Genomic DNA, 459,288 nt, shown 5'->3' on the forward strand with positions numbered 1-459,288 from the left:
ATTACTTATCCCCGCTTCGAATACTTTGGCTATTGTAGGGATTATGCTGATCGGCCTATAGTTTTTTTAGTTCGTCTTTTTGACCTTTGCCCTTATAGACGGGCACAACTTTAACCTTTTTGAGTATACTAGGGTATATTCCCAGTTTTATAAACTCATTAAAGATGTTGGTTAAATGCGTAATAACGAACGGTAGTGCAACTTTGAGTAGTTTAGTTGATGTATGAAATATATCACAGGTGTTTTTGGAAACTATAGGTACTTGTTGTGTTGTGATTTTGTATAATTCATCGTCGCTGAAACGGGTTAATTTGATGGTAACGGGGCTTGGATTAGACGAGTTGCATAACAGTAATTTGCCAGTTCAGGGCGAGCCGTGAGAAAATGGTGTTTATATCATTTGCTAACCGGTTTGGCGAGTTATATTGTTTGCCGCGGGTATCTTTCATTAGGTGTAAATTGCACTGGCGCTTGCCCGATGCGCGTCCAGTAACGTTGCTTATAATTTGCTACAGAGTTTTGTGTTTGTTATTACTGTGCAACAACGTGTTCACATAGTACTCTCGTTGAGTGTTAGCTAAACATTGTTCAAAGTTTAAAGACATTGATAATATTCGTTGGAGTAAATCAATACTGGTTGGATTTCTTTTGGAGATGTCGGCCAGCTGCATAAGCATTTGTTTTTGCATGATCAAATTGTTAGTGAGCCAAGGACAGTTATATTTTTTAGTGTGGCGAACGGGACGATATGGAAAGCAGATGTTTGAAGTGTTATTTAAAACATTTATTAGTGACTAGCTGTGCCCGCGGCTTCGCCTGCGTGGAATTCGGTCTATGTCAGTAAGCGGCTAATTCACCCCTAATTTATCTCCCTCTCCCCTGGAGGCGGTACTTGAAGTAAAGTTGACAGTCGGATACGCTAGAGGATTGTAGTCCAGATAAAATATTTTAAAATTAGGTACCACTAAATAAAACTACACTCCAAAATCAATATTTTTTTTGCCCTTATTCAAAATTTTGACGTGATTTAAACGACATAGAGTAGTAGGTGTATATCGAACGATACAGTACCATTTTTGTATTTTTACGTCCTTGACTTTTTTTTTTATACCACGTCGGTGGCAATCAAGCATACGGCCCGCCTGATCGTAAGCAGTTACCGTAGCCTATGGACGCCTGCAATACCAGAGATATTACACGCGCGTTGCCGACCCTTTAGACCCTTTTTGACTGTACCTATCCAAATCATGTCCATGGCAAATATCATCCAAATCGTTCCTCCAGTCAAATCAGTCTAAGCATGACGCCGGCGGCGCGCAGCGTCTGCCCCTACGACTTGTTGATGGTAATGGCGAAGCAGACACTCACGGGGACCTGTAGGCGCTTGAAGCGGAACGGGAAGTTGCTCGGGATGAGGGGGATGCGCGGGATGAACACGGCTTCTCTGGCTGGCTTGCCGTTTCAGCCGAAAGCAAAGCGACCTGCCTGGCTAGAGCGCCACTGACCGTGGTCTTTTTTCAGACTCCTGAGACCGTGCCCCTTGTACCCTCAATGCGTTGCGAGACTTTCTCGAAAGATTCGATTTTTTTCGGGAAGGCATGGTAATGCGTATAAGTCCCAAATCGTTTGACAATTACTCCGCAAACGACATAGTTTTTTTTTTTTTTTTAAAGTACCCACCTTCGTGGCCATTATTAAGAGGAAAGGGCACGGCCGCTTCTCCATACAAACGCAGTCTCTACTTTCCTCTATCATTATGAAAATATTTTTAGGTACATAATTTGAAGTATATTTACCATAGCACGTTTGACTTTTTTAGATTTTTAGATTATTGTAAAAATTAGGAGCGATAATTTTTAAGAAAAAAAAAACCGACTTCAATGGGGGATGCCGCTGAAAGTTCACTTATTGTTGATGGTGCACTCTTAGATTCCAGATAATGAAATGAAATAGCACATTTTGCCTAATTATGTAGAAAAGGAGGTAAAACAACCCACTTTTCTAGTAGCATTTCGTTTTTGTAAGGGTCGCAGTTCTAACCTAACCTAACCTACTTTTCTGATAGCATTTCTTTTCTGTAAGGGTCACAGCTCCAACCTAACCCAACCTACTTTTCTGATAGCGGTTCTGTTCTGTGAGAATCGCAGTTCAAAACCCACCCACCAACCTAACCCACTTTTCTAGTAGCATTTCCGGGTCCGAGTCTGGGTCCGGATCCGAGTCCGGGTCCGTGTCCGGCTGTCCGGGTCCAAGTTTGGGTCAGAGTTCGGTCCGGGTCCATTCTGATCATCATCAGCAGTTCCACTTCATCAAATTTCACTTTATTTAATGTAAATGCTGGATTTGTTCATGAAAATACAAAAATTAATATATGGATGCCTTTCATATTTGAGGAGTTCCATCGGTTCCTCGTGGGTCTCATTATCAGAACTCGAGCTTGGCAAAAACATGTCTTAAAAACTTAAGTTGCTTAACAAACGTAAAGAAGAGGACAAATCGCCAAACGTAAACTATGCGTCATTAAAGAGTTCCATTCTGATCATCATCAGCAGTTCCACTTCATCAAATGTCACTTTTTAAAATGGAATTGCTGGATTTGTTGATAAAAATACAAAAATCACTATATGTATGCCTTAAATATTTAAAGAGTTCCCTCGATTCCTCATGGATCCCATCATCAGAACTCGAGCTTGACAACAATGTTTCTTGAAAACCTAACTTGCATAACAAACATAACGAAGAGGACAAATCGCCAAACGTGAACTATGCGTCATTGAAGAGTTCCGTTCTGATCATCATCAGCAGTTCCACTTCATCAAATGTCACTTTTTTAAATGTAAGTGCTTGATTTGTTGATGACAAAACTAAAATTACTATATATACATTTTTAACATTTGAGGAGTTCCCTCGATTCCTCATGGATCCCATCATAAGAACTGCTTTTTGACAAAAACGGGACCAATCTGTATGTATATACTTACAATCAAAAAAGGAATTTTCAAAATCGGTCCAGAAATGACGGAGTTATGAAGTAACAAACATAAAAAAAACATACAACCGAATTGAGAAATCTCCCCCTTTGATATCTTGAGGTCGGTTAAAAAACTGATTTTAGGCAAATTTTTTAATGCTTAACTTTTATAATAAGTAATAAAAAAATCCAAAAACACAAACGTGCACGGGACATAGGTGTGGTTGATACACAACTAATTGTGTCAAAATATTTTGAATGATGTAGGGGGGTGGGGATGTTTAAGATTAGGTTCTAAGTCGTTAAGTATCATTTTCAACTAAATCAAAAGACGTATACGTAGATTTCATGTAAATGATTTCATGTAAAACGGGACCAATCTGTATGTATATACTTACAATCAAAAAAGGAATTTTCAAAATCGGTCCAGAAATGACGGAGTTATGGAGTAACAAACATAAAAAAAAACATACAACCGAATTGAGAAATCTCCCCCTTTGATATCTTGAAGTCGGTTAAAAAACTGATTTCAGGCAAATTTTTTAATGCTTAACTTTTATAATAAGTAATAAAAAAATCCAAAAACACAAACGTACACGGGACATAGGTGTGGTTGATACACAACTAATTGTGTCAAAATATTTTGAATGATGTAGGGGGGTGGGGATGTTTAAGATTAGGTTCTAAGTCGTTAAGTATCATTTTCAACTAAATCAAAAGACGTATACGTAGATTTCATGTAAATAAGTTTAGGCGGTTATTGATTCCCCCTACAATATTACACCTTCCTTTTCAGTTTTAAGGTAATTTTTTTTTGTATAAAAACTACCCTATGTTCTTCTATGGGACTCTATACCAAATTTTATCTAAATCGAGTCAGCGGTTATTGAATCTCATACGAATTTCCACCTCCCTTTTCATACCCTTAAGGGATGATGTTTGAGATTAAAACTTTCCTATGCTCCTCCCTAGGACTCAAACTATCTCTATACCTTATTTAAACTAAATTGGTTTAAGCGTGAAGAGGAATTTAAAAAAAGTATTATTTTTTCTTATTTTTTGTGTTTTCACTCCGGAATGGTGTCATTTTGATATCATAAATGAATTCGGCATACCCGATTTATACAAAAACGATACCTAACTTGGCCTAGTAGCTTAAATGATATAGTTATCAAGATAAAGTTTTTAACCCCTTTTTCACCACCTTGGGGGATGAATTTTTAAAAACGTTGAAAGTAATTTTCTTGCTTTTTAATATAATACCTTTTTGCAAAGTTTCAAGTTCCAAGCTTAAAATAAAATTTGCACCCCAAGACAAACTTTCATCCCCTTTTCAACCCCCTGAGGCGTTATATTTCCAAAAACGTCGAAATTTTTTTTTTTTGTAATCGTCTATTATACCTTTCTAAGAAGTTTCAAAGCATTTGTAATGGATTCAAACTTTCAACCCCCTTTTAACCCCGTTAGGGGACGAATTCTTGATAACGCTGAAATCACTTTTCCTGTATTATTATAATAATATGCCCATATACAGTTTCAAGTAACGCACTCGAAAAAATTTTTTTATCTCCATATAAACTTTCAACCTCTTTTTCACCTCCTTAGGGGATGAATTTTCAAAAACGCTGAAATTAGTTTTCTTGTATTTCAATGATATATCTTTTTACAAAGTTTCAAATTGCTAGCTTAAAATAAATCTTGAACCCCATACAAACTTTCATCCGTTCTTTAACCCCCTGAGGGGTAAAATTTCTCAAATTTTTATAGCCTATAACCTGGCCGTGGTTTTTTTCGACAGATTAATAAAGTTTGCATTAAAATCCGTTCAGCTGTTTTCATTTGATGCGCGGTCAAATAAACAGACAAACAGACAAAAATTCTAAAAACTGTTGGAACGTGTTCTGTTATCGATTCTAAGTATCCCCAGCCAATTTTTTTTCGAATATCTTCCATGTACAAACTTTCGACCCTCTTCCGCTTTATTATATGTATAGATTTTAAAAGGGTGATTGCGTTGTTATTTGCCCTCGATTTGATACTCTGCCAGTCTATTGAGTTAAAAGACTTGATTTTGTGTTCCGGAAAGTTGCGTACAGAAACAGGCGAAGTGCCACTGATTTCGTGAGTGAGTGTGAGTTTCTGTGCGTGGTGATCAGACACAGGTGAGTTTCGACTGATTGTGTTTGTATATTTTGTGCATTTATCAAGTTATTGGTGTAAATATGGTCTAAACAAGTACTCGAGGTGTTTGAGACGCGTGTAGGGACATTGACCAATTGTATAAAATCAAAAGACATAATAACCAAGTCTACCAAGGCCCGCTTTTGCGTTGAATGGGCGATGTAATCAACATTGAAGTCGCCCATTATTATTATTTGTTTGTTTTCTAATACTATTTTGTCAAATAATTCTTCAAAGGATATAATAAGTATCAAGTTAAATACAGATTATGATTAAATTATATTTAGGAAGTTCAATTGCTGAGATTTCAAAAACATGTTCTGTTGAGATATTACATATGCCAGTTCTTTCCAAAAATTTAATCTTTTATATATATGGCTGAACCACCATGTCTAAGGTTTGTCTACAGTAGCTATTTATGATATTTCGTACGATTTTAACCAGTGTTCTGTTAAACATAAAATATCACATTGTAATTCATTACAGAGTAAGACATCAATTTGTGTGGTCTTGTTAGTCAGAATTCTTATATTTTGATGACACAAAACTAATTGCTTATGCTTACTATGTCTGGTCTGGGTGCGTTCTGGACCGGTCGTGGATTGTCTTGAGTTATTCCTAGTAGGTTGTCTGGTGAGAAAGGGCTGCCATTGGTTTATGACATGCATTGGCCATGCAGACGGTGTTGTAAATTTATCAAAAACCGATTCCGGGATACCGATTTTATATGATTTGTAGCTATCACGTTTCGACTGGATTTGTTCCACTTCATATTCCGCACTGTGTACATTTTTGAGATGTTGAATGACACTGTCCGGTGTAGAGTTTGTGCTGAAAAAGCATCCGTGTACATACTTGAGGTTTTCAACACCATCTAAGTTAGTGTTTTCTGCTGGACCTCGCACTATTAGTTTGTTCGGCCTCTTGTTATTATTTCTTGTGTTTGTTTTGGTCCCCTTGTTTTGAGGGGACGAAAGGTTTCTATGTAAAATTTTCGGTGTGGAGGTTTTGAATTAACGGTGCGAAATATTCACCAACTTTAGGAGTCGCGGGAGAGCCGGTTTTCGTCGATAAGTCGTCGTCGCCTTCCATTGGCTCGTTTCTGCTCGGCGGTGTGTCATTGGCTGTGGTTGTGTTAGCGCTTGCGACTGATTTGGCCTTCGATCTTGTTAGCATTGATCTGGTTGGTGGAGTGGTGGAGTTGGGCTTTGACAGGGCTTCGAGCTTCGTAAGTTGGTCGGTTAGTGATTGAATCGTCCTTTGCTGGCTTGATAATTTTAAGGATAATTCCCGCACTAGCGCGCTGGTGTTTTCATTTTCTTTTTTCACTGAACACAAGGTTTCTTTACACTTTATTCGAAGTGTTAGGCGTCATTGTGAAGTAATGAAAACTATATTAAAATAGAGAGAATATATGACTCGTGACGTTGACAGGTGACCATAATTATTAACAATGGATATATTTAGAAGTGACAATAGAGACTAATTGTATTTCGAAATGTTTTTGATGAGACAGTCAGTGGCTATCCTAACCTCAGATTAAATTGTTCTCTTTAATCTGAGAGTTAATCTTGGTTACCCCCAAAAAGATAAGGGGGAAAGGCGGCACCGGTGGTCCAGCTCGCGCTTGCTTTCTACCTAACTTAACCTAACTAATAATCTATATAAAGTGGGTAGTGACCCTGCCTGTGAAGCCGATAGTCTTGGGTTCGAATCCCGGTACGGGCTTTTATTTGTGTGGTGAACACAGATATTTGTTCCTGAGTCATGGGTGTTTTCTATGTGTAGGGTCTTTTCGAAAAGAGAAGCGTCGTGGCAGAAACAGGAATTAACATTATCAATTTTATATGGCAATCAAACTTCTGTCATTGTGTATTATTATTTACAAGAACTGCAAGTTTTATGTATAAAATATTATCAAAAGAGGATAAATTCGTACATAAAACCACAAGAAAAATTATATTTAATATTGTTCAGTTTTGTCAGCGGGAAGAAAACGGCTGAAAGACGACTATATCGACTTACAAAAAGTCACACAACGTGCTTCCGCTATGACGGGTATTTATGTTGTATTTAATATAAAATAATTACCTATTTAATAGTCCCCCTAAGTAATTAGTCTCCGGTACATAATCAGTAAATATATTCATTAGAAATATGTTAATTTACGTAAATAATTAAGGTCATTCGTGATCTTGAAATAACTGACAAATAGTTTTGATACTTTACCATTTTAGTCATATTTAATATTTGTATAATTTATTTTCAGGACTGAGTAAAGGTACCTACGGTATCTCGAATAAAATACCATTTTATTAGATGATGCAATAATTTGTAATCCACATGTCAGATTCAAGCACATCCAGTTAAGATGAAGACAGTTCGATGAGTGTCTTTGGTTATTCTGAAGCTAGCTCAATCATAAGTTACGTTGAATACTTATTTAGATTCAGAGGGCCTACCGCGAACACCGAAGTTCCCGAATTGCGGGCATCTTTCTCTTTTACTCCAATCAAATAATTAGAGTGACAGAGAAAGATGCTCGAAATTTGCGTGCTTCGGTGTTCGCGGTAAGCCCTCAGACTTCGATTTTAATAAATAAAAGTTTTTAATTGAAAATATTTCCTTATTTTTAGTTATGAAATATTATTACATATTTTGCAGTGACTTCCGACGAAATAAAATATAGTGATTCTAACATTCCCAATAGGCCAACCTATTCAGTATTCACTGTTTTTATGTACCCGATACTAAAATTACAGTTCGATTACCTACCCAATCTACCTATCCAGGTTTGTGCTAAAATAACTGTTGGACTGGGCAGATTGGAGTAAATTAGAACCTATCTAGTTTTGTACTAATACGACAATCGCTATGGGCATGTATTTTCAAGCGAACTGTTACTGTAGTATCTGAAACATTAAAACAAGAGTTGGTTTTATCCTTTGGGTAGAAGGTGAAATGGCAGTCCCTAGTGCCTGTGCTTATTCATAGGATTAGGTTGCCGAGCCGACACCGGGCTCCCTTTAGCTCCCTGTGGCTAAAAGTCGGAACAAAAGGATTCAAGTATCATGACCTTTAGTGTCGTACTATAATTACGTCACAGTGTTGTCAGTATAGAAAAATCCATAAAGTAGCACCGGCACGCCCTCAAATCCTACGACGCTTCAGTTTCCGCACAGACTCTATAAGTATGTATTTATCTATATAACTATGTACATATATCGTCGCCTAATAACACCCATAGTACAAGCTTTGCTTAGTTTGGCACTAGGTGATTTGTGTAAGATGTCCCCTGATATTTATTTATTTATTATTATTTACAAAGCATTTGACGTTTACGTTAGCAAATGTGTAAACTCGATCGCAGTCCATCTCGCTCGCACTAATGTATTGGTGCGATAGAGAGGGATGTGATCGAGCTCACACAGGCGCTAACGTAAATGTCAAATGTCAACTCGTGGTACGTGCAGGTCAAGTTAGTTATTATTTTTGTGTAAATTAGAAGCGAAGACTTCATTTACGAAATAATACAAAAAGATGTTACGTTCCCAAATTGAAAATTGTATAGGGGAAGTCCCCAAATGGCCTAAGCCTTTACATTTTTGATAAATAAATAGACTAATAATAATATTTTTACTGCACAATGTTCATAATAGAAGTAAAACAACAAAATATCCATGAAATAAAAATAAAAATCCACGCGAACGAAGTCATGGGCAACATAGGGTAAATCGTCAATTACTGGGCACCGGTTAATAACTGGCCACCCTAAACTAAAAATGAATTCTATTCACCTATAAACAAAATTCATTTTAGTATAAGGTTTCAATAACTAGCCACCCTCGAATAACTAGCCACCTAATACTAAAATGAATTCTGTTTATAGGTGAATAGAATTGATTTTTTAGTATAAGGTGGCCAGTTATTAAACAGTGGCCAGTAATTAACGAATTACCCTTAATATTATTGTAGGCATGTCAAAAATTGTGCACATTTCTGATGAAGTAAGATATTTCATATTATATCTGTTACCAATAATTATATATACGAGGATCTATATTTACATAATTAGGATTTAGCCCGTGTTGAGATGATTTAGCCCTGGTTGGCTCTGATTGAATGTTTATATCGTTGTGCTTTTTTCTCAGGGTCAGATTAATAACGGATTAAAGGATTAAATCATTTAGAAGAATTAAGAGAGGGAAGAAGAAAACGAAGCAAGGATTGAAGAAGATAAAAGAATCGGAAAAAAAGGATTTATGTAATGCAAGAGCCAATTTTGATAAAACGTGGTCTGAATTATTTTCGAACGCGTAATTTATAAATAAAATCAAAATAGTAAAACATAACAATTTATAGATTTAATAATTAAACTAACGTTCTTTTGTCCCTAGAGTGGCGACCAACTTGTATTAATATAACAAATAAGTGTCGTCGCAAACGATTTAAATCTAAATTTGATTTAAGTGTTTATTATTTTTTATTTAATTATTTTGAGCTGATGAGGTACCGAAGTAGTATAAATTGTCCTAGCAGTGTGACACGGACACACACATAATATATTATATCAGCGAGCCAACGACGTAGGTAACATATTACCTTTATAATCTCTCACAGTCCAGCGCCCTACACGTGCCACTGCGAGTGATTTACGCGTACCTTTAGAAAGTTAGCTTTCGGCGACTAATCAATGGCAAAAGGCATGAATAATGTCTATCATTTGAGTAACGGGTCGGTAGTGTTTCGAATAATTAATTTTCGGGGTGTGTACGGTTGTGTTGGTCTCGGCAAAGCTTGATCCAGAACGCGCATGCGTCCTGTCGCCGACTCGAGGCGAATCGTGTAGGGCGTACACATTTTTTTCATTATCTTTGTTGAGTCTCTCAGCACGTGTACTAGTAGTTGCGCACTAAGTGTTATATTATATAATAATACTTATATCAACTAACTATAAGAAGTCATTTAGCTATTATGTATCTATCTACAAACATATCATTCTCAGACAGTATCTATGTCAACGTTGCAATTAATCAATATCAAGCGCTTGCGTAAAGCTTTTTGATTGTACTTTTTGTACATTAATTTACAACAAATGATACGATAATGCTATCGTATGAGTAAATTATAATACTACTTATACTACGCACCACTAAATAACCTCCTACAATTTGAGTAACTTAAGATTTGTTTTCTTTGATGAGGGCTAACGCGTATGAATTGCGAATGGTGGTCTTCACAAAGTTCGAAATGTCAAATGTTACTCGTCACTTCAATGACTGACAGCTGTTCTTTAATCTTTTGGACCACCATCAACAGAGGCGTCAACTGGTAAGCAAAAAAACGATAGCCCTCATTTAAAAAGTTATAATATGTTAAAAAACATGGCCACCCTAACTGCAGCCTCCAGAACCCGAGGAGGTTTGATATTGACCTATACGTATTACGAGTACTCTCACTATGCTCTCTTTCAGGTTGTGCGAGCAAGATAAATACATTTCTGCCTGAAAATTGTGTAGGATAGAAAGAGTTAGTTGTATCTGGGTAGTCAGCCAGGTCTTGCTCAGTCCAGTATATTTGAAGCGTCGGTGTGTTGTGGTCCTGCGTGGTAGCGTCTTTGTGGAAATCAAAGCGCGTGTACAACATTTTATGAACTTGTAACTTGTATAAGCATTAACATTGTGTTATAAAGAAAATACCTTGTGAAGTGATGCAAAACATTTGTGCTTTTTTTACAAAAGCGTGTATGGACGCCAGTCTGGTGAAGTAACGCATTATTAGTAGTGTTGGTGAGACTGTATTTTTTTCATGAGTCAGTTTGCGTTTCTCTCAGGAATAATTTATGAAATGTAAGTATATTATGTACTTATATTTTTATTTTTCAGCGCCGATATTAATATAAATAGATTTGTGTTAATTTTTTTCTTATCAAATAAGGCTACCATGCTTGCGAATTTTTTGCAACGCGAATGTCTATTCGACCTGTGCTACTTGGCTAGCGATAACCTTTCTTCTTGCAAGGAAGTATATTTGTTAGCAGGAATACTAAAGTGCTTTGTCGATTCCTAGTTTTATCTTTCTAAGTACGTGTTTTATTTGAGGCCTGGTTTAATCGAGCTGCAAGGACTTCATTAGAGAAATAAAATAAGATCATGACCTAAGAGAGTAATCTTAGAATCAATTCTGTTTTTTTTTTGCATTAGAAAAAGGGTAAACAATCTTGAATTGTCGTTTTATTGGAAAACGCTATTAAAAAAATACTAACTATTAGTTTTGAAACCAAAATAATGTAAATGGTCATAAATCCAATTATGCAATAAAATGTTACATGTTAATTGTTAGCTCTGCAACTTATTTTTCAAGTGTTATTTTTAATAAAAAGACACGACAAGATTGTTTAGAAGGTAATAAGCAATTACCTTCTTTCTAATACGAACGAAGTATAAACAATTGAATGAGTATTTTATTTATAATAATAAAATATTGTTAGTTAGTGCCCACGTATATAACTAAAAAATCAAATAAATAAATTTTTATGAACATATTTATATGAACACGACTTATTATTGATTTTATATAAGTAACAAACCAAGATAATACAATATATGTTACAAGTATAAAACTTAAAAACTAAATCTAAAAATATTAAAACGTATCTTAAAACAAATAACTAAAAACTATTCCCCTGCGGCATCGGATCAAAGCTCGAGGTCCTCAAAAGTAAAATGGTCTGGACATGGAAACGGAATCTCTAAATAACATACTGAATTTCATTTTTCTTCCCGTGATTTTGACATTTGTCCTATATATTTTTAGCTTGCTTGTAAATACCTTGTCAGTTCCATGGAACAATTTTAAAATACAATTTTGCCATGATGTTCTATAGAACAACCTTAAAACCTTACCTTAAAATACTGCCATATGATTTTGTTCCATACTATAATTAGGCCAGGAAATGAATGCTCAAAAAAAGTTATAGAGGGAAATGCTTGAAACACAATTTTTGACTTCGTAGCTTTGTTTGGACTAGATAGGAGGTGAACATATCGAAAGTCCCCGGCCGTAACCCTGGTGCCGGGGGGAGAGAGGAGGGTTCGAAGGTTCAATTTTTCGGTTATTCGATTATATCTCGGAAACTATGCGTCTGAGCGACGTGGCCACTTATACAAAATGAAAAGTGATTTAATTTCAAGTCAAGTTTTTCGATAACTTGTATAGTTTTTGAGATATCCGCTCTTGAAGGTTTATTTAAGGCTCTCAGTTTTATCTTGATTATCTACATCAGTGAAGCTGCTAGGCCGGGTTTGGTATCGTTTTCGTATAAATCGGGGGTGCTGAATTCATTTATGGTATCAACACTGACACCATTGTTAAGAGGCCGTAGTCGATTTTGGAGCAAAAATTTAATATTGATAGATTTAATCGTTGAAATTATACACGTTTTGTTACGTAATATCTAAATAACAAGTATTGGTTTCTATTAGCACGTTTTCTCATCTTGCCTTTTAATAATAAGGTCGCGAGCGTGCGTCACCGGTAATATATGAAGAGAAGGGGCAGTTTTTAAAAATTCGTCAAAAAATTATGGTGGTAAATTATACAAATTGATGTATAAGAATAGTTTCGGCAAATGTTGTAGATTGTTTAAGTATCCAAATTACGTTGAAATTAAGTCAATTTTCAGAGAAATTGTTACATGTTTTGAAGTAATTTCTAGAGAAAATCGTATTCGTTTAACTTTCATTTCCTCGAATTCTAAGTCATATAACAAAAATGCAATCTGATAAAGGTCAAGTACAGAATATGTGTAATACAAATGTACCATTTTTAGCAGTCCAAACTTTACGAAATTTACAAATAAGAGCGACAAAATCAGTGCTTTACGCGCGTTTACCTAAACGTCCTTCAGAAAAAAAATCATTACTAATTTAGTGAGTCTGTTTTCAAAAAATTGATCTGATAAAAGGCAAGATAAGAAGACGTGCTAATAGAAACCAGTACTTGTTATTTTAATTTGGTGACAAAAGGTGTACAATTTTATCGATTAAATCTATCAATATTACATTTTTGCGACTAAAATCGACACCGGCCTCTTAAGTAAAAAGAAAATTTAAAAAAATATTTTTTTTTTACTCCTCTTCACGCTTAAACTGCTGAACCGATTTCGTTGAAATTCGGTATAGAAATGGTTTTAGTCCCGGAAGAGTACATAGGATAGTTTTTATACCAAAATCAACTTTTGAGGGTGTGAAAAGTGGGGTGGAAATTTGTATGGGGAATATCCGCTGAACCGTCTCTATTGGTTCCCATAACTTTATAGATCCGATTTTTTCAATGCATAACGTTTTCCATTGTAATTTTTATTAGTCATATTGTCAATAGTCATAAAATTTTACAATATAAATTGCTGTTCCGATTTTCAGAGTCCAGATGGTAACCATAAAATAATGTTGAAGGCAATAAACTTGCTTATAATAATTGTTGTAAGGTCTCTTATCGCAGGTTACATCGATAAGTAGGGGTCTCCATTGTTTTCCATGCATTTTAAGTTTTGACTTTTTTTAATCCATAGCGTATTACATCTTAATTTTTATTAGTCATATTGTCAATAGTTATAAAATTAAACAATAGAAATTGCTTTGCGATTTTTGCAGGTCATCATTATTGTTACTTATAAAATTTGTTACTTATAATATTCAAAATCCAGATGGTATACCATTACATAATGTTGAAGGCAATAAATTTTGTCACTTTTGTATATGCCACATAGAATCGTACAGTGACAAACCTTTTAATTCCTTTACTGTCCTTATGCCTACTTGTTACTTGCGTGCATGCGTGCCTACCTACCTGGGGATTATTTTTTGTTTGCCTTACTGATTTCCCCGCCATTTCTTATTTTTCATGTAGCTTATTAAAGCCATTTCGTCCCGCCAACAAGTCGACGGAGCCCCGCTTTGCGGGGCTCCTATTTCCGTTCTAAGGGACACAAGGTATCTAACAAACCTACATGAGGAAACAAGTTTTTTTTTGTTTGGCTTACTGATTTCCTTGCCATTTCTTATTTTTCATGTAACTTATTAAGCCGTGTCGTCCCCACCCACAAGTCGACGGAGCCCCGCGAACGAAGCTCCTATTTCCTCTCTTGTGGACACAAGGTAACTAACGAACCTACCTAGGGAAATAAGTTTCTTTTCTATGTATCCTGGTCGCTTAGACGTAATTTACGTTAGGCAAAATCTGGAGTCTTTTATAATAGACCATAATGTTTTTCATCATAACTAATAAGACATTTTATCGAAAGTCATACTTAATGAAATTAACTTTCAAATGTATGCCTAAATTTTTCTGAGTCATAAATGACATGTATATATGAAGGATGTAATTGATTTGGTTTCTTAGACGTAATTCACTTTAGTTATTAAAACGATAATATGATTATCGGCCATTTAACGGTATTTAGTCCGTTAAAATATATCCCTTAAAATATTTCTGAATAATTAGACCAATAGAATATTATTATTAATAGAATAATTTAAAACGAATACTGCACTTAATCGCGTACAAACTTACGTTTATTTATGGCCTGACGTTTCGAACGTGACGTTACGTTCGTGGTCACAGGCAGACTGGCGAGGAATTGTATCAACATCTTCTTGCCGCGCGGGTTTTGCGAACTACCCGCACTTGATCTTGATTATTAACTTGTACGCTAGGGTTGTCACACACACAACACTCACGACATCCATTGGTATGTGGCGAGATGTTTTTTCCCCCTTACATTTGCTAATTACTGGATTCCACGAAGACGAAATCCCCTGTCCCTCATTTTGATTGAAATTTCGATGTTTTCTGATTTCAATTGCTTCACGAACCTTCCTGCTGTAGTAAAGACGTTCCGTTGAGAGGACTTTGGCATTATGGAGCTCAATCCAGTGGTTTGGTCCCGACTGTAGCAAATGTTCGGCTACCGCAGACTTATCTATTTGACGTTTTTTAACAGCTGCGATATGCTCCTTGACCTTTGCCGCTATAGTGCGGAAAAAGCGAGTGCATCGTTGTCATTTTTAATTAAGTGTCGCGATTCAGACTTATTAACTACGTGTGTTAGACTAAAACCGCGTAAAGACATACCGTTTTGTGCAAACATTCTAAGGGCTGCCAGTATCCGTCTGCTAAAACAGCAAATAAGAAATCAGTACGCGGAATTAGACAGAGTGCAGTGCGAGTTATACGGGTTGCATAGTGAGTGTAGTGCAGTGCTATCACGTAGTGATTTTGATTTGTGGGATCGGATAACCTTCGAACAGGCGGACCGTATTTTTTATTATCGTGGTAAAGTACATGATAAGAAGTATGAGAAGTTGATATATCGATATGGGAAAAACGACACTGCGGGTAGAAATCACGATGAAAAACCTACCTCCACGGTAATAAACTTATCTACCACGACTTTGGAAAAAGCGACCGTCGGTATACTGGAAAAAGGGTTGAATTTCGCTATGACACCCAAGCAGATTCCATATGAGGCCATGATCTGCAGTGTTGAAGAGGCAATAACGCGGAATAAGGTTCCGCTTAGCGATGCGGAGGTGCTAAGGCAGGATATTGCGGTTATTTTATACGAAGGGCGACACTACCTAAGAGTAATGTTACTGCAGAAGAGCGCTCGGCCTTGAAGAACCTGAAAGCGAATGAGAATATCCTGGTTCTAAAGGCGGATAAAGGGAATGCCACTGTGGTCATGGACTCTACAGATTACGATGCTAAAATTCGGCTTTTACTAAATGATACGAGTGTGTATAAGCCCGTCTCATATGACCCTATTGCCAGAGTTACGCGCCGGATTAGGGCGGTCATCAGGGACTATAGGGAGTTGTTTCAGGAGGACGACTTTGACCGTTTACACCAACCTAAAATAGTGCAACCGCCGAAATTGTATGGACTGCCGAAGGTACACAGAGCTAACGTGCCCTTACGACCAAATCAAATCAAATCGTCTCACCTACTTACGATCTGGCAAAGCATGTTGCATCGGTGTTACAGCCGCTTGTGGGTAAAACGTCGTCTTATGTGAAGGATTCCCGTCACTTTATAGACATTCTGAAGGATATTACATTGGAGCCGGATGAAATAATGGTGAGTTTCGATGTTGAGTCGCTTTTCACCAACGTTCCAGTAAAAGAATGTCTGGAGGTAGTTCGGACGAGGCTCGCTGACAATGAGATAGTGAGGTCTGTCATGGTATTGCTGCAAAACTGCTTGGCGGGAAGCTACTTTTTATATCAACAAAAGCATTATCTCCAGATTGATGGAGTTGCTATGGGTAGCCCTGTGGCACCGGTTCTAGCAAATATCTGGATGGAGCATAGATCTGCAACCATGGGCAGTAAAGTTACGAAAGCGGTATGTCGATGATGTCTTTTGTATTGTAAAGGGTGGCAAGCAGGAAGTGGAGCAATTACTCCAGTATCTCAATTCCATTAATTCTAAGGTAAGATTCACATTTGAATTGGAATCAGAACGCAGTTTGCCTTTTCTAGACGTAAAAGTGATAGGTCTATAGGAAGCCAACACACACAGACAGTTATCTCAACGCTCTGTCTCATCATCACCCTCGTCACCTACTGTCCGTTGTGAATTCCCTAAAGAACAGAGCGCATGATCTGAATTTCTCAAGAGTGAGTTGTCACACGTTCAGGGGGTTCAGGAAGAATGGGTACAGGTTGAACAGCCGGCAACCTAGACGAAAACCGAGGAGGAAGCATCCAGATGTTGCAAAACGACCGGCATTTATGCCCTATGTCAAGGGAGTGACGGACAAGGTCGGTACGGTACTAAGGAAGTATTCCATACAAACTGTGTACATGCCGTTGTCCAAGGTGGCGGGGCAACTAAGGTCAGCAAAAGATGTTATCCCTTATCAAACACCTGGCATTTATAAGATTGAATGCAGCTGTGGCAGTTCCTATATTGGGGAAACCAAACGCATTATAGCGGAAAGGGTCAAGGAGCATATCGCAGCTGTTAAAAAACGTCAAATAGATAAGTCTGCGGTAGCCGAACATTTGCTACAGTCGGGACCAAACCACTGGATTGAGCTCCATAATCCCAAAGTCCTCTCAACGGAACGCCTTTACTACAGTAGGAAGGTACGTGAAGCAATTGAAATCAGAAAACATCGAAATTTCAATCAAAATGAGGGACAGGGGATTTCATATTCGTGGAATCCAGTAATTAGCAAATGTAAGGGGGAAAAAACATCCCGCCACATACCATTGGATGTCGTGAGTGTTGTGTGTAGGCAAAGTGACAACCCTAGCGTACAAGTTAATAATCAAGATCAAGTGCGGGTAGTTCGCAAAACCCGCGCGGCAAGAAGATGTTGATACAATTCCTCGCCAGTCTGCCTGTGACCACGAACGTAACGTCACGTTCGAAACGTCATGCCATAAATAAACGTAAGTTTGTACGCGATTAAGTCCCGTATTAGTTTTAAATTATGAGTGAAAATCGTGTTAGTTTAAATCAGTAGACCTTAGAATATTATACTCATCAATTTTATAACCTTTGTGATTATAGTGTTTAATATTATAGCTCTTTAATGGATCTCTATTGTTTCCCATAAATTGATTATGTCATAATGTATTGTTTGTCCACATTTTCGTTAGTCATAATTTGGTTTTTCTCAGAAACACGTAACATTTCAGGATTGCCATAAAACCAACCTATCCTAACCTATCTACAAGATAACCTGAGGAAAATCCTAAAAAGTTAACGGTTTCAGAATTATGACTAATGATAATATGACAATCATTACATTAATATTTCTCTTCTCTTTCTTTAATATTAGAACTATTAAACGTTATACTTGACAAAAATTATGATTATTAATGTTTATGTCCGTAAATCATAATGGATATCATTTTCTCAAAACCGAAATTCGAAACAGTAAGTTTATGGGAAACAAAGGGACATTAAAACGATATGATGAACGAGCATTAGTCCGATAAAATATATGCCTTAAAATATTTCTAAATAATTATTGATAGACCTTTGAATGTTATACTCATCAATTTTATAACTTTTGTGATTATACTTCTTAATATAATATATTTTTAAATTTAGAACTATAAAACGTTATACTTAACAAAAATTATGGTTTATGGACATAAACATCAATATGTTTATGCCCATGGGTCCATATTGGATTGTTATCCTTGATACACACATAACAACTTGTGTCATAATCATCATTGTGCATACAAATGAAAAGTCAATATATATTGTGTCATACATTTTTAGCCATAATATTTGATGACATGATGATGTCCCCCCAGACGTATCCGTCGACAGCGACATCCCGACAAGCGTTTTATTTGTATATTATTTTTTCTAAAAGGGTTTTTATTAACTATTACGCGCATGAGCGCGAGCGTGACTTGCAAAACCAAATTGAACCCGGGTATGTCCTTAAACTACGTCCAAAAGAGAGGTATGGGCACTGTGAATGACATCTCGCTTTGTGTGGTAGGACACAGGACAGCGGATGTCATTCCAGATCTAGAGCAGAGCCCAACTGGGGAAGTACCTCCACCTTACAGAAAACCGCAGCCAAATAACACGACCCTACTCATAGTGTTGTGTTCCTGCCGGTAAGTAAGGTTGCCAGAGCTCAACGAGGGAGAGGAGTGTTAGGGTCGGCAACGCGCGTGTAATATCTCCGGTGTTGCAGGCGTCCATAGGCTACGGTAACTGCTTACCATCAGGCGGGCCGTATGCTTGATTGCCACCGACGTGGTATAAAAAAAAAATGTTTTTGAAAGTCCGACAGCACGAAGCACAGTAGAGCTGTCCAGATGAGTTGTAGGTGTAGTTGTAGGAGGGCTTGGGCCGAGTTTTTCGGAGCTGCCGTTTGGCGTCAAGATCTTCAAGCCGGGTGCATTCAAAATTCAAAGTTATCAAGACCCGTATTGACAGCAGCTCGCCAGTCCGATCTCCGAGTTGCAAGCTCCTCCCACGACACATGACATACCCAGCAGTTGTCATATATTTTTTGTGCATATAGGTTTTAATTATAATGAATCAAATGTCATACCAGCTAAAAGCATATTTATCGATACTTACAATGTTTTTACGTATAACGTTTTAAAGCATAATAATTTATAATCATAATGGTTTAAGGCATACTTAGTTATTGATAGCCGTATATACACCTTCCTCCATAACCTTTTCCCTAACCGGGGCTCCTATTTCTGCGTAGTTTGTCCTTCGGACATCTAAAGGAACCTAACGAACCTAACCTACTTACTATTTAAGTAAATCTATATCTATGATTAGTTTATTTTATAAAATTGTTACTTCTACTGGAGGGGGCTCCCCTCTTCCGATGTCCTCTTTTATACGGTCTTTGTGTAGTTATGATTATGACTAAAGTAATATTTGCTTCATGGGTTCCTCACAACCATACATATTTATTTTTATTATTCATGTTTGTAACATTTATGAAAAAAAAAAACATATTATGACCACAAAATATATGACTTAATTTTTTATGCCTATATTCATACTATGCACTGCAATACTTCGAACGAAAAACAATTATGTATGGATATCAAACTGATGACTTAAAATTTTATGCGAATTAAATTAATGACTATTAAAATTATGACATCTCATTTATGACAAAAACCCAGTTATACTCAAGAATAATTCTGACTAAAGATTTTTATGACCTACAATTTCATGAACAAAGTGTTATGATTATGACAATTAAAAATAGGTATGACAAAAGTTGTTATGCGACCAGAGAGTGCCTCCCGGTCTACATGTTTTATTTAGTTGAAAGTGATACCAAACACGACTTCAAACCTAAACTTAAACAGTAATAACCTCAGGAATTCAACTGCGGTGAAGAATCTAAATCCCCCTCACACCAAATTTCACACCTTCATATTATGATTTTTGAGATAAAATATTTCTTATGTCTTGTCTCGGGACTTAAAATATCGTTTAAAGTTTATATGTTTTTACTTCGGTGTGGTGTCAATGTGATTCATATTATGATGTCTTGTCTCGGGACTTAAAATATCGTTTAAAGTTTATATGTTTTTACTTCTGTGTGGTGTCAATGTGATATCAAGACATCGAAAAATTTGACTGAATTACCTAAACTTATAGCAAAAATCAGCATTCGTTTTTTTAAGTAGTCATGTCGTTAAGATGCACAAAACCGAAAAATGGAACCTTCAATACAGGACTTGAGTTTCAAATTTTTAGTTTTTTTTTTTCAAAAAGGTAAAAGTAATGGTACCTACCATTCGATTCCTTACATTTTGAACAAGTTTGGGAACAAATCAAATTATTTTATTAAATATATATATATATATATATATATATATATTTCCTTACATTTTATTAAAAATAAGATTGTAAGTATAGCAACAATATACATAAATGCAATATTTCACCTACAAAATCTCCATTTTCTTGTTTTCCATACTAAGATGGGTTCTCAGTTGGATGACAACGTCAGATTCACTTATCGTTTTGTTAGGAGCGTTGTGCAAGTGAAGTAGGTACGACTATCGGACTTTGACTATCATTTTCTGACTCAAATTTGTGTTATAGGAAAAAAAATTGTCGTAGAGAAATGCCTTTTACTCTGAATCTATGTACTCTATGAGACTATGGTTTTTTTTTATTTATTTTTTATTATAAACTGATCGGCGATTGGCCCTAGTCACACCTGATGGAAAGTGAAGACAGGGCCTAAGATGGAGCTCACCGGTTCAGTAACAGCCTATTCACTCTTGTTTTAAAGAGACCGAGGTCATATTGATCAGGGAATACAGATGGCGGGAGCGCATTCCATTCCTTAGCCGTCCGTACCAAAAAGGAGGAGGCAAAACATTTCGTCCGAACGAATGGAATGTGGACCACGAACGGGTGCATACGCTCCCCGCGCCTGGATGTCCGATGATGGAAAGGGGAAGGTGGGATCAGGTCGTGCAGTTCCTGTGCGCACTCCCCGAAATGTATCCGATAGAACACCGATAGGCAAGCGACTCGACGGCGATGCTCAAGGCTCTGTATCCTTGACTTGACCGATGGATAATCGCCAAAGAGTCTATGAGCCCGGCGCTCTACTGAGTCCAGGGCCTGGTCTAGGGCAACATTAAATTCTACACAAAAAATGTCCTACATTGTTCCTAATAGAAAACACCCAAGACTTAGTAACAAATATCTGTGGTCATCACACAAATAAATGCCCTTACCGGCATTCGAACCCAGGACCATCGGCTTCACAGGCAGGGTCATTACCCACTAGGCCAGACCAGTCTTCAAAAAATACTTGCTCAATATGTATTTATATTATACTGTAGACTTTTTGAGTTGAATTTAATAAACTTTGGATGATACACATTTCCCAATATGACGGCGGTTGCTCGAGGTCCCAAATCGTCAAACGGTCTGGACATGAAAAAGGAGTCTTTAAAGCATACATACCTAATTTCAGGACTGCTCTAGAGATTTCGAGATTTATCCTAGAACGATTGTGCTAATAGATATGTAATACCTTAAATAGGTTCCTACGTAACTCAAGCAGACTACATTTTAGAAAACAATAAAAATTACAATATTTGCAATTGTATTAATATTTTTAACTTTATTTAGGCCATAGTAACATAGTGGCACAATGTTTATTGTTTATGCAACGCGCATGAAATGTAATATAATAATAAGTATGCAAGTGAGACTGGATGCCTATCACGCACTTTTACACTAACAGAAAACACGTCTGGAGTCCCGGCCCACCCGCTGCTAGCATCATCCTTGTAATGAGAGAATTGTCTAATTGGGTCAAATCACCCCTTAGTTATCCCTTCACCCACACTGAATTCTGGGACAATGGGTGCGCCACCAGTCCTTAAGTAATTTTATATTAACAAAACGCCAGATGCCGGCATCCAGTTTGTTTTGTCATAATATTTGCTCGTGCACACGCACGAAACACACGACCATGAACTGAGATGAACCGAGTCAGGTTTTCTTTGATGGTAAATAAATATGAGTTTTTAAGCAGGAGCATTTTTATATATCATCTAAGTTGGACGGATAGACTGAATAAAACTAAATAAAAAAAAATTTAATTGGATTTTTAATTGAGTGGTTTGCTCCGAATTTGGAGGCAACGGGTAAAAAATTGTTGCAATTTCTCGAAGGCCATAAAATTAAGATTGTCATCAGTGGTTAGGTTTCCCCCATAGTCAAATTATTATGCCACCAACCATATGTAGTATTGTAAGTAATGACGAAACCCAGTAAGTAGCTAAATACTTGTATACCTAGGAAACTAAAAGATTTTTTTTCTTTCTATCAGAAAGCCAAAAATTTAGATGTTCTATTCACGTTTTTCTGTAAGTGCTGATTGTCTACCACCACGACGTTTTCTCATACTCGTGGACAAATTTAGAGTAACGCAAAAAAAGATTTAATTACTGGATAATATCACCTAAAGTAATTTTAAAATAAGTAATTTAACTTTTTTTGCGTTCCTTTAAATTTGTCCATGAGTGTAGGAAACAAGACAGCTGAAGTAAAGATGAAGTAAAGATTTATGAAAGGGAGAGGTACATAAGCAGTTCAGAGGCGGTTTGGCAAATTCTTGGATTTCCGATTCATGTACGCTTCCCCACCGTGTTTCATCTTGCGGTTCACCTGGAAAATGGCCAAAGAGTATATTTTAATCAGCAAAACCTAGCAGACAAACTTACAAACCCACCAAAAACGACACTTCTTGCCTTCTTTGAGTTGTGTCGTACAGATGATTTTGCAAAAACCCTGCTATATTACCAAGTACCAGCATATTATGTTTGGTACTTTGGAACAAGCTATCTGGAACCAAAGGAATTCAAAACGCTACCCATGAGCTCTATCATCCGGCATATGGAGATGGTGGGAAAAGCTCTTGATTAGCGGACGGATCCCACAAAAGATCCCTATGGGTCAAAGTGTATCCGCAAGGGCCCCCGAAAACCATAAGATAAGATAAGATAAGCATATTATGTTTGGACCAATTGACGATTGGAAAGGAGGAAACGCGGAGTGGACGTAGATGGATGGCCTGGCGTTAAAAAAGAACAATCATGCTCTGGGCAGAGTGTATACTATGAATGTGAATGCTACTCCATGAAATTCGAGGCCCCACGTCATTTGAAGCTTTAAAAACAATAAATGATGTAGTACACTCCACTTTTCAGTCTGCTTGCAAGGCTTTAGGCTTGCTTGAAAACGATGAACACTGACATGCAGCAATGAGTGTGGCCGCATTGTGTCAATCTGTGTCAATTTTTACTTACTATGATGTTAGTGTTTTGTCAAGTGTCTGATCCGTTAAGCCTGTGGGATACATTTGAAGAACATCTTTCAGAAGATTTCAAACGACATCGAAATACAGGTAGAAGGTGACATATACCATTTAACTGATGAAATGTTCAACACATGTCTGATAGAAATTGAAGAAGCATCTTTGGGGTTAGGCGGGCTTTCCCTAAAAGAGTACGACTTACCACAACCAAGCAGGTCTCTAGCATTAGAAAATAGAAAATTAGTTAAAGAAACTAGCTATGATGTGATATCTTTAGAAGAGTTAGTCAGGAATAACTATGATTCATTAACAGATGAACAAAAGTCAGTGTACGAACAAATAGTAAGAAGTGCGAATGAAAGTGAGGGCCAAATTTCCAGGGTGAACTGACAAAACCTTCGTCGAGAATTGCCGCAACACTTTTGCAAGGCGGTCGGACCGCCCTAACCTTAACCTAACAATTGTAGAAACTCCATTATGTAATATTTCAAAACAAAGAAAATTTGCAGAAGTAATGAGAAAAGCTAAAATTATTGTCTGGGATGAAAGTACTATGGCCCATAAAAAGCTATAGAAGCTTTGAATAGGACTCTGCAAGACGTTCGCAGCAACCAAAGTTTGATGGGTGGTTTGACTGTATTGCTGGCAGAAGACTTTCAAACTCTACCAGTAGTTCCAAGGGGAACACGTGCCGATGAGATAAAAGCGTGTCTTAAAAGATCATCATTGTGGCGCTCAGTCAAAATTTTAAAATTAACAAAAAATATAAGAGCACCTTGGATGTAATGTTTCCGCTGGGCAATTTTCGGACCTTTTGCTGAAACTGGGTAACGATTACCCCGAAAAAGACGGCATGATCGGGATCTGTCCCTGCCGTTCTGTGTACTACAGTAACAACAGTTGAAGACCTGATTTCAAATTTTTTTTCAGACGTTGCGCTCAACTGGTTCAAGTCCTATCTGAAGAATAGAATCCAATTAGTTGAATCAGAACATTATGATAAAAAAAGGAAAACCGTTGAGAAAATATATTCAGAAACTAAACAAATTACATGTTCCATTCCGCAGGGTAGTGTCCTGGGTTGTATTCTATTTTTGATTTACATTAACGACCTGCCAAAGATAATAAACAGCCGGACACGACAAACTCAAACGAAAATTTATGATAAAATCTAGAACTTGTCAGAAACCTAATTTGATCTGATTCCTTCAGTGTTGGCCTTTATTTCATCCACAGGAGTCATAATTATTTCTTTTAATTTAATTATCCCAAGATTATACTAGTTATAACAAACTGCGGACGATCCGTTTAAATGCTGATTGAAAAAAATAGGTACCTAAATAAAAAAATATTTTGATGAAAATGCGTAAAACATGTTTTTTTTTGTACGAGAACCGTTAAGGTCAAGTTAAAGACAAGTGCACCCAGCCGCAAAATTGCATAACCACTTTATAAATGAATCCATTCATAATGTATCCATGTGACTTTGCAGCTCGCATAATCTTGCATCAAACGACGTTATTCGGGTTCTTAAGTCAACTAGGAAACCTTATAGTTTTGCCATGTCCGTCTGTCTATCCGCGGCTTTGCTTCGTTATTGTTAGTGCTAGAAAGCTGCAATGAATGTATAAATAAATCATGCCGACAAGATGGTAACAAAAACAAAGGCCTTATTAAAACGATTTCCTGCTGGGTGGGAATTAATTCCTCAAAACGCTTTTTTGGATCTAATTTAATTGGCCCAGCACATCTACATATGTATGATTTGAGATCTGACGTAAATTGAAAAAGGGGAAAAGTTAAAATCACTTAAGTAACAACGCACAACACTTTTTGTGTGTTATGTTTGTAATGTAATTCATGGGCTTGAAATGTTTACTTTCTACCACTGCAGACTATACTTACTTAGGTTAGGTATGCTTAGATTTAATACGTACCCTTAACTGATTGAACTAAATAAAAAGAAAAAAAAACGTTAAGGATGGATAAACGCACACCAGTTACAAGTAAAACTGTCAGATTAAAAGTTTATCAGTAAAGATTCATTGCGTCGTTTGGTCCCTAGATCGATAACGGATCTTTTGTCGTTGAAACCGCTATCACATACAAATGTGTAGATACTTTACAACGATAAAATCTTCTTTCAATACGTTAATAAAATGAAATTTACGATGAAATTAAATGGTATGATTTTCACATTTTTTTTAATCAAATTACATTACTTGCATTTTCTGCCACAAATGTCAATAATCTGGGCGGCGACATCGATTTTGAAATATGCGGCTAAAATGCAGTCAGCAGTATTACTACAGGAAACGTCAAATTTAATATAAATTTACTACTTAATAAATTGTCAAAACTTATGTTGCTGCCGGAATTTTGACATTTGCTGCAGTAATGCAGTAGGCACTAATGCCGCGCTGCAATACTGCAGCAGTAATGCTGGTGCAGTCTGAATCCGAACGTCAACTTTAGTAGGACTTGAGTCGCTTCATTTCGCATGCATCAATTAGCGTTCAAGCGTGAGTATATCATACGAAAACATAAGTTTTATAAAAAAAAGTGTGATTACGGAACCCTTGGAACATGAGTCCCACTCATACTTCGCCAGTTTTTTACTTTCTTAGATACTTGACAATCACAGACGACTGACGCATTTCGCGCATCTGAAATGTAGTTCTGTACCTCTACCATCCGCTGCCAGAGTAAATTTCACTTACTTTAAGTGAATAAACGCGCCGTACGTCACATATTTACGTTTGTTTACGTACTTATGTGCCTAACTTCACTCCACTGCAAACGATGCTGTTAAATGAATGGCAAATATAGGCTACTTTTTCCTCGCTGCCGCAGGTCAAATACGGATCATGTGAGAAACACATCAGAAAGATTACTTACATATTTGTAGTAGTAAGTTCTACATTTGTTTAACTCTACGCGGGGTAATCGCATGGCACTTCGGTTTGATCCATCTAACTAAACCCGACCAAGCCAAGCCTAACAGCAACACTACACACAACAGCTTGGTACCTATCATGGTGGCCAGGCATTATTATTTTGTACTAAAGTGTACTCACAAAGTAGAATCTACAGTGTTCTTCATGTACCTACCAACGGAGGCGAAAATACGCAAAGTACTAGTATGGGATTGGTATGGGGGTAACATTTGGAGAAAAGTACCTACCTATTTAACTCCTACATCAACTGGACGTAGTTACGCGAAAACGTTCCAACCCACAAGTCACTCGAAAATGAGTTACCATAACCAGGGTACTATTTTTGACATATTACATCATGTGCACACAAAGATGCTAGTATTTTTCGGTTAGTTTCATCAATAAAGTTTGACCCAAATGTTCCAACCCACCATTATGCCAAGGACGTGTACTCAAAATAAAGTAAAAACATTACATGCATACTGAAACATATTGTTAAAAACTCTTAATAGAATAACATATCGTTATAATGTTCCACTTGTCTTGGAACATTATACTAAATTCTTAAAACGCACATTTAATTGTTTCTTAAATGATCCATGTGAGTTGAAACGTTTTTGCAAAATCTTTATACATTTTTTATTCCTGCAAAAATGTTCCATGTAATTTGAAACCTTTTAGATTAATCCATACTGTTTTTTTAAGCTGCCAAGACTGTTCTAAATAAATTGGAACGTTTTATTATAATATATTATTTTCTAATTTTTTGCTATAAACGATCCACATATACTTTATCCATTTTTGCTATTAAATATGTTCGAGAGAAAAAAATATTTTTTACCAAAATAAATAACTATGGTATATTTAAGTTTATGTATTTAGTCAAAAGAATCAATGGACTATTTACAATAAAGGTGGCAACATTATTACTCTTTGCTCCCGTAAAATGACAGCACCAACGAAACGCACATGTGAAACGAAACGCCGCCGCGGACCTACTTGTCATCGTAGTGTGAAAACAAATGCCGACAAAGTAAGACGTGTTGTCTTCTTTTGTTAAATTGGACGTAGTTACGCGAACGTTCCAACCCATAGCGACCCCATTTTGAGATAAACGCAATTTTGTGTTTTAGTGGTACACTTTTTCCCTGTAATTATTTCAGGCAAATACTATTGGTTTTACTGTGGAATGCCAAACTGGTTATTGAATTATATTCATATTTTTTGTAAATACATAATACAAGGGGCATATAAATAGGTAAAACGATATTGAAACGTTTTTGCTAAATTTAATTTTGTATGAACCTTGTTAAATAGCAATTATGCATAAAACGAATTTAAGTGTATTATTTTATAAATATATCTAAAATAAATTTAATATGTAAAATAATAAATAACAATGAGGAACATACAAAAACAACAAAAAAAAAATGAAAATGTATTACAAAAAAAATAGGACGTGATCTTTTGAGCTTAGAACCTATGCCAAAAATAAGCTGATATGGTTCCAAAAGTTATCAAAAACTTATATTAAACATTCAATCATCATCGTATTCTATGATCTCGAAGTCCGGAACTCCACCAAACCCATCAAAATCATCAGTAGCTTCTTCATAACATCAATATTATTAAAACCTGTAAAAAAGTTAAACCTCTTCAAGTTTACAAAATGACAAAGACTGATTTTTTTAGTTCAATTAAACTGGAAAAGAAGATTATCAATAGGAAGAAGTTTACAGACTCATCTAAAGTTAGTTGGCTACATACAAAAGAAATTAAGTTGGATAAAGATAAAATGTTTTCTATTTTTATGCGGTCTACGATGGAAGACGATTTCATACATAAATACATACATACATACATATAATCACGCCTATTTCCCGGAGGGGTAGGCAGAGACCACGGATTTCCACTTGCTACGATCCTGACATACCTCTTTCGCTTCCTTCACTTTCATAACATTCCTTATACACGCTCGCCGGTTTAGGGTGCTCTTGACCTGGCCTTTCTTCAGGATTTCCCCGATCTGATCAGAGAAAGTCCGGCGAGGTCTGCCCCTTCCAACTCCCGTTTCTACCTCTCCCTTATACACTCTCTTTGTTAGCCTTCTTTCACTCATTCTTTCCACGAGTCCAAACCATCTCAACATACCTTTCTCAATTTTTGTCACTACATCTTCGCTCAGTCCACACTTTTCCCTTATCACACTGTTCCTAATTCTATCTTGTAATCTCACACCACACACACTTCTCAACGCTCTCATTTCCACTGCATTCACTTGGCTCTGATGCCTCTTCTGCCATACCCAACTTTCGCTACCATACATAAGTGTAGGTCCCACCACCCCTCTATGCACAGCCAACCGTGCCTTTTGCGACACCTTCGTTGTCGACCAATGAGTTGAAAATTGATAAAAGAATAAAGCGAGAACTGCAATACATAAAAGAATCTGATTTTTGTTTATTGTGGCCTAATGGCAAACCGATTGCTCCAGCGAAATTAGTGGACTTACAATCCATGTACCACTACATACCTGAGAATTGCCTTTAATTTTATAGAACGCTTCAAAGTTCTGGAGAAGCTACTGATGATGTTGATGGGTTTGGTGGAGTTCCGGACTTCGAGATCATAGAATACGATGATGATTGAATGTTTAATATAAGTTTTTGATAACTTTTGGAACCATATCAGCAAATTTTTGGCATAGGTTCTAAGCTCAAAAGATCACATCCTATTTTTTTTGTAATACATTTTCAATTTTTTTTTGTTGTTTTTGTATGTTCCTCATTGTTATTTATTATTTTACATATTAAATTTATTTTAGATATATATTTATAGAATAATACACTTAAATTCGTTTTGGAACGTTTATGCATAATTGCTATTTAACAAGGTTCATACAAAATTAAATTTAGCAAAAACGTTTCAATATCGTTTTACCTATTTATATGCCCCTTGTATTATGTATTTACAAAAAATATGCATATCATCCCATAACCAGATTGGCATTCCACAGTAAAACCTATACTATTTGCCTGAAATAATTACAGGGAAAAAGTGTACCGCTAAAACACAAAATTGCGTTTATCTCAAAATGGGGTCGCTGTGGGTTGGAACGTTTTCGCGTAACTACGTCCAACTGATAGATGATATGAAGTTTACAACCGTAAGTATCTAACTTGTATTTATATACCTACGTAAGTAAATATTTTGCCTACCTAATTATATTGTTTTTATAAGAAATCCTAAGATGTGGGCATAGAGATGATCGAAGTAGCGGTCCTAGCCTGATGTCAAGCAGATATTTCAAAATGTGTTAATTGCATTGAACATTAAATCTGAACCCATTCGGTTATTATTCTACTCAATCTAGTAATCAATACCTATGCTGCTTCTTCTTCTAATATTCACAATTCACATGATATGATGTGTAGGTAGGTCTACATAATTATACTTTCACATTATGTGGTATACCTACTTACCTAAAACTTCATACTTACTTTTACAGTTTTTAGGGTTCCGTACCCAAAGGGTAAAAACGGGACCCTATTACTAAGACTCCGCTGTCCGTCTGTCCGTCTGTCTGTCCCCAGGCTGTATCTCATGAACCGTGATAGCTAGACAGTTGAAATTTTCACAGATGATGTATTTCTGTTGCCGCTATAACAACAAATGCTAAAAACAGAATAATATAAATATTTAAATGGGGCTCCCATACAACAAACGTGATTTTTTTGCTGTTTTTTCCGCAATGGTACGGTTTTCACTTGGCCGGTCTTATTTCTTAACCCTAAAATAATAAGTGTAGGCCTGTAGGAAATCCAATAGATCCTAATGTTGATTAAACTAACATGATTTCACTCATTAAGCCAGAATAGAGCAATAAAACTTGACCTTGACTTGAAAGGCTAAATAAAAGTACCTAAGTGCACCTGACATGATTATTTCAGTCCTAAAACTATGACAAAAAGTCCAAAAAAGTACTGACTACTGAGGTCTGGTAGAGAAGACGGATTTTTGTCTGTTTTGTATGTTTGTGCAATAAAGATTGACAATGTTATATTTTCATTACAGATCAAAATGGATATCTACTAAATACAGAAATGTACATGGAACATAACATCATTACATTTTAAGAGAACAAGACCAAAAAGTTTTAATTTGATTGCTAGTATAAAAGAAGAGTGAAAATGCTAAGTGTACACCATAAAACTATAAAATATTGAAGATTCTGCACTGCATTAATGCAGCATGTTATAATAAAACCAAATCATTATGTTTTACATTTAATTTATTCATTAATTTTATGATAGATAGGGTACCAACTCAATTTTAATTTGAGTTTAAAATTTAAATTTGAATAATTAGGTTTAAATTTTCAATGGGGCTATTGACACAAATATAAATAAAAAACCGGACAAGTGCGAGTCGGACTTGCCCACCAAGGGTTCCGTACTTTTTAGTATTTGTTGTTATAGCGGCAACAGAAATACATAATCAGTGAAAATTTCTACTGTCTAGCTGTCACGGTTCATGAGATACAGCCTGGTGACAGACAGACAGACGGACAGCAGTCTTAGTAATAGGGTAGGTCCCGTTTTTACCCTTTGGGTGCGGAACCTTAAAAATAACACTCATATATATGAGCATCATATGTGATTGGGGTTATAATATTACCATAACTAAAAGACAGAATAAGGTATTCCTTCTGCCTATGCAACTCTTGCTAAACCATAGTGTTGTTTTGACTTTTGATTACACATGATTTTCTGTTTCAGAAAGTGTATAAGTGTGAACTGGGTCTAATGATATGACTTTAAGCTAAAAGCAGATTAGATACACACAAAAGCAAACAGAAATGGTACTACTATGATAATCTAAATTATCACATATCACATCTATACAGTCTTACTTAAGTATATGAAGTTAGTATGAGATGTAGTTAATACTGTTAGTTGTAAATACTTACCAAATATGATACAAAACTATTAAAGAAAAAATAGCACCACATTTTATTATTATTTATATAGAAGGTACATTTTCTAGCAAGTTTTCACAAAGTTGAATACCTAGCATAATCTACCTCTATGACTATATAAAACTTTTAGAATTTCCAGTTGCCTGAGGCCTGTTTTATTTACAAATTGCATTGATATGTAGTTCGAAGCGGTGAAAGTACCTAAAGATTACTCAAGTTTAGGTGATTTATCAACTATACATGTAACTTTCACTACCAAGGCATATTTTTTGTTCTTATTATTTTTTAAAAGCACTGTATAACACTATATTCTTCAGATATTTTCCTGTTTTTATAATTTCTGAATGTGTAATGATGTTTACTGGCCAAGTCACGTCCAGAATGTTGCACATTCGGCCACATCAGATGATTTGGCTGTGATCATACATAGATATGTACAGTTCCATAGCTGTTACTTAAGTTTCCAAGTTTCACCAGCTACTATCATTGTTGTTATACTCCTAAAAAGAATTAAGTTTATAGGTTATTTAGGTATAAATTTACTGCTGCCTACGTTAAGCATTATACACATTCATACTTTATACATTAGTCATTAATCATTTGGTATATTTACCTTGCATTTTGAAAAGGTATCGAGACATCATAAAGACATCGATGTATGGCAGACATGGCAGGTTGTCTGATCTGATAGGATTAGGCCTTACAATAACACTCCATCATTATATTTGTGGGGTTGTTTTCTTGGAGGAGCAAAAGTTTTACTATAAGGCGTTTAATTCGACCGAACTTTACACAGTGTAGTTATTTATTTTAATATTATTTTCTAAACGGGCACTTGCCTGTGGTTTGACTGTCCAAATACTTCTGTTCTTTCGTGTGTTTTAGGTAAATCGTGATCAAGTCGTGATAAAACTACAATGATACCAAAGCATCAGTAAACCCTTAACCACCTACGCAAGGTCTCTCAGACCTTTGCAAATACAAAATAGTGAATAACTCAACACGTGTTCATTGCACGGACCTCTGTGACCCTGTACCTTTCCCTGCAGCCGTCTCAGTGCCGGCCATGTGATCGATGGCTTCGGACGTGTGTCTTTGTGAATTTGGTGAGCAAAAGACTGTCGTCGGTGGTCTCAGCGACCTTGCCTAGGTGGTTATATACTATATCTCGCTGGTCTCTGAGACCTTGGAGGTTACGTTTATTTTTATGGGCTTGTAGTTTTTAATATTTTAACGCATTTTATGTTTTTTCTTTGTAAAATTGTTATGCCTGCACTCCACTAATAGGGGATGGAGGGTAAAAGTTACAAATTTCTTAATTTTTATGATCTTTGTATAGAAATCATATAGGCTTCATACCAAATATTTTATCTCTCTAGGACATCGAGAAGTGCCCTGGGTACACTAGTTCTGTATAAGTATTTAGAACTGCACCCCCTTTATAACGGGGTGCAGTTTTAGGATAGCAAGCGGGGGTGGGGGAGGGGGGGTTACGGTATAGCGTTTTATGTAAACCCTAGGCTCATCAGGACATCGAGAAGTGTCCTAGTTTTACTTGTAATATATTCAGAACTCCACCCCCTTTTTTAGAGGTGGGAGGGTGAAAGTTACTATTCTATGTAGGTATCTAAAACCTGGACTACATGGGAAAGTTCAGCTGAATAATTATTGAATAAAATGTGTAAGTATTGTATTTATTGGCTGTGTATTGGCTGCCGCGAAAAATGGCTATTTGAATAGCTTGCAATTTTATAATAATAATACGTTTTTATATAAAGATTATAGCTGATTAGCTAGACTGATTATTGTTCTTTAAGATTTATTAATAAAAAAATATATCATGCAAATAATATTTTGTGATCCCTTGTCCCAAAGGATTTACAATGATTTTTTTGTTAAAAGTAGGAAAAATGTTATATGTTAAGTTCAAGCTATATGTTAATGATTAATTTTTATCGGTATTTGTTAATAAATGCCTTCAACCAATAGATAGATAAATATTATTTAATTGTCCCTCTAACATAATTCTTATAAATATTTTAGACCCATTTCAAATAGTGGTCTACCAGACCTTTCGTAGGTGGTTATGCTATAGAAATCGGACGTAGGTAGTTAAGGGTAAATAATGTATGTATTCTAAGCATTTAAATGATAATTTAATAACGGAAATACATTTGTAACATGATTTAACGGTAGATAACAAACATCCGAATATAAAATATTTCGTTTAAATATTGTTGTTTCCAAGTTGACAGAAATGTCACATCAAAAACGCACGTATTTTTCGATGACATCTGTCACGTTTATTCGCGTAAACGGCGTAAAGTATTTACCTAGAATAATTCTGGCTGAGTTTTCGTTATATAGTTAGAAAGAGAGCGTTTTAGGTGTGAAGTTAGGCATGTGTCGAAAACTTAACACGTAAAAACGTTTGTGACTCATGGTACCAGTTGAAATTTTTAGTTCTTTACGTGACCGGTAGAGGCACTGTACAATTACTCCATACATTTTCCTTAACTACGTCAATTTTTCTAGTATCAAAAATAAACGTAGGCTCCGGAGGCACGCGAGTGTTTACCCGACAACGCCATGCTTCGGTACTACTTATTCGTGGTGCGGGGCATCTCGTCCGGCCAGCTTTACGTGGACGTATTTGAGCGTTTCTTAAAAAAATGCTACTGAATAAGTTTGTATTTTTTATAATTTTTGTATTATTTCTACTCAGAATCACGAGCTATTTCGATCCTAATGGGATAAAATGATACGACCGGCTTGCTTCAGAACTGGTTTATTACTGAGTTACATACTTGCATACATGACACTCCTCCCACGCTTATTCTGGGAACCTGATAACAAATAAATAATCACTAGGTAAACACCGTGGACAACATAAACTTACAAACTAAAACTTATAATTTACAACCTTATCTATAGGGCGCAAGTTAATGCGACGAGCGCCAGACTCACACATTGCCGCGTTATCATTATTAGTAACAACAGCTGATGGCAAGGAGTCCGCAGTCTCCGTACGAGCGGTAGGAACGCTGTTGGAGTGTGAGTGTCGCGCTTCTGTTAACCCCTCCGCATTTTCATGTTGCTCGGGGCCTGAGATCAGCTGTTTGTCCCCACCCGACATAATAGAATCGGCAATAGCGCCATCTTCGCATTCAAAAAAATCATCATTTTTATTATGTCGTTCGCGTGTATTTGAAGAGTTAGGCATTACCGCTTCCACTTCTGCGGAGTTTGGCTCAGCAATACTTAACCAAGGCGGCTCTGAGTTAATAATATTTGGTGACGACAAATCAGGACAATCGAAATCGGTACTGATCGGTGCATAATAACGTCTTAATTGATCAACATGGCGTTTACATATGCCGAGACTGTTTACAAATACCGTATACATTCTATTACCTAACTTATTCACAATCCTACCTAATAGCCAAGTAGGTTTTTGAGATATGTAACAATGAACCCAGACATCATCTCCAGCCTCAAACAATCTACACCCATTTGTGCCAACATCCAGAATTTGTATATTAAGTTTTTGCTTAAATCTCGACCAAACATCAATCTAGCCGGTGAATCACCGGCCGCGCAGTGCGGCATAGTACGGTACCTATTCAAATAAGTACCTGGCTAATTGCTTGTTTATTTCCATGATCGTCGAATTTGAATTTTTTTGTAGTATGCACTTTACACAATTTTACATATATTTCGGATTGCCCGTTGCTACAAGGATGATAGATAGGAGAAGTTAGATGTTTTATTCCATTAAACTGACAGAACTTTTTAAATTCCTCGTTACTAATCTTCGGATCGTTATCCGTTAATAACGGATACCGCGTTTTTGTGGATAAATCATTCATATATATGTATTCTACCCACTTACTGTAACTATCTACTACAATAAGAAATACTTTCTGATTATATTAAGCGTAATCGATGACATCTGGAAAGGGAAAGACATACGGAACCCGTTTCTACTACCCATTCAGAGGCCAGCTACTGATAAGGAACTGTTTTGCCGATTGTCAATCCTTTTTCGACAGCTTAGGACGCAAAATTGATTTTAAACTTATTGAACAGTTGCATCTTCTACAACAACGTGAAGGTTTACACCTTGCCAACAAATTGTCAGCCCGGCACATTGATTTCAGGACACAAAAAATGAAAGTAAGGCTAGCTGCACAGCTATTAAGCAGGTCTGTGGGTGTTGCCATAGATATTTGCGACAAAGATCTCGACATTCCTGACTTTAAGAACTCTGACGCCACAGTGCAATTTCTTCACTGTGTAAACGACATTTTCGACATCTTCAATTCCGGAAATTTGAACAACATTAAATTAAAAAAACCTTTATGTTCTGGCAACAAAGAAGATGTGTTCAACAAACTTGACGAGTTATATGACTATCTCCTTTCTCTGAAGAATGAAGACGAAATACTGATGATAAACACGCAAAGACGTCTAGGCTTTTTGGGATTTGTGAACAATATTATATCACTCAAATGGCTCTATGTCACTTATATAGAAAAATCTCATCTGAAATTCCTACCAACATACAAATTATAGCAAGACCACCTGGAAACATTTTTTGGGGCAATCCGATCTAAGGGGGGATTTAATAACAATCCCACTGTAAAGAATTTCATTGCAGCTTATAAAAGGTTGCTTTGCCGCACTGAAATAAAAATTTGCGAAAGTAGCAATTGCTTGGAATTGGATAAAATTGCGATACTATCGACTAGTACCGTACCAACTATTGAAAGAATCAACGGATCCTCAAATTATAATAAAATATTTAATGAAATATCCCAAGAAAACAGCCCTCTTGAAGATGACCAAAACCTGGACAATAACTTGAATCAAGAAAGGGTACTTGTAGATAATACGTCATCAACATCTCAAATAACTATGATGATTGTTTCTTATATATCTGACAAAGTAGCAAAGACAATAGCAAAAAAAAAATTAATTGTGACCCATGTATGCAAAGTTTATTATCCAATAAATCCGACTCAGATATTCTTACCAAACGTTTAATCGTCAAAAGGGATTATTCTACAACGAGTGATGGCTATTTGACGTACCCATCTAATGACGTCATTACACTTTGCTACAACGCTGAAAATCATTTTAGACAAAATATGAAAGGCAAAAAAATGGACGACTTTGTTTTTGCGAAAAATGTACTGCATGTTCTGCGAAATAATCAAGTTTTATTCGACAGTTTGAAACAACACATTCTAGATCAAGACCCATTGGACAGCCACAGATATCTACTTATGAAAAGCATAATTGAAGTTTATTTCAATATTCGCCTGAAGCATGAGACCAAATTATTGAAATTTGACAGGGCCACCCTTCGCTCTCATTTGAACAAAACTGTAATATTCCGTGGGCAATAATTTGATTGTACATATTGAATGGACAATAAGGGTTCCTAATTAATTACAGAACCCTACAAATTGATGGTCAAATCGAAGCAGAATTAAAAGAAAATGATTCACGTTTTGTTGTATTATTATAAAGTAAAACCTACGCCTGAGTTGAATGTTAGTACTTAGTACCCTTACCCTACTAACGGTCTGTAAATATTTTAATAGCACAGACTACGCAAGTGTAATGGTAATGGTAAACGTCATAATTTGATGGTTGAAAATAACATTTGCACAATCTGTGCTATCAATATCGCTGCCGGGTTAGTTTGGTGTGACTGTGACTGTGACTACCTTTACTGACTGGGCTATAACTGATATTTTTTTAGATAAATTAATAATTTGCTACATACAATACAATAAAAAATATAATAATAAAATGTTATGAGTAAGCTATTGATATGCTGTGCCCTTACAGGATCCATGTGAGACATTGTATATTGGGGATGCGGAAAAACTTACCATGTAATATTTACTGGTTCTAATGACTCCTTGTGGAGCGCCCACTGGTCTACACACGGCGGCACTTGGGAACAACACGCGGCAGCACTTGGGGATCCCCTTTTTGGTTTTCTTAAATATTATAATTATATTTGCATGCGATATCGACCGATCGTATTAGAGAATTTTATTGACATGTGTTACACTTATTTTTCTGCCTTGCCGTCAAAAAGTTGTAGCCCCGACAAGGAGGTCAGAATATATTCTTCACTATAAAGGTTTTATTTGTGGCGCAAACATTCCCCCGACCTTGAAAGGAATAACTTTCAAAGAACATTTAAACAAATCAATTACTACATAATAGCATCCTTATTGCTCAGAGAAAACGAAATTGACATTAACAAATTAGGCCTACATAATGTAAGAAAAATAACTAATTACTAATAGAAATATATTAAGTATTTTATTAAGAAGGCAATGGACATAATTTGACTAAAGGTCTTTTAAGAGTGCCTGAATTTGTTTTAACTAAAGCAACTCTTGCAATACCGTCTTTGCCAGGAAAGAGTTGAGTTATAAGACCTAATGGCCAATGTAGAGGCATAACATTCTCTTCAAGGATGACTACAACTGTTCCTTCCTTAACAGGCTGAGAAGTAGTATTCCATTTTTGTCTGGATTGCAGCGTGTGCAAATACTCATCGCACCACCTCTTCCAAAACGATTGAGTTAAACGATCTAATAATTGATATCTTTGCAAAAGATGATCAGATGTAACCTCCGCAACAGACGCAGCTGGAAGATATTTCAATGGAGTAACATTAAGAAAATGAGCTGGTGTCAAAGCGGAAGGTTCAGCTGGATCAGAGATCAACACGGACAGCGGCCTAGAATTTAATAAAGCATCAATTTCACACAAAACTGTCATTAATTCCTGAAATGACAAGATTTGTTTACCTATAGTACGAAACAAGTGTGATTTGACGCATTTGACGTTACTTTCCCAACATCCTCCAAAATGTGGAGCACTAGGAGGAATAAATTGCCATATTATTTTGTTGGCTGCCAGTTCATTCTGCCAAGCGTCTTGATACTCATTCGCGAGGAAATTATGAAGTTCTTGCAAATACGTATGGGCTCCTTGGAAGTTGGTTCCGTTATCGCTGTACATATATTTTACAGGATAACGTCTGGATAAAAACCGCTTAAATGCTGACATAAAACTTGCTGTACTTAAGTCGGTTGCAAGTTCTAAATGAATTGCTCGTGTTGTGAGACATGTGAATAAGCACAAATAAACCTTTTGACTCTTCACTCCTCTTCGTCGAACAGGCGTACAATATAAAGGACCAGCGTAATCGCAACCAGTATGGATAAAGGCTTTCTCAACTTGATTTACCCTACATGCTGGTAAATCTGCCATCATTGGGCAGTTAGCCTTTGGCTTGGTCCGGAAGCAGAAATTGCATAAATGAATCCGATGACGAATAATACATCGAGCTGCTATGATCCAGAATCGATGACGCAGAATAGATATAAGAGTTTCAGGTCCTGCATGTAAATGGCGTCGATGATAATAATCGACTAGTAGGTTAATGATGTGATCACGACGTGGCAATAACAAAGGATGTTTATAATCGTAATCTTCATTAGAATTACTGAGACGTCCTCCGACACGAAGGATCCCATCTTCAATAAATGGCTTCAGGCTTGCCAAAGCCCTTGTAAACCCTTTTTTCAAGGTCATGTCTAAAATATGTTGATTGAAATAAACCCTTTGTAGAGCTCGTACGATTTCCAGTTCAGCTGCTGTTAAGTCATCAGCACTAATAGGACCTTCAGGTAATCGTTTCATAAATTTCAGGATATAAGCAACTGTGCGTACATATCTAATCCATGACGAGATTCGTTTCGACAAATCATAAACTATATTGTCGTTCGAATTGTCGCAAGTCACTAAAGAAACAGTTTTTTCTTCAGGAACGTTGACTTCGTCTGGTACGAACGCTTGAATCGGCCATTCAGTTTTCGGCAGTTTCATCCATGGAGGACCTGATAGCCATAGAGAATGGTTCGCCAGTTGACCTGGAGTTAAGCCTCTAGACAGGCAGTCGCTTGGATTTTCTGTTCCCTTGATATGATAAAAATGATCGCTTGACAAGTTCTCTTGGATCTTAGTAACACGATTGGCCACAAAAGTTTGCCATCGATGAGGCGACGAATGAATCCAACAGAGTCTGTTGAATCGGAAAAGGCTAACACAGATTTGATTTTGTATCTGCTTGAGTAGGTGTCAACCACCCTTTTCATCAGTTGTGACAATAGCAATGCTGCGCATAATCCCAGTCTTGCTAAGCTTACAACTTTCACGGGCGCTATTTTAGATTTAGCGCAAATTAAATTAATCACACCTCGGTCAACGTTAGGAAAGGTGACGTAGGCATAAACCACTCCACCATAAGCCTTTTCACTAGCATCCGAAAAACCGACTATAGTCAATGAACAGTTTTCAATAACACCTATATGTCTGGGAATGCTAATGTTAGATAGTAGCGGTAGTTCATTTTGGAACTGTTGCCATTGGCGTACAATATGATCAGGCGGTAATTCAACCCAATCCATTTTCAAAAGCCATAACTCCTTTATTAGAAGCTTAGCGAACACGATTACAGGGGCAACCAGGCCCAGAACATCGAATAGTCTAGCTACCGATGAAAGAATATTTCTTTTACTACACGGTCGATCGTCAGGACTAACCTGGAACTTGAATACATCTTCACCAGGATACCAACGTAGACCTAAAATCTTCAACGTTGTATCATCGTCGAAGGTGACACTTTGGGACAAATGTAGCTCTTTCGGTATTTCTTTTAGAACAGCTGTAGAATTTGATGACCACTTTGCTAGTTGGAATCCACCTTTCAAGAACATTTCCAGCAGTTGTTTAGTCGCTTGTACAGCTTGGTCTTCATCAATAACTGAACTGGCTACATCATCCATATATATATCACGAGATGCGATTTCTTTTGCGAGTGGGTATTTATCACCTTCATCAGCTACTAACTGTTTGACAGTTCGCAGTGCCAGAAAAGGACTGCTACGTAGACCGAAAGCTACCCTATTATACTGAAACACTCTTATAGTTTCCTCAGGACTAAACCTATAAAGTATACGCTGATAAGGACGATCCTCCCCCCGTACGTCAATACACAGATACATTTGACGTACATCAGACGTGATAGCAATAGCAAATAATCGTAAGTTTAGGAGAATACAGAACAAGTCAGCTTGAAGACTTGGTCCTGCGTGAAGTATGTCATTTAAAGATAAACCGCTTGTGGTCTGTGCACTAGCGTCCAGCACAATTCTAACCTTTGTAGTTATTCTGTCAATGTTGACAATTGCGTGGTGGGGTATGTGATAAGCATCACTTGACTTGTCATTTGGAACCTCAGATAAATATTTTTTATCAATATGTTCACGGATAACTTCATCGTAAGCTGGCTTTAATTCAGGTTGTTTGAGGAATTTTCTTTCAAGTGCTAAAAATCTGCGTTCAGCAGTCTTGTAAGAATCGCCTAAATTGCTTGGGTCCAATTTAAACGGAAGTGCTACTTCGTAACGTCCGTCTTCCAAACGATTGATTGTATTTTTAAATATATCTTCAGCTTAATATTGTCTTCGGTTACCGCGATAGTTACTCATGAAATAAAACTATGAAAACGGATTATATCGCGTATATTGAATTTATAATACATCCCGACGTTTCGAACTCTTTACAGCGTTCGTGGTCAACGGGTCACGGGATATCTTCAGCTTGTTTGTCGTCAGGACTATGAATCACTCCTCCATCCAAATCTTCAATTTCCCAGAATTTTTGCATTAAATTTCCTACATCAACCGAAGTAAAATATTCAGCTGCTGAGTAGGAAGCGTTAACTGCGGGAGCATCGCCTAGTATGATGTATCCCAGTGTTGTTTCTAAAGCATCAGGCAAACCAGGTTCTTTCTCAATTTTATTTGACATTAACAATTTGGTGAATAACTTAACACCAAGAAGTACGTCAATTTCACCTGGAATCGCCCAAGATTCATCTGCTAGATTTAAATTACCAAACAGATCAGATGCAGATTGATCAATATGACAAGTCGGTAAATCAGGCGTGATCTCATCTAAAACGAGCGCTTCGATAGTATATTGATGTTTAGGATCATATCTTGACCTAAATGTTAAGTTGACAGTTCCTCGGATGGGTTGTGTTATTGGTGTTCCACCTAATCCATTTATTGACGTCATTGGGCTGCTGTGTACAGAAAGACCTAAATTCTTGCAACACTTCAATGTAACGTAATGTTTCTGTGATCCTGGATCCAGCAGACATCTCAAAACCTTGTCCTTGCCGTTACGCCCACTAGCGAGCACCTTAGCAGTGGCGAGAATTTCCGTCAAGGATGATTTAGTCTGTCCCGATGCCGAATGAGTACATATGGAGGCACCGTTGTCCGTTACGGGTGAACTTGTGCTAGCTTCACTATCATCCTTACATGAGGACTTGGACTCATTTCTATTCATGGCAGGTTTTGAGTTTTCAAAATGTAAAGTTGTGTGATGTTTGCCTTTACATTTACGACACGTTTTCTTTGAGGAACATTTCGATGCAGTATGATGCGTGTTTAGACAATTAGTGCACGCGTGAGATTCTTTAACAAAATTAAATTTTTCGTTAGGCGTGAGTTTCATGAAAGAATTACAATTATATAGTTGCGAGTGATCATTACTCTTGCACATAGCACATGGATTTTCGTTGTCATGCCCTTGCGTGCTAACATACGCTTGGGGCGTGCGAGGGAGGGGAGCTCGCACGCTGCTAGTGCTGGCAGTGGAGCCGCTTTCAGCCTTAGTTGGAGTTCGTTGCGACGTCCGATATAAAATCTTCACTTGTTCCCTAACGAAACAAATGAATTCATCATATGTAGGCATATTAGTAGAATTCCGAATAGACATCGCGAAATTCTTTGTGGTATCTGAATCTAATAACTTAAGACCCAGGTAAATGAAAATAAAATCACTTAAGTTTTCGAGCTTGAGTTGTCTTATTGCTGAAATAGTAGCAGAAAACGAATCAATTATTTTTTCTAAGTTAGATGCCGAAGGACCGTTGACGTTGACAGGTTTCATCGAAAACAGCTGGTTTAAATAAATATGATGTAGCCAATGCGCGTTTATCATCATATTTCGCGATCAATGCTTCCCAAACTGTGTTGTAGTTTTCTGCGGCAGGTATAACTCCCGTACAGATCGACTTTGCTTTTCCTATCAAATGACTAAACAAGTAATGAACACGCTCGGAATCCGTAAGTTTATTATTCTCATGTATGACACGCTTAAATGTTTCATAGAAGAATGGGTAATTTTGTATGTCTCCATCGAAAGAAGGAAGGTCAATCCGCGGGATTTTAATGGAGTCGTCCTTACAAGAATATCTCAAATCCCTGGATGTCGAAAGGCTGGGAGCAGGTGTATCAATTTTTGTAATTTGACATTTGATTACGCAGTAGAGATCTTCAAACGCGTTCATTGCGTTGTAGTTGACGATGTACTCCGGGTCCAACTCCAAGTTCAGAAGATTGACGTCATCCATCAACTCTATAAATTCTTTCCTCAGTTGATCGACCAATCGAGCTTGCGCGATGAACTGTGAGAAATCCTTCTTATCACTGCTTAGCTTTGGAATCATGTCATACATATTTTGTAAACGCATGAAACATTGAGCACGTTTTGCTTCCGCAAACTTAAGTCTCGTTGCCACGGTTACCTTACCTAGTTGTTACTATGACAGTACGAAAAATATGAATAATTATATTATTTGCACAAACAATTATAAATTATGTTCAACTTGTATAATAACTTAATGCAAGTCGAAAGAAAATGAAGAAAATACGAACGTTCCGCTTGTATAATACCTTAATACAAGTGTAACCTTCGCAAAAGGTTAATTACAGTTTATTAAAAACTGAGGCTTTCAGGAATAATTTACCCGTAGCTTCCAGTTTAGTTAAATGTATTTTGTAACTTAAAATACATTGAAATTATATACCGAATATAGCATGCAAAAATGTTCCGTGAAAATTATGACACAATATGACAGTTACAAAATACGAAATATTTGTAACGCATTAATGAATAAGGTAGCGCGATGAATAATTGTGGGAACACGCGCGCGCTACGCGTAAATAAAATAACAGACAATAACAATAAATTTGTTTGACTGACTGTACTTTGAAATACAATAAATTACGGAAACATTTGTTGAAAAATTAAGAAACCGAAAGGAAATCCAAATTAAATTTGTACCTAAATTCAGTGAGCAACAAGGATATTATGTAATATTTTTATATATGTCTCCGGTTCGCAGGCCAAAATATGGGGATGCGGAAAAACTTACCATGTAATATTTACTGGTTCTAATGACTCCTTGTGGAGCGCCCACTGGTCTACACACGGCGGCACTTGGGAACAACACGCGGCAGCACTTGGGGATCCCCTTTTTGGTTTTCTTAAATATTATAATTATATTTGCATGCGATATCGACCGATCGTATTAGAGAATTTTATTGACATGTGTTACACTTATTTTTCTGCCTTGCCGTCAAAAAGTTGAAGGAGGTCAGAATATATTCTTCACTATATATATTTAAAGGTTTTATTTGTGGCGCAAACAGTATATTATAATTTACATCTATACTGTACCATGGTTGCAATAAAGAATTATGAATATGAATATGAGGGGATTGGATAGGAATGGTGCGCTCCACTCACTATCAATATGCCAAAAAAAAACAAACTATTTTAATACCATCATTATCTTCGGTCATTCGTCATTTCATCTTTCAATAGTGCAAATCAGTATAGTGTTATTACTTTGTCCTTAGTGCAACACTGAAGCAAGATAATTTAATAGTACATTAGGATACAATGCGAAAATAGGAGATTCGAAATGAGTCGCGATACATTAAACCACGTCCGAAGGGTGTTTAAATCGACACGAGTTACGAATTACCTATTCGCACATGTATCGTACAACATTTTACAGTACATATGACCCTTTAAATTTTCGACATAGTTACGTAATGTGTTAATTTTCGCACTAGTGCGGAAAGTAGCACCATATGTAGGTACTGTAGAATATACTAAGGATATACATAATTTGACCACTTTGATGCTGACTGTACACTCGGTTATTAGTTTTGTTATTTACTTTGCGTCCGCTGTAAAAGAAAATTGAATATAGGCGCTAATAGGATCTAATAATAGTAATAGTTGAGACATTTTATTTTAATAAAAAAGAAACATTGAAAGAGTAGTCGATAAAACAGTCAAACACCGATAAATTATTAATATGTTGTAACTTGACATCACTAGTTTTGATCTCACATAGACAATTTACGCACACACTTGCATTTCATTTTTGGTCGCACTTTTAAAGCCTGACAGTTGTTCTTTGTCATCCTAGTTCTGTGTTCAAATCGGTCCTCCAGTCAAATCAGTCTAAGCATGACGCCGGCGGCGCGCAGCGTTTGCCCCTACGACTTGTTGATGGTCATGGCGAATGGCGAAGCAGACGTTGACGGGGATCTGTAGGCGCTTGAAGCGGAACGGGAAGTTTCTCGGGATAAGGGGGATGCGCGGGATGCACACGGCTTCTCCGGCGCCACACTCCGTCAGGATCTTCGCCTACATATGTATTCCGTACGATGTCTTTGGGATTACAATCGAGACTCGCGCTGGCTTGCCGTTTCAGCCGAAAGCGAAGCGACCTGCCTGGCTAGAGCGCCACTGAGTCTCTCACCGTGGTCTTTCTCAAATTCCTGAGACCGTGCCCCTTGTAGCCTCAATGCATTGCGAGATTAATTCGTGATTGCGAGACTTTCACGAAAGATTCGATTTTTTTCGCGTATAAGTCCCAAATCGTTTGACATTTACTGAAAAATGTTTTTTTTTTAAAGTACCCACCTTCGTGACCATTATTAAGAGGAAAGGGCACGACCGTTTCTCCATACAAACGCAGTCCCCATTTTCCTCTATGATTATGAAAATATTTTTAGGTACATAATTTGATGTATATTTATCATAGCTATACGCTACGTTTTCTACGTTTGACTTTTTTAGATTTTTTGATTATTGTAAAAATTAGGAGCGAAAAACAGATTTCAGGCAAAGTTTTTAATGCTTCTAACTTTTATAATAAGTAATTAAAAATTCCAAAAACACAAACGTACGCAGGACATAGCTGTGGTTGATTGTGTCAAAATATTTTGAATAATGTTAATATCAAGAGAGGAAAATGAGGACTTTACCACTACGTAACTATGAATACTTGATTACTTAATGTTTACCCTGTTCCCCAAAAGATGGCACTGTGCAATGTGTAACAGTTAATGTATTGCTCAATAAAAATAAAAATTGTTGATATCCGTACCCCCTCTTCTAAACTAAGAGTTAATTTGGCAAAATCCTTCCTAGGTGGCTTATTCATGTCTCAACGTATTAATTTCAGCGCCATCTGTTAGTTTGGCACTCGGGTATTCGATAGTCGTAGCACATATTTGTACTTTTTTTTTCATATTTTTTGTGTTTTCACTCGGGAATGGTGTCATTTTGATATCATAAATGAATTCGGCATACCCGATTTATACAAAAACAATACCTAATTTGGCCTAGTAGCTTAAATGATATAGTTATCAAGATAAAGTTTTACCCCCTTTTCACCACCTTGGGGGATGAATTTTTAAAAACGCTGAAAGTAATTTTCTTGCTTTTTAATATAATACCTTTTTGCCAAGTTTCAAGTTCCTAGCATAAAATAAAATTTGCACCCCAAGACAAACTTTCATGCCCTTTTCAACCCCCTGAGGGGTTAAATTTCCAAAAACGTCAAATTACTTTTTTTGTAATCGTCTATTATACCTTTCTAAGAAGTATTTTGATACTGCATTTGTAATGGATTCAAACTTTCAACCCCCTTTTAACCCCGTTACGGCACGAATTCTTGAAAACGCTGAAATCACTTTTCCTGTATATTATAATAATATGCCCATATACAAAGTTTCAAGTAATGCACTCAAAAAAAATTTGATCTCCATACAAACTTTCAACCTCTATTTCACCTCCTTAGGGGATGAATTTTCAAAAACGCTGAAATTAGTTTTCTTGTTTTTCAATAATATATCTTTTTACGAAGTTTCAAATTGCTAGCTTAAAATAAATCTTGAACCCCATACAAACTTTCCTCCCCTTTTTAACCGCCTTAGGGGTGAAATTACTCAAATTTTTATAGCCGTAGATTTTCTCGACAGATTAGTAAAGTTTGCATCTAAATCCGTTCCGCCGTTTTCATTTGATGCGCGGTCAAATAAACAGACAAACATAAACAGACAAACAGATAAACAGACAAAAAATCTAAAAACTGTTGGAACGTGTTCTGTTATCGATTCTTAGTATCCCCAGCCAAACTTTTTTTTTATAACTTCCATGTACAAACTTTCGACCCTCTTCCGCTTTATTATATGTATAGATATCATATATAGTTTTGCAACGTTACACCGATTTAGAGGTTGTATGTATACTTACCCGTTATAAAAACACCGTAAAAGCGGGCTTCTATACTCCTGGGGGTTGTGCCTTATATGAAGAAAGATTGATTCTTCCTCTATTTTACAACCTAACATATCTAGGAGTTCTAATGTTTGCCTAAGATCGTAATCAGTCATATGTTGACTACTTTAGCTATCGATTTGAAATTTGGAATAGTCATGAAGAACGCTAACCCAATGAAAACCCATTGAAAGTGTATTTTTTTTAAATTAATTATGGAAAATTTCCAATATAAAGAGGGGGCAAAATTTCAAATTCTAGTTGCTAGGTCGAGACGGATATCATTTGAAAGAGCTCAAACTAAATATTACAAAACATTTTTTTTTCAGTGAAAATAAATTGACAATATTGACATGAAAAAAAATACCTTCCCCCCCTTTGTCTCCGAAGTTTACCAACCAAAAATTATGAATTTTTTACACAATAATAACATTATCATAAATATTACAGGAAAAATACAATCACACCTTTGTTATTTCGTTATTTGTTTGTTCCACTCGCGGTGGAGACCACTGGGTGTTGGTGCTCGGAGGCACGGGCCTTCTTTAGGGAGCTCGGGAGTCGTTTGCGTGAGAGGGGTCTTGATCCCCGCTCCGGGTCATTCCTGGTGCAAAGGTTATCTATTGCGGTTCAACGCGGAAACGCAGCGAGCGTGTTGGGAACTTTTGCGCCTGGAATGACTCGGGGTGGGTTATTCGATTAGTTGTTATGTATGCTGTTTGTGCTTTTTTATGTTGACTGTTTTTTTTTTGTAATTTAATAATTAACATTGTTAGCGCCTATTTGCGCTGTTTAAATAAGACAAGGTATCAACTTGAGATTACCATTTTAATGGGTTTTATTACAATGTACAATAACTATATGTATAGGTTCTATGTCTAGGACACGCGCGTTTATCGTGGTGGTTATATTGCAAGAGAGGGATGCGCTCGCAGCGATGCCCGAAGATGCGTCGTATGTGTGAAACTCTGGCGCTAGCATCGCGCTTTCTGGTTGGACGCCGATCCCGCCGTCTATGTTGGCATCTTGGGGCTGCAGGGCTGCGTTTCCACACATCATTGGTCGGCGAAGCTAGCGGTGTTGCCACAGCGCTAACAGATATTGTAATTGTACCTATCCTGATATTTTATATAAGCTGGTCATTTAATTAATTTGAATATGTAATGATTGAATATATTTTGGTGTAAGTTTTAATTTGTAAAAAAAATCACTCCTCTATCTTGAATACTTTTCTTTAATTATCAAAAAACATTTTGTAATTTAATTAGCAATTTAAACCCCTTTGCGGGTGTTTATTATACTTAAAATATCTATGATATTACATTAAAACCACCTTCTTTCAAGTAATACAAAAATTGTTGAAATAGGTTCACATGATAAAGAATTATCCTAGAAAAACCAACATACATACAGGCCGCGCAAATTTGTTAGCCAATTTGCCTATAGATGGGGCTATACACAATTACACTTATCTATATATATATTACGCGAGGCCGATTTTTGTTCATCCCATCAGATCTACAGTTATGGTTCGATTTTAATAAATTATATGTCATTAGATTCGTCTCATGCTACAGATTTGCAATAAGCTCTTAGTTTTTTGATTTTTTCCCGAAAAAGTACTAAAAAGTTAATTTGAAAAAATGTACCACGTGACCTTTGTTCTGACTTGAGATTGAATTGAACTCAAACCTATATCCAATGTATGTAAGGTATCCAATCCATTCAAATATTTGTTTTGAGACTGTAACATGCATACACCTCACTAAAAATTATATTAAAACACCATAAAATTTTATTATTGTGTTTGACAACATGTCAGACATGTGTCATCCACAAGTGATGATCCACATCAAAGAGCATATAATCACTACGTTCTAATCCACATCGTACTCATCAAAATGACACATGTTTATTTTATTGTTGCTTTGGCACATAGAAGGTAGGATCCTATAGAAGTAGCGTACCGCGTGCGCCCGTGAGGGACATAATTTGTAGCCCACCAGGCCACCATAAACCATACAAATCGGTGGGGAAAAGCATCTATATTTACTTCAAAAAGCACGTACGGCGAGGTTTGTTCTTATGAGGATGTTAAATGATGTCGGATCTTTAAGGTAAACGGTCAGCCAATGGGGTTGGCAACTGTCAAAGGTTTGCAGAGATGGCGCCATCATAGCTTGCCTCTTTTTCTATAAGATTTGGCTTAAAGGGCTGGCATCCAGGGCATTAAAAAAACAAAAATTTGACACAATTCTAGGGATTGACAGGGCAAGCTATGCTGGCGCCCTCTGTTAATTATTTCGACCGGCCAACCCCATTTTCCGCATCGGTCCGCGCCCTTGGTGCAGTGCGGCGTATGTGCGATCGTGTGTAAAAGCCGTAACAGACTACCGCACCGCACCGCGATCTTGGTGCGCCACAGCCATAAGTGAGAGCGAGAAAGAGAATATCTCGAAAAGCTGTATTGGTGCGGTCAAAATATCTCTTTCTCGCTCTAACTTATAGCTGCGTCCTTAACGTATGTACAGTGACAACCTTGTACACTATCGATACGTGCGCCGCACCGCACCAAGGCTGCGGTAAGGTGTGGTAGTCTCTAACGGCTTTTACGATAGTCTGTTAAATACGGCTATAATATTTCTTTCTCGCTCTAACTTATAGCTGCGTCCTTAACGTACGTACGGTGACCACCTTGCGCACTATCGATACGTGCGCCGCATAGCACCAAGGTCGCGGTGAGGTGTGGTAGTCTCTAACGGCTTTTAAGATAGTCTGTTAAATACGGCTATAAAGCGGCTAACACATTACCGCACCGCACCAAGGTCATTGTGTGACGCACCCATAAGTAAGAGCGAGAAAGCAATATCTCTTTCTCGCTCTTACTTATAGGTGCATCGCACAATGACCAGTGCGGTGCGGTGATGTGTTAGGCGCTTAAGGTGGACTACCGTACGCCGAGAGCGAGAAAGAGATACAATACAAATAATAGACTTAGTATATACTACGTATATATACTAAGTCTATTATTAGGTCAGAGGGTCTACCGCGAAAACCGAAATTCGCAAATTGCGGGGATCTTTCTCTTTTACTCCAATGAAAGCGTAATTAGAGTGACAGAGAAAGATGCCCGCAATTTGAACTTCGATTTTCGCGGTATAGCCCAGACACGGAATGTCACGAAATGTTTGTAAAATGTTTGTAAACTTCAGTCTCATGAATAATAGGAAAAAGAGAATTAAATATAAATTATACTCTAGCCCTATGAAATTTTAGGCATGAGAGCCAAATGACAAGAAGGCATCCTATCCACGAAATCTTGATTTACCGTATCATATCGCGATCGCGTATCATGATTTTTAGTTTAGAAAGATGCGAAAAGATAGACAATAATTATGTCTTTTTTGCATCAAAACGAACGATCACAAAACATGCTGGTAGGTGCTACGCGACCGAAATATAATACGCTAAAATTATACAAACATGTCGCCATTTTATAAGCATTTTGCCCGCGACTTCGTCTGCGTGGAATTAGTAATTTGGATATCTTAATTCTTAAACAAATCTGCTTTTTAATCCATCCTTTTTTCACCCCCAAATTGGTCCACACTATACATTTCCACCCCAGTTTTTACACCCTTAAGGGATCATTTCGGGAATAAAAGTTATTTTATATCATTTCCCACAGCTCAAACCATCCCCATACCAAGTTTCATCTAAATCGGTTGAGCGGTTATTGATTCCCCATACAAATTTCCACCCCCCTTTTTACCACCTTTAGGGGTGACTTCTGGGATAAAATGTATCCTATGTCCTTCCCCGGGATTCAAACTATCTGTGTACCAAAATTCAACAAAATCGGTTTAGCGGTTTAAGCGTGAAGAGGTAACACACAGACAGACAGACTTTCGCATTTATAATATTTATTATAGTATGGATAATTAATTATGTATAAGATTTCATATTCTGTGGGTATAGTCAGCATCAAATAGATAGTGACAGCCAGTGATTCATCTGAAGACGTCACATTTCCTGATTTCATTAAGCGTTCAGTCTTAGGCTGCCTGTCCACAGGAGCGGAGCGAGGTGGCGGAGCGATGAGCGAGGAAAAATCTCCGCTCTGAAATTTTAATGAAATTCTATTGCTGGATTTTTTTCCCGCTTACCGCTCCGCTCCAGTGGACAGGCAACCTAACTTTTAGAACCATACTCTAGCGGCGTGTTGACGCCGCAACGGGTCTCTAGTTACTTATAATTCTCGTCAAAAGTCTTTCGTGATTATAGTTACATTTATTTAGTCGTATGGCATATTACAATTCATGGTCGCTTTACAGATTTACAAATTAATAGCTAGGTTCTTCACCCAATGGGCTGCGTTGTCGCTTAGCTTAAGTAAGTCCAGAGGATCTCCTGTGTACTTCCTTTTTGGGCACTCGCGGACTATGTGGTAAATGGACTGTACAGGTGCTCCACAGTCGCACTTCGGTGTATCTCGCCACCCACACTTAAACATAAATTCTCCGGATCGTCCGCTTTCAGTGCGGAGTCTATTTAGTTGGCACCATTCCCGTCTCGGGGCCGAAAAACCTTGCGGTTTGTGGGTGGGATCGTAGCTGGCATGGGATGCCCTGGGCAAGTTAGCAATGCAGTCCTCTCTCCATTTATCTTTGATGTTAAAACTGCTCTCTTTAAGTTCCTGTGCCGTATTGTATGGTGGATGTCGGGATTTTAAGCGTAGCCTAGGCGGACAGAAAAATTCCGAGACGACGGGCAGCTTTGGATCTGCAGCAATTTTGTTTGCTTCCTTTAGCAGGGCTTGTTGTCTCCTAAGGTGAGGCGGAGCAATGTGGCTCAGAGCAGGCAGCCATTGTGTCGGAGTGGACTGTATGGTACCAGTTATGCACCGCATGGTTTTTCGCAGCTGGACATCGACATGATTATAGTTAGTTAATAGGACTATACCTATAGTTACATAAGAAAATTTAAAGGTTGTACGGAACCCTCGGTGCGCGAGTTAAACGAACTCGCACTTGACCGGTTTTTTAAACTGCAACCAGCACAACACACAAAAATTATCACGGCAAATCAACATCCTCTTTTATTAACCGACTTCAAGATTTCAAAGGAGGAGAGAACTGTTTTTTTTTATGTGTGTTACTCCATAACTCCGTCATTTCTGGACCGATTTTAAAAATTCTTTTTTTGATTGTAAGTATATATATACAGATTGGTCCCGTTTTTGTCAGAAAGCAGTTCTGATGATGGGATCCATGAGGAATCTTTAATTAACTCCTCAAATGTTAAAGGCATACATATAGTGATTTTAGTATTTTCATCAACAAATCAAGCACTTACATTTAAAAAAGTGACATTTGATGAAGTGGAACTGCTGATGATTATCAGAACGGAACTCTTCAATGACGCAGTTCACGTTTGGCGATTTGTCCTCTTCGTTATATTTGTTAGGCAAGTTAGGTTTTCAAGAAACATTTTTGTCAAGCTCGAGTTCTGATGATGGGATCCATGAGGAATCGAGGGAACTCCTCAATTGTGAAAGGCATACATATAGTGATTTTTGTATTTTTATCAACAAATCCAGCATTTCCATTTTAAAAAGTGACATTTGATAAAGTGGAACTGCTGATGATGATCAGAATGGAACTCTTTAATGACGCATAGTTTACGTTTGGCGATGTGTCCTCTTCTTTATGTTTGTTAAGCAACTTAAGTTTTTAAGATATATTTTTGTCAAGCTCGAGTTCTGATGATGAGACCCACGAGGAAACGAGGGAACTCCTTAAATGTGTAAGGCATACATATAGTGATTTTTGTATTTTCATCAACAAATCCAGCATTTACATTTAAAAAAGTGACATTTGATGAAGTGGAACTGCTGATGATGATCAGAACGGAGCTCTTCAATGACACATAGTTCACGTTTGGCGATTTGTTCTCTTCCTTATGGACCCAGACCCAAACTTGGACCTGGACTCGGACCCGGACCCGGGTCTGGACATGGACCCCAACTCGGACCCGGACCCGGACCGAACTCTGACCCAGACCCGGACCCGGAAATGCTACTAGAAAAGTGGATTAGGTGGGTGGGTGGGTTTTGAACTGCGATTCTCACAGAACAGAACTGCTATCAGAAAAGTAGGTTAGGTTAGGTTAGAGCTGTGACCCTTACAGAAACGAAATGCTATCAGAAAAGTAGGTTAGGTTAGGTTAGAACTGCGACCCTTACAAAAACGAAATGCTACTAGAAAAATGGGTGGTTTTACCTCCTTTTCTACATAATTAGGCAAAAGTTGCTGTCTTTTTCATTTCATTGTCTGGAATCTAAGAGTGCACCATCAACAATAAGTGAACTTTCAGCGGCATCCCCCATTGAAGTCGGTTTTTTTTCTTAAAAATTATTAGGTATACGCAAGTTACTGTTTTACAAGCTTTTTAATATTATGATGGAGACAAGAGGTGGCTATAAAACAACGCAACCTAATAATATTTGGGGTTTCAAAAATTGTCTCGATAAGTATACGAGTATTTAGTTGCCTGTGGAAAGAAAAGTACACACAGCGATAAAAGCTTGTACCAAAAATTTAATTTTTACCAAAAACTTATTATATTGTAAGGTCTACATCCCATACTCTTCTTAAGATCTGCTTTGTAGATTTTTACCTAGTACTTACCTACTAGCCAAAATTATGAATTTAATTTATCCTAAGTAATGTATCTGATTATCTACATCACTTGGCGCCCATTTTTAAGTCGAAAACTAATCTAACATTGAAATTGGCTCTCATTCTCTCATTTATTGTTTTGTTGGAATAGTAACTAAATCAACAGAAATTATTGTGCAGAATGGAACTCTTTAATGACGCATAGTTTACGTTTGGCGATGTGTCCTCTTCTTTATGTTTGTTAAGCAACTTAAGTTTTTAAGACATATTTTTGTGAAGCTCGAGTTCTGATGATAGACCCACGAGGAAACGAGGGAACTCCTTAAATGTGTAAGGCATACATATAGTGATTTTTGTATTTTCATCAACAAATCCAGCATTTACATTTAAAAAAGTGACATTTGATGAAGTGGAACTGCTGATGATGATCAGAATGGAGCTCTTCAATGACACATAGTTCACGTTTGGCGATTTGTTCTCTTCCTTATGGACCCAGACCCAAACTTGGACCTGGACTCGGACCCGGACCCGGGTCTGGACATGGACCCCAACTCGGACCCGGACCCGGACCGAACTCTGACCCAGACCCGGACCCGGAAATGCTACTAGAAAAGTGGATTAGGTGGGTGGGTGGGTTTTGAACTGCGATTCTCACAGAACAGAACTGCTATCAGAAAAGTAGGTTAGGTTAGGTTAGAGCTGTGACCCTTACAGAAACGAAATGCTATCAGAAAAGTAGGTTAGGTTAGGTTAGAACTGCGACCCTTACAAAAACGAAATGCTACTAGAAAAATGGGTGGTTTTACCTCCTTTTCTACATAATTAGGCAAAAGTTGCTGTCTTTTTCATTTCATTGTCTGGAATCTAAGAGTGCACCATCAACAATAAGTGAACTTTCAGTTTCGGTTTTTTTCTTAAAAATTATTAGGTATACGCAAGTTACTGTTTTACAAGCTTTTTAATATTATGATGGAGACAGGAGGTGGCTATAAAACAACGCAACCTAATAGTATTTGGGGTTTCAAAAATTGTCTCGATAAGTATACGAGTATTTAGTTGCCTGTGGAAAGAAAAGTACACACAGCGATAAAAGCTTGTACCAAAAATTTAATTTTTACCAAAAACTTATTATATTGTAAGGTCTACATCCCATACTCTTCTTAAGATCTGCTTTGTAGATTTTTACCTAGTACTTACCTACTAGCCAAAATTATGAATTTAATTTATCCTAAGTAATGTATCTGATTATCTACATCACTTGGCGCCCATTTTTAAGTCGAAAACTAATCTAACATTGAAATTGGCTCTCATTCTCTCATTTATTGTTTTGTTGGAATAGTAACTAAATCAACAGAAATTATTGTGCACAAGCAAAGGTAGAGTCTACACTAACTTTACGTACGTTCCGAATACTTGTACGAATGTTGATTTGTAATATTTCCCTTATGAATATTGCAACACTTTTTCTCTAACGTGTATTTGCTCGTGAGCGCTAAAATAGAAAGTATTAAAAATCGTGACGCACGAAAGCAAACTGTCGCCACGTAAGCTCAGGAAAATCCATTACCTCAAACGAATGCGGTATGACACGCGGGTGCAAGATGGAAACAACTAGCGTGCTAGACGTTCTCAATGCAAGTTCTTATCGGGCGCCCATATAGCGCATTTCACACGAGTGTGTTTACTAACTTCTTGTGATGGGATCATTACTAACGTTCCATTTAATAATAAAGCACAGTACAATATGAATCTTCACTACGTATTATAGGAAATTAAAGAGAATGTGGAAGAGTGGTTCAATTGACCCCGTAGGTGTGTTAATTGAAACACTATGTGGGGACATTTGAAACACCTTAATATTATATATTCGGCAAAATGGAAGATAATTTGTTATTTCTAATCTTTTTGATATATCTATCACGGTATTCAAAGAAATGTTCGCAAAAAAATATAACATTTCACAATTTATCTGCATCGGAAGATCTTGATCAAAGAAAGGGATGCAAAAAAAATTGTAAGATCTCTATTATTCCTGTGAAATGTACTATATTATGTGTAAGTGGTGATCTTAATGTATATAATTTTTAAGAAAAAAAAACCGACTTCAATGGGGGATGCCGTTGAAAGGTTACTTATTCTTGATGGTGCACTCCAGACAATGAAATGAAAAAGACAGCATCTTTTGCCTAACTAAAAAGAGGTAAAACCACCCACTTTTATAGTAGCATTTCGTTTCTGTAAGGGTCACAGTTCGAACCTAACCTAACCCAATATTCTGATAGCATTTCGTTTCTGTAAGGGTCACAGTTCTAACCTTAGCTAACCCACTTTTCTGATAGCAGTTTGGTTCTGTGAGGATCGCAGTTCAAAAAAAAGTCCAGGTCCAAGTTTGGGTCTGGGTCCATAACGAAGAGAATAAATCGCCAAACGTGAACTATGTGTCGTTGAAGAGTTTGAAATGTCACTTTTTTATGTAAATGCTGGATTTGTTGATGAAAATACAAAAATCACTATATGTATGCCTTTCACATTTGAGGAGTTCCCTCGGTTGCTTATGGATCCCATCATCAGAACTCGAGCTTGACAAAAATGTGTCTTGAAAACTTAACTTGCTTAACAAACATAAAAAAGAAGACAAATCGCCAAACGTGAACTATGCGTCATTAAAGAGTTCCATTCTGATATTTCTGATCATCATCAGCAGCTCCACTTCATCAAATGTCACTTTTTTAAATGGAAATGCTGGATTTATTGATGAAAATACAAAAATCACTATATGTATGCCTTTCACATTTGAGGAGTTCCCTCGATTCCTCATGGATCCCATCATCAGAACTCGAGCTTGACAAAAATGTGACTTGAAAACCTAACTTGCTTAACAAACATAACGAAGAGGACAAATCGCCAAACGTAAACTATACGTCATTGAAGAATTCCGTTCTGATCATCATCAGCAGTTCCACTTCATCAAATGTCACTTTTTTAAATGTAAATTCTTGATTTGTTGATGAAAATACTAAAACCACTATATGTATGCCTTTAACATTTTAGGAGTTCCCTCGATTCCTCATGGATCCCATCATCAGAACTGCGTTTTGACAAAAACGGGACCAATCTGTATGTATATACTTACAATCAAAAAAAGAATTTTCAAAATCTATCCAGAAATAACGGAGTTATGGAGTAACAAACATTTAAAAAAACATACAACCGAATTGAGAACCTTTTGAAATTTTGAAGTCGGTTAAAAATAGTAATGTGTTGACATGTAAAATACTTCTATTTTATCAATAAAAGTTTGATTGATTGATTGTTTTGATAGACTTATGATTACCTTATACATATAGCTTAATTAAACGTGTTATAATGCAACAACAAGATATGACGACAAGGAATTTTAGTAGAAATACATAATTGTGTTTCATACAGATATACAGATATACAGATCTTTATTGGTAAAAATAAAATACATTTTACAAGTCATTCAAATTCTTAAGAATAAAATAAAAATAAAATTAATATTCACAATAATAAGTTGATAATTTGGAAGAAGTTACGATATGGGATCAATGATCATTTCGCATAGACAGCATGAATTCGTCGATCGAGTAGTAAGCCTTCTCTACAAGTAACGATTTCAGCTTATTGTTAAATATTGTGTCACTTTTCGATTATTTTATATCGGTCGGTACTGAGTTATAAAGCTTTGGTCCCATAATATTTAGAGACTTTCGTGACTTCGCGAGTCTGCATTTAGGAGCGAGTAGAATAGGCAACCTGCGGGCTGGGCCACTGCGGGTAGATCCACTGGATTTATACAAGTGTATATTTGTTCTGACATACATACATGCGGTCAGTATATATATACACGGTAGCGTTAATATTTTGTGTTTTTTGAACAGAGATTGTGCAGGATAGTCAACGGGTTTGCCATCAATAATACGAAGGGCGCGTTTCTGCATTCTAAGCAGTCTATCGCGATCAGCAGCTGTACCCCAAAGATGTCTTGAGAAAGTATTGCGTGGAAATATCCATAGTAGGCGGTCTTTAAGTTCTCAATAGATAAACTGGGTGCTAGTCGGGACAGCGCAAAACAGGCTGAGGCAAGTCTGTCGCAGGTGGATTGTATGTGCGGGGCCCACGTTAGTCCTGAGTCGATTTGGTATCCTAGGTATTTTACAGTGTCTACTTGTGGGATTTGGGTGTCATTTACTACAATATTCAGTTTATTGGTATTTGTATTTTGTAGTCGAAAGTGGACAATATTTGTCTTGTCCAGATTAATTAACATGCCATTTGCAGAGAACCATGTTTCGATTAAACTTGTCACGTGACAGAGTTTGGACTTTAAGTTGTTGAAATTATCCGCTTGTACAATAATACAGGTATCATCCGCGAATATAATATATTCAGGGTCTGGGCAAGCTGCTGTTATATCATTTATAAGAATCAAAAATAGGTTGTTACCTGCGACAGAGCCCTGAGGTACCGTGCAGCTTCCTGTGGATTCTAAATTAGACTTAGCGTTTAGGACGTAAGTGCTCTGTTTCCGGTTTTTTAAAAATGATGACATAGTTTCGTGGAATGCACAATGCAGTTTAGTTAGGAGGAGCGAGTGGTCAATCATCTCGAAGGCGCGGGACAGGTCACAGAATATGGTCGCAACCTGCCTCGCGTCCTCGAGATGTTTCAGTACTCGCGTCACTACGTCGCGAGCGGCGTCCGTTGTCGATCGACCCGGCTGGTAGGCATATTGCTGGTTATTCAAAAGTGAATTGGAGGTGAAATGCTTCATTAGTTTGTTACTGAGCAGTCTCTCAAACACTTTTGAAATAATAGGTACTAGCGATATTTGTCGATAGGATTTAAGTGACTGCAAATCGCCCTTACCTTTATAAACTGGTTGCACCTTTATTAATTTCAATATTTCAGGATATACACCTGTACGGACACAATCGTTAAATAGGGAAAGCAACAAAGATACAACTACCGGAGGTAAATAATCAAGAACATGAGTCGACATATCATTTATATCCTTTGAGGGTTTACGTTTGATTTTTTTTAAAAGTGTCTATCATTTCGCTTAATGTAAAAGGGTTAAAAACAAGGGCAGGGACAGGTTTATCTAAATAATTGTGTAGTACTCTAGAGCAGTAGTAATGCAAGGTTTTACATTGTTTACGTTCGGGTGGACATAGTAGGTATTGAGTCGCGCGGCGGTTGAGGCTGCCCGGGCGCTCGCGCAGTCTCCCTCCGACTCGCTCACGAGTATGTCGATTGCGCGGTTTCCTTTCTTATTGTTTTTGCATGTTTCATCAGATATTATTCGCCAGATGCTTCGACTCATGTTATCGCTGCTCTTCGCTATCTTCCCATTTATGTAGTCGCTACGTTCATTTTTTAAAAGAGCCCAATATAGGGGTTCGAGTCTATGAAGGTCGGAAAGTGACACAACATCATATGGATTGTGCGAAAGTTTAATTTTTAGTTTACGAATGTTATTACGTTTAATTTTTACTAGATCATTGACCTAAACATCGTTAGACATCTTTACGGGGTGGTACTTTACAGGAAAATTTAATTCAAAATAGTGTTTTATAACATTTAGTAATAATTCGATTCTTTCGTTAGGACAATTACTCTTTGATAAGATGGAATCCCAATTATACAAATCAAGGCAACGAGCAAAATTATGTTTGTTACAGTCGGAAAACTTTCTTTTTAAGACGTGACATTTTGATGGAATCTTCTTATTAATATTTATAATTATATTTATATACAAGTGGTCAGATAAGTATATTAAATATATTAATAACGGGTCGGGACTTAAAACACGTGAGTGACCCGTTATTAATATATTTAATATGTCTATGTCTCACGGAAGTTTTGTTATTAAAATTGTGGTCAGATAAGTGTATGTCATTACAATGTTATGTACTTCACCAATGTCACGTTTAGGTATATTAGAATATGCGTGATCGATGCATGTTTTCGAGGACTTTGTTAGTCTCCTCGGTACGCTAACAAGGCTTTTAAACCCGTTCGCTTTTATCGTATCAAGCAAATTCTTACTACTATTACAATTTATCAATAAATCAATATTTACGTCACCTAGTATTATAACATTATTATTTTTTATGATTAACAGATCCAACAATTCATTTAACTTAGATAAATACAACATTACGCTACGCTAGGCGGTCTATATATACATATTATAATGAGGTCAAGGCCGATGCACTCGATTGCACACGCTTCAAATTGCATTTCAACTGACAAGTCTGTAACTTCCTTGCGCTCCATTGTCAGGATTTCAGGTCTCGCATATATGCAAACTCCTCCACCCATTCGCGAGGGTCGGCAGAAGTGGCTCCGGAGCTCATAGTTGAGTATGTTTACTGATGTTATTTGATTGGATTCAAGCCAGTGTTCAGATAAACACAGTACATCTATCTTTTTAAGTAACTGTAGTTCACTTTCCAGTTTGTAGGTTTTATTAGCTAGTCGATTTATGTTTTAGTGAAGTAAGTTAACCTGTTTTTTGTTTGTAGCGAGATTTTTGTTATCAGTGGATTGAGGAGGCGATCGTAGTGGGGCAGTCAGCGGCGCAGGGGCGGGGGCCGCTGTCGCTGGTGGGGCCTGTGCGCTGCGACCGGTTTGACGAGCGCCCCGCTCGCCCGGCGCCTCGGCGAAACCACTCGCTAACCTCAGTCCCCGGCGGCCAGTTGTCGGGATGCATGAAATATTCGAATGTGCTGTCAGGCAATACTATTGCGAATGATGAGTAATATTGATGTTTGAGTGTTAGTTTAGCTACGTGATAATCGTGCCCTGCGTTTTTGCTCAGCATGTAGTTCTTTAGGGAGTCAGTGGTAGTGTCCGGTTTGAAGAAGCAGGCATGGTTTTTTTTGTCCGCTCGACAGTTTGTAGGTTATTATCAATAGGACCGGCACCACGGATCACAGCTCGAATTGAGTGACGGCGTCGTTTGCGTGATTGTGCTTCTTTCCGTTGTGAATCGTCATCGGAGTCTAATACTTGAGGTTCGTCCAAGGATAATAAGTTAGTGATTGGAGTGGACGAGCTGTTAGGTGTAATTGTGTCAACTTTATTGTTTAAGGAAGTGTTAGCTTTGTTGGATGTCGGTGGCGATGCAATTTGTTTTGCAGTTGTCGGTTTTAGTGCGCGAAATTTGACAGTATCGGCACAGGTGTTGTTGTTTTTATCATGCTGTTTCGTTGCATGCCCCTTACATTTCGTGCTTGGGCCCTCTGGTTACGTAACGAATTAGAATACGACATACCTTGTGTGTTCTGGCATTTGGTTTTTTCGCTTTCGGTGGTTTTTGTGGCGGCTTCAACAGTTGTCGCATCTGAATTCAAATCGCTGTCACTGTGCAACGAACCTTGCTTCGACAACTTTGCTTCTAGCCTTTTTATTGCTTGGCATAATCCTGCGATTTCTTTATTAACAGGCGCTAAACACTTTTGCACAATTTTTTCAATTTGATCTAGGTTGTAATTGGACATTTTTATATTTTATAAGTAATATTTTTGGGGAGCTCTATGTTTCTGACAGCTACGACCACAGATACAAAAGTCAAAAGTTTCAATTATAACAATGTTTCAATCATGACCATAATAAAATCACTGTCACTCCCTGTTTCACAAAGCATGTATTATTTAAAAAAAAAAGAAGTCTAAATATCAATAGTCAACTATTTGTAAGACTTGTGAAAAACGCGGGGACGTTTGAAACGTTTCAATCGTCCCCAAGTAGGTTGTTTCAACCATCCCCACGTCACATGTTTTACTTCAAGGACCAATATTCTTTACAAACAACACTCCATCGCTGTTTAATGGCAGTTAAAATATTCCATAATTCCCATCCAAACCACCAAAAGAATTCAAGTAGTCAAAATACATAAGTAAAACAAATTTTTCGAAAAAGTATGCGAGCACAGGTCCTTCACTTTATACCGCGAAATTTTTGAACGGCTCCTCACGACTACTAGTCTATCCCGTTCGTATAAAAATACCGCAAATCGATGTACAGGTTAGCCGTTTGGCACACACATACTAGAGATCAAAACAAAATTTTTGATCCGCAGTTCCTAAAAAAATTTCGCTGGAATTTTATGGAAAAAAAAAATCCAAACCTATCGTGTGTGGTTTCATACGAAAGGGCTTTTTGAGGCGATTCTAAAAATATATCACATCATTACATTTCGGGCATTTTTTTTAATTAAAACTAATAGAATTTTCGAAACATACCAAGTTTGGGCTCCTTCAGACACGATATGGCTGATTCTTTTTTCGTACAATATACCACAAATGATACGTGATATCCTCATGTCCAACTCCGAGAAAGAAATTTTGAAAATAATATCATTAACAATTTTTTTTAAATTTTTAAATTTTACAAAGTGACACAGTTCTACTTCAATACCTATTTCACGAGACTTATGGAACTATACTGCAGATACGGTACATATTAATCATAAAATGATACGTAATATCCATATATCCAACGGGAAATACCTCTTTAACCCTTTAACTGCGCCTTTTCATCAGTTGGTATAATTTGTTTAGTTATTGACACGAAATATCAAGGTTGTATCCTCCAGCTACGATATACCTTACTGATTTTTTTTGTACAATATACCACAAATAATGATACGTAATATCTTGATATCGAACCCCAAAAAAGCAATTTTGAAAATAATATCATTAACAATTGTTTTTTAATTTTACAAAGTGGCAAGTTATAAATTGCAAGGTATGTATCAATTTTCTCTATACCTACCTACTAATGCACAGGGTATACTTGAGGTTAGGTACTTATATCTATCACAGTCTTTTTACGATTCATGTTGTACGTGTAAGTAGCACATTTACTGTTGCTAAGTTGATTTTTAATTTAATTTAATGGTTGTTTTAACGCTGAGCGAAAGAATACTTGCGAACTTGAAGTAGAACTGCGTCACTTTGTAAAATTGAAAAATAAAAATAAAATTGTTAATGATATTATTTTCAAAATTGCTTTCTTGGGGTTCGATATCACGATATTACGTATCATTTGTGGTATATTGTACAAAAAAAAAAACAGTAAGGTATATCGTAGCTGGAGGATACAACCTTGATATTTTGTGTTAATAACTAAACAAATTATACCAACTGATGAAAAGGCGCAGTTAAAGGGTTAAAGAGGTATTTCCCGTTAGATATATAGATATTACGTATCATTTTATGATTAATATGTACCGTATCTGCAGTATAGTTCCATAAGTCTCGTGAAATATGTATTGAAGTAGAACTGTGTCACTTTGTAAAATTGAAAAAAAAAAAAATGTTAATGATATTATTTTCAAAATTGCTTTCTTGGGGTTCGATATCAAGATATTACGTATCATTTGCGGTATATTGTACAAAAAAATCAGTAAGGTATATTGTAGCTGGAGGATACAACCTTGATATTTTGTGTCAATAACTAAACAAATTATACTAACTGATGAAAAGGCGCAGTTAAAGGGTTAGAGGTATTTCCCGTTGGATATATGGATATTACGTATCATTTTATGATTAATAGGTACCGTATCTGCAGTATAGTTCCATAAGTCTCGTGAAATAGGTATTGAAGTAGAACTGTGTCACTTTGTAAAATTGAAAAATTAAAAAAAAAATTGTTAATGATATTATTTTCAAAATTGCTTTATTGGGGTTAGACATGAGGATATCACATAACATTTGTGGTATATTGTACAAAAAAAAACTCAGCCATATCGTGTCTGGAGGAGCCCAAACTTGGTATGTTTCGAAAATTCTTCTTGTTTTAATTAAAAAAAAATGACCGAAATGTAACGATGTGATATATTTTTAGAATTGCCTCAAAAAGTCCTTTCGTATGATACCACTCTCAATAGGTTTTGGATTTTTTTTCTCATACAGAAAAAAACTGTTTTACCACTCCCCCCAGTGAAATTTTTTTAGGAACTGCGGGTCAAAAAAATTGTTTTGACCTCTAGTATGCGTGTGCCAAACGGCTAACCTGTACATCGATTTGCGGCATTCCTTTGAAATTGGGCTTCCGCTATACTGCTTTGCTCGCGCGCTCGAGCGCTATTGGTCCAGGATTTAAGAATGACTGACCCCGCATAGCCTAATTATTGCGTCACACGCCCTATTGTAATTTTCAAGAATATTGACTTGTTTCAATAATAACGTGTTTCAATTGTCCCCGTCCTACCCTATGTAAAATGATGATGATGATGATCCTTCCGGCCGATTTCGACCATGGCGACCACTTCGACTCCTAGTAACTAAGCTAACTGTTTCAGTTAGCACGGCGCTCGTGCGCCCGAATATGACTGACGTAGCCGATCTTCGAGGCGAACCCTCGCGCACATTGAGAGGACACCAGCTACATAGTGGTAATGAATGGAAGCAGGCTGGCGTGCTTTCCGCTCGTCGCGTTTAGCGTCGAGGTCAACTAAGCGTTGCTCCTCGAAATCGCGGACTTTGTCCTGCACCAGCCTGCGCCACTCAGGACGCTGTGCTGCCAAACCTTCCCACTGAGAGGGCTCAATGTTGCATCTTTTCATTTTTCGTTTCTGAACATCTTTGTATCGGAGGAGTTATCCGCCATGTTTCCGCTTACCCTCCTCTAGTTCAGAAAAAAAGATGCGCTTCGCCACTCTCTCGTCCGCCATACGTGATACGTGACCGTACCACCGAAGCTGTCGACGCATTAGGTAAGCCTCTATTCCACCGACCTTGGCTCGTCGCAGAACTTCGGTATTTCGCACTCGGTCATACCATCTGATGTTCATGATCTTACGTAAGCATTTGAGGTGGAACCGGACTAAGGTACGAATGTGATGACGGTACACGCACCACGTCTCGCAAGAGTATAAAAGGTTTGGCAGCACGAATAAAAAAAAAGCAGCAGCTTTGCATTGCATTGCATTGCATTTTTATGTAAAATAATAAGGCTGTGACAGATACATTTGAACGCGAACTGTAGAGATATATTTCTGTTTGGAAAATTATTCTAGGATGGCAGACACTTTTGGCGCGTTGTTTCATCCGCTACTAATATTGATGCTTACTGTACCTATTTACCTACAATTCGATCCACTAGATTGGTCAAAAATAAATATACATTTTCTTTAAGTACTAAATAGGTACCAGGATCGGTTCTTTCGACTTATACGGCAGGTATTTTTTAATAAACAATAATGTACAACCGTGAGCGTGCCGCTAATAATGCCTCAATTAAATTATTTCATGACTAAATCCAAAGCACGCAAAGGCAGGGAACGGATTAGAAAAGGTGAACCATAAACACTGCTACTATTTAGCCTACAAAAAGATTCTTTCGGGAGGCAAAAAAATTGTTTACCCACATTCTTTTTTAGCCGCTTTTATTCTGACAAATTAAGCTATAAATTAGGTGGCGGGCCGCCATTTCAAACTGGTGAGGTTCATGGATTAAGAAAATAAGCTCACAATGTATCCAGTCAAGATTTTGTACTCCGAGGCTGAAATTATGCCTTTCACCCGAGTTAAACACTACTTATCATTTCTAATACGAGAAAAGTAAAATACATGTTTTTTTTTAAAACATAACCAAGTAATTTTTTTCATCTCATGCTCTGAAAGTGTGTCGTTGTTCTAAAAAGTGCGCAGAAAGTGATACGTTTCTGCTATAGTTCTGAAATGTGGTGTACTCCTCTGCGTTCCCGTCCCACGAGCAGGGTAGGAACAAAATAGAAAAATAGTGTTTTTATTTCCCCGCCTGGAACATTTGGTATTTGTTTTGATTTTACTAATCCCGCATTGAATCTTTTTTTAACAAAAATGATATAAGAGGCAATCCCGCTGCTTTTCATACTGAACAAATTCAACAAACCATTTTAAAATTACTGTAGTTTGTTAAAATATGTATGTTTTCGTAAATATTGCAATATAAATGTTTTTCGCTAGGGGTTATTATTTTATCTTCGCACATTTAAAGACTCCGATTACAAGTAAGTCCGAAGGAAAAAATCATGGCCGTTGATCTATTAGGCACTTTAATTATTAATTACTGATTTAGCAAAATTGCCTTGTCTTGGTTTCCTCGCGTTCGATATGAAAAGTAGAGTGTTTAACTCCGGGAAAGGCACCATTTCCGTCTCGGACTATAAGTCCTAAGGAAAAAATCATGACCGTAGGTCAGGTACTACTTTCATTACTGATTTAGCAAAATTGCCTTGTCTTTTTTGGTTTCCTCACGTTCGATATGAAAAGTAGTGAACTCGGGTGAAAGGCACCATTTCCGTCTCGGACTATTGGCGCTCTCACTGCGTTCGAGGGCCAAACTACCTCGACAGGAATTGGTGGCTTTCAACCCTTGGTTAACAATCTACTATTTTTGCATTTCTTGAAGGGTACTTTCAATTAACCATTTAGGTAAAAGTATCGTTATTCATGGAATGGGAATTCTTAAATATCAGAATGGAAATTGTATAACAAATCCATTTATAACCAAATTTCAATTGCTTATAGTAACAAAATGAAACAAATCGTACTTGGAAAGTAAAATGCTCTAGTGCAGAAACGTATCATTTTCTGCACATTTTTTAGAACAACAGTTACCTTCTTTTAGAGCATGAGAAATGAAAAATTATATTATTTACCAATTAGCTCCATGCGTGAATTTTTTAAAATTTTGGTGATCATAATTTATATCGTTTGAACACCGAAAACAATAAAAATACTTTTGTAAACCTTCACATTATTTTATTAAAAAATATTTAGAATGTTGAAAAATTTTGAGCGGTTGAAACGCTCATAATTTTTTGCGCGAATTCGACAGAGCGTGATGACGTCACACGTTTGCGTCCAACCGGTCCAACTGACGTTTGCTACTAATAGTACTAATGTTCTTCGAGCATTTTCGCAATTTCACATTTATTGTCCATTTAATTAGTTTTTAATTGCACGGATGAACTTAAAAACCACTCTATAAGTTTTGTCTTGTGCCAAAGTGTAGTCACAAAGTATAAATTATAATCTACAAGTGTTCTTCATCACCAAAAAAGACGTAAATATGCAAACAAAGTACGAGTACTATGGGAGTAACATTTTTAGAATAGAACAGTACCTACCTAATTCAACTGTTAATTGATATGAAGATTGATATAACCGTAAGTATCTAACTTGTATTTATATACCTACGTACTTTTTCTACCTAATTATATTGTTTTATAAGATATCATAAGATATTGTGGGCATGTTTTGTGGCATAGGCGATATGGGTAGCGGCCAAGTAGCGGCGCAAACTTTAGAAATGGTTTGTCCTAGTCTGATTGTCAAGTATATAGTTGACAATATGTTATTTGCATTGAACCTTAAAGCTGAATGTCGGTTATTGTTATACCTAATCTACTCATAGTAGGAAATCAATATACTGCTTCTCTTCACATGATAAGATGTGTGGGTACATAATATACTTTCACATTATGAGCTATACTTACCTAAAACCTCATAGGTACTTACTTTAACAGAGCTCTTTCTAATCCTAAAATACCTAACAAGTGCAGTGAACCCTAGATCCTAATGTTTTATGTTGATTTAAACTATGATTTTCACTCATAAATTTAAGAAAGAAACGAGATTTTTGTACTTGAGAGGCTAAATAATAAAGTAAGTGCACATGATTAAGTCCCATTTCAGTCCTAAAATTATGACAAAAAGTAAAAAAAAGTACCAACTATTGAGGTCTGGTAGAAAAGACAGATTTTTGTCTGTTCTGGGTATGTTTTTGTTTGTGCAATAAAGATTAACAGTGTTATTTAATAATTTCAGGTCCGAGTGGATACAGAAATTATGAGAGAACAGGACCAAAAAATTTAAATTTGACCGCTAGTATAAAAGAAGTGTGAGGTGTGAGAATGATAATGTACACCATAATACTATAAACACTGTAAGGATTGATGGTTGTGCATTAAAAAAACATGCAGGATGTTATAATAAAACAATTGATTATATTATACATTTCTTTTATTCATGATAGGTAGATATGCTAACTATGCTTGATGAGTTGTTCTGACTACTAAAAAATTTGAATATGAAATATTAGGTTTAAATTTTCAATGGGTCAACCTATTGACACAAATATGAATAAAAATTACATTCATGATACTCATAAATTTTCTAGGGTCATAATATTAGCATGTTTTTGCAGTTTTTGGCAAAAAAATCATTTTTGATGCAAGCTTTTATCGCTGACTTGTACTTCTTCCTTCTTCCTACAGGTAAGTAATACCCATCAAGAAAATTCTTACAACCCCACACACAGGTTACATAGATTTATCACAGAGTTCCTATGGCCACCTCCTGTCTCCATCATTAGATCAGTTCGTTGGTACCATAATATTGCATTGTCACCCAACTTACATATGCAAGCAAATTTTCAGCTTCATCGGAAACTGGGAATAAGGTCAAATTTAACTTGCAAGATTTGACCCGTAGAAACATTAGTTACATTACACACATTGCAAGTTAAATAAAAGCTTGTAAAAGACAGAAGTATTGCCTCTGCCTTTGCAACTCTTGCAAACTTATAGCTTACTCTTTGTTGGACGTTATGAATGTATGGACAGCACGAAGTTAGTGTGAAATTACCATTAGGTGTAAATACTTACCAGATATGCTACAAAACCACTTATGTATTAATTAAAGAAAAAATAAAAACAGGAGTTTTTATAGGCTGTGTGTGTAATGATGTTTACTGTCCATATTAAAGTCACATCCCAATCCCATCCAGAACATTTAACTGAGAAGCCTCATATGCTTTTGAACGTTTTAATCTGCCACATCATCTATAATTATATCATTACAGTTCCATAGTTGCTCTTAATGGTGCACTTTGGTCTCGACTCCTGTAAAATAATAGTACATTATTGTCGAGGCTCGGAAGTAGCTACTTGCTGGCTGAGGATTCGTTTTAAACGGACGACCTTGGGAGTCCGTTTAATTGAATCCGAAGAAATAGAAATATTTTACAGAAGCAACGTTCTTGTGTATATATTTTCACAGAAAAAACTAAAAAGATTTGCTTTTGCCGCCGTTTTATTTTTTAAATTAAAAATGGAAGTGTATTTTTCTGCTGAAAATACGCCAACCTAATTGAGACACCTAAATAGTCGCGGTACCAACATTATAATAATAAGTACTGATCATCTGTTTGGCTGTTTAATGGACCTATGCCTTCATTTGATATGGCCACTTCAACTTTTAAAAAGTTTGGAACTCGACAAATAATGGAATTTGTATGCAACATTGCAGTCCCGAAATCGAGACTGCAATGTTTTAAACTTTTTAATTTTTTGACTGACCATAAACTACGCACTTCGTGACCTACTTTTTAACCGGCAACGTCGACTTTGCCGTCCATTTTTGAGAAAATAAATTTATAGGTTATTTAGGTGTATGTTTACTGCGATGCGATATTCACATACATTAGCCATAGATCATATGGTATATTTACGGTATTTACCTTGCACATAGCTCCTTTTATGTCGTAGACATCATGAAAGCATCAATTCTGCAGATTGTCCGAACACTCCGTAATTGTATTTGTGGTGTTTTTTCTTTGAGGAACAATATGTACTTTCACGTGGTTTTCACTTCAAAAGGGTTAAATTCCAGAATTCCACCGAATTTTACACTCGGTGTCTTTTATAATAATAAAATTATTGTCAAGTGTCATAACCTAAACAGGCGCGCAGCGCTGTTTGACCAGTTTGACACTCTTGGCGCCCGTTCAAATACTTATTTTGTGCTTATGTTTGTTCATTTCATATTATTTTTAGGTAAATCTAGATACAAACGTATGAGATATAACCTTTTTAAATCGCTGAATCGCGACTAAAATACATTTTAATAATACCACATTTCTTAAAATCGGTGTGTCGCAGAACAAAACAACTAATGCCGAAACGCGTGATGTCACGTGACGTTTCGACCAATGGCGTTGCGTTTCGCTCACTAGCTTTTCGCGGGCAAATTTTTGAACTTTTGATTTATTATTTTAAGCAATTAAATGATAACTTAATAACGGAAATGCATTTGTAACATGATATAACGGTAACAAATATCCAAATAAAAAATATTTGGTTCAAATATAAACTTCATGCATGAGGCTATTTGCCTTTGAACATTTCAAAGTCTAAGTAGTTACTAGATCAAGTGGGGTATCATATGAAAGAGCTTGAATTGTACATTCCCGAAAATATCTAGGAAGGGTACATATCTGTACCTACATAACATAACATTAACATTATCATAAATAATACGGGAAAATATAATAACACCTCTGTAGTGTATTGACGCTTCGAGCGCTTACGTCATGGCGACGTCACTGACAGTTACAGTCAGTCGATATTATACTACGAGCAGAGCCGGTCGTGCCGCGTGATGTTGGTGTTGGCGAATCGTTGGAAATACATTACATCGTATGATATACTGAGGTAAATACGGTACATTACATGTGGCGACGAGGAAAACAAGAAAAGAGGAAAGGGAAGACAGGTTAGTCGATCTCGATTAATTATCAAGTTTTGTCAGTGTGCAAAAAATTGGTTTAAAATCGAATCCACTGTTTCAAACAAGTGATAAGTGAGAGTACGCACTGGTGGTACACTTTTCACACTCACTTCTAAAAAACAAAGAAAACAATATTTCCATTCGGTAACGCCATCTAGCAATATGATCTTTGAAGCGTTGAACGTTACAATTATAATTGTAGGCTTTAAAGTTGAATGTGCGACTAACAACAATTAGATCTACCTACAAATAAAAAAATCATCTCGGAGGCAGCCAGTGTTAACAGCACTGTTTAAAGCTTATAGCCTGCCAGGCATCAACACTGCAAATAATTGCATGTTGACTTCCACTTTTAAACGTAGGTAGGTAGGTACAATGACACTACATTCATGGTTGACATGTTCACACTGGAGCTTTATTATTGCAACTTAGTTCCATCAGAACGCAATTGTGTGATGCAAATGTAATACATAGTTGGTTTATTTAAACATTATTGTAGTGAGAGGAAGAAAATATTTACTTTGCTACGAGTAATGTGAATATGTAAGGTGATTCCCAATCAGGAGCCCAAGTGACTTGATTATTTTGAAACAGCAGATTACCGAATCTGGACATTAAATTGTCACACGTAACATTATGGATGGTATAATAAAACCGATTTATGAAAACATAGCAGATAGATTTATCTGGTCATTAGATTGACATGTAACAGCTGTAGCTAGCAGATTACCGAATCTGGACATTAAATTGTCATGATGAAATCAAAGCAGATAAATTTATCTGGTAATTAGATAGACATAAAACAGCTGCAGCTAGCAGATTACCGAATCTGGACATTAAATTGTCACGCAAATAACAGTTACGATAAAATCAGTTACGACAGATAATTTGATCTGGTCATGAAATTGACATGGCGGGTTACCGAACCTGGACATTAAATTGTCACGTTAATAACCAATCTGATTACAAAATCAGTTACGACAGATAATTTGATCTGGTCATGAAATTGACATGGCGGGTTACCGAACTTGGACATTAAATTGTCACGTTAATAACTAATCTGATTACAAAATCAGTCACGACAGATAATTTGATCTGGTCATGAAATTAACATAGCGGGTTACCAGACCTGACATTAAATTGTCACGTAAATAACAAATCTGATAACAAAATCAGTTAAAACAGATAGATTGATCTGGCCATTAAATTAAGATAGCGGGTTACCGTACCTGGACATTGTATTGTCACGTAAATAACAAATCTGACAACAAAATCAGTTATAACAGATAAACTGATCTGGCCATTAAATTGAGATTGCAGGTTCCCGTACCTGGGCATTAAATTGTCACGGAAATAACAAATCTGATTACAAAATCGGTTAATACAGATGAATTGATTTGTTCATTAAATTAAAATAGGTGCTTAGTACCCTAGCAGGTTCCCGAACCTAGACATTAAATTGTCACGTGTATATTAAAATCTGATTACTAAATCGGTCAATGCAAATAGGCATATCTTTTGTCTGCTCATTAAATAATATAAATATAGACTGAAAACACCAGGTTTTACAGCCAGGACTAAATAGTCATGCTGTGTATAGCAAAATTGATGTCAATCGACAGGTTCATTAAATCGGCATCGTACTATAGTACGGCCTATTGTTTAATACATCGATGTTGTATGATATGGTCATACAATTGACAGCAAGGCCACACGTTGTATTAAAACAAATGGGTATACCCTGTAATAGGTCACCCAATAAAGCGTTTCTAAGATGACGCGAGAAATCGCTTGAAGACCTTAAGAGCGGGGTAAAGTTATAATCCAAACAAAATTATTTATATATATAAATATTTAAAAAAAACAATAATAAGTGAACTGTGCAGATATAATAAATTATCAGCGAACGCAAATAAAGTAAAATGTATCAGGCTTATTTATAGATTTTATTTTGAGGTACTGGCATGACCATCCATCCAGTTATACTGATAAAAAAAAAAACTGGATAGTCTCCAATCTAGTCAGTATACTTTTGATGAAATTTTTAAATAAATGAGGTGAGGTAAAATTTATTTGTCTACCCCGAACATTTATATAAACTAATGTCGGGTAGTTTAGTGTTGTTTACCAATATCTCAAATCTCAATTGACATTTGCTGGGAGTCAGTCTTCCGTAACCACAGCTAGTGCAACCTAGTTGAAACGTCGGAAAAAAGGTAAAATAATGAAATTTAATCGCGTTAGACCCGGTATAGACATTAATTATGTCTACAAAACGCGAGAATTTAAAGTGTTAAATGAGGTTAGCTAATCAAACAGCTACCTAATACAGTAATATGTAATAAAAAAAGGAGTGTTGCCGATATAAAGATATAAATTAATTAAACAATGAGTTAAGTAAGCTTATTCCATAATCTAGTGGATATCAATTGCAAATACTTTAACTTGGCTGCTAGTCAGCGACATCCAATAATTATATAAAAAAACGGTTGCAGGAAAACACTTACCTACTGGTCATTCACGACGTTTATTTTACATAGCTAATAAGCTTCGAAGATTTAAACGAAATTCGCAGAACATTACATGGACACTGCATTCATTTGAAAAGGAAGGGATGAAGGTGTCTGCTTGAAGTCGTGATTATTTAGCAAATTCATAATAATCACTATAATTAGTTACTAGTGGCTCTGTGTGAAACACTTGGTTCGTTGAGTCATTGACATTATCATAGTGAACTCACAAGGGTCTTAAGCGCCATGGACGCTATTGGCACTAGTTATTTAATGCCAATCTACGCAGTTTGGAAAATTACCAAAACCTGGATCGGAAAAAATATATTTAATCTGGTCACAAAATTTCATGATAATCGGTCGAAAATTGTGACCTGTAGAGGAGAAACGAAAGCATTTGGCTCAAGTTAAAACGGAGACCTTCGCTGACGCTTCGGTCAACTTTTGAATACAGTGTATAGCAAAAAACTAAATTGTGAATGTTTCATTACACAACTACGGTACATAAATGGATACTTGTAAATAAGTACCAGTGATATTAAAATAACATTGTGACTTCAGACCAAACGTCACATGTCACACGGCTACTATAAAAAAAAAGAAATTATGAAATAATAAACATTGAATGTTTTATTAAACCTACGTCCGATATCTTCCATAGGCATATTCTACCTACGAGTTGGTATGTCAAAGGTTGAAAATGTGAATATATGTTTAAATTTAAGTAGATAGCCATAAAAATAAATCCAACTAATAAATAAAATAAAAACTAAATAATTAAGCTATGCAGCTAGCTTACGTATGTATGTGGTTCGTAGTTTTAACCGTCTACACACGCATACTAGACTACATGCGGGAAAATAAAGAATTCTAGAGAAAACATGAAGTCCATTTTAGTGGTGAACGATACCACACGATACCATGTACAATATATTTATATGTATGTACAAAGAACATAGCGAACAGTGCAGTCATTATCATATATAGGTATGTAATATGGGTAATGAATAAGCAACTGCCTGGTTTCACATTACCACAAGTATCTAACGAATTTGCTCTAGATTGATGGACGTTGCGTTGTATTGTAGATATATATATATATATATATATATATATCCACATAAACACATTTGCAGGTCTATAGATACTATGTATATAACTCGTAGTTAATGGACGGGACTCATACATTTGAAAACCGATTTATAAAGCATCTTGTGTATAAAATATAAGATTACAATAAATAAATATTATAAAATAAGTTTTTATTGGTCTAAAATGTAGTATACATGTTATTTGAACATACACAGAAAATTGCACAAGCTAGCAATTATCATTGACCTTCTGAAAGTGATAATAAAAATAAAACTCATGTTGGTTCAATATTTAATGTATAACATGCTGTATCACTGACTCAGCACAAATTGCATAGGAAGCTTATCTTCATGAATTTGTATAAATGTTGCACATAATAAAGTAAACAGAAAATGTACGTGCACAAAGCGTATGTAACTAAACAAACACGTTTCAAAAAAAAAAGGTAAACATGAATTTCACCAGAATCAATGTTAGATTGATCTATGTGATACTGATGATTGTCAATTAATTATTAATTCTATGTATTAAAAAAAAGAAAGAGATGTGCTACAAACAATCACATATGGGTTCTTGATTTTCTGAGACAAGGAATTTGGAATTTAAATAGCTAATCCGTAGCACTGAAAGAAAAGATACAGCTCCGTAGCTCCGTTCTGTATTCACTATAAAGATGAAAGCAGCAAGGTAATTACACTGCACTGTGGGTACTGTGTATCTTGTAATGTGGTTATAATATCTCATATTATTAGTGTAAGCATAATTAGATCTTTTTATTCGGATGATTTGTCATTCGCTTCTGTAAGACTGTTAATTGTGTCAGAAGTTAAAACATGCAGTTAGAAAAGGAGAATTTCAACATAATTAAATGCATGTAAAAACTAGAAGTGGCATTCGCTTCTGTAAGACTGTTAATTGTGTCAGAAGTTAAAACATGCAGTTAGAAAAGGAGAATTTCAATATAATTAAATGCATATAAAAACTAGAAGCGTAAATGGAGTCCTGTAAGGCCACTTACTTACACAGAAGTATAAGAGTGACCTTGCCTGCTTGCCTTTCTTATAAAAAAACTTCCAAGTCTTGAGGCCCACTTGAAAAAATGAACTTTTGAATTTTGTAATTATACTGTTTAGTCCACAACCCTACCTTGTCAAAGTTGGGTGGAGTTCTGTATATTGTATTAATAATAATTCATTGTATATAAACACAACTTGGTTTAGGTTGGCAGTGTAGCTTATAGCTTAAGTGGCATTGTAACCTGTAAGTACACTTGTACAGTATTGAAAGTTGAAAAGATAGTGAGCCATTATCGAGTACTCAAATAGGATTCGTTAAGTCACTTTCGGGTCGTAGAAAGCTACCCAAGGTGTATAAAAATTAAATTTAACAATAGGAAATGTAAATAAATAACAAACGGACCAGAGATAAACTAAAACATGATCATCATGTCAGCATTCAATCGTCATGGGTTATAGAAAAAAAAATGAACCGTCATTGTCACCAAAATTGAAGAATGTCATTAATACTGTAATGATTGTTCAGCTCTTATTGTCTAGCTAATCAAATATAAATAATTGGGGCCACAGTTTTATTTGGTAGAACTGTTTTGGACAACTAGGCGAAGAAAAATTAAAGGCCTTGCATCATAGTATTTCCACACAGACCACTCCCAAATGATAAGCTCATTAGCTCATGCAGTGACTTAGATGAGAGGTTTCTAGAGGGAAACTACTAACTCTTGGAGCAGTTGGAGCTTCATTAAATCATTTTATAATTAATACAGATAATAAACTCAGTACCTAAATAAGTTAATTATCACAGACTGAGTTGGCTACGGATTGTTTTGTTAGGCATTACCCGATGATGTAGGCCACTATTCATATCACGAACATTTTAGGAACGGTTTTGACGATTATAAAAACAAGGGGATTAAGTATAAGCACTAGACTATACGGAAAAAGGGGGAAAGGAAAAGGGATTCAGGTATCAGACTTACAGGAGTTATCGACAATACAGTAGAGAAGTTGAAGATTACAAAAGTCCTCTTGGAGATGTCCACCCAAGGCAATGGTACCAGCGCATTCATAGAACGTTGGGTATGTAATTACGTATTGTTATGATTAACTTAGTTCTCGAAAAATAAACAAAGGAAGGGATGTAGTGTATTGACGCTTCGAGCGCTTACGTCATGGCGACGTCACTGACAGTTACAGTCAGTCGATATTATACCACGAGCAGAGCCGGTCGTGCCGCGTGATGTTGGTGTTGGCGAATCGTTGGAAATACATTACATCGTATGATATACTGAGGTAAATACGGTACATTACACACCTCTATCATTATATTAATGAAATTTGGAGTTTGGAGAAATTGGGGCCGGTCTGTGACTCGAATTTCATCAGTATATTATAAGTTGTTAATTTATTTACCGTATTTACACGCAATAGATTACAAACTACGAAGAGTTTTCCTATTGTATGGCTGTTACGGCTGGTATGTTAAATGCATGTAGGGCAGGCACTCAGTGAGTTGTCAATCCGCGGGCTTTCAGTATATCTATCACTACGAGTCGACTATATACATACATACATGTATATTCTGGCAAACCAATTTGTTTAATAGAATAAGGCGGCTATTATGAAATTTGTTGAGTTACATATTGGGTTTTAAAACTTTAGTTGTGCCTAACTAAAATACTACTTGTAATTTAGCATACTATAGCTACAAGTATAATATCGATGTCCTAGATGATACGCAACCAATTTATTCTCAATGTCAACATGATTAGCTAATTTTGTCATTAGAAAGTCTAATTGATAGAATCAAAACGAATGTGTATGCAGCCCGTCCCGCTTAACACATTATTATAAGCAGTACCTATAAACACACCCTAACATTACAACACTAAAAACTTATAAGTAGATTTATGCTATGCCTTAGTCAGATTAGTTTCTGTTTTACAACTGTAATAACGATTTGTTAATATGGAATTAATATGAAATTGACGTCACGGTTAACACCTTTTATATTTCTATCCGATTTATTACATATAACTTGTGTTTAAAATTACTGTTATCTATGATTTTCAAATAATTATCTGGTGATTTATTTTATGCATGGTGTGAAATAATTTATTTTGAATACAGTCAAATACCCTATTATAACCAGACTTAAATTTAAAATGTTTATTCATTAAAGATGAATGGCATAGAATACCATTCGATAAAACAAATATGAACTGCCATAGTGTTATACACCTTTTAAAAAAAGATTCAAAACATTGTCATTTTTAATCTCAATAAGGTAAAATTCAGTAGTCATTCATTGGTTTGGTTAGATGTTAGGTCTCGAGCAAAACTCAAAAACTGTGAAGAAAACAATAGTTCAACATGTCAAAACGCAGACGAGTCTAATTATTTTTATCACATGCCAGCCCTAAGCCCGACTAGTAGTATATCTTGACCCGTTTCTGCTTTTGTGGGAGAATCAGCGGATTTTTCCGCTTGGCAGGCGTATAAAAGGGATTTCCTTATGTGACATTAGCCAGAAAGTTTGTTGTATTGATTTTTATAGGTATCTTTATGAACCTATTAACATAACATGACAAATATATATATATATATTAATTAACTAAATATGTTTTAATGTATGGGGAAGACAAACAAATCAATCCCTACTGCAGGTGGTCTTAGCACTCAAAAACAGGTGGTGACCAATTAATATATCTAGAAAGCTTTAGAGAAACTATTCGACTTTGTAACATTTAAAACTTTCGCGTTTTGAGCACATATAAAATCATATTTAAAATGGGGTCTATCGCGAATTTATTTTGTTACTGTACCCGCCGTGCAGGTCTCGATGACAAATAAAAAGACTTCGATTTGAAGTAAACTTATAATCTTGAATAGGTGCTGGTTACGTTACAACAAGGTACAGTTGACGAAAACGGTAAAAAGGTGTAGAAGTGGTGGTTATAGTATGGAGGCTGATGCAAGAGTGATTAAGCTAAATTTGAATTGTAAAAAGGTAGTTTAAATTAAGGTGCCTCTAATTGGCCGCGATACAATACAAGTAATGTGGAGCGCTCCTATTGGTGCTTTTAAAAAAGCCTCCGCATAGTAACCGAGCCCGACGGCTGCGTTTAGCTACTGCATTATACAAATAAAAGGTTGCGTTCGCAACAGTTACCTTTATTTACCGACGTTTCGACACAGGTTTCACTAATGTCCCAGCAAGATGTCAAAACAGAGATTTGTATGACTACCCGACGAAAAGTGTATTTAAAGTTTGGGGTAGACATAAAATTTTAAACCACCCACTACACATAAATGTTAAATATTGTCAATAGTCCGACACGCAACACTCACAACATCCGCGCACACATCCGAAGATAGATCCCTTGGCTTTAACTTTTGGATCACTGGTCCCCAAGTTGCCGATAAGTTAAAACTATCTTCTTGGGTGCTTCTTGATTTCAAATGCTTCTCGCACAACTCTAGGATAATAATGGCGTTCAGTGGAGACAACAACCGGCGGCATCCTAGGTTAGGCTTTTTATAATGTGTTTATATGTATTTTGTATTGTTTTTGTAGCCTTCTTTTTGTTTTACTTTTACAATTATATTATACATTATTTAACTAAATAAGAAAAATAAATAATAAGAATAATAGGAGATAGTTACTAATAAGACTTTCCAGTAGTGAAAAAATTAAACTTATGCAAATGAATTCGGTATTAAGAACAGTGCATAATGTGTAATACGTCAAATGTCCAAATGCGATTGATTGAGCCTCTTTTTCCCTCATCTATATTCCTCTCTTTACGAATAATCGAACCTCTTGATTTATTACAAGCATTTGCTATCGGATACTAAATAACCCATTTGTCATCTTTTTAAAATCTCTCAAGGATTGAGTATCCTCGTCTCTTCTCTCGTCTTCTTCTCAATACGAATGGATCAATTAAAGCTGATTGCATGCATATTTTTAGATTCCAGAATGTTTTGGCGGTACTTGCTGCTGTTTTGGTGTACTTGCTTCGGCAGTACATATACTAAAATTGGAACGATACAGAGAAGATTAGCATGGCCTCTGCGCCAAAATGACATAAAACCCTGACATTCACGAAATAATTAATAAGAGAACAATCCGCCGCGAGACCCGAGGTCACAACCTAAGAATAAAATTGTTCGCACTCCCACTACTACTAAAGCTGCATATCATTCCTTGTCCAACTGTGTCGTGGCGGCTTGGAACTGTACCGGATAGTGTTGTGACTAGAGTTGTGCCGTTCCCGGTAACATTCCCCATTTTGTATGGGGAAATTTCTCGCTCGGTAACATTCCCCATACTAAATGGGTAATGTTACCGGGAACGGCACAACTCTAGTTGTGACTGCTCCGTCGGTCAATGTGTTTAAAAACAGATTGCACAAGTGACTTTTAAACAATAAAATAGACTGATGTTACTTAATGATGTGATATGACTACACAAACTTTGAACTATGGACGCTTTGGACACTGTGTGACATAGGCTCATCAGCTTCATAGCTGCTCACCTATAACTATATAATAAAATAAAAAGTATTTATTTTAGGAAAACAAGACATCATACAGAATTCAAAGATGAGCCTAATGATGTTGTTAATTATTGTTTAATCACCAATAATGATGATTATTTAGGAAAATTAAAACTAATGTGTCTTAGAATAGGTACAATAATTAATATATTATGCCAAGTTAGGGAAGGCTAGCGTAGTTTTAAAAAATCCTTTAGACCAAGAGCAAACTACCCTGTAATATTTTATTCCGATTCTTATAATTTTTTTACAACGAAAATTATAGAGCGTTTGGTTCATCATTTGCCAAATTAAAACGGCACATAGGTGGGGTATTTGCTATCTTCTCAGGCCTTCAAAACAATTCCTATGCCCACGGAGTATATATTTAGACTTTGTTCTGATTTAGTTTTTAATAATCAATAACGATGAGGTGGGTTGTGGTAAGTTTAGTCTTCTTAAAAATATTTATGATGATTTTTTTTCCGTTGATTACTAATTTTTACGTTTTTAGTGTATTTGACAAGACTTTCGTGGTGAAATTACTTGTATTTGATATTTATGAAAATTTGATTTAATGAAATAATAATAAAGGTTGTTTTTTCGTCACCTGCAAGAATTTACGGGGTGAACTTTTACATTGAGACCAACCATACAAAAACACCCTGTAAAAAAATCCAGCCTGATATATATCAATATCTTATTTGATGCAAACTGAAATATAGCTTTTTCACTTCTCATGCTCTAAAAGTGCTTCATATTAGACCTGCAAAGCGGGGTAAAAATCGTATTTTACATATTTTTGATTCGAAAAACAGTTCACAACAGCCAATCACGGCACTCATCGGCAGTTAATCGTAACTATGGGTTTTTTATTGGTACGTATACTGTGGTAATTATTTAAGTATTTAAGAGAAACTTCGTATTTGGTAATAACACAACAGCTTTCGCCTACATTTTATTTCATTTATTTATTGCATTCCATATGTTATTACAGATGATATCTTAAACTAAATTGTCACAACATGGACCCTGAATAGGGTATAGCAAGTTTACCTTAATAGCTAATACTTAAAATTATCTTATAAAATATATTACTTATAGCTTAATATCTAAATTTACCACGTATAATTTGTGTGAATACAAAAGGTAATCACGGTCTATATCCCGGTCAATATAAGTCTAGTGAAACTAACCGTGAATCATTCAAAACTCTAATTACCACGTATACTTTCAAAATAAATTAAATACATTTCAAGTCATTAGCTTTGCAATCACAGTAAATAGTAATTGAATAATACCTATACTAATAATAACATGATACGAATTAAAGGTTCTATATTAAAATAATGCAGTAATGTCAATAAAAAATAACAATAATCGAATTTTAAATTGTTGTGAGTCATACTAACGCTAAACTATCATAATAACTGGCGTGTAATTTAGCATAATAATAATGTCCATTCTTTAAATCATTCCATTACATCAAGACAATAAAGTTATTTTTAGTAAAGTAGAAATTAATACTTATTCGTTATCAGATGTCATAAATTCCTGATATGAATAAAATGATTTATCAATTAACCACGATTTCAGTTTGTTTCGAAATACGAGTATATTATACGTTTCAACTTCTTTAATATAGTCTGGGATTTTATTATATATTTTTATTGACTGGTAATGTGGCCCGTTTTTATATATGGCTAATTTAGGTTCTGGTAGAGCTAGTTGTCTATTTCGACGCGCGCTTTTAACGTACTGGAAGTCGGATATATGTTTTCTTACAAATAGTCCAACCTCCAGTATGTAAATACAAGGTAACGTAAGAAGCTTTAGGTTAGTAAAGTGTGGTCGGCAGCTTTCTGGTTGTCGGATATTAGCTATAACACGTACGCATTTTTTTTGTGCCATAAATAGATCTTCGACGTCTGTGCTATTCCCCCATAAGATTACTCCGTACCGCAACCATGCGTAGGCATATGCGTAATATGCAGAAAGTGCACATTCTACGCTTGTGTTCCTTTTTAGTACACTTAACGCAAACAAAAAACGTGATAGTTTCTTCCTGACCTCTTCAATATGCGTTTTCCAATTTAAATTCGTGTCAATGTTTAGTCCTAATAGTTTGAATGAACTAACCTCTTCGATGCCAAGTTCTTTTGACGTTGCCGATAAATATAAATCTTCTTTTTGGTACGGGTGAAACTGAATTAATTTGGATTTGCTCATATTAAGTTCCAAATTATGTTCATTTAGCCAGTTCCTAATTTCTGTTAAAGTTTCGTTGATATCACTCTGAAAGTTATGTTTTATGGGACTTCTAAACAAGAGGGACGACACATCATCTGCGAACATGATGCAAGTGTGTTTTGTAATTTTGGGCAAATCATTGATATAGACTAAAAACAGGATACATCCCAAAACTGACCCCTGAGGTATTGAACAATTGGTTATTAGGGTGTCTGATTGTATGCTTGAGACTTGGCCTGTGTTTTTGTCATGATGTTGGATCTGTGCGCATTGCGCCCTGTCTTTTAAGTAGGATTATAGCCATTTGTGTACACCGCCTTGAATACCTATTCCATAAAGTTTATTTAATAGGATAGAGTGTGAAATTTTGTCGTATGCCTTCGTCATATCTAACATCAAGCCGATAGCGTAATGTTTGTCTCTTAGGTAATTAAGAATTTCATTTACGTATTTATATACTGCGAGCGTGGTGCAGTGTTTTTTGCGAAAACCATTCTGATTTACATCTAATAGGTTAAATTTTTCTAAAAACTTGTAGATGCGATTTGCCATTGTTTTTTCGAAAAGTTTGGATATTACAGGTAGTAACGCTATGGGTCGATATTGGTTTGAATTTTGCGGGTCGCTTTTATTTTTAAGAATAGGTTTTATTATTGTAAATTTTAATTTATCTGGAAAAGTTGCTTGCGCATAGGACTGGTTAAATAATTTAGTAATTATAGGTGTAAGTTCCGTACTACAGTTTTTTAGCAAAGCTGTGGGTATTTCGTCTACGCCGGCTCTATACTACTCCCGAATCGAATCAGAATTCTATAAATCTGCCCGGAACACCTCTTTCGCCTCCCCAATTGACTCAGAATACCTCTACATATTAAAAACTGTACCAATTGTACTTTTAATATTTCATAAAATATAAAATAAGTACCTACCTGTTGTTTTTTTTATTCAAAGTGAAAAGTAGAGTGTATAACTCGATAATAAAACCCATTTTAACCTCGCTGTGCCTATCGACCCTCGGCGTTCCGGCTCGGGTAGCTATATGCACACCTCGCCTAAAATGGATCGTTTTATTCACTAGTCATACAATCTACTAATTCGCAAAATTAATTATGTCATCTGTCAATATCATACATTATTATTATTAAATATATTTATTTTATCGGTTTGAGGTGTCAGAATTGACTCAAAATCGTATTTTTCACATCTCATGCTCTGAAAGTGTGTCGTTGTTGTTTTAAAACGTGCGCAGAAAGTGATACATTTCTGCTCTAGTGCAGAAAAGTGGTGTACTCCTCTGCGTCCCTGTCCCACGAGGAGGGTAGAAACAAAATGGAAAAATAGTGTCTTTATTTCCCCGCCTGAAACAATTGGTAATTGTTTTAATTTGACTAATCCCGCATTGTTTTTTTTACCAAAAATGATGTAAGTAAATTGTTACAATAAATTATTCTTGATTTCTTTTGTTGAATTGTATTTACTTGAAGCCGGGAACCAAAAGAAATACACCAACAATATTTTATTAAAACTTGCGTAAATGAGAAAAAGCAGAATCTTATACAGCCACGGTTAAACGTTTGTACGATATTAAATGGGGTTTTAAACAGCATAGTACCACCAGTCATGTTAGGGGGCGTTCAGTTGAAATTAGTAACACAGTTTAAGTACCTCGGGCATTGGGTCACTGCGTCTCAAAATGATGACGTGGACGTGGAGAGGGAGCGCAGGGCACTATCAGTGAGAAGCAACATGTTGATCCGCACGTTTGCAAAATGCACAACTAAATTAACCTTGTTCAGATCATATTGCCAAACTTTTTAAACTTGCAGCCTGTGGATCAACTGCACGAAGAAAGCTTATAGTGCGCTGCGCGTCCTCTACAATAACGCGTTCAGGATGCTGATGGGGCTGCCGCGGTACTGCAGTGTTTCGGGGATGTTCGCGGAGGCACACACGGACGATTTCCATGCCATTATGCGCAAACGCGTCGCGTCCCTGCGCGCGGCAGCACCAACGGGGTCCTGAGCGCGGTCGCAGGGGCCTATGACAGCCAATGAATAAGGAATCAAATGGAAATGACATACCTACAAAAAAAGTGTGGCCGACGCCATATTGCCAAGAACAAAACATGGCGGTCTGCAGTGCTGAGAAGACAAGTTGATAGTCAAAGATATCGATATCGATAAACTAAGTTGTCATCATTTTAAACACAAATTAATGAAACTAAAAGGCTAGATAGGATTAGCGTACAAAAGGCGGACTTAATGCCTTATGACATTCACTACCAGTCAACCTTAAGGCAAAGCAGAAAAATTGTTGGCATGTAACTTACAATAACATATTAAGAGAACGCTATTTGTTGGCTTATGAGCCTTATGACGAACATGTACAATATCGATACCTACTCTATTTCATAATCGTACTAATTACGGACAAAAAAGGTAGGATGATAGTGCACGTATTACAAAGTAGTAATTTCATTAATAAAATAAATGTAATTAGTAATATTGTGAACTAGGGTACCGTTATTCAATATAAACCCCCTTCACACTCGTGCGCGAAGTCGCGAACGCGAGTGTGGAGTAGAGTTCACAGTCCTGCGAAATCGACTCCACACTCGCGTTCGCATTGCGATTCGCGCAACGAGTGTGGAGGGAGCTTAACATAAGAAGATTATTCGTCCTATGTAGAATAAAACAACATTCATACACAAAAATAATCTTTATTCATTTCGGAATAATACAATTTTGTTCAGGTAGTTCCGGAAAAAAAATAATTCCGTTTGTTTTTTTCCATAATATCGGAAACGTATATCAAGGTAAGCTTGAATAACACTTTTCATCAGCAGGTGTTTGTGTTTTGCATCGTGGTCGTTGGAGTTGCTTTCATATATTATTCTCATATATTCAGATTTCGGTAACCTGAAAAAAAAAACAATCAACACAAATCCTCTTTATTGCAAAACCTCAATAAAACTTTACATAATACATAATATGTACAGTACATGTACATGAAGACAGAGCGAATAACAGGCGGGGGATAATATTAAACAATATTTGATTACTTTCCCTCAGTACAACCGCATTCAGGATACATGTTTTAAGTATATACATATAATAAGTTTGTATCTACATAATGAGTAAAAAATGGGAAAAAGAGTAGAACAAGATGCAATAAAGACCATAAAATAATGACCAAAATGAGATTGGTCCTGACTTACTTTGACTAAAAAAAGTAAGTCATAAGATTCTTCGCCTAACATTTCTTAAATTCGATATAAAAGCACATCACTAACTGTCAAATGCACTAATTTCTATAGTACGAAAATCTCGAAAATTAATCCTTATTTTATTCCAATATATCACAAATCGGATTTATTGGCTAATTATTAACTAAGTACACACCATAAGAAGTCAGTCATCTGTGAAATAACAAATATTTCAGTTAAAATGTAAACATACCGGTGCAAAGACAAACTTTTCTGGTTTTCCTTTTTTCTTGAGCCACATCCAACAACACTGCACTTAGGCATTATGTCCTTTCTTGTCCTTAACCACTACACCACATTATTAAAGAGAAATACTCACAGAATTTGCAATTATCCAATATTTTATTTTAATAACACGACACTTTGACACTTCTTGTACCTTGGAAAACCGTAACTAAATATGGCGGACCGGCCACAGTAGGCACGTCAAATGAAAAATGTTGCCATAGCAGCACGCATTGAAGTATTGTTATCTTTTTCCACATAAGGGAAAATATATTGGTTAGAAAGTGACAACATAATTTTTACTTATGCGGCATCGAAATGCTTGGTATTTGTATAACTGATTGCATGTATAGAACAATACGCCGAGTCCACTCTATTATACGTCAATGATGACAGCCCGATATTTGGCCACTGGGCAAAATCGCACGCGCCACATGCAGTTTATTAAAAGTAACTTTTTTAAATATGTTAAGTTAATTTTAAGTTTAATATTAATTTAATTTTTAATTTTAATAATATGTAGGTTATATGGATGTAATATGTAATCCGAAATAAATGCTTTTTAATTTAATTTAATTTTTTTAAAGTTTTTTAGCACTATATGTGATTATGAAAATAAAACTATATATAGGTAAGATAAAAATTGCTTATCTTTTCATTAAATTGTGATCTAATATTTAAATTCTGTAGAAAATACTTCTATTATGTTGGCTAAATGATTAGGATGCCATTGACTATTGGGAGTAGAAGTAGAAAATTAAAAAGTAAGAGGCAATCCCGCTGATGTTCATACTATAATGAACAAATTCAACAAATCATTTTAAAATTACTGCAGTCTATTAAAATATGTGTGGTTTCGTAAATATTGCAATCTAAATGTTTTTCGATAGGGGTTATTTATCTTCACACATGTAAAGTCTCCGATTGCAAGTAAGTCCCAAGGAAAAAAATCATGGCCGTAGGTCTATTAGGTAATTTAATTACTGATTTAGCAAAATTGCCTTGTCTTGTTTGGTTTCCTCCCGTTCGATATGAAAAGTAGAGTGTTTAACTCGGGTGAAAGGCACTATTTCCGTCTCGGACTATTGGCGCTCTCACTGCGTTCGAGCGCCAAACTACCTCGACAGAAATGGGTAGCCCTTGGTTAACAATCTACTATTGCCATAGGGCAATGTTAACCACATAGGTATTTCGACACACATTTTAAAAATGTTTTAAATAATTCTAGTTTCTTTTGTTACAGGTTATAAACGATGGCTGCGCCTAGTCAAGATACTTTGCCAACATTTTTAAAAGCAGTTTATTTTTCTAAAGACGTTTGTTCAAATAACTTAATGCACCGCAATTGTAATAATATTGACGAAATTGAATAAATAATGGGACCCCATAGCTGACACTGTCTCAAAATGGCTAATATAAGACTGCCGCTACATATATGTAATTCAATCAAACAGTATACCCTTAACGTCAACACGAAATTAATAAATGAGCAAAACTTAGACATTAAATCTGAAAAACGTTCCACATATATAAAGGCAAATATTAATTTGAAATCAAAGCAAACAGATAAAGCAAAGTTTGTCATATTTCTTATATTACTACTCCCAATAAGTTCGTGTGGCAATAGTTACAACGGTGGAAGAAATTCTATGCTTCGGACAAGAGTGATTGGAACGAGATACGGTAAAATGCAAGGTGTTATACTGCCAATGGATCAACATAAATTCTTGAAACCAGTGGAAGCGTATTTGGGAGTACCGTATGCAACTCCACCTACCGGGTCTAACAGGTAATCTTCAATAATTATTTACAATTGCACCACGTTATAGTGTATTTATGTTAAGTATCATACATTATGCAACAAGTTCTGTGTAGTATCTGAGTACAATTAACGTCGGTTCTTGCAGTGCAGTTGCAGTGTGTGGATGTAATAAGTATAAATTAAAAAAGCCGCTTATAATGCAGGTTCGCGCCCACGCGCGCTCCAGCCCCCTGGGATGACGTAAAACAGGTTGACCAAATGGGCCCAGTGTGCCCCCAACGCTTGCCAGACATTTCAAACGAGACTCTTGCTTTGGAGAGAATGCCCAAAGGTAGACTGGAGTACTTGAGGAGACTGATACCAAGACTGAAGAATCAAAGCGAGGATTGCCTCTACATGAACATTTACACCCCCGTACAAGGTATGTTTTATAGTTATTATCTTTCTTTTCGTATTTACACACAAATCATAATTATTATATGACTACCTAGGTAAAACTCACAAACTTATCGTTAAGCTTTACAGTGGTGACAAATGGTGGTGGTGATATATTTTATAAACAAAATAGGTAATGAATATTGTGTTTACAAAATACAAGTCAACCGAATGATATTAACATACCAAAATGTTAACATTGAACAAGTGTAACAGTTTGCAGGTCGACGTTTATAAATCTTGTCTCATAAAATCTGTTTCCACAGAGCGCACCTGTGCTCTACGGTTCACTGAAAACAGACACGTTGATCCGTTCGCAGCTTTGACTTTATTCCCAATACTGACAATTTATTGTTTTGTATAAGAACGGATAATATTGATTTACTGAAAATGTTTCGTATATCGAGATAATCTAATTTATTGTTTGCATTCTCAAAAGATTACAGTATAAACTAAGAAAGTGCAAATTTATGGTATACTTACTTTAAGCAGTTTTTGTCTTGTCATTATATGTCGTCGGTCGATCGCATATCATGCAACGCCACCATTTTACGATTTATATTTAGTCGCTACGCTTGTAAATTCCGAGTATTCTGACATATGCTCTATTTTTGAAAACTGAAATGAAACCCTATAATCTATACATACCTAAGGTTTGTATAGTTTATAGGGTTTCATTTATTTAAATTTGACATATCACATAGCGGAATTTACAAGCGAAACGACAATATGCTCTTATTATCGTATCAAATTAAGATGAAAACCATATCAAATGATTAAAACAGAATCGGTATTTTGGGTATATCACGATATAAATAATACGGCAGATCGATGAGAGCGACGTATTCGACGATATTCCTAAGTAAGTACTCGTATCGTATGGTGTAATGTCGTATGGTGACAGTGGTCGTAGCAATCTATCTTCCCGATATAGTTCTAAAAACTTCATTACTTCATGATGAAGCCACGTAGTCGTAATTTTGTCTGGGGGCCATTTTGCGAACAGTATTAGACTAATACTATTAGTCCACAAACGGTCAAATCGTATGGGTTTTCATGACAACACACTAATAACATTAGCCTAATATGGTTCGAGAAATGGGACCCCTGGTCATACTCCATCTCCACTAATTGGTCATACTAGGCGACTTTTACAGCCCCTAACCAAATAGCCTCTAATTGTCAAACCATGCTGGTTTTGTCGTAACAGTTTGCTGGTTTATAAGAAGAACTCGCGCGAGAAACGGCAAACGGGTTTCAACAAAATTTAATAGCCTATTCTGACATTTTATCTCACTGTATTTGACTTTTAATTTTTTTATTTTGTTATGATTTGTTTCTTTTTAGATACATTGTGACATTGTTAAATATCATGTAATTCCCAATAAGAAATAAATTAATCTAATCTAATCTATTCTATGCTCATCCTTGGCTTGGGGTTACAGCCAAGCCAATTTTGAGCTGATATTGCCATTAATTCATTCATTATTACGAATTTAGAAGTTGAAAGCAAAGTGAACAACAACAAAAATACGCTGCTACATTACAGAATAATGCTTTGGTTATCCATCACGTCAGTCGAAGTTGAAAAATCATTTTTAACTACACCATGTAGATTTTCTCAAAAAGTAGATGTAAATATGATAACTTCTAAAATTTTAGAGCAAATATTAATTGTATAGTATCACGAATGCCATATATTAAATGAATGAAAATATTTTTACCCATTTTTTTCCTTTGCCCGACTCGTACCTACAGAAAAACATTGTCAGTCACTAGTCCGTCAGAAACATCAAATTGTACCTAAACGAATTATTCGAATATTTATAAATTATCATTTGAATAAATAGATTTAGATTTATTTATTTCAGGATAAAAATTACACTATAAATTTGCATCAATGTCAAAATTATGCTTATTAAGCAAAATAAATAAATATAAACAATTTGATGTTTCTGACGGACTAGTGACTGACAGTGTTTTTCTGTAGGTACGAGTCGAGCAAAGGAAAAAAATGAGAAAAAATATTTTCATTCATTTAATATATCTTCTTATCATGATCGTCAAACATTACATACTAAAAAATACAAAATAAATTAAAATAATTTTCTCTCCCAGTAAGGATCGTCATATAAGTATGTATAAACAAAAACATCAATCTCAGCAATCAATCTTAGCAATTTAGAATCATCATTAAATGTAAAACAAAATAAAATATCACAAAAGAAGTAAATGTCATTTTTAAAATACAATAAATCATTTAAATCATAAATAAAATTACATATATCATTACAAATTCAATTCCATGAAGTCACTTATAGAGTACAGAGGGTTATCCAACAAAAGGTTTCTCAATTTGCGCTTAAATGCTTCGTCACACGGCTCATTTTTTAGGTCAGCAGGTAGTTGTTCGTAATAAGTTGGGCCAATGACTCGAGGGTTCTTCCTTGAAAGTGCCATGCGACGGGGAACTGTTCTCAGACGCCCTGTAGCTCGAAGCAGTTTGCCCGGAATGTTAACTGTAGCAAATCGAGATATATTGTGTCTTACATATAGCAATAGATCGAACAAGTATTGTGAGTAGTGCGTCATTATACGTTGAGAGCTAAAGAGCTCTTTGCAAGGATGCCTGTGTTTTACCCCGGCAAGTGTACGTATTGCGCGTTTCTGCATTATTAGGACTCTTTTTGCATCTGTTGAATTACCCCAGAGCAGTGAGCCGTATGCCATGATAGAGTGGAAATGCGCAAAGTACACCTGCTTTAGGGCTTCTGCGGAGATTAGTGGCTTTAGTTTCATCAACGCAAACGACGCACCACCCAACCGATCGCAAAGGTTGTCTACATGGCACTTCCAATTTAGAGTGTTGTTAATCAGGAATCCGAGGAACTTACTCTCTTCGCACATGGGCATCGGAAAGTTAGCCATGCACGGTGTCAGTTGAACCTTTCGTCCAGAAAACAACATAACATTGGATTTCGAATAATTAAGTAATAGACCATTTGATTCCAATTGCACATAGAGCGTATCATTTCAAAAGCGTATCAAATGCTAGGTTTCGTTCTGAGAACTGCAAAGGTTTTTAAAAAATCTTCAAGTTATCTTCTGCTGTATAAATCACTGGTTAGACCCCACTTAGAATATGGTTCTGTAATTTGGAATCCACTGTATAAGAAATATGCAAATGCTATGGAAATGGTTCAAAAAAAGTTCTTACGGGCATTACATAGACGATTGACAGGAAAACGTCTTCCGTACGTTGATCTGTTGCGCTATTATAAATTGCAGTCATTAGATACCAGACGCAAATGCTGTGACGCAATTACTCTCTTTAATATCTGCAAAGGTCACTTTAACAGTATAGACCTGCTGGAGCTCATACGGTTCAGAGTCCCAGCTCGATGCGGCTCGCGCTCTAATGCTTTGTTTTCGGTTTCCACCACCTCTAGTAACGCCGGTTTGTGAGCCCCCTTACGTCGTATTTGTAACACTTACAATAAAGAATTTACTTCCATCGATATATTCAATGTCGCCAAGCCCAAATATCGTAATCAAATACTCAATATTCTCAACGGCCAACATAGTGTTCGTCAGTAATGTGTCGTCATCATTGCTATAGTATCGCTTATTTATTAGTATCGCTACTGCCATTGTACTTAATTGTACTTAATGTTACATATATTGATTTGATTGGTTGTCAGTATGTCCAAGTTTTTGGTAGTTTTCTTTTCTTTTCTCTTTCATTTTAATTGTAGTACCTGATTACAGTACACATACGCATGGTCTGGAACACTTGGTAAACTTGTATGTAAACCTACCTTTTAGTTAAGTCCGTTTATTTTAAGTATGTTTTAGTGAGAGCGTTTAAGGAAGTAAGTGTCATCTCAATCATATATGTACCTAACAATGTAACCTATTATCCTGTCGCATACCTCTGTTGTTTCTCCAATAAATAAAATAAAATTTGTTGAGAACCACGCCTGCAATTGGTCACAAGCCTCATGGATTTTTAATAGTCATACTTGTTATGGCCATTTTTGCCCGGATGCTGCACTTCATGATAAAAGCAAGCCGCTTTGCACAGTGCTAGTAGGGACCAAACTGAGTGATTTGACCTACAGCAGCGCAAGTTTCACCCCTTAGGAACAGAGATGGCGCCACTTCTTTAAAAAACAATTTCAAAAAATTCTACAAGCTAAACCAATGAACCGATTTAAATGTTTAATATCTCAAATAAAAGCTCATTATATACATTACTTTTAAAAAATACTCAAAAAATATATACTGATTACTTTCGACAAAAAACGGCATCTTAAGTTTTTTTTTTTACTCGATTGATAGTTTTTACTTGTTTTCTCAAAAAAAATGTATGAAACATGAATAGCTTAATGCATGTATATATTACTGAATAAATAACAAGTATTATAAAAAAAACCCGACACCGATATCTCTCATACTTCACGAAATATAAAAGTTTGAATGTGAGTGTAAATTTCTTCAAAATATATTTCAAAAAATTCTACAAGCTTAACTATTTGACCGATTTCAATGTTTAATATCTCAAATAAAAGTTCATTATATACGTTACTTATAAAAAAATACTCATAAAACATATACTGAACCCTTTTGGCAAAAAACGGCATCTTAAGTTTTTTTTCTTACTCGATTGATAGTTTTTACTTGATTTCTTAAAAAAAATATTATGGAACATGAATAGTTTAATAAATATATATATAGTACTGAGTATATAAAAGTATTACAAAAAAACACAACACCGATACCTTTCATTCTTCACGAAATATTTAAGTTCAAATATGCACGTTCTTACAAATAAATCCTTTAAAAGAAATCTTCAACCGCAGTAAGTGCACTGATTTTAATATGAAATGTGTCATATGAAAAGAAATCACCCAATTTATTTTAATAAATAAAAAAATTAATAAATAAAAACTGAATAAAGTTTTTTCCTGGTGCTGAATTACAAAAAAATATAACAAATCTAAAATTAGGAATTATTTTTATTTAAAGTGACTACATTTGTAAACAAAAAACTTTAATGTCCTCTTCGGGTTCACCGGTAGATTTAGAACTGAAAAAAAAAGTCGTTTTGAGAAGTACTCGTACCATTTCAATACTACAAAATCACCGATCATACATGAACTGGTTGCTGTAGATTACTGTTGGATAATTTTTGTGCCTGTAGATTTACTGTTGAATTATTTTTGTGCCTAGTTGATTACCATTAAACCTATAATTTTGTGCCAGACCTATAATCAGTCAGCATGCAAAATAACTCTGGATTGAAAATTACATTAACTTACTTTTGATTTGTATAGCCACCTTTGCATGATTTACACTGGGCTGTGCATGGTAAGCTGACGCGACGACACTCACAACGCATAGTTTTCATTTCATTTCATTCACTTTTTTTTTTCAGTTCTACATCTACCGGTGAACCCGAAGAGGACATTAAAGTTTTTTGTTTACAAATGTAGTCACTTTAAATAAAAATAATTCCTAATTTTAGATTTGTTATATTTTTTTGTAATTCAGCACCAGGAAAAAACTTTATTCAGTTTTTATTTATTAATTTTTTTATTTATTAAAATAAATTGGGTGATTTCTTTTCATATGACACATTTCATATTAAAATCAGTGCACTTACTGCGGTTGAAGATTTCTTTTAAAGAATTTATTTGTAAGAACGTGCATAATTGAACTTAAATATTTCGCGAAGAATGAAAGGTATCGGTAAATTAATTGACTTGACGAATTTTCTTGCCCAATGAAATACCTACATGTGGTTTGTTTACTTTCTTTTAAATACCTAAAGATACAGACATTCAGGTCAGATTTTTTATTTGTAAGTTTTTTAGTTTAGGTTATCATGTTTTAGCACACTTTATTGTTTTAATAGGAAATAAATATTAAAAGGTAATTCTCAAAATAAAAACTTGTTTGGAACAAATATTTTTTTTGTCAAATGTTTTGATTTGTGATTTTAAAGTCATACACAGTAATACTAGAATAAATACAGGGTGATTTATTTATATACGCGAATAGTTGGCTACAAAGTTAGAGGTTTTTGAGACAACTTTGTGGCAGGGACCGGACAACCCTTTCCGCGATAAAACCCTTTCAATGGGCGACACTTAAACACGGCTAACACATTGAAAGACTTTCCCTTTTGAACTGCAAGCCCATTCATACCCCTACCTTTGACTAACCCTTACCGAAAAGCTAACCAAAAATAAGGCTAGCCCTTAATAAGGGTTACCCTTATCTTTAAGCGCTTTTTATAAAGGTTTCCCTTTGCGTGAAAGAGACAGGATTAGTATATATCTACGGTAGTGTATGAAAAGGAAAGAAAATACGTACCTAGTCAAAGAACGCCGCCGTCGCCGCCGACGATCGCTCGGATTCGAAGTAATGTGTGCTTTATGAACAAGGTAGACGACTTAAATTAGCACGCTTGTATGCTAAAAGTGAAGCCCTTTATAAGGCTAACCCTTATAAGCAATATGCAAGGTGTTGGTGAGCGGATGATAAGGGTTTTCTAAGGGTATTTGGGCTACCGATTACTCAAATGTGGTAGCTTTATATAAGGGTTTTTAAAAGCAAAACAAAGGGTTTCGTCTGGCAAAGGGTATGGTGAGTTAAGCCTTATGCAATACCCTTATAAAACCCCGATAAGGGATAGCGGGCCGGTCCCTGCTTTGTGGTTCCTTTTCTCAAAAAAAATGTACTAGATGATATTAAAAGAGAAAACACGTGTAGTTTTATTTTTCGCCTACTTGCTTATGTTTCAATTTTATTCAGTGATCAGTGATAACGAGGTCACAGTGTATTTAAATTGTAAACTGAACCCCCCCCCCTCCCCCTCCTAAACCACGTCATCTGATTTCATTCAGGTATCACGCATTTTGCTCGTACTTGAATGTCTCACTTATACACATTACCAATGTGACCATAAATTAACATATTGTCAAAAGGCGTTGTTATTCCCGTAAACAAAACGAAATGCAATTCTGTAGTATGAACTTTCTTCCCATCACATTTTATAATCGTAATATTCGTTTTAAATACATATATGCCCTACGTGATTTTTCAACTCTGATATGTATAAAGACAATATAAAGACAATCAATACAATTATTTGATTTTTGAACTCTGTTTTTTTTTTCATAATAAATGTTTTTGTAATTTTTTTTTGTTTCAGTGGGTCCGACATTGCAGGCCAAATATCCAGTTGTTATTTTTATCCACGGAGAATCTTTTGAGTGGAATTCTGGAAACGTTTACGACGGGGCCGTGCTAGCTAGCTATGCGGGGCTTGTTGTTATCACCATCAACTACAGACTAGGTATTCTAGGTAAGCCAAATTAGAATAAATATATACGCTGGTCAAAACTCGGCAATCGACTATTTTCTGTCAATGTACATACATTGCACAAACAGTTGTGTGAAGTATAATAGCAGTTTATTTATACGACAGTAAAATAAGTTAGTAATATCGCAAAAAAGTTACAGACAGTTATGGTTTGTCGTGGGCGTGCCTATCACCAAAGCCTCAAGCAAGCAACCAAACCAAGTGGGTAGTTGGTCAAAAATCAACAAAACAGTCCGAACGATGGACCATTATATTGAACACAGCTGTACGTAGCCAACCTTACTACTCACTCATCACTAATTACGAATAATTAGTGAAAACTTGGTATCACCAAGGCACTTTGCGAAAACTAGTATTTCTAAAAAAAATCTAGTAAAAACTAGTTTACACTAAAGCCCTACGGAAAACTTGTTTTAACTAGTTGAGGCGATACGGAAAACTAGTTATAACTGGATGCTGATAAGCAATAATGTGTTAACCTACATAAGCACCATTTTTAGAAAATGGCGTCTAAAGATTTTTTCGTGGTTTTTGAGTGTTTGTTCTAATAAATTTAAGATTATGTTCAAACTGTTGTACCTATTTGTCAGTTTAAATACATATTAAATATATTAATAACGGGTCACTCACGTGTTTTAAGTCGAAAACGCTCGACATGACTTACTTGACTTATGGTCCTATATCCCCTAGATGGGGCAGAGGGCATCCACAGTGCTCCGCCATCCCGTTCGGTCTTGAGCTTCGCGCTTCATTTCGCTCCACGTCTTGCCAATGGTCGCCGCCTCTGCGATGATCGTCCGCCGCCAGGATTGCTTAGGGCGACCACGTTTCCGCTTTCCTTGGGGATTCCAGTCTAGGGCTTGCTTCGGGATGTGATCCGGGTCCCTTCGGAGCGTGTGGCCGATCCAGTTCCACTTGCGGCGTTTGATCTGCTGGTCGATCGGAGTCTCACCGCAACGTTCCCACAGATCTACGTTGGATATTCTCTCGGGCCAGTATACACCGAGGATACGGCGAAGACAGCGGTTGATGAAGACTTGGAGCTGACGCGAGATGTTGTTAGTGACCTTCCACGTTTCACATCCGTACAGCAATACGGTTCTCACGTTGGACCGGAATATCTTTAGCTTAACTCTCCTAGTCAGTTTCCGCGATTGCCATACCGGACGGAGCTGTGCGAAGGTTGCTTTCCCCTTGGCGATTCTCGAAGCGATGTCCTCTTCGGTCCCTCCTGTTTCCGACACTACTCTACCGAGGTACGTAAACTTGTGGACCTTCTCCACTCCCTCTGTGCCGATGAGCAACGGCAACGAGCTCGTCGCTCCGCACCTCATTTCCTGGGTCTTCCGGATGTTAATCTTTAGTCCCACCTCCAAAGCGTCTCGCCGTAGGTCGTCCAGTTTGGCTTGCATGTCATCGGCATAGTCCAAATCTTCCAAGACGTTGGACAGTCCCCACTCTATGCCGCGGCGCTTGCTGTTGGTGGTGTTATACATGATGCCATCGAGGACGACAAGGAATAGGAGAGGTGAAAGGAGACACCCCTGACGAACACCCGCATGGACCGGTATGTCCTCCGAGACGAGGCCGTCGTGAGTCACCCTACAAGAATACTTCCTGTAGATGGCCTTAATCATGTTCGTGATCTTCTCGGGGACTCCAATTTCATGCAGCCGGTCCCAGATACAGCTCCATCGCAGCGTGTCGAAGGCTTTTTCGAAATCCACAAAGGTCAAGTACATTTCCCTCTGCCATTCTGATGCTTGTTCGAGTATTATGCGCAAGGTGTTGATCTGGTCCGTACACGATCGGTTGGGTCGGAATCCAGCCTGCTCTTTGCGAAGAAGAGGTTCGACGGCCCTCGACAACCTGTCCAGGATGATCTTGCAGAGCAGCTTAGAAGGAATCGAGAGCAAAGTGATGCCTCTCCAATTGCCACATTCACTGAGGTCTCCCTTTTTGGGCACGGTGATAAGAAGCCCTTTGTTCCAGTCGTCGGGTAACTCTTCGGCTGACCAGATGTTCCGTAGTAGGGGCGTCAGCGCGTTCGCAGCGGTAGAGACGTCAGCTTTCAGCATTTCCGCTGTGATGAGGTCGACTCCTGGGGCTTTCCCGTTCTTCAGTGATCGGATGGCCTTCACTACTTCCTCTCCTGTAGGGGGAGACACATCAATGTCCAGCCTTTGTGCGGGCGAGCTGGCGGCAGGTTCGGGACTCGGAAGATCTCCTCAAAGTGCTCCCGCCAGCGTTGAAGCTGCCCCTCTGATGTCACAATCAACTGGCCTCTCTTGTCCTTCAAGGGCTTCTTCTTCCTCCGGTTCCGGTTCCCGGCCAAGGTCTTCGTTGCCTTGTACATCTCCCTGAGATTGCCGGAGTTGGCAGCGCGTTGGGCGGAATCCGCAACAGTATCAGCCCATACTCGTCGGTCATGACGGGTACTGCGGTAAATTTTTCTGCGTATGTGTCTGTATTGCCGCCTCAGGTCTTCACGCACTACCACGTCGCTGGTTACCAGGAGTTGAAGATGGAGTTGGCGCCTTTCTTCAATGAGGTTCCAGGTTCTCTGTGACATCCAGTCCTCACGTGTATATGTTTTGTGTCCAAGAACGACGGAGCTGGTCTCTGTATAGGCCATTTTGATGTGGTTCCACTCCGCGTCGACAGAAGTAAAAGAGTCCGTTTCGAGAACGGAGAAGCGATTACGCAGCTCCAGCCTAAAGGCGTTGCCTACATCTGGGTCCCGTCCCGCAGCTTGTTGACCTCAAATCGTTTGCCTACCCTGGTGGTCGCGCTGGCAGCTCGTGCTACGGCTACTTTGAGCCGCACTTCGCGCTCGACATACGATAGTTTAAATACGACGAATACTAGTGATTTATAATTATATTATTCGAAATAAATTTAAATTTATCGTAATAATCCGCTTTATGTTTATTGCGAATTGCATTATGACGTGAAACTTTCTCAAGAACGTGTCATTATACTTTTAACACAGTTTTGCTAATTGTGTAAATCGGCATTTGAACTTATAATCCACATGTTATAGCACATAACTTGTTCAACGACGGGACTTAACTTGTTGTTGTTAAATACTAACTTAATATAAATTGTGTTTTGCCTTAATCAATCAAGCCTCATAATGCAGTGATATAATATGTTTTTCGATTTGCAAGAATGATTCAAGTCTAGCAAGTAATTTAAATTCATTATAGTTATTCAAAAAACATTATTTTACGAATATGCGTATATTCAAATTGTTGAACTGGGTATTTAAAATTAATTGGTAAGAAAAACTACAGCATTTAGCGGTTTTGTTTAATTTATTTCGGCAAACTTACCTAAAAAATAAAACCCTTTAAATCTAGTGGGATTACGCTTTATAAACACCTTATTTCGATTAGCATTCGTATTTATCTCTTGAAAAGTGCAACAATTAATAGATTTGTGCACTAAATTCGTAAAATTACAATTTTTTGCAGCACTAACCTTCAGAGCGCTTCTGGTAAAACAGAAGTAATGGAATGGGATTTCCGCAGTAATGAGTTAAACTCTCTTAAGACATTATTGACATTTTAGTATGCGTTCTGCCCATTACTGCAATAAGTTAAGGTACTAGACGCATTAATGCAAAACAGACGTGTTAACGGATTTGTGTTAACCTTTTTCCTTCTTTTAGAATAGTTATAAATTTCAAATCACTAAGGTCATTTTTGTAAAATAAAGTAGAGCGCACCAGCTACAATATGGCATTAAATTCACATTATTGCTTATCAGCATCCAACTATGAAAACCGTCTTTTCCCGGGTTTTACGGTAACATACGAGTATATACTTTTAATCACACTTGCTCGAAAAAGATCTTATTTCATGCAGGTGTACAAAAGGACAAAGGCCTAATTGTTCCCGCGGGAGTTATATTTCTGAAAAAAAAAGCTATCTCACTCGTGTTAAAGCTTTTTTTATTATGTCACTAATTTATACGAACCAAGTAGGTATAAATGAGTTTTACTTTGGAAATACCGACGTTTATAAAATATTTTTGTTGTTTATGCTTTAAAATATTTAATTTGATTCATTTAATAGCCGTTTAAAACATGTCGATGGGTCTGTGCCTTTGATGCCTACCAAAAACTACCAAAAATTTGCTTAAAATTTAGTTTTTTCTTTGCAAGTGTGATGAAAAACATTGTGTGTAACTCCGGGGGTAAGAATATTGTTGTCTTTAATTCTGTCGCAAATATAATTATAGACTCGTACAATATTTCACTTACCCACCACGTTTCACGATGTACTAATTATGCTTGTTTTGTAATTCGATGAAACAAAAGAAAAGGTGCGATCTATAAATCCAGGTTACTACGAGCAACATTTCTATAGGTAATGTAATCCCTAAAGTAGGTAAGATTAAGATTCTCTAACTAATTTTTGTACCCGCATTGTCTAATTCCTATAAAAATTCATGCTTATCTTAATTTGTTTGCCAAAATGCGAGACGAGTTTCTTATTCTGATAATCCCATTTTTGTGCTACTTATTAATATTCCATTTGTTAAATTAGTGAAAGTCCTTGCCTGAAGGCAGGGATTTTAACAATTGATTTTAGTATTTGTATTTATATAGGGTAGGTAGCGTCACTCACGTTTGTTTATTTGATTTATTCTTGTAAGTAGAATTTCAAAGTCATCCGCGATAGAACTGATATGTTCATATTTGTTATACCTACATTAATTATTTCTATCTGACTTCGATCGTTGGAACGTTGACGACGAGCACCAAGTACTATAATTTTTATTGGGGAACAAGCGCGAACATAATTCACCTGCTGAAGATTAGTCGGATGTTGTCTACATGTACGGTCAAGGAATCTGATTTCTGTACCGTTTCGCACCTTGTCACAGTGAGAATAATCTTTTACGACAGCGGTTATAATACACGACGGGCTCACTATGAACAGGTACAAAAAATCCATAGTATCTATACTAATCCGTACTATATAATATTAATACTATAAATGCGAAATCAACTTTGTCTGTCTATCTGTTACCTCTTTACGCTTTAACCGCTGAACCGATTTAGATGAAAGTTGGGGTGAAAAGAGGGAGAGGTTATTATGGAAGTGGTAAATATATAAATTTAAATTTTACGCAGCTAGTGGTCACATAAACCAAATTCGTTGACTGTACTTAACGTTACCTGGATTAATAAAATTGATAATACATATAGGTACATAGGAATTCCGTAAATTTACTTAAATAAAAAATCTGTAAAAAAATATACCTGACCAAAGCATACATGTGCAGTTCCTGACGTTTCGTAGGGCGTACTGCCCACCAGGTGGTAAGTGGATATCAAAGACTATAGATTCCTAGAACAAGGAATCACTGTGTTAGTTAAGGACAAATTTAGACCCAACAGCGCCAAAATATTCCATATTTGGGAGCTGTGAGAAGGCAGTTGGGGATAAATTTGCTCTCTCTCTATTATACACCTTACACACAGTTTAGGTACAGTAAATTAAATAGAGAAATAACAAACAGCGGGCTTACTGCAAAATATCGATCTGTTCCCAATAAACTTTGAGATTGAAACGAAAAACATGTTTTATCTCAACTAACAAAAATATTAGAATATTATTGATACCGACTGTACGAGTATATACCCTCATTAAAAATATGTATGCAGTAGTAGGTACCTGATTTTTGACATACTTCCAGAGTTATTAGTTATTAGTCAGAAGTCCTACAAACTGGGTATTTTTGTTAGAATTTATGAAAAAGGTTAAGTGTGTGTCAGATCACGTCGGATTATAACTAAAGAAAACCAATGTAAAGCACCTAATCTGTGTGGTTTATTAGACACGCCTCCGATGTCAAACGTACATAATACTTATTTTTTTATTATTAAAGTTTATTTTTTTAGCCAAGGTATAATTTATGCAATATTGTTTGCAGGATTCTTGAATGCCAACCCCATACCCCATCTTAAGGCTAGGGTAGCCAACTACGGACTGATGGATCAAATTGCGGCATTACATTGGATTCAGCAAAACATAGCTTTGTTCGGCGGAGACTCTGGCAATGTGACGATGCTGGGGCACGGTGCTGGTGCTGCGTGTATTAACTTTCTGATGATATCGCCGACTGTAATGCCGGGTGAGGATAATTTATCGATAAAACTAATGCATATTTTTAGTAAAAAAACCGGACAAGTGCGAGTCAGACTCGCCCACCGAGGGTTCCGTAGAAATTTAACTTTTTTTAATACAATTATTCCCTGTACTTGTAGAGTAACGCAATATTACTTTCCAAATTTCATAGTAACCTAAAAATTGTGATTCCCTTGAGTGTCGAAATATACGTTTTTTGCGGCCTTATCTTTTTTTGCCTTAAGAGTGCCCTGGCAAGCTCAGCCGAATTTCACCTTCCCATACAAACGGAATTTCGTTCTCATTTTAAAACTAAGGGTTGGATTGAAATTAAACTTTACACATACAATAGGTCTGTAATTAGTTTATATAGCTCTATAAACTATACCTCCACTAACGTGTCTGCCCTCCAACTTACTCGCCCATCTTTGAGCGGTTTTACAACCTCTCTCATATAATGTACTATATCTTGATTGTGATTTTACTTCGGTATTTATTTTATGCACCAAGAATATATTATTGCAGGACTTTTTCATCGAGCTATACTACTATCTGGTTCCGCATTAAGTTCATGGGCTCTCGTAGAAGATCCTGTTAGTTTTTCCGTCCAACTGGCCAAGCAATCAAATTGCACCTTACCGGAAGACAATGTTAAGGATCACGAATTAATTGTTGATTGTTTGCGTGAAGTCCCACTGGAGGAGCTCATGGCGGCGGAAATTAATACACCAAGCTATTTAACAGCATTTGGGCCATCCGTTGACGGAGTTGTAGTCAAAACAGACTACGCCAAAGAATTACTTACCTATTTCATTCCAAATGATCTGCAAGGTTTCACAAGTGTTTCCGGGGTTAATAACATTAAAGCTGATAAAAGAGGTGGCGATAGGATATTCGGGATAAGGAGTGGGCAGAACAAATATGATCTGCTTTTTGGAGTGGTTACGAGTGAAGCGCTGTGGAAATTCTCAGCTCAAGATATACAAAACGGATTTGAGGGTGAACGGAGGGACAGGATAATAAGGTGAGATCGATGTTTATTTAACAAATTGGTATTTGGCAAGCAGGGACCAGTTATTTTTTAACCTACACAATGTATTTAGATTTATATCAATAAAAGGGAATAATTTAAACTTTACCTAAACTTAAACAAGCAAAGGCCATGCCAGGATAAGCTAAGTGAATCTGCCCCCAGCGAGTTTTGGCTTGTATTTTTTTTGATGATGTTGCTTTCTATTAGGGTACAAGTATGCAGAATTTCAGACCCCAAAACTTAGTAGTTTTTTGTAAAAAAAAAACGAAATGTGATCTTTCTTCGATATTTTTTTTCTAGCCAGTCGATTTTGGCATGCGTCACGTATGTTGTGCGTATAGTAATGACAATTATATGACGTCAATTATTATTGGATATATTGCTATACAGAAAAAAAAAGATTTAAAGTATTTTCAGGTCAGAAACCGCTCCAAGTTTTTCACCAAAGCTGGCTAGCTTAGAGATCCAATTTTTCCTGGTGCGGTAGCCACCCTTAAATGTATTAAAAAATTCTGAAAGAAAAATACATTCGTTTTTGTGTGGTAGATTTTGCATTAAACGTGCATGTCGAAGTTATATTTGTCTACGGGGTAGACAAATAATATAACTTCGACATGCACGTTTCTCTAAAGAGTTGTTAATCGATTGGCTTGAACGAGCGGGTATAGAAAATATATGATGTATTCAATTTAAAAAGCAACACCTTGTTCTCCCACAAATAAAGTTAAGTAAATAAAAACATTTCTTTTTGTAGCTCATTAAAGAGGCTAGCTTTGGTGAAAAACTTGAAATTGTTTTAATTTTTTTGTATTTTTTTTTGTATATAATTATAGTTGTCATTACTATACGCACAACATACATAACGCACGTACAAATCGACTAGCTAGAAAAAAATTGCATACTTGTTACTAATAGAAAGCTACATCATCAAATAAAATTACAAGCCAAAACTCTCTGGGGGCAGATTCACTTAGCTTATCCTGGCATGGCCTTTTCTGGTTTATATTTTGCTACATGTGTACAAATGGTCAATTTATGAGTAAAAAAGTGATCCTATTAATAATAGTACTACATACTAAGAAACACTGATGATTTTTATGTAGCTACAAAGAGGATATAATAAGATAGAGCGGTACTGTCATAGTAAATTTTGTAACCACTGTAAATTCACTGCCATCTATCGACCTACTTTAAAACTAAAAATGAAGATTTATAAAAATACGATAAAATGTATTAAAATATGGATAAATGATTTTTTTATTTGCATTAATTATTTTTATATGATTTTGACCACTGTTCTTTCACTGATATGCGTTAAAATTATAAATAACAAACGAAACCGTCAACGCCCTCTATACGAGAGAAGGCCAAAACTAGTGGCGTCATCTGATCGAGAATCAAATTTTCGTGATTTTCGAGGCACATTTTTTCCTTAGACTGTATCCATCTATTACGGAGATATCTATCTTTGGTAGCTAGTAGTAGGTATAATGTGTACAATCTTGCATAACTATGTAGATCAACAATCCTAAACTGAGGAAAGCTTATGAGGTCTGGTCGAAACTTATAACTAGTTAACGGTGTGACAACGATTTTCATACAAAATAATAAATTATTTATTATTAGGTATTATATATTAGGTATTGTTTACCATTAATTAATACATGTATACACGGATAGAATATTTAATTCTGGATGGAAATAGAATCAGATGGCATGGGTAAAAAAATATTGTGTCAAACCTGACGACTTCGTCGTTGACTGTAGGTAATTTTTTTTTACAAAACATACATTAAGTAAATATGAGTTAAATAATTATTAGGTAGTCTGCAATGTTGCTCCACTCTAAATAGTTATAGACAGGTCTTTATATGGCGGGTTTCTAAAAAAATAAATACAAAAAAAAACTATGATTCATTTTCCGAATCGCGCCGTTAGGTACTTTCTACTAATAGCATATATTAGCGAGCCTATATTTACTGGCACGGAATTTCTGTTTTTTTTTGTGCTATATCTTTTGAATAAACTTGATTCAATGCACCAAACTTGTATCACGTCGTGTGGTTTTAAAGATTTATATACCTATATTATAAACCATTTATTGTAACAGCCAGAGATTCTTAAACGTATGCTGATATCTTACTCCAGAATTGTGTTTGATTATTTGTGTAACAACATACAAAATATAACAATGCACTTATATTTTAGGACTTACGTAAGGAACGCGTACACATATCATTTGAGTGAAATATTTTTCACGATAGTCAATGAATACACTGATTGGGAACGAACGGTCCAGGTAAGAGCGATGTGATATCTTTTATTACTACTAATTATTATATTCCTTTGGCCAAAGTTCTTTCATTTTACTTTTTTTTTATTACACAGCAATACTTTTTGTAAAAAAATATCCTTTAGTAGGGTTTGCAAAATTAATGCATTATCAACTAATAATTATGTTTGAAGTCGGTCTCATATTTATTAATACCGCTGTACCTACTTGTAATTTAAAATACGGAAGTATCGGGAATGTTTTTAAATTTGACAAGCTAAGAATGTAAACGGCTTGAGAATGTACCTAGACGAATCAGAACACTAGTCAAGCTAGGAATAAACACATTAACAAGCCTTAATATGGTGCCCATTGTAACGGCTTTTGACTACTTAGGTACAAACAATGGTACTTGCCACATGTAAAACACATCTCTTACCGATATCGTGCCGTGCTCGGAATCAGGCGAGCGATTACTAAAAGATAGGATTCAAGGAGTTGAATGTATTACATGATGTCGCTTTCAGTACGGATCAAACGAAAAACGAAGCCGAATGATAGAGGACAGCCAATGACAGGAGGCCAATAGGTATCCTTTACTGGTCATAACCATAGATTTCCTACTATATACATATACAAACGCATAAAAGACTTGGTATAAGATTATAGATCAACATGTATATATAAATAAAATGACTGTATATGTAGTAATTGGTTATGCCAATCAACTTTTTTTTTCAACACGTAATTATCAAAATGCGACTAAAATTGTATTGGATTGAGTACATAAGTCGTTTTTGAACAATTACATAAAATCACATTGTTAATTGTAGGTACCTGCAGGGGTACAGGTAAATGAAATTTCTTACTTCAGTATAATACAACTAAAATAAAGGAAAAAATAAAACAATTATTAAAGACAGCCTGTTTGTATAGCACTTTTTTTTTCTTTACACGTCAATGTTTTTATTCTCACTTAAGCCCCATTTACACGGCGAGAGAACTTGCATGCAATATTCGATACATTGCTAACTACATAGTACCTACAAAAAAATCAGTAAGTATATGTAGGTAACAAAATACCGCAATGTAATGAAACTCGCATGCAAATTCTTGATCCGTCTAAATGGGGCCTTATGTAATTTTATTACTTTTGCACGTATTTTTGTATGGCTTACGTTTTATTTCGATAAATATGAATGAAATAAACTACGAATGATATAATTACTTTAATTATCATAAACCTTCGATGATGCGTTCAAAAACAAGCTATAACTACAGTAGTACAATCAGCATAAGGATAAATAATATAAATAATTAAATAATCATTAAATTATTTTCAGGCATGGCCCATAGAAGTGTTAGTAACAAAAAACTTAAATACTAATGTTAAACAGTACAATTAATTAAAACCTACCATGCAAATCAATATACTCGTACTTAGAGCTAGGACTAGGACATAACAATACCGGGTGACTAGCATCACAATCATAAAAACATGTCAATTATATAAAAAATAAAAATAATTCATAAAATAGCAGTGAAATGATACATATAAAATTAATAAAATTGCAATTTAATAAGCATAGACAATTAGCCGGTTCTAAATTGGAAAAAATTACAGCTGCGTTCAGGTAAACCTTAATGAATGAATGAGATTTTCATTTCAAAATGTAGAGCTCTTATTGAACTATTAGTTATATCTTTTTCTACTCGTCGAGTATAATCTGTGTATTACAACTTCACATGAAACACTACAACCTTACTCTTTTCAACGTTGGTAAGTCTTAAGAATTTTATCGATACGGTTTAGTCAATTATAAAAAATTTGAAAATAGAACTTCATACATTTCGAGGAGACTCGATTCAATGCATCTGCTTTGTGATTGGTTGGTCAACAGAAACATTTTATTTTATGTTGTAGTAGAAACAATTGCTTCATAAGTCAGAAACGCGCATGTGAAACCCTTCATATAGTAACATCCATACCCTACGAAAACCGCTTAGCGTTGCTTGTTAGTCTCCATAGGCTACGGTGGCCAAAATCGACAAAAAAACTGTCTTAAAATTGAATTTAGCAAGGAGCAGGTACCAGGGCCTCATAAGTTACGAGGAGGTGTCGTTGACCAACCCGCCGGGGCGCCGGGCCCGCGGCGGCCGCGGCCGGGGCGCGTACGAGTATGAAGGTATCGCGGGCTGCGGCAGCTTGCGTATCCTGTATACTTTTGGTTTGTTTACCTATATGATTCTACTAGTTGAAAGTATTATTTTTTTGTCTCGTAGAAAAAGTATTGTATACAATAGTGATATAATCAAGCTTTTCAATCTCGTACCTTAACTTAAGCAACTCAGCAAGCTTCGTTGCTTAAACACGGTACTCGACTGAAAAGCTCTCTATTATATCACGATTGTATAAAATACTATTTGCTACCACTGTATAATATATGTAACACAACTTTAGTTAAAAAAGACCTGGTCACGGAATTACCATACATTTTGACATGGTTTCAAATTTTAAAACTGCGATTACTCAAAATGTTACCAAAGTGACTAGACATGTTCTTTTCGTGTACCCTTCAAATGTCAAAATAAAAATTATACATTACAAAATATTGGTCTTACGTTTTTTCTAAATATTATAATTAAACTAGCTGTTGCCCGCGACTTCGTACGCGTGGATTTGTATGTTGGTGGTTATATATTTTATGAGCATAGAACATTATGCAGCAGAAGATATCAGTAGGGACGGTTAATCATTTGTTAATAATTATACAACGCTAGAGATTTGTCTTTCACAAACTACGAAGTTTCAAGCCCCTAACTGAAAAAAAAAAGTTCTCGATATAATCCCTCTTAACCCTCTTAGAAGGTTTTTAAGTCCACTACTTATTTAAAAAAAAAGGTTCGCTCCCGATGCAGACTATTACTACAAACTTTTCAAAAATGGTGGAATCAGTTTTCTTCTATTTTAATATAATGCACTTTTATCAAGTTTAAAGTTCCTTAGCTTACAAGAATACTCGTACCACATATAAAATTACATCCCCTTTTTAACCCCCTTAGGGGTTGAATTTCTAAGAACGTTGAAATAACTTTTTTTTGTTATCTTATACAATGCCTTTCTAAGAAGTTTCAAATCATTTGTAATAGATTCAAACTTTCAACCCCTTTTTAACCCTTTTAGGAGATGAATATTAAAAAAGCCTAAATAATTTTTCTCGTATTCTAATAATATGCCTTTATACAAAGACTGAAGTCCCGTACTTAAAAAAAGGTTTGATCTCCATACAAACTTTCAACCTCTTTTTTACCACCTTGGGGGATGAAGTTTCAAAAATGCCGAAATCAGTTTTCTTCCCTTTTAATTAAATATCTTCCTAAGAAGTTTCAAGTACCTAGCTTAGAATAAAATTAGAACCCCTACAAATTTTCAACCCCTTCTTAACCACTTACCACTTTTTGAAAACCCTGAATTTTTTTTTCTTGTATCCTAATAATATGCCTTTATTAAGATTCCAGTCCCGCACTCAAAAAAATGTTTGATCTCCATACAAACTTTCAACACCCTTTTCACCACGGATGAATTTTTCAAAACGCTGAAATTAATTTTCTTGTTTGTTAATATAATACCTTTTTGAAAAGTTTCAAGTCGTAAGTTTCAAGTAGCTTATAATAAAATTTGAACCTCAAGACAAACTTTCATCCTTTTTTTAACCCCCCTAGGGGTAGAATTTCCAAAAACGTCAAAATCACTTTTTTGTAATCGGCTATTATGCCTTTCTAAGAAGTTTCATATTATTTGTAATGGATTCAAACTTTCAACCCCTTATTAACCATGGTAAAGGATGAATTTTTTAAAACGCTGAAATTACTTTTCTTGTATTCAAACAATATGCCTATATACATAGCTTCAAGTCCCGCACTCGATAAAATTTTTGGTCTCCATACAAACTTTCAACCCCTTTTTCACCACCTTAGGGGAATAATTTTCAAAAACGCTGAAAATAATTTCTTTGTATTCTAATAATATATCTTTTTACCAAGTTTCAAGTTGCTAGCTTAAAATAAAACTTGAACCCCATACAAACTTTCATCCCCTTTTTAACCCCCTTAGGGGATGAATTTTGAAAAACCCCTTCTTAGTGGATACTAACGTTATAAAAACTACCTATTGTGAAAAATTCAGCTCTCTAGTTCCAACGGTTTGGGCTGGGTATTGATTGAAGTGAGTCAGTCAGTCAGGACCTTTACGTTTATATATAGATAGATTAAATTACATTTTGTAAATGTTAATTATGTGTTTAATTTTTTGCAAATGTATTAAACTACTATACAGTTTATTTAATTCCATGTTGACTACATAGATGTACCCAATTTAAAAAGGTGATTGAGTTTTAAAAGAAAGAGTATCCTTTTTCAGACAGGTATTTTCCGGAAGTTGAGCCTTAAAAAAAATACTACAGTTGTACTATAGTCATAAGATGACTGCTAAGCAATTGACTTATGAACCTATAGTCAAATAGACTCAGCTCTACCACTCAAACGAAGTTAATTTAGATTTCACTGTAAGTCATTTAATTGACATACTCGAGTAGAAAAAGCAATTTGGTTTGACATCTATTCTAATATTTAGTTAATTGCAAACAATCTCGCATGTTACATGATATAAAACGATATTGCAGTTGGGGCAGGCTCTAGTTCATCTCTGAATATCGTATAGTTGCGTGACACGCGTGAAGTGTTCATTGGCCGCCATTTGACGTGCAGTTTATCTTTTGATTAGACTGTATACAATTCGTTTGTTTTGGTGTTTATAAGCTAACTACACCTAAGTTTCGTGTACAATGAGCGATCAAGATATCTCGGAGAAGCCACCTGACCTGATATCCGCGATAGAGCAACAATGCCGCAATGCCGGTAGTATAGTAACATGCGGTTTGTGAACTTTCTGAACACATCATAGAGCGCTTATAATATGTACATAATTAGGCATTATGTAGCAGTCACATAAACTACTATTAGAAACACCATTGAAATTTAAATTCAAATACAAATGACACAAAATTTCCCAAGAATCGAGATTAAATACCTATGCAGTGACTGTTTTAATGTAACTCATACTTCTTTAAATCACTTATATATAAGTATCTGCCCTTAAAATATAAATATGATTGACTAATGAGTATAAGTACCTACGTATATAAATATAAATGAAACACGTCGTGGATATTTATAAATACTCTCGTGCCAACGGGGTTTTCGAATTCATTCTCATTGCGCTCAAATTATAGATACCTGCTAACATTTTGTAAAAGTTTTGAACATGTTGCGTACTCTCTTATTTGCCAGCATCCAATCAACACTCGAGACGCAGCCGTATTAGCACTCTCGGATGCGCAATATGTAGCACCATTGGTTCAAACTGGAGACTTCTTAAGCGTTGCTAAGAGCTCGCCCGATTCTGGGCCAAATGCCTTCTTCTATGTTTTTGACTACCAAACGAAGGATGGAGATTATCCACAGGTAATTAAATTGATTAATTAATGTGTTAGGAAATCTTGGTAAGTACACGATAACAGAACTATTTAATTAACTGGGTTATTTAATGTCAGGGAAGACCTATATATATTTAAAAAAGCTATTTCTATAGTAAAATTCAAACGAGTAATAAACATGTTTATAAACACATGTAACAGGACCGAAATCCATCGTTCTGACAGTAGCTGACAATAGCAAGATTTGCATTATAATTTCAAATAAATATCCTGTGCCATGAACATAAAACTTTTACAGAGTTCCATCCCAAGGAAAATAATTGATCATAAAGTTAGTCTTCAACAATGTTTGATATTCAGCCGAATGAATAGTTATTTGTTATACAAGGGTGCAAAGTTGTATTTTACCCGCGAGTGTGGAATTGAAACACGAGCAAGCGAAAGGATTTCATAGTTAAAATAGAATCCTGAGCGTAGTGAGTGAGTGGGGAGCGAGTTTACACGAGAAGTAAAATACATGTGCACCCGTGTGTAACACAAAACTTTTCCCCTCACTATAGCGAGGAAAGTGCAACATGCACATCACAGGTGTAAGATCATTTTCATCACTGGAATCACACATTTTTTTACGACAATACGATATTATAAAGAAAACTCTGGAAGTTGTGTATTTTTACGTGGCGGAGTCGGTGAGAAATTTTTTGTCGACTTTTAGCACAATCGGATTAAGTCTCACCTCGAAATCCTTCCAAAGATATGAAATTTGGTATCTATGTTACTTAAAGGTCTCTTTTTCATGTCCACATTATTTGACATTGGGGACCTCGAGGAATCGCAGCCAACTTGGAAAATGTGTACCATCCTGGAGAAATTTGCGTTTTACTCTAAATATACGTTCTCTATGAAAATATGGTGTAAGGCAACATTAAAGCTTAATAAATTCTACACGAAAAAGTCCTAGATATCTTTGCGGAAAAAATACATCTTGTTATAGAAAATAATAGCTGAATCCAGATTTAGCGCTTATACACTTTCAGGGGATAACTCTTAATATGAATCTTGGAGGAATATGAATTTCTCTTTTGTCTATACATTTGTACACGTTCTACCCCAATATCAACATTTTACTCGACTGCGACTTAAACAGAAAGTAGGGTTATGGGTTTAAATACTGAAAATCAGTACATTCTGTAGCTCAGGATACAGGACGGATTTTTTAAAATGACATATCGTTAGATTCCTCTTGACCTTCACAACCTGTTTACGCGTGCGTTTTTCCCCGCTTGTTTTAAAGCAAGACGGCTTTCCGAGCTAGTGAGGGAAAAAATATATTTTATATTTCTTATTATACTTTAAGATCACTTAATATGGCATTATTTTTCTGTGGCATTACCTATACAATTTTATCATTGAAATAATGGTCTTACCTGTTTCAGAGAATGGGATCTGTTCACGGAGAAGAGTTACCGTATTTGTTCGGAGCGCCGCTGGTCGACGGCTTAGGTCATTTTCCAAAGAATTATACAAAATCAGAAGTTGCGTTATCCGAAGCTTTCATATTTTACATTGCAAACTTTGCGAGAACAGGGTAAGCCGTCTGCGGTTTATTTTATTTTTAGTACCTAGTTCTGCGAATTGGCGAATGTGACAGGTTATTCAGTGCGTGGTGCGTTAAAGCGATTAGTGAACTACTCTCTACTCTGGGTACTTGGGGGTATTAAAGGGGAACAAAAATTTGATTATTTTTACTCTACGACGCACGGTTTAGGAGATACAGCCCTATAAATATTTCTTTTTTTTACCAGGTTATTTAGTTGCAAAAATCTTTATAGAGTTGTATCTCCTAAACCGTGCGCCGTAGCCCAAACATATCAAATTTTTGTTCCCCTTTAATACCCCCCAAGTACCATCATCGTCACTCATCGCACCGGATACGTAGTATTTCCGGACCTAATTTGAAGTAAGGTCATGTCAACATTTCATTCCAAGTTTGAGAAAACTTTTTTATCGAAATTTTACGTCACTTAAGATGTTGATGACTTAAGATGATTTTAGGCAGAAATTTTAAAAGGGGTAACATCAGTGTGAAGTTAGACACAATAGGCTTGATACATGAAAAATATTTTATAATATTTATCGATTGGAATCTTGTAAAAAAGTCATGCGCGAAACTAATTAGAATAACGCCTTACCGAGAAATCGGCCCCTGTGCTCTGGAGGTTAAATATCGCCACCATCAGAATCAGACAGAATATGTAATGTTACTTAAATTCGAGTGTTACGGTACATAAGTAGTAGTATTTAATCTGTATAATGTACAAAAGGAGTTTTAAATAAACGATCGTCGATCTACATAGGTTTGTAACCAATAGTAAGTCTATAAATGAGAATTTTACGCAGACTCGCGTGTTAGCATATTAAAATCAATTTTGCCCACTTTAAACGAAATAATGTTTATTAATTCTGGTTATAAAACCCATTACAAGTTTATCGAACTGAATGTAAAAGATTTTAATGAGGTAGATGTAAAATTTCTATGCAAAAAATTGCAAAACGTTTACCTTTAGGGCGACATTCGGGTGCCGACTGCAGCAGCGATACAGTTGCGAACTTGCGACTACTACTATCTATTTCCTTGTAAAAATCAGCTGCGTCAGCGTGGCTGCAGTCGGCATCCTGATACCACGTAAGTGTGTGATTGACAGTTAGTTAATATACATTTGATTTTATATCTTGTTATTATAATAAAACGCGGCGTGATGTTGAGTATATTTTGTCTGCGTTAAGGTGGAAATTCAAACGGATGAAAACCATCTGCTAATCCCGACCGACATAGATTTAATACGATTGAAACAAAAGTATATTTCCTATTAGACAAATTTGTATGATTTGTTTTATATGCCTATTATTGTGTTATTATTATACCTACTATATCTATTTCTCTACCTAGGAATCCTAATGAGGCACTGCGACAAGAATCCTTGTTACCAATATCAAGAGAACGCAACAGATACAAGAGTATTGTTTGGGATGAATATGACACTTTGCATCAGAAATATCTAGAAATTGGTAAGATATTATAATCTTCAGAATAGTTATGTGGGGTGACAAAACTATTTATGGAAATCAACTTATTTTCTAATGTCATATTACGATACAACCTTGGCATAAATTACAGTGCATCTTGCGAGTAGGTAGGTACCAAGAACTGCGAGCAAGATGCCTTATGACACAACTCACAGCTCACAGTGCATTTCGTGCGTTCGATAGATAATTAAATAAGCGCGAGCGATTGTATCGTATCAATATCAAATTCAAAAAAGCCCATAACAAATTTTAAAAAGTGAATATCGGTTCTAGCCTAGTCGGTAGTAACCCTGTCTACGATGCTGGAGGTCCTGTCCTGGGTTCGAATCCCGTGGTGTATTCGTTTGTGTGTTTCTCATGAATATTTACTATATATATTGTCGGTTAGTACTTACAACACAAGCTTTATTAAGCTTACTGTGTTAAAAATTTAAAAAAATATTTTATTTTGTAAACCATTTATATCGCTAGGATTTTTTTTTTATTAGGCCACGAACCATATATTTATTAATGTCGGAAACCATCTGTAATTAGCCTCATGCATGAAGTTTATATTTGAACGAAATATTGTATTATTCGGGTGTTTTTTACCGATATATCATGTTACAAATGCATTTCCGTTATTAAATTATCATTTAATTGCTTAAAATAATAAATAAAAAGTACAAGAATTTGCCCGCGAAAAACTAGTTAGTGAAACGCGTGAAACGTCACGTGACGTCACGCGTTCGACAGATTAGTTCACATGTGGTTCACATAAGTGTAATTAGGACCGTCCAACGTGTGACGTGATCACGCTCTGTCGAATTCGCGCCATAAATTGTGAGCGTTTCAACCGCTCAAAAATTTTCAACATTTTAAATATTTTTTAATAAAATAATGTAAAGGTTTACAAAAGTATTTTTATTTTTTCCGGTGTTCAAACGATATAAATTATAATTTAAAAAATTAATAAAAAATCATGCATAGAGTTAATTTTACCATATTTACCATTTATTTTAATAAAATTAATTTCTTTTTTTTGTCCTTACAAGAGTAATAAAAAAATTCATGTGTGTGTGGTACAGTTCCATTACGTTTCTATTGAATTTTAATAGGAATTTTATTCATACCGACCTTATTGCACAATGAACTCATTAAATGGTAATCGTGGGAGAAATCGTTGCTTTGTGTATATGCAATTTCAACTTCGTAGGCTAAACGGCTCATCATGATTTATATACCACAAAGTAACTTAAATAGGTCAATATGAAGTTTAATTACCTTTACTCATTCAACCCAACACAACGTCAAAGCAATTTCAGTCAAGCAATATCGGGATATTCCAGTATTCCTTCTTCATTCAAAAACTCTATTGCAGGCATGAAGCCGCGCATGAAAAACCATTACCGGGCCCATCAGCTGTCCGTGTGGCTGCGGTTGATCCCGGAGATACACAGGGCCGGCATGAAGGACGTGGTTGCAAAACACAACCTTTTCCGAAACCACAACGACCCAGAACTATACGACGGTCTAGTCCGGCCTGATCCGCTCACCCGAGCTAACTACTTTGACCCCACACTTGAGCTTTACCGCAGGCCTATATACAATGTTACCTTAGATGTGCCGTCCACTACAATGGATACGTTCGTGACTACTTGTGTGAGCGTTATGTCAGCGCGGCCCGGCTCCGCTGTTACGCAGAGTCAGATACCGAACAACACTCATACACAAGACATTTCAAACTTGGAAGTGGCCGGCTACACAGCTTACTCCACGGCTTTAAGTGTTACTATTGCTATTGGGTGTTCGTTGCTCATCCTAAATGTCCTCATTTTTGCTGGCGTATATTACCAGAGAGATAAAACTCGCCTGCAAGTAAAAGCTTTGCAACAACAACAAAAACGTTCACACAACTCTACTTTTGATAGCGTCTCGTCAAAACACCCTCACTATTTTATCGGCCATTCTCAAAGTTCAAGTACAATCGTTGACATCGATCATCAAGATAAGAATGCTATTATTGCAATGACTAATCGTGTGCCACATTTTTCAAATGCAAACTGTCCCAATGTTTGTCACACGGGCATACAAATGGCAAATCTATCTCAAAAAGCTAGCCCACCCACTAGTCGAGGTCAATGTACTACCCTGCCAAGGAAAGTAGGATTTAGCTATCAACAACAAAATCAAATCTGTAATGCGTCAAATTGCATGACATTGCCGAAAAATGCAACATTCATGAGCAGCTCGAGCAACCTGCCGGACGTTCAGGCGCAGACGGGCCAAGCGCTGGCGGCCGGCAACGGCGCGGCGCTGCCTGCGCCGCCCTCACCCTCCACGCAGCACTTTCAGAAATCGCGGGTTCCTCAAGCGGCGATGTCGGAAATGAATGTATGAGAAATGGAAGATATTTACAATTATGTGTAAAGTGATGACATTTTGTAGTGTGGGAGATGCACTGTAGTAAGAAAGTGTAAATCACTGGACAATGCATGATTGTAAATATCTTAACTGAAAACTGTACATATATAAAATCGATTAGTTCACTTAACTACTCAAAAAACAGGTACGTTTTATGTTAATTTTAGTAATGTATCCGAAAGAACTCTATGTCCTAATGATATGTCTGTATAAAATCTTACTTTTATACTATTGTTGTAAATAATTATAAAATATTAAATCACTATCAATATCTTTCCATTTTAAATGGATTTAACCACTAAGAAAACATAACAGAAATAGTTAATCTTCATATGATTAGAATCGTTTTAAAATCTACAAGCCCATTTACTTCACACATTATGTATGTACTCATATGTTCAATCTTTACAGATGTGTGGTATAGTCATGTAATGACGTTATTAATGTAAATAATTTAGAATCTTAAAGACTGTATACTTGTATTAGGACAATGTTTATGTTTACGTAGAAACATATTAAGCCGAAGGAATATAATTATAACTCATTAGAAATAATATAACAGTACATTCATTTTCACTTCATCCTTCAGGTACCTACTTATTAAAAACCTAATTATGGTTGAATTAAATAATATTTGATAAATATTGTACAAGCCCTATTATAATAATCTTTTTTTTTTCAATCTTAGTAGTGTTTAATATTAATAAAACTACATTTATATAATAACGGTATCCATCCCACGAAGGAACGTTATGCAGAATACAGTTTATTCGTTAAACGTCTCTATTTTATTTTGTTGTATGCTCTCGGAATACTTTTACATGAGTGGGTGTATCTAAGTAGTATATTTTTATATACACTGCCTCCGGCGTGTTTTGTGTAATAAATGCAAACACATGCTTTATATGGGAGCACTTCGAAGCAAAATAACGAACTCCTAAAAGTGAACTAAAACGATCGTAAACTAATGGCACTAAACTTGTATATTTTGTGGACTATATTTGGTCATTTTAATTGATGTTTATAATATCATGTGTCCTACCTTCTCTAACAATATTTTACTTCGTCAGTATCTACCGTACTGTTGTTTGGTAAAATATTAGCCTTAATTGCGATTTCACAAAATAAATCTATTTTTACCGAGTATGCCATACGTAAAGTGTATTAATACGGGGATAACATTGAAAGCTTTTGGAGTAAAAAAGTATTAATATTTTTAAATCTTTTCTAAACTCTTCCATAGTGTACCTTAGGCACTTTATGTATGGTATGTATGGTACGTTTTGTTAATTTTACCTGTATCATATATTATCTAATAAAAAGGGCTCATCCCGAAAAACGTGATCGATTTAGGGAATGGTTGTCAGAAAACGATCCAAATATGATCACATGATTTCTGGACGAGCCCTAAAGGTTGGAGAACACCAAAAAGATCGGCACCAGACCAGCGTCGCCTACGGCATAAGGCTGGTTGACGTCGCGCTTGAGGCTGGGCGACAGCGGCGCCTAGGGGGTAGCCACTGGTGTTAAGCGCGCCGATTGCCAGATGCATGCGCGGTGACAACCAGTTGGAAGAGCGGTTGCCATCAGAATCTTAAAACTAAAATCATAACTAAATAAATCAATATGATTGGTATGTTTGTAAATTACAATTCTTCAAACTTTCATTGCTACGTATTACAACAGACAGACTGATTACTTAAGAGGCCGTAGTCGATTTTGGAGCAAAAATGTAAAATTGATAGATTTAGTCGTTGAAATTATACACGTTTTGTTACGTAATATCTAAATAACAAGTATTGATTTCTATTAGCACGTCTTCTCATCTTGCCTTTTAATAATGAGGTCGCGAGCGTGCGTCACCGGTAATGCATGAAGAGAAGGGGCAGTTTTTAAAAATTCATCAAAAAATCATGGTGGTAAATTATACAAATTGATGTATAAGAATAGTTTCAGCAAATGTTGTAGATTGTTTAAGTATCAAAATTACGTTGAAATTAAGTCGATTTTTAGAGAAATTGTCACTTGTTTTGAAGTAATTTCTGAAGAAAATTGATTTCGTCTAACTTTCATTTACACTACTTCAAAGTCATAATAATAAAAATGTAGTCTGATAAACGTCAAATACAAAATTACCATGTTTAGCAGTCCAAACTTTACGAAATTTACAAATAAGAGCGACAAAATCAGTGCTTTACGCGCGTTTACCTTAACGTCCATCAGAAAAGCAAACATTACTAATTTAGTGAGTGTGTTTTCAAAAAATTGATCTGATAAAAGGTAAGATAAGAAGACGTGCTAATAGAAACCAGTACTTGTTATTTCATTTAGGTAACAAAAGGTGTAAAATTTCACGGACTAAATCTATCAATTTTACATTTTTGCGACTAAAATAGACACCGGCCTCTTAAGTGTCAGTTTGTGTGATATTATATGAGCATATGCTTTATTAGTATTATTCGGTGGAATATATCCGATGACGGCTTTTTTTTAATTTGTTGTTACTGGACGTTTTCTAATCAATTGCGAAACTGTTTATCGGTAAAACATGAATCGTGTTAGTAAAATGTGTTAAAACTTATTAATGTAAAAGTTATCTAACCGTTACTATGAATTCTTATGACAATTAATAAAAGAGTACACTTAATAAATATTAACATTTGTGAAAATTAGTCAAGTTTCATTTTTCACAATCCTTAAACCAGTACCTAATACATATTTTGTAGAATAATAATAATATAATGTTCATGAACGTGAACATGAAAATGTATTAATGAGGAAATGCCGCTAGCATCCTTGGTACAATGCCTCAAGCAAGGGCCTATTTTAGATTTAAGCTAGTTATTAATTTAATTTTATAAAACATATGTACCACTGTATATATCTTTTATAAAATAAATTAAATAAATATTATAGGACATTATTACACAAATTGACTAAGTCCCACAGTAAGCTCAATAAAGCTTGTGTTGTGGGTACTTAGACAACGATATATATAATATATAAATACTTAAATACATAGAAAACACCCATGACGGGCACAAATTTCCGTGTTCATCACTTAATAAATGCTAAATTGATATAATTAACGATTGATTCCATGATTAGATCTGCTTCGATTCAATTCTTAATACGAGTAATATACAACTCAGAGAATTATCTTGCACATTTACTTTTAAATTTTCAATAGGGTTGTTTCCACATGTTGAATTTTATAACTACATAAATCTAGTTATATTAATTACTTATCCAGATATATTAAAAATAGGTAATATCCGGCTGGTACATAAAAAGGGCACAAAAACCGATTACAATAATTATAGACCCATCACAATACTCTCGTGCATAGACAAAATAGTCGAACGTTACGTAGGCGATAAAATTAATTTATTTTTACAACAAAATAACATTATTAACAATAAACAATTTGGCTTTCAAAGAAACCAAAGTACTGTTCAACTGTTAGGGCAATTTTGTGACGAAATAAACGGGCACTTGGACAAACAAAGACATGTATTAGTAATTTTTATTGATTTTAGCAAAGCTTTCGAAACTTTGTTGTACGATACGTTATATAAAAAACTTTAACAGAATACGTTCCTCGCATAACAAACTTTCCTACGTTCCTGTAATTAAGGCACGCGCACACAGTTGCCTACACTACACATACAACAGATAAACTACGACTACCCTAATATTTTATTTATTTATTATTATATTGACACTTACACTGCCGTGTCAGACGTATCTCTGCTATATTTAGATAACAGAGATACGCCTAACCAGTGCAAAAAGAAACTAGACCCTATGCTTAACATAAATACTTAAACAAAATTTCAAAAAATGTCTTCAGTTACTGAGATATTTCATATTTTAAGATTAGATTAGATTAGATATTTATTCTCATGATATGAAATTACGTTATAAATTATGCTACATGAATTTATATTATGATCGTCATGACTAGGTATTTAAGATAGACGTTTTCCAATTTTTGGACATTGCGTTATGCGTATCTCTTCTAACTCAAGTTAGAATAATTATGCGTAACTCTTCGCGGTTTTTTTACGGCGTCTGGATATCTACTATCTCGAGTTATCATAGTTTCGCGTAACCACACGCAGGTAGTACGGCGATAGGCCCGACTCGCGGTGAGGAGGGGCGCGGAGGCAGTATAGTTAATGGATGAAGGTGCGAATGGGTACGACAGGCTACGGTGTCCGCTTACCTTAAGGCGGGCCGAACGCCCGAACGGTCGTTTAGTAGTAACAACATTAAAAGTTAAAATGTAAATCTTCTCAATACCTACCAACAATAAAAAACCGGTCAAGTGCGAGTCGGACTCGCATTCCAAGGGTTCCGTACATTACACAATTTAAACAATGTATTTTTGATGTGAAACGTGAGTGAAAATTGCTTTTAATAACCCGTAGGGGTCGGATCAAAAAGTAAGTAATTAAGTCCGACTCACGCTTGACTGCACATTTCTAATATTTTGTTCCTGAGTCATGGACGTTTCTATGTATGTATAAGGTATTATATATATAGTTGTTGAGTACCCACAACACAAGCCTTCTTGAGCTTACCGTGGGACTTAGTCAATTTGTGTAAGAATGTCCTATATAATATTTATTTATTTATTTACAATGAGCTCTTTCATTTGATATGTAACACAATATAGTTTAAAAAACTTTATTTTTTAATTTTCTCGTTTACCCCTCAAAAGTGGCCCCCATGTTTAAAATTAATATGTTTACGTTACATGTTCGTCTGTGGGTCACAAACATACATTTGTATACCAAATTTCAACTTAATTGGTCCAGTAGTTTCGGAGAAAATAGGCTGTGACAGACGGACAGACAGACAGACAGACGCACGTGTGATCCTATAAGGGTTCCGTTTTTTGCTTTTGAGGTACGGAACCCTAAAAAATTGTAGTAACTGACCTTAATATTTTTACTAGGTTGCTGCTAATACCCACAATAAATTTACACCAAACCCGAGTTCCACTAGGTACAGCCAGGGTTCAGCATCAGCTCTATCTTGGGTACTGCTCTCCCAAGTGCTCATCAAGGCGTGTCGGATGACCAAAACAGCGTTTGCCTACGTTATACCAAACCTGAGTTCCACTAGGTACAGCCACAGTTCAGCATCAGCTCTATCTTGGGTACTGCTCGCCCAAGTGCTCATCAAGGCGTGTCGGATGACCAAAACAGCGTTTGCCTACGTTGCACCAAACCTGAGTTTCACTAGGTACAGCCAGAGTTCAGCATCAGCTTTATCTTAGGTACTGCTCTCCCAAGTGCTCATTAAGACGTGTTGGATGACCAAAACAGCGTGTGCCTATGTTGCATCAAACCTGAGTTTCACTAGGTACAGCCAGGGTTCAGCATCAGCTTAGCTCTATGTATTCAAATGTATGATCTATGTATCAAAATCGGTTCAGCCAAACGCGAGATAATCGCGGACCACACGGGTCAAACTGAGAACCTTTTTTTAAGGCGGTTAAATTTTTTGGAGTAACTGACCTTCTGCCGTTTATTCCGCCGTGAGTTAACACATTATACAATGGATAATCTTGTGTAGTCTGGTTACGCGTTTTACTAGGAGCACTAATACAACGAACTCTTACAAATTAAGATAAATGAACTACGCGTGACCACCTCAATATTCCCCATGCCCTGGTTACACGTTTTACTAGAAGTTGATACAATGTAGTCTTCTAACTTTAGATAAACGAAAACCTCAATAAGCCCGCGAGTCTTGGCTACGCGTAATATTATGAGCGCTCAGACAACGAACTCATAACAGTGGTTACGCCAAACTATGTTTATGCGTTTATTTCAAAAACTATGTACTTTTACAAAAAAGTAAAGAAATATTATTATTTACGTCTATTGAAACACAAAACACATATTTTAAAAAAATGACGACTCAATAAACTCACGAAATATATGTTTATTAGTTTTCACGCTCACCAAAAACTTTAAAGTCGATTTACTCAAAACTGTGTTTTTGAGATAGCAGAGATACGTCTGACACGGCAGCACAGTCAAGCTACACATGTTAAAAGGAGTGACATTATATTAAAAATGAGAGATTACTCAACATACATAGCTAAAATGCTAACTATACAATAATTGAGCTCGGCGTCATTACAGACTCCAGATATCGGTTACAAGCTTTCATAAAACTGGCTTCAGTGCTGTGGAATATGTCCAGTTTGCTGTCGCTGTCCAATATATCGTTCAGAAGAGATAGTGCGCGGTGCAACGGCGAGTGGGACAGTGCCGGGGTCCGCGCCGCCGGGGCTGAGAACAGCGCACGGCGACGAGGGCGCAACTGAATACTGCTGTGGGCTGGTACTCGAAACGGGACAAGGGCATATGTACATTGGTTTATTGTCGGTGATTAACTGTCGGTTCAACTGGAAACCACTTACTGAATACGTATGCAATAAACTTAGATCTGTCCTAAGAAAACTAACAATTTTAAGACATAAGATACCTTACAACCCAGGTAGCAAAATGACGTCAAATGACGTCATTTTGCTACCTGGGAACACCTTACGAATGTTATACCTCGCTCTGGCTGAATCAGTAATACGATATGGGCTGAACAGCTACGGAAGATCATATAAAACCAATGTTGCTAAAATATATAACCTACAGAAAACACTATTAAAAACCATTGTGCCCAACAATATAAAAAGAAATAGTGATGCCTATTCCAATTTTGTAATGTGCTTCCCGTACAAAACTTAGTCAAGTTAGCAATGCTTAAAGAAGATTACGAGGACATATCCGATTTAAAAGAATACCATCGTAACATTAGGTTAAGAGGTTTACCTAACTCACATCGATTTATATTACCACCAATGAAAAATGTCTACGGTATGAGAACCAACTATTACTTGCTTCCAAAAATATTAAACAGCCTTCCGAAACATTAACAAGATTTATACCTAACCAATCCAGAATCAACTAAAAATATAAAAAAAATATCTGTTATCATGTAGTAATTATGAATATATTTTATAAGAAAAATAACTAATATAACATGTGTGGAATATTATAACATACCTAGTAGTGCAATTTTTCCGAACTCTGGCTGTAAACAAGCCATTTCTGGCTTAGCTGTTAAGAATCATTAAACTGCGATTTATTTAATGTTTAGAGCTTTAATAAAAAAAAAGTTAAATAGAAAATGAGTAATTTATCCAAATAAATTGGAAACTTAAAAAATATATGGGAATAATAAATAAATACCAGACTACAGTTAAAAAAAACTTCCAAATAGGAAAAAAATAATGGTACCATTCGATTCCTTACATTTTATTAAAAAAATATATTGTATGTCAACCTTTTTTTTCATTTATTTCATTCACAATAAAATTAAAGAAATCTGCGGAAATAATTCGTGTAGTTTTGAAAATTGGTATAGTTGTACCTTGTGGTGTCCAGATGAACATACTAAAAGTCCTCGGGGGTGGGGGGTGAGCTGGGGGTGTAGGGAGGGGGGGGGGGGGTTGAAGGTATATTTTTTAGATTTTTGCTCGTATCTCGAATATCTGTAGGAATAGCATTATAATTACTTGGAAAAAAAGTTTCTACATAAAAATTTCTACAAATTAGGTTTTATTTATTTTTACTCTACGATCAATACTTTAGGAGCTACAGGGTGTTTAAGTTAACAAAGAGATGAAAAATAGACGACATAAGAAAACGTCGTTTCTTCGTAGTTGTTCATCATAACTGAAATTTTTAGTATAGAATAAGCAAGTTGAGTCACCTGCTGATCAAAAATAAAAATAAACCGGCTAAGAGCATGTCGGGTCATGCTCATGTGTATGGTTTCGTACTTCCCGGCAAAATATACTTTTTTGCAAAAAAAACTCAAAAATGGCTTAACCGATCAGGTTTGCTATAGTCTTCCTTAGGAGTCTTTAATAAGCTTTACTTTCACGTTTTTTTTCATATTTTTTTGGACCCATGGTTCAATAGTTAGACCATGGTCGAGAAGTGGGGATGAATTTTTTTTTCGCTTCAACCCTATAGTGTGGGGTGTCATTGGATAGGTCTTTTAAAATGAATATGAGTTTTAAGAACATTTTTTTGATAAATGTGATATTTCCGGAAATATTCGCAATGAAAGAAAAAATTCTGTTTAATTCTCTAACTTTTGAACCACGAGTCCAATAAATATGGAAAAAAATCGTGAAAGTAGAGCTTAGTAAAGAATTTCATGGAAGACTATAGCGAATCTGATCGGTTAAGCCGTTTTTGGTTTTTGCAAAAAGTATATTTTGACGGATGGGTAACTACGGAACTCTACACTGAGCATGGCCCGACATGATGTTGGCCGTTTATTTTTATAATTGATTAGCAGGTGACTAAGCTTGCTTATTCTAAACTAAACATTTGAGTTATGATGAACAACTACGAAAAAACGACGTTTTCTTAAATCGCCTATTTTTTTTTGTTAATTTAACAACCTGTACCTCGTAAAGTATTAATCGTAGAGTAAAAATAAAGACTTTTATAAAAAAAGATAAAACGACTTCAAAAAGGATGTAATAAAATATTATCCTTTATAGGGTTCCGTGTTTAAGTGCCAAGCCAAATTTAAAACCATATATTCATAGTGATTATGGTGCAATTCGATAAGGATGCGGCTATATAAGTATGTACGTTGGATTGCCTAACGCAGCGTACTACGTAGGCGAACAACACGCGAACGCGAAGCGGCGCGGCACGGCGCCTTAATTAATCCTTTGATACCTATAGAAGTGTCCTACGTGGGCGATCTCGTTGCGAATGCGAACGCCTTGGGCCGGCCGCGCCGCGCCGCGTCGCTTCTCTTCGCGTTCGCGAGTGTTCGCCTATGTAAAACGCAGCGTTACACGACGACAACAAACGAACTTTCTGTAGGTATTTAAGAACACACCTCAGAACAGAACACACGGTTGAACCTTCTTAGCGCAGTTCGTACCATGCTTGTCGGCACATTAGTGTAAATCTGATGCGTTTATTTGTTGTCGTATTTTTTAAAGAGCATTTCTTACTAATTTTTAACAGTGTGGGATTGAGACTAAGTTATTTTCTGTCCCTTATCCAGAGGACTACGTTTCAAAATATAAAACAATTCAAGGAACCTTCATGCCAAATTTCAGCTAAAGCGGTTCAGTTGTTTAGCCATGAAAAGGTAACAAAGAGGCAGACAGAATTACTTTCACGTTTATAATATTTGTACAGTTGTAATGGGATTTGTAGACATAAAGCTGATTATTTTTGACTGGTATTGTTACTACTTGGCTTGGCACCGACTTCAAACATATCAGTTGGTAACGCATATACTTAAACACGGAACCCTAAAAAGGATAATATTTTATTTCATCCTTTTTGAAGTTGGTTTATCTTTTTAGGGTTCCGTACCTCAAAAGGAAAAAACGGAACCCTTATAGGATCACTCGTGCGTCTGTCTGTCTGTCTGTCCGTCTGTCACAGCCTATTATCTCCGAAACCACTGGACCAATTAAGTTAAAATTTGGTATACATATGTAAATTTGTGACCCAAAGACGGACATGTAACGTATACAAATGAATTTTAAACATGGGGGCCACCTTTGGGGGGTAAATGAGAAAATTTAAAAAAAAATATTTCAAACTATATCGTGTTATATATCAAATGAAGGAACTCATTGTGAGAATCTCAAGTATATTTTTTTTATAATTTTAGCATAAATAATTTAGAAGTTATTGAAGAAAATAGGCAAAAAATGACCATTCCCCCCCTTTATCTCCGAAACAACTGGGTCAAAAATTTTGAACAAAATACACAGAATAGATCTTTACCTATAGATTACAGGAAAACCTATTAGAAATGTGCAGTCAAGCGTAAGTCGGACCTCATTAATTATTTTTGATCCGACCCCTACGGGTTTTTTAAAGACATTTCACATAAAAAATACGTTGTTAAAATTGTGTAATGTACGGAACCCTTGGAACACGAGTCCGACTCGCACGTGGCCGGTTTTTTTTATAAAAGTTTTTATTTTTCCATTTTTAGTTTTAAGACATTGTTAAGAGCGTGACGCATGAATGAAAAACATAATCATGTTTAACTCTAAATTCGTAAACTTTATTAAATAATCAGAATTTTTCTCGAGTCCGTCTGGGAAATCATTCCTGTCACTAAATCCACTCTCCGCCCCGCCTCTGACCCAATCCCTCAAACCCCCCGATCACTGAAACTCACAGCACATCAACCCCTGATCACTGAACCCCTCGACCCTAAACCACCAACGCTTCCACTGCCACTCCCCGACCCCTAACCTCAGACCCCTTAACTCCTCACCCTAACCCCCAATACCTTAACTCCTAACCACTCAATCCCCGACCCATCAACTCCCCTCCCCTCAACCCCCAACCTCAAACCCCGCAAACACTAATACCCTCTACCTTCACCTCTCACACCTACCCCTCACCGCTAGTCTCTTTGGTTGTTTCCAACACTACCTACATCAAAAATCATAATACACATACGAGGGAAGTTCCACATTTCGTCATTGAAGTCGGTTAATGAATATGACCTAATATGTAGAAAATTTTATGTAGAATCTTTTGTCCGAAGTAATTATAATGCTATTCGTACAGATATTCGAGATATGAGCAAAAATCTGAAAAAGGTACCTTCAACCCCCCCCCCCCCCCCCACACACACACCCCCGAGGACTTTTAGTATGTTCATCTGTACACAACAAGGTAAAACCGTACCAATTTTCAAAACCACACGAATTATTTCCGCAGATCGCCCATTTTCGGCTTAATTTGACGTAGCTACAAGCAATATTTACATCGCATTGGAAATTATACAAAATAGGTTAACACAAAAAAAATACACAATAACATACAAGGAATAAACGTTAATTTGCTCAAATATAACAAAAATAATTTACTCAACCCCCAACCTCAAACCCCGCAAACACTAATACCCTCTACCTTCACCTCTCACACCTACCCCTCACCGCTAGTCTCTTTGGTTGTTTCCAACACTACCTACATCAAAAATCATAATACACATACGAGGAAAGTTCCACATTTCGTCATTGAAGTCGGTTAATGAATATGACCTAATATGTAGAAAATTTTATGTAGAATCTTTTGTCCGAAGTAATTATAATGCTATTCGTACAGATATTCGAGATATGAGCAAAAATCTGAAAAAGGTACCTTCAACCCCCCCCCCCCCCCCCCACACACACCCCCGAGGACTTTTAGTATGTTCATCTGTACACAACAAGGTAAAACCGTACCAATTTTCAAAACCACACGAATTATTTCCGCAGATCGCCCATTTTCGGCTTAATTTGACGTAGCTACAAGCAATATTTACATCGCATTGGAAATTATACAAAATAGGTTAACACAAAAAAAATACACAATAACATACAAGGAATAAACGTTAATTTGCTCAAATATAACAAAAATAATTTACTATTAAAAAAAAACAATTACTATTATAAAATGTCAGTCTTAACTCTACAACAAAAATAAAATAAAAAAACAAAACAAAATATGTCAATTACGCAATAATTCTATTATTTATATTGTATATGAATAAATAATTCTAATTTGAGTGTATATACTCGTAATGTTTATTCAATAAATAATTTTAATTAGTACGCTGACAAAATTCTTCCACTGAGTAATAAACACTTGCTTAGCAAAAAAGTCTTGAGCTTGGTTTTAAACCTGTTTACATTGGCGATCATCTTCAGTTCAACCGGTAATCTATTAAAGAGAATAATGGCCTGATAGCTTGCTGAGTGCCTTACTACGTTAAGCTTAGCCGAGATTGTTTGTGGCATGTCTTTTCTCCTAGTAGCTAGACGGAGTTCTCTGTCTTCTGGTGTTTCTATATTAAAAATAGACTTAACTAATTCTGTTAGTACCACCAATATATACAGACTAGGAACGGTAAGAATTTCATATTCCAAGAAATAGCTCTTACAGAACTCTGTCTGAGGCAATCTCTCTATCGTTCTTATTGCTCTTTTTTGAGCCACAAAATTAAAGCTGTTTGTATATTGTACTTATAACTGTTACCCCAAAACTTGAAACAATATATAGGTACATAAATGCAACATTTCACCGACAAAACGAAATTTCCTTGTCTTCCACGGCTTCTAAGAAATAGCGACGTTACATGCTGACGTCACGATGTAATGCCAATTTGTTAGAAGCGTTTCGTCAGTAAAGTGCGGGTGCCAGACCATGACCATCATTTGTGACTTGTACTGCTGTAAGACAATGGGTCCTATACTGACATTTGATCATCAAAACAAACCTGATCGACTGAAACCTTAATAAAAAAATGTGGAATACCCTATAGTGCCGGGGTTAACAATAAAACGTAACTGTTTTACGTAAATAAATTAGGTTGACTTCAAAGTACAATGAACTTAATTTAACAGGTCAATTGATATATAAAGAGTTCGAGAATCAATTGACCATTAACCGTTAAACACGCTTTGCATTTTTCTATTCAGCTCGTAACGTAACCGTACTCACCGGCTAATGGAGGCATATCTCTGTGTAAAAGCTTTCTACAATGGACCAACGATACAGCTCGCGTGAACAGTAGAGGAATCACGAATTAACTACTTGGTCCCTGATTGATGCCGTACGCTGTATTGGCATGTACTTATAAAACACGACACAAACACGACCTATTACTATAGAAGAAATGTCTAGGTATAGGAGCTGTTTTCCCATTACGTAATGCTGTACGCAGTATAACCGCAATTACCGGATAATAAGGCCTTATTTAAAATTGTTAATCACGCCTCATCTGTCTCAAAGGTTTTGAATTACGTCAGGCTCAGACATTTTTGTAATAGGAATGACAAAGTTTCAGTGCAATAATTGTCGATTTCGAGTTTTTATTTTCATCCAGACACAATCAAGTACAGGTACGTAATCTCATTTCTGAAATCGATGATAATTAGAGTGAGTTCTGAGCGTTTGTGTACCCATACTATTTGCAGAACTATTGCTTGAGTTTAGACGACGTTGCAAGGTTAGCAAGACCTGATATAGTCGGGACTAAGCTAACTCTGCACTGTCTCTGACGTGACAAAGTGTTTTCAAAGACGTTTACGCTGACACGCTCACACTTTGTCATTGCAAAGTCTGTGCTGAGTTATGAGTTAGCTTAGTCAAACTCAATTTTTCGCCTACTAGGTACTTATATATTACGATGACATTAATTACCATCGGCCGGGCGCTCGGACGGAGTCTCCGCTCTCGCCACGCTGCTTTAAGCAATAAGAGTAAAGAACCTAATACGTAACCTAAAGCCTAGTTCATATCATATAGAATTGGCACATAATTAGTTGTAGGTTTTTTTTTCATGGCGGGAAAAAAATTGACAATTACAGTTCAATTACCTTCAAAGTATTCATGGTGAAAATATTATTTTGCTGGCTTTATGCATTTTATAGTTTTCGACCATGGAAATTGAGAAAAAGAGATTGATCGTGCACAAATACCTCATAAATTCTTATCGGTCCGGGACGAAGACAGCAAAGTCGCTTAAAATGCTAAAAACTAGTGTTTGTAGGGTCATAAAACGTTGCAAGGAGACTCTATAAGTAATAAGATTTTGGAAAAAAAGTCCTAAGGTCAGTCAAACAAAATCCAGAACATGTCCAGAACTGCCTGATTACGATTTATCACGAAAATTCATAGAATGTCGTAGTACTGTAAAGATGATTCGCCTCAGAGGTGGCTATTAAGAGCTATCGAGCAATTAAACATTCAAATTGGACCGTTAAATAGAACCAACAAGCTAAAACACGAGCTCGACTATTGTGCGACCGAGTTTTGACAAAATTCTAAGGTTGCTTGTTGTTGGACGACGAGACGTATGTAAAACTCGATTTTAATCAACTACTCGGTTCGAAGTTTTATATGGCCGATAGTAGAGGAAATGTACCCGAAAAATATAAGTTCGTGAAACTTGACAACTTCGCAATAGTACATTATGATACAAGTGTGCTAAGTTGGTCATTGCACACGAGGCGATATTGTGCGCGCGAGCTGTAAGCGAGCGCGCAATAAGAAAGCCGATCTGTGTAATGACCAATGCACACGCGTTTCATACGACGTTTTTCAACACACTTGCGAGAAAAAAAACAAGACTTCATTTAGTCAAATTTTAATTATCAAAACAGTTAGTAAAAGTACAATTTTCAAAACGGTACTGAACAGTTTTGTTTGGCATTACGGTTTGTGTAATGTTGTTAATTATTTCATTCTCTTGGGTGAATGTCGGCGATGAACAATTATTTTTGATGGAGTTTGGAGTTAAGGCACGAGCAGGAGACGACAAGAAATCAGGGCCGCTGTCGTGTGATGTTCCAGGCCGCGGCTCTGGGCAAACCTTGTTTGCTGGTGGCTCCAAATTTATAGCCCGTGTGATTTTTTTACCAATTTTTGCCTTATTGTGTAATGAGTCTTCCACATAAGACTCTGCTACTGTGTCTGAACGCCATCCGCCATGACGCTTTAGGGTCAATACATCGGCCCCCGAATCAGCTAGTAATGTTGCCGAAGTCCTTCTGAAACTGTGTCCAGTGTAGGAATCTGCGTCAGGCAAGTCCAAATATTTGGCTATTTCTTTTGGCATGGCACCAAATTTATTAATGCCAATAGATAGTGTTGTATACTTCTCTTTTTGAACATTTTGGAAAAAACGGTCAGATTTCGCATTTGGTGAACGTAGAGCTTGATACTGTTTAACTATTTCATAGAACGGGCCATCTATCGTGAGAGAACGTGGAATTTTATTTTTGGTATTTTTAATTTTTACAAGGAGCATTTCACCGTGGCTTTCTATATCTTGAGTCGTTAGATCACTAAGTTCTTTACGTCTACACGCACCTGTAACGCCGAATATTAACGCAACCTGTAAAGAGACCAAACATAGTGTGTATAAGAACATTATTATGATAGAATAAGGTAGGTACTTATAAGTACGTATAGGTAATACGAGGTAAATTGTATAAGTTCAACTGACCTTTGTTGCAAGGTACTGATTATTAGGAGCTTCTTTCAAAAACTTCTCCACGTCGGATGGAGTCAATACTTTTGATTTTCGGCTAGTGAATCCGTCCGTGCGTCTCTTCAAAAATGCTATCAGGTTACTGTACGTTCGAATATCTATGTTATTCTTTATCTTTACTGTGCTTTTTAACATAGAATAAGTGCACCAAAGCGAGCTGGGCTTATACTTTTTTGCCAGTTCATTGAAGTAGGCTAAAAATAAACTTTCTGAGAAAGAATGAGCATTCTTGCTGGTTTTCCATTTTAAAAACGCTTCATAGGCCGCTAAATACTTTTCTTGCGATTTTGATGGCAAAAGGCTATCACATGCGTTTTTGCTTCGTTACGTATGTCCGGTGGAGTTAATAATAGGTTTTCATTTTCTTCACTTTTAGTAGAAATTTTCGTTAATATATTAAACTTCACAATGAATCCAAACTTCGTCACAGCCGTCAATTATTTACGAAAAATGGCGCCGTGGCGCGTTGTTTTTTTTTCTTGCCGTGATACCGATGCGCGCGCAAGGCCAAGGCGCGAACTAGATCGGCCAGCAGCCAATAAAAAAAATGTAAAAAAGCTAATATTTTCGTATTTCTAACCGACGGATGGAGATTAAATCGATAAAATGTTATATTTATTCATTAATGTAATTTAAACGAGATCATTTAATCTATAAATTATGTTTGGTGAGATAAAACCTCTTTGAACTAACATGTGAAACCTAATAGTTGGTTAAAAAAAAATATTACTCGACCAAATTAAGAAGGCTCCGTTTCCATGCATATTATTAGCAATCAGTTACCTTCTTAACTCAATCGGATAATATAATGAAATTGAAAGAAAAAAAAAAGATTTTTTTATTTATGTATACATATTTAAAAGCTAAATACATTACTAATTAAAATTCACCATTCATAACTTGGTTATATCGTTTTCTTAAAAATAAAAAAAATTCTAGTGCGTACCATCTATATGAACTATGCTTTAGTTCCTAATTCTAAAAGAACTTACGCAGCCTGAATTTATCATTTGCTAAACATACTGTTCCTTGTACGGGAATGTGAGGAACAAATGGTGAACGTGTGCAAAACGTTTTCGTTTTAATGGTAATCACGGCGACTAGCATTTCAGCACAACTATCAACAGTTTCGAAAACATGACTTTAAACTTGTTATTTTATTTAGTTGTGTTTATATTATGAGTAGGTAAAAAATAGTCAATGTATTGTTCGTGGGCAACATTTTATTATTTGTATAGTGTGGAGTCAACTGGAGTCAAAAAACTGAACCAATATTCTCGTATGAGGTGTTACGGTTAAAATTGTGAAAGTTTTGCAAAAAAAGTAAAGCGCGCCAGCAATTTTAGCTACAATGTGCTCATACTATTGGAAAGGAGAAGGAATTACTATTGAAAATTTACCGTTTTTATACTAATTATCGCGTATGAAATGAAACTATATTGCAGAACAACACATTCAATTTATGGCTATTGAATAAAAAAAAACCAAAAAAATATATATTACAAAATACGTAAAAATTATTTTTTTTACTATAATCATAATTTATTAATTCAATTTGCTTTATAAATTAGTAAACCAACGGTTTCTTTTTGTACCAAAGTTCCTGCTCTGAAAAACAGTTCAAATGTACTTTTTGGCACCTGCTACACAGGCTACAAGACGAATTTATTGACAGTTGACACCTCATTTATCAAAACCAATTCCGTTGTTTCGAGTAAACATCAATATTCGGCAGACTTCAAAAGCCAAACAAAAAATACGACATAGTGAAATGTATAAATAGAAGAATACCCAAAGCAATTTACTGCCGTAGTATCCAAACCTGAAGCTTCTTGTCTTATAATTGATGGAGCTGTTCTCGTGCATATAACGGTGCCTAAAGCAAATCAAACTTGAACAGTACATTGAAAGCGTATTAGTATCATCAATGAGGATATAATAAGATAGAGCGATACTGTCATAGTAAATTTTGTAACCACTGTATCACTGCCATCTATCGACATGTAGATAGATGTAGTGTAGGGACGCCCGGCCGGAAGCAGGCGGGCTGTCGATCACATGTCGTGTTCATTCAGCCCAGTTCCCTGTAGTTGGAGCTGCAGGTTACTGTCCCGGCGGCATTCCCACACCATTCTCCTCAAATCTTCTTGTTTTCCTGCAGAACAGAAGGACATCTTTAAGTTCGATATCCTTTAGTTCGTTTTCTTCTAGTATGTCTCTACCAAATGTATTATATCGCGGTGCTGCGTACATAGTACATTCTGCTAGTAAGTGCAAGCTAGTTTCCTCCCTACCACAGTGTGGACAGGAGGCGTCTGCACTGATTCTCATTATCTTAAGGTGTCTATTGAGAGTATTATGACCTGTAATAATACCTGTTAACAGTCTCAAACTGCTCTTACCTAGTTTCAAGAGATACCTGGTTCTCCTGTGGTCTATCCCTTTAATCATCATCTTCGACTGTCTGCATCCAGTTTCTTCTACCCATTCTCTCTGTGCTTCCATCTCTTTTACCTTCTCGATGACTCCCTTTGTGACATCCGCTGACATAGGCAGAGCCGGTTCCGGACCTATATATTCCGTCTCCGCCCCTATCCTCGCTAGCTCGTCCGCTTTCTCATTTCCTGTCACCCCCTGGTGTCCTGGTACCCATGCCACCGTGACATTTCTATGCTTGCCTAGCGAGTTCAGCTCCTCTCGACATTCTCTCACTAGAGAGGAGGTGACCGATATTTTCTTTAGTGCTTTCAGTGCTGCCTGGCTGTCTGTATATATTACAACAGCGCCCTCTTGCTGTATACTTTCATTCACTATACGCGCACAGCGCGCTATGGCACATACCTCTGCTTGGAACACGCTGGCATACCTACCCAGTGGTACCGATACCTTCTCTCCCAGTTTAGGGATAACTATGCCCGCCCCTGCTAGTTTCGTCGAGCTTCTTCTTGACCCATCCGTAAAGCAGATAGTCGTTGGGTGCCTGACTTCCACCTTCCAGTTGTCCCTCTCTCCTATATGTACTCTGTATTTTTTGTCAAATATCTCCTGCCTCTTTATAAGGTCATTATTGGCCATCAGCATCTCGAATTTTGATAGCGCCTCTCTTTGTATCAGTGCGTGTCTCTTGTCCACGCAGCTTCCTCTCCATTCCTTGCACGCTTTCATTCTATACCACTGTTCCATGGCTCTTTTCTCCACTTCAGTCCATAGAGGCTTCAAACCTAGCATTACCTCCATCGCGTGTGTCGGGGTCGTTCTCATCGCCCCCGTCATCATGAGGCACGCTAGTTTCTGTATTTTGGTTAGTTCTTTTTGGTATTCTTTAACTTGTGCCCTATGCCACCATATCACGGCTCCATATAGCACCCTGGGTAATATTACTGCCTTGTAGATCCAGTGCATCATTCCCGGCTTCAATCCCCAGTTCTTTCCCACTGCCCTTTTGCATTGAAACAGTGTTCTTATAGCTTTTGCCGTTTGTTCCTTGATGTGAGTCTTATACCTGAGTTTACTATCAAGAGTAACGCCCAGATATCTTAGCTCATCCACCAATTCTAATTCCGTGCCTTGTATCTTTATGGGTCTTATCTCCTTTATCCTTTTATTAGTGAATAGCACTAGCTTTGTTTTCGTCGGATTAAGATCCAGTCCTCTCTCTCTGCACCATCCCAGTACCTGTCTGAGACCTCTTATCATTATATCTCTCATGACGCTGATAACCGTCCCTCTCACTAGCAGCACTCCATCGTCAGAGTATGCCTGCATGTACACACCTCCTCTGTTCAGCTCTTTCACCATTGAGTCTAGCAGAAGACACCACATTAGGGGGGACAGACATCCCCCTTGTGGGAATCCTCTCCTTGGACTAATCGTCTTTACTACTCCTCCTAGCTCCGCCGTTATGGATCTTCCTTTGAGCATTCTCTCAATCCATTGTGCTATAGTCGGTCGGATGCCCTCTCTCTTTAGGCTTTCCTCCACGGCCTCGAAAGTTGCCTTGTCAAAGGCCCCCTCTACGTCGAAGAAGCAACCTAATGCATATTGTTTCGTTTCTAGTGCCCTCTCCACCCTTACCGTTAGGTTGTGTAGAGCGGTCTCCGTTGTCTTTCCTGCCATGTAAGCATGCTGGTTCCCGTGCAGCGGGTCCCCACTGCTTTCCACTTTCTCTCTTATATGCCTATCTATCACTTTCTCTAAAGCCTTCAGAACAAACGACGATAGACTTATGCTTCTGAATGACTTCGCTTCTTGGTACGATTTCTTACCCGGTTTTGGCAGAAAGACCACCCTCACCTCTCTCCATACCCTCGGAATGTACCCTAGTGCTATACTTGCCCTGTATAATTTCACCAGGTCCTCTTTTATGAATCTGTAACCCTTCTGCAGTAGTATCGGTAGGACTCCGTCCGGGCCCGCAGCCTTGAAGGATGCAAAGGAGCCGATCGCCCATTCTACCCTTTCCTCCTCCACCACCTCCAATGCCGCCGCCCAGTCGGACCCCCCCCGACCACTCTGTTCCTCACCTTCTGTCGACTCCTTACAGTCCGGGAAATGAGATTTCAACATGACGCTTAATATCTCTTCCGGTTCTGTGACTAGGTCTCCATTCACTCTCAGGCTGCCCAGTTGACTCGCTCGGTCTCCCGCCAGCAGTTTTACCACTCGCGCCCCCTCCGAGTAGCTGTTTATGTCTCCCGTGAACCTTCTCCAACCCTCTTGTCTAGCTTTCTCTCTCAGTCTGGTGTATTTGTTCCTGACCTCTCTGTACGCTTCCCAGCTCTGAGAGTCGTCCCTCTTTGTCGCTACTCTCATTGCCCTACGCACCTTCTTTCTTACCTTTTGTAGTTCTCTGTTCCACCATGGCTGCCCTTTGCCAGTTTGTACCAGCTTCTCCGGGCATGCCTTGTGGTAAGCTCCTATTATAATCTCTTTCAGTCTGCGCGCCCCATATTCTAGGTCGTCCACATTCTCATACCTGACTTCCGAGTCAGCCAATTCCCTTAGCTCCTCTTCATACTTCGCCCAGTCGGTTTTGCGTGGATTTCTTACCTTCATCTTTTCTACTCGGCTTTCGATGCTGTAGAGTATTCTGCGGTGGTCAGACATGCTATCCTCCGCATCCACCCTCCAGCCCCTTACCTTATCGCTCATCTCTTTCGTTGCCATGGTGATGTCAAGTACTTCTTTTCTATTATCGACATACTTTAAAACTAAAAATGAAGATTTATAAAAATACGTTAAAATGTATTTAAATATGGATAAATGATTTTTTTATTTGCATTAATTATTTTTATATGATTTTGACCCATGTTCTTTCACTTTCATACGAGAGTAGGCCAAACTAGTGGCGCCATCTGATCGAGAATCAAATTTTCGTGATTTTCGAGGCACGTTTCTTCCTTAGACTGTATCCATCTATTACGGAGTTATATCTTTCTTTGGTACCATATCAATATTATTGGTTCAATATTATTGATCAAAAACTACGTCCACTCTGCTGAATACTTATTTAATCTCCATATTATGGAGAAGACAAATTGAAATCAGATACTCGTGAGAGCCTTCAGGGACCCTTATTGCTGTCAAAGTTAAGACAACCTTAAGATTCCCAAATTAATCTTTTTTTTATCTCAGAACGACAAAATAAAGAGAGAGGTTAGGACACAAATTAACTAAAATTGACTCAGGTGCCTTCTTCTTCTTTCATGCCTTTACCGGGTGTGATACTGTTTCAGGATACTTTGGAATAGGTATAAGTAAGGCTTGGAAAAAATGGACAGCTTAAAGACAAGTCGATGCGGCGTTTAATAATTAATCTTGTGGAGCTGTACCCAGCCCAGATGATAACACATTTTTAATTCTAGAATAATTTGTAGGACATCTGTACTATCCTGCAAGTGACGAAAATTACAGACGAATGTATGGAGAAGTCGTTTGTCAAGTGGTCAACATCCTTTAGATCCTTGTGATTGGGTTGGCAGAACAACGAGGGCCAGGCCTACACCCCGTTCTGGAAAACTATCGCAGATGCTAGCGGCAGTTGTAGGTATCATGCAAGTGCAATGAAAGGTGTAGGTACTCGATGCCGGTGCGTGACAAATGATTTAAACTGCACTCTTCTTTGTGCTTGTGAAGGTTCCTGAAAATGTTTTACTTAAGTATTAGCATTATATTATTTTGTTCCGTATAGGTACCCGAAGGTTGTCTGGAAGAAATCGCTTACAGCGATAAGACCGCCTATATTTACATTGTAAATCTGTTGTTGCAATAGTTTTCTTTTAATTCTTTTTTTGTGCTATATTTACTTACTTTCCTACACTTACGTACTTAAATAAAATTTCATTTTTATTGAATTTATAAACAGTAGCAATCGCGTATATCACTTACCTATAGGTATATTGCGTTAAGTTTACGTTCAGTGCTAGACCTTTCAATGCCGTTACGTTATATATATTCAACAAATTATGATAGTAGAGTATGCCGGTTTACGTTAACATTCACTGAGCCACCTTAATGCGCGACCTTAAACTAACCTAATAAGCAAGTCCCCGTAGAATCGTTTTTATTTTTTTGAAAAAATACATCCCAGGTATGCTGCGAAAATACTCCGTTTTGCTGTAAATTGCACAAAAAAGGTGCTTTTTAAGAGCGTTTATTGTAAAGGATGGGCAACTACGGAAACTAAAACAGAGTATGGCCCGAACCCGATATGCCGCGTAAGAACTTTAGTTTAGCACAGTATTACAGAAGAGTGGTCAGTGTAAACTTTTTCTTAGATTATGATCTACAACTAATACTCTTTCTTATGACATTATTATTTTATATGTAATTTAATTTTTATAGTAAAGCAAAAATTTTGTTAATGGATTCAGACGCAGAGCGGCCCAGCCGCCAATCGCGGTTTCATCGCGGTTGGGCGCCATAGCGGTTAGCCGTTATGACAACCGCGTCAGGCGGCTGGCCGCTCAAACGAACCGCCTAAGCGGCCAACCGCTAGTGCGTAGGGGGCCTTAGGCCCTGTCTTTACTTTTCATCAGGTGTGACTAGGGCCAATCGCCGATCAGTTCATAATTTAAAAAAAAAAGATCTAAACTATGTTGCATGTGGTCTTGTTGAGTCGTCTTAAAGGTGACGACTCCAAGGACTCAAGCCTTTTCCAGCTCCTTGTGAACTTTGGATCGACGTAGAAAGAAACAAAGAAATGTAGACCTTATTAAAATTGTAATAAGGATTAAAAACCCTTCTGCTCTCAAAATTTCTTTTGCTACAGAGGCCATGGATTTTTGGAGGCGAACTGCCCTGACACTGACCTGCCTACGACCCCCCGCTCGCAATGACAATGGGACGAGCTGCTCTGCGTTCTAGTGCGAGACGACCTGTACGAAACGTTTACGTTTACGCTATGTTAGTTTAGTTAAGTTTACCAGCCCCGTGGAGCGTGCTAGTCTCCTTCCTCCGTAGTCGGGGGCGTGGTTACACGCTTTACCCTCCAAAAATCTAGGCACTCTTTTCAGCAATGAGACATTTACTCTCGATGGCACTACGACTCGGAGCTGTATGTGTTGCCCCGCACACATATTATATGTCACTGTGGTTCCATTGCCACTGGTAAGGGCCTGCATGGCCTGTCTTGCAGCAGAAGTGCTGCTCGCATCACACGCCACGCCAGCATCAACGACATTCTGCGCCGAGCCGGGCTGGGGAAGCCCATTAGGGGAGGGGGGGGGGGGGTATGTGGGGCTCGCTTTAAATATTGATCCTAGAGAAGTTTTCGTAATATTTTTTGTAAAAAAAATTATGTACATTATTTATTTTCGCAGTGCCCTTCACTCTGCTCCATAAAATTAAAAAATCATTCACGGGTAATTGTCTAAGATCTTATAATAAACTTCCAAATATCATCACTGAACTATCTGTTAATAAATTTAAAAAATATGTAAAACGAAAACTTATCTCTAAAGCCTATTATTGCACACAAGACTTCATGAATGAATAATGATGAAACACCGTGGGATTGTGGTTGAAAATAATTAATTATTTATTATTATGTTAATAATGATGAAATTGATAATTCAATGAATACCTATATTACGTAATCCGTATTTTTTGACATTTAGATTTTTATTCTAGAAAGTTGATAGACTAGTATTTTTTTATAAAATTTAGTTTGACGATCCTTTTGTGAAATTATTAAGTTTGACATATCTATAATAATTCAATGTTTTTAAGAACAATAATAACTGCATCAATAAATTGCTCTGATATTTAAATTAAGGTAATATTTGTAAAACTTGACAATTTAAAAGTGCTGGTTGCTAGGCCGCTTTTTTGGTAAATTTTGTGTAGATTATTTACGTTCAACAATTTTTTTTGCTATTGTCGTTTAAGAGTTATTTACAAAAATAAAAATCAGTTTTTGGCAAAAATATCATTTTTGGTACAGTCAACTACAAAAAGATGTATCCATATTTTATTTATTTATTTAGTTTAAGGAGAACCAACAGCTATACACTTACAATAAACAACAAGATTAAAACAGGAATCCAATTACAGGAACTCACAGGTAGTTACAAAGTATTCAATTTTAAACTAATGCTAGCACTTACGCACACACACATGCGTACAAAAAGGAGAAGAAAAAGAAAAGCATACCTAATTGAAATTAATGGCAATAGAAGCCTTACAATAATCCTAAGTTTTGAACACTTAGTTCATTAGCCCCTCTAGGGGCTTCTAGTTATAGTTGGGTTGTTTAATATGGGGATATCGAGTGGTTATTCCAAAATCTTTACGAGTTGCGGTATTGAATGAATTACACGGTGGCCACCCCGGCATAGTAAAGATGAAACAAATCGCGCGGAATTACGTTTGGTGGGACACACTGGACGCGGACATCGAGCGGGTGGCGGAGCAGTGCGCCGCGTGCCGCGCCCAGCGCCCTGCGCCGGCGCCCGCGCCGCTGCACTCGTGGCCGTGGCCAGTGGAACCCTGGGCGAGATTAAACTTAGATTTTCTAGGGCCATTTAATAATGTGTACTATTTAGTTATAATCGACGCTCACTCTAAGTGGATAGAGGTTGAAAAAATTAAAACGGGATCTGCCTCTGTTGTAATTAATTGTTTGCGAACACTATTCGCACGCTTCGGCCTGCCGAAACAAGTAGTCACCGACAACGGGCCTCCGTTTTCGTCGGCCGAATTCGGCTCTTATCTCAGACGTAACGGAATTCGACACACCTTAGTAGCTCCTTATCATCTGGCCAGCAATGGCGCGGCCGAGAATGCGGTGCGTACCATTAAGCGAGTGTTAAAAAAAGCCGTTATCGAGAATGAGAAGGACGTCACGGCTCTCAGTAGGTTTCTGTTCATGTACAGAAATACTGAACACAGCACTACTAAGAAAGAACCGGCAGTGGCGCTTCTAGGGCGGCGGCTGCGCGGTCGCCTACTGCGGCCTGACACCGCGGACGTGGTGCGCACCGCGCAGCGGGCCAGCGAGCGGCGCAGCGAGGGCCACGCGCTACGTCAGGCCGAGCCGGGGGCCGAGGTGCTGGTGCGAGACTACGCGCGCGGAGCGCACAAGTGGGCCGAGGGCCAGGTGCTCGCGCGAGAAGGACCCGTATCTTATGTAGTGCGAACGAGTGACGGCCGCACACATAAACGACACGTAGATCAACTGCATTTCGGAAAGTCGAGATTTACGCTCAGTGAGATTGACACTAAGGCACCTATTAATATATCACCCGTATCCGATCAGCCTGCGGACAAAGTCCAGGTAGACATCCCGGAAGTCACGGGGTTGCCCGCTGACGATACGGATCAAAATGACGGGGAAGGTGGAGGCGAGGAAGAGTATGGCACGCCCTCGGGGACTCCGACAAAACATGAACGTTTGCGCCGGGAAGCTGCTGTCCGTTGTTTAGAAAGATTAAAACAAATGTAATCAGTAGGAATTATTCGTCCCTTTGCCAGTACGCCTTATGCGTATACTAATAAAGATTATATTGTCCATGTACCATGCATATTGTATTAAAGTTAGTACCTACCTTTTTATGTTTGTCTGACTTAATCGCTAATAGTTACATGGATGCATATTAGACCTGGGACGTAATAAATATGTCCTTTATTTCATAATCATGGCACCAATTCGACCTTGGTGAACATCGACCTTATTACCTAGACGAAAAGGTTCAAATTGTAATAACTATCTTTTTATTTATGTCTCATCTATGATGAATCATTATTGTGATAGTTTAAGAAATGTTTTGGTTAATTAAGAGGAGGACAATGTTATGTATGGTAGATATGTAGGTAGCTCGGTAAAGCTACAAGTACCGACATATTTGCTCAATAAACGCAATGTCAGTCCAAATCGGTGTTTCATTGCTCGAACGTATCACCGAGGTGGGAACATTCAAGGGAACCGAGGTGTCAAATACTTTTCGTGGAAACAATGGATATCGCAGCGAACGTATTTTTGTGAACGAAGTTGATAAAAATATTATACCTAATCAGTTTTTTCGTGAATAACGAATATATATTTGCTTGTGACAAAACATGCACAATTTATTTTAATGTGTAAAACAAAAGTCCATTATGGTTATGTGACACTGGAGCGTCAATATGTGCTTTGAAGTTAACGACCGCTTTGAAATTAGATATTCCAATTTATAAAGACGACTTAATTATTAACGGAACAAAACAAGCAATCGGTAATGGTTACATTAATTTAACGGAACGTGAAAACATATTTCGTCATAAATTTTATATTTTTCAAGATTTACCTATCAAATGGGATGGAATAATTGGATATGATTTTCTTAAAAAATACCAGTCTACCATAGATTTACGGAATATGCAGTTAAATTTAGTATCCAGTAATAATTAGATAGTTAGTATACCTTTACAAGATGTTCAGACTCATTTTGTTTTCCCCCCGAGATCTGAATCGTTACATTTTGTTACCACTGACTTAAAAGGATGTCGTTGTGTGTTCGACAGAATTACAAGAGGGTATATTTTTGGCAAATTCGATAGTACGACATTTTAATGGAAAAATACAGTTAAAAATTATGAATACAACTGAAAAAAGGTAGAATTAGATAAATTACGGATAGCCATACATAGAGCGAGTGATTACGATAGATGTTGTTTTGAAAATTGTGACTCAAAAAATGTAGACCGTTAAATTTATTTTCTCATTTAAACTTATATAATTTAAACAGCCGATAGACGTCCACTGCTGGACATAGGCCTCCCCCAAGGCTCGCCACTCCGACCGACATGATGAATTTAAACAAAGAAGAGAAGATTTCTATAGAAAACTTATGTGCTAAATTTTCCGACATATTTTATTTACCCGGGGACAAGTTAACAGCAACAGATATTAACAATCACTCAATAACTTTGAAAGATAATATTAGCCCTAGTTATACGAAGCCAGGTTACCACACGCTCAGAAAAATATAATTAAATCAGAAAATATGCTTAGAGAAGGTATCATAGAAAAATGCTCAAGTGAATCGTCTAGCCCACTTCTATTAGTTCCTAAGAAAATGGATAAAAGTGGTGAGAAAAAATGGCGTATTGTTATTGATTACCGAAAATTAAATAATTGCATTCAAGACGATAAATTTCCACTACCAAATATTACAGAAATCATAGATTATCAGGTTGCGTATATTTTACACATTTAGATTTGGCAAACGGATATTATCAGTGTAACTTAGACAAAAATCATTTACGACACTATTTAAAATAAAATAAAACTTGATTTGTTATATTTTAATGTTTTCAATTGAGTATGAAATTAAAGTCAACCCAAATAAACAGCAAAATAGCATAACAACATATTTAAGTACCTAAATCATCCCCTACCAACCAACAGGCCGTTTCTAACGTTATGATAATGTGAAACTTTCGGTAGGATTCACGCTTTAGTTTCCTGAGCAAGTTCGTTTTGTCCCCCCTTTGTTAAAACTTCACAATTGCGGGCCCTGCTCGTAACTTCATTACTTTGAATGGTATCACAGCTCTGAATATGTGGTTTGATGTATTCTGGTGGCTGAATATAACTTTTATGTCTATTCTTTCTATGCTGTGATAATTAACATAATTACTTAATAACCTAGCCTCACAGTAATCTCAATGAGGCTTGTGTTGTTTCCTCATAACTAGTTCACCTCTTGTTTTTTTTTTTGTGTAATTGGCAGTTTGGTTGTATCTTTAACCGTTTAAATGAATAACAACTATCCGACTACAAGCACCGGGTCATGCTTATGATGCATAATGTAGGGTTACATCATTGCCCGTCGTACACATTAGGCGGAAAAAGGGGGCCATTGTAGATACTAAGTACATGATGAACAAAAGAAACCTAAGTACTTCCTAAGTATATGTAAACGAATTAAAGCCCATTTGTAGTTGATTAGGTATTTTTAATAGCGTATCTAGAACTCATATTGATCACAAGTTATGTTGTGATCAAGACACATCAAAAGTTAGGTCAAGTCCACAAAAATCATAATTTTCCTCTCTTTAGCTTGTTTTTAGCCGTATGACGAAAGTCACTGGATCTCTACATGCCCTTAACAGACTTAAACACTTTTTACCCGTTAAAACATAAAAAAATATTAGCACAGACATTAATCCTACCCATAATTGACTACGGTGATGTGTGTTATCCAGACTTAAATGAAGAGCTCTTGAACAAGTTAGATCGTTTACTAAATAACTGCATTCGTTTCATTTTCTGTCTTCGTAAATACGATCATGTCTCCTCTTTCCGCTCTAAACATGGCTGGTTTCCTATACGTGTTCGTCGAAATATTCGCATGCTCTGCACCCTCTTTTCTGTCATTAATGATCCTCAATCTCCCGAATATCTCAAATCTTTCTTCAACTACTATGGTGTTTCTCGTGTCCGTCAACTTCGCTCTACTGGCCACTTTTCTTTGTCCATACCATCTCACCGAACAGGTTTCATGTTCTATTCTTTCTCTATTCAGGCAGCTCGCCTTTGGAATAGTCTCCCTGTTAAAATTAGACAGTGTCCGAATAGATTTGCATTAAAAAAACCCTTACGTGAGTACTTTGCCGGCAGAACGATGAATTCTTAGTGTTTCTGTTTTGCAAGTTTCATCATATCTTATGTATTTTTATGTATGTATATTGTATGTATTTATATGAATATTATATATACCGATATATCGCTCGCTTAGTGATAAACGGGAACAAGACGAAAAACGAGAATTGTGGTAAAACGCGTTCAAAGATTTCTTCGTCAGTGCATGACACTTTCCCCGACTTATTTTGTAAACTTTTATTACATATATCATTGTTTGTGTTATAATTTACATTGTATATAGTAAATACTTATATATTTAATAATAACCCAGCTCACTTTAATATGTTTTAGAGCATTTATAAGACCTTAAAAGATTAGTTACAGTTATGTTACGCTTTATTATGAAATGAAATACGATGTTAAATTTTTTAAAATGCTCAATTCCTAAAGATCAGATGTTATTTAAAATAAAAAGTCACGGCAACGATTGACTTTGTAATTCGTAAAAATACATTTTACATCATACAAAACGTTATGGGAAAGTAGACAGTTCAATTAAATATATCACGTTTTAGTAATATAAAAAAGGTAATAAAAGGGTTTTAAATTAAATCACCGACTGGTTATTAATCATCAAATATTTATTATGAATCGGAGAAAATAAACTATTTTCCAGTCATTTGAATGGGGTCATGATGTTTCATATGACCTGTATTAATTAAGTTGATTAATTACATCGTTCCAAACTTTAAAAACGCGATAAGTCAAAATGTCACTAGTGTGACTAGACATGTTCTTTCCGTGGACCCTTCAGATATTAGCAGTTAGCTTTTAGTTTATTAGTAGACTACAAAACTGGTATTGGTAGAATATACGTACTAATATCATGACACGTATGCAAACGTGCCCCGACTGCAACTCAATATCCCGACTCCCTTTGTTGTGGAAGGCTAATCATGCGTGTGATGTTGCTCCCGACGTGGAAATCAGTTTAGAGTGTGCCTCGAGTAAAATTACTATAGCTATTTTTTGTGTGTTGTGGTTTTTAATCATCAAATATTTATTATGAATCGGAGAAAATAAACTATTTTCCAGTCATTTGAATGGGGTCATGATGTTTCATATGACCTGTATTAATTAAGTTGATTAATGACACCGTTCCAAACTTTAAAAACGCGATAAGTCAAAATGTCACTAGTGTGACTAGACATGTTCTTTCCGTGGACCATTCAGATATTAGCAGTTAGCTCTTAGTTTATTAGTAAAATACAAAACTGGTATTGGTAGAATATACGTACTAATATCATGACACGTATGCAAAAGATATGAGGGCCGCGCCGGCGCGCCGCCCCCGCCGACGAAATTTCCACGCCGCCGCCGCCGATGCGGCGCCACCGGCGTGACCTTGTTAGATAAGTACTACTACTTTCAGAATCGCAAATTAGATATTTTGTGAAGTCGAGGACGTTAACAGCGCCACTCCAATTAACTTATGTAAATTAATAATTTTTAAGAAAAAAAAAACCGACTTCAATGGGGGATGCCGCTGAAAGTTTACTTATTGTTGATGGTGCACTCTTAGAGATTCCAGACAATGAAATGAAATAGACAGCATATTTTGCCTAATTATACATTAGTATACCACAACCACAATTGGATTACCATTTTTTGACAAATTTTGCCTAATTGCCTAATTATTATAATATTGCCTAATAATGTAGAAAAGGAGGTAAAACCACCCACTTTTCTAGTAGCATTTCGTTTTTGTAAGGGTCGCAGTTCTAACCTAATCTACTTTTCTGATAGCATTTCGTTTCTGTAAGGGTCACAGTTCTAACCTAACCTAACCCACTTTTCTAGTAGCATTTCCGGGTCCGGGTCTGGGTCCGAATCCGAGTCCGGGTCCGTGTCCGGCTGTCCGGGTCCAAGTTTGGGTCAGAGTTCGGTCCGGGTCCGGATCCGAGTTGGGGTCCATGTCCAGACCCGGGTCCGGGTCCGAGTCCGGGTTTGGGTCCATAAGGAAGAGAACAAATCGCCAAAAGTGAACTATGTGTCATTGAAGAGTTCCATTCTGATCATCATCAGCAGTTCCACTTAATCAAATGTCACTTTTTTAAATGTAAATGCTGGATTTGTTGATGAAAATACAAAAATCACAATATGTATGCATTTCACATTTGAGGAGTTCCCTCGATTCCTCATGGATCCCATCATCAGAACTCGAGCTTGACAAAAATATTTCTTGAAACCTAACTTGCTTAACAAACATAACGAAGAGGACAAATCGCCAAACGTGAACTATGCGTCATTGAAGAGTTCCGTTCTGATCATCATCAGCAGTTCCACTTCATCAAATGTCACTTTTTTAAATGTAAGTGCTTGATTTGTTGATGAAAATACTAAAATCACTATATGTAAGCCTTTAACATTTGAGGAGTTCCCTCGATTCCTCATGGATCCCATCATCAGAACTGCGTTTTGACAAAAACGGGACCAATCTGTATGTATATACTTACAATCAAAAAAATAATTTTCATAATCGGTCCAGAAATGACGGAGTTATGCAGTAACAAACATTAAAAAAAAAAAAAAAAAAAAAACAAATAAAACATACAACCGAATTGATAACCTCCTCCTTTTGAAATCTTGAAGTCGGTTAAAAAAGTGTTTTACGTCCGTATAATTTAAAAATATCAGTGATAAATGAAAAGTATTGTTTTAAGATAACAAAGATAGATATAACTCCGTAATAGATGGATACAGTCTAAGGAAAAAACGTGCCTCGAAAATAAAGAAAATTTGATTCTCGTTCAGAGGGCGCTACTAGCTTTGGCCTCCTGTCGTATAGATGGCGTTGACGGTTTCGTTTGTTATTTAACAATTTTAACGCATATCAGTGAAAGAACATGGGTCAAAATCATAAAAATAATAAATGCAAATAAAAAAAATCATTTATCCATATTTAAATACATTTTATCGTATTTTTATAAACATTTATTTTTAGTTTTAAAGTGTGTCGACAGATGGCAGTGAATTTACTGTGGTTACAAAATTTACTATGACAGTACCGCTCTAGTATAAGTTACTCTATGAAGATAATAATTGTTAGGCACTGCGTTCCCTCTGCTTCAAGCATTAAGACAACGTGGTGTATCCAATGATATGGGAGCACCTACAGAGTAATATTCTCAGAGCGGCTAACAAAGAACTGAAACTGAAACTGAAAGTACTGGGAAGAACATCAGGGGGGAAGAGAATACCTAAAGAAACGTGGTGGTGGACCCAGCCAGTGCAAACTGCTCTACAAGAGAAGAAAATAGCTTTTAAGAAATGGCACGTCACTAAAACCAATGAAGATAGGGAAGAATATAAAAATCTCTAGAAAGCAGCCAGGAAAGTAGTCGCTCAAGAAAGTCTTAAGCCCTGAAAGGTATTTATGAGAGCTTGGAGAGTAAAGAAGGCCAGAAAAACATATATAAACTTGGAAGGAGACTTAATCAGGCAACTAAAGACATCACAAAAACGAAACTGCTAAAGGGCTCGAGTGGACAGATACTGTAAAGCGATCGGGATATTATACAGCGTTGGTACGAGTACTATGACGCACTTCTGAACACTAAATTCCCACTGTAATGTGACAATTAGCCACTTTCCGTGTTTAGCAGTAACAGTTTGGTTTACTGCGACATAAACGCATATTGCTTGTATCAGCGACTATTACTTGTATAAAATAGGTCGCATTACAAATAAAGAGGTTCATTTACTTAGCCACACTGGTCGTTATCATTTATACCCCTAAATACCCCGGCTCTGCCTGTCCTACGCTCCGCAACCCCTCAACGGTTTATTATTGCGTATCACTGCGCTTTGTCCAGCTTGACGAGCTTCTCGTAGTTTTTCTCTTAGTAGTTGTCTGTTTTGAAGGATATCACGATCAAGGAACTCTTGAGACAAAGAGTCCTGTGTTTTTAAAGTATGACGCATTTTCCATTATATATTTCGTCATCCTTTTGCTTAGGAGTTCTATTGCAATAGGGCGTCTAGAGCCTCTACGGCCCATTCGCCAGATCTCTTCGATTTGTCCTGTTAGATCTATGTTATATATGCCATAAAATACATGTAGTATCTGATTTATAAGTACGGTTTCAGATTCACGGTCATATTCATTTAAACCGTAGAGCACCAGCCTCCTTGTGTATTCAGCTCGAGTTGGTCCTGTAAAATTTGGATTTAAGTTATCCCTTATATAGTTATTGTTGGTATTTAATCCGTCTAGGTTCGAGCATTTTAATTTGTCTTTTAATAATTGTGTTTGATATTTTAATGGCGCCATTTCTTGTTCGAGAGTTGAAATTTGTCTATTAGTTTTGTCAATTCGTTGAGAATAGGAGTTTGATGTTCTTAAATGTTACCTGTTTGCATATTTGTTGCATCGAATGTTAGCTTTATGTTATTTAATTCTGTTTTCATTTAATCATATTTTTTAAAGAGATCAGAGATATTTGTTTCTATTCTATCAGCTAGGTTGATAAATCGTTGCTCTTGTTGTTCAAGCTTGAGTGTCAATTGAGATCTGAAACTTCTTAATTCAGTAAGTATGATATCAGATAAATACTTCATTGTTCGTTTTTAGACTTAGATCCGGGTCTTGTTAACAAACTATCATCGAGGCTGAGGACTGTGTGACCTTTATTCCGTATTATTATTACTCTTTATTTACATTGGAGTCATCTGAGTCTGTAAGTTGCAGGCAGTCGTTCAGTAACGCGTAATTATGCAATTGGTTTCTAATTGGGGTGCTTGTATTACCTGTTTTAGGAGCATTGCATCGACAATTGGCAGGTCAAATATAACTTTCTTTCAATTAATAATATTAGGAACATTATTGCAAACTGGCCCACTGGCAAACTGATCCACTGTACCCTACTCTCTCCTACCAGTTTTTGAATAATTGTATTAAAAATGAATATTTACTCGAAAAAAAAATTATCTACCGCAATTTCAGTTAATCTTATGGATATTTGATATATTAAGTCGCAGTAACTCTTAAGCGAGTCTGATTTATTAAGCGTAAAGCGAAGTCGCGTTTCATATGTAAATTGACATCGTGACTGAAGCCGTTTGGGTAGAAGTTACAAAGGGTATTTTTGACGTCCGATACTTAGTAGGTAAGTACGTGCGTTTTTTTAAGTTAAGTATAGTACTTAGTCTTATTTTGTTGATATTGGAGAGTTGGAGACTCTATAAATACTTAAATAAAAAGTGTGTCCTTCCTTTTATAAAAAAAACATATATTTATCTCGGACCACAGAAATCCATAAACAGGTTAGTCGAACATGCAGGAACTGTTAGATATAATTTATTATCTATAAATTGTATATACAGATGTCAATCACAATGAAAAAATCAACGATGATCAACTCTGGTCATCGTGGAACTCGAACCCACATCCTTGGATTGCCGGTCCAATGCTTTACCAAATGGGTTATGTGGTACGTCCCACAATAAAAAAGGAAAAATATATTAACATATAATTTATTATTTATGCAACAAGAATATTGCGTAATTACAATTAACTATAGATCAAGTATGTATCCCACGTGACCCAACAAGTGACTTTCAGGAACGAAATAGAAAAAAATACACAATTTCAAACATAATATGTGTTATGGCATCGGTTAATGCGGTACATTTGTGCAAAAAAGGCTCAATAAGTTTTAATGGACTAGTAGAAAAATACTAATTTAATACTACATACAAAGCACTCTTTTATCGTTTGAAACAAGCATAATTCACGGTAAAATTATTTAAAGATGTAGTAGGGTAGGAAACAGTAGCTCGGAAAAAAATTGCCGGGTACAGTGGCTCGCTCAACCTAATTCCAACATGATAGAGGCGATATTGGGGCGACTGAGCCACTGTTTCCTACCCTACCCTACCTACAATAAAAAAGTGATTTTTTTTGAAGTGGAACTGCTAAATAAGACTAGTATGGAACACCTCAATGACTATTATATTTCACTTTTATTTCTTTTCCTCTAATAACCAAGCATTTGCATAAACAGTGATATTTGGTAAAACGGAACTGCTGATGAAGACTATAATGGAATTTTTCCACGATAATTTTACGTCTTGGGGCTAATGGTAATTGTTATGAGATGCTATATGGTCGTAAATAATTTTAATGCCATTTCTTTTTTGTGGAGTCGATTTTTACTTTAAATATTATTATTATATGTTTTGCCTATTCACACCAAAATTCACTTACTCCGACGATGCCCAATATGGAAATACACAAATATCCTCTGATAGATGACTGCACCCTTCAAACGTCATCTTGTCTGAAATCCTTAACATTAACTTTGATCATGGTCTCAGTCTCAGTCGCTGCTCCTTGTACGATTCGATGGCTTGGATCACATCACGGGTGTGTCTTCCGCCGACGGATCCTTTTTTTTTAGTATCCCACGGACGGATCTTTTTTTTAGTATCCCACTACTGGGCAAAAGGGCTCTCCTCTTGATTTCCATAACACACGTGCTTGTTCCGGCCGTCTGGGCCTGCCACGTCTGCGCTTGTCTTGCGGCATCCAATCCAGACGTGACCCGCCCAGTCCCACATCAGTTTTCTCTTGCCGGTATAATTACAAGCATTGCCTCGCTGTGACTCGTGACCAGAAGCGGTTGTTCCAGTCACCAAAGATAGATATAACTCCGTAATAGATGGATACAGTCTAAGGAAAAAACGTGCCTCAAAAATCACGAAAATTTGATTCTCGATCAGATGGGGCCACTAGTTTTGGCCTACTCTCGTATAGAGGGCGTTGACGGTTTCGTTTGTTATTTATAATTTTAACGCATATCAGTGAAAGAATATGGGTTAAAACCATATAAAAATAATTAATATAAATAAAAAAATCATTTATCCATATTTAAATACATTTTAACGTATTTTTATAAATCTTCATTTTTAGTTTTAAAGTATGTCGATAGATGGCAGTGAATTTACAGTGGTTACAAAATTTACTATGACAGTACCGCTCTATCTTATTATATCCTCTTTGCAGTCACCAAACCTAATCGCTTCGCATTGCTTATCAAAAATAGTCCGGACGTCTGGGAACGTGCCCACTTTCCCAGCTCCTAGCTGTTTCTTGTCTTGACTTGTCGACACGACCTTGCATGGCGGTCCTGGGTATTGTCGATATTCTCATATACGTCATCTCAACACCAAAAAGAAAATAACCATACATAGAACTAATATAACATAAGATGCTGTCAGCCTTGAGTCTGGGAAATTGGTTCTGATTGCGTCGTTCTAGCTTCCATCGTTTAAACAATTACTTAGGTATATCACAATAACGTAAGTAATGAAGTTGTAAACATGTAATTAAGTACTTAAATATATTTGGCTTTTACAAGTGAGCCCTTACTTATTTTGATTAGCTATAGGAATTACTGTCATGCTAAAATACCTAAACGTAGGAACAGGAACAATATTAGCTCACAAACAGTATGTAAATGATTTGGTTAGTGAATAGGGATGCCGGCGCATTGCATCGGCTTGCAAATTGCGGATCTGCCATGTGGACCGGGAAGGCTTTGCTGTTTGTGTTGGCAAGATACTTTACATACTACTTCAATACTACGAGTATATATTATCTGTTTTACTGCAGTCTGCAGAATTCTACGGTTTATTTAAAATGACATTATTTACTGTTGACATTTTTAATACTCACTCTATTTGATATCATTTTAAATTCATGTATACATACATAGTTGAGCAAGAAGTAAGTAAACCAGAACAGAGCTATTAAATTTGTTAGAATAAAAAATGAGTATTTTCACTTTGACGACGTTCATGTCGTGGTATTTATAAACAATTAGATGGCAGAGGCTCCGCAGGTTTTGATTCATATACTTAACACATCAACAATCGCTAATGTGTCCTGGACCCAGTAGCCTTCATTATTATGCACGACGACGACGCCGTTTTTAGTATCTTCAAATAAAAGTTCGGTGCTTCGATTCGATTTTCGCCTCTGTCAGCGCATCACGCTCACGAGCAACGGACTTCTGAAGTGTGTATGAGTCTGCATGTTAGAGCCGGTTGCGAAAGTTTACAGATGTAAACATTTGTAACCTACTCTTTGGTCTACTCCACCCATGAGCGGCTAATTACGTGACTTCTATTTACATTATCTTTAACTGAACTTAGTACCTATAAACCTGCTATATAACTTTATAAAAGAAACCGTTATATGAAAACATAGAAAGCAAAAATAAAATTACAGTTAGAATTCCTTCAGTCGTTAAAAAGTTTTTCAAATAAACTCCAACTTCATTCGCCCCTAGAGAAATATACGTACAGATTGACGTTTCATCTTTGACTTGAAAGTTTCTAGTCCGATGATATTTTCATCTAGAGACTACCTACCTACCTTACCATGTTAAATAATTTAACTAAAATATGCATCCTCTTTACCCTATTTTGACCCTTCTGAATCCGATTAGGCGAATTACCCAATTAAAGACAAGTCTTAATTCGCTCTAATTCACTTAACAATAAAGTCGTGTCAAGATAATTTTGAACACCTGGTCCGCTTAGCAAGTATCATACGCATAGTTATGACGGATAAAATTTTAGCATATCTCAAACACTAGCATTGCTAAAAGGTATTTCGAACAGGTTTAAGACGATAGTGAACGACCGTTTCTCCGTGCAAATGTGTTTTTCCCATTTAGCTGCCTATATATATTGTATTATGTATATTGTATAGGAAGGGGCATAGCTTTAGTCCATAGGTATACAATATATTATGTATATTGTATACCTATGGACTAAAGATATGCCCCTTCGTTTTACTTTTTGATTATCACAAGAGATATGTGACGTCATCCCCTTTCCTCTTAAGACAAGTACGGTACTAGTAAGCAATGCAACGTGCATTGGGGTTAATAGAGCTATTAGGGTTCAACAGCATTACTAGACACCTATGATTATAACTTACCGCCTTCTTTCCGCTGCCGTTCACTCATATAATCCCCTAGGTACCTTGGATTGTTATCCCGTGTTGCTTTGGGCTTTGTAGAATGGTTTCCACTTGACCGATTCTTTGCTCTCATTGACACCACCAACTCACCACATTGATAAAAAACGTTATTAACGATCCATTTGGTTTATGCAAGCATAAAGATACTTATATTCTCTTTACATCTTTATTTATTTGTTACCAAAATACCAAAAATGTGATAGGTATACGTCAAAGTTGACAAGAAACTGAAGTAAAACTAATTCTGTGCACAACACGTATAATTTGATAAGCACTACCGAGTCACTAAAAAAATCTACACATGGAATTTAAAAAATTAATGTAACCATAACAAATTGTTTTTCTGACGGTCCGCTTTCCGCACTGGCGTGAACTGGTGTAGGCGCGAAAGATTACGGCGTATAAATTTAGCTGTAGAAGGAAAGAAATGGATTAATGAGATGGAAATTATGGACGATAATGGCTGTTTCAACGGGTGATAGGTACCTAAATTAATTGCCGAATATTAGTTTCGCCTGACAATTAGGGGCAATTAGAATTTTAAAAATAATGCCTGAAATAAATGCGGAATACGGATAACAGCGGCTTTACAGAATTAAAAGAAATATTGCACAAAAAATAACAATGAACCGGGAAAAAAGATAACAATTAAACGGGAACCGATTCCAATACGTTCAAAAAATATTCAAGCTCCGTAGACGATGACAATTTGTTCGGCCAACCGAAGCTGTACCGTGACCTATCGAACCGCGCTGTATGCGGGCTCGTGTCCTCCGTGGGTCTGCTAGTTCCTTTCCAAAGCAAACGTTCGGCCAACCAACGCTGTCGAACCACGCAGTATGCGGGCTCGTCTTCTCCGTGGGTCTGATACCTGACCGCTGACTGATGGGGTCGACGACCATCCACTGCCGACTGCACGTCGGCGGCTGCGCCCTGTTGTTGATACGGCCACCACGCACCACCGGAGCACTGCTCCACGGTGGCCTTAAAAAAGGTCCTGTTGCAGGCAACTGCGGCCAGCAAGGCCGCGGAATGACGGGAAGTAAAGCGCACTCGAAGTTGTTATTAGCAACCCCAGAAGAAAACGTTCCTCTTCAAGCTTAAAAGGTTAACTTTGACGAAAAAAACCAGGAAAAAATCTAATATATAACCTACAGATCTTTACACGTCAATCCCAAAATCCATCTGAAGTACCCCGAAGAAAACAAATTTCTCTTTTCGAATCAGAATTGAAATTCAAAATTCAACGCAATTGTAACCTGCCAATCTCGAAAATATCATCGTCCAAAAAAGGTTCCATGTGTTTATTTAAACCGCCATCTAACCGAAATTGCGTGAATCAATTCACACTATACGACACGACTAAACAAACAAGCAAACTAGACATGACTGACAAGCAAGTAGTTTCCAAAACAAAACGACAGATGTAGCGTCATGCTACAAAACATGACAACTTACGTAAAAAACTAAATCTGTTAAAAACAGGAGGTATGGATGGTATAGAAAGGATGCCAATCTCTTATGGCAGAATTGTTGCAAAAGTGACCGCTTTCAGCTTTAAATAATAGTTCCTAATTTCTCCGGTGGCGCTAGTTAGACTCTGGGACATGAGTATAACATGAACCATATAAGGAAACAAATAACCCGACCAAATTACGTAGGTTGTTTTTGGTAGTATTTCGGTGTATGGTGGCGCCGCCTAATTACTGTTTTTTGATGGACACTTTTCATACATAGATATTTGGCTCCTTTATATAGTCTCCATGACAGAAGGTATAAAACCTCAAGATAACCTACGACAATAATTTATTATTATAATCGACGCGGCGAATGATGATCCCTATGACAGTTCCGCCAATTAGCTTTTGGATAGACTTTATTTAAAAAATAATTGAAGAAATAGGTTTTTACCGTCTTTTTATTACTTAATTGTTACATTTATAAATAAAAAAATGTGTTTAAATACCAAAAAAAGTCCTAAAACATTTGACATTGACAGTTACTCCATACAAAATGAACTGTCATAGGAATCATCATTCGCCGCGTCAATTTATAACATCACTTGCTGCTTGCTTACTACTCAGAATAATAACTAAAGCATAGAAGCCGGGCAAAAATGCTTCGCAAATATGTATACCCGTCCTTTACTTCCTTACGAATTAGATAATATCTCGAAAAGAGATGCATATATGCTTGTTATTCCTTATTTGTGTAGGGTGTCACAAGTTTGATAATTTGCTAGGGATGTAACTGTGTCGACTTTTTATATCGATAGATTATGCATAAGTTAATTCTTAAAAACGATCGGCATTGTCAAATCTACTAGTTCAACTTCCTCTTCTTTCTCTCTTAATGATTTAAATTTGCACTTTGCTAAAACTTTGCCTTTAGATTCCGCTACCTTAACCAACAGTTTATCCTACATTAGAGCCTTGCCCTGTCTTTCAAATATAACTTTTTCACTCACTCAAGCTACTGACGATGACATACTTAAGGTGATAAAATCTATTAGATCAAATGCTGTAGGCCATGATGAGTTGAGCAGATTGATGATTGTAAGCATCCTGGAATGCGTTCTCCCAGCTTTAACATATATAGTTAACTTTTCACTTGCTACTGGAGTTTTTCCTTCAGCATGGCGGAAAGCCTACGTCATACCACTTCCAAAAGTTTCGAACCCCACTTCGCTGAAAGACTTTCGCCCTATTTCCATTCTTCCGTTTCTCTCAAAAATTTTAGAAGCAATCGTCCATAAGCAACTTTCGGCCCATATTTACTCTAATCAAATCCTCTCTCCTCTTCAGTCAGGTTTTCGCCCAGGGCACAGTACTTGCACTGCTCTGCTCAAAGTAGTCGAAGACGTTAGACAAGGCATGGAGCTGTCACAATTAACGTTACTGGTACTAGTCGATTTTTCAAATGCATTTAATGCCGTTAACCATGACCTTCTGCTAGCCTGCCTTAGCCACATAAATATGATCGTCAGCGGTTCAGTGGTTTTCTTCTTATCTGCAAGATCGCCGTCAATCTGTTCATGCTGACCGAAGCTTCTCTGCCTGGTGTGATCTCTCTTCTGGAGTTCCACAGGGCGGCATTCTTTCACCTCTCCTTTTCTCAATATTTATCAATATGATCACTCCTCACATTGGCTGCTCTTACCATCTTTATGCTGACGACCTCCAGCTTAACACACAAGCAAACGTGAAGGACATGAATCAGGCAGTCTCTATCATGAATAGTAATTTAAGCCGTCTTTCTGCATGGTCACGTTCTTTTGGAATCGTGGTTAACCCAACCAAATGTCAAGCCATTGTGCTTGGGAGTCCACGGATGCTCGCGTTGGTGGATTTGAATAGTATATCACCGATCAGGTTTGAGGATGTCGTGATACCGCTTTCGCCTAAAGTGAAAAATCTGGGTCTGGTTATAGACAGTGGCCTTACGTGGGAACCCCAGGTGTCTGATGTATGTCGCAGAGTGACGAACACGCTGAGAGCGCTTTACAGGTTTAAAAATTTCTTGCCAATAAGCACAAAGATCCTCCTCGTTCAAGCTCTTGTCTTTCCCGTGATCGATTATGCTGATGTGTGCTGCTCCAATGTCGTTCAAGCCTCCCTTAACAAACTGGATGTACTTCTCAACAACGGTATTAGGTTCATATTTTGCCTTCGGAAGTACGATCACATATCAGCTTATCGTAAGCAACTTGATTGGCTTCCCATTCGTGAGCGTAGATCTTTGAGACTGTTAAGTACTCTTTATTCTCTCCTTTTTGACCCTACTACACCTGAATATCTCAGATCCTCGGTGTCGACATCTCCAGTGACGTCCAATTCCGTAGCCACCTGGAATGGAAGGCTGATCTGGCATCCAAAAAACTCGGTGTGCTCAATAAAGCACGGCGATACTTTACTCCGGGGCAAAGACTGCTGCTATATAAATCGCAAGTCAGACCCCATATGGAGTACTGCTGTCACCTTTGGGCAGGAGCACCTGGATGCCAGCTTGGACCCTTCGACTCAGTCCAAAGGCGCGCTGTACGAATCGTCGACGATCCCAAACTCACAAGCGGTATCGAACCTTTAAGTCTAAGGAGAGACTTCGCCTCCTTGTGTGTGTTCTACCGCTTGTACAATGGGCTGTGCTCTGAAGAATTGTTTGACATGATGCCAACGGCCGCTTTCTATCACCGCACCGCTCGCCATCGGCAGGGTGTTCATCCTCACACCCTAGCACCTAAATGGTCGCGTACTGTGCGGTTTAAGAGGAATTTCCTCCCGCGTACGCTTCGGCTGTGGAATGAGCTCCCTGCCGAGGTTTTCCCGAGGGGCTACAGTATGGGGTTCTTCAAAAAAGGAGTGTACAGGTTTTTAAAGGGTCGGCAACGCGCGTGTAATATCTCTGGTGTTGCAGGCGTTCATAGGCTACGGTAACTGCTTACCATCAGGCGGGCCGTATGCTTGATTGCCACCGACGTGGTATAAAAAAAAAAAAAAAAGATCCAAATTTAAATTTGTTACTGCTCGCCCTGGTCGTGTTCTCCGTACCGCCCGTAGCCTTAAGCTCTCTATTCCCCCTCATCGTTCCGGTTTCCTGACCAACTCTTTCACTGTTCAGGCGATACGCCTATGGAACGACCTTCCCCTAACCATCCGGAAAGCCCAGAGTAAATTTACCTTTAAGCGCATGCTGCGTAAGCATTTATCTGCGAAATATAAATAATGTTTCAGAGTTGGTACATGTATAATGTATGTATATATGTAAGTATATCATATAAAGTATATGTTTAAGTTTATGAATTCATAGTATATTAATTAGTATTTACTTTGTAAATACTTATTTTGTAAATAGTAGGTAGCGATTATCGTTTTAATTTTTCGAGTATTAACCCTGCACCTAACAACCATCTCTTTTTAGCCCAGTGGTTGACTGGTAGAGAATGCCTTATGGCATTAAGTCCGCCATTTGTACTTATAATTTTATGTGCAATAAAGTTTAAATAAATAAAATAAAATAAATAAATAAGTTTATGTGCCGTGTAAAAAAATAATCACGAAATTGGCAAATTGATAATAGTCTGGCAAATTGGTAATAGTGTCACCTAAATATATATCACCTAAGCGTTTATTACTTGGGTAGATGCTACTGGGACGTAAATGATCAAGAATATTGAAATCTATATAACAATTTATTAAATTTACACTAATATTAATATACACTATCTCGTTTTAGCTTAGAGATAAGGTTCTGTTTACCATATGTAAGTAGGAGATAAGAATTAAGTTAAATTAAGTAAGTTTAAGTTAAATTAAGTGAAATTAAGTTAAGTTAATGGTCTAATTTTATGTTTCTACAAGGGCAAGAGTGGGTTCGAAGCCTAGATACTGGGTCTGTCTACTATAGAGTTGGCCAGTCTTCCAGTACAATGCCCCACGTTGGGCGCCAAACTGTCACCTAAATATATATCACCTAAGCGTTTATTACTTGGGTAGATGCTACTGGGACGTAAATGATCAAGAATATTGAAATCTATATAACAATTTATTAAATTTACACTAATACTAATATACACTATCTCGTTTTAGCTTAGAGATAAGGTTCTGTTTACCATATGTAAGTAGGAGATAAGAATTAAGTTTAGATTAAGTTAAATTAAGTAAGTTTAAGTTAAATTAAGTGAAATTAAGTTAAGTTAATGGTCTAATTTTATGTTTCTACAAGGGCAAGAGTGGGTTCGAAGCCTAGATACTGGGTCTGTCTACTAGAGAGTTGGCCGGTCTTCCAGTACAATACCCCACGTCCCTCGGGTGTGCGTGGCGTGGTGGAGTTTGACTTGAGGTCAGGAGATGAAGCGCGGCCAAGGTCAAGGTCGCTCAAGGTCGACACGAAGGCAGCTCACGACGGTAGCTGAGCCGTCGGAGGGAGCGCTTTAGGTAGCGGTTACAGGCTTCATCAAGCCCAAGGCTATTGTGGCAAAATGCCGACCCCGTAGGGTGTTCCTGGAACGCGTCCAATAATAAAATTAGTCCCGTGCTCAATATTCGCCCTGAACTGGTAACCATCACACGCTAGCACTAACAGGAGGTGGGTCTTTATTTACAATGAAGCAATCATTTAGTGTGATGGGCAGTCCAGGTACATGAAAAAGCGTTGCGGTGAAACGAGGATCAGATACGAGCATAATTATACCACAATATGATAAGAGAAGGCGCTAATTTAATTAGAATAGCGGTAGAAAATAAATGGCGCAGGCAAACCCGCAGATAACGCTAGTTTTAGTTTATAGCACTATCAGATCCTCGTAACATTACAAGAGGAAAGCGGTGCAGTACAATAGTATGAGTGATTATATTTATTCATCAAAGCCTTTCCTTATAAATAACGCCTGCATGTGTTGAGATATAATTTATGTTGTATAAGCAAGCATTGTAGCACATCTTAGGTATTATTTATGAGCAAAAGCGTTTTTACATAAGGGCACAATCATCTTGTGAACAAAAAGCGGAAAAGAAAGAAATAGAGAAGTATGGATAGAAGAAACAAACAGCCCTTTTTTTATGCCGGAGAAGTGTAAAGTCTAAATTAATGAAATTAAAATTATTTCTACAGCACTACATGATTTACATTACTCAATACAAATGTTTCCCACTATTAAACATCAAGAAATTTAAATGAAACGTATGGATAGCCCCGAATATTAACACGTATCACGTGTACAATCTAGACAAAGAAAGTCCAAAGGTTACAGCTAACGGTATTTCTCAGTTGCTATGTTACATCTATTGGCTAAAACAACTTAGGCAGGTTAAAATGACTAATGCAACACTTACCCAATATGGGATTCACTGATTTTAAACAATAAATGTAGTTAAGTAAAATTTCAAATTAAATATTAAATACGTCCGCGCAGTAGCGGTCGCTCCGCAGACAAGATCTAGTATAAAGAGGCACAGCCTGTGCGTTGTAATGTCGGGAGGTGAATGTCAGCGGGCAGCGGCGCCCGCGACGCGAGCGCGGAGACGCGCGCGGTGCGCGTGCGCAACGGAAGGGTGAGGTGATCAGCCGGCCGATACCGGTTGTCCGTATGAATATAAAGAATACCTATCACAGCGTAGGACATCTTTGAAGAAAGAAATGGTTATTTTATTATTATACGTATGAGCTTAAGTCAAAATTAATAGAAGGTTACAAGGTATAAGTGTTTGTAAGCTATAAATACCAATACTTTTATTATTCAAAGAGCGTAAGTAGGTATAGAATAAAAGGTATCCTAAGGCAACAAATAACTTTGTGAGCGTTACTATTTAACATTCACGTTATACTTTACAATAGTTAAACCTGAAAAACGCGGCAATTTCAAGAAATCTGTAGCAGGCGGATCGTTGAATACAAGGATTGCATAACTTTTATACTTTTTATAATTTTCATATTCTAAAAATCATAAAAAGTATAAAAAATATGCAATCCTTGTAATCAAAGAGCCGCCTGATATGAGGATTAATGCGTCCTAATATAGATTTTATCTCATTTGCAGTCTACCACTCAGAACCGTCTAACTATACCGCTCGTTTTTTTTATCATTAGAAAAAAGGCGTGCGATCTTAACGTGTCGTTTTATCGAAAAACACTTTGAAATAAGTCACAAAAAATATAATATACGATCATTTACGTACTTTTGCTTTCATAAGTCAAATATTGCTATATTTATAAAAAAAACTTGTCAATAAAAAGACACGTGGAAATGGTTTACCTTTTTTTCCAATGCTAAAAGACTAAGTACTTATAGTTTCTAGTCATGTACCAAATAGGAAATGAAAAAAACGTTCGTGTAATATATTTTTTTTAATTAATAATAGGGAATATTACGCAAAACTCGGCGTAGGTGGCGCCACTACCACAATCTGAGGGTTTATCGCGAAACAAGAAAATCGAACTTTCGTTATCTAACATCTCTGTCACTTTTGCGTATTCGAGCGATAAAGAGGCAGCTAGATAACGAAATTTCGGATTCGAGTTTTCCGGTAGGTCCCCTGAAAACTTGACAAAAACCTGTTAAAGGTACAGGATGAATCCACGGTGCACTAAAAAAGCTAGTGCTGCACTCTGGTGGCAGAACATTGCAGTAATATCCCCTATTCCTCGTCCTTTGGAAATCTGAAATAAAAAGTTGAGTTTTGTGAGATAGGTAAACCAACAATATTAATAAAAGGAACATTCATAAATAATCATTAATGTCTTTTTTATTAGGGTTCCGTACCTAAAGGGTAAAAACGGGACCCTATTACTAATACTTCGCTGTCCGTCTGTCTGTCACCAGGCTGTATCTCATGAACCGTGATAGCTAGACAGTTGAAATTTTCACAGATGATGTATTTCTGTTGCCGCTATAACAACAAATACTAAAAAGTATGGAACCCTTGGTACGCGCGTCCGACCCGCACTTGACCGGTTTTTAGTATTATACTATAGTCTGGCAAACACAATCTGTCAGTAAGTAAGAACAAAGAAAACTATAGGTACAGTCGAAGGCAAAAATATCGATCCAGACAAATGGCTCAAAAATATGTGAACACGATTTTATTGTCTGAGCATACACATATTTTTGAGACTGGGAATGTATATATATTTATGCCCTTGACTGTACTCATTATTAAAATGAGACAGTCCTGGGCCAAACTATAAGAAAGCTGTAAATGTCGATAGGTTATTGATCTGAGGTCGATAATATGCCAAAAATAAAACCTTACATACTTAGCAGAAAATTTCGAAAATATATATATAGACTTGAATGCAAGTAATAATTACATAAACAACATATCGATTTCAATGTTTAGGGTCAGGTCCTATACCTATAAATTAATTTCTTCAAAATTGAACAAAACTCACCGATTAAAGGTTATCGGTTCGGGCGTACTTTCTTTTCTTCCTGTATGCGATTTACAGCCCTCGGTCACACAAGAAATTATCACAAAGGGAACTTCAAACCATTACAAATAAAAACTGCACGTTTTCCAACAATCTTTCAGGAAAAGCAACAATATAATTAAAATAAACCAAGATGAACGCTGAAATTCCCGAAATATTTCAACTAAAAAATTACGACTATGTCAAGTTATTACAGTTGACACCTACCTGTGAAATAACGAACATATATTTTATTTGGCTGGATTATATTAGAACCACATAGAACCATTTGACATTTTCCTCAGTTCATCTTATGACAATACTGAAAAAAAAACGAAAGAACTTGCGGATTGTTGTCTCACTCACTCATAGACAAAAAGTGATAGCGTGTTGTGAATACGATATCTTTTACCAAGCTTTTATTTTTGCCCGGCTTCTATGCTTTAGTTATTATTCTGAGGCTTACTGTCTATCCATGATGTCTATGATTAACATAGTTGCGATTGTTGTATGTATTTGAAACTTGTAGACGCGACACGACTTAAAATGGAAAATCGGTTTTAGTCAGAGGCTCGTTTCTGACATAAACCTCTTTACCGATATTTTTAATAAGATGTATGAAAGTAGCAATCAGAAAAAAATAATTTATCAAGAAGGTAATATAATACTTCAGACATTTAGGCATATGGATTTGAGTATGCCTGTAGCCGTGAACGTAATGTCACGTTCAAAACGCCAGCGACGAACCGCGTCTATGAACAGAAATCCGTACGGTACTACGGAGCTCGGTGTAGCATACCCTGCGGCCTGCACCGCATCTCCGTCCGAAAGCGCGAACCGTTGTGTGATTCGCACCTTAGCACGGAGAGGCGGAGCCAGTGTGTTATATATGCGGTTTTCGCATACAAATCAAGATTCTACGGCACAAAGTTAAAAACCGCATTACCGTTACCGGACTGCTCCGAAGTGCGGAACAGTGTGATAACCGCCATAGGGGCGTGAACTTTAAATATTTTACCTTTACGTTTCGAGAGGGAGAAAATAGTCATTCTGTAATCGCTTTATTGCCGCTAGTAGAACAGCTGCCCTACAACTTCATTCAATAAAACGGCAGATATTCAATATTTTATTTTCACATTCTTTACTAATAAAAAACTTGAAATAAAATATCTGGAACTTCAACCTATATGAATTATGTTGTGATTGTCTGCCGTCTCCCTGGAACCTGCAGCTAGCAGTCTGACGCGTGCAGAACCTGTTGCGAATTTAGATATTCGGGATAATCCTTACCCGGGCAGCCGATGGACCAGGTGTTTTTAGACTCCGTTAAGCCAGCAATCTCATAGTTTGGAGGACAGGCCCTCAGGATTTTGCCTATGAGAGTTGCTGAACTATGAACGGAAGATAAAAACGCCGGGGTAGATAAACTGCAAGTTCAAAATAGATTCCAAATTAATTTTAATCAAGTCGTCCAAAGGAGCTAATAAATTTAGAAATTTTGTTAAAGGGCAGCAACGAAGTACATACATTAATTTTGGTACAAAAAGGCAGAATTTAATAATAGATAAAGCGAAATGCGGACTAATTTCGAGAAGACGACTTTCATAATTTTGAAATTTAGAGGTAGTGTCGGATGTGAATTTTGAATAGGAGTCTTTTAGCAGATCAAATTTTAGTTTTATATCCGAAAAATTTAAAGAGGTGTTGTTAATAAAAAGTTCACACTTGCTTTATATCATACATCAAACAAAATCATCATCAATCATCATCATTGTTAAGATGAATATATTTTATTGTAGTAACATCAAATAAACTGTGTGTGTATGTTGGCATTACATACTGTATGTTACTTCCTCTTCCGTCTTACCGTTGCAATAAAAGAACGTGTTCGTTAACAGCTCTCGCCTTGTTTTATTTATGGTTTTGGGTCCAGTTATGCCCATTAGGGAATAGTTCAAAGTTAGTTTTAGGTAGCTAGCATCAAATTAGTGTCAGAAAATTGTTATCATAAAAGTGGTTCTTGATTCAACATCATGGCTTCAAATTCGTTCCTCAGCAACGTTCCTAAGTTGAAGGGACGTGAGAATTATCGGGAATGGGCTTTTGCAGTGGAGAATTTGTTGATTTTAGAAGGCACGGGAGATTCAATAAAGACTGAACCCGACGCATCAGTTACATCAGCAGCCAAAAGTGATGCAAAAGCAAAAGCAAAATTGGTTTTAACGATCGATCCTTCGCTGTATGTTCACATAAAGGAAGCAAAATCAACTAAAGATTTGTGGACGAAGTTAGAAAAAATGTTTGATGGTTCTGGATTTTCTCGAAAAATAACGTTGCTGCGCAATCTAATTTCGATTCGACTCGAAAATTGTGAATCAATGCAAAATTATGTAACACAAATCATCGAGACGGCTCAGAAATTATCGGGAACCGGTTTTTCCGTGGACGACGAGTGGATCGGGTGCTTGATGTTAGCTGGATTACCTGAAAAATACATGCCAATGATAATGGCAATAGAACATTCTGGAATCGCCATTACTGCAGATGTCATAAAAACGAAACTCATCGACTTGGCAGTCGATAGTGAAGTTGGCAACGCATTGTTGAGTAGAGGGCAGCACTACCACAGAAAAAACTTGAAAGTTGGTAGCTCTGACAGTAAAAAGAATCATGGCGGCGGATTGTCTGTGGCAAATGTTAACAACAACAATGGTCATAAGTCGAAAATAAAGTGTTACCGGCAGAGATGGGCATTAATCGATTAATCTTTTAGTTAACTAATCAATCGATTAAAAATATCAATCGTCATTTTTTAATCGCGATTAATTTAGTTGCGATTAAATTAGTTGTGAGAATGTTCGACTAACAACTAAATTAGTTTTAGTTTCAATCGACTAAATTTCACGATTAAATCTATATTAAAACTACGTAGTCGCCCGTTTTTGCATTTTTTATCTTGCAATATGTAACTACAAGTACGTATGTATGTAACATACGGAGGTACTCGTATGTTGTAACTATGTTAGTTTGGGTAGAATTTTGCGACTTATTTTGAAGCAGATATCTTCATCCGATTGAGCTAAAATTATGTTTACACGTTTAATTTGAAATGCTTGAATGACAATGCAAATAATGCCATAATATTATTATAACGATATATTGGTAATAACGACAAATAGCGAAAAACTGCATTGTTTACAAATCGCAAACAATAAAGTAGGTTGGTGCATTATTAATACTTTGAATTATACGATACTGAGTAAATCTTAGACATAGAAACTATCAATATTTTGCTGTCTCTGACAATAGTAAAACTCTTTTTAGTGTCACGCGGTGACAAAACAATGGGATAATCCTACTTACCTGGAACTGGAAGTTGTTTGTTGCATTTTGGTGCAAGTGCCGACGCATCTTCTAAAAATAACACGTTCTATTGAATGACACATCTGCATGTTGTTCATTATCTACGCGGTCTATTTTGTTTTCAACGTGTGGTCATTAAACTTACTTTAGTAGCAAAATAGTTAGTTAGTAGCAAAATAATAGTGAGAACAGATCTCACTCCTTAGAAACGGTCAAAATATCGTAAGTAATACATGACTATTTTATTTTTAAATATCCGTTAAGATGTCCTAATCAGTCTGTCAACATAGCCATACCGAGGTATTCTATTCAATTTGCTTCTAACATTAGTCGCGAGAAAATAGTCTAACTAATTAGTCGATTACAAAATTTAGTTGTCCGAAATCAATCGGCAACTAATTTAGTTGCAACTAAATTAGTTGCACTCTATACAACTAAGATTGATCAATCGTCGTTTTCAATCGTCAGTCGCAATTAATTCTTGTAATCTTAGTCGTTAATCGTTAGTCGATTACATTTTGCCCATCTCTGGTTACCGGTGCAAGTCTTTTGGTCATTATAAAAATCAATGCCAAGCAAGTAATCAGCAAACGGAACAAATAAAGAAAACACACGCTTTTTCGGCAGTATTTATGAGCGGGAACTACGGCAAAACGGACTTTTACATAGATTCGGGCGCAAGTGGTTGTACGTGATGTAAACATGATCCAGAATACATCATATACACCCAGCGTAAAGGAGATTATAGCAGCTAATCGCAGTGCTATGCCAGTATTGTGCTCGGGCGATGTGGATATTGTGACAGTGACTCCAAGATGTAAATACGAAGTGACATTGACAAACGTTTTGTGCGTACCTAACCTTAGCACGAATCTTATATCAGTTAGCCAGTTAATTGAATGGCAATAAAGTGGAGTTTGAGAAGAAAAACTGCTTTGTTTATAACAAAAACAAAGAACTCGTTGCCGTGGCGGACTTAATCGATGGTGTATACAAATTGATTATGGATGAAAGTAAACTTTGTTTATTTACGTCAAGCTCGTCGGCAAGTAGTGAAGTTTGGCATCGTAGGACGGGACATTTGAATATGAACTCATTAAACCTTATGAGAGATGGGGCAGTTACGGGTATATCATACAGTGATAAATCAGATATCAACAAAAATACGTGCACCGTATGTTGTGAGGGGAAGCAGTCTCGCTTGCCATTTAATCACACAGGAACACGGAGCAGCCAGATACTGGAGTTAGTGCATGGAGATGTATGTGGACCAATGGAGACTACTTCAATTGGCGGATCAAGGTATTTCCTGATTCTTGTTGACGATTATAGCCGTATGGTATTCGTTTACTTTCTCAAAGCAAAAAGTGAGTCATTTAAATGTTTTAAAGAATTTAGAGCCATGGTTGAAAACTAGAAAGGTAGGAAATTCAGTATTTTAGGACAGATAATGGACTTGAGTTCTGTAGCCATGAGTTTGAGACTTATTTGAAGGAAGCAGGCATAGTGCATCAAAAGTCTAATCCCTACACGGCAGAACAGAATGGATTGGCAGAACGGAGTATACGTACGGTCGTTGAACGAGCTCGCTGTTTGTTATTAGATGCAAATTTAGATAAAAGATTTTGGGCAGAGGCTACTAGTACTGCAGTTTACCTTAAAAATAGATCAGTTGCATCAGGATTAACTAATAAGACACCGTTTGAGCTCTGGACTAATACAAAGCCAGATTTAAGCCATGTCCGGATTTTTGGCAGCCCAGTTATGGTTCATGTACCCAAGGAAAAGCGGCTTAAGTGGGACACTAAGTCAAAAAAAAACATCCTACTTGGTTTTCCAGAAAATGTCAAGGGATATAGAATTTATGATCCCATTAGAAAATGTATAAGTACAAGTAGAGATGTGTATATACATGAGGATACTGAAAGGAAGTGTTCGGATGACACAGTAACAGTTTCAGTTCAGAATACTTGTCAGGATTGTTCAGATGACAGAGTATCAGTTTCAGTTGGGGATACTTGTCAGGAACAGGAAACTACCTGTGAAGATAAGCAGGAGACAGTCTCGGGTAGGAGTGAACCTGATCACTCAGATCTGAACATTTCTGTAGAGTCTGTTTATGACAATGCAATATCTGATTTGGACAATACATTACAGCAGGAGTTAGAAGAGGAGCCTGCACCAGAGGAAGAAGTAACTAAAAGAGTCCGGAGGGAACCAAAGCGCTATGGATTCACTAACATATGCACCTCATCGAACCCTGATTACATCAGCGATCCTGTGTCTGTTCAGGATGCCCTGTCTAGGCCAGATAAGGATAAATGGATTGAGGCTATGCAGGATGAGTTACAAGCATTTGAAGAAAATCAAGCTTGGGTGCCGGTGGAACAGTTACCTTCAGGTAAAACCTTAGTGCAGTGTAAGTGGGTTTTTAAAATCAAAGTTAACAGTGATAAAAGTGTGCGTTACAGAGCGCGTTTAGTGGGTAAAGGCTTCACGCAGAAGAAACTTCTATGAGGAAACTTTCTCACCTGTGGTCAGACATTCCACGTTAAGACTGTTATTTGCCTTGTCTGTGCAAATGAACTTTGATGTTACACATCTAGATGTTAAAACTGCATTTTTAAATCGTTACCTTAAAGAGGACATTTATATGTATCAACCAGATATTTCTTGTGATGTTAACAAGAAAAAGGTGATTGTTAAAGTTAACAAAGCTATATATGGCTTGAAACAGTCATCTCGGTCTTGGTACGAAAGAGTTGAAAAATGTTTGTGTGAATTAGGTTTTAAAAAATGTAAATTGGAACCATGTGTGTTTACAAAAATGAATGATAATGTTAAAATTATTATCGCATTATATGTGGATGATTTCTTTGTTTATTCAAACAGTAAAGTAGAGACAGACAAATTAGTTTCAGTTTTGAGTTCTAATTTTAATATTAAAAACTTAGGACAAGTTCAGCAATGCCTGGGTATGCGTGTTAAAATTGATAAAAATGCAAATGTTATTACATTAGACCAGGAAGAATACATAAACAATTTGTTAGAAAAATTTAATATGTCTAAATGTAAAGAGGCTAATACTCCAATGGAATGTAAATTGAGTATAGAGAAGTCAGAAATTTGTGATAAAGAAATTCCATATCAAAACCTTATTGGAGGTCTTATGTATTTATCAGTGATGACTAGGCCTGATATATCTTACAGTGTTAGTTTTCTTAGTCAATTTAACAAATGTTATACTAAAGTTCTTTGGAATTATGCCAAGAGAATACTTAGGTATTTAAGTAAAACTAAAAACTTTTGTTTGATGTATGTAAAAGAAAAGGCTTACAATCAACTAGAAGGATATGTAGATGCTGATTGGGCTAGTAATATTGTAGACCGGAGGTCTTATACCGGTTTTTGTTTTAAGATGTCAGGCTCAGCTGTTTCCTGGCTTAGTAAAAAACAGAGGACAGTTGCTTTGTCTAGTATGGAATCAGAACTGATGTCTATAGCGGAAGCTTGCAAAGAAGCTATGTATCTTAGAGCTTTGCAAAAAGAAATTACTGGTGATTGTTATATTGTACCTTTGTTCAATGATAGTCAGAGTACACAGAAGTTGGTGGCAAATTATGGTTGTCATAGAAAAAGTAAACATATTAATATTCGGTATCATTTTGTGAAGGATGCAGTAAATGATAAAATAATTAATTTAAATTATTTGCCAACTACTGCTATGCCTGCTGACGTATTAACAAAAGCATTAAATGCAATTAAACATTATAAATGTATAGAAGCTATGGGAGTTAGTCAATGTTAATAAAAGTTTTTTTCCTATATATATATATATATATACATATGAAAGTTTTGTTCATTTGCTGTAGTTGGGGTGTTAAGATGAATATATTTTATTGTAGTAACATCAAATAAACTGTGTGTGTATGTTGGCATTACATACTGTATGTTACTTCCTCTTCCGTCTTACCGTTGCAATAAAAGAACGTGTTCGTTAACAGCTCTCGCCTTGTTTTATTTATAATAATCATAATATAAATTCGTATAGATTAGTGTAAAAATAATTTATATTGTAATTTAATATTGTTGGCGCAGGTTTTTGTGAAAATGATGTAGACGACACTTGATGGACTTTTTAACAACGTTTTAATTATTGGAGCGATTAAATTACATGATTTGAATGTTACGAGAATTGTATGGGCGCGCGACAGAACGACGCGTGCTGTCGGCGCTGTAACGGATCGGAGAATGGCGGCGGCGCCGGCGGCCGCCGCTCGCGGCACCCGGCACCGCGTAGATGGTGTGTGTGTGTGTGCGTGCACGCACACATGGATGGAGCGTTAACAAACAAGTATTATGAAATAAATAAATCTAAATCTATAGTTTAGTTCTAGACCAATCGTTTCAAATATTGATTTTAAAGTTGAGAGATCTGACAGTACTGATTCGAGGTCGCCTCCCAGGGTTCCATCGTCTAAGTACAAAACGTTAAATTTTGATTTTAAATTTGGAATAGTTGGATTAATAACCAAACTGAATATTGCCGGCCCGAGAGGATCACCTTGCTGATAACCGACTTCAGAAGATAGTACATTATCGTGGTAGATCAAATTTGTAGGGTCAGCATAACAATGCAAGAGATAGTTATAAATTTCGGGAATGTTGTTCTTTATTTCAGTCAGCAAGGTGTCCCCGTTTACTGAGTTAATGGCGTTCCGAACATCAATTTTGACCAGCACATCGCAAGGAGAATTTGAGAGGTAAGTACGTAAGGAATGGACGGCTGTATTATAGTAGAGCCCACGGCAATCGGTCTCACCCCTCCGTCCTTTTTGGTGAGTGCGATGAGGTTTGCTCCGTATAAAATCGGGACAATTTCTGGATTCACGTTCCCTGTGTACATGAGGTTGATCAATTTAGTAAGGGAGTCGACGAGACGCTCGCCAGCGTCGCCCAGGAGATGAGAAGTGAGGTCCTTTAGATGTTGGGGTGAGAGTCCATCCAAGCCTGCAGCAGAACCGATTTTGACTGACAAGATACCTTGAATTACGTCTCTGTTTTTTATTTGTAGGCAGGCCTGGCTTGCAGTTAGTAGGTCCGAAAAGTACCAGTTTTGCTTGTACGGCCAAAAGAGTGTCGGGGGTATCCGGCGATAGCACGTCGTTACAGAAAAGGAGGCGGGCGGCACCTTTCAGGTCGCCATCGCTTATTTTGTTTTCTATTGTGTTGTTTTCGGTTGTACATTATATTGGACTTGTTTTTATAAGTAGGCAGCGGTGGATTGTTAATGCAGTTGTTTTTAGGGTTCCGTACCCAAACGGTAAAAACGGGACCCTATTACTAAGACTCCGCTGTCGGTCTGTCCGTCCGTCTGTCTGTCGGTCTGTTACCAGGCTGTATCTCATGAACCGTGATACTTAGACAGTTGAAATTTTTACAGATGATGTATTTCTGTTGCCGCTATAACAACAAATACTAAAAACAGAATAATATAAATATTTAAATGGGGCTCCCATACAACAAACGTAATTTTTTTGCTGTTTTTTTCCGTAATGGTACGGAACCCTTTGTGCGCGAGTCCGACTCGCACTTGGCCGGTTTTTTTATTCTTTGGGTCAGGGATATGTTCGGGTCATCTTCTTGGGCGTGGAGGGTGTGGTAGGGAAAAAGAAGGTTGTGACAGTCCGCGGTAGTATTGTTTTCGGAGCATTTGTTTATGAGATGAGTAAGATGTGAGGCGACAGATATTCTAGCCCCGCTAGGTATTATTTTGAGTATGGAGACATTATTTTTTAGATGGCTGTGAGGGTGAAAAGCGCCTGCGAGGAAGGGAGGTGGATTAATTTGGCTGTGGTCTATTGGAGGGATTTCTTGTGTGAGGCAAGGTCTGTGGATTTGACAAATACGACGTGCGATTGCCGGCAGGTTGCGTCGCGGGTTGCATTCACACTTTATATATAGAATATTGAAGCAACAACCTACTTATAAAGAAAAATGACTTAGTGTAAATAAATGATGTAAAAAATAATCGTAAATTAAGGCGGTTCCCTGAGCCAGAAGGCGAAAAATCTCCTTATATGATCATGTTTTTCTAAGAGGCGTTGATATTCGTAGACGTGGAAAAAATATATGTAGTTCTTGACTATATTATCTTTAACAACATAGCTTCCGATACACGAATTATGACACTTCGCTCGATACAATTAATTCCCAAAGTAACCTCTAACTCGGACTTTTAATCCTACTTTACTCGGTTATTTATTGTGTGATACTATAAACAAAAAAAGGAAAAAAAAAACAATCTTAACAAATAGTAAATTCATAGCTTTAGAATTTCGATATTGTAAGGTAACGTTCTTAAAATAAATAAAAACTGAGAAAATTCGATCAAAATTGACACTTGGCGCGTATGTTTTCCCGTTCTTTCTTGCGAAATGTGACAAAGACAGCGGCAAACCGATGGAACGGCCTTAAGGTAAGACAATTGTCCTGTAAGATCTCCTGGGGCCTGAGGTTGTGCGGTAAGGGCACCGGTCAGCCTGTAGCGACTAAACTCTTGCAAAACTTCCAGGTTTCTTATGAGTAGCCAGGTGAATACAGTGTATCGGAAGGGCATATAGACCAGCGGTGGAACAAAAATGGGTTTTTATAATATTAAAGTTTTTTCTTTTTCGATATGTCATTGTTAGCATGTTAAATAAGACTTTCGTAAAAAGTTAGAAATTTTTAGGGTGAGCGTTCGGATATATTAAAATATTTTAATTTTTGCTAATAAATTTGTAAATATAGAATTAAAGTTACAAAAAACTTTAACATATTCAATACCACTTTAATTTATTTACAATATTCGGTTTTTAGAAATCTGGAACATGTGCTTTCTGGTCAACTTAAAAACATGAATTATTTTGTAAATAAAGAATTAGAGTAGCTGATATTGCAAAATTACGATATTATGGATCAGCTTATTATACTTGTAAAAAATTAGAAATGTAGACAATGTGCTTCTCTAGATATTGATTTCTGGTTAAGCACTAAGCAGTATAGCCAATATTGAATTAAAGTTTGTAGAGTTAATATTAAACGGTCATGACAATGATCTTAGTTCCCACACAAAAGATTAGAAATATAAAATACATAATTTAAACGATAGAGCTTAAACTTTGCACTTTAATTCAATATTCAAAAAGCATCAATCAAAATATATAAATACCTAATTTATACCTAACGCTCGTTCTGACTTTTCGTCTTAAATTGCAAATATGCTTAAAAACATGTCCCCTGCCATATAAGCATCACTTTTCCTTCTTTAGAATTATCATAACTTTAAGGTCAAAAATATGGTCCCACTATCGGTCTAATAGCAGCACACGTTTTTTAGCTCGAACAATGGGGGCCTGCCGAGAGCACGCCGTAGGTGTATATTGATGGGTTATTGCATGTATTAATAAATAATATCCAAGATATCACAATGTAAATATATCAAATAAAAATGTTGATATGGAGTGACAGATATGGCAATGTCAAGTTTCTTTATAAATCAGTTTTATTTATAAATTAGGCGAATTTATCAAGGTTTTTACGATTACTTGTGATATCTTGGATATTATTTATTAATACATGCAATAACCCATCAATATACTGATGGGTTATTGCATGTATTAATAAATAATATTCAAGATATCACAATGTAAATATATCAAATAAAAATGTTGATATGGAGTGACAGATATGGCAATGTCAAGTTTCTTTATAAATCAGTTTTATTTATAAATTAGGCGAATTTATCAAGGTTCTTACGATTACAGAATCTTTAAACGTTGATTATATAATCAAATTGTTTCAAAACTTGCTATATTTTTACTTATTTATATTTTATTTTGTAGTGACGAGTACTGACGTTTCCGATGTTTCTTTCTTAAAATCAAATATATATATTATTTGTTTATATTTTTCATTAAGCCCAGGTACTAGAATTTAACCTAACAGATCAAATGAAATGTAGGTAACCTATCGGTTAACTAAGATGAACTTTTTACTTTCAATTCTAAAAACGACAATTTTCAGTATTAATCAGATTCTGATGCCCAATGATAAATAACAAATGATCAATATGCAATAATAAAACATACTGTTTCACTTTATAAAAATTGGTAGTTCTGGAAACTTGGGCAATGCAATCTTTAGCTGTTAAAGGCGAGTCGTATCAGTATAATCACTGAACTGGAAAGGTTTAACTATGTAGTTATAAGTTTGTCCTCTACTATGTACAGCGGGCGAGATCTATGTAACGAGCATACGTAGGTACCCGGCTTTGCTCAGGGGGTTGACATGAGAATGTGTGGTAGTTGTAATAAAAGGATAAACTTTAAAATATAAGCGGTACAATTTTTTTTTAAATTGTAGGTGTTGTTATAATTCTTACCTACTTATTTTTACATAATTTGTTTAAAACAACTTTTTTTTATTTTGTTATCCGGGGTATATTATTATGTATTAAAGTTGATTTCATCGACAATAATATTTTAGTTGCTAAAATTGCCCTCTGAAATAGCCAGTCCGTGAACGTGACGTGACAAGTGAACGTTAAGAATTGCCTTGGACAAACTTGCAGGCGAGTAACTTAAAATATAAGACTCAGATGCCACAGGAGACCGAAGAGCTGGCAGCTTCCTCGCTCAGCGAATTAGTTTAACTATCCAGCGAGGAAATGCTGCCAGCGTCTTCGGTACTATGCCGCAGGGGCCTTTTTTAGATTTAATATAGTTTTTATTTTAGATCTATTTAGTCTTATTTTAGTTTAGTTTTTAATTATATTTTTATTTTTGTTAGGTATCTAATGTCTATAATGTTTCGTTCCAGAATAAATATATTTTAATATAAATATAAGTATAATATACTGATATGCGATAATAATACTTTAAAAGTTAAATATATATGCAAATAAAATACGGCACTGACGTTAAATTAAGTTAATTTGTGTGGTTTTCATAGCTCGGAACATCACGCTGGGGCACGGAAGGTGATTGGTAAACGTAGTTACAATAAAATAAAATAAAAAATTAATATTCATTAAATCTATTTCAAAGTATTAGGCCTCTGTGTAAAAAGTCTCTCAAAACATTGTGTTAATTTTTAGGGTTCGGGTCCGTCTGTCCGTCCGTCTGTCTGTCACCAGGCTGTATCTCATGAACCGTGATAGCTAGACAGTGGAAATTTTCACAGATGATGTATTTCTGTTGCCGCTATAACAACAAATACTAAAAACCGGCCAAGTGCGAGTCGGACTCGCGCATGAAGGGTTCCGTACCATTACGGAAATAAACAGCAAAAAAATCACGTTTGTTGTATGGGAGCCCCATTTAAATATTTATATTATTCTTGTACACGACGCGCATAGTATTTTGTAACTTAGTCATTTTAACATGTCATAATTTCAAGTCGCGTCACGTATAGAAATAAAATGTGTTTAGTATGTTTTTTCATAACAGGGCATCATACTTTGCCCTGTTATGAAAAAACATACTAAAGAATACTTTGTACCTCTTAAAGGAATCCAATAAGAGAATTCCAATTAGGTAAAGTTAGGATTGCAATATAACTTAATTAAGATAGGCTTATAACAAATAAAGAATTTTCCCTATTGTGTTTCATTACGTAGATCTGTATAAGAAAATAGGGCAAAAGTATGCGCTACTTTGTTCTAATAGGAAATTGTGATAATAGACTAAAGTCTAATAAGATAGGTAGGATAAATAAATAAAACATGTAATTTGTTAATATATAATTTTAATAAATAAAGAGAAACGTAGGAGAGTCAAGGAAAGAGAGGTCTGCGCATGCGCGAAGCGCAGACGCCCGCGCCGGTGAGGCGCGGGGGACGAGGTCTTTAAATATGGAGGGAATAAAAGGCGGTGCGCCGGCCGTAGGAAACCATTACGAATCGAACAGCCGAGCAAGCAACACCCCTCCTAAGAAGAAAAAGTAGACCTCTCCGACCTCGACCCTCCTGCATCTGATTTAAGAAGAGCTCCAGTTGTTTTACTCCATCCTTGCCGCCTATGCCGCACCCTATACAGTCCACACCCCTACGATAGATCTCAAGATAAAGGATTAGGGCTTAACACTCACATTGTTTGGTCCTCGTCGAAGCCGGATCTCTGAAGCAAGAAAAATAGCAAGATGGCAGTAACAAGAAGCAGCCACGGCAGAGAAGAAAATTCGTCGGATGAAACGCGTACCACGGACCAGACCGGCGAAACGTCGGGTACCGGCGACACATTCGGTACCGGAGAGACGTCAGGCACAGGCGAGACGTCAGGCACAGGCGAGACGTCGGGCACAGGCGAGACGTCGGGCACAGGCGAGACGTCAGGCACGGGCACCACAACAAGAACGCGCGCTGCAACAGAGGCCAGCATCGCCGGCACCAGCACGAATGGGGGCCCAGCTGACACGTCAGGAATCAGAGCAACGCCTGCAGTTAGCACCGTCGCCACACTCGTCGAGCGTGATTCCGTCGAATTAATGCCACCGCCGCCAGCTCCCGCTAAGCCCGCTCGGTCACACCGATCCAAGGCCTCCAGCAAGAGACTCCTCGCGGAGTTAGAGGCCAAGGAGAAGTTAGCCGAGTAGGAGCTGAAGCGCGTACAAGTCGAAACAGAACTGGCGAGAATCAGACAACAAAGACTCGACCTCGCCTCGTCAAGGGAAGAGTCTGAAGAGGAAGAGGACCTTGCTCCACAACGCATTGCCGATTGGTTCAATCGCCGTCCAGAACAACCAACAGCGATAGAAGAAGAGCCCGTCCATGAAGAAGCACACGTGCCGGCCCCGCGCGGCACTAGAAAACACGCGCGGCCGGAGGCCCTTCGAGCCGCTCACGCCATGGACGTGTCATCGCTGACCGCCGCCCTAACAGAAGCCATCCAAGCCGGCAAGTCCTACAGAAAATACATACCAGACCTGCCAACATTCAGTGGCCTATGCAACGAGTGGCTACAATTTAAAGCCGCGTACAACGAGTCCGCCCCCAGTTTCGCCGCAAGTGAAAACGTCGCCCGTATAAGAAAAAGCCTCAAGGGTGTAGCCTTGGAAGCCGTTAGCGTCCTCCTCATCAGCCGGCCGCACCCCGATGACATCATTAAAGCACTAGAAAGAATATACGGAAGGACAGACGCACTACTCGTCAACGAACTGGAGAAGATGAAGGGACTGCCGCGACTCACCGACAGCCCGCGCGACCTGTGCATATTCGCCAACACTGTCACGACTATCGAGATATTGAAGAAGCCTCAGTACCTCTACAATCCAGAGCTACTGCGGTCGATGGTCGATAAACTCACGCCAATACTTCGAAGCAAGTGGTACGACTACGCGGCCACGAGAGAAGATACGCCCGAGCTTAAGAAGATTGCCGACTTTCTAAACAACGAAGCCGACAAGTGCACGCCTTACACTCCGCCTGAGAATACGACGGAGAATAAAGAAGTGAGGACCGCAAGAAAGAAGCCCGAGCGAACGTACGCCGCTACCGCCGACACTAAGAAGCCAAAAGAAGAGAAGCAAGCGTGCCCACTATGCGAACACGCTACTCACCAACTGCCGTCGTGCCCACAATTCGTCAAACGAGCCGCGCCTACCTAAAGATAGTGCCAGTAACACTGCGCGGCCTGAAGTGATCAACGACCTGCGGCCTCCGACGAAGAGAGAAGCACTCAGTGTCATGTCAATTTTCGACCCGCTCGGCCTCATATCACCAATCACTACGCCGGCCAAGCGAATCATGCAAGACACGTGGCAACATAGCACAGGCTGGGACGAAGCGATACCAGAGCAGCTACACGAACGCTGGAGCGAATGGCTACGAAAACTTCGAGTTACTACTCTCAGGGCGGTCGAGGTCCGGAAACACATCCACTTGTGGAACATGGTCTCCAGTGCGGATGAAGTCCGGGATTACCTGCAGCGGCTTTGTGGACAGGGCACGTGTACCGTGGAGGAACTTCAGCCCAAAGGTGATTACAAGTCCTACAAGCTGGGGGTCCCTCTAGCTTATTATGATCAGTGCTTGTCGGCGGACGTATAGCCTGACAATGCAAGAGTGAAAGCGTGGTTTTTTCGGAAAAAACCAGGCAAACTAAAGGAACACCGAGCTCTAACTAAGGGCCCAACGATCAGCATTGCCTACCAAAATGTCAGAGGTCTCAACACAAAGCTGAATTTTTTTGAGTCGGGGGCGTGGCTACACGCACTGCCTTCCCCCTCGCTAGGCACACTTTTAGATAATGATTCCTTAAGAATCGCGGTTGCCTTGCGTTTGGGGTGTAAGGTGTGCGAAGCACATCGGTGCATTTGTGAGGTCATGGTTGAAGAAGACGGTCACCATGGCCTTAGCTGCATGAAGTGCGCGGGTCGTTTTTCCAGGCATTATGCCATCAATGATTTCATCCGCAGGCCTTTGGTGTCGGCCAATATCCCTTGCGCTTTGGAGCCTCCAGGGTTGTGCCGCACGGATGGCAAGAGGCCTGATGGTCTGACATTGGTTCCATGGCAGAAAGGACGATGCCTCTTGTGGGATGCAACGTGCGTGAGTACATTTGCGCCGTCCCACTTGAGTCTCACCGTCAGGTCTGCTGGTACTGCCGCGGAGTATGCCGCCAAAATGAAGCATGCCAAGTACTCTGCCCTGGAACCAACGTACGACTTTGTGCCGGTTGCAGTCGAGACTGCGGGACCTTGGGCTGTGGAGGCTAGGGACTTTGTGAGGGATTTGGGTCGGCGGCTGAGGGACAGGGGGTGCGACCCTCGGTCCGGATCGTACCTGGTCCAACGGATCTCGTTGGCCATTCAGCGCGGTAACGCTGCTAGCGTAATGGGGACATTTGAGCCAGGTGCGATTCGTGACGGTTATTTTATTTAAACAAAAAAAAATTACGAAGCCTGTTGCGGATATCATCATTGGTATTTTTGGGATGAAACATGTTGCTGATTTGCATTTGTAGCCACCTGACGAAGCCTGCGTTGCGGATTTTTTACATGTAACTATATTATTTTTTTAAGATTTTCTCAAATTCTTTAATTTATAGATAATTATCATATTGAAAGCCAAAAATAACCAGAGTTATTGCCAATGTAAATATAAATATAAAATTATCTTAATATTAACATAGTGGCCTTTGTGAAATCATTCAGGGAGCACGTAAATATATCTAAACCCAACGCAACTTTGTTGACATTGCGAATAGCCCTCGTTAGGGAATCTTCTTTCAGCAGTTTTGTGCGAGCAACGGGTACGGCCAGCAGTGGCGGCCGGTGGCGACGTCCCACGTGCCTGTCCGGCACGTACAGCGCCAGGGCGTGCAGGACCCCGGGGTTACACAACTCACCTCTTAGCACTCTGACTACATATTAAGCAAGGGCAAGTTCCCGCCTTACTTCGAGCTTGTTATACCCTACCATTCCTAGCACGAAGAGTGTGGGATACAGCAAGGGATATCCAGGATATACGCCATATAGTTTTAAGTAAAGGAGGCTAATATATTTATTTTGAATACGTTCCATCATGATTTTATATTTAGATTCGTGTGGACTCCAGATAACCGCGTTCCATTCGAGGTGACTCCTTACGAGGGCCACATACACTGCTTGTATCGCTGCGACGTTCGTAAAATCCTTTGATTGTCGCATCAAGAAACCGAGGTTACGAAATGCTTTCTTGCAGACGCCAATAACATGATCACGAAATGACAAATTGGCAGCTAAGCGGACTCCGAGATCGCGCACCTCCGACACTCGCTGCATTGGCTTTACACCGACGTCGTAAAGATGCACTTGGTTTCGTTGAAATAAAACCTATTGTCTACGCTCCATTGGACAACATTGTCGATGTCCCCCTGCAATTTACGACAATCCGAGATATCCTTAACCACTCGGACCAGTTTTAAGTCGTCAGCAAATAAGAGGCAGGTAGAATCCATCACTACATCAGGAAGATCATTGATCATTAGTACATATCCCAACGGCCCCAAATTACTGCCTTGACTTAAATGCAATTATTTTACGATGCGCCCAGTATGATGCTAAGAATATTGACGAATACATTGCTCCTTTCGATCTGCCGCCTTAATCTTAGTTAGATGATATGCCTAGGTCTCGATCTGCCCGATTTTACGATCTGCCGCCGACATTACAAAAAAATATAATTATGGAGAACATCATTTTAAGGCTGAATTTGAAACCATTATGTAAATGGGATCCTGTGATTGTCTACGATGATCAAGTTTCCTATTCAAATAGTAATAACGGGAATGCACCATATCCCGCTTGAGCCCGATAAATCTTTGGTGCTCTAAACTCGGCCGAACTCGGCTTACGAGGGAGAAAATCCTAAACTCTTAAAAGCGCGGTCGCAAAAATAACACTTAAGCTGATCCCAGGCGTCTGGTGAAACTATTTACGTTGTCCAGGAAAAACTTTTTACCACTTCTCATGAGTTTTGCCTTACTGCGGGATATAATAAAGGTTACGGAGATCAAGTTTAAGAATCTTTTTAGGAAAGACACGCCTGTTTTTTTTAATAATTATTGATGGTGCTCTGAATATTTTTATTTTTATTTGTTAAAGCGCAACGGAGAAATATATTCAGTTATGATTATTAAACACAAACATTTGACACTGATAAGCTTCAGACACAGACACAATTAACATTTAGGTGAATACATGTAACATATGGTAAAAAGTCAATAAAATTCGCGGTAAGCTAGATAAATTTTGTATTGTAGACTGCTCTGCTCTGTTAAGTTTACACGATTAAGGTCCTTCATACTACAGACGTCTCATTGATACATCTAGTCAACTGTTAAAAATATAGGCACATCAAATATATCAAAGATCTGACGAATATCTATACTCTATAGCATATTAATACCGATATCAGTCTCCTTAATGATTTATGAATATTGTTTCGTTATTTTTACACTTTCTGTCCCAGTCAGAGACAAGGGCTTTTGAAACCAAGTAGTACCCTACAACAATTACAATATAGGTATGCCTTGTTAACTGCGGTGCTGCGGTGGCTCGCGAAAGGCTTGCTGGCGCGGCTTGCCGCTGTGTAATCATACTTATATTATCACACTTATATTATACTTATATTATTATAATAGTTACAGTTACAGTCACTTAAGGGTTGTTATGTGTCACTTTTTTGACAAATTTCTACCTCCATTCGGCGTGATGAGGCTCATTAAAAAAAAACAGACAGTATATTAAATAAGACCTTTTACACAAGCACAACTGCATGGAGACTATAATTATAAAGGAGCCAAATCTTTATGTATGAAAAGTGTCCATCAAAAAACAGTAATTAGGCGGCGCCACCATACACCGAAATACTACCAAAAACAACCTACGTAATTTGGTCGGGTTATTTGTTGCCTTATATGGTTCATGTTATACTCATGTCCCAGAGCCTAACTAGCGCCACCGGAGAGATTAGGAACTTGTTATGGTACCTAATTGGTATGCCTACTCTATGTATTGTCTATGATTGACGATGTGATATTGTCTAGACTCATGTCACGGTCCTATAAAGATGTCTCCAATAAAGTCTCAAATTTTATAATTAAAAGCTTATTCATTCACTACTACATGGTGTCAGAAGTGAACAAGGTAGTCAACGATTTAAATAAAGTCATTAAAAATGGTGGACGAAGTCATGCCAACGAAAATAAAAGGAAGACAGGGAATCCTTGGGTGCGCTCCTATGTGCACTACCGGCAATATGACGGAGAACTATAAAAAATGGGTCCAATCTTTTAAGTTATATCTCCGTGCATCATCGTTGGACGAAGAGTCGGAGCTGCGCAAACAATCAAATACGATGATCTATTGAAGCTTTTCAACTATTATTTCATTCCGAAGACCAACATAACGTATGAATGTCATATTTTCTTCACTTACAAACAAGGCGAAGAAGAAACCCTGGACGAGTTCGTGACTAACCTAAGGGCCAAACGTCAAACTTGCAAATTTGGAACCTTACAAGATACATTAATTAAATCGATGTTTATATGTAACATGAACAGCGCATATAACTATGTACAAGAGAAGCTACTTATACAAGACGAGTTGACGCTAGATTCAGCGCTGCAAGTAGCCAAAGGCCTAGTTACAGCCAAGAAACATGCGCAAACAATGCAAGAGCCAAGCGTTTTGTATATGGACAAGTCTAGGTCACGAACGCCAGCAACATATACGTCTTCAAGTCAACGGCCACAGCGATCACATTCACAACAAAGTCAGCACAGGTCACAACAGTCAAGTCAGCAACGGCAAATACAGTCAGGTCAACAACGTCAGCCGTTGTGTGGTAAATGTGGTCAAGTTCATAGATACAAATGTCCAGCTGCTACTGTGGAATGCCTGAATTGCCACCAGATAGGTCATTATAAGAGAATATGCAGATCAGGTAATCGAGTGCACTATGTTGAAACAAGAGAAGAACCAGAGGTTGGTGCAACATCATCGGATTTCTTCATAGGACACATCAAGGTAAGCACAGAATCTGAAGCAGAATGGTTCATCAAGGTAACCATAAATGATGTGAACATCAATTGTCTTATAGATACCGGAAGTGGTGCAGATGTAATGAATATAGCAGATTACAACAGTCTTAACCTCAAGACGAAGTTAGACAAGTGCCAGACCAAGATTACAGACATATGGGAGTCATAATATTGAAATTTTGGGTGAGCAAACATTTCTATGTAAATTGTCAGTAAATAATACGTGTGTAACAAGACCCATAACTTTCATAATTGCTAATGTAATTTCACCTACAGTCTTAGGAAGAATAACATCATAGAGTAACTTATACTAGAGCGGTACTGTCATAGTAAATTTTGTAACCCCAGTAAATTCACTGCCATCTGTCGACACACTTTAAAACTAAAAATAAATATTTTTAAAAATACGATAAAATGTATTTAGATATGGATAAATGATTTTTTTTATTTGCATTAATTATTTTTATGATTTTGACCCATGTCCTTTCACTGATATGCGTTAAAATTGTTAAATAACAAACGAAACCGTCAACGCCATCTATACGACAGTTGGCCAAAGCTAGTAGCGCCCTCTGAACGAGAATCAAATTTTCATGATTTTCGAGGCACGTTTTTTCCTTAGACTGTATCCATCTATTACGGAGTTATATCTATCTTTGATAACATAATCAAATAATCAAATGGGTCTAGTACAAAGGATATATTGTATTGAGGAAAGTCATTGGTCATAATGTCGATTTGGAATGTCAAAATAAGTCAGGTCAATCTAATGAAACTATAAGTAAGGAAATGTCACAGTCAAAAAGTCAAAGCAAAACGTCTTTGTGACAAGTCACAAGTTTAAATGTCAAACTCACAGTCAAATGATAAGTTTATACAAAGCTTTCTATCAAAATATGATAATGTTTTTGTCGGTCTAGGCTGTTTACCAGGTGAGTGTAACATAACTGTCAATCCAGACGTGCCGCCAAGAATAGATGCTCCGAGAAAGGTGCCATTTGCACTTTATCCCAAACTCCAACAGGAATTGGATAAGATGGAACAAATGGATGTCATCGTCAAAGTCACAGAGCCAACTAAATGGGTAAGTTCTTTAATTCTTGTAGAAAAGAAGAATGGTCAACTAAGGGTATGTCTTGACCCTAGAAATTTAAATCAAGCCATTTGTCGTAGTCACTATCCTATACCAACTGTTGACATGGTGCGTTCCAAAGTGATTGGAGCTAAATATTTCTCCACTTTTGATGCTAGCAGTGGTTTTTGGATGTGTCGTCTTAATGAAGAAAGCTCCTATCTGACAACTTTCAATAGGTACACCTTTCGGTAGGTACAGGTTCAAACGCTTACCGTTCGGAGTGAGCTGTGCCCCAGAGTTTTTTCACAGAGTGATGACTGAAGCTTTTAGTGATATAGCGGGTGTTACAGTATATAGTGATGACATATTAGTAACTGGCAAGTCAATAAATGAGCATAATGAACGTTTAACCATGTCCATGGTGTTCGAGAGAGCCCAGCAACTAAATATAAAATTTAATAAAGCTAAGTGTACATTTTCAGTCACAAGTATCAAATACTTAGGTCACATTTTTACAGCCGAAGGTGTCAAAGCTGATAATGAAAAAATTAGAGCCATAACAGGAATGCCGTCACCTACATGCACTAAAGATCTACAAAGGATTTTAGGCATGATTAATTATTTAGGTCCATTTATAAAAAATCTTGCCGAGGAAGTAGCCCCACTGAGGGATCTCTTAAAAAAGATAATGTTTTCACATGGAATGAAAATTATGAGGTAGTTTTCAACCGTCTTAAAAATCTAATTTGTCATGCGCCAGTTCTAGTGCATTTTGATGTGAAAGTCCCGATAGTCCTTTCGGTAGATTCTAGTAGCACGGCTGTCGGTGCGGTCTTATTACAAAATAATCATCCGATATATTATGCGTCTAAGACCTTGACAGCTACTCAGCAAAGAATGGCTCAAATTGAAAAAGACCTGTATGCCATAGTCTTTGCGTGTGTCCGATTTCATCAATTTATTTATGGCCAAACAGTAACTGTAGAAACTGATCACCGTCCTTTAATAACACTTTTTAATAAACCACTTGCAGAGGTACCTACACGCTTGCAACGAATGATGCTCAAGATTCAAGCATATAGTCTCAATGTCATATATAAAAAAGGTACACTCGTGTTCATTGCAGACACTCTATCTAGAGCTGCATTATCTGAAACTAGTGTCGATGAGCTTGATGAGGACATAGTAGTTCACGTCAACTTGTTAACAAAATCGTTACCTGTGTCGCCTGAGCGTCTTCAGTGGCTAAAGGATGCCACTAGCGCAGATGAGAATATGAAAATTTAAAAAAAATATTACTTTGAAGGGTGGCCTGTAACAAAATCGCAAGTTTTGCCACCAGTACAAGAATATTGGCAATATAGACATGACTTGCATACTGAAAATAATCTCATGTTTAGGAGTAACAGTATCCTTATTCCCAAGAAAATCAGGCCAGATATTCTTAAAATTATACATAGCGGTCATTTAGGGATAGAGCGTTCAAAGGCTTTTGCCCGAGGAAATGTGTTTTGGCCTTTCATGTCAAGTGACATTAAAAATTTAGTAGAGTCTTGTCCTATATGCCTAAAACACAGAAATTCCAATCCTCCGAACCTCTAATGTCACATACTTTACCAAGACTTCCATGGGAAAAACTAGGAATTGATTTTATGTGTTATAAAAATAAAACCTACCTAGTAGTTGAAGATTATTATTCAAATTATATTGAAGTTAGTAGTGTTAGTACAACCAGCGCAAATATTCTGATAAATACACTGAAACCTATATTTAGTCGTCATGGTATCCCATTTGAAATAGTGAGTGACAATGGTCCTCCGTTTAACTCTGCCGAGTTCAAAAAATTTACCTCTGAATGGGACATAAAACATACCACTTCTAGTCCATACTTAGCCAGGTCAAATGGTTTAGCTGAGTCTGGAGTAAAAATATGTAAGAAAATATTTATTAAATGTGATGAGTCAGGTGCAGACCTTTATCTTGCTCTTCTTCAATACAGGAACACTCCACGAGGAAATTTAGCTTCTCCAGCTCAATTGCTGATGTCACGTAGTCTTAGAACTCAGTTACCTACCATAGCAGAAAAGTTAAGGCCTAAAACAGTTAGGTTTGAGGAACATTTAACTACCAAAGAACGAAATCAAACAACTTCAGAAAAATATTATAATAAGAAAACAAAATTTTGCCAGAGCTTAAAAAAGGAGATGAAGTATACTATAAAAAGAGTCCAGTTAGTGTATGGGTGCCAGGAGAAATTGTCGGTCCGGAACCAAGGTCTTATGTGGTTAGCAGTCCAGATGGATTTGTTGGTAGACGTAACAGACAGCACATCCTTCTACCAAAATCAAGGTCAGTATCACCATCACCTGAGCAGGTACCCCAACACCAAGAGACAGCTGAACAGGAAACCCAATCCCAGGAGGCAGAGTCAGCAACGGGTCAGGCAGAGTATACAACTACACTTGACTCCTGCATCACAGACTGCTGCATCTAATTATTCTAGATTTGGTCGATTAATTAAACCACCTAGAAAACTAAACTTATAATTTGACTGGCAAATAGCTTGTATAATTTGTGAGTGTTAGGCCCTAATCTTTTTATCTTGAGATCTATCGTAGGGGTGTGGACTGTATAGGGAGCGGCATAGGCGGCAAGGATGGAGTAAAACAACTGGAGCTCTTCTTAAATCAGATGCAGGAGGGTCGAGGTCGGAGAGGTCTTCTTTTTTCTTCTTAGGAGAGGTGTTAGTTGCTCGGCTGCTCGATTCGTATAATGGCTTCCTACCCATTGCTTCTTTCGCACCTCCGAAGGAGGGGCGAATTGCCTTCCCATCCTTTCATTGGATTTTTGGCGGTATCTATACGCCGCCCGTTACAACGGGCGGGTCTCTTGAGGCCCAAAAAGTGGGCTGGCATCTTAGCGGGCTCGTATGGCCCTGTTGTTAAAGGTGTTTGGGGCTTCTAGGTCCATCCGGGCTGCTCAAGACCGCAACGAGGTCATCGAAGAGGTCGGCAGCCGGGGGCGTGCGGTAGGTGGGTGCTGGCGCTGGCGGCGGCCTGACGCGTCTGGGGCTTCTGGGTCCGACCGGCATGCTTAAGACCTCTAGGACGAAGGCGTCGAAGGGGTCGTTGGCATCCGGGGGCGTGCAGTAGGTGGGTGCTGGTGCTGGCGGCGGCGTGGAGCGTGCGGCAGTTTCGGGGGCTGGTGCCGGAGCTGTTGACGGGGTCTGGGCAGACGTCGTTTGGGTTGACGCTGTTTTCATGGTGGCAGTCTTGATTGTGGGCTTCATTTTCGCAGCGGTTCCGGGCTCCTTCGCCGGCTGCGGTCGAACCACCCCCCTTTGGGTGGGGGGGTTTGCCGGCGCCATCAGTGTTGAAGGCGCCGACTCTTCCACCGTGGGCTTGGCGACCGTGGCGTTGGTGATGGGGCCCGGGCGAGACGGGGCCGAGAAGTAAGACTTCCCGGCCTTCCATAGGCGGTAGGCCCTCTTGAAGGCTGGGCAGTTCCTGTGGTTTCCTGGGTGCGGTCCCCTACAGTTCCTGCATGTGGCTTCGGTCTCAAGTGGTCTCGTGCACTGGCCGGCCCAGTGCGGTTCAGCGCAGCGGACGCAGGCCAGTTGTCGGTGGCAGCCGTGGGATGAGTGGCCAAATCCTTGGCAGCGGTGGCACTGCGCGGGCCCCTTCTTCCCGCGCCATGCCTCCACCTTGATCCCTCTCAGGTGGAGTAGCTCAGACACCCCGTAGATGCCCGCGTGGTCCCGGGCAGTCCCCGCGAGCTGAACGAAGTAGATGCAGCCCGGGCGTCCCGCTCTCGCGTTGATCTCTTTAACATATTCTACGGGGTGGCCCAGCTTCTCCAGGGCGGTCTTGATTTCTTCAGAAGCCGTGTTGATGGGGAGGCCTCTAACGGCCACTTTGAGCCGCTTCTCACTCTCCAGCCCGTAGACATTGAAAAGCGGCTTGATGACGTCTGAGGTCTCTCCCTTCTTCATGGCTTCGTTGATGGCAGCGGTCGCTTCTTTTTCCAGTTTGGAAAGGTGGCGAATTACCATGCGGTATTCCTCCTCGGAGCGGGGTTCGAAACGTATGCCCTCCCCTATCGGCGTAGTGAAGGGCGGCGTCCCGAGTACTTGCGTTAGGTCCTCCAGGACCCTCGGCCAGTTGGGGAGAATTTCGGCGAAAATGGGTGGGTACTTGAGTTTTTTTTTTTTTTGAGTACCCACATCATTTTCGCCGCAAGGCTGCTTGGCACTATCGCTCTTTTTAGTGCATGTATTATTATTTTTTTGGGTGCTGTTATTATTTTTTTTGATGGTATCTTTTTTTTTGTTAGCAGCCTTGCTGCCGGTGGTTGCTGTGCACGCGTTGGCTACGCCCGAGGGGAGGGCTGCGGCCTTCGCGTAGCTGCTGGTGCTGGGCCCCGCAGGTGTCGTTGCGGTGGGCGCCGTCGTGGAGGTTGACGCTCCCGGCTTGAGGGCTTCGGTGCGTGCTGTGGCGCTGTCAGGGCCCTTGTGGGGGCCTGGTGTGGGTTGCAGGGCGGCTCTCGTATGGGCGCGGAGTCGCGGGTCGGTAGGCGGGGACGGGTTTTGGCAGACCCGTTTCGGTTCTCTCTTCTCTGGAGGGCTGCATTCCGGTCTCCTCTTCACTGCCGAAGGTGAAAGGAAGTCCGGGTGCTTCTCCACGAAGCGGAGTAGAGGGGCGTCTTCAGGCAGCAGCTTTCCCGCCTCTCCCAGGGCATGCCCTTGCAGCCTGATGTAGGCCGCCATCCACGCCTCCATGGCTGGAGACATGTTGCCGACCTCCCCCAGGCGAGCCACCAGGATGCGATCACGATCCAGTAACTCACGAGGGGTAAGCCGGCACAGGGCTTCCCGTGAAATCGGGGAAAAGGTGCTTCCCGGGGCCGCGTCGGCCGCTTGCCACGGCTCTGGGGAGCCGTCGGCGGGTGTCGGGGTCAGGACGTCGCTGAACTCGGCGAGCTCGTCGTCGAGTTTGGCGTCTGGCTGCGGTGTCGTGGGTGCGGGTGGGTGCGAAAACCCGCTTTTCGTACTACCTACCCGTCCCGTGTGAGCGGGGGGGTCAGTTTCCGTAGGCGGGTTTCGTGCGGGTATGCCGGAAACTTCCCGTTCCGATCTACCCACCTCATCCGCGGGGTCGAGGGGGGACCGTCGCGAGTTTTCCCGGCGCGGCTTCATCTTCTTTGGGTCCACTTGCGACGCTTTACTGCCGGCCGAGGTCCATGTTCGGGTCCTCGCGGCTGCAGGGTTCAGTGGAGACGCTGGTAGTCCCCTCCGGCGGGGCCGGGCGCGATTCGCCTATTTTTTCCGTAGGAAAAAACACGTACGAATTTGCTGGTGCGCGAGTAGGGTGCGTCCGTGCAGGTGGGTACCGTTGGCAATCTAGCTCTAGCTGGCTTCCTACGGCCGGCGCACCGCCTTTTATTCCCTCCATATTTAAAGACCTCGTCCCCCGCGCCTCACCGGCGCGGGCGTCTGCGCTTCGCGCATGCGCAGACCTCTCTTTCCTCGACTCTCCTACGTTTCTCTTTATTTATTAAAATTATATATCAACAAATTACATGTTTTATTTATTTATCCTACCTATCTTATTAGATTCTAGTCTATTATCACAATTTCCTATTAGAACAAAGTAGCGCATACTTTTGCCCTATTTTCTTATACAGATCTACGTATCATTTTCTTATCATTCAACAACTCGAATCATTCAATACCTCAAATAATTCAATGACTCAAATAATTCAAGGACTCAAATAATTCAATGACTCAAATAATTCAATAACTCAAATAATTCAACTCAAATAATTCAATAACTCAACTAATTCAATAATAGGCTATTTGACTAATTTTTGAAAATGGTTTTAATTTATTGTTTATGACTTAATAATTACACTACATTGATATTTCCGTGAAATTTCCCGTATTAAATATAAAAAACAATGTTAAAGTTTATTTATTTTGAACGCGCCTTAAACGCTGTTTTTGCAAAGGGGCTAATTACGTGACACGTGTGACGTCACGCGCAAGTAAACTCAGTCAATGACCTTAGTTAATCTTATGGTTTATGTGCATTGAATTTATTATTTCACTGTAAAATGGTATATAAATGGTGTATAGTGCCGCAATGTTTAAGTACGCCTATAAATAATCCAGACAAATCGTTTGTTTTCATTTCAACGAATCCCAAAAAAAGAAAAATGTGTTTAAAACTAGCGCGAAGAGACCCAAAGAGCATTTTAGCGCATATAAATGTTTTTATGTGTGAAGACCACTTCGATGTAAGTAATATTGTTCAGCGTTGGAGGTAATGGCGACCAAATGAAAGCAGAGAATCTGATATCTTAATTTAATGTTTTACAGAAGGCTGGTTAGAAAAAGTGGTCTTATCTACATACATGTAGAAGCTTATATAGTAAAGTACAGCGCCACACTATGACACTACGGATTGGTTAGGAACTATTACATACATTGACATAGCTAACAGCTTATTGAGCACTTAAACTAGTACACCATAGTTTCGGTAGATGTCACCTTTACATATCATAGGACGATTGAGAGACTTAATCTGTCTAGATTAGGTAAGTAGGTACTTAGGTATGCTAATACCTACTTATCTGCTACTTGTTAAGATAGGTCTTAACATTTTGCCACCCCTTGAAATAGTTAATGTTTTATGAGTAACATTAGGTATTTCAAAGAATAGGCTTTATACATTTTACCTATCAGTAAGGATGGGCAGAGTTCTTTGTTACGAGTTATAGTTAGGTAATTACTTAAATTTTAATTAGATCTGTGCCCATTCTTATAAATGAAACAACAATAGGAAATGATTTTTATTTTAAATAGGGAGTAGGTATTCTAATTATGTACATAGGTACTAGGTAAGTAAGGTAATTTAGGTACTTAATTATACTTATTAGACACTTAGTTATAATTATTTGAACTTTACATTAGGTTGGTACTGTTGGTAGGTATTTACTACTTATATGACTTCACCCGAAGTAGGTAATGGACAAATGTTATTGAACGCGCGTTGGATGTCCCCTCTGGCGGTTCGGATGACGGCCACCCTGGTGACGCCATCCCGGCCCGGCTGCGTCGCGACGATCTTGCCCAGCCTCCACCGGCAGGGCGGCAGACGCTCGTCTCGTACCAGGACGACGGTGTCGACTGCGAGGCTTGGGCCGCGCGCGCTCCTCCACTTCGTGCGTTCCTGCAGCGTTCCGATGTAGTCACGTGACCAGCGCCGCCAGAAGTCCTGCGTGATTTGTTGCAAAAGTTGATAGTGAGTTAATCGGTTCTTTGGTACATGGTTATAATCTTCGTCCGGAAGTGAATTTGGTGCTTTTCCAATTAAAAAGTGAGCTGGCGTAAGGACAGGATAGTCAGGATTTGAACTAGGTAAGGGACATAGTGGCCTAGAATTTACCATAGATTCTACCTGATATAGGATTGATACAAATTGTTCGTAAGTTAACAAAGATAACCCTAACACTCTTTTTAAATGATATTTGGTAAGTTTTATACTAGATTCCCATAGGGACCCCATATGAGGTGTATAGACAGGAATAAAACTCCATTTTATGCCCTCGTCTGCGCAATGAGATACTAGCTCGCTCGAGCTGTCCTGTAGGTATTTTTGTAAATCTTTTAGCTCGTTACTAGCCCCATGAAAGGTTGTTGAATTGTCACTCACCAACTCCTTCGGTTTACCTCTCCTGGCGATGAATCGTCGCAGCGCCGCCAGGAAATTGGCTGACTCGAGCCCTGTAATTAATTCGAGATGAATTGCCTTTGTTGCAAAACAAATAAACACTGCTATATAGCACTTAGAGACCTTGTAACCACGCCCTGTCCTATCTCTAATGTTATAAGGTCCTCCATAATCGATACCCGTGATAGCAAAGGGGGGGGAAGGATTTACCCTTGAGGGGGGTAAGTTTCCCATTATAGGGTTAGTAGTCTTTGGATTTGCTCTAAAACACGGAACGCATTTATTTACAATTTTCGAGGCTAACATCCTACCTTTTGTTGGCCAGATGCGCTCGCGAATAGTTGAAAGTAATAACTGAGGGCCAGCGTGCAGAGTACGTATATGTGCGTTTGCCATCAGTAGTTTGGTAAGCGCGTGCTCGTGACTTAATATTAAAGGATGTTTTTTTTCATATGCATAATGCGAAAGACCGATTCGTCCGCCTACGCGAACGAGTCCGTCCTTCATGAATGGGTGTAAAGATAATATTTTTGATTTGTTAAGAACCGGTTTATTGTTTTGCAATAATTTATATTCGTGTGGGAATGATTCCATTTGTGCATGTCTAATTAATGCGTGATCCGATTTTTTTAATTCTTCTACGGACAATGGTCCTGATAATTTATTATTTGGATTAATTGTTCGAGTTTTATTTTTTGTATTATATATAAATCGAAGTATGTATGCTAATACATGAATAAGTGTTTTATCGCTTGACCACCTGTGGAAAAGATATTGTATCGTGTCGTTAGATTCTGTGCTAATAGCCAAGGTGAGAGTTATGTTTACGTCGCTCTCGGCCTCGGGTGCATGATTTAGTGACTCAGAATCGTGGGTCGGCCATGTGTCCGGACTTTGGGTCAACCACGCCGGCCCAGACCACCATAACTGGTTGGTTTCCAGCTTGCCTGGTGCTACCCCTCGGGACAAAAGGTCGGCGGGGTTATCCTCCGAGCGGACCCATGACCACTCGTGCTTGTTTGTAAGTGATAATACTTTTGTGACTCTGTTACTAACAAAACAAGTTAATTTAGGGTTACTATTTTTTATCCAACATAATGTTATTTTTGAATCTGACCACAGGTTGATTCCGGAAACGTCACATTTTAATGCTCGTTTTATTTTGTCGACATGTGTCGCGAGCAGTAAACTGGAACAAAGTTCCAAATTTGGAATAGTTTGGGGTTGTATTGGACTTATTTTTGATTTTGAGTAAAGTAGGTGAACTTGTACGTTTCCTACTCTATCGCTTGATCGTATATAGATGGCAGCGCCATAGGCTTTAATACTACTGTCACAGAACCCATGAATTTGTATCGTTACATAATTGGGTATGACTGTACATCTCGAAATTTTCAATTGGTTTAATAAAAACAAGTCTCGATAGAATGTGTTCCATTCTTGGATCAAGTCTTGTGTTAATTCGGTATCCCAATCTAATTGAGCCTTAAATAATTTTTGAATAAATATTTTGGCTACTACAATTACTGGTCCCGTCAAGCCTAGGGGGTCGAAAATGGACGAAATTACCCCTAGTACCTTTCTTTTGGTGATTGGGTGTGAAATTTGGTTTTCTTTAATGGTATACATAAGCTCATCTGAGTCACTAGACCACGCTAAACCCAGGACCTTATGTGTTTTATCTCCAAATTCGGTTGTGTGTGTGTTTTGGTGTGTGTGTGTTTCGCTCACCCGTTTTATGATGACTTCGGAATTGGACTTCCATTTCCGCAGCGTGAAGTTGGCTCCCCGCAGGATCTCGTTCACCTGTGATGCAGTTTCAGCTACCTGATTCTCGTCGTCGCCGCCGGCGATAAAATCGTCCATGTAGAACTGGTTCGCTATGGCCTCTGCAGCTGCTGGAAATGTGTGTTGGTTTTCGTTTGACAATTGTAACAAACATCTGGTTGCAATATGTGGTGCTGACTTTAAGCCGAAACTTAATGTGGTCAGCATATAAATTTGGAGTCGTTGGTGAGTATTTTCCCGCCAAAATATGCATTGTAGGTATTGTTGATTTGGTTTAACATAAATACATCTGTACATTTTTTGTATGTCAGCGTTAATAACATATTGGTATTTTCGGAATCGTAGAAGTATATTTATGAGTTCGTCCTGTATTATTGAGCCTTTGTATTGGATATCATTCAAAGAAATGCCGTTATCAGTTCTGCATGAGCAGTCGAAAACAATTCGAATAGGGGTTGAGGGGGAGTCGCGAAAAACAGCTTGGTGGGGTAGAAGATTACATGGGCCATCATAATTATCTTGTAATTGAATCATATGGCCAGCTTGTTCGAACTCGCGCATGAAATTCACATATTTATCTTTAAATTCGGGGTTCCGCTCGAACTTGGATTCTAATGTTTTGAACCTCCGATATGCTATGTGCCTAGATTGACCTAACTTGGTAGGTGGCTGCTTTAATGGAAGTTCTATTTCGAAATTACCCTCAGAGTTGTGAGTGTGAGTTTTCAGAAATATATCCTCACATTGTTTTTCATCATAGGGTAAATTTGGTGCGGAACCCTCCTCTATTTCCCAAAACTTTTTTAATTGAGTTTCTACTGTAACTTTACATTGAATGGCAGACTCGGTTTTTTTTTGTACGGAACCCGTGACTATCCATCCTAATCGCGAGCGTCTCAGAACCGGTAATCCGGGCCCGAGCTTGTATTTACCGGTAAGAAGTAAATCAAAGAATATCTCCCCACCGATAAGCAAATCTACATCTTGAGCTAAGTTAAACTCGTCATCAGCTAATTTATAACGCGACGGAATGTGCCAACGTTGCACGTTTGGTATTAAAATGTTGGTAGTACAAATTATAGGCGTAATAAAACAGGACAAATTCGTTGTAAAGGTTCCGTCTAAGGAATGCAATGTTACGTCACACGATTCTAAAAGGCTAGACACTTTTTCATTGAAACCTATGACATTTAAGGCAAGTTGTTCCTTGTTTAATTGTAACTTTTTGGCCGCGTTTTCGGTAATGAAATTTTCTTGCGAGCCATTGTCTAAAAATGCCTTCATTTTATGCACATTGTTATGCTTATCCCTAACGAGCACTTGGGCTGTTGTAAGGAAAACTGACCTATTTCGCGCATTGTTTATTTGTTTTTCGATTAAAGTGTTATTCGACAAGGTAGTCTCGATTTGACTAGAACTCGGTTGTTCGTCGATTAACGTTGATATTGGTAATCGCGTTGGTACGGGGTTACTACCTACATGAGTGTTGGTATTTGGTTTGTGTAGTAACGTATGATGCTTGCCCTTACATACTCGACATGTACTGGCCCTGCAGTTTGTTAAGACATGCGTTCCGGACAAACAATTAAAGCATAATCGTAATTTATTCACGGCTCGGATGCGCGCGATAACGTTTAATGCACTAAACTTTGGACACTGATTAATATAATGCGTACTCGAACAATACGGACACTGGTTACATTTAAACTGTTTGGAGGTTACCTTGATAGGTTCGGACGTGGTTACCATGGCCTTCTTGGAAGTGCTGGGTGCGTCCGATGGTACTGCTGGGCTGGTCGCTTCCAGCCGGTCAGCTCGGTTCTTTAGGAAGGTTTTGAAATCCTGCAACGAAGGCAATTTTCTCAAATCAACACTGTTTTCCCACTTTGATTGCAATCGACTGTCTAACTTTTTAACTAACATGTGAATAATTGCGAGATCCCAATTTTCGGTAGGTACATTTAATGAGCGCAAAGATCTCAAATGTTTGGAAATATTATCGCACAGACCTCTTAGACCCGAAGGAGTTGACGGTACCGGTTCCACGTCGAACAAGGCTCGCATGTGGTTGGTGACTAAACGTTTAGGATTATTATAACGTTCACAAAGCATCTGCCACGCGAGCATGTACGCGTCCTCGGAGAAATCGAGCGAACTAATTACCTCAAGTGCGCCGTCTTGTAAACAACTGCGTAGGTACTTATATTTTACGATCGGTGCTAAGCTAGCTTGGTTGACTAGGGCATCAAATGTGTCTCGAAATTGCAGCCACTGTGTTAGGTCTCCGTCGAAGCTAGGGAGGCTAATTTCGGGATATTTTATCGACTCACCGAGGGGTTGCTGCGGCGGGGCTTGCGGACTATGGTCATTTGGTGTTGAATCGGTATCTACCTTCGCCAGCAGCTTGCCCTTAGCGCTAAGTCGGTAAAATGTGTCCTCAAATGACATACGCTCGGCCTCGTGGGCTTCGATGTCCCCTTCGTCGCTGCACAGTGTCTCGATCCGGTCCTGTATCTCAGAGAAATCATTGTATAACTTTGGTAATTGTTCTAGTCTTAAGCTTATGTCTACAATTATTTCGGCCGTCAATGCACTTGAGTCGATTCTTTCTATAAATTTATTAAATACGGTTAATTTTCGCTTACAGACACCTCGTCTATTTTTTAACTGCTTTCTTTCTAACTCTTCTAGAGTGTTTTTGGAAGTTTCTAACATGATTAAGAACGATTACAATTTACAATTTGTAGGAAATAAATCGATTACAATTAAATTTGGTAGGGAGATTTGGTAGATAGGTTAGGGAATGCCAGCTCACTTGCCTTCTCGATTGATGCTCGTGCGCGTGGCGTAGCTTGGTGATTGCCCTCGCTTGGGCGCTCCTTCTGCCTCTGGTGTGGTACCACCCACGTGGTCCCTTTGGTACTTGCGGTAGCCGTTCCCTGCTGCGGCTGCGGTGCCACGCACGTGGTCCCGCTTTGGTGGCTCGGTCGGCGCCTGTCGCGTTGGCTCAGGCCGCTCGATCGAGTGGTGTGGTCGCCTCCTAGTCACCTCTTCAGCTTCTTCAGGTCGGCGGAGCCCCACGCGGTTGCTGCCTACGTGGTAACGTTGCTCTCCCGGCCTAAATCAGGATACGCGGCGATTCCTCGACGTACCGGCTCGCAAATTTTACTAAATTTACTAGCGATTCGCTTTAAAGTACTGAGATTAACCGCGATTTAAACTAGGGGTCACCATTATGTTCAGCGTTGGAGGTAATGGCGACCAAATGAAAGCAGAGAATCTGATATCTTAATTTAATGTTTTACAGAAGGCTGGTTAGAAAAAGTGGTCTTATCTACATACATGTAGAAGCTTATATAGTAAAGTACAGCGCCACACTATGACACTACGGATTGGTTAGGAACTATTACATACATTGACATAGCTAACAGCTTATTGAGCACTTAAACTAGTACACCATAGTTTCGGTAGATGTCACCTTTACATATCATAGGACGATTGAGAGACTTAATCTGTCTAGATTAGGTAAGTAGGTACTTAGGTATGCTAATACCTACTTATCTGCTACTTGTTAAGATAGGTCTTAACAAATATTTAACTGTAAATAAATATGGTAATTAAAGCAGCGGATTTTGTTATTTAACGAAACAAGATCTAGGTATTTAATGTATTACTACATAACCTCATAACATAGCTCTTTCAGCATTAGTAGTACTTTTTCTTTCAAACTAAAGTGCAGTATGGAGATATTATTCTCGTCATCGTATTCTATATATATATATATATCGTCGTCGTATTCGTATCATCGAAATCGAAATGTTCTTAAACTAAACAATTTCTACGTATACTCACACAGCTGTTTTTACATTTCTAAGTTCCGCAGCACAGTAATCCGGATTATCTTTAAAGAAAAGTGCAACCATTAATGCGTCTGTCTGGTAGGTTGCGCTATCAGCTTTCACATATATCGGCTCCATTTTGAGATTCTTATGAATATTTTGCTACTAGATATACGGATAAATCGGAATATATCAGAAAACTGTGGAACAATAACTAAAATTAACTAAATACAAATAAAACAGTTAAAACACTCAAGGCAATCAAGAATGTTTACGCGCGTGTGACGTCATCCGAGCGTTGACCAATCACAGAGCGTTCACGTCCCTGATGAAATTTCAAAAAATATTAAATTTTCTTTCGTTTATTTTCCAAAAAATAAACATAATTTACATTCAAATATAGTGAAATATACTTTATTAGTTTATTATCTTTCAGGATGACAGCAATTCGTTATATATTTTTAATGTTGTCAAATACCCTATTCAAATAATTCAATAACTCAAATAATTAATAAATTACAATACTTCTACTCAAACAATTATATTCATATATAATAATTTTATTTTATTATTACTCAAATAATTCAATAACTCGAATCATTCAATACCTCAAATAATTCAATGACTCAAATAATACAATGACTCAAATAATTCAATGACTCAAATAATTCAATGACTCAAATAATTCAATGACTCAAATAATTCAATGACTCAAATAATTCAATGATTCAAATATTTCAATGACTCAAATATTCCAATGACTCAAATAATTCAATGACTAAAATAACTCAATGACAAATAATTCAATAGCTCAATACTCGATACTAAATTCTCGATACTCGATGCTCAATGCCAGATGCCGTTACAAAAATAATAAATACGATTGTAGAGTAGCGCTAGTAGCACGCGCAAGGCAGGGCGCGCTGGCAGCACACGCAAGGTAAGGCGCGCAGATAGCACGCGCACGGTAAGGCGCACTGGTAGCACGCGCACGGTAAGGCGCGCTGGTAGCACGCGCATGGTAAGGCGCGCTGGTAGCACGCGCAAGGTAAGGCGCGCTGGTAACACGCGCTTAGGAGAGGCGAGGCGCCCTGATAGCACGCGCCTGCAGATGCGAGGCGCGCCGACAGCACGCTCTTAGAAGAGGCGAGGCGCGCTGATAACACGCGCCTGCAGAGGCGAGGCGTGCCGATAGGACGCTCTTAGAAGAGGCGAGGCGCGCTGATAGCACGCGCCTGCAGAGGCGAGGCGTGCCGATAGCACGCTCTTAGAAGAGGCGAGGCGCGCTGCTAGCACGCGCCTGCAGAGGCGAGGCGTGCCAATAGCACGCTCTTAGAAGAGGCGAGGCGCGCTGATAGCACGCGCCTGCAGAGGCGAGGCATGCCGATAGCACGCTCTTAGAAGAGGGGAGGCGCGCGCTTTCGGATGATCGATGCCGGATGCTCAATGCCGGATGCTCGACGCCCGTCGCTTGACGCTAGAAGCTAGACGCTCGACGCTAGATGATCGATGCTAGATGATAGATTCTCGAGACTCGAGACTCGAGACTCCAGACTCGAGACTCCAGACTCGAGACTCGAGACTCGATACTCGAGACTCCAGACTCGAGACTTGATTAATAAATCAATAAACATTAAATCATCATTAAATCATCATTAATTTATCATTAATTCATCATTAAACCATCATTAAATCATCAATAAATCATCAATACATCATCATTAAATCATCATTTAAAAAATCAATTCCATTACTAGCAAACAGGAAAACAACTCAAAATTCGCATTTGGTTACTTTGCGTCACATGTGAATAAACTTTTTTTTAAAACAAATCATTTTTAATTGTCTCATTTCAAACATAAGAGACAATCATACTATCACTGTCTTACATAAGTACTAGCACCCAAAAGAAAAGGATGAGCAGTTTTTTTTGTTCTTATTTAGTGACAATTTGGTTTGACCAAATAGGAAATATATCGTCAATGAGCTAAGTACCTATTGTCCAATTTTATTTTATTTTAATTAGATGGCATTCTAAATATGGAGCTTCCTTATAACAGTTATAACTCAAATAGAAATTACAGAAGTTGGCCAGGCTGAGAACAGCACAACGCCAAGCAATTGACTTCATCATCTTATCTCTTATTCCGTAATATATATGCAAATTTTCTCATAATTGGTACATAGCTAATATTTTTCTATCGGTTCATCAAATTTACTTTTTCTCTTCAACTTATCTTTTACTTCTGGCAAAATACTACACTAGTTATATTTATGGTATATGTGCTAGATGTCGATGATTGAGATGAAGTCTCAGTTTTAGAGCAAATCACGACATCCATCACATATTACCATATCAAATCATTCATATCACATTTTATGATAGAAAAAGCGGGTTTACATGACCTGATGTCCAGTGGAGCGAGCCCCTCGCTAAAGCCGTGGAAGCGGGGTTACTCCTTTATTTCGTTTATGTGCTATTTTTCTGTACCTAATAAGTGGCCGACTATCGGCCATTTTTGCCGACTAGTCGCCGACTAATCGCCGACTACAAATGCGGCCGGATAGTCGGCTTTCCCGACTAATCGGCGACTAGTCGGTACATCCCTTAAAACATAAAACTACTCTCATATGATGTACACTCGAAAGCAATGAAAAGGGGTAACTTGTTATGGTGATTCTCATAGAAAGAGACCGTTTTCACTGCTTTTGAGTGCAGTAACATACTTTTGTGTCTAAATAATGTAATAATTAGCAATAAGTATTATTTTCAAATATTTTTATTACTAAATTAGACAAATGCAAAGTTTAGACGTATTTAAACAACCACCTTCCCAAGTAACATTTTAGTCCTATAATTTTGGTTTTTATCACTAGAAGCTTCTATATACGTCGTATAAAGGTTTCAGTAGTGACCCGCCTGTCGTATAAAAGCGTTCGGCAACACCTTTTTGCTCTATAAGTTAATACAGTTAAGTTTAATTAGCAATTGATGTAAAGGTTTACTGCACCATTTTATACAGCCGTTATAGGCGTGTCCTAAAACAGTATAATAGTATTTGGAATCACTATTATACAAATAATTTGCGCTATTAAGAGCCAACAGGAGTGGTCATTTCTCCATACAAACGTACTCGACTGTTTCCTCCCTGGTTTTTGAAGCTAGAGGAATGATTTTTTCAACACAGATTAATATTGTCAATATCTGTGTCGGTGTGTTTTGCTTTTTTTGATATTTTTGTTTTTTAAGGCGCTAGAGCCCTTCAAACATGGCCAAAAATGGCCTCACTGACTATGCCGCAATGAGAGGCGTGGTATTCAAAACTGGTATCAATTAGCCAAAAAATCAAAACAGTCCGACACAGACAATTTCATAATCATTTAGATTTCCAAATTTGGTTACGATTGCTTAAGTTTTGGAGGAGGAAACAGTCGAGTACGAAACCTCGATTTTTGAGATTTTTACGCAGGATTTTTCGCCTAAGCTGCAGTTGTCCTTATCGCACTAATTTTAGGGGCGGGGTCAAGTTTCTAAATACGTACACGGACAGAAAAGTGATGGGCAATAGTCGACATTGAAAGTCGATAATCTAGTGATGTGATAAGTTATCGATAAACCATAACAAAGTCGCGATTTGCCTCTTAGTAGGCGAAGTAAGTAAAGTGAGTATGCACTTTGGCCTCAGGGGATATCGTTTAACACTATTTATTATTCCTTGGTTCATACAAAGCTGAGCTGACGCACTAGCTACGAGATTAAGTCCTGGCTACCCCCAAAAAGGGAGGGGAAAAGTCGGCTTCTGCGGTCCAGTTTGCCTCTATTTCTACCTATCTCTAGATATGAGATCAAATTTGGTATAAGTTTTGTGTAAATTAGGGACGAATAATTTGTTTTAGAAATAATAGTTTCACATTTTCATACACAAATCTGAATATACGAACGAAAAATTAAAACTATATATAATTTTTGGTCACAGATTTGCTCTTTAGAAGCAAATTGTGGTGATTTGCACTAAAAATTAATTACACAATTTAGTTTATTCATTCTTTATTTAGAAAAGTATCAGTTCTAAGTACGTATTATTATATTGCTTTATATTTTACAATTTTCACTATTATTCAAAAATTTATTTTAAACAAAGTATTAATTTTATTAAAACTTTTGTGACGTGATCTCATGAAAGGGGCTCCACGAGGCGAAATACTTTTTACGCCAATTATTTTCTTTTTTTTTAATTTACAACAAAGACGAAAGTTCGAAAAAAATGTGGTTACTTAATAATTGCCTTTGGGAGACGGCAGCGAGTTCGGGTTGATGACAAGGTCTCCGAATGGACTCAACTTTCGGCCGGTGTCCCTCAAGGAGGTGTACTATCTCCTCTACTCTTTTCTATTTTTATTGATAGCATAACCAAAAATTTGCATTCGTCATACCACCTTTATGCAGACGATTTACAGCTCTATTCAGCGTCCAACCTTGATGACATCAGTTCTCTTGTTAGCCAAATTAACTCCGACTTGGAATCAATCCGTGTGTGGGCATCATCCTTCGGGCTGAAAATTAACACCACAAAGTCGCAGGCGATAATCATTGGTAGTCCTTACTCCATCTCCAAGATGTCTTACCAGGTCTTGCCAGATATTATGTTCGACGGAACTCCTATTCCTTTCTCTTCTACTGTCAAGAACCTTGGTATTACTATGGACCAGACGCTCTCATGGGATCCTCATGTCTCTGAAATCAGCCGAAAGATTTTTGCTTCTCTCCATTCCCTGAGGCGCCTGCAGAATTTCCTCCCGCTTCCGACGAAAATTATGTTGGCTCAGTCTCTTCTACTTCCGCTTCTCGATTACGCCGATATTGCGTTTCTCGATCTGAGACAGGAACTGCTTGACAAGCTTGAACGTCTACAGAATATGTGCATAAGATTTGTATTCGGTCTAAGGAAATACGATCATGTTTCCCTATTTCGTAATCAACTTAAATGGCTTCCCATCCGCCGTCGCAGGGATCTGCATATTCTTTCTCTTCTTTTTAATGTTCTTTTTATTCCTTCTTCTCCTGTCTATCTCTCACAAAAATTCAAATTTATGGCAGATGGTAGTGGCCATCGCCTTCGATCGAGTGCAAATCTTGCACTGGCAACACCTCATCACAAATCTAGTGCGTATGGTAAATCTTTTGCGGTACGAGCGGTTCAGCTTTGGAATGAGTTGTCCCCCTCCTTAAGGAAATCGCGGTCCGTTGCATCGCTTAAGGGGCAGTTAAGGAAACTGTGGCTATCGGACCAGAATTAACTGTTTGTGACTATGGCTGTATATTTATTTTATAAAACGTAGGTATTATATATATTTGTTATACTGTTACTTCAAATTTTTATCTTATTTTATTTATTTTCGCCCTCTTTTATAAATTTATTGACTTTCCTCTAGTCTATTGTACGCAGTGCTATATTTGTCTACCGTTCTTCATCAATTCTCATCTACTCAAAGGTTAACTGGAAGAAATCCCTTAAAGGGATAAGTTCGCCTTTGTACTGCCTATTTCTGTGCCATATTTGTGTTCTATGTCTTTGTACAATAAAGAGTTTATACATACATACATACAATTGCCTAACTTGTTGAAAAAATTACTTTACATAATATCAATTTATAACCGTAGTATATTCCATGATATGTTTTAAATACACCATATTATTTCCTAATTTTTAAAAGAATATTTAATACCTTTAAAATAATATCTGTCTGTCTGTCTGTCAATCTGCCTGTCCGTCTGTCACCAGGCTGTATCTCGTGAACCGTGATAGCTAAAAAGTTGCAATATTTACGGATGATGTATTTCTGTTGCCGCTATAACAACAAATACTAAAAACAGAATAAAATATTTTTTTAAGTGGGGCTCCCAAACAACAAACGGGATTTTTTGCCGTTTTTTGCGTAATGGTACGGAACCGACTCGCACTTGGCCGTTTTTTGTTAATAGCTTTGAACTTTTTTCATGTGGGAATAAACGCTTCGAATACATTTTTCTAGACATCATTCTGAATCTAATGAGGTATCATACGTATTTTTAGGAGTTAGTATCTCTATTAGTGGCAGCCGTACAAGCCCAATTTCAAAGAAAAACCGCAAATCGATGTACAGGTTAGCCGTTTGGCACACGCATACTAAGAGGTCAAAACAAAATTTTTGACCCGCAGTTTCTAAAAAAAATCCCTTAGGAGGGGTATGCTGAAACATTTTTTTTGTATGAAAAAAAAAACATATTTTTTTTCCAAAAACCTATCGTGTGTGGTATCATACGAAAGGGCTTTTTGAGGCGATTCTAAAATTATACCACATCATTACATTTTAGCCATTTTTTTGTAAATTAAAACAAATAGAATTTTCAAAACACACCAAGTTTGGGGTCAAGTTAAAGGGTTAAGTAGAACTGTGTCACTTTGTATTGAAAAAAAAAAAACTAAATAAATTTTTTATTGCTTTTTTGGGGTTACATATGAGGATATCACGTATCATTTGTACAAAAAAAAAATCAGCCATATCGTATCTGGAGGAGCCCAAACTTGGTATGTTTTGAAAATTCTTTTTCTTTCAATTTAAGAAAAAACCGGCCAAGTGCGAATCGGAATCGGGCGCCGAGGGTTCCGTACATTACACAATTTAAACAATGTATTTTTATGTGAAACGTGAGTGAAAGGTAAATTGCGGTTTACGATTTATAACGTATAAAAAAAAAAAACTACTAACTAGATCTCGTTCAAACCAGTTCTCGGTAAAAGTTGGCAAGGTAATGTACATCATATATTTTTTCAGTTTTATCATTCTCTTATTTTAGAAGTTAGAGGGGGGGTTACACATTTTACCACTTTGGAAGTGTCTCTCGGTCTCGCGCAAACTATTCAGTTTAGAAAAAAAATATATGAGAAACCTCAATATCATTTTTGAAGACCTATCCATAGATACCACACATGTATGGGTTTGATGAAAAAAAAATTTTTTTGGGTTTCAGTTCTAAGTATGGGGAACCCCTAAAATTTTTTTTTTCCTATTTTTGAGTGAAAATCTTAATGCGGTTCACAGAATACATCTACTTACCAAGTTTCAACAGTTCTTATAGTTTCGGAAAGAAGTGGCTGTGACATACGGACGGACGACAGACAGACAGACATGACGAATCCATAAGGGTTCCGTTTTTTGCCATTTGGCTACGGAACCCTAAAAATGGCTAAAATGCAATGATGTGGTATATTTTCAGAATCGCTTCAAAAAGCCCTTTCGTATGATAGATGAGAAGTATACGATAGGTTTAAAAAAAAAGTTTTTTTTTATACAAAAAAAGGTTTCAGCACTCCCCTCCTAAGGGATTTTTTTTTAGGAACTGCGGGTCAAAATTTTTGTTTTGACTAGTATATACGTGTACCAAACGGCTAACCTGTACATCGATTTGCGGTTTTTTTATGCGAACAGCTTATACTATTTTTTCACCACCTTGAACCTTTTGTAGACTAGACTATTGTCCCAAAATATTGGGCGACGACCGGTCGTCTGGCCTAGGAGGTAGTGACCCTGCCTGTGAAGCCGATGGTCCTGGGTTCGATGATATGATATGATGAGCACAGATATTTGTTCCTGAGTCATGGGTGTTTTCTATTTGTATTTAAGTATTTATATATTATGTATATCGTTGTCTGAGTACCCATAACACAAGCCTCCTTGGGCTTACCGTGGGACTTAGTCAATCTGTGTAAGAATGTCCTATAATATTGATTTAATATTTATTATTATTTATTTATTTATTGGGTTTCATATTTATTCCGATCAGAATTAGGAGCTCTTCAATTTATACCAATTTTTATCAAAATCTGACACATAAATAAAAAAACGGACCATCAATAAAACTGTATAATTACATCAAAGTAAGAAATATCACATGTCACATGTTTCTTTATTATGATAAAAAAGCGGCAAATTTGTTTTTCAAGACGCTTGCTCGAAAAGATCTTATTTCATGCAGGTGTACTGAAGGGAAAAGGCCTATATTGTTCCCGCGGGAGTTATAGCTTTCTTTTTTAATTAGGTATGTCACTAATTCATACGAACCAAGTAAGTTATAAGTAAAATACTTTGTTTAAAATCAAGGTATAAGGGAGTTTTACTTTTAAAATACTCACGACTATAATTTAATATTTTTGTTTATCATATTTAAAAATATTTAATTGGATTAATTTAACAGCCGTTATCTTGTATGTTTTTATACAACAATGTTTTTTTGTATGTCCATGTTATGTTATGTTTTTTTACTATTCTGTAACTCGAAATGTTAATTAGATTGCAGGTTGTAGAAGGATATTGAATTTAGTTACTAAAAACGCGAGCGGCGTGAGGCCGGCGAGGAGCGCAAATAACGTGCGCGTCGGTGTGCGTGCACCACACACACTGGGATAGTCCCTCGGTACGCGGTACCGCCCCCGTCAGCGCGACGACGATATTCTCTTTCAAATCTCAAAATTGAGTTTGGTCTCGGCTCCTGTTGGCTCTTAAGGTTTCCTGCAAGCCGCTATATTTGTTGTGTTTTAACAGAGACTAAAACCCGTAACTGGCTTCAAATTGGGACTTTTGAATTACTGATTTGTAGCCACGGTTGGTAACAAGCTTCCAAACGGGAAAAAATATCCCGGGTTGTGACTGGTTACAAAATGGGACTTTTGAATTACCGATTCGTAGCCACGGTTGGTAACCAGCTTCCAAACGGGAAAAAATATCCCGCGTTGAAACTGGTTAAAAAATGGGACTTTTGAATTACCAATTCGTAGTTAGTTGGTAACCAGCTTCGAAAGGGGAAAAAAGTCCCGTGTTGTACTGGTTACAAAATAGGATTTTTCTTTTGCCGTCATTAATATATGATTTATTTGAATAATACTGACATCTGGTCATTTTTTAAAATAATATATACAAATGTAGAGAAACATAACCTTTATTCATTTTCATAATAAAAAAAAAACAAAAATAAAACTTTTGTATTAAAAAGAAATTAAAAAAACCAGCCAAGTGCAAGTCGGACTCGCGCACCGAGGGTTCCGTACTTTTTAGTATTTGTTGTTATAGCGGCAACAGAAATACTTTATCTGTGAAAATTTCAGACTGTCTAGCTATCACGGTTCGTGAGATACAGCCTGGTGACAGACAGACAGACGGACAGCGGAGTCTTAGTAATAGTGTCCCGTTTTTACCCTTTGGGTACGGAACCCTAAAAACGTGCTTATTATTTTGGGTTTTTAATTTCAAACTGCAAATTGGCTTGTTATTGCGATACAGTATGGTTATGACACCGTTTCGCAGCTCTCTAACCGCTCTAGCAATTTCTGCGGCTATTCGTTGATATTCTTCGGATCTTTTTGTCTCATTGAATTTTTGTTCAGATCTGACATTGAAATATTATAAAAATTTTGACTCATTTTGCAAAGATTTCAATATTATTTCCGGTAAAGTTGGATTTTTTCGACCTACAAATCTGTTTAATTTTGCCAGAATTTTGACATCACGTTGACTTATCAAAAATGCTTTAAAAGCAGAAATGATGTCTTCACGATTCCTTCCACAGATGCTTTCGTTCCAAATTGCAGCAAATGGTATATGTTCTTTGGTTGTTAGGCCTAATGGTACAAAGCTTTCGTTAAATACGACAATCCTGTGGCAAACACCGCAGGTTTAAACCTGATCCATGCGTGGAAGCATAATCACTTATTGTAAATCCACAGAGTAATAGATACACTCTTTTTCGGTCGAAGCTTTTTTCACATCAATTTGGTATTCCTGTCTACTCTGTGTGTATTGTAATGTTTGATTATTATATGTACCTAATGCAATCTTCGCACTCCGGACCACATTCATTCGATTCAACGTGTTGCTTTAATCCGACGCACAGTTCACATTCTTCCTGTCCTAGATCAGCAAATGAAATATTCATTACTTTTAGTACTTTACGATATGTTTCAGCTGATACTTTCATGTTAGGATACTTTTCTTGAAAACAATGAAATAGCAACGTTATATTCAAATCACTTGGTAAATATAACCTTTTCGCAGAGTGTTCTCTGCGGTGATGCGAAATTGTGGGACTAAACGAATTTATATGTTCGCTTATAATATTTTGATCATAACTTCCACGTTTATCTTTTTGATCGTCGAAGTTTTAATGTAATGCCAAATGCATTCACCTGTCAGTTTTTGCAATATAAGGACTTTTACTGTTTTGAAAATTAAAATTTTACTAATTTATAAGTTTTGTTTTTTCCTCGCAATTGTGTTGAAAACCGTCGTATGAAACGCGTATGCATTGGTCAATGACACGCATCGGCACAATATCGCCTCGTGTGTAATGACCAACGTAGCACACTTGTATCATAATGTACTATTATGTGACTGCTACATAATAAAAGGCAGAAACACGAGCGTGGGTTTATGAAACGAACGAAGCTGCGAAGCTGCGTTGCTCTGTAGCGGAATATGAGGTGGCGTCTTCGAAATATCTTGATCGCTCATTCTGCAAGAAAGTTTTGCTAAAGTTAGTTTATAAATAACGAAACAAACTAATTGTTAACAAACTGAACGTTAAACGCAGTTTACGACAAGAAAACTACAGTGTACAGTGTAAACTACAATGTAATTATGAAATCGAAATTATATGATAATCATACAAATAACATTTCCACAGATAAGTGTTCTAACAAAACAGTTTGTCTTTACTTTGGACTTAATTTGTAGTTTTTGAACGCATCATAGAGGGTTTATGATATGTGTGTAGATAAATGTTTTGTTTATTCTCCCGCTATAAGTTGATAATAATTGTGAACGCAGCCTATGGCAATCTGATAAATGGAGGCCTTTGAGGTAACATGAAGCTGTAATTTCGTACGATTATCTACATCTGTTATCCCTCGTTGTATTTTAATGGTTAGGCATTTAAAGCTCATGTTCATTGTTTATTTTATCCAACCAGTCGCTTTATACGAGAACGCGATCATTAAGTTCTTTGAATGTAGGTAAATGGTTTAATCCCATTATGATATTATGATGAATAATGATAATCATGATAACGTCGCTTTCTGTATCAATTCGCGTCCATGTATTTGTAACTCGGATGCAAGCTGGTTTCCTACGGGACAGGCATCGCCTAGTGTAGGAATCAGGCCAACTACAGGAAAGGCATATATATAATGTGTATAATCAACCTGAATTTGTAAAGATTTATGTTTTAATTAGTCGTAGTGTGCCACTATTTGTTAATATCACAGTATTTTGTAATGAGGTATTTACTTTTAAATAAGATGCTAAATCGGTAGTATATTCTTCAACATGGGAGGTATATTATAGCCCATCGAAATTGTTCCGGATAGGGGGTGTTTTAAATAAAGGTTGGCTGCTATATTTTCTACGTTAATAATGACAATAATACATATAACGGAGTGACTTAAATCCTCACGTCACGCGGAGAGACTCTTTTCAAACAACTCGTTTCTCACTGAATGTTTCGGCCGGTGTCCTGAATAATTATGTCATAGGAGCTTACTTTATTGAAGGCAACCTAAATGGGGCAAAATACGAAGACTAATAAAATTGAGAAACGTATTGCCAATACTGTTGATACAAATTCGGGAACACAACTTACAAAATCTGTATTTTAAACAAGATGGGGGCTCCAGCACATTTTTGTTTGCGGGTACGGAATTACCCTGACCAAATTTTTCCCGAGCGTTGGATATGAGTTAGGACGCAACTGTCCAGTAGAATGGCCGCCCCGTAGCCCTAATCTGACACCACTGATTTTTTTTTTGTGGGGTGAGATCAAAAGACAAGTGTACAAGCGGGAATAGAATACTGTGGCGGAACTTCGCCATAAAATAATACAGTCATTCGAAGTTCTGATCCTACTGCAAAACAATTTCTGACCTATCAGACCAAGACTGGCAAAAATGTTTTCAAACTTGGTTAAGTTGAATGGAACATTTTATAGCCTCGTAAGGCCCAATGTGTATCACTATGTTCACTCTGTTGCAATCTAATTTGAACCTTACACTAACTGAATTAAGTAGCAATTCTTTTGAACAAGTTTGGGAACAAATCAAGTTATTTTATTAAATATTTTTTGATTTGTGTTTTTAAGTAGTCACACTACTATATACATTAAAAACTGTAATAGATGTCATATATTAAAGAAAAAGTGACGAAGCCCTCCAGTGGTGAAGGTCGGATTCGAACCGGCGTGTTTAGCTATCGCGGCTAACGCCATGAACCCGCCCCAATTTCTCGACTATATGCCATCTTAGTAAGACTAGGCATCTTTGACCAGCTCTAAGGGCAAGCAGTGCGCGCTTGCACCTCCAAAACGAATTCCTTACGGAATTACCTATTTTGCACTTGCAGGCACTTTTTAGTGCACTGCCTTATGGGAATATAGATCAGATCCGGAAACCGCTTTCAACATTTAGTATGTTATTTGGCATATTATTGGGTTTACAAAACTGCCGGGAGACAGCGGCGCTGGCCATCTACTTCAGCGGAATGACGTCATCAAAATGACTCCCGCCTCGTTGCGAATATTTCATATTGCACCCAACCTATGCACTGTACATACACGAAAGCCAATTTAATATTCTATATTTCATTTCTTCACTATGTACCAAAAAATACAATAGTTTAAAAGAAATTTCCAAAGAAATCAAAATGATAAAAAAAAACCGATTGTTTGGTTTTACAACCAAACCAAAAGGCGGACGTTAAAGCAATGTACTACAACATTAAAGCTGATGTCTCAAGCCATACACTGATATCAAAAAAATCGGTCAAATCGCTGTCTCCCGGCAGTTTTGGAGATCCAATACCTTGCCCTACAACATACTAAAAGTTGGTGGCGGTTTCCGGACCTGAACTATCTCTTCGGCCGTTTCCCATAAGGCATAGAACTATTTTCTTTAACCCTTAAATGCATAATGATGTATATATGCATCGTATATTTGATGGTCCGTGGCTCAATATGCAGCTATCCAAAATCACATTTATTACTTTTATACAGCATGACACATCTATTTCAATTTATTAAAAAGTTATACAAAAAATCATGCATTTAAGGGTTAATATATGACATCTATTACAGTTTTTTTGCAATTCTTTTGTTTCGTTCTTTTCTAAAACAAACGAAAGTCACCCTATTCTTTTATACAATAAGGTTCCAATTAAAAATAGGGAAACTGTATGGTGGGCCTTACGAGGATAGAGAATGATGGAGATTATTTTGAAAAAATGTTAAATTAATATTGATTGAAAACTGTAAGATATCATATATTAAAGAAAAAGTGACGAAGCCCTCCAGTGGTGAAGGCCGGATTCGATCCGGCGTCTTTAGCTATCGCGGCTAACGCCATGAACCCCTAGGCCACCCCGCCACGGCGGTGCCCGTCCGAATTTCTCGACTATATGCCATCTTAGTAAGACTAGGCGTCTTTGACCAGCTCTAAGGGCAAGCAGTGCGCGCTTGCACCTCCTAAACGAACTCCTTACGGATTTACGTTGTAGCGAGAGAGACTGGGGCTGCCATCTATGAACAAGTTTGAGAACAAATCAAATTATTTTATTAAACATTTTGATTTATGTTTTTTTTTAAGTAGTCACACTACTATATATAAATTAAAAACTGTAATAGATGTCACATATTAAAGAAAAAGTGACATCTATTACAGTTTTTAATTTATATACAGTAGTGTGACTACTTTAAAAAAACATAAATCAAAATGTTTAATAAACCCAGTACCCATAGTTTGCCCAGGTTCCCCTAAACTTTATGTTGTGCCAAAAGGCCTTAATGTACATATTTCAAGGGTCCATAGAGATGTTGCCTCACAGAATCGGAATACCCTGGGGGTTCCCGGACCTAGTTCGAACGCTCAGGTTCCCACAAGCGATAGCGGTCCTTCTCAGGCGGCGACTACGTCTACTCCTCAGGTTTGCCTGGACCTGGAGAAATTGGGTGACTTAAAAACCAAGGTGAATGTGTTAAAACACATACCAAAAGGGGCAAGATGTTTGGTTGCGGGAAGGTTGTGCGACATCATTGATAGCTGCGTACAGTCCAATGCTGTTGAAGATTGGTTTTCGTTGCTGTCGTTTTCTTTTTCTGCACTAAGGGTTGCTGCCATCTATGAACAAGTTTGAGAACAAATCAAATTATTTTATTAAACTATATTCTTTTTATTATACTTTAAATGCACACTACATTAAAAATAAAATACAGAATTTGAGAAAATCTTAAAAAATAATATAGTTACATGTAAAAAATCCGCAACGCAGACTTCGTCAGGTGGCCACAAATATAAATCAGCAACATGCTTCGTCCCAAAAATACCAATGATGATATCCGCAACAGGCTTTGTGTGTGTTGTTTTTTTGTTTAAATAAAATAACCGTCACGAATCGCACCTGGCTCAAATGTCCCTATTACGCTGGCAGCGTTACCGCGCTGAATGGCCAACGAGATCTGTTGGACCAGGTACGATCTGGACCGAGGGTCGCACCCCCTGTCCCTCAGCCGCCGACCCAAATCCCTCACAAAGTCCCTAGCCTCCACAGCCCAAGGTCCCGCAGTCTCGACTGCAACCGGCACAAAGTCGTACGTTGGTTCCAGGGCAGAGTACTTGGCATGCTTCATTTTGACGGCATACTCCGCGGCAGTACCAGCAGACCTGACGGTGAGACTCAAGTGGGACGGCGCAAATGTACTCACGGACGTTGCATCCCACAAGAGGCATCGTCCCCTCTGCCATGGAACCAATGTCAGACCATCAGGCCTCTTGCCATCCGTGCGGCACAACCCTGGAGGCTCCAAAACGCAAGGAATATTGGCCGACACCAAAGCCCTGCGGATGACATCATTGATGGCATAATGCCTGGAAAAACGACCCGCGCACTTCATGCAGAGATGCGATGGTGACCGTCTTCTTCAACCATGACCCCACAAATGCACCGATGTGCTTCGCACACCTTACACCCCAAACGCAAGGCAACCGCGATTCTTAAGGAATCATTATCTAAAAGTGTGCCTAGCGAGGGGGAAGGCAATGCGTGTAGCCACGCCCCCGACTCAACCCTCGAAGCGGCTTTGAGGCGCGCCAAGTCGGATCCTACCGCCTCCCCTAACATATTCGCCATGGTCCTTCTGCACAATATATCGTCCCACCCCCGCTGAACGATGGGATTATCCGGCCGCTCATCGCCACCGCAGAAAGTGGTCCATTTATCTAGTGCCTCCGCTACAAACGGTACCTGGGTAATATCACCATTGTTAGACAAAATCCGAATGACAAGACCCAAAGTACCGTGAGCCGAGGCAAGAAACGCCACCACCCCTACTTCTCTACAGCGACGTATTCCCAACCCACCGTGACGGACAGGGAGAGCAGCTTGACACCACTGCGCTTCATCCAGATGCACATTTAAGATGGATTCAAGCGCCACCTTGATCGTCTCGTCTAACCCTGCGACTTCGGCCTCAAACAACCTAGTTGTAGCTGTTCTCAAAATGTACATTATGCGCGGCATCGCGAAGCAATTCCGTAGCAGTATAAGCGCGACGCAGAACTCGCAGAACTGATGGCCGGTGGGGCCGGAAGGTTCTGGAGTGGCGTCCGCGTACCGGAAGACGAACTGCCGGTAGGCCTCCAACAAGATGGAACGACGACCTGGTGAAGGTCGCGGGAATTCGGTGGTTGCGAGCGGCACAGGATCGGTCGTAGTGGCGAGCCTTGGGGGAGGCCTATGTCCAGCAGTGGACGTCTATCGGCTGACATGATGATGATGATGATGATGATGATGATAAGCGCGACGTGCGCAGATAAGCTCTCTAGGTGTTCCCTTGCCCCAACCAAAGCTAACCTTTTATCTTCAAGCGCAGCACTAAACCCTTCCGGGAAAATTGGCGCTCCCAAAAGGCTCAAAGAAGATTTCTGAAGGTGTCGCAGGCCAGGCAACACCTCCTCAAAATCCGACCGTAGACTTCCGTTCACCGAGGAGCCGCAGCAAAAGAGCTCGCACTTAGCAGGGTTCACCACCAGCCCGATCCCCTTCAACGCTAGCGCAAGTTTGTTAAAATCACTCAACACTGTCTCTGGATTACCCCCAAGTGTCCCATCATCTAAGTACCAAACATTTAGGGGTGAATCCAGAGAGGAAATAACCTTCTGTATCGCCAAGCAAAAAATTAGAGGTCCTAATGGATCCTCCTGCTGAGCACCAACTTGCGACGAAATTGCGGCCCCATTAAATAATAAGTTGCTAGGCGTTGAGTAAGATTGATGCAGAAATGGATAGAGCGAGGGCACCTGGTCCATTACTTCACCAAGAATCACATCCCTTTCAACGCTGTTGAAAGCATTCTTAATGTCTATTTTAAGAATAACCGCGTCTGTACTTTCATGAGCGAGGGCATAAGCTCAAGTGGCATGAATCGCCGCCTCACACCCTCTCGCTGTCCCAAAACCTATCTGAACAGGCCTAAGATATGCGGCCATTTGGTCTCTAACAGCCCGACAGCAGAGTTTGGCTGTAAGACGGCGTTTTGTGCACCCTACAGCAATCGGCCTAATACCACCATCCTTTTTCGTAAGAGCACAGAGAGAAGCCCCATACAGATACGGGCAAATTATGGGGTTAAGTGAGCCCTTTAACAAAAAGTTACATAGCCTCGTCAATGACTCCAGTAGACGAGGACCGTTGTTACCCGCCGTAGAAGATGTCAGCTCCTTCAGGTGCTGCGGACGCAAACCATCTAGCCCAGAAGCCGATCCATTATAAAAACTCCCTATTGCATCCTTCACATCTGCTGGGGTTACTGTTACGGGAGAAACCGTATTAGAAGAACCCTACTCTTGGTTCAGCAGAGATGTGGAGCAGATAGTTAAAACGCTAGTTTACGTGTGTAACAATACATTACAAACTATTGACATTACATTAGACATCAGTACTTGTCGTAATAAGTTTACTATGTATTGTGCCAGTAGCACACATATGCAACCTCCAATAGGAACACGAGTGGCCTAGAGGGTGCTGGATGCTTCTCCCGGAGTGACGCCACCGTCTCATCATTGGTAGGCGCTAGTGATGAATTCGACAAAAGAAGGCGAACTGCACCCCTCAGGTCCCCGTCATGCACCTTACCTTCAATACTATGCGCCAAAGACCTAGACTTTCGCGGCGTGCTTTCCGGCAAATATAACATTGTATGGTCTACGTTTTCTTTCACTTTTGATGTCAACGATTTCGCACCTTTTTCGGGAACCCTTAGTGCAGAAAAAGAAAACGACAGCAACGAAAACCAATCTTCAACAGCATTGGACTGTACGCAGCTATCAATGATGTCGCACAACCTTCCCGCAACCAAACATCTTGCCCCTTTTGGTATGTGTTTTAACACATTCACCTTGGTTTTTAAGTCACCCAATTTCTCCAGGTCCAGGCAAACCTGAGGAGTAGACGTAGTCGCCGCCTGAGAAGGACCGCTATCACTTGTGGGAACCTGAGCGTTCGAACTAGGTCCGGGAACCCCCAGGGTATTCCGATTCTGTGAGGCAACATCTCTATGGACCCTTGAAATATGTACATTAAGGCCTTTTGGCACAACATAAAGTTTAGGGGAACCTGGGCAAACTATGGGTACTGGGTTTATTAAACATTTTGATTTATGTTTTTTAAAGTAGTCACACTACTATATATAAATTAAAAACTGTAATAGATGTCACTTTTTCTTTAATATATGACATCTATTACAGTTTTTAATTTATATATGGTAGTGTGACTACTTAAAAAAAAAACATAAATCAAAATGTTTAATAAAATAATTTGATTTGTTCTCAAACTTGTTCATAGATGGCAGCACCAGTCTCTCTCGCTACAACGTAAATCCGTAAGGAGTTCGTTTAGGAGATGCAAGCGCGCACTGCTTGCCCTTAGAGCTGGTCAAAGACGCCAAGTCTTACTAAGATGGCATATAGTCGAGAAATTCGGACGGGCACCGCCGTGGCGGGGTGGCCTAGGGGTTCATGGCGTTAGCCGCGATAGCTAAAGACGCCGGATCGAATCCGGCCTTCACCACTGGAGGGCTTCGTCACTTTTTCTTTAATATATGACATCTTTTACAGTTTTTAATTTATATATAGTAGTGTGACTACTTTAAAAAAAACATAAATCAAAATGTTTAATAAAATAATTTGATTTGTTCTCAAACTTGTTCATAGATGGCAGCCCCAGTCTCTCTTGCTACAACGTAAATCCGTAAGGAGTTCGTTTAGGAGGTGCAAGCGCGCACTGCTTGCCCTTAAAGCTGGTCAAAGACGCCTAGTCTTACTAAGATGGCATATAGTCGAGAAATTCGGACGGGCACCGCCGTGGCGGGGTGGCCTAGGGGTTCATGGCGTTAGCCGCGATAGCTAAAGACGCCGGTTCGAATCCGGCCTTCACCACTGGAGGGCTTCGTCACTTTTTCTTTAATATATGACATCTATTACAGTTTTTAATTTATATATAGTAGTGTGACTACTTTAAAAAAAACATAAATCAAAATGTTTAATCAAATAATTTGATTTGTTCTCAAACTTTTTATTATTGATTGAATACCTATCTTGAATAAGTTTTACTTTATCTCAAAACTTATCGAGTGACGACCGTATCTCAGTTTTATTATATTTTACTCGTGAGGCAGTAGTTATATGTATGCCGGTAAAATTGTTCGATGCCGTGCTACAGGCGTATACTCCATTGTGTAAAATACAGTTTCTGCTCCAAATCTGTCGAGTAGTCTCGACGCCAGCTCTCTTCAAACTAGGCAGTGACCGCGCACTCTCATTTTCAGTGCTTACTTGTGCGAAAGTCGTGGGGATTATTTTTCCACTCGGCATCTCGATCTTTGCGGTGACATTGTAGTACAGTAAAATTGTATCTTTGCGAAACTGTACTTTTTTTTTACTAACTGATAAATAAATTGAATAATTTTTAAGAAAAAAAAACCGACTTCAATGGGGATGCCGCTGAAAGTTCACTTATTGTTGATGGTGCACTCTTAGATTCCAGATAACGAAATGACAAAGACAGCATATTTTGCCTAATTATGTAGAAAAGGAGGTAAAACAACCCACTTTTCTAGTAGCATTTCGTTTTTGTAAGGGTCGCAGTTCTAACCTAACCTAACCTACTTTTCTGATAGCATTTCTTTTCTGTAAGGGTCACAGCTCTAACCTAACCTAACCTACTTTTCTGATAGCAGTTCTGTTCTGTGAGAATCGCAGTTCAAAACCCACCCACCAACCTAACCCACTTTTCTAGTAGCATTTCCGGGTCCGAGTCTGGGTCCGGGTCCGAGTCCGGGTCCGTGTCCGGCTGTCCGGGTCCAAGTTTGGGTCAGAGTTCGGTCCGGGTCCATTCTGATCATCATCAGCAGTTCCACTTCATCAAATGACACTTTTTTTAATGTAGATGCTGGATTTGTTGATGAAAATACAAAAATTACTATATGTATGCCTTTCATATTTGAGGAGTTCCATCGGTTCCTCGTGGGTCTCATCATCAGAACTCGAGCTTGACAAAAATATGTCTTAAAAACTTAAGTTGCTTAACAAACGTAAAGAAGAGGACAAATCGCCAAAAGTAAACTATGCGTCATTAAAGAGTTCCATTCTGATCATCATCAGCAGTTCCACTTCATCAAATGTCACTTTTTAAAATGGAAATGCTGGATTTGCTGATAAAAATACAAAAATCACTATATTTATGCCTTTCACATTTGAGGAGTTCCCTCAATTCCTCATGGATCCCATCATCAGAACTCGAGCTCGACAAAAATGTTTCTTGAAAACCTAACTTGCTTAACAAACATAACGAAGAGGACAAATCGCCAAACGTGAACTATGCGTCATTGAAGAGTTCCGTTCTGATCATCATCAGCAGTTTCACTTCATCAAATGTCACTTTTTTAAATGTAAGCGCTTGATTTGTTGATGACAATACTAAAATCACTATATGTATGCCTTTAACATTTGAAAAGTTCCCTCGATTCCTCATAGATCCCATCATCAGAACTGCTTTTTGACAAAAACGGGACCAATCTGTATATATATACTTACAATCAAAAAAAGAATTTTCAAAATCGGTCCAGAAATGACGGAGTTATGGAGTAACAAACATAAAAAAAAAACAAAAAAAAAAACATAACCGAATTGAGAACCTACTCCTTTGAAATCTTGAAGTCGGTTAAAAATGTGTTATGTCAAAGCGATTCGTTGCGTCTTCCATTTTCAAAAACTTGGCTGTGGCGGCGAACAATTGTTTCATGACACGACAGGCGTGCCTTACGCCATAGAATATGACGGCACGTCTATCGTGTGTCGTGTAAAAAATTATGTACGTTTTACTTGAAATGCATGGTAAGTCACTTTAAAAATTCAGATGGTACAGTCACGTCTAAAAATATGTTAACACTAACAAGGTTTCAAAAATATGTAGTCTCACTGTCATCTCAAAAATATTTCTCCATTACTTGCACCAGTTGCACCATACAATTAGTTACACCGACTGATTCAGAATGATGTGAATGGAAGTGACTTCAAAAAATTGTCCACAATAAAAAGTACCGTATACATGTACACATGTGTTTCATTCGTATATAAGTATACATGACTTTGGTTCATATATATAACAACACCAATTTGACAAATACTTAAACGCGATATTTGCTCCAAAAATATGTAAGCATAAATTAAAAAATGTTTACATATTAAAGTGGTGGTAAACGTATACATATCTTTGTAAACGATACAATCAAGGTCATTACATACACCGCACATTTCCATACATATTTATGTTTACAGATACAGGCCTGAAGTTCCGGCAATAAAGTCGATGTATACATATTTTTGTGACCATGGGCGGGTATTTATTTTTGTCCTTAACGTACTGTATATAAAAGTAAACCATAATAAAAAGAGTCCTAAAATATGGCAAAGAGCATGACGTAAAAATGTATACAGGGTGGATTTTCTTTTTGGGTCAGTGACGGCAGCTACCAGATCCCGTGCTATGCGAAAATGCGATATCGTATGAGAAGACCTCCCCTTGATTTTAAATCGGGTCGGCGTTTACAGATATTGGAGAAATCATACTGGGTGCGAGAAAAAGGTCATCTTCGATATACTTTTTTCTTTTCTATTTCTTTTCAGGATCATAAGCTTTATATGGGACCAAAACATTTCCGACTAGAAAAGCCACAAATCGAAGAACACTTTTCCCATAGATTAGATTAGATTAGATTAGATATATTTATTTCTTAAAGAAAAAGGCACAGTATTTTACAAAAAGGGATAAAACAAAGGCTTTCACTAAAAGATCGTCAACTTAAGATTAGAACAGAAATCAAATAATAGAATATAAAATTAACAAATATAACAAATGTCACAAAAAAGAGATGTCAATGTATACATAGCTAGGGCCAACCTAGGTATTGTCGAATGTCAAGAACAAGAAAAAAACAACAGAAAACAAAAATATTTACAAAAAAAATACTAAGATATAAAGTAACTTCATCAGAGTTTATATCAAAATAAAAATATATTAAATGTCAGCGATCTTAATAGCTAGAATATTAATGGCAATGTCAATTCATATCAAATTAAATTAAATGACACAATAATAAAATAGGTATAAAATCAATCATATGTACAATTAGTATGAACACATTTTTTTATTATTACATTGTTATTCTTATACCAATCGATTCCATTCCATCTGTAAATAGCTTCCTAAGGGTCAACTTTCGGTAATGTAAAAAAAAGGGGATGCCGCCGTTTAGCCAAAATATTTTTCGCCAAATTTCACTTCCCAACAAACTTATGGCATCAGTTTCATTTGGCAAACCAATCGTTGGCATAACCTCACTTCGCAACCATTTCATTTCCCAACCCCATACTTGCGAAATGAAAATGACGTACTAGGTTGGGTTAGGTTAGGTTGGATTCGCTGGCTGGATGCCCAGCGTGGGCGGAGCAGCGGGCCGCACTCGTGGCCGCAGTGGGAAGAGACCTCTCCTTGCCAGCGGTGGTGAAAGCCATGCTTGGTGGGGAGAGTCTATGGAAGGCGGTGGCCTCTTTCTGTGAGGACGTGATGGTGCAGAAGGAGGCAGCGGAACGCGGCAGGGAGAAAGATCCGACCTCTCAGCCAATGCGCCGCAAGCGCGTGGGGCGGCGGCGGTTGGCATACGACTGCCGGTTACCCCCATAAGGGTCCCTGTGGGCGGCAGGCTCGGGGACGTCTGTCGCCTACACAAAGGTCCCTGCGTGGGCGGGCGCAAACAAGGCGCCCATTGAGGTGAAGGGGTAATTTCCCCAAGAGCCGGGTCCGAGTCCGGACGGCCGCTGGCGAGGTTGCGGAAGAGTACTTCGGCGTTCCTGGGACCTCGCCGTATAGCAGTGAGGCGGCAACAGAGGGGGTTTAGTGGGTAAACCATGGGTCCCATTAGCCTGTATGGGAGTCCCACATAACCATCCCAGGCCCGTCCCTGCGCCTTGGTGGTATGCGTAACGCATTCCCCCTCTATAAAAAAAAATTAAAAAAAAAAAAATTAAAAAAAAAAGGTTAGGTTGGATTATGAAAATTTGCGAAATGAAATTTCGCCCAAGTAAAAATATGGGATAAATAGTTTGGGAACTGAAAGTTTGTCAAGTAATTTTCGCCGAAACATCAGTAAGCCAAAAAAAAGCCACATTAAAAAATACATATATTTGCTGTACGGAAAATTATTACTTTAATTAAATTTTTAGTGCTATTATGTACGTTTAATGTCTTTATACAGTATAAAGGTCCTTTAACGTAACAGGACTACTATAATGAAGGTTTCTTTAATAGGTATGTGACTTATTTGTAAATTATCATAAATTTGAAGATATTGATCTTGGATAGGAATGGGATCAATTGGCATAAACAAAAGTTAAACTTTTTTCAAAATCTGTAAACGTCAACCATCATCAATTAATTTTAAATCGAGAGGTCTCTTAAGACTATTTTCGACCGGTAAAAACAATCCACCCTGTATATTTATCACCTCGCGGGATTTGAACCCTTCCATATCACTGTGCTATTGCACAATGTCAAGTCCTTCTAATATTGCGACGAAACAACGTACAAGGTGCAAAGTGCTAAAAGGTTCGAACTACGTCAGCTGTAGCATAATAATCTAGAAGTCGAAACCTATCGCCTGGTATAAGAATTTTCTTAAAATGTCACTTAGTATAGATTTTTCAATGACGCATACAGTGCCATCTGAGTCGAAAATCTGTATACTAACACGAACACCGTTCCAAGTGCCACATCGAATCGTACGCGATGAATGCCATCTCACTCACTCGCGCGTACGGAGCGCTATTTACCACATCGCACTGACGCACTCAGTTCGCGGCGGACCGGCTAGTCAACGGTTGTGAATGCTTCGATCGTTTTCTAGATAATATTAACATGTTATTACGTTAATTTTGTCCTAATTTTGAGTTTTTGTAAGAATTTTGTTGAATTCATTCGATCGATCAATTTACTACAAATATAAAGTTTGTTAATCATGATGGAGAAACGTGCGAGATGGCTGGAATCATTAAAATCAGGAGCAAAAAGATCGGGTACGGATTGCATCTAAACAGAACTAAATAAATCGACCACAACAAAATGGAGGTATGTAATATTTATTTACGTTTTCTTTATATTTTTGTGTTTATATGTTTAAAAATGTGTAGTGTTCGATGTGACATATAGAACTACATACGTGAAAAGTATTATTTAAGAGAACTACGCACGCAGGACTATCTGCCACTTAGAACTGTTTACGCCATTTAATCAGTCACTTAGAACTATTTACCTTTTTTTTATTTGTTTTTGAACACACTCAAAATAGTCATATCTGTCATTGCAAGTGCTAATTTAAAAGCGTAAGCGAAATATTATGTTATAATGCTATGCTATGTTTAATAAAATAACTATCACAGATGAAGTTTTTATACGGGCAGTTTGTTGAATAGCTAATCCTTATTTTGTTCACTGTTTACATTGCACCACTAATATAGCTTTACGTATGAATATATGCACATAATGTTAAAGCTTAATCTATGTTGCTTTTAATATGCGTGGTAGGTATTTAACTTTCAGAGTCACCACTAAGGATGGACGAAGCATCGTGCGAGGAATTATATTTAAAAAAAAAAACATTGTCACCCCAGTTAGCAAATATAGTTCCAGACAGGCAAGACAACCAAAACTTTGATTGAATAAATACTAATAATTTTGAAAATATTAGAGATCGTTCTTTGAATGTCACAAATTATGTGGCTTGGCCGTTTCGCTACCGTCACATGGATGGAAGGTGAAAAATTTATTCATTATTCTTTATTATACAATAGTTCTTGTAGTAACGAAACGGCCAAGCCACATAAATATACTAAGATGTAGAGTTTATATAGTTAGGGCAAGCCCTAACTACAAGTAAGTCTACCCACAAGTAGTTAGAAGCTTGGCTCTACAAGAGATCTGATATTAAGTTTTAGACAGTGCGAGCCTTATGGTTTCTTTCGTCTTGGCAACATTTTACATGAAAATGTTTTTGGTGGGATTTCACTTCTATTTGTAAGTTGCTTATTTTTCCATCCCCTAATTTAAAGGTCTAGGGGTAATTTACTATTAAAAATCCTGAAATACGTATCTGAAGGCATCTTTCACACAATCTGCTTTTTACTGATTCCCCATACAAACTTTAGCCCCCTTTTTCCCCCTAACGCTCTTTTCCACCCCCTTACGGGGTGATTGAGGATTGAAAACTAATTTATATCCTTCCTCATAACAAAAACTATCTACATACCCAATTTCAACAAAATCGGTTCAGCGGTTATTAATTCCCCATACAAAATACCACCCCCTTTTTACCCCCTTAGGGGCTAAAAATTTCAAGTTTTTGATTTTTTCTGTTGTTTGTGTACTAAGACTATCTTATATACCAAATTTCAGCTTCCTAGGATTTCCGGAAGGTCCCTAAATGTTTAGATGATCATCAGTGAGTGAGTGAGTGACGAAATCGGGTTTTGTTTTTAGATATGAATAAAATCTATAGTATAAGAGTTATGTTATTGAAAGTGTTTATGCTTAATAAGTCTACTAATGACATCATATGCCGAGAAATTGTTTGAATACGTAATTTTGTCATAAAGACTGATAACTCACGTGATATTAAAGAAGATTGATCAATGTGATAGTAAAACCTAAGGTAAATAAGTAAGAACAATGTTCAAAGGTGCTCCTTTTTCCTAATTCCGTGATTAAGACTGATATGTAAGGTTCTAGTAACAGGTTTACATTTTTAATACATATTTATTGAATAAATAACACATCTAATATATTTTTACTTTTATTTAGTACTTTCTACATAATTCTTAAGTTATAAAACTAATGTCGAATATGATTCTATCTGCAAAATGTGTCAAAATTATAATTATTCAGATTTATACAGAATAATTATGCAACCAAAAATTAAATAAAAAATGGTGCGTTAAAACTATGTTATATAATTTAAAAAAATAATCAAAATAAATGACTTAAATTTGATGACTTACTTCACACATAGAATCTTTTACAGTGAGTCGGACACTTTTTTTACCAAGTATAATATTCTAAGTCCCAGGTAGACCTACATACGTAGATTTGATAGAAAATTACAACCAAGTATAATGTTCTAAGTCCCAGATAGACCTGCTTACGTAGTTCTTAAAGAAAATTGAAACGAAGTATAATATTCTAAGTGGTATATAGAACAGTATACACAATGGTGAGCAAATCGTTATAACTTAATCTAGTGGGCTATCTGCATTTTCTCGAAAAAGACCATTAAATTGAGTTATATAAAAATAAAATAAGCAATAAAATAAAATTATAATCATGTGTGCCAAATTTCAGTTTATTATCTTTAACACAAAAAAAAGTATAAGGATTCTACTTTTGTTTTGCTCTCCTGTAAAGTTGTCATTTCTCAATTAGAATCATATACGTTGTTGTCGTCGATTGGTCTAATTTTGTTCTTCTACTCCGATAAACTAAACTGACCAACGAATTGTACAGATTAGAAATCCTATACATATAACTAACTTAATACAAGAGGCATTCACAACCAGTCGACTATTTATTCCTATCGAACCAATCTAATAATTGAGCCGTTGGCACAGTAAAGTAGTTTCGTTAGTCAGTTTTTTTGGTTAGAGTGAATGGAAAAATAGGTCGGGTCCGCTATTATCGTGAAAAAATAACATTCTTATAAATGCATCACTTTATTAGTTACACTTAATAAAAATAATACGTGAACAAAATATTTCTCTCTCTATCGAACTAAGTACCTTAGCAACCAATACTATTGTTAGTTATATTTATTTTTAAACCGCAGCTACACATTACACTGCTGGCGGGTTAAAATCGTGTATAAACTCCCTTCTGCATTCTTTACATCTTGCAGCCGCTCGTACATCGAACCGACCAGATTTGTACAGAGTGGAGATCCTCTAAACGAATCCCACAACTCAAATACATGCCGACGCAAAGATTCCCGGTCTCGCACCTGTGTCCCATCCCAATCTTGTACCATCATCCCCCAAAGGTTTTCTATGGGGTTTAGATCAGGCGATTTCGGAGGCAAGGCAATTATGGTCAAGAGCTCCTGGCGATCGATCCACGCTCGCACCATTCTGGATCTGTGTTTCCGCTCCAAATACCACTCTGGATGTTGCACTAGCACATTCGACAAAATGTCTATGTATACAGCAGAATTCATACGAGTTGTAACTTCTATAAGTTCTCCGGGTCCTGAAGCGGACATCCAGCCCCAAAAATTTAACGACAGTCTACCACTTCTACGATTCGGAAGAACATTGTCCTCCAAATATCGAGTTTTATTTGGTCGCCAAAGCGAGACTCTGCCGTCCTGACTCGTGACAAACGTTTTTTCATCAACAAATATTACATTGGAAAAATCATAATTTTCTTATCTGTTTGCCCAATTCTATCTTTGAGCCTTTTGCGGTGCGTTTAGAAAAGGTTTTCTACTCTGTGATGCAACCCTGCATCGTGCAGTCGTCGTCGAATTGTTGCAGGCGAAACTGCGAACTCTTGGGCTAAATTTGGTACCCGAATAAATCCTCCATTCCTCACCCGTTCCAGTAAAAGTCTGTCTGCTTCATGAGTAGTCTTTTTTGGCCGTCCAAAAGAAACATAATTCTGCAGGGATCAGCAGACATGCGCATGATGGTCCATTATGTGGCTGATGCTGTAGCCCCATGTCACACAAAAATTATGCTACGCACAGTGGATACTGATGTTGTTGTTCTCGCAGTTGCATGTATATCACAATTGCCGGAGCTCCAGGAGTTATGGGTACATATTGGCACAGGAAAGAATGACCAGTTCCTCTCGTGCCATGCTATTGCATCTTCATTAGGTAACTTTTGTAGTTCCTCCATTAATTGTAAATAAAATAAATATGTCACCGCAGTACGAGACAGGTCATCTGGGCAATTGGTCACGTGCTGCAAACTTTCTTTAAATATATGATTTTATTTGTAACGCATAGATATATAATTTATTTCACAGGACCAGAAAGTACAGTAGTCTTGGCATTCTTTCACGCCTTTTCAGGTTGCGACACTTGTTTCTTTTTGTGTGGAAAGGTGAAAAAAAGCGTATTTCAAGCTTGGAGGGCATAATATCCTGCGGTAACAGAGGGATTTAAATACGACAAACAAGGCAATACTGAGCAGGCGTTGCCAAATTTGCCAATATTGGATAAAATTGTTATGGTCTTGTATTACAAGAGTCTTACATTTTTAAGTCTGGACAGATTTGAATTACGAGGTGTGAATTAATCCCTAGACAGTATTTTAACACTATGCATTTTGTTACTGATTTCAGATCAGGTACAAGTACGAGGTACGAGTGTAAATGAGTGCCGAAGAGTACTTTATACAATAAGAAATCTCCAGTTAGAGCAGGGTTTCTTAAAGTGGGGTCCACGGACCCCTTAGGGGTTCGTAGCATGTTTATCAGGGGTCCCCAGTAAGTCAAATACCTACTGTAAACATACTTATTAGGAAATGTTGTAATAAACTTGACGAGACCTAAGTGTAATGAAACTTATAATAAAAGTAAATTTTAAAATATAAATAAGGGTTTTAATTAGTTTTCTAAAATATATTTTAACCGGGGTCCGTGGAATTGTTTAAATTGTGAAAATGGTCCGTGACAGCAAAAAGTTTAAGAAACCCTGAGTTAGAGAATCGCCTCCAACAGAAGATGCCCTACGTAAACATATTCTCCGTGCAGTTTACCAAGGAGCAGTTTGGGGAGGAGGTTTGGGGACAGATTATATCCTCTCAGCAACAGCTACCATGCCCTGCTGACTGGGGCTGGTCCAAACAAAATGGTTATTGGGAGCCCATATGGACAAGCCGACCTGCGGCGGCTGCTGCTTGTTTGGAGATTATTCGTTGCCGCTGCAAAACAAATGAGCAAGGAGGTGCAACTGCGTTAAAAAAACTAAAATTTACGGACCTATGTGCATGTAGTGGCAATTGCGAACAATAGATATCTAATTTTAACCCGTATTTTTGTCAAACATCTAACTATGTTAATTTTATCACATTTATAATAACTACTGGCAAATTTATAAAATGTAGGCGCGAAGGGATATCGTACCATATAAAATTTGAATTTCGCGCCTTTTTCTGCTGACATAATTTGCTTGACCAACTATATATCACATCCAGAAGTAATTTATTAATGTAATCTACAACCAGAAGAATAACAACTTATCAGAAATCATCTAAAGATACTTAAAAATCCTAAAAGCTGCATACCGCTCTTACAACGCGGGTACGCCGCGCGACACAAAACATTTTTTTAACAGAGTTATAGAAGAAAAATATTTGACAAGTTAACTATTCTATATAGCAGGATAACTGGGCTATTCACGGGTATTTTTTTTCTAGAGCAAATTCTCATAGTTTTAATTCTATAGAGGATTTTCGAAAAAAAAGTGTAAAGATTTTTTTTAAATTTTGTATTTCTCGATTTTTTTGTATCGGTGAGTGAAAATTTAGTCACAGAAATGAATTCTTCATCCTCGAATTATACGAAAAAGACACCAAACTTGATATATTTGCTAGATATATGCACATATAAAGCTTAGAATGGGGCGCGCCGGAGGCACTCCCCCCCCCCCCCTCCCCTGCCAACCTGCTGGGGGAACCTCGTGGCAACCGGGCTAAATCAGCTCAGATCACCCCCAGGAACACCTGTTCCATGCGGTTTGCTTTGTCTCAAAAATGCAAGGTCCCCTTAGAAAACGGGATCTAAGATCTAAGATCTCTAGCTAATATACAACATACCAATATAGATAAATACATACTCATATACATAGAAAACACCCATGAGTCAGGAACAATATCTCTCTTGATTATTCAAAAACTGATGAGAAAGTTGTATTTTATCCACATGTCACGAAGGCTGAAGGTCACGGGCCGCCGCCGCTTTCTATGCACTTTAGGTATTGCCGTAACATAAGCTCCCGGCCTTGGAAGAGTGCACTTCCAATGTGAAGATGAGACGGTGAAGTTAGTCATCATCATGCGTAGGTAGCGGGCAGATTTTCGAAAAGGCTCGGCGTACAGTGCCGCGGGATGTGCGGATATCGGCTACTCGGGAGACGCCGTCTTTGCCCGGGTAAGTCTTGGTGATTCGCCCTAAGCTCCATTTGAGGGGCGGAGCATGGTCCTCCTTGATTAGGACGAGGGTATCCACCTTTAGGTCGTCCAAATTTTGCGTCCACTTTGTCCTGACCTGCAGCTCGGATATGAACTCCTTCGACCACCTGGCCCAGAAATGTTGTCGCATTTGTTCCACTCGCTGGTATCGTGACAGACGGTGCACGGGAGCGTCGTTGAGGTCAGCGCACGCAGGGGCTGTCAGCGGACGTCCAGCAAGGAAATGAGCAGGGGTTAAAGGGGTGTAGTCTTGCGGGTCTGAGGACAAAGGACTCAAAGGCCTGGAATTCAGAATGGCTTCGCATTCCGTCAAAATAGTGCTAAAGTGCTCGTAAGTTAGCTTGACATCGCCTATCACACGTCGCAAGTGATGCTTGCAACTCTTAACACCAGCCTCGACCAGACCGGCAAAATGACTAGCATAAGGAGGCGTCATAATAAATTCAATTTTTTGTGAGATTGCGTACTCTTTTATTTCGCTCGAACATGATTTTAAAAACTTTGAAAAATCATTCATAAGACCTACAAAGTTCCGTCCGTTGTCCGAAAATATTTTTGAAGGTTTACCACGACGCGAAATGAACCTTTTCAACGCCAGTAGGTAAGCATCTGAAGAGAGATCGGTAACCAACTCTAAGTGAACTGCGCGCGTAGCAAAGCATATAAATATACATAAATACGCCTTGACAGTTGTGGCTCCCCGACCCTTGCGGTTTAAAATGTAGAATGGACCTCCATAGTCCACAGCGCAATTGACAAACGCGAACCCTGGTTCTAATCGCTCAGAAGGTAAATTACCCATAATAGGAGTTAACGTTTTACCCTTAAAACGAACGCAAACAACGCAGCTGTGAACCACTTTCCTAGCAAGATTCCTACCGCTTACGGGCCACCAGGCCTCGCGAAGCGAGAATAATATATGCTGCGGTCCCGCGTGCAATAATCTTTTATGTTCAAATCGGAACAACAAAATAGTAAAATGATGCTTACTAGAAAGTAATATCGGGTGTTTTTTATCGTAATCAAACCTAGAAGAATTGGTAAGCCGTCCTCCGACTCTAATTAGGTTATTATTGTCAATGAACAAATTTAATTTGGCTAAGAAACCCTTTGCGATACATTTGTTCTTTGTCAATGCGTTGTGAACATCCGATAATGACTCCAATTGCGATAAGCGCGAGAGTAATATCTCAGATTCCCTCAGTTCATCTACAGTGAGCGCGCCGGTTCGACGTGCATCCTTATTGCGCGAGTTATGAATGAAGCGAATTACGTACGCGGGTGCGCGCTGCATTCGGTTGAACTGAGAAAACCTGTCTACAGTCTATCTACAGTCTGAGCATTATAATTAATGTCATGAAGGAAGTCAGGGCCGCTCCACCAGAGACTGGATGAGCGAAGTGCGTCCAACTGTACTCCCCTAGAAACCATATCGGCCGGGTTGCACTTGCCGCTAACATGATGCCACGAATGTCCTTTCGTTAGTTCGTGGATTTCTGCAACCCTATTTTGAACGAAAGGTTTTAGTAAATTAGGCTGCATTCGGAGCCAACTTAGTGCGATAGTTGAATCGGTATGAAATATTACTCGGTTGAATTTCGCGCGGAACGATTCTTTTATTTTATTATATAATTTAGCGCCCAATAAGCACGCGGACAGCTCCAGTCGAGGCGTACTCAAAGGAGGCGAAATTGGGGCCACTTTACTTTTCGAGCATAGCAACCGGACGGTAACGGCTGATTTATTATCAATCGTTCGCAAATAGGCGCAAGTGCCATAAGCTAATTGGCTTGCGTCTGAAAATATATGCAAATAGGGTCATTGCACATAACATGACGTGGTATGCGAATGTTAGGTAAAATAGCTAGGTTGCTTACGAAGCGGTGCCAGGCTTGCGTGACGTCATCGGGCACAGCTGCGTCCCAATCTACCTTTAAGGTGGTTCGATTTTCATACAAAATTCAATCTGCTTTAATTAAGGCACTACACACTATTACTACACAAATATTTGCTCATTTATCTACTTTCGAATATTCGTTTGCGCTAAATTAATAGAAAAACTTTGTTTCATACAGAAATCATACATAAATCAACGTAATTTTTTCATCAATTTTACGTATGTGTGTGTCACAAATGTCGTGTACAAATACGTTGCGTGCGGCGTTGCCACTCTATGACGTTGGCGACGTTGCCTGGCCGACCTGGCAGGATTTGCAGTGCCGTCATGTTTAGTGCATTTTTATTTGACAGTGTTGACACTGACACATAGGGTCATGTTTATTGTGACATCAATTTGTTTGTATAAATTGAAAATGATAGCAACGCAAAGAGTATAATAATATATGTAGCAACGTCTAAATCAAGTTACAAAAATCATCGGTGTTCTGGTCCGCGAAAATCCAGAAAAATTCAGACTCAATTGAAGCGGAATTCATGATGGTGAAGTTTCGTAAGGTAGGTACAGTTTCATTCCTTCATTGTACATTGTAATTTTCTCGTGCCGATCTTTTTAGAAAATAATTCTCACTTCTTCCGTATCTTCCGTAGATATAAGCAGTGAACAATACCTATATAATGTAATTATTACTGTTTTGGTTGCCGAATAGTCAATGTGTCACTAACTCTAGGTTTTTTTAGGTATTGTGCAAAATGAAGAGGCATTCTTGGAAATAAAATGTTTTCCTTCATTAGCCAGAAAAAATCAGGACATCCTCACTGCAATAAAGTAAAATAAAACATTTCCTGGGGATGAAAATTATGGAATTTTGTCTATGAATGAAAAACACAATTATTACTACGTAAGTAAATGATAACTTTATTAGAATCCATATTGTTGCTTCATCTTTCTTCCTATAACATTAGAGATTTTGTGCTATCATGATATTATTTTTCTTTCAGGTACAGGGACAACTACGGATAACAAATATGAAAAAATGTTATTTCATTTGTTGTGTGAATCCATCTACACCAACAAGACATCCACTGCTGGACATAGGCCTCCCCAGGGATCTCCACAACGACTGGTCTTGCAAGACCGGCCAAAATATCGAGAAATAAATAATATAAATAAACATGATAAATATCCCGTTTTCTATAATAGTTATAATTAGAAGGCCATGCAATATTGTTACTCACTGTACCTACTTGAATACAAAAAAATAAATATAAAAAAAGTTTTAATTTTATTTTACAATTACTACTTTATTATTAGTACATTACGATACAAGTGCGAAAAGTAGGAAATTGGCAACGAGTGGCGATAAATTGAAACACGACCGAAGGAAGTGTTTTAATCGACACGAGTTGCGAATTACCTTTTCGCACGTGTATTGTACAACGTTTTACAGTACATAATTATGGCCCTTTACATTTTCGACATATGCACGTATTGTACTAATTACCGCACTAGGGCGGTAACGTATATGTAGCACCATATGTACTAAAAAGTATTTTACAGTACATATGGTGCAACTTTCTCGCCCTAGTGCGTAAAGAGCACTTTTCATGCATATGTCGAAAGTTTAAAGGGCCATATGTACTGTAAAACGTTGTACGATACACGTGCGAATAGGTAATTCGCAACTCGTGTCGATTTAAAACACTCTGCGGTCGTGTTTTAATCTGTCGCCACTCGTTTCGAATTTTCTCTTTTCCGCACTTGTATCGTAAATAACTATTTCAAACTACAAGGGTACGATGATAGATCTCAATTCAATATAATTTTGCAACATTTGGCATTATTAGGTTATAAATTGTATGGAGATGAAATCTATCATCGTACCCTTCCAGTTTGAAAAATACTATAGAGGCTGGGCAGTAAGGGATTGCTTTACTTGTAGAACTATATTTAGCGCTTTAAAAAAAAACTGATACCTGACACTTACAAACCTGGACTTCCTTGGGCTAGTGCTACTAAGAATCGTCAGTATTCTCCATCCTTTCTGAGTTGGAAGAACCCAAAAAGGTGAGATTTGTGAAAGTCAGGTTTTCAATATATGTGGCGTTTTCAACCAAACGGGTACCTACTTATTGTTGTCATATTTCCATAAAGCTTCAAAATGAAATCAACCTAATCGACAACCGACAATGTGGTACCTTTTAGTTCAAAACGTCACATATTTTTATAAAACGTTATAAACTAATTTATTAATAATACTGAATATCTGGGAGGAATAGAAAACATAAGTAAAAACTCAAAAATGCTCGTTTTCCCAGAGATAAGACCTAGCTAGATCGAACCCCTTACAGCAAATTTCATCGAAATCGTTAGAGCCGTTTCCGATATCACTGAAATATATTTCGGTTATATCGGAATCGGACAAGAATTCGAAGAATAAAAGGTATAAGAAACAAGATAACACAAAAAGGACAAAAAAAAGTACCCCTGACGTACCAGTCTCGAACCCGAATCCTCTTGCACGTATTTCCACGAACATACCGCAACGCCATTGCAGCATACTTACACTGCATGAAATTGTCTACTACAAGCAATCACGGAAACACTGTTTGCATGTGTGAGTAATAGTAGGAAATAGCATGACAGAAACACTCTGTCGACTTTAAAAGTGTTTTTTACACTAATGAAGTATTCAATGTTTATTATAATAGTTCAATATTTATGTAAAAAGTGCGCTAAACATACTTTTAAGTATACAGATACCAACACTATTCCACAAAAAAATAAAACCTGAAAATTTGCGAAAGTGACGCCATCTAGCGGGGTTTAAGCTTTGGGTAACCTAGTCGAACCACCTTAATAAAAACAACCGTTGTAATAAACATTTGGCGATAATTATCATTGGACTTAATAATCCGAGCGGATCGAAGACCTGTGATGCCGTGGATAATATTATGCGTTTCGTGACAGGTTTAGGATTTGGCTCGTGTCGCGAGTGATAGAACAATTCGTCACTTTTGTTGTACCACCCGAGACCTAAAGTTTTACTATGCGCGTGCTCGCCCAATGATAATTCCTTTGACGTATCGTCATTATAACGTTGATCGTTACAATCGAAGTTAAATACCCATTTTCGTAATGGGAAGCAACCAGAACTTAAAACTTTCGCGGTTTCGTCACAAATTCGTAGCAATTCGGGAATCGTAGACGATCCAGAAATAAAATCGTCTACGTAAAAATCGTCTCTAATAGTTCTAGCTACTTCGGGATCTGTACATTCTAGCGCCAATTGTTTTAGACACCTGCAACTGAGGAAGGCAGCGGCCGCCGTGCCGTACGTAACGGTACTCAGCTGATATATGTCAAGGTCGTCGCTTGGATTATCGCGCCATAAAATTAGTTGTAAGTCGCGTTGAGATTCGTCAATTAGGACTTGTCTATAATGTTTTTCGATGTCAGCGCATGCAACGAACCTATTTTCACGGAATCTTAACAATATAGCAATCAAATCGCCTTGTATAGGCGCGCCTACGCGTTGTATGTCGTTCAGCGATTTGCCGCTGGTCGTGGGGGCGCTAGCATCGTATACGACTCTTAGACGTGTTTTTTGTGCATGTGCACGATAAATTCCATGGTGGGCCAGAAAGTAATTAGGGGTCCCGTAGGTATATACTCGTTTCATATGACCTAATGCGAGATATTCTTTTATAAAGTCGCTGTACATGCCTTTATATACCGGATCGCGATTGAGGCGCTTTTCCAACGACATAAAGCGTCTTTTCGCTTGCGCGAATGAGTCACCGAGAGACTCGGGAGATTCTTTGAGAGGAAGTTGCACGCAAAACCTACCATCCTCGAGACGGGTAGTCGTTTTGACAAAATGGTCTTCGCATGCAATTTCCTCTTCGCTGCGCGAATCGTGCGATTTGTTATTTACCTGCACCTCCTCTATTTCCCAAAACCTACGTAATTGATTATCTAATGAGGTCGCGTCAAGAGATTGCATAAAATTACAATTAATAGGCTTTGTATTGCGCGTATTAGAGAAGACAGGTCCAGAAACGATCCATCCTAACTGGGTATTTATTAAAAATGATCCGTTCGTTAAGCGCCTTATCTCAACTATCCCTACGAGGAGCTCCCAGAATATGTCAGCTCCTATAAGGACCTCAACAGGTTGACTTTCATGAAAGCTAGGATCTGCCAGACGTACGTTGTCTGGAATGCGGAATTGATTACGTTTACTCGGAAACGTAGGCAATGACGAGGTTAACTTCGGTAAAACTCGACATTGTAATCGCGCCTTAAAATTGGTAACAAGTGAATTTATTTCGATCTCACATACTCGCGAACTATGTGTAGCTAAATTCATGATACCGTTTAGTTCTTCTGTGGACTGTATACATAGCGGATTTAATTTGTCACACAACGCTTCGGTAATTAGACAACCTTCGCTCCCATTATCGAGAATCACTCGCGTTTTATGATAGTTACCGTAACTATCTGGAATTTCGACAATGGCGGTTGCTAATATTACAGGACGCCTCGAAGACAATCGCGCGTATAAGTCTTCGTCTATGTGTGCGTTCGATACCTGCAATACGTGTTGTGCGCGTGCGATATTATTATCAGAGATCGAGGAGGAGGGCGACTTTGATGCGTTGTCTGTTGCCAGCAACGCTACGGAGCGCTTGTCACTGGCACCTTCCTTCTCGTCCTCGTGAATTATGGAATTGTGTTTTTTGTTACACTTTCTGCACGGGCCATATCGGCATTCACTGGGCGCATGCCCTGTTCGTAAACAATTCTCACACAAACATTTATCGCGAACTAACTTTAATTTATCTTGCAAACTTAAATCAATGAATGCTTGACACGAGTACAAAGGATGTTTACCGTTGCACATAATGCATAATTTTTTGTTAGGTGTTTGTTTGGAGTGAGATTTGTCCACGGACTTTTCGGTGACAACATTACAGTGAACCTTTGGAGCCGTGTGCGCGTTATGAGTGTATGATTTTTTAGCATCATGCTGCGGATAAGTGCTATGTGAGCTGGACCGGCTGTGCGTAACCAATAATGTTTCCAACATATCAGCGCGGTCGCGAATGAATTTTAGCAAATCATCTACCTTAAGCGCGGTTTTGTTTTCGTTCGACACTGGTAATAAAGTGCTTTTGTATTGCTCCCACTCACGTTCGGTGGTGGGATCTAATTCAGAGACGACTAAATAAATAATTAGTGTGTCCCAACTTTCTGTGGGCTCACCGAGCAATTTTAAAGCGCGTAAATTCTTTAAAACTGTATCTAATAACTTTCTTAACAGTGCCGGCGATTCTTTGTTAAGCGATTGTATAGAAAACAAGGCCTTTACGTGATTGTGCACTAGCAATCTACTATTGTCATACCGGTTCAGTAGTAATTCCCAAGCAATTGCGTAATTATCTGCCGAAAACTCAAGCGAATCGATAACAAGAAGCGCATTACCCTTGAGCGATGATTTTAAATAATGGAACTTTTGAATGCTGGTTATTTCTTGCGAGTTGTGCACTAAAGACGCGAATGTGTCACGGAATTGTAACCAGTGTTCATAAGATCCGTCAAAGGTAGGCAAAGAAATGACGGGGAGCCGAACTATTTGCGCCAAATTATTAGAAGCTTGCACTTTAGGTTCGTTAGCTTTCTCCGAGCATTCCACCATACATTGAGTTTGAGCTAAAATCGCGTAATATTCGCTTTCAAACACCTCTCTGGTTTCAAAAAGTGAGTCCATTTCGCTATCGGGAATTAAACTTTCTAACTGATTATGAATTTCACTAAAATCATCGAAAATACCCTGAGCTCCCTGCATGCGTAAATTGAGCTCTGTGCGTTGGGTATCGGACAAAGTTAAACCCTCAAATGTTTTTACAAACTTTTTGAAATTAGTCAGCCTACATTTTACGGAACCTCGTCTACGGTTTAAATGTTTTATCGTTTCCGAGTCCGCTTCTTGATTAGGACCTAACGCGGCGTGAAACACAAAATCATATTTGCCAGTCATTTTGCGAATCGAATAAAGGCAGACGCTAAGTACTCACAGTTGCAATCACCACCACGGTCGAGCACAGCAAGGCAGCTAGCAGTGAAGCTGACGCGGGCTGCTTGCAGACTTTTGCGAAGGTCGACTCGACGACGTGCGATAGGGTCACAACGTAAGCACAAGCACTGGAATTGAGAAAAGCACGGTATGACGCAAGCGTAAAAGGGAAAGGTAGGATAGGTAAGCTGGCTCGTCTCACCGAAGATCTTCACCGATGCCGATGACTCTGGTCGTTTCAGCACTCTGCCGATGCGTTCTCACACCCAATCCGTGGATCCAAGGCTGGTTGATATCCGGTATCGATGGATCAAAATTATGTCTGCGCGTATAGACATACGTATAGGTAGATAGCTCTGCTGGCCAGGATTTGCGCTGATGTGGATGGCAGGTTGTTGAAATGATTAATTCTGGATTTTTACTAAATTAACTTTATCTATAAAAAATAAGCAAACTAAAACAGAAGTAGGCAGGTAAGTTGTTCGGTGAGAAAATCAAATTGTGTTGTCATCCTCTGTCTTCATTGGTGCGCGCAGGGATGACGAGCCGCTACACTATTGGCTGCCGATCACGACATGTCTGATGCACGCCTCTCATTGGCTGCTGGGGGCATGACGCGATGACATGTGTGTGACGTGATGGTACTCGTGGTAGGGGCGCATCGCAGCCGGGGATAAGCGCGCGGGTCGCTAGGCGCGGGTCGGGCTGAAGGTCACGGGCCGCCGCCGCTTTCTATGCACTTTAGGTATTGCCGTAACAGTACTTAATATTCACTTTATTGACCGTCTGAAAAAGTAATTCACTGTGAGTACTGTGACCCACTCTCCCCTAATTTGAGATTTAGGTACTTAGACACTACAATGATTTGAAGTTTGAAAAAAAAAATACATTCTGAGATTCAGGCATTTAGGCACTAGGTATTCCGTTATGAGATCTAGGAATTTTGGTAAATGGGTAAAATTAAATAAACATTTATAGCGCCCCGGCTTCGCACGGGTTACACAAAACCTTAATATGGGCTGTACACACTCGTTCTCAGCCTGTCTCGGGGTGTCTCGGTAACCGATTCTGTGTGCCTTTGGGCACTTATTATAAGACTATTTACCAGCTGATGCATCATTGACATTATTACTTTTTTCGTCTAAGTGAACAGTCACAATATAATTTTTTTTTCTTAATTTGGTCTCCGGTACAACTTTTGCCCGAAGAATACATTCTGTGTTGCTTCTTTTTATTTCGACATAGCCTACATTATTTTTCACATATCCGTTCCTTGATGCCCTAAAACAATAAAAAATGAATGAAGTTAAGGTTTAAGGTGTATATACAGGTGTGTAGACTAAACATTGCAGGTAAAATATAAATAACAAAATGTTTAATGTATATATTTCACTGATTCGTACAGGAGGACCTTCGCTCCTCTAATTTCGGCGGCATTGTGCTTATCACTGTTATGATAATAATTTAAAATCATAACTAGGTCCATGTGGGGCAAGTTTGTAGAATCTGCTCGCATAAACTCGCTCATCCTTCTTGTAAAACTCAGTCCAGGGTCTGCGCAAGGGTCGGGTCGTGGTGAAGGCAAGAAAACGTCCAATATGCAGTGCCAAGTTGTCGAAAGTAGATTTAATTTTTGTCTAAATACTCGCTGTCTTTGTCTAAATGTCGTGGGGAATCAGAAGTCCGTGGCTCGTGCTGAGGTCGTCGAAAATCTCAATGATAACCATATGATAACACTAAATCGCATCAGAATATGCTTTAGTTATTATTCTGAGGTTATTTTTCGGCAATGACAGCTGTGACACTGACAGTTGACTTGACATCGTTTTTTTTCTATCTCGTCAATTAAATCACGTGCACAGGCATTAGTGCCTGATCTGCTATTAAATTTCACAAACGTCATCTCGGTCACTTAAAAAAATATATTTAATAAATAATAGAGCTAAGAGCTGCATTTCCGTGATCGTTATGACGAATACTATCGGATAAAAATATAATTTGCCTATCTTCAAAAAACTTTACCTACCCAATTATGACCTTAATAAAGTTTTGCATACAACTGCTGTAAAACTAACAAGTTGTAAGTGTGAATTGTCTTGTCTGAGCCAAATTAAAGAGAAGAAGCATATTAGTAGAACTCTATTAGAATATTTTGTCTTTTAAAAGACTTCTGAACACTTTATTAAGAATATCGGCCATTATACTCGTAACGTATTGTAAATTATTAGATGGTTCCGTACAAAAAAAAGAAGACAGCAGCTCTGAAGAGATTGAACTGGTTTTGAAGAATTAATCCCCACCAAGCTGAAAATCATTTTAATACTTTCATTTGGTCCTAAATGCGTATAATCCGAGTTTGCTCCATCCCAGGAGGTGTGGATAAATTTTGGGAGCCTTGGGAGATATATTTTACCTTGGATTGACAAAACCACTTAATATAGAAGGAACCCACCATCAATTATAATGAGACTACCAGCAAGGTTGTTGTGGATCAGACACTAATAAAAAAAAATAGGATTTTAACACGATTATACAAAAAAACACTCACACTCTCTTCTTTTTACACTGGCAGCCTGTGGGTCCGATATACCTAAAAGTCATACAATGCTATTAGGGTGCAGTACAACAATGCTTTTAGGATGCTGATTGGCCTGCCTAAATTCTGCAGCGCATCCACCATGTTCGCGGAGTCACGCACCGATGGGTTTGCAGCAATCTTGCGCAAAAATGCAGCGTCTGTGCTAAGCAGAACGAGGGACAGCCCAAACAGCACCCTAAAGATGATTGCTGATCATGTGTGTTGTCCTGTTATTATTATTATTTGTATCTCCGTTACAAACTCTCGGGTTTCCAGGCCCGGTCATTTATAAGGCGTGCGTGGGGATATAGAAACAACACGTAGAGGCCGTTTGGAGAGTTTTGATGTCATTATTATTATTTGGAGCCTTACGTGTCCCACTGCTGGGCAAAGGCCTCCCCCCAATTCCTCCACAGATCTCTGTCCAGTGCTGTGTCTGGCCACTCCTTCAAAAAGTAGTCTAGTTCATCCCGCCATCGCCGGCGGGGTCTGCCATGTCCCCGATTTGAGTTTTCGGGCTCCGTTCTGTGGCGATTTTGCCTCACAACTCATTCGGCATTCGACAGACGTGACCAGCCCAGTCCCATTTTAGCCGCCTTCCGAGCTACATCGACGATTTGGTTTTTGGATCGCAGCGTGGTGTTCCGGACTCGATCCACCAATTTGACACCTAATATGCTACGCTCCATGGCTCATTGCCAAACCCCGAGTTTGGACTTCTGAGCTTTTGTCAAAGACCAAGTCTGTGCACCGTAGGTTAGAACTGGGAGTATGCACATGTCCATGAGCTTCCGTTTGAGTGACATCGGAAGATTACCTTTCATCAGTGTTTCATGGACCAATAGCTCCTCCAGGCGTTTTTCAATCCGTCTTTTAATTTTGCGGCGCTTGCGGTGGAAACGTTGGGTCCGTGGTCAACCGACACTAAAAAGTTTGTTAAAGAGGTGTCGGTTCGACTAGTAGGCGTCTCAGGCGACCATAGGGCGGGCTCCTTCTTTGCGCAGAGGCTGGGCCTGGCGATTCAGAGGGGGAATGCCGCCAGCATTTTGGGGAGCTTCCCGGAAGCGGGGGACTTAAGGGAGATTTTTTATATTTAGTTTTAAATTTGTATTGTTTTAGTTTTAGCTTGTCTAGGTTTAATTAGTAATAATTAGTTTTAAGTTTTGATTTTTTTTATTATGTATAAAAAAAACAACATGTTCTCCATTTATTTCTATCCTACGTGGTGTGCTGTTGGTCATAAGCTTGGTCTTTGACATATTCATCTTCAGTCCAATCTCGAGGCTTGCGGTGCTTAGTTCTTCAAGCATTTGTTGTAGCTCGGAAGCAGTTGAGGAGAAAACGACAATGTCGTCTACGAATCGCAGATTAGTTAATCTGCGATCTCCGACGACAAGCCCCTTCTCTCCCCAACTTGGCGCAAGTTTCCTGAAGACATGTTCCAGGAAACAGCTGGTAAAGAGTTTCGGCGATAGCGGGTCTCCTTGCTTAACTCCTCTCTCTATTTTGAAGGACGGACCAGAGGATTGCAGTTTGATGGCGGCGGTACTATTTGTATATATGGTGTTCAGGACTTTTATGTAGGATGGATCTATGTCTTGGTTGACCAGGGCAGTGAATATGGAGTCGTGGGTGATGCTGTCAAATGCTTTGGAATAATCTATGAAGGCGATGTAAAGTGGAAGTTTGTGTTCTTGGCATTTTTCAATTATTTGATTTAAAGAGTGTAGATGGTCGGTGGTGGAGAAGCCTGGTCTGAATCCTGCCTGCTCGGGTGGTTGGTGGCGATCTAGGCATCCCGAAATGCGGCTTTCTATTACTTTTATGAAGGTTTTGTACAGATGGGAGACAAGACTGATAGGGCGATAATTGCCTATATCAGCACTGTCACCCTTCTTGTACAGCAGTATGATGTTAGAGTGGCACATTTGTTGTGGAAAAGTATTTGTTTGGATTATACCATTGAATAATTGAGTGATGTGAGAAATTAATTCCGGCTCTCCTACCCTTAAGGCCTCGGTAGTGATACCGTCTTCTCCTGGGCTCCTGTTGTATTTCATCTTACGAAGTGCAAGATAAACTTCATGCTCTGTTATGGGCGGGATATCTTCGGAGGTTGTGTCTGGTGTTTGTGTCTGGTGTTTGTGTCTGGAGGGCGCTAGAGTAAAGAGTCCGGTAGTAATCTGTGGCTATATCTAAAATCTTGTCTCTACTACCATGTTTTACTCCATATTGGTCTCTTAAGTTTGTGAAATAAATAATTTTAAATGTGAACACAAATTTAATTTTTAAGTACTAACATTATTTTTAAGAATTTACTAACAAAAATTAATATCATTGTTATCTTTATTTAATAAATAAATTGAATTGAATTGAATTAAAAAAAAAACAAAGTGGCCGCCATATTTTACAATCCTTGACTACGAATTCATATTAAGGTACTTTTCGGATCCTCAAATGTCAATTTTTATGATGATTAGTGCATATTTTCCGTAGGACATACCGTTTTTGAACTACAAGCAAAAAACTGAAAAAGAGCAAAAAAAAATTTCTACAACTAAAATGGAGCAAACTCTGATTACACTAATTTAGAACCAAATGAAGGTATTAAGATGATTTCCAGCGTGCTGGGAATTAATTCCTGGAAAAAATCTAATTTGACTGGCCTAATACTTATGCATGTTTAGCTAACCAAAAGGTGACTGTCCATTTCCAACCGCAGCTGCGTTACTGCTCCGACACTACTGCAGCGGCCTGAACGCGTCGGTGTTATTGTCAATTTCCATAGTAAAATGAATGACGATATCGACTGCACGTAATATGGTGATTTTAACGTTTTCCCGACCGCAGCTGCACTACTGCTCCGACACGTCGGTGTTATTGTCAATTTCCATAGTAAAATTAATGACAAGGCCGACTGCACGTAGCATGGCCATTTTTGCGTATTTAGTTTATTATTGCAACTGCGGCTGCAGACCGCACGTCAAATCTGTCACCTGCACTGAAATGTCTTTGGGTCACAGATATGAGTAGTTCTAAGCAAAGAGGATATAACCACTACGTTATAATAAGGAGCTTATTACACCCAAGGATATACAACCCCGATGGTACAGTCGCCATATATCGCAGATATATCGGTTCGGCCCAGGACCTCACAAATATCTGAACACGCCTTTATTGTCAAGGCGCTAGAGTGCATGTTCAGATATTTTTAGCACCTCGGTCGCTCCGATATATCTGATGGCGACTGTCCCTACTGTAAACTTTTTTGCTAATCTATATTGAGCCATATCACAGAGCCAGTTAGGAAACGTGTGTGTTGTACACAATAATTGTGTACAACACGCACCGCGCTAGTTGTATGCATGCACAATTGATCTTGTACCTCGGCAGAGGGGAAATAGTGTCCCAATTTGTCAGTAAATAAGAAAAAACAAAAATCTACTCATCCATTTCCTTTAGGTACTAGTACCTTAGATAAGATAAGATAAGATAAGATAAGATAATAATTTATTTCATTTCAATCTTAGTTGGTAAATACATAGTGGTCGAGTCCTCCTATTAGGTATGAAGTACCTGTATCAGGAGACCTCGCTCTTCCAGAATTACTACTAAGTACTAGTATACTAGCCTAAGACAAAAGGGGATATTACTGCAATGTTCTGCCACCAGAGTGCAGGACTAGCCTTTTTAGTAAACCATAGAGTAACACACTGTACCCACTACATACACGTATACATACTAACATACTGTAGTATACATACTGTACCTTTAATAGGTTTTTGACAAGTTTTCAGAGATAACAAAATATGACATTGATGCATCAAGGCGGTTTGTTTACAGAGGACCTACCGGAAAACGCGAATCCGAAATTTCGCTATCTGCCTCTTTATAGCTTGAATATGCAAGAGTGACAGAGATGTTAGATAACGAAATTTCGATTTTCATCTTGGTTTGCGATAGACCCTCAGATTGTGTTAGTGGCGCCCTGGCGCCCCCTACGCAGTTTCGCGTAATATTCCCTAATCCTGGCCAAGCTATATTTTCCTACGTGATTTTTTTTATCATTTCATGATAAATTCATTAAATAAACTGTTCTTTTATTTTTTCGTAGTTTTGCGAGGATAGCTATAAGCTCGACAGGGCACGAGCGATAGAGAGGCAAATAGAATACCGAATAATCGGCAAAGTGGCCGTATAGGCCGAATAGTTGCCGAATATTCCTGGCAACTAGTCGTAATATCATATTATATAATGTCGTTTATGGCGACACTTCCTAATTTTGTCATTGCAAAATTTGCAAAGCCATTCCTGAGCTAAATAAACGAAGCAATCATTAATTTTTATTACAAGGAGCAAAGATGTTGTTTAATACCTCCTGGTAATATATTGATATCCAAACATACGAAAGGATGCAAAATTGAACCACGAGAGAAGCGAATGGTTTTAAATTTAGAATATTGACAGTTGCGGGGGTCTTAAGGCATGAGGGTTAAACAAACTTTGGTACAGTGCAACACGCAATTTTTCATCACACCAACACGAGGAAACCATTTATTATTCAAATTAATTTATTTGAAGTTCTTTCTATCGGCCAAGGTGAGGGCAATAGCTTTCTTCATAAAGGATTTCTTGTCTCGCCCGTCAAGTTTTATATGGATGCACGGTCATATTATAAAGAGTGCCGTGCCACCTATGGACACCTGCAACACAAGAGGGATTTTAATTTGTGTTTCAGTTTCAAATAGGAAACTTGACAATATGAAGTGTAAATTGCGCAATTACTTATAGCTCTTACAAATAATTTTATTCATCGCATCGGATTGCTGTGTGCGGTGGTCACCTGGTGGTCACGCATTTAGGCAAGAGAATGGGGAAGAAAATTTCACATTGTGAACTTACCTTAATGTTAGGAATAATTTTTCCTCTGCATTAATTTTATTTGAGTAATTTGATTGTATTTCGTCAATTATTAAGTCTCATTCAATGTTGAATTGTTTTTCATTTAATCGGCAATATTATCTGAATAAAGGATCACCATTAAATATCAGATTTTTTTATTAATATTGCGTAGCTGCCTTCGTCGGACTCTGACTATTGTAGAAAGGCAAACTAGTCTTCTTTTTCATGTAGCATGTAGCATTATCGTCACTCGCTTCTTCACGTAAAAAATACAAAAGTAAATTAGTATTTTATTTGTACGTCTGACATTATATGACTTGACATTGACAAGCCATCAACGAACGCTGTCGCGACTGCACGCCGCAACAGCCGCAGTCGTGCTGCTACAGTAGTGCGGCACCGCGTAACGTCGCAACTGCAGTGCAGCGGCAGTTACAAATGGACAGTCACCTTAAAACTATACCTACCACAAGATGATAATTTGTATTGTATGCCACGGTTTTACGGCGAAAGGAACCCTAATTTTATTAAATGGCTGCAAGTAGTTACCTTATGCAAGTGTTTAATAAGACCAAAATTTGACTTAGGGAGTGTGAAATAAGACATTTTAGTATTTAAGCTTTCTTATAGAAGACTAATTAGTTGCATCAATCTCTAATGGCGTCAGTTTTTATTTTTACAATTAATTAATATTTTTATACACTTATTCTAAATACATTACGAAGTGGGCCTGAGAAAATATTTGAATTCATTTCACAAAATATTCGAAGAAATATACTCCGCAAGTTGTTTAAATTTCAATTTAATTTTTATTCATAGACCAACTGAGATCATTGTTGTTAGTACACATAAAGCTTAAATATATGGTTAGTATTATACACTATATAACGAATGTCAATAAACTTAATAAGTAAATTAATTAATAAAAAATTGAAAAGAAGTGAAATTAAATCAAACAAAATACAATAAAAACAAAATTCAATAAAATTAATATCAATGTCACTAAAATATGTTTAAAAATTAAAAATTAAAAATGTATAATAGGTATTATTATCATTAATTAGAATTAAATTAAAATTAAAATTTTAAAATTTGATAAAATGTCACTTCATACTTCTTACAAGTTTTCAGGTGTCAGTGTAGGTATTGTACATCCCGGTTCAGGTGTATACTACAACAGCGGTTGAGATATGCACAGTCTAAACGGTCAGATATCATTTTCAGAATGCTGTTGGTACTGGCGCGGATCCGGCGCACCAGGGATGTACATCGCTTGCGCATAGTCGCGTGGAAACAGTCCACCCGCGCCATGGCAAACATCCCTGATGCACTGCAGTATCGCGGCAGCCCCATCAGCACCCTGAAAGCGTTATTGAGCTGTACACGAAGAGAATTGTACCGTGCCACTGTGTAGTTCGCCCATAGGCCGCTAGTATATAGGGAAGTGCAGTAAGCCCTGAAAAGAGTGACCTTGACTTGATTAGAGCATTTAGCGAACCTACGGGCGATCATATTAGCTCTAATAGACAATGCTCTTCGTTCTCGTTCAATGTCCGTATCGTCTTTAAGGTCAGATGTCACGATATGCCCGAGATATTTAAATTGTGACACTACAGCGAGTACCTCGCCGCTTAATTTGATAGGTGGGATATCGGATGGGCATTTGTTTTTAACCTTAAAGACCATACATTCGCTCTTTCTGACATTATATTTTAAACCGTGACTACTAGCGTACCGCTCACAGACACCTATCAGCTTAGTGAGCCCACAGGGAGAGGCACTCAGCAGCACCATATCGTCGGCGTAGCTGATATTGTTTACGCATACTCCATCAATATGGCACCCGATGCGGGTGCTGCTGAATTCCTCTATCAGTGCATTTACATACAGGTTGAAGAGCTTAGGCGAAGTCAATCCTCCCTGCCTTACTCCGCACTTCAACCTGTATGCATCCGAAAATGCTCCCGCCCATCTAACGACATTCGATTGGTTTTGATACCAGTACTTCAGAACTTTATTTAAATCTGGTGGCATGTTAATGTCATTCAGTTTTTGCCAAAGGATGTCATAATTAACCATATCGAATGTCTTCGATAGATCAAGGTAGCATGCGTATACATTTGTCTGTCGGTCTGTGTATTTGACAGTATGCTTAAGACTCAGAATTGCACTTTCGGTCGACAAACCCGATCTAAAGCCAAATTGGTTGTCGTGTAACTTTAGATATTTGTCAATCTGAGAATTAAGCACACTGTCAAACACTTTGGCTACTATGGTCGCAAGCGAAATGGGCCTATAGTTGTTCTTGTCGCTAATGTCACCGGTTTTGTTCTTCACTATTGGCACCACCACAGTCCTCATCATGTCATCATTTAAGTTCATAGGTAAGTAATATGCATTACTATCAAGTAAATGAACGAAATGATGACGGAAAAGAATTAATCTTTACTACAAATACAAAAAAATGTAGTTACATAAGTTTGTTATTATTTTTTACTACACGAGCTCGCACTTCGCACTTATTTCGGTCGTTGTGATAAATACTCCTAGTATGATCTTCCAGAGTGCAATATAAGAGGAATTACACTTATAAGAGCAGTCGTAAGAGCTCTCTAAGTCTTATTTCCCTTAAACCATGCCATTATAAAATCTTTGTAAGTTATTTTGGTATTACAACAGCAGTAACAAGATTATTGTTATAAGTTGACTATAAGTGAGAATTCTCTTATAAAGTGCGCCTAAATCGACACTTACAGCTAGCTGTAAGTATGTTATAAGAGTAAAAAATAGAAACTCTTAGGACACTTGTAAGATAAAATTATGAGAGCCCGCTTAAATATTTATTTTATTCTGTTGTTTTAGTATTTAATGTTATAGCTGCAACAGAAATACATCATCTGTGAAAATTTCCACTGTCTAGCTATCACGGTTCATGAGATACAGCTTGGTGACAAACGGGCGGACGGACGGACAGCAAAGTCTTAGTAATACCCTTTCACCCTTTGGGTAGCCCTATAAAAACCTACATGAAATATTAGCTACTTACGTTCCAGTCAGGAAATATTTTGTTGTCCTTGTCGCTAACTGCAGTCACCTATCGAAGAAATCGTGCATTACATTATTTATAAAGTTATTTAAATGCTTAAGTAACAAACCAAATTTTAGTAAGCTCGTAATCACACTTACACATAATTTCGATTTTTGGCTTAACTGTCTTGCTTTATTTATTCTTGCTCCCCTAAGAGTTTCAAGGCCACACACTTCACAAAAGTTAAAAGTATCTGAAACAAAAATATAATTTAAATGTAAAAAATAAACCAAAAACACATTATGAATATTAATGAAAAGTAAGAAACCATATAAAATACCTACCTAAAATAAGTACGTCGCATTCAATACAGCGGTCGTATTTATCGTAGCGTTTTCGCCGAAATATTTCTTTACCACAATCAGGGCATTTTACTGAAAACAAATAACATTTTGAGCCATTACGGACAGGCATAGTACTCTCTAAAAATACCAAGGAACTATAATCATCATTGGGCACGCTAAGACAAAATTATTATATCTATGTAGGATGCTTTGCATCAACACGACTTTCCTTTACCGGAGTACAACTGCATGTCGGAAAAGTGAATGCAATGATAATCATACATTAGAAAAAAATCATATTCTACAATCTTAGCAACCACAATTACTTACATTCTTTGCGCAGAGCGCGCCGAGGCATCCATGTATTACAGTGGTGGCAATGCCTCCCAAAATCCTTTTCAACACTTATTTTTGGCATTTGAAAATTTTCTTTTTAAAACGGTGTTCATATTTAGTCTCACTATTCTCACTACGTTGGCATCCATAGAATAATTAAAGAACCGTAATTTGTTTGAAAAAAGAATAGAAGATTTTTTAAAATCAAAAATAAATTTGAAGCCAGTTTGAAGCTGAATAATAAACAAAACACACCATTAAACCTCATTTTAGTTTTAGGGTTCCTTATGCTCGCTCTACACTTAGCCCGTAGTGCAGATTAAAGGTATTAAAAGTATAGTTGGTCAAGCAAATCTTGTCAGTAAATATGAACAAAAAAACTATACTCATCCTTTTCGTTTTTTTTTTTTTATACCACGTCGGTGGCAATCAAGCATACGGCCCGCCTGATGGTAAGCAGTTACCGTAGCCTATGAACGCCTGCAACACCAGAGATATTACACGCGCTTTGCCGACCCTTTAAAAACTCTTTTGGGTGCTAGTACTAATGTAAGACAAAGATAGTATGATTCTCTCTGTCTATGTTTGAAATGAGACGGTCCTTTGACAAACTATATATTACATTTCTATATCTAGGGCTCAGGCCACAAACACCTGCGATCTAGGGCTTTACGAATTACCGCCCGTGGTTTGTCTAAAGTTTTACGTCTTAGCTTGGCCGGGAAGTGAGATTTTCGTCCCACGAAGCCGGCGTACCTAAGTCCCGCTTTACGGCCAAGGGTGACGTTAAATATTAAACTTGTTAGGTGTCTAAATATGCATATACAAAATATTATATTTGTATATATATATATATATATATATTTCAGAGGGCATGTAAAGGGCCCTCCACACTCGTGCGCGAATCACGGCGCGAAGCCGCGAACGTGAGTGTTCGCTAATCAGCGAAATCGACTCCTCACTCGCGTTCGCGGCTTCGCGCCGCGTAGTCTGGAGCGAGCTTAAGGTACTGACTGTTTGAAGTAAACAAGTATAACGAAATGTAATTGAGCGAAAGAGTTAGAATGACACAAATGTACCTAAGAGTAAAAGAGATAGCAAAGGATTGAGTGAAAGAGACATGAGGTTCAAATGTTGTAGGTAGGATAGAGATGGAAAATAAATGCATAATAATGGCCGAAACTTCTAAAGATTCCAGTTTATCAAAAATCTCGAAATCCGAAACTGTCAAATTGTTTGAATTTGAAAAAAAGTCACAATTTAAAAGTTAGTGAAATGGGCTATTTAGAGGTTCCTGTGGGTATTTATGTATCTATCTATCTAGTGTCTATGCTGCCTCTTTACGCCAAATTAGCTGGACAGATTCCAAATATTTTTAGTAGGTACACGGGTAGCTGAGTGAGAACCATAGATACTATTTTCTCTTTCCTCTTATAGGAATCGCAATAAGACTATCTTTCTCTATCAAAGGGCCTGACGCCTTTGAACCTAATTTAGTTTTTTTTTTAATTTACTTTTTTGTAAGTATGTACAACGACTGGACCGCGACCTTGGTACCGTCAAAATATCTCTTTCTCGCTCTCGGCTTACGGCAGCCCACCTTTAGCGCCTAACACATTACCGCACCGCACTGGTCATTGTGCGATGCACCTATAAGTAAGAGCGAGAAAGAGATATTGCTTTCTCGCTCTTACTTATGGGTGCGTCACACTATGGCCTTGGTGCGGTGCGGTAATGTGTTAGCCGCTTTATAGCCGTATTTAACAGACTATCTTAGAAGCCGTTAGAGACTACCACACCTCACTGCGACCTTGGTACGATGCGGCGCACGTATCGATAGTACGCAAGGTTGTCACTGTACATACGTTAAGGACGCAGCTATAAGTTAGAGCGAGAAAGATATATTTTGACCGCACCAATACGGCTTTTCGAGATATTCTCTTTCTCGCTCTCACTTATGGGTGTAGCGCACCAAGATCGCGGTGCGGTGCGGTAGTCTGTTACGGCTTTTACACACGATCGCACATACGCGCACTGCACCAAGGGCGCGGACCGATGCGGAAAATGGGGTTGGCCGGTCGAAATAATTAACAGAGGGCGCCAGCATAGCTTGCCCTGTCAATCCCTAGAATTGTGTCAAATTTTTGTTTTTTTAATGCCCTGGATGCCAGCCCTTTAAGCCAAATCTTATAGAAAAAGAGGCAAGCTATGATGGCGCCATCTCTGCAAACCTTTGACAGTTGCCAACCCCATTGGCTGACCGTTTACCTTAAAGATCCGACATCATTTAACATCCTCATAAGAACGAACCTCGCCGTACGTGCTTTTGAAGTAAATATAGATGCTTTTCCCCACCGATTTGTATGGTTTATGGTGGCCTGGTGGGCTACAAATTCTGTCCCTCACGGGCGCACGCAGTACGCTACTTCTATAGGATCCTACCTTCTATGTGCCAAAGCAACAATAAAATAAACATGTGTCATTTTGATGAGTACGATGTGGATTAGAAATTAGAACCAAATTAGAACGTAGTGATTATATGCTCTTTGATGTGGATGACACATGTCTGACATGTTGTCAAACACAATAATAAAATTTTATGGTGTTTTAATATAATTTTGAGTGTGGTGTATGCATGTTACAGTCTCAAAACAAATATTTGAATGTATTCGATACCTTACATACATTGGATATAGGTTTGACTTCAATTCAATCTCAAGTCAGAACAAAGGTCACGTGGTACATTTTTTCAAATTAACTTTTTAGTACTTTTTCGGGAAAAAATCAAAAAACTAAGAGCTTATTGCAAATCTGTAGCATGAGACGAATCTAATGGCATATAATTTATTAAAATCGAACCATAACTGTAGATCTGATGGGATGAGCAAAAATCGGCCTCGCGTAATATATATATAGATTGTTCCGCCTAAGCAAGGAAAATATTAATCGTTAAAAATCGTAGAAAACGTAACTACCTCAGTTGAAAAGTTTTTTTGAACGGTGTCCTAAGAGAAAGGTCATGCGTTGTAGTATACTTTATTAGTACAATTTTTTTGATAGATTTTTTGATAAGTAGTTCCATATTAAATGGACTTGAAATAATTTAATTAATACAGGTCATACTTTTATTCCCATAAGCAATGACTCTAGGGACCTCTAATTGAACCAATACTCCTCCTAACCCTACTGGGCTCGCATCAGCCATGACTAGTGTTTTGGCGTTAGGATCGTAAAACCCCAGGGTTTTGATATTATTGAGGCAAGATTTGAGCTCTGCAAATGCCGATGCTTGTTCTTTTTGCCGATGTGGTGAAACATCAGACTTTTGACCGAGCTTTAATGACAATAACTACCTAATTGGCTCCGTTAAGGTTGAAAAGTTAGGTATCCATTTTGTTTACGTAATTTACCAACCCTAAGAAGCTTTGAACTTCTTCCATGGTTCTTGGGGGCCTGAAAGTCTCAATTAGCTTTACGTACGTGTCGATGGGTTTAATTCCCTCGCAGGATAACTCGTGACCCAAAAATTGGATACGCTTGACATTAAACATGCATTTTTTCTCGTTCAAGAACACGTTTGCTTCCTTGAGAACGCTAAGAACGTGACCAAGACGTGCGCGATGTTCCGTTTCATCTTGTCCAAAGACGACTATGTCATCAATGATATTAACAACACCGTCGCACGGCAATAGCATACGTTCCAACGTTTTCTGGAACAGCTCTGGGTCGCAAAATATCCCAAACATTAGCCTTTTGTAGCGAAATAAGCCTTGATTGGTAATAAACGTTGTGATATCCCGGCACTCTTCATCGATTTCTATCTGGTGGAATGCATCTTTAATGCAAGCTTGGAAACATCTTGGCAGATCTAAATCGCGATAGAAGCTCATCCATGGTTGGAAGAGGGTGATTTTCACGAACCACCCTTGCCTTGCCTTGTTTGCGCAACGCATGTCCACGCAGATACGAATATTATCATCGCTCTTTAGTACCGGTACTATTGGGGAAACCCATCCCGAAGGTTCCTCCACAGGTTCAATGATGTCAAGTTGGATTAGCTCATTTATTTTATTTTTAACTTTTTCTTCTATTGGGATTGGTATCCTACGGTAGTTAGGCTGACTAACTGGAGTTACAGATTTGTCTATGGAAATGCGTAATTTTACATTGCTGAACTTAGAAAATTTGTCGTAATTACTTACAGAATTTATGTCCAGACCCAACTTCAGCACTTTGAAGGCTATAGCGGTATTTTTCCCTAAAAGGTCGCGATCGCCCTCCTTGATGACGTAGAAGACATCAGGTCTTATTTCCGGTCCAAGCGAGATTTCCGCTTAGAACAATCCTAAAACAGTTAAGGGCGTGTTGCCATAGGCCATAAAAGTCTTGCTAGGGTCGGCATTTTGGTTAGTGATTTGCACCCCATTATCTTTTAGGTACAACCAAGTTTTGTCACTTATGATATTAGACTTGCTCCCCGAATCGATAAACAATTCTACGTTGAAACCTCCAATAGTGCAATTAACTTTAGTGTCATCGTCCATATAAAAAATATAATTTATTTCCTGTTTTGCTTTTGTTTGCTGCTGTCAGATAGTTTACGGTTCGCTTGTTTTCGGATTTCCGAATCGGGGTTTCTTGGCGGCCGTTTTGTTTTCGCTCTGGTCAGAAATTTTTCTTTTGCTAGCGCTAGTTCTGCACTGGGACTTGAAATGACCAGTGTAACCACACTTGATTCAATTTTTGTCTTTAGCGGGGCATAGATTATCATTTTTATGCTTTGACCCGCCACAACGTGAACACATCACTATTTTTGTTGTTGGCTTTGGAATCGATTTTGTTGATGATTTGTGTGTGGCAACACTTGCCACTAAATCTAGACAATTGTCTTTGGACCGACTCAAGAATATTTGCCTCTCTTATTATCTTATCTAGAGAAGCGGTGTCGCCTAAAGTCAGTATTTTTTTTTCGCAACTCGTTTGATTCACATTTTTCACACTTTTGGTCAATCAATTGATCACTATCGTCAGTTAATTTACATTTTGAACATTGGGTCCGTAGTCGTACGAGGAACTTTTCGAACTTCTCACCCGAGTGCTGTTCTATTAATCGGAATAAATGCCGTTCGTAAACTTTACTCTGCTTAGGCTGAAAGTACCCGTCCAGTTTTTCTAAAGCTGTTTTATATACGTCAGGGTCAGGCGGATTTACGTCATCCCCAACATGAGCACCCGGAATATTGAAATAAATTTCTTGAAAAGCTGGCCCCCCCATGTGAAGGAGTGTGGCTCTTTTCTTCTTTGGGTCTACTATGTTGGCAGCCAGTAAATAAATATCTAAAGCTCGTTTCCATTTCTCCTAGCGGACCCAACGACGCGGGGTCAGAATCAAAAACAATAGAAATAAATTTTTATTAGTCGCGCGCGCGCAGCGGTTGGTAGCGGTTGCGAGCGCTAACGTGTCAACCCCCGTGATACGGTTTAACGAAAACAAGAATGTCGAACGTTGTAAAGTGCAATGTGTGTAATATCGTTATTGACGAATTACTATCGTATATTCAAAATAAAATGTCCTTAGTGGACGACGAGACTCTAGTGCGCCTGTGTTCGAGTGCATTTACGAGTGATGAAATTAAAAATTTGAAATCGTTATTGTTCGATTCGGTAACAACGGATCAGCGTAACATCTTAAGGAAACAGCGAGGAAAGGAGGCACGGGACTTAGAAGATATTGTGTCGTTATTGAAGTCGATCGACTCAGAAAAAGTTCCAGTGTTTGTTGCACGAAATTTAGAAAGGCTACCGCCATTATCGATTGATCACTTGGATTGCACAAAACTATTAAAAGATCTTTCCAAAATTCAACGTGACATAGACTCAGTAAAAATGACGTATGCGACGAAGCAGCAGTTCGACGAGTTACGATCTGATATCCAAACCTTAAAAAATCCGACATTGCCAATGTCCATCTTCGGCAACGTAAATGCAAGACGTGGAGCTTGGATAAACGACAGTGGGCCATTGGGGATATCTTTTTGCAATACGGACTCGTATGAAGATGTCAATATGTCGCCGAAGCCCAGGGTATCGCCAAACCAGCACTTAAATACGTCCCAAGAGTCGTTACAAAGGACTTCACCTAAACCTAACAATGGCGGTGACACGATGACATCAAAAAACCCTCTTACGCCGATTTTAAGTAAAACACAATCATTAAGTCAAGAGAATCTCAATAAATCGCAGAGTTCGCCGCATAATAAATGCAAAAATAAGAAGCAAGCGGTAGATGCATCAGCTGTGGCTGTGACGTCAGCGCCGGCCGAGAGCCCGACCCGCCCGACTGACTTACCTATCGCTGAGCCGGACGATCAGCTGATGAGCGCGCAAGTACCTATCCGCGCCGATATTAACTGTAGCGGAGATAAACAAATATTATCTGAGCGTAAATCTTTTGCAGATATTGCTAAAAAGGAGGGCGAATGGAAAACAGTAGGGAGGCCGAAACCAAAACCCAGCGGTCGTTTTCTAGGCAGAAAAGGTTGTGCAAATGTTAGTGATGGAAAGTTTAGAGCGGCTGACCCGAAGGTTCTTATGTTTATAACCAGAGTACATAAGGAAACGACAGTGAAAAATATAGAGGAGTATGTATACGATAAGACCGGAGAGAATATCAAGCTACAAAAGCTTTCGATATATAAGGAAAAAGAACACTGCGCTTATAAGTTCTTAGTGGCCAAAAATGAACTAGATTTATTTTTAAACGAATCACTATGGCCCCATGGCGTAATATTTCGGAAATTTGTACACTTTAAATACAGAGACACGAAAGGGCCTAGCCCAAGCGGCATTAATTAATAATAGATAAGTAAATGGATAAAAATATTTATAAATTAATTAGCTTCAATTGTAAGAGTGTAAAACGCTCAATTGAAAGTGTACGGCGACTAAGTTTGTCATGTGACATCATGGGTCTTCAAGAAACCTGGCTAGCGCCATGGGATATCCAGTTCCTAAGTAGCATTAACGATTCCTTTGGATACACGGCGACGTCGGCAATGGATGCAGCGGCCGGCATGATCCAGGGTCGACCATTTGGGGGCGTCGCGTTACTTTGGAATAAAGCCGTGTTTCAAAATGTAACCGTGGTGCAGTGTGGTAATCCGCGAGTGTGTGGTGTTAAGATAACTATAGGCCAAAGTTCATTCTTGGTGTTAAACGTTTATATGCCGACGGATAAGCCCGAAAACTTGACGGAATTTACGGACTGCCTCGCCACGGTAAGTGCTATCGTGGACAATAACACCGTTGAATCAGTTTACATACTCGGTGACTTTAACGCGCACCCGGGCGAACGATTTTATAACGAACTAATAAACTTTTGTGCCGATCAAGGCTGGACGTGCGCGGATATCGACAAATTGGGCGAACAGTCCGGGACTTATACGTTTATAAGCGAAGCGCATGGTTCAAAAAGATGGCTAGATCACTGTGTGGTCACTAAATCAGCCGCGCCTTCAATTTTCGATGTTTACATAAAACATGATGTAATGTGGTCAGACCATTTCCCTTTAGTAATAGAGTTTGATTTTAATATAGTTAAACCTAAGCGTACGTGTCATAGTAATAATAAATTAGCTAATAAAATTGTATGGGGTGAAAGGAACCCTGATCAAATTAATATATATATGGCAGAATGTAACAAAAGATTAAGGCTTATTGACTTTCCAGATTTTTTTCGTGATTGCAGTGGCTATAAATGTAGCAATCCAAATCATAAAATTATAATTGATAAAATGTATAATGATATTATTAATTCTCTAAGCGACGCTGCAACTCTCAGTTATAATTATAATAATAATAAAAAATCGTCTAAAAGAAAAAAGCCTGTAATTGGGTGGAACAAACATGTGAGCCACGCACATAAAGACGCTAAATTTAAGTTTAAGTTGTGGGTATGGTATGGGGAACCTATGTCGGGCCATATTTACGACGATATGTGTGAAAGTCGAAAGGTGTTCAAGTCTCGTTTAAAATGGTGTCAGAAGCACGAAGAGCAGTTAAAATTGGACATCATTGCGAAACATCATTCTAATCGAGATTTTCGCCAGTTTTGGAAGTCTACGAATCAGCTAAACGGTAAAACAAGCCTGCCCGTGAGCGTCGATGGAGTGAGCGACAATGGGTCTATAGCAGAGCTATTTAGAGATCATTTTACAGTTAAGTCACCTTTGGGACCATCGCAGGCGGCGGATGCTGCGCACTGCGGCTTTAGTGGGCGGGAGATATGTACTCGGTTTACAGCGAAAGATGTAAAAAAACGCTATAAGTTCGATAACGCGAGGGAAGTCTCCCGGTCACGATGGCCTCAGTGTGGAGCATCTGCATCATGCTGGTCATCATCTAAATAGAGTGCTTGCGATGTTGTATACTTTTTGTGTACAACACTCATACTTGCCTGCAGACATGATGAAAACTGTAGTGGTCCCAATTGTAAAAAAATAAAACTGGTGACGTCAGTGATAAATGTAACTATAGGCCTATTTCCCTCGCTACAATAGTCGCAAAAGTGCTTGACTGTCTGCTGAACCGACAATTAGACAAGTGCTTAACTTTACACGATAATCAGTTTGGTTTTAAACCAGGTCTATCGACTGAAAGTGCTATTTTGGCGCTAAAGCAGACAGTTAGGTACTATACGGACAGGCGGACAGCCGTTTATGCTTGTTTTCTAGACCTATCTAAAGCATTTGACCTGGTTAATTATAACATCTTGTGGCAAAAGCTAGATAGTTTGGAAATGCCGGCCGAGGTTAGTAGTATTTTTAAATATTGGTACCATAACCAGGTCAATGTGGTCAGATGGGCGGATACATATTCACAGCCGTATGGACTTGAGTGCGGAGTGAGGCAGGGCGGGTTGACCTCGCCTAAGCTGTTCAACCTCTATATGAACGCGCTTATAGAGGAGCTCAGTAACACCCGTGTCGGTTGCCATGTAGATGGAGTGAGCGTTAATAATTTAAGCTACGCTGACGACATGGTGTTGCTGAGCGCCTCAGCGTGTGGACTTGCCAAGCTCATCTCCATTTGCGAGCGATACGCAGCGAGCCATGGGCTAATTTATAATTCTAAGAAAAGCGAGTGTGTCGTCTTTAGGGTTAAGGGTAAAAGCCCACCGCTGTTTCCACCTGTTAAACTATATGGCCAATCACTAAAAGTTGTCGATAAATTTAAATATCTAGGTCATGTGGTGACATCCGACCTCAAAGACGACGACGACATTGAGCGCGAGCGCAGAGCGTTGTCCGTCAGAGCGAATATGATAGCCCGCAGATTTGCTCACTGCTCGAGGGAGGTAAAACTCAGTCTCTTTAGAGCCTATTGTACTTCCTTCTACACCAGCAGTCTGTGGGCAGACTATACGCGTAAACGGTACAACGCTCTGCGCGTTCAATATAATAACGCGTACAGGGTGCTGATGGGGCTGCCTAGGTTCTGTAGCGCGTCAGGGATGTTCGCGGAGGCGCGGGTAGACTGCTTCTACACCACTATGCGCAAGAGAGCAACCTCCCTGGTGCGCAGAGTCCGGGCTAGCCCCAACAGCATCCTGACCATGATTGCAGACAGGGTTGACGGTGTTTATTTGACCAACTGCTGCCTCATTCATGTGCGCAGGAACTTATAAATATTTAAATATGTAAATAAATATGTAATACGGAATTGATAATAATATAATTAATAATTTTGCTGTTACTAACCGTAGTATAAGATTACCCATAAGCATTACTAACACTGATTGATCCTAGTTGGTCGTTGAATAAATAATTTAATTTAATTTAATTTATTCGTCTGTTACAGACTTACCATTTTATTTTGTATTCCGAGAATATTCTAGTAGTGGAGTCAATATAAAGTTTAAGTTACATTAAATGCACACTCAAATTTTTCTACATGGGTTAATTCTATATCATATTGAATACCCGTCTGTAAAGTAACAACTTGATATCAGTTCCCGTTTTTGAGAAATAAAACTTTTTTTTAATCTTTTATACTACTTAAACAATAATTCCCACATAAGATATTTTTCGTAGAATGGGTTAAGAAGCTTATACGACTACACGGTCAGAATATCTCTCGACAATAATGTAAATTATAGATTTATTGAAACGAATTATTATTTTGTAAGTTTTTCATGACCGAGGAACTCCCACACCGAGAGAAAAGTTTACTATGGTGGTTATGAAGTAGTTGTATCGATCATGTTTAAAAATCTCCCGAGTCACTACTATATTTGTAGAATAGCAGCAAGATTTTGGAAACAAACAGCAAATAATGTTCTGCACAATTAATGGACATTTCTAGTTTTTTGCCAGTAACTGCACAAGTTATGGAAGAATAACATATTCATTTTTCTCTCGATAATTAAATCAATTTCCAGCATAAAAAATTAAAAAAGTATGCGGTATTTCCAGGCATTCACAGAGGCCAATTCGAACTTTATTTCATTATCATAGGCCTTTCAGTCTATTGCAGACCATATAGACAGTGTCAGGTAGGGTGACAACGTTTCACATGGCTGTGTAAGCCAATACGGGAGCGGCAACCACGACCGCAAGACAGGCAGGTGTAGTGTGCCCGTGGCGAACAGTTGTCGCGCTGATGACGCTTGGCTCGCTTACTGGCGAGTGTCTTAAACTAAGCGTCATCGTGGATTTTACTACCGTCGGACACCAGTTTGCGCCACTTTATCTCTGTCCTCGGCAAGCTTCTCCCATTGATGAACCGGGATGTTGAAGGCGTGCATGTCTCGCTTGGCGCAGTCCTTATGCCGTAGCATCGGTCGACCGACGCTTCTCTTGGCATCAGCTATGGCGCCAAGCAAAACACGCCGCGGCAAACGAGAAGGTTGCATACGATGCACATGCCCCAGCCAGCGTAAGCGTCTCTGCTTTAGCAGCGCAAAGAGGCTGGGCAGCTGAGCAATCTCAAGAACCCTCTCGTTCGTGACCCTGTCCTTCCAAGATATGCCCAATATGTTCCTGATGCAGCGCATATGGAAAGCGTTGAGACGACGTTCGTGCTTGGCATACGATGTCCAGGTCTCAGCCCCGTACAAGACTATGCTCAGGATGCACGTTTGATAAACAACCATCTTGGTTTTCCTGGTTAGATGTTTGTTTTGCCATACTCTTGCACTCAACTTCCCAAACATCGTTGCGGCTTTTCCGATTCGAACGTCGATTTCTGCATCCGGTGAGATATTGCTAGACACAGTCGACCCGAGGTAGCAAAACTTGTCGACTGAATCCAGCGGGGCGCCCTCCAACAGGATTGTCGGTATTTCTGCACACCCTTGAGCCAGCACAACAGTTTTCCGGGGATTGATGGACATCGAGAACAGAGCACAGGCACGAGAAAACTTGTCCATAATAGTTTGAAGCTCAAACTGCGATGTGGCGACGAAGGCTGCGTCATCAGCAAAGAGCAAGCTAGTTTACGCTTAGATTTGAGAAGGGAAACGTTATAAAGTTTTCCATCAGCCCTCGTATGCAGATGGATACCCTGTTGGTCGTCACCGAAAGCAGTTTTCAGCAGTAACGAAAAGAATATACCAAACAGGGTAGGCGCCAGTACGCAGCCTTGCCGAACACCTCTTCACATAAAGAACGGGTCAGACACGGTACCGTCAAACACTACAGCTCCTTGCATACCTTCGTGAAAGGACTTCACAAGACTCAAGAGTTTAGGTGGGCATCCTATGTGTTCCAGTACGAAATAAAGCCCTTCTCGGCTAACTGTGTCGAAGGCCTTATTCAGGTCAACGAATGCGACCACCAGAGGTGTTTTCTGCTCTCTGCACTTTTCTTGGATTTGCCGAAGTGTAAAGATCATGTCCGTTGTGGAACGCTGGGCACGGAATCCACACTGACTTTCGGGATATACGCGATTGGCAAGTTGTTGTAGCCTTAATAGTACTACCCTACCGAACAACTTGCCCACGATACTAAGGAGGGAAATGCCCCGGTAATTGTTGCAATCACCGCGGTCTCCTTTCCCTTTGTACAACGTGATGATGTTAGCATCGCGCATATCCTGTGGGAATTTTCCTTCCTCCCAGCATTTCTACAACAGACTATGCAGAATTGGGCCCATACACTCGAGTTTTATGATGTCGGCTTGAGTGCCATCACTGCCTGGACTATTTCCGCGTTTCAGCTGCTTTACAGCTCTTTGAAATTCCTCTACGGAGGGTGGTGCATCTAGTTCGAACCAAACTGCTAGTTTTGGCGTGTGTACCAAGGCCTCTGAGTTAATAGCAATCGGATTCGAATAGACTTCGGTATAATGTTCCACCCATCGTCCGAGTTGACGGCAGCTATCGGTTATGACACTACCATCCACTTCTTTAAGAGGGGCTGTTTTCTTAGGCACAGGACCTAGAACCTGCTTGATACTCGAGTAAACACCGCTGAAGTTACCGGCGTCGACGCACTTTTGGATATTCACGCACACATTCGTCCCGTACACATTTGCGAAGTGACGTGCACTGCGCTGCAACGTCGACGTGGCGTCCCTTAGGTTTTCCCGTGTTTCCGGCGTGGGCTTCATGCGGTGTTTCAGTGCAACTTCACGCTTGGAGTCAAGAAGAGGTTTTAAATGCTCCGAGTTTTCAGCGAACCAATCCTGGGTTTTAGTTTCCTGGTAACCGAAAACTGAACAAGCAGTGTCTGTCAACATCGTTCTGACGCTCCTCCACATGTCGTCTACTAGTGCATTCTCACTCCAGGTTAATTGCGCGCCCTTTACAAACTCCCTAAATTCACTGACCATCTCGTCGTTCCTGGTATTCAGAATATTGACTTTCTTCTTACCAGGAGGTCTGGACGAATGGATTTTCTTCTGAGTGAAGGCAACGCGCGCCACCACCAAGGAGTGATCGGTGTCACATTCTGCACTGTGAAAGGTTCGGGTGTGGAGTGTTTCGCGTAGGTCTTTCTTTCTGGAGAGGATCATATCCAGCTGATGCCAATGACCCGAGCGAGGGTGTTTCCATGAAACCTTGCGAGATAATTTTCCCTTAAAATATGTATTGGTGACGCATAGTAGGATTCGAGAACAAAACTCTAACAGACGCTGACCATTTTCGTTTTGTTTACCGATACCATGTTCACCAATACAGTTCAGCCACGCACCACGGTCTTGACCGATTCTGGCGTTAAAATCGCCTAGAATATACAGGCGATCGGAAGATTTTACACCGCGCACTGTTTCATGAAGTTGATCGTAAAATTGGGCCTTGGCCTCGTCCGTTGATGGTAGTGTTGGAGCGTACGCGGAGATGATTGTAATGTAGCCGCTGGTTGTGTTAACTCGCAACACCATTATACGCTCGGAAACGCCATGGGGCTTTTCGATTGCCCTTAGTAAATCATTACGAACGGCGAAGCCAACACCGTGCTCACGAATAGCATCAGCCCCCTTACCCCTAAGAAAAGAACGTGTATTGCGCCTCGCGCAGTGAGCCTTCATCAGGTAGCCTGGTTTCTTGAAGGGCTGCTATTGATATGTTAAGCCTATCTAATTCCATGCTGATTACAGCCGTCTTACGCAGGTCGCATGCGTTGCTGCTACTTGAGCCTCCCACGGTGTCCGGGAGGCCTGTCCTCATAGTACGGACATTCCATGTCGCAATGCGCATGGATAAGCGGGTTGTATTGTTTCTTGTTGACTGATTTTCAGCAGGTGAAGTGCGTTACGACGCCGGTCGTCTAGTTGAAGGTTAGTGCTTCCTACACCCAAAAGGAGTAGACCGGCACCGAGGCGGATCAGTACCTAACTGGCCGAGGGCTGCCCGGCTTAAGCGGGCGGTAACTGATCAGTGGGCCTACGATGGACCCTTCCACTGTCAGGAGTGACCCCTAGCGTCCTAACTTACGCCTATCTGTTTGGACTTATTACTGGTCACTGCCACTCCCCGTGTTGTTTTCCACGCGGCGAACCAACGCGGGTGAAGTTTCCTCTCCACAGACACTGCATCGCCTGGGACACAAACGAAGAGACACAGGGTTGCCCAAGACCTGTGGCTTTCTCTCGACCTCACCGACTAGATCCGCGGGAAAGACAAGTCAATACGCGCGGAGTCGGATTGGCTGAAGGTGCATAACAGCTGGCACCGAGCCGGGTCTGTTTCAAGTTTTCCTTCTCTGTTGCTATCTCTTCCGTTAAACAGCAGGAGGACCACTTGCAGGCGAGATAAGCCGGGACACTAAGATGTTATTCGTGCCCCTCCCTCCCAACTTTATTTAAGATGTCAATAATATATCATTTTGTTATCATTCGCCCGACCGTCTCGCTCGCACCAAAACATATTTTAACTAGTACGAGCGAAACGCACACGCAAATTAAAAAAATGACATCTTTAATAACAAAGTTCGAATTAGCCCCAAGGTATATTAGGAAAGTATACCTTATGGCATTGCGTTAAGGTTCAATAGTTCAATGCATTAAGTGTCTGTCTTTATACGAAAAACAATAGCTGTCAAATTTTTATATCTATTCACAAAACGTTTAGAATACTGGATGCTGTGTCAGATATAAATAGACCGTTGAAGTCTTACAACTATCTATTATGCTTGATCTGAATCTTACTGGTTAGTAAGGACCGTCCACTTAGTTATACTTCGAATAGCCGCCCGGACAAATTATAAAGCTAGTTTCGAATTTTAAATTTTGACAATTCACGAGAAGAGTAACGTAACGTCAAACGATATGTTTGTCCCTTTTCAACGATCCTGTCATCCGATGCTTTTAGTAGCGGGAGCTGTGAGAATGAAAAGACGCAAATGTCAGCAATTTGTACCGCTTGGTATTTGTCAGCGAGCGCATCGCGACATGAAACCAGTATAACCTGGCCCTCGATTACGTATAATTGTAAGGAAACTTGGGATCAAGTTATATTAGTCCAATGTCTAACAGTTGAGAATAAGACGTGCTCTGAATATACAGTGTGGAAATTTTTATGGGCCCTGAAGGTAGTGCCTTAAAACCTTAAGTTAGATCATTTTATTTTTAAAAAGAAACAAAACTGCATTCAAAGGTTTTTTGAAATTCGCTTGTCTCGCCTGGGAATCGAACCGACTAAAAAATCCAAACAATAAACTGAGATACCTTACATTACATCCGGATGGTACAAAGGATGATCCGTTCGAGCCGGATATTTCTTTCTCTGTTTGTGTTGCTCTTGTATTTTGCGGTATTACGTACCCAGTTTTTCGTTAAGACACGTTTGTAGTTCAATTTAGTATTGTCATTTCCGCCATCTTTGCTTCGCAAAATGGTTCCTAACCCTACAGAAGGCCTTACTGAAGCCGACACATCGTGTATTACACAACACATATTCGAACGAGATTTAATTCTCGACGAATTAAAGAGAACATTACAATTCGCAGCGACAAATACAGATCAATTTCGTTCAAGAACCACAGATTTAACTGTGCATCAGCGAAAGTTTACTAAGATTCAAACTAAAATCGAAAAAGCGTTAAATAAATTGCAAAGTTTCAACAAAGAAGCTAATATTAAGATTCGTAACGATTTTAATGACTTGTATTACGCGATAGTTATCCATTTAAATAACCTAAAGGAGGTAGACGTAGAAAGGCGTCGCGCGAGTCGGGCGCTGACCCCCAACGAAACGCTTAGAAAAACGATTATCGAAATTTACCTAAACTATCGCTTCCCGAATATCATGGCGAACCGACTGGTTGGCCTGCCTTTTTAGATTTATTTCAATCGCTGGTACACAATAACAATGCCTACACGGATGCGGAGAAGTTTAGGTATTTGTTACTTTCAGTCAAAAACGAGCCACATAATCTGATTAAATCAATTCCCATAACGGAAAGTAATTATTCAATTGCGCTCGATATTCTAAAATCCCGTTATGACAATAAACGCATTATTGCATCATTTGTTCCGCGCGCTCAGCTGTTGCTATCCGCAATTTACTAAATGTTTATCAGGAAAACATAAAGGCGTTGGAAGTAATGGACTTTCCGGTTAAAGAATGGGACTTCGTTCTGTTAAATTTATTATTACGTAAGATTCCCGTCAATACGCGAAAAGAATATGAACGTTCTTTAACCAACCCGAGTGAAATACCTAAAGTTCAAAGCCTAATTACTTTCCTCAACGCGAACTTTCGGCGGAACAGATGATTTCAGTTTCTAATACACAGTCCACTCGAAACAATTCCTTAAGTGGTAAAAATAACACAAATTTAAATGCAAGTCAATCAAGCCATAATAAACATGTGTTTGCTACTCGTACGGCGTCAGCCCAAAGTCGACCTTACGACGATACAAATAAGGTTCGATCTTGCTTGAAGTGTAAAATAATGCACACTTAGTAAATGTTTGCAGTTTTTGGATTTAGCAGTAAAAGATAGATTTGCATTTGTTCAAACAAATAATGTATGTTACAATTGTTTATGCCCCGGGCACGACTTAAGGAATTGTAGATCAAGTTTTAAGTGTCGTAAGTGTAATAAACGACACCATACGTTGATTCATTTAGAATCAAACATTCCGCGATCGCCTATCAACGAAGCTGCGGATTCCGTTGCTGTTTCGCTCGCTCTTACGGAGCAGCCTGGCACGAATAGCCCGTCCGCAGTCCACGGCGTAAACGCACCTCAGAGTTTAGGCATTTTGGGTAAGCTGCCTAGCACGGTTCTATTGTCAACAGCATTGGTGGACCTTTATTACGAAGGCAATAAAATTGCTACTATTCGCTGTATGATAGATGGGGGTTCACAAGCAGCTCTGATTACAGAATCGTGTATGCAGCGCCTTAATTTGCCGCGGCAACATGTTAGCGAGCCGCTGCTCGGTATCAGCGACTTGCCGCTGAAACCTAGGGGTATTTATTATTATTATTATAATAAATAGGGGTACCTTTGTGTGCTCAATTTCGCCTAAGGGCAAACAAAATACATGATCAAACGAACTTCAAAGTGAAGTTCGATCAGTATTATATGAGTAAGCTTCATTCGAAGATATAAAAACCAGGTAGTCCTTTAACCTACTAGGCAACTCATCGCATGTTTAAAGTGGGTAGCAAAAACTTTAACTCAAACAGGTCTATCCCTACTTTTCCCCTTAGTCTTCATGGGGCGCGCGGCTTGCCGCCATTGCTCATTATTTTTAGAGACTTTACTTTCTAAAGCAAAACTTTCTTTCCGGGTATAGGGGAGGGAGGGTAGTTATATCTTCGAATGAAGCTTACTCATATAATACTGATCGAACTTCACTTTGAAGTTCGTTTGATCATGTATTATATTTCTCAAGCTTCATTCTTCAGATATAAAAACCAGGTAGATGTTAAGAGTTGAGTTTTGCTGCATTCTTTCCCATTCTCAATATTATCATAGCATATTTATTTCTGAAAACATATTTGTATGAATAATTATCTACCATGTACATATGTGTATGTTATACACAAGTTTACTGTTCCAATTGAGTTATAAGGCATTGTTAAGAAGCACGGGAAAGTTTAGCAATGCAGGTTCAAAAAGGTATACATATATTAGGTATAGCCAGGTTGTATATATATATATACTTTCACGTATTAGGATATTTAAACAAAATCTAATTTGTTCTTCATAAAACCTAGTTGACTAAGATTCCATACAATTAGTGGTCAACTTTGCATTAAGTTTAATTCGATTTGAAAAAGTTTAATACGAGTAAACTCATAAGACATATGTCCTTTTGTGAAATGTATTAAAATTCACTGGCAGTGCTTGTCCGCGATACGGAATTTTTGAACGCTCAGAACAGTACACTATTGATGACAAGATTCAGGCTCGTCTAAGTGTAATTATCTACGAAGATAAGACGTAATTTAGGCTAACGATACAACCCAGCGTTACCTCCAGACAGGGTGGGATACGCTGTGGCTGTGATGTCTTTCCCCGCGTCTTGACGCTTATGACGCGTAGGCCGTGTGATGTCTGTCTCACGCCGACTCATCCTGTTTACGATGATCTCTGAGCAGACGACGACAATGAGAAAATTCAGTTATTAGGCGCGTGCACGCGCAAATCGGCTTACAGCAGCTCCTGATCAACGAATAGTGACACGACGTGCAATGGACAAAGACTCACGCGGCCTAGCGCGCGTTTTCGAGAGCTTCAACTTAACAAAAAAACATGTATTTGCTCGAAACATGTCTAACGTCGTTTATATTTTGATTTTTATCAAATTAAAAAATGCACCACGTTCCTGAAATCTAAAAAATATATGAACGTGCATAAATTATGCTTTCTGTTCAGTTATTAAGCATAAAGCATGTCATATGTGTGGCATCACCAAAGGTATTCTAAACAAAAATAATTTATAAGACTAGCAGTCTACTCAGCTTTCGAAGTAATTTTTCAAATAAGATTGTAATTTACTCAAACTCAAATGTTTATTATTGCGCTCATATTACATATAATGAATGGTCCAAGGTCCATTAATGGTAACAGAATATTTATTTATCATTTAATTATATGTACGTACCTAATGTACATATATTCGAGCTATTAAAATGCATAATAATATCCAGTTAAACCTGAGTAGGTAAAATCAGCGTTTAACAAACATCATTAGGAATTAATTTAGTATATATTTATAAATAGCTGCATGTGACGAGTACCTTTAAATAGAATATATAAATGATATGAACCTTTTTTATTTTATTTAAATTACTATTATTGACCGCAAGGCGCGATTGACCATATTTTCACAAATAATGGTGTAGCGGCTTCTATTCTCGCAACGCGAACGGGACAAGCACAGCAATCAACCACGCAATCAATGAAATGAAATGAATATCAATCCACAGAAATTCAGATATTAAGCATCAAATCTAAAAACTTATGCCCTCCATTCAAGTATTCGCTCTGCAAGGAACGAAAGACTGTGCGACGTAATGTTGTATATTTTTAAAATGTAAACATTAAAGCCGGAATAATAATAAAAATTGCCTTTGCTGTATTGCTACTATGGTTGTATTGTTGAGTTCAGAAAACAAATATTATATTAAGTGGATTCATCTTAATATTTTAATCCATGACTTATGTCATGAATGTGCTATATTAATGACATAGCGGTATTGCAAGTGGTGGGTCCCCACCAACTACAGTTACTAAACTTATAATATCAAGGCACATATATTTTAAACTTGGCAAAAACGTATTGCATGGTAACATCGTATTGATGATAGCTGAAAGAGTATCGCGACCGACACATGAGAGTTGAACCATAGGTGCATTAGTCATTTATTGATTTTTTACGGTTTCTATTAGCTTCTTAATTATGTATTTATATTTTTATGTGCATAATCTGAGGGTGATCAATACAATGCAATACAATCATTTATTAATAAAATTAAAATCCTTTAAAAGATAATCGGAAGGTAATCGTTTTGTAGTTTTGATACAGGTTAATAGGTATTTACCTAGTTACCCATTATTTACGACCATAAAAATAAATATTAAATATCTGTGAGAGATGCGAACAAATATATTCGTGTGTGTATTTAGCCAAATTGTACCGAAACCGCTTTATCATTAACTCAGTTAGATGGTACTCTAATGGTCACTTTGTCAGGCTTCGGCATGAACTTGTATTTATGAAGAAATAAGCGTAAAACGTGTTTGCGTTTGTTTCTTAGCTTTCGTTGTAAGTTTAGTTTTTTGCATGCCAGATGCTGGTGAAATATGTGTTACTTATGTATAATATTGTCTGACCACCTTTTGTACCATATTTCATGCAAAATAAAGTTATTTTCTTTCTTTCTTTCTTTCATATTCAGTACTCACAAATTGTTTCATTGGGTTTATTAGATAGATAATGATGAATAAACCCATTTTCCTGTAATTCAATTCAGTTAGGTGTCTTTGTTACAATTGGATGATTCAAATTATTTAATTATTCAATATCACTTAAAAAAGTAAAATCATATTTTTAAACAGACACAAGGTACTTAGATACTGACATCGCCTATGCCTTTAAGCGATCACGGTATTATAAATATATTTATATTTTTATATATCCCATAACAATATTAGCGTACGTATCCCAATAATTTGTATGGTTATATGCATATATAAACATTCAAAAATCGTCACCAAAATATATGCATTGTGCAGGGTATTACCACTTAGTTTATTCCATTTCATTTGTGGTAAAAGAGATTTTATCCAGCTTAAGTTTAGGAATTTCGATCAGATTCACATCACGTGACGTGATGTAGGTACACCTATTTAGCAATTCCCAATTTTAGAGACAAGTTATACTTATGTGGGTAATATAAAAACAATATAGGTACTATTGTATTGTTTCAATTATAAATTTACGAGGTAGTCTCGTGTTTATTCAAATTCAACCTCTGGGCGGATAAAAGTACCGTACCTATGGGTTAGGTGTGAGTAAAATTTATTGTCACATATAATTGGATATTAAAAATCCAAATATATTTTATATGTAAGGATTTATTTTAAAAGGCAATGTAGTCTTGTGCCGAACGTTTCGGCAGCTAGACCGACGTGTCTCTGACACGCACAAATCAAAAATGAACCGCGGAGCGCTGGTGAAAAAATTTAAAAGAAATATTTTTAATTCGAGGGTAGTCTTCGAATGTTTTTCAAAATAAAACCCGTAAGGTTTTAGATTACATAGATAGGCCTATACATGAATAAAGTATATTTGAACTTGAACTTAAAAGATAATTCTTTATTGCACATAGAAAAACTTGAACTTGGTGTTTTAAAATGTGCGTGGTTTTGATCGAGAACCGCTATAGATTTATTAAATTGTGTTATGCATTGCTATCGTGTTGACTCACGGCCAACCCCAAGCAAGTTCTATCTTCGTGACGACTCTAGGCCGCCCCCCAGGTTTATAGTTACCAGTCGTGGACTCACGGCCCGCGCGGTACTAAGTAAGTGCAAGGTATTTGATCACAAAGTGTAAGTTTTTTACAAAAATAGTTAAAATAGTTACACTTAAGTAAGTATCTGATTTTTCTTCAGGATCTGAAGAATCTATTATCACTCGGCAATTTTTCTTGAGTTTCTTCTGTTGGGCCATCTAAAACCAAATAAAAAGAAAGCCTCCCTCGTCTCTTTAACACAACACAATATGATTATTTAGGGCCCTTTGTTTCGTTGCGCGCTGTCCGATCTAAATTAAACCTTTGGTTGGTTCACGACCAAACCCCGGGCGCAATCGGTGTTCGAAGTACGAACAGACTTTCCATCGTGTTGGTTCACGACCAACCCCCAAGATAATTTTTTCCTTCGTGTTGGTTCACGACCAACCCCCAGGATGATTTATTCCTTCGTGTTGATTCTCGACCAACCCCCAGGATGATTTATTCCTTCGTGTTAGTTCTCGACTAACCTCCAGGATGATGAACAATTTTAATAACAAATATATTGCACAACGAATACGAAACGAATAATCCCACAGCTTACGTGTCGTATTCTCGTATAAATCGTATAATGACTGCACTAACTTTGAAACAAAATTATGATTTTACGTGCGTTCGTTGCCTCGCAAGAATAAAGAATGAGCAATGGCGGCAAGCCGCGCGCCCCATGAAGACTAAGGGGAAAAGTAGGGATAGACCTGTTTGAGTTAAAGTTTTTGCTACCCACTTTAAACATGCGATGAGTTGCCTAGTAGGTTAAAGGACTACCTGGTTTTTATATCTGAAGAATGAAGCTTGAGAAATATAATCCTATCGTTCCATTAGAGGCGTCTATTCTGGCGAAGTTAACCCGCCAAATGCCTAGTGTACCACTAGCACCTCTCGCTGATTGGCCTCATTTGCAGGGACTCGATTTAGCCGACCCTGAATTTCATAAACCTCAGCCGGTTGATATGATACTCGGCGAGGACATTTTCATGGATATTGTTTGCGATGGCATTGTCAGGGGTAAACCTGGAACGCCCACCGCAATAAATAGTGTGTTTGGTTATTTGCTAGGAGGTAAAGTGAACTTTACTTCCAATGTTTCGACTCCACGCCATACTTGTTTTACGTCGTTCGACAACGACAACCTTCAGAAGTTTTGGGAGCTGGAGTCAGTACCAGAGATGCGGAGTTACACTCCCGAAGAAAAGCTATGCGAATCCTTTTTTCAAAAGACGCATACGCGCGATGAAACAGGGCGATAAGTTGTCGCTCTGCCATTCAAGCCCGATGCACCGCCGCTTGGTGAGTCTCGGCAAATTGCTCTAGCACGATTCCATAAATTGGAATACCGTCTAGAACGTAACCCCCAGTTGAAGGCGGATTATCACGCTTGCCTCCAAGAGTACGTGGATCTCAACCACATGGAGCTCGCGGACGATAACCCCCCCGCTGGCGCGAGTTACTACATACCCCACCATTCTGTGTCAAAAATTTCCGAAACTACCCACACGCGCGTAGTTTACGACACTGGGTGTCGCACGACAAGTGGACACTCCTTGAACGACACTGTTAACGGGTCCTAAGTTACACTTAGACATCGTTGACGTTCTTCTAAAATTTCGAGTGCATAACATTGCATTTTGTTCCGACATCAAACAGATGTATCGCAATATTCTTGTGCGTGAAAGTGATAGGGACTTTCAGCGCATCCTTTGGCGCCAATCGCCCGATGAACCTCTGCGCGATTATAGGCTTCGTATCATACCGTTACATTCGGTGTAAGTAGTTCCCCTTATGTCGCATTACGCACAATAAAACAGCTGGCTCACGACGAAGCTGAGCGTTTCCCGCACGCCTTACCAGTCTTACTAAATGACGTCTTTGTCGACGATGTGGTAACCGGTGCAGATACCACAGCCGAGGCCCTCGCTCTGCAGCAGGAGCTGATAGGTATTTGTGCCACGGCCGGGTTTGAATTACGTAAATGGCAAAGTAACTCGCCCATTATTCTCGCTGCTACGCGATCCCCACATTCTCATGGTGAGCGGCGCGAAAATGTTCATTTTGCCGAAATGGAAAATGATAAAGGGGTCAAAGTCCTTGGACTTCAATGGAATCCGGGATCAGACTCATTTAGTTTCAAAGTACAAGGTACTTCTCAGGCCAGCACGAAGCGGGCAATCCTATCTGAAATTGCAAAAATTTACGACCCCCTCGGGTTATTATCTCCGGTAACATTGTTTGCCAAACATTTAATTCAATTGCTATGGTTAGCAAAGGTTCCGTGCGACTCAGAAATCCCTATCGATATAGTTAACTCATGGACGAGTTTTGTTCGCGAGCTCCCGCTCTTATCTCAAATTTCATATCCGCGTCATATTTTTAATACTGACGACTTCGATTAAATCGAAGTTCACGGATTTGCAGATTAGTCAAATTGCGTATGCCGCATGTGTTTATATACGTCTTACGGACAATACCGGCAAGGTTCAAACTTATTTAGTTATAGCTCGGACCCGCGTAGCTCCACTTCGGCTTTGCCTTACTATCCCGAAAATGGAATTAATGGGATGCGTGATCCTGTCATTTCGATGCTCCAAACCTTAATTTGATTTTGCAGGAAACCGCCAGCTATCCAACGCTAGATGGCGTTGGCAACCTCAGTTAGCTGCAACCTTTCCCGGCCTTTGAAGCAGCGAACCACTGCTAAGCACGAGACGCGAAGTGTAGTCCGCACTGTCTCCCAAAAACGCCACTCCAATTTGGCTTCAAAAAGGCTATCCGGTTCGAAGGACCATGTACAATTTTGCACCAGGGTCTCGAAGGGGAAGCAAGAATAAATACCGTGTTTAAATATATTAATAACGGGTCACTCACGTGTTTTAAGTCGAAAACGCTCGACATGTTTCACTCCGTACCGAGTAGCGTCATCAGGAGCTTGCGTCGACGGTGACGGACCGGCGCCTGACAGGCGACAGGCGACAGAAACATGTCGAGCGTTTTCGACTTAAAACACGTGAGTGACCCGTTATTAATATATTTAATATGACCAAAGATCAAAGATAGATATAACTCCGTAATAGATGGATACAATCTAAGGAAAAAACGTGCCTCGAAAATCACGAAAATTTGATTCTCGATCAGATGGCGCCACTAGTTTTGGCCTACACTCGTTGACTGTTTCGTTTGTTATTTATAATTTTAACGCATACCAGTGAAAGAACATGGGTCAAAATCATGTAAAAATAATTAATGCAAATAAAAAAATCATTTATCCATATTTAAATACATTTTATCGTATTTTTATAAATATTTATTTTTAGTTTTAAAGTGTGTCGACAGATGGCAGTGAATTTACTGGGGTTACAAAATTTACTATGACAGTACCGCTCTAGTATAAGTTACTCTATGATATGACTGTGTCTCACGGAAGTTTTGTTATTAAAAATACCGTGTTTAATTATAAACCGTATATTTATTCTACTATCTCCACACAAATCCTCGAAATAACACAAAAACAGTTAAACAGCTTATACAACTATGTTGAACTAACGTTCGCTAGTTTGATGGGGGTAACAGCGACATCTACCGGGACATTGCTAACCCTTTCCAATTTTCTACAAGTGAAGGTGTGTCACAAAAAATAGATTCTGCAGTTAAAGAAATAACTGCTGAATCTATTTTTATTTCATTTTTCTGTTTAGTAATATTATTTTTCTCTTGTTTTGGTTTGCGTTTCGTAACACCTTGACTTAACGTACTGATAGCAGTTTTTAATTGACCCGCCATTGATTCCCTATGCATTGCAATGAATTCATCTACACGATATTTATCTGCTGTCGTGTTTATTTGACATAAATATGTCTTCAATAGTTTAAAGTAACTCTCGACATTAGATGAAGTAAGGGTCGATATTTCCGATTCAAAGGTACTTTTCATGATATTTGACCATAACGGGAGTTGCTTCATCAACCGTGTTAAAGTCTTTAAAATTTCTGGAAAGTAAAACAAGTTATCGTGTGTTTTACAGTCACCATCAGTAAGGTCAATTAGTAACTTTTCACGATCTACAACATCATGAAACCATTTAGGATAATTTTCTGGAGGTTGTTTCTCGTTTTTTTCATGTCTCTTATGGTGGTAAACGTGTCATAATCCACAAGGCAATTAATGGATTGGGATCGTAATATGAGCTTTTGCGTTGTTCATATTTTATTTGTCTCAAGCAACCTACCGTAGGTAAATGGCTCGGATCTGGGTCATTAACGTCCATAATGAAATCACTCAGTCTATTACGCACCGTCGCAGCATATTCTGACTTTAATTAGTTGCCTAGCTCACAGCGTTTTATAGATGAAATCTTAATTTTTTTTGCAGGATTGTGTTTAAATTCCTCGATAATATCACGTATGGTGCAAATCCAGTGAGCAATTTTGTCAGTTGGCCAATTCATTAGAACTTCTATAGTTGCTTTGCACTGCTTACATGAACCAAAACACGTCACATTCACCTTTTTTTTAAATTTTATACTTGAGAAATGTCCAACTGCATGGAGAACGCACTTTTTTCCAAATTTCCTTTCTTAGAAGATCAGCCCACTGATGCTTCGGAAGCAATGTTTTTGTACGAAAATCAGATAGGCGTTTTGTCCGCTTCACGCAGCAGTCAATAGGCTTTATTTTATTCCATTAATAAATATCAAGAAAAAACTTGAAATCTCTGCAATTATATGTTTTTATTGGCGTTGTAGTTGCATCTGCAGACTCTGAATCAGTATCTGCATTGTGGTCAAAAAAATAATCGTAGTTTTTCTTGAGTGATAAGTATAGCGATCCGACATTTGGTATGATAGTTCCCGACTAACATCATTGAAGCGGTGAAGGAATATCATTTTGGTTTCGAAATATTTCTTTAAACTTCTTAAATACTTCTTTTTGATCGCTAAGCAAAACTGCTCTGATTCGCCCTTTTGATCTAATTTTTTTAACTATTTACAATAATTAACAACTAATATCATTTTGAAACAATGTTAACATTATGAAATAATTCTTAAATAAACCACAGACAATTTAAAAAAAAGTTACGTGTGGTGTACGTACACTCACTGTACTGAAAAAAAAAACGCGTCATGAATTCCTTCAATTTGTAAAAACATTTAAACGTAATTGAAACTGATAATTATGCTTATATATGTTTAGTTACGATGTGAACATTTGTCTAAAAAGTGTTATTTTTAATTTTTTTTTTGTTTAAATGCCTGTTATAGACTACCCGGACATAACGATTTATCGTACCGATTTTACTTCGGAGTCTGTTGGCGCATTTTTATCGAACCTGTGTAGGTATACCCCTCCACACTCGAAATTTTGTTATTACCTCTCTATCGCTCTAGCATATTCGAGCAACAGAGAGGCAGATAAAGAAATTTCGATTTTCGTTTTAGGGCCTCTGATGACTTACTCGGAAAATTGGCTACGATTCGCCTTAAATACGCCCGATAAACTGCGAAACTACTGATTGGACCTTTAGGCCCGATTCGCACGAGAGCTTAAAACGCGTTGAAGAGCGAGAAAGAGATATCGCTTTCTCACTCTTACTTATGGGTGCGTCGCACACGCAACGCTTTTTAAGCTTTCGTGCGAATGGGGCCTTAAATTGTTAAGGGCCCTCCACACTCATGCGCGAATCACGGCGCGAAGCCGAGAACGCGAGGGTGGAGTCTAGTTCGCTATTCAGCGAAATCGACTCACGAGTGTGGAGGGCCCTTTACGATTTGCGTTGATGTGTAAAGCGGGCTTTATACTATTTTTGGCGTAACTTTTTTAGGTAATTAATGTAACAGACGGGCGTACCAAACCGCAATCTTGGTCCGGCCAGTATAGGTATCTCTTTCTCGCTCTCACTTACCATGGCCGCAGACGCACGGAATTTCCCGTACGGAATTACATGTGCAAGCGAGATAGCCTGTTTGCACAAAATTTAAGGCCCCGTCCACATTGAGTGGCTGCAGCACTATGCCCACTCCCATACAAAGTTTATTATCACTGTAACTTTTTTTTGATAAGTCGAAATAAAATAAGAATAGTCTTTATGTAAGGTACTAATTAGGTACAAAATTTTTGCCAAAAGAGGGATTCGATATAACGCCTACAACTAGGAGAACTGTATGGATGGTAAAGAAAGGATGCCAATCTCTTATGGCAGAATTGTTGCAAAAGTGACCGCTTTCAGCTTTAAATAATAGTTCCTAATCTCTCCGGTGGCGCTAGTTAGGCTCTGGGACATGAGTATAACATGAACCATATAAGGCAACAAATAACCCGACCAAATTACGTAGGTTGTTTTTGGTAGTATTTCGGTGTATGGTGGCGCCGCCTAATTACTGTTTTTTGATGGACACTTTTCATAAATAGAGATTTGGCTCCTTTATACAGTCCATGGAGAACTAGATTTTGTACTGTCAATCTGACGTCAGAATGGCTGACCACTTTATTTTCAATATTTCTCGATTTTTAGCGAGGTACCAATTATTTGATGTTAGGTACCAAATAGTACCAAATAGGTACTGAATCGTGGAATAACACTCGTTATAAATAGCCTTCATGGTCCTGTCATCCTGACGTTCACAAGTTTTAATCCTTTGTAAAAAGTCGAATCAGTCGCTGAAAATATTAGATATTTGGGCCTATGGACGGTTTCCAGAACTTCATTTGTGGTCTTATCACGCCAGTATATGCATCATACAACCTAGACCTATCCAAAGGCATTTGATCTGGTTTCCTACAATCTGCTATGGAAAAACTTGAGTCAATAAACTTACCTCAGGAACTCATATTTTTATTCAGATATTGGTATGGAAACCAGATCAACTACGTTCGGTGGGCTGGTACGCTATCTGAGTCGTATGACATGGAATGCGGTGTGAGGCAGGGGGGGTTGAGCTCGCCAGCTTTATTCAACCTGTATATAAATGAGCTGATTGTCGCGCTCAGCAGCATGCATATAGGCTATCACGTAGATGGTGTTAACGTTAACAATCTGAGTTATGCCGACGATATGGTGCTGCTGAGCGCGGCAGTCTGCGGTATGAGGAGACTGCTTAAGGTTTGTGAGGACTATGCGCAAGCGCACGGGCTGAGATATAATGTCAGCAAAAGTCAGTACATGGTTTTTGGGGTCGGTGCTATTCTACCATCTGAAGTACCACCCATACGTTTGAACTCGGTGGACCTCGAAAGAGTGTTTAAATATAAATACCTAGGGCATATACTCACCACCGACCTCAAGGACAATGCAGATATTAACCGTGAACGTAGGGCCCTGTCGATAAGAGCTAATATGATTGCCCGCAGGTTTGCACGCTGCTCTAATGACTGTAAAATAACCCTATTCAGGGCTTTTTGTACCACTTTTTACACGTGCAGCCTGTGGAGCAAATTTACAAAAGCGTCGTACAGGGCCCTACAAGTTCAATATAATAATGCGTTCCGGGTGTTGATGGGGCTGCCGCGCTTTTGCTGCGCCTCACAAATGTTCGCCGAGGCGCGCGTAACCTGTATTAAAGCAGCAATGCGCCTGCGAGCCGCATCGCTAGTACGGCGCGTGCGCGCCAGCCCCAACACCATCCTGTCTATGATTGCGGATAGAATGGATTGTCCGTACATAATGCACTGTTGTGGGCTTCACAAGCCCAGTAACAGTGTATAGTAACTGTAAATTTAGTTAAGAAATTATTACTGTCATTAACATAGTTTTTTAAGTTTTATTGTAAGTACTAACATTTTATGAGCCATGAGCTCGAAATAAACGATAATTTAATTTAATTTAATTTAATTGGATAGATTTAGGCATACTTTGTAATTTTATTTACGCCTTTTAACCCTAAAACAAAGAAAACAGCACATAGTCTTAAAATTACTGGAAGAACTGAACTTCTTCCAGTAATTATCAACCTCAAATTTCAGAAATGTTTACCATCAATGAGCATGATTATACATTGTAGGCACCTTAAGTTCATGCACATTTGCACAATCTTATTTAATATATTGGTATTTAATGATGACAACAGTAATTATCTTATAAAATAGAGACGATTCATAATGTAAACGTGATGTAAACAAGCAAGATTTCGATCCACATTCCACAGATAAAACACAGATGACACGCAATTTTGGAATTATTCGAACACAATGTTGCTAACCCGCGATTTCTCAAATTTGCCGCCTTTTTCTACTGACAAGATTTGCTTGACCCACTTATAAAAACCTTATCCGTTTTCCTTATACAATAAGTGTGTCTATCAAATCTATATATTTCTATATTATTATTATCTATATATATAAACGTAAAAGTCCTGACTGACCGACTGACTGACTGACTGACTCACTTAAATCAACGCCCAGCCCAAACCGTTGGACCTAGAGCTGAATTTTTCACAATAGGTAGCTTTTATGACGTTAGTATCCACTAAGCAGGGGTTTTTCAAAATTCATCCCCTAAGGTGGTGAAAAAGGGGTTGAAAGTTTGTATGGAGATCATACATTTTTTTGAGTGCGGGACTTGAAACTTCGTATAAAGGCATATTATTAAAATACAAGAAAAGTGATTTCAGCGTTTTTAAAAATTCATCCCCTAAATGGGTTAAAAAAGGGTTAAAAGTTTGAATCCATTACTAAATACTTTGAAACTTCCTAGAAAGGCATAATAGCCGATTACAAAAATAAGTAATATTGACGTGTTTGAAAATTCAGCCCCTAAGGGGGTTAAAAAGGGGATTAAAGTTTGTCTTGGGGTACAAATTTTATAATATAAATGTTTATTAATTATAATAAGAAAACAAGAAAACTTATTTCAGCGTTTTTAAAAATTCATCCCCCAAGGTTGTGAAAAAGGGGTTGAAAGTTTGTATGGAGATCAAATATTTTTGTGAGTGTGGGACTTGAATCTTTGTATAAAGGCATATTATTAGAATACAAGAAAAGTAATTTCAGCGTTTTAAAAAATTCATTCCTTAAAAGGGTTACAAGTGGTTGAAAGTTTGTATAGGGTCCAAATTATATTTAAAGCTAAGAGTTTGAAACTTCGTAAAAAGGTATTTCATTAAAAGAAAAGAAAGCTAATTTCAGCGTTTTTGAAAATGCATCCCTTAAGGTGGTGAAAAAGGGGTAGAAAGTTTGTATGGAGGTCAAACATTTTTTTAAGTGCGCGACTTGAATCTTTGCATAGAGGCATGTTATTAGAATACAAGAAAAGTGATTTACGTGTTTTTTAAAAATTCATCCCCTAAAGTGGTTAAAAAGGGGTTGAAAGTTTGTCGTGGTCCTAATTTTATTTTAAGCTAGGTACTTATAACTTCATAGAAAGATATATAATTAAAAGAGAAAAAAACTTATTTCAGCAATTGAAAATTCATCTCCCAAGGTGGTAATAATGGGGTTGAAAGTTTGTATGGAGATCAAATATTTTTTTGAGTGCGGGACTTGAATCTTTGTATAAAGGCATATTAATAGAATACAAGAAAAGTAATTTAAGCGTTTTTAAATATTCATCCCCTAAAAGGGTTAATCCACGCGTACGAAGTCGCGGGCAACAGCTATAAAACTATAAAATATACTAAAAAATTAAACATAAGCGTGAATTGACCATGATTTGACGAGTGTTTCAACGTTTTTGAACAGCACTATTGATCGGTAATATGTGTTCAGACGTCCGCGTGCATTAAATTTAATGCATATTTTTTATTATTTGATAGCTACCTTGGAGTCGGTAGACAAATTTTCGCTGACCTAAAATTCATTACGTGACCTCATATTACCTTCAAAATATAATAATGTTATTGGACAAGTGGTGTTGGGAACATAAATATCCTGTTAACAATTAGTGTTAACAAAAATATGTGATGATGCAAAATTACCCGAACTGTTTCAGAAATACTAAGATTTTAATTCCAACATAAACATTAGATTTCTGTTGCTTGTAATAAACTATCCAATGTTATTTACTGATTGTTCGAAGAAGCAAATACCAAGGCTAGGCCCTCCACAAGTTAGGAATTATAAGTTGCCAAAATCTACATACACTGCTTTGTTTTTCCAAACACTGCACTCACTCACTGCAGGAATTCCAATGTTAAGTGCTCCTAATAAATACCACTAAGCGTAGTAATGTGTAATAGACCTTTGCAAAATAAAGCCGTTATCTTACTTAAAGAAGAACTTCCATGGCAATCCGAATATTTAAAACTAGCTTTAAGCGCACGTCCACAACTTTGTCTTCAGTACTTGTGCAACTCTTGGGGACAAAATGCACTTTCCGCGTAGTGCTATTTTTTTAGCAATGTCTGTTGTAACTGAACAATTCTCTTCAGGTAAAAGCTTCGTGTGAAAGTTAAAGACTACGTTTTCACATTCATGACTTAAGATAACAGACAGTTTTAAGTTTTTCCTTCACTTCACTCCAAAAAACGATTAGCTAGTTAATTTTTATAATACCTATAGTTATTTAGAGATATTGCAAATAAATATAATTTCCTGTAGCAATACAAACAAACTCGAAACATTGGTCAAATGTCTACTTTTAGAAAGGGAACTACGGCACTTCTCTTCTATCATTTTACGCACAAATTAATTGATGCTTTAATTGCAATTAAAATCTTTGCCAGGGTCGAAGCCAAGGGATTAACAACAAACTAAGCTATCAGTTGACCATATCTGTGACTCCCGAGGGAACTGATTCCAATTAAATTGTCGTAACGACGTTGTTTTCTTCCATAATTGTTCCGGCTTCAAACTAGGCAGTAATGTCACCTGGGGCTGCTTTTATTAAACGATACCAAATAAAAGTGTTTAAATTTTACAAATTAATATGATTATCATGCTGTTATTCTAGTCCTTTTGTATGAGGAAGAAAGATCAATAGTGCTGTTCAAAAACGTTGAAAGTGTTGAAGCACTCGACAAATCATGGTCAATTCACGCTAATGTTTCCTGTCTGTTCTCTTATGGTGTCTTTCTGCAAAAACTTAAAACCGGCCTAGTTCGTGGCGGACTTGCGCCCCTCGGTACGGTATCTACATCACACAATTTTTTACATTTTTTTTCTTCTTTCAATTCAATTAAGTACTTATTATTTGTTTGGAGTTCGTATTTTTAACCTTTACAGAGATAAAAAAATTACTGAATGCGTTTCGAAGACGAGAACCACACTTATACACCAATATTTAATCACGTAGGTATTCATAATTTCTATCCCATTGTCTACTATGTGAAAAACGATTAACTAAAATGGTATCCTGTAGATGCAATGCAGTTACTAAAAGAAAAGCATGTTTTTGTTACCTACCTGCTTGACCATGACATTCGAGCGTATTTAGAAATGTTGCGTGCAATAGTACATTACTACAGAGGCCGGGAAGGAAGGGGTTGCCGGCCGAATAGAATATACGGCCGAATGTAGTGAGGCCGGATAGTTATGAGACTTATGAGGCCGTCAACCCCTTTTCACGCCGATGTATGTATAGTGCTTTTCTTAAACGTTTAATATATATAGTTTGACAAAGGACTGTCTTATTTCAAACATAGACAGAGAGAATCATACTATCTTTATCTTACACTAGTACCCGAAAGAAAAGGATGAGTATAGTTTCTTTGTTCTTATTTACTGCCAATTTGGTTTGACCAACTATACTTACAAAACATTGCGAAAACACGTTTCTGAACGAAACGTTAGTATCGAGCATGGAGACTGTATAAAGGAGCCAAATCTCTATGTATGAAAAGTGTCCATCAAAAAACAGTAATTAGGCGGCGCCACCATACACCGAAATACTACCAAAAACAACCGGACACCAACAACACCGGAGAGATTAGGAACTATTATTTAAAGCTTAACGCGGTCACTTTTACAACAATTTGGTCATAAGAGATTGCGATCCTTTCTATACCATCCATAGTATCGAGGTACGGAACGACACTTTGTCATTATTGACAAATGAGAATCAAAATTATAACTTCTTATTTTTTTTTATTATTACTTATTACTTATACTAGATAACAATTTAGCGTTATACAAGCTATCAAATTATACAAAAAAAGACAAAAACACATGCATCTAGAACTGTAGATGCTTAGTATACCAAACATTAAAGGTAGGCATGACTTCTAAAATGAAAAACAAAATGAATAATTAACAAGTTTTTGACAAATTTAGGAAACATTAAATGTAACATTTGACATATTAGGGCAATTACTTATTGATATTGTAATTGTTTTGCCAGGTAAACTAATGTTGGTTTGCTGAATTTCTGCTGATTGTTCACTTGCTCTTATATCTGCACTGGTGGCTGAGGCTCTGATTCACCAAGAGCAGACTGTGGGTCAGTCAAATGCAAATCGTGAGACTGGCTGAAGAGTACCGCTGGCGGTTGAAAAGGGGCCGATCTTGACAGAGGAACAATGTTGAATTTTGGAGGACTGATGCTGAATGAAAACTGAAGAATCACGGGAACAGCTGGCTGTGGATTTGTGTACAGTGATGGACGCTGCTGGTGTGATTGTGATGGGTGTTGTACAAACTCATTAGACTCGGCTGTGCTATTTTTGGATTCCAGTACAATATTTTTTGTGATATTTTTTGTAATTTCCTGCTTATTTCCAACGGAATCCTCTACATAGCCTTCTGCCACTTTGTCGGACTTCCACCCCCATGCCTCTTGAGGACCAGTAGACTGGCTCCAGCGTCTGCTAGAAGTGTCGCAGATGTACGACGGAAGCAATGTCCAGTATAGAGCTCTGGGGTTTTTAAATTCAAGAATGTGGCTATTTGTTTTGGTAGGGATAACATTTTATGGCGTCCAATCACCTGCCTTGTACATTTTCCGTTTCTATAGTTTAGGAAAAGCCTATTAGTTTGCATGTCCTGAGGCCGAAGGGCATAATATTTTTCCTAACTTTTACTATCCTTGAAGAAAAGTGCAACCATTAATGGGTCTATATCTGGTAGGTTTCTGCTATCAGCTTTCACATATTTCGGCTCAATTTTGAGATTCTTATGAATATTACGCCGCTAAATATTCGGATAAATCGGAAAATATTAGAAAAACGGTGGAACAAAAACTCTAAATACGAATAAAACACAAGGCAGTCAAGAAGCGAGGAAACAGTTTACATCATGTTTACTCGCGTGTGACGTCATCCGAGCGTCAACCAATCCACAGAGCGTTCACGTCCCAGATGAAAATTCAAAAAATATTAAATTTTCTTTCGTTTATTTTCCAACAAATAAACATATTTTACATCCAGATACAGTGAGATATACTTTATTAGTTTATTATCTTTCAGGATGACAACAATTCGTTATATATTTTTAATGCTGTCAAATACCCTATTCTCTCGAATTCAGCCACACCTCATATGTCAAAAACCGTCCAATCGTCTGGAAATACTGTTTTTACTCGACTGCATCAGAAGGAGGGTAATGTATTTCGAGCGTGGGTATGTATTTATTAGGCACGCCCTACAGCCCAGACGACTGGACGGTTTTTACATAATATGAGGTGGTTGAATTCGTCAGAATTGTGGTAGTGACATAGGCTATATAAATTTGTGTCAGGAATGTTTGTTTTGGTAGGATAAGGGATTTTTTACAAATATATCCCTTATACTTACTCGTGAAAAGATTTTTTAAATTTTTGGATCAGTTTTACCTTTTGAATTTTGTGTTTCCTATAATTATGTGAATAACCAAAAGTTATATCGCTTCAATATTGGAAACCTACGCGGACTGGACAATTAGCTAAAATGGAATTTCGATATAATCCTGCAACCAAAGAGAATAGATAGTATAGAGGGTTATTGTTACTGTAATTTTTGTAGTCACAGTAAATTTACTGCCATCTATCGACACATGATTAAAACTAAAAATGAAAATGCAATAATTTAAAAAAATGTGCGAAAATAAACAATAACTACTGCTGTCTCACGCGCACTCATCGGTAATTTTGTATCTATCCGATAAAAGTGTTGTCACTCTCCTTCTCGCTCACACTTCGTAAAATACTAGAAACGGAGTTGAGCAAAGCTTTAGGTAAGCTAAAGTCATTTTAAGGAAGTATGGACATTTTGTGAAAAACTGGGGTTATTTACAAAAAAAATTACCAATTATTTAAAACGTAATCTAGCAAGTGTTATACCATTTTGGAATTGTTATTAAACGCGCCAGTTTTTAACGTTACTTGCCAAACTAGCGTAGTACATTTTTTTTCTCAAACATGCTATGTAATATTGATATTACGTTCTTTATATTAGGCTGGGAAATATCACGTTTCAGGCGCGGCTAGACGAGAGGTCTGTAATGAAATTTCATACAAAGTTACAGGCCTAGGCCGGGAAGTGGCTTTTTTTAAATTTCTATTTCACATACAATTGTGGCACAGCATCATGGCATTCAGCCATTTAAAAAAAAACTATAAGCAATATTTGCTTTTTGGTTCGTTTATGACATTCTGCCAATACGCCTATTAAATTTTTTTTAACCTAAAGGGCTCTATGGCACTAGGGCCATTAGAGCGGTAGGACTGTGTGGGGGGATGGTAGCCTGGGGAAATTCCAGGACCCTTCCGCGTCACACGAGACGGTTTTGCTACGCTGGAATAGTTAATTAAAAAAAAGCGATATTTGATTGATATATATAGTTGGTCAAGCAAATCTTGTCAGTACATTAGAACAAAAAAAAACTATACTCATTCTTTTCTTTTGGGTGTTAGTACTAGAGTAAGATAAAGATAGTATGATTCTCTCTGTCTATGTTTGAGAAAAGCACTATACATACATCGGCGTGAAAACGGGTTGTCGGCCTCATAACTATCCGGCCTCACTACGTTCGGCCTTATATTCTATTCGGCCGGCAACCCCTTCCTTCCCGGCCTCTGTAGTAATGTACTATTACAGTACAGTTAGTTAAAATTGGGCGACACAGTAAATTTAAATAATTTGGTTTTGAAAAGTGTAATTTTCTTCCAAGTAGGAGCAGTTAGCTTTAAATTTTAGGTAAAAATCTACAGAAACATTATTCAAGATTACATAATAATAAAAGAAATAAAATAAACTATGGAATTTGTAGTAACAAGAGTTAAAGAACCATTACAGGGTGTGGATTTTTTAGTGATTTTTTAGTGACCATGATTTTTAAAGAACGAGTTGTTTTTTTTTGCATTATTATGATAACTGGTTTATCATCCGTTTACGGCTTGACGTCGATTTCTGGGATACCCTGTATATATATATGTATATATATATACCTATATATATGTGAATAAATGTATTTTTTAGTACGCCCTTTTTTTAATACCACGTCGGTGGCAAACAAGCATACGGCCCGCCTGATAGTAAGCAGTCACCGTAGCCTATGGACGCCTGCAACACCAGAGATATCATATGCTGAAATTTTCACAGATGATGTATTTTTGTTGCCGCTACAATAACAAATACTGAAAAATTACGGAACCCTCGGTGGGCGAGTCCGACTCGCACTTCAATATCTAATTTATCGCAATAGAGATTAGAGATATGTCGCACGATCGTTCATCACACGTTTATTATTAGAAGTTCATAGTAGCCCTCGTTTAATCTTAACACCTCCCTCATGCAAATGTGAGCATTACTTACCTCGACTATAATGTACTATTATGTCGTAGGGGCAATATAAATACGCCTTTGAACCGTGTATCTATAACAACAATTGTATTTATTAGGTACAAACAGCATCACTCTTAACAGTCTTAACTACATCGGTGGGCCTTATTACAAAAGACATAGTGGACAGTTAACAGTGCATGTGGGCGAAGGTACCACCTTTTTTTTATAAATGCTTAACTTTTTTATATGTAAAATGGGTCCCCATTTTAATTATTATCTTATTTTGTTCACGAAGCACTTATGGGACCACTCCGGTTTTGGAAATCGATTAAATGCGTTTTTTTTATTTGTTTTTGCGATAATACAAAACTCATCTGTTAAAATATTATTATAGGTCTACCACTTGTTACAGGCGGTTGGCAAAGAAGTTGCGGGGTGATACAATTTTACTTATACACATATACATAGAGTCAGACCGAGATCAGTCTGCAACGATTTTGGTAGCACACGCAGTGCAAGTGTTATTTTAAACGTCTAACCATTGAAATTATGACGTATAAATAAATAACACTTGCACTGCGTGTGCTATCAAAATCGTTGCAGAGTACCTGGGTCTAACTTTAGTAAAATCAGTTTTATGCAGCCAATCTTACAACTAGGCCGTAGTTCACCATAATAACTTCTTACTAGCCGCCACAGATAAACGGTAGACCTATAACAGTCTCCCTATTACTGCTCATTAAAAAAAATAGACATCCAAGTAATAATCGTTGCTTATCCTTCGGGTACGGAAGCCTAAAAACTACTCTGTCCACTGTGTGGAATCAAATAAGCCCTCAAGTTAACAAATACCTCGATAATATAATAGGCACAAAATGGGCTTCCAATAAAAAGGCAGTACTTACAAAAAAGGAAAAAGCATTTTGTTACTATACGAGTACCTATAAGTTACGATTCCGCTGCTGACTTCTTATTGGCACGAGCCCGCGTTAATTTCTTTCGGGTGCAGAACATGTTTGCTGACCCATTTTTTCTTCATGTTAGATTGCCTCTATCAATAGCACCCACATCAATTTTATTGTTTAGCTGATGGAACTCAGTCGGACTTTTTCTCGTACCAGCCTTTTTGATTCGCTAGCGGTACGTACGTGGATCGCATGTTTTCCACCGCTAGCGCTGTCCGTAGTGGAGGACTTTCTTTTTTAGGTAGATTTTTTGCTAGCATGTTTTACTATCTAAATTTAATCACCTGACTGTAATTGAATTATGCTAAGCAATTTTCCAGATACTCGAGACAATTATATTCCTAAAATTCTGTGCTCCCCTACCCACGACGCATTATTTTTTGCTCCCCGTTACAATAATAGTGTAGTGTTAGGTGTGTGTTGATAGCAGTGGATTGGATTATACAGTGGAAACTGGATAAGTGGAACCTGGGTTAGTGGAAAACCTCTTTAAGTGGACCCAAGTTCTCGGTTCCAGCCCCTTGGCAACAAATTACCTCTATAAGTGGAATTTCGGGACCTCTACAAGCGGAATCTATTTTTTCGAAAATTTCTTATTTTTACCTCTGTAACTGGAAGCAGCCGTCTCCGAAACCTCTATTAGTGGATTAGCTCGGCGTTATAAAATTTGTATATTTATTAAACCGTCACAAGGAGGGTAGTTTGTTTCGTTAACATTATGGTTCGTGTTTTAACTACGTATTTTGTATAAGATCACACATCATTCAGTTTGGTTCTTTTAGCCGTGGTGCGGAGTTTTTTCAATAAAGTACAATCGGTACATTGATTTATTTAACCATACTGATTTTTCTTGCATAAATAAATATTATGAGTTATTTTGTTTAATAGTTATTTACGATACAAGTGCGGAAAAGAGGAAATTCGAAACGATTGGCGATAAATTAAAACACGACCGCAGGGAGTGTTTTAAATCGACACGAGTTGCGAATTACCTATTCGCACGTGTATCGTACAACATACAGTACATATGGCCCTTTAAATAACCGTATGAATTCACCTTTGTTGCGTGAAAACGTCAAACGTCAAAACGGCCAAGATAATGCAGTGATTGATTTTAATAATGATTATGTAAATCAACAGTGCCGCCGTCAAGATCAAATCGAGCCAATAATCGGCTCTGCCACGCTTTTACAAGCTATTGCCGATACGGCTGACGCGGCTAAAGCGTTCGCCGCACGGGACATGCCAAGAAAAGCTAAAATCGAGCATCCAACTTTCTATGGCAATACGTTACAGTGGCTTCAATTTAAATACTTATTTGATAGTACTAAAAATTCTTATTCCCCCGCAGAAAATACGGCCCGTCTACATAACGCACTCCGCGGGCCTGCCCGGGAGGCCGTCGCCTCTTTGCTCAATACCGCGGCAGCTACCGAAGACATAATGGCAGCACTCGAACGTACATTTGCTTGTCCCGAAATGATTGTCTTCGGCGAAGTACAGATTTTGAAAACGCTGCCTCGACTCGGGCCTGACCTAAAGGTATTTTCGCTAATAAGGTACGCAATTCTTTATCTACTATGAAATTACTCGGCCTACGAGAATATTTACAATCGCCGGAGCTGTTTCATAATATTCTAGGAAAATTTAACCCTTTAATGAAAATGAGATGGTCTGATTATGCGTCAGATTTGTCAGAAACGTCAAACCATCTTAAGTCAAAGTTAGAACTTTTGTCTGATTTTCTAACACGTTAACACGGCCGTTATATTAAATTCGCTTTATCGCCAGAAGTAGGGCTTTCTACCTCTATACCGCAACAATCACGAGTGCATTTTCCAATGAATAAACAATTTAAACGTGAAAATATACATTCCGTCACTCATGACAAAAACAAAACAACTGGTGAGATAGAGTGTATTTATTGCAAAAAATCCCACAATATTAAAAACTGTACTGAATTTACTTCGCTATCAGTTGACGATAGGTGGCGTTGGTTGCGTGAACACAAAGTTTGTTATAGATGCCTAAAGGGCAACTCACACCTATGGAAATTATGCAGAAGCAACCCTTGCGGGGTCGATGGTTGTACTTTTCGACACAACCCTCTTTTGCACGGCAGGCAGGATACGCTTACGTTTCCGCGCACACCCGATACACAGATTAATAATAACATTTGTGTTCCTGCGCCTGAAAGTGATACCCAGCATACGTCAATTTCCTCGCCAGCCGTTTATAAGGTGTCAGACAATAATGTGACTGTGTCTAATACAGGTATATTGTGTAAACAACATGAAACGTCTAATAAATTATGTTCAAATCTTACAATGTTGAAGGTTTTACCAGTGACAGTGTCAGGGCCAAACGGTAGCTATGAAACCTTCGCGTTTCTCGATGATGGAAATACTGCGACTTTGATCGATTGTAACGTAGCTGCTCGTATAGGTTTGATAGGACCTGAAGAGTACATAACTGTCAATGGTATTATGGGTTTACAAAAAACTACAAAGGTAACATATGTTGACTTTTACATAAAAGGTAAATATGAATCTGATATCCATTTGGTAAATCGTGCTAAGGCTGTACAATCATTAGGTTTTAACGATCGAACTCTATCTAGAAACACTATTGAATCTTATGATCACCTAATAAAAGACCTAGCCGAATACTTGACATATGCTGACGCTACACCAACCGTACTTATTGGTGCTGAGCATTGGCATCTGTCAATATGTCGCGAGGTTCGTGAAGGTAGACGTAACGAGCCCGCCGCTTGTCGCACTTGGTTCGGGTGGACTTTGTCTGGACCAACGTGTAGCAAAACCAAGCCAGTCGAGTTTGTCAACCATTGTCAGTTGGACCGTCCAATGCTAGGGGTATTGATGGTATGACATTGGATATGATACTGATCACCCTACCATACACTGGGAGCCATAACTTCTATCATTAATACTTCTATTGTCACGCACTCTTTTCCCGATGGGTGGAAATCAGCTTTGATTCGTCCTATTCCTAAAGTGAATGATCCCCAGCAAACCAAAGATCCACGACCAATTAGTATTCTGCCATGCCTGTCAAAAGTCCTTGAAAAGCTGGGGTGTCTTCAGATAACAGAGTTTTTGGAGGCAAATGATATTCTACCAGCACAGCAATCGGGTTTTCGAAGACACCGAAGTACTGCTACAGCGTTACTTGACGTGACAGATAATATCCTAACCGCCCAAGATAAAGGAAAAGGATCTATACTTGCTCTTCTCGATTTTTATAGGGCGTTCGATACAATAAATGTATGCCTCTTACTGTCCAAGCTAGCATACTACGGATTTGACAATGATACCTAAGTGATCGAAAGCAGCTAGTTGAACTGCAGCGACCTGATGGAGTATGCATGGCATCAGAAATACTGCCGGTGTCAAGAGGGGTTCCTCAGGGCTCTATTCTAGGTCCTATATTGTTTATTCTATACTGTAGTGATATTACTCATGTTATAAGACACTGTCAATATCATAGGACGTAGGATACTTTTTATCCCAGAACTCACCCCTCAAGGGGGTGAAAAGGGGGGTGGAAATTTGTATGGGGAATACCGCTGAACCGATTTAGATGAAACTTGGTATGGGGATAGTTTGAGCTGTGGGAAATGATATAGAATAACTTTTATCCCCGAAATCATCCCTTAAGGGTGTAAAAAATGGGGTGGAAATGTATAGTGTGGACCAATTTGGGGGTGAAAAAGGATGGATTAAAAAGCAGATTTGTTTAAGAATTAAGGTACCCAAATTACTAATTCCACGCAGACGAAGTCGCGGGCAAAAGCTAGTTATATATATTTATATACATTTTTATCAATATTTTATTTTACCATGCAACGTGCATCCACCATCGTCTACGTGATTGATGCTTAATTACCGGCTCCAAATTTTAGTTTTCTATGACTAATGATTAATAAGCTGGGGAGCCGCGTATGGACAGATGGTCAGGCAAACAGACAGACGGACATGGCGAAACTACATAGTAAGGGTATGAACCTTTTACTACTCGGTTAAAATGGAGCAACCCTAATTACACTGTCATAGAAGACAGAAGAGCAATCAATAGGGAAGCATATTAAAGACTGACTCGGCGAAACTGACTTAGTCGATATGAAAGATTTCAAAAATAAACCGGCGGCCTAGAGCGCCAGCATATCGAAGAAGTGCGCGCAATAATGTACGAGTGCTGAGCAAACATGGTTCCCTACATTACGCGGCCGACGTCTGCGATGACTGCGATGTTAAAACAAGGCCTAAAAGTTTTCCTTTCCAGTTGCAAGTATTAAACTGGCGAAAATAATTTAGACATAAATAAAAAATGTACACCCAGCATCTAAAAGTGCATGGCCACTTTATAAATGAATTCCATTAATAATATGTCGATGTTTTTTTAAATACCACGTCGGTGGCAAACAAGCATACGGCCCGCCTAATGTTAAGCAGTCACCGTAGCCTATAGACGCCTGCAACTCCAGAGCCTAAAAACCTGTATATTTTTGCAGCTCGCTGTACGTCTACGTTTTATAACCGTAGCGAAATTAATGACTTTTGATGAAGGTGTCAGGTATATAATATATGTACAAGTATACCGGATGGGCCCTGTAACACGATCAAATAATTAAAACATATTATTGTACTCCTCAAACGATGAAACTTTAATTTAACAAGTTTTAAAAATAATAATTAATAAGCTGTTGCCCGCGACTACGTACGCGTGGATTTGTAGGTTGGTGGTTATATATTCTACATGAGCATAGAACATTATGCAGCAAAAGGTAGCAGTAGGGATGATTAATAATTTGTTAATATTTATAAATTGTATATACAGATGTCAATCACAATGAAAAAATCAATGATGATCATCAACTCTGGTCAACGTGGTTTTTTCATTGTGATTGACATCTATATATACAATTTATAGATTCAGATACAAGAAATACAAAAAATTAGAAACTAAAACCCGTTCTGAGCCATGCCGGGTCCAAAGGTCCCCATCACACTAGCAGCGTTACCCCGCTGTATGGCGATGGAGACCTGTTGGACAAGCCATGACTCAGAACGGGGGTCACTCCCTTTCTCTCTGAGGCGCTTGCCAAGCTCTCGGAAGAGCTCACGCGCCTCCCGCCCCCAGGGCCCGGCTGTCTCGACGGCGACGGGCACGAAGTCATAGGTGGTGCAAAACAGAGTATTTGAGGCGCTTGCTTTTGGCGGCAGTCTCTGCCGCTGAGCCTGCCGACTTAGCAGTGTGTCCTACATGGGATGCAGCAAATGTACTCACACAGGTTCACAGGTTGCATCCCATATAAGACACCGCCCTCTCTGCCAGGGAACCAGCGTCAGCCCGTCGGGACGTTTGCCGTCTGATCGAGACAGCCCTGGTGGTTCCAGGAGGCACGGAACACCTACCGAGGGCATCGCTCGGCGAACGATTTCATTTAGAGCATGGTGCCCGGGGAAACGACCGGCGCATCTTTGGCAGCTAAGCCCATTTATAGATTGTAATAATGTGGTACGTCCCACAATAAAAAAGGAAAAATATATTAACATTTAATCTATACATATATCAGCTATACATATAATAAAGCGGAAGAGGGTCGAAAGTCTGTACATGGAAGATATTCGAAAAAAAATTGGCTGGGGATACTTAGAATCGATAACAGAACACGTTCCAACAGTTTTTAAAATTTTTGTCTGTTTGTCTGTTTATTTGACCGCGCATCAATTGAAAACGGCTAAACGGATTTTGATGCAAACTTTACTAATCTGTCGAAAAAATAAAAATTTGAGAAACTTCACCCCTAAGGGGATTAAAAAGGGGATGAAAGTTTGTATGGGGTTTAAGATTTATTTTAAGCTAGCAATTTGAAACTTCGTAAAAAGATATATTATTGAAATACAAGAAAACTAATTTCAGCGTTTTTATAATTCATCCCCTAAGGAGGTGAAAAAGGGGTTAAAAACTTTATCTTGATAACTATATCATTTAAGCTACTAGGCCAAGTTAGTTATCGTTTCTGTATAAATAGGGTATGCCGAATTCATTTATGATATCAAAATGACACCATTCCGGAGTGAAAACACAAAAAATATGAAAAAAAAAAACTTTTTTTAATTTCTCTTCACGCTTAAACCGCTGAACCAATTCAGTTTTAATTTGGTATAGAGATAGTTTGAGTAACGTAGAAGAACATAAGGTAGTTTTTATCCCCAAAAAATTACCTTAAAACTGAAAAGGAAGGTGTATTTGTAGGGGGTATCAATAACCGCCTGATTTACAAGAAATCTACGTATACGTCTTTTGATTTAGTTGAAAATGATACTAAACAACTTAGAACCTAATTTTAAACATAAAAAACTACATCAAAAATCTGGGTAGCTCCACTTCTTAAATACATCTTAGGAACACCAGGATTAATTCTGCCAAAGGAAATCTTTGAGTCAGAGAACGCCGTATTCGACGTTTTTATCGCTTGAGCACACTCGACTAATTGAGTTAGGTTGCACCTGATTCTTATAGCGCTACTTAGGAAGGAGGTCCAAACTTTTTCTTCAAATATGTGTTACGGCTATCGAGTACCCTGCCAAACTAACAGATGGCGCTGAAATTAATACGTTGTGACATGATAAGCCACCGAGGAAGGATCTTGCCAAATTAACTCTAAGTTTAGAAGAGGGGGTACGGATATCAACAAATTTATTTTTTTAATTGAACAATAAATTATTTGCCACACATTGCACAGTGCCATCTTTTTGGGAACAGGGTAAACATTAAGTGTTCAAGTATTCATAGTTACGTAGTGGTAAAATCAACACGCATATCAACACGCGTTTAATTGCATAGGTAATTATTTAAAATTATTAATTTTCTCCATCATGAATTATACCTAATCGTAATTATATCGCATCCATATTCATACGTATCGACGTGGAGGACCCGCGCGAAATCACCTTTTCGTACAACTGTAGTCCTCATTTTCCTCTCTTGATATTTTATTTAAAATATTTTGACACAATTAGTTGTATATCAACCACAGCTATGTACCGTGTACGTTTGTGTTTTTGGAATTTTTAATTACTTATTATAAAAGGTAAAAACAATTTGCATGAAATCTGTTTTTCGCTCCTAATTTTTACAATAATCAATAAATCTAAAAAAGTCAAACGTAGAAAACGTAGCGTTTAGCTATGGTAAGTATACATCAAATTATGTACCTAAAAATATTTTCATAATGATAGAGGAAAATGGAGCCTGCGTTTGTATGGAGAAGCGGCCGTACCCTTTCCTCTTAATAATGGCCACGAGGGTGGGTACATTAAAAAAAAAATATTTCTATGTCTTTTGCGGAGTAAATGTCAAAAGATTTGGGACTTATACGCGTTACCATGCCTTTCCGAAAAAAACCGAATCTTTTGCGAAAGTCTCGCAACGCATTGAGGCTACAAGGGGCACGGTCTCAGGAGTCTGAAAAAGACCACGGTGAGAGACTCAGTGGCGCTCTAGCCAGGCAGGTCGCTTCGCTTTCGGATGAAACAGCAACCCAGCGCGAGTCTCGATTGTGATCCCAAAGACATCGTACGCAATACATATGTAGGCGCAGATCCTGACGGAGTGTGGCACCGGAGAAGCCGTGTTCATCCCGCGCATCCCCCTCATCCCGAGCAACTTCCCGTTCCGCTTCAAGCGCCTACAGGTCCCCGTGAGTGTCTGCTTCGCCATGACCATCAACAAGGAAATAAATAAATTGAAGTCGTAGGGGCAGACGCTGCGCGCCGCCGGCGTCATGCTTACTGATTTGACTGGAGGACCGATTTGGATAATATTTATGATGGACATGATTTGGATAGGTACAGTCAAGGACGTAAAAATACAAAAATGTCGTTTAAATGCGTCAAAAATTTGAATAAGGGCAAAAAAAATTGATTTTGGAGTGTAGTTTTATTTAGTGGTACTAATTGTAAAATATTTTATCTGGACTAGATTTTAAAGTTTCAAGCTAACTGAAAAAAATTTAACCCCCTTAGAAGATTTTCAAGTCCACTATAAAAAAAATGTTCGCTCCCGATGCAAACTGTCAACAATTTTTTCACTAACTTAGGCGATTCATACAAACTTTTAATAGAATACATTTCTAAAAACGCTGAAATCACTTTTCTTGTTTTCTATTATTGTGTCTTCTGACGATATTTCAAGTACATACACTATTTACAAAAATTTTCGTTCCCGATGCAAACTTCATGTAATAGTAGATTGTTAACCAAGAGTTGAAAGGCACCCATTTCCGTCGAGGTAGTTTGGCGCTCGAACGCAGTGAGAGCGCCAATAGTCCGAGACGGAAATGGTGCCTTTCACTCGAGTTAAACACTCTACTTTTCATATCGAATGCGAGGAAACAAAACAAGACAAGGCAAAATCAGCAACTAACGTAATACAATTCAACAAAAGAAATCAAGAATCATTTATTTTAACTATCTCTATCTATATTTTCTTGGTGAATCCGCCAGTAAAGTGAGAGTGCTCAATAACGGTCTCCCTCAAGGCTCTGTCTTAGCTCCAATGCTGTTTAACTTATACATACATGACATCCCTAGTACTGTATCTCGCCAATTTGGATATGCCGATGATCTGGCTCTTGCAACCCAGCAGCGGAGCATGGAAACAACGGAACCCATACTGGAGAAGGATCTGGCGAGGTTGGACGACTTTTTCACCCGTTGGCGCCTGTGCCCAAATCCTTCAAAGACTGAAGTTTGCTGCTTCCACCTGTCCAATAGGCTCGCACACAAGACTCTGAGAGTTAGATTTCGTGGTACAACCCTACAACACAATATTTCCCCAAAGTACCTTGGTGTTACAGTCGACAGAAGCCTAACATACCGATCGCACATCGATAAGCTGAAAAGTAAAATAAGGACCAGGAACAATATAGTCCAGAAACTTACTGGAACCTCTTGGGGAGCCTCTGCGTCCTGTCTGCGTACCACGGCACTGGCACTGGTTTATTCTACGGCTGAGTACTGTGCTCCAGTATGCATGAACAGCGCACATGCTGGTGCCGTGGATGTGCTGCTGAACGAAACCATGCGGCTCATTACTGGTTGCCTCAAACCCACCCCAACTTTCTGGCTCCCTGCTCTTAGCGCCATAGAACCACCACACTTGCGGCGAAAAAAGTGTCACCTCCGAGAGGCAATAAAAACCAAATACCAACCCACGCTGGATATCCACAAAGACCTCAGTGATTTCGGAGCAAAACGACTCAAGTCCCGTAACCCGCCAGCTCTTGGTATGGTGCATGTTGACAACGAGTGGGATATACATGATTCATGGATGGCTGAGTGGAATGCCCAACAATCCAATGGTGAACAACTTTTCACATTCAACCCAAATAGACGCCCACCTGGCTTCGACAAACCGCGCCGAGTATGGAATCAACTAAACCGCATTCGAACAGGCGTTGGAAACTGTGCTTACCACTGGCATAATGGGGCTGGTGTGACTCCCCTCAGTGCATGTGTGGTGACCCCGAGCAGACGGTCAAGGGGAAGGGATTGAAGACCTCGCGAACCTCAGTGAAAAGGCCATCGAGTATTTGAAGAGTACAAACCTCAATCTTTAGATTAGTATTTAATTTAAATCCAGTAACTGTAATGCCATACGATAAATAAATAAATTTATTTTAACAATTTACTTACATAATTTTTGATAAAAAACGATTCAATGCGGGATTTGTAAAATTAGAACAATTATCAATTGACCTAGGCGGGGAAATAAAGACACTTTTTTTTAATTTTGTTTCTACCCAGTTGCTCGTGGGACGGGAACGCAGAGGAGCACAACACTTTTCTGCACTAGAGCAGAAACGTATCACTTTCTGCGCACTTTTTAGAACAACAACGACCCACTTTCAGAGCATGAGATATGAAAAGTTAATTTTGTTACTTTCAAGATCCTGCTACTACTTAATCTTTCTGGTTTTGCCCAATGGTTGACTAGTAGAGAATTTTGGCATTAAGTCCGCCATTTGTCCGTCATGTATTGTGCAATAAAGATTATAAATATGTAAATGAGGCATTTTCTACGAAAAGGGACCTTATTGTCGATGGCGCTTACGCCGCACAGCGCCGCGCGGCATTGTATTTATATCGGAGCATTGTTTATAATGGCGTAAGCGCCATCGACAATAAGGTCCCTTTTTATGGAAAATACCACAAATAAACAAATAGTTTCAATCCTTTTTTCACCAACACAGGTTTTTTTTTCCAAAACGGTGAAATCAGTTTTCGTATATTTGCATATAAGTTAAGTAATGTCCGTTTACCTAGTCTCAAGTTCCTGGCTTAAAAGAAAACTTGTACCATATATAAACAACACCCTTAAGGGTTACATTTTCAGGAACGTTGAACTAAACTTTTTTTTGTAATCTTATATTATGCCTTTCTAAGAAGTTTCAAAGCATTTGTAATGGATTTAAACTTTCAGCCCCTTTTTAACCCTTTTAGGGGATGAATTTTTAAAAACCCTGAAATACCTTTTTTGTATTCTAATAATATGCCTTAATACAAAGTTTCAAGTCCCGCACTAAAAAAATGATTTATATCCATACAAACTATCAACCCCTTTTTCACCACATTAGGGGATGAATTTCCAAAAACGCTGATATTACTTTTCTTGTATTTTAATAAAATATCTTTTTACGAGGTTTCAAATTCCTAGCTTAAAATAAAACTCTTATCCCATACAAACTTTCATCGCCTTTTTAACCCCCTTAAGGGTTGAATTTCTCAAAATCGCTTCTTATCTCTTGTACACTTTATAAATGCAACCTGGAATGCAAATTTCAACTTTCTATGTTTTGTGGTTTCGGCTCTGCGTTGATAGATCAGTCAGTCAGTCAGGACACTAAACTTGTATTTATACAGGGTGGAAAGACACGACGATCTTTCTCGCAAAGGGGGGTTAGTTTAAGTGATGGAGAATCGATTCGTAATGTTTAAATTTTTGTTACGAACAATTAGTCAAAATATTAAAATTAATTAATCTTCTTCTTAGTGACAACCCTACTATTACTACGTACTATCAACCTACATGTAAGTGTAATGTGACACTTATGTTTACAAAAATATTTGACATAAAATTGACATACGGCTAGTGGGGTGTGGTGGAGGATATCTTTGTCTGTAGCGTCGTAACGTCTCGGCAGCATTATAATTACACTCCCCGTATAACATAAGCAAATTTAGGTAAACGCGGGCTCCCAAGGGCATTTTGAAAATAGGTTTTTTCGCGTAATTTGCAATTTATTTGCGTCACGGTCCATTTCCAACCGAAGCTGCATTACTGCTCCGACACTACTGCAGCGGCCTGAACGCGTCGGTGTTATTGTCAATTTCCATAGTAAAATGAATGACTATATCGACTGCACGTGTGGTGATTTTAACGTATTCCCGACCGCAGCTGCACTACTGCTCCGACACGTCGGTGTTATTGTCAATTTCCATAGTAAAATTAATGACAAGGCCGACTGCACGTAGCATGGCCATTTTTGCGTATTTAGTGTATTATTGCAACTGCGGCTGCAGACCGCACGTCAAATCTGTCACCTGCACTGAAATGTCTTTAGGTCACAGATATTAGTAGTTCTAAGCAAAGAGGATATAAGCATATATGTTACTGAACCTAATGAGGGTTGTCACTTGCAGTATTTTGCATTAAAAGTTAACTGCCTATAACTTTAAAACGTTTACGAATATGAGCCTAGTTTCTTTAGAGGAAATACCTATACAGTACTAAATCTAAACAATCCCCCCTTTGCGGAAAGGATCGTCGTGCCTTTCCACCCTGTATAATAGAAGATGAAGTTTTACAATTATACAAGGTATAATAAAAAGTTGTGAAGATCCGTTAGCCGACTTGGTCGGTCTGTCTCATAGATTTTTTTTTCTTTTAGTTTTTCCTAATCAGAACACGATATGCCCTTTAACGGATCCCCACTAGTTTTGTTACACCTTGTATATATGAAGTATTTAGACTTCCTATTTTTCATACAAATTAATTATTACTATCTTAGGCTATCATCATTGTAATTGACGTTGCTTGCCACGCTTTAAGCATTACAAAATTCGCAATACATTTCGTTTTAGAATTAACTTTAAAGTGTACGTACCTATTAAAAATCTAATCACAAGTTATTTTTAAAAGTCGCTGAACAAAATATGTTGGTTAGTTAGAGCTCCTATTACAAGGCCTATCGGGTATACGAGTAATTTTGTATTATCAACATTATAAGTACTTACTATACTATTGATCAAGTTATATTATTAAAATGAAAGTTATTGATTAGTTAGATTTTTTAAGTTCATTTTTGAGTCTTAGACTATCTAACATGCACTTTGTGGTTTTCACTGCTACTACTACACATTTACTGCTTAAACAAATTTTAGTTACCTTCGTACCAAGCACTTACTTCAAAGTAAACAAAAAATTGGTATTTTACTAACTTTTGTCAACTCTTTGATATAAATGTGGATTTTAAATATTCTACTACGTATTATATTATGAGTATGTAGGTACCCCGAAAAATCTGATCATAGTAATGTAGGTTTTTGAAAACAAGAACTAGAAAAAAAACTTTGAAATTGAATAAAGGTTATGTTCACAGCGACTTCTATTGATCCCGTTTACGGTACCTTACACATTACAGATTACTTAACATATGCCTACATACAATACAAATAAAGTTCCCCCACTAGGGTAAATTTGGTAAATTTATACATACAAAGACAATAAATAAAATGGTATATAATATTTTGTTTAATAAAATGGCACAATAAGTATGCATTAATGAATAGGCACAGCAGGCATGTTATAATCTCCATATAGGTACAATTACTTTCATAATTTAACGAAGCTTCAGTGACATACAAACATTTAGCCGAAATCAGAAAATGGGCATCCACCTAAGGTTATTTCGATGCCACTGAATAGAGTATGAGAAAAGTGAGCTAACATAGACCTAAACAAACATTAGTTGGTATTTGCGGTCCGCCTTACGATTCCAGTGAGAAATGACAAACCATCCCAGCTACTCTTAAAATCTGTTTAAATATAATATCTATTCAAAAATATCATTATATTGGTAATATGATGTGTTTTGTTTTAGAATATGTTTTATTCTATTCGTGCACTCTGTAAATAATGTATATAATGTTTGTTTGTATTTCTCTATGCAAGTGAAATGTAATATTCTTTTGGAAAAATAAATTCTTAAACCATAATATATAATTATAAAGTTTCTAAGTAAAACATTGTAGGTAAGATAAGAAAGACGCCAATTTACTGAGCAGCAAGGAATAAAACTTATTAAAATAAACTATGCCTTAAAAATTACACACAGTTCACAGGTTTTTCATTTTATATTTAAAGCAAACACCGATTCTTAAGAAACAATTATTTTCTTTTGTATGAATTATCTGAGTCGTTTTTTTTAAGTAACGTTTAAGTAAATTTCGTATTATTAGTACACCCTCTAATGTTCAGACTGGGTCCTTTTTATTTATTATAGCTTTATCTTGATATTACTTAAACCGGTCCATAAAAGCGGTCCCCAAGCGAAATTACACTTCTACTTTGACCCGACAATACACATTTCGTTATATTTCAGATATACGGCGCTACGCTACTCCTAAGCACGACCTCAAATATTCGTATAATGAATAATTCATGATATACAAAGTGGAAAGAGGGGGTCAAGAAACAATGTTTGCATTCTGTTAAAAGATAAATCTTTCAGATACCTATATTCACTTAAAATATATGCTTAACCAACACATTGTTACATTTTGACGAAGAATTTTCGCTATATAGCGGGAAAACCATGCCATCGGCTTCGTAATAATAATGGCGGTACGCCTCCGCGAATATTTTTCACTACATACCGAGAAAACCAGGCCATCGGCAATGCAAACAGTACGTAGCTTTAGCATTAAATGACTTGAGTATGGATGGTATAGAGAGGATCGCAATCTCTTATGGCAGAATTGTTGCAAAAGTGACCGCTTTCAGCTTTAAATAATAGTTCCTAATCTCTCCGGTGGCGCTAGTTAGGCTCTGGGACATGAGTATAACATGAACCATATAAGGCAACAAATAACCCGACCAAATTACGTAGGTTTTTTTTTGGTAGTATTTCAGTGTATGGTGGCGCCGCCTAATTACTGTTTTTTGATGGACACTTTTCATACATAGAGATTTGGCTCCTTTATATAGTCTTCATGGACTTGAGTCGTAAGTTGGTCGTAGGTGGGCTTCAATTTGTCAGTGTATTCAATGCAAAAGAAACTGCTGCTTTACACCACAGAAAAATACATAAAACGTGTCATGTACCTGCCTACTGTATGAGTTGCTTTGTAACTTCTACGCAGGGATCCGTCAGATTTATAAATAGGAATAATTATGATTATTTTCCCTCTATCGCCGTGGACTTTACGTATGACAAAGCGACCGCGGGGCGTGACGGGCCAACGGGGCTTCTTTTCGCTTTATCGGATTTCATGTGTGAACTATACTTCCAACTAAGTAACTCGAAACAAGTGATTTAATTGGAGTCGATTAATAGTTAAAAAACAGAATCATAAAATGTACGATTGTCACCTTGGCCAGGCCTCTGCCCCGCTGCGCATATTATTATTTTTATACTACGTCGGTGGCAAACAAGCATACGGCCCGCCTGATGTTAAGCAGTCTCCGTAGCCTATGTACGCCTGCAACTCCAGAGGAGTTACATGCGCGTTGCCGACCCTAACACTCCTCTCCCTCGAGCTCTGGCAACCTTACTCACCGGCAGGAACACAACACTATTAGTAGGGTCTAGTGTTATTTGGCTGCGGTTTTCTGTAAGGTGGAGGTACCTCCCCAGTTGGGCTCTGCTCTAGATCTGGAATGACATCCGCTGTCCTGTGCCCTACTACACAAAGCGAGATATCATATTTTAAAATTGTAGACTCCAGTTTAGATGTAGCAACAGAATTTGAAAAATTCTTCACCGAGGTACCAGTTTCCACAACCAAGGACTTAAATTCATCACCCTCGTCTGCCGTTACATTGTTAGTTTTTTTTTATCTATTTAATAAAGGGGTTTTATCATATTTGATGATGGCACTCCCATTGTTACAAATCATAATTTTTAAGAAAAAAAAACTGACTTCAATGGGGGATGCCGCTGAAAGCACTTATTGTTGATGGTGCACTCTTAGATTCCAGACAATGAAATGAAAAAGACATCTTTTGCCTAATAATGTAGAAAAGGAGGTAAAACCACCCACTTTTCTAGTAGCATTTCGTTTCTGTAGGGGTCGCAGTTCTAACCTAACCTAACCTACTTTTCTGATAGCATTTCGTTTCTGTAAGGGTCACAGCTCTAACCTAACCTACTTTTCTGATAGCAGTTCTGTTCTGTGAGAATCGCAGTTCAAAACCCAACCACCCATCTAACCCACTTTTCTAGTAGCATTTCCGGGTCCGCATCAGAGTCCGGGTCCGTGTCCGGCTGTCCGGGTCCAAGTTTGGGTCAGAGTTCGGTCCGGGTCCGGGTCCGAGTTGGGGTCCATGTTCAGACCCGGGTCCGGGTCCGAGTCCGGGTCCAAGTTTAGGTCTGGATCCATAAGGAAGAGAACAAATCGCCAAACGTGAACTATGTGTCATTGAAGAGTTCCATTCTGATCATTATCAGCAGTTTCCATTTCATCAAATGTCACTTTTTTAAATGTAAATGCTGGATTTGTTGATAAAAAAACAAAAATCACTTAATGTATGCCTTTCACATTTGAGGAGTTCCCTCGGTTTCTCGTGGGTCTCATCATCAGAACTCGAGCTTGACAAAAATATGTCTTAAAAACTTAAGTTGCTTAACAAACATAAAGAAGAGGACAAATCGCCAAACGTAAACTATGCGTCATTAGTATTAGTAGTTCCATTCTGATCATCATCAGCAGTTCCACTTCAACAAATGTCACTTTTTAAAATGGAAGTGCTGGATTGGTTTATAAAATTACAAACATCACTATATGTATGCCTTTCACATTTGAGGAGTTCCCTCGATTCCTCATGGATACCATCATCAGAACACGAGCTTGACAAATATGTTTCTTGAAAACCTAACTTGCTTAACAAACATAACAAAGAGGACAAATCGCCAAACGTGAACTATGCGTCATTGAAGAGTTCTGTTCTGATCATCATCAGCAGTTCCACTTCATCAAATGTCACTTTTTAAAATGGAAGTGCTGGATTTGTTTATAAAAATACAATAATCACTATATGTATGCCTTTCACATTTGAGGAGTTCCCTCGATTCCTCATGGATCCCATCATCAGAACTCGAGCTTGACAAAAATGTTTCTTGAAAACCTAACTTGCTTAACAAACATAACGAAGAGGACAAATCGCCGAACGTGAACTATGCATCATTGAAGAGTTCCGTTCTGATCATCATCAGCAGTTCCACTTCATCAAATGTCACTTTTTAAAATGGAAGTGGTGGATTTGTTTATAAAAATACAAAATCATTATATGTATGTCTTTCACATTTGAGGAGTTCCCTCGATTCCTCATGGATCCCATCATCAGAACTCGAGCTTGACAAAAATGTTTCTTGAAAACCTAACTTGCTTAACAAACATAACGAAGAGGACAAATCACCAAACGTGAACTATGCATCATTGAAGAGTTCCGTTCTGATCATCATCAGCAGTTCCACTTCATCAAATGTCACTTTTTTAAATGTAAGTGCTTGATTTGTTGATGAAAATACTAAAATCACTATATGTATGCCTTTAACATTTGAGGAGTTCCCTCGATTCCTCATGGATCCCATCATCAGAACTGCTTTTTGACGAAAACGGGACCAATCTGTATGTATATACTTACAATCAAAAAAAGAATTTTCAAAATCGGTCCAGAAATGACGGAGTTATGGAGTAACAAACATTAAAAAAAAAAAAAACAAAAAAAAAACAACCGAATTGAGAACCTTCTCCTTTGAAATCTTGAAGTCGGTTAAAAATCACAAATTTACCTTCGCTTAATTCCTAAATTGACTAATTTATATAAATCTTTAGCTGTTTTAGACAAAGGGTGTGCTAAGATATCATTACATATACCCACATTCAATATATTAATTTTATGTTTAATTACAAAAGCTTGCCTTTCTGTTTCGTTTCGGATACATTCCATCATAATGTGAGTAGCATCTTCTCTCGTCCCACATTCCGTACAGTTTTGAGTATCACTCTTGCGCATCAAAAAAGCAAAGCTATTAAGTGGAATGTGTCCAGATCGAAGTCTGAGGGCTATTATGATATCTAACCTACTCATACCAGATCCTCTAAACCATGGCACTTGACACAGATTAGGTTGAATTGTTCTGTACCATATTCCTTTGTTCAGAGACCTCTCGTCGAAGTGCTCCTTCCATAAGTCCCGGCATTTAGAACGTACCATGTTTAGACAGTCAGTATGGTATGGTAAACAATTAAATATTATTCCCTCTGTGATAGCTTCCTTAGCAAATCTATCAGCTGATTCGTTTCCCGTTAGACCTATGGGGCATTTCACGTCAAGCGGGCAGCAAAAAAATTGTCAGGTTCTGGATTTTGTTCATAGTTGGATTAATTGGACCTATATGTGAATTAAAAAATTTGGCATCATTACTTTTTTAATATATTGCTTCGTTAAAAATTGATACGCATTTGAAAAAACTACAAAATTTGAGGAACGGATTTTTTAAAAATTATTATTGCAATTCTTTCAGTGGATTTAATTATAACTAAATAGTGATTATTAGAGAATATTAGTTGATTTCTTTGAAAATTTATAAAAAAAGTTTTTTTTATCTTTTTTTCATATAACAAACCGGAAGTTAGTATTAAATATCTTTTTTTTTTCCAACTTCGCATTTTTTTATATTTTTTATTTTTACACAATAATGTAGCTTATGGTGTACTTATGTCCTATAATTTTTTTTATAATGGCATCTCGATTGGTTTTGAAGATTCATGAAGTAATTCTAAAGTACTGCGCGACGCTCCGTACTGAGAGGTAGTTCTATGTGGCAGTCTTTAATGGCCAATTACGGTTTTTTTTAATTTTGCGTAACGGAATTAAAGCAATAAACAATATTTCATCGGTTAAGATGTAGAAAAGCTAATGATGTATTATTCAATCGTGCCTTGTAGCGCTATCACTGATCAACCATATCTTGGAACTGAAAACAAAACGTTTATGTTTTAACAAAACGCTAGAGGTAACTTAATAACTATAGCTAGGTTTAGGCGGGGTATGTCACATGCTTAAGAGGTCACTTTCGAGTTAGGTCACGTTCTGAGGACGTCACTTTCTGTACGTCACATTCTGAGTTTGTCACATTCCGAGCTCGTCACATTCTGAGTACGTTACTTTCTGAGAACGGCACTTTCTGAGGACGTCACTTTCTGTGAACGCCACTTTCTGAAGCCCTCGCTTTCTGAGTACGTCACTTTTATAGCATAGTAAGATTAAAGCGTATACCTGCATGAACAATGGATACCAGCAATCATTACAGCTGTACGGCATACGGCCGTTTTTATGCCGTACAGCTAATATGATTGCTGGTATCCATTGTTAATGCAGGTATACGCTTAAATATTACTTTGCTATAAAAGTGACGTACTCAGAAAGTGACGAACTCAGAAAGCGAGGGCCTCAGAAAGTGGTGTTCTCAGAAAGTGACGTCCTCAGAACGTGACCTAACTCGAAAGTGACCTCTTAAGCATGTGACATACCCCGCCTAAACCTAGCTATAGTTATTAAGTTACCTCTAGCGTTTTGTTAAAACATAAACGTTTTGTTTTCAGTTCCAAGATATGGTTGATCAGTGATAGCGCTACAAGGCACGATTGAATAATACATCATTAGCTTTTCTTCATCTTAACCGATGAAATATTGTTTATTGCTTTAATTCCGTTACGCAAAAGTAAAAAAACCCGTAATTGGCCATTAAAGACTGCCACATAAAACTACCTCTCAGTACGGAGCGTCGCGCAGTACTTTCGAATTACTTCATGAATCTTCAAAACCAATCGAGATGCCATTATAAAAAATTTTATAGGACATTAGTACACCATAAGCTACATTATTGTGTAAAAATAAAAAATATAAAAAAATGCGAAGTTGGAAAAAAAAAAGATATTTAATACTAACTTCCGGTTTGTTATATGAAAAAAAGATAAAAAAAACTTTTTTTATAAATTTTCAAAGAAATCAACTAATATTCTCAAATAATCACTATTTAGTTATAATTAAATCCACTGAAAGAATTGCAATAATAATTTTTAAAAAATCCGTTCCTCAAATTTTGTAGTTTTTTCAAATGCGTATAAATTTTTAATGAAGCAATATATTAAAAAAGTAATGATGCCAAATTTTTTAATTCACATATAGGTCCAATTAATCCAACTATGAACAAAATCCAGAACCTGACAATTTTTTTGCTGCCCGCTTGACGTGAAATGCCCCCTATATGAGATGGCACCCATTGCAACTGTATTTTGATACTTGACCACGACAATTTATTTAAACTGTTAAGAATAGTGTAGGCTATCGGTGCTCCTCGAAAATTCGAGGTGAATCGAGCCAAATATTGTAAAGCGCTTCTAGAATCTGTACATATAACAAAATTTACGGTCTTAAATGATTCGACATATGCAATTGCCTCTGCCAACGCTACCAATTCAATATACATAATAGAAATATTATTATTTTTTTGAAGTTTTACACAACTTTTTAAATGAGGGTCAAATATCGCCACACCCGCACCATTTGCACATTTAGATCCATCAGTATAGATGAAATAGGAATCAGGGTACTTTCTCCTTAAAAATAATTGACATGTTTCCTTAAGGGTATGAACGTCCAACCTCTTTTTTTATTTTTGCACACCTTCAATATACAGAGAAATTACATTAGAAAGATCCACGCTGCTGACCCAGGTATCCAGTGTAAAGAGTTCAAGTTGACGTGAAGTATGAATTTGGGCATTCTCTAACAATTCGTGAGCTTGACTTAATAAGGGTTTTTTCTTACGTCTCCAATACAGATTTCCCGTTGAAATAGACAGTTGTTCTATTTTGTCCATTGCTATGTTATTCTCATAGGATTTCGTTTTCAGCCAAAATTTCGGGCGGGGCGGAAGACTAAGTTCGGATTCCATTACGTGAATTGTCGAGCTTTTAATAAAGCCTCCAATTGTGCGCATGCATCGATTTTGTAGCCGGTCTAACTTAGTTAAAGTACTTTTGTGCCCATTTCCGTACAAAAAACTAGCATAGTCTAGCCTACTGCGTATGGTTGCAATATATAGCCTTCTTAAATTATCCGGATGGACACCCCAACCTGGCCCTGCTAAAATCTTAAACGTATTTAATAATTTCAAACTTTTTTCTATAATTTCGTTTATATGTTTATTCCATTTCAGATTTTTCTCTAACCATAGAACCAAATATTTAATTTTATCTAACGGTTTATTGTTGATTTTAAGATTTACTGTATTTCGTGAATAGCCCCGTCTAAAAATGCAGATTTTACTTTTAGTTATGGATATGTCTAAGCCCATATCGAACAACAATTCCCAGAAGATAATGTCCCAGAATATAGTAGAGACCTTCATTTTGAACATGTGAGTGCCTCAGATATAATAAAGGCGTTTAAATCAATTAATGTCAAAAAAACTAGTGACCTGTGGGGAGAATCTGTCCATGCTGTCAAATCCTTAATAGAAGTTGTGCGCCTGACTTGGTAGTTATATTTAATAACAGTGTTGATTGCGGTGAGTTGCCTGATCTAATGAAACATAATAAAGTCACTCCTTTATTTAAATCAGGTAGCATATCCGACCCCACTAACTTTAGACCGATATCAGTGTTACCGACATTCAGTAATTTTTTTGAAAAATTAGTATTGTCTCAGTTATTGAAACATTTTAACATCAATAATTTCCCTTCATCCACGTTCATAACCAAGATTTCATAACCAGTTATGAATATGGATTTTTTTTCACTGTTTCATAACCAGTTATCAAACAAAACTTTGTTTTCCATTTTTACAACCCTTCATCCACGTTCATAACCAAGATTTCATAACCAGTTATGAATATGGATTTTTTTTCACTGTTACATAACCAGTTATCAAACAAAACTTTTTTTTTCCATTTTTACAACCAGAACCTCCTATACATGTCTGGTCTCCCGGTACTTTTCTGAATAGTAAGAGTTTACTCAAACATGCAATTGGGTATGAGATTCAGTTAAACTGAAAATGTGAAATTAAGTCTTAAAATACAAATTTAATAGTAAAAAAACACTTATATGAACACGTAAAACTTAATCTTGTCAACTTGAACCCTTCGGCCGCGTACGAAACCGCAGGTTCGTAACCAATTGTGGCAGAAGAAATAATCTACTTTGCACGACACTAGTTACAACGAAAGTCTTTTTTTTACTCAAACAAAGCATAGTAATTCTTTCGTAACTGGATTCGAGCGACAACTTTTATGTTTTTTTCCGACACTAGTTTCGTACGAGGGTAGGATGAATAGTCAGAAACAAACTCTTAATGAATATAATAGAAACTTAAATCTTCAATATTCTATGGTGTATGTGAATTTTACTTCATTGTTTTCTTTTGAAATAAATAAAATACTGCTAAGTGCTCGTAACTGTTATATATTTGCCTTCACATATTATTAATTAACAATTTGTTACAATGTACTGTTAGGTTCTTACATAACAAGCTAAGAATAAGAAAGAAAAGATGAGGCAATACCATTAATTTTCAGCAACGCTTGTCTCATAAGGTTTACTATGTCTTGAGTATGCATTCTATTAAAATCTTGTGCAACGTCGGGTGCTACAACCAACTCCTCCCAGGCACCTGCTTCTAAATGCTCCCGGCACACACGTGTATGCCGAGGAATATAGAAATCGAAATCGCATAGAAGTTTTATTCTTATCGTATTAGGTATTTCCTGCAGCGATTCAATGTTCTCGCATCTATTAAAAATACATTTTTCAATGTTTTCTGCAGCTCTAATTATTGTCAACGGCTCGACGACTGGGCTAATTTCGAAGTTCATAGTATCTATTTTTTGCAACTAGTTATTATTTCCGCGACAATTCAGTATTCTTTTCACGACAATCCAACACAAATATTCTTATTGTAACAAATAATTGTTCCCGTAAAAGACGTACGAAGTGATTGACATATACTTACACAGACATATGACAGTATAGTAAATAGATTAAGATTTAAATTTTTTTACACAATATAGGCCAATGAGTGACAAATAAAAAAGTATTTACTATTTTAATATTTTTATTAGGTTCATCAACAAAACAAATTTACTCTCCCAGTGGGCTACTTTCTTTCTTTACTAAAGCTTAGCCTTTTCTAAAAAAAAAACTACGCATAACTGGCTTAAATAAAAATGGAACTAAAGTAGAAAAAAAATTAAATCGAAATGGGCATATCAATTCTATACAATGACCTACTGTAATTTCGTTTAGGTTTAATTGTACAATTGATTTCTTATCTTAGAACATAAAAGGTGCAATTATTTCTAAGCAGTGTCCTACATTTATTTCTTTTGCCATTAATTCTTCTATTGTTTGATTAATTTTTTTGTCGATTTCGACGTAGTTATCATTTCTTCGTTTGGTTTTTCTGTTCCTCATTTTAAATTCTTTTTCTAAAATATCCAAAATTTTAGCTATGGAGGGCCTTTTCTGCCCAACAAAGCGGTTTATTCGTGAATGCCACCCTTCTAGATGATTAGTATTTCTTATTTCTTCGCCTTGACAACACCACGTTTTAATAAATTGCACATCCTTTAACCAAAATCGATTGAAATAATCATTGAACTTTGCTACCTCCTTATTTTTTGGAGATTTTTTCATTATGTAGTTATAGCCCGCAGTAATGTATTTTAAGGGTAAACGTGCCAGGCCAGCACATCGTGCAACATCTCTCCTCTGCACTCTTGATTTGATTCCTAACTGTTTGGATTTTTTAAAGAGACTGCGACAAAAATGATAAAAACAGCCCTTTAATGTCGCATCTGGAAATACTTTTCGAAGAGCATTCATAGCAGCTTCCTCATAATCCAACAATATCTTTGATGGATTCCAGTTTGGAAATCTTGTTTTGATTATATCAAACAATTTTTGGTAGGTTTTGGTTGTTTTTCCTTGGAGAAAGGCAAAAAACAACGGAATCACTTTTTTTGTGTCAGTATTGTAACCGTGGATACTATATATTTGTTTGAATGGTTGCGGGCAAGATTTGAAAGTACCATCGAGTAAATAAACTTCAAAGTTTTGTAAAATGCTTTCAGTACCCGGAGAACAGAAAACTAGAATTCGGATCTCATCATTATAATCACCTATTAGGTATTTCTCGAACTTCTCGGGCACTATCACTTCCTTGGGCAGTTTATGTTGAAGTTTGGGAACTTTCAATACATTATTTCGTGCATTGTACATACCACTTTTGACACTTTCATATGTCGGCAGCTCCGCAATCATATCCAAACCATCATACTTTAGTTCGCATATTGCCGCTTCAAATTGTTTTTGAATAGGATCATAATTTTCGCAAATTTTGCTCTTTAACTGAACCATCTTACGAGATATTATATATTTAGCCATATTTGGAACACAGTCTGGGATGTGGGGATTATCTTTTATCACGATGTTTTTGGTACTAAGCGTTAAATTTCCTTTACATTTCTTGGTATGATTGCAATGCCAAAATTTATTACCATCAACATATGTTTTTCGGAGATGGTATTCACGGCCGTTAAAAATTAATTTTGTACCTCCTCGTTTAGTAGGAATAAACTCCATCGTTATTTACACAAAGAAGAAAATACAATCAATTCTTCAGGATGACTTTCCACAACAATAAACATTTGACACTTGAAACTAATATGATAATCTATCACTTATATACATCAGTTATCTATGAGTGTAAGCTAGCCAGTTTTTTACCATACAGTTCCTATTATACAATATCTATATTTAACAAACAAGTTTAAGTTTTACTATTTATCAAAATGACAAAATAACTATTTTCGTGTTCATAGTTATAAGTGTTTTTAACTATTAAATTTGTATTTTCAGTTTAACTGAATCTCATACCCAATTGCATGTTTGAGTAAACTCTTATTATTCAGAAAAGTACCAGGAGACCAGACATGTATAGGAGGTTCTGGTTGTAAAAATGGAAAAAAAAAGTTTTGTTTGATAACTGGTTATGTAACAGTGAAAAAAAATCCATATTCATAACTGGTTATGAAATCTTGGTTATGAACGTGGATGAAGGGTTGTAAAAATGGAAAACAAAGTTTTGTTTGATAACTGGTTATGAAACAGTGAAAAAAAATCCATATTCATAACTGGTTATGAAATCTTGGTTATGAACGTGGATGAAGGGAATAATTTAATGCATAACAAACAATTTGGTTTTACACGGGGTCGCTCAACAACCGACGCTGATGTTGAGCTAATTAAACAGATCTTCGATGCCTGGGAGGAGTCGCAGGATGCTTTGGGTATCTATGTGATTTATCTAAGGCCTTCGATTGCGTCTGTCATGAAACATTGATCAGGAAACTGCACTTTTATGGAGTAAGAGGATCGACACTGAATTCAATTAAGTCCTACTTACACGGTAGAATACAAAGGGTCGATGTGAATGGACAGCGATCACCGGGGTCATTGGTCTCTATGGGTGTACCGCAGGGATCAATATTGAGGCCGTTCCTGTTCCTTATCTATATTAATGACCCACCATGATATAGTATTGTTTGCAGACGATACCTCACTTATTTTCATAACGTGATGTCATATGGTATTTTACAGTGCTTCAGAGATAAATAACCATTTTTGTTCTGCAGAAGAGGGCTATTCGAGCAATATATAAAATGAACCATAGAGACTCACTTAGAGATAAATTTAAGGAAGTTGACATAATGACAGTGAACTGTCAATATATTTATCAGAATATTCTGTATGTACATAAAAACATTGCCCGTTTTAAGAAAAACTGTGACATATAAGATTAATACTAGAAATAAGCATAAGCTCGCAGTGCCCTTCACTCGGCTCCATAAAATTAAAAAAATCATTCATGGGTCATTGTGTAAGATTTTATAATAAACTTCCAAATATCATCACTGGATTATCTGTTAATAAATTTAAAAATTATGTAAAACGTAAGCTTATCTCTAAAGCCTATTATAGCACACAAGACTACATGAATGATGAAACACCTAATTAATTATTATGTTAATAATGATAAAATTGATAATTCAAGGAATACCTATATTAGGTAATCCGTATTTTTTTACATTTAGATTTTTATTCTAAAAAGTTTCTAGACTAGTATTTTTTTATACAATTTTGGTGTTTGACGATCCTTTTGTGAAATTCTTATTATTAAGTTTGACATATCTATAATAGCTCAATGTTTTTAGGAACAATAATAACTGCATCAATAAATTGCTCTGATATTTAAGACTAAGGTAAGATTTGTAAAACTTTACAATTTAAAAGTGCTAGGCTTATTTGAATAAAGAATATTTTGACTTTTTGACTTGACTTTTCTAATATATTTTTATTCGTTATGATCGTCGTTCCTTCGTTCGTTTCCGGGAACATACGATCGTAAAGCATTATCCACTACATCCATATTTTATGACATCCATACTAGCTGTGTCTGCTCTGCCCCAGTAGATTTTGTTCTGTTATAATTTCCCTCCCTTTCTACGGGGAGTTCCAATATTTTTTTAATGAAGGTACAACAGCCGGGTCTTATGAATCACACGAATGACTTGACATTACGAATGTCTGCATATAATTTTCCATGTCTTACCAACGGATACCCGTAATTCTTTGTACGGTTCGTCTTCTGATGCCTGTAATTCCACACAGCACCGTTGTTTGAGCAATTAAAGTAGGTAATGTTTTAAGGTAAGATTAAGATTTATAGCCAGAGCTTGGTACGTACTAAATTAAGGCGTACAGTGTGTATCCGTAATAAATAAATATAAATAATGCCATTAATAGTTAACTTATAAAATTAAGTACCTACTACCTAGTCTACCTACCCCCGTGGACGTCAGCTGCCGCTCCGTTGGTGGGTTGAGGAATGGCAGCCAGCGAAACACGCAAAAAAATTGTCATCGCCTCCCGCTTGATCTTTGTCAGATGATAGTTTAGATGCTAATGTGAATTAAAAAAATGGATAGCCGGTTGTATCTCTCGGTGGACCGTCAGCTGGTCACATAAACATGTAAAAAAAAAAATTCAGTCATCGCATCCCATTTCATATACTTTGTCAGATGGTAGTTTAGATGATATTGTTAATAAAACAAATCGTCGGCCGGTTGTATCGCGGTGGAAAGACCGTCAGCTGTTAAAACATTATTGTTAGTTTAAAAATAATTTTAATTGAGTTAGCCGTTAAGTAGAAATAACCAAAGTTAGCCGCCGTTGTATTATTTTTATTACGGTGAAATTATAATTTTCAGGAAAAAAGTTAAATGTTATAATTAAATGTAAAAAAAATGTTATAATTTTTGTTTTTTTTTTGTTTACCCATTTAGAAGAATTAGGCTCTAGACAGTAACGTAGCGTCTTACGCAGGCGATTGAAGCGCGAACGCGAAGCGAAGCGGCGCGACGCGGCTAAATCAATCCTTTGATACCTATAGAAGTGTCCTACGTGAGGGATCTCGTTGCGAACGCGACGCGGGGCGAAGCGGCGCGATTTGCACGCGAATGTCAGGCGGCGCGATGCGGCGCGGAAGAAACAAACCGTCCTGTAAAGGTGACAGTCCATTTCCAACCGCAGCTGCGTTACTGCTCCGACACTACTGCAGCGGCCTGAACGCGTCGGTGTTATTGTCAATATCCATAGTAAAATGAATGACGATATCGACTGCACGTAATATGGTGATTTTAACGTTTCCCCGACCGCAGCTGCACTACTGCTCCGACACGTCGGTGTTATTGTCAATTTCCATACTAAAATTAATGACAAGACCGACTGCACGTAGCATGGCCATTTTTGCGTATTTAGTGTATTATTGCAACTGCGGCTGCAGACCGCACGTCAAATCTGTCACCTGCACTGAAATGTCTTTGGGTCACAGATATTAGTAGTTCTAAGCAAAGAGGATATAACCACTACGTTCTAATAAGGAGCTCATTATTATACCCAAGGATATACAACCCCGATGGTACAGTCGCCATATATCGCAGATATATCGGGTCGGCCAAGGAGCTCACAAATATCTGAACACGCCTTTATTGTCAAGGCGCTAGAGTGCATGTTCAGATATTTTTAGCACCTCGGTCGCTCCGATATATCTGATGGCGACTGTCCCTACTGTAAACTTTTTTGCTAATCTATATTGAGCCATATCACAGAGCCAGTTAGGAAACGTGTGTGTTGTACACAATAATTGTGTACAACACGCACCGCGCTAGTTGTATGCATGCACAATTGATCTTGTACCTCGGCAGAGGGGAAATAGTGTCCCAATTTGTCAGTAAATAAGAACAAACAAAAATCTACTCATCCATTTCCTTTAGGTACTAGTATACTAGCCTAAGACAAAAGGGGATATTACTGCAATGTTCTGCCACCAGAGTGCAGGACTAGCCTTTTTAGTAAACCATAGAGTAACGTATACATAACATACTGTACCTTTAATAGATTTTTCCTACGTGATTTTTTTTTATCATTTCATGATAAATTCATTAAATAAACTGTTCTTTTATTTTTTCGTAGTTTTGCGAGGATAGCTATAAGCTCGACAGGGCACGAGCGATAGAGAGGCAAATAGAATACCGAATATTCGGCAAAGTGGCCGAATAGGCCGAATAGTTGCCGATTATTCCTGGCAACTCTAGTCGTAATATTATATTATATAATGTCGTTTATGGCGACACTTTCTAATTTTGTCATTGCAAAATTTGCAAAGCCATTCCTGAGCTAAATAAACGAAGCAATCATTAATTTTTATTACAAGGAGCAACTATGTTGTTTAATACCTCCTGGTAATATATTGATATCCAAATATACGAAAGGATACGAAATTGAACCACGAGAGAAGCGAATGGTTTAAAATTTAGAATATTGACAGTTGCGGGGGTCTTAAGGCATGAGGGTTAAACAAACTTTGTTACAGTGCTACACGCAATTTTTCATCACACCAACACGAGGAAACCATTTATTATTCAAATTAATTTATTAGAAGTTCTTTCTATCGGCCAAGGTGAGGGAAATAGCTTTCTTCATAAAGGATTTCTTGTCTCGCCCGTCAAGTTTTATATGGATGCACGGTCATATCATAAAGAGTGCCGTGCCGCCCATGGACACCTGCAACACAAGAGGCATTTTAATTTGTGTTTCAGTTTCAAATAGGAAACTTGACAATATGAAGTGTAAATTGCGCAATTACTTATAGCTCTTACAAATAATTTTATTCATCGCATCGGATTGCTGTGTGCGGTGGTCACCTGGTGGTCACGCATTTAGGCAAGAGGATGGGGAAGAAAATTTCACATTGTGAACTTACCTTAATGTTAAGAATAATTTTTCCTCTGCATTAATTTTATTTGAGTAATTTGATTGTATTTCGTCAATTATTAAGTCTCATTCAATGTTGAATTGCTTTTCATTTAATCGGCAATATTCCCTGAATAAACGATCACCATTAAATATCAGATTTTTTATTAATATTGCGTAGCTGCCTTCGTCGGACTCTGACTATTGTAGAAAGGCAAACTGGTCTTCTTTTTCATGTAGCATGTAGAATTATCGTCACTCGCTTCTTCCCGTAAAAAATACAAAAGTAAATTAGTATTTTATTTGTACGTCTGACATTATATGACTTGACATTGACAAGCCATCAACGAACGCTGTCGCGACTGCACGCCGCAACAGCCGCAATCGTGCTGCTACAGTAGTGCGGCACCGCGTAACGTCGCAACTGCAGTGCAGCGGCAGTTATAAATGGACAGTCACCTTTAGTGTCCTAGGTGAGCGATCTTGATCGCACTTCGCTTCGCGTTCGCGAGTCCTTCGCCTACGTAAGACGCAGCCAGTAAGTAAGTATATAGTTTCTGAACTAAAGAGGTATTATTTACTATTATAATAGTTTACCACCTACACGAAATGCAAGGTCTATTCGTATCTGAACAAGAAAACATTTTTATGTACGCACATATCGTTAGTGCTCTAAAATGCGTTCTGAAACCATAGGAAATGACCAGCATCATTACAACCAATTTTACTATGAGAACTTTCTTATCTGTGGTAGTAGGTAAAATCTGTACTTTAATGTTATTACATTATAGATTTTTCTAAGGCCAGGATTACACTTGTAAGTTTTACTTACGTAAGTAGGGACACAGCTATACTACAGAATGAGATATGAATATCGTTATCTCATTCTAGCAAATAGCTTTGTCCCTACTTACGTAAGTAAAACTTACAACTGTAATCCTGGCCTAAGGTTATGAGTTTAAATTTGGAACAGCTGTCGGAATTCAAGTGCCTCTCTATTATAGTATCCATAGATATTAAAACATTTATCGACACGAAACGTCAATTCAGTATGATTTTTATATATAAACCGCACGACATAATTTGTTCTCGAGTGACATGAGAATAGGGACTTCGTTTTTCTATAATAAAAAAAAACATTCGTCTTGGTCTTGGATCGAATTGCCGCCATTGACATTTTTGTTTGTTGATTTTTTGCTGTTACGAAAGTAGAATTGTGAAAAGTTGTTTGTAATCTACATTTTAGTTGAAAATATGAGTAGTTTGTTTCTGTATTTGTTCAAATTTATTTTTTATTGCATTATTTTAATATCTATAGTTTATATATATCTTACAGGTTGCACTAGTAGCAATGCAGGTCATTTCCTTACGGCTTCTGAACCCATCTTAGAGTACTAATGATATGTGTATAGATAAAGTAGTGTATGCAACTGTACATAATTAGGCCTTAAAACACTCGTGTGATTCTATTATGAAACTCGCTAGCGCTCGTTTCATAAAACCACACTTGTGTTTTAAGGCCTCTCATTATGTATCAGTTGCATAAACTACTAGTAAAATTCGAACTAACTATTGCATTATAGCATAGGTACTCGTATTATCGTTGCGGTGGTAAGTAGTACATTAGATTTTTTCTTTTCGCCTTATAGTTTCGCCAAAAAAATACGGCACGCGTTTTGGTCATTATTTATAAATAGTTTATATTTGGATTATGCCTACTTTCATTTATGATTAGCTTATAAAAGAATATCAATTGACTCTTACTTGTCACTGTTCATTTTCATCATCAACCACCACCAATCAATGGGAGATTACCCAATCTTCCAACGCATTTAAAACATTTAAACTTAAAAATAAATAAATAAATATCTATATACAACGTTAATTAATAGCCTTTATTATTATTAACATTATTAACATTAATCAATTCATTGTTCGGAGACTTCGATTTGAAGTAAACTAATATAATTTTCAGTAGGTACTGGTTACAAGGTACAGTTAAAAAACGGTTAAAAAGTGTAGAAAGGGTAGTTATGGTATGGAGGCTGATTATTTTGTTAGGAATCGAACTTTATTAGAAAATGCCTCTAAGTCTAAGGAGAGACTTCGCCTCCTTATGCGTGTTTTACCGCTTGTACAATGGGCTGTGCTCTGAAGAATTGTTTGACATGATGCCAACGGCCGCTTTCTATCACCGCACCGCTCGCCATCGGCAGGGTGTTCATCCTCACACCCTAGCACCTAAATGGTCGCGTACTGTGCGGTTTAAGAGGAATTTCTTCCCGCGTACGCTTCGGCTGTGGAATGAGCTCCCTGCCGAGGTTTTCCCGCGGGGCTACAGTATGGGGTTCTTCAAAAAAGGAGTGTACAGGTTCTTAAAGGGTCGGCAACGCGCGTGTAATATCTCCGGTGTTGCAGGCGTCCATAGGCTACGGTAACTGCTTACCATCAGGCGGGCCGTATGCTTGATTGCCACCGACGTGGTATTAAAAAAAATGCGCATGTTAGAAAACTTTTATTTCTATATATCAAATGAAGCTTTCTCAAATATAAGTGGAAATATTGTCATTATTTTCGTGATCATAGGTTGCGAAACACCGTGTTAAGCGCGCTAAAGCGCGTCTGAACCAAATCAGCTCTCTGCAGTTATTTAGTCTTTGGCCGCAATAACTCCAATTTTAATGAACAAGGGCTCAGCACAAGCATACAGAGTACAAGGAAGGCACGGAGCGATGAACGATACAGCCTCCTCAGTCCTCGGCTCAAAGCTAGCACACGACTGCCGGCCACGCCTTTTTAGAGCTACATATACGCATGAAATGTTGAATAATATTCGATTTCTTAAATAAAAAATGATTTTTTAACATTATGAAACGTTGCGTTTGTAGTGCCTGTTAAAACATTTATTTAAGTTATAAATAACTTTAATCGAATAAACCGTTTAGGAGATATAAGCAAAGTTAGTCGCAAAACGGCCTGTGGTAATGTTCCTTTTATGGTGAAACTGTAAGACAGGGAAAAAGTCAAACGTTAGGAATGTTGTACGTAAAATGTAGATTCATATATATTTTTTCATAATTTTTTGTTGAACCGTTAAGAAGATATATACTCTAGAAAGTGAGAGCTTACGGCCAAAAATAGCGAGTAGCGCCTTAAGGTATGGCGAAGGGTCCGCCTTAAGCAGGATGGCCGAGCTGTAAGGATCATTGTTTATTAATAGCTTATATTTTGATCATTCTTACTTTTATTTATGATTAGCTTATGAGTATCAATTGACTCTTACTTGTCACTGGTCCCCGCCATTTTGAATTGTTTTAAAAGACAGGTACAGGGTGACAAGCGGCAGTTCGAGTACAGACAAGTTCTGGTAAAGACATATTGGAATATTTATTGTAAATTGGTTGTTATTACGTTTGTAACAAACGAATAAAGTTAAAAAATTGGTACAAATATAGTTTTCATCATCTACCCGGTAATAACCCAACAGTTGGTTAGGTAATATATTGCCGTCATTATAGTGTATTAATAAGTCAAGGATTTCTTTCAGTTTTCTCCGGAGAGGCTAGACAGCCCTACAAGTCCAAATGAAAACGGTCAGAGCCGCCGTTCGGTGCACGCGACTTTAACATTCATCATAAATAGTTCCTTACTTTCGACAGTTTCGACCACCAGTCTTACTCCCATACATGAAACATTACATTTCTCCAGGTTCCTACTTAAGTTTCGTGTTACACTGATTTTCCATATGCTTAAATAACCTTTGTTAAATTAATTTTAACCGAATAATTGAGGACTACCGTTTGATATTATAATATATGGTTAAAGAAATTTATTTTCTCAAAAGAAATTTAACATTTCACTTAAATAGAGAAAACACAAGATAAAACATAAAATATGAGTGAGCATGCAGGTAATTAACAAGTTATAATAGCAAATAAAAACTAGAACATGTCATTCACGAGCATTAATTAGGTACTTATAAAAATAAGCATACGAACATCCTTAGCAAAGTTGTATACATATGTTATAAACATGTGGGTATGACCAAATTTAATACAAGTTACTTATTTCTTACTAACTAAAACTGTGTTGATAAGTCACTATCATTTACACTTTAGCCGTATTGCACTTTCAACTCTAAACACATTCACGTTGAGTTGAGCGACAATATTTTTCCTTATCTATACCTTTTGTTCCCATGTGGAATGTTTGCCAGGGCCGCATTTAGATATTATGAATTACGTAGTCCAATAGTATTTGTTTTTAAATATTGTAATTTTTTCACTGTTTAATATCTGTAGGTAGGCTGTTGTAAACCTGTGCCCCTTCATAACAAATTTTTTTTTGCCACATTTGGTTCTAGCTGGTTGAAGACAAAGATCGTTAGAATTACGTAGATGTCGTAAGCCTTTTTGTAATTTAGTTGTAAAACTTAGTTGTGAGTGGATTTTGTTATCTATTATTTTTCGAATCAGTAGACAGGTATTATTAATGAACAGTAGGTTAAGATTTAAGATTTTTGTTTCTAGATACTTCAGTTAAAAGTATACGAGCTTTTTGGCATTGGGTTTCTGATAAAACCACGTTCAAGCGCGCATCTCGTAAACCGTGCGTCGTAGTGCAAAAAAGCCTAAGTGACACTTATATTGGCATTGATCAAATCAAAGCAAAAATCCAAAGACTGACTGTGACAAGGGCGCCGTCCCGGACGGTATTCCCCGTCTTTTATAAAAAAATGCTGCGAGGAGCTTTGTTAACCTCTGTACATAATTTTTAATCGATCCATCAAGAGCGGTACTTTGCCTTCCCCGAGGATAATTGCTCATATTATTCCAATCCATAAATCGGACGATAGCAGTCACTGTAACAATTACAGGCCTATTAGTATAGTTTCAGCATTTTTTAAATTATTTGAATCAGTTATGTATTGCTCCTTTTACTCTCATTAAAACTACAATCTCTCCTAATCAGCACGCCTTTGTTTCTAGCAGATAGCGACAATTAGCAATCTACTAATATACAAAAATTATATCTGCGGGGCATTCGCTAAAAAAACTCAAGTAGATTCAATATACACAGATTTTTCCAAGGTCTTTGATAAAGTCGATCATACTATCTTAATAAATAAATTGGAAGGCTATGGAATACACGGTAACTTGTTAAGGTGGATTAAATCTTACCTAGAAAACAGAAGTCAGCTTGTAAGTGTCAAAGGTCATCTGTCTGCGCCAATGAAAGCTACCTCGGGCGTTCCTCAAGGATCGCACCTGGGTCCTCTTCTCTTTGTTGTTTTTATTAATGACTTAGTCGAGCGTCTGTCGTGTCCATGCTTACTGTACGCAGATGACCCCAAGATCTACTCAACAATAACTAACGTCCAAAACTGTGAAATCCTTCAGAGTAATCTAATAGTAGATTGTGTCACAAGGGAGCAAAATGACATATTTACGGCGAGGGCGTACAATTGAATCCTAAACGAAGCGAAGGATTCTATAATAGAATCCTGAGCGTAGCGAGGGATTCTAACATAGAATCCTGAGCGTAGTGAGGGATTCAAGTGTTAACGCCCAAGGTGAAAATAATTTTGCTACCATGTGACACATACTGCTTTTCACATCACCTATGAGGAAATTACATACATATTAGGTTTCAAAACATTATTATTTTAAGCAAATATCGATACGGACAAAGTGCCAAAAATATGTATACACGACCTTAGTATAGGTAGGTACCTTCTGGCACTTTGTCCGTATCGATATTTTCAGACGTGACTGTACTGACAAATTAAAAGTACTTACAGCTCATAATTATGTACCTAATATCTTTTCAAAGACAGCAGCAAATACCAAAAATGATACAATGAAAATCAAGTGCATTATTTTTGTAGATTTTTCTGGTAACAAATTAGCTCTTAAGTACCCTTTTGAACCAAATCTTCGGAAGAACACTATGAAGACTAATATCACTTATATTTATTATTATAAAGTCATTGATTTAAACTAAGTATTTACAAATTTATACACAATACAGAACCGCATAATTATGCTTTGTGAAATATTTGTACAAAACTTTTTAAATATAAACTTTTTAAATTGCATAGACAAGTATGGTTGCGTTTAAGGAGACCTAAAATGTCAAAATAAAAATTAAATTATTAAACTAATGTTTTTTACGTTTCTTTGTAAATATTACGCTAATTAATTAATTTACTTAATTTAAATATGCTATTAATTAATTTAAAATACGCTAATTACATTTATTGTTTACAATTACAACAAAATATTATTTAAGTTAGAAAATTGTATGCACGTAATCGATTTTAAAGAAATTGTAATCGATTATATGCATACTAATTTCATATGTCTTTGTGTCAATATTTCATACTGGCAACAAAATGTCCTTGAACAGAAAAGTGCCACTTTGATCCCTCCTAGCAGGGAAGAAAAGTTCCCTTTTCGAATAGGTGATGTGAAAATACAATTGCAGAATGGTGCATCTCCAATCGTATGTTCCTAAATACGGATAAATGTTACGTAATTTCTTTCTCAACATCAAAACAAAAGTTAATTTAATTATTCTTTAAATAATTTCACGCTTAATCGTACATCCGTAATTAGGGATCTTGGTATCTGCTTTGACGAAAAATTAACATTCCAATCTCACTATGAGTACTTAATTTCAAAAGGTTTCAAGTTGAATGGTTTTATATCTCGCTTTACCAAGGATTAAAAAACTCATACGTTTTAAAATACTTATACTGTTCCTTGGTCAGGAGCACTTTAGAGTATGGATCTGTAATATGGAAACCTTATTGCAATTCTCACATCGACAGGTTAGAAAAAGTGCAAAAGCAGTTTCTTAATATCCTCAGCTTCAGGCGCCAGCTTGGTCGCAGCCTCAGATCATATGCAAGCAGGCTCAAGTACTATAATATTACATCCCTTACAAATCGCAGAAAGTGAGGCGAACTGTTAATACTTTATAAAATTATACACTCCAAAATTGACTGTCCCACCCTTCTTTCTCTTCTAAATTTTGTCACTCGATACAAATCTCGCAACCCCTCACTCAAAATATTTCATCTACAGATCTACAAAAACAAAACATCTTTTTATAATCGTTACCGAGAATCCGTCCTTAGATATATTTGAATGCAAGCAAACCCACATTCAAAAATAAAATCCGCAAAATTTTGTGTCCATTGTAATTTTAATAATTGTAATTTTCGTAAACGCTTTTTGATTAATTAAATAAAAATATTTAGTATAATTTAGTTTTAGACTTAGGTAGTTTAATTACTAGCGCACGGAACTCTGTAAACTAAATCTTGCTACTGTTTATTTTACTTTTCTTTCCATAATCTTGTGTAGTGAATGACAGGTGAGATGCCCTAGCAATTAATTGTAACTAAATCTTCTTATCCTTCTGTGCACACATGTTTAGAGTTATAGTCTAGATCTGAACTGTATGCTAATACTGTATTAATTTCTGCAATTGTCTGTAACTTGTTTTGTGAGCCAAATAAATAAAATAAAAAAATATCAAATTTTTTCTCCCTACCACGAAACCCCTAATTAATATGAAATAAAACTATGAAAACGGATTATAACGCGTATATTGAATTTATAATACATCCCGACGTTTCGAACCCTTTACAGCGTTCGTGGTCAACGGGTGTCTGAGGAAAAATTACAAAGTATAAAAATACCCACATATTAAAAATAATGAGCCATCATAGACTATAAACTTTAAGGCTGGTCAAAATCGGTTTATAAGGCTAGTTATACAATACAACTATTTTCAAGTAAAGATATGTAGGAAATGACTAATGTTCCCTGTTTAATGTTACGAAAAGAAAGGATTTATAGCCCGAATGAAAACACGCCCTAAACGTTTTGCCATTTATTTCAGAGTTTGTATCGCGCATCTCTGCTAGCGCTGCAATTATCTCGTTTAGGTTCTTCCCAGAAGTGTCTGCCGTTCCTTCATTAGACATGCTGTCGAAGAATTCAGCACTATATGGCTGTATGTGTGCACCACTAAAGCAGGATCTTGTGGTTACCTGCCCATAAACGCTTGTATTCATTCCGCTTTGATTAGCGCAAGCCATTTTGGCATAATAGATCTGTTTGGGAAGGGATATCTCTTTGCAGGATCCTTCTTCGATTCCCCTCTGAAAGCTTTTCCCGAATTCCTCCCTAGTGAACCAGGTCTTTGTATTGGTGATTGACGTTAACAGTCCTAGGTCCTCCTTGAATGTGCCGAAGATAGCATGGTAAATCGCCTGTGCCGCCTTCTCCGGAGTCATCTGGGTGGTGTACTTCCATTTATGGGCTTGTGCAAGCTTATAGGCAAAGAATCCCCCATGGTTTGTAGTATTGAAGCGCTTGAGGAACTTTTCTTTTTTGTCTGACGTAGTCTGAGAGTGATACGCGAATCTTACCATGCATAGCGGTAAGAACATTCTCGTCGCTTGGCGTGTGGTCGCAATTAGAGCATTGTTGGCAATCATCCTTGTTAGTGTAGTAACGTCCGCTGCTCTTTTCAGTCTTCGTCACCTTGACTATGGACGCCGGGTAAGGGAAGTGCTTGAACGTCCTCATGAAGGCGTCCTCGAACTTCGCCCTATACTTACCATCCGACCTTAGCATAGACAAATATATCGTCATCGGACCCAAGCTTTGTATCATCGACGATTTTCTTTCAGGGGGGAACGTACAACCTTCTAGGAGGATGTGGTGCGCTGGCGTTAACCCATAAGCCTCAGGTTTATAGCATTTATAGCCCTCATCGCCCTTTGAAATTGGTATCCTGCTGTGTCCGACCCTGAGTTCAGAGAGCCGTAGCTTGAATCCGCCCATGCAATTTAAGGTCCCATTGTCCCGTACCAGTCACCTTCATCATTCTCTCTGAAGGCCTTGTATTCAAGACTTTGGGACGCGAGAGCACTGTTCCATGCGGCCTCTAGCTTGTCGTGGGCCGGTGAGTATACTCCCCCGCCACAATGGAGTTGGGCGTTGTTCTTGAGTCTCTTGGTCAGCAGCTCTGCACCTGAATTCTTCACCTTTTGCCTGCAAGCGTTGTGGTATGACGCGAGGTAGCTCAGGATATCGCATGAAAGGTTGATATCGCTCAAGGCGCTTTCGTGTTTTTCTGCAGGAACTGTAGTAAGGATCACAGCTTCATAGGCCTTGATGACAGCTAACAAACACTTCTGTTTTCGGGTGTCTTCTACATTTATTTTCGGTCTCTTGTCGCCTGCTATCTCCGTCTCGACGTCGTCTGGGTCAACCACCAACAGTCTCTTCCTAGAAGCGGGATCTCCTCTTGCGTTGCTTCCGGTAGGACCAACTTGTGGTTCCTGCATGGCCGATTTCATTCGATTTCGACGTCGGCACTAGGTGGATCTGTGGCTCCGCCCATAATGACTTTTGTGTTATCGATAGACAAATGTAAATAAACTTTTGGGTCTGTTCATACTTGTCGATGATATTTTTCTGTAATTGTTTATAGAGTTGTCTTTTATTTTTGTGACTAATAAAGAAGTTATTACAATGAAGCATCTGGTGGAAAATATGTTCCACGAACCGTGTTTTCATTCGGGCTATATCTCTAGTCATTTCCTATATCTGGCGACCGTGTTTCAAAATGGAAATGTTACGAAAAGAAAGGAGTATAGCCAGGAGGCTTTTTACAACCGCGAGAAACGTTTAGGGCGTGTTTTCATTCGGGCTATATCTCTAGTCATTTCCTACAATATATATATATATACGCGATAAAAACTACGCCGGCTCCAACCCTACACCTCGGACCCGAGAATATTTAATTCCCTCCTAAATTGTAGGCGGGTATCCCAATATGGGACCGGCAACAAACTCGGCGGGACACATCTTTTCAAAACATATTATACTCAGAATGTCCAACATCATCCAACACTAAGGTCTCACAGTCTATGTCTCGCTTGCTCCTTTATCAGATGGACAGACATCAGCTGAGGTGGGGTGGCCACGTCGTGCGCATGGGCAATAACAGATTACCCAAAGCTGTGTTCTATTCCGAGCTCTCTAGCGGAAAAAGGAAACAGGGGGTTCAGTACTTGCGCCATAAAGACGTCCTCAAGCGTCACCTATCCACTTGCGGTATACCGAGCGATTCCTGGGAGGAAAGCGCGATGTGTAGAACGGCATGGCGCGCAACTGTTCATAAAAGTGTAGAGCAATACGAGCAGCGGCGCTTAGAAGACTTGGATGTTAAGCGCCATCTCCGTAAGACGCGCCCGAAGCCTTCGTACACCTACACCTACAATTCAGCCGGCCAGCTCCATTGCGTACCATGCAATCGCATCTTCAAAACCAAGTTTGGCTTCGCAAGCCACATTAGAGCGTTCCATGTTTCCCATTAAAAACGGTTGGAGTCGCCGTCGTCGGACACGGCGAGGAGGACATTATTATTATTATTATCAGATGAACTACAGGATCCCAAGCTGGTGGTAGAGAAAAGCCATCTTCCCTATTAAAGTTTGGATATTTCTTAATCTCAAGGGCCTCGCGCAGCATTCTGGGTATGTAACGATTCTCCTTGGCAAGAACCAGAGGCTTATCAAACTTGATTGAGTGATTGGCTTTATCCGTGACATGCTCACAGACTGCAGACCTAGGTCGACGGTGCTTGACATCAGCTATGTGTTCCTTCACCCGAGTGGAAATGCTCCGTTTCGTCTGCCCGACATATGATAGGCCACACTCACAGTCCAGCCTGTACACTCCTGCAATCTGTAGAGGGGTATTGCATTTTACAGGCCTCAGGAATTGTGACATCTTCTTCATTGGCTTGAAATATGTTTTTATAGAAGCACGCTTCAAGATGTGGCTGATCCTGTCCGTCACCCCCCTGACAAAAGGCAGAATGGCAGGCCTGCGCTCGACTGTGGGGATCTTACTTAATGTGGGACCTCTGGTTGACCCGCGGTATCCTGAGCTCGTTCGCCTGGAGCGAGCGCCTAGCATGCTGGAGCTCCGCGGCCAGATGCTGGTCATCACATATCCTCTGGGCTCTTTTAAAAAATAAAGCTTTATACGGCTGTATCTCCTAAACTGTGCATCGTAGCGCAAAAATAATAAAATTTTCGTTCCCCTATAACACCCCACGCACTGAATAACCTGTGAAACCTGTCACATCAGGACATAAAACAATCACCATCATCATCATATTTGTGTTATAATTTCATTATTATTTGTATTATTCAATCATTTATTAATAAAATGACAAATTCACACATTATAATAATTACAACACATTACTATTCTGTATTTAAATTGAATTATTTTACATATACATTAATTTATTAAAATTACAATACTTTAATAAAAATTCGGTCGTATTAAGTTAAGTATATAACTACTAATACCTACTCATACTGTACATAATTATCATAAAAATATGTATATTTATGAAAATATGTACCTACTATAAAATGTTGTTCGAATAAACGTTTCTTGTGATGTCTGTAGGTATTAACTACGTGAACTACGCAATAAAGCGCACTGGTGCTTTCGGGGTTTCCTCGTGTCTACTCGTATAGCCATTACAGCGAGAGAAATCACGTTAAGTGCCGGTCGGAAATTAAACCTGACATCGTTCCGTATTCAACGTGACCCGAAGCAAACCTTAGACCTCTCACTTAAAATACTTTATAAAAATATAATAGCATATACAGGGTGTCCCTAGCCATTGCACACAGCCGAAATGTACATATGCATTAGGGTATTTAGAACCAGTATACGAAGTATCATAACAACCGGTGAAGCGGTTACGGGGAAATTAACAAATTACGATTTTTTTCTTTAGAGCAGTATGTGTTAGAAGCTCCAGAGGTAATAAAGCGTATGAAACCTTATTTGACCTTTTTGATTATCCTTTTTATTTATGTCACTAATAAGATTCTGACTTTTGACAAATGTCATCATATCATTGCATTAAAAATAAATATTTATAAAAATACGATAAAATGTATTTAAATATGGATAAATGATTTTTTTAATTTGCATTAATTATTTTTATGATTTTGAGCCATGTTCTTTCACTGATATGCGTTAAAATTGTTAAATAACAAACGAAACCGTCAACGCCATCTATACGACAGTAGGCCAAAGCTAGTAGCGCCCTCTGAACGAGAATCAAATTTTCTTGATTTTCGAGGCACGTTTTTTCCTTAGACTGTATCCATCTATTACGGAGTTATATCTATCTTTGGTTCTAATTAAAAATATATTAACGTTAGAGCATTTCTGAGAAGTAACCCTACGTGGGATTTTCAGGGTTTGTCCAATGGCTAAGGTCACCCTGTATAATGAATTAATATACAATCCAAGCTTAGAATCGTAATTTCTGGGAGACCAAGCTTTTCTCGAAAAACATATAAAAAACTCAAAAATGCGCGTTTTCGCAGAGATAAGACCTAGTTAGATCGATTTTTCGCCCCCGGAAACCGCCATTTAGCAAATTTCATCGAAATCGTTTCCGAGATACCCGATATATATATATATATACGTACATACAAGAATTGTTCGTTTAAAGGTATAAGATAATGGTTTAGGACTAAAATTCTAGTTACAGTTAGCAAAGTAATTGCAAGCGCTTTCTGGCATATAAATTGAGGCATTTTCTACGAAAAGGGACCTTATTGTCGATGGCGCTTACGCCGCACATTGCCGCGCGGCATTGTATTTATATCGGAGCATAGTTTATAATGGCGTAAGTGCCATCGACAATAAGGTCCCTTTTTATAGAAAATACCACAATTTACAAGCTAAGCATCAGATTACATTTCGCATACGTTATTACTTTAGTATGTGACATTGTTGCCGAGGTATGGAAAGAAAGACATCTTCTGACGAAGGCTCGGTCTGGCAAGGGTCTGACTCAGGAAATGTCTGTTTTCACCGAGGTATAGGTATATTTTTAACTATTATTCTACTGATATGTTGGCGCCTGGCTGTACGCGACCTCTTTTGTAAATTAATGTCAAATTTTTATACTGCTTTGTTTATGTTCTTTGATTAGTGGTCAGTCTGCCCTTGTCACCCCGATAGAAATTGTGCTATATATTGTCTTGCTTATATCTTATACCTTTAAACGAGCAACTCTTGTATACATATATATATGTATATATATTTATATATTTCGGGGATATCGGAAACGGCACTAACGATTTCGATGAAAATTTCTATATGGGGGTTTTCGGGGGCGAAAAATCGATCTAGCTAGGTCTTATCTTAAAAACTGTAATAGATGTCATATATTAAAGAAAAAGTGACGAAGCCCTCCAGTGGTAGGTCTTATCTCTTAGTTTTTATATGTTTTCCGAGCAAAGCTCGGTCTCCCAGATAAATATTTTAATAAATAAGTTATCATAGATACGTGCTTTCATCATCTAACTTTATACAGTCCACCCGTTAGTTATCAGTATACATATTAAAATTCCGTACCGTACTATATACTCCTATTATTTTTGAAAGACTCGACACTGTAAGGTTAGTACAAAAGAAAAAGTCATCCCCACTTTACGAGAGTGATTGATGCTTATGTCAAACTTTAGCATTCTATTACTAATTGTACATCTAGTGCAATGTGCTTCCTAGACTCCTAGTTGGCTTCGTACCCGTGGTTCAACTCAAATAATATAAATCTTATTTGCATTCCCCAAAAATATCAAAATATAAAAATATCACCCATAGACAAAACTAAACCTATGTATGGACCTTTTAGTCTGAATTAAGTAAATGTTTTTTTTTTACCATCCGTGGGATCGAATTACTATACTTATTTGATATACGTCACCTTTCAAAAAATACTTATGTAGGTATCCCATAGACGCCAGGGGCCGCCACAGTCATGCACATATCTAAATAATCGCAAGACTTTAGGACCAATACGGGTTCACCCATTAATAACGTCATACGAATTTCGAGGTTTTTTGACCCCTCTCTCCTCCTTGTCACACTTGGTCACATTTGGCAAGCCCCTCCCCCCCTGGTGTGACGTCACATTTTTTCAATGAAATCGGCAAAACGAATTGAGTATTATTAATACGAGTATTTTATCAAAATATTTTTGTCAAAAGAAATATTAGTGATTTTATAATAATAAAAACGATTATCGTTCCAAAAACTTGTTATTTAACTGTACAGCAAATAAAATAATTTAAATAAGTTAAAGTGACGTCACAAAGTTTGTGACTTCCCCCTCCCCTTGTCACAACATGTCACATTTTCTGGACCCCTCCCCCCCTTAAACGTGTGATGTACTTAATTAATGGATGAAGTACTTATTGTTTTTTTTTACATTTTATTTTTATTTGAATTATGTAACGTGAATTATGTTTTTACGATTTTGTTTAAGAACGCTACGGCTTCACGTAATAACCACGCAGTTGAAGCATGATATAGTTGGAAAATTGAAATTATTTCATAATTTTAAAACTGAAACGGGGCTTAATTGCGTGCACTTGTTATTATTTCGAACGGGACGATTTCGTGGTCACAGCCTGTGACTCACAGGCAGGCAAATGAAAGGTAGGTAGTTTTAAAATTATGAGTGAAAATCGTGTTAGTTTAAATTATTGACATTATTTTTTCGAAAACTTATTTTATTTAACAAGTTATTTATCAACGAGCTGACTAATTTAAGCGATATTAAGCAGACCTTAAACAATTATGAAACCGCAAGTTCATAAAGAACAATCATAAAATTCCTACAGTCAGATTAACGTAACGTTTGAGTTGAACGACTTCGGCGAACCAACTTTTAATGAAGTCTGGGGTTAGCGGTGTTTGCACGGAGAATTTTGTACGCGGATTTTCCCTCTTAGTTGGGCTAAGTGAAAGGGAAGATTTAGAAGGTATATTTTTCTGCTTGCTAGCTAATATTTAAAATGTTTGCTGATTTTCTACATTTACTTTGTACGACGTTGTTGTTTTTCAAGGCAACATTGATGGATCTTTTGACAATAGATACATAAATTTAATATAAAGCAAAGCTACATTAGCTTATTACAGACATCTCTTTAACCTATTAGTCTCACCCGCTAATATAGATGTAGACTAATTAAACATGGTATTAAAGGCTTCCTGCTTTCTTTATCATTGTTTTGTAATTTCGATGTAGCAGTACAAATTTTTTAATTGCATGACCACATCTTTATCACAAATAGAATCAACCAAATTAATATTGCTGTCTACTCGTATTACCTAAACATGCCGCACCAGAATCACGAGCCATTTATTTCACAAACACATATATAGGTGTCTCGAAGTAACATATTTTTTTAATTAACACTGCATCTAACGGGCACACAAGTTAAAAGTTACACGTAGGTACAATTTTATGCAAATACACCAAGGAGCTTTGAAAACTGTTTGCGTAAAAAATAAATCAGGATTTATAACTAAGGTCTAATTTACGCAAAACTCCCGAACATGCTCACCCTATGATAAATTTTACGATAGGATTAGTGACGAACATCCTTTTAGTTTGTGTACATATTGGGACCACTTCCAAAGCCGTATTTCATGTTCTCGTCTAAAGTGGATTATTAAAATGAACTCGAGGCAGGTAACAAGACGTATAGGTAAATAAGTATATACAAGTACCTACATGTTTCCTTAAAAGTAAAAAACGGACGCGTCGGCGGTAGCCAGGGTAGGCCCTGGCCGAGGAGGCCGAAAAAGGTTGGACGACGCTAGGCTAGCCACGCATCCCAAATCATCACACCACTGAGTATAATAATGGCGAAATTTGCGGAATAAAATAAACACTATAATGCTTTTGAAAGACGCCATGTCAGTGCGTACACCAAATGGCCTTTACGATATACCTTCAAAGAGGCCTAATTGGTAAGTACAATCCCAGGTGGGAGGAAGTGAAAAAACATTATGTGCTTATCACGAAAGAAAGAATATGAAGCCATGACGAAATCTATTAGTAACTGGTACCAGTTTCCGTCGCAATTAACATAATAAAATTGGCATGTAATACATATTAACAGATAATAAACACCTTGTGTTTAGATGTATAAAATTAGTAAAGCTCGTTAAAAAAATAATCGGCCTAGAGCATGTCGGGCCATGCTCAGTGTAGAGTTCCGTAGCTACCATTCTGTCAGAATAGGCTAAACGGGGGCTGTTAGTAAGTACATCATGTAAACATTACAAGCATAAGGGAGTAATAATTTAATACATAAGGGAGTACCTTCGCAGCGTCATTTTACTAAGAAGAGAAGACCTTTTTGCATAAGTAAGTAACTCAAAAACCGACCGGCTGGATCGATCATGTCTGCTAGTTTTCATCGAAATTAGGTATTTATTAAGCTTTTGTATTACGAATTTTTTCATATTTTTTGGATCCATAGTTCAAAAGTTAGAGGGGGGGGGGCACATTTTTTTTCTTTCGGAGCGATTATTTTGGAAAATATTCATTTTATTAAAACATGGTTGATGGAGACCCTTATTTGTTTTGAAAGACCTATCCAACGATATCCCACACCATTGGGTTAAAGCGAACCATTTTGTATGGGAGGTAACCTAACAAAAAATAGAAGACTGTTAACCAAGGATTGAAAGGCACCCATTTCTGTCGAGGTAGTTTGGTAAATATTAAATAACATTTTAATGAAACAAATAAGCAATTTTTATATTATATTTTGTTTTAATTACATGAATATAGTGCTAAATATCGTACAAACGTTCAACTGCGGCTGTATAAGATTCTGCCTTTGCTCATTTACGCAAGTGTAAGGTTTAAAAAACATTTTTTGGTGTATTCCTTTTGGTTCCCGCCTTTTGAAATCGAGTAAATACAATTCAACAAAAGAAATCGAGAATAATTTATTTTTCTCAAACATGCTATGTAATATTGATATTACGTTCTTTATATTAGGCTGGGAAGTATCACGACTCCGGCGCGGCTAGACGAGGGGCCCGTAATGAAATTTCATATAAAGTTGCAGGCCTAGGCCGGGAAGTGGCTCTTTTTTAATTTCCATTTCACATATATTTGTGACACAGCATCATGGCATGCAGCCAAAAAAAAACTATAACCAATATTTGCTTATGGTTCGGAATGACATTCTGCCAATACCCCTTAAAAAAACCAATAAACGATAATTAATATATTTTGCAGTTTTATTTGTATCGAATTTACAAAAAATATATAAATAAAACATTATTAACAAATTCCAATAATATTGAATTGCAAATTTACCTACAAATACAGATTTAAAATATAGTTGGTCAAACCAGTTTGTCAGTAAATAAGAACAAAAAAACTATACTCATCCTTTTTTTTTTGGGTGTTGGTACCAGTGTAAGACAAAGATAGTATAATTATCTGTCTATGTTTGAAATGAGACAGTCCTTTGACAAACTATATTTCATTTAAATATAAGCGGTAAAAATGTCTCCTCAAACACGCGTTGGTGTTTTTTTAATCGTTTTGGAGGTAAAGTTGAACATTTTTCATTGTGTATAATGTGTATCTGTAATTCTATTTTATTGGATTTATTGTGCGTTGTTTATTGTGTTATTTAATATGAGTTCCGACGAAAATATTAAATGAATACCTGTTAATTATACTCCATGTTTAAGGCAACGATGTATGTGAAGCATAATATCAACATAAAAAACGATGTAATCTTAGTTATGTGGCTAAAACTACAGTCAGAAGGATGCAAGGCGAAAAATCAAAGATTCATAAATATACCTTTGAACATTTGTGTAATAAATTGATTAACTACATGTGTAAAATATACGACACGTGTGATAAAGATAGGTACAGGTGGTAGTTATATTTTGTGCCTAGTTTACTTTTAGTTTCTTTAGAATTAAAACTTTGATTTCGTGGAGATTTCTTTATTTATTTCATTGCATGTTTGAGAAAAGCACTATACACACATCGGCGTGAAAAGGGGTTGTCGGCCTCATAACTATCCGGCCTCACTACGTTCGGCCGTATATATGCATTCGGCCGGCAACCCCTTACTTCCCGGCCTCTGTAGTAATGTACTATTAACAATTTACTTACATTATTTTTGATAAAAAAAAGATTCAATGCGGGTGTCGTAAAATTATAGCAATTTTAATAGGATAGAGCGGTACTGTCATAGTAAATTTTGTAACCACAGTAAATTCACAGCCATCTATCGACACACATTAAAACTAAAAATAAAGATGTATAAAAATACGATAAAATGTATTAAAATATGGATAAATGATATTTTTTATTTGCATTAATTATTTTTATGATTTTGACCCATGTTCTTTCACTAATATGCGTTAAAATTGTTAAATAACAAACGAAACCGTCAACGCCCTCTATACGAGAGTAGGCCAAAGGTAGTGGCGCCATCTAATCGAGAATCAAATCAAAATCTCTCTTTGATTATAGTTATTTGTGCAACAAGTTGGTTTTTCTTGCGAGTGTTTGTTTTGAGTCCCGAGAAAGCGAAATAATCTATAATTGAATCACGAGCGAAACGAGTGATTCTAAGGTAGAATCTTGAGCGTAACGAGGGACTCAAAAACACGAGATGTAAAATAACTTTGCTCTCGTGTTGCACATATAATTTGTTTGTATTGTTTCACCTCAGTAGTGAGAACATACTAAAGGTTAAAATGTATTTCGAATTACACAGAATAATACAGAAAAACAAAAAAAAAAACTAATTTGTAATAGTGGCAGTTTATGGCCTTCACTAAACTAAAAAGCTACTTTGTTTCACTCCCTGGAGTGAGGAAAGTCGCACTTTCGTCACTCCCTGGAGTGACGAAAGTAGGTTTGTTCGAGCTGCTGAGGCGAAAAAACAATTACCAATTGTTCCAGGCGGGGAAATAAAGGCACTGTTTTTTCATTTTGTTCATCATTTTATTTTGTTGTTACCCAGTTGCTCGTGGGACGGGGACACAGAGGAGTACACCACTTTTCTGCACTAGAGCAGATACATATCACTTTCTGCGCACTTTTTAGAACAACAACGACACACTTTCAGAGCATGAGGTCTGATGAGGTATGAAAAATTCTTGTATGTAGTTTTTTTCACTGTTTTGTCGCCATGCATGATTAACGAGTATGTATCCGTGCCAAATTGCAGCATTCTAGCACTAACGATCACGCAGCAAAGGGTTCCTGTGGATTACGGAACTCTAACAGTAAAATTCTAGGCACAGTCAAAATAAAACTCGGGCAATTCAATTGGACAAAGAAGTTGCAACTTACTAGGAGAAAATTCAAATATATTTTACACGAGTTCGAAATATAATGTGTGTTGAATGCTGAAATGGTTCTCTTTAGAATGTAGATTAGTTTCTAGGAAGATAAATGTGTAAAGCTCCCAGGCGGCATGGTATATCAGAATCGGGAATTCTTGCGCGAGATGGGAATTTAAGCGGTTTATAACTTTTACATTGTCCCGGCAAATATTGCAGTTTCATCTCTTACTCATACTTTAAGAGGGAAGGATTTTGCAATTAAAGAGAGCCGGAATATTTTCGTATGACGTACCTATTTATATGAGAGCGGTAAAGTTCTTTTGTATTTTATATAGAAATATTTCACGATATTTTTTAACATAGTTGATCGAAGCGTTAGCGAAGGTCTCCGTTTTGACTCGGGCAAACTGCTTTCGTATGTCCGGATGTTCTCCTCTGCAGGTCGCAATTATCAACTGATTCTCGTCATTTTTTGTAAACAGATTCAGTAGTTCGATTGAATTTTTCTGTTGTTTCGTGTTTTTGGAAAATGTTCAATAGGTAGAAATTGGCATAAAGGACTTTAGTGACATTAGAGTCTTTGGCGCTTAAGACCATTGTGAGTACACTGTGATAATGACTCAACGAAGTATTTTTTTTTGTTTTTACGCTTATGAGTCTTATCGCAAGGTCTAAATGCTGCTCAAATAGCCACTAGTTTATTTACATATAATTAAAATATATAATTATGTGTCACTTTGTTCGATAACTTATTGCCATTTTGTATTAGTGACATTATACTATTGCTGTAGTTTTTTTTTTGAAGAAATTGCGACAAGTCGTTTTGACAGTCTTCTCGTGATGACACTAACGGTGGTGTAATTTAACACTAGGTAATAGGTACCTAAAGAACTCTAGAGACCGAAACAGGTGGAAATCTGTGTAAGTACTATTGCCCCCTCACACCTTTGTCGCACCATCCGGACGGCGGGCGCAGCCGCTGAGGTGAAGGCCCTACAAAAGCGACAAAAGTACTCAGCAATCACAAATTACCTGTTCATCCCAGTAGTCGTAGAGACGTCCGGTTGTTGGTTCGCAGAGGCAAAAACATTCCTTAATAGGGACGTGGGGCGCCGCCTGCAAGAAAGGGGCCTTGACCCGCGCTCCGGGTCTTTCCTGATGCACCATCCTGACTGTCCATCGCAATTCAACGCGTTAACGCAGCGAGTATAATGGGCACCTTTGCGCCGGGAGCTGCGCGGGTTGCGCGCTTTCAGCAGTTTTTTTTATATTGCGTGTTTAATTTAAGATTTATTTAGGGTTCTTAGAAGTTGCAGGATAAATCGTTCTTTGTTTACGATATTGCTTAAAAAGTTTGCCTTTGTTTCGGTTATATGACTGTTCTCATTAAATTCAATCTCTGGGCACTTTCGGTTTAGCATTCGTCTCAACCTTTCAGAATGCTTTCAGAGCTTTTTGTAATGGTACAGTTTTCGCCATAGCCGTCGAATACAACGATAACCTCCTCTCTGTAACATTTTTTAATGTACCTGACATAAGCAGCGTAAATATCAGAGTATGTGGCTTCTTTTGGCCAAATCACTCTATGGATCAGCGAACCGTCATCTAAAACGTAAAATTGATTGTTATTTAGTATCGGTTCAGGGACATTATTAAAAATGTCGTATAGGGCTGATTTTCTGTTTTTCTCATTCCTCCGTTTTCTTCAAACAATGAAAGGGGTACTGTCGTCAATTCATGACAAAGGCAGTCACGTAAATCTTTTGGGGAGTGGATGGTGCACACAATCCTTTGGAATAGTTGAGTTGTGTCAACTTTTATAATATTTCCCTTAGCAGATGTTTTTACTGATTTGCTAGAATATGAGATCGTTTTGACGGTATTAATATGCGTCTCCGAATTTAGTTCCATCTTTCACAGTCTTTTGCAGAATTTCTTCTCCAATAGATTTTGCCTCAAAGCAGTTGACTTCTTCACCTGCGACTGTTCCACTCGATTACGATAGAAGATTCTGGGTTTGTATGAACGGAGAGTAAATTTTTAACCATTGAATAAACTTCTTATAGTCGTGTTTGTCTTGTTCAATCCTCGAGTCCTTGATTTCTGCATGTTGAGTGCTGCTGGCTGAACGAATTCCGCAATAATTTTCAACATTATAACAAATGAAATAAGATATATTGGAAGCCCAACTATCCATTAATTCAGTACACTTTCTTGGAACCCTCGTCCATGGGTGACACCACCGACACTTTTCATATTCCTTATAAGAGTTTGTTCGATGGTCATGTCCGTCCAGGTGCCACCACTTTTATGGCAGCATTAAATCATTTTACGGTTTAGACTCACTTGTCGGCAGTACGCAATACACGGTCATCGTGAACGCTGCTCGCACTATTAGTGCTTGAGAAAGGAGACCTAGGCTCTCCGAAACATGTCGCGCGAGTGACTAAAACAAGTGAGTCTAAACCGTAAAATGATTTAATGTTAGTATGTCTCAGAACAGTTTAAATTCGATTTATGGCAGCAGTTTGTTTTTGCGAAGATCGCAGTTCTAACCTAACCTAACCCACTTTTCTTTCTCACTTTCTCAAAGAAGGTTGTATAAAAGTCACCAAATTGCTAATTTGTCATCAAAACAGCTTTTATAGCGCCATCTTTCGACATTCAGTTCTGACAGCAGAATTGTTGAGTAAAGGCGGTTCATTCAACCAAATAGTCGTATAATGGCTGTCTGCAAGACTTTCTCTTAACTTGAATATTGAGGTCGAGAAAAGGCTGTTTTGACGGCTATCATTCAGCTGAATTGTTGAGTAAAAGCGGTTCATTCTACCAAATAGTCGTATAATGGCTGTCTGCAAGACTTTCTTTCGACTTGAATATTGAGGTTGAGAAAAGGCTGTTTTGACGGCTATCATTCAGCTGAATAGTCGAATGAAAGTTATTTGAAATCTTTTACAGCATTTAATCGCCATTTTGTTGATGAAAACAATAAAAACCGCGTGGGCGTGGGTTCAATTTAAAATGGATTACAACAGGTGGAAAAAAAATTAAAAGAAGTGGTGGTTTCCGACGTAAAGTTTATAAATTGTACACTCGTATTAGATCGTACAACAGCGATATTGGGTGCAGCCGCGGGTGAAGTGCCATCAAAAAAATTGAACGAGGGTTCAGTAGAAAATATTTCCGATATTACTGAACATGAAATTTCTGAAGCGTCTACTAGTTCTTGTACCGGAAATATCCCCATTAATCAAGACTCGGATCCTAATATTGAAAATAGTGATAATTGCAGTGAGAAATCGGCGTACGAAAATAGTGATAATGATAGTGAGAGAGTGACGTACTTCGAAAGTGACCAACTCAGAAAGTGAAATACTCAGAAAGTGACGAACTCCAAAAGTGACCTACTCAGAAAGTGACATACTCCGCCGAGAACCGAACCGAGAAATCTGAGTTTAAAATCAGACGGTCCCCGCCCGTACTGGTGGATAATAATGGTTTTTCCTTTTTACATTCACCCTAAAGACCCCTAAACTAACACAAAATGTCGCTACTTACCTACGTTGAAAAAATGTATTCTCAAATCTATCTTTCGACTAAAAAGCTGAAAGAAGGCTTTTAGGATGACAAGTGAGATGACAAAATGGCGAATTCATATTAACTTTTAAATTAATATTATTTCTGACTAATTTTCCATTGAATAATCTTGCGGCCCATGAATATTTTAACTAACATTTAAGAAATGTAGAGAAAGCGATTCTGATGACTATCTTTCAACTATTTGGCTATTCAATGATACTCTTACGATATTTTTTCAACTAAAAAGCTGAAAGAAGTGCGCCCAAATCGCGTCGAGAGAACGTCGTCGGATCCTTTTTTCGACCGTTTACACAGCTATCTCTCGACCAAATAGCTGAAAGAGAAACGTAATGGTGCCTTTCTTGCGACATAATTTGCTAGTTGGGATAGAACTCCCGGCCCATCACCCGCAGGTCCCCGTTAAGGCGGCATCATTCGGGCTGCGTAGGCCCTTCGCCGCCGGCCTGGCCTCCTACGGCGCTGAGGGAGCGAATTTGCATCTCCAGCCTCAGACAGGGTAATGCGAGGCTCCTCCCACGCAGGGCACTCTTCGCGCGTGTGTTGGGCCGTATCTACGGCTCCTCCGTTGCAATGGTTATGGCAGCAGTTCGTTTTTGCAAGGATTGCAGTTCTAACCTAACCTAACTTATTTTTGACAGCAGTTCGTTTTTTACAAAGGTCGCAGTTCTAACCTAACCTAACCTACTCTTAAGGCAGCAGTTTATTTTTGCAAGGACCGCAGTTCTAACCAACAACAGTCAAAACAGTTAGGGCGTGATGTGTTAGGCCAAACATTGTTAGAGGGATCGAGGAATATGGTAATAAATTAGGGATATTGATAGTTATGGTAGAAATGCTTAGGACATATGAGTTTTAGGCTAACCCTTACATTATGGAAAATAATTGTTATGATAATTGATCATTAGGAAAAGTAACTGTTGATTATTAGGGCAATACCCGTTAGGTCAAAACAGTTAGGGCATGTTATTTTATGCCAAACATTGTTAGGAATTGCGAGGATTATGGAAAAACACATTAGGAATATTGATCGTTATGGTAAAAATGCTTAGGACGTATGAGTTTTAGGCTAATGAGTTTTATGATAATTGATCATTAGGAAAAGTAACTGTTATGACAATTGATCATTAGGGAAATACCTATTAGGCCAAAACAGTTAGGACATGAAATAATATGCCAAACACTGTTAGGGATTGCGAGGTTTATGGAAAGAACATTAGGAATATTGATCGTTATGGTAAAAATGCTTAGGACATAGGAGGTTTAGGACAACCATTACATTATGGAAAATAATTGTTATGACAATTGACAAGTGATTGTTAGAGCTAGTGCCCATTAGGAAAAACCAGTTAGGGCAAGTGACTTTAGGACAAACATTTGGATGTTGTGGTCTCGAGTATACTCTCTTCTGCAAATCGTGTGCACTTTAATGGTCTGAACATTTTCAAGGCCAGCGTGTTTTCCATCTTTTCTTTTTAGACTTGCATTTATGAGATTTGTTTCTCCTTGGTTTTACAGTTTTCCATGATAAAACCCGTAACTGTGGTAACGCATGTAGTATTTATAGTTCGAAATAAATCGCGGTAAAACAGTTTTCCATGATGAACACGTAATTGTAATTATGGCATCGAATTCATAGTTCAAACGAATTCACTCTTACACTTCAGAAAGTTCACAATAAAACAGTTTTTCATTAAAACACACACTTTATAGCAACGAATACACATTTACTCTGTTAACAACGCAAACCGAACATGCGAATTGTCCGAATGGCGATTATTATGGCGATTACAAGAACGACGCAATGCCAAGAGCGGCTAGAGAAGATGTAAATAATATGGCACTTTTGTCTATTTTGTGTCTAAAAGGCTAAAATAATACTAAAGTAACAATTGCGACATTAATATCTTAATAAATTATGTATTCTTACAACTTCTCGTATAAATTTACGTGAAACGTAACGATTTTTGAAACACCAATCAGCGCTTCTGATAATGACATGACAAATTTACATCCTATTTAATGATGCAGTCATTATAGGCGCCACTGCGCCATCTAACGGTATGTGCTTTCTAACTAGGGCAAGGGAAACATATTGGGGAAATTTTAATTAACATATTTCTGTAAGGTAATAAAATGTGACGTTCTCAATCAAAAGGTACCACTTTGTCGCTTATAATAAAGACGAAATTTGCATGTGTCTTTATACAAATAACGTGTCATAGCGTCCTTATTTAAGGTAAGCGACAATGTGGTACCTTTTGATTGAGAACGTCACAAATTGTTATTTTTATAATAATAACAATAATAATAATAATAACTACTTATACAAAGATATTTTGATTACCCTAAAACAATATTAAATAAATAAAACATACCCTAAAAAAATCATTAGGAATAGTTAGTTTTTTTGACACATACCGTTAGATGGCATTGTGGCACCTTTATTAACTGAACACTCTTATAATATGGAAGATACTCCATGATTTGAAGTCACGAAATGTCCGTTTATTCAGTGTTGCCATGTGGTGAAGCAAAAATAAAAATACTCCAGGTTCCTTATTAGCGCGCGAATATTTAAATCGTGATTATTTGGTGGTTATAGTTTTTTCAGTAACTTTGGCGCACCATAACTTGAAAGCTATAACTCGTATCAAAATGAATGTTAGTACTTATTTGTAGGAAATTTATTAATAAATAATTTAGTCTGACCATTTTATTGTAGCGAAAATGGGACACTTTTCAAGGGGGGGGGGGAGCCGAAGGTGGGTGGCGGGGGTGGGCGAGTAGTGTATTATAATGTTCTCGCCTACAGGTATAACACAGCAGCAGTAAAACAAAATTATAAATTTTGCCGTGTTGCCCATACATTGAAATCTAGAATTAATATATTATACAGTATAAATTAAAAAAAGGCGCCAAACATTATTATTGTCAATGGTATCAAAACCAGCCAGATACAGTTACAGTGGTTACAACCAAAGAGTTTTTACTACAACTACACCTATAAAATATAATTATTTGTTATTTTTAGCTTTAACTAATACAAAAAATAGATTTTTTTATGTTGTTTTTAGCTTTAACTGCATAACTCTACCTACCTCTATCTACCTACCTACGAATCTACCCACGTAGGAGACGTGTTTATTTAGCATGTGCGTGAGTAGTGTGCGTAGCAGTGAGGTTCGGCTTAACAGGACTAAGTCTAGGGTTCCTGTTTCACCATTTTGTCTAGGGAACTCTAAAAGCGAGGACTATTTATAGTAAACAAGGGCCTTTTTTAGTCGTTGTTTATTAAATAGCTCTGCAATTCTGCAGTAATTGCTTTTAATTATTAACAGGCGTTAGTGAATCAAGCGATCACGTGGCGTGTCCAACTACAAATCACCGCGAAATCTGGGAATCAAGTAACAGACGCTCGGCGAATCTCAGCTTAATAGTAACCAATGTCTGCTATTGAGTGAGCAATTCGAATAATAATGCAGATACTTAACATACTTATTATAGTATAAATTGTACATGAAGGAACTATACTTATCGTAGTGGTATAATTAATTATTAATCCCGGTGAGATTAATGTCATAATTAATTATTAGATCCGGATAGAGCATATGAGATCACTTTTGGTGATATAGGTAAAGTATTGGCACCAGTGACCAAGACGAACCTATAACCGACAGTTTTCTTTTTTTGTACAGGAAAAGGAAAAGGGTGGCAAATTGATTTCTTGATATGGCAACACTGTGCAGTCTCCAAACTAGGGCCCCGGGCCGCTTGCGGTCCTTGAGCATAACAAGTTGGCCCGCGGAATGTGTCAAAGTTAAAAAGGGAAAAAACCGGCCAAGTGCGAGTCGGACTCGCGTTCCAAGGATTCCGTACATTACACAGTTTAAAAAAATGTATTTTTTATGTGAAACGTGAGTGAAATGTTTTAAAAAACCCGTAGGGTCGGATCAAAAACTAAGTAATTAAGCCCGACTCACGCTTGACTGCACATTTCTAATAGGTTTTCCTGTGATCTATAGGTAAAGATCTATTATGTGTATTTTTTCAAAATTTTAAACCCTGTAGTTTCGGAGATAAAGGGGGGTGGGGGAATGGTAATTGTTTACCTATTTTCTTGAATAACTACTAAACTGTTTATTCTAAAATTATAAAAAAATATATTGAAATGTTCCTATAAGGGTTCCGTTTTTTCCTTTTGAGGTACGGAAACCTAAAAATTTCAACTTAATTGGTCCAGTAGTTTCGGAGAAAATAGGCTGTGACCATAGTCTAATAAAACATGGTCTTTTCTTCCCAGAGTGACACAAGCCTACGTCACAATAACATTGCTACTTTATTCCAACATAACATGTTACATGGGTACATTATATCTATGGTTAATAAGTTAAAATATTTTTTTTAAATTTTTATTTATATGTATTTTATCTTAAATTTTACAACAACACGTCATTTTTAATTATTCGTTAGCAATATCTTCCGATTCACGAAAGAAATTCCAGACGTTCGGGTAATTCTGTTTACACTACTGGCAACACAGGATAGCGCTGACACATTTGACATCCGCCATTTTGTCCCTGACCGTCATCCTTGTCGAAAGCGTGTTAATTGTTATTTCCTTCTCGCTCAGTGTCAGCAGTCGCATTGTTTTCCAAACTTTTCACGTCGTAAGCTTGGTAATTAATATTTTGTTACGAAAATGGTTGGCTGTTCTATTCGGAACTGTAAAAGTAGGAGTAAAAAGGGCAGTATAATCAGGTTTTATTCGTTTCCGAAAAAAGAATCCGTAGCCAATGAATGGCTTCGCTATTGTGGACTGAAAACAACATGTAAAAATGGTATGTATACATAGTACGTACTTATCGACAATAATTACTATTAATATAGTACAGGAAAATAGCATATTTTGGCGGCAAAATATGTACATCCATGAAACTTTGTTTTTTATCTTTATCTTGGAGCTAGAAATGAGGATCTGCCGAGTCCTATCAACATTTAGGGTTCTGACCCCCTTTTCGGGGGTATGGTCAAGGGGTTCATTTAAAAAAATGCACAGTTTAGAAACTGGGCAAGTGAGGTGTCATTTTCATGTATTTTTTTGCGCTGAATCGAATGAGACCATACTCATACTTATAGGATCAATATTTTGCGAGATATGTATGGTTTTTATTGAAAAAATGAAAAAATATATATTTTAAGTCAAAAGTAGATTTTAAGCAGCAAAAACAATTGGAAAATTAATTATTTAATCTTTATTGCACAAACGAAAATACAATCGTACAAAAGATGGACTTAATGCTATAAGGCATTCTCTACCAGTCAACCTTTGGACAAAGCAGATAATTTATCTTCAACTCCCCGAATATCTGAAGGCTTTCTTCAACTTCTATGTAGTTTCTCGCGTTCTTCAACTTCACTTTGCTGGCAACCTTTCCCTGTCTATACCATCTCACCGAACAGGTTACATGTCCAATTCATTCTTCATTCAGGTAGACACCATTGGAAAAGTCTCCCTATTAAAATTAGACAATGTCTGAACTGAACAGATTTGCATTAAAAATATCCTACTTTTCTGGCAGAATGGTAAATTCATAGTTTCTAATTTGAGTCATCTGAATTCTTATGTATGTATGTATAATGCCTGTGTATTATTTAATTACTTGTATATATGTTTAGTTGTATAAATCAATATCCGGACATTACGAGTCATAACAGTGAGCTGAATAAGGCTTGCGTTGTGGGTACTTACAAGGATGTATATAATATGTATAGATACTTAAATACGTAGAAAATACTCGGGACTCGGGCACAAATATTCGTGTTCATGCAAATAAATGAGTGGTATAATTGAAGAACGTTCTTTGTTTTGTAATTACAACATGATGTTGCACCGCCTATAAATTGTCTGCTTTGTCCAAAGGTTGAGTGGTAAATAATGCCGTATAGCATTAAGTCCATCTTTTGTACGATTGTATTTTCTTTTGTGCGATAAAGATAAAATAAATAAATAAAAGTTTTCCAACTGTTTTTGCTGATTCTACTTTTGACTTGAAATATTTTATTTTTCATTTTTTCAACAAAAACCATACATATCTCGCAAAATATTGACCCTATAAGTATAAATATGGTCTCATTCGATTCAGCGCAAAAAAATACACAAAAATAATACCTCACTTGCCCAGTTTGTAAACTGTGCATTTTTTTAATGAACCCCCTGACCATACCCTCCGAAAAGGGGGTCAGAACCCTAAATGTTGATAGGACTCGGCAGATCCTCATTTCTAGTTCCAAGATAAAGATAAAAAACAAAGTTTCATGGATGTACATATTTTGCCGCCAAAATATGCTATTTTCCTGTACTATATTAATAGTAATTATTGTCGATAAGTACGTACTATGTATACATACCATTTTTACATGTTGTTTTCAGTCCACAATAGCGAAGCCATTCATTGGCTACGGATTCTTTTTTCGGAAACGAATAAAACCTGATTATACTGCCCTTTTTACTCCTACTTTTACAGTTCCGAATAGAACAGCCAACCATTTTCGTAACAAAATATTAATTACCAAGCTTACGACGTGAAAAGTTTGGAAAACAATGCGACTGCTGACACTGAGCGAGAAGGAAATAACAATTAACACGCGTTCGACAAGGATGACGGTCAGGGACAAAATGGCGGATGTCAAATGTGTCAGCGCTATCCTGTGTTGCCAGTAGTGTAAACAGAATTACCCGAACGTCTGGAATTTCTTTCGTAAATCGGAAGATATTGCTAACGAATAATTAAAAATGACGTGTTGTTGTAGAATTTAAGATAAAATACATATAAATAAAAATAAAAAAATAAAAAAAATTAACTTATTAACCATAGATATAATGTACCCATGTAACATGGATGTACATATTTTGCCGCCGAATGGCCATATTTAGTCTTATTTTACCTGTACTAATAATAAATGTTCTGTTTGCTTGTTGACGAAAGCAGGCCCCCTAAGTGCACCAAACCGATATTCTTTTGATGCTTATTTTACACAGATTAAATATATACGCGATGACGCAAATACCACGATTTGTATTGAAACCAAGCGTGCCGACTTTTTCATACAAAGTTTACGCATAATATAATTTTAAAATTACTTATCTGTGATAGGAAATATGTTCTTGCCTTTGGGTGCTCGCAATTTTTAGGCTGTTGCAGTTAATTATTATGCAACGAAGCATTTTTAGGGTTCCGTACCTCAAAAGGAAAAATCGGAACCCTTATAGGATCACTCGAGCGTCTGTCTGTCTGTCCGTCTGTCACAGCCTATTTTCTCCGAAAGTACTGGACCAATTAAGTTGAAATTTGGTATACATACGTAAGTTTGTGACCCGAAGACGGACATGTAACGTAAACAAATGAATTTTAAGCACGAGGGCCACTTTTGGGGAGTAAATGATAAAATCAAAAATAAAGTTTTTCAAACTATATCACATAAAAGAGCTCATTGTGAGAAATTCAAATATTTTTTTTTTATAATTTTTAGGATAAACAGTTTAGAAGTTATTCAAGAAAATAGGCATAAAATGACCATCCCCCCCTCTTTATCTCCAAAACTACATGAATAACTTAAAATTAATGCCATTGGTTAAAATTCTCCCACATTTTAAAGTTTGAGAACCTGTGAACAGCATGATGACGTAGGCTTGTGTCAGTCACGTGGTTCGCGGGTCTCGGAAGAGAGTACCAGGCGGAGTATATTATTATACCATGGCTGTGACAGACGGACAGACAGACGCACGAGTGTTCCTATAAGGGTTCCGTTTTTTCCTTTTGAGGTACGGAACCCTAAACAAGGAAGCGGCTTGGCTACGGCCCTCAGAGAAAATTTCACTTGTTTTGTAACATTGCTAAAAAAGCAAGCGTGTCCGAAAGTTGCAACAATGCGTTGGTTTGGGATGAATGTACGATATCCCACAAAACAGCAATCGAAATTATATCAAGAGCAACCAAAATATATTAGGGGGATGGAAGTACTATAAGTTGGTGATTTTAGACAAACTCTGCCAGTGATCACTGGGCACACCGGCAGGTGAAATAAATGCATGTGTGATCTGCAGTTTGGGAGTATGTCATGGGCAACCTCTCAATCACTTAGTATTGTTTGAGAAACCTTGAAAATAAATAATATTCTCAGATTATATAATATAGACTAACAAAATGTAATTTCAAATTAAAATCTGAGAGTTTAAGTCTGTAACAATTTTAATAGCATACGTAACGTCTATTAACGTCTATTAACTTCTGTGAAATTATGACGTATAAATAACACTTGCACTGCGTGTGCTATCAAAATCGTTGCAGACTTACCTCGGTCTAACTCTAGATGTGTGGTTTTTGCATAAATAAAGGGGGAATGAGCGTATAATAAAATCACATATTGGGCCTTGAATGTTTCAGCACCAACACGTGTCAGTGTAATGTAACAATGTTAAAAGCACTTTGAAGCAAATGGTGGCTTGATTTTTTGGTATGAATGGTGCCTACCCACGAACGAAGCCGAAGGTCGAGCTTTGGGAGGCTACTGCTCAGACAAAGAATAATAGTACAAGTGTCTGAATTCGATGACTGAAGGCCGAGCCCCGCGTAGTGCTGAAGGCCCGGAGCGTCCGATATCCACAAGTATCTTGAATATGAAGGCCGAAGGCCAGAAGCGTCCAGGAGAGGCACGCCTACACGCGAGATGCGTTAGGAAGGCCGAAGACCGAGCACCACCTAGGGCCGAAGGCCAGAGGCGCCCGAGAAAGGCGCACCTTTAGCACAGGGCGGACACGCTATACATCAAAAATCACTTGCGTTTCGATGTGTGAACGTTACGTCTGTACACGCGGCATGCGTCATTGTGTAAGTTGTTTAAAAACGCTCTCTCTCTTGGGCCTTCGCTATTAAAATACTTGAGGAAGTTGCGGGAAGCCTGCACCCGTCGTCGGACGCTCCGAGCTATCGGCCTTACGTGGAGCTCGGCCTTCGGCCTTCGCATTTTGGCTTTGGGGTATTTGATCTTGCTATCCGAGCTACTTTGCATCAGTTTTGTATATAAACAAGGTCAATTGTAACATTTCTGATATAATATAATCCCACGATGATATAATATTTTTATTGTATTAATTAAGATCTATCAAATGACATCACTTTTTTCTAAATACGTCCATGGACTGATGATATCACTTAGTAAATACCCATATGGTTATTTTAGCTCCGAATGCGTCGAGTCTAGCGAAAAATGAGCGACATCTCTATCAGCGGTACATTCAATTCCAAGTAATGGCTTCTGTCCTAAACATCGATATAAAAACTATGCATATATAGCTATTATAGTTGCAGAGATATAAGCCACGCCACGTAACATTTTTCGTTAATTAAGCGGGATTTACATTACGAAATTAGTGACGTGAAATTGATTTCCTGACAGTAGTTTTACCAATAGTTTCACATGTAATTTAATATTTTCGTAATGCCTGCATTAATTTCATGAAAGCAAAACAATTTCGTGCCCTGCACGATTTTTTGGTGAAATTAGTGTCATGCATCTAACTCCGTAGTGTAAATGCGACGTGAAAAACAGGAAAAACTAGTATCGCGAGTCAAGTGCCTGCGCTGTGCGGGGACGTGTAGCTTCGATGCTGATGGGGCTGTGATCACTGCACTGCTGTGAATTTCACGACACTAATTATTTCACCAAATTACTTTCGCATATATCGAAACTACTTTCTTGAAGCTGATTTCAACATCATCATCATCATCATCATGTCAGCCGATAGACGTCCACTGCTGGACATAGGCCTCCCCCAAGGCTCGCCACTCCGACCGATCCTGTGCCGCTCGCAACTACCGAATTCCCGCGACCTTCACCAGGTTCAGGTTCTTCTCCATCTCGTTGGAGGCCTACCGGCAGTTCGTCTTCTGGTACGCGGACGCCACTCCAGAACCTTCCGGCCCCACCGGCCATCAGTTCTGCGAGCAATGTGCCCCGCCCACTGCCACTTAAGGTTTGCAATTCTGCGAGCTATGTCGGTGACCCTAGTTCTACTGCGGATATCATTATTTCTGACTCTATCACGCAGAGAAACCCCGAGCATAGCTCTTTCCATTGCCCTTTGCGTGACCTTGAGCCTTCTTATGAGGCCCATCGTTAGCGCCCACGTCTCAGATCCGTATGTCATCATGCATGACACTAATTTCGTAATGTAAATCCCGCTTTACATCTGGTTTTTGATCCGACCCATTCAGGTTTTTCAAGAAGTTTCACTCACGTTTCACGTACAAAAATAAAACATTGTTAAAACTTGTGTGGTGCACGGAACCCTTGAAGCGCGAGTCCTATTCGCACTTGACCCGTTTTTGTTATTTCGGAATCATAAGTAAGGTAGCGGGTAGCGCCCTTGTACTGTCCATAATGCAATTAGTCTGCCATTTTGGTGCGGAACAAGTCACCGAACTGCGCGAAGGACCCCTTTATTTTTGCCCACTTTTGTCATTCTTATTTCACAGAAAAATTGCAAACTACTTACTAGAGGACGAAAGCCGCTAATTTGAAATTAAATTAGTGGTGATTCTCCTCCTCTCTTCTGCTTTGCCTGTCCCTCTTCCCAGCTTATCTGGGGTCGGGTCTCCTTGTATGTCTGCACCAGAGTGCTCTGTTCTGGCTTGTCTGCGTACTCAGGCTCTCTTTCCGGATCTCTTTCTGCATGCCTGACCATCAGGTGTTGAGTGGTCTTCCCCTTCCTCGGGAATGGTTGGGTATATTTATGGCCATACCAGCGCAATCTACATTCCTTTACTTTTTCAACTATAGGTGCTACGTTAAACGATCCCTTGATAAATTCATTTCTGACCCTGTCCAATCGAGTCACTCCTCCCGCCCAAATTAATAATAATAATTAATTAATTTAATTAAATTAGAGGTGATTATTTTTCCAAAAAAGAGGGAATTACAATTTTAAATTTTAAATTGCTTTAAAGGTGATGTTGGTGGTTTTGTTTACATACTCATATAAACTCTCTCTCATTCATCACGTTTTGAGAAAATTAGTTATTATAAGCTATACAATCCGTTTAAATTATTTAATTGATGATGTTTGCATATATTTCTATTATATTACGTATGTAGATAGATAGTTAAAGTTAAGTTAGTATAATGTAAATACCATTTCATTGATGAATTTTTGAGTCTACACACAAACAGTCACAATATTTCCTAACTGTGACGTAAAGTATTGAAATGAAAAACTCTACCTAGAACGTATGAACCGCTTTCCGCCACCTTTTCCATTTACGATCTGCCTAGAACAGAGTCCTTGCCCATACATCAAGCACATTCCGACACATAGGCCCATTTAATGAATTGCTGACAACTTGTACTGATGACTCGGAAATCTGCTGTGATTTAAACCGCATAGTTATAGTGCGGCGTATTTGTTTATCATTTAATGAGGTCGCATTACGTAAACCCTTCGAACGCCGTATGCACAAGCTTATACAGTTTGCTGCGTAATATACACCGTGAGCCGCAATAACTTTACAGTCCATGACCAACATTGCATAGATTTAGGTACAAATTCGGTATTAGTTAAGTAAACATCCTTTTGAAGTATTTTTTGTAAACAGCACAGGTCGCGTTATTACGTCAATAATCGGCTAATTTGGGGAGAGTCGTTTATATCGTAATTTTTTACTTTAGCGTCGATATTTTGTATATGAAGGCATTTCATATGTGGTTGAATATGCATAGAAATTAGAGAAATACATTTAGTACGAAATGACCATTCTGGGATTAAATTAACTTAATCAAAATGTATTTAATTGGTACTGTCATTGGTACGATTTAGCCGGCGCGTTGTAATCGTACATCAATAGTGGTGAATGAAACAACGCCCCAAAAGTATGTGCCACTTTGCGTTCTAAAGTATCTGCCGCAGTTTAACTGTTCTTGTCGGCCTCATTACTATCCGGCGTCTATGTGTATTCGGCCGCCAACCCCTTACTTCACGGCCTCGTGTAGGTACTATTAAATAGCTATCTGTCATTCAACATCTGCATGCATGAGTCTATTCTAGCAGCTATTAGTAATTTTAACTCAGTATGTATGTAAGCAAAGGTAACTTAACTCAAATTTTCTTTATGACATTCAAAATCAAGCCTAGTATACTTACTTACTTACTACTTACTCCGTTGGCTCAGCGACCCAAAATGAGACTTGGCCTCCGACACAAGACAGCGCCACTTACAACTTACTTAGTATGCAAGTTGAAATAGCTAGGGACTGCAAATCTAAACATAACAAATGGGATACCGCCGTTTAGCCAAAATATTTTTCGCCAAATTTCACTTCCCAACAAACTTATGGCATCAGTTTCATTTCCCAAACCCATCGTTGGCATAACCTTACTTCGCAACCATTTCAAATGAAAATGACGTACTAGGTTGGGTTAGGTTATGAAAATTTGCGAAATGAAATTTCGCCCAAGTAAAAATATGGGATTTGAGAACCAAGTAAGGGTTTGGGAACTGAAAGTTTGTCAAGTAATTTTCGCCGAAACATCAGTAAACCATAACAAATGGAAAGTCTCTTTTGTGCAACTGGCACAGTTTCACGCCGAAAACAGGTAGGATTGCTCTCTAAACGAAACTAACGAGAAACCAGCGGCGGTCGGCAAGCGCTTGCAAATAATACTTGTTACGCTTTGTGCGGTCAGTTGTCCTTGTTATTCAACGTGTTTCCTTTTGTTGGAACTTTGCGCGTTACAGCGTACAGCAATGATTTCAAACAGTTAACGAACTTACTGGGCGAGCAATTCAAATTAGGGCAGTAGGAGAAATTTTAAACATAAGTAACACGGATTTTATTTCTCAGGGCTCAACAGGGAATCAAACCTGATCAATTCTAACAAAAACTTGCTGTTCCTTTTTTTACAAGAAATTAATAGTTAGTTCTTAAGGAGAATGATTTATTAGGAATAAGTCAATTTATATTTAGAATCATGTAATGACATTTAAATGACAAATCTTAAAATAAACTTATAATTATAAATAAAAAATGCCCCCCAGGTTCACCTTCATGCGTTATGGTGCCCAGAAGGCTGGCAGCGTTACCTTTGTGGATGGCCAGGCTTATCCTCTGGTCGAGATAGCTGCCAGCCCTCTGGTCACCTGAGATGTCTATAAGGCGCTGGGAATCTCTTTTTTGAATGAACGAAGGCTGGGATTGGATTTTACGGGCAGGCCTGCATCCAAGCATTTTGGGCCTCGTTCTGTATTTTAATGCAAGGATTGTCGGCGGAAGGGCAACCAACTTTATTGGTGAGATCTTGCGTGCTGTGGAACGAGGACAAAAAAGCTGGGAGAGCGAGGCTGACAACTTGCCGGATGCCCAGAGCGCCATGACGGATTGGCAAAGAGGCCTGGGTCCAAGCGCGGTTGTCCAGGTAGATAACTGAATATTTATCATTAATAGTAGATTGTGTCACAAGGGACCAAAATGACATATTTACGGCGAGGGCGTACAATTGAATCCTAAACGAAGCGAGGGATTCTAACATAGAATAGAGGGATTCAAGTGTTAACGCCCAAGGTGAAAATAATTTTGCTACCATGTGACACATACTGCTTTTCACATCACCTATGAGAAAATTACATACATATATTAGATTTCAAAACATTATTATTTTAAGCAAAGATAGATACGGACAAAGTGCCAAAAATATGTATACACGACCTTAGTATATAATAGGTACATACTTCTGGCACTTTGTCCGTATCGATATTTTCAGACGTGACTGTACTGACAAATTAAAAGTACCTAGACAGCTCATAATTATGTACCTAATATCTTTCAAAGACGCAGCAAACACCTAAAATGATACAATGAAAATCAAGTACATTATTTTTGTAGATTTTTCTGGTAACAAATTAGCTCTTACCCCTTTGAACCAAATATTCGGAAGAACACTATGAAGACTGATATCACTTATATTTATTCATCGTCTTCCTCGCGTTTTGCCACGGCTCATGGGAGCCTGGGGTCCGCTTGACAACTAATCCTAAGAATTGACGTAGGCACTAGTTTTTACGAAAGCGATTGCCATCTGACCTTCCAACCCAGAGGTGGAACTAGGCCTTGTTAGGATTAAGTCCCATTTTCTCACGATGTTTTCCTTCACCGAAAAGCGACTGGTAAATATCAAATGATATTTCGTACATAAGTTCCGAAAAACTCATTGGTACGAGCCGGGGTTTGAACCCGCGCCCTCCGGATTGAAAGTCGTACGCTCTTACCGCTAGGCCACCAGCGCTTCTATCACTTATATTTATTATTATAAAGTTATGTGTTGTGTTCCTCTGGAGTTGCAGGCGTACATAGGCTATGGAGACTGCTTAACATCAGGCGGGCCGTATGCTTGTTTGCCACCGACGTAGTATAAAAAAAAGTTATTGATTTAATCTAAGTATTTTCAAATTTATACACAATACAGAACCGCATAATTATGCTTTGTGATATATTTGTACAAACTTTTTAAATTGCATAGACAAGTATGGCTGCGTTTAAGGAGACCTAAAATGTCAAAATAAAAATTAAATTATTAAACTAATGTTTTTTACGTTTCTTTGTAAATATTACGCTAATTAATTAATTTTCTTAATTTAAATATGCTATTCATTAATTTAAAATACGCTAATTACATTTATTGTTTACAATTACAACAAAATATAATATAAGTTAGAAGAATTGTATGCACGTAATCGATTATAAAGAAATTGTAATCGATTATATACATACTAATTTCATATCTTTGTGTCAATATTTCATACTGGCAACAAAATGTCCTTGAACAGAAACGTGCCACTTTGATCCCTCCTAGCAGGGAAGAAAAGTTCCCTTTTCGAATAGGTGATGTGAAAAAAATATTTTAATTGACGCAAACTGTAAATCTTAGATATTTATTATTATTAAGCGTATTTACTTTGTATAGTAAATCCATAATGCTCTATAAGTATAATATTGTATGAAATGTTGACTTACCATGTAATGATTACATCGACTTTTAAATAGTCACCTGTATGTAGCTGGAGTATAACAGTTTCCTTAATATGGTCTATAGCAGTAATGATTTTCATGTAAATTTCCTGCACAAATTCTAATTTATTAAGGTAATTAACCCGATAGTATTTCCGGGCGCAACTTTACTGAAGTCAGTCACTGTGTGCAGGCTGTGGTTAGTGGAAGTTATTGCAGCTACCCACGTATGAGCATGCCCGAACGAAACTGGTTTTAACCGAATAAAACTAAAAATTATACCAACTAGATTGCTGTTTTCCGTGGATGGCATAACAATTTTGAACTACTGATAGAGTTTCTAGGATTATTACAAACTATCAAAACGAGTTTCTATTATAGCTAGCGAACAGTTTTGGTTGATTTTAGGCGTGTAATTTGTTTACCCAAAAGTATGGTAAGGTACCTGCGTTAAAAGAGCCGACGTCTAACCAGCGCCACTTAAAAAAACACGCTTCCGACTGTCGTATTACATTCGGCTTAAGCGCACACTTGAAGTACCAATAGAAGGAAAGCTTATATACACGGCCGCGTCGTCGCGCGGTCAGCCATTTTGTCAGTAGGCACGAATTCATTCAGAGCAACAACGGTCTGCGTCAATCCAGAGTAAAATTTTGTTTCACAATAGGGTATTTGACAACATTAAAAATATATAACGAATTGCTGTCATCCTGAAAGATAATAAACTAATAAAGTATATTTCACTATAATTGAATGTAAATTATGTTTATTTTTTGGAAAATAAACGAAAGAAAAATTTAATATTTTTTGAAATTTCATTAGGGACGTGAACGCTCTGTGATTGGTCAACGCTCGGATGACGTCACACGCGGGTAAACATTCTTGATTGTCTTGAGTGTTTTAACTGTTTTATTTGTATTTAGTTAATTTTAGTTATTGTTCCACAGTTTTCTGATATATTCCGATTTATCCGTATATCTAGTGGCACAATATTCATAAGAATCTCAAAATGGAGCCGAAATATGTGAAAGCTGATAGCGGCAACCTACCAGACATAGACGCATTAATGATTGCACTTTTCTTTAAAGATAATCCGGATTACTATGCTGCGGAACTTAGAAATGTAAAAACAGCTGTGTGAGTATACGTAGAAATTGTTTATTTACGAACATTTCGATTTCGATGTATACGAATACGACGACGATATATATATATATAGAATACGATGACGAGAATAGTATCTTCATACTGCACTTTAGTTTGAAAGAAAAAGTATGCTACTAACTACCTACTAATGCTGAAAGAGCTATGTTATGAGGTTATGTAGTAATACATTAAATACCTAGATCTTGTTTCGTTAAATAACAAAATCCGCTGCTTTAATTACCATATTTATTTACAGTTAAATAATACTTACATCGAAGTGGTCTTCACACATAAAAACATTTGTATGCGCTAAAATGCTCTTTGGGTCTGTTCGCGCTAGTTTTAAACACATTTTTCTTTTTTTGGGATTCGTTGGAATGGAAACAAACGATTTGTCTGGATTTTTTATAGTCGTACTTGAACATTGCGGCACTATACACCATTTTACAGTGAAATATTGAATTCATTGCACATAAACCATAAGATTAACTAAGGTCCAAAAAAAAGGCGCGTTCAAAATAAATAAACATTAACATTGTTTTTTTATATTTAATACAGGAAATTTCACGGAAATATCAATGTAGTGTAATTATTAAGTCATAAACAAAAAATTAAAACCATTTTCAAAAAATAGTCAAATAGCCTATACTGCAAAAATCTCAGTGAAATTCGCCTTTTTGTTAAAACTTGCTGATGTATTGTTACAATTAGTGTTTTGTGCTAACGAATCAAGATGAGTTTAATATTTTTAATAATATTTGTAAATTTTACATTGAAACTTGTCAACAATAAGTCTCAGAACCAAATAAGGGCCACATCCAAGGCAAATGAGCCGGCCCTTATTAAACTACCAGACAGTCTCATCTATTGAAATATAGTAAGCACAAGTGCAGTTTATTATTATTTAATAGTTTATTTTTTATCGTTAATAACTTCATTTTATGTGTTTACGTTGATTAGTGTCTTAAATTTTGAATGAGGGCTAACGCGTATGAATTCGCCGCTAGGGGCGCTAGTGTAGATGGTGGTCTTTTCCATAGTTCGAAATGTCAAATGTCACTTTTCACTTCAATATCTGACAGCTGTTCTTTAGTCTTTTGGACCACTATCAACAGAGGCGCCAACTGGTGAGCAAAAAAACGATAGCCCTCATTGTGAATTGATTTGATAAACGCTCGATATCGGTTTGGTTTGACACTTGACAGACGTCATTGTCTTTTTTTTTTTTAGTTTTTGTAGTTGGCGCTAGTTGCATATGTAGCTGTAATGTTCAGCCAAGGATGATTGGACCGTACCGATACAGTGACTTGAGTGTTATGTTATAAGTACGATGCTTGCTTTAAATATATATTTTTTTAATTTAATCGTTATGATGTACCTTCTTGCTGTGTACCTTTTTCTAATTTAACTATTTGTTCATTGTATGTTATTTTATGTCTCTTTTTTTCTTGTCTGTTACCTTCCGTGATTCTTGTCACCTGATGCTGAGATAAGGCCAATTCGTGGCACTTTAATCTTATTTTATGTTTTCTTTTATATTATGTAATGTCTTGTTTGTTTGTGCTTACGTATAAAATCTTATTCTATTTTATTCTAAATGGTTCCTTTTTAACTCCATTGTTTTAACAAAGCTCTAATAAAGGCCAAACTAACAATTGATATTTCATATGTTTATTAAGGTCCAAGAGTTTATGTATTTACCTATTATTTTGTTCATATCATGAGAGTTATAAGCTCAATTTGAAAATATAAAAATAGTGTTTGTGTTAAATCAGTTAGTAACATTTTGAATAAATTTTTATTAACTTATTTTATTAAGGTCCATTACCGTTTTTCTTGTTAATAAAGATTGGTCGAAAATATGACTTAATGCCAAGCGATTATTAAACTTAAAAATTACTTGAAAACTTGATGTTTATGTTGATTAATGTCTTAGAATTTGAATTAAGCAGTGGTCCTTATTAAACTACCTCATTTTAATGAGGGCCAGACAGAGGGCTTTAAAAAAGGCTAATTATTTAAGTAAATTTAACAAGAAACCCAACTAGTTTTACTTTTTCAGACGGTCAATAAAGTGAATATTACTGCAATAACCTACATACGTTTTATTCTTGTTCTTCATTTTCTACAAAATATTTAGATTTGAATTAAGGTGGCTCTTGTTTGACGCAGGTACCTTATGAGTTGTGCCGATTATAAGTATAAATAGTAGCATTTCTTTTGTTCAATTGCGTTCTAAAACAAACGAAATTCATCTTAATTTACTATACAACAGGGTTTATATTTAATAAAACTGTATGGTGGGTCTTACGAGGATAATGCAGTTTAGTTATGGAATAATAATTCAACACAAGATAACTAACATTACGCATGCGTTGTTAACTTGAAACTATGATTACTCCTGGACGATAGATTTTAATTAGTTCTTATAGTTGACCACTAACAAACGGTTTTCCAATAAGTATTTAATTATATTGTTTCCAAGTCATGCGATTGTTCGATATAAACTATCTCATAGTCAATTGGTATACAATTTTAAAGAAATATAGTAGGTAGGTATAACTAATTCAATGGAAAACATTTTCTGCATCCTGTAAATCTAAACTAATTTTCTACACACAATTCATTTCTATAATCAAGTATAAATAAGTTTAAAAAGGTTGACGTCTTCTGATTTAGCCTTAAGGCTACACTCGTAAGATGTTTACCTGCGGTAGGAAACTACCCTACCCTAAAATACCCTAAATAAACCCTCCTATACTATATAGTACAATCGCATTAGGTCTAACCTCGAAATCCTTCCAAAGTTATGAAATTTGGTATGTATGTTAATTAAAGGTCTCTTTGTCATGTCCACACTATTTCACATTTGGGGACCTCTAGGAATCGCAGCCATCTTGGAAAATGTGTACCATCCTGGAGAAATTTGCGTTTTACTCTAAATATACGTTCTCTATGAAAATATGGATTAAGGCAATATTAAAGCTTATTAAATTCTACACAAAAAATATATCTTTGCGGAAAAAATACATCTTGGTATAGAAAATAATAGCTGAATCCAGATTTAGCGCTTATACCCTTTCAGGGGATATTCTCTTAATAGTACTATACCTTATGGGAAACGGTCGAAGAGATAGTTCAGATCCGAAAACCGCTACCAAATTTTAGTATGCTGTTGGGCAGGATACTGGGTCTTCAAAACTGCCGAGAGACAGCGGCGCCGGCCATCTACTTCAGCGGAATGACGTCATCAAAATGACTCCCGCCTCGTTGCGAATATTGCATTTTGCACCCAAACTATGCATTGCACATACGCGTGTGGGGTATTAAACGAAAGACAATGAAATATTATATAGTTCACTAATACACTATGTACCAAAATATACAATAGTTTAAGAGAAATTTAAAAATAAATCAAAATGATGAAAAAAAAAATTCGATTATTTGGGTTTTTGAACCAAACCAAAAGTCGGACGTTAAAGCAATGTACTACAAAATTAAAGCTGATGTCTCAAGCCATACACTGATATCAAAATAATCAAAATCAGACCAAAAATGTGAAAATTATTATTATTATTTGTATCTCCTTCTGGATTTCACGGGCCTATAAATCCCGGTCTTTTGATAGGCTTGCGTGGGGATATAGATCCAACACGTAGAGGCCCCTTGGAGAGCTTTAATGTCATGTAGAATGCCTGCTGGAACCCGTTCACAGGTGCAACAATAGACACCCATGAACCGGTCGCAGCAGGCATTGGGACTATTGTAGAAAAAGTGAACAGTATACCGGTTTATGGATTGAAGTTTGGCTGGTCAAAAGATTGGGCTATTGCTGAGAGGTCCGGACACCTGCCATAACAATGTCTGTACACGTTATCGAGGCAGGCGGTGACTCGCCGCCGACTAGATGGGCCCCTGAAAGTGCCGTCGTAAAGACGACCAGGAGCAACACCGGTGTGAGCGGCTCAGGGGTGTCGAGAGGTGTGCGCCGCTTTCTACCCAGTGGCAGTTACCAGCCACTGTGCCAACTCGCGTCTTATGCATCTTTCACTTCCACCCCTGGAGCATATAGCTCTTACGACTCCCCTCTGGACGGCCAATGAAGGCAAACCAGAGCTGAGAGTCCTGCGGGTCCCCTTGAGGTCCACTCCGACCGACGAAGACACGCCGGAGACGGAGACCCTGACCGACTCTCTGGAGCACTCGGGTCCGTGGGGTCGTCACTCCCCAACAGCTCGCCACAAGCTGCCCTGCGGGCTTATTATTATTATTATTCTTCCTTTATTTATTTTTAGTCTTAGGCTAGGCATTTTACAATATGAGTATAAAAGTAAAATATAAAAACACTTACAAAACATTACAAAATTATATAAACACATTATAAAAAACCTAACCTAGGGTGCTGCCGGCAGCGGGGTAGGGCCCAAGCTGCCGGTGGTCAGGGCCGCAGAGAGAGGAACCGGCGGACTATCCGCGCCGTGTCCAAGATCACCGCCTTCTGCATCTGACCCTTGATCCAACCACCTAGCGAGAGTCTCTCAAGGTGTTGGTCGAGACTCTTCGCTATGAGACCGTTCGCTGAAACAACTATCGGGACAATGATCGTCGAATCAACATCCCACATGGCGGTTATCTCGTGAGCCAAGTCTAGGTACTTACTGGACTTGTTCTTCTCGGCTTTCACGAGATTCTTATCATGGGGGATGGTGATGTCGACGAGCACGGCCCGGCGCTGCGATCGATCTATTATCACAATGTCAGGCTTATTGGCTACAATAGTCCTGTCAGTGATGATAGATCGATCCCAATAGAGCGTGGCACGACCATTCTCGAGAACTGGCATAGGTAAATACTTGTAGTACGGTACTATTATTATTATTAATTATTACAATTATGTAGGTATTTGCTAGAACAAATGCATTAAAGTAAAAAAAAACGAAATTGGTCATTTTCTGGATAATCCGCATAAGCTTCTAGTATGTTATTAGCAATATAAAAGGGATCATAAAACTGCTGGGAGACAATCTCTATAGTGCCTGAGTGACAAATAATGGCGTCATACATGTGACCGCTGCCGAAATTTGCTAAATCTAAATCATAACTATACGATGAGTCATACATACACGTGTGCTTTATCAAACGAAAGGTTATTAAATATATAATGATTCGATAATATATAAATATAAAAACAATGTATATTTTAGGAGCTACAAACAAAGAAAAACCACTTTTTTTGAGAAAAGTTCGTTTATATATATTTTATAGCTCAACTAAAAACGTTATAACAATGTTGCGTCTAATATAAAAGAAACCAGTTATTCAACTATACGTCACAGCTAAAATTTTTAATTTCCGATAAAAACTGTGGAAGTTGTACCAAAAAAACTAAAGCTTGCTAACAATTCTACCTTTTTTTTTATAAGCCATTCAATTCCTTAATAATTATACACATATTTATATCTCATAATTAAATTTAAAATATAATAATTGTAATACATTAATAAATTAAATTAAATATTATCAAATTATTTAACATGCATGTTTAAGTCGGTAGCGATTTTATACAATATTTTTAATTATTTTTATTATTAAGGACCTCTTGACGAGTAAAGGCCTCCTCCATTTTACTCCACATTTCCCTATTTTTTCAAATTCAATTTATAAATTATAATTCCACTCCAAAATATCGTTTTCATGTGTTTTATGTAATGTCCTTTCATTTAATACCCGATATTTAGTACTATTCTTTGCATAATATGAGCGCATTAAGGAAGAATTGTTGGCGCGCTTTATAGTTTTTTTTGTACAACTTTCACAGTTTTCATCGAAAATCAAAAATTAAACCGGTAACCTAAACCTGAATAACTGTTTTATCTAATAGTATAAGCAATATTTTATTAACGTTTTTAGTTTAGATATAAATTCGATATACACCTACTTTTTTCATAAAAAGTGGTATTGCTTTGTTTATAGTTCTTAAACCAAACATTTTTTTGCAAACAATGTATAGATGAATAATAATACATTTAATAACCATTCATTACATGTAGCACACGTGTATGTGTGACTCATGGTATAGCTATAATTTACATTTTGCGAATTTCGGCAGTGAATATCTGTATGACGTCATTATTTGTTACACAGGGACAATAGAGATGGTCTCCCGACAGTTTTAGAATCCAGGTCATATTGTTAATAACATACTAGAAGCTTATGCGGATTCTCTGGAATATGACCAATTTGGATTTGTATGGGCGAATACCTACATTTTGATGGATAATTTCCACAATTTTTATCAGTTTTTTTTTTTTATATTAATGTAAGGCTTGAAACGTCATCTTTAATATTGTAGTACATTGCTGTAACGTCCGACTTTTTGTTTGGTTGTAAAACCCAAATAATCGTATTATTTTTTCCACCATTCTGATTTCTTTGTAATTTGCACTAAATATTGCTGTATAATTTGAGACACGGTGTATGAATAAAATATAGAACATTTAATTGGCTTTCATTTAATACCACACACGTGTATGTGCAATGTATAGTTTGGGTGCAATATGCAATATTCGCAACGAGGCGGGAGTCATTTTGATGACGTCATTCCGCTGAAGTAGATGGCCGACGCCGCTGTCTCCCGGCAGTTTTGGAGACCAATTAACATGCCCAACAACATACTAAAAGTTGGTAGCGGTTTCCGGATCTGAACTATATTCCCATAAGGCAGTGCACTATAATAGGAAACTTGTAGGAATATGAATTCCACTTTTGTCTATACATTTGTACACGTTATTCCCCAATATCAACATTTCACTCGACTGCGACTTAAACAGAAAGTAGGTAGGTAGAATACTGGACGGATTTTTTAAAATGACGTGTCGGTAGATTCCTCTTGCCCACTTGTTTGAGTAGATAATGTTTTTGTGTTCCAAAAATTGGTAAAAAAATTATACAAGTTTTTTTTATGACCCGTCTTAAAACAAAATTTTAGTAGAAGATGATAAGTATAACCTTTTGACTTCTAAGCCATATTTCTATAAAAAAGCTCCGTTTTATACCTTTTTTGTGTAGAACTTAATAAGCTTTTGTTTCGCCATACACAGTATTCACATTAAACCCAGATATTCCGAGAAAAACAGAAAAACTTACTTAAAGAGATACTTTTCAAGATGGCGTTTGATCGCCGTGGTCCCCGAAGCTCCAATTTTATGACACGCAAACAGGGATCCCTGAAATTATAGGTGTCAAATTTCATTACTGTCACTATTGTTAAAACCCCATTTATGACCTAAAATATGTTTTTGCAGTCGCATTTTTAAATCCTAAATAGTTTTCCTCCATTTATTTTAGTAAATTTATATTGCATAGCACTCATGTACCAATAATTATGGATCTACTGATGTCTATTTCATTGAAATCCACTCAATAGTTTAGGCGCTAGAAGTAAAAATATGATTTAATATTGGGCATCCTCTCAAGACGGCTTTATTGATTTTTCTTTAATAAAACAAGTGTAAACAGGTTGTGAAGGGCAAGAGTAATCTACTGATATGTCATTTTAAAAATTCCGTCCAGTATCCTGAGCCCATAACCCTACTTTCTGTTTAAGTTGCAGTCGAGTAAAATGTTGATATTGGGGTATAAAGTGTACAAATGACAGATTCATCGAGGTCCCCAAATGTGAAATAGTGTGGACATATAAAAGAGACCTTTAATTAACATAAGTAAGTAAGTATTTATTCGCAAAGAATAAGTACATACCAAATTTCATAACTTTGGAAGGATTTCGAGGTTAGACCTAATCCGATTGTACTAATAGGTATATTGTGAGCGGGAAAAATGGGATAGTATAAAATGTGCACAACAATGTTAGGTAAATTTGTTTTAAGGCACCATACCGTCGGTTTGGAGTGGGAACTTTTATCAATTGGGATATTTGTTTATGTTATAAACCAAAGTTAATTTTCATCAACCCTCTTGTTTATGAATTTATAAAGTAAATTTATACGATATCATTTCGGTCCTACACTTTTTCTTTATTTTTCTTTACCTGTCTCATACAATAACCCTTATAGTAGTGCGGCGGGGTGTCGCTGAGCTAAGGGGCGTGCATAAATTACATCATCTATTTTTCTCTGAGACGACATGGCGTCGTCCCGTGAGACGACATGGCGTCGTCCCGTGAGACGACATGGCGTCGTCCCCGTGAGACGACATGACGTCGTCCCATGAGACGACAAAGCGTCGTCCCGTGAGACGACATAGCATCCCTGTGGAACGCCAAGCGTCGTCCGGTAAAACGACAAGGCGTCGTCCTGATGAGTTACGTCATCCCGTGCAAAGATATCGCGTCATCCTGTGGTATCGTCCCGTGAGAAGATATTGCGTCGTCCCGCAAAACTACATTCCGTTGTTCGATAAGACGACATTTTGTCGTATCCTGAGACCCTAATGTGTCGTCCTATGAGACGACATCGTATCGTCCTCTGAAATGACAATGAAATGACGTCGTCTTGTTAGACAAACAACCGTTGTCTCATGGTCTACCATTAATACGGTGGCGGACGTCTTATTGGTCGCATTATTGTTCGATGTCTTCTTGGTCAGACTCACATTTTTTAAGATCTGCATGGTCCTGATATTACCCATGTGCGACCCGGTTAGTCAACGCAAAGATAGATATAACTCCGTAATAGATGGATACAGTCTAAGGAAAAAACGTGCCTCAAAAATCAAGAAAATTTGATTCTCGTTCAGAGGGCGCTACTAGCTTTGACCTACTGTCGTATAGATGGCGTTGACGGTTTCGTTTGTTATTTAACAATTTAAACGCATATCAGTGAAAGAACATGGGTCAAAATCATAAAAATAATTAATGCAAATAAAAAAAATAATTTATCCATATTTAAATACATTTTATCATATTTTTATAAATCTAAAAAATCTAAAAATGAATGTTTTAAAGTGTGTCGACAGATGGCAGTGAATTTACTGGGGTTACAAAATTTACTATGACAGTACCGCTCTAGTATAAGTTACTCTATGGTCAACGTCATCGATCGAATTGTGTGTCACCTTTTAGGACGATGAGCAGCTGAATTTCTATTGGCGGGTTTGGCGCGAAATTGATAACGAAACGCAGTTACAGTAAATCTTGGTTGTGTACAAATGTTGGTCTTGGTCGATAACAAACAAGGAATTGTTTGCCGTGAGATAACAAACGAACCTAAAAATATACATTCTGAGGATTGTAACTGTATAACCCATTGCAAAATGGCAGTTAAGAAACTGTGCAGAGGGAAAAGCACAGAGTAAAAAACCTTGTGTTATACTTTGCCCAACTAGATCCTATACCAAAACGAGAGAGGGGGAGGCAAGAAAAATTGGCATCAGTTTTAAAGAAGAAAAGAAGATTAAAACTCTCTCTGAATAGGAATATCAATACACGTAAAATATAAATTCGTTTACGACTCATATTATAATATATATGAGTGAAAAATCATCGCACTTAATCCCTCTTTTGAATGACTAGTTAGGTTTTGATAGTCTTTTTGGGGATACTAAAGCATCTCCTGTATCCTCTTCTAACGTTGACTATAGTCTACAGCTACAAAATGGCGGCCTGTCACAAAGAGAAACCTTTGCGCTAGTCTAGAAATTATCTATATTTCAAAACGTCTACTAAGTACCTAGCTGTGACACAGAGACCACCGAACTAAGAGTAACACGTAGAAAACATACCTTCTATCACATTCCGTTAAAAAGGCCGAACTAACAAAAGCATTTAAGATGCTCTATTCACATCAAGCAGGTAGAAACTTCTGAACTCAGCTTCAAATGCTGTAAGTAACGAGCTTCACTTTGGAAGATTATCTTAGCAGCGGGTTTTAAATCATAATACGTTGACCGCAAACGTTATAGTTCCATTTCAAAGAGTTCCATTACTAGTAATATAACTATCGGAAACGGAATGGTATTTGTAGGAGGTGCTTTCACAGAATGACTGTAGTGTATGTACAAGTTTAGACGGTGAAGTACTTGTCTCAAACATCATGTCATACACATCAAAGAGGTCCTATACCTGTCTCGGGCATGCATAGCGCGCGTAACGATATTGGGTCTGTGGTGAACTACGTTGGCAGGTGGATACCCAACCTTTCAACTGTAACAGAGCCAATGAAAGTACTTCTGCGGAACAGGCCTGGAAAAAATATGAGCCTGCAAAATGACTGGGGATGTAAACAACAAACTGCTTTTGAAACACTGAAACAAGCAATCAGCAACATACCTACATTAGGCTACTACGATGTCACAAAAAAGACCGTTGTGATTGCTGATGCGAGTCCTGTGGGTCTCGGTGCGGTTTTGGTACAAATTAACAATAATGAACCCCGAATTATTGCCTTCGGCAGTAGAACTTTGACTGACTGTGAAAGAAGATACTGCCAGACTGAGAAGGAGGCACTTGCTTTGGTATGGGCAATAGAACATTTTCATATATTTTTATATGGTAAACAATTCGACCTGATAACAGACCATAAGCCATTAGAAGTAATTTTCGGACCTAAGTCAAAACCCTGTGCAAGAATAGAAAGATGGATCCTGCGACTACAATCATACAAATTTAAAGTCATATACAGACCAGGAAAAAACAATATTGCGGACCCATTGTCTAGACTCAATGACAATAATCTATCTAGCAGTGAGCCAATAGAGCACCATATACAGCAAATAGTGGAGTACATAAGACCTAGGGCTGTTTTGCTAAAAGAAGTGGCAGACCACTCAGAAAAGGATCCGGAAATACAAAAAGTTAAAGCGGGACTGTACCAGAACAACTGGGATGAAGAGGTGAAAATATACAAACTATTTCAGACAGAGTTATGTTTTTATGAAGAGATTCTTTTGAGAGGTACACGTATAGTCATTCCAAAAGATCTTCGAAAGAAAATCATTGAGGCTGCTCATGAAGGTTATCCAGGAATAGTCGCAATGAAGGCCCGGTTGAGAGCGAAAGTTTGGTGGCCTAGGTATGATAAAGAGGCTGAGAAGCTAGTTAAATCTTGTGCCGGATGTACATTGGTATCGGCTCCAAACCCGCCTAATCCCTTAAAGCGCCGTGAACTGCCAGATGAAGCGTGGAAGGACGTGGCTATAGATTTGCTTGGTCCGTTACCCAGCGGAGATCATATTCTGGTGATAGTCGACTATTTCAGCAGATATAAAGAAGTCAAAATATGTCGGAAGATAGACAGCACAGAAATGATAAAAAATCTCACTGAAATTTTCAGTCGTCTTGGTGACCCAGCAACCATCACAGCGGACAATGGACGCCAATTTATATCTGAAGAATTTAAAACATTCTGTACAGAAAGAGGGATCATATTACACTCGACTATCCCATACTGGCCACAAATGAATGGAGAAGTAGAGCGCCAGAATAGAGATATTCTAAAGAGACTGCGAATCAGTCAGATTGAGAAAAAGATTGGAAATTAGCCTTGTTGGAATATCTAAGAATGTACAATAGCACTCCACATTCTGTTACAGGCAAAACACCCTCAGAGTTATTTTTCAGGCGACAATTTAGAGATAAAATTCCCATGATTAGTGACTTGGGTCAAAACGGAGATATAGATTGGAAAAATAAAGATGTTGACATAGAGGTGAGGGATAAGGACAAAGAATTGAAAGAGAAAGGAAAGGAGTATACGGATGAAAAAAGAAAAGCTAAGGAATGTGAGTTAGTGCAGGGAGACAAAGTAATAATGAAAAATATGACAAAGGACAATAAGCTAAGCACACCATTTGGACCAACAGCTCTTACTGTAGAGAAGGTGACTGGAGGGGACGTAGAGGTCGTCAACGAGGAAACGGGCCAAAGGTATCGTAGGAACGTGGTCCATCTCAAAAGAGTAGATGGAGAGTGGCAGATTAACCTGATCATAGATTATTGAATTGCTTAGTTGATTTTTATATTGTAACAGTAGTTTAATTTGCATTTTAATACAGTCTTGATAGTACAGTTGGTTTCATTTGTATTATCTTGGAAGAGGTCTCTGAATTCATAAGGAAGGAGGGATGTAGTGTATGTACAAGTTTAGACGGTGAAGTACTTGTCTCAAACATCATGTCATACACATCAAAGAGGTCCTATACCTGTCTCGGGCATGCATAGCGCGCGTAACGATATTGGGTCTGTGGTGACAGCTCGGGAGAGCAACTCGCGGGAGTGCGGAGTGAACATGTGGAACGTGCGCGGCTGTGTATGTTAGCGAGCCAGGATGTAAGGAACACTCAACGGCATATAATACAATGACTAAAAGGACTTCAATACTAATTTAGTATGGCCTTCCGAATTGTTACCCATGATTGATCAATACGAGTGGAAACATTCGGTTTCGTTAGTGGTAGATGTTATATGTCTGACGAAGCTTCCCTTTATGTAAATAAAGAAAGAATTTATGAAAAGATTTTTCGGTAGTTCAGTTAGAGTGGACTTACTGATCCTGAAAAATCGCGAATTAAATTAGTGAAGCCGACTAAGGGAACTAAACCGTCGAACCAACAGCCAGGGTCCACGGCTTTGTATCTAAATGAACTTGGAAGTCTTTAACTCAAACGACTACACATAAGAAAACAATAAAACTCGTTAATTGCTCCGAGGATTTGTTTGATTTTCGAATAAGACAAATAAATGAAATCACTTAAAAATCTTTGAAACCGTGTGGACTGCGGGGCAAGCCATTATATGTACATACAAAGGTACAACGTACGCAAACGTACATACAAGAGTAATATTTAGAAAATATTTGCAGGCAGTTACCGATAGCAGACACCTGATTCGAAAGAAATATACAAATATATGTGTAATAGAGGTGTAATATAATAATTGGGAGAGCACTCCCTATATATTTACACAAACAATGGCTTAAAAAAATGCATAGAACCACGCTTTAATCTTAAAGCCGCATAGAAACGTTATACATAAACAACGCAACGGAACGGGTTAACATGTTAACAAACTACTTACTATAGAAGCCTTTCACTAGGACTAGCACGACCAACTACTTCCATTAATGCTAGTTGATAATTGGCTAAACGCCCCGCTACTAATTAACCAACTTCGCAACTTATTCGCTGATCTGTACAAACCTTATTACATGGATTGGCCTTCCCCTACGACTCAATCGAGACATATCTAAGTAAATAAACACTTTCTAGTGTCAGTAACGCTTAGTGTCGTGTTAGTAACAATATCACTTGAAGAATTTTTCTCAAGACAATATGCATCACCAGAGACTTACGGCGGGAAATGAATTAGATATTCACTAGATATGAAATAGTAAAGATATGTGACGTCCCACAGGTAAAGGTACCTTATGGCGGTTGGCACTTACGCTATTATTAACGCCGCTCCAATTAATATCCCGAATCGCGCCAGTAGTTGGTAAGATGAAAGAAAGAAAAGACGCTTATTGTATAAAGCACACTTACGCACTTCGAGAAAAGCCGGCTCCCTACATATAGGGAGCGATATCTTACCGTACAAATCTTTCTGCCATTTTTCACGGGGGGAAACGTACACACAGTCGCATTTCTCACACACTTACATACAAATTCCAATCTATAATGACGACACAAACACATAGAAAATGACAATGACACACTACACAGACAAATATTGCACACCTCGATCTGTTTTTGTGTACGGACGAGTCACAACTGTCACAACACGCACACTAACACATTTTCGCCAAAGAATTTAATTGCATTCTGAGAGATGTGCTTGTGTCGACACAGCAATATCGAAATACTATCGGAAAGTTAGGATATTTACCATATTAAGGAGAAAGGAAAAAGGTAACCAATTGAAACATATTCAACTATAAAATACAGTATTTATTACTTTTTACAGGCCTATAGCATAGATTACATAATAGTTCTTACGCACAGATACTTATCTAAATTAATTTTTAACAAGCAGAAACGTCTGCGAACGATGCTATTAAGCTTAGAATAAATTTAAAAGTGGAAAAATTACTGCCTTGGGTGAGACTTGAACTCACGGCCTCTGGATCGATACTCCAGCGCTCTGCCAACTGAGCCACCAAGACCTCATCCATAGGCAGCACATTTTCCAAGCCGAGCTTGCCGGGGACTCTTAAAGGTTAGATTTGACAAATCTGCGCGTCATCGTGGATGACACGAAATATATCGCGGTAACCGCAGACAATATTATATACTATAATTAGTTAAATAGGTAATAGTTAATAATATACATGTTTAATCACCTTCATATCATCGCCTATAACTGAAGAATCATCATTATCCTGCCCTTTTCCCAACTTCATTTGGGGTCGGGCCTTCTTGTGCATCTGCGCCAGGACAATCTGTCCCGTGTTGTCAGTGGTGGGATGTTTTGCGTCTTCAGGTCTCTTTTGACAGTGGACCACCAGGAAGCCGGAGGTCTACCCGATGCTCTTTGCTTGGTGGTGATATTAAGCACGGTTTTTACGGAATAGTTGTCGTTCCGTCTCATCAAATGACCGTACCATCGGATTCTGCCCTCTGAGTTTTTCGGTTACAGGTGCCACCTTGAAGGATCCTCGTACGTACTCGTTCCGCACTTTATCTAAGCACGTTACGCCACCTGCCCAACGAAGCATTTTCATCTCCGCTGTATGAAGTTGTTGCTCATGTTTCTTCAAGGCGGCCCAACATTCAGAGCCATACAGCATAGCTGGTCTAACGACAGTCTTAAATATTTTGCCTTTGGGTTTGATAGGCATTTTGGCGTCGCAAAGTACCCCAGTCAACGATCTCCATTTTAACCATCCCGTATTAACTCTGTGACTCACATCTTCGTCTATGCGTGCGTCGGCCAACAGCACAGAGCCAAGGTACTTAAAACGGGACACTTTAGGTAGGTTGTTGCCGTCAATAGTGATGTCACCCCCGATTTGCTCAGATCCTCCGGTCGCATTCCATGAATTCTGTCTTCGTGCGGTTGACACGTGTTAGGTTGGTAATAAAATCACTAGTTTAGTTTGACATTTAGTGTTATTTATGGCAACTCTTCTACCCAAGATGGCGTCGCTGTACAAGTGTCGAGACTGAGCTCCACAAATATTAAATAAGAATAAATTATATAAAGTCAGTTCGTCTTTCTTTCATCACCATTATAACATGTTGTCAGAAGTGTCGTGATGAGTGACCCAGAAGTCAAACAGAAACAAGAAAAAGTCACACGCGCCGAACTTGCACCTCCAACGACGGTAATGGCGGAGGGATGTGAAGATCTCGGAATCAAGTCGCATGGGCTTGGTACATCTTTACCGAAGCTCATGATCTCGTCTGACACCACAAATAATAATGCGGAAGAATGGAAGAGGTGGTGGCAGCGGTTTGACATATATTTATTGGCATCGGGACTTGACAAGGCGGACGACAAAAGAAAAATTGCAATCATGCTGCACTCCATGGGCGTTAAAGGTTTGGAAATCTTTAATTCTTTCAACTTAGACTTCGACAAATGCCAATTAAAGGAAATCAAAAAGAAATTTGACACTCATTTTGAACCTCAAAAAAATCTTACCATGACACGTTATATGTTTTTCACACGGAAGCAGAGTAAATCTGAAAACATCGATGATTTCCTAACTGATTTAGAGAACAAGAGCAAAGATTGTGAATTTAAAGAGCTGAGAGAGTCTCTTATCAGGGATATTTTTATTGCAAACATGAGTTCTGAGCTGTCATATGTTCGACAAAGGTTGTTACAAGAGCCCAATTTGTCATATGCTAGGATGCGTGAGCTTGCAAAAGCTGTCATTGCGGCTCAACAAGATTCGGACAGAATAGTACAGGAGAGCACCGGCACACAGAATGTGTTGCAACTGAGGGGCAGAAGCAACAACCGCAGTAACAGTCATCACAGATCAAAGTCAAGATACTCAACGTCAAGTCAGTCACCGTCAAGAAGTCAGTCAGCGTCAAGAAATCAGTCAACGTCAAGAAATCAGTCAACATCAGAATATCAGTCATCGGGTCGACCACACTACACCCAGTCAGCTCCGTCGAGGCCATGGCAGAGGTCAGCAGTCTACATGTACGCGCTGTGGGCAGGTGCATCGCTTCAAGTGTCCAGCAGTCAACGTACAATGCAGGTCACGTAACTCTTATGGTCACTTTGCAAAACTTTGCTTTAAAAATAAAAATGTAAGACAATTAGAGCTAGAAAACCTCGATGATGATAATGCTTACTGCGCTGAGAGGTTATTTGTGGGGCAAGTACAGAACAAAAACAGAAATAAAAAGTCTTGGTACTTAAATGTCAATGTCAATGGTCGAGATATTTAGACACTGGGGCCGAGCTTGATTTGATGTCGTTACAAACTTACAAAACTTTAGGGCTCAACAATATAGTTGAAACCACTCTTACTGCTAAGGCATATAGGTGTGAGCTTCCAATAATAGGGGAAACAGAATTGGAATGTCATTTCAATAACAGAGTAGAGAAAATAACCTTTGCAGTGACAACTGTAAATGGTGAAACCATTTTAGGTCTAGATACATGTGATCGAATTGGTATAGTCAAACGTGTTTATCAGCTAACTGAATTCTTACACAATATAATGATGTTTTTCAGGGTCTGGGGTGTCTACCTCCTGTCTGCCATCTGAAACTGAAGTCTGATGCTGTGCCATGCATTGATCCTCCGAGGAAGGTACCATTTGCGCTACTGAAGGACCTACGGGATGAGCTGGATCGCATGGAGAGCATGAAAGTCATTGAAAAGGTCACCAAGCCAACGGCATGGGTCAACTCTGTAGTAGTCACCGTCAAGTCAACAGGTCAGCTTAGAATATGTCTAGATCCTAGAAATTTGAATAAAAATATTATGAGAGGACATTAAAGCAGAGTCATTGACCGCCCGCCGGGATTATTTTGCCGATCGTATAGTTAATAGTAAAAATCCGTCGAAAGAAATGTGGCGTGTAGTCAATGATCAGGCGTCCACAAAGCCAATCCGGCATACTATTTCACTGAAGGATGAAAGAGATAGCGATGTGCCACCTCTACAAGTGCCGCAACACTTAAATGATCATTTTCTTTCGGTGGGGTCTAAATTTACAATGAATATAGATAAATCCAAATCTATACGCTACCTAAATCATCATTTACACAACACCGATGTGCCTGACCTAGTTTTGCCTACAGTTACTCTCACAGACCTAAATCGTGCGTTGAAGTCTATGAAAAAAACGCGCGGGACCCTAGATATATATGACATATCGCTGAACATACTCAAGTGCATCTGGCCGGTTCTCGCGGGGCTACTATTAAAACTCGTTAACACCATGTTTTCATGCGGTATTTACCTGTAACGCTAGGTCATGCTAGGGTGGGGTCGCAGGTCAATGAAACCTCAAGTTACTTAATAATTCACTATATTGTCCGTTCCTAACAGCACTGGGTAGATGAGCGCACTGAGAATAACACTGGCCTGACTAGGATCCGTAAGCGGAGGCACCAAGGAGGATGTTGTAGGGACCAGGTAGCGCCACGTCAGCTTGGCTTGGCTCCAGCGAGTTCCGTGACCGCCTGTAGTACGGCAACTCCAGCCACATTTCAGATTTCGGCTTACGCCAGTTCTTAGGCGTCGAGTAAATGATCCCCAGCAGGAAAACACTCGACACTAAAATTAATAAGATAACTGTACACGACACCACATGCGACGTGTCGAATAACGGATTTTGCGATAAAAAGTAACACGCGCTTCCCGTTCGATGGCTCGGAGCGGTGTACCGATGTACTGAAAAGCACTCGAGTATGTCCAGTATACAAGAGAAAAGGGAAAAAAGCTCCGTGGACAATTATAGACCAATTACTATTGTACCAAATGTATCCAAATTAATAGAATCTGTTTTATACAACTGTTTAATGCACCACCTTGAGACAAATAACCTACTGCCAGACAAACAATTTGCTTACCGAACAAATAGGTCCACCACAACAGCCGCGTATAAAATATACGACTACATAACAACAGCGTTAGATGAAAAAGACAAGGCAGCAGGGGTATTCTGCGATCTGTCAAAAGCGTTCGATGTAATTAATCATGAGCTACTCTTAGAAAAGATAGGGCAGTACGGAGTCAAAAATAACGCTCACAGATTACTTCTTGCATCGTTCCTTAAAAACAGACGGCAGACAGTCCAGGTCAAAATAGAAGGTAAAAACATTAATTCTAAAGCCGGCATGTTGGAACTGGGTATACCACAGGGCTCGTCGCTCGGAAATACCTTATTCTTAATGTTCGTGAATGACCTTCCTTCCTCTGTTGCCGAAGGTATGATGGCACTTTTTGCTGATGACACAAACGTGGTGGTGAGGGCGCATACATACCTGCAGCTGGAGCAAATGATTGCAAATACATGCAGCCAACTCCACGATTGGTTTTCGGCAAACGGCCTCATCCTTAATGTCCAAAAATCAAACGTATTGTTGTTTTCACCCACTCAAACGTATTGTTGCTTTCACCTACTGGAATCAAACGTATTGTTGCTTTCAGCTACTGGAATTATGTAAAGAGCAAGCGAAAGAATAGGAATCAGACGACCGACTTTACCTATAAGGGTGAGAGGGTGTCGGGTCGGGGCTCGGTATTCCATAATGACGAGCCGCAACTCGACGAGGCGGAAGCAATGCAGGTAGTGAGTAATGCAGAGTCTCAGGCGGCACGAGTCACTGTAGATATTGTGGACGCCGTAGAATTTCGAAAGGCTGTTAACCGACTTAAGCCGCGCAGTGCAACAGGTCTTGATGGCATTCCTCCATATCTCGCAAAGGACTGCATATTAGCTTTAGAGGATCCGCTCTTGCATATTTACAACCTAGCGTTCTGCAGTCTATCCTGGCGTATGGAAGAAATCTAGAGTCACTCCTGTACCTAAGAGTGGTTCAAGTAATACGGAAGTAGAAACGTATAGACCCATAGCAGTCCTGTCTGTCTTTGGCAAGCTTTTTGAATCGATGATAGACTGTCAAATTAGCCATCAGATTTCCACCCAGCTTGCTGACGGCCAGCACGGTTTCCGTAGGGGACGCTCGACTTCCACCAACCACACAGTTTTTGTCGACTATGTCGCCGCAGAAATGGACGCGGGCCACCAGGTTGACGCCGCGTATTTTGATTTTAAGGGGCCTTAGTCGATTTTGGAGCAAAAATTTAAAATTGATAGATTTAGTCGTTGAAATTATACACGTTTTCTTACGTAATATCTAAATAACAAGTATTAGTTTCTATTAGCACGTCTTCTCATCTTGCCTTTTAATAATCAGGTCGCGAGCGTGCGTCACCGGTAATATATGAAGAGAAGGGGCAGTTTTTAAAATTCATCAAAAATTTATGGTGGTAAATTATACAAATTGATGTATAATAATAGTTTCAGCAAATGTTGTAGATTGTTTAACCCTTAAATGCATAATGATGTATATATGCATCGTATATTTGATGGTCCGTGGCTCAATATGCAGCTATCCAAAATCACATTTATTACTTTTATACAGCATGACACATCTATTTCAATTTATTAAAAAGTTATACAAAAAATCATGCATTTAAGGGTTAAGTATCAAAATTATGTTGAAATTAAGTCGATTTTCAGTGAAATTGTCACTTGTTTTGAAGTAATTTCTGGAGAAAATTGATTTCGTCTGACTTTCATTTACACTACTTCAGTCATAATAATAAAAATGTAGTCTGATAAACGTCAAGTACAGGATATGTGTAATACAAAATTACCATGTTTAGCCGTCCAAACTTTACGAAATTTACAAATCAGAGCGACAAAATCAGTGCTTTACGCGCGTTTACCTAAACGTCCATCAGAAAAGCCAACATTACTAATTTAGTTTTTCCCCCGAAGGGTAAAAAACGGATGTTTAGGTTCCTGCCGAAGCTTGAACCACGCCTAAGGGCCTTGCCGGCTTATACATATGGTACTGACGAGAAAGCAGCCGAGCGCTAGCAACCGGGCGACATTAGTACTTGAGTGGCGCGATAGATGGCGCTGCAAGTTGATAAATTCCCTTAATTAGGGCTGAGTTACAAGGGTGTTATCTCATATGTGGTTCAAGCTTCGGCAGGAACCTAAATATCCGTTTTTTACCCTTCGGGGGAAAAACGGTTCTATTTGGTTTCAATTAATATCTTTTAAGTCGAAATTAAATGCATTATTGCTTCTTATTTATAAGATAAATTAGAAGTTTAATATTTTTGAATGCAAATCAAATGGTTTTTTTTAAACTATTATCCTGAATATAGTAATATACATACCTATATATATATATATATATATATATATATATATTTATATATATATATTTATATATATATATATATATATATTATGGTACTAATTAGTTCATTTTAATATATTTTGATTTCATTCATGGTATAATCCTAAAATTAAAATAAATATGAAAAAAAATCTAATTTTTGTTCCAATAATTAAGTTTACATGTGTGAATGTGGAAATTATAGGGAAATTTAAAGCTATTTCTACATCAAAAATTAAAAAAATAACTGTAATTTAAAAAAATGAAGGGAAAAAGGAATACGGGCTGAACATTTTGGGTCAAACCCACATTCAAATGGGGAAGATTTTTCTCGGTCAGTAAATTATTTTTTAGATAAAATTACTGATAAAAATAATATAATATTCGCTAAAATGATAAAAATAATTGAAATTAATATTATTATAATAATTATTTATATTAATGATAATTAAACTTTTTGATTGGAAGTCAAATATACTAAATATATTATATAAATAGTTAATTTCCTCATCAATAACTAGAAATGTAAAGGAATAATAAAATGTCAGTATCGCAGCAGCTTCAAATCCAAAGTGATGGTTACATGAAAAATGGTTATTTATATGTCGCATCAAATAAATAAATAAGAAAATTGTTCCAATTATAACATGAAGTCCGTGAAATCCTGTAGCCATAAAAAAAGTTGATCCATAAATTCTATCTGCAATAGTAAAAGGTGCTTCAATATATTCAAAAGCTTGAAGGATAGTAAAATAAATACCTAATATAACTGCAATAAAAAGACCTTGAGTAGTTTAGGTGAAGTTGTTTTCTATTAAAGCATGATGTGCTCAAGTTACTGTAATTCCTGAAGTAATTAAAATAATAGTATTTAATAACGGAATTTGAAATGGGTTAGGGTATAATTCTTATGGGTGGTCATATTATACCAATTTCAATATTTGGGGATAAACTTCTATGAAAAAATGCTCAAAAAAAGGAAAAACACAAATGCTCAAAAGATGGAACCACCTGGAACTAAAATACAAAATGCGTATACTTATGTATTACACAACACAACCCCAACGCAACGCCAGCCTATAAAATGTCAATAAATGAAAAAAAAAATGTAACCTAAGTATGGCAATGTCCGTTTTCTGTCACAGTGTACAATAAATCTTGTCTTCGCACAAGTCGGCACTGTCTGTTTTTAGGACGTGCTAAATGGTACTTGGTTACCAGTACTATTGACAATGTCACAAAAATGGGACAATATATATTTCACAATTTTTGAGTTAGAAATAATCTATGATTTAATGAACTTTATATAACAAAAAACAATGTTTAACTCACCTAGTAACAAAATCAACACTAACAAAACACTTTGGCTATTTAAAATGTCAATAAATGAAAAATAAAATGTAACCTAAGTATGGCAATGTCCGTTTTCTGTCACAGTGTACAATAAATCTTGTCTTCGCACAAGTCGGCACTGTCCGTTTTTTAGGACGTGCTAAATGGTACTTGGTTACCAGTACTATCGACAATGGTACAAAAATGGGACAAGATATATTTCACAATTTTTGACTTAGAATTAATTTATGATTTAATGAACTTTATATAACAAAAAACAATGTTTAACTCCCCTAGTAATAAAATCAACACTAACAAAACACTTTGGCTATTTACTTTTCTATTCTTTGGCTATTCTATGACGTAAGGAACACACTCCGTCGCAAATTCAGAAAATTTTAAATTTTAATTGCCGCTTGCGCATAAACCGAATGTTTTTTTGTTGTTGTTAAAAACACTGTTTAACTCACCTAGTAATAATAAAATCAACACTAACAATACACACTCCGTCGCAAATTCAGAAAATTTCAAATTTTAATTGCCGCTTGCGCATAAACCGAATGTTGCCTGATATTGCCATAAGCTAGAAAAAAAAAGTATAATTCTCGCACTTTCTTAAACGTACTTCCTTTTCGAGCCGGCCAACAGCGAGTCGGACTCGCGTTCCAAAAAAAAAGATGAGTGTAATTTAGATTAAGGTACGATGGGACTGGCGTAATCTTAAGATTAAAAGTCCCTAAATAAATAAATGATTTAAAAAAAAACTTGTGTTACAGAAGTCAGTGTCCTCTCCCAGACAATGGAAACTATAGAAAACAGGAAATAATATATTATAGCTTATTAACTACATTTACATTTCAATATAAATTTTTAAATTTAAAGTAAATAATTTTATTACTATAAAGGATTGTTTCTATGCTAAAAACAATACGTTTCTATTTATATTTATACATTTTAGATACATTTTTTTTGTGTTATTTTTTGTATGTATGTATGTATGTATGTATGTATGTATGTATGTATGTATGTATGTATGTATGTATGTATGTATAAACTCTTTATTGTACAAAGACATAGAACACAAATATGGCACAGAAATAGGCAGTACAAAGGCGAACTTATCCCTTTAAGGGATTTCTTCCAGTTAACCTTTGAGTAGATGAGAATTGATGAAGAACGGTAGACAAATATAGCACTGCGTACAATAGACTACAGGAAAGTCAATAAATTTATAAAAGAGGGCGAAAATAAATAAAATAAGATAAAAATTTGAAGTAACAGTATAACAAATATATATAATACCTACGTTATATAAAATAAATATACATCCATAGTCACAAACAGTTAATTCTGGTCCGATAGCCACAGTTTCCTTAACTGCCCCTTAAGCGATGCAACGGATTTTTTATGTGAAACGCGAGTGAAATGTCTAAAAAACCCGTAGGGGTCGATCAAAACTAAGTAATTAAGTCCGACTCACGCTTGACTGCACATTTCTAATAGGTTTCCTTGTCATCTATAGGTAAAAAACTATTTTATGTATTTTTTTCAAAATTTTAGCCTCAGTAGTTTCGGAGATAAAGGGGGGAATGGTCATTTTTTGGCTATTTTCTTAAATAACTTCATAACTATTAATTCTAAAATTAAAAAAAAATATATATTTGAGATTCACACAATGAGCTATATTCCATTTGATATGTAACACGATATTTACGTAACATCTTACGTTACGTCTTTGGGTCACAAACTTACATGAGTGTACCAAATTTCATCTTAATAGGTACAGTAGTTTTGGAGAAAATAGGCTGTGACAGACGGACTGACAGACAGTGATCCTATAAGGGTTCCGTTTTTTTTCCTTTTGAGGTACGGAACCCTAAAAAGTGACAGAAACGCATTTTAGTCCAACTGTTACCTACGCTAACTTATACAGCATATTATTTACAACAGTCAAGATCACAATATCTACTAGAATAGGAAATGCCGGAAAAAAGTAATATTGATTAAACCACAAATCAGTTTCTTGACGGCACAATGTTCCACATGGACAATCAAACCCCTCCTCTCCCTTAAATCACAGAACAGCGGAGGTTTGCAATAACCTCCCTTCCTTTTATTAAAACTCAATAAGGTGAGTACCTACTTGTTAGGGTTTCCTAATTGAATTCGGCCAAGAATCCGCACAAATTCGCCATCTCCGACCGTCTGTCACGTGCAATACTTATTTTACGATATAAATTTAATTGCTTTAATTACGAATTTGTCGTGGTATTTGTATTAAGAATTATAAATGGACTATTGCAAAACGATCTATGGTCTACATTTAGGTTCTTCTTATTTCAAGTTCTTTTTCATAAAGTTGAGATAAGTACAGCTACCATCAGTTTGCAGCACTGACATAAACGCTAGCGTGAACGACACTTACTTTCTATGCATCTCGCTCATACTGGCATATTATACATATATACTTATATATAATAATGGCACGTTTTCTAATAATTTGTTAGACGTAGTAGTGAAAATGTTAAAGTATGTTATATATTTGTGATCTACTCACAAAGCCCTTTCATTTGATAGCCCACATGGTATGATTTAAAAAAAAGTAAAAAACTGTAAGGTGCTTTGGGGTATATTCGACATATTTTTAGGCGAGTGTTGAGTATGTTAGGGTTTGGGCTCGTAAGTCAAAACCTAAGAATTATTCCTTCCAAGTAATGACATCTTTTCGAAATTGGATATATTTGTCAATGGTTTGTGAAAATAGCATTTTAATACGTTGCTTGATTTTGGTAATAAATGTAAATAAAAAAATAAAATATTTTAAATACAATTTTTAAGGAGCGGATAATTTCGAAAGCAAGTGGGGTAATTTCGAAGGTCTGTATAAATGGTTTTTATGCAATATGCGTGTCAAAGATCATATTCCTTTTTCGTTCTAATTTACCCCCTTAAAAAATCCTGCTGATTCACGGTAAAAAACATGTTTTTTTAATTACAATTTATTTTCGAATTTCTCCCGCGCTGTGATCAGTAAAGATCAGTGATTGTCAACATTTTTTAACCGCGTTCGGAGAACTTCGGACCACGATAACCGTAACGTTATGTTAATTCCTGGGTTGACAACCTCTGATAATGGACTATGAAAACCAAGTTTGAGGTTATTAGTACATGCATTCGAAGTTCCCCCGTGGGGTAAATTCGAATGCTTTTTTTAAACTACAGATAGACCGTTATGCTGTACTCATTAATACGACAAAAATGACAATCTAACGTTAAAACAAACGAACACTGATTTAACTTATCAGGTTTCCGAGTTATGTGCTATGGGGTAGTTTCGAAAGTCCTCATAAGGCACTATATCGCACTTTTATTATTTAATAGACCGCAGCAAATGTGCGCTCACGACTAGCGACGCGAAGTGAACTTTAGCGGGGGGGGGGGCAGATAAACATGGCGTCTTGACAAGTGTTGCCAGCGTAGAAATTGTTCCCAGTTTAGTAGAAATGTGTGATTTTCGACTTATTCCCATTTTCGAATTTATCCCAAAGCACCCTACTGCCGACTTTTTGACGTCACAGCAACTACCCCCACCACTTTCGCGCTTGTCATCTCATATATTTGTGTTCAGGACATCACACTGAATGCACTGATACCAAATACGTCCATATTTGCGACGACATGAGCGAAAAGTAACCTAAAGGCTGTTTCGCCAAGCCACTATATTTAATTGCTGACGAACTGGGCATCACGGTAAGAAACATTCGATTAATATAATATAAGGATTCTATAGTTGAACCACGAGCGAGTGGTTCTAAAATAGAATCCTGAGCGTAGCGAGTCTTTAAACACACGAGAAGTAAAATACATTTGAACCCGTGTGTAACACAAATCTTTTCCCCTCACTATAGCGAGGAAAGTGCAACATCCACAGGCGTTAGATTATCTTCGTCACTGGAATCACTCATTTTTTTACGATAAATACGATATTATAACAGAAAACTCTGGAAGTTGTGTATTTTTACTTGTCGGAGTCGGTGAGAAAATTTTTGTTGACAATGTTGACATTTCTGACGATGTTTTTGAAATTGCATCGACTCAACTTGTGCGCTCAGAATTACATTCAACATCATTTAAAAAAACAAATGTGTCTTATGGAATTTAAGGTTTATGACTTAAAATCATTAAATAAAGCTAAATTTGTATTTTTTTATAAAATTCTCAAACCATTTATTTAATGATAATAAATATGGAACTAACCATTATTATCAGCGTTTTACGTTTTGTTATCTGTCAAAAGCTACTTACACGCTCCATCCAAGGTCAAATTACTCTCCCCACTAGTGGATAAAATGCGTTTTTCCCAGCTTGTTTTAAAGGATAAAAGACGGCTTTCCGAGCTAGTGAGGGGACAAACCAATTTATTTTAATACCTACCTATTAAAAGTACAGTTTAGTTTTGCCGATTTCGCCGCAGATACGTATTCTCCACGTGTCTTGCTTGTATTTCATAACAGGTTTCGCAACGTTGTTTGACTGACTCCATGACGTGGCGAAGATTGATGGTATCTGAGTTTCTTACTTAGTACTTCATCGTGAATAGCTGCTCCTTCCACTCCACCCTTCCAGTCACGGGTGACGGGCAAACCTTCGCGAACTCGCTGTGTCGCGTTTACAATTACTCGAGCGTCTCGTACAGTGTGAATTGATTCACGCAAGTACGGTTAGATGGAGCTTATATGGCGGTTGCCGAAGAAATTAGCCTTTTTGTGTTAAAGAGAGCTGGCAGTTATAGATTTAAGAGAATGTTCGCGCTAATTTTGAATGAGAAATTTTGAGATGTTCGGGATTGTGAAAGACATCAGATCGATCGAAAGACTTAGAGAGAAAAGTCGGAACAGTGCAATTATCTTGTTAATTGTTTTGCTCCCGGGAATTGTGTGACTGAATCTGGGACTGCAGAGCGTTGTATTTTGATCGCTCGCGATTTTTAAGTCGCGGAGTCAATATTTTTATGTGATTTGGGTGATATCCAAAGTGATTACGAACGATTTTCATCTGCAAAAACATATGTGCTCATAGACCAGTTAGTTGCTGGAAAAGGTTTTGTGAAGCGTATCTGAAGGAGTGCGTTTGAGCCTTCCGTTGGGAGGGCTCCGGTCTCCGGAAGGCGGTGCTAAGGAGAGCGTTTTAAGCTTTCCGTTGGGAGGGCCCCGAAGGGACGATCGGCAACCGTTATCAAAGGATTCGAGCCCGTGGTCCGCGCGGTTCGGTCAGGTAGAACTGAGGGTCTGGCGAGCTGCGGCTTGACGTGCTCTATTCGAACCCAAGTTTTTCAAGCTTCAAGTTTTTTTTTTATTTTAGTTTTTTTTAATGTTATAAACCCGATTCCTTTTTTTGTAACCAGTTAATTATTTGCCATAGTAATTTTCTTCTAGTTTTGCAAACCTTTGTTAATTTTCTGTAATCCGCATTTTTAAAGCTTTCTCAAAATTCAAATTTGACGGGCGTTATAAGTATTCGGTTTTGAATTTAGATTTCCTTCATCCATTGAATCAGCCATCATCATCCATACCACTCACATCTCATTAATCCATTTTTTCCTTCACAGCTAAATTTTCAGCCGAGTTCATGTTTTATACCTATCCCTTTTCCCTATATGCGGAAGACAGACATCCACAACCATCCGTTTAATTATTCTGTTGAAAAAGTGTTTTTATAAATTTTAATGAAAATTGTCGTCATTTTATACACCGTGTTAAATGTAACCCTAATTACCGAACCGAACCGAAATATTTCTTGTATAATTGCTAAATTACACTTGTAACGCAGAAGAAGTTGTTTTACTGCAACATATATTATTAGTACTCTAAGATGGGTTCAGAAGCCGTAGGGAGATGACCTGCATTGCTACTAGTGCTACCTGTAAAATATCTATAGACTATAGATATCAAAATAATGCAATAATTTTTTTTTTCAACAAATACAGAAACAAATTATAGTTGTAGTTGTCATTCGAACAATGGGATATATTTAATGGTCCTGGTTGTATTGTAGTGGGAGGGTCTTGGTTTGGAGCTTGATGGCATGTTTATATTTATTGTTAGATGTTGAGGATATCTCAAACGGTCTTTTAGTTTTATTTTTAAATATCTGACAAGTGACAGATGGTTTGCCGCGGTTTTGGACAATAATGACATTGACAGGGGATTAAGTTAAGACAGAGAGAAAAACGCAAGTTGTTGGATAAGAGATTTGTATTGCTTTAATTATAGAAAACTCAAAATAAATAATCTATTGTAAACTAATTTGGAGTTTTAGTGAGTGTCTTATATTATGATTTCTTTATTTTGAATAGAATTTAGTATCTGGTTAGACACGTTAACGGTATTTTTCATTGACTCATCAATATACTCTTCCGTCAACTGCTGTGGACCTCCAGCCCCCGTGGAGTTTTAAAGTTGTTATATCACCGCCTGCATCTACCAGCAAAGTGGCCGATGTCCTGCGAAAGCACTATCCTGTGTACATCTCAGTTTAATCCTCGATTTCAGTAAAATGCCCTTTTGCGCGTCTACTTTGACATGTAAAACTCTATAGGGGAAAGTGAGAAAGTACTCCTTGGTTTCTGGAGAGTTCTGACTTATTGACGGTCTTGTGGGCATTGTAAGCACTGGATTAAAGGTGCCGCGGGTGAAGAGGTGGGAGCGGCACTTAAAAAAACTTAAAAATGTCATCACGGTCTCTCAATCACGCTTTCGTGACCCGTGATGTACCTATGTCCTTACTAAATTTGGAAATTTGGGCTTGATTGGGCTTGCGGTACTTGCAACTGACACTGGCATAGCAACAATCATTCCTGTAACATCCCTGGCCAATTTTGCGTCCTCCAATCCCTACCAGTTCTCCGGGACCCGCTGCCGACATCCAGCCCCAAAAGCCAAGATTCAGTCGGCCACTTGCGGTAACGTTTACTATGTTACTATCAACTACGGTCCCCTATTATTTAGTCTTCACAAAATTAGCCGTCCACTTTCTTGAGATGTAAATGTCTTATCATCGGTGTATATTACATTTTCAAAATTATAATCACGATTATTTATCACAGCCAAATTTTAATATCTCTGCCTTGTGTTGTTGTCGGCACGTCGGCTTTGTAAAATTAGACTGGAGGAAACCGGTCTGTTTGGAAAAAAAGTCGGCGACATCTTCTAAATACCTACAACTGGTATGGATATGTTCCTCGCTGTCTCCAAAATACGAATTGACCTGTTGTGGTTTATGGAGGGGGGACGGGTGCTACAAAAGGGGGGGAAAGATGGCGGCCGACTGTCATCGAAATTTGTTCACATCTCGAGCCCTATGAGACCGATCGGGTCGTGTGAGATGTCATTTGAAAGACAATTAAACGTATTAGAATTGTTTCTAAATAACCGTAGTCATCACTTTAGTCGTTTACAAAATATTTGTAAAAATATGTTTTTTTTTACCGTGGACGTTTGCATAAGTACTGATAAAACATGCTTATAACTCAATAAATTATAACTTTACCGCAATGAATGTTATTACAAAATATACGGGAAATTTTATGAGCTTTCCAAAAACATTAGTTATAATACTATATAACCAAGTAATGATGAATTTTGTTCAGCATGGGTCACTGCGCATCGTCATATGAATGGCGGCTGACCGTCGTCGTATTTTTATTATTTCTCGGATTCTATTTTACGGATCAAATCGTGATAGGTATGATTTGAAAGCATTTTAAATGTACTGTAATCGATTCTTTGAAGTCTGAGATGAAAAATTAACTGTTAGATTTTTTTCAAGAAAATTTAAAATTTTACTCAAAAGGTTCCGTTAATGACCAAAAATAACATTTGTGTCGAGAGGCGTACTGCAGAAATCTGCTTCGGCTATTACCTACATGCTGATTTTGGGGTTCAGAGACGAAACGGTACCTACTTAAGATTGTTCAGTACAGGCCATAAAGCTTTAAATGGATAACATAATGACCACTCAGAAAAAATTGGCTTACAATCGAAATTACGTTCTCACTTTAAAATAGCGAGTAGAAGTTATACCTACCTGCAAAACTTCTACTCACTCTAATTTCTTTGTATGAGAATTTACATTTCTCCTACTCGTCGACTATAATCTGTGTATTACAACTTCATATGCAACACTACAACCTTACTCTTTTCAACGTTGGATAGTCTATGGCACTTCCGACTCAAGCATAAGAATTTTATCGATACGGTTGTCAATTATAAAAATTTTGAAAATAGAACTTCATACATTTCAATAAAATAATTCCTGTTTAAGGACACTTGATTCAATGCAAATTAGCCTACTTAAACACGCTGCTGCGTTGCATCTGCTTTGTGATTGGTTGGCCAACAAAAACATTTTATTTTATGTTGTATTAGAAACAATTGCTTCATAAGTCAGAAACGCGCATGTGACATCCTTCATATAGCACCCCACGAAAACCGCTTAGCGTTGCTTGTTAGTCTCGATAGGCTATGGTGGCCAGTTTATTATTATTATTATTATAACAACAAAAATGTAATGCAACATACCTAGGTGTACTTTTATGTTAAATATTTCAACATGCTATTTGTTTTAAAATGAGACCGTAATAACTTTTTTTGAATGGCGACGGCTTATTGTTTACTATATTATTCGCAGTGACGATCAGCCGTGAGATTCAGATATCTCGGTTAGAAGCGAACTTCCGGTTGGCGCCATTTCTGATTGTTGACAATCACCGATGAAACTTCGTGTGGCGTCAATAACGGAAGTTCACTTTTAATAGTTTGTAATATTATTAAGTGACCAATAAATAAATCATATTGTTAAATAATGTACTTTTTGCAATATTTGTCGGTAATTGCGTATGTGTTCATGATTTTTTAAATGTTGTGGCTAGTGATGAACTTCCGGTTGGCGCTCTTTGTGACAGTTGATTATCAATAAAAAAACCCGCCATTGCGCCAACCAGGGGAGTTCACTACTAGAGGTCGAAGAGTGATCATCAGTGCTAAAACTAATAAGTGAGTGAATTAAGGTGTTGTAAAAGGTTTGCCAATTATACAAGTAAGTGTAAATCTCATTTCTTTTATTCAGTTATACCATTACCTTCCTCCTCCAACTTAATTAATGTGAGGGAGCCTATAGTCTAAAAATAGAGTTGCCTTTGGCAGTATTTTATAAGCTAGGCTCCTCTCCCATAATTAAGACTATAAAAGTAGCACTATCAATCGAGCTGAATTATACTTAAAGTAAAGGTACTTTTATTGTTTACTTGACTAGATCTCGATTGAAAGATCTATAGTGTTTAACATCCCTATACCATGCTATATGCAGCGTGACGTCATTTTTGCGTCAACGGCATGATAAGTAAGCCCTGGCGATGAGGCTTTCGAATGATCCGTGGAACATGCCGGATCGTGCTCAAGACTTTTTTTTGCATTCTGCTGTTTAATGTATAATTTTGATAGCATATTATGCAGTGTGTGGCAAACGTTACGGGTGCAGTTAATGAAGAATTATTCTGGAAATGCGAATAACCAATTCTTGGACAACATTCGGCAGTTCTTGGTCGCGGCCGCCATTATGCTTTGTACTGCTGCTCCAGCTATCAGCCACATTGGTTTTTTTAGTGGTCGATTTTACGTTAAGCGGGTGCCCCGTAGAAAAATATAACTTCGACGAAATAAGGTCCACCCTAGTCTATATCCTGTGAAGGCTGCCCGAATTAACGCAGACGAATAGTCGCACATTAAACACTAAATAATTCTAACTAATTCTGTTATTCATTTTGTAACTGATTCACCGCGAATACCGCGATACAGGCAAAGCCTAGTGCGGAGACCCCTGTAATACTCTGAAACTGTATTATGAGGAATAAGTATTTAGTTGATTTCATTTCATTGTTTTTAGGAGATAGATTATTATTCTTCCAAGTTTTTAACCATTATTTTCCAGTATTTGGATTTCAGATGTACAGTCAGCAATACAATTCGCTTAGCACCGTTGCATACAAACTTCTATACAGGGGTGGTATCTTTTCTCTGCAGCTGACTGTACAAAGGAATTAATTTCTCGGGAAACTTCACTAGTAACACATGCAAAAATAAATGGTTTTTGTTACTGTCTATTTGTATTATAAGGAGGAATTTTTTTATAGATCCTTGTTGCATACTGTTCTAATACCTTTTTTTGGCGTGCTGTAAGTTATTTTAAATTTACATGTTCTCTTGAATGTCAATATACTCGTACTCTTTTCTTCTGCGTGACAAGGGGGAGGGGGAATCAAAAACTTTGTGACGTCACTAACATCAGTAACCGATTTTTTTTATAAATGATGATTTTATTCGCTGTACAGTTAAATAACAAGTTTTTGGAAGGATAATCGTTTTTATTCGTTTAATTTTTTTCTTAATCAGTTTTGGGTTACAAAATTACTAATATTTCTTTTGTCAAAAATGTTTTGATAAATCAGGGCTGAAAAACCGCAAAAGACCGGTAACCTAAAATAAAGATATCAATTAAATTAGGTAGGGTAGGAAACAGTGGCTCAGTCGCCCCAATATCGCCTCTATTATGTTGGAATTAGGTTGAGTGAGCCACTGTACCCGGCTATTTTTTTCCTAGCCACTGTTTCCTACCCTACCCTATCCAACAGTAACGGTACCCGAATAAAACGGCAAAAGACCTGTACCCTATAATAAAGGTATCAATTGAAAAGGTATCCAAGTAACGGTACCCGATTAATAACAAAAATTTTAAAATGGTACCGCTAAGTTTGACCAACCTGACCGAAAACAGCCGTTTTTAGGGTTCCGTAGCCAAATGGCAAAAAACGGAACCCTTATGGATTCGTCATGTCTGTCTGTCCGTCCGTATGTCACAGCCACTTACTTCCGAAATTATAAGAACTATACTGTTGAAACTTGGTAGGTAGATGTATTGTGAAATTTGTGAACCGCAATAAGATTTTCACACAAACATAGAAAAAAAATTGGGGGTTCCCCATACTTAGAACTGAAACTCAAAAAAATTTTTTCATTAAACCCATACGTGTGGGGTAACTATGGATAGGTTTTCAAAAATTATATTGAGGTTACTAATATTATTATTTTTCTACACTGAATAGTTTGTGCGAGAGACACTTCCAAAGTGGTAAAATGTGTGTCCCCTAACTTCTAAAATAAGCGAATGATAAAACTAAAAAAATATATGATGTACATTACCATGCAAACTTCCACCGAAAATTGGTTTGAACGAGATCTAGTACTTAAGTAGTTTTTTTTAATACGTCATAAATCGTAAACCGCTGCCTATCATTCAATCAACTCAAATATAAAAGTGGGGCTCCCATACAACAGACGTTATTTTTATGCCTTTTTTTGAACCCTTAGTGCGCGAGTGGCCGGTTTTTTCTAATTTTTACCTCAGATTCATAATAAAGGTCTCTTTTCATTTTGAACAGAGTAAACTGCAGAGATTCAAGATGGCGGGCTTTTTTTTGACTTCAGATTCGTAATAAAGATCCTATCGAATCCACCCATATCGATTTTCATCTTGATCAGAGCAAAAATGCAGGAATTCAATGAAAGCGAGTGACCGGTTTGAATTTGGGTATCAGATCGCGCGGCAAGGTACTAGTTTGGACGAGAGCTTGTTTGGACATCTAAAGTATAGATATCGGTACCGGATTGCTACTTTATCGGCCCGGTCAGTCAGTCGTTTTTAAAGGTAAGTACTTTTATTTAAAGGTACCGATTGGACGGAAGCTTGATTGGATACCTTAAGTATTGATAACGGTACCGAAATGCTACTTTAACGGTCGGGTACCTTTAAAAAGACCGGTCAAAACCGTTCTTAAAGGTAACTTTTTCAGTCCCTGTTAAAAATACTTAATTCGATTTGCCGATTGCGTTGAAAAAATTTGACGTCACACCATGTGGGGAGGGGTTTGTTTGCCAAATGTGACCAAGTGTGACAAGGAGGGGGCGGTCAAAAAACCTAGAAATTCGTGTGACGTAATTAATGGATGACCCCTAATGACTGTAAAGACCTAACCTACCTAACATTTATGATTAATAGGTACTTACATTGCCTACGTGAGAGCACACTAGCGACGCTCTCAGCACCGGTAAAACGCAGTCGCTGTGGCCGAAAACGGCCAGGATGACAAGTAAACCAGTCTTTAATTATCAAAAATAACTGCGTTGTATTAATAATTATATCAAAATTATATGATTATACAGTTTGTATGTGCATGTGCAGTAAATTAAAATATTTTTTAACAGAAGAAACATTGTTCTGCCAACTTAAACTAAACATTCATTAACTTAGTAGATTTATTTGAGGAACAAAATACGATTTGGTTTCATTGCCCCTCAATATCATAAATCATAATTCTATTGTCATTATTCGTACCAAATTTCAAAATAAATTAAGTTTAAACATTTTTTATGTGCGATTTTGTAACTACTATCGTATTAGCAATCATTTTAATAGTCTGCTGGAATTAAATACTATAATATAGGATAACACCACAGTAGTTATTAATGTAGGTTATTTAAATTTTAAGGGCACCACGTCGATTTGATGTTTCAGGCCCTTTGGGAACTTGGTCTTTTGAGAAAAATAAATAGTGTTTTGATATTCAGGCATTTTGCCCCAATTCAATTTTGACATGTGGGTATTTTGGTAAATGAGTGTAACTAAATGGATGTAGGTACTTACAATGAAACAAAAGCCAAACTAGGTACAAGATATTCTTAACAAACTACAAAACTAAACACTATTACACTAAACTATACACTATTATTTTCATAAAATAATTTGATTTGTCCGAACCTGCAAAATTATCAGCTCATTTTCTGACGGACTTCAAACTCATACGTATAAAGGAGATATAAGTAGTTGGTCAAGAAATTTTTTAACTAGAAAAAGGCGGCAAATTTAAAAAAAATTAGGCGCGAAGAGTTATCGCGTCCCATAGAAAATTTGAGCGTCTTTTTCTACTGACAATATAAATAAATAAATATATAAATATAAATAATATTATAGGGACATTCTTACACAAATTGGCTAAGTCCCACGGTAAGCTCAAGAAGGCTTGTGTTGTGGGTACTCAGACAACGATAAATATAATACCTATACAAATACTTAAATACATAGAAAACATCCATGACTCAGGAACAAATATCTGTGTTCATCACACAAATAAATGCCCTTACCGGGATTCGAACCCAGGACCATCGGCTTCACAGGCAGGGTCACTATCCACTAGGCCAGACCGGTCGACAAGATTTGCTTGATCAACTATAGCAATCATAAAGTTACTCGATATATCTTGATTCAATATTTTCAATTTAACCGGTTAATTTCGTTTCAATAAAACGAAAGACTAATGAATTTGGCTTAAAAATATTTGATTATGTACTTATATGAGCTTTTGCTGTGTATGTGATAATGTGACCTATTCATGAAAATTCATGGATAGTTTTCCTCTAAGATTTTATTTTCTTTGTTTTCTCGTTTTATTGTTTTTATTTTTATACTTGTAGGTGAGTTAGTGAAAGGGTTAACATATTCTGACGATATTAAGTTCGCTGAGTTAACTTTGGCTGTTACCTTATCACTGAAAATATTTTGGCGATGTGGCCATCTTGCTCTCGAAACAACGGCATTTCTAATATTTGACATTACAGACTTTTTGGTGTTTACGTGTTGTCGAAAATTATATCTATGTTCAACTTTAGGCGTCTTTTTATACTGAATTAAGCTCTTATATCCGTCTTCTAGTATGCTTGGTAAAAAAAAATATACAGCTCCATCTTCTTGTATTCCTATAAATAGTAACTTTGTTTAAAAATAGTTAACGGATCAAGAGTTTCGTATTCAGCAAGGAATCATCAGTTTATTGGACCTATCTTACACGAAAAGTGGGGTTACACTCTGTAAAATAAACATTCCTTTTTGAGCATAGGCAATAGCCAATTAGAATTTAATTTACGCGGTTTGTGCATTATAAACGGGGTAAGGGTAAGGTAAAAGTCCTCCGGAACTCTGAATCAAGTGTAATGTTTTTAGAGCTGGCAACGTTCCAAGGACGGTTCACACGGTAGTCTGTTGAGTTATTAGGTAAGACGAAAGGGGACGACCGCCCCGGAACCGCCTTTCCATACAAACGCACAGCGATTTCCATACAAACAATAATTAAAATAGCGAAAAAAATGAAATAGCTATGACTGAAATATATAAATTTTTGTAAAAATATTTTCCATAATCTCAATATCCAGGGAGGAAAATGGGGACTACGTTTGTATGGAGAATAGATCGTCCCCTTTCCTCTTAAGGTTGTGAAAACTATCTATTGCCGATCATCAATAAATTCATTATGAACGCTTTATTAAGGGTTTAGTGTCCGACTGTAAGTTCGGTTTTGCTCTAGCTTCGGCCGAAACTGAACCTTCGACCGAAACATGATTTTTATGCTGAAACCGACACCGAAGCTTGGTCGGACACTAAATATTATTATGTTGTTTTTAGAAACCGGGTTTTTTACTCATTGCTACGTTATTACTGGAGTATTCTCGATGGAAAGGGGACGTGAAGCCAGGTAATTACAGGGGAACAAAGATCAAAACTTGCGACAGAATATAGGGAAATCGCGCGGGTATATAAACGTTTTACCTCAATTACCTACTCTGAAAATATATTTCTGTCTAAAACTTTGCTCGTGACGTCGCTCGGCCGTCGCGCCGCCGTATGAAGGGTAGCGATAAATTTTTTTTTATACCAATGAAATTAAATGCGACTCGTTTTCGTGATTTTGATCTATCGAACCAACTTTAACCTAGCTTACCAATGCAACCCTGATAATGTCATTACTCATTAGAATTTTTTTTTTATTACACCCATTTCGCTGTAGAAAAATAACGCAAAATTTGACTCACCAAAAACATTTTCATGTAAAATGTTGCCAAGACGAAACCATAAGGCTCGAACTGTCAAAAAGTTATCAGATCTCTTGTAGAGCCAAAGCTTCTAACTCTACAAGCCCTAACTTCACAAACTCTACACCTTAGTCAAAATATGTGACTTGGCCGTTTTGCTACCGTCACATGGACGTAAGGTGAAAAATTGATTCACTATTCATTATTTTTTTATTATACAATAGTTCTTGTAGTAACAAAACTTACAAAACGGCCAAGCCACATACCGTGCCCCCAGATTTAGCACGAGAGATCTTACGTTCGCGCCTTCATTTAAAAAAAATCCGCCTTTTTTACTGACAATGTTGGTTTATCTATATAATAAAGCGGAAGAGGGTCGAAAGTCTGTACATGGAAGATATTCGAAAAAAAATTGGCTGGGGATACTTAGAATCGATAACAGAACACGTTCCAACAGTTTTTAGAATTTTTGTCTGTTTGTCTGTTTATCTGTTTATCTGTTTATCTGTTTGTCTATTTGTCTGTTTATCTGTTTGTCTGTTTATTTGACCGCGCATCAAATGAAAACGGCTGAACGGATTTTAATGCAAACTTTATTAATCTGTCGAAAAAAACCACGGCCAGGTTATAGGCTATAAAAATTTGAGAAATTTTACCCCTCATAGGGTTAAAGAAGAGATGAAAGTTTGTATGGGGTTCAAGATCTATTTAAGCTAGCAATTTGAAACTTCGTAAAAAGATATATCATTGAAATACAAGAAAACTAATTTCAGCGTTTTTGAAAATTCATCCCCTAAGGAGGTGAAAAAGAGGTTGAAAGTTTGTATGGAGATCAATTTTTTTTCGAGTGCGTTACTTGAAACTTTGTATATGGGCATATTATTATAATAATACAGGATAATTTTTAAGAAAAAAAAAACCGACTTCAATGGGGGATGCCGCTGAAAGTTCACTTATTGTTGATGGTGCACAAGAGTGCACCATCAACAATACACGCACGCAAGATTCCAGACAATAAAATGAAAAAGTCAGCATCTTTTGCCTAATTATGTAGAAAAGGAGGTAAAACCACCCATTTTTCTAGTAGCATTTCGTTTTTGTAAGGGTCGCAGTTCTAACCAAACCTAACCTACTTTTCTGATAGCATTTCGTTTCTGTAATGGTCACAGCTCTAACCTAACCTTACCTACTTTTCTGATAGCAGTTCTGTTCTGTGATAATCGCAGTTCAAAAATCAAACACCCACCCACCTAACCCACTTTTCTAGTAGCATTTCCGGGTCCAGGTCTGGGTCCAGATCCGAGTCCGGGTCCGTGTCCGGCTGTCCGGGTCCAAGTTTGGGTCAGAGTTCGGTCCGGGTCCGAGTTGTTGGGGTCCATGTCCAGACCCCCGGGGCCGGGTCCGAGTCCGTGTCCAAGTTTGGGTCTGGGTCCATAAGAAAGAGACAAATCGTCAAACGTGAACTATGTGTCATTGAAGAGTTCCATTCTGATCATCATCAGCAGTTCCACTTCATCAAATGTCACTTTTTTAATGTAAATGCTGGATTTGTTGATGAAAATACAAAAATCACTATAAATGTGAAAGGCATACATAATATATATGCCTTTCACATTTGAGGAGTTCCCTCGGTTCCTCGTGGGTCTCATCATCAGAACTCGAGCTTGACGAAAATATGTCTTAAAAACTTAAGTTGCTTAACAAACATAAAGAAGAGGACAAATCGCCAAACGTAAACTATGGGTAATTAAAGAGTTCTATTCTGATCATCATCAGCAGTTCCACTTCATCAAATGTCACTTTTTAAAATGGAAATGCTGGATTTGTTGATAAAAATACAAAAATCACTATATGTATGTCTTTCACATTTGAGGAGTTCCCTCTATTCCTCATGGATCCCATCATCAGAACTCGAGCTTGACAAAAATGTTACTTGAAAACCTAACTTGCTTAACAAACATAACGAAGAGGACAAATCGCCAAACGTGAACTATGCGTCATTGAAGAGTTCCGTTCTGATCATCATCAGCAGTTCCACTTCATCAAATGTCACTTTTTTAAATGTAAGTGCTTGATTTGTTGATGAAATTACTAAAATCACTATATGTATGCCTTTAACATTTGAGGAGTTCCTTCGATTCCTCATGGATCCCATCATCAGAACTGCTTTTTGACAAAAACGGGACCAATCTGTATCTATATATAGGTACGTACAATAAAAAAAAGAATTTTCAAAATCGGTTCAGACATGACGGGAGTTATGGAGTAACAAACTTAAAAAAAAAAACAACCGAATTGAGAACCTCCTCCTTTGAAATCTTGAAGTCGGTTAAAAAGTGATTTCAGCGTTATCAAGAATTCGTCCCCTAACGGGGTTAAAAGGGGGTTGAAAGTTTGAATCCATTACAAATGCTTTGAAACTTCTTAGAAAGGTATAATAGACGATTACAAAAAAAGAAATTTCGACGTTTTTGGAAATATAACGCCTCAGGGGGTTGAAAAGGGGATGAAAGTTTGTCTTCGGGTGCAAATTTTATTATAAGCTTGGACCTTGAAACTTTGCAAAAAGGTATTATATTAAAAAGCAAGAAAATTACTTTCAACGTTTTTAAAAATTCATCCCCCAAGGTGGTGAAAAAGGGGTTAAAAACTTTATCTTGATAACTATATCATTTAAGCTACTAGGCCAAGTTAGGTATCGTTTTTGTATAAATCGGGTATGCCGAATTCATTTATGATATCAAAATGACACCATTCCGGAGTGAAAACACAAAAAATATGAAAAAATAATACTTTTTTAAATTCCTCCACGCTTAAACCGCTGAACCAATTTAGTTTAAATTTGGTATAGAGATAGTTTGAGTCCTAGGGAAGAGCATAAGAAGGAAGAGCGTATAAAGCATTCTTAAATTATTTTCCGATGTCACGGACCTACAACTGAGCCGTAAAATGCTTGAATTTCGGGCAGACCCTCGTTGCTCCGACACGGACGTGCATAAGGGCCGTGCCGCGACAGATGTAGATGGAGCATAGGTAGATAGGTGGGGCGGAGGTAGTGACTCCTACGGCTACACGTCACATGTACAGTCAACAAAACGATTGGATTAGCACCCTTGCATACACGTTTGTATGCAGAGGTGCTTAGAGGTGCTTAATAGTTTCGCTGACTGTACCACTTACATTCGGCCTTAAACGTTCTCGAACTATGTGTGTAACATATTATAATGCCTTCGAAATGCGGAAATTAAATTTGATAATACATATAACACGACTAAGAGAGTCGCGCTTTTATTATCTGTTATCACTTTTGAAAGGCATGTCAGTGCTAGGCTTACGCATGACACGATAAAATAATAACCATCATAACCCTATAGTGTAGGATTAACAAATTTAATTAATTCCACCAGAATCCCAAGCAGTTAAACTTACACTATTAGGCATATATGTATATATAGATACACAATTCAATCCCAAAGTGCGCTTGTATCTCAGGAAGGGGTTTGTTTACTCTATAAATTACAGAGCTAAAGTAAACAACTTGATACTACTTAGCGACCCGTGTGGTTTCAGAATCGCTCTATATACAAAGGTAACCAACTAATTAGTATTGTGTACTAAATTAACACAGTAGATTCAAAATCATATTAGATGATATTAGGTATATCTATTAAGCGTACAATTGAGATATTTTGTTCATACAAGTTACTGTACATTACATAACAATATTATATCTAAAGAAACCGGTCAAGTGCGAGTTCATTTACCTAGTCGCACACCGAAGGTCGTATAAACTTTCAATTATCTTATGCAATTATTAAAAGCTCGTAGGGCTCTCGTTCCTACCCGTGGTACTAATGACTTCAATGTAATTTAAACCATTTTTAATTGGAACAGAGCTGCATTTCTTTTGTTTCTTTCGTACCCATCAAGTAACATTTTAGCGATAAAACTAGTTCTATAAAAGCTGACTATTATTTCGATTAAACACTGATAGCGATAGTGCGGCCTAAAATTTAGCGATATAGCACGCTATAACTCTCTTATAGTCGGAATTAGGCACCGACGTTAGTGCTTGAAGCTCTACAGTGGTTCATTTTATGTGCAATAGTGATAAACTAGTGATATAATAGTGCTACAATAGGGATTATTCTTGCCGGAAGTGATAATAAAGGGTTAAAGTAGCAGTATTTTTACTTAGAGTTCTAATAACCTTGTAATATGTTATCTTGTACCACTTACAGTGTTACAAGAACGCTGCAGTAGTGAAAACAATCGTTTGTAGTTTTAAATGTCAAAATATTTAATACAATTTCCAATAATCGCTCTTAAGGCTATATTTGATGTGGTATTCAACTTTAAACAACAATGTATCACGATAAACCATTAAAGGTTATAGAGAGAGGTATCTTATACCTGAAATACTTAACAATAACTTTAAGCTGTAATTAATGTTCGCACAAACACTTGAAGAGCTACGGTTCCATACTGCTGTTATAGCACTTCTAGCACTAAAAAACTACGTGATTTAATAGGGAAAATTATGTCGGTTGTATCACTATATTACTAAGAGCTATAAGAATTACTGTTGCCACTCTTAAATGGCTCAAGAGTATTTTTATAGCTGTTGTAACACTGTAGGCGGCATTAAACACTAAAAGGTAAACATAACACGATTATAGAGCTATAGCGCGAGTAAGTTATAGTTAGTTAGTTTTGCTGGGCATTTTCCGCTACTCGACTTCCAATGTGCCTATTTTGCGTGAAACGAGGTAGCGCTACTTTAACCACCCCAGCTCCTCCACAAAGCCTAGCAAGGTCTTCAGGTTGCTAGTTGCCTCCTTTAGTGTGCATGGATTCCCTAGGTATTTGCTCCTATACTCATACTCATACTCATACTCATACTTTATTGGTAATATAAATTACATGTCAAGATTTACATATGTACATTTCGGAAATATAAATGGGTGAAATCAATTATTATTATTATATCATTATTACAGCATTATTACTTAATTATTATTATTAACGTCATTTAGTTTTGTTACATAATTAACTTATTTATACATATTTTGAGGTCAGAATGGTCAGATATTCTTCGACACTATAAAACGGCCGCTTACTTCTACCTGTTTACAGTCTAGGAGAATATGTTTTGTTGTTTCTTCTTCTGCCATGCACGCTCTGCACATGGGGCTGTCCGTTTTACCCATAATATGTAGGTGTTTGTTTAGTGTGTTATGTCCTGTTATTAATCCTACTATTTTACGTAGTTGGCTTCTTGATGTTTTCAGTAATATTTTGGTAAGTTTGTGGTTCAGTTCCGGTAGAATTTCTTTGGTTTGCCTGCATGTCTTCATTTCATTCCAGTACTTGTTGTGCAGTTGTCTGTGATGTTGTTCTAGCTGGTTGTGTATGTAGGATATTGGTAGGGGCATGATTGGCTCGGGTGCATATGCCGGTGTTTCTGAACCTTTCCTGGCCAGTTCATCCACTGCATCGTTTCCTCTTGATCCACTATGCCCCTTTATCCATTGTACTGTTACTTTGTTGCCTTCTTTGCTCACTTCAGTGAGGCTTCGATGACATTCAAGTATAAGCTCTGAAGTAAGTTTGTCGCTGCATAGCGCTTGTAGTACCGATTTACTGTCTGACAGTGTTAGTATGGTTTCGTGTTTCACTTGTCGTCTTGTAATAGCATTGCAAGCTTCTATTATTCATAAACATTCAGCTTGGAATACCGTATTGTGTTCACCAAGGGACTTTGGGATGTGTATGTTCAGGTCCTCTGAGAAGACACCACATCCTGTCCCTTCGTTTGTTTTTGAGCCATCTGTGAATATTCTTAGGTTTATTTGGTTTAGTCCTTCTTTCGGATCTTCTGTTAACGATATGGCGTAATCTTTCCAGAAGATCATAGTTTTTGGTATTTTGTCGATGGGCGCTTCCAGCATGGGCAGTTTTAAGATCGTATTTTCAAAGATCTTCTTGTGCGATGAGCTGAAAGATGTCCATAGGTTTAGATTTTTCAAACGAAGAGCTGTGGCAGCCGCTTCTTTCTGTATGTATATGTGTAGTGGCAGGAGTCCTAGCATTATTTCTAGAGCCGCAGTCGGAGTAGTTCTCATGCAGCCCGTTGCAGCCACACATGCTAGTCTTTGTGTTTTATTTAGTTTGTCTATTACTGTAGTTAGCTGGGTGCGGGGCCACCATACCACCGCGCCGTAGCTGATCATTGGCATTATTACCATTTTGTACAGCCACAGTATAATGTGAGGGGCAAGTCCCCATCTTTTTCCCACCATCCTCCGGCATTGCCAAAAGGCTACTGTTGCTTTGTTCAGTTTATTGTCCAGGTGTTTGTTCCAGTTCAGTTTAACGTCCAGGATTATGCCTATCTAGGCATAATCCTGGACGTAAAGTATCTACTTTACGTCCTTTGAAAGTGTCAGTTTTGTGCCAAAAAGCGAGTAAGTTATAATGGGCACCCCAAAAGAACCTTCCGCGTTAAAATCTACTTAAACTGGTAACCATAATATATAAAGAGGCAGCTAATACCACCTTATTACAGCCTTTAGCTGCATTATGCAATTATATGTCTATTATATCACCTTACTAGCGCCAGTACACCGTTTATTTCCATAGTATCACCTAAAACTATTATTATGGGTCTTATAAAACTACTATGTCACTCAGGACTCTAAATGAGTTGTTGTTATGGCTAATGTGTTTGTTGGGTATTCAAAACAAAAGAAGTTGAACCATATTTCCTTTACTATTGTTGTCAAATTCAAATGGTGGCCCTTGTAGGACGATTATAATTATATACATGGAATGATACTTACAAACACACGATACATGGAAAGCTTTTTGACCTTTTTTGCGTACTTTACATAGTTCGTCGATGAGCGAGAATCATATCGCGGATTTTTTGATGGTCTCCTCGGTGACCAAGTCTGCCGAGTGACCTAAAGGATGACTCACGTTGCATTCCGGGCCGTCACCGGGCCGGAGCTTTCTATGGAAAGCATCACGTGATCACCTCTCATGTCATAGAAAAGTAAGCACCGGAAGCTCCGGCCCGGTCACGGCCCGGTCTAACGTGAGTCATCCTAAACTGCTCTTCTTCGAAAACAGATGTACCATCGTACGTTTCCGCACGTTTCCGTTTACGTACATACGTTCGATTATCGAATAAATGTGTTTTAATTAAAAATTACTCGTTTGTTTTTTATTACACGGCTGCCCAAAAAAAGGCGTGTATTTGTAACGTTCACTGTTACCGTGAGGGGGGCTTGCTTAATAAAACACAATGTGGTATTTACGTCCACAAGCGGTACGTCTACGCTCGTACTGACGACAGCGGGCGGACCGCCGTGCACATTTATTTATGTATACATTATTTATGTATACATTACAGTATTGTTTTCAGGGTTCATGTTTGTATGTGGGTGGGTATGTAATAAGTTTCTTTGTTCCACCGTAACACCTAAATGCCTGAACCGATTTAGGTGTTATAGGCATCATTGGAATCCTTATGTCATCCCGAGTAATATAGGCTATGTAACCTCATAATAGAATCAATATGGCGGACTAATACTGCATAATGCGGAACCAAAATAAAAATAAAACGATTACCTATCGAGTGAGTGGGGTATCAAAATAAAGGCGGGATTTTGAACGACGATTCCCAAAATATATACAACATGGGTTAAACTTTTGATTTGATAGAACAAGAAGTTTTGAAATATGACTCAAACGCATAAATGAATTATCTAAACCTACTGAATGGGATACCAAAAGAAAGGATTTTTGAGGGCGATCATAAAAATATACAAAAGTTATACATCGCGCTGATGACATTTTCCTTTGCAGCTATATGTCATAAGTGGCGTTTACGTGATTTTCAATTGCGAAATTGTTAATAATATTACAAGGAACGATACGACCGAAAGACTATAGGTAGTAGGTAGCTACCTCTGATCAGATTTTGCTAACGTGTTGTAATGCTTATAAAATCCCTGACTTAGAACTTGAATGTACTCATGATGTAGCAGTTTTCTATGGAAAATAGCTTTAATACATAATGCGTAAAATGTTCGATAAGCGTTTATCCACGCTTTCTCGTAAAAGTAGGCTAGGAAAGTATGAAATAAAAATGTCCAAACATTACTCCCAACTATCTAACGAACAAAAGCGAAGTAGGTATTTCCAAAAGTTTGTCCATAGTCCAAATATTTTTAAAGCGTGAAAAAGAAAAGAAAACAGAAACATGGTTAGCTAAAAATCGCATACAAATATCTCAAAAACGGCAACGGCGGTCTGCTTTTTCTGTAAGGCTGACTCAGATAGCTTACACGCTTCAATGATGCATGAGTATGAGTCTCCCGACTCTCGTGAGTGGTGATAGGAGAGACTTACTTAGAAGCGAGATCCCACATAATTGATGAGTATCAATGATGTGGGAGCTAACTAGTCTCCTATATACTTACTGCACACGAAGCCTGACTTATTCAGATGCGTGAACACGCATCATGCGTCCGAGAGCTAGCGGAAGGTTAGTGCTCAAACACAGAACAATGGTACAGTACCGAAGGCCAAGCTCCACAAAGCGTCCGACAGGAGAACAATATAAAACAAGTGTTTAAATGCGAAGGCCGAAAGCCGAGCTCCGCGTAGGCTCGAAGGCCCGAAGCGCCCGACATGTGCATTGCTTTCTGCAACTTGAACAAGTAAATTGCGAAGGTCAAAGGTCGAGCTGCGCGTAGAGCCAAAGGCCCGAAGCGTCCTGTAAATGAGTATGAAGGCGCGCGGCCGAAGGATGCTTAAGTACAGAGCAATAACACAAGTATCTAAATGAGAAAGCAGAAGGCCGAGCTCTGCGTAGGCTCGAAGACCTGGAGCGTCTAACAAGTGCATGCTTCCTAGAACTTCTACAGGTATCTTAATTGCGAAGGCCAAAGACCGAGCTAAGTGTAGGGATGAAGGCCCGAAGCGTCGGGTAGGGCCGAAAGCCCGAAGTGTCGGGTAGAGGTGCGCCTACACGTAAGGCCGAAGAGTTAATGCTTAAACACAAAATAATAGTACAAGTTTCTAAATGCGAAGACTTTGGCGAGCTCCGCGTAGGGTCGAAGGCTCGGAGCGTCCGATAAGTGCACGCTTCTTGCTACTTCCACAAGTGTCTTAATTACGAAGGCCAAAGGTCCGTGTTAGGCCGAAGGCCCGAAGCGACGGGTAGAGGCGCTCCTACAGGTGAGGCTGAACACAAAACAAAGTACAAGTTTTTAAATGCGAAAGTCGAAGGGAGAGCTCCAAAAGCACGCTTCCAGCAACTTGCACAAGTATCTTCATTCAGAACCTTTTGACCGGTGAACGCGTCCACACATAACTTCTAAATTCATTTAGGTATTTGGTTCATTTGGGTTTGGTTTAGGTATTTCGTCTTTCACTGTTATTTTTTACTTTTCAGTTCATTTTAAGGAAGCAGTCGTGTTTTTTATTTTTTTATTAAAAAATGTTCGTTTATAAATAACATTCTACGAATTAAAAGACTGACATCTAAATACAGCGTGTATTGAATCGGCTTTCGTATTATTTTTATGAACAGATAAACGCCCTGATAAAATATGCGACAACAGGTGTTCTTGTATTGAATATGCGATCTAAATACTGCATAACTCATTCTGGATTGATTTTCACACATTGTTGCTTAAATATGACTTTGTTTATGTTGGTATACGTTTTGATGATATTGATAGAGGAATTCCGTTCTTAATAATTAAGAACGGAAATAGATAAATAAATCATTTATACGTCGCTGACGTCACTTTGCTGCCTGGGACACTACTACGGACTACGTTGAAACACAAGCCTAAGTTCTAATCTAATGTGTTCCCAGTAACCCAGTTCTATAGTGTGTATGAAGTGTGATGCAATTGGTCACATCTACCGTAATTGTCCTTACGTTTCAGGGGCAGTGTGCTTCATGTGTAAGCGTGTTGGTGCAATTACCCGCGATTGTCCTAGTTGTAATCCTGGTCCGTCAAAAAAACTAATTGGTGGCGCACTGAGAGGTCCATCTGTGTCGCCCGTCTATATTAATAATTCCCCGGATAATAGACTTTTTATTGATGTTATAGTCGCTGGCTCTTCGGTTAAAGCTCTTTTGGACTCTGGTGCTCAGGTTTCACTAATTTATATTTCTCTCTTATTAAAGCTCGGTATAACTTATAGCGAGGATATTCGGCCTTATGTTGTCTCCGCTGACAATTCTCCTATTGAAATTGTAGGCGGTTTGGATATCCCCATATTTTTTAGTGGCATTCGCGTTCTGCACCCCTGTCTAGTGAGCAGTAATCTTCCTACTTTTAGATCGTTACTGATCATATTGCTCTTAAATGGTTGATCACCCTCGATAATCCCACTGGACGTTTGGCTCGTTGGGCAACTTTGATTTCCCAATATAACTTTCAAGTGGAGCATAAGAATTCTTAGTTCTTAATGTTGTTCCTGACGCCTTGTCCCGCGCTCAAGTTGGGCTTATCTCATTCGCGCGTGACGTGGATCCTTCTGGAGATCCTTGGTACGAACGTATTTACCAGGGAGTTTTGGACAATCCTCAAATGTTCACTGCATTTGCTCTTCGGGATGGTGTCTTAATGCGCAGGGTATCTATTGAAAACCCTTTAGCACCTAATCCTTGGCGTATAGTTCTTCCTGCTTCAAGAACTAGAGAGGCGGTTGCTGAAATTCATAATGGGTTTCCTAATGTTCATCCTGGTGTTATGAAGACGTATTTAAAAGCTCGTGATGTATATTATTGGCCGAATATGTACCGTGATGTTACCAGGTTCCTTTCCGAATGTCAGGTCTGCAAGTCTTTTAAAATTGCAAATTCACAACCTCGTGGTCTTCGTTTGTTCCCTCGTCCTATTGCTGCTCCAATGGATCTCCTTTCCATTGACTTGATTGGTCCGTTACCTGTTAGCTGTAGTGGTTTTTGTTATATTTTGACTTTGGTTGACGTTTTTACCAAAGTTTGGTTGGTTCCGTTGAAGTTGGTGAATGCGAGATCAGTATCGATGGCATTAGAGTCGGAGGTTATTTTGCGGTACGGTGTTCCTTCTAACATTCTCTGTGACAACGCTACAGTTTTTCATAGTCCTCAATTTCTGGATTGCCTCGCGAGCTATAATATTTCGGGTCCGTGTTATACCCCATATTATTCGCTACAAGCGAATGTTGTGGAGAGATATAACCAGGTCGTGATTACTACTTTGAGCATTTTAGTTGAAAATGACCAACGCAGTTGGTCAGGTCATTTACATCGGGTCGCACTCTATTTAAATTCTTGTATAAATTGACCGATAAGTTAAATGTCAATGACTTGATTGTCAACTTCTGTCAACGTCAATTTATTTTCTCCCGAAAATATTTTATTTATTTCTACGTTTTATTCTAAATTTATGTCTCCAAACACTAATAACATGGTGCCCTTATGTGGAAAATGTAGTTGCAAATTAGCGCCTCGCAAGTCCTTAGAGTGCTCAAACTGTCACGTCCGTTTCTGCCTGGAGTGTTTAGATGTAATTGGTGTAAGTTTCAAGCGCTACTCGCTGATGTCTATAGAAAACCGAAGCAGCTGGAAGTGCCGTTACTGCCACGAAAAATGTGGCAAGCCATCTATCGCTAACCAGCCCATGAAACAAACGACCTCACCAAATGTTCCCTGCACACGCGATACACTCTGCGCCACTACCCCCAAGCCCTCCTCAGCTGGAAAAGTAAAAATCTCTCTCAGCCCAAATGACCAACAGCTCGACATCGCCGAGCAGCTGCGTTTGCTCCGCGCAGATTTTAGCTCTTTACGCGACGAAGTTGTGGGCTTGCGCCGCGAGGTGGCGGAGCTGAACAGTTTATTTGGCAATCGTCTGGATGTCATTGAGGACAGGGTCAAACGCTTAGAAGAACGGATCGAGGAGCGGCCGGTAGTCTCTTCCGACAGCGAGTTGGCTGCGACGGTCGCAGGTTTAAAACTGGAGCTCTGCGATCGTGAGCAAGATCTTTTTTTAAGTGATCTGGAGATCACAGGGATCCCTGAGCTACCGAATGAATCCTCATCCCACCTGGTCTGCCTCGTTGCTTCGAAGCTCGGTGTTGACCTTGACGAGCGTGACATTGTTTTTTCTGAGCGCGTTGGGGCGCGCCGTCAACAGCCGAACACAGCACTAAGCCCGCTCGTTGGGGTGGAGGGTGCCGTCGCTGCGGTAAACGTGCGCCCCCGCCCGCTTGTTGTGCGGCTGGCCCGGCGCGGACCGCGCGTCGATATGCTGCGCGCTGCTCGCGTGCGTCGGGGGGCTGACACGTCGGACTTCGGCTTGCCTGGCGGTCCGAGCAAGTTCTATGTGAACGAGCGACTAACAAGACATAACAAAACGCTCTTTTATCTTGCTCGGCAGGAATGTAGGCGCTTAGAATGGCGGTACCACTGGACTAAGGACGGACGGGTGTATGTGCGACGTGGCAATAATACTCCTGCTCACCGTATCCGGGCAGAAACCGATCTAGCTCAGGTTTTTTCCAGTGGTGCCGGTTCCTAAGTGTAGTTAGCTATACATATTTCCATTATTTACCTATGTCTTTATTTATTTTTAATGAATGCAGTGGCGTTGCGGTTTATTACTATTTATTTATTTCATGTATCTATTTTCTTGATTGGGGTATGGTGGACACTTTATTGATAATTATATTTTTTTACATTGTACAATACTACATATACACATACACACCTAATTTCTCGCATTTCCTTGTCTCATTTGTATCTATCCTAAATCTGTTTAATGTCTAGTAAGTCGCTTAAAATAGGTTTGTTTAACGCTGGTTCTTTAGGTACTAAACATGATGACATCATGGTGGCTGTCACCCGGCTGGATGCTGATGTGCTGGCTATAAATGAGACGTGGCTCAGAGATTGTAGAGATGAGCGGGCGCCGGTGATTCCTGGGTACAGATTACGTCACATACCCAGGCCACAGGGCACTCGTTCGCGCGGGGGCGGCGTAGGTTTTTACATAAAACGTAGTGTTAATGCTCGCACGTGGCCTCACCCAGTTGATCCGCTACATAGTTCCATTGAACAGATGTGGATCACCCTAACCCTTAATGGTAAGAAATTGGTCATTGGTACGGCGTACCGCCCACCTTGGACTGATATTGACCTATTTTTCGATGCCATTTTCGACTCTATTAGCTCTATTTCTGACTTTGACCATTTAGTATTATTAGGTGACTTTAATATAGATTTACTTGGCCATAATGAGGCAAAAATTGCAAAATTAAATTTATTTTTAAATAGTTTTAACATATCTCAATTAGTTACTCAACCAACGCACTTTACTGATACCAGCCAGACGTTAATTGATGTCGTATGTACTGACATGAAAGCCATAAATATTACGATAGACCATGTAGGATCACTCTATGGCCACTGCCTTGTAGTCTGTGAGTTCTTAGTTAAACTTGAAAAACCTAAACCTTTTTACTTAACTTACAGGCCTTTCAATAATATTAAGTTTGATAAGCTGGATGTGGACTTGGGGTGTGCGAGGTGGGATCTGATGTCGGAATTAGATGACGTTAATGCGATGGTTGTAGCTTTTAACCAATTTGTTACTTTAGTTTTTGACTGCCATGCTCCTCTTAAATCAATTATTGTTAAAGGGTCTTCTTACCCCTGGATCACTGACACGGTGAAGCTCATGATGCGGTTACGAGACAGGGCAGCAGCTGACTACCACAAAACCGCACAGACAGTAAAAAGAAGTATTACAAGGATCTAAAATCGGTTGTAAACAAAGCTTTATTCAATGAGAAGTTATCATACATAAATCAAAACATAAATAATAAAATTCATAATTCTAAATTACTATGGAAAACCCTTAAATCTACATTATTACCAAATAAAAACAAAGAATTACCTTCATACTTCAATGACCCTACCATTATAAACAAGCATTTTTTAACACTACCATGTACATCAAGATTTCCCATATCAAAACTGACTTACTTTGAGTATCACAGTTTTTGCGACTCTATTTTCCATTTAGAACCTATCAGCTCAGAACAAATGTTAAAAATAGTTTGGAATTTAAAGTCCAATGCTGAGGGATCTGACGGTATAAACCTAAAAATGCTTCTTTTGACACTCCCACACTCTACTGATTTGCTTACAAAGATAATTAATACCTCAATTTTGACATCTACATTTCCAAATGTCTGGAAGCTGGCTATTGTGCAACCACTGCCTAAAACCTCTAACCCCTAGAGCTGAGAGACCTTAGACCAATCAGTATTTTACCCTGCATCTCTAAAATATTGGAAAAGGCTGTGTGTACTCAGGTCACTAAGTATATTGAGACTAACAATATACTACCAGATGTACAGTCCGGTTTCCGAAGGGGTAGAAGTACAACTACAGCTTTACTGGATGTTACAGATAGTATACTGTGCTCTCAAGACAAGGGCATGTGCACTATGTTGGTTCTACTTGATTTTTCTAGGGCTTTCGATAGCCTAAATATTGATCTTCTCTTGTCAAAGTTGAGATATTATGGTTTTGACAGCAAAACTGTAAGATGGTTTGATAGTTATCTGAATATGCGCAGCCAATTTGTAAAAATCAAATGTGACGGTTCCACAATTACCTCTGACCCAATTAGCGTAACCAAGGGAGTCCCCCAAGGCTCAATCCTTGGCCCTATTCTGTTTATTTTATACTCAGCCGACATTGGCTCACGCATCACGCACTGTAAGTACCATGTCTATGCAGATGATGTTCAAGTGTACATTTCATGCAAGCCACCTGATATTGATGACGCTATAGCTAAACTCAACACTGATCTTAGTAATATAGCATCATGGGCTTCAGATAACTGCCTGCTACTTAACCCGAACAAAACGAAATATCTAGTCTTTGGAAGTAAACACCTGTTGGCTGGTATCACACCAACTATGAAAGTCACGCTATTAGACGAGCCGATCGAGCAAGTTTATGAGGCTCGGAACCTGGGTCTCTTGATGGATAATGGCCTTCGTTTTGAGAAGCATACTGCTGATGTAGTAAGGTGCTGCTTTTACAAGCTAAAAGTGTTGTACAAAGTTAGACCTTTCATTAATGAAATACTGCGTGTTAGGTTAGTAGAGTCACTTATTTTGTCAAAATTAAATTATGTGGATGCGGTATTTGGACCACGACTTCTTTGTAAAACCAAAAGACTTATACAACGTGTCCAAAACGCCTGTGCTCGCTTTTGTTTCTGCATTCCATTGCGGGGCCACGTATCACCATTCCTTAATCAGCACAATATCCTAAAAATGCACCACCGCCGTAAGCTGCACCTTGCTTCTTTACTCTTTGGAGTAATAAACTGTCAGACTGCTATTTATTTGTATGAGAAGCTTTCCATATCTGAGTCACGCTGGGGTCGGCGGTCTGCGACTCAACTTCTAACTCCTAGACACACATCAGCAGCCTTCAGAGGCAGTTTTCGTTACGCAGCCACTAGGTGTTGGAACAACATCCCACCTCCTATCAGAAACCTGCAAAGCATTCATAGATTTAAAACAACTTTAAAAAGTTTATGCTTAAACATCAATTTAACGAGGAATGCCTCAAACTTGAGACAAGCTACATTTAGATTCAATATAGATTATTATATTTACATAAGTGTATTAAGTATGTACTTACTGCCTTTTTTGTCCCTTCCGCAACCGCCACTCACTCTCATTTTTATTATTTAACGAATTGTTGTTTATTTTTATTTTTGCATCTTGTTTGTTTTAATTAATCTTGACGTGTCTTTTATTATTTGTTTTATACTGTGTTAGTATTCTTAGAACTGCACTAGTTCATGGCCCCGACGGAAGATCAGCGCTAGCCCAGCCAGGCTAGCACCATGCTGAGTCGGGACCATTTCGTGGCTTATATTATTTATGTTGTGTTTCCTATGTACGTGTTTTCCTCTTTTTTGCCACGAATAAACGCTATCTATCTATCTATCTATAAATTTGGCTACTGCTTACACACCGAATTTTTTAATGTACGGCCGCGAGTTGTCAATGATTCGTGAGCGTGTTGAGAATCAGGTTGTGGACCAAGATGTGGGACTCAGCCGGATAGAACGCGCTTCGAACCTTCAGACGCTTCGTGAGGTGTACGATAAAGTTTCTGATTCGATGGCTTTGGCCTTTCATCGCAACGCCGCAAAGTTCAACACGAACCGTTGTTCGCCCAGAATCGTCGGTGACCAAATCGTTTGGCGTAGGAATTTCCAGCGTGGCTCCGCGATTTTTAAAATCAAACGCAACCCATCTTATTATATCAGATTACCATTTCTTTAATGAAGAGAATGTTATTAACATAATTATACAATATTATAAAAACTTAAATAGCATAATAATTATAAACTAATAATATATATCAAACTAAAACTATCATTAAAATAAACTAACTAAAACTAAAAAACCTAACTTAAAAATAAATACTAAAAACTTACAACTAAACCGAGACCCTTGGGCAGGGTTCCCAACACGCAGGCAGCATTCCCGCGCTGTATTGCAATGGCAATCCTTTGTGCGAGAAAGCTGCCCGCGCGAGGGTCGCCCGTTGCCTCCCTCAGGCGTTTAATGAGCTCCTTGTGGAGCCCGAGTGCACCCTTGCCCCAAGGTCCGAGTGTCTCGGCGCCAAATGGTGAGAAAAAGTATTGGGCGCCGAGACAACTATACTTAGTGACCTTGAGGCGTTCCCGGGCGTCCGCCGCGGCTCCCGCTCGTTTGCTGGTTGCTGGGAGGTAGGACGCCGCCAGCGTGTCGGTGCAAGTGGCGTCCCGTACCAGCGCGCATCCCATCCTCCATGGAATCAAAGACATCCCGTCAGGGCGCTTACCGTCGCCCCGCACAATCTGGGGTTCCAGAGCTGCGGGGACGTTGGCACTGACGAGCGCCCTTCGGAGGATATCGTTAAGAGCGGCGTGGCGGGAGAGACGGCCGGCGCCCGAGGAGCATGAGAGGCCGTGGTGGCCGAGTCGATCTACAGGGGCTCCACAAGAGGCGCAACTGTGGCCTGTGCAAATCCCAGCTCCGAGCCGGAGACCGACAGCTATCCGGAGGGTTTCGGGGTCTATGAATGTTCCTAAATGGGGCGAGGGGTAGGCATGTAGCCAGTGCCCAGACTCTGGCTTAGACACTGCCAATAACCTAGCCAGATCCCTGCCTGATGAAGTTTCTGTGAGTGATTTAAGCGTGGCGATGGAGGTCAAAGTGTCCCAGGCCCTTTGCCTTTTTGGTCTACTTGGAAAATTTGGGCTCGGTCCAGCTAGCCAGGCATTCGTGGCCTCATCCAAGCACGCGATTTGGCAGTTTATGCCCGTAGGGGCTTTTAGTATTTTACCTGCCAGATCTGACGTGCTGTGGATGGAGGACAGGAAGGCCGGCAAAGCGATGCTCGAAATTTTGCGGGTCCCCAAGCCGCCGTGCCGTATTGGTAAAGCTGCTTGGGCCCATGCCTGCTCGCTTAAGTGTATGTTCAAAATAGATTCAATGTGGGATTTCATAAGGTTATCAATAGGTTGGATCAAATGGGGGAATTTCCAGATTGAACAGCAGCGGAGCAGGTAAGTAAATTTGGGAACAAATAAACAAAATTTTAAAATAAATAAAGCGGAGTGACTACTAATTTTGATCAGGCGGTCCGAATAATTGCTAAATTTTGTGGTTGATTTATTTAAAAGGAGGGGGATTGCCTCATCGAAGATGGGAGAGCCGAGCAAGTGCAGACTGTCTTTAGGGACTATTTTAATATTTTGAGCAACGTTATTAAAATTTTGGATAATTAGGGAGTGCGTATTCACATGATCGGGTATGTATAATTCGCACTTGTCAAAATTTAATTCCAAACCAATATTAGAGAATTTTTGTTTAATTTGAATCAAATCTGCAAGGACTGTCTGCGCGTCCCCGCCTAAGGTCCCATCGTCCAAATACCAAACGTTTAATTTAGAATTTAGATTGCGAATTATCGGATTAATAGCCAAACTGAAAATAGCTGGACCGAGAGGATCACCCTGCTGACAACCTACGGCCGAAATGATTTCATTACTTTTGTGTACTAGTTTAGAGGGACAGTGGTAACACTGGAGAAGGAAGTTATAAATTTCGGGAACATGTGTTTTTATTTCATTCAGCAGGGTGTCCCTATTGACTGAATTAAATGCGTTCTTTACGTCTAATTTTAGGAGAACCTCGCAGGAGTCACCTTGTACGAAGGTGCGAACGGCATGTACCGCCGCCTCGCAACCTCCGCGGGTACCAAAGCCGACTTGTGCGGGTTCAAAAAGAGCCTGTAATTTTGTTCTAGTGGGCCGGATGCAGATCTTAGCTGCCAAACGTCGGAATGTTCAGCCTACGGCGATGGGACGCACACCACCATCTTTTTTAGCCAGGGCAATAAGGTTGGCCCCGTAGATGATCGGCGTCACGTCCGGACAGACATCTCCCAGCAGCATAAGATTCACCGTTTTGTAAGGCTCGAGGTCAGCCGTTCGCCGGCCACTCCTGAGTCGTAACTGATGAGATCTATCAGATGCTGCGGGGAGACACCGTCCAGACCCGACGCCGATCCCTTAGGGAAAGAGGCGAGAGCAGTAAGAACATCTCTTTCCGTGGCGTGTAGGCAGGCTGAAGGGTCGCATGGAGGGTCAACGAAAATGGGGGTCGAAGGGCCTGGAGGATGTTTGGAGTGTAATGCGGCTACGGTCTCCGGTGTATCGGGTGCTAACGTGTCAATTGAAAATAAAAGACGCGTTGCACCTTTCAGATCTCCATCATGGATTTTCTCCTCGACCTTCCCAAACAGATCGTACTTTTTACTGTGTGCTCTAGAAAAAAACAGTGGATTAGTTATGGTAGGATATAAAATGTTGTTTTTAATATTTTGTGTTAGGGGTATATTGGTATTTGTTTCTTCTGAGATATAAAGGAATCTGTATGAAAAACTAAGAAGCTCGTGCCAAGAACTACTGTTGTTATTTCTGACACAATCGTTTATTACATTTGTTAATTCTTCCGATACAGTGGAACGCGCACCCCGTGGTATGCGTTTGATTATTGAAGTAGATTGTTTGAGTTGACCGAGGAGAGTTTGGAGAGGCGTGGTAGAAGTAGAGGATGGGCGAGAAGGAGAGGAGCTGGGATTTGGCACATTTGGTAAGACAGGAGAAGAGAGTGCAATACGTACCTGATGGATACGTGTCTGGTGGATATGCAGACCTTTTGGCGTCAGGAAAATCCTTTTGCACACGCAACATTCCATTAGAGGCAACAGGCGTAGAAATTGATTATGAGTATGTACACATCGTAGAAAATATATATGCTATTTAAAAACTATTCACAAACTGTTCAATAAAATGCCTAGCTGCGAAATTATAACTACCAAAACTACAAAACTAAACGTAAATATAAATAGAAAACAGCTGGTGACAGATCGACTTCAGTTTGACGTTCGACGGTAAAAATTTGTGAAGTGCGCATGTGAGGTTTGTCTGTCGGCCTGACGATATGGGGCCCGGCCAATAGCATGTAGTGTTATATTCTAGGCCAATAGGGCATGTGACGTCTCGACGTCTCACGCCGGCGCTTTTCATGTAAAGATGCTTGCTTGTGGTGGCAATTGAATGATTTTTTGGTGATGGCGTCTTGTCACTCTTGTCAGTGGGCGATGCCAAACAGATTTTCGCACAATGCAAAGGAAGGAGAGTTCCCTGCACGTCGCCCACACTCACACGGCCTCACAGCAGCACGTAGTCTCAGATAGTTCACTTTCGAAGGTTGAACATTATGTTATAATTTTTATTAGCTTCAAAAGCAGCAGCGACAATCTGTCTTATTTGATTCAATTTTTTTTTTCTTTAATATGCATACGTCTCAATTAAACTGCCAACCAATTTTTAAATCTTGCTGACCAAATAATAACTATGCAGCTCAACTATATATTAAGCAGATGGATATTGGTTATAATGTTGACCGTTTGTGAATTATTTGCAGCCCGATTTTTATTTATTGCCGGCAACATATTTGTATGCTGCCGGCAATAAATAAAAATCGAGCTGATCTGATCATTTAATTACTTCCCAAATTTAAGTATAGACTAAATTTCAATATTATAATAAACATTGTCCTTTTTTCCTCAACGGCATCCGAGCTACATCATATGCTAGAAGACCTTAGCTACGCAAGCCTCGAGGTTGGACTGAAGATGAATATGTCAAAGACCAAAGTCATGACTAACAGCACAAAACGTAGGATTGAGGTAAACGGAGAACACATTGCATATGTCCATGAATACCTTTATTTGGGCCAAATAGTCTCTTTCCAGGCGCGACAAGAAAAAGAGGTCGACAGACGGACCAAGAACGCCTGGAAGAGCTATTGGTCCATGAAACACCTCATGAAGGGAGACCTACCTCTATCACTCAAACGTAGGCTCATGGACATGTGCATACTTCCAGTCCTCACCTACGGTGCTCAGACTTGGTCTTTGACGGAAGCTCAGAAGTCCAAACTCGGGGTTTGTCAGAGAGGTATGGAGCGCAGCATATTAGGTGTGAAACTCGAGGATCGCATCCGGAACACCACGCTGCGCTCTAAAACCCAAATAATATATGTAGCTCGGAAAGCGGACAAGTTAAAGTGGGACTGGGCTGGTCATGTCTGCCGCATGCCGAATGACATGTGGGCCAAAATAACCACAGAGTGGGTGCCCCATGAGTCAAACCGGGGATCCGGCAGACCTCGTCGGCGATGGCGGGATAACTTGGACTCCTTTTTGAGCGACTGGCCAGATGTAGCTCAAAACCGGGAGGAGTGGAAGAAGAGGGGGGAGGCCTTTGCCCAGCAGTGGGACACAATAGGCTCGTAATAATAATAATAAAAATGTGGGAAAATCTTGAATTCAAACTCATGCCTCATTAAGAATGGTTAGTAAATGATCAAAACGTTACCCTAACTCTGCACTAACAACAGCAGTGGCGGTTGCTCAGGCAGTATCACTTTGTCTACGAGAAATAATACTGTTAAAAATAAAGAACACGCATGCAAACAAGACTGAAAAAAATAGGAGTTCTGAAAGAACTTGACAAGCTAAAGGAAAGGGCCAGCACAAATTTTGAATTATTCTATTCTGAGTCGACGAATGTTTCTAAGTAATTTCTAGAAACTGTAGAACAAAAGAGAAGATTTTTTTTCGTTGACTCCATCTTCGGCGACTAGAAATTCATCCGAAAGTCCTTTTGGAATTTTAACATCTCTTAAGTGTTTGTAAATTAATTTATCCGAGTTCGTCCCGTTTTTTTAATTTGTACAAACCGTCTTTGACACTCTTGAAGCTTGGCATTTCGTCAATGTAACTGTTACCATCCGATCTTATTGGCTCCATGCATTTTTCAAATGTATCCTGTACAGACCCGAGATCTTCGCATGCCTTGTCTACGTCTTTACACTTTCGAAGTGCCATAAATACCCTATTTTTCTTGACGTTTTCTTCGCAGGTATGGTTACTTGAACAAATAATATGTTTGAGGTCAGCATCTACTGTTACAGACGCTGCACAATTTTTTCTGTTAACACACCGCCACCGAGATGTCTTACCAACGGCATTCTTACCGTCCAAATTATACCTGTATCCATTTTGGATAATACATTGTTTATTCTTTTGATTTTTCGTTATAACAAAATCTGTGTCCATATTTTCACCAATATGTTTTACACAATACAGCTCATATGAAAGAAAGAGGACATAAGATAAAAAAAAAATATCACGGAAATGATACATATGAAGTGGCCAGTACTCGACCGGTGAGCAGTAGGTATGTTATTAACAAAAAGTATTCAGTAAAATTAAGTCAGTACAGTCTCGAGTAGTAAAATTAATAAAATAAAATTAAACGGATCAAATCGCTAATAAAAAGAGCTAATCGGAAGAAAAGGTAGCGATATAAGGTATGCATTTTTTATTAGGACTGTTGTCAGTTCGACTTCTTTATATCTCGACATTTTTATACTTCGTAAATTTTAAGTCCGACTTTTTTATATCTCGACATTTTTATACATTGTCAATTTTCATTTTCGACTTTTTTATTTCTTGACATTATTCAGTATTTAGACATTTTTATACCCCGTAATTTTTCCATGCCGACAAGTCGCCTAAATCTTACTAAGATTTTGCCCCGGCAACCCATCAAAGATTGGTAGATATATTATTTTCCAAAATTTGAGCATGAAGTTTTTGGCTACATTGATGACAATATCAGTTTGGCCAACCTTTGAGCAACATACCTAAACTAGTTTGTGTTCTAGAAAAGCTTAAAATTATAAAAAAAAAGTTATCAGGAATAAATTGAAATATGTAGGTTACGTGGTTGATAGTAATTGACGTCAGCCACATACTAAAATAGTTGAGGCAATTATTAACTATCCTACTAGGCCAAACAATAAGAAGGTACAGAGGGAAATGCTAGGAACACAATTTTTGACTTCGTAGCTTTGTTTGGACTAGTTAGGGCGGTTCCCTGAGCCAGAAGGCGAAAAATCTCCTTATATGATCCTGTTTTTCTAAGAGGCGTTGATATTCGTAGACGTGGAAAAAATATATGTAGTTCTTGACTATAATTATTATCTTTAATATCATAGCTTCCGATACACGAATTATGACACTTCGCTCGATACAATTAATTCCCAAAGTAACCTCTAACTCGGACTTTTAATCCAACTTTACTCGGTTATTTATTATGTGATACTATAAACAAAAAAAGAAGAAAAAACAATCATAACTTAAATAGTAATTTCATAGCTTTCGAATTTCGATATTGTAGGGTAACTTTTTTAAAATAAATAAAAATCGACAAAATTCGATCAAAATTGACACTTGGCGCGCATTTGATGCATTACAGACAGACATCGATATTTCGTCTGCGTCTGCAAGCGGAGGGGATATCGGAGAGGAGTGGGCTCTTTTCGAAAATACCTACTGCGCAACCATGTCGTCTGCGCAAGTGCTGATTCAAAAGCATTCGAGGCTTAATTTTCCCGTCAATAAGTCGGAGGTAAGCTCTGCTAATACCGTTGTCAAGGCACACAATTCACACTTCATCAATTTACCTAAAACCAATTCCCACGAAATGCAGTCAGATTCAATTCAATCACAACAAAGCGTTTGTGAGGCGCAGTCTTTAAAAACTGATCCTGATGATTATTTCAAATATTCAATGCAGTTGAAGGAGTCGCCTGAGGTTCTAGGGGACTCATGTCAACATACTTCAGCTACGTCTCCCTCAGTGGAGCGTCATTCAGAAGCCAAGCAACATGGCTTTATTACACACAAAGAGCTTGAGCATTCTAATTCTCACGCAGCAGACTTTCCGACACGGTCTCCTCCGTTTCACGGTGATGGCAAACTCAATAGTGTGGGGGGAAGACTGAGCAACTCCAGCTACGATTACGACCTCAGATATCCAGAGTTTCTCAGTTCAATACTCAGGTTCTGTTACAACACGTTCTTGCATGCTGATCCGGTCAAGATATACAACCAAAACGGTAATAGTTGTGAGTTTGTGTGTCTTGCAACGAAAGCAGTGCACCTCGAACTCGATTCACATTTAAATGAACAAGCATACAATACAGACTTGCGCCGGCTCATTGCGCGCTGGAATAGACCTCAGACAATGTCTGATAATGCATCGACGTCATCGGAAGTCACTAAAGGCATCAAGTGTTCATTCATACCACCTTCACACATTATATACGAAGGGATATCTGCTCTTCTGTTTCAAATTCAGGCAATTTCAATTTCAAGGCCTGTGACTTCATGTCAGATGACCCAAATAGCTTCAGTCCCTTAATTCCTTCCCACTTCCTTATAGGGCGATCCACAATTTTCATACCCCACGCACAGATCGCTAACTCCAGGACTTCTTCAAATCAACGTTCGTGGCACCATTCAACAGGAGAACTCCAGGAAGGCCTTCTGGTTGCCGTGCAAGATAAAACTGCCTCCTCTTCTCTTCTGGCAACTCGGTCGAGTCATCCGAGGCATTCATGGCAGCGCCGGCGTCGCAAGCGGAGCAAGGATTTACAGACAAGGAGCGGGGTCGATCCGACGGGCCTTTAAAAACATCCGCCCTCTTTCTGTCAACACATAGTTGAAGTTCTCACACTTCAAGGCCGGGAGCATGTTCAGAAATGTTCAAAAATGGATTCATTTTTGATCCTTTTTCTTTAGCTTAATTTAATGTTTGCAATCAAAAACGCGCTTCATAAATTTTCTAAATAATTTTAATTTCATGTAACAAATTGTCTTATTATTAATTATAAACAAATTGCATATTTTTTAAATCAAATATTCATTGATATGTATAAATTCAATTATCATTCAAATCTATATGTTCAATATTTAACTATAGCAATTTTGTAATCAAAACTTTGACAGTTAGAGCTTTAAAAAACTTACCAATCATCTCGATTCCTAACGACAATTCACTTTTGCCACTTTTTGTATTTCTTCGTAGTTTAGAAAGTAAACCAGCATTTAATACTACAGTCCACTCTTATTTCACCACCTATTGTGTTCCAAGCATTTCCCTCTATAACTTTTTTGGGCATTGATTTCCTGGCCTATACGCCTACCAATTAGAAAGAGTTCGTCGAATTATTGGAACTCAAACGTTATGTCATTAGCTCTGTAGCTTTTCTTATTAACAAATTAACCTCTTAGGCTAAAACTCACCTCCATTCAAATGCTCTACCGATGCTGAAAATGCCTTTCGCACTGTGTCTTCTCCCGTATTGTCGTGCCCAGACTATTCGCAACCTTTTTAAGCTCACACGGACGTGAGTGATTACGGAGTTGGTACTGTTCTGACGCAATTCATCAATAATGGGGAGAAAGTGATAACTTACAATGCTTAAGATGAGTAAATCTCTTTCTAGCAAAGAGCGAAACTGCAGTGCGACTGAGAGAGAAGCTCTTGCAGTTCTTACAGCTATTGAGCATTGGAAGTTTTACTTAGAAAACGTTAAGCAGTTCGTTGTGTATACAGATCATTCGTCACTTGAGTGGTTTTTAAATCTGAACAATCCAGCTGTAAACTTGCGTTAACAAGCGCCATCTATGGGACACTCTCTACTCTATATTGAACCCTCGATGGCTTATATTCTACGCACCCACTAGGGCACGTAGTTCATGAATAGGCCCATAGATCAATATCTAGGTTTAAGATAGTAATAATAAATTTGTACTTCCACTTTGCGAATAGACACCATTCGATACACAAGCGTTTTCTCTCCGACTCCTGCCTGACTCCTTCGATCTCCACCCACGTGCCAACATCAGCCTATGAGGTTCAATTAGGTCGTAGAACTCGTTGGGGAGTTCGCGTGTCCTCGTTCAATTTCGAGATTAATAAGCATCGTCGTGTCTCATAAAATGTAATTCCTTATAGTCTTTCTCGCTCTATCCTTATTGCTGCTATCAATCATGTCGTAATGACTTAAATTCATATCGTCCTACTCTCAAACTACCCAAATGTCAAAAAGTATGTTTCATCAAATGCCGAATTGCCGAGGAGAATTAAGTTTAACTACGTCGTTAGTCCAATTTTATAAACTTTATCGTATTAACAATTATCTTTCAACAGTCTGCTAGAACTAAAGCCGACAATATAGCTATTATAGCACTCATTAATGTAGGTGATTTGATATTTAGGTATTATGACACCACGTCGATTTTAAGTTCAGGCATTTTGAGAAATTATTCCGGCATTATTCCGTTTTAAGAGGCCGGTGTCGATTTTAGTCGCAAAAATGCAAAATTGATAGATTTAGACGGTGAAACCTTTTGTTACCTAATTGAAATAACAAGTACTGGTTTCTATTAACACGTCTAATCGTCGTTATCTTGCCTTTTATCAGATCATTTTTTTGAAAACAGACCCACTAAATTAGTAATGATTTTTTTTCTGATGGACGTTTAGGTAAACGCGCGTAAAGCACTGATTTTTTCGATCTAATTTGGAAATTTCGTAAATTTTGGACTGCTAAAAATGGTAAATTTGTATTACACATATTCTGTACTTGACCTTTAGCAGATTACATTTTTGTTGTATGACTCAGAGTTCGAGGAAATGAAAGTTAATCGAACTCAATTTTCTCCAGAAATTACTTCAAAAATCTGAAAACTCTGAAAATCGACTTAATTTCAACGTAATTTTGATACTTAAACAATCTACAACATTTGCTGAAACTATTCTTATACATGAATTTGTATAATTTACCACCATAATTTTTTGATTAATTTTTAAAAACTGCCCCTTCTCTTCATATATTAGCGGTAACGCACGCTCGCGACCTCATTATTAAGAGGCAAGATGAGAAGACGTGCTAATAGAAACCAATACTTGTTATTTAGATATTACGTAACAAAACGTGTATAATTTAAACGACTAAATCCATCATTTTTGCTCCAAAACCGACTACGGCCTCTTAAGATCGAGGAATCTTACAATACCGATCTCTCTAATCTTATAATACCGATGTACTGGTAAAACGAAATTAAGGTGCAATGAAACGAAAGCACTAAATGTGCAAAATGAACGGGTAATGTCCAATCCATCTTTTTTGGAATACAATGAAAACAAGTTACGTTACATAGATCAGATCTATGCAACGTAACTTGTTTTCTGCTACTTCCGAAATAGAAAGATTGGATTTCATTTGCATATTTTGTATTACAGTTTTCGCTAAAATCAGTCACTGATACACACTTTCTTCCTTAATGATACTTACTTTTACTGTTACAAGTATTAGAACAAATTAAATTATTTTCAGAAAATACTTTAATTATATAATTCCTTTCACATTCTCTTGATAGATACTTGATATTCTCTTTGTCACAATACAACGAGACCAATACTTCTTCTTGTGCATTATTCTCTGTTATTATTTTATATTTTAGAGTCGATATGAAAAGATCATAATTTTCATGTAGTTTGCAGAGGCAAGTTTTTCTGTTTTAAACTTTAGGAAAAGTTTGGTTTGTAGAAAGATGCATAAATAATGAGATATTCAGGATGTTCTTTTTAGAATTTTGTATGCAGTTCTACTAGCGATTCACTCAGGATAGTCAGGATAGGTACGCTTTTGTTTTGTTATTTTCTTTCGTCTTCATAAAAACGTTGCACACCGGATTTCATTCGCTCAAGTCCTTGATATTTGATGATTTGAGCTATCTGAAGCATGATCTTCTGTATCTGTACTGGTCTTATTCAAGCGTTTTAGCGTTCTTCTGGTGCCTTCGTTTGTTTACAAAAAAATAAAAAAAATAAACTGTTTATTTCTATAAAAAAGCACATATAATATTAAACTTAACTTTTAATCTTAAATTCAAAAGATTTTTTGAGTTAAGGAGTCTTATCTTATATTCAATATTTATACATATAATTTTTTCTAGGTACATAGGTCATTTATTAAATTAAGCGATTTCGGTAGACTGACCTCTTATTTTAATTAAGTATTTTTTAATAATATTTCTTGCTTGTTTACTCGTTCGTCCTTTTATAATTGTTAATAATTCCTCTGAAAATCTATTCCAGGTACTCGGTAAGATGTACTTCCACACTCTTTGCACGTATAAATTGTTTGTTTTTTCAACTTCAAATGTCGGAAGGTTCGCTGGGTTACGTAATCGCGCGGGTCGTGTTTTTTCCTTAATTCTTCTTCTTCTCGTGTCGATGGTTTCAGACTGTGCGGGACCAGAAGGTAGCGACATTTATCGCCCTGTCTGTCGCATCACGGAGATCCCGCTCAGAGCAGGCCTGCGGGCATGCTGGACAGGATATCATGTGCTCCATCGTTTGTGGAGCCGTCCCACATTGGCATTGGGTGTCTGAGCCGCTTAGGGCGCCCCACTTCAGCATGTTCTCCTTGCTACGGCCGACCCGGGAGCGCAATCGGTTCAAGGCTTTCCAGATCGGCCACGGCTGTTTATGCCCAGCGGGAAGCGTTTCAGAGGGGCGGACGTAGTCGTCAGGAGGGGCGCGGGTATTTTCCCAGTGGGCTAGTCGATTCTGGGACGGCGGAATCCGAATGGCTGCAGTGCACCGCATAAAGCTCCTACGGCTCTTCAGACGAGACGGTGGTGGCTTGTGGCCATGGAGAGGATGCCTTGGGTCTTGTTCCTGCTTCAATTTTTCGACGCTACACGCCACTTCTCTGCGGGTTTCCGGGGGCGCAATTCCTGCCAGAGGGTATAGCTTATTAAGCGGAGTTGGTTTGAGGCACCCGGTAATTATGCGGCAGGTGTCATTGAGTGCCGAGGTAACTTGTCCTGCGTGGGCAGAGCGGTGCCACACCGGGCACGCGTATTCGCCGGCCGAATAGCAAAGTGCCAGACCAGGGACCGGACAACCCTTTCCGCGATAAAACCCTTTCAATGGGCGACACTTAAACACGGCTAACACATTGAAAGACTTTCCCTTTTGAACTGCAAGCCCATTCATACCCTTACCTTTGACTAACCCTTACCGCAAAGCTAACCAAAAATAAGGCTAGCTCTTAATAAGGGTTACCCTTATCTTTAAGCGCTTTTTATAAAGGTTTCCTTTTGCGTGAAAGAAACAGGATTAGTATATATCTACGGTAGTGTATGAAAAGGAAAGAAAATACGTGCCTAGTCAAAGAACGCCGCCGTCGCCGCCGACGATCGCTCGGATTCGAAGTAATGTGTGCTTTATGAACAAGGTAGATGACTTAAATTAGCACGCTTATATGCTAAAAGGGAAGCCCTTTATAAGGCTAACCCTTATAAGCAATATGCAAGGTGTTGGTGAGCGGATGATAAGGGTTTTGTAAGGGTATTTGGGCTACCGATTACTCAAATGTGGTAGCTTTATATAAGGGTTTTTAAAAGCAAAACAAAGGGTTTCGTCTGGCAAAGGGTATGGTGAGTTAAGCCTTATGCAATACCCTTATAAAACCCCGATAAGGGATAGCGGGCCGGTCCCTGTGCCAGACCAGTATTGCGAAGGGTGTGCGCGGAAGCGCCCCAGTGGGTTGAAGTGAGTTTCCGCAGCAGACAGTTTCGCGAACTAACCTTCTGACGTGTTTTTACACAGTGGCTCTTAAAGGACAGCGTTCTGTCTAGGGTTATTCCGAGGTACTTTGGGCACGGGCAGTGCTCAATAGCGACTCCATTCCAGGCAACATTGAGCTGCCTGTTTGCTTCCCGGTTTCGTAGGTGGAATACGCACGACTGAGTTTTTAGGGGGTTTGCTTTCAGGCAGTTCATCTCATAGTACCTCGTTAGACCCTTTAAGGCCGCGGACAGTGATTTTTCGGTACCCTCGAAACTGTCACTTTGAGCCGCTAGTGCTAGGTCATCTGCGTATGCGAATTGCTGGGTTTTCTGTTGGACTGGCTGATCATTGGTGTATATGTTAAACAGCATCGGAGCAAGCACACTGCCCTGCGGGAGACCATTTTTTTGCGAGCGCCAGCGGCTTTTTTCAGATTGCAGGTGTACTTGAAATCGGCGGTTGTGGAGCAGTTCGCGAAGAACGTTCGTGAATCCAGCATCACCCGTCATATCCTTAACTTTTAAGAGCAGCCTTTGTATATTCACCGTGTCATATGCGGCTGTTAGATCCACAAAGACCACTCCTGTAACCAAGCCAAGTTCGAACCCGTCCTCTATATGTTGTGCCAGCTTTAACGTTTGACTCGAGCATGACTTTCCTGGGCGAAATCCCGCTTTTTCTGGGATTAGTTGCGGTTCAATAATCGGGACGAGGCGGTTTAGAAGTAATCTTTCTAGCAACTTATACGTGTGGCACAACAGAGATATGGGACGGTAACTTTTCGCATCCGAGGGGTCCTTTTCTGGCTTGAGGAGTGCGTGCACTTTCGATTTGCGCCATGGTTTTGGTATTTTAAGTGACGAGATACAGCTATTATACAGTTCCAGGAGCCAGTTCCTGGCTTTCGGCCCAAGGTGTTTTATCTGCTCCACGGTCAGGTCGTCAATGCCGGCAGCTTTACCATTTTTTAGCCATTTCATGGCAGTCTCAAGTTCGTGGTGGGTGAAGGGCTTGATGAGATTGGTGCAAGTCTGATGGTTAACGGGTACTGGTGTTGGTTTGATCAAGCGGCCAGTGGGTTTGCCGTTAAGCAGAAGTTGAGTAGCTACCTGGTTAGCCGAGACTTGACCTGGGTTCGTTGGTGGAGGTGGTTCACCGGTGAGTTTGCGCAAGTTTGACCAGGCTTTCTTGCTATTATGGGTCATATCGATATTGCTCACAGCTTCGCACCATTTTTCCCTTCTGTTAGCCGATATTACGCGCATCAAATCTTCCCCCGCCGAGATAGTCTCTTCAGAGAAAGGGTCATGACAATATAGTGCTTCGTAGGCCTTTAGAAGATCCGCAGAGGTAGAATTAAGTCCCGGAATATGGTGTACACGACACCCCCTTGGTATGCATTGACACGACACGGTTCGGATTAGTTTTATAATAATAAATAAATAATAAATAAATAAATTTATAGGACATTCTTACACAGATTGACTAAGTCCCACGGTAAGCTCAAGGAGGTTTGTGTTATGGGTACTCAGACAACGATATATATAATATATAAATACTTAAATACATAGAAAACACCCATGACTCAGGAACAAATATCTGTGCTCATCACACAAATAAATTCCCTTACCGGGATTCGAACCCAGGACCATCGGCTTCACAGGCAGGGTCACTACCCACTAGACCAGACCGGTCGTCAGTCAGTCAGTTTTATGAAGTTGTCGTATTCCGATGCCCTTGGTAGCAGTCCGTCCAGGTTTTTATCTAATTGGTTCGTCAACTCGCTCCAGTCTGCTTTTTGAAAATTAAAGCGACGACGGTAAGGGACTTTGACGGGTTGCACAACAGCTTGGATCCGGCACATCAAAGGTCTATGTTGCGTTCTCGGAATCGGTTTGCAGACTGTTTTGACGCACTGAGGACTTATTCCCTCGGTAACAAATATTAAGTCAGGGTTGTAGCCACGTTTCCAACGCCCGCTGTTGAAGGAGGACGGTAATTTAGGGTTGTGAAGGAGTACCAGCCCGTTTGCTTCTGCCCATGCTTCTACTCTCTCTCCATCTGGATTAGAATCTCGATAACCCCATGAAACGCTGTGGCTGTTAAAATCGCCCGAAACAATTTTCGGCCGGTGGTCATCGGGTGGGGATACGTCCCAAGGTTGGAAAGTCTGTGGAGGCGGCTTGTATACAGACGTGATCGTACACTGGCCGATGTCTAAAGTTATCAGCTCCATCGTTTCCCTTACGACACAAGAAGAGGAAGTGATCCGGGACTCAGGTCTTGTAAAAATTGCGCTGCCATGTTTTGCGTGAGGAATTTCAGCGGCAAGTGTCAGTCCAGGTATATGCGGCCGATGGTGGCCTATGTCACGGTGGGTTTCCTGTATGCATAGAACGTCGCAATGCGTCTCGCGGCACAATTCAGAGAGAAGTTGTGCTTTGTCTTCCGAGAAGCCCTCTATGTTTATAGAGATGACAGTCAGGGCTGGCGCTGAAAAGTGCCTATTTTGATCGCATGTATTTGTATTCGCATTGGAACTCAGTGAAACCATCGTGGTGGAAGGATTCGCCGGTCAGCACAAGTGTTGACCGTTGCCCGGGGTGCGCCAGACGCTGGGATATCTCGTAGAAAATATCAATTGCTCGTTCCGTCTTAATTCTGTTATATGATTATAGTATTGGGTTATAATGGCTAAATCAACCTTTTCAAACACAGTTAGCACTTTGCAGTATTTGAATAGATTTTCATAGTTATTTTTGAATTTATATTTGACAATTTATTAGGTACAATCGTTTTAAGTAGACGTAATTGTAAGTTGTAAATGTCGTTTAGATATGTTTTGTATGTTCTTCCATAACTTTCTAAACCGTAACTTATGAGGGAATCGGCCATTGACATGTACAAGTCTTAATGTAGTGTAGGGAACTTTGTTTTTAAGTATAAATAGTTTTGACAAAATAGCTCTAAGTTTGTTACAAACATGATTAATATGTGGATTCCAGTTGAATTTGTGGTCTATTTTAAGTCCAAGGTAGGTGTGTTCCTGTACAATCTCCAGGTGAGCACAGTTACAGGCCGCACGGGGCATGTGCATACATTTATGTTCGTGGGCCACGATTTTTGGCGTTATGGTTACATATTTATAAGGTGAGTGTATATACATAAGTTTCGTTTTAGAGTAATTTAGCGATAAACCTAGATTTTGGGCCAATTGTACAGTGCATCAAAGTCATTTTGCATCATGTCCTGTGCAGTCTCCAAGTCCTCGTGGGCTACAATTATACATGTGTCGTCTGCGAACTGATATACGGATCCATGTTGGAATATATGATACATATCATTGACGTATAATAAATATTCCGTCGGAGCTAAAATTTAGCCTTGTGCGGTGCCGCATAAGGTCGGAATTAGGTCGCTTTGTTCGCCTGCGATGCTAACCGCGTTGTGTCTGTTACTATGATAATTTTTTATGAGATCCAGCATGGGTCCTTGTATACCATTTTGTTTTAGTTTTTCATAAAGTGTACTGTGGCATAAAGTATCAAATGCCTTAGAAAAGTCGATCATTATGGCGAGTACATGGTGTTTTTTTATCTAGGTAGTCATTCTGAGGGTGGCTTACGCACTAATAAACCGAAAATAAGCACATGCACTAAACGAATTAATTGCTTCACCTAATTCAAAAAATCACGTGACCAAACCAAACCCACCGAACGCCGAATACGCCTTTGCGAAAACCGCACGCAGACCGAAAGACGACGTCCGTTCCCGCCGGTAAAGCTGGCGCGACCGCGGCGCGGCGTTTCTGCCGGTGCCGGCCTAGCCAAGGTGACCATCAGGGATTTGTTTGATACCGGTGTTTTTTGTATGGGAACAAAAAGGGTATTTTTTCGTTCTTTGTTAATTATTTCATTTCTAATTGGACAATCTAATACTTCGAAGTCGTTACCTAAATATACAACTGAGTCCTACATTTGGAGTAATAAAAAATCGGATAAAAAGTATTTCTGGTAGGTGGAAGGATAAAAACAAAAGCTTTATAGCGCTCAAAGAGCCACAAATTTAAAGGAGTAATGATATCGTGTCAGACCTAATTCATTCCCTCATCGTAACACACTGTTCATTTTCCTTGGCTTCTTAAGAATAATTTTTAAAACGGAAATCTCAAAGTTTGTGGGAACGTTAGCACAAAAACGTTTTATAAAGGGATTGTTTGTCACAAAATGATATGAATGACCGATATAAAAAAGCAATTTTTCACAAAAAAACAACGTCCTGTACCTAATTCAACTTTTTATTTGAATGAGCACACGTGCGAATATATTTCATAGACCTGAAGGGTTCGAAACAAAAGGATTGTAGAAAACTTTCGCGAAGGAGCTTTCAATTTCCCAAGTGAATCCATAACTTGACATTGCAATCTCGTTAGCGGGAAAGAGATAGCTATATTTAACCCGAGTTTCCTGCCCTTTAGCTTAGCGTAATGATAATGAATTAACTCGGGGCTTGTAAACAGTATCCAATTAACTTGAGAATTTAATCAGTAGACAGCTAGAGAGTTTGTTTATGTTACAGCTAAAGCAGTACATATTGTTAAGGCCCTTTTAATGGATTTCTGATCTTCTACCATCCAATCTATCGTAACATATCTTTGGGAATAACTCATAACAGCCATAAGTAATACAACCACTAGATATTACCATAGAGTAACTTATACTAGAGCGGTACTGTCATAGTAAATTTTGTAACCCCAGTAAATTCCCTGCCATCTGTCGACACACTTTAAAACTAAAAATAAATAATTATAAAAATACGATACAATGTATTTAAATATGGATAAATGATTTTTTTTATTTGCATTAATTATTTTTATGATATTCGTTAAAATTGTTAAATAACAAACGAAACCGTCAACGCCATCTATACGACAGTAGGCCAAAGCTAGTAGCGCCCTCTGAACGAGAATAAAATTTTCTTGATTTTCGAGGCACGTTTTTTCCTTAGACTGTATCCATCTATTACGGGTGGTATCTTTGATATTACTATGTTTTTATCACACTTGCTAATACGAGGTTCTATCAAGAAGTACCAGTGTTTGAAAATAGATGGCGTTACCGAGGGAAGTTGCCTTTAAACTAGGAGGATATAACCAAATGGAGACTCCACGTCTGTAATTTTCTGTACAAAAAAGTCTGCCGATTTTTGCGGGGGAGGGGGACGTCAAATGAATACGTAACGTCAAAATAGCCATGTCAGATAAACGTCTGTCCATATACATTGGGTATGACCATTGGCTGACTATTTTCGACAGAGGGGAACGCCTGTTAATGGCTACTCCGTTTGGTTATATCCTCCTGCCCTTTTAAAGACAAAATAAAAATAAAATAAATCGTATTTAAAAGGTATGTTTTTTGTAGCCGATTTTAAGTAAGCATTACACCGGGCTCGTCCATTTCAGTATAATGGAAAAACAGCAATATCGTTCTGTAATTAGCTTTTTAGGGTTCCGTACCCAAAGGGTAAAACGGGACCCTATTACTAAGACTCCGCTGTCTGTCTGTCCGTCTGTCACCACAGGCTGTATCTCATGAACCGTGATAGCTAGACAGTTGAAATTTTCACAGATGATGTATTTCTGTTGCCGCTATAGCAACAAATACTAAAAAAGGAATAAAAGTGGGGCTGCCATACAACAAACGGGATTTTTTTGCCATTTTTTGGGCTCGTCCATTTCAGTATAATGGAAAAACAGCAATATCGTTCTGTAATTAGCTTTTCAGGGTTCCGTACCCAAAGGGTAAAACGGGACCCTATTACTAAGACTCCGCTGTCTGTCTGTCCGTCTGTCACCACAGGCTGTATCTCATGAACCGTGATAGCTAGACAGTTGAAATTTTCACAGATAATGTATTATAACAAATACTAAAAAAAGAAAAAAAAAAATATTTAAGTGGGGCTGCCATACAACAAACGTGATTTTTTTTGCCATTTTTTGCGTAATGGTACGAAACCCTTCGTGCACGAGCCCAACTCGCACTTGGCCGGTTTTTTATTTTTGGATGAAAAAACATGCGAAGATTTAAAAGCGATGCTAGATGCTATTACTATTCATGTATGGAAGTTACTATTCAAATACCATCGTACATTTGTTTTTGACGAAGAGCGGCCAGGTCGCCCGGTAACAGGTCATTAAAAAATCTACAATATGGTTCTCGCTGATCGACTAACTAAAGTCTACAAATTAGCAGAGTCTGCAGGCGTGTCATACGGAACGGTAATGAATATGTTACATAATAACTGCCAGATGGCTGGCTCAATAGTTCATTCATCCAGAATTGCTGCTGCCAAATTGGAGGAACTTCGCTACGAATTGTTGCCGGTTGCCGCACCTACAAAGTTCACTTAATCTGCCTTCCTCCAACTTTTTCCTGTACCCGAACATGAAACCATGGTTCGGGGAAAATTCAGCTTAAACAAAGAGGCCATCGCCTATACAGAAGCGTATTTCAAAGTTTAAGAAATCATTTATAATTTTTTTAAAGAGTATAAAATGGCCGAAACGTTGCGAAAACAGTTACTGTAGAGACCTGAAAGAATGACTCTTTATTTTTGACATGGGTACTTCTTGATCGACCTTCGTAAAGCGTGGTATTTCAGAGGCGTTTATTTAATTGACCTTGGAAGTTATGGATTTTCTTCTAAGAAATGATGGACGATTTCTATAATTTTAGAATCGGACCAAACCAAGCTAACTCTGTATGGCATTCGTAATATCATCATAAATGACAATTTTTTATGAAACCCCAAACTTAGTCGTATTAAAATCTGTGCACTGCCGAGTTAGCTTAGGCAGACTCTGCCGTATTTATGATTATATTTTTATTTATTTTATTGATGCAATAAGTTACACAGCATTACAGCAAACTAATACACTGTGGAACATGGATGTAAGTAAAGGGAGGTAGATATGGCACCAGGCGCTCGATCGTGAGCCATCAAATATAGGTTCCGGAACCTATATTGAGTAAGTCGTACGGCTGACGCCAATGTGTCAAGATTGTCACAATCATCTAAATATTGCCTGCATTTTAGTTTTGTCAACTATGAACGTCACGCGTCTATTATTAATAAAAGGTCATTGATGTGGAACTTAAAACAGACAGTATTATACAGACTAGGTACATGATACGGTCTTAAGTAGAGGTATCATCTTCTTCCTCGCGTTATCATCCCGGCTTTATGCCACGGCCACGGCTAGCGTGGGTATATATATTAACTAAGGTTAATATATATACCCACGCTAGCCGTGGCCGTGGCATACATATTAAAACATATACATAGGTACTGAAGAAATAACGTGTGGGTCGATTGTGTATTTATTTACTAAGGTGTGTTTGTTTTCCTGTCCGCCTATCTCGGTTTATCTACAGCTGATTGACTGTGTCAACTTCGTTAAGAATTACGCCTCCTTTTATGTGAACCTCTTTGTTGGTGTTAACTTATTTATGACGCACTTCACTAAATGCTGATAGAATGATACGCTAAAGCTACGTTTATTCCAGAGATGTCGCTTGCTAATCGTATATATAACAGCAACTTTAGTAATGATAATAGTATTTTTATTTATTTAATCTTTATTGTACAAAAGAAAATACAATCGTACAAAAGGCGGACTTAATGCTATGAGGCATTCTCTACCAGTCAACCTTCGGGCAAAGCAGATAATTTGTAGGCGGTGCAACATAGTGATTACATATATACAAGTATAGTTAAATAATGCATAGGCATAGACATACATACATATATCTGAATATATAATATTCATATAAATACATACAATATACATACATACAAATACATAAGATATTAGATGAAACTTTCAAAACAGAAACACTAAGAATTCATCGTTCTGCCAGCAAAGTACTCACGTAAGGATTTTTTAAATGCAAATCTATTCGGACACTGTCTAATTTTAACAGGGAGACTATTCCAAAGGCGAGCTGCCTGAATAGAGAAAGAGTAGGACATGAAACCTGTTCGGTGAGATGGTATGGACACAGAAAGGTTGCCAGTAGAGCGAAGTTGACGGACACGAGAAACAGTGGTTGATGAAAGATTTGAGATATTCGGGAGATTGGGGATCATTAATAACAGAAAAGAGGGTGCAAAGCATGCGAATATTTCGACGAACACGTATAGGAAACCAGCCGAGTTTAGAGCGGAAAGAGGAGACATGGTCGTATTTACGAAGACAGAAAATGAAACGAATGCAGTTATTTAGTAAACGATCTAGCTTGTTCAAGAGCTCTTCATTTAAGTCTGGATAATACACATCACCGTAGTCAATTATGGGTAGGATTAATGTCTGTGCTAATAATTTTTTTGTTTTAACGGGTAAAAAGTGTTTAAGTCTGTTAAGGGCATGTAGAGATCCAGTGACTTTTCGGCAAATTTCAGCTACCTGTATCTTGATAGACGCTGTCTAGATAGACGCCTAGGTCTTTTACACTCTGGCTGTAAGGAATCGGAGTGCCATTAAAATATACGGGGGGTGTAGAATCGATTTTCGCGAGCTGGCGTTCGCTACCTATGATCATGGCCTGACACTTAGACGGATTAACAAAAAGACCGAACTTCTCAGACCATCGCTGGATATGTAAGAGGTCTAGATTTAATTTGTCAATAGTAGCAGCTAGGTCAGTAACGCTACAATGGTCATAGAGTTGCAGGTCGTCGGCGTAAAGATGGTACGAGCAGCGAAGGTCAGGAGTAATAAAATTAATAAATATGGAGAACAGTAGTGGTGAAAGGATACCTCCTTGAGGCACGCCAGTGGCTAGGTCACACCATTTCGACAAAGCGCGATCAACTCGTACCGCTTGCTGACGTCCGCAAAGATAAGCCGAGAACCAATTTCGTGCACCAGGCGAGTATTGTATGTTTTAAAACATTACCTATTTATAATCTTAAGAAAATTATACACGGTGGCTAAAAAATAAGTGCATCCCCGTTGCCAGGGAGGTTATACAAAGGAATTATTACTATGGGATCAACCCCGAACTCGCGAAAAAAATTGGCTTTCATATATTTAGGCTCGTCCATTTTCTATGGGAGGGTACATGTTTTTCGCGATTTCGTGGCTGGTCCCATAGTAAAAGTTGCTCAGTATAATCCCAAAACCTCCCTGGCAACGGGAATGCACTTATCTTTTAGCCAACCTGTATATTAGAAAATCGATAATGTAATAAAAATACTCAAGTTTCGAACACCTCTGAAAAACAATGTCGCAAACAACGTTTTTCTACTCGTCGAGTATAATCTGTGTATTACAACGTCGCATGCAACACTACAACCTTACTCTTTTCAACGTTGGATAGTCTATGGCACTTCCGACTCAAGCATAAGAATTTTATCGATACGGTTTAGTCAATTATAAAAATTTTGAAAATAGAACTTCATACATTTCAGTAAAATATTTCTTGTTTAAGGAGACTCGATTCAATGCAGATTAGCCTACTTAAACACGCTGCTGCGTCGTATCTGCTTTGTGATTGGTTGGCCAACAATTGCTTCATAAGTCATAAACGCGCATGTGACACCCTTCATATAGCAACATCCATATCCTACGAAAACCCCTTAGCATTGCTTGTTAGTCTCCATAGGCTACGGTGGCCAAAATCGAGAAAAAAACTGTTTTGAAATTGAATTTAGCGCGGAGCAGGTACCAGGGTCTCATGAGTTACGAGGAGGTGTCGTTGACCAACCCGCCGGGGGCACCGGGCCTGGCGGCCGGGGCGCGTACGAATATGAAGGTATCGCGGGCCGCGACAGCTCGCGTATCTTAGCTGTATACTTTTGGTTTGTTTACTTAAGTTACTTAAGTATATGATTCTACTAGTTGAAAGTATTATTTTTTTGTCTCGTAGAAAAAGTATTGTATACAATAGTGATATAATCATGCTCTTCAATCTCGTACCTTAACTTAAGCAACTCAGCAAGCTTCGTTGCTTAAACACGGTACTCGACTGAAAAGCTCTCTATTATATCTCGATTGTATAAAATACTATTATGCTCTATCTCAGATGCATGGCCTTCCAAGTGAATGAGATAGGATTAATATTCGACTATGAGGCTGACACATTCGATAGGGATGTGCAGGACTCGGTGTGATATCGACAAATGATTAAATAGTGTACCTACACGTAAAGTTGACGAAATATAAAGTGAGCCGATCTTGTTCAGACTTGTTCGAGAGATCGGCTCACTTTATATTTCGTCAACCATAAACTATTTGGTTTTTTATACATATACTTTAGCTGTTATTTAAATGGGGGGGGGGGGGTGAATCTTTAAGGTGTTGGATATTTCATTGAGTAGTCCACGGAATATCCAACATGGCAGCAGATCGTGTACTAAATTCGCTACTCTAATTACCGTTTTCCAAAAGTGTGCGCGTGTAATTTCGTAAAATTATTTTCAAAATTTATTCGCAAGAAAACAAAAGATGGCAACTGCCATTCAGAATGTTTTTATTGAAAAATTATCCGGGATCCAAGATTATCCATCCTGGAAATTTATGATGCGGATGGTGCTCATCCACGACGATCTTTGGGATTGTGTGGGCGCAACTGAAAATAAAAACGAAGACGCGAAGAAGCAGGAAAAGGCGCTCGCGAAAATCGCCTTGAACGTGAAGCCTTGTGTATTTCCACAAATTAGAAATGCCAAGACGGCTCGCGAAGCGTGGAGCAACCTGCAGAAGGCATACGAGGACCGAGGCTTGTCACGACGGCTCGGATTGCTTCGCACATTATTCGCCACCAAGTTAAGCGAATGTGCGAGTATGGAGGCATACGTGAATAAGGTCATGGATATATCACAACAACTGAGCGACATCGGATCGGCTTTAGAAGATGACTTCGTGGCCGTGATTTTACTCAGCGGTTTGACAAGCGATTACGACCCCTTGATTATGGCTCTAGAAAATTCGAACACGTCACTGTCAAGCGAAAATGTCAAAGCGAAATTGCTTCTGGAAAACGCAAGACGCGATGAGAAAAGCGAAGATGCTACGGCTTTAGCAGCTCGGAAAGCACCCAAACCAATTAAGTGCTTCAGATGCAAAAAGAGTGGGCACATCAAGAAGGATTGTCCTGACAACTCTGACGGCAAGAAGAGTGGCCGGAAAAGCCAGGCGCATCTCACAGCGCTGGCCGCAGGAGTCAAGCGTGACGTTTGGTACGTCGACAGCGGTGCGGCGCAGCATTTTTGCAATAAACGCAGTTTTTTATCAGATTTTACAACTGAAAAGCCAAAGAAGGTGTTAATTGCCAATGGTGAAGCATTGCCGACAGCTGGAAAAGGAACTGCGCAAGCTGTGTTAAAGGACAATAGTGTGAGATCGATAAGTAATGTGTACTTAGTCCCAAAATTGTCTACTAATTTGTTATCTGTTAGTGCGATGGATAAGAAAGGTTACGAAATTGTGTTTCGTTCTGGCGTGTGTACAGTCTATGAAAATGGGGAGGTTTTGGTTACAGCTACCCTGAGAGATGGTATTTATGAACTTGATGCCATTGAAACTGTTTCGTGTAGTGAGCCATCCTCGCAGGCCATGTGTTCGTCTTTGTCTGTAGGTACAGGTGACAGCGAAGCGGTGCCGGCACGTCGACTGAAGGATGACAGTCGTCCTGTTGCTGTGAGCGTGAAGCAAGCACCGCAGTCCCCTGCTACTGGAAGCCAGCCGACGCAACAAATTTGGCATCATCGTCTATCGCATCTGAACACCCGAAGCATGGAGTTACTGCGAAAAGGTATGGTCGAAGGTATTTCTTATGACAACAATAACTTTCAGTCGTGTGTTTCCTGTATCTTAGGTAAACAGACCAAGTTGCCATTTCCGAAGAAATCTGAGACCAGGGCCAAGGAAATCCTTGGAATAGTTCACAGTGACGTCATGGGACCACTGCCGTGCCCGTCCCTAGGTGGGAAAGGATATTTTCTGTTGTTCATTGACGACCTGTCACGAAAAACATTCGTTTATTTTCTTAGGAGAAAGGATGAGGTTTTCGAGATGTTTAAAGAATTCAAAGCTCTCGTAGAAAACCAAACCAATAAGAAAATAAAATTTCTTCGTAGTGACAATGGTGGTGAATATGTCAATTCTAATTTTCAGAAGTTCCTGAAGAAGCATGGGATTCGACATCAGACCACGGTTCCAAGGTCATCAGGTCAGAACGGAGTCGCGGAACGCGCGATCAGAAGCGTTACGGAGAAAGCCAGATGTATGCTCCAGGAAGCAGGCTTGAAAAAGGAATTCTGGGCAGAAGCGGTCAACACCGCCGTCTACCTGAAGAATCGCTCTCCAACTAAGGCTGTTATGGGCAGTACACCAGAAGAAAAATGGACAGGTAAAAAGAAGAATCTGAGTTACCTACGCATTTTTGGTTGTCAAGCTTATGCCCTACAGCACAAACGGGACAAATTGGATCCCAAAAGTAAGAAATATATTTTTGTCGGATACTGTGACGAGTCAAAGGGTTACAGATTGATAGATCCGGCGAGCCCGAAGAATGTCATAAAAGCAAGAAATGTCACTTTTCTAGAACATGCTTTTTGGAATGACACTTCATCGGATGAGGATGACAGTTCACGTTACACTCAGATTGCTTTATTTCCGAACAATGTAACTGTCGCCGATGATGCTCAAGTGCAACCCGCCTTACCCGATTTACCCCAAGAGCCCGCAGAAATATCTAACGAAAACTGTCAAGATAACAGCGCCATTACGATAGATGATTCTGAGAGCAGTAGTGAGACCCCAGATGACCCTGCGGATGAGACGTATGTCCCAGGAGATTCCACACTGGAAAACTGCGAGAACTCTACGGACGAAACTAGTGAGTTTGAGTCAGCTAGTGTAGCACGCACTGTATGCAGTGACATGGGGGACCCTCAGACAGTACGCGAGGCACTGAATGGCCCAGAAGCGAGTAAGTGGAAAGCCGCGATGGCGGAAGAGTATAAATCCTTCATCGATAATAAGTGTTGGACTCTGACTGACCGCGATACGAAGCAACGGCCGGTCAAATGCAAGTGGATCTTTAAAAGAAAACTTGGCCTCGACGGAGAAATCTTGAGGTACAAAGCGCGCCTTGTTGCAAAAGGTTATACCCAGAAATACGGTATTGATTACGAAGAAACTTTCTCTCCTGTAGTACGATATTCTACTATACGTACGTTACTAGCTTTAGCAACGGAACATAACATGAATATCGAGCATCTGGATGTAAAAACGGCGTTTTTGAATGGAGATTTAAAAGAAACCGTTTTTATGGAGCAGCCAGAGGGCTACAAGATTAAAGGCCAAGAAGATAAAGTTTACAAGTTGAATAAGGCCATATACGGTCTGAAGCAAGCTTCGAAGTCTTGGTATGAGAAAATAAATGGCGTTTTGACGAGCAAAATGAAATTCAAACGTTTATCTTCTGAACCTTGTGTTTATGTCAAGTCGAGCGGGAAATCTATGATTATAATTGCGCTCTATGTTGATGACATAATGCTATTTTCTTCAGCTGATTGCCGAGATACGGCAGGAATCAAAGAAGAATTAAAGAAGGCCTTCGAAATCAAAGATTTAGGGCCAGCACATCACATTCTTGGAATGAGGCTTTGCAGACAGAACAATGAAATAACTCTAGACCAGTCAAGCTATATTAAGAAGGTGCTAGAATGATTTCACATGTCAGATTGCAAACCTGCGCGAACACCTATGGAGACAGGTCTGAAGCTCGTGAAATCTACAAAGAAGGATTGTACGCACGACTACAGAGGCCTGATAGGATGTCTGATGTACATAGCGGTATGTACACGACCGGATATTGCGCACGCTGTCAGCTCACTCAGCCAGTTCAACGACGCGTACGACGAGACTCACTGGAAGGCGGCGAAACGCGTTCTTCGCTATCTGAAAGGTACACTTAATCATTGTTTAACTTTTCAGAAGTCAGGGTTGGATATCGTCGCATATGCTGACGCCGATTTTGCGTCGAATGAGGTCGATCGTCGATCTTATACCGGTTACGCCTTTAAGATTGGAAATTCTACCATCTCTTGGGAGAGTAGAAAACAAAAGACAGTCGCTCTTTCAAGCACAGAGGCTGAATATATGTGTCTGTCAGATGCATGTAAAGAGGCTCTTTTTCTACGCAAGTTTCTGTTCGAAATTTACGGGGTACAGTATAGGATTACGTTATTTAATGATAATCAGTCTGCACTGAAGTTGTGCACTAATTCTATGTACCACGCCAGAACAAAACATATAGACGTAAGACATCATTTCATCAGGGAAATCGTTGAGGAAGGTACAGTCGTTATAAAATACCTATCTACTGATGAAATGGTGGCCGACATTTTAACGAAACCGTTGGCAAAAGAAAAACATGATAAGTTTGTATGTCATTTATTTGTATCCTTGAACAAAATGACATGAATGGTTCTAAGCAGTAGGTATACTTGCAGAAGTGTAATTTGTTTTGGATCCGTTTCATACATATTTAGACTATTTACTGTTTTGTGTGACGGATACTCTGATAAATTTATACTTATGCTATGTTTTTGCTGTTGCAATGTTTTATTATTTTTAGACAGCGGATGTGTCTATGCTTAGATTATTTAATGTGTTTAATGTGTGTAATGTGATTTACATGAGTTTATATTGGTTCAAGGGCCAGTGTTGGAACTAATATAATTAGAACAATGAGGTTGGCATGTGCAAAATATATCTACATGGAGTTCGTATATATGTCCCAGTATAAACTCTGGTTATTAAGTCTTCTAGACAGATGTCACTTCTCTTGTAATCGTTTGCCTGTGCGGATGCACAATATATTTTGCTTTCTTTAATATGGTATTTCATTGAGTAGTCCACGGAATATCCAACATAAGGAAATGTAAAGTTTGTGGTGTCAGGCGTGTAAGAAGACTAACTTCAAATATATATTTGGCTAGATTTCCACTTGGTCCGAACAGGTCGGTAAACTGATATTTTTATGCGATATTTTCATTTTTAACTTTGAGTTGTTAACTGTTATTAGATTGATTAGTTTGAAGTGAATCGTGTACAAATTGTACAATCCATAATTAAAACGAAGACATTCTGTGAATTGTAAAAAACTAGGTAACCTAAAGACACATATAGTGTGCGAACAACTTATCGATAAAGCTAAGAGGAAATGAGGATTTGGCGTATTTACCTATTCAAAAGCTGAATGAAAACAAGTTCATTTGTGGAAATCATTTTCCATCCAGTGCCTGAGCCGGTGTAGCTTTATTTGACGTTCATAAGCGCATTGTAATATGCCTACTTGAATAATAAACTATCTTTAATATGTAAAATAAAATTATTTTTATATTTTGGCTTTTATTTTATTAATCCTCGTGATACTCAAAATTGACTATAATAGTAGTACAGTACAGCAGCACGTATCGCACATTTATCGATATCGATAAGAAGATGATACCTCTACTTAAGACCGTATCATGTATAGTTATATAGTCCTCCACATCGATTTCGATGACGGCGACCTCAACAATCAAGGTTTCTCCCTCTCATGAGCTCTTATGTGGCTGGCCAGGCCAAACTTGCTCTTAAAAACTCTTTTACACTCACGACAGTAGAGTTGACCGGCCGCATTGTACGTATACACGTAGGAGGGCTTAGGTCTTTCCTTGCTCAATTGCCGTTTTACATCTAACGTCGTGAGGCGGTTTTCCTCAAACGACTTGATGGATTCGAAGATGGTAGACCGCCAAGATGACCGTTTCGCAGCGAGCTCCTCCCAACGTGTAGGATCGATAGAGCACGCGCTCAGGTGACGCTTAAGCACATCCTTATATCGAAGATGTTGACCGCCGTGCTTCCGCTTACCCTCTGCTAACTCCGAGTAGAATATAGCTTTGGGCAAGCGGCGATCATCCATTCGGAGAACATGCCCACACCACCTGAGCTGGCGCTGCATCAATAGCGCCTCCATACCGTACATCCCGGAACGACGCAAAACCTCAGAATTCGGGATACGGTCCTGCCACTTAATCCTAAGTATATATCTCAGACATCTTAGGTGGTAGGTGTCTAGTCTTCTGATATCTGGCTTGTATAGGCACCAGGTTTCTGAGCCATACAGAAGAACTGGGATTATGAGGGCCTTATAGACGCTTATCTTTGTCTCAAGCTTGATATCATGGGACCTCCAGACACGATCAGTGAGACGTCCGAAATTGGCAGCGGCGTTAGCAATGCGCGATGGTATTTCCGAAGCCAGGGTGTTATCACGTCGTATAGTGCTTCCAAGATATTTAAAGTGACACACTTCATCTAGTGGTTTCCCGCCTAGATTCAGTGGTGTTGAATCAGATTCAACTCCCCGGGGTGGTTGCTTGAGGATTTGCGTCTTAGAAGCACTTATCACCAGGCCGAACTGCTGACAAGAGCGGTTCAATGCGTCAACGTAGCTTTGAAGATGCGCCATACTATCGGACATAAGGCATACGTCGTCAGCGTAAAGTATCTCCAATATGGAGACTTTTCGCACTTTTGACTTCGCCCTGAACCTTGATATGTCGAAAACACCTTTCTCAGTCCTCACATTGAGTTGGATTTGGTTGCCACAACACATTAAAGCGTCTCTCATCACCACTGAGAAGTATATGGCAAAGAGTGTGGGTGCCATGACACATCCCTGCTTCACTCCGCTTGTGATCTGGATCTCCTCAGAGAGTTCGCTTTCATGTTGAACCTGCGCTTTCATGCCAACGTGGAATTGGCGAATCAGGTTAACGAACTTCTTTGGATATCCAGATTTTTGTAGAACAAGCCATAAGGCTTCGCGTGGGACTCTGTCAAAAGCCTTTTCTAAGTCCACAAAGCACATGTAGAGAGGTCGTTGGTGCTCAAGGCTTTTTTCTTGGAGTTGCCTCACAACAGCGATAGCGTCAATGGTGCCGCGGCTAGGACGGAATCCACATTGACTTTCTGGGAGGTATTGTTCAGCTAACTCACTTAAACGGTTGTTTATAATGTGGGCGAGGATTTTACCAGCACAAGAGAGAAGCGATATTCCACGGTAAGAGCTGCAATCGGAGACATCCCCTTTCCCTTTATACAGCTTACAAATTACCGCATCCCTCCGGTCCTGAGGCACCTGTTCAGCATGCCCACTATATTTATAAATTTCAGCAGGAAGTTGGTCCAATCCAGGTGTTTTTGAGTTTTTAAGACGCTTCACCGCCCTTACGAACTCCTCAAAAATTGGTGGCTCATCTAGCTCTTGACAGACTGGTAGCTCTTCGAAGGTGTCGATATAAGGCAGGTTTACACTGAGCGCATCGGGATTTAGAACATAATTAAAATGCTCTGCCCAACGCTTTAATACGGCATCCTTATCCGTAACTCGATGCTGCCTGTCCTTTGAGTACATTGGAGCGACCTTTCGGATACGTGGCCCAAAGATGTTCTGTATCCCTTCAAAGAACTTACCAGTCTGATGTGTGTCGGCACAGTGTTGTAATTCAGCAGCCTTTTCCTTCCACCACTTGTCTTTCAGTTCACGGACCTTAGACGTGAGATTGTGTACCCTAATACTTTTGTCCGACGCGTCAAACCAGTCTTGATCCTTCTTCTTCGGTTTTCCAATAGTCTCCAGACCACACGCATGAAGGCTTTTTGCAAATGATCGCCATTCTTCATCTGTTGTCAAAAACTCAGTCTGCGGAGCACTCGCAGCAAAAGCTGAATCTAGTTCACCACCCAACTCCGGTAATGTAATAAGCCTAGAAAATGCCAGCTTTGAAGGGTTTTTGTGGGGTGCACGACGTGGAGCTTTAAGCCTTAACTGGATCTTCGTCCTGATGAGGCGGTGATCAGTCCAGCCCAGCGCCCCACGCATCGCTCTCGTTACGAGAACGTCACGTAGGTCTTTACGGCGGACAATGACGTAGTCTAGAAGATGCCAGTGCTTATATCTTGGGTGCATCCACAAAGTTTTGTATTTATCGGCAAGACGAAAGAAGGTGTTGGTGATGGCAAGATCGAATTCAGCACACAACGACAGGAGGCGTGATCCGTTGTCGTTACACTTTCCAACGCCATGTTTGCCGAGTACACCGTTCCAGTGTTCGTAATCGGTGCCTACACGAGCATTAAAATCGCCTAGCAAAATGATTTTGTCATGCTTCGGTATTCCTTCAAGAGTTCGGTGGAGCAGCTGGTAGAATGCCTCCTTATCCTCGTCCGATGAAGGTAGAGTTGGGGCGTAGGCACTTATCAGATGGGCGTATTTGTTATTAGTGATTTGTAGGCGCAGAGCCATGAGGCGGTCATTGACACCCTTAGGCAAGTCACTCAGATCTCTCACCAAAGTATTGCGTATAGCAAAACCCACGCCATTACCCGCCCTTTCACCGGCAGGACGTCCGCTCCAGTAATATGTGTAGCCGCCAAACTCCTCACGTAGCTCTCCGCAATCACTCAGGTGGGTTTCGCTAATGGCAGCAATATCTATTTTATATTTGACCAGCTCTCTCGCTATCAGAGCAGTTTTTCTTTCTGGACATATATTGTGATCATTGTCCAGTAAAGTTCGAACATTCCAGGTAGCTATGCAAAGTTGCCGTTTAGTTATCATCATTCTTTGTTGTTTATGTATCTTTCGACCGCATTTCTTCGATGCCCAGACGCCCGCGGTTAGGCACCTAGGTAACGGGACAGGCAGACTATTTTTGGGCCACCTTTTCTAGGCCCCTCCTCTGTGCAGAGGAAAGCAGAGCGATCCTAAATAGGGCTGCTTTGTCGCCAAGTGTGCTGCCGAACTCAGAGTCCCGCCTCGGTCGACTCCAAGAGCGACCACTCTCTCCTGGCCGCCTACGTGCAGGGTGTCAACTAATAAGGCCTTGGTACATCGATACCTAAACCCCACCGCCAACACCCCATCGCCGCAGGACTTTTTAGCTCGAGTCCAGATTTAATTGCTAAGGTCATCTGCGCGTGAACTTATTTATAGTGGACCAGCGGTGGCGCGGTTGCAAGTCCACTTCACTCGTTCCTACCTCTGTGACCCAATGGACCGGTAAACCGGTACGATCGGCAGAGGTCGGGATGCAGCGGGAAGGCCGCACGTCACTAAGTGGATTCTGACTAACGCCCTTAAGGTTTCCCACATTACCCTGCTACATCAACATTTGGGAAGATATATATCGATGTAGACTTTACATTCACGGGAATCATCCGTTAACTACTCCACAGCTGCTCGTGGATGTAGTCCCCTTTCCTAGGTTTAGCCCACTGACGTGGTTGCCCGGGGTGTGGCCGCTGTGACTACAGCTTCTTGGAGCCACTAGGAAAGAGATTGCAGAGGTTGATCGTTATGAATTTAGAACACTCCGCTACACCCCATCATGTACCTAGTCTGTATAATACTGTCTGTTTTAAGTTCCACGTCAATGACCTTTTATTACTAATAGACGCGTGACGTTCATAGTTGACGAAACTAAAATGCAGGCAATATTTAGATGATTGTGACAATCTTGACACATTGGCGTCAGCCGTACGACTTACTCAATATAGGTTCCGGAACCTATATTTGATGGCTCACGATCGAGCGCCTGGTGCCATATCTACCTCCCTTTATTTACATTCATGTTCCACAGTGTATTAGTTTGCTGTAATGCTGTGTAACTTCTTGCATCAATAAAATAAATAAAAATAAAGTCATAAATATGGCAGAGTCCGCCTAAGCTAACTCGGCAGTGCACAGATTTTAATACGACTAAGTTTGGGGTTTCATAAACAATTGTCATTTATGATGATATTACGAATGCCATACAGAGTTAGCTTTGTTTGGTCCGATTCTAAAATTATAGAAATCGTCCATCATTTCTTGGAAGAAAATCCATAACTTCCAAGGTCAATTAAATAAACGCCTCTGAAATACCACGCTTTACGAAGGTCGATCAAGAAGTACCCATATCAAAAATAAATAATCATTCTTTCAGGTCTCTACAGTAACTGTTATCGCAACGTTTCGGCCATCATAAAAAATTTATAAATGATTTCTTAAACTCTTTGAAATACGCTTCTGTATAGGCGATGGCCTCTTTGTTTAAGCTGAATTTTCCCCGAACCATGGTTTCATGTTCGGGTACAGGAAAAAGTTGGAGGAAGGCAGATTAAGTGAACTTTGTAGGTGCGGCAACCGGCAACAATTCGTAGCGAAGTTCCTCCAATTTGGCAGCAGCAATTCTGGATGAATGAACTATTGAGCCAGCCATCTGGCAGTTATTATGTAACATATTCATTACCGTTCCGTACGACACGCCTGCAGACTCTGCTAATTTGTAGACTTTAGTTAGTCGATCAGCGAGAACCATATTGTAGATTTTTTAATGACCTGTTACCGGGCGACCTGGCCGCTCTTCGTCAAAAACAAATGTACGATGGTATTTGAATAGTAACTTCCATACATGAATAGTAACAGCATCTAGCATCGCTTTTAAATCTTCGCATGTTTTTCCATCCAAAAATAAAAAACCGGCCAAGTGCGAGTCGGGCTCGTGCACGAAGGGTTCCGTACCATTACGCAAAAAATGGCAAAAAAATCACGTTTGTTGTATGGCAGCCCCACTTAAATATTTATTTTATTCCTTTTTTAGTATTTGTTGTTATAGCGGCAACAGAAATACATCATCTATGAAAACTTCAACTGTCTAGCTATCACGGTTCATGAGATACAGCCTGTGGTGTCTTAGTAATAGGGTCCCGTTTTACCCTTTGGGTACGGAACCCTAAAAAGCTAATTACAGAACGATATTGCTGTTTTTCCATTATACTGAAATGGACGAGCCCGGTGTAATGCTTACTTAAAATCGGCTACAAAAAACATACCTTTTAAATACGATAAAAAATAAGTTTCGGACGATTTTAGGTGGGTTGAGATAATGTTGGTTTTTTTTTTTCTCAGCTTTTGGATAGGGTACGGACATGATTTAAGTACAGAATTGATAATAATGAAATGCTCTATATAATTGAATTTTATTATCTTTCTAAACGTCATAGTGAGCGTGTAATGAGTGTTTAAATATAGGAAACAAAATAAATTGACAGCATTCTTTTTTTACCTGGTGGTGTAAGAACGGACGGGCCTATAAGTTCGGCCCTATTGCCGGTACCATAAAGTTTACCATTGCAAAATAACCGGTTTTACTCACCGATTCATATATAGAAGAATTGGCCTAGCAGTAATTCGGGCTATCATATCCGACCCATTTCTTTTTTTTTGCATTTTTTCCGTCCGATCTTACACCATGCGCTCAATTTTCAAGAAGTTGTGGTTGTCAAACTTTTAGGTGTGGGGTCAATGAACCCATGTGGGTCAATGAACCACGTAGGTTCATTGACACCTTAAGCGCGGTAGGTTGAAAGAGGGTGATAAAATAGGATATAAGGGTAAAATAATATGAAAGTGGAGGAATTAATACGACCAAAACTTAATCAATTGCAGTAATATCAGTCTATAGGTACTTAATAAATTTTCCAACGCCATCTCACATAACTACGAGTATGATTTCGTGTGAGAAAACATATCTCGATCTTACCAACAGGCCAATTCGCTTTGATAAGCACACATTTTAAACCAAGTAAGAATTGATTAATCAACACAACAATAATATTTCAAGAAACCATTATATTTCTTTAACATTATTAAAATAATAATAATAATCAACAAAAAAATAAACCTACCTCTTCATAATTACAGCAGATAGGTAAATAAAAATATTTATAATTATTTATTCATAAAGAGATCAGTTACCTACTTAAGTGTGCAATATTAGACGCTTAGATTGTAATTTGCGGATATATAAAAAAAACACCACTATATACGTCTGTTAGAGAAATTTAATCAAGCATCGTGGTGACACGTATAAAGTTTGAGCATTCCTGAGAATTTAAGATCGGATGATTTGCATCCGATCTTTTACCACTTCGGGTAAGACCGGATCTTGGCCTACAGGCATCGTATCAGAATTCCAAATATACAGATTTGTCACAAATTTAATAAAAATAACATGCAATCTGTAAAAGAAACAAATAACGCTTAAACTTACCAGTTATTCCAAAAAAACTGGCGGGGGTATATCCGGATGGAAAATAAAAACACATTTTTTGAACTTTTCTACTTAACGGCACAAAACACGCGTCTAGTCTGTCAGAGCAACAAGTGCGGACTGAAGAGGGGTGCGGAACAAAATTGCGCATCGCATCACCTTGCCAGCATTAAAAAAATACCCCACAATAGGCGGAAATTTGAATCATACGATCTTACCCGATGTCCGTAACTTTGCCGAACTCACCTTAAAAGGGCAGGAGGATATAACCAAACGGAGTAGCCATTAACAGGCGTTATATCGATATCGATACACAGCAGATACTGGAAGTGTCAAGCCCTAGCGTTCCTTTTTTGTGTTGGCAGTATTGACATGTATTTGGTACGTTCGTACAAATACGTTCATTATCCGGTTCAAGGCTTGTTCCAGAGTGCCGACTCTTAAAACGTAGTGATTCAATTCTCTTTGTTAACACGCTCGTAGGCTCGTCGTAAACATCCAATCACGCATTTAATTGTAAGCGAGTATTAATAATATAATTTTTAATACAGTTGCTCAAAAAGTGGTACTTTTTGTGGCTGCGTAGCGTGCGAGAAGCTCAATTTCTCGAACTAGTGCTTTTTACTTTTTAGTTCCAAACTATACTTTCGAAACGCAGTTAAAATTGAATTTAGCGCGGAGCAGGTACCAGGGCCTCATGAGTTATGAGGAGGTGTCGTTGACCAACCCGCGCCGGGCCCGCGGCGGCCGCGGCCGGGGCGCGCACGAGTATGAAGGTATCGCGGGCTGCGGCAGCTCGCTTATCTTAGCTGTATAGGTACTTTTGGTTTTGGTTTGGTTTGGTGGTATGATTCTACTAATGATATATTATTATTATTATTTTTTTCGCAATTGTATTAAAAAACGTCGTTTACAACACGTGTGAAATGTCTTTTTACCACTCGTACGGAGTCTTGCCACTCGCTTTCAGCTCGTGGCAAGATACCTCGGTACTAGTGGTATAAAGACATTCTTTTCACACTAGTTGTAAAATGTACTATTTTAAGAAAAAAAACCGACTTCAATGGGGGATGCCGTTGAAAGCTTACTTATTTGATGGTGCACTCCAGACAATGAAATGAAAAAGACAGCATCCTTTGCCTAACTAAAAGGAGGTAAAACCACCCACTTTTCTAGTAGCATTTCGTTTCTGTAACGGTCAGAGTTCTAACCTAACCTAACCCAATGTTCTGATAGCATTTCGTTACTGTAAGGGTCAAAGCTCTAACCTAACCTAACCCACTTTTCTGATAGCAGTTCGGTTCTGCGAGGATCGCAATTCAAAAAAAAGTCCAGGTCCAAGTTTAGGTCTGGGTCCATAACGAAGAAAATAAATCGCTAAACGTGAACTATATGTCGTTGAAGAGTTGGATTCTGATCATCATCAGCAGTTCCACTGCATCAAATATCACTTTTTTAATTAAATGCTGGATTTGTTGATGAAAATACAAAAATCACTGTATGTATGCCATTCACATTTGAGGAGTTCCCTCGGTTCCTAATGGATCCCATCATCAGAACTCGAGCTTGACAAAAATGTGTCTTGAAAACTTAACTTGCTTAAAAAACATAAAAAAGAAGACAAATCGCCAAACGTGAACTATGTGTCATTAAAGAGTTCCATTCTGATATTTCTGATCATCATCAGCAGCTCCACTTCATCAAATGTCACTTTTTTAAATGGAAATGCTGGATTTGTTGTTAAAAATACAAAAATCACTATATGTATGCCTTTCACATTTGAGGAGTTCCCACGGTTCCTCATGGATCCCATCATCAGAACTCGAGCTTGACAAAAATGTGTATTGAAAACCTAACTTGCTTAACAAACCTAACGAAGAGGACAAATCGCCAAACGTGAACTATGCGTCATTGAAGAGTTCCGTTCTGATCATCATCAGCAGTTCCACTTCATCAAATGTCACTTTTTTAGATGTAAATGCTTGATTTGTTGATGAAAATACTAAAATCACTATATATATGCCTTTAACATTTGAGGAGTTCCCTCGATTCCTCATGGATCCCATCATCAGAACTGCATTTTGACAAAAACGGGACTAATCTGTATGTATATACATACAATAAAAAAGGATTTTCAAAATCGGTCCAGAAATGACGGAGTTATGGAGTAACAAACATTAAAAAAAAAAAACAACCGAATTGAGAACCTCCTCCTTTTGAAATCTTGAAGTCGGTTAAAAAACGGTTACTCCGTAGCACAGTTAGCACACCCCGCGTGATGTCTGGGTCATCAGTTAGCACGTACTACTACTACTACACATCGCTCAACCATCATATATCTTCCTCGCGTTGTCCCGTCTATTCGCCATGCCATGGCCCATGAGAGCCTAGGGTCTGCTTGGCAACTAATCACAAGAATTGGCGTAAGCACTCAATTTTAGGGTTCCGTTCCTCAAAAGGAAAAAACGGAATCCCTTTGTTGTCCGTCCGTCCGTCCGTCTGTCTGTCAAGACCCTTTATCTCGGAAACGCGTGAAGGTATCGAGTTGAAATTAAAACCATAATATAGTCAGGTCTACAGCCCGGTCCAGTGCGGTCGTCTGTTATGGCTTTTAGACTGGCTAACAAGTACCGGGCAATAAAATTAAGTGACATTTTAAAACTGTCACCTTACCTACCTACTCGTATTTTATAGAGAACTAGCGAGCCGGCGGCTTCGCACGCGTAAAACTAATAAAATATATACTTAAACCTTCCTCAAAAATTGCTCTATTGATAGGTGAAACGTGAAACCCGCATGAAAATCCGTTTAGTCGTTTTCGAATTTATCGCGAACATAATCATAATCATTTATTTGCACATAAAAAGGGTTTTACATAGGTATTTTAAAAGTTACATGGTCTAGCCACATACAGATAGAAAGACGCGGCGGGGGACTTGTTTTATGATATGTATACACGGTGGCTAAAAATAAGTGCATTCCCGTTGCCAGGGAGGTTTAGGTTATAGTGAGCAACTTTTAGTATGGGACCAACCCCTAAATCGCGAATAAAAATTTTGGCTGTTTCATACATTTTGTCTGGTCCATTATCTCTGGGCGGGTAAATTTTTTTTCGCGGTTTCGTGGTTGGTTCCATAGTAAAAGTTGCTCAATATAATCCCAAAATCTCCCTGGCAACGGGATTTTTTTAGCCACCCTGTATAGATAGATAGATTGCCAAATATGTACGGATATAATAATACAAGAAAAACTTTAAAATCTTTAATATCCCAAGAAAATTAAAGAAATCTGCGGAAAAAATTCGTGTAGTTTTGAAAATTGGTATAGTTGTACCTTGTGGTGTCCAGATGAACATACTAAAAGTCCTCGGGGGTGGGAGGTGAGCTGAGGGTGTAGGGGGGGGGGAGGGGGTTTAAGGTATATTTTTCCAGATTTTTGCTCGTATATCGAATATGTGTACGAATAGCATTATAATTACTTCGAACAAAAGTTTCTGCATAAAATTTTCTACAAATTCGGTTATATTTATTTTTACTCTACGATCAATACATTAGGAGCTACAGGGTGTTTAAGTTAACAAAGAGATGAAAAATAGACGACATTAGAAAACGTCGTTTCTTCGTAGTTGTTCATCATAACTGAAATTTTTAGTATAGAATAAGCAAGTTGAGTCACCTGCTGATCAAAAATAAAAATAAACCGGCCAAGAGCATGTCGGGTCATGCTCAGTGTATGGTTTCGTACTTCCGTAGTTACCCGCCCGGCAAAATATACTTTTTGCAAAAACTCAAAAATGGCTTAACCGATCAGGTTTGCTATAGTTTTCCTTGAAAGTGATAAGCTTTACTTTCACGATTTTTTTCATATTTTTTGGACCCATGGTTCAAAAGTTAGACCATGGGCGAGAAGTGGGGATGAATTTTTTTTTCGCTTCAACCCTATAGTGTGAGGTGTCATTGGATAGGTCTTTTAAAATAAATATGAGTCTTTAAGAACATTTTTTTGATAAACGTGATATTTCCGGCAATATTCGCTTTGAAAGAAAAAATTATGTTTGTGAATCCCCCTCTAGCTTTTGAACCACGAGTCCAAAAAATATGGAAAAATCGTGAAAGTAGAGCTTAGTAAATAATTTAATGGAAAACTATAGCGATGAGTTATGATGAACAACTACGAAAAAACGACATTTTCTTAAATCGTCTATTTTATATCTCTTTGTTAATTTAAACATCTTGTACCTCGTAAACTTATTAATCGTAAAGTAAAAATAAATATGACCTAATTTGTAGAAAATTTTATGTACAATCTTTTGACCGAAGTAATTATAATGCTATTCGTACAGATATTCGAGATATGAGCAAAAATCTAAAAAAAGGTACCTTCAACCCCCCCCCCCCTACACCCTCAGCTCACCCCCCACCCCCGAGGACTTTTAGTATGTTCATCTGTACACCACAAGGTATAACTGTACCAATTTTCAAAACTACACGAATTATTTCCGCAAATCGCCAATTTTCGGCTTAATTTGACATAGCTATAAATCAAATATTGCATTGAATAGCAATAAATAAGTAAGAACGTATTTTGTACGTAACATAAAATGTGCTTAATCGACTACTTTTTCGATATAATAATTCAAAGGCAGAACAAAATGGGAATTTAAGAACATACCTACGAGTATATATGGTTAACAACAAAACGAACTTTATATATTTAGGTATACATCGATATCGATAACTTTTTTGGTATTGTCCTCGTACTAATAATTCGGTATTCAGAGATTCGGTCTTTTGTAAGGTCGAAAAAAAGAAATCCGTGATATTCAAATGAAGACTCACGATTTAGTAATTCGGTATTCAGAAATTCGGTTTTTTGTAAGGTCGGAAAAACGAAATCCGTGTTATTCAAATAAAGACTCACGTTTTAGTAATTATTACTGGTGCCTGTCGTGCCGCATCACGTAAAATTCGGCATAAAATATTTTTGGCATAAAAATTCGGCAGAACTGCGACCCTCAAGATAACGAACTGTTGCCAGAAAAGTGGGTTAGGCTAACCTAACCCACTTTTTTCAACAGAACTGCGACCCCCAAGAAAACGAACTGTTGCCAGAAGTGGGTTAGGTTAGAACTGCGACCCCCAAGAAAACGAACTGTTGCCAGAAAAATGGATTAGGTTAGGTTAGAATTGGCCGAGTATTCGAGAACGTTCTTTAATTTTACGCTAAATATATATCAACCTTATTCCATTTAAATAAAGTAGTTTTTTAGGGTTCCGTACCCAAAGGGTAAAAACGGGACCCTATTACTAAGACTCCACTGTCCGTATGTCCGTCTGTCTGTCTGTCTGTTTCTGTTTCTGTATTTTTTCTACAGCATGGTTCGTCATAAAGCATTAAAAGATAAGGACATTAGAATTTTGGCAAAGTTAGAAGGTGGAGAAGACACGAACAGATATAGTCAATGTCGCTACCAACTTCTACCGAAACCTATACTCCTGTCAACAGCCCGACGAAAAAGAGATAGAGTGCGAACCCAACACGACGCCACCACACAAGTTCAGCTCTACCGAAGTTATGAAAAAAATTGAAAAACTGAAATCTGATAAAAGCCCGGGGCCAGACTTTATATCTAACGAAATGCTAAAACAAGCACGAAATGTCATAGCCACGCCTCTTACACATCTATTTAATAAAATATTATACGAAAAGAAAGTACCTAAAAAATGGACCGAATCAGACATAATATTATTACACAAAAAAGGCAACCACGCAGATATAGGAAATTACCGTCCAATCAGCCTGCTACCCAGCATATATAAACTTTTTGCTATGTGCTTAGAGGAAAGACTGAGCCCTACGATAGATCAATACCAGCCGGTAGAGCAGGCTGGTTTTCTCGCGTTTATCGATTACGCAAAAGCGTTTGACTCTATTTCGCATAACAGCATCTGGAACGCACTTAGAGCCCAAAATGTCCAAGAAAGCTACATACAAATATTAAAAGACATATACAGCAAAAGCACGAGCCGAATAAAACTTGACAGAACTGGCGAGTTTATAGAGATAAAACGTGGAGCATAGAGTAACTTATACTAGAGCGGTACTGTCATAGTAAAATTTGTAACCCCAGTAAATTCACTGCCATCTGTCGACACACTTTAAAACTAAAAATGGAGATTTATAAAAATACGATAAAATGTATTTAAATATAGATAAATGTTTTTTTTATTTGCATTAATTATTTTTATGATTTTGACCCATGTTCTTTCACTGATATGCGTTAAAATTGTTAAATAACAAACGAAACCGTCAACGCCATCTATACGACTGTAGGCCAAAACTAGTAGCGCCCTCTGAATGAGAATAAAATTTTCTTGATTTTCGAGGCACGTTTTTTCCTTAGACTGTATCCATCTATTACGGAGTTATATCTATCTTTGCGTGGAGTAAAACAAGGGGACCCACTATCACCGAAATTATTTATTTCGGTTTTGAAAAATATCATGAAGGACTTAAAATGGACATCTAAAGGCTTATATATGAATGGAAAATACCTGAACAATTTAAGATTCGCCGACGACATTGTCATTTTTGCAGAAACAGCACGGGAACTAGAAATAATGTTAAACGACTTAAACCATGCTAGCAATAACATAGGCTTAGAGTTGAACGTACAAAAAACTAAAATAATAACAAACACAAAAGAGAGAGAAATAAACGTAAACTCTAGCCCACTGGAATATGTGAAAGAATACGTATATTTAGGTAAACTAATATCCTTCAACAAAAACAGAAATATAGACGAAATATCAGGACGTATCGCCATTACATGGTCTAAATTTTGGAAATACAAAGAAATTTTAAAATCAAGTCTGCCATTGAAGCTGAAAAAAAGAGAACTCGATACCTGTCTCCTGCCTAGCCTGACATATGCGTGCCAGACATGGATATACAATCAACAAGCGCGGAATAAAATACAACGCTGCCAACGCGCCATGGAAAGATCCATACTTAATATAAAATTAATCCATAAAAAGAAGAGCAAAGACATACGGCAAATTAACTAACTAATAATAATAATAATAACTTTTTTTACTTTTATAAACATATTTTTTTTTTTTTTTTGTAGATAATTAATAAAGGCTTTTTATTTTATTTATTTATTTAGAAGGTGGAGAAATATCGGAAGACGATGCCAAGTCTGACGGAGATGATCTCGAGTTTTATCCAACACTCGAAGAACTGCAAGCAGCTCTTGAGGAAGATGAAGAAGGAACATGACGAAGGAACATTCTACCACATATTGTAACAATATTTTTTTTAAACCCTAGGTATTTTGCTTAAATAAGAATGTAACTTTTTTTTTTATCCAGGCTATCTAGTGGGAGGCAGGGATGTTGAATCGATTTGTTGTCATAGGCTCGTTAGTTGCTGAAGGGATCGACAGAGGGCGTGAGATACCTCGCTATCTGCTTTTTCTTAAACAAAAGGTTTTCTTTTATTAATTTACAAAAATCAAAACCTAATTAAATGTTTTATTACTGTTCTTCTTCTTTTTTGGAATTTATTATTAATATTTTATTTTACGGAGCCGAGTTTTGAAAGCTGCATCTACATTGTACGCGCAACGAAACGCAGCGGTGGGAGTATCTGTGGTTTGATCTGTCAATTGTCATTCTGAGAGATTTCGAAATTGCAATAGGGGGATGATTGCTTTCCTCAGTGCCCTATGAGGCCATATTTTCCTTACATCGCGGTTTAAACCGCTTCATCGTAAGTAATTTACCTATTTTCTTCCTCATTTCATGTGAGATTAGTGCAGTGCTGATTATTTTTATATTTATTTCAGTTATCGGATGTAAAACGTTTTGTCGAGAGTGAGCCCCGGCGGCATGGAAATTATGCAAGCTTGTACCTATGCTCTGAAGGCCTATTGTCTGCCCCGGGTAAGCCATACTCCATTGCGCAGTTGGAATTCTACATCACTCTTTGGAAATTCCGTTCCGTTGCTTATTTATTTTGTAATTTTCAGGGTTTCGAGACTATACTACTTTCTACCCTACGCGGTTGGCAGGGCCAAGCGTTTTGGCTAGTATTACATAATGTTCCTACTTCCTCACCTGGCGGTCTAGCATAAGTTGCGTTCTCGCGCGCGACTCCATACATCTAGCGCGACTTCAAGTATGGACTCGCGCGCGAGAACGCAACTTATGCTAGACCGCCTGGTCGCGTTGTCTCAAGCCCAACCTGAGGCTGTCGGCAGATGAGAGCGGACTTGGGGGAAGCAGATCCGGACTGTTCCCCGGTGCTGGTTCGAGGCATGGCGTCGGCGCAGGAGTGTGGACTTGCAGTTGAGGTTGGAGTGTTCCCTTTTATTTTTATTAAGGCGCCCAATAGTTAATCCATAGTTTTTTTTTCCCATAGTGTACCGGTCTTCCAGTTTCTTGAAACACCAACTCACCCCCTGTGCTCTATATTTCATGCGTACATAGTTTATTTAAGACTGAGCTAGCTACTAATTACACTATTACCCCAACATTTCTTGTATAAGAATTGAATATACCGTTTAATTTAGTATCTCTTTATTTTATTTCTAAACCACTTTAGGGCTCCCCGTAGAACCCCAGAAAAATAATGTTAACAATATGTCTTCACGCGATATACTGTTTGACGGAATTGGGCACATCCAAATAAAGGGGGATAAATAAAACGATGAAATGTCGAAAGGGTTGCAAACTACTCAGCAGTGTACAGTGCAATAAGTGTAGTGTTTATATGCTCAAAGAAGAACTCTGATTGTTTTAATGACTTCCATTTGAAGCTAACGTTTTCCTGATTGTTAAAATTCTTCATTTAGAGTTGATAATTAAAATATCTTTAAGATTACACGAAGTTTTTATAAGTGGTTACTCCATGGACTATCAAATATAACAACAAGGGTTTTTTATAACAAAAAAAATATAACTGTTTTTTTTTATTAATATTGTCTTCGGTTACCGCGATAGTTACTCATAAAATAAAACTATGAAAACGGATTATATCGCGTATATTGAATTTATAATACATCCCGACGTTTCGAACTCTTTACAGCGTTCGTGGTCAACGGGTGACATAATCCGTTTTCATAGTTTTATTTCATGTTTTTTTTATTATTTTTCCCATCATTGACGTAAATTTTCTAACCTAATATATATATTTTTTGCAAAAAAATAATTAAATCATACACCTAAGGGTTAAACAAACAAACCAAATTCAATTCTATTTTGTGATAGGTACCACTGAATTAAATTAGACTACCAATTTTTCATGAACATAGGTATGGTGGGCCACTAGGGCACTAGAGGTTAAACAATAACCAAACATACACTTAATGGCAATTATAAGCATTTAATGATGGGTCATCTACCTAGCTTTCGTGGTCGCATCTAATGGTTGACATTAAAACAATTCTTGTTTCGAGCTAGATTATTATTAGAGTTAGACCCAGATAAGTCTGCAACGATTTTAATATCACACGCAGTGCAAGTGTTATTTTAAATGTCAAACTTCTATGAAATTATGACGTGTAAAAAACGGGAACAACTAATATTCCGAAATATGTTTTAATAACACGATGGAATAAAATCACGAATGTGCTATTTCTGAAAACTTAAAATCCGATTGTCATTTGACTGAAAGCTTAAAGTTCCGATTTTACACTTATCCGAAAATATTTTTTCCGAATTCTTAAATTCCGAAAAATCATTGTCCGATCGGAAATAAAATAATTCGGTATTCAGAGATTCGGTCTTTTCTAAGGTCGGAAAAAAGAAATTCGTGGTATTCAAATGAAGACTCACGTTTTAGTAATTCGGTATTCAGAAATTCGGTTTTTTGTAAGGTCGGAAAAACTAAATCCGTGATATTCATATGAAGACTCACGTTTTAGTAATTATTACAGGTGCCTGTCATTACCGCGTTACGCATACTGCCGCATCACGTTAAATTCAGTATAAAATATTTTTGGCGTAAAAATTCGGCATAATAAATAAATTCGGCAGAACTGCGACCCTCAATATAACGAACTGTTGCCAGAAAAGTGGGTTAGGCTAACCTAACCCACTTTTTTTCAACAGAACTGTGACCCCCAAGAAAACGACCTGTTGCCAGAAAAGTGGATTAGGTTAGGTTAGAACTGCGACCCTCAAGAAAACGATCTTTAACAATTATATTCGGAATATCGTTAGTCGGAATTTTTAAATTGGGATATTTAAATTAGGAATCACGTCAATTCGGAATTATAATATTCGGAATAATTCAGAATTCGTGATTTTAAAAATCGTAAATGTTAAATTCGGCGTTTGTCACTGTCGGAATTGTTATAATCATAATTATGTGGTTCGGAATTTAAAATATCGGAATAATGGCAATTCGGAATTCGTGATTTCAAAAATCGTAATTGTTAAATTCGGTGTTTGTCACCATCAGAATTGTTATAATCGGAATTATGTGGGTTCGGAATTTACAAAATTCGGCTTTTCGGGTTTTCCACATCATTCGTAATTACGACACTCGGAATTTTGATGGGTCGAGCATTTAAAAATCGGAATGATAAAATTCGACATTCTAAACTTCGGAATAAAAAAATTCGGAATTATGTAGTGTACCCGTAAATAACACTTGCGTGTGCTATCAAAATCGTTGCAGACTTTTCTTGGTATAACTGCATCAAATCTTTTGAGCCAAAGTAAATCGTATACTACTTGGATTGCATATAATTTCTTGCAAGTTTGATGATTTAAAAATAAGGTAAAACAGGCGGAATAACAAAATTGATGTATCACATGTGCCCGAAAATTAAGGAACATCATTCGGTTGTGCTTCTCCCATTTAATTCAGTACGTATTTAGGATGTTGATGCTATTATACATTGTATGTTAAAAATTTCACGCTCTACGTCGTTAGCATACCAAGCTCGCGACAGCTGCTGCAAACAGATGCAAGTTCCACATTTCGTAGACTTAGCAACTCTGTTTATTTCAGTATAGAGCAAATAAAGCAGCTGATGAATTTCATTACTTAGTTCTAACTAACTAATTTAGATAAAGAACTATTTGGTAATCTGCTCGAGGCCTGAGGGAGGCATTGTGCCCAGTAGTTGGGCGGTGGGCGATCAGATATTTGAGCCATGGTTTTTCTAGGCCGCACATAGCGCTTTTTAAATGTTTTATACCTACTCTCATAGCTGGGCATCGTTATCGTTAACTTCGTTAAACTCGTTAAAGCGTTACATTTCGAAAGATTTAACGCTTGCGTTAAATCAAAAAAATGCATTATTAGTTACGTGTTAACGGATCAACGATTAACGTTAACTTGCAAGTTAAAGTTAATCGTTGATCCGTTAACACGTAACTAATATTGCATTTTTTGCATTGTTGTGATACTTGCGATAATGATCTACTTATAAAAGTTGTTAGTTTGGGTTCTGGAATTTAACAGGTTAAAAATAAGAAAAAAACCGGCCAAAAGCGTGTCGGGGCACGCTCAGTGTAGGGTTCCGTATTTGCCCGTTCGTCTCAATAGGCTGCCTTAAACGGTGGCTATTAGACGGGGAGATTATTGAAAGACGTATCCAACGCCTTCCCATACCATGGGGTTGAAGAAAAAAAAAAACATCTCCACTTTAAACAAATGTTTGTTTATATTTTTATATTTTACCACTTCCTCGTCATGATTTATTTATTTATTCATGCTATTTAAAATTGCAACTTCTAACACTAACGATCACGCAGCAAAGGTGCAGACGGGCAGACAGATATGGCGAAACTGTAAAGGTTCCTAGTTAACTACGAAACCCTAAAAAGGCGTGAATATTTGGGATGTGCAAATTTAATCTTCTAAGGGCCACCGCGAAAATATGCAAGAGTGATTATTTTTAATATTTTATTATATATCTCCCGATTTTAATACAGAATTAACATACCTAGTTCCTCAAATACGGCCACGTATTTTCGCACATACGCGACTATGCGATGCGCGGTATGCGAATATGGTTTTAATTAGCACAGTAGTATACTCTCTCACTCTTCCACTCTTTCTGTATACACACACTGCATAGGCGCAAACTATCACGAAAAGTACCTACACAAAATCCAAAAAACGTAGTATACTTGACAAGTAAATCTGAGCGGCGCTGAGTGATAATAATAATTATGCGTCTTAATTGGTAACAATAAGTTAAAATCGAATGTAAATTTATTTTCGAAAGAAATTGGTACTTCTTTTATTTATTTAAGTTTGCCTTCTAGCACAATCGGATTAAGTCTCACCTCGAAATCCTTCCAAAGATATGAAATTTGGTATGTATGTTAATTAAAGGTCTCTGTTTCATGTCCACACTATTTGACATTTGGGGACCTCGAGGAATCGCAGCCATCTTGGAAAATGTGTACCATCCTGGAGAAATTGCGTTTTACTCTAAATATACATTCTCTATGAAAATATGGTGTAAGGCAACATTAAAGCTTAATAAATTCTACACGAAAAAGTCCAAGATATCTTTGCGGAAAAAATACATCTTGTTATAGAAAATAATAGCTGAATCCAGATTTAGCGCTTATACACTTTCAGGGGATATTCTCTTAATATGAAACTTGGAGGAATATGAATTTCACTTTTGTCTATACATTAAATTTGTACACGTTCTACCCCAATATCAACATTTTACTCGACTGCGACTTAAACAGAAAGTAGGGTTATAGGTTTAAATACTGACAATTAGTACATTCTGTAGCTCAAGATACAAGACGGATTTTTTAAAATGACATATCGTTAGATTCCTCTTGAAGAAAAATCAATACAGCCGCCTTGAGAGGACGCCGAATAGTAAATCATATTTTTACTTCTAGCGCCGTAACTATTGAGTGGATTTCAATAAAATAGACATCAGTAGATCCATAATTAGTACACGAGTGGTATGCAATACAAATTTACTAAAATAAATGGAGAAAAAATGTTTAAGACTTAAAAATGTGACTGCAAAAACAGATTTTAGGTCTTAAATGGGGTTTAAACAATAGTGACAGTAATGAAATTTGACACCTACAATTTCAGGGATCCCTGTTTGCGTGTCATAAAATTGGAGCTTCGGGGACCACGGGGATCAAACGCCATCTTGAAAAGTATGTCTTTTTTGGTTTTTCTGTTTTTCTCGGAATATCTGGCTTTAATGTGAATACTGTGTATAGCGAAACAAAAGCTTATTAGGTTCTACACAAAAAAGGTATAAAACACCATGTCCCTAAAACGGAGCTTTCTTCTAGAAATATGGCTCAGAAGTCGAAAGGTTATACTTAATCATCTACAAAAAAATATATTTTAAGACGTGTCAGAATAAAATACTTGTATATTTTTTTTACCAATTTTGGAACACAAAAACTATCTACCCAACAACGGAAAAAAAATGTGTGGAAACTTGTAAGCTTCCCTTGTAACTTGTAAGCCCTATTTCTAGAAAATTCGTTTCGCCATACACAGAATTCACATTAAACCCAGATATTCCGAGAAAAAAAAACCAAAAAAGACTTATACTTTTCAAGATGGCGTTTGATCCCCGTAGTCCAATTTTATGACACGCAAACAGGGATCCCTGAAATTGTAGGTGTCAAATTTCATTACTGTCACTATTGTTTAAACCCCATTTAAGACCTAAATTCTGTTTTTGCAGTCACATTTTTAAGACAAACATTTTTCCTCCATTTATTTTAGTAAATTTGTATTGCATAGCACTCGTGTACTAATTATGGATCTACTGATGTCTATTTTATTGAAATCCACTCAATAGTTAAGGCGCTAGAAGTAAAAATATGATTTACAATTCGGCGTCCTCTCAAGGCGGCTGATGATGATGATGCTCGTAGTCGTAGCTGAGAGAAGATGATGCCCGCGCGTGGTATGTTATCGTATACGATATAATCCTCGGCTCACTTCTCCTCTGGCTCAGCGTAATTAGGTTATGCCATCCCACAATAACGTAAACGAAATTCACGGTCATTTCCTCAATACTTTTGACTCGAGAACTTGACATTGTCAATGTAAAATCACAATGCGCGAATGTTGAGCCCTCAGAATAATGACTAAAGCATAGAAGTCGGGCAAAAATGCTTCGCAAATATGTATACCCGTACTTTACTTCCTTACGAATTAGATAATGTGCCGAAAAGAGATGCATATATGCTTGTTATTTCTCATTTACGTACGGTGTCATAAGTTTGATAATTTGCTAGGAATGTAACTGTGTCGACATTTTATATCGATAAATTATGCATAAGTTTATGTGCCGTGTAAAAGAATAATCACGAAATTGGCAAATTGATAATAGTCTAGCTAGTGAAAGTTGAACCTGAAAAAACGCGCCAATTTCAAGAAATTGCAGGCGGCTCGTTGAAATGAAATACAATGCGTTGAATACAAGGATTGCATAACTTTTATACTTTTTATAATTTTCATATTCTAAAAATCATTAAAAAGTATAAAAATTATGCAATCCTTGGAATCAAAGAGCCGCCTGATATGAGGATTAATGCATGTACCTAATATAGCTTTTATCTCATTTGCAGTCTACCACTCAGAACCGTCTAACTATACCTCTCGTTTTTTATCATTAGAAAGAAGGCGAGCGATCTTAACGTGTCGTTTTATCGAAAAACACTTTGAAAATAAGTCACAACAAATATAATATACGATCATTTACATACTTTTGCTTTCATAAGTAAAATATTGCTATATTTATAAAAAAACTTGTCAATAAAAAGACACGTGGAAATGGTTTACCGTTTTTTCTAATGCTAAAAGACTAAGTATAGTTTCTAGTCATGTACAGTCAGCTGCAGAGAAAAGGCACCCCCCCTGCATACAAAGTTCTGTAAATTAGTATGGACGTGGGGTACCTTTACTCTGCAGCTGACTGTACCAAATAGGAAATGAAAAAAAAAAGTTCGTGTAATATTTTTTTTAAATTCAATAATAGGGAATATTACGCGAAACTCGGCGTAGGTGGCGCCACTATCACAATCTGAGGGTCTATCGCGAAACAAGAAAATCGAACTTTCGTTATCTAACATCTCTGTCACTCTTGCGTATTCGAGCGATAAAGAGGCAGCTAGATAACGAAATTTCGGATTCGAGTTTTCCGGTAGGTCCCCTGAAAACTTGTCAAAAACCTGTTAAAGGTACAGTATGAATAAGTTACTCTACGGTGCACTAAAAAAGCTAGTGCTGCACTCTGCTGGCAGAAAATTGCAGTAATATCCCCTATTCCTCGTCCTTTGGAAATCTGAAATAAAAAGTTGAGTTTTGTGAGATAGGTAAACCAACAATATTAATAAAAGGAACATTCATCAATGATCATTAATGTCTTTTTTATTAGGGTTCCGTACCCAAAGGGTAAAAACGGGACCCTATTACTAATACTTCGCTGTCCGTCTGTCTGTCACCAGGCTGTATCTCATGAACCGTGATAGCTAGACAGTTGAAATTGTCACAGATGATGTATTTCTGTTGCCGCTATAACAACAAATACTAAAAAGTACGGAACCCTTGGTGCGCTCGTCCGACCCGCACTTGACCGGTTTTTAGTATTATACTATAGTCTGGCAAACACAATCTGTCAGTAAGTAAGAACAAAGAAAACTATAGGTACAGTCGAAGGCAAAAATATCGATCCAGACAAATGACTCAAAAATATGTGAACACGATTTTATTGTCTGAGGGTACACATACACATATTTTTGAGACTTTGGGAATGTATATATATTTATGCCCTTGACTGTACTCATCAATTAAAATGAGACAGTCCTGGGCCAAACTATAAGAAAGCTGTAAATGTCGATAGGTTATTGATCTAAGGTCGATACATCACTATGCCAAAAATATAACCTTTCATACTTAGCAGAAAAGTTCGAAAATATATGCAAAAATCTATATAGGCTTGAATGCAAGTAATAATTACATAAACAACATATCGATTTCTATGTTTAGGGTTAGGTCCTATAAATTAATTTCTTCAAAATTGAACAAAACTCACAGATTAAAGGTTATCGGTTTGTGCGTTTTTTTTTCTTCCTGTATGCGATTTACAGCCCTCGATCACACAAGACATTATCACAAAGGGAACTTCAAACCATTACAAATAAAACCTCAGCACGTTTTCCAACAATCTTTCAGGAAAAGCAACAATATAATTAAAATAAACCAAGATGACCGCTGAAATTCCCGAAATATTTGAACTAAAATAATACGACTATGTCAAGTTGTTCAAGTTGACACCTACCTGTGAAATAACGAACATATATTTAATTTGGCTGGATTATATTCGAACCATATAGGACCATTTTACATTTTCCTCAGTTCATCTTATGACAATACTGAAAAAAAACGAAAGAACTTGCGGATTGTTGACTCACTCATAGACAAAAAGTAATAGCGTGTTGTGAATACGATATCTTTTACCAAGCTTTTATTTTTGCCCGGCTTCTTTGCTTTAGTCATTATTCTGAGGTTGAGCCTCTTGTCACTGTCCATAGTTTAGCCGTGTGACGCAAAACAGGACTTCGGTTACAATCGTAGGGAAGCATCGGAAGCCACGACTGTTTCCGAACTCAATTTGGCAATCGTGGCCAATCATTACTGATGTTGCTATGGATACCTTATAACAATGGTCTGTAGTCATGGAAAAATTGCATATTACTGACCGGATCCGGATATCATAGAACTTATTATAATAATAGTCGCTAGGTTACGGTTACTAGTCTTGCAATTGGTTTACGAATACAATCGAGTAAGTACGATTCTTATTTTACGGCTAAATAATAAAACTTATCCTAATCAAAAAGTTTGCATTCGGGATTGCGTAGTTTGTCATAGTCTGACGAAGCTAACTCTACATGGCATTTACAAAGTGGTAAGTATTAACAAAGAGGATATAATAGGATAGAGCGGTACTGTCACAGTAAATTTTGTAGCCACCATGTAGCCACAGTAAATTAATGTAATTTTTTTATGAAAATACATAATATGACGTTTATAATGACACTGTCTCATTAGGTTCTATTTAAGATAAACGGAATCTACCTATTTCTTCTACCATATTTTTATTTATAATAGTAAAAAAAACCGGCAAAGTGCTAGTCGGACTCGCGCGAAATCACGTTTGTTGTACGGGAGCCCTATTTAAATATTTATTTTATTCTGTTTTTAAGGTTCCGTACCCAAAGGCTAAAAACGGGACCCTATTACTAAGACTCCGCTGTCCGTCTGTCCGTCTATCTGTCACCAGGCTGTATCTCATGCACCGTGATAACAGGCAGTTGAAATTTTCACAGATGATGTATTTCTGTTGCCGCTATATCAACAAATACTAAAATGTGCCTACCAAATTCCCCTCTGTGCGCGAGTCCGACTCGCACTTGGCCGGGTTTTTTTTGTTGTTATAGCGACAACAGAAATACATCATCTGTGAAAATTTCAACTGTCTAGCTATCTCGGTTCATGAGATACAGCCTGGTGACAGACGGACGGCCAGCGGAGTCTTAGTAATAGGGTCCCGTTTTTACCCTTTGGGTACGGAACCCTAAAGACAGTAATAATAAGAAATATTACGCGAAACTCTGCGTAGAGTGCATCACTACCACAATCTGAGGGTCTGTCGCGAAACTAGAAAATCGAAATGTCGTTATCTAACATCTCTGTCACTCTTGCATAATCGAGCTATAAAGAGGCAGATATCGAAATTACGGATTCGCGTTTCCCGGTAGATCCTCTGTAAACAAACAGCCTTGATGCGTCAATGTCATATTTTATTGTCTCTGAAAACTTGTCAAAAAACTGTTAAAGGCACAGTATGTATAAAGTTACTCTATGGTTTACTAAAAAGGCTAGTGCTGCACTCTGGTGGCAGAACATTGCAGTAATACCCCCTATTAAAAAGTTATTGTAAATACCTGGCGGTGTGTGTATTACAACTGTTCTTATTCCTTGACAAACTGATCATGGAGCCATTGGAGCCTGTCAAAAGAACTTGAAGTCTTTACAGATTACTTAATAAGAATGAAATTATTAAAACATTTTGTTTTTATGCACGTATAATAATAATAAAACAAGTTGAAGAAAACAATTTCATAAAAAAAAATTACAGCCCCTTGCTAGAAATCTTTCCTTCTATATCTTAAGATGAGACACACGATGTATCTAATGATTTTTTTTTTCTAACTAGATCCATTACTCTGACTGAAGTATGGATCTAATGAGATGTTATTTATCATTTGATACACCATTACTTCTAGTCGCTACAAACGGATCTGATGAGAATAATTTTCTCATTAGATATAACTTGTTGTTATGGATCTAGTGAGAAGATGCTAATAATTATTAAACTATACCGGGTGGAACGTAACGAGGGACTTTCCCGTGAATGTGGCGTTGTTTAGCTTAAGTACATTATTTTCTCTAAATAAACTTTGTTAATATCTGTTACCATTTTCAAGCAAAAAACTGCGTGTTTCAACCCTATTCAATAACCAAACCTTTAAAACTTTTATTTATTGTAAAACATATGAAAACAATACAACAAAATACATGCAAACTAATAAAATATTCTGTTCCAAAGCCATTTCAGCATGTCGACTATACACGATGATTTTTAATCCGTGATCAGGAGATGAAAAATATTAATCAAAAGTTACTTACAAATTAAAAAATATAACAAAAAAATGCTTGCTTCTATGTAATTGAGTCATCATCGTGATCGCCATCATTTACTGTATTGGAAAAATTGGTTCCTGATCATTACCAATTCATCGTGTATAAAATGGCTTCGGGCTTTGCACTGACAAGTTCGTTAAAAATTATCGTAGCTTTTCCAGGAAGTGTCCAACACTTATGTCGCCATTTATTAACTGCATCTGGGCAGTTAAAATGCGGTCGTCGTAGTTTCTGACATTGTTGCGACGTTTAGGCCCTTTACTTTTTTTAAACTTCTGCAAACGATGATGGTGAAAAGAACTTATCTTCGCTTCTTGAAATAACAGATGCAGAACCTGCAATAGCTGACCTTCGTTTTTGTTGATACTGACATTAAGGCTATGATGCCAGCCCTCGCTGCTATTATTCGTTCAATGTCTCTCGCCATACATACACCATGTATAAAAATCATTTTTCATCCAGTACGATTCAAAATAGTCACAGAACTTGGTCATTGCTTCATCAGAGCCCATTTCATCTCAAATATAGCCCCAGCCGTCGGGTATCAAATAGTGGGGCAGAAATGCGAGTTTGCTACATAATGATATAACCCTGTTATTGTGTTTTGTGCGTTTCAAGCCGATTGATTTAGCTTTTCTAAATAAGGCATTTGAGAAGTGGTAGTGACAACCCATTATTTTTACTTTCTTTTCAGACAAAGCATCTAATGCGGCTCTCTCAAAGTCGATAGTTACCTTCTTAGGTTGCCAGCCTGGCACCTGTGCCTCAATTAAGTTGAACAATGTCGTGTATGCCTCCTTCGTCTGATGCGTCATGAACGCAAAAACTAAAGGTATTATATTGGTGTTTCCTGAGTCACTGCCGATATCAGTATGGATTGTATAAATCTGCCGGAATGGTGAAGGGCATGATTTGAACGTTCCGTCCATGAACATGTGTTGCGACTGGGTTAAACACTCGAGCGTCGTTAGAACAAAATATCATAATTCTCATGCCATTGTAACTGTAATCCGCCAACAGAAAACTCTCGTATTGAATGGGTACCTCTACTTCTTTGGGATCGGTATGGCGAATTTTATCCACACCGGCAATTTTATTCCGTTGGCGATAAATGGAAGATTTTTTTTCATTGAACGTTGGGATAGGTTTATTTGTCGCCAGGTGCCAGCCTTTTTCCATAATAGTAGCCAAACCTCTTTTAAAAACACGAGGAGCCGGTTCCCTGCTTAAAGAAGCTTCGGCACAATGGTCGCTAATGGTGGCTTCTATCAAATTTTGCGTTTCATCTGAAATGCAGTCTCCGGAATGGGGTTTCCTTATTAATATATCCGATTTGTCCTAAAACAATAGCAATATACACATCAGAGACGTGGGCGCTAACGATGGGCCTCATAAGAAGGCTCAAGGTCACGCAAAGGGCAATGGAGCGAGCTATGCTCAGGGTTTCTCTGCATGATAGAATCAGAAATGAAGCTATCCGCTGCAGAACTAGGGTCACCGTCATAGCCCGCAGAATTGCGAACCTTAAGTGGCAGTGGGCGTGGCACATTGCTCGGAGAACTGATGGCCGATGGGGCCGGAAGGTTCTAGAGTGGCGTCCGCGTACCGGAAGACGAGCTGTTGGTAGGCCTCCAACAAGATGGAGCGACGACCTGGTGAGGGTCGCGGGAGTTCGGTGGATGCGAGCGGCGCAGGATCGGTCGAGGTGGCGAGCCTTGGGGGAGGCCTATGTCCAGCAGTGGACGTCTATCGGCTGACATGATGATGATGATGATACACATACAAAAGTACAGTTAACTTAAAAATAACATCGAATAACAAATTGTTCTTGGAAAATCGTAAGATGTGTCAGAAATGCACATTTTATATATAATAATAATCCTTACCGCAGATAACGTCACAGATCCTTTGCACTTTAATTTCGTTTTTTTATAATTTTCACACCGCCATCGACTAGTCCCCTTCTTATATTTTTTTGCATGGGAATGGAACCTATGTCCCTCAAACAAAAGAACTGTCCCACGTCCACTCTTAATAAATTTTAACTCACTCATTATTTAGTTTCGAGTCTTACATAAATGGGTCAGATTATATGTAATATATTCCGTAATATGACAAACAGTAGTGACAAGTACCGGTTATTATTGTCATGATTATTTTAGAAGTGGCCAATTCAACATTATACCTAAAGAGGATTGACTACGTAGTCTATGAGATAGGTAGATCTTGTGGGAAAATATTCTCAACAGATCCACTATCTAGCGAAGGAACGGATCTAGTGGGGAGACAGTCTCACCAGATCCATAATGGATCAGAGCAAATGGATCTAACGAGATAATGTTCTCAGTAGATCTACTGTTGAAAGCATTAATGGATCTAACGAGAAAAAAGTCTCACTAGGTCCATAATGGATCAGAGCAAATGGATCTAACGAGATAATGTTCTCAGTAGATCTACTGTTGATAGCATCAATGGATCTAACGAGAAAAAAGTCTCACTAGGTCCATAATGGATCAGAGCAAATGGATCTAACGAGATAATGT

General features: G+C 38.0%; 5 protein-coding genes, 2 long non-coding RNA genes and 1 other non-coding gene across 23 annotated transcripts; 4 read left to right on the forward strand and 4 right to left on the reverse strand.

Moving 5' to 3' along the window:
* The first annotated feature begins 10,671 nt into the window (after window positions 1-10,671).
* LOC134753818 (neuroligin-4, Y-linked-like) lies at window positions 10,672-116,261 on the forward strand. Its single transcript, XM_063689761.1, has 11 exons — window positions 10,672-11,001; window positions 86,388-86,933; window positions 87,110-87,327; window positions 94,561-94,713; window positions 100,678-100,878; window positions 101,397-101,895; window positions 104,113-104,203; window positions 109,526-109,699; window positions 111,108-111,259; window positions 112,622-112,740; window positions 114,119-116,261. Exons 2-11 carry the CDS (start codon window positions 86,551-86,553, stop codon window positions 115,135-115,137), a joined length of 3,009 nt encoding a protein of 1,002 aa, XP_063545831.1. The 5' UTR covers window positions 10,672-11,001; window positions 86,388-86,550; the 3' UTR covers window positions 115,138-116,261.
* LOC134755045 (uncharacterized) lies at window positions 18,380-19,374 on the forward strand. Its single transcript, XR_010129005.1, has 2 exons — window positions 18,380-18,482; window positions 19,192-19,374. It is a non-coding gene; the product is annotated as an uncharacterized LOC134755045 (long non-coding RNA).
* LOC134755276 (U6 spliceosomal RNA) lies at window positions 78,877-78,981 on the forward strand. Its single transcript, XR_010129030.1, has one exon. It is a non-coding gene; the product is annotated as a U6 spliceosomal RNA (small nuclear RNA).
* Window positions 116,262-118,064: 1,803 nt separating the features above from the next.
* LOC134754496 (uncharacterized) lies at window positions 118,065-385,017 on the reverse strand. Of its 2 annotated transcripts, none has more exons than XR_010128899.1 (2): window positions 384,868-385,017; window positions 118,065-118,170 (listed from the first exon to the last, which is right to left on the reverse strand). It is a non-coding gene; the product is annotated as an uncharacterized LOC134754496 (long non-coding RNA). The 2 variants fall into 2 exon arrangements; XR_010128900.1 differs by lacking the exon at window positions 384,868-385,017 and adding an exon at window positions 148,594-148,616.
* Window positions 189,152-194,451, reverse strand: LOC134754058 (uncharacterized). 15 transcript variants are annotated; one of them, XM_063690129.1, is made up of 4 exons: window positions 194,161-194,451; window positions 193,553-193,672; window positions 190,025-190,095; window positions 189,152-189,586 (listed from the first exon to the last, which is right to left on the reverse strand). In XM_063690129.1, the coding sequence occupies exons 1-4, from the start codon at window positions 194,197-194,199 to the stop codon at window positions 189,307-189,309; spliced, it is 510 nt and encodes a 169-aa protein (XP_063546199.1). In that variant the 5' UTR covers window positions 194,200-194,451; the 3' UTR covers window positions 189,152-189,306. The 15 variants fall into 15 exon arrangements, 14 of the variants coding, with proteins under 14 accessions (XP_063546199.1, XP_063546201.1, XP_063546192.1 ...); XM_063690131.1 differs by lacking the exon at window positions 194,161-194,451 and adding an exon at window positions 193,840-194,153 and having other exon boundaries at window positions 191,774-193,672; XR_010128867.1 differs by lacking the exon at window positions 194,161-194,451 and adding an exon at window positions 193,840-194,154 and having other exon boundaries at window positions 189,152-190,095; window positions 193,577-193,672.
* On the forward strand, window positions 250,269-251,555 carry LOC134754787 (uncharacterized). The gene has a single exon (XM_063691152.1). The coding sequence runs from the start codon at window positions 250,269-250,271 to the stop codon at window positions 251,553-251,555; it is 1,287 nt and encodes a 428-aa protein (XP_063547222.1).
* On the reverse strand, window positions 255,254-258,977 carry LOC134753921 (uncharacterized). Its single transcript, XM_063689897.1, has 2 exons — window positions 258,701-258,977; window positions 255,254-256,140 (listed from the first exon to the last, which is right to left on the reverse strand). Exon 2 carries the CDS (start codon window positions 256,126-256,128, stop codon window positions 255,418-255,420), a length of 711 nt encoding a protein of 236 aa, XP_063545967.1. The 5' UTR covers window positions 256,129-256,140; window positions 258,701-258,977; the 3' UTR covers window positions 255,254-255,417.
* A 32,525-nt stretch (window positions 385,018-417,542) lies between the features above and the next one.
* LOC134753741 (uncharacterized) lies at window positions 417,543-418,082 on the reverse strand. The gene has a single exon (XM_063689678.1). It carries the CDS (start codon window positions 418,080-418,082, stop codon window positions 417,543-417,545), a length of 540 nt encoding a protein of 179 aa, XP_063545748.1.
* Window positions 418,083-459,288: the final 41,206 nt, after the last annotated feature.

This window comes from Cydia strobilella, chromosome Z (assembly GCF_947568885.1).
Source record: "Cydia strobilella chromosome Z, ilCydStro3.1, whole genome shotgun sequence".
Lineage (NCBI taxonomy): Eukaryota > Metazoa > Arthropoda > Insecta > Lepidoptera > Tortricidae > Cydia > Cydia strobilella.

Coding starts and splice junctions, on each gene's coding strand:
- LOC134753741 (XM_063689678.1), bottom strand. CDS start 418,082: ATGGAGCTGATAACTTTAGACATCGGCCAGTGTACGATCACGTCTGTA.
- LOC134753818 (XM_063689761.1), top strand. CDS start 86,551: ATGGCTAATATAAGACTGCCGCTACATATATGTAATTCAATCAAACAG. Junction 100,879..101,396: donor ATCGCCGACTGTAATGCCGG/GTGAGGATAATT, acceptor ATATTATTGCAG/GACTTTTTCATCGAGCTATA. Junction 109,700..111,107: donor AGGATGGAGATTATCCACAG/GTAATTAAATTG, acceptor TACCTGTTTCAG/AGAATGGGATCTGTTCACGG.
- LOC134754058 (XM_063690117.1), bottom strand. CDS start 194,199: ATGACCATAGTCCGCAAGCCCCGCCGCAGCAACCCCTCG. Junction 193,673..194,160: donor CCCGCCGCAGCAACCCCTCG/GTGAGTCGATAA, acceptor CCTTCGTTGCAG/GATTTCAAAACCTTCCTAAA.
- LOC134753921 (XM_063689897.1), bottom strand. CDS start 256,128: ATGGACAAGTTTTCTCGTGCCTGTGCTCTGTTCTCGATGTCCATCAAT.
- LOC134754787 (XM_063691152.1), top strand. CDS start 250,269: ATGTCCTTAGTGGACGACGAGACTCTAGTGCGCCTGTGTTCGAGTGCA.